We start from the raw sequence: 541,724 nt of genomic DNA on the forward strand, positions 1-541,724 counted from the left end.
TAACAAGAAAATGGGGCCCTGCAGGCAGACTGCGGCCCTGACTTCCAGTCAGCTGCTTTAGTTACTGCCTTGGCCTTCCTGTTTTTTAGCCGGGGAGGACTGGTGGCATTGATCATTTATACTGGGAGTCTCAGCCATCTGCAGGGGTGAGGCTCTGGGGCTCTTTGAACTGGTGAAGTAAGGTGTTTCCTTAAGAAAAAAAAAAAACAAAAACCCACAATTTCAGAACTGGTATATATATTTATTGTACATTATATATAATATATAACTTTCCTGGAAACATTTGGGAAATAGTAAGAGATCAGGCTGCCACAGCAGGGGAAAGTAAAATGATAGATTTGGAAATTTCTTTGCTTGTTTTTCTTTAACCACCACAACAGCTTGACCGCTTCGTGGGGTGCGTGGCCCCATCTCGGTGCAGTGCGCCCATGGCTGACAGCTGCTGCTGTTGTCCCCAAAAATAAGGGTTCTTCACCTGGTACGCAAAAACCAACCAACCCACTGAATCGAGATATTTGTCTTTATTTCAGTTCTACAGAATCGGGTACCAGGCACGTAATGCAGCCGGCACACCTGTTAGGAAACATGTAGGGTCTTTTATACAAAAAGGTAACAAGGAAAAAAAAAATCACATTAAAGTAGCTGATTGGTCACTTGTAATTATACAACAAAAACTTGTTTGCGCACACCCTAGTTTCTGCCTGGCTCATTATACTAAAGTGGTCTTACATTTCCATGTAAATCTCCTACAGGTGTGATTTTTAGTATTAAAATTATCTAAGGTAACTAGAGGCTATAACTTCATCCTTCATAACCACAAGGTTGCTGTTTAACTTTCTGTTCTGTTGGGGTTCCAGCTGGAACAATGGCTAACTTCAAGATTGGATTATTTATGTTTATGGGCTTTTTTGTTTTAGGGGCTCTCTATTTCATGTTGCCGTGGTTTCAGAGCAGGCCGTCATGGTTGTTCCCATTTTGTGGCTTTTTAGCTCTTTTTGACATCACCAGAGCGGGTGCCGGTGCTGCAAACCCTCCAGGATGATGGTTTTGTTTAGCCCTGCAAAGCAGTGCTGTGCTGTGTTAAAAATTACTGATTTGTTAGCATTCCTCTTTGAGGAAATGGAAAGCTCATCAATCACACCATGTTTCAGGGGAAGAAGTAAATAATCTCCAGTTGTAGTCAACAACAAGCTTTGGGACACAAAAAAAAGTCTTACAGATACCAATCCACTCTTAATATATATCTTAAATAAAGATGCTAAAGATATTTGAGTTTTGTGTGAGCACGTTTTGTGATTAGGTGAGTTGTACACAGCAACCTCATGCCCTGTGGCAGTGAGTTCCACAAGTTCATTACTGCAGAGTAAAATAAAAGAAAAAAATATTTGTTCTCTCTCACTTTAGGCCTCTCCTATGCCTGGACCATCATCTACTTTTCTTAAATTCCAAAACAGGGTAAAATGGGAAAGTAAAGCCAGAAAATAAAGGAGAGGAGGAAGAGAAATCTGCCAGGATGTCTCCAAGTACAGGTCCCTGTGAGATAAGCATGGGGAGAGCACTGCTTCTCATGGTAAAACTGTTTCATATTGGGGATGGGGGATTCCTGGTAGTTGCAGAGCGTGGGCCATGAGAGCCAGGTGAGCCTTGAGAGTCTTGTAATTCTGGGGTCCAATGCCACATAATTGCCATCTCTGTATTTGTAAAATGACACCCGCCTTTGACTGCAATGGGTATTGCTTAAAAAAATAAGAGGAAGATATAAAAACTCCTTATGGACATTACCCACTGACTTTTATCTTTGTGCTTCAGGGAAACATTATGATAACTGCAATAAAGCTACCCCAAATTGCCTGCCTTCATTATCTCGCTGGCCATAAATGCTAAAACCCTTAATGAGATTTATTCCTTTTCCACTGAGCACCCTGAGCCTCCTTCCACAGCCCTCTGGGCACAGAGGCTGCCAAGGGAAGGCTCTTCTGGTGCATGTCTAGGGCTGTGTTCAGGGATGGGCAGCGAAGGCAAGGGCTAGAGAGCCTGGGAAAGGGTGGAAAGTCCTGAAAGGGAAGGAGAGAGCCTATCTGGGCGTATGTTTCGGGAGGCTTTTGGATTTCTTGTGACCTAGGAGAATAAATTCTGAATCACCAGAGCTACAAAGCCCAGTAGGAGCTGCTCGAGGACAGCAGCTACTTGCTCTCTATAGGGATGCTGTAGCTGTTTCAAGCTTTCACGGTATCTAGGATATTCTCTTTCTCCAAACTGTACTGTTTCATAGTCTACATCTGCAGATTTTGCCTTCTGCAAACAGGGAAAGTCCTCCCTGGCTCCCTGGTTGAAGGATTATCAACACCTGCTTCCCTCCTGCACCGGGACTCCCCGTGACCACAGGACGTGGCTGTCAGCCACCACCTTCCCTCCTGGCAGCCCAGTGCCATAGTGCATGGGGGAAACAACAGCTGCCCATCCTCACCACAAACCGGCAATGTCAAGTCACACATTGGGCTGCAGATCATAAAATGGTTTGGGTTGGAAGGGACCTTAAAGCTCATCTAGTTCCAACCCCCCTGCCGTGGGCAGGGACACCTCCCACCAGCCCAGGTTGCTCCAAGTCACGTCCAACCTGGCCTTGAACACCTCCAGGGATTGGGCAGCCACCGCTTCTCTGGGCAACCTGGGCCAGGGGCTCACCACCCTCACAGTCAAGAATTTCTTCCTTAGATCTAATCTAAATCTCCCCTCTTTCAGTTTAAAAATGTTCCCCCTTGTCCTATTGCTCCACTGCCTGATTGAGAGTCTCTCTCCATCTTTCCCAAATGGCACAGGAGTGCCGAACCCCACCTGACTGCCATCCCCGTGCACGGAAGCACCATCAGCCAGGAGGGCTGAAGCACAAACACTGAGCCCATACAAACATCCCCAGGGCTTGCTGCAAACCTGAAACACGGGCTGTTACCTGGAGCCTTACGCTGCACAATCTTTTTCTGAGACAGCTTCGTATGTGTCAAACACTGGTGCAATGAGATGGGACAGTTCTGCTGTCTCTTTTAACCAGTGTGGGGGTTTTTCTTACTGTGCCTCCCACGTTTTAAAAGAGAGGGCTACTGGATCACCCCCAAAAGGAGGTGGGACACTTTACCCAACTGCATTGAGGAAACATCTATCACCTTTAGCTGGGGCTTGTTCAAAGGTCTGTTAAAGAGCCTTAAGCTATCTGCAGTCTGGGCAAGCTTTGTGCTATGAAAAAGCTATGAGGTTTTAGCAAGAAAAAAACACTTTTGTTCTAGATCACACCTTTGACTGAGTCTGACATCCTGCAACCACAGAAGTAAGAGCACGCTGCGTACCCAGCCAGGTGACTACTGCAGCCAGAAACACTGACAGCAGCAGAACCCTACCGGGACCTGGTACTACTCACGTGGCTTCTCTGTCACTCAGCTAACGGGTGTTGGAGATTTGGGGCAGAAGAGGGTAACTTGGAGCCTCACGATTGCTCTGGAGGTTCCGTCATCTGTGGTGGGTAGCAGTGGCAGCCATCAAGTGCAGATACTGCCTGGCAGAATCCCCCAGCCCCAGTTTGTGGGGTGCACGGGGTGTGCGGTAGGACAGAGATCACCGCTGCAGCCCCTGCAAAGCACAGTAGTAACATTTGGCTCTGGCTGGGCTTAAATCCCTTCACGTGCATGTACATATAACCCTTTTTTTCTTTTTTCTTTTTTTTTTTTTTCTGTCCAGCGCTCTGCCTTTGCAACCTGGAAGCCAGCCAAATACCTTGCTATTCCCCAGGCTCTGCGCGGGCAGGTTAGCATCAACCGAGTGGCGAGCAGATGGATGGCGTGAAGGCAGCTGAGATGCTCGGATTAGCGTGCTGTAAATTTACAGGAAGGTACTTGCCTGAGCTCCAAGCTCTCCAAGAGGCAAAGGCCACACGTAATCAAATTAATAGCTAGCTGGGCAGCTTGTCCGTGTAAGATGGGACTGGAGATTTCATGGGAGCAGATGACAGAAAAAGGGCAGGTCCAAATACAGTTTACACGGACTGCCACCGAGCTTGGAGCAGAGCCAGGAGGGCTAATGAGTTCTCAGTGTGGAAGTGTCCCAGAGTTTATTTCCTACCATCTGGAAAATGCCTGCCCTTCCACTGGGATTTGTGATGATTCAGACAGGAGAAGGGATTATTAAAACCTCCGAAACATGCTTGTCCTCCCTCCCTGTCTCCCCCCCACCCCATCTGTTTGGCTTGGCAGTGCAGGGACCGGCTGCCTGCTCATGTGCTCTGAGATGAAATGGCTCCTTTAAGACCCCTCTCCATGGGGAATGGCAACTGGAGTGAAATTAGCCTTTATGTATTTTGGGCTGGAGACAGATTGTTCCTGAATGGGGCCATTAAAAAAATGAAGTAGACTTGGGGAAACAAAACACCTAGGTGGTAACGGTAATTTTGGTGCACGCGGAAAACAGTCAGGGTTGTGGGAAATGTCACCCCAGACCTCCTCCTTCCAGTGCCACATCTCTGGTCCAGCACAGCCCATCCAACCAAGAGATTACCCAGGACATGTTCTCCTTCCTTAGCAGAAAAGATGAAAAATTGAGCTTTTTCCTCCATAAATCACAGTGCAAATTGCATGCTGAAAGCTAAGGATGGCCACCCCAAAGGGCCAAATGCTGTCTGTCCATCTTCCTCCAGGACCCACATGCATTTTTATGCCTTGGCAAGGATTTGTGCACTTCCCTCTGCCTCCTCTTCATCCCTCTGTGCCCCCAGCAGCTACCATCACATTTTAGCTTTAGCTTCTCCATGATCCTGGGTGGGTACCATTTCCTGGCAGGGCTTGATGTTTCCATCTCCAAAATCTTACACTGTCTCCCTGGTTTGCTTCATTTTTGGGCTCATCTGGCTGTTCCTGGAAAGCTTGGTTGGCCAGGAACATTGGAGAAGCCATTCACTGGCAGAGAAGGGTCAAATCTGAAGAGCACTGCACAAAGTTGTGGGGTTTGGTTTTGCACCAGTGCCTTTGAAGTTGTCAGGCAAGCCAGGGCGGGGGTGTGTGTGTAGCAGTAATTATGTACATGTAAATAGTCTTCAAACGTCACCCACAAGCTGCTCTTTATTAACACTTCAGCAAGTGTTAGATCCAACCGGAGCCCGTGCTCTGTGCAGGCAGCCTTCACCACTGTGGGGCAAGCACATGCCAGTCCACGCTCTTCATCTCATCACGCATATGGCATTGAGGGGGTGGTCGTGGGTGCTGGAGCACGCGATGGTCTCAGCCTTCAGGGAGAGGGCTGTGCTTGCATCTTCATGTAGCTCATCTACAAGCTGTCTGATTCCTTTGGTGCCTGTCCTGTTTGGAGATCTTTGTACCAGCCTGCCTTGCTTCTCTGCATCTGTTTGCAACTGGCTCTCCTAGCTCACTGCATCACTTAGTCACAATTTGGGGAGGCAAATTTGCTGCACAGCTGCACAAGGAACTGTTCTGTTGGGATGAGCAGGCACAGATGGCTTGGGGGAGGAACATGACAGAACAGCCAGAGCACCGCGATTTCATGCACTCCCAATGGCCATCTCCGACACGCGTGTCTGCAGTGTGTGGGGCTTCACATCATAATACAGCAACTTTTGTCCTAGCAGCAGGAGCTCTTACTCACCTGAGTAGCCACTCTGGCAACCATGGGATATTGTACTGACTGCCTTGTTGTGGCCACTGGATCTATGGAGGGAGGGAGTACCTACCCTTGGAGCTGCAGAAGATCTTTCAGGTCCCACGTCACTATCTGTCTCCTTATTTGACCATCCATCAGTAAAAAGTCTCCTCCAGTCCCACGCTGTCATCTCTGTGCCCCAACTGCTCTTACTCAACCTTTCCCTCCTCCATGTCCTCCAAATGGCAGGGGTGACCCCTCCGTGGTAGTCGGTGGCTATGTGCCCATGGATGTCTTGATGTTCTTCCACCCAACCTCTCTGCATTTGGTAATTCAGACTCTTGATCCCCTAAAGGGAGGGAGGAGAATGGCACAAAGGATTGTCTCTGGTTGCCCAGAGGTTTTGGGGTAATCTGCTCACGTTTAAGGAATCATTAAAAACACAAGAACTGTTCAAAGACTGTCCTTCTTCTGTAATCAGCTGGGAAAGAGCTAATCATGCAGATGAGGGACTTTTACAGTTCTCCTAAATGCCTGGGCTTCTCTTCTGAGTGATTAATGAGCAACAGCTCAGTATGCGGGCTCAGTTATTCACAGCCTCATCTGACACGTTCCTGCTCTTCATGTGAGAGGGGGGATTTCTGAATGTACCAAGGAGAGATAAATCTTCCAGGCCAACGTTCGATCCAGGGAAGGAGAATGGCTGACTAGTAGCCAGGAGGGTAAGAGAAAGGGCAACCTGCATCACGGCCAGCCTGGCCCAGAGAAGAGAAGTGGTTTGAAGTAGATTCAGTCCCAAAAATGTGTCTCAAAGATTCCTCATGGCACTCAGCTTCTCAAGCTGAAAGCTCAAAGAAAGGGATGGAGTAGCTCAGGCAGGTGAGAAGTGGCTCCAGCTGTGCTAATGAAGGAAAACTCGTTCCTTTGTTGTTCCCTCATTGCTGAAGGGGCTGATGTGGCACAGAGGGTGAGAGATGTTTCCCCCGACATTCAATCTCATGTTGCATTTCTAACGGTGATTTGCTGTGGTGTGAAATGTTCCCCAAATTCTCCTGGCTCTGGAACAGCAAAAACTGATCTGAGCATTAAAAAAAACCCACAAAACCAGAACTGAAGCTCTAAATCAGCAGTTATTATCCTAATAAAACCTTCCCACTATTGACAGAGGGAGCATTTCATACTCAGAAGTGTTAATGGCAAGCGCTGGCCTTAAATACATTGATTTACTATTCAATTATAAAAACAATCAGCTCCCAAACACATGCCACATGCAAAGCAGATTTATAGGCAGCTCTTTGCACTTACAAAAGCCCCATGCAAATTCACTCGGTGACTCACCAAGAAGCACCAAGCAATTAAAGGACCCAGCTGGATGCAGGGAAGGTCTGAAATGCTGCCTTGGTGCTCCTGAGTAGGAAGAGAAGTGAGGTGTAGAGCAGGCAGCTTGTGGGCTGCTTGAATCTCATTTAATCTGGCTTTGCAGGTCCTACTTTTCATGGTGATGGGGCAGAGGGGTGAGTCTATTTGACACCTGCCCCTTCAGCTTACTCCCATGGCTGTGTTACTGCTATTCAGCTTGTTGGGAGCCCAGCCAAACTCCCTAAATCAGTTCCCTGCAGCCAGTGGCTTGGGTTTACTTGTTTCCCTTTGATCCTCTGGTGTTTCTTGCTGCATCTCCCCGAGCTGCATGGGGAACAGTATGTGTGTCACATCAGGGCTAGCTGCCTTGAATTTGGAGAAGTCCCCATGTGGGGAAAGCTGCCAGCATCCTGCGTGAGCAAAGCAATAGTCTTAAAAGTCTTTGATGAAGGGTCAGAGGGCCTTGGGGAAGCCCAGGTCTCTCATTAGCTCCCTGTCTTTCTGGCAGTCTGACCCCACTGGAGACTTTGCCCATGAGGGCAAGATGGCAGCAGACCCCCCTCCTAAAGTCTGTCCCAACCAGGAGATGAGATCTCCCTTTCTTCAGTCCAACACCCTGTCTCCACGCAGCCCCTCAGATCCCAGAAACTCTGCTCTCCTTTGAGCCCTTGCTGGTGGTGGTGGTGGGATGAGCGTCCAGCCAGGGGACAAACAAGGCACCGTGGAGGATCAGAGATGCCTTGAAGACAGTCCCTTTGTCTTAGGACAGAGACACTGACAGCCAGTCCTGCTGGAGAAGCACTGTAGATACCATGAGAGTGCTGCTGACTGGTTATTACAGAGCTGATGGAGGCAGCTGTATCATGAAGTCACTGCAATGTCGTGTGTTGCTGCTTGTCATTGCAAGGGGTCTTTAATAGAATCATTTTTGTTGGAAGAGAACTTTAAGATCATCGAGTCCAACCATTAACCTAACACTGCCAAGTCCACCACTAAACCATGTCCCTCAGCACCACGTCTACAACTCTTCTAAATCCCTCCAGGGATAGCGACTCCACCACTGCCCTGAGCAGCCTGTTCCAATGTTTCACAACCCTTTCCATGAAGAATTTTTTCCCAATATCCAATCTAAACCTCCTCTAGTGCAACTTGAAGCTATTTCCTCTTGTCCTATCGCTTGTTACTTGGGAGAAGAGCCCAACCCCCCCTCGCTATACCCTCCTTTCAGGGAGCTGTAGAGAGCGAGAAGGTCTCCCCTCAGCCTCCTTTTCTCCAGGCTGAACACCCCCAGGTCCCTCAGCTGCTCCTCATCAGACGTGTGCTCCATACCCCTCACCAGCTCCAGTGCCCTTCTCTGGACACACTCCAGCACCTCAATGTCCTTCTTGTCGTGAGGGGCCCAAAACTGAACACAGCACTTGAGGTGGGGCCTCACCAGTGCCGAGTACAGGGGGATGATCACTGCCCCAGTCCTGCTCACCACACTATTCCTGACACAGGCCAGGAAGCTGTTGGCCTTCTTGGGTAGTGAGGCAGCAAACTGTACAGCTACCAAAGGAAGGAGAGACCTACAGAGAGGTATTTCGCCTCCAGGTTGATTCCTGTTGCATCTTCCCCTTGACGACCAGGAAAACGCAATCTGTGTAATACAAATATCACCGGTTCTCCATCGGTCTCTCTCTTGTGGATCTCCTGGATTTTAGTCCTTGGACCGCTCAGCTCAGGCCTGCCCTGCTTGTGCTTGTCAGAGTCCAGCGATGGAGGGGGCACTTGGCCAGGAGCGAGAGCAGTAGCTTTGCCTCAGCTGGGTGGCAGACGCGTGAAAAATAACCGTGATATTCCTTTAAGTCACCGCAGGCCTTCGGAAGTGCTCAGCACCAGGGTCGGGATTCAGGCTGCATTCTGTTTCTCTTTTTTTTTCCCCCCCAAACCTGCTTTCACCTCTCCAGTTGTCAGAGCCGCGATGATGGCTGGGCGCCACCGGATAAGCACGCTGAGCTGTAGCAGCGGAGGGAGTGATTTGTCTGTGCCAAATATATTTCATGCTGCAACTCTGTAGAGGAAATTACAAACACTGAAGTCCAAGGCCCTAACAGTCCAATTTTCTCCACTGATTGCCACTGTGCCTAAGCCTAACAGAGTAAATAATGAACACCGACGCAATGAACTTACCAATAAATCGCTCCTGATGAATTTCGCACAGGTCATCCAAAAGCAAATTTAATGATTATATGCTGGCCGCAGCGACCTAATTTTTTTTTTTCCTGGCTCAGTTGTTAAATCCAATCAGTGAAGGAAGGAACAGAAAATAAAATAAAATAAAATGCCTCATTTCTGAGCACGCTCCCTATTCGGTGCAAAAAGCTGAAACATGAACTGCAGGGCATAGGCAGCTGCAGCTTAGATTGACATGACGGTTTTGCCCAGTAATGAGAGAGCAGGGCGAGTACACTGGGGACCACGGCCTGGAGAGCAACATTTGACTTCCCTGCATCTCAGTTTCCTTTCGAGTTTATCATCCGTCACGCCTGGTTGGAGTGGAAACTCTTCAGGGCAGAACATCCCCTGCTATGTACATACGCAAGCAGTGGACATCCAGCCTTGCCCGAGGCTCAAGTCGCTACTGTGATCTAATTGATGTGGGTCACTGGGGGTTTAAAGTGCGGTAGGATGAATCCTTGGGTAATAAATTCCTGAAATTAGAGCACAGTCAGCTTTGTGGCCAAGGTCTGCAGTGATGGACAGGGCTTGCGTATCGTATGTTCCACGATGGGAATTAATCCCCAGGACTAAGGCTCGGCGCACAAGTGGACATGCGTGTGACTTCTCCATGTCTCAGCTCAGTAAAATGACTCTCTTCCCCCCCCTCCCCCAAAAAAGCTCCCCACTTGCCTAAGAGCGGTGCAATCAACATTACTGCAATGCTAGTTTCCTCTTGGCAACTCTCCCCCACTCCCTGTCTGAGTGCCCTCCCCTTTAGTGCCATCTACCACATTCAAAAAGAAATTTGCAATTATGACTCATGCTAATAAAATAAAAACGCAGCCAATAACAGACAAAAAGAGAGTCTCAGGGGAACGGCTCCTCAGCAAACCCTTCCAGCCGGCGCCGACTCTGAATGGCCGCGCTCATCACTTGTATGGCAGATTATGAGGTTGCGGGGACCCACACCATGATACTCCAGGGGGGGCATATCTATCCATCTATGCACAGGTGTGTATGTACATATATTTGTATGCCTATCTGTCAGGCAGGCAGGTTTCTGTCCATCCTTAATCAAGAGGGTGTCAAGAGGGAGGAGGCACTCGGGAGAGGACGAGCTGGTGACTGATAACGCAACCGTGAAAAGAACGGGAGCAAATTGCTTTACCTTCCACTTCTGCTATTGTCTTGCGCAGGCTTCAAAATAGTGTGATAATTAAAACCCAGTAAAGATTATGAGGCTGTAAAGAGGAAATTGTGAAATCCTCATGAACTTTTACAGCTCCCATGAAAATATGTTGTGTTGCGGTCTGGAGAAGTATTTCCTTGTCTCTTTGAGCACCAAAGGGCCACATCCATATAATGATTAGTCTCTAAGCACTGGCGGAGCTGACTGCATTTCATGTTGTATTATAAAACAAAAATCTCTAGGCCTTGTCCATAAACCATTGTGTCCTGCAGGGTCATGTCAGGACTGCAAAACCGCTTGTAGGAAAGAACTGGTGCAGAGAACAGAACCGGAGACGTCATCTGCGATCTTCTAAGAACGTACCAGACTGATTGGGTCCCGCCTTCAGGGCAGAAGTGTGTTAAGTCGGTGCTGTGCACAGCTCAGATCTAAGATAAAGGGGGTTCCTGGGTCTTTGCGCAATTGCAACACTCTCATGTGGTTTGTTCCCTTTGGGAAACCATCTTCCACTGTGAATACTTTATAAACGCCCCATCTGTGTGACCCGGTTCCATAGGTTGGGATGGAGAAATGGTTACCGGACAACACGCTGAAGAAAGGAAAAGTAAAATGCTGGCAAGGTGGTGGCAGAAAATTTCCCAAGGGCTCGTACTCTCAGGAGACTTGTGTTTCTGTTGAATCTATAAGAAGTGATAAATTCAGGACAGCCAGAGCCTGCACAAGACTGTGGGCACATACGAGCATCACCAAGGGACTGTGTGACCCAGACCATACCCAAGAGGGTGGTGGCTGCTATATGGAGATGAAGAGTAGGGGATTACATAGACACCTGGCTGACACCCTGTGCTCTCAAGGGACTATCCAAACACCTACGTAGAAACCACCCGTGTGTCAGTACCACCCTCTTCTTCCAACCACCTTTGGGGTTGTCCTCCCAACTGTGCTCCAGGCGGGTGCTTCCAAGTGTGTCTGTGGACGTTGTGAGTGGCTAAGCCAGCATGTTGTCTGAATACTTATTTACTATTAAACATAACAGCTTGACTCTACCCGCAATAACAGCTTAATGAACAAAAAATGTTCCCAAAAGATCTCTCCTCCACCCACTCGGTCCCCTATTAGTGAGAGAAGATTTGCAACAAACACCACCACACAAGCCAGACCCCGTGCAAGGGGACTCTCTTTTTCTAGGCAGTCTTGGTGCCAAAATAGCCCCCTCATTGCTCGTATTGTCCAGGTGCTCCGTAGCAAGTGGGTTGCTGCCATGCTGTTAGCGCTATTTGGAAACACACATGCGGCGGGAAGCTTACTGGGAGATGGTTTTAGCAAAGCAAAACTGCACTGGGCACAGGATGGGCCTGATGATTATTTAGCACTCTCTTGGAAGGCAGCAAGGAGAGTGGGTGATCTAAAACCGGCACACACACACACACAGAAAACTAGGTGCATTGCTTAAGCATGAGCTATCTGGAGACTGTGCTTCAAAATCATAGAATCGTTTAGGTTGGAAGGGACCTTTAAGATCATCAAGTCCAACCATTAACCTAACACTGCCAAACCCAGCACTAAACCATGTCCCCCAGCACCATGTCTACATTTCTTTTAAATCCCTCCAGGGATGGCGACTCCGCCACTGCCCCGGGCAGCTTGTGCCAATGATTGACAACCCCTTCCGTGAAGAAATTTTTCCCAATCTCCAGTCTAAACCTCCCCTGGTGCAACTTGAGGCTGTTTCCTCTTGTCCTATCACTTGTTACTAGTGAGAAAAGACTGACACCCCCACACACACTACACCCTCCTTTCAGGGAGCTGCCGAGAGCGAGAAGGTCTCCCCTCAGCCTCCTTTTCTCCAGGCTGAACACCCCCAGGTCCCTCAGCCACTCCTCATTAGATGTGTGCTCCAGACCCCTCACCAGCTCTGTTGCCCTTCTCTGGACATGCTCCAGCGCCTCAATGTCTTTATTGTTGTGAGGGGCCCAAAACTGAATGCAGTACTCGAGGTGGGACCTCACCACTGCCGAGTACAGGGGGACGATCAATTCCTCATAATCTTCATTGTGTATGTTCTACTTCTGAAATACCTGTTGGCAAGAAAACATGGTGCATTCAAAAGCCACCTTTCCGGGAAAAAATATTCAGTAAGGATTTGTTAAAGGCTGATGATTCTTTCTGACAGCATCTTCTTGTGATGCAGCAAGAAAGCTTGTGCAGCATATGTCAATGGGTGCCTGAACTAAGGTGCTCAGGGTCTGGGTTCCTACATGCCACATGCTGCTCACGCCTCTCTGTGCCCCCTGGCAACCCTCGCTCCCTTTGTGCCCTTGGTGCGACTGCTCTAATACACAGAGAGAATTTTAACTTGCCTTGTGAAAGTTTGGAGAGGACTGGAGAGTCTGAACACTTGAGGAGAGAGACACAAACTAATTATATGCTGTAATTACCTCAATTGCAAACCCTTTTCTTTCCTCAACACCGGGCTCTCGGTAAGTCCCTGTACGTCACTGCCTCTCCTCTCCACGGTCATGCCGTGGTGTTCTTCTCGCCATGCAATCCAGCATTTCAGCAAAACCTGGGAACACGTTGCCCAGAGGAGCTGTGGCTGCCCCATCCCTGGAGGTGTTCAAGGCCAGGCTGGATGGGGCTTGGAGCAACCTGGGCTGGGGGGAGGTGTCCCTGCCCACGGCAGGGGGGTTGGAACTCGGTGAGCTTTAAGGTCCCTTCCAACCCAAACCATTCTATGATTCTCAGGTCAGTGCAGAGACATGGGTGAGGGCTTTGTATTTACATCTTGTGATGGTGTGATGGACAATGTGAGCTGCAGTTCAAAGAAGAGTGTTTTAAATCATTTGCTTTGGAAGCAAACATACTCCCAAGTATGAAATGTTCTTGATTTCATGCAATCTGTCATGGCACCCGCCAGCACAGCTGCTCGGTGGGTGGAAAATGTGGACTGCAAAGCTCGAGATCAGCCACGTGAAGAAGAGGCAGAGTCTCATATTATTAAGCAATTAAATATGAAAGGAATCAAAAATAGGCTGACATTAGGCCTAAGCAGCCCAGTCTGAATTCAGAGCTCCTCACACATCACTTCTGTACCTCAAAGGGTCTAAAATCTGTCTTACATGTACCAAGCAGCTTTTTTACCTCCCTCCAAAGTCTGGATATCAAATAGCCTGCTTTCCTGTATCTGCACTGCCGCACATCTCCATGTTTGAGCAGGTGAGTACAGATCTCATGTGTTACCCCAGGAAGACCCCCACATCAACATTGTGTTACCGTGATGGTGTTCTCCACCCTCACTCGTCTAAATTCATCAAGGAGAAGAAGGAACTATTGTAGTTATTGGCCAATATCGGCATAAGAAAAACTGAGCTTGTGAATAAAATGAGAATAGAAACCAGAAGAAGATTCCCAAACTAGAACTACTGAATTCTGCTTTTAACATGGAGGTTGAGAAGCTTCTTGTCCCGTTGGCCAGTGGTAGCTGGGGATTAGACTGAGTGACTCAGAAGACTGCTTCTACACTGATGTAACCTTGGAGGACACCGTATGAATTTGGACCTGGAAGGAAAACTTTTTAAATATCACAAAAATAACAGACAAAAAACAGGCAAAGAACAAGAACCTTTGAAGAGTCTTTAAACATCCTTTAATTTTGCAGTTCCAAGACTGACATACAAGCAGTTACACAGCTCAGAGGGAACCTATCTCAGCATGTGAAACCCAGGTGGGTCAACAATTTACTTGGCAAATACAGGTGCAGTGTATTCTCGGTTTGGAGGGATAGTATAAACGCCTCAGCCTCAACAAATAAGGGACCTTTTACAATGTGGCTTTACATGGGCAGGGCAGGGCAGAAAAGCTGACCTGAGCGCGCCTCAGACCGCAGAGCTGTGATCTGCCCTCCTCCCGCCTTCGCTGATCACTAGTGCTGAGCTACGTAAGCCTGCATGTCCTTCCAATACATCAAATGACGATTACAAAATATCTTTGGAGCTGGGAAGACTCAAAAGATATATTCAGAAAAAAAAGAGAATTAAGTTTTGCTATTACCTTACAGCGGCAATTTTCTCCTACGTACATCCACCATCCAGTGCTCTATGTGCTGTAGAAACCGATGCCATATGGCTCTGTGATAATGAAAAAGTCGAAGTGGAAACAAATGGTCCCATGTTACCTCCCACTACGAGACTTGGCTTATCACTATCTGAAGGAATAAACAACTAGATCTCTTTGCAGTGGAAACAGCAGAAAACTTAATGTGTCTACAACTGTCATGGAGAATAGGACTGGCAGAGCTGAAAGAGGCTTCAAATCCATCAAGATCCAACATGTGCCCAACAGGTCCACGCTTGACTGTCATAGTGTCATAGGTCTGAACTTCCACTGAAGACTCTGACCTAACCCAGTGTGAAATCTTCTCTTTTCCCACCCCGCCAGACAGTGGCTTGCCTTACATCTCAAGGCAAAGCAGCAGCAACAGAGCAAAGCCAAATATCCCACCCAAAATCTCCACCAGGATGCCCGTTCCTGCTTGGAGAACACGTTCTTGGAAGAACATGTTGAAGAAGCATTATGTGATTACACATCAAAATTCCCAAAACAACCCCAAAAGCAAATCTCAAATGGCATTTCCCTTCTCGCTAATACAATGCCACCCAGAAGATAGGTGCTTTTGCCTTTGATTATAACAGAAACGCGCAGGACCTGCAGCCTGAGAGCCCCTGCTGCTCAGTTAATAAAAGCGGCAGAACAGATTACACGGTAGTGATTTTCTTGTCCTTGGTGGCCTGTTTGATTGCAGCCTGCTCACAAATGATCTCCTTCAACCGCTGCAACCTCATGTTCTGGGTGGTTTGGTCTCCCACACCCGTCTGGCTCCGGTGCAGCAAGTTCAGGGCATAGATGTATTCCAGCTCTGTGTACTTCACCCCTTGATCCACCACGAGGTTTAAGAGCTCATCTGCTGTGTTGTAGAGCATCTCATAATACTGCCTGAAAAGCAAGCAAACAAAAAAACCCCACTCTGGTGAGTAGTGATACTTGACGCTCCAGACCTGTATTTCTGGAGAATACCATCAACTGTCACTTTTATTCAGCGGCGCCGAGAGCAGAGAAGGCTGTGTCAGGTGCTGTACAAACAGAGCACAAACATATTGCTAGTGAACGTCAGGAGATGCCAAGTGGGGACGTATCTCACAAATCTGCTCCCCACACTCTTCCATACTCAGCTGAAAGACAAACTAAGGGGAACTGAGGGCTCCTCTTTCCTAGTAGGTACCATCAGCCGAGATGTCATTGTTTAGTATCCAGCTTACAGAAAGCAGTATTTAGATACAGATGTATGCAGCTATACATACACGGTGATGCACGGACATATCACTGGTCACTCAGCCTGCAAGAACAGGAGTCTTCTGGAAAGGAATGGAATCACAGGAGTAAGGGAAATGGAGGGGTTTGAAGCCCTAATGAAGCCCTCTTCTATATGAGGGCTAATGTATATGAGATGCTAATACGGAGCATGGGAAGAGCTCCAAGCCCAACACTCCAGAGGCCTCCAATGCTACTGAGACACACAATTTGAGAGAAAAAATATTAAATAATGCAAAATAAAATTTGAGCTAGGAGCAGAGGTGCCTCTTTAATAAGTAAAAGATCACCTGAAGAGAAGGCATAATATAGAGGCTGCAGTGCAGTCTGGTTTCAGTGAATGGAAAGTGGCATTAGTGAGAGAATGGATTTCCAAGGATGGGGCTTAAGCAAGTAGTTACTGGAAGGGAAAACGTGTCACGGGCCAGGGAATCAGCAGGGCAATCCTGACAGCTCTCAATCCAGGCACTGCAGAACAAATGGATGTGGGACTGGATTATTTGCCCTGACTCCCCAGCCCAGGTGGGAGAGGTGAAACTTGGGAGAGGTGCTGGGCTCCTTCAAGAATTTTTCTTTCCCCTCTCTGATTAAGTGATTTTCCCAAACTGGGATTAAGTGTTGAAACCGGGAGAAAGAGCGTGTGACCCTCGGAAAGCACTGCCTAGAGGTCGTGCAGCAGAAGGGCAATCGGGACTCTAGTGCGCTTTATATAGTACTTCTGTGAATTCCTGGCTTGGCCTTTCCAATTTACACAGCTGCGCTCCGTGCCTCGGTTTCCCTGTCTGTACCAAGGGGGAAGATCTGGTGTCAGGGGTCTGTGGTCTAGATATCACCAAGACAAAGCATCCTGTCCAGAGGCAGCTGTGAAAATACAAGGCTTTACAAAGCTCCTTTAACGCAGAGGGGTTCCCAACCCTGAACAGACCTTTCCAGGTCGGGGATAAGGGAAAGGTTCTCACATATGGCTCTACTGCAGCAAGTTCCAGCAAGTGATGAACCTTGGCTGGGGGTTTAGGACTGTTTGGGGGATCAAAAAAAAAAAAAAAAAGCGGTGCATGTAAAGAAAATACCCCTTTTGCTAGAGGAATTAGTTAGCTAATTAGTTAGCTTCATTCAGATGTTATATGGCCTTGTAAAGCAAAAAGGATCTGAAAAGCTCAGGGAAGGAGAAGTGAAAAGATCCCCGTCTGTCTGCACGCGTCACACGGCAGCGAGGACTCGTTTCAGCCAAGTACCCAGCACTTCTTTGGCTGAAGAGCAAAGCAAGGCAGAAACGGGCCAGAGCATCTGAAGAGGAGGTCTCTGCATCACTTCTCCATGCTTCCGCAGGAGGACAAGGGCAGGCTGCAGTCTAATCCTTAGGTCTTGGTGGAATAAATGATTTAAAACCCAAGAGCAGGGGCTCCAGGAGAAGTTCTCACCTCCCTTTCTCTCCTCTTTCAATGCATTAAAATAGCAATCAGGGCAAACATGGCAAAGCTGCTTATTAAATTTCTCTTGTTCTTTACTTTGCAGGATCTCAGGTCTGGCTTAGCTGTGCCTTTGCAGAGCATCCAGCGTGCCGCCAGCCTGCAAATCACTGCAGCAAGGACTGTAACCAGCTGTTTTGTAGCAAAACCACATGCTTGGAGCCTCTGCTAGCGTGGCCAAGCTCCTGGGCTTCAGAGCTCTGCCTTCTCCTCTCCTCAGTCTCCTTCAAGACATCGCCTGCTCCCCTGACCTGAGAATTTGCTCCTGCGGTTGAAAGTCCGCACCAACATAAGTGGTGTCAGGGGCCAGCCGAGATCGGGAGGAAGGACTCGTGGCTAGAGGAAGAGGACTCCAAAACCATCGATTCAGAGAACAAGGACTGATGGGATTTGGGTTGTGTGGTCAAAAGAAGGGATTGTGCGTCAGCAGGGGAGGATACACATAGAAAGCACAAGACACAAATGAAAAATAACTCTTGGGGCTGAATGATAAGCTGAAAAAACAATCAAGCTGTTCGGCTCCACGCAGTTGAGACACAGGCTATGTGTCAACTGGAGCTGATGGAGAATAAGTTCCCCAGCATCGCAGACTGCCCGAGAGGACTATGCGGTGGGCCCTGCTACAAGGACACATCGCTCCCTGAGAAGCAGGGGGGTAAATGGGGCAGAGAACTGTCTAAATGCAACATTTCCCTTAGAAAAGAAAGGGAAACCATGCAAGCCACTTGAGAACAGGCTTGGAAATGGATCCCTAAATCCCTCTGACTTACTACATGGTAAGAGAGGATGTCTGTGCAGCTCAAAAGGCTGGTGGATACGTAAGGATGGGGGAGACCTTGCACATCCCTGTATTGGCTGCTATTTGCAGAAGGCATTTGGGGAATCCTTACAAGCTACAAACTCAACAGGTTTGGGTAACACTGAGTCACTCTGCGTCACCTACTGAGTTCTGTTCCCGTGCCTATGATGGGGAACCCAATGGTACAATCCGAAGCTACTGTGCCACCACGTGACATGACATGATTTTCTGCTCTACTCCCCTCAACGTTCACATCTCGTGTTCACTCAGCCTGTGATGCTGACAGTGCTGAACGAGGCCAGTGTTTGACACAGGGACTGAACATACCTACGTGGCTCAGACAAGCAGCGTTTTGCAAGGCTGACCTGGTCCCCTGCAGAGCCACCGCATCGAATCTTTGCTTTTGATAAAACATCAATAGCAGAAGCCACAAAACCAAGGGAGGATATTTCTCAGTCTTGGATTCAGGGAGAGGGAGACTAAACCAAGCCTCATCTCCAATCACTGGAGCAGGTTTAGCAGTTTAATTGCTAACGATGCTAACGATGCTAACGATGCATAATCCTGGCACAACGACAAAACCCGAACACTCTCCTGAGACACACATGGAGAACCTCTTGGTATGGAAAAACAGGACTAGGCTCAGGAGCACCTCATGGTAAGGCCTGTGTGTCCAATCCACCTCCTGCCACGCTGACGGATATTCTTTAAATCTTGGCTCCTCTTGGAGGTAGACACATAACAAGCAAAAAATAGCAGATCTCATGCAGTTCCAGAAGCAGCAATGCAGTGGCAGGTGACAAAGACACAGCGGAGGCTCAGACACATCCTCCTTGATAACACTGACACTACTGGCCAGGTTGGATGGGGCTTGGAGCAACCTGGTCTAGTGGAAGGTGTCCCTGCCCATGGCAGGGGGTTGGAACTAGATGATCTTTAAGGTCCCTTCCAACCTAAGCCATGCCATGATTCTATGATTTTACTGTAAACTCTCTCCCAGCCAGAAAAGCACAGCTCATTCTTCAGCTAAAGCAGTTGAAGGGACCCCTAGTTGCAGGCGGGGATTGATAAAGCCCCGTGGGTCAGCGGTCTAAGGATGAGTTTTAATTTCAGCTCCCCTCTTTAGCTATAATTAGTCCTGTAACATTTATGCTTGAACTTGGCAGACTTAAATAGTGTTATCTGGGACCTTGCAGAAACTTAAGATCCCAGGTTTGAATGGCAGCTACCTGCCAGTCGGCCCTGTAGCATCCTTCCGGCACTGCACTTTGACGTGTGGCTCATTCACCGAGAGCCCAGAAGCTGCTGTTAGCCTCAGTGTTTTAGAAGATTTGGGTATTTATCAAGATGCTTCAATACACCGTCAGAAATCTAACATGAGGTTAACTTTGAGGGTACTGGCGATATCTTGAGTACAGTTATATGCACAATATGTAGAAAAACCAGTAAGATTGCCAAGGTAAACACTTAGATTTAGGAAACGTTGCAGGGAATTTATGCTGAGCAGACGCGAAATGAGATTTTCCCTTTGCCAGCTCTGGCTGGGTTTTCAACGAAGTAACAGCGAGGATACCTTGGGTGGGGCAATCTTCCTAGAGGTGGCAAGTCTTTGCTCCAAAGCACAGGACTCATGGCCTTCCCAAGGTGACAGAGCACCTTAAGAGAAGAAAAAGCAAGAACTAAAGCTGCTCCGTCTGCAGCCCAGACCGCTCACCGGCCACACTCATCCACGCAAACCCATCTTTACCCCATGGCCTTACAGCTGCCTTCCTCTTCCTCGTCCCAAATCTTGGATTACTGAAGAATTCTGCACCTAATAGACACAGGATTCACCTGTCACTCTTTTCAGGATCAGATTATTTTTTAATTAAAAATCTCCTACAAAATAAAAAAGAGAGCAGGCGAGGCAGCGAAAGGTATGCATTTTTAATTGGGTGCAATTAAAAAACTGCCGCCTTGGCATGGCATTGCCTTCGGCCAAACCCTATTTGCATGAGTAATTATTCACTCCATTACGAAGTCTGCTCAACTTTGCCTCCCTTGTCTTTGAAAGTATTAATAAATATTGATCAGACACACTCCTGTTTGCCTTTGCCCAAGCAGCTCTGATGGACTCATCTTCTGATGTTATCAAATAATGAAATATGAAAGAGTGAGTGGGATGAGCCTCTTGTTCTGTGATTTTTTATTTAGGCTCTTCATTTTACTTTCAGAAGTGTATTTGTCCCTGCCATTATAAATGCTCTTTTGATTATCAAGAGGAGGTTGAAAAAAAGCAAGTTAGTAAGGGATGAGGGAAATAAATGGACGACAGGTGAGGGAAATCTCTGTTCAGTGAAATGCTGGCAAACTGCTTTGGTTTTTTAAAGTTGAGATTTAAAACCAGGGAGAAGAATTAATATTTATTAAAAAGCCGATTCTATCGTCTGACAAATAGGTTAATAAATAATAATAGCGGATTACCATACCTAACCAAAAAGCAAATTTAGCTTCCCGAGCCCTCGGTCGGCTTCCCTGTGAGCACAGCTAAGCAGACGTGAGCTGATTTACCCGACGCGGATCAGCAGCCTGGGCAGTAAGAGCCTCCAGTGCCCAGCGGCGAGAAATCTGGGGTAAGAAGGGAACAGATCAAAGCTGAACTCAGGAATCTTCACTCACCCGAGTATAAAGTCGGGAACGCGGCTGATGGAAACAAAGTGACCTGGGTGACTCACCTCCTCAGGGAAATCTTTTCGTTTGTATGCTTACTCGCACAGTTATTATTTATTTGTATTACGCTGAAAGGCATAGATGGGACTTGTTGAGTTGATCTGATATGACAGATTTTATACGCATAAACGTGGTACAGGTTCTTACAGAGCACCTCTCCCGATTTGCTATGGAAATACCAACTACTGCTGTTTTATAAGGGGAAGGAAAGGTTAATTTGGCTCTAAGCCTTTAGCTCTTTAGGATGGCAAATACCTGGCCAAACTCTCCACTTACATCCAGCTTCAGGGTTGATGGCCATATTTTGGGGGAGTGAGGAGTGAAGGATTGTCTAAGGTGTCCAAAGTCCTTACTATACTGCTCATACGGGATGATGAACTGGTTTTGATGGCTTGTATGACAAAGATTTGTTCTTTTTTAAAAAATAAAATCCATCCTTACTGTGCTCCTTCGGGAGCTTATCTCACATCCCTGCAAGTCAACCAACGGAGACATCTGTGCCCCAGTCCTCTGACTATTGGCAATGGGATTGGGTTCAATGTTTCTGAACTAACCCTTGAATTCTTTGGGCGTTTTTTTTTTTAGGACAAACACATACCTTAAAACAAATAATGCCTAATCCAAAGACCAAATACAACTGTACTCTTTCTGCTCACTGTAGCAGGCTGGAATTGGCCCAGGAAGATCTACCATCATCTGAAGAACACCTTTGTACTAAAAGCAGATAGGGAAGGAAAAATATCACTGGTGGAAATCATTCCCAGTGGAAAGAAAAAACATCCCATGGGCAAACCAAAACTGAAGAAGCCAATTAACACACAAAACAGTTTTGGGTTGTTTTTTTTTTTACATAGCAGTTTTAAAACAAAACATCAAGTTACCAACAATGAACCCATTTTGCAAGGATGTATTTTGAGTATATATATATATATATATCAAAAAAGATGGTCTCTTGAACTCTATTCCTAGAGAAAGAGAAAAAAGAAATAAAGAGGCTTTCTCATTTAGAAAAAAAAATCTCTGGAAAGGCAATCAGGATGAGACGAGCTCCTCTGAGGGCTATTAATACCATTCTCCATTTAAATGCTAATGTTAACCTATAACCCAAGGCCTGCATGCAAAAATTTTTTTCAAAAGATGGCCAGGTGAATTCAAAATTAAATTCTGATTTCCCTGAGAATGACTTGATCTCTTCTTAAGAGAAGGACCTTCAGAAGAACAGTGTGATGTTTCAGGATAAAGGATCTTACTTTAATTATTCCTTCATTATACAGCTGGGTGCCCACTCTGCAGCAGCGCAGACAGAAATAGATTCACAAGGTGAGAACTCAGGTCTGGGTGCTGACCTACCCAAAGGGGACAAAAAAATTCTGTACCGTATCTCCCTCCCTTTTAGGGGATTAGGGAGTCACTTCTATAGCACCCAAAAATATCTCAGGTACTCTAATAAGAAAGTCAAAAAGGTTAAGTATGAAGCATTTACAGACTGAATCTAGACAAAAACCACAAGACAGGACAACGAGCATGCAGGTGAAGAGGAAAAAAGACCAAAGCTGCAGTTATAAAGTCACTCAGTTTTGATTCATGTGGATCTTGGTGGAACCATTACATTTAAATATACAGAGGAGATGAGTGAGTGTGGGAAGGGAAGCCAGAGCAAGAAATGAGGTGACTTCAGTTCATGTAATGCAGAAGAAATCGATTTTCAGGACTGGCTTGACTGAGAAGAGAAACACATGGGGCTGTTCTGTCCATGGAGCACGAGACGTTGAGGTGGGGAAGGGGAAGAGATGAGGACGGAGCTGATGGTTACAGGGCGCCGGAGATGGGGCGGGAGAGGTGAGCTCTAGCATGTAGGATTTTGCAAAGCAAGTTCTGAAAACTTGAAATACCAAGCGAAGGAAAATCCACATAAACCAGCAATTACTGTAATTTCTACACCTCATGAAGACTGCAATGATGTTTGCATACACGCGTCAGTGATCAGCATTTTAAAGCAAGTGTCTGCAAGACGGATGCCGGCTCTTCTTCCACCTTGGGAGCTTATGATAACAAAATAGAAACGAGTGATGGAAGGTATCTGCTACAGCACATATCCACTCTCTAAACTGCTGCTCATCTTAAACTGCATCCTTCAAGTCCTCTATGCAGTTCCAACATGAAAACATACAAGAGAATATCACTACCCTCAGGACACTATTCCACAGGGGAACGTACATCCTGATCATGATTTCTCAAGATTTCTTTCTTGATTTTTAATTAACCTGGAGCAGTTTTGGGCAAAACAGTAGTCATACCCATTCTCTGCCTCCAGAAGAACCCAAAGTGCTTTAGGAATTCACACGGCTTTAGATGTCCACACCAGAGATGTCATTGCTGTGCTAGTCAACCTCAGCTCCTCTTCCAAACCATGCCAAGAAATGGACACCTCCCGGGGTGCGATGAACTGTGGAAGAGAAGCACCTATTTGTCTCCATGGACTGTGGAAGGAACCTAAAATTAGGCCAAAAGTGTCTACGTGCTGCTGTGATCTACATCTTCTCCAGATGCACCAGAGCCCACCTCATTCACAGCCTCTGGGAAGCTCCATCTCCGCACACTGCAACACACGGCACAATTTGGGGCAGGAGGCCCAGACAGCTCTGAGCTCTGTTACTACAGGAGGAGAGCGTCAAGAACATAAAAAGCACTTAAAAAGCTAGAATGTGCAAACACCCAAGATGCGAAATGGTTTGCGAAAGAAAATAAAACATGAGTAGAAGAAATAAAAGTGAATTTATAATATAATGGTGCTTCACGCTCCTGCGGTACCTCTGCAAATCACAGCCCTTAATAAATACTCAGGGCTGCGATGTAAGGATAGTATTAGCTTTTTTTTTACAGCTGGAAGAACTGAGATAAAAATTAAGTCATTTGTCCAAGGTGGAAAACAGTATCAGAGACTGGAAGCCCTCGCACCTTGATCAGCACCGTACACGCTTTTGGGACTGCAACGTACAGAACTCTGATCAGGGTACAGAGCCAGGCAAGAAAAGTAGGTGTATTTATTAAAAAGGGTGTAAGTACAGCCTCTTAATTAAAGACAACCAGATTAGAAAACCCAATTACTTTCCTTCTTAAAACTTAAACCACACCGACAGCGTACAAAACACTATAGACAAATCAGCTCACTCACGCGTTGGCCTCGATGCAGATTAAGCGGCTTTGTTTTAACGGCTAGTTTTGGGAAAAAAAAAACAAACAAAACCCAGGCAACACCTTTGGGTGCTACGTGCATCCCTGCGTCACTGCAGCATTTGGTTTTCTCTCTACTGCAAATCTTTTTGTAGAACACAGATGATAAATCACCTGTAAAACGCGGAGGTAATTAGCAAGGGAAAAGGTAAGGTACGTGCAGGACTTGGCTACTCTTCCAAAAGATCTCTCCTTTTCTCACTCCACCTTTTCATCCCGATACCGGCTCAGCTCTACCTTTCTTATTAATATTTCCTTCTTATTTCCTTTTCCCTTCCCCCCGTGGTTTGTCACTCCTGACTCGGCCAACGTTGCCCTGCTGGGAACGCGAGATGCCTGGGGAATCTCTGTGCGTCCGGCGGCGGCATCACGGCGGGGACCCCGTGCACGTGGCGTTTCGAAACCGTTCCCCCAACAGCTCCAACCACCCTGGCACCGTGCAGCGATACACTGTAATTACACGGCTTTTCAAAGGATGGATAAATCCATTAAACCCCATTAAATAATTTTTCAAAAACAATGTCTCAGACACTCCGTGTAGCTCCATGCCGGCTGCTATAATGAAGGATGGAATTTCTCGCTCTCCAAATGGAACTTTATAGGGTATTAAATAAGCACCCTCAGCACTTATCTAAATCTTTAATTAGTTCTATAATATACTGATGATATCAAGGCTAATTAAATTTATACAGATAAAGAGCAATGAAATTCTAACCAAGTGAGCTGGAAAGTACATATTAAATAGTAAATTTAATGGTTCAAGCAGATAAATGCAATTTTATATAAAAACATTAAATTCAATTTACATGTTGTATTAAAATTGATTTTGAGTGTGCAAATGATTGGAAAAAATCTTTTTAATATATCAGTAAAAGTGCTAATCCGGCCTGTTTAAATATCAGTTATTAATGCCAGCATTTGCAAATAAGCCACACACATTTGCATTTTTACTGCATATAGTAAAAAGAAAAAAATTATCTATACCATATGCCAGTTTATAAAGAATATTAAGCAATTTTTCCCCTTGCCTCATGCATAAATGAGAGGAAACGTGGAAATGAATGTAGCCCGAAAGGAGAGAGAGTCAGCAGTTCGATGGAAAGTACTGCAAAGATTGCTCCAGTCAGCAAAAAATAACACAATTTTAGGTACCCTTTGGGAACAACAATTACTGTGGAAAAACCCCCCAGCTTTATTTAGGATCAAGTGGCTTGGAACTGGATACAAAACCCCAACGGTGTAATTGGGGAGATGCTCAGTGGTGCAAGTTTGCTGATTTTTAACAAAACCAGGAATGTTTGGGAGCTACCGATGGGTGAAGGACACGTCTGATGGGATCTGCTTGCTAAGGGGCGGAACAGGCTGCAACACGTGAACGGCGGTAGGAAATGACAAGGTCCATCAAGTCAACGTCTGGCTGTAGAAGGTGGTGGTCAGGCCTCGGGGCTTCAAAGGAGGTTTGAACCACTTGCTGGAGTCAGGCAGACAGCCCCAAATCCTTGAAAACTCTAGTTTGTGGTTTTTTTTCTGGCTACCTTTGTTCATTCGGTTTGAACACTGCAGTGGTTTCAGTAACTAGGGGACTGAGATTTTTTTGTGGACATGCTGACACCAAATTTAGTTTGTTATAATTTTTTTGTTGAACACGTTGCTGTTTGTCATGGAAGAGCCCATTATTGGAATCACTTGCCCCATGGCACTATCGTTTCTTCTGGTAGTACTGTCCAGCGTCATTACCTTGTGCCAGCCTAGAAACCTCTGAGGTCAGGGAAATGACCTACAGACCCCTGCTTGCTCAAGACCAATCCAAACCAGGAGGAAAACAGAATGGTGCAGCAGCCTCAATCCCTACCCACTGGCTCATCTTTATCAGTTACCACCACCACCAAGACCTCAAGGGGATTGATTGCCAGGATCTCCTAGCTATGAATGGAGTATAAATGGGGCAAAGTCACTTCATTCTACACTAAAATAGATAGTTATATTGGGTTGAAATGCCCTGTGGAGGTTGTTTATTATAAAGAAACCAGGCAGCCGGGAGGGATTCAATGCCAAATTTTTAGATGACTGAAAGTAGGGGACATCAACATAGACCTATGGGTCTCCTGGATGAAGGAGTTAACGCTTAAGAGCTTCAACACTCTCCTCCGTGCGTTCTCTGTTGGCCACTGGCCAGATGAACATTTCTTCACACCTAATATGCCAGTTCTCAATACTTCTCCTGATGCTTAGAAACCTTCAGATTTGCAGACTGGAGGTATTTATGGCCAGCTGCTACTCGTTTGCTCTTGCAGCAGTATTTTTGGTTGAAATTGCTTTTCCCTCTCTAACATACTTAGGGCAAAAGACGTATTTACAGAGGGAAGCCATCGCCTCTCTAAGGTATTGTTGTAGTAGGCAACGCAAGAAGGCTACTTTTTATTCCTCCTTTTGAAAAACACCGCTCCTGAAAGAACATTCACCCAAGCCAGAGCAAGTATTGACACTGCTGTGTGCAGTACAACTGTGGCCTCTTCTGGCCATTCTTGGTGAAATTTTAGCTCCAATGATCTCAACTTTTTGAGCCAATGGATCCGCACTATGATATTTTTTTTTGCCAGACAACACAAACCCTTAGCATTTTAAATTAAAAACATTATCAAGGCAATGTCAGCGTAGGGTAAGACCCACAGCCATAGATGTGGTTTCTATCTCCACTCTCCACTGCACGGAAAAGCCAGGTCTGGTGGTCTTACTGACGGAGTATCTCGGAAATGCATCCCTTCGCTCACTGCCCCTTATGTACAGGCTGCAAACCCCACAGAGATTCCACTGCAGCGCGACAGTGGCTCCTTGGGAACAAACTGGTCCCTACAGAGTGAGAAGAGGATCCCAGCGCTGCTTCTAAACCGATGGAGTGGTTCATAGCCATGAAAAGCAGAGTAATTGCTCTGAACTGCTATTTTTATCTCATTCCAGAAACGCATCCTCTAACTGTGCAAAACCTCCAGATGATCAACAAGACCTCCGCTGTGAGAACTGAACATGTAGGTTTTTGTATTAATTTGTTAACCTCCTCTTTCAGCTCCCATCTGTCCATCTCAAAGCACTTTAGAGACACCGTGTACGCAACTTCTCCCTTTTTCTCAAAAGGCTGCTTCGCAGTTGAGAAAATGAAGGTCTGTTGAGTTTAAGGGGTGAGAGTGAAGTCCTTCATATGTGCAAAGGGATGGCTACAACCCGGGACCAGCCATCCCTGTGCTGATGCTCACCTGGTAACCTCCCAGGGCCAGCTTCCCTGCTGGTGTCCCCCTTTGAACCCCCTCCAGGGACAAAAAGCACATTTTCCCGACGATTCTTTGAATCTGCACATTTGCACGCTACAAGTGAAGGAAGAATGAATTTCACAGAGCGCACCAAACAGTTAACAGATGGCAAAAAATTACAATCATTTACTGAGTTGCGTTGGGCTTAAGAAAACAACCTGGAATATGAAGGCACTGAATCTTATTAAAAAAGACATATTTTACATTTTGCTTCTTCATAATACAAGCTGTTCTTCATGAAAGCATAAAACTTGCTATTATTTGCACCTCTTCTCTTCTTCTCTTTGTTTTTGCATACATGCCAATGTGGAACACATATCTGATATATGACTTCCGTAGGCACTTGAGAGACTGACTCCAGGCTTTAGATGTTAATGCACTTAGGTGATGTGAGATGTCATCTGAATTTTATATCTTTTCCATATTATTTGATCTCAGATCTGGAATACAAATTGTAAAATACAAGGCAAGCTTTACGGCCTTCCATAAAATCCCAGTTAGAGATTACACACTGCAGACCATTTCCTGAAAGCGATACGCATCTGTATATGTTGACATCACATGTATATATTCAAAAGCAGTGGTCTGGATTTAATTATTTTAATATTTTCTTAAAATACAAGAATCGAGGTTTTTTTTTTATCTTTACCTTAGCTAATGGATTTCTTTTGGCTACGAAGCCCAGGTTCATTACGGAACAGATTTAATTGCTACATCAGAGTTTGTGTGTTGATATTCTACATCTGATGTGCGAAAGTTCAGGGACGCCAATCAGGCATGGTGCAGATGCCACTCTGCAAAATGTTCTCAGACAGTCTCCATCTGTCAGATATGGTAATACTTGCGCTCCATCAATAATTCACCTCCTTAACTCCATGTTTCCTGCATTTGAGTCAGAATTTTTAATGTCAGCCTCACCAGAGGATCTACCTTGGACAGACAGGAGTTGCCTGATCTGCATTCCCCATTCACACTGTGGTTTTGTGCCCTGGAGCCAGGTGCCTTCTGCAGTTAAGAATCATCTCTCAGTTTACTTAGTTTTTTACCGATTTAGCTGCAAAAATCACGGCTTCCCCTTTGGGTCAGCATCCAAAGATGGAGATCGGAGGGCAATGAGTGGCCAGCAGGGTGAGGGGGGGATTGTGCCCCTCTGCGGCGCTCTGCTCTGGGGAGACCCCCCTGCAGTGCTGCCTCCAGCTCGGGGGCCTCAGCACAGGAGAGACATGGACCTGCTGGAGCGAGGCCAGAGGAGGCCACCGAGATACTGGGAGGGCTGGAGCCCCTCTGCTGGGAGGGCAGGCTGGGAGAGTTGGGGGGAGTTCAGCCTGGAGAAGAGAAGGCTCCAGGGAGACCTTAGAGCCCCTTCCAGTCCCGAAAGGGGCTCCAGGAGAGCTGGGGAGGGACTTTTTTATCAGGGCCTAAGGACAAGGGGCAATGGCTTTAAACTAAAAGAGGGAAGATTCAGACCAGATATAAAGAAGAAATTTTTTCACTGCAGGTGGTGAGACACTGGCCCAGGTTGCCCAGAGCAGTGGTAGATGCCCCATCCCTGGAAACATTCCATGCCAGGTTGGATGGGGCTCTGACCGACCTGATCTAGTTGAAGATGTCCCTGCCCACGGCAGGGGGGTTGGACTAGATGACCTCTGAAGTTCCCTTCCAACCCAAACCATTCTATGATTCTAATTATGCCAATCACACCTTAGTATCCAAAATCCAACTCAGATGGACCACACCTTTCCTGGGAAATCTCATGGTGAAAAACACTGGAGTGGCTGAACACCTAAAATTGAATGCTACTGCATGAGGTTGAGGAAGGATGAATGGTGGGGAGTGGGAAAGCGGATGATGTAGTCATGGGTCAGAAACTGTTGAACGGCAACTTGTCCCCATGCCAGGCAACTGGCTCCAAAGAGCCTGCAAGAATTTGGTTAGATTCCAGAGCCAGGAGACAGGCCCAATGGTGGTCTCCTCTCTGTGTCAGGCTGTGGCTCCTTTGGGTACTCATCAGTGGTCTCTCACTCTAGAGGAAAGCAGTGTGGAAATCCATAGGAAATCAGTTGGAAGCGAGAATATTTCCTAGCAGGAGGGCAAATTACTGCCCTAATCATCAATGCTTTAGCACCAGCGAGAAAGAATGGTTCCCAGGTGCTCCAGTTAGCAAAGACCTTTGTGTCAGCCCCAGCTCTCAGTATTTGAAATGCGGAATGACAATCTTCGAACTTTTCTTTGGCCAAGTCAGATGCAGCAAGTGACAAAGGAAAAAAAATCCTGATGATACCATGCGACACTTACGAGTTTTGCAAATCCCGTCGGCCAATAATGACCCATCACCTGGAATGACCTGCCCATCCTCAGGCACCAATCTTCATCAGGTGGAACGAAACTACTGGTTGCACAATGCAGCTGGTGGAAATCCTTTAGGGACACTGATAAGGACATGTGGCTTGGCAAGAGAAGGAATCGCGACTAGCCTTAAGTTGGCCAAGAACTCCAAAACAAACTAAAAGTGAATGAATTAAGTATCTTTCTGGTTAGAGAGTAATTAACTGTAGAGGGAAATGGAGGAACGTATCTCAGTCTGCCTAAACACAGGTGTCTAGCACAACCATTTCAGATGGGGTTTGGGTCTCCTGTAACCCCTGTGTCACACCCGCCAGCCCGCCTCACATACCTATGCTATCCGGGGTCTTTCAAATGGCACTATATTTAGGAAAGTGAATCACGTCTGTAGCAAGTCACTGGTAAACGTGGGAACAGAGACTGCTCCAGGTAGGGTCACAGAGTTGCTCAAGCCAGCTTTTAAGCAGCAGAAGCAATTCAGCCACTTTAGCATGTCATTCTGCTTCTCGGAGACGGACTAACCCTGAGCAAAGGCCACGCTGAGCTAGCACCATGGAGGGCACAGCCAACCGAAGGTTCTTGTGCTCGTGCATGTGATGAGCGTGTTTGTTGGAATGGCTGCTGGCTGCCGGTATCCTGGGCTCTGCTCCTCCCTGCACTGGAAGACAAGCACCCAGGGAGCTGCCATGCGATGCAGGAGTGGTTGTACCAGGCCACACCATGGCCCACCCAAAGTCCATGTCTTGGTGTCCCACTCTGACTGTGGCCAACAGCTTCTGCCCAGAGAGGAGCAGGTCAGTGATGTTTCTCTAGATCACCATCCCAGCTACTGGGCACTCACTGAGCCAGAGGGATGCCTCTGAGACACCCTGAGAAGTGCTCTTACCTCCACGGGTACGTGCTACACATCTTGGGGCTCCTGCTTGTGGAGAGATTTCTATATGTGGCTAAAAGGAGCTGGAAGATTGGCCAACTCTGCTGTATGGTTCCTGGGCTATACCTGCCCTGGACCCTACTGTTGAAATACCTAATGCTATGTCATGGCTTGACCCTGTTGGTCCTCTCAGTTGTGCTCTTTTTGTCCTTTGCTCATCTTCCCTCTTCTCTCATATATTCTAGAAGGAACTGGCCTAGGGCCATTGCTACCCCCTGCTCCTCTCTCCTGTCCTCAACCGTGACCTTGAAAACACCCTTCCCAGAACTGGCCACGTCCTCACCGGTCCCCCTTGTGTCCCAGCACTGACATTTTACACCCTACCAGCCGTGTCCTGCTGTTCCTACATCCTCCAAGTGAAACATTTCTGATTCCCGGATGCCATTGCATCGCTAGGATGAGCCGCTCCCCGGCTCAAATCTAACTAAGAGAGAGACCTCTGCAAAAGATATGACTTTAGTGCATGGAAAAGTGATGAGCAGCGACTCTTAGAAACGTATCACGCGGCATCAATATCTGTTATTTCCTAGCAGATTACCGGGTATGAAGCATTGCAGTTTCTAATGAGATCTGACTGACAGGGTAAACCAATCTGCTACTTAAGGACTCGCATGTGTCTTTCTATCTGTGGGGCTTGTGCTGGAAAGATGCAGCCTACTGTGAAAAAGGCAGGACATTTTTCTAATTGCTTCCATTTGCAGGCTGGAGCTAGGCAATAGAGATGCATTTCAAGCTGACAATCCAATATTTACCTTTATTTCAGCTGCAGACAAATGCCTGGGACGGTTGTTCTTCACACACTGATGGTTCCCCCCTTTTCTCTGCAATTTTTTGTGTGTCACACCAACTACCCTTCTTAAAAAATCTGTCCTTCCCTCTAACAGCTCTGTTTGCTGTGCGTTTAAGCAGAAGCTCCCAGCAGATTCCCACACCTTCGGCATATGAGCTCAGCACACCAGCTCACCTTTAAGCACGGGAGCAGAAAGCAATTTTGAGATCAAACAGCAGCCCCAAGAAGGTTATGTGAGAGCTCAGAGATGGAGTTCACATTCACATACACTTACGGGGACATCTATTCCCGTGGGATGACTCCGGAGGTTTGTTCAGGCTCAACAGAGAGCCTGGGGCTAAGTTGTGACCTTGCTTGAACAGTGTCCACCAAGGCAGTCCAAGGCTAGAGCACAGAGACACCTCAAACCACAACTATCTCCATGATGTTATTTGACCCTTTAGGAACTGTAAGACATAACTGTAGATTTGCTTGTTACATCCCCATCTGGTTGGCAATTTAAACAGCATTTAAATGGCCTCGCTAGAATCATCGAATCACAGAATGGTTTGGGTTGGAAGGGACCTTTAAAGGCCATCTAGTTCCAACCTCTCTGCCATGGGCAGGGACATCTTCAACTAGACCAGGTTGGTCAAAGCCCCCTCCAACCTGGCCTTGAACACCTCCAGGGATGGGGCATCTACCACCGCTCTGGGCAACCTGGGTCAATGTCTCACCACCCTCACAGGAAAGAATTTCTTCCTAATATCTAATCTAAATCTCTCTTTCAGTTTAAAACTGTTCCCCTCATCCCATGGCTCCACTCCCTGATCGAGAGTCCCTCCCCAGCTTTCCTGGAGCCCCTTTAGGGACTGGAAGAGGCTCTAAGGTCTCCCTGGCGCCTTCTCCTTCTCTTCTCCAGGCTGAACAACCCCAACTCTCCCAGCCTGTCCTCCCAGCAGAGGGGCTCCAGCCCTCGCAGCATTTTTGTGATCCTCCCATCCCTTCCACCTCTCCTTGGCAAAGCCTCCCTGTAGCACCAGCCAGCTCTCATGGCTCACAGGTAAGCATGGAGGATCTTGCTCCAAAGGGAGCAGACGATCCATAAAATCCCATTCCTTGTGCTGGTAGGTGCCATTTTGCTGCTGTAGAGGGAAAAAACCCACAAACCTTAACTAAAAGCAAAACCGGGTTCCCTCTTCTTCTTCCTCACTTCTCCCTGGACAGCAATCACTTGCAAAACAGTAATGATCACAGAAAATAATTAAAGACTGAATTACAATTTAAATACATAAGGCAATCCAGCTAGAGATGTTATTGCACATCCATGGGTTCAAAAACATGGTCGTGGCCTCCCACAAGGGCAGAGAGAACCTCCGACACTCTTCTCGAGCTCTGCATGGTACACAGGCCCTGGGGTAAAATGTCCTTCTCCATCCCTCCTCCAGGCTCTTTCTAACACAGAAATCTGCCACCAACTCTCCTGATCTCTGCTGGCCCACTGAATTCCTGGAGGGAGAGCTGCAGGCAAAGCTTTACATGCCCATGCCTCCTTTTTGGCCATTCTGTTTGTTTTTTTGAATTAGAAACCAGCACGCGTTGGCTCTGCAGGAGAGCCAAGCTGCTCCACCAGCTGCATCCATAGAGGTGGCAGCCACACCAACCCAACGACAGCCATTCACCACCAACACACGAGCTGGGACATGATGAGTGTCACCAGGAGACACCAGTGGGACGTGCTGAGGCACTGCAGGAACGGAGAAGGCTGCGACCCTTAACAGGGGACAGATGAGGACCTTGCTTTCCATTTAGGCACTATTCTGCCTGTTCAAAATCAATTTTTGCCCCTTGGAATCATGAAGGTCTTCCTTTTTCTGGATCTCTCACAGGCCCCTTAGGAGACCCGGCGTCTGTCATGATATTTAGGATCCATTTCAGGGTTGTAACCTTTTAGTAAGATCATGACTACCAACCATTCATCTTCCATGCTTGCGTGGCCTGCGTGCCTTCACACCCCAGCTGCTGTGTCTCCAACCAGCACCACGGAGGTCTTTCAGATTTCAATCTGCTGTGCTCGGCAGTGCCAAATGCCAAAAATACACCACCTGTTTCAGGAGGGATGCTGTAAAAGGAGTATTTTCACTCTACCTTTAATAAGTCTGCTCAGATCACCATTGCCATCCCCGCACGTTGCTGTCTCAGTGTCCCCAGTGCACTCATGTTCGCAGCCCAACATCTTGTGTGATGCTTGATGTGATTTGACATCCCTGTTGGAACGGGTCCAGAGGAAGGGCGCAAAGATGATCTGAGGGCTGGAGCACCCCTCCTATGAGGACAGGCTGAGAGAGCTGGGGTCGTCAGCCTGGAGAAGAGAAGGCTCCGGGGAGACCTCAGAGCCCCTTCTAGTACCTAAAGGAGCTACAGGAGAGCTGGGGAGGGACATTTTACAAGGGCATGATAGTGATAGGATGAGGGGGAATGGCTTCAAACTGGAAGAGGGGAGATTTAGATTAGGTATTAGGAAGAAATTCTTTCTTGTGCGGGTGGTGAGCCCCTGGCGCAGGTTGCCCAGAGAAGCTGTGGCTGCCCCATCCCTGGAGGTGTTCAAGGCCGGGTTGGACGGGGCTGGGAGCGACCTGGGCTGGGGGGAGGTGTCCCTGCCCAGGGCAGGGGGGTTGGAGCTACGTGAGCTTTAAGGTCTCTTCCAACCTAAACCCATTCTATGATTCTATGATTTCCACGGCTATGGAAGTGCAGAGGACCAAGTGAAGGCAGGAGAAGGTGCTTGGACTCGACTGAGAGAAGAGGATTGCTAAAAGGTTCCTATGGCATTTTTAAAGCAAGCAAACAAATAAAGCTGCTTTCTACGCACACAGAAGCCCGCTTAACCCCTTTCATGGCTAAAGCCAGTGGTGTATCACGTGTGTTTTATGCTTGACGTGGACTTGGAAATGAGCTTTCGCATTCACCTTCATATTTCTATGGGACAAGACAGGCTGCATTAACCTAAGCAGTTTCTGGACACTGTGGTGGGACTGCGGTTTTGGTCTCCTGACCCAGACTGAGACCTGGTGTGCAGATTGTGCAGCCTGGGGAGCTGCTGGGAAAGCCCTCTGGCCTCTTTCCAGCCCACTTATTTCATGTTTCATGAAAAAATCAAAGTGCAAGGAGAGGCTGAAGCCGTAGAAACGGGGCAAATTCCTTGGCCCACCCATTGAGCCCACACCACACCATCGCTGACAACATACAGCTTAAGTTTTGCTCCGCATTTTCGCTCTGCTCACCCACACACCAAACAATTCTGTGTAGTCAAATGAAGCAAACGTTGACGAGTACTCTGTTATTTGCAAGAACCACCACCAAGGTGACAGAGTGAATACCAGGGCTCACGCCCACGGGACGTGCTTTCAAAACCTGGTCTGCCAAGAAAACCAACACCCACCCTACGTCCTGCAGACCTGGAGAAACAAAACCATCCGATTCCAGCTGGACAGCCAGAGTTTCCTAAACTCAGACCTTATATTAAAGCAACTGCAGTTCTACACGTAACCGGTCAGTGGCTAAGCATGGTCACAGAGGGCAAAGTCACTACAGGCAGAAATTATGAAGCAAAACTTCTAACAAGAAAAATCCCTTCCCTTTAATTACCATTAGCAATGCAGCATGACAGAGAGAGATAAACACACACGCACCTACACAAATAAGGAGCTTGGGAACACAAAGTAATTACTTTGATTTCCCCCCCCCCCCACCCACCGACATTCAAAACTTATTAGTCTCAAGAAAGCACATATCAGCAAAAGACTGTCACCTCAGGGATAAATGGGGAATTTGTTTGTAATTCATTTCTAGGAGAATATATCCTGACGTTGTTAATGCAGAGTAGGAACGTGCTCTGGCCAAGTCTAACCGCCAAAAACACTTCTTAAAAAACGTCTATTCACATCTTCCCGAGCTTGTTTCCCTGGAAATGTGAACGCTGGTTTCTGCTGGCTGAGAAGTTCACCTCCATTGATTGCTTCACTAACGCACCAAGAACCAAGCAAAGAAAGTCAATGAAGCCTCTCAGTTTTTCAGTCCATTTCCAGTTTAGGAAAATTGAATTAATCTCTTTACTCAGCGCAACTCAGACATCCACATTCAGGCAATGAAAATCATTACAGAGGCCACTAAAACCTATATCTTTAAAGGTTACAGTGCGAAGATTAAAAGCGCCTTCGGGAAGAACTGAAATGGCCGATCAAAATAAAACCGTTGAGTCAACAGTGGGAAGCTTGGGCAGCACCGGTGCCTTCCAGTACCGACTGGTATTTTAAGATGCTTCCTCTGCTATATGGAGCGATACCAGGCAAGAGCGGATGCTATGTGATTTCACACACCACAGCGTGTTCGGACATTAGGGACGTTAGGACCTGCCAAATGAATTCAGCCCCATAATCCAGTTAATACGGGGCTGCTCCTGGGTGTAGAAACCTACCGAGGGGGCTTACGGATTGATCTGCCCACCTGCAAAGTCACCTCCTGACCTCAGACAGCCGAGGAGAAGCTCGTCTTACCTAGTGATAGACGTCTGCCCCGGATAATTCCACCTGAGCAGGTCACCTCTGCTCCCCGATCCTCGTGAGAAAGCAACAGGCACTCCTAGGAGGCCCTTCATCTCATTTCAAAGAAAATTTAAACCAATTCAGAAAATCGCACTCGAAGCGTGCTCACTTCTCGCTGCTTGCTGTAAAGGGAACCGAGGGCAATCAGCTCCGATGGAGACGTGACTGTGGCCGACCTCTAGTTATAGAGAGAGTATTCATCGGTTCAAGGGGTCAATGCATATATCTGAAACTCAGACTTAAATACTTGGGTGGACTTGCGTGCGTGTTCTTTGGGCTGCCACGGCCCACGCGTCTGCGGAATGCCTGGTCTGTTTTAATTACAAAGCCAACAAAATCCCCTCCTTGAGGAATTTATAATCCATGCAGTCACCAAAGGAAAGGCAGTGACGTGCTCTGTCATTACCCGGTGGTTCAGCCACTTTCTTTCCATCTTCATGTGCTCAAGTGCTCTCATTACGTGAAAATTACTTAAGGACAAACACGAGAAATGTCATCCCCCAAGAGTCAGGCTCTTTGCTTCCGAACATCTGGTATATCACCGTTAGGGCATTTTGGAGGTTTTTTTTTTCCTAATGCGGAGAATCAGCAGCAGGCAAGGCATTTCCCAGATACATGCCACGAATAAGAAACCTCCTACTCAGCAAACCTGAGAACTAAAGTTGTCCATCCTCGGGCTGGAGTGGTGCCAAATGGCCCAAAGATGGTGTGGGAAAGAGCACTGACTTCTGCACAAGGACGTGTTCGCTCCTCCTGCCTCCCCTCTGCTCCTACCTCGAGCAATTCCCTTCTTCCCCCATGATGTCTGATCCTAATTTAAGATAAACTTCCATTTTCAGGAACATTATCATTTCAGAGCCTTACAGCTCATTTCCTCGTTTGTTCCCTCTCCTTCAGTTGTGCCAACGCAGCTGTTTGCAAGGCCCGCCGTGAACCAGACTGGGGAGCTGATCCTGCCAAAAAAAAAGAGAAAAAGCAGATGCAAACCCCAAAACGTTGCCCTTCTCCCTAAGCTGGATCATTTCCCCGCTCTAATTTACTGCGGCGCATCAGGGCTCGCTGGGCAGAGAACGAGAAGAGGAAGGTGGTATTGGCCGCGGTGTCGGCATCGCGGGGGTATATGCAAGCGCAATCACAAATTCGCACCGAGCCTTCAGAGCTGGATGCTGCTTTCCTCCTCTACGATGGTGCGCTGTAAAGAGCTGCTGATCTTTTGTTGTGTACTGCCGACGCATTTGGCATAGCAAATAAAATACAGTCTGTTTTGGGGGTTGTTTTGCAGATGAGGCAGATAAAGCACCAAGTGCTGTTCTGGGGAGTATTCCAAACCTGCACAAACCAGAGGCATTTGGATCAACTCACATCGGATGTCCATCAGGATGGACCAAAGATGGGAGAAACAAAGTCTTTCCAGCAGCTGATCTAACCGATCTACTTTGGGTGTATTGACCCTGCAGAAGGGGAGAGGGCTGAAAGGACCCAGGTGACCCAAGACTGGCCAGAGCACAGCCCTCATACAGATAATCCTGGGAATAAATTTACCGTCTGCAGTCACTGACAGTGAATTAAAAGGAATTTTAAGCCTTCCGACTTCAAGAGAGAGACTTCAGCCAGAGATACAATAAAGATCCCATCTCCAAACGTGCCAGGACACATCAGGCTTCACAAAGAAGTCTGGTTTTGTGGCAAAGAAGAAATAACTGGAGGGGATGGTCATGGCTCAGCAAGAAGAATGCAATTCCTGGCATGGTGAAGGCTTCCCTTCCCAAAATGACAAACCTGGGACATCAAGAGATGGCTTCTGAGTCCTGGGGAAACACGGGATTCAGAGCACGGGTCCTCCTCGCCCTGGCGAGATGACCTCAGAACCATTTTCAGGCGTGAATGTGTTGCCTTTCTTGTAGATCTTGGCACCGTAGGCCAGTGATTCAAAGACCGGCCGAACTCCTCTCTAAAACACTCAGGGTCGTAAAGCTTAGAACTGAATTTCACCAACCTCTTATCCTGGCAAAACGAGGAAGGGACAAGGAAAGCTTTTTCGTTCCCGGAACTGCAAGGAGATTGGGTGCGTGCATGCACGAGACTGAAAACAGCCAATCTTGGCACAGATGGGGTAAGTAGAAACGCTTGACCTGTGGTGAACTGGGACCCATCTGAGATCTCCAGTCTTGGGTGTCAATGTGAGCTAGCCGGGAATACTGCATTTTCCAGTGTGGTCTCCATAAATATCCATAAAGCTTCTGAGCTGGTCAGAAGAACCGAAACCTTTTCCAACACACGAGTGGTTGGTGGAGCTCGGTGTGGGGGTACGCTGATCTCTAACACGTGTTGAGTGAATCTCTTGACAGAAGACCAGATTCTCAGCGTTGCTCTTACTTCAGCAGCTCAACGAGCATTTTGGTTTCTCCTCACTCTCTTGTGACCGACCAGATGAACTGCGTGGCCAGCTATGCGGTACTTCCCTGTGCACCTCCACGGAGGATAGAAGAACAGCGATTTGGGTTTCCCCAGATCAGTCACGTTTTCCAAAAACCCCTCTCGTTTCTGTGTGGAGGAGCTGGGCGGCTCCAGCAAAAGACATGGCCACACTACAGCTTCCAGAAGCTCACTCAGGACTGCAGAAGCTGAAAGTTTGGGAAGTGTCAAGCAGGCTCCTTGCTGTAAACGTCCTGTAATGCGGAGAGCAGTCAGAAACCCCAGGAAGCGCTCTATGAAGTGTTGTGAAGGCATAAATTGGTGTCCTACTAAAACTCAGAGCAGCTGCAGATTTAACTGGAAATTAAACTACACGGATGGGTGATTTGTTCCAGCATAGTTTTAATGAGTCTGTAACAGGGCGGCTGTTTGGGATGCACGGGGCATCACCCGGCAGTACCCGTCTGGTGAAGGACCATAGGGGGACACAGTCTCTGATCCCCCAAAGCACACCGGGGAAGCAAAAAGAGGAAGGGGAGGGGAGGGACATCAAGCTGAGAGGTGGTTTTTAATCCTCTGTGGTTGGGATTTTTGGTTAATGCAGTGAAACCACTAATTACAGCTAATTAAACCTGCACTGAGATCAAAGCTCAGCGGAAACTACAGGGGGGAGAAAACAAGAGAGAAAAGAAAGGAGAAGAAAATACGGATTTTGTTGTAACCAAGTCCTTAATTGAAAACTAAAGCAGCTTTGTTAATTAAAAGCAGCAAAAACAAAATGAGGGCATGCTCCACAGATACACAACATGAGTCCAGCACCGTGATGGAGATAACACGTCTTTCCCACGCTGTCAGCAAAGAGAAGATTTTCTTCCAGAACCTGTTCTGCTTCTGGCTCCTCCATAGGGAAGGGTCTTCCTAGGATCCATACTGATCCATCGGTGACTTTGACCTTCCACAGCACCGAGCACCTCGGGCTGTAAAGCGGAGGGAGAGGAATTCCTCCAGACAAACACATTTACAGTTTTTATGAACAAGTAAGAGTTTTTCCCACCAACACCAAGACAAGAGGAGATGGGTCAGTGACCAGCACCTCTAGACCAGGGTACCAAAAAACCCCACTGGTAGCTGACTGCAAAAGGAAGGGGTTCAATCTGTAGGGTTGTCCAGCCCTGACGAGACGTTATAGATATATGTGTGACAGCCACCCGCTGGCCCTGACGTGCAGAGAACATTGCGCATGTGTTGATATTTCACCCCCAATCTTGACACCCATCCATAGCTACCGCACATTTGGAGACTGTCACAGCTATTTCATGATGGAAGTGGCTCCGTTGCACCTGGGAACCGAAAATCCTTACACCTGACCTATGGGACAGGTAATGAGTGAGGTCAACATGGACCCAAGACTCCATGCAACAGCCGCTCCTGGACCATAGCTATATCTCGGCGATTTTACTCTTTCTTTGTGCCCATATCCCTCATGTCTTGGTCCACGCATTATCCTGTACTCAGTGATTAACATTTCCTGGCAAATGAGCCATGGGCGTGACTTGTTGCAGTTTGCCCCCTTTTCTCTGTGGCTGAGCCCCACGATACTGACTGCATGACGGCATCTCCCCGGCAGCTTTCTGGGAACGTCAGCTCTGACAGCCAGGGTGCTCCTAACGCAGGGGCAGAAAGACATGGCTTTCAGGCAAGGAAACGCTGAATTAGCAGGACTATTGTGTTTCCAAGTGCTCCAGCAGCAGGGAGGGAAGAAAGAACAGATCTGCCGCACAGTCAACCCTGGCTCAAGCTCAGTTCTACCTGCAGTGGAAAAATACTACCTGCAGTCTCCTTTCTAGTGGTCTGCTCCATCTGCTTTTGAATCTCCTAAGTGCTGCGCAGGATACATGAGTTACAGGGCCTGGCACCCAGGTTGTCTACTCAACTAACATGGGTTTTGCTCAAACTGAATGATCTTAAATGCCCCACATTTTCTCCTGGCTTGAGTGCAGCTGGCCCCAATGGAGAACATCTGAGAGGCCCTTTTCATCCAGTTCCGAACCACGAGTGAAGATAAGCTGCAGAGGAGCATCACAGGAGCATTGCAGAGAAACCTGAGAGCAGAAGAGCGGTTTGTCACTGAAGGAAGGGGATCCTGGTGAGGATTCGTTGGACCTGGGGTTCAACATGCACAAATCAAGCATCATGAGCTGCTCTTGAAGGAAGCCTCCTTCGACCACCTACATCCTCAGGCAACCTGGGCACCCAGGCAGCAAACACAGCCTGCTGTTTCTGTATCTGTCAGGAATGAAACCAGAAAGAGAAATAACGTTTGGCAATGAAAAGGACTTCTTTCAGAGCACTGGGATGTCTGAGGAATCTCCAATGCACGCTGGCTTCCCCTTCCCTCTGCAGCACCCAGTAGATGGCAGCAAGTTATCGCTTATTCCTCTTGCCTGGGAGAGCCTTGCGCATTAGGCAAGAGGCACAAATCTCTCCTGGCTCTGTACAATCAAACAAAAAAGATCCCCTGCCGGCCTGCCGGAGCAGGAGAGGAGCCCTGAGTGCCGAGCATCCGAATCAGAGCTGCGCTCTGAAATAAAGCACTCTCCGAAATCCCGCTGCCGCGCTTCCGAGACTGTTCCCGGTGGTATTTTCCAATTCTTCCCATGCAAGAATCAGAGCTGGACAGGACAACCCTGCCACCTCCATGGATGTCTGTGCTGAAAGCAACAGACCAGTTTGCACTGGGAAATTGTAGCATAAGGCCGTCGCTGCCTCTTGTCACTGACTGAGCTACTCCTAAACCTGGAGGGTCTATATCCACTCTGCTGCTGGGATCCATTCCAACTTACGGGCAAAATTAGAGTGTTTATTGGGTGCCTGGAACAGAGCTGAGGCAGATCCGCTGCTTCCCAAACCCACAGTCGTCCCTTCCCATCGCACTGTGTGGCCCCACGCAGACATCTCAGCACCTTGACCTCGGGAGCCGACCCAACCAGTGATGCAGCAGCTTGGCACTGGTTTGAAAGAAAGCTCCGGCTCCAGCTGCATCTTCCTTCTTCTATACACTCTTACCCTCCCCACCTAAATAAAGACGGGTTTTGGGTAAAGGGTGTGTTTTCAGGAGCCATTTAGGGTAACCGGTGTTAATTGTAACCGCGTCCTACAAATGCTTTGGCAGTTCTCACCTACTTGAAAACCAGTATGAGGACTGGTGCTGTTCTCTCCTGACTCTCTGCAGGTGGCTGTATGGGTGGAGGGAAGATGTTTGCCCCAAGAATATAAGAATACAAGCACATCGTAGCATCGTGGGTGTCACCGGGAGAGCACAGACACAGAGGAACGAGGTCAGAGCAGCAGCTGCAGCTGTATTTCGCCGGGGAGCGGAAGCAAAGGTCATTCTTTTTTGTGAATGATAAAAATTCAAGCAGCCCTTGTACACCGATAGATGTGATCACGCGTGTCTGAACTACTTTCCAAGGGCTTATTCATGGCCAACCTGTGAACAACTGTCTGGCATGCTGATGCCTTCTCCCCATGCCTTCTCACCGGGGACCTCTCCAGAGTGGGTGGGACCCAGTGGCAGTGACAATGTAGGTGCCACATCTCGTAGAAAGACGTGGTCAGAGCCAAGGGCCCTGGTAACATCTTTAGCAGCAGGAAATGATTCCTGGTCCCTGCAGGATGGATGGCCATTGTGACCGCTAACTTGAATGGTAGCAGCAGGGAAACTTCCTATCTAACTCGTAGGTGTACAGACCCCTCTGGTTTTCTATGCTGAAAACCATTTAAGGGATGAAGGACACTTTCAGACCCAGTAGCGATGAGTAGCACCACTGAAAAACCTTTATCTCAGAGGTCAACATGACATTGTGTTGTATGAAATGTTCACGTTTCATCACTGGTCTCTCCCTTCCCCTTGCAACCACCTCAATTAACTTTCAAGAATAGGGCAATTTTATCACTGCTGTACGTCTGAGAAAGTTTTTTTTTTTTTTTTTTCAATGAAAACCGAACATCTAACAATTGAATGATATTTTATTTAAGGATAAGTCTGAAGCAGAACCCTATCCCTTTTTGACTACCTCTGATGAAATCTCTGCATAAACACACGCAAGTGGAATTTTTGGTGAGGATAGAGGGGGAGTAGGAAAGAAGGCACAAGGGAAAAGACCTGAGCTGGAATCCGAATTTGAAGCTGGATTTTATCCCTCTGAGGCCATAAATCTAAGCCCGAGACTGAAACTTCCAAAATGTGGAGGTATTTGGAACTCGTGCTCAGTCCCAGACTTTGCAGTATATGCCTAGGTATTATACACGGGAAGAAAATACTGTTTTTTCTTTAATATAGTAGTGGATGCCCTAACGACTGACTGCATTTCTGCTGGCCTAGATACTGAACACACATATAAGGGAAAAAGCTATTAATATTTGCAGGAAATTTAGCAAATGCTACAAATCCTTCTGCGACACCTCAGCAGTCAGAACCAGTCTATTTTACCCTTTCTCCTGTCGGCGGAGAAACTCCTTGCTAGAGCTCGCAGAACGTGGCAATTTATTATTTTCAATGGAAACGTGCTCCGGCTCTGCTTCGTGATGCTCTGCAGAGAGTTTCCCTACCCAGATCTTACCTTGAACTGAGAATCCCAAAGCAGAAACTCATCTGAAAGAAATTTTCCCCTTGCTGTGGTACTACTCCCAAAGCAGCAAAACCTGCTGTTGTCACCTGTAGGTTACAGATCTTTTGAAAAATGTGGTCTAAACAGCAAGAGTCTCACTAAAACCAGCAAGTGTTACATGGGTTAAGATTTTGCTGTGAATCCTCTATGTGATTTTGGCTTCAGAGGAAAAAGATCTTCCCCCTCTGGCTTCCCTGGTTGGGGTTTCTACTGCTTAAGGCAACAACTAAGAGAAGAACGGGGATGCCCCAGCGCTCTTTGGGGACCATAAAAAACCTTGAAGAATATATCAAAAGTGATAAATGAAACCAAAACCAAACCCAAAATCGAAAGCATGACACCCAGGAAACTCTTGAAAGTCTTTTGGCCCTTTCTCAAACGGTCCGGTCTTGCCTACAAACTTGAGCACATCACACTTTAAATGCATTCACTTCCAGGAAAGGACCACACGGGACCTCTTCCTGAATTAAAACTTAACGTACGCAGACTCATCATATGAAGAGCGATGTACTGGTCCTTAATTGTGGCTGATTGCTTTTTCATCCCTGAGCTTCACACTCACACAGATGAAGAAATATCGAAAGGGCAAGAGAGCAACACGGGCAGCAAACTGACTGTCCAGGGGAAACATGAGCGAGTTGGCTTCAGATGAGGCTTAGATCCAACCTGGAGGGCAAAGAGTTCCATAACAGCCTGAGGAAATCTATTATGTGTGAAAACAACGCTAAAAAACCTATTATGCCTTTCCCTGATCAAAGGAGCCCATGACTTCAAGTTCCTTAAAGAAATCAGAGTAAACGTTGAGTTATTTTGCACAGAGCAAATGCCTACAAAGACCAGAGATGGGGCAGTGAGTCCCACGCTGGGATAGACCCACTTCAGAAATCTTCTCTCCCCTTCAGTGAGGATCACCCGGTTCCCCGGAGAAGTGAAGCAAGGAGGAAATTTACCCCAGTCACCAGGAGGCGCAGGGGTGAAGGCACAACAGGCGAGCGAGTATTTCTCCATCCGCTCTCCCGTACACGAAATAACCACTTGCTCTCCATCTCCATTTCTCATCTTTAAAAAGGCAAAAGTGATGCTTAGCTACTGCGCAAAGCATTTACAGATTCCTGTATGAGCTATATCACAGAAGTACAAATCACTTTTATCCTACACTGATGTTATTTTATGCTTTCTGGGGGTGAACTGTTATCTTTATTTTATAGTTTGAATAGACCTCGGTAACTGGAGTCCCTGGGGTAACATGAGAACTTGCTCGGGTAATTGTAAATTCAGGTGAGCAGGGCAGGGTTTGGATGCACGAGCCGCCTTGTTTATGTAAAAGGAGAATCCGGATAATAAGAATTCAGGAGTCATCTGAAGAACAAAAGAATAAAACATACTCTCTAGATCACAGAAGTCTGCCCCAAAAGAAAGGGGGAAGCGATGCGGTCATGAAAGCTAAAAAGAAATGTTGTTGAATTTATATTATGGGAAGAAATCTGCACCACAGGCACCACAAAGCAGCTGATGCTGCTCAGGTGTCTCCTCTGAGGTTCACAGCTCTTGATGATGGTACCCAGCAACTCCGGTGGTGCAGGAGAAGATCTTTTTGCCACCTAACTCATATATGAAGAGGGTCAGTACGTGTTTGATGTTGTGATAACCGCTGGTCCGGCACATCGCTCACCCGGTAAGATCGGGAGCGGGGAACACGTTACCTCCTCGCCCTTCCCTTCCAACTCCACATCAAGTTGTGCAGCACCACGAGTCACGAGCTGCGCGGCCGTTCCACCTTCACCACAAAGACCTCTCCAGAATCCGGCCAGCCGTGCCGTGCCAGCCTCCAGCAGCGCTTGGTCAGCGTTCATTATTTGGGTGCCAGTTGCTGTCAGCACATGCTCAAGCTCTGTTCTGCCTGCCAAAAAACTGGGCTAATTTATTTTGCATTTCAACAGATCAGGGGGGAAAAAAAAATCATTTAAAAAAGGAAAGATTGAATTTGGAAACTCTATTCCTTGGAGAGTTAGTAATGGATCTTTCTCTCTCCCCCTCCTCCAGGCCTCGGCATTCATAACTTCCCCATGTCAATGTTATTATGAAGAAACTAATTCAATAATGAGATCATTCCCCATATGAGAGCCCCAGAAAATGAGGCACTCGGTCACACCTACTCTCTCTCATCGGAGGCAGTCATGCTTCTCTCGTAATTCAGTCTCCAAGAGCAATGGCCAAAAGATGACACCAACTATTTCCAGTGTTTGTGGTGGGTCATATCCAACCAAGTGTCACACAAAACTCCATCATTTGACCTACGTGCCTTAACTTGCAAGTTCCAGGCTCTTCCTTTGGCTGTTTCTTGGGCTCAGCTGCCTGTTGCTGAACCAGCTGCTGCCACAGAGGATCAGCCAATACAGCTACTGGCAGTCAGCAGCCCAGGTCCACGTGCAAAGTACGCACAGCTTAGTGTTTGCTTATTCTTCAAATGACCCCCCTTTAGTGAAAAAAGCAGCAAGATGGGTGAGAAACTTGCAGGGGATCTATCACGTCCAGTTTTGTTTTTATTTTGCTATTACTACTATTTTAAGGGCAACAGAACTTGAAGGGAGACAGCATCTGGCGTCCCTGAGGTTCACACACACCGTTCCTGTGAGTTGCTAAAAGTTTAAGCCTTCAACAGACCAAAGTATGACTTATCTGGGCATGAATCCAGGCCCCAGACTCATCCAGTTTAAGCTCCACCCAAGACCTACACTTAGAGGCTTTTCCTTGTCTGGGTTTTGGTCTTAGGAGAACCACACCAACAGGAAGCTCCAAGCACAGACACTTTGATGGGACCTCCACTTCAAACTCATGCTGAGCTGAAGTGATCCGTGTTGCTCCAAAAGTTGCTCAACGAGGGGGAAAGTGAATATTATGATGAACTCTTCTATGGGTTTAACTTGACATCCATCCAGTTGCCCGCAAGAGTGGTGAAACTTTTGGAAGGAGCTACCTCTGTACATGTGGACATCAAAAGAGTAATAAACACAACCTGGGGCTCTCTGCTCACCTTGCAAAGTCCAGGTCAGCCTCACGGGACATGGTGATGTTCGTCAGATTTTGCTGGAGGATGAAGATGTTCCTACACATTTTCTTGATGCCGGATTCACTAATGCGCTTGAAGTAGTGGGCGCCGTTGATAAGAATGCAGGAAATCAGGTGGCCCAAACCTGCAAAGGTTGCGGGGGGGGAACAATCAAATCACAGGAAGAAGACATGTCATGACAATAATTCATCATAAAACCTATGAATTGAAACTGTTAAGTGGTACCTGTGAACCGGAACAGGAGATACACTGGGTTGTACGTGGAAACCCTCAATATATTCCCTGTGCATTTTAGGAGGATTTTCCTCGAGGTTTCCTTCTTTAGAAAAAATACAAAATGGCTGCCAAACACTATGAAAACTCAAAGTTGCATTATCATAACCATTGATATTTCCAGGGCACTTCCAGATTTATAATCAGGCTTTGCATAATGTCCCTTTCAGCCCCTCTCTCTGTCTGGGCAGAGCAATGGACCGCTACTGCTCCTACCAAATGATAGTATTTTCATCTGTTGCCAAGCGTGGTATTTTTCCCTGGTAAACTCAGTCCACAAGAGGGGAAATGATCTGCATTTCAATTCACTTGATGTGCAACCTCTCTCTGATCGGTCTTGAACAGTTCCTTGTGTCTGAATGATGTCTCCGTCTTTCCTCTGCTGCTGAAGGACATAGCCAGCTGCTCAAAGTCACAGCCACCCCCAAAATGATGTATCCATTCATGCCGCATTACAGATAGCAAAAACCCCAGCCCGATTCATTCAGTGCACAGGTCTGTACAAGACCAGGCATCAATTAAAAGTCTGAATTAAGAAAATATGTTCATGTATAGGCAACCAGCACAGGTTATATGTATATCCCCAAACTGGACTTAAGAGAGGGCCACATTTCATGAAGACCACATGTATGAATTTCAACCTTGTGGCTCAGCGAGATGCAAAGAGTCCCCATGGCTCTGTCTGGAGCCATTTCACTATCTCCTCGAATAGACACAGTGGACCTGAGCTGTAAGAGGAGCTCCACAGTGTGCTGATGATCGCTCAGTCCGCCACGGATTCACACAGCTCAGAAAACACCTGATTAAAAAACGCTCCATCGGTAGCTACATGGGTATGGCAGAAGCACACAGATACTGAAAGTCTTCTCTAGGACCAGCAAGCGGTGGTCAGAATAAGGCTAGCCAGGCTTGCAAAGCCCTCATCCCTGCTGACATATTATATTGGGCATTATATACTGGTCCATCTTCAGTCCCCACCTTCTCCTGCCTTTGAACAATCACCACATAAAAGGACACATATCCCGGCGCGCGGGCAAGAAACTGCATCAGCGCCACAAATAAATACGGGGGAGATGAACCAAGACGTGATTTATATTCTCCAAGGTAATCACGACAGATGAGACATCAGAAGAGCTAATGTTCTCTAAATTTAATTTTAGAAATGGAATGGCTACACTTTGGATAGGAACTGCGCCGTAATAGAGCTGTGCTTGTGCTTGTAATACATATACATGCCCTGCGGCTTCCCGAGGAAGAGCTGTCCTGCACGTACATCAACTTACCGCTTTCCTACTCAGCATGGGTCCGCTTCTCCTATTCAGCCAGGCACGCTCAGAAATGGTATGGAGGCAAAAGGGGTTTTGAGTGCCCTTCGTTTGCATGGGTCTCGCTTACCAACCTGCTGTAGGTGGCAACGGTATCACGGTTTGCCTTACCCCAAAAAGGACTACTGCTGAGCTTTGGGATGAGAATGAAAAATTGTTTTGTAAGAACCAAACTCTTAAGGTAAATGCCTGACCTTCGAAGATGTACTGGAACTTGTGCTGCTGGAGGCTGGCGCTCATGGCTTCCTCAATAGCACTAATGTCCTTGTTGAGCCGGACAACGAGAGGGTCATAGTCCATACTCTCCACATTGGCAACGATGGCGTAGTTCCCTTGTTTAGTCAGCGGGATCAGGTAGTGGAAGCAATGAACTCTGCAAGACAGAAGAGAGAAACGTTACAATGCAACAGCCCCCGTGTTAAAATATCAGTGGGTCTGCAAAGTGTCGCCGCCTTGTTTTCCTTCCAATGTTCAAGCTAGTAAAAAAAAACCCAACAATTTGAGGAAACGGGTGGTTATATCTGCATTAAATACATCCTCCTCTTGCCATTGTCCCATCTTGAGAGGTGAACACAAAGGACCCTTCATTAACAGGTCTGACCTATATCATCCCAGTAAAATGCCAAGTGTCTTTTCACAAGGTTCTCCAACTTCACACATGCCGGTTCAGCAGCACTTCAATACCGATGCTCAAAGAAGAGCTCCTTCTATGTACCGTAAAGACCTAATAACAGTTATAACTGGCAGAAGGAGCGAGCCAGGGGACACGAAATGATAATTAGCAGGCCAAGGTTGTGCCTATTCTCCAGCATTTAACACTATTGCTACTTTTTTCTTTTCTGCTCACCTGCTCGGTAGGGCTGTACACAACATGCCCAACCATCACCTCTCCATTGAAGGAGAACTTCTGGGCATTCAAATCACCTATTAGGCTTCTGCAAGAACCTGTAATTAAGTAATTCCTCTCAAACCCACAGAGGAAAATCCTATGTCCAACAAAGTTGATAGCAAAACTCCTTCTACTTTGTAATTACTTGGTTTCATCCACATCACTCAACGGTGCCAGGGAGGTTGGTTGGGTTCTTCTGAATTTCCTCTGTCAGGGAAAGATGGCCAAATCCCAGCTTGGGTGAAACATCCCTTGCACTTGAAGGATAACTCAGGATCAGCACACTGAGACAGCAAGTTCACACCAGACTGGCCCCAGCAGCGGGGAGCTGTGTTGGGGTGGGAGAAGCTGTGATGGGTATGTCCTGGCTTTCACGCCACCATCCTCCTGGAAATCATCCTTGAGGTGGCCATCACAAGCAAGTTCAATTTAGGGCAACTCCAAGAGTAAAAACATCTGTTTGCACTCTTTAGTGCCTGCTCCTGTATAGGGGCTTTTTATAGGAAAATACTGTAACAGACGTTAAGTAATCTAAAAGTCCGTGGTTATTTGTAACCAAAGGAATGGATAATGATCTGAATGCGCCAACAGATTTCCTTTAAGGAAGCAGATCTAAATCCAAAGAGTAGGATCTCCATGACTGCTGTCCTCAGGTCATGCCCACACGGTACCGGAGAAGGAGAAGCCAACGCCGGGCTGGTGCCAACCTGCATCTGGCAGAGCTGCGAACAAAGAGGGGGGCCCTAAGGGGGGAGAAATACAAGGGGATAATTGCGTTGTCTCAAATCCGCTTCGCTGGTTGCTGGTGTCTCCTTAGACTGCACCTGCATCAGCAAGAGGCCGGATAAATTCCCGGGCTCTTTACAAACGTGCTCTGAGCGTCTGTTTGAAGCACGGGGTTTCTGTGAATGAACACACATTGTACTATGCACCTTGGCAATGGCATGGATCCGCAGAGCTGCCGTAGGACTCTCGGAGAAACCTGCTAGTAACAGCCATCCGAGGGACCGGGATTTTTCTCCATTACTGCAGGTGGTTGCAAATGCGGAGCGATGAATATGGGGAAGCTCCTGCCCCAGTGGGGATTTTCCTGGTTGTTAGCATCGCTTCTTCTCAATCCTTTCCACCCGTTGCACAGAGTAACGTGCTTTGGTATATTTACAGCATCAAACTGGGGCTCCGGTTAGAAGCACTAGAGGAGGTAAGGCAATAGTCTGCTCTAAAATGAGCAGCACAAATATTTCCTGAATTACATTTGCACTTATTTCTGCTTAACCCAAATGTGATGGAAAGCCACAGAGGACCGAGGCCAGAGACCCATTCAGACTGGTGCCCATACTGTGAGTCCAGGTTACCTCCAGCATCACCTCGCATTCCGTCACAGCTGGAAAACTGCTCCATTTCCACCGCTTAACAATCTTTTCCTCGAATCCTTCAAACCCCAGCTCATCTGTGATGCCTGCAATCAAGTGGCTGGTAGATGATGGATAGCAGGTTGAAGGGCTGCTGACAATAACTAATACGTATTTTTTTTTTTAAAGCTACCTACAGACTTCACCAGAGCTCTGTCAACGTACACAAGGACACAATATGGCTTAGGATATGTCACGGCGGAACAAACTGATGGTCCACCAAGTCTCTCTGACATCCACTTCTATTTGATGCTTCAGAGGAAAGGGAAGCGATGAAAATACACCTGGCCAATACAATGCATAAGGGAAAAATGTCTTCTCAGCCCCAGAGCAGCCAGCTGGCAGCCTGAAGAAAGGGATCTGCTGCCTTTGATCTTCGCATGTGAAGTCAGAGACATCATAAAATTATCCATCCCTTTAAAAAAAAATCCATCCGGTTGCCCAGTTTCTGTTCCTATTTGAAAAAGTGGCAAGAAAAGCTCCACAGCGCAGTGGCTAACAAATGTGCCGACACCTGTTAGACTACTAAAACAGCATTGTCCAATATTCTAAGGACAAAGCCCCCGAAAACCCATTTTTCCTAGTCTCTGACACAAGAGACGCACACCTCCATAGGAAATTCCACTTTTGGTATCCTGCCTCTGTCCCACATCTGGCCGTTCACGGTGATGGGATCTGTCATGTCTGGACTGACCGTTGATGCTACAGCAGGCGAGTATACCTGTCTGAGGTGCCGTAATGTGTACTCTGACCACAATCTTAACCTACAGCCTCCCAAGCTCACCCGCAACCCACGAATTCGGGGCTTTTACCTGACTTCCAAATGCAGAACCAGCAGGCAGCGATCAGCCATCTCTTGAAAAGACCTGGCCAGCTCACCCAGGGTTTGCAGGATCTGTTCGGATGCGGGAAGGTGTTCCAGACTGGCATGGCTGTCCTGGCCAGGAGACACAGCTAGCAAGAGAAGATAATACACATTTGTGACATATTTCATCAATACCACTCAGCTTTAGCAACCACAGCATCTTGTCTGCTTCCATCCTGAATACGCGCGTTCTCCCCCACCTTTTCCTGAGCAATAACAGCTATAATTTGGGAGTGTACGAAGCAAAAAGCCGCTTCTGCAATTGATTAAACTCCAAAGTGAATCTGAGGGGTTTAATCAACCACCAGAATACATTTGCTTGGGAAGATATTGCTCTGTGATGAGTATTTCTGTAGCTGCAAAATCCAGGAACGTTTATCTTGCTCTGCTCGGAGTGAGAAAAGAGCCGCTCAGGAGCCAAAGCACAGCACTGGCAGGAAAGAGGGTCTTTTTCGGTCACCATAGACTCCCCCATGTAACCTCAAGTGAGTCTTTGCCTGCTCCCGTTCCCTTCAGGGCCATTTGGGAGGCTTTCTTCATTCTTGTTAATAAAACCCAGCTCTTAGGCAGGAAAGGAATTAAAAAGCAGGCAACAGGTATGACTTGGTCATGGACCAACTGTTTCCCTCCCACTCTTTACGAAACCACCTCGAGTTGATCCTGACCACAAGAGCATCGTCTCCTGGAGAAGTGTCAACGCACCTATAACTCCACAGCCTTCATCCCTCATATTTTATCACAGTCCCTGAACCCCGATCCTTCTCCCGTGCGACACAAATCGCTGCCACTCGAGCCACAGAAGTAGCTTCGCTAACAAGAGTAACAGCTGTTATCCTATATTTCGCCCTAATTAGAGGAAGCGTATCCCAACTATCTGAGTTCAAGTCCTGATTCAAGCAGCGCTTTAGAAATTACTTCCTGCAGAGGGTGATGAGCAATGTTTGAAATCAGGCAGCCCCGCTTAGGCAACTTCCACTTGAATTAAGTAATGGGATGGCAAGGGATCCCCTGGATCATCAAGCCCAGTCCCCACAAGCCCCGTGTCCCAGACCCGTGAGTATGAACTTGTGTGCCATATTAAAGTTCAGATTTCTACCCTTGCCGGCTCCTTCAAAACCTCACTTCTCTAACAGTGGTGGTAAAATTTTGGATCTAATTTCCAGCCTAAACCCATTGACTGATATTTGGTTCTTCATATGGCAACACTATTCTTTGACTTATGGAGTCCTCCATCCCTGGCATCCCTTTTCATAGAGTCATGGAATCACTTAGGTTGGAAAAGACCCTTAAGATGATCGAGTCCAACCATCAACCTAACACTGCCAAGTCCACCACTAAACCATGGCCCTCAGCACCACGTCTACATGTCTTTTGAATCCCTCCAGGGATGGCGACTCCACCCCTTCCCTGGGCAGCTTGATCCAATGCTGGACAACTCTCTGTGTCCCTTCTAGTTTCAATTAATTTCTCTTGAACACAGGTAACCAGAGCTGTTTGCTGTATTTGAGCTGTAATTGGTACCACAACACGACTAGAGCTTTCCCATTTACCCTGGAAATATTCTTTTGCTCTGCCATATCCTTTTTTTTTTTTCACAGCTGCTTCATGTTTTCAGCTCATAGTTGTTCTGTGATCAACCTGAATAATGGACACATGCTATCTGCTGGCTTTAACACCTTCTTCTCTCTTTTCTTGCACTAACGTTCGTTCCGCGATAAAATGCTTAGCCAGACACCAACGCAACTCTGCGTAGAAAGGATCTGTACATCACCAAGGAACTGTTGACAATAAATTCTCATTTTGATGGAGACTGATTAAGTAAATGTCACTCGCCACCGTTTGTACAGCCAAAGACCTGCTTTGAAAGAGGAACCTACGCAGAGCTTTGGGTTCGCTCCTAAAATGAAATACACCTGCAGATCTAGCCTGAAAAGAAAAAAAAAAACAACCAAAAGACAAAACGAGGAGATAAAAAGCCCCAATTTATTTTATATGAAACAAATGGAAACAGAGGTAAACATACGAGACGGGACTGTACAATTAAAGGAGCGTGGCAAAGCAAAAGGGAAAGCTCGCACGCAGCGAAGTGCCTAATTGCGCATCTAAACGTACGCTGAATTACAACACAGAAAAGCGTGCGCGGGTGAAGCCATGTAAAACACGGCTCCTGAAAGCAGCCTCCTTCGGCAACTCCTGCAATCACAGCAATATTTATGAAGTTGGCTTTTTTTTTTTTTTTTTTTAAACCAAGGAACATGGTATAGAAATTCATAGCCTGGCAAATACTGCTGAATGTAATTAACTGGCCTGGAGTGTAAAAGAGAAATAAAGAGAGAAATGAGAGCCACAATCCACCCAGGGGGAATGGGAAGAACAAGGATGCCCCTTCCCTAGCACACCCCGACGCTTCTCCGAGCCTCTCTCTGCTCACTGAGGTCTCTCCCACAAAGAAAATGAAATTATCAGCCAGGGGGGTGATGGGCTTATTTACACAGCCTCTAATTTCCAGAGAACGGTGCGCAGAGATGACTCTGGGAAGGGCTTTGGAAGAGCTGTTTGTCCAGCTGCCACCCGCCTTTCAGCTACCAGACCTCCAAGTGACATCCGTTTCCCTGGAGGGCGGCAGGACTTTCGGATCCTGCAGGATCAGGTCTAGGGGTGCTTAGAAAGCAGGAAACATCACCTTTATTACGGGGGGAAAAACCCATCTATTTTTAGGCAAAAATCTTACATTTTGAGAAGTTTCTATCAGCCTCATGCCTGGAGATGGACTCACTGCAAGAATCAGCTCTCTCCAGCTGTGCTGGGGCTGCAGCTTCGGGCTGGATCACGCCAGCTCGCTCCAGCGATGACTCCCTGCGAGCGGTGGAGATGGATGGACCCATCATCCGAAACGCAAGAGTCAGCTAATTTCTGCAGTGGAGAGATACATGCACAACTTTTCTACTCTCCAGAATTCATTTACAGCAATTTAAGGGAAGCTGTAATTATATTTGTCAGTGGAGATAAGAGGAGGAGAGAGACGGGGACAATCTGCTCCTTATTTAGAGCCAGAGCACTGAAGTGTTCTGGGTGTTCAGAGCCCCCATGGTGGGGAGGAGGGTCTGGTGCTGGCTTGGGGGACGTATACCAACTTCTCCCATGCGCGATGAGGACACTGAAGTGTATTTTTGCTTTTCGAGCTCAAAGGAAGCATTTCAGAACCCATCAATTTTCCTTCCTCTTTCTTTGGACATTCAGAAAGGACCATTTCGCCCCCAACAAGAAAATCCCATTTCTTTAAGTCTCACTCAAGACAGTTTTACTCCATCATCCTTGGCCACATGAACCCACAGAAGGAGCTGTAGCAGCAAAAAATAATCAGAGCCTAAATTATGAAGGGGCCTTGAATAAAAAATGTAATTTGGAGCTGGCTTTGGAGTTGGCCAGTGCTTTGGGCAAAGGGTGACCCTGCATGGTACGGATGTTCAACTCACCAGGGCACACTTTGAGCTCTCTGCTTAAAGAGGGAGATATCCCCAACTGAAATGCTGGAAAAGCAAAACAGCAGATCAGCAGCCATCCACTTCTTCTTCCCCTTCTCCTCTTTCATAACCCATTTACACGAAGTTGAACATGGGCCCTCCTTGGCCAACAAAATACCCAACGGTTGGTTGGCCAACACCTTCCTCTATCGGCCCTTATCATCTTGCAGCCTAAACAGGTGAATTTCATTTGCCTTAAGTGATCTTCCCGTGCTGCCAGATAACAGTTACGGTTTTGTTTGGGATTTCTTCTAGCTTGCTGTAAGCACAGCCAAGATATCTCACTCCAAAGAGAAGGAACGTTTCCTTCCAGCAAACCTGAGAAAAATAAGCTTAACACACCCGTTGTCACCAATGATTTCAATCATTTTGCAAGTCAATGCGACGCTGGTGCCTCTTGACAGATTGTGCCTTGTAAATCGATGGATGTAAATTACCAGACCTCTGGAATATTAAACAAAACCTGCCGCGTTGCCCATAAACAAACCTCTGTAACCAATCAAGGTCTACAATAGCGCATCCTGCCCGCTCCCCGCTCGAGCAGAGCGACGGCTAACAGATTTGAATGACTTAATAGCGCAAGGAGAAAAATCAATCTAAGGTTACAGGCTCTGCCTTGGCTGCGGTGCAACGTGAACCTGAGAAATAAACCTCCAACATGCTCAGGCTTTACATAGCATGACACACACGTCCTTTACAGGGGAAAGGGGAAAGGCTCACAGAGAAATTGTACAACTCTGTTGGGGAAAAAAACCCTCTTATTTGGAAAAGAGATGCGGTGTGAAACACTCGCTCTGTCTCCCGCAGGTAACATTAGGGATCAGTTCACAGCTTTTTAAATGTTAATTTCTTGGTCTTTTCCTCTCCAGAAGAGGAGACTCCAAAATGATTGCAAATACACACAGAGAAAAGGAAATTTGTTACGGATTACGTGTTGGACTACGCCTTTGGAGACTCAAGGTTCACTCTTCTCTCTGCTGCAGACCTTTCTGGGGACCTCGTGCACCACTTTCTCTTTCCACGCTTTAGTTCCCAGTGTGTGAAACCTGGATAACGTGTTTTTATCCTTCACTGCCGTTCAAGCTGACTCTAAGCTCTCCACGTCTCCTGCTCCTACAGCTTTTAGCACCACGAGGTGACGATGCCACTGGGAGACAAAATCGCTACTCCAACACCAACACGAAAGAATAATATCTGGTTATTTAAAGGAAAAAGCATCGGGTGAAGTTGGGAGGAATTAAATATGTGAGCATACGGGTTTCTTTTTAAGGGAGATAAGAATACAGCAGTACAGTGTGCACATTAGATGCAACATCAAGGACCTATTCGGTGAGATTTCTGAAGGAAGACATATGCCAGGAGACCTTTGTCTTCTGAAGTCAAACAGCAGGAGGAAACTAATTTTTTTTTAAAATATGTCACCATTAAAAAAATCACCTCTGTTTCTGTTAAGCCACAGTCTGTTAATTTGGGCCGGAGCCGGGTACAGGAAAGCTGCCGCCGTGGAGATGCTGGTGAGCGCGGGCTTTGTGGGGCAACGGGAACGTGGCTGAGATGGCCACAGCCCCACTGAAAGGTGACACAAGTGGCATGGGGCATTGCCTCCACGTAGCTGCACAGAGACGGCTGCGTTCAGCCACAGGAGCTGGGAGATACGTTAGGACTTGCTGGAGATTAAAAAGCCTAAATAACCAAAGAAAACCACACAAAGCAAATCGACTCAAATGATTTTCTCTCTGTGGGAATAAATAGCGGGACCCTGCTGTCAAGCTGCTTGTCTTTTCATGGTTACACGTCTTTCCTCTCACTTTGATCTCTTATCGCTCTCGAGATGTCGTCTCGATCTAATTTAGAGTGCAAGCTCTCCGAGGAGCGGGGGCCTTCTCTCTTTATCCTCTCGCAAAGTGCTCTGCACACCTGTGGTGCTCGAGAAATAACGAACACCAACAACTATACGCAACCCATATGGCCACTTGGACCGGGTTCTGGCTGCAGGAGTATCATGTGAAGCTCTAAGGCAGAGATCACTCACTGCCTATCTCTAAATTGGTCTGTCTGGGGATCTCAGAGCTGCAGCTTTATAGAAAAGGACTGGAATGTGCCATAAAATCTGGAACTGGATTTTGATTCTCCCCAAATTCGCAAGGTTCATTTCAGAGTTACAGGAATTCAGGAACCAAAGCTAGACTTTGGCTTTGACATCCTCCCCTTGCTTTTCAGAAGTGTGAATCTTTGGGCCTCTTAGATATGGCAGGTTACTTAAAATAAATTATGCAGATATTGCCGCATTGCTCCTTTCAACCTAAATGGTTCCCTTTATAGATTTTAAATATGGACAAAAAGATCCATAAGAGCAATGACATCCCCCAAGACTTCCAAGATCACAGAATTACAGAATGATTTGGGTTGGCAGGGAAGTTTAAAGGTCATCTAGTCCAACCCTCAACATATTTGGCAGCTGACGCTTTGATTTTGGATGTCAGCTGTCTTCTTCACGTGGGCTCCAAACGGAAAGGCAGTGCCCAAGCCCATGCAGCTGCAAGGACGGAGGCTCTGCACATCAGTGCTCTGACCTTCACTTCCCCAACGATGGGTAAGATTAACTCTTGACTCCAAGATGAGCTTGTCTCTACGGATGCTTGTCTCTACGGACACTTGTCTCTACAGACAAGAGTAGGAGCCGATGAGCAGAGGTGACAACAGTCAGCGCCTACCTAAGCCAAGCACCGAGTCTCCCACGCAACGGCCACAACCTTCCTCCTTGACCTTGGCCGCTGCAAAGCTCTGAGATATGGAGAACATTTACCACGCACACGCGGGCTGAGTGCACAGCTGGTCATATCGATTGACAGAGAAGCACAGGAGAGAGCAGGGATTCTTGTTAAAACAAAACAAATACCATGAAAGGACATACTTTAAGAGGTCTGGACCCTTCAAACAAGAGATGGGAGGATGGAATTATCTAAATACTCAGCACTGGTCCCGCTCACCTTTTACTGGGATCAACCACTCACCGGAGGTGAAGGGGCAAAGTTATGCCAACACTTAAAGGACAAGAAGAAGTAAAGAAAAAGCAAGCTCAGGGAGAGCTTCTCATTCATATTGCTCATAGCAAATTCCTAATAATGAATCTCATTCTCTAGTAGAGGCAACCGGCATCATATGGGAAGATCCTCAAGGAAGGGATTTTCCCATGCAAATCTCCTTCAGGTCCTGATGAGGATGCAGAAGGAAGGAGAACTTGTGCCCAAACCCCGTGAAAAGCCAGACAAAACTGGAGGTTGGCACGGAGAGCTCCCTTCCATGCCTCTCTGCCCTTGGCTCCATGTTAAAATTCAAGTGTGGGAAAGGGGACGAGGCAGCCGGGCTGGAAAAAAACATCGCGACCTCATTTGCGATGAGTGGTGATAAGCAGACCGGGCTGCAGTCCCCATCAGTTCAGTAAACACTAATGATGAGGAGAGCACAGACTGTCACCAGTGATAAAGAACAGGCTAAACACTCTATTAGTTTTTCATTTTGTGAATTAATGTTTTTTATGGCGTGTGTACACTTGCTAGTTAATGAATTGTCTCGTTAGAGCTGCCTGCGGAGCTCCTCGTCTGCCTCTGCTGGCAGGCATAAATTTCACAAGGAAATTAGCACTTTTAAAAAGGCAATAGCTCCTCTAAAAGTGGTTTGTTTTCCATTACTTTCTGCAAATATGCAGCCTCGGGAAAGGGATTATCGGGGGGGGGGGGGAGGGAAAATAAGGTGTCTCTGAGCTAGAGGGGCAGGGCAAATAGCGTGGGTGGGAGCTTCTAGCTCTGTCATACGATAACCCACTGGAGAGTTTGGTTGCTCATCGCTTTTCTTTAAGCGCTTTGTTTTCAAGTCTGGAAAAAGCTTGAAAAAAAAACCCCAAAGCTCTTGGTTCATTTACAGAACTCTGAAGAGCAGGGCTTTTTTTTTTTCACTGAAGGAAGCAAAATTGTGTAGGTACAGCTAAGGGCAGGAGAGCTAGCACAGCTGAAGATTTTGGATATGGAAGGATCTCTCTGAAAGTCCAGGGTTTGCCGTTCCAGTGCTCCTCAACTACGAAAACTCCTTTGCGTTAATTTTTTCTGTTTTCAGTAATTTATAATGTAACTTTCCCCTTCCCTACCCCTCTCAGAAATATTATTTCTTGGGCTGAATTCTATTAGCTCAGAAGCGACTTGATTTACAAAGCTTAGTAAAAACCCATTCATCTGCTTTTGAGTTATGGAAAGTATTTTTTGCCTGTTCAGTGTTTCCCACCCCTCTCTGTGGGAAGCACCAGCCATGTGCTTCACCTAATTTTTATTAAAGACAGGGCAAAATCACAGCTCCAGTGAAGTAAGTCAATGGAGACACTTCCATCAATCTACACAGAGCCAAAATTTCACCCCCAAACTAATTTCTTTATCCATTTGTCACTGGTTTCAATAGGCCTTTAAAAAGCCTATTGAAGACCTAGAAGACCTTTAAAAAAGCCTAGAAGACCTTTAAAAAATTGTCGACGTTTGTGAATGAACGAGCCAAAATGAGTGGAAGGAAACCAGAAAACCTCAAGGCCAGATGCTTCGCACAGGGCACCGTGTCCTCAGAGCTGATGGAGATGCTTTTAACTCAACTGTTAATAAAGAATGCTTCACGGCATTCAGAATAAACCTAATGTACATATCACCAAATTAATGATATTTCTATGGTATCCGCTGTTAATTCACTGATGAGCATTGGGTGGGAACGCTGGAAATTTGTGAAAATTACAGAAAAAAGTCACATCGTGTGAATCGAGGCAGAAGGGAAAACCAGACATTTATTGGCTGACTTCACGGCAGCTTCTCCACACCACTGGTAGGATGTGTCCCACACGAACTGAAATAATTAGGTTTTTGTCAGCAAAAAGAAAAAGGAAGATGGGTGTTGGCCACGCGCTTGGGTTAATATAAAAAAACCCCAAATCTGTAAAGAGCCGTCAACCTGCACATAAGGCTTCCTCAGAACTAGAAAAAAAAAACCCACAGCGATTGGTATTAGGACACTTATAAAGCAACATTGAACTAAAAACTGAGGGATCAAGACATTTTGTTAAGGGACTGGTCAACTGCGCCAGGAAAGGGGGTGATGCTCCAAACCGTCTGAGATTCCACTTAACTTCCCTTGCAAACACAAGCATAAATTTCACTTTTTCTTTTCTTTCCTCAGAGTCCTCCCTGATGTCCTATGAGGACAGGCTGAGAGAGTTGGGGTTGTTCAGCCCGGAGAAGAGATGGCTCTGGGGAGACCTCAGAGCCCCTTCCAGTCCCTAAAGGGGCTCCAGGAAAGCTGGGGAGGGACTCTTGATCAGGGAGGGGAGCAATAGGACGAGGGGGAACAGTTTTAAACTGAAAGAGGGGAGATTTAGATAGATCTTAGGAAGAAATTCTTTCTTGTGCGGGTGGTGAGCCCCTGGCGCAGGTTGCCCAGAGAAGCTGTGGCTGCCCCATCCCTGGAGGTGTTCAAGGCCAGGTTGGATGGGGCTTGGAGCAACCTGGGCTGGTGGGAGGTGTCCCTGCCCATGGCAGAGGGGTTGGACTAGATGCCCTTTAAAGGTCCCTTCCAACCCAACCTATTCTATGATTCTATATTGAGCTGCACCTTGCCAATAAATGCCCCCAAAACCTCACTGCAAAACTTCTCTGGGTAGAATATGTTCTATGATGGACATATTTCTAAAAGGACCTTAAACCTCCCAGTTTATTGGACTCACTGGAAGAGCAAGAAGCAGAAGTGCTGAAGTCAGTCGGTGTCCTGATGCCCAAGAGCTAAACTGCTCTTCTTTGCAAGAGGCAAAGACAAGCTGAAGAAAGTGTAATGAAAATAAATACAGTTAAGTACATACCTTAAGGATCCTATTTTGAGTGTTGACAATTAAAGATAGAAGCGTTTTGGGGGCTCTTTGTTTTTAGTAGATTGGTTTGCAAAACAAGAGGAGAAACAGCAGGGAGGTCTGTGCTGGAAGACAAATGAGAATGAATGAGTCTTGTCCAGGAGCATATAGAGGAAGGTGTGAATCCGAATACCCATGAGAAATAGAAAGGGTTTTCAAAGGTAGGCTGAAGAATGGGAAAAAGACAGAATGCACTCAAAGGAAAGGACACGAGCACAAAGATGACCTTAACGTCAGCAGGAACATTAGTGACACTTTGCATCAGCTGCAGCAGACTCATAGTCTGAATTCTCTCCGATTTTTGCTCATTAGAGTAATTTCCCCCAAGTCCCACACGACTATAAATGCTGGTTAGATCAGAACAATCCTATAGCCCACGCACTGTGGCAAAGTGACTCACTGGTGATGTCAACGGTTGACCACACTTCTGAGTCTGGTCACCTGGTTTTGGAAATTATTTTGCCCCTTCCACACTACACTAAGCCGTCACCTCTACCAAGACAAGGAGAAGCAGATGGACTCACTGCTATTAATCTTTGACATCAATGAGTCATTTTCTTCAGAGGAGAGAAACAGATCCTAATGCATTGAACCAACGGGAGTGGACAGCAGGCTCTTTGGAGTTATTTCCACAAAAACCTTGATTTGCTGGTATTACTCATGAGGGATCCTCATTGTAAAATGGTTTGAAAGCACTGCTAATTAGGTCACTTATTTACATGACAATCTCCTGCGTTTAAGGCTGGTGGGTGGGAGGAATGAAAGATGGAACAAGAGTAATTAGTATAATCATGACGGTAATCTAAGTGCTGACCCCAAGGCACCAGATCAATACCTGGATTGCATCGCGGTGGTGTGCCTATTGTCTGAGATAAAGAACGACAAGTGCTGAGCATCCAGGTCAGAAAAACAACTTCTCATTTTCTAACCATTAAATATTTGATGTAAAGTATCGAGGTTGGGCAAAGCAGCAACCACTAATCTGTACGAACAGCTTCACTGCAGACATTCAAGGGAAAGAAAAGGCACTGAAAAGCACTAGGAGATTGCTTTGACAAGAGAACAAGAGCTTTTAGTTGGCTGATGACTGTGTGGTTTCATTCCCTGAGATCCACCAAAGCAGACCCATATTTGAGCTATGAAATTTTATCACGAAAGTTATAAAACAAAACAAAAGAATCTCTCAATGCTTAGGCTTTACCAAAACAGTCATTGTATCTTCACAAGGTCAGCAGTCTCTTGCTGGTCTTCAAGGTTAGTCTTACCATTTTGCTATCCCAAACAAATTTACCATGGTTTTAGTCGTCCAAAAGCCAACTCAGCTAAGATGGTACCAGCTGGACTCTTGGTTGCTGCCTAAATTATTCTGCTCAGCTCTCGGTCAGCTTCACTTGGTGTTAAGAGACCAACAGACACAGCTTTGCTTTCAGATCCAAGACAAGTTTGCCATACTGGCACTTAGAGGGAAAAAAAAAAAATATCTCATTTTGATATGTTGAATCAATCCATTCAATCTGGAGGCTCTTTGACAGAAAACACACCCATAGCGTTGCTGGTGGCTCTTGGAGTCATTGTGAAAAGGCTCAGAAATGCTCTAAGTCAGGATACTGATGGATACGTAATATTTCCACTCCAAATGTCTTCTGAGAAGCCTCTGCACTCGGACACTGGTTCCCCCCCAATGGCTTTTACCATTCAGCATGGAGTAACTCCAGGTGACATGACATATCTGCTGAACCCATTAGCTAGGAGTCTCCAACCTGTTTGTAGCAGCTTCACACGAGTGTAAGTACATTTGTAGCTTTTATTAAAACTACAAATGGTGATTAATTAACAGTTGATCACAGGTGGTTTGGTTTGGACTTTATAGAACCACACTTTGCTGTGGCTGAAGATGGTAAAGCTCTCCTGTCCTTGCTCAAGGCAGGTCCCACCTGGGGAAACCCATGAGTCGAGGCAGGTATCTCATTTCTTGATTAAATACCAGCCCCAAGCTTGCTGTGGGCAATGGTGGGGTTTGTAGTTGCAAGATGATGACCACTGGTCATCTCAGCAGCATCCCAGAGATGTCAGCACAGGAACAGGCTGAGCCGTGGGATTGAGAAGAGGCAGCTGTGTGGATACAAGCCCTGGCGATGCAGATAAGATGACCAAGATGACCTTTTCCTTTTGGCTTCCTCTGGTTCTCCTCTGAACCAACTAGATCTGAATGAAGATGTCCAACAGCTGTTCCCAGGCCAATTTAATACACTCTGCCCAGGTGCAAGGCTTGACACGCGTCCAGAGAAGGGCAACAAAGGCAACGAAGCTGGTGAGGGGTCTGGAGCACAAGTCTGATGAGGAGCGGCTGAGGGACCTGGGGGTGTTCAGCCTGGAGAAAAGGAGGCTGAGGGGAGACCTTCTCACTCTCTGCAGCTCCCTGAAAGGAGGGGGTAGCGAGGGAGGGTCGGTCTATTCTCACGAGTGACAAGAGGAAACGGCCTCAAGTTGCACCAGGGGAAGTTTAGATTGGATATTGGGAAAAATTTCTTCACAGCAATGGTTGTCAGTCATTGGAACAGGCTGCCCAGGGCAGTGGTGGAGTCGCCATCCCTGGAGGGATTTAAAAGATGTGTAGATGTGGTGCTGAGGGACATGGTTTAGTGGTGGACTTGGCAGTGTTAGGCTGATGGTTAGACTTGATGATCTTAAAGGTCTCTTCCAACCTAGATGATTCTACGATACTATCTTGAGCTTATTGTAGGACTACCCACATTCATGTAACTTGTGGTCAGCTCAGGGCATGGATGGGGTGAACTTGTGCCTGTCTGTAAAACACCCCGTAGACAGAAACTGAGTTAACTTGATCCTGATCAAACAGTCTGCGAGGTGGAAAGGGATCACCCCAGGACACCAGATCTCCATTCAGACGATGCGTGCACAGCTATGAGATGGAGAAAGACGCTACGGATGATCGTATTACAAAGGTTCAGAGTGCCTGAGAAGGGGATGTGATCACGTTTTGAGCAATTGCAGAAGAGCACCAACTGTTCAGTTAGTGGAACAGGAAAAAAAAAAAGAAGCGTTGGAAAATGAGACGGCTTACAAAGCTAAACTGGAAAGCTGTCACTGAGACTGAGTTATATTGAAGCAACAGATATTCATCAAATAATACAAGCACTCAAGATTTATCTTTTTAAGTTAATAGCAGATGGTTTGTATTTGGTAAAAAAATGGCAGCTTTTTCTGTTTGAGAAGGAAATTTACTTTTGTTGCAGTAAGAAGGCGACAGCATTCACTACGTCCTTCTCCTGCATGAGGTCAGGCACGTGTTGATCATCTTTAATCTGGCTTTTAAATAAGGTTCGCTATTAATAGATCTCAACAGAAAAAGTTCCCCATGAGCAATCAATACAGCAAGATGTGTTACAAGTTCAGTGACAGGAAAAAAAATAAGCTCCAACTCGAGAGAAATATAGCCCCATTTAAGAGCTGAATTCAGTTCATTAGAAACACCGGGGTTAAACACAAAGACCCGTCTGAGTTCACCACCGCTGTGTGGCCTGACTACGAAATGAAAGGCATCAATTTTACCACCGCGTCGGGCCTGATTTTCATTTGTACTGAGCCCCTTTTACACCACTCTGTCAGCAGAAAGTGACTGTAAATTACAGCTCCTTTACTCTGGCAGAGGGGTATAGAGGGGCTCCGCCATCAGCTTTAAAAGGCATCGCTCTCTCCGGTGTTGCAGGATGCTTTCTATTAGCCATCAAAGCCTATTTCAGCCCGAGGAGGCATACGGAGCCGGGGAAAAAGGGGAGGCCGACCCTCCGGGTGCCATGTGGTCCAGGATAGTCTTGATCCCGTAATGGCCTTCACTAACCTTTTCAAAGTATTCTGAGATGTATGCCTGGAAAATGCGATGCAAATGCTGCCTATTATCATTAATAAGAGCCAGCCAGTGACAGATAGCTGCAGTATTTGGTAAAAAGCTGTAGCACAAACCTTTTTTTTCCTCCCCCGCCTGCTTTTGAATGAAGTCGTAGCTCACCCGAACTGCTGCAAGTCCGGAGGGTGAAGTGCCGCCCATCAGCAGAAGCGGTGAAAGCATCTTCCGCACGTTTCCCTTTGATTTTGGGGGTGAGAGCACCCCTGAACGGGAGGAAATGACCTCCTTTGGAGGCCTCCTGGATAAAGAAGTTAAGAGGCCGAATGCCCTTTTAGATACTTCAGAAGTTCCAGACTCTGTCCTCGCACACCCTGCAATGCCCCCAAGGAAATCTCCTCAATTTATAACACCTTAAAAACACACAAACAGACCAAACGGGATCCTAATGAGGTTCCTAACCAGAGCCGGCTTCTAGGGAAGAGCCACGCTCTTTTTTGCAACGTAAATAGGTGAAGCCAACGACCCCTAAGCGTTACTGCTGGTGTCCTCGTTGCAATTTTACTTCTCAGCGTTTCTGCGATTAAATCTGGCTGGTTCACAAACCCCACACGAGATCTGAGGCCTCTAATTTGGAAACCACAAGACTACAGCACAATGAGGCAGTGGGAATTCAGAGCGCTACAGAAAAAAAAACCACCAACCTGTTGAAGTTCTGGATAAAGCCTGTGAGAGTACCAAACTCCATGCTGGCTTTTTGTATGCCGCGAGGTACAATTTCAATTGCTCAAAAGGGTGAAAAAATCCAGAGATAAGAATCCAACAGGAAAGGACTTCCTCGGGAAGAACAAGAGGGAGTTATCTCCCAATCTACATATTGGCATCTGCATCACTTTGACATATTGACACTACCTACCCAGCCTGCTTACGGCTGTCACGGTGGGGTGGATGGCACAGGGGGGACAGACAGCGACCTGCCCGCAGCTGGCTCATCTCACAGAACCACAGACTGGTGGGGGTTGGAAGGGCCCTCTGGAGCTCCCCCAGTCCCACCCCCCGCCAGAGCAGGGGCACCTCCAGCAGTGGCACAGGACATGTCCAGGCGGGTTTGGAATGGCTCCAGAGTGGGAGACTACCCCACCTCTCTGGGCAGCTGTGCCAGTGCTCTGCCACCCCCACAGGGGAGAAGTTCCTCCTCAGGTTGAGATGGAACTTCCCATGGTCAAGTTTGTGCCCGTTCCCTCTTGTCCTGTCACTGGGCACCACTGAAAAAAGACCGTTCCCATCCCCCCGGCACCCGCCCTTTAAGGATTTATAAGCATTGATAAGATCCCCCCTCAGTCTTCTTTTCTCCAGACCAGAAAGCCCCAAGTCCCTCAGCCTTTGCTCATCAGAAAGATGCTCCAGTCCCCTCATCATCTTTGTAGCCCTTTGCTGGACCCTCTCCAGCAGTTCCCTGTCCTTCTTGACCCGGGGAGCCCAGAACTGGACACAGTGCTCCAGATGTGGCCTCACCAGGGCAGAGCAGAGGGGGAGGATGACCTCCCTCGCCCTGCTGACCACACTCTTGATGCACTCCAGGATGCCATTGGCCTTCTTGGCCACCAGAATACAACTGGCGTGAAATGGGGAGGGAGAGCTGGAAAGCCAGGTCCCCGCAATGGTCTGTGCAAACCCCTCCTGCGGAAAGGGAGTGTGGTGTTCTCATGTTTCTCATTAAACCTGAGTGCGGTTGGCTTAGGCAAACATGGTAATTAGCCCCATGTCTAATGCAAATTGCCGGAGCAGACACCAGGCTCTGCCAGCGAGCAATTACAATTTGTGTCTGTGGAGTGAAGAGCAGGTAGCAGAGAAACGGCTTCAACCCGCTTGTTTTGTGGTGGGTACAGCTTTGCTGACAGCAGCAGGGTTGAGATGATAGGACGAGGGGGAATGGCTTCAAACTGGAAGAAGGGAGATTTAGATTAAATATTAGGAAGGAATTTTTCACTCTGAGGGTGGTGAGCCCCTGGTGCAGGTTGCCCCGAGAAGCTGTGGCTGCCCCGTCCCTGGAGGTGTTCAAGGCCAGGTTGGACGGGGCTTGGAGCAACCTGGGCTGGTGGGAGGTGTCCCTGCCCAGGGCAGGGGAGTGGAACTCGATGAGCTTTAAGGTCCCTTCCAACCCAAACCATTCTAAGATTCTATGTCCTGAAGGGCACAGCAGTCCCAGCGATGGAGCGAGCCCTTGGAGGAGGTCTCCCATGCATCTCCGCTAATGCTGGCGTTCTTCCCCCATAGATAGGCAGGGTTGAGCTGTAGAAGTTAATTCCAAGTGTGTACTCATATTTTTCGTCAGTTATTGAGAGTTCCCTTTCTAGTTTCTGCCATTGCAGCCACAGAGTCAGCCCGACATCTGTTTGAAGCCAGGTCCGTTTGGAAGACTTTGAACCTTTGCGTTTTAAGGAATCTTTGCTCCAGTGCCAACTTCCAAGGGACACTAGGAGACAGGGAGGAGCTGGTATTGAAAGACAAGAGTTTTCACAAGTACCAAAGAAATCATTGGTTTAGGGCTGGTTTAAAAAAAAAAAACAGTATGTTTTGAGTCCTTCATGCTCTAGAAGCTTTTTTTCCAAGAAAGAAGGGTAAGCGTGCACGTATGTGAGTGGTTTTCAGATACAGTAAGATGCTCACTGAATTGCATGAATCCAGGACCTGAGGTGCTACAAAACCCCAACAAACAGCCCACAATAAAAACACTCAAGGGAGGTCATTCTCCCCCTCTACTCGGCACTGGTGAGGCCACAACTGGAATACTGTGTCCAGTTTTGGGCTCCCCAGTTCAAGAGGGACAGGGAACTGCTGGAGCGAGTCCAGCGAAGGGCAACTAAGATGATTAAGGGCTTGGAGCATCTGCCTTATGAGGAAAGGCTGAGAGAGCTGGGACTCTTTAGCCTGGAGAAGAGAAGGCTGAGGGGAGACCTTATTATGGCATACAAGTATCTAAAGGGTGGGTTGAAGGAGGATGGAGCCAGGCTCTTTTCATTGGTTCCAAGTGACAGGACGAGGGGCAATGGGCACAAGTTAGAACACAGGAAGTTCCGTTCAAATACACGGAAACACTTCTTTACGGTGAGGGTGAGAGAGCACTGGAACAGGCTGCCCAGGGAGGTTGTGGAGTCCCCTTCCCTGGAGATTTTCAAGACCCGCCTGGATGCAGTCCTGAGTAATGTGCTCTAGGCAATCCTGCTTTGGCAGGGGAGTTGGACTAGATGATCTCTAGAGGTCCCTTCCAACTCTGATAATTCTGTGATTCTGTGATTCTGTGATTCAAGGTTTTTTTTTTCCATTTCTCCCTTGGTTTTGACACCCTCCTGACCCATCGCTTCCTCTCGGGGCCGCTCCTTGATGCACCTCCCTACTTTGACTAAATATGGAGCCTCGGGATCCTTACCTAAAGAGATTTTCTCTTTGTGGAGAAGGCAACGACAGGAGAGGAGATGTCTTTCTTGAGACTACTGCCGGAGTCTTGGTTTTCTAGAGAAAACTGTTAAGGTACTAAAATCGTATTATAAATATTCTTCGTTAAGGATAAGAATGAGAAAGCACACATAGAAAGTGAACACGATACACTGAGCAAACCTTTGGGTGGACGCAAGGGTGTCTACTGATCTACAAACATACGTGGACACATGGTACAACACAAAAACTTTACTTCCAACAAACCATGTAGAAGAGAAAGACGATCCTGTTTTATGGGAGCTCTGTGAGAAAGTAATTTCAAACTCAACGTTTAAGCCAGTCAATCGTTAACTGCTGACTACAACGATCTGAAGTCACGAGATGACAACAACCGGCGGAATTTAAAAGGGTAGCTGCAACCCGCTCAGCTAATGGCAAATCTTTCATCTTCCCACCCGCGCACAGCATGCCACCACCTTAAAAATGTAACGACTGTCCCAGCTTCTTCATCGTGCATAATAATTCCTTCTTTGTAAAATATTCAGAGGGCTTCAGAAGGCTGAAGCTCCGGCAAGGGAAAAGGATGAGTGGATGTTGTGTCTGCGCATGACGAGGCAGAGAAGCAGGAGAGGAAGAGGCGAGGAAACCCTACTTCCATTTTCACATATAACCTATTGAAAATTTACGCGACTTCCTCAGTTAATTCATCTTCTTCCAGCAACTTTAATCCTTAAATGGTTATTGTTAAAAAGAAGTTTGTATTCCCTCAAAAGACAAGAGAAAAAGAAAATGACTTTGTCATATCTGACTGGTTCAGAAAATACAAAATCCAATTCTGAGGGAGTGCAGATAAGGGAAGAGCTATGGAAGAGCCATCAGCTTAGCAAACACTAAATAATGAAGAATGCAGAGACTGCCCAGCATGATAAAACACTCTATTAGCAAGACTGTTTTTAAATGAGTGATAATTGTGGCACATCCCCAGCAAAAGGTTATTGAATTTTTATCTCTAGGAAGGGGCGTTTTGACAGCGTAACCAAAAAAGCCACCAACAGGCAGCCCCCTTTTTAGGATTTCCTGAAACGTGTCCACACCTGCCCAATTCCAGCTTGTGGTTTCTGAATACTTACAGCTATGCCCATAAATTGCCCAGCTGCAGCCAAGGAAGCTTTGCTGGAAAAGCTCCCGACTTTCTACAGGGAAGGAATACGGGGCCACCACGAGCATATCACGAACTCCTTGGAGATTACGGTATTTCTCGCTTTGCATCAAAAATTCTGGTATCAATCACTGACTGAGTGCTTGGCGATGCCCTGAATGGGACTAAGATTTAATCTCAAGTGGCTGGGACAGAAAAGAGAAACAATCGAAGACCAGGACATGTGTTCTCATCATGCACCAGCCCAACAAGTGGTAAGCATGGAAGACAGAACCCCACCACTGCTACCAGTTAATGAGATTACGGCTCCTGTTCAAGCATGGACACTTCGATGTAGCATCTAGTCCAAGGAGACAAATAAAGCAGGAGACAGAGCTGCTTGAAGGAATAAAACACCTGCCCGAGGTCAGCTGCTGCAGAAGAGAGCTGGGCGACGAACGGCCCGTTGGCTTGCGTACGACAAAACACGGACTCCAGTTGCATTGAACTGGAACGCTTGGGTTTCACGTGGGCATGTCTTTAAAGTTAACGATGCTGAAATGACAAAGCTGGCTGCACTTACGGCAATCCCAGTCTGAACGTGGTGAGCTTCAGCGTGTGGCAGAAAACCTCGTTATTTAGCTTTACTTTCGGTCAGTTATTTGCTCTCCTCCCTGCCCCCGACGCTCATTAACATGCCGCGGCTTCCAGCAATGAGATGCTCAGAAATTCAGATGATCAAACCACGACAGAAAAGAACAGAGGAACTGGGATGACAGTTGAGCGTTATGGCATTAACATTGTATGAATCTTCGAAACAATAGTTTTAATTTTTCCTCCTCTCAACTGAGTCCGAACTCATTTGCATCGCTGTTCTCCTCCTGTCCAGGTGGGACGGAAAGAGACATCTCATCTCATTTTCCCTCTGTTGTTTACTCTTTGTATTCTTCCCCAAAAGAACTGCACTCCCCTGTATATCACTGCACCTTCCCAGATTTGTAAATACATCTGACTTAACACCACCTCCTCTGCCCCGCGGCATCACTTTTTACTTCTCCCATATAGATTGCAGTCAGCTCTACTGATGTTCCATTTATGAGATATACTCCACCAGGTTTCATTTATAACCATGAGGTCAACAGCCTCTATCATTTTCTAACGCTGCCCGTTCTTCCTCTTGTTTCAGCTACTCCTGGCATTTGTGTACAGACATTTTAGTGCATTGGTATAAAGTTATTACAAAGGAAGATGAATTTTTATTGTCAGGAGGACGCTGCCAAGTGAAATATTACACTTCCTACTTTTATGTTTATTCACCGCTGCGTGTAACGTCCTCTCAGAAGCCTGAAAGTCACGCTCATGCCCTTTTATGTTGGGGAAATATTGATTTATTAAAAAATTTGAGTTTCAACCAGAACTGGAATTACAAATGATGGTTTTATTTTTAACAACTTTGACTGTCAGAGCACAACTCCTCAGCCCCAAGAACTCTCCCAGTAACTAAAGTTCTGTGAGCAAATATTTGGCTGCTGAACTTTGATAGCATTTTCTACTGGGTTTTGTTTTCTTTTATCTTATTTTTTTTTATAATCTTCTAAAGTGGACCCTCTGAGAGCACAGCAATTCTTCTTGTCACTCAGGTATTGGGAACTCAAAAGTATGCATTACAGGAATATCAAAGCTACCTGTAGTATTTTGGGTCTTTAATTGTTAGCTAATTGTATAATCTTAATTATCCTTCTGCATCCCAACAAACTGATCGCGAACAGCCGCAGTAAAGAGTTTAAAGGTCCTGCTCTAGAGCAGATTTATAAGCCACAGGAAGGCTTGGCAGTCAACTAGAGATGCTCTGCTGTCGAGGGACAATTATTTTAACGGAGATATAATAACACTACGACTTTATTTAGCACCAGCAATTTTCCCCCATCACTTCCCGAGAGGTGATTTTCAGCGCCCAGTTCCCAGGGGAGCTCAGAAGATCTGGTTGCCCCCAGTCCTGTTCCTCTGTGGGTACCTTCCCCCGGGACTCCGCTCCGTATTTGTGGGACAAACTGCCGAAACGCCACGTATCCTCACTGCCTCCCCACGTGTCCTGGGATCCCACCAAGCTGTGCGGGTTCTTTTTATGCAACGCTTTTCCTTCTCCTCTGCTCCTCCTCTACAGCATAGTGGAGATGCCTCCTCCCACTGCAGCAGCATTTAATATAACCCCTAGACAACAGGGGCCGTTCGGTATTTGTAAAACACCCAATATTTTATTACAGGGATCTAGGGCAATATGAAGTGCTCTACCAAATGCATGGCCACCTCTCCAGGGGACACAAGGACGGCTATTGGGAATGTCTCAGTAGGCAGGTGAGACCCAAACCCCAGGTCCTAGGAAAAGCTTTTCTACTTTTTCTACTACTAGAAAAGAATTTTTCACAGAAAGAGTGGTCGGGCATTGGAATCGACTGCCCAGGGAGGTGGTTGAGTCCCCATCCCCGGATGTGTTTAAGAGACGTTTAGATGTGGTGTTGGGGGATATGGTGTAGGGGAGAACTTTGGAGAGTAGGATAGATGGTTTGACTCAATGATCCCAAGGGTCTCTTCCAACCTAGACAATTCTATGATTCTATGATTCTATAACAAAGCTTAACCCCTTTGTCAGCCGAGCTATAAGCGATGCCTGGCGAGTTAGTAACAGTGGGAAGGTGGTGGTGGAAAGCAGAAGAGCTGAGTTCTACTTCCGGGGCACAGCCACAACCCTCCTCTGACCATGACCCCATGCAAACAACGCCAATGACAGCCACGGGAAGAGAAGCAACACTAATCATGTCTCTGGCACTTCCCAGACATAAAAAAAAATATAATTAAATCACTATTCCCTGGGGGAAGGAGCAAAAGCTGAAGCACAGAGAAGTTGAAACGATCTCACAGACGCAGCGTGGACAATCCTTGACAGCCAGGAGCAGAAGCGGAGTCTCCAGGCTGCCCCATCTCTGCCCTCCCCACACCTCAAGTTCACTAAGGGTTGCTTCTGCCTTTGCAGGCTGAGCATCAGTGCCCCAGTGATGAGCACGTTAGGGCATTCCTCATTAAGACCTGTTCCATTTCTCTACTGAATTCATAATGCACACAGATTTTTAAATATCCACTGATCTAGCGATGCTTTAAAGAAAATGAAACCAGGCTTGGCACTGATACCAGCTCCTGTGTAACGTCGTTAGCAGGGACTGCTGAAAAGCTCAAGCGTTGAAGGACCCTTCAGAGCTTATGCTAGAAGGGATGCTCCTGGCACCTTCACCTGGTGTCCACCACAGCAGGGATGTGGAGCAGATGTCACACCAGGAAGAAAGAGGTGGAGCTGCTTTGCTTTCCACTTCCCTCTGACATAAACCCACTTTGAAATCAAGAACAAAAGATGCCCCCTCCTGCTAAAATTGCGTATTTATGCTGGTTTCCATTTCTAAGACAAAGGTTCTCTGATGGGAGCTACTTACTCTGGGTGGCTGAGAGGTTGGAAAGAGCTGCCTTGGTGCGACCTGCTAACCACTCCAGGCTCTCGTGCATGTTGGCCAAGGCCTTCAGGTCACTGACGTCCCGCAGGATCTCCTGTTGAGGGATGAGTTTATCTCCCAGGTTGCCAATGAGAACTTCTGACTCTTTGCCGAAAGCAGCCCTGAAATGCAAACCAAAGCCACGCTCAGAAACACAGCACAGGACAGCAAAGGGGAGACACCAGTTACACCACGGAGAAGGTCAACCCAGCCAATGGAGAATTATTCCAGTGTGGGGTCTCAAGAACGTTGTCTGGTGGAGTTTTTGAAGTCTCATTGCAGTGATTGACACCTCTATCTCAGGGAGGGTTTTTTTTCTGTCCTTTCCCTACATTTACAACCTCAGGATTTCACCTCACAGTTACAAACTTCATCCCAATCAACTCCCACACCTCTTCCCCCCACCCACCATCTACACCTTGCTGAGACACACAGGTGCTTTCCATGTCTCCCTGGGATATGTGTAAATAACACACATGCGGTACTTTTTATCTTTCCTTGTAAATCAGCTCTTCCAATCCTTGATTCACTTTTTTTTTTTTTTTTCAGCCATCTATCACAAGAAATCTCCCGTGGAACCCGATGGCTTACCATGACAAAGTGAGAAACAAATGACTTTGAATAACAGTTTGTGCGTTGTTTTACTTGCACGAAGACAGCACCTGGTGAAAAATGATGACCAGGACAAACACGTTTACCCCCCAAACCCTGAAAAAAAAGCTCTTTCAAAAATGCTCTTTCAACTCCAATGCCACATTCCATCTTTTGCACTCAGATTTAGCTTTCCCAAACCCCGTCTCCATGAAGAGCTTGTTTGGTTATGTCCCAGAATGATTTGCATGGCAAATACCCTCATCGCTTTTGCAGGTGAAGGAGCTCTCCTCCAGCGTGACTTTTTGTGTAGCATTCGGATGGAGAAAATCGGGACACAGTTCCTAGGTCTAATTACAACAGCTCCTGACTGAAACCAAAGTGCATTTCATTGAAAGACTCTAAGTGATGGCACATTTACCGTGGTCCTCAGCACACTCTGCCCGTCATTAGTTGCTCTTTTTGTTACGAATTTGCATTCCACTTTCATTCAACTTTGCGGATCTCCACTTCCTGCCATTAGCTCTTTTATGAACTTACAATGAGGAATCATGCTGCTGAGCATAATAGCTGCAACGAGCTGCAGCCAAATAATCCCATCAGCAGCGTTTTATATACTATCTAAGCAGTTTTATTGCCAGCATCTCCCTAGATTTGTGGGACTTCACTGTCACTTGAGAAAAAGGAAAAAAAAAAATAATAAAAGAACAACCCTGAAATGGTTTTAAATCGCTCAATCGAATTCATTAAAGGCAAAAAATAAAAATAGCCTTCGTGAAAAAAAATCTCTTTGAGGATTTTCTTCTCCTTGACAATAAAAGAAATACTGCCGTAGGCTGTCTGCTGCATACTATGGTTTGGGAGAAATCCTCATCTGTTGGCTGTGTCTGAGGGCTGAGACAGAGGAACATCTCCAGCTCCAGTGAACTATGGCAGTGGTAACTCAGCTGTTCTTCCTCTCTAAGATGGGGCTTTGGGGATTTTGATCCTCTCTGCCTATTGGAGATATATCAAATCCTTTCTGAACTTCAGGAAAGCCCTTAACAAGCTTCCCTGACTGGGCATTTAGAATCATAGAATCATAGAATCAGTGAGGTTGGAAGGGACCTTTAAGATCATCAAGTCCAACCATTAACCTACCCTGATAAAAACACCACCACTCCTAAACCATGTCCCTAAGCACCTCATCTACCCTTTTCTTAAACACCTCCAGGGATGGTGAATCCACCACCTCTCTGGGCAGCTTATTCCAATGTTTAATAACCCTTTCAGTGAAAAAATGCTTCCTAACATCTAATCTAAACCTGCCCTGACATAACTTGAACCCATTTCCTCTTGTCCTATCACTTGTCGCCAGGGAGAAGAGGTCAGCTCCCATCTCTCTAAAACCTCCTTTCAGGTAGTTGTAGAGGGTGATAAGGTCTCCCCTCAGCCTCCTCTTCTCCAGGCTAAACAACCCCAGTTCCCTCAGTCGTTCCTCATAAGGTTTGTCCTCCAGACCCTTCACCAGCTTTGTAGCCCTTCTCTGGACACGCTCCAACACCTCAATGTCCTTCTTGTAGTGAGGGGCCCAAAACTGAACACAGTACTCGAGGTGAGGCCTCACCAGTGCTGAGTACAGGGGGATGATTACTTCCCTAGTCCGGCTCACCACACTATTCCTGATGCAGGCCAGGATGGTGTTGGCCTTCTTGGCTGCCTGGGCACACTGCTGGCTCATGCTCAGCCGGTTGTCCACCAACACCCCCAGGTCCTTTTCTGCCAGGCAGCTTTCGAGCCACTCCGCCCCCAGTCTGTAGCGCTGCATGGGGTTGTTGTGACCCAAGTGCAGGACCCGACACTTGGCCTTGTTGAACCTCATACCATTGGCCTCAGCCCATCTGTCCAGCCTGTCCAGATCCCTCTGCAGAGCCAATCTACCCTCAAGCAGATCAACACGCCCCCCCAGTTTAGTGTCGTCTGCGAACTTACTGAGGGAGCACTCGATCCCCTCATCCAGATCATTGATAAAGATATTAAAGAGAACGGGCCCCAGCACCGATCCCTGGGGGACACCACTCGTCACTGGACACCAACTGGATTTAACTCCATTTACCACCACTCTCTGGACACGGCCATCCAGCCAGTTTTTTACCCAACGAAGAGTATACCTGTCCAGGCCATGAGCAGCCAGTTTCTCCAGGAGAATGCTATGGGAAACGGTGTCAAAAGCCTTGCAAAAATCCAGGTAGACAACATCCACAGCTTTTCCCTTGTCCAGCAAGTGGGTCACCTTGTCATAGAAGGAGATCAGGTTTGACAGGCATGACTTGCCTTTCACAAAGCCATGCTGACTGGGCCTGATCACCCTGTTCTCTTGCATGTGCCGTGTGATGGCACTGAGGATGATCTGTTCCATGACCTTCCCAGGCACCGATGTCAGACTGACTGGCCTGTAGTTCCCTGGATCCTCCTTCCGGCCCTTCTTATGGATGGGCGTCACATTTGCCAACCTCCAGTCAGCTGGGACCTCCCCAGTTATCCAGGACTGTTCATAAATGATGCACAGTGGGCCGGTGAGCACTTCCGCCAGCTCTCTCAGCACCCTTGGATGGATCCCATCCGGCCCCATAGATTTGTGCACCTCCAGGTGCTGAAGCAGGTCCCTCACCATTTCCCTTTGGACTACAGGGGCTTCACTCTGCTCCCCATCCCTGTATTCTAGCTCAGGGGTCGGAGAATTCAAGGAACAACTGGTCCTACTGCTGAAGACTGAGGCAAAGACGGCATTAAGTACCTCAGCCTTTTCCTCATCCTTGGTTACTATGTTACCAGCCCCATCTACTAGAGGACAGATATTATCCTTGGTCCTCTTTTTATCGCTAATATATTTATAGAAACTTTTTTTGTTGTCCTTGACAACAGAAGCCAGGTTTAGCTCTAGCTGAGCTTTGGCCCTTCTGATTTTTTCCCTACATCGCTTTACTACCTCTTTGTAATCCTCCTGGGTGGCCTGCCCTTCCTTCCAAAGGCCGTATATCCTTTTTTTTTCCCTAAGCTGCAACACTAGCTCCCTGCTTAGCCAGGCCGGTCTTTTTCCCCGACGGCTTGTCTTACGGCACACGGGGACAGCCTGCTCCTGCGCCTTTAGGACTTCCGTCTTGAAAGACATCCAGGCTTCCTGGGCTCCTTTGCCGTGGAGGACTGCCTCCCAGGGGACTTTGTTATTTCTTAGATAGTCGTAAGAGGCTTCAAAGCTTTGGGGAGTGAGGACAACTGGGCAACTCATCCAAAGTCCAAATGGGCGTTTGAAGGTGAATACAAGGTTGAACTGGGTGGACAATCTCACAGCCAGGCTTGAACACCTTTTTCTTTGGTAAAGAATGATCATTCATTCAAGGAAAACACGTTATTGACTTCTACAGCAAACCCAAAACACCTCACTTTGCTCTGCCCACCTACAAACACTCAGATATCTTCAACTGTTCCTGCAGAGCAGAAGACATTTCACAGATATGCTTTTTCCACTCCAAACAAACCACTCCTGTTGACTTAGACTATCAAATCCCACTGGCAACTGCATCAATCACTCAGAAAAAACAAGAAATGAAACATTTGTTGAACTTCTACCTTCGTTAACATGGCTTTCCAACACAAAATGCCACAGAAAAAGCACTTTTTTGGGGGAACCACAATTTGAGAGCTGTTAAATGAGGAGTCACTACCACGCCGCTGCCCACGACCGCGATTACAAATCCGGGTTTATCGCAGGGACAACTCTTCTGCCTTCCCACACGCAAAGAGAAAGCTGTTTTGGCACTGCTTTGGATGGATAGCCTGCGCATGAATAATACAGTGCTTTCAGTCAGGCTGGGAAAAATCTATATAATACAAAGCAGGGTGAATTTCCTATTTTTGCTCCCGGGAGGAATACAAATAGGGCCTTCTACGGGAAGCTATACTCTAAAATGGTGTTGGGATCAATGCGATTCTGCCGCTCGCTCCAAACCAACAGAAGTTTGTATCAAGAGGGCAGCAAATATATTTAATTGTTTGCTTTAATACACATCCTTGACTGCAGAAACCCCAATTCACTCTTTCCCACAAACTGAACCTCATAATAGAGACAACCTTCCGAAAGTAACTAACTGCCTTTTAGAGGATAAATGTAAAAAGTTCTGGTGGATCCCTGTAATTTCAATTTAAACCTGCTGTTAGCAAACGTCTCCCTGAAGCGAATTTTCGCTCCTGTTATGCGTGCCTGCTTGGCAGAATATTCACTACATGCCTGCCTCCGTCTTTATTAAATTTGCAAGGCTAAACACATAACGGGAAGGATATAAAAAACCAAATCGACTGAATAGCCAACCTTAACTCCACTTTTTCAAATACCTGCATTAAACCAGCATCTCCTGACCTCTGATTCATACAGTTTCTCAGCCGATAGGTTGGCACGTTTGTACCTGTACGTGTGTATCCGAGACAGAGCCAGCACATGCCAAGAGATCTGCAGCCACCTTCTGCATTTAATTTATGAGTTTTTGATGGTTCCGCGGGTACCCTTGGTTTGAATTACCACGATTTTGAAAATTCAAATCCCATCCCGCCTCACTCACAAAGTTTGCTTTGGACTTTGCCAAAGCTGCTGAGAACAAGAAAAGATCCTGCCACTTTTGGTGAGCACCCAAAGATGGAAATTTCCAGCCACGGAGATGATGTATTTTAGAAAGCGAGAAAACCTCCAAACCAAACAAGGTAAAAACCACGCTGTTTTACAGAACTGTAACAAAAGGCAACGCTCCGCTCTCCTGTGATAAATTCAGCTGTGCATATACCCACGCTCAAGACAGAGATTAATACTGCATATCAACCACACTGCGGATAAAGCAAACTCAAGTGCCTTTCTTCCCGGTCCGACTGTTTCTTTGTGGGAACTCACTCTTCCTCACACCCGTACCTGGTGCTGGTGCCGCACCGCTTCACTGCCCGTCGGTGTCGATTCCCGACGGATCTGCGCGCGTCGCAATAGGGCTCACTCTCAAATCTCTGCTTTGTTGGAGCAGGCCGGCTGTGCCGGCTTAATCCTTGGATTAACCAAGCAACTCATTTTGTTTCCCATTGTTAAACCATCTTAATTTCTCCATTTTTTCCTTTTTTAGTCCCCCAATCCTCAGCAAGTTTGCTGATGATACCAAACCAGATGGGGTGGCTGACACCCCAGAGGGCCGTGCTGCCATCCAGCGTGCCCTGGACAGGCTGGAGAGCTGGGCAGAGAAGAACCTAATGAGGTTCAACAAGAGAAAGTGCAAGGTCCTGCACCTGGGGAGGAAGAATGCTCCCAGTCACCAGCATAGACACCAGTATAGGTTAGGGGCGGACCTGCTGGGAAGTAGTTCTGAGGAGAAGGATCTGGGGGTCCTGGTAGACAGTAAATTATCCATGGCCCAGCAATGTGCCCTTGTCGCCAAAAAGGCCAATGGAATCCTGGGCTGCATAGGGAAGAGTGTGGCCAGTAGGTCGAGGGAGGTCATTCTCCCCCTCTACTCTGCACTGGGGAGGCCACAACTGGAATCCTGTGTCCAATATTGGGCTCCCCAGTTCAAGAGGGACAGGGAACTGCTGGAGCGAGTCCAGCGAAGGGCAACTAAGATGATTGAGGGATTGGAGCATCTCCCTTATGAGGAAAGGCTGAGAGCGCTGGGACTCTTTAGCCTGGAGAAGAGAAGGCTGAGGGGAGACCTTATTAATGCTTACAGGTATCTAAAGGGTGGGCTGAAGGAGGATGGAGCCAGGCTCTTTTCAGTGGTTCCCAGTGACAGGACGAGGGGCAATGGGCACAAGTTGGAACACAGGACGTTCTGTTCAAATACATGGAAAAACTTCTTTATGGTTCGGGTGGCAGAGCAGTGGCACAGGCTGCCCAGGGAGGGGGTGGAGTCCCCTTCTCTGGAGATTTTCAAGACCCGCCTGGATGCAGTCCTGAGGGATGTGCTCTGGGCAGTCCTGCTTTGGCAGGGTAGTTGGGCTGGATGATCTCTAGAGGTCCCTTCCAACGCTGAAATTCTGTGATTCCGTGAAACACAGGGACCACCAATGTGTCACCTTTACTCCCACCCTGTTCTCCCGGATGCTGTATAGGATGCATAGCGCATCCTTGGCACGGTACCAGCGGGGATGGGGAGAGGCCGATGGTGCTGGTTCCCCAAAGAAGTCTTCTGCAATCAGACCGGCTTCCCCCTCCTCTCCTCCAGCAACCAAGATCTCCGGTGATGTTTTTGACAGATGAGCCAGTAATAAAATTAAACAACCTATTGAGCTAAACTGCCTGGAAACAGAGGGACTGATGACAATAGACGAGGCTTCCCCTCATCCGTATTTCAGCATATACATGAGAGGACGGGAAACTCGTACGTGAGGGATGAGAGGCCAGGGAAGAGCATGTGGGATAAATCAGGATGACCTGTGCTACTTTGAAGTGACCGTGCCAGAGCACGGCTGAACGGCAGCCAAGTGTCCACATCAATACTGCAGAACGAGGGAGGAGGTCTCCGATGTACCCTTGGCAGCAGCTTTACGTTCACTTAACTGCTCCTCTCCCTTTTCTCTGCCAAGAAATTAGTGTCAGTTATCCCCGCGGCAAATAACGCCGAGGAAAAAGCTCACTGGGAGGGTGCGTGGAGCTGGAGGAGGAGGTGGGGATACACCAAGCGATCCCCTTGGGGGCCTCCCAGGAACACATTGACCCAACGAGGACCTCCTGTCCTTCCTCACATCCTCTCGACCGCGGACCTCAGACGGATGCTTTCCGCCGAGCGTCGGATGCTTGCAGAGCAGAAGCAACAAAATGAATTTAAACCGCAGCAAAGAGCAGCGGGCAGAGCTGCGGCTGTAGAGGAAATACCCTAAAAATATCTATTAAAGTGTGAACAGGACAAAGACGCAAACGCTCGAGGAAGAGCTGGCAAAAAACAGGGATTATTGCTTTGTCACGGTGGTGTACAAAATCCACATTAAACTGAACAGCCATGAAGATGTTAAGTGAAAACAGTTACTGGGTAAAGAGCTTGCTGTATGACAACTCAGTGCGCTACCTAATATAAAGCACTTAAAATCCCTACAGTATGTTATATATACAGTCTCAAAACCTGATACACATCATAACGGGAAGAATATAATGACAGCGTTTGCAGCAGTTTCATTGCACCTTTGCAACTTCTTTTGGGTCAGCAGATTTTCCTATGTGCTTATGTCACATAGAAATTTCTATAACCCATTTGTTTTCCACTCCTCCACTTGAGCCACAGAAGCAGCCCGGAGACCGTGCTGAAACACTGCATCCAAAAACTACCCAGGCAGACAGATTTCAACCTTGACAAATTCAAAGCAATTCCTATTACGATCTTATTTATAAAGAAAGAGAGAAAAGGTGGTTTGTTGCTTCATCTTGCACCAGAATTTGCTCAACCCTCATCAAAAAAATCACGCAAGCACCAAAACAAATAACCCACGTGGGCTTTTTCCGCAAAGGGAAGCCCTCCCAAATGATTTGCTGCCGCCAGAACAATAAAACCCATCTCAGCCACCTTCCTGCAGCAGACGCCGTTTCGCTCGTTTCAAAGATTCACCACCTGAAGGTATTTTAAAAATTCAGCACGCGAGGACGCTTTTCGCAGCACATCCAAACAGCATCGTCGGTCTGATGAAAAGCTGCTGCAAAGGATCCTCCGCGGGTATAAATTCACCCTGCCAACCTGAGGTATTCGGCTTTAAAGGACTGAAGATCCAGCCCATCCCAAAAACGACCCAGATTTGAGGGTCGTTGGGATTTGCCAAGCCTCGGCAACGATTTGTGCGTCTCTATCAGGGACCGGCGCGATGGGCGGCTCCGAATCTCGGCCGAGAGGTCGCCACGCTGTCACAAAGCAGACATCGCTAACTGACAATTTTAAGCCGTAACATCACACGCCATCTTCTCGCTTAAATTTATTTGAATATTCTGGTCTTGTTAAGTTTATATTATACAATTTATCACAGCAGACAAGGAATTGTCTCGGAGTATATTGTGTAGCTCTAATGATGTGATTTAGCGATACGGAATCTTGTTAAAGCAGGAGCTGTTATTAAATCTTCGTGGAGAAGCTGAATCTCCGTGTTTCTGCTCTGCCTTCCCCCTCCATCCCCGCTACGCGGTTTAGGGGCACACACATCACCCCAAAAAAAGCGCGTGGGAAGAGCTGGGCATTGCTGTGCTCATTTCAATAGACAACGCAATTTGTAGGATTAATGAATCTGAAGCTGGGCAATCCTTCCTGGATTCGGGCTCAGAATATACGTAATCCTCAAAAAAACCCAAATCCAGCCTAAATCCTCTAAACCAACTTTGCCTTTACAAGATATGCAAAGGCAGAAGGAAACTTCTCAGATACAGAGGTGCCCTGTGAAGATCCAGGTGCTCACTCAATTTTACACCTCTCAGATGAGGTTCTTGACAGCTGTAGGATTGAGTATCAGTTGTGCTCGTGACGAAGCACATTTTCCTGTAGGGTCCAAACAAGAGATGTAGAAACCCATCTCCCATAAAGGAGTAGACTGTCATCAAATGGAAACAGCTCACACAGTAGGCTCAGATTCACAGTCTCAGTAGAGGGGAAAAAAGGTCTACGGTCTGCTGCCAATCTTCCAAAATCATCCTTTCACCCTTTAGAATTATTGTGAATATCATTAAAACAGAGCCTGAGAAACTGGAGAGGGAGATCTTTTATTCTTAAGAGAGAAAGAAACAAGGGAAGAGAGACAGAAAAGCTACAAGTGAGAATGGGAGAGAGAGCTGAGAGGTAAAGAAAGGGAAAAGCCTTCCACAAAACATCAAGGCTTCAGAAAAGGACCGTGCGGCAGGAGAAACACCGAGACAGCACAAGAGAATAAAAATAATGGAAAGCTCCAAACCCAACACTACAAAAACCACCCACCAGACAGCAGATGGAACAACCTGATTTAGCTTTTGATGAAAACCCTGACCAGTGCCTTCTGGTTGCCCAGAGAGGTGGGACAAAGGAAGACCACCCCAACCCACCCCAAGGTAGGACCTGAACTTCATGCTTCTGCCATCACGGCTCTCCCTTTGCACCAAGGGAAGGACTTATGGGTCCATTGTAAATTGGCCCAGCTCGTTCCCAATTCTGCTTTCTGGGCCTGCACAGACTGTTTACACAATGCTCACACCATTTTATACAAAGCTGTTTATACAAAGCTCACACCACGTCGAACCCTTTGGAAACAGCTGAAGCAAATCAGGCTGTGACCGGTCCCAGGAGCTCTGGACCAACCTCCTGAGCTTCCTGCCCTCAAGCACCCTCTGGGGAAGAGTCCACAGAACCCTTTCTAATTCACTGCGGCGGAAAATCATGCCTCATACCACCAGCTCCTTCACCTCTGCGTCCTGCTCCCAGGGCTAACCAAAGCTTTGTGTTTGGAGTAGAGATGTGCTGAATTGTCCACCACCAGCTGTGCGCGCTCTGCCCTGTGAAATGGAAAGGAGAGGATATTCCACCCTCTGGAGGGTACGCCGGTGTCTTTGCTGCCGTTGGATGGATGATGTGCTCTCCCAGGGCACAGGCGAGATGGGCTGCACGCCCCAAGGGAGCTGAGGCGGGTCAGTGGTTCCCAAGACATAGTCCCAATATATATCCAAAACCAGAGGGTACCTTTCTTGCTCCCATCATGCCTTAGAATCATAGAATTGTTGAAGTTGGAAGGGACCTTGAAGATCATCAAGTCCAACCATCAACCTAACCTGACAAAACCACTTCTAAACCACGTCCCCAAGTACCACGTCTGCCCTTTTTTTAAACAACTCCAGGGATGGAGAATCCACCACCTCCTTGGGCAGCCTATTCCAGTGTTTAATAAACTTTTCAGTTAAAAAAATTTTCCTAATATCCAATCTAAACCTCCCCTGACATAACTTGAACCCATTTACTCTCATCCTATCACTTGTCACCAGGGAGAAGAGGTCAGCCCCCACCTCTCTACCCCCTCCTTTCAGGTAGTTGTAGAGAGCGAGAAGGTCTCCCCTCAGCCTCCTCTTCTCCAGGCTGAACACCCCCAGGTCCCTCAGCCGCTCCTCATCAGACGTGTGCTCCAGACCCCTCACCAGCTCCGGTGACCTTCTCTGGACACACTCCAACACCTCAATGTTCTTCTTGTCGTGAGGGGCCCAAAACTGAACACAGCACTTGAGGTGGGGCCTCACCAGTGCCGAGTACAGGGGGATGATCACTGCCCCAGTCCAGCTCACCACAGTATTCCTGATACAGGCCAGGATGGTGTTGGCCTTTTTGGCCACCTGGGCACACTGCTGGCTCATGTTCAGCCGGCTGTCTGCCAACACCCCCAGGTCCTTCTCCTCCAGGAAGCCTTCCAGCCACTCCGCCACAGTCCTGTAGCGTCCATGGGGTTGGTGTGGCCCAAGTGCAGAACTCGGCACTTGGCATTGTTGAACCTCATGCCATTGGTCTTGGCCCATCAGTCCAGCCTGTCCAGATCCCTCTGTAGATCCTTCCCACACTCAAGCAGATCAACACGCCCACCTAGCTTAGTGTCATCTGTGAACTTCCTGAGGGTGCATTCAATCCTGTTGTCCAGGTCATTGATAAAGATATTAAAGAGAACCGTCCCCAGCACCGATCCCTGGGGGACACCACTCGTGACCGGACACCAACTGGATTTAACTCCATTCACCACCACTCTCTGGGCACGGCCATCCAGCCAGATTTTCACCCCGCAAAGAGTACACCCGTCCAGGCCATGAGCAGCCAGTTTCCCCAGGAGAATGTTGTGGGAAACGGTGTCAAAAGCTTTGCTAAAATCCAGGTAGACAACAAGTAGGTCCCCCCCCTCTGGAGGGACACCCTGTAGCCCATTCCTTCTCTCTTCCTTCAGCCTGACATTTTCGTCTTGTCCAACAGTGACACATTTCCAGAGCAGACGCACATTGGCACAGAGCCTCCAGTTTTACACTGGAAATACAGGCAGAAGATCAGCATCAACTAAACCGGGGGGAGAGAAGAGATCCTACTAATTAGCAGGGATAGCATAACTGTTCTGGAATAATTGGGTGAAGGATCCGCTGTTGCACAGGTATCCTTCCACGTTGCTTGAATATACCCCCCTCCTTTTGGTGCAGAGCAAGCGAGGATGAGCATCCTCAAGTAAACAGGAGCTGCAGGGAAGGAAGCAGCAGGCAGCAGGAGCACACTGCCATCAGGGTTATCCTCACTAAAAAAACCAAAAACAGTGAAAGGAAAAGACTCACCGAGACAAAGCCACAACTGACCTGGTCCCGTGTTCGGTTCTGGGCCAGAGGTTCAGGCAGCTGAGACCAACTTCCAAAAGTCCTTTCTAACTACCAACATTACATCCCTATGATACTGAGTATGGAAATATTCAAAAAACGGTTACTAAAGATCTGGAAATAATGGGAACCCATCATTTAGGGCAACTAAGATGATTAAGGGATTGGAGCATCTGCCTTATGAGGAAAGGCTGAGAGCGCTGGGACTCTAGCCTGGGGAAGAGAAGGCTGAGGGGAGACCTTATTATGGCATACAAGTATCTAAAGGGTGGGTTGAAGGAGGATGGAGCCAGGCTCTTTTCAATGGTTCCCAGTGACAGGACGAGGGGCAATGGGCACAAGTCGGAACACAGGAAGTTCTGTTCAAATACACGGAAACACTTCTTTACGGTTCGGGTGCCAGAGCAGTGGCACAGGCTGCCCAGGGAGGTTGTGGAGTCCCCTTCTCTGGAGATTTTCAAGACCCGCCTGGATGCAGTCCTGAGGGATGTGCTCTGGGCAGTCCTGCTTTGGCAGGGGAGTTGGGCTGGATGATCTCTAGAGGTCCCTTCCAACTCTAAAAATTCTGTGATTCTGTGAATTTGATCTCAAGTTCGGTGTTCAGGAGGTTGCTGAAGTCAAAAGGTGAGAGGGAAATCACCACCGCCCTTCCTAACATGGGTTTCCCATCTTGATGTAGGGCATCCCGACCTAAGAAGTTAGCTTATGTTAGTATCGCCGATGTCAGCCTTTGTTAACTAATAATGAACAGAACAATGTGTTGTTAGAAGTCCCTCTAGCCTTAATTAACTAGTAATGAACAGAACACTGTGTTGTTCGAAGTCCCTATTCTCTGGACCTTAACATCTGGGATTGATTGTAGGATGAATTATATGAAAACCCGGCAAGAGGAGAATCCAGTTGGCCAACTTGGCAACAGAACTTACTTTTAAGGTATCCTGAAGTGAACTGCCTTCATTGTAATACTGAAAAACACACCCACAGGTCAAGAAGACCCTTCCCCTGCGCATGCGTGATGATTAAAAGAATGACATAGCATATATTATAATCATATGTAAATTACTAACCAATCATTGTAACTTTTGTGTATAAATGCAGCAAGAAGACCGGCATGGGGTACGCTTGATTTGTGGAAAATTCACCCAGCACCCAAACCTGAATAAATACAGTATCTCTCCTGAGCGTGTGAGATTGCACGCCGGGCACGAATCCGCTTTTCGGGCAACAGATCTGCAACCAGAATAACCCGTGTTGTGGTGTGATCTTCAGAGTAACGGGGGGTTTCCAGGCAAACGTGGTGCCCCGTGCATCGCCAGCACGTCTTCCCCAGCGCCCCGACGGCGGGGCTCCCCCCGGGCGCGCACTGCCCTCGCCCCTCGCCACCCCTGGTGCCGCAGAGCTGCACCCAAACCCACCAATTTCTGCTGCAACTCGAGCGCGACCAGATCTGAAGCTCTTTTTACATCGCTTTTCCTCGTCAAAGGCAAACCTGGAAATGATACGTCTTTGGGTTTTATCACCAACATATCTGATTCAGTAATGAACTGAAAGCTAACCTTTATAAAGCGATAAGGGCAGCATATTTCACACTCGCCCCAGTGCCAAATAGCCTTCAGAGCTTTAAAAACTAATTATACGAATAGAGGCATGACTTTTCTTTCCTTTCTCCCTTTGCCAAGTTCTGAGCTACTATAATATGCTCAATCAGGTCCCTTTGTCTGGCCAACCACACCAGAATATTAATGGGAAGATTCTGCTAGTATCTTACGCTGCCTTTTGACATCTACTCGCGAAAGAGATAGTGTCGGGTTAAGACAACAAAATCAATCACTGTCAACACGGATGTGCATGAGGGTTTTTTTTTGTTTGTTCGTTTGTTTTTTTTTTTTTTTTTTTCAAAGACATCGCATTTGGGTTCTTCTTTTTAATTAAACAAATGAGTTACAGGAAACCTGGGGAGGGGGAGGGAAAACTGTGCACCGATATCTCATCCTGCCACGGTACAAAACCTGGTGGTAAACTTTCAGGGCATATTTAATTTAGTAACACTCATAAAGGGATGCTGCCGAGGAGTTCAAGCACTGCTGTCAGCCTTGTTTTAGGTCCAAGAAGGACATGCTCCCATGTTTCATCAAGCTTCAACTTTCCTTTCCAGGAAAGGATGCTTAGTCCTGTCCCTGCTCGCCGAGGAGTGGGGTCTGTGAACACAAGTGGGTATCTGTATATCAGGATTTTAAATGTCTTGGATGGTTAAAGCGAGAGTGAAATGAGCTCTCCCAGGCTCTCCCATCACCATGACCCTAAAACCCAAGGTATCCGCAGGACCCATTTCCCTTTGGTTCCACTGCAGTGTTCAGGCAGCGATGGCTACAGCAGAATTATTCCCAATTCATCAGCAGCGCCAAGAGGAAGAGAAAGAAGCAACAGCAGCGAAGAAATCGTGTTCCTTTGTATTAGGAGAAAGTCTGAAAAAAGTCTGCTTAAATGGAAAGAAGATGACAAAAATTGGACAAGCAATTAGTTTTATTTTGAAGCTTTCAGGAGAGATCTATTCAACCATGCACAGATTCTTGAAGAAGTTTATAAGCCATGTCGTTTACCATCAATGGCTAAAACTGGCCCAGACCAATTATTATCATTTAAATTAATGCTGCAGGAGCATTCACATGGCACCCTGAGGAGCTGAGGCTTAATACGTGATGCTCTGTGCAAACAGATACCGAGAAAAGATCTTTGTCCTAATGTTTAGGCTGAAAAGGACATGGGACAGGAGCTTGTCCCAGTGAATTCAACGTAGATGACCTCGTAGACATTCCATCCTAACATCTCAGATAGAATTTCACAAAATACTTCAATTAATGGATAGCAAAATGACAATATTGGAATAAAATGAATATTAGGATCAAAACGTTGGCACTGCTAGCATCAGACTGAGCTTGGCCATCAGATTTAGCCTGGTCAGGAATTCACGCTTAGCAGGTTATGCTCTTCCAGTAGAACCCAGCATTGCATCCACGGGAGCTCTGGTGTCCCCCACTGATGGCTCAAAAATCGCCGTAAGAGCCAGGAGGCTCTTTCTGTGCCAAGAGACAAAGGATGAATGCAAAGGCAAAGATGAAGAACCAAATCCATGAATCCCCCCAAAAAACAGAGACTGCACAAAGACCTGAAGGGCTCTGCATCCTCACTCTTCCACTATCACTGAGGATTTTTTTAAAGCACTGGCAGCGCTCATTATCCACGCTGCAGTATGAGCAAACACGTCTGTGACTAGACATTTTATACTCTTCGTCGTTCCTCTCTGTAGACTGTATCATCGTTACGTTATTGTGCTTGCATTCAGTGAATAAGTAAAATGACAATCTGGGCAAATTAGACTTTAATTTTCAACAGCTTCACTTACTCCTACAGTTTTATAGCCAAATGCCAATCAAGGAAGTGATGAATAGTGATGGGAATGTGCAGACAAGCTTCTTGACTTGCCGGAATGACAAAGAGGACCTGTTTCTTCAGGATGTGACAAGGATTCAGAGACGAAGCCAGTGTGCAGGGAAAGGCAATCTGCCTGCTTACAGGCTTTCACTTGCCGGAAAAGGTAGAACCAATGTGGTTTGCACACAGTAAGTCGCCTCTGAAAGAATTCCCTCTGGAGGTACCAATATTTTCCACCTGACTCTCCTTACAGAGCTCCTGGGGTTGGGACGGAGGAGAAACACCACCAGGTCACTGTTCCAATGGAGGACAGCTTTGGCGACAACGCCAGTTTTGGGAATTCCTGCCCAGTACAACTAGTTGGCCCCTCCATTACGTCACAGACTGTTGCTCTCTTCATGGCGTGGGTGATCAGTGTAGCACCATCAACCAACCAGGACAAGGATCTGCCTGAATGAAAAATAACCCTTTCTCTCCCCAATCCCAGCCACTTTCCTGACTCACTTCATGAGCGCGATTCCTCAAGTAGCCTTTTTTGAACAACAGAGCGAGCAGAAACGAGCAACGAGGGTAGGAAAGCAGCAAGCTGGTGCTGCCACTGAAGCGTCCTTCTTGAACCATGGCCTCCCTCTCTTCTGTCCTTGCTGCATCTGAGAAGCAGCTCTGCTTTCTCCTGTCTCTTAAAGGATAAGGAGCTTCAGGATGGTTTATCTACCAACCCATCATATGACGGTCACTGATAAGCAAGGCCCAGAAACATCCCCCAAACAGATAATTTACCTAATGATTTCTCATTCTCAACAGTACCAAATCCAGGCAACGCACAGGAAGTTCTCAGTTCAGCACAGCTTGTGCCTGGCTTTAAAAATACGCAGCTTAACGGCACGAAGACTCCAGTTTCATTTTACTCCACTTGAGGAAAGACCGCATCTCAACCTGTTCTCGCACCTGGGGACACAACAGCTATGCAAACACCACAATTACTGCGTTTCCAGCAGGTTTTACCATTGTCACTACTCTTCTTGAGACCCTTTTACAACTTCATAAAATATTTTACCTTATAAAGTCTTCCTCTTCCTCCCTCTTGGGTCTCAGTTGCTTGGGCTGAGCCATGTTGCTCCAGTTGGGCAGAGATTTCAGGAGCCTGCTAATATCATCATCTTTAGCCCAGGACGCGCTGATCACCAGCTTTTCATCCGACTGCACGATGCTCCTACAGGGAAAGCAGCAACAATCACGTTAGTGTGAAGCAAATTGTACTTTTCACGCAATTCCACACATATTCATTAAAATCCCCATCGCATACAAATGTGCATTAAGCATTAAAGAAGGGGTCCAAAGAGGAATTCAACAAAGTGCTCATGGGGAGAACATGGCAACACAGGTGGACAGGATATAGAATCCTCTTAAACTCACAACTCTTGATGTTCTTTGATAGAGTCCTTTAAAGGAAAAAGGGCCATATTCTCCCCACCCTTGAAATCATTCAACATGCAATGATTTACACAACCGGAGGAGGTCATTCTGTACTAGGAGAGAGAGAAGGTAGTTTCTCCATGGCTCATTTGTTCCCTGCAATCTCAATCGAGCTCGCCAGCCGCTGCTGATTGTGTTGTGACTGCAACGTGGAAACCTGCCCAGGAAGACCTGGGTGGAAGCCACCAGCTCACCGCACACCAGCTGGCCCAGCTTGGGGACCAGGTCTGAAGCAATGGAAGGAAATGAAGGGTCCAGGATCTTCTCTCCAGCCATCCAAAACATCTAATAGTAGAGATTTCAGCTAAATCATATGTATGTCTGAAATTGAATCAAAGACCATGGCATATTCCAATTATGAAGAATTTCCTTGTTTAATATTTTTGGCAGTGTAACTCATCTGAATTCCTCACTGGCAATTGCAGGAGACAAACGGGATGCTGTAGTTGGAGAAGTCAATTAGCTGCCTATTTTTTGTGTCGCGATTGCTCATGAACAACCATCAGCATAGAACTCGTCAACCTTTGCTACTTCACTGGCACACCCTGACTAGAGAGAGGAATGGACTCACCCATTTGTGGGCTGTTTGGTAGACAGCAAAGATCTGGGAGGTATTTTCTATCTCTTATGAAAGGCAAGGGGGAGTTAGGGGTGTTGGCGTTTCCTTCTAGGTCCTATCACCGATTTCCTTCTCTGGTGAGCACCTGGAAGGCTCTTCTAGGAGGTCCTTGCATGGCGCCCAGTTGGACTGTTTCTCTAGCCCAAGAAGAAACATATGCGACCTGTCCACATCATTCAAAACAAAAGCATGGTGGTGACCTCTCCAACAGGAGGATTTTTTTTCCTGCCCTCTGTAATGGGAACACGGCAAACCCTCCAAACAACCAGTAAGCACAGCGTGACTTAAGAAAGGAAGCAACTGAGAAGACAAGGTCTCAGAGGTCCTGCTCCTACGGAGAGGCTTAGCTGCAGGTTAACAACAGAATCAAGATCTCCCTTGTGCACCAAGAGACTGATCATCTTCTAATATGCAAAAATATAGTAAAGGCTCTGGGACTTGTGTTTCCCCTCAAATACTCACCACCCATTGCTCACAAGGCTACAAGACACCTAGAAACAACGCATGTTTGCTGTGTCCTACAATGCAAGGGGTTGAAGAAGGGCAAATACCGGACAGATCCTTTTCTGTTACCGTCCCCCAGAAGAAACGGCTTCTCCAACATGGAGAGAAACTCTGTGCATCAAAAAGATGCAGAGATCCAACACTGGATCGGTCAACCAAGCACTGGAGTTGCTGGGTGCTGCAGTATGGACGTACCTGGGCTGCCTCAGCCCATGTCAACTCATTGTGGACCTTGTAGAGCCGTTTACTCGGCTGCATGCTTCTGGATCCAAGCTAGGACGTCGCATGGGGCAGAGATGCTCAGAGCTGTCACTAGCGTCCAGGTGGTGATTTCGGGAAGGGTCATGCAAGTTCACAATAAAGACCCCGCACACTTCTAAGGGGTTTACGTGGATTAACCGGTCTCATTTTAAATGTCCTGAAAGGTACGTTTTGGTCAATAAATAGAAATAAAAGTAACAACACACTGACTACTTGTGTTTTGAAAAGGAAAACGGTGAAAAAGGCATTGAAATAGGAGGCAACGCTGATCTATCTTGAAACACCGCAGAATACTTCTTTTCCCAGCAGCATGGAGCAACCTATCACTCCTTTCGCCCACCACCAAGAGAACAACCTCTGCTCAGTAATTACACACGGTTTGTGAAAATGAATTTGTCACATGCACTTACGTATACATTTTCCTTCTCTTTAAATTTCATGTTCAATCTGCCACAGACAAAAGAGTGAATTTTGTTTCCAGCCACCAAAGACCTCAGCATCGAAATGTCAATTTGGCCTTCTGCTGCTGTTAGGAACTTGGTGGTTTTCCACTTATGAAAATAAAAGGTCTCTTGTTTTCACCCCGGTGAAAACCGAGGGGGGGAAAAAAAAAAGCTCCACCAGAATCGCTGACATCCGAGATGGAAAAACTGAATTTGATGATATCTGGTCATTTCTCTGCCAAGGCAAGACAACTGTTCCATCGAATATATTAGCCAGTGCTTTGTCCTCTCCAGATTTAAATGACTAAAGTAATAGTCTCCTTCCCTTGGGAGTCTATTTCACAGTTGAACAAATCTAACTCTTGGACCAAAAAAAAAAAAAAAAAAAAAAGTCCTGATACTGTGCTCGTGTTTTATTTTACTCAATTTCATCCCATTACTCCCCGTTATTTCCCCTTACAGCAGCCTCCGCTCTCACCGCTTTCACTATTTACGCTCTTCAATGATTTACAGCCTTATCATAGCCCTTCAGATGTCTACGAATGCAAGTCATCTTTGGGAGTCTTCTGATGGAGTTATACAGAGGACAGAGCTACTTCTCTGTTTTATGATCCTTATTATCTGCTGTCCTCAAAAATCCTACTGTTTTTTGGAGTGGGTGCTGGGGGAGGAGAGAGGGGAGGTTGTTTAGCTGCTACAGCGAGTTGGAAACCGAGCTCGGTGTCTTTGCTTTTCTAGGGTCAGTGTTTTCCGAGAGCCCAACCCACACGATTCCTGCTTTTCTCACCTTTCGGCGATGTGGGACTCACGGGCTGGAGCCCTAAGCCAAATTCTCCAGTGACATCAACGGGGAGCTTCAAACGAATCGATGCTGGGACACCGCCACCGCTACGTGGGTCCCTCGGAATTATGACCCCATTCTTTCCCATGGTCGCAACACCTCCTAATTTTTATTGACAGGTTGGTTTTACTCCAACCACCCCCTCATTAAGGAAGATGTTAAATAGGGTGGTACATACCCGATCTCCGTTACTTGCCCAACTTTCCCCATCAATTAAAACCTCCTTTTCCCCCACCTTTTCTTTCTAGCATCTCAGCCAGTTTTCAACCTCCGTAACATCTATCAATGTCAATCTAATTCGGGTCCTCGAGTAAATTATCACAAGACAGGATGACATGTTGTAGTACAGCTCAAAATGCTTCTTTTCAAACGCCACCCCCCCCCCCCCCCCCCCTCCCAAACTCCTCTGTAATTATTCCTGCTGCTGTAATAGGGTTACTTGCTACCACCAGTGCCATAATCAACTAATTAATTCACAGCTCAACGGGCCAAGGAAAATGCCATCTGTTTGTACCCAGCTCCCGGGAGCGGGTAGGGAATCGGTGTGACACTTATGCAGGTGATGGCACAGGAGCGAGGGGGGTTCACCCCTCCCCAGCTCAGTGGGTTTTATCCAGAAAACATCTGCTGGTGGTGACGGTACCGGATCTGCACCACTGCGGCCCCGAGATGGGAGCAGAGAGATGCAGAACGTCCCCGGACACAGCTGGGGGGGGCCATGGCTTTTCATTAGGAAAACATCTGGGGGCCGCAGGGGCTAATTGGACTCCGTTGCCGTATGCCAAACCTAATTTTTGAGTAATTTTTTTTTTTTTCTCTTCCCAGGGTTGAGGCGATGTTTCCACGCTGAGCTCTGCTCGCGCTGCTGAGCGTTTGAAAGCAGCGTGCTCAGCACGTGCCAGGTACTGAACGGTCTGAGGGAGACAGACCCCCACCCAAAAAGAGTCAAAAAGACAACTTAAAAACCAAAAGGTTAATGCAAGAAGAGGAAGATGCCAATAAGAAGGAGTAAACTGAGTGTCAAGAGCATTTCCCGGGGACTCGAGAATTCCTGTTTGACCGCAGACCCCACAGCTTGGATGAATTCATCCACTCCTCATTTCCTTATCAATAAAAAGGGGCTTAGTTTTATTTTGCCTGGCTGGAAAGCAGGAACTGAGATGTATTTTTTTTTCCTTCGTCATTTTGAGAGATATTGGCCCAGTTATATCCCACCCCATCTTATAAATGTAGCTGAGACAGCTCAGCCAGGAGGGTGGGCGCACCGTAAGCTGCCTTCATGGCCGATGGAGAGAGCTGAGCACCTCCAGAGAGTTTAGGCACTTTTTAATGAAGGTGGACCACTCTTTGGAGATGTCCGTCTCTTTTTACAGACTAAAGAGGCTCTTTTGGGTGAGCAGCGCCTTTACTCACTCTTCAGGCAGGTTGAAAAATGTGCCAGAGGATGGTTGTTCCAGGGAGAGAGGATGAAGATTGGTAAGAAGAGGGGGGGGCGCACAGGATAGAACTTAAAGTTGGACAAGAAAATGAGAATGTGCAACTTCAGCATGGACAGAACTAAACAATTTATGAAGAAAGACATGGAAAGAGATTAGTTTTAGTGCTCAAGATAGCAAGGCTTGTCCAAGAAGGGTGTTGGGAAGAGACTAAAAAGAAAGACTCATGTTGAGGGTAGACACCCTAAATTGGTCAGGTTTGTCCCTGTGATCCTTTCTATGGCCTTTCAGTATTTTTCCCAAGGGCTTGTAAAAATGGTTTAACTATACATGCTTAACTCATGAGTAGAGCTGCTTTCCTAGAAATTTGCTGAAGAAGCGCCGAGACCTGGGCTGGACAAGACTTAAGAAGAGCACTGCCAACACTGCAAGAGGTTTTGTGGCTCCAACTCCCGTTTTTGTTTTCGTTTTAATCCCCAACCCCTCATAAACTAGGAGGAAAACATAACTCACGTTTGTAAACAGTTTGTGTCAAACTGAAATTGCACTTCTTACAAACATGCAATTTGCAGAAGACGTCTCACCTAGATCAGATTAAGCACGCTTCCGAAATCTGCCATCAATTAAAACAAGAAAATCCATAGTTGCTACTTATATAAATGTTCAATCCATACATATCCAGCCCCGCTAGGGTTTTTTTTCCGCATTCACTAGAAAGTTAGAGCCAAATGGATATCAAACATGAAAAATCTCAGCTGTGCATTTCTCAGCGCCGATGTCCTGACAGAGCTATCTGCTCTGCAAGGGACTCCGAATCAAACGGCCTTGCTTTGAGGAGCCCGTATTTGAATACGCTTCATCCGCGTTTGCTCGTATTCCCCTTCAAGAAACACAGGCACGTGGGGAACGGATGAATGCCATGTGCAAATCTTGCAGACACCATCTCTCTGGCTTCCCAAATTCTCACTATCTTGACATCTCTGGAACAGACGCACGCTCCCTTGCTCCTGATTGTATTAATACACAGCTCTCAGGGGGTTATTCTGATTTTAAGCGTCTATAAACGATCCTTCCTCCACTAACTTTCTCGACATGAGGGTTTATCCATCTCAGCCCTCCCAAGGAAAACCCTGGTGCAAAGGGCAAGGCTGCGCGGAGCCGTTCCGACGCGAGATCCCTGCAGAGGGCACAACGTCCCCACGGATGGAGCCGCTCGCCCCGGGAAAGCAGAGGAGCTGCTATATTCCTCTGCATCATTTGAAATGTATATAGATTTCTATTTCAGTCATTTGCTAGCAGCGAAAACTAGAACATTTCCTGTTTTTTCCTCCTGCTGTAATCAGGATATTGCCAAATTAGGCCTGTCCTAATTACTCCCCAGCAGGTGCCAAACCCAGGAATGGTATCAGCAAAGGAAGGAAGGAAGGACCTTTAAGTTCAAGCCAAAGAAATTACATCTATTGTCTGGCTACAGTCAGTGAAGTTTCATATAAAATATAAGCATTTTGGACAACGGCACACCAGCAGCTCCCAATTTACACGAGCGCTCCGACGAAATTTAGCCCACATATGTGCTCACTGCTATTGTCGGCATTATTAATAATAATAATAATAATGAGCCCGTACGCAGCCGCTCGCCAGATGAAGCTTCTCCTGAATGAAAACAGGCAAGAGGAAATAATATCTTGAGGCTCTCGGTCAGAAAACACAAGGGGCTTTTTCAGTTTCCCCTGCTATCGCCAGCCTCAATTAGCCGTTAAAGGAGATTACGGACGGCAGCTATTATAGCCCACATCGCCGCAGCATAGAATCATAGAATCATAGAATGGTTTAGGTTGGAAAGGACCTTGAAGATCATCGAGTTCCAACCCCCCTGCCATAGGCAGGGACACCTCCCACCAGCCCAGGCTGTCCAAAGCCACGTCCAGCCTGGCCTTGAACACCTCCAGGGATGGGGCCTCAACAGCTTCTCCGGGCAACCTGTGCCAGTGCCTCACCGCCCTCACAGTGAAAAACTTCTTCCTGCTGTTCAATCTGAACCTGCCCTCTTCCAGTTTGAAGCCATTCCCCCTCGTCCTATCGCTACATGCCCCAGTAAAAAGTCCTTCCCCAGCTTTCCTGTAGGCCCCTTTAGGGACTGGAAGGCCGCAATAAGGTCTCCCCGGAGCCTTCTCTTCTCCAGGCTGAACAGCCCCAACTCTCTCAGCCTCTCCTCACAGGAGAGGTGCTCCAGCCCTCGGATCATCCTCATGGCTCTCCTCTGGACACACTCCAGCAGGTCCATGTCCTTCTTATGTTGGGGACTCCAGAGCTGGATGCAGTACTCCAGCATCTTTACTGTCTTTCAATGCAAGTATTTATCCCCGTGGCATGAGGCATGGTCCTGCCCCCCTCTTCAGGAAGCGCCATTTTACAGATGGGCAACTGGGATGTACAGAGAATAAGTTACTCTATCGACAGTTACCCAGAAAATCTATGATAAAGTAAGTACCCGAAGGACTTGAATCTCATGACCCAGCGTGATAACCCCGTGACCAGTGGGACCATTCAGCTTCCACGCTGTGGTTGGGGAAGCTGAGCACAGATCACCTGAAAACACCGACAAAGACAGCCCAGGATAGAGCATTTGATGACCCCTTGAAAGAATTAGCTTATGGAAAGGGTTTGGGAAAGTTTCATAAAACTCAGTGTGTATTTATACAGTGTGTTGTGGTTACCAACTGCTACACTGCCATGAGATCTGAATACCCAAATGTCAATATAATAAATTAAAATATAGCCGAATCTCTTGGGAACACTCAAATGGAAGGGTCTGACTTGCTTTATAAAAAGCAATAGCTATATACAACTATTTATAGAATCATAGAATCATAGGGTTGGAAGGGACCTCTGGAGATCATCTAGTCCAACCCCCACGCCAGAGCAGGGCCACCTTAGAGCAGGTTGCGCAGGAACGCGTCCAGGAGGGTTTTGAATGTCCCCAGAGATGGAGACTCCACCACCTCCCTGGGCAGCCTGTTCCAGTGCTCTGCCACCCTCAAGGTAAAGAAGTTCCTCCTCATGTTTATGTGGAACTTCCTATACTCAAGTTTGTGCCCGTTACCTCTTGTCCTGTCACTGGGCACCACCGAAAAGAGCCTGGACCCATCCTCCTGGCACCCACCCTTTAAGTATTTGTAAGCATGGATCAGGTCCCCCCTCAGCTGTCTTTTTTCCAGACTAATGAGACCCAATTCCCTCAGTCTTTCTTCATAAGAGAGGTGTTCCAGTCCCCTAATCATCTTGGTAGCCCTATGTTAAAGATGGTAGCCCTTATGTTAAAGATGACACCTTATACTCTCCATATCCAACGTGAGGTCACCTTTTGCCCAATTAAGAGAAAAACTGTGTGGTTTCTAAGCTCTACAACCACTGCCATCCACGTTTAAAGGGCCTAAACCACAGTGTGATGTGGATAAAGTCACTGGTGAGCCAAGACTCTTCATGTGCCAATTATGATTATTTCAGATTTTTTCCCCTCCTAGAAAGTAATATCCTTGACCATCCCAGCAAAGATGATTTCTAGAAGTAACTCCTGCCTACTCATGGCAAAATAACAAAAGCCCAAGAGCGGTATGTCCAGCAGACATCGCTTTCCAAGCCTTCCTGTACCTGTAGGCAAGGGTGCAGGTGTCCTTGTACTCCTGGAGTTTCACACACACCATGTTGAGGAACTGATCCGAATAGGCGCTCAAGTCGTGCATCAGGTTCATCAGGTCTTGAACAGTCTTCTCCACAATTACCGTGCTCTGGAAAAGAAAGAAAAGCACAAGTATGAAGAGCGGTTCGGCGTGAATCTTAATTTCAGCCTTCTCATGTTTTGCTAATTAGTGTGAAAGATGCAACTGTACAGCTGATGCTCCCCGACGCTGAGCAGATGCTGGAGCAGCCTGTGCCACCGAGTGACGTAAAACAGAATGAACGAGTTAAAAGCAGCAACCGTGCAAGAGATGGAAGAGGGCAGCTTAGGGGTTTGATTATCAGGTCTGTAAGAGTTTGGATTTTCTTCCAGTGGCTGAGGACCAGTGGAATTCACCAGGTCTTTCCTTCACAGAACCACAGAACCACAGACTGGTGGGGGTTGGAAGGGCCCTCTGGAGCTCCCTCAATCCCACCCCCTGCCAGAGCAGGGGCACCTCCAGCAGTGGCACAGGACACGTCCAGGCGGGTTTGGAATGGCTCCAGAGGGGGAGACTCCCCCACCTCTCTGGGCAGCCTCTGCCAGTGCTCTGCCACCCTCACAGGAAAGACATTCCTCCTCAGGTTTAGACGGAACCTCCTATGGTCAAGTTTGTGCCCGTCACCTCTTGTCCTGTCACTGGGCACCACTGAAAAAAGACTGTTCCCATCCCCCCGGCACCCTCCCTTGAAGGATTTATAAGCATTGATAAGATCCCCCCTCAGTCTTCTCTTCTCCAGACCAAAAAGCCCCATGTCCCTCAGCCTTTGCTCATCAGAAAGACGCTCCAGTCCCCTCATCATCTCTGTAGCCCTTTTCTGGACCCTCTCCAGCAGTTCCCTGTCCTTCTTGACCCGGGGAGCCCAGAACTGGACACAGTACTCCAGACGTGGCCTCACCAGGGCAGAGTAGAGGGGAGGATGGCCTCCTTCGCCCTGCTGGCTACACTCTTCTTGATGCCCCCCAGGATGCCATTGGCCTTCCTGGCCAACAGGGCACATTGCTGGCTCATCTCCTTTACTAGATGAAACCTCAAAATGCGAAAGTGTGATTGTTAGAGGAAGCAGGTCCCCGCAGCTTCGCTAAGCTCTGCTTTGACCTCCAAACCCCAAACATTTCAACCTGATCAATAATTCCGGACTCAAAGGTTGCAGACCTTAAAGACCGCCGCTCCCATCCATACAAACTACACACGCAGGATGCACGCTGAGCTTTAAGTAGCACCTTGAAACCCTTTTGGTCCCCCAAACAGTATTTTAGAGTCATAGGAAGAACGGGGCAAATCTGCAAACTGACAACGCTGCTCCACGTCCTACAGATGAGCAAGTTCGGACAGCCTGCAGAAGGAGGTACCACGTATCTGATAATGTCTGAGATTTAAACAGCTCCATATGAATTCTGGGATTTCTGGGGCACCCCAAGGTGACTTGGCACAGTTTGTATTTATAACATTGCCTGCTGCATTTAATTTGGTTGCCACAAACAAGACAGAAGGAAGGTTATCGAAGTCCCAGGTTGATATAAATTGGATTAATATCAGGCTCGGCAGAGCGAAGGGTTATTCCTGAGCTATGCGCAAAGGCAAAGCAGGAGACTGAAGCATTTGGGAGCCCTGGTTCGTTTGAGAAATTCTGGGCTCAAATTATACGGGGGGACCCCAGGGACTTTGGGAGCGCTGCATCAAGGCTGAATTTAGCCCCTTCTCTGTGTTAATCAGGACGTGAAGAGGAGTTACTGACTCAGTTGTTTGCGGAGCAAAATCTCATCAGACCCCACATCACCGTCTCCACCACATCCCCACAAGTCCCACTTCCGTCTCTCTATTGATTTCCAGATTAAAGCGCGGCAGCATTGCCCCGATCCATAATCCCGCTCCTCCAGAGCAACCCCGTGAGTGACAGGAATTGATTCTGCTCCGCTACCTGTCCCTGATCTGGTAAAAAAAAAAGCATCTGCAGACCTCATCCTCATTCAGAGCACACGCGACTCCTGAGCATGTGGGGGCTTCAACGAAGGCTTAGTCACCGCCTGTGCTGCTCCTCATACGTCCTTGGCTCACAACTGCACTTGGAGGAAAAAAAAAAAAAACACCCAAACCTTCTCTTTGGTTGCTCCTGTATCTTATTAAGCTTGCTCTTAAGCAAATCACAGGAATTAACCCATCTTTCATATTGTAATTAGCCACAATTTGGGATTATTTTGTCCAAACAAAAATGTAGTCTGGCATAGCTGCCTCCTAGATGTTCTCATTTATGCGGCTTCTCCTGTTGCTACAAGTATCCGTGTTTCAATAAATATTCAATCCTGCCCTGGGCTCGATGCGCACGGAGGAGAACAACCGCCCCTGAAGGACTCGCCACCCGGCGTCATCGCAAGCAAATGAAGCAGACAACCACACGGAGAGGCTGCAGCGGCCACCGATGCCCTTTTCATACCGACGGGCCGCGGAGTGTGGTCGCAGCTCGTTACCTGCGGGATTCAGATGTCGCCCAGGCTCTTTGCTGGCCCCGCTCGGCGTGCCAGGCTGAGCCCGGCAAGGGCGAAAGCAGCCGTTTAAGAATCCACCCAAATCCCACTAAAATGGGAGCCCCATCTGGCACCTCTCCCTCGAGGGTAAACTCAAACCCGAGTACACTGGGGTGATAAACGTGGTGGGAAATGGTGAGTTGGGGAGATTCGCTCCAGCAGATCCATCGGGCTAGAGGTAGGGAATAATCGTGCCTTCCCAGCAGTTGGGCTGGGGAAGGAGCTGCTGTCCTTCAACGAAGCACCAACAACCACGATGGGTGCAAGGGGGTGAATCAGAGGTGTTTCACTTTGCGCCGAGATGGCTTAGAGGTGCTGCCGTGGCCAGAGTTTCTCTGTCAGCGGAGGAAAGGGCAACTCTCCGACCCGCTGAAATGAGCCGCGAGAACAGCTCTGACGGCACAAATGGAAAATACGTTGTTTGTGGCTGAAGTTGCCGTTCAGCTTCAATCCAAATCCAAGTCACCTTCCAGGGGCTGATTCTGATGCTTAAGAGTGAAGCATTCAAGTTAACGTTTATATATAGGGAAGAAAAAAATAAAATCCTTCCTAACTCATGAAGCAACCTGGAAAATAAAAGCAATTCTTCTCCTCTTTGCATGAATAATCATACATTTAATTTTTCACTGGTATTTCACTGGTGAGAGGTGGGTGGGATTTTCAGCAGACCCATGCTATAAATGGATCTCTCTCAGCTTACCAGGGGCAGCATCCTCCCCGTCCTTCCAGGCATCCTTGTGGCACAGCAAACTTCATGGGTTGGACGTGCAACCACACCAAGAGGAACCCAACCAGGTATCATTCTGCCCCGTTTCTACTGCCCCCCCCCCCCCCCCCCCCCGCCATGGCAGGGGGGCTGAAACTATGTGATCTTTGAGGTCCCTTCCAACCCAAACCATTCTATGATTCTATTTCCTTACGTAACTCAACGTTTGAGCAAACAACTTAAAAATCCAAAGACTGTATGTTGAAAGAGAAGGTATTGCTGGTTTCTATGTAGTTTCTCCCACTTACTTTCTCCTCTGTACAACGACATTAAAATCAGAGCTAAGCTCCTGCCAATATCTTGATTTTAGAATAAGATCTTTTGATTTAAAGGAAATACAAAGCTACTTGCGTGATTTAAAAAAAAATAAAAGAAGGAAAAAAAAATCCATTACCATATGAAAGAAGACAGTCCCAGATACGTAACGGCTATTTTTCTCTAACATTTTAACCTTTTCCAAAGCAAGCCTGACACATCTGCATGTGTCTCCGGGGACGCGATGTATTAGGATGCATTAGGCCCCGTTAATATAGCTGGATTTGTTAGCTGGGCCAGCGCAGGACCTTCTGAAACTCCGCGCGAGCAAATGAAAGGCAGCGCACGTATTATCAGAGAGATACAATCCAGTTGCCTCTAACCCATCTGGATTCATTAACAGCAAATGGATATGATCAAAGCATAATTTTATGGCAAGACACTTCAATGAAGCCTTTTAAAAAAACCCACACTAACAAGGAAACTCATCCCCAGAACAATATTCATCTCCTCGCACCTGAAAACGCTGCGTGGTGCTGAATCCTAACATCACGCCGAGGGTATGATTCATTACTCCTACGTCGGGGTGAAGGTTTCAAAAGAGTCTTAAGGCTACTAAAAATAAAAAGAAACTCCTCCTTATGTCCTCCTGTCCATTAGCTACTGTCGAGGTAACAGGATAAAACAGGGCAGCGCCGCTCGTTATTAACACCGTGGGTTTTATCTTTAATGTATTTTGCAAATATTTATCATTATTCCTAGATGTAACCCTTATTCTCCGTTGTGCTGAAGCTTCAGATAACGTAAAGCAGCTCCGGGGCAGGTATAATTCACGCTCCGACCGTAGGGCTTCCACCAGCCCAGAGCGATGGCGAATGAGCAGACCCAGAGGTATTATCCCAAGAATCCTTTTTTGGGATTATTGTCTTGTGCAACGCCACCTAAGTTTTTGAAACGACTCGATTCCTCTGCAGCAAGAGGGCACTCGATGTAAAACAATGCAGCTGGAGGAATGATGTTTTTAAGGGTCCCTTAAAATTCCGTACAACAAAGCTGGTTCCCCAGCAGTTCCCCGACACGCAGAAGTAGTTCAAAACAACAGGTCAAGCCTACGCAAACCTTCCGATTTTCCACCTGTCATTTTGTTTTCTCGAACTTCTTGGGGAGGGACACCAGATTAGAGGAACAATCTCCACTCTGAACGTTTTGTTTTGGTTTTTTTTTTTTTTTTTTTCTGCAGAAATCACAGCTTCTCTCGTGCCCGTTCACGTGCTCCATTTTCTTGGGGGAAGAAGGCAAAGAAGGGAATGTACCTGTGCAGCGATGTCTTTGTGGTGTGACGGGCTCTTGAAAGCCCAGCAGATGGAGGAAGAGACCTTGGCACTGGAAAGGTTGTCAATTATTAGTATATTATTGCCCATCGCTTAAAAATCTCCTGGAGATGCCTTGGCAGGGGAAGGTACCAGATGAGTGCTGGATGCGGCTGCCTTAAAGGAAAAAATAAATAAAGCCTAATCTAATTTTTAAGCTGGAGTTTAGCTGACATCCCACAATTTTAAAAGTGCGATACGGAGCACAGCTGTAATTAAAGGCAGGACGGGAGAGGCGAAAGGTTTTCAAACCTCTTCAAGCTCAGTGCTGACCCACAGCTCCCAGTTTGGGACCACTTCCAAAGGCCATCAGTGGTTATGTCTCACACCGACACCTTGACGTGCAACAATTATTTGTGCATTTTCTTGCCGGTGTGGTGTTTTTTTTTTTTTTTTTTTTAATTACAGTTTCTCAGCTACCCCCAAAACTGTTAAATTGACAGCATCTGCTTTTCCAAAACATCATTCATCCTTCTTTCCCGGCACTGAGAAGGTGTATTCAGCAGACGGCTCCAGTGACCCTCTCTGGGGCAGCACTCTTTGGGGAAGAGACGCAAATCTATAAATCACCACGTCAGAGGAGGAAACCTTCACCTGCTCCATCAGGAACGAACCATCTGTATAGATGTATTCTTCTCGATGCTGCTTCACCTGTCTGGGGTGCAGTGTGGCGTGTCATCAACCATTATGGTGACAAACTTCCCCATGGATTGCTCTGGTTCCTCCCGTGGAGGTGGGGTGCAGAGTTGGGAGCTGCGCTTGGAAACTGGTTGGTTGTGGTTTATGAGATCATGGAGTGTCTGAAGTAGTTTAGTTCCTTCTAAACTTGTCTCTTTTTCCCTCCTCTGCCTCTCTCTTTGAAGAGGAGTAGAGGGGAGTGTCTGTTGTCCCCCACATCCCCAGTAGCCGCTTTGGCCCAAACCACCACAGTCTCCTTGCCTGCTGGGAAGGCTGGTGTTGCTTTCTTGTAGTACCTGTGGGTGTTAGGCTGATCCCTCACTCTGCGATGAGTTGCAGAAACCAACCTGTAGAGGTTGGGATGGAGGCAATGAAGCTGATGGGCACGTGGTGAAAGCTGGCTCTGGATCCATCTGAACGCCAGCAAAGCATGGGGCGATCTTCTGGCGTCTTGCTGTTGGGCTCAAACAAAGCCATCACCCAGGGTTCCGGAGGGATGCTCTAGCTCAGGAGCCCCACTGCAACCCCTGGTGCCATCCCCGCCCTGTGGTGTGCACTGGGGAAAGCCAAACGCCAGGGAAGTCTCCCTCTTTGACCAAGATCCCAAGGAAACGGCATCCAGCAAAGATCCTTTTCAGCTTCTTTTCTCACATCAAAACTTCACCCTTCCTCGTTCCCCTCTGGGCCCATTCTCCATATCGTAGCGTTGGCCATTCCCATCCCACCTCTCCAAATCTCTTTGCAGGCAGCTGCCGAACTGCTGCTGGTGCTGTGCCCAACACAAGTGTTCAAATAACAGGAGATTTAGGCAAAAATTTCCCACCAGTCGCTGGGCACCTGGGATGTTGTTTGATTATTTTTTTTTCTGTCTTTCTGCTCAGTGGCTCCATCTCATCTGCTTCCAGGTTGGAAGCTGCTTGGCCTGAAAGGGGGCCAGAGGCTGCCCAGCATTTCCCTTGGCACAGCAACGCCCGCGGGAGGGAAAAGGGGATGGAAACTTTGGAAACCTGGCTCAGCATCGCCGCTGTTGGGTATCACACCAGCATAATGTCACCAGATGTAATAAGATATAATGGGATTGTGGAGAGAGGACCGAGCTCGATGTGCTCCTAGATATTGGCCCAGCATACAGAATTCTGCATAAAAATGTGCAATTCCTCAAATACTACACAGGATCCGGTGTCTAGGATCCAGGATCTGGGGTTAATTTTATTATGACATTAACCAATATTTAAAGGGCAGCTGCAAAGGGGACGGAGGGTCTCTCTTCACTGGGAGCCACGCGGAGAAGACAAGGGGAAAGAAGATGTTGCACCAGGAGGTTTCACCTCGACATAAGAAAGGCATTTTTTACAGTGAGAACAACCGTTTGCTGGAACAACCTCCTCAGGGACATGGTGGAGTCCCCATCGCTGGAGGGTCTCAAGATGCAACTGGAGAGGGTGCTGGATAATCTCATCTCGGCTCCCTTTCCCATGAGAGGTGGGACCAGATGACCTCTTGAGATCCCGTCCGACCTGGGCTGTTCTATTCTACGATTCATTAATATTATGATTAATTTTATCAGGACATTTACTGAGATTAAGGGGGTTTCAGCAGCCGCGGGAGCTTCACCAAAATCCCACCCAAGGCAATCAGCTCTAAAATAGGAAACCCATCCTGCCCGAGCTCCCTCCTCATCCCACGTCCCCACCTGCCATCGCGGCTCTGACCCGCGATGCTCTGCAGCGTTACCCTGCCACTTCCAATTTGGTTATTCTGCTGTCAATTAACAACGCTTTGTTACTCGGCAGGCGGGTGAAACGGAGCTCTGCGGCGATCTCCCAGCACGTACTTTGCTTTACCAGTGGAACCGCTTAAATACCTGCACAGGCTCTTGTGAGCTGATAAATACCAAGCGCTGTCAGCGTCTTGACGGGCAACGGGAGAGGGAGATAAAAAACCACAAAAGCATTTACTCCCTTTGCCCAAATTCCAGCAGTTTAACAAATATCTTGCGAGGCCATTGAAATAACTATTCCCTCACCTCGATAGATGACGTTACCTGTTAGTAGAGCAGAGTTAGAGATGGAAATCGTTCAAAACAGAAAAACAGATGCTGGGGATGCAGTTATCCCTGAATATTGTAATAAACTGGCTGCTTAAGCCTAACTGATGCCCAAAAAGTAGCCAACACAAGCCCTGGCGCTGGGGCAAGCGGGCACAGGCTGGGCAGGAGAGCTGGGTGCTGCCCCAGCTCCATCACCGCCGCGGGGAGCCGACCTCCGCCCCTGGTTCAGTATATCGGCACTGCGGTTACCCCCAGTAAAATAGAAGAAAAAAAAATAACGCTGACCCAAGTTAAAAAAAAAAAAAAACACACAACAAAAAACCAAACCCACAACATTTTAGCTACCAGAGGAAAGATGATAGTCTAAATTGTCTGTTTTACTGATTAGCGGTTATTTCACACTGAGCGATAAGGGGGCTTTTCAATTTGTTTCCTTCTGCGGTACATCCAGGGTTTACAAAAGGGCTGGGGTTTTTAGTATGTATCAATTCAAATACACGTTTAAATGCAAAAACTCTTTTTACGGTCTCAAAATCTGATAGCCTGCTTTCCTCATACAGCATTTTTTATTTTTTTTTTTTTTTCAGCAAAATTCATTATTCCAGTATCAGTTCTGCAGAATCCTGCCCGTTACTATGGTTATACTACATCCTACTACAACTTGGCTTCTCAAACGCTTCCAACTCCAAAGGTTGGGTTTTTGTTGTTTTTTTTTTTTTTTTTTTTTTAACTATAACTCTGCCTGTTTCACTGCAGGTGATGATATTTTTCTTTTTATGGGCTTTATTCCGAGAGGTCCTGAGCGCCTTCATCCCCATGGATGTGAATGGGAGCCCGTGATACGTCGGATTCCTCTCTCGCCTTTAAATGTGATGCTGCAGCAGCTAAATGAGTGCACAAACAAGGTCTTGGATAGCTCTTGTTTACCTGGCACTGGGTGATCCAGAAAACACTTGCTCCAGTGAACTAGAATATTGATAAAGAGAAAAATGTGCATTTTTTTTTTTTTTAAAAATGGAGAACATGTACCGTAAAATCTGCTTATTACTGTATTACCTTTGACCACACAGAAGAACTGTTTTCTTCCTCTAAACACCATATTCATTATTTAGGATTTCACAGCGTCCACGATTTGAACACGGGAGCTTCTATTGTACACAAAGTTAACGCTAACTGCGGCCAACCTTGCTGAAGTCCAGTAAGTGCGCAATCAATCACAACTATTTAAAGCACAGAAAGAGGGCTCTGCCACGAGTATTTTCAAACTATGCTCTGCAATGATTTAAAAGAAAAAAAAAAAAAAAAAAAAAAAGGTAAGTGATACTCATCGGCTCTGCAATTTGAACAAAAAGCCGCACGTGGCTTTTCTGCAACACGTGAGGCCAAATCCCACAGCCGGGAGACGGCTGGAGAGGAGGCACAAGGACTGGGGGTACTGCTGGGTGGGATTTTTCATCGTATGATTTGTCCAAATTTGAGAAGGGCTTTTGCTCCAGAGCGCGCTTCACAGCAAGGAGGAGTTTTCTTAGAAAGACAGCAAGACAGAACGATGTGACAAGGCAACTACAGGTGAAAAGCTTTTCCCAATGAGAAATGCTCCGATCAGCTCTGCCTGCGCTACGCAGCCCGGATGAACTGGACTTGATGGTTATCATGACATTCCGGTTCAGACGTTTCCATAGAAGAAGAAAGCCCCCCCTGGTTTTTCTTGACCTCACAAATGCCTATAGCAGAATCACAGAATCACAGAATGGTGGGGGTTGGAAGGGCCCTCTGGAGCTCCCCCAGTCCCATCCCCCGCCAGAGCAGGGGCACCTCCAGCAGTGGCACAGGACACGTCCAGGCGGGTTTGGAATGGCTCCAGAGGGGGAGACTCCCCCCCTCTCTGGGCAGCCTCTGCCAGTGCTCTGCCGCCCCCACAGGAGAGAAGTTCCTCCTCATGTTTAGATGGAACTTCCTACGGTCAAGTTTGTGCCCGTCACCTCTTGTCCTGTCACTGGGCACCACTGAAAAAAGACTGTTCCCATCCCCCCGGCACCCTCCCTTGAAGGATTTATAAGCATTGATAAGATCCCCCCTCAGTCTTCTCTTCTCCAGACTAAAAAGCCCCAAGTCCCTCAGCCTTTGCTCATCAGAAAGATGCTCCAGTCCCCTCATCATCTTTGTAGCCCTTTGCTGGACCCTCTCCAGCAGTTCCCTGTCCTTCTTGAACTGGGGAGCCCAGAACTGGACACAATTAAGATATATTAAGATATTTTTCAATCTCCTTTTTTATTTTATTTAAGCCTTCTAAGCCAGCCATAACGAGATCCAGCAGATGGGAGCTGAAGCTGGATCATACCAGAGCAGAAATAAACTACATGTTTTTTAACAGTGAAGGTAATTAACCACGCGAACAGCTTGCGATTGCGTGTGCCGGATTCTCCATCTCTGCGAGGCTCTAAATCAAGCACAGGTGCTTTTTGGGAGATAAGCTCCATTCAAACAGGAGTTACGGACTTGATGCAGAAATTACTGGGTGATTATACGGGAGATCAGATGCATTTATTCTGATTTTGAGCTCAAATACGTTCCATGGCAAAAGATGCCCAAGGTATGCTTAAAAACATCTAGCCTAACAAAACCACCTTGCCATGCCAGAAGCTCTGACACAGAAATATCCAAGAACAGTGGCAATTTCTTCTCCAGAATGAGCAATGCAAATCTGTCCCCCCAAAAGACACCATAACTAATCCAATCTCCCAAATTCCCCAGAAAATGGGAATTCTCAGCACATCAAGACTTTGCCAGTGCCCAGGAGCTTGCCAGTGTGCCAAAAAAGGGACTGGATTCTGCGAGTCTATCCTGCTGGAGATGGTCCATAGAATCATAGAATGGTTCGGGTTGGAAGGGACATTAAAGCTCATCGAGTTCCACCCCTCCTGCACTGGGCAGGGACACCTCCCACCAGCCCAGGTTGCTCCAAGCCCCGTCCAGCCTGGCCTTGAACACCTCCAGGGATGGGGCAGCCACAGCTTCTCTGGGCAATTTGTTCCAGTGCCTCATCACCCTCAGAGTGAAAAATTTCTTCCCGATATCTAATCTAAATCTCTCCTCTTCCAGTTTGAGGCCATTACCCCTCATCTGATCACTACACGCCCTTGTAAAAAGTCCCTCCCCAGCTCTCCAGTAGGCCTCTTCAGATACTGCAAAGTCGCTATAAGGTCTCCCCGGAGCCTTCTCTCGTCCAGCCTGAACTACCACAACTCTCTCAGCCTGTCCTCACAGCAGAGGTGTTTCAGCCTTCTGATCATCTTTGTGGCCTCCTCTGGACCCGCTCCAACAGATCCACATCCTTCTCATGCTGAGGACTCCAGAGCTGGACACAAGACTCCAGGTAGGGTCTCCCCAGAGAGCAGCAGCGGGGCACAATCCCCCCTTCGCCCTGCTGGCCACACTGCTGGGGATGCAGTCCGGGATGCCGGGGGCTTGCTGGGATGCCGGCGCACATTGCTGGCCCATGTTGAGCTTCTCATCACCCAATACCTCCAAGTCCTTCTCCTCAGGGCTGCTCTCCACCCATTCCCCGCCCAGCCTGGATTTGTGGTTGGAATTGCCGCGACCCACGTGCAGGACCTTGCACTTGGCCTTGTTGAACTTCATGAGGTTGGCTTGGGCCCACCCCTCAGCAGAAGCCATCGAGCATCCCCTGCCAAGGTGGTTCTCACCTCCGAAAACACGCCGCTGTAAATCACAGCCACGGGACTGGAAGTATCAGCTCGAGGAGATGTCTTTTGATAGTCTTCAAACAAACCAACGCGCAGCCCCGCCACCAAGCAAGCTGCTAACTCAGCATCGTTACAAGCTTACGGAGCAGGAGATATTAAAGTTAACACTTGGGTAAGGATTTTCCCCCACTGATTCCCACTGCACATCCACACGTGCAGGGCAGGAGAAGAGCAGGGAAGGAAAAATGAGGTTGCCCACCAGGGAAAGTTTGTGACAGTCCAATCTTCCAGCCTTTAGATTACTCTCCCATCAGTGGCACCGGCACTCGAGACATTTAAATCTTCCCCCAATGATACAGCAGTAACTGCATAATAAGGAATACCGCTGCCTTGGCAGGGAGATGGACTGGATAACTTAATAGGTCTTTTGTATCTCTCACTTCTCTGATCCTGCTGAGCTCTGTAGCTATTATTAAAGGCATTTTTTAAGGTATTTTAATTTACTTCTCTAAATGGATTTCCATTCATTCACTCCCACCAAGTGAATGTTGTCAGGGACATTAGCAGCATGATAAAATAGCTGTAGCTTCATGCTGGTTTTAATGTGTTACATACACAAGAAAAGTCATTAGCTCTTACCCTTTAATATACCCTCTTTACTGCTGCATAACAGTTTATCACTCAGAAGTGCCAGGCACAGGCCACGCTCTTCCTTTATTAATCAATATACATTTGCGCGAGGCTGCAGTGAAAAGGAATAACATCCAGTTATTTCAAGCATGGTTTGTACTGCAGGAGCTGAAAAGCTCGTCCCTGACATTTTCAGCCCCCCCCCCCCCCCCCCCCCTTGAATATTCCCAGAAGTGGCTCTTCTGAGGATTTTACCCAACTCCCCCGATTCCAGGGAAACTCGCGGCAAGGCGACGATTTCTTTCCCGCGCGCTGAGTGGCGGGTTTCCTGCTCCTTTGTAATATCTGCTCTAGAACATCATTAACAGCCTGCAACACGATACAAATTGAACGTGGTCCGTTAAATTAATGACGCTCAGAAGCAGGTCATCCATTTCGGAAGCAGAGTGAACCTCGTTTTTTAATAAATGTTTTCATATGGCTTGCCCAGTTTGGAGAATAAGACCTATCTGTATTATTTTTATGAATACTCTATGTGCTCCGAGGTCTATTTTCTTCACTCTTGGAGCTCCGGCATTTAAAGCATACTTACTTATTAAAAATTGCTTGCAAGGGAGAGGGCGTACGCATGCCCTGCGTGGAGAAGAGATGCTCCTGGAAAGACACAGCGAGCACAACGTGGGCAGCTGGCTGATGCAGAAACAAAAGCAGTTGGAAATAATAGATGGAGAAGGGCTTAGCAGGGCTGAGCCCCCCAAAAGAAGACGATATTGTGCCCCCAGATTTACGGTGTCCGTGTGGACACCAATGCAAAGACTGTAACTACTACCTAAATTCAACAGGAATTAATGAAAATGCAAAAGATCACTAGAAACAAAAAGGCCAAATAAATACATGAATTACATGTAAAGGCTTAACAGCGAACCCAGGGTGAGCTCTAAGAGCTAACCCCGAGTGAGCTTCTGGGACCAGGAAGAGGTCATTCCACTGAAATTACAAGACCATTGGTCAGATTTCGGAACAAGTGTCTAAAAGTCTCATTTACAGGGCTAAACGACAACGTAGAGTGACAAGACCAGTGTCACCAGTGGGTTTCTAGAAGGTAACGCCCAAGTATTGATGAATGAAAGTGTGAATACCGAGAAGGTATTCGCCCAGGTGAATCCTGAAAGACACAGGTGACTCAAACCTCACCTTAGAGCAATGCAGTTCTCATTGCCGTCTCACTCTTCGTGAACTCAACTACAATCAATGTGATTAAGAACTCCGTATTTTCCAAAGAAATCCTTGGGAAACATGAGGAGAGCGCAAAGGCCCGACAAGAGGGTCCACCTACCTGCATGCAACGGATTCAATTCCTACCGAGACATCCAAAAGTATATTAAAATTGGCAGTTAAATTTATGGTATTTTTTTTTGTGGCTTGACTTTGTAAGGCAGCACAGGTGAAAAAGCAGCAAAATCACAGGGATGGTATATGTTCCCTGTTTTCCAGAGGCAGCTCTAAAAACCAGTAGACCAACTCAGCAGACCTTATTTAAGCACCCTGAACTAGTTAAAAAAGCCTTTTTTTTTCCTAAACAATAGTTTGGGGTTCATCTGTACGTGATCCTTTTCTCAATGTAGAAACCTCAAATATTCCAGAACGCTTTTAAAGGTCACCTACCGGCAACTAACTTGAGATGGATTTCTGCAACTCAGTGCCTGAATTTTTGCTAAGACCCTTACTGCATTGGTTTCGTTGAGAACTTGTTGCCGCACGAACGTAGCCCTGTGCACGCAGGGCTGGACATGACCATTGACAGCTATGATTGATGGACAACATCAACAGCCACCAGCTCCCAGAGAGCTGCCCTCAAGTCGGAGCTATTGGATTATGCAGGGCTATGGCTGATCTTCATTTTAAAGCAAATAAACCCCCCGTGTTTATAAGGAGAAATCACACCCCAACACACACCAAGACTGCCCGAGATGGCTGGAGGATGACAATTTGGTTTCACAGCAACTTCTGATGTTTCTAATTTAGGTCAACCCCAATAGAATGGACAAAATCAAGACATTTCCCACATTTCCACTAGAACAGATCCATGCTGAAATGCGTATTTATAGACAAAACTGATCTCTGCCCGTCTCAGTGGTTAGAAAACCAATAGGAAGGAGTGAAGTTTTTCTCCTAGACCATTCAATCAGCAGAAGGACTCAAACTTGGGTGTCCTATTGCACTACTCTCCAGGACAAGAGAGACGTTGGACTCCCCAACTCCTATTTCCTTTGCTTCCAAAGGATTTCAACCAAATACATTACTGTTATGGAGAAATCACAGTAAAAGCAAGAAAATACCTTCCAACCATCTCCATACATAACCTCAGTAGAGCTGAGGTCTTCGCAGAACAGCTTTCCCTGCTCTTCCTTCCATGTACAAATTAGTAAAAAGCAATGCCACTAGGAAACGAGAAACAATGTACTCGAGGTAAGAATTAACACACGTATACACCTACACACACACAAAAAAGAAGCCAAATATCCTTAATCTTCCGGAATTTTAATTTTATGAAACCCTTGGCATTTCTAAGTTGGAATCTACAAAAGGATCACTCGTCTATTCTCCTGCAAAAGGAAGCAGAGGAATTAAAAGCTCTAGAGTTTCATTTATTCTCTTTGGTTACTTTCTGCGTTTACTCTTGGGGGACATGTTGACCAATTTAAGGGCAACGCGGGGTGTTCTTGTGCAGCACTGGAGTCCAGCGCCAGCCCAACAGGGACGCTGTAGTGTCAAGTGCTCTGCACAAATAGCACAGAGAGGAGAAAACTTGTACGTTGCACGTGACGGTATCACTTGTGATTTTTTTCAATCAATTAAGCCCTTTGTTCTCCACATCAAAGACTAAGGAGATCACAGTTCTGTCCCTGCGTGTCCCCAAAGGATTATTTTGAAATTCCTCACGCATGGAGATGGTGAGCAGCTCACTCCAAGTATCCGACAGCTTGTATTAACATTGCGTTAATCAAAACTGAGTGGCCACTTAAAGCCCCTGGAGATTCAGGTCTGACAAACTCTTCTGCTCAGGAGATGGGAGAACAGATACCACTCACCTCTGATTCTTGCAACGAGAAGCAGCAATTACAACGAGACTCGCGGACTGGGTGCAAAATTTAAACATTCTTAAACTGCTCTTTTTTCCTGCTTGGACAAAGCAACTTCCCTCTTCTTGGCTCAGACCCCACCTGATGACAGGTCCAACTGTGGGACCATTTCTGAAGCAGGATGTTTCCCAGTGTGAGCCGTGGTGTGAGTCGGACGGAAACTGAGAAAGCCGTATTCACGTACCGCGCTTTTGGGGAAGCAGTGATGAATTTGGAAAACGCTGTTAGCCTGCAGGGCACCATCCCTTTCAGACTGACCATCGCCAGTAGGAAAGGTTGGCCACAGCAGCTTAAAAAAAAAAGTGTGGAAATGGGATCACTTGGACGTTTGCGGAGAATCTCATAGTCGGGGCACAGCTACAGCCAAAGCAACTTTCACTGTCCTATTCATATGGAGAGGGATGGAGAAAGAAAACCTCTCATAGAGTCTCATAACGTCTTTCAACATAAATCAAGGTCTGGATGGGGGCCAAACTCTGCCGTAACTATTTGCGTTAGGAGCCAGCTGCACTGCTTGCCCGGCACTGTAAAGTCCAATGTCCTGTGTTGAGGAACACTCCTATAGATAAACCCTGAATTACATGTGTCGGGGGAACCCATACTTCATCCAACTTTGTCCTCTCCTCCTCTCACAACCTCAATCCCCAGACTGGCAAGACCCCAACTACGCTGCTCTGGTATTTTATCCCGGTCTGTCTACAGACCTCTAAATTAATCCAAAAAACCAAACCAAACTCAAAGCAAAAAAAGCATACTGTTGCACTTCGCAGTTTCCCACACTACGTGATGAATATTTCTACTCCTCTGAGGTCCCAGCAAGGAGCAAAAAGAACTAAATGAACTACTCAGCGGTTTAGCAACCATCTGCTGGCGACCGGGGAATCCCAGCGTTGCAAAGAAACGCAGAGCCCTGGCGCAACCGCAAAATCCCGCTTCCAAAATACAGCACAAGCACAGTGGAAAAGAAGTCGTCTTTGCCCCAAAATCACATTATAGGACGGGGGAGGGGGGAAGGACAAAAAAAAAAAAAGATCAAATTGGGAAATGATAGACCCACCGGGTCAGCTCATTACGAGAGATGTCTAATAACCGCGGAGATGCCATTGTTCAATTCCCAGCCCGAGCGGGCAGAGCAGTAACGAGCAGTCCCGCTCAGCAAATGGTCTGGATGATGCTATAGATCTTCCCTTCCCATCTCTAACTTGTGTATCATTTCCTGACAGTCCCATCTCCCCTTCCGAGCAGATGGCTCCCTACAGTACATCTTTAAGAGACCTCCCAGGCAGTTATGGATGGCAGAGAATGAGCATTTTGTTTTATCGCTTGCTCATACATTATTTTCCCCACGCTAATGACAGTCAAGTTATCGTCCTGTGAATAAATCCATTTAGGCCTCGCAATGTTGGCTGCAAGTGAGAAGGAGAGGGAGCAGAGGAAGCCAAACTTGGCACCAGCAGAGCACAGATACAGTCATCCACAAAACATTCATCTATTAACCAAACAGCAGCATTTCCAAACCCAGCAGGGTCACAGCGGAGCCCTGCTGGGAAACAGAAATTAACTCCGAACGGAGATAATTTGTCTCTTGAATGTTGTCATATTTGCGAGATCTCTCTGGCAATGCCGCGCCGCCAAGAGGAGCGGTACACCTCCGACAAGCGAACCAGACGAAACGCAAGCGTTCCCAGGAAGCCAGGTGGCACTCGAGATCGCTCGTGCCGGATTCCTGCCTCCGGGAGTAGCGCTACGAATGCAATGGGAGCGAAAGAGAAATCTGTCTCCCACATCAAGACGTCGTCGCAATTAATGGCAGCAGATTTGATTCCGTTCCGCGTAGAAGGAGCAAATTAAAGTAGCGCGGTTACCAGAGGGCTGCAACTCAGTTAATGCTTGCTTGGGTTTTTGTTTTATTCCTATGGAGGAGAAACATTTTTCTTCTTATCCGGAAAAAGCCGCGGTTGGGTGTGATGGGGAACATGCGTCGGGTGTTCCGAGGCAGTGAAAATGTTGAAGAAATGGGACATTTGGCGTTTGTACAGGGCAGGAAGCAATTAGACATCTTGAGACTGACACCGGGCAAAACCTATGGGAATTTTTGGAAAGCAAAGAGTCATTTTAAATATTAAGCGCTTAAAAGGGACGATGCATTACTGCAGTATGGGGTCAATCCGTATTTATGCATCTCCCACTAAAGCGGCACGAAGGAGCCCGATCAATGTGGCTATAAAACCTCTCCAAAAGGAATTTCCTTTCCTCTCCCCAGGCGAAGAGCAGACTAAATACCCTTGAGAAATGTGCATATTTTTTTTTTTTTGGCCAAACTTTATTCACAACCTTTCTTCTCTCAGCAGAATCGCCTCCTGTTGCTGCAGCGCACCCTGCCTGAAAAGGGGAGGACATTTTCCTGAAATGTCCAACCGTAAGAGCAGTCAGGCCAAGCTCTGTCTTTCAAGAAACCAAACCCAAACCAACACTGGCAAATGTTGCAACTTCCACGTCAAGAGAAGCCAAAACCTGGAAGATTAGACCCGATGGCACTGGGAAAGAAAGATTTTAGTGCAAGACTTCTGCTCCTAAAAATCACCAGTGTGGCCCTCATGGGCTGTAAAGACGCTCTCACAGTTGCCTTTCTGCAGGGAAGGGTACCCCGATGGTGGACCACACAGAAAAAGACAGGTAAAAACTTATTCCATCTCTCCGTTTCAGACAGCCTGAGAACGCCTGTGCCCTGTCTTAATTCAGCCTCTTGATGGACAACCCTGAAGAAAATCAAGTAGCACAAGTGATACAGCAAATACTTCTGCTGTCCTGCCCACACAGCTTTACTGTCCTTGTCCAGGAGGTGTCATTTCTAATCAAAACATCCTTTCTCACTCTCTTATTTGTTTCCAAGCTGCGAACAGGGCGAGCAGAGAGCAAAGCCTGTGAGGTGCTACACGACCACACCTGGCAGCAAAGGCAGAAGGAGAACGTGCACAGCACATCCATCACCCCATGTCAGACAAATCTCTTCCTCGCTCCCATGTCCCATTCACCCACGAGTCATCTCACTCACCGACACACCTTCAACTTGAGGAAATCAAAGGCGGAGAGTGTTTTCTGATGGACCCCGAGGAACAAAAGTAGCTGAGGTCGAGTGCTCAAGGTGATCCCGAGGAGTTCAGTTATCAGAGAAATAAAGCACTCCGTACTACGGAGTCTGGAAGTCCTTCCAAACCTTGGTTGCTACGACCACACTTTGTGACCAAGAAATCAGAAATGGCTTCTAATAGCCTAAGTCCTTTGAAAAACAGCTCAACTTACTGCTAAATAAATGCAGACCTCTGGAAAGGTTTCCTTGGTCCACTCCTTAAGAAAAAAAACTACTAAAATTAAGTCCCAGAGCAAGAGAATTTTTTTACAATGAGCGTGGTGAGACACTGGCCCAGGTTGCCCAGAGAGGTGGTAGATGGCCCATCCGTGGAAACATTCCAGGTCAGGTTGGACGGGGCTCTGAGCATCCTGGTCTAGTTAAAGATGTCCCTGATCGTTGCAGGGGGAAGTTGGACTAGATGGCCTTTAAAGGTCCCTTCCATCCCAAACTACCCTGTGATTCTCTGATTTTATGAGTACTGCCACTCAAAACGGCCCATTTGCAATTGAAGATTGTCGCAGGTCTCCGTATCAAATCTCGTGTTGTTTAATTTACTCCTGAGTGACCTGCAGAAAGGCTGAGCAGCTCTGAGCAGACGCATTTGCGGATGACTCCACTTTACCTACACCACTGCAGCCCCAAGGGAGAGACGGCGAAGTTGAGGTGCTCCAAGCTCGGCAGCCCCCATGAGCAGGCACCAATAAACAGCCTCGAGTATTATTATTGCTTGGAATCAGAGGAACAGCAAAGCACTAAAGCAATATAACTCTACCTACCCTTCGACTTAAGCTATGGGGAATGAAAGCCTGGCTGCTTTGAAGACAGACTTAATAAGTTTATGAAAAGCAGATTATATGATGCTGTGCGTCTGATGGCAGGGACCAGGACTTCGTGACCCAAGAGGTCCCTCAGCACTGCGCTTCTAAATCCATCCTAGACGGAAAAAAAACCAGACCTGTTTTCACACCTTGCTGGGCTCTAAATTAATTACTGGCAATTCAAAACCGAAACAAGCAAATAAGTTTTTATTTGATGCGTAATGAGAGCTTAGAATTCACTTACATGGGAGCGCGTGATTAGATTCGGCGACTGGAGGTATCGGGGAGGCACGGGTTTCGGCAGCATTCACAACGGGGCTGGCCGTTTCCACATCTATCACGGCAATCCAGAGCTGTCAGACTTAATGGGATTTGGAAAGGATATTGCACGCAGCGTTTAGGGATGGAGCTGAACTATCAGCGACCACGATGAAGCCTAATGAATAGAGAGGATTTCCCACAGTCTATTTTATTTATTTATTCTTTACAGCCGGCTCCAACAGCAGTTCTTGCTGACCATTCCCAAGATGGAAGGGAAGACTGGGTAAGCCTTCTTATGGTAGCTCTTACCTTCCCCAAATTTCTACTTCTAGAAAAGAGTCAAAGCGTAGACAACGTCTTTGCAGCACCGCGTTTGCCATGCAAATACGCCTGCTGTCCAAGCTACGGGGCCAGATTAAAGAATCATCTCTTAAAAAAGTTCAGGGGCTGAAGAGGGGTGAGCAGGAGGACACAAACCTGACAGCCTTCAACATGGGATATACGACAGCCCTGCTCTTCTGAGGAGCCAAGTGTCCTGCTCCCACCAACGCTGGAGTGCAGATCTCAAAATCTTCAGGGGCTCAGAAAGATGAGGTGATGTACTAGAATTAGATGGCCAAGCCATCTCCTCCACTGCCCTCAACAGCACGATCTAGGGATATCTCACCCACCCATGAATCTTCTCCCAAAGCTTCACAGCAGTCCACATCACATATTAAGGTAAACTGAGATCGGGGTATGTCTGCTTGAAAATATCATGAAAACTAGATGTTTTCAGCAACCGATTCTGGAGTGGATCAGACATCCTCACCTTTCCAGCAACAACCATCGGAAGGAGGGGGCAGATGGCTGGGGGCAGTAACTCGTTCAGCCATGTAATTTTAATTTGCTGCCACAGGTTTACTAGAGCTTTCAGAAAACACTGGCCCGATCTGCACTGTCATAAACAATACTGAAGTTTAAAATTCACAGGAGGTAATGTTAGAGAATATAAAACACATTTTTTTCTGAATAAAGTCAGAAGGACAGAAAACTTGTGAATGACCACAAAGAAGCTCTGCCGCATTATGATTGTATTGGGTAGACAACACTAGAATTTGTGTAGTAGAATTACAGCTTGCCAGATTATTTTTTTTAATCTTTCTCATTACCCCATGCCGGTGGGGGACATGGGGCCAGCAGGCAGGTGGGTGATTTCATTACTAGGGCACAGTCCTGGGCTGGCCAGGCTCTCAGCCAGCTTCTCAGCGACGCCTAATCTGCTCCAAGAAGCCAGAAGGTGTTTTTATGTCCCCTAAAGTCCTCCTGAATACACTCTGAAGGCTCCTTGGGCGATACTGGGTCCCCCTTGGAGATAAGTGGTTATCCTACCCGCAGGGAGAACTTCTAGCTGCTCCTTCTGTTGAATTATTTGAACCGTGCAGCAGAGCAAGAAACACTCTGGGGAAATGCCAACAGAACCCCCATCAGATGCTTTTTAAAAATTGTTTGTTTCTAACGAAATCAGAAGAGTTGAAAACAAAACAAGAAGAGTTGAAAACAAAACATTATTCTGTCTCACACAACCCCAACATCAACCGTTTTATAAAATAAGTGCTTCCTAACAGCTGCACCTAAATTCCATCAACACGTTAATAAACGCACTAAATAATAAGCGCTGTGAATGACACAATTCTGAAAACCCACTTCTGTCGCTCTGTGGTTACCCAAAATGTAGCCCCATTAACTACAGTGCATTCCATCTTCTTTTGCTGAAATGTTTGACTTAAATGCAAAGGATGTACAGGAGACACAGAAATCCCATCATCCCGCGTTAAATGAATGTGGATGCAAGCGCTCACGAAACTATTACTTACAGATGTGCTTTAGGCAAACCTTTGCTTGGAATGCGCTCCCAGACTCATTCACCTTCGTCTGCCAACACACCTTAGACCTGAGCTACAGAGCTTCAATCGTTTGAGCCTTAAGCTGTCCCAATATATATAAATTCAGAGTTGAAGCACTGCATCTTCCCTCTCCCTGCCCGCCCAGGGCACCAGCGCCCAGCCCCGAGCATCTCCAGCGCGCTCTGCCAAGGCGCTTTTAAAATTGAAATCTCATAACCCCCTAAAAGTAGATGTCACTTACGGCACCAAAAGATTTATTTTTGCTTAAAATATTTTGCTTGCTTTTTTTTTTTTTTTTTTTTTTTCCCCGCAGGGGGGAGACCTTCACTACGAAGGTTTTGGAGCCATCTCTGGAATTTCCTTATCATAGGGAAGACTCAAATGACAACATTATGAACTGGGCTGCAACCAGGCACTTATACAAATATACGGTCCCTTCTCGTCCCTCCCCTAAACCGAACCCGTGATCTCCAAGCCTCTCCTCGCTGTTCCAGGAACCACGTAGCCCTACGGCCACCGCCGACACATACTTCCCTTCCAGTCTCCCGGCGCTGGCGATGCGCAAAGCTGCGTGTGAATGCTGGAAATGGGACAAATCCTCATGTTTGCCTTCGCAGACCTCCTCAGCTAAGGAAAGTTCAGTGAGCAATCGCGGAGTAAACTCTGAATAAAGCACGTGGGGGTTTCACTCTGTGTCGTGACCCCGCATATCTCGCCCAGAACCAATTTATAAAAGTCACCCAAGAAAAATGGTGCTAATCCATTTACAGCAAAATACACAAAAGGTCCCAAAAGGGTCAGCGGAAAGCACGCTTTTATTGACCAATTTCCATTGGCCTTACCTAAATATTCCCACCGTCCGTTTAATAATTTGCTGTGCCAAGGATATCTACGTTAGACGACAGCAGAAAGGAGATTTGAGCATTTTTCTGCAGGAAGTTGGAAACATAAACATATTTTTAAACGCTCTTGCATTTTGTTCCTACAGCAGCTCTCTAAAATTGATTCAAAAAGCAATTACAGTATTCAAGTTTTCTCGGCTCCTTCTATTCTCATTTTTTCTTCCCTAAGAGTGCGATACACAAAAATAAACCAGGAAGGACGCTGGAGGTTTCACATGATCATAAAGCGATGGGAAAACTAAGAGGGAGCAGATATGGACAGTTATCCCACTGAGAACAGATCACAAAAGGAAAAAAAATACTTTAAATTGCGACTTGACAGCTATTTTTACCATGATGAAGGTGCTTAAAAATGGGCCGCTCCTGCTTTATAATGCAATTAAATGTAAAAATAATTTGGGGGCATGAACTAAGTCTCGTAATATTTGACCTCTGAGTTTAATTATTGCAAGGATACGGGTCCAGCAAGCAGTGGTGGACTTACCATTGTCTGACCCGTGCTCAGCGAGGTGGGGGATGAGGCAGGGCAGAGGCCCGGGACAGCTGACGGCACCCTCCGGAGAGGATGTTCTCATTGAAAGTCCACCCGCAGAAGGCTGTCAGCTCCCAAATACTGCCCTTCTCCACTCCTGCCTCTGGAAATTTCTCCTCTATTCCTCCCCACCGCCTGTGGATATCAATCTCCGAAAGCGAAGACTTAAAGATAAGTCCACAAACTTCTGCTACAACCCTTTTCCTTTCCCTGAGAGACCTTGTCTATGCTGACCCGCTCCATGAAACCGGTCAGAATATCAACCAAATTAAACCAGCTCCTTTTTGCTAGCAACATATGCAACCCAAAGTCAGCACCTTGAATCAGATGTAAAAAAACCCAACCCCAGACAAGCAGATTTTGACCCGAGCTTGTACGACAAACTCAGCTGTCAAGCAGCTCTGTAAATACCTGCTCCGTGAACTTTCCGACTGGCTGTTTCCCAAGTTCCTTTCCGTTCCTCCAGAGTCCAATATAAGAAGAGAAAGGATTATCTCACAACCTGGACCCGGAGCTGAGTTTCAGTAGCCTCTTAAAAACGCTGAACGCACAAAATAAATCCATGGGAGGGATGGGAACTGAAGAGCTTCCTTGGCCAGACGTGCTCTGCTCCCTCCCGGCCACTACACCGCCACCTGCTTTTGTGTTGTGTCCTCCTCTGGTATCAACACTAATATTGAGTGTGACATTCATCTACCTCCGGTATAATTATTTCAGGATATCTATGATTCCTTATGCATGGAAAATCCTCCACTGACTGGCCAGGTCATCCCCTACCCTCATTCAAATCTCTCCTGAAGCCTTGTGCTACCACCATACCTGCAAGAAACGATGCAACTCAAGAAGACAAGAGCAGAATAATCTATAAATGATGCAACTAAAGAAGTCAAGTGAGGAATAATCTATAAATAAGCTTAAATTATGTCATGGCTACAAGTTATAACCAGTCACTGGGGGCGTAGGGAAGGAAAAGGGGAAGGGAAGAGACAACGATGTGTAACATCTCCTGCAAACGCAAGTGGTCAAGTACCGATCTGGTACTGGTAGCTGAGGTTGGTGTGGATGGTACCGGCTAGTGGAGACAGACTGGACTTATAGAGTATGTCCTTGAGGCCACCCTACACCTTCAATTGCTGTTTGATCATGGAGCAAAGCAAAGGAGCAAGTGCAAGGGAATAAACCTAGAAGAAAAATCCGAAGCCTGTCAAGGAGCATGTTTTTCACCACCACAGTAAACTCACGGGGAGACGCTCCCCTGTCATTATTTCATTACATCAATTTCAACACTTGCTAACCTGTTAGAAGAAAAACATTTAAAATAATTTTCCTCATCAGAGGGAAAACAACCTCTCTCATTACCTCAGTATGGATCAGTGCCAAACGACACAGGGTGGAGATGCACTTCAAAAGAAAAAAGCCAACCTGCTACCCACGAAAAAACACCAAAGAAGAGTTTGGGTGGACAGCCCGGGGGAAAGGCACATGGTACAGAAGTGAGGGTGGCTCAGACCAACCCACCACTGAATATTTGGAGAAGATCTCAAGGAGGTTCAAACCCTCACGTCTACTCCAACGATAACCTCCCAATACCATCAGCACACATTTAGCCTCTTCTTTCCTCCAGCGTTCACAGCTCAGTGCCTTGGGGCTCAAGCCAAGCTACCATAAAGAAATAAATAAACTATATAGATTTATGTATTTTAGACCATTTTTGGAACGCTTTGTGCTACCGCGGATCTGGCGTCATTGTCTGAGCCCTGTCCAAAACTTTTCCTTTCCGATTCACGTGCAAAGGAGATGAAGCACTAACTTAGCTGCGGATTATCAAGTAATTTTGCTTTCTCAGCTCCATTAGGGCAATTTCTGCCTTTTTTTTTTTTTTTTTTTTTTACAGGTTATAAAAACATGCCAGGCTAAGACCAACGTTCAGCAAAACAAAAGTGAAGGTGCTGCTAAATGCCTTCTTCTCTTCAAGGCTCGATTGTTTAATGTTCAAGAGCTCTTATTCCGATTATATCAAACCCGGAGTTTATTTAAGAAGCTCACATCTTTCCAGACACCCAAATGTACCTGCCGGAGAGGATCCACTCCTGGGTTGAATTCTTTGCATTAGCTCACTGTCAAACCAACCTTTTGATGTGAAAAGTCTTTCTCTCCTTTTCAAAACTTCAACCAGCTCTTCTCTGTAGCTCCAGTGTTACGGACCCGGTGAATTATTAATGTAAAAATTAGCAGGAAGACTTGTTTCCCCCTCACTTGAAACCTGACTTGATGGAAAGCAGTTTTTCTGGCCGCTTTTCAGCCCAGCTGTGAAATACAATGCCAAACGCTATCCAGAGATGCTCAGCCCGTACTACCGGTTTGAGGCCGTGATACAGAAACTTCAGTGTGCAGTTATGCACACACAGGCGATTCATTTCAATTAAATGGGATTTTGTTGGCTTGACAAACCATGCAAGTGTTGCCAAATTGTTTTCAAGAACCGAAAAGACCAAGTAAGCCCTGACACCCTCCAGCTATCTGTTGGGTTACACTCAGCAGCGGGTAGATCCTTCTTGCCTGAGTCCATTTGTCATGGATATTCCTCCTTGATCTAACAGCAGGTTCTTATTCTCTGAGCATCAGCTACTTAATCTTAACCTCTTCTCTCTTTTCCTACTTTTTTGGCTGTTTTTTTGGATAGTTCAGACTGTGGTCTCTGCTCTGTGGCGTGGCAATTGCTGTAAGTCCTGTTCCTTGTTCCCTCCAGGGGTTATTGGCAGATGGTTCATAGGAATGGCTAAAAAGCATCATCATAAAATCATAGAATGGTTTGGGTTGGAAGGGGCCTTAAAGCTCATCTAGTTCCAACCCCCCTGCCCTGGGCAGCGACACCTCCCACCAGCCCAGGTTGCTCCAAGCCCTGTCCAGCCTGGCCTTGAACACCTCCAGGGATGGGGCAGCCACAGCTTCTCTGGGCAATTTGTTCCAGTGCCTCATCACCCTTAGAGTGAGGGTGATGAAAATTTCTTCCCAATATCTAATCTAAATCTCTCCTCTTCCAGTTTGAGGCCATTACCCCTCATCTGATCACTACATGCCCTTGTAAAAAGTCCCTCCCCAGCTCTCCTGGAGCCCCTTTAGGTTCTGGAAGGCTGCAATAAGGTCTCCCCGGAGCCTTCTCTTCTCCAGGCTGAACAACCCCAACTCTCTTAGCCTGTCCTCACAGCAGAGGGGCTCCAGCCCTCTAATCATCTTTATGGCCTCCTCTGGACCCACTCCAACACATCTATGCCCTTCTTACGTTGAGGGCTCCAGAGCTGGACGCAATATTCCAGGTAGGGTCCCATGAGAGCAGAGTAGAAGGGCAGAATCCCCTCCCTCGCCCTGCTGGCCATGGCCAGAAGCATTTGATGTTGCTCTGCGCAGGCATCTGTCTTAAATATAGCATGGTCCCCTGATTTGAAGAGGCAATGATAATCAGGAAGGCATGGGCTGTCGGTCATTCTTTGCCTGCCCTTTGGTTAACTCTTTGAGGAGCACACCCATCACCCACACCTCTGCTGTGGTAAAAACTCTTATTATCTGCAAAAGCATCAAAATTCACCTATTGTTCTAAAGCAGGCGGCTACTCCCCGAGTCTTACCAATGTAAGAATTCTTCTTTTTTTTCTTCTTCTTCCTCTTCTTCTTCTTTTTCTTCTTCTTCCTCTTGTTGTTGCTGTTGTTGTTATTATTATTATTTGCTTTGCCACTCTTCCTAGAGTTCAGACTGAGCACTACAGATGAAATCTGGATGAGGTCCTGGCTGCTCCTGTGCACACTCCTGCAGGTTGTGATTGGCTTCACAAACCATAAAACAAGCACCTCTCACACACAAATTCATCAGGAAGAATCAAATCGAAATTCCAAAATACCACGCAATATTAAAAGGAATGAATGTGAATGTCAAATTACTGCTTTTAACCCAGCATGAGTCCAAGGCACAAAATAAATGATCAATGTTGGCCACTACCTTTAACCTGGGAATGAGAAAAAGGGCTTTCAATGGAGAAGCAAGAGCAGAAGAGTCACCCTTAAGAAGCAGCTTCGTTTCAAGAAGGTCTCCGCGATAAGTTCATGTGTGCCAATCTGGGAATGGATTTCTCCAAACATTTCTTCCAAGCTCACGTCCCTACGAGCCTGCAGGTGCAGCTACTACCCCACAGCACCAGTTTGCTACATCACCCGCTGGGACCCAACACCATGCCCTGATGGTTTGCAGACCGCACTCTGTTGTACCAGCGGCGATGCAAACAGCAAAACCAAAGTGTTTCTATTCCGAGGATGGGAAGGAGTTCTTCAAGTAATTCTAGGAAGACCCAAAACACATATAGTTTTATTTTCAGATGAATGATTGGACTAGTGCCTGGAGGAGAGCTCTACCGCACCAGCTCGTGTACCTTTTGCAGCTACTACCTCTAGGCAAATAGGTCACCTTTGCTATTTTGAAGTGTCTAACTAGGAAAATGGTGATTAATAATATTTTTCATTTTGTGGATGCCAAAGTGCCATAGAAAACAACAGAAAATATATTAAATATGAAATACTATGTTAACACCAAAGAGGGTTGTTCAACTTGTCATCAATCGGCCTTTAATACAGTTTCTGACACCACCCTTAAATGAGAAAACATACAGTTAAGCAAAGAAATCTTTGTGTCTTTTGCTAGAAGTGCCTTGGAGCTCCCTTGGGGGCTCGAATGTTTGGTTTGCTCCATTTTCAAGCTTGTTTTTTCTTTTAATTGTATGCGACTCAAGAGGTTATTGAGGCTGTCGCTATTCACGCAGACACGAGCCAGATGCAGCTGAATGACCGTATCTTTTTCTGTCCTTTAATGTTTAAAATGACTGACTACAGACATTCCTTAGAGCTAATGGCATAGATCTCATCGCACTTGCATTGGAAGACCCTATTGACTTCAAGGTCAGCCGCGATCGGAATCTAGGATACCATCTTCACAAATTCAATGCTTTTCCATTCTCTCTTGTCTTTACCTTTTCCAGCAGCTATAATCAGCACCTAATTAATTAAAATAGAACACAGCCCCGGGGCAGGGCTCTCCCGTAGAGTTGTAGCATTTTCCTCTATTTTCACTCCATGTAGCAGCTCGCTTTAGAGAGACACAAGGTCCCTGAATATTTTAATTAAAGAGCCCATCCCAACGGTTTAAATTCCCCGGCGCGTCCAGGATCAGGCCCATAATGCCCAGAACTGGGGCTGGAGAACCTGGTACCACCCAACGGCTTTACGCATGGAAAGGGAAAAGCTTTTACCCTCTGTATGGTGAAGTTCACATAAGTAAAAATCACAGCACAAAAGCCGATTGTTTGCAAAAAAAAAAAAAAAAAAATTTGGATTGGAGGGAAACTATTATTTTATTTCTTTTTTTTTTTTTTTGAAATGGAAAGGGTCTATTTGCCGATTAGCAGCAAGAGGGGAAACTTTTAATTTACTGCCTCCTCTCCATTCTTTCAGATGTAATTTAGAGCGCTATTAACCTTTAAACTGCTAGCAAAGTTTATACACTCTAGCGAGAACCTTCTGCTCCGCCGGCGGAGGGGAGGAGGGGAAACCCACCGGGCAAGAAGGAATATTCTGAGCACAGCATCTCTGCATCTGTTTCTCGTTTTTTAATTCTCCTGTTGACAAGTCCCTTCCTTCAAAAATCACAGCTGCTTCTCTGTAATCCTCCCACCCCATGCTGCCTGTCAGGGAGGGGCAGCCCCCGACAAAAAAAAAAAAATAAAAAAAAAAAAAATAGAGCTTCTTTACCTTTCCTTTTAACAATAGATTAATCTCTCTTTTGTTCTCTCTGAGAAGCGGGTGTCATATTTCAAAATGCACTTTTAAAACAGGTATAATTAAACCTCTGCCAAAGGAGGGAGGCAGAGAAATTAGCAGCAAAAGTGGTAATAAAGGCATTTTAGAGCCTGCGTGAGCTGGAAGGTACCTTCATCCCTCCCCCTCACGGCACAGCTACAATTACACTCCGCAACGGGGGGAAAAAAAAAAAAAAGTAATTATAAAAATGAACTTTTCTTCAAAAAATGAGCACGTTGTAAAAGGATTACTCCTTTGAACATCTGAGCGCTTCAAAAGGAGGATGAATTAGTGCTGACAACTCAATAAAGTAGCCATCAATTATTTAAAGTGCGATGGCTCTTCTCATACAGCACTTCTGATTAGGAAAACATTTCAAAAACTAGAAATTAGAGTTATTCTTCCTAAATGAAATGGGCCCGGGCTTCAAATGCAAGGGGAAAAAAAAAAAAAGAATGCGACTTTCAACGAGCCTGGGAAGAACACAGGGAAGTCTCTTCTCTTGAAGCTCATCTATCAAGCGCGTTGCATGAGATTGCGTTATGGGCTGGATTTGGGACTCAGGAAGCAAACCAAGCAGAGGGAAGGGGGAAAAAATTTGCTCTTTTGTGGTGGAGAGACACAACCTTCAGCTAAAGGGTGCAGAGAGGGTCAATAAAAGCCCAACCAAGACCCCAAACTCTACCACTGCTGTGTTTTGAAAAAAAAAAAAAAAAACCAAAACAACCCAAGCAATTAAATTTTCCTAGGGAAAAGATAGTTATGAAAGAAACTCCTGGAAGGCTGTTGGTGAGGGAGTGATATGGATCTCCTCTGCTTCTGTAGGGACCCACGTGAGGACGCTAAGAGCCTCCTGGACACTGCAGCTATGGTTGTCCACCACAGAAATAACCCTAATGAGGGCAAAGCGCCAGTTTAAAAACAAAGAAAAACCTCGGAAGAAAAGGTAGCTGCAGGGAAAGAAGGAGAGTTGGGTGACGGGTCGCTTCTGTAGGTGCTGTATCTGGGATTTCCCACTTTTCGGAAGCAGCCCCGGGTTAAGGAGACGGCCAGCTCAGCCTCCGCAGCCCAGGGACCCGCTCTCCTGCCACGGATGCTGTACGCTTAACGAGGTTGCAAATGAGACACGTGTGGCTTAAGCTTTAAACAAACAGGAGGGTGGCCAAGCTAAACGACTTCTCCTCTGGACAGAAAGATAACAGGGGCAGTTTCTGACAGCAGCCACGTGGGCTCAGCCGTGTGAGGCGAAATGAGGATTTATGAGTGCAATACTACTGCTGAAGGAGCCTCTCCGGGCTGTTTTGCCAATTAAAATAATCAATCAAGGCCTGTGAGGGAGGCTGGGGCAGATCCATGTGGTTTACTCCCAACTTCTGGAAGAAAAAAAAAAAAAAAAAAAAAAAAGACTGCAAGGGAAAAAAAAAATAAATTAAAAATAAAATAACTCACAGGGAAGTTTGAGTGGTTTTAGCGCTCCAGAGATTACTCGATGAACTGCCGCTGAGAAACAGCCGCACAGCCCAGGGAGAGGGTGAACGCTGTAAATACCACGACAGCAAAGGTGCCTTAAAAGGATGAATCCTGTAAGACGTGGACGCTCCTCCGCATCTCGCAGGGCAGCAGCGGGAGCCGATGGGCTCAGCACCCCGGCGGCATTCCCAGCACCACGCTGGTGCGTCCCCCATGGCCGCACGCTCCCGGTGACTTCTGGCCACGCCAGAAATCTCTGCCTGCATGACGACGGCAGGATGTAAAACTGAAATCCTATCAAGGAGAATGGGGAAGAATGAAGCGGGCTATGCATGTAGTTTCTCCCACCACCCTAAAATCCCGCATTAATTCAGGAGCAAAAGAAAAGGGATGAAAGCCCTACCAGCTCAACAGATACTGCATCTATGGAGACAGGATTAATCCAGAAGCTGTAGAAGGAATTGCAATGTCACAGACAGGACCTGCTAGTGAGATGTCAATCTTCAAGGCCAAGACGACAGCGACAGCTATTTTTTATTTCTCTCTTTTTTTTTTTTTTTTTAATTTATTTTTTTTCCCCAGGCCATCTCCAGCATGGGAGAACTGGAGTACGTTTCTCTCTCCACTTTGGCTAGAGTCCCACTTATCAGATTAATGACCAGAAAAAACAGCGAGAGACAGAAAACGCACAGAGGCAAAGCCGACCTCTCTCCTCGCACCCCTTCCAGCTCCCAGGGTGACCCCTTCTGTTCCCTTGGAGCAGCTGATCCCTGTGGATTCCCGTTGGCCATGCCACTATCCGCCTCCCCCTCGACTGCCCGCTGCTCTTCCCATGCAGGCCAAAAACTGAGGATGCCTTTGATAGCCAGTGAAGTCAAACAGGTCTCAAAAAAGGCAGCTCTTAGAAGATGGGATTGACAGAGTGCTAATGCAGTTCAGTCCCTGTCAGCAGATGTGTCAGAAACCATTACTTCTCTCCCGTTTGTCCACCAAAAAAATTCTTGCTGTAGAAAGATCAAAAGAGACAGCAGCTGGTCTGTACCCTCCAACCCACCCCGAAAAACACAAGGTTTGACCCCATTCCAGGTTTCTCAGCACCAGCAGCTCAGGAGGTTGTGCTTTTCCAACCCGAAGCTGCTAGATCCCAAGGACGTTCACAGCAACGGTCATCGCTTTTGCTCAAACTCGGAGCTTAAGGTTGGAAATAAAGCTTTCCCGGATCAGGTCATCTTCGGAAATAACCCGGCAGACACAACTCCGAGCAAGCAAAGCAAATGACATGAACGGACCCTGAAGTATGAGCTCTTGGACCCCAGGAATGACGTTGGCTGACGCACTACAAAGACACAGACCGAGAGATAAAGACATGTTAGAAAGGCAGTCTGCGGATAGCAAGTTTTACCAATTAAATTAAATTATTGAAAAAGCTTTTAAGATTCACTAATCAGAAGCACAATGTAATCGCCAAGAGACACGAGACTGGGTGATCTCTTTATTAACTGGTCTGTTTTGCCCATAACATCTTCTCATTACACTCATTGACACAGCCCCTCCATATACACTTTCAGCATTTTCAAGACCGTTGTGGCTAGACTGACCCTAGTAGCACAAAACGGGGCCGTATATTTTAATAATACCAGAATAATTTAAACTACAGATCAGCCATAACAAGATACAACCACAGGCAGAAGTGTGAAGGCCACAGTGTGGTCACTGGATTAGTTCTTCTGCTTCACACCTCATGTGCCTTACACAGAGGCAAGAACTGCACTGCGCGTAGGGTTCACATTTCCACAACTAAAAATAATATGTGACTTAAATGAAGACTCCTGGTCTGTCCTATATATCATACATGTGGCATATTAAGGGACAGCAGCCAAAAACTGTGGCTAGGACAAAGCTTTCCAGCAGGAGAATATGCAGAACTGTTGCCCAGAGGATCTCCATCTCTGGAACTTTTCAAGACTCACTGAGAGAAAGCCACAACTGACCTGATCCCGTGTTCAGTTCTGGGCCAGAGGTTCAGGCAGCCGAGACCAACTTCCAGAGGTCCTTCCAACTACCAACATTACAACCCTATGATACTGAGTATGTATTAAAAAAAACAGTTACTAAAGATCTGGAAATAATGGGAACCCATCATTTAGGGCAACTAAGATGATTAAGGGATTGGAGCATCTCCCTTATGAGGAAAGGCTGAGAGCGCTGGGACTCTTTAGCCTGGAGAAGAGAAGGCTGAGGGGAGACCTTATTATGGTGTACGGGTATCTAAAGGGTGGGTTGAAGGAGGATGGAGCCAGGCTCTTTTCAATGGTTCCCAGTGACAGGACGAGGGGCAATGGGCACAAGTTGGAACATAGGAAGTTCCATTCAAATACACGGAAAAACTTCTTTACGGTTCGGGTGCCAGAGCAGTGGCACAGGCTGCCCAGGGAGGTGGTGGAGTCCCCTTCTCTGGAGATTTTCAAGACCCGCCTGGATGCAGTCCTGAGGGATGTGCTCTGGGCAATCCTGCTTTGGCAGGGGAGTTGGGCTGGATGATCTCTAGAGGTCCCTTCCAACTCTGAAAACTCCGTGATTCTGTGATTTATGAGTCTCAGGTCCCATCTGGGCTGGTATGGGCCAAAAACTGTCATCATATGGCAGATACTTGTTGAGGTGAACAAAACAAGTTGGTGGTCTTAGGGAGGACCACGATCAAAGACACTTTGCACCCAACTCTCACGGCTTTCAAACCAGACTTAGGCTTTTACTGTTCTCTGCGGTGCTAATTTCTAATAGCACATGTTCCAGATAGAGCAGCTGTGATTTTATCAGCTCTCAAAATGTTTCTTTAAATGGGAGAGCGGTTCTCACATGTTCTATATAGAAACCACATGGCCAAGACCAGCTTGACACTGAGCCTCAGGGGTCACGAGAGATGGGGAATATTAACCTGGATTGAGCACTGAGCAAACGAAGGTTATATGGATTCTGGCTGACTCCAATGCAAGATTGCACCCACCTATGGAAGGGTTACCCAGCGACTGCAGGGATTAACAGGCTATGGAGACCACAAATGTGCGATTGTTTCCTCCAGGTCAAACACGAGTCACATCCGTGGGACGGTTTGCGAAACGTGCCTTCGCTTTTCCAGAATCCGGAGAGGAAGAAAATAAGTCTGCCCGCAAGGCGTGCTGCTTCAGGATGTCCGTATGCAACTTAACGCTCTCTCCTACTTCGGTTTTACTGAATGTGCAAGTTAAACTTGATTTTTAAAATAAATTGAAGCGCTGCCATAACAGTTTGCCTAAAGCACGCGAATCACTTTTATATAACGTAGAGCTCCGCGATCAGCCTCAGTGGAGAACTTACACATCTGCAGATGACTTACACAGGAGCCTTGTAAAAGCTTCCACCAACGGCAGTAACCACACTAAACGTTCCCCCGGAGGAAAAATTATCTAAAGAAATATTGAAAGCAATAGGGAGATTCAGGCTCCCACAGAGAGATAATTTTGTCTCTCATTTCAAGCTGAAAAAGAAGATTCAGCTTGAAATTCTGCCACAGATTCCGTCGGCGGGTCTTAACCTCTCCACATTTTGGCTGCGTAGTGGAAACAGATAGACCACGCAAGAGATGAAAACATCTGCAAAGCACTTCATACTCTTTTAGACAGCGTGTCACTGCCAAAAACGTTGATATATGAGGGCCAGAACCACAGGTGCTGCCTCAAAAGTCGCACTCGTCCTTGAATGGGAAAAACCCAATTGATCAGCCATGCCTCCTCCTTAATGGATTCTGATCTTTGGAAGCCGGCCTGGAAAAACAACTAATTTGTTTACACTAATAAATAATAACATCCACCCGCTATCAAAGCATGCACCCATCACTACTGGTGAGCCATTTCAACGCCACTCACGGCGACCATTCTTCTTCCTAATAACCAGTAATTTGACGGGAAGAAAACATGCCAAAGCTACCAGTGATGTCTCCTTGGAAAGTCACAAGCGAGTGACATAGCGCGTGGGATAAGCGGTGCAGGCGACGGGGTAATTAGCTCCAGCGAGTCATTATCCAGCAAACAGCTGCACACTCTGACTTTTTGACGGAGGGTTTGTGTTTTTTTTTTTTTTTTGCTGGATTTTCAGCCGCTGGAGCTTGGCCAGAAAACTATCACGCCCATCATCTACACAATACTGCTCTAAGAAACAACGGTCGCACCGATGCTTTAAAGGAAAAAAAACCCCACACGGCTCTTATAGAGTGGAAAGATCGAAGCAACGTGCGCTTTTTTTGTTGGACGGAGACAGGGCGACGCATTTTTAAGGCCAGTACTAGGAGTGACCACCTAGCTGGAAAGATTTATCGCCTCGACATGAACTGTACAAGAACAGGCTATAACAAGCTGTCGAGCTGCTTCGTAGCCGAATTTAGTATTGATTTAAGCAATTACAGCATGAAGTTTAATGCAGAATAATTTTGAGACAAATTAGTTTCACGGTTATTCAGTCACTCTTAAAAGGAAAGGGATTTACAATATTTTACATTTAAGGAGGGGGGAATGGAAAACAAGACCATTCCCTTAGTCAAACGTACTATTTACAAAGGGCAGCTACATTTTTTTTTTTTTTTAAGCATAATCTTTACAGGAATGGATGATTCATCTGTGAGGACATGATGGCACAGGATGCCAGAAAACCTCTTATCTAGAAGCTAATTCAATTCAAACATGTGGTGATAGTTATCAAAAAGCAGCTATTATCAGCCTGTGCAGTGGGAACTGATAAATTCTTGAGTCGCGTTCAAATCACAGCGCCGGCTCCCGCCGCAGAAGCTTCAGAGAGATCTTGGGGATAGAAAGGAGTGGGACGGTTGAACCACGAACCCCTCCACGAATGACACAAGGCAGGAAAAGGTAACACAGCGCTGGGAGAGAGGCACAAGGCTCGTTCACGCTACACACTGTATTTTCATCGTACCCACGAGGCGATGAGGGCAAAGACTTTGGGCTTCAGTGCTGTCAATGCAGAAATAGGCTTTTTTTTTTTTTTCTTTTAATGTAAAATCAATAAAATTATTTTAGGGAGCTATTTGGATGACTTGGTTCAAAGAGGCAGCAATTTTTCTTCTCTTTCACAAAATTACCCGTCTATAATGTCGGGAACAGGCAGACCTTCTGACCACGTACATTTTGACCAAGAATAATTCCAGTTCAAAATGATTTCCATCCATCATGAGAAACAAATTATAGGAACTGGACGAGAAATTTCCAAGCCATTCTGACTCTTCAACCCCAAATGAACTTTAAGAAAACGCATTGATATTATAGAACACATTTTCATGGCTACAAACCAAGCCACAATCCACAAAAATACATTATTGCATTAAGAATCTAAAACAAACGTGTAAGGTTAACAACCTTCATGGTCCTGCTCCAAAGCTTGCGGGTTAATATTACCATAAAGTATTTTCAGCTCTCGATAAGGTCAGATGCCTGCGCAGGCTGAGTTTGGGTTCTCACTCAGTTTAATTCTCATAAGAGGAAACAAAAGAAAGACAAAGAATATAAAACACAACACTGAATATACCTATATTTATTTCCATACCTCTCAACACAAAACTCAAATAACATCTCCAACGGACTCCTCAGACCATGAATAAGTAGAATTTTGCTTTCTATTCTAACTCATAGTTATAATCTTCAGATACTTTTCCCATTGTGGAAGCCAAAACTGCCATAAGTATTTTTTTTTTCAACCCTGTTCTGCAAATCAAGTCTTGGAAGAGTTCTATGTGTGCCACAGATTGGGTATATTTCTGTTTTTCAAGGCACTTGCAACGGTGAGGAATCACGGGCATTGCAGGTAACTGCAAACCATGGGGTGCACGTTGTAATTTCTTCCCCAGCGCAGCCCCTCTCTGCCGTGCTCCTGCCAACACACTCCAGTTCTTGATCTACAGAACCTCTTCTGCTCTCCGTAAAGTTGTTTTCAATACTCTGCTCTTGTTTCATGACCATTCCTGCTGCATTTTTACCACTGCATCTTACACTTGATTGGCGCTACGTTTGCAGCACCAAGGGAAAAAAAAGACAAATCATAGAATGGTTTAGGTTGGAAGGGACCTTAAAGATCATCCAGTTCCAACCTCCCTGCCATGGGCAGGGACACCTCGCACCAGCCCAGCTTGCTCCAAGCCCCATCAAAGCTCCAAGCCTTGAACACCTCCAGGAATGGGGCAGCCACAGCTCCTCTGGGCTCCTCTGGGTTCCTCACCACCCTCACAGTAAAGAATTTCTTCCTAATATCTATTCTCAATCTCCCTTCTTCCAGTTTGAAGTCATTCCCCTTCATCCTATCACTATATGCCCTTGTAAAAAGTCCCTCTCCATCCTTCTTGTAGGCCTCCTTCAGATACTGGATAGGGCCTTCTCTTCTCCAGGCTGAACTGCCCCAACTCTCTGCCTGTCCTGATAGCAGAGGTGCTCCAGTTCTCCAATCAACTTTGTGGCTTCCTCTGGACCTGCTACAACAGGTCCATGTCCTTCTTATCTTGAGGGCTCCAGAGCTGGAGCATCAAATCCATCCAACATGAGCTATCCAGACATAACCTGCTCTTGGGGCAATGCCCTGCCCTCATCTTACGTCGCGTGCACTCAGTGAACATTGAGGCTGATACAATTTTTATGCTGGTAATGATTTCCAACAGGTTGTATTCCTCCACTTTTTGGTTTTGACAGCTGAGTTTCTGAGATGGAAGGTAAAGCTCTGCCCTGGGAAGGGAATAGTTCAGGGATGCTGTGCTGCTCCAAATCATCATTTGAACTCAGGGAGACTTTTTAAACCATGTAAAGAAACTTTCCTCCCCCTTCCAAGGAAGCTGTTCCCCTCTAAAGACTTCTGAAAACTCTCTGCTGGAATCTCACTGTGCTTTGCCTCTGAAAGAACCGTCCCCTACGCGCAGCACCCGGACAGGCATAGCATTAGTGACCATTAACACATGCAAAAATCCTAGCGATTTCACCCAAATAGTGACAATAATAATAGTTATTACTATGATTATATATCATTATAATATACACACGTTTTCCAGTTATAAACTAAGAGAGAAAGCGGCCACATAAACCTGAGGAGATGCGTGCTACTTCCTAAGAACTTTGCAAATATTATTCATCCCCGAGGAGGCGATTTTAGAGATATGAGGGAATAATTTAAAAGGATTAACAGAGCTCGACCCAAATCACAGCAAGAGTTGGAGCTGGCAGTTAGCTCATTCCTTTCAGTCCCATGCAACACATATAATTTAGAATTTTTTTGGGGGGGGCTTCCATACTTTCCTGTTACCCATGTAGTTGGGATGAGAACGGTGCTTGTTGCTATTATCACTACTCCCCTTTAGAGCGCAAAAAAGCTGTTTCGAAAGCGGTTTCTCATATAAATACTCTTAACTTTAAAGCCAAAGTTCTCCAATCTCTCTTACCTGGCTGGGGAAGCCATACAGCTGCATCGCTGCAACGGCATCACATCAATCACAAACCCGCTGCGCTTGGGAGGCAGCAGATCTCATCTTTGCTCCTCCTGGTAGTTTGGCACGCGCATCCAGTCTGATCGCACGGCGCTCTGATTTGCAAGCAGCCCCAGAACTTCTAGGGCAGGCACACGTTATTGCAAATCTCGAAGATAAGCTTCTAAGGTACGGGTTTGAGAAACGTGGCAACAATTTGTTGTGATGGCTGCAAGGTGCTTTAATAACGGCACATGACCGGTAAGATGCAAAGCTCGTCATATTCAGCTTGACATATTTAGCAAGAGAGCCATACCCTCCTGCACACGTGAAACATAAGAGCACTTAATGTATGTAACCCACCTGCACACAGAGACTGGAAGAGGAAAGACCACACTAACAGTGACACTGGAATAGATCCCAGTTACAGACTCAATGGTGAGACAGATTTTGTGGGTCACAGAATCATAGAATGGTTTGGGATGGAAGCGGTCATCTAGTTCCACCCCCCTGCCATGGGCAGGGACACCTCCCACCAGCCCAGGTTGCTCCCAGCCCCGTCCAACCTGGCCTTGAACACCTCCAGGGATGGGGCAGCCACAGCTTCTCGGGACAACCTGCGCCAGGGGCTCACCACCCGCACAGGGAAAAATTTCTTCCTGATATCTAATCTAAATCTGCCCTCTTCCAGGTTAAAACCATTCCCCCTCATCCCATGGCTCCCCTCCCTGATCAAGAGTCCCTCCTCAGCTCTCCTGGAGCCCCTTTAAGCACTGGAAGGGGCTCTAAGGTCTCCCCGGAGCCTTCTATTCTCCAGGCTGAACCCCCCCAACTCTCCCAACCTGTCCTCCCAGCAGAGTTGCTCCAGCCCTCGCAGCATCTCCGGGGCCTCCTCTGGACCTGCTCGAGCAGCTCCATGTCTTTCCTCATTGGATACATATCCAGGTCATGGCTAAACATGGACAGTAAGGGATGTACTGGCAGTTCGCTCAGCTCCTACCTGCAGAAGAGGCCGCTGCACACCTAGGATCTTCATGGTATCTGCATTAGCCAATATTTTCAAGGGATCAGATGCCTTCGTGACGCCTTCGATCTCTTTATTGATCTCAGCCAGGACCTGATTGAGGAAGATGTTCTTGATGTACATCGTGAGGAACTCGCGGAGCGGACACTGCTTGGTTGGGCCAAGCTCCATGGCATGCTCTATCTCCTGGATAAATCTGGAAAACAGAAGGGGAAGAATGCAATGTAGTTAAACCACGTAGTTACTCTAAATGCGTTAGTAGTGCCTTTGCCATTCCTACATCTCAGAGCCATGCACCAGCAGTGGAGGAATGACTAGAGATTGGGCCGACAGGAGGCATGAAGAGTAGAACAGGTCTATAAGGGAACCTTCAAAAAAAAAAAATACATTAAATGCTAACAGTTGGAGAGACTCAATGGTTGGAGAAGAACAGACAAAACGGGGAATTGGTGAAAATCCACAACCCGGGCACGATTTGTGTTTATTTGTCCAAAAATCACTGACTGCTCTATTTGAGACATACTGGAAAGATGTCTCTTTAAAAATAAAAACCCCATAGAAAAATTCAGGATGCCAGAAATCCCTTCGAAAAGGCAAACTTCCTTCCGGGGTTGGTCACTTGGTTCCCACAGGTGGGTTCCCACCTCTAAACTGAACCCGTTCCAGCTTGAAATCTGGAAATATCGCTGAGAAAAGCAATGCACATATATTATGCTGATATCATATTGCATTATGTATGTCTGTGTTACGTTATATTTTTATTATGCATTATTGTTGCATCCTAGGATTCCATTCCTGCGTACGCAGAACGACATGCCAATTCTGGGAATATTTTAACACAAAATGTTTGCCATCTCCTCCCGCAAAATATCTTTATCTCAGTGATGCCATCTGTTTAACGCATAGGACTTTCTTCTAGAAATTACCTTGCCATTTCTTTAACTTACATCTGAGGCAATGAAATCAGTCTTCCTTTCAAAACTCTGTGTATCAAAATAATTAGGAACTGAGTATCAGGAGCCATAACGGATTGAGACGCGCTGTCCAAAAGGGAGAAATGTGTATGGTGTTTACGCAGCCCTCTCCATCGATGCACGTGAGTGCCTCGCAAGCTTTTCTATTTTGATCTCACTCCCGGAAAGGCTGGGATTGTTTTTATCTTTGTTTTACACAGCAGCAGCAGCAGAAGCAAACGTTCGACCTTGGATCTCCCAATATATGTAGCAACACCCTCTGCGCCCCGAAAGCCTCTTCTTCACTAGGAGGCTTTTTTTTTTTTTGCAATTGAGACATCTCTCTCAGTTCCAGAGCGGTTAGCATTTATTAGCGATGCCTCACCACTAAGCATTTTCCCAAACACTTCAACGAGGTCTGCTTAATTGTCCGTAATTTTCTACCTCCACGTTCAGCACTCCGGAGGAGGCAGTTTCCCTTCAGAGGACTGACTGAGGAGCTCCTGTCAATTTTAGTAGCATGATTGCTTTCAAATCTGAACAATTTGCTCCCTAAAGCCTCTGCAGCGTTGACTCCATCAGTCCAGAGTTGACACGTTTGGGCCACTGCGGTTCTTGCTTCCGCAGGCGGACCCATTCGCGGTTACCTTTGAAGATTGCCTCTCCAAAGAGAGATGCTGCACGGAGAGAAGCGCAAAGGATGGCAGTTTTATTCCCTGGCTTTCACAGATCGATAATGTGAATCAGCTTTATCAAACAGGGAAGCAGCAGAGTCACCCGGGAAGAGAGCAGAGAGACCACCACCGAGCTTATCTCTGAAATAACAGACCTAATGTCACCAGCTTCGAGTGACAACCACTGTTGTCCTTAAGGGAATGTTGTCAAGGTTGATGGCACCATATTAAACTAACTGACCGTATCTTTTCACGTCTGCCAATACATTTGCCGTTCTTTCTTCATAAGCTTATTTACACTGCACTTTCGATGCACAGAACTCACAAAAAAAAAAAAAAAAAAAGTGAATTATACCATTATGCCTCTTCCAGATGGGAAAGGAGAGGCACAGCAGCTTGAGTTTGAAACAAGCGACTTTCAGTGGACTGAAGGGAACCACTATTAAACACTTTTAAAATCCAGCACGTGCTTAAAAATCGTTAAACCGACATAAAGAAGAGAAAACTTTGAGAGGGAGAATGGCCACGTACAAACTAGCAGCAAACTATCAGAGCTCAGATGTGCTGACCTACAGCAACTCCTTATCCCACAACAGCTCGATGGTGTTTCTAAGTGTTTCCTATACCAGAGACTAAATTGCTTGCGCGAGGCCGTAGCAAAGGTCGGCGCTAGCGAAAGGCGCAATCAAGAATTTTTGATTCCCAGTACCTGGCATTAATCACCATTTCAGCTCTCTCCTAAAGACCTGTGCCTTAATCTCCAGCAAACTTTTCCCTGATTAGAGAGCTGAGTCCTGGAGGTTGACGTGTTCTAACAGGCTTTAACTTCTTGGCATAGACAAAACAACAACGGTTCACTTAATAGTGGTTAAGAATCAAAACTACATCCGTATTTTACTTGATACGAAACGTAAAGTAATCACAGATTAGGAGAGAGCTGCTAGATAGCAATGACTCTGCGAGAGGGGATTTTGTGAGTGCTCAGCAACAATTGTGATAAAGAACAAATGGTAAAGAGCTTAGGAAAGCAGATTTAAACTCAGTATCGGGAAAAAGTTATTAAGAATGAAACCGTGCACGGCATGGAGGACTAGAGGATACGGATGAGAGACCTTAAGTTTGAATGTTCAAGGATAGCTTGATTGAATGATAATGGTAACGAAAACTAGAGAATTCCCGAAGTCTTCATTTAATCAAAAGATCTGTACCAAAGGAAATGGAAGGAGAGAAAAGGTAAAGAAAAACACAGTATGGATGTCAGGATCTCGTACAGTAGGGAACAGCTCTAGGAGTTCATTAATTGGATACTCTAATGGTGCAAGTACATTAGCACTTAGTACAGCCTAGAAGAAGGACGACTGAGGTCCAACTTGCTATGATCTGCCATGCTTCAAAGATGACCTCACTGTGCCTTCGTCAGCCAGGATGAGTCCTAACTGCTGGAAGTGCCACATCTGCTCTGCAAATGGAGCACTCAAGACAGCCACTGTTCAGCTCCAACCTTCATCCCACCAAGAAGAAAACCCCACTGAGGACATGACTGGGGCACCCAAACAAGCATCACGTGGGTCCAGATACAGAGATATGGCAGATGTGCTTCAAGAGTCACAGAATCACACAGAATCACAGAATGGTCAGGGTTGGAAGGGACCTGTGGAAATCACCTAGTCCACCCACCTTGCCAAAGCAGGGTCACCTAGAGGAGGTTGGATAGGAATGCATCCAGGAGGGTTTTGGATATCTCCAGAGAAGGAGACTCCACAGCCTCTCTGGGGAGAAGGAGACTCCACAGCCTCTCTGGGCAGCCTGTGCCAGTGCCCTGCCACCCTCACAGGAGAGAAGTTTCTCCTCAGGTTAAGATGGAACTTCCTACGTTCAAGTTTGTGCCCGTTCTCTCTTGTCCTGTCACTGGGCACCACTGGAAAAGGACTGTTCCCATCCCCCTGGCACCCTCCCTTTAAGGATTGATAAGCATTGATAAGATCCTCCTCAGTCTTCTCTTCTCCAGACTAAAAAGCCCCCAGTCCCTCAGCCTTTCCTCATAGGAGAGATGTTCCAATCCCCTCATCATCTTTGTAGCCCTTTGCTGGACCCTCTCCAGCAGTTCCCTGTCCTTCTTGACCCGGGGAGCCCAGAACTGGACACAATACTCCAGATGTGGCCTCACCAGGGCAGAATAGAGGGGGGGGATGACCTCCCCTGACCTGCTGGCCAAGCTCTTTTAATGCACCCCAGGATGCCACTGGCCTTGATGCACCACTGGATGCCATTGGCCTTCTTGGCCACCAGGACACGTTGCTGGCTCAATCCTGCTGGCTATATCCTTCTAGCACGCTATATTGCAACAGCGATGCACCCTACGTGTTCTGTATTGGGAGGATTATTCAGAATGCCATTAAGAACAGATTAATCTAATGGAAAACATTAATTTTATGTATTTCTTAAGAGAATTAAGGATGCAAAGTCAAACACTGACAAGTTTGGAAAAGCAAGGATGGGAGTACTTTGCGTCACTTTAGTTTGGCCTGCTGTGCATGACGTTGTGGTGTAATTTTTAGTTACACAATGGCACACTATTGCTCTCACCAGCAGATCCTTGTCTTGTCCTAGGAACAGGGTGGTCGATGTTCGGACAGTGAATGTCACAGCGTTGGGACTGGGCAACTCGCTGCCGCGTGGCTGGAGTAACACGCACCAGCAGCCAATTGCCACCTGCGTGAATCACCAAGTGAGACGCATCTGCCACAAAGTCCCACAGGGCTGTCTGCACCGCTTCCAAACTTCATTCCTCCTGCCTTCTCATTTCTTGATACGACTCCCGTTTGTGGGAATTTGGCCACCAGTTCTCTTGTTTTGCTTGGCTCCCAATCCCACTTGCTCATCCTACGTTTCTCCTCTCTTCTTGGCGCTTATATCGGAAAGCATCCTCCTCTAGGCAGTTGGAGCCCAACAGGTACAGGACCCCAAAAAACACTGCGAGGGGAGGCAGTCCTTGGCTCAGAAACCAGCGCCTTTGCAAGGTCCTTGCCCTTGGCTTGGTCCTGGTTTGCTACGGGCAGAATTGTGCCCATCAGAACTTCAACCGTTACAAACTGGAAGCCTTTCATGAAAGTGTGAGCACTGCACTTCTTCAAAGGTGTATAACTAAGGCAAATTTTGGTGCGTTTTCAGGGGGATGGCAAAAGGCGCACCCTTTACACGACAGTTCTTCTTACCGAGAAATGTGAAGACGCAAATTCCCAGCCAAAGAAAAAGTCACCAGAATTTGCCAACATGCACGATGTCTTTCTTCTTCTCACTCTCAGAAAGAACAAGGATTTCAGACACATTATTCTAAAAAAGTATCTAGCCCCAGTTGGCAATTAAAGACTAGTCAAATTACAAGAAACTGAAAATGAAGTTTTCAAAACGGGGGAGTATTGGGTGGCATTGAAGACCTAACAGATATTCTCTATTTTCTGCTTGGCAGACACATACACGTACGTTCACAGTCACACACTGTGCTATTTATTTATTTAAATTTCAATTATTGCTGGTTAACTTAGTCAAACATAATTCAGTCTTTATAAAGAAGAAAATGTTACACAGCATCTACAAAAAAATATTCTTTCCAAAAATGTTCCCATTTTACTCATAGAAGCTACCCAAGTAAGTATTAAGATGTCAAAAAAGCAATTTGACCCATGGCTATCCCAGAGATCAACGTTTATGTCTGTGTGTGAATGGGCGTAGACGATAAGAAATCACGTTTTGGTCAACGACACGCTTCTATAAAATGTGTAAAAATCAAAGTGAAGAAAACTTTTTGGCATGTAAATAAAGCAGAGCACCAGGGAAAGGTCTGGACGTGATTCTTCAAATTGGTTTCGGATATAACCTGCACGTGCGTAAATCCAAACGACCAAAAAAACCTCAAAAAACATGCAGACGGTGAAAGGTTGTGTCACTGAGCCCTTTTATACCCTATTCTCCAAAGAGTGAAATTTGAGATATAGCTCACTGTAAAAAGGGGCCATAAATAAGGCCTTGGAGGAACAGCTTTGATTCACTTCCCATTTGCTCCGATTATGCTACTCGAAAAAGAACCATTCAGTTGTCATTTAGTGGGATTTCTGAAATAGTATCAACAACCGCATTTAAAATCATCTCTCACCGGCACACACACATCCATAGGAAAACCTATAAAGGTTAACACGCCGCGGGGTGTATTCTCTAAACGCGAAAGAATGAGCCACATGGTACATTCAGGATGGAAAATTCCCCTAACGCTGAGCAATTACACTTATTTAACATAACCGCCGTATATGTCAGAGCTGTAAAATGCAAAAATGCTTTCTCTGAATAAAAATGCAGAGCGAGGTGCGTCACCAGATTTTGGATAATGGTCACTGTAGATAGCCCTGGGAATTGCCTGAAATCCTAAAAAGGCTCGGAGGGATGTCACTGCTCCGACGGACACTTTTATGAGACGTTTGGCCAGGATGGAGTTCTTGAAGAGAGCAGACGGGAAAAACAAATAGAAATCTGCATCTTATCCTGAATTCAGAACCTGCATTTTCAAAATGATGCCCAATTTTTAACTTGTTTTATCCTCCTATGAAAGCATTTGAGGTGATTTGCGGCGGCAATTAAGCATTCCCCTTAGACAGAAAAGCACTTTCAGTAAAATGAAGTATCTTTTTGTAAATGACAGTCATTTGGATTAAAAAAAGAAAAAAAAAAAAAAAGGCAAACCATTTCAGAAAATTTAATTCATTCTAACTCACAACTTAATTGGCTACGAGGACTGTCTTACCTAGCCTGAAAGCGTGTAATAAAACCCATAAAACCTAAAAAAGCTTTATGGATTGATTTAGAAACCTACAACTTTCACCTTCCCAAGGCTTCCTCCCGTCTTCTTGTGATCAGATGTCTTCTGAAATATCACTAAAAGAAACTGAAGACGTCATTGAAAGTGCATAACATCAACTACTCCTTTTCTTAATGATGATGATAATATTATCTGAAATTCCCTCCTCAAACAAATGAAACAGCAAAAAAGATAAAATATTCCGAAACCTAATTAAGAAAATTTTTACAGACATGCAGTCCAAATGTACATTTCAGCTTCTTTCATTTCATTAGAACCCTAAACTGTGCTTTCCCCTCTATCTTAGTCTGAAAACATCTAAGTACCTGGAATGAACCTTTTGGTGAGCTTACACCAATCAAGGCAATACTAAGGAAGCATCAGAAATCCCTTGAACTGGATACTGGTTACCAACGGAATGGCAAATCCCCAACCGGTTGTTCAGACTCAAGGCAATTCGAGATAAATATCCAGGACTATAGGTTCTGGAAGGTTTGAAGACTCGTTCAAACAGAGACAGACACCTGGAAGATCCCAGATTGTCCACGACCCATCCAGTAAGTCTTCCCACCCCAAGCAGGTTTTTTGGGAGAGGGTCAACAGAAGGGACAGCCAAAGATGATGTTCTCCTGCCAAGCTCTTTGATAACCAACAAGCTCTGATTGCTGATTTACCACCCTCGTGATAACGCGCTGAGGCAAAGAGGCTATTTCCACAGCTATGTGCAACCAAATTGGTATATATTTCAGTATATTCGGGGCACATGGTGATGTAGTTGGAATATAAACCTATTTCTCATCCAACCTGTCCATCCTCTGACTCCTTTCTCCTCTGTCAAAGTGAGACCTACCAATGCTCCCGTCCCAAAAGGTACCAACCATTACAAACGCTCAGAATACAACAAATAAAATTAAATTTTAAAAATCACTGCAGCGCATAGATCCGAGGTTGTTTGTTACTGAAGACCAATCAAATAGGTACTGAAGTAGCAGAAGGCACATTATTTTGCATAAAATCTTAACTACGAAGAATTATTTAACTGATAATGTAACCAAACTACGGAGAATTATTTAGGTTACATTATCAGCTACCCCAGGATTGATATTTCACTGAGGAGCACGCTGCGGATAAATATTGTGGGTATATACAAGACAACAGAACTGCTTCTGTACGAAGTAAGTCCAAAGGGAGCTGGATGCAGGGGACAACAGCAGGAATAAAGGTTTAAGCTCTTCTCTAGGTGACCCAAAATGTGATTAAAATTATAATTATCATAGAAAAGTACAAACAGCTCTGGGACACTCAATGAAGATTTAGCTAGACTAAGCGCAGTTAAAATCTTAGCAAAACCCGACAAAAAACAGCAAGTCTCAGACAAAAACCAATGATAGGACAAGGGGTAATGGATTCAAGCTGGAACACAAGAGGTTCCACTTAAATTTGAGAAGAAACTTCTTCTCAGTGAGGGTGACAGAGCACTGGAACAGGCTGCCCAGGGAGGTTGTGGAGTCTCCTTCTCTGGAGACATTCAAAACTCGCCTGGACGCCTTCCTGTGCAACCTCATCTAGGTGTTCCTGCTCCGACAGGGGGATTGGACTAGATGATCTTTTGAGATCCCTTCCAATCCCTAGCATACTGTGATACTGTGATACTGTGAAAAAACATTAATTTTCTGCTATTTTGAAGTATTATACAGCACAGAAAACACCCAGGGTGGTAACGACTACGGAAAATGAGTACTGTTAACAGAAAACACCAAATGTGAGGCATTTTTCCCTAAAATACTAAGGTTTCAGCTCAACACAAGTCACTGGCAGTACCAGCCAGACTGGTGCCCGCCACACCAAGCTGAGTTTGATGAGCTGTTTCGGGCAAATGGCCAGATTCTCCTGCCAGTCCCCGTCACTTCAGTCCCTCCCTTGTACAAGCAGAAATCCCCAATCAAAAAAAAACTCAGCGACTTGATACAGCTCTTTCGGTTAGCGTAAAGGCTTCTGACTATGTCCCCGTAGAGATGACAGCTTTAGCGTCGGAAGATGAAAGAGTCCAGAACGACGTTTTTTTTTTTTTTTTTAACAGTAGCTAAAAAATACGAGGTTTAAAGAATTGATTTCTGTGTTGTAGTTGCTCATCCATGAGATTGAGGTAAGAAATACCTCCCTCCCATGCAGGGGTAATATAAAAATAAGTATTTCGTTGCCTCTGAGTCACTTCAAACACCACACACACTCAGAAAAAAAAAATTAAACTTTAATTTAGCTATCATCTTGTGCTAAAAATATTGCTTATTTAATGCTCACCTATCACCTGAAGAACACAACTTTCTGACTTAGTGCAACTATCTCAGGACAGACCAGGTGCAATTTCTTCTGTTGTCTCCAGAGGGGAATATTGGCTAGTATTTGGGCCACAAGATGTAAAGCCCGAATTAATTAGATCTAAAACTTCATAATGTATAGAAATGCGTATCTCATGCCCTACAGCTCTCACCGAGCTGGAACCATGAGCAGTGTCAGCAGAACCACAGTGGATTTTTGCTGGGGAGGTCGGACCTTGGAGGTAAATTTTAACGTGCTAATTACAACCTTTTCATCTGCTTAATTTGAACAGCACCGCACGTTTCCATCCTCCTCCTCCTCCTCATGGCCTCAAAACTGCTTTTATTTGCTTTCGGGGTTGTTATCGTAGCTGAACGTCTTCATTGACACCCACAAGCAAGGGCACGGATGAAAACACCCTTCTGCTCGGATCCAGCCGAGTAGGGGTGATGTGGGTGCTCCGCCGCAAAGCCTCTTCCTCGCTTTTCATCTTCATCTTGTCAGAGGTAAATCTCATCTACGGGAGTAACGAATTCCTCGATGAAGCCGGCACAAGGCAATTCATTCAAACATCAGCAGGAGCCCACCCGACGGAAGATTTCTGGCGCAGCGGTCGCACCTCGTGGTCTCCATCCTCTCATCTCTTGTGAAGGTACGAGCGAGCGTGAGGAAGCGGCTGCATTTCCATCCGCTGCCAAACCTCAGCGAACCCGGCGTGATTTTACCAAAAGTGGTAAATCTGAGCGAGTAATAACCCAGGGTTTTTTGACCCTCTCAGAGAAATTGAGTTTCAAAAGGAACAAACCGGCGTAACTCAGAGCTGTTACTGTGAAATGAAGGCTATGAAACGTGTATCAACTTCACAGTCCTGGGCAAAAACACGGGAATATATACTGTACGGACCACTGGAATGGGGCTACGTTACTTAAGAAATAGAAACTGGGTAGGTTTTGAGCCTAGTTGTATATTTGTAAAGGCATTAGTCTGCAGAGTTAAAAACCGATCCATCGGCCTGTGAATTTACAGCAACGAAAATCTAACTTTCTTCTTCTTCTATCTCTGGACGCTGTTCTTGCAAAGATGTTATTTCCCTCTCTGCAGATGAAACAGAGCAATTACCAGCGCCGCAAATCTGCATATAGCATTTATACGTCTGGAAGACCCGCAAGCAGCTCCCTCTGCGAGCAGATGCGGTACAGCTGCTTCTCTTTGAAGACAGGGAAAAGAAGAGTAACTCAAGCGTGAATCACATCAGCTCATTCTGTTAATGAGCACGCACCCGAAATACAAATTGTGAGTGCTACAGGGAAAACACCATGAGCTGGAGCTGTAGCAGCAGTTGCTGGTGGAGGTTTTGGGGATTTACACCCTTCCCAAGGAGTTTTTTGCACATAATGCAACTGGTCCACCTTTAGACCAAGGTGGCATCTCTATGTGGTGTGGAGAGATGAGCTCCAAGGTTGAGTTATGGCTTATCAGCCGAGCCATAGTAGGACATGTCCTTATCCCTGTTGTGACCTGGAAGTAAAGCGTGACCCATGGCTTACTCGGCATCCAGAAAGGGCCAGGAACGCGTGGTTGGTAGGTACTAAGTCAACGTCACTTGGTTGTTGCAAATGTACACCCAGATACAGGATTCACTGGCAGTCCTCTCCTCACCTTGCCCTGCCCTGATGCTGACGGTCCTTGGTCCACTTTCCATAACATTTTTCCACCCGTGCTGCCTCTCTGCGATGCGGCTTAAAAAGCGATCAGTAACATCGCTCTAGTTTGCTTCGCACTGCGTTGTTTTTTATTGCTGAGGCAGAATAGCTGCTTGACATTTTGATTATTCGCAATAAACAGCAAGCAAGAATCCTAAGTATGGGTGAAAACACGGCTGAAGTCTGATGTGACTCTCTGCACCAACCTAAACCAGATTTTAAGCACCAGAAGCATTTAACAAGAATGAGAAGGCAATGCTTTCTAACAAACACTGAGTAAAGAGAAGACTTGTCTGCCTTCTACAACCAAAATGCAGCTGCTGTTCGGCCTCTTCATAGAATCATAGAATGATTTAGGTCAGAAAAGACCTTTCAGATCACAGAGTCCAACCATCAACCTGACACTGCCAAAATCACCACTAAACCACGTCCCTCAGCACAACATCTACACATCTTTTAAATCCCTCCAGGGATGGCAACTCCACCACTGCCCTGGGCAGCCTGTTCCAATGCTTGCAAAACTTTTGGTGAACAAATTTTTCCTAATATCCAATCTAAACCTCCCCTGGTGCAACTGGAGGCCGTTTCCTCTTGTCCTATCACTTGTTACTAGCAAGAAGAGGTCACACCCCTCCCCGCCTTGCTACCCCCTCCTTTCAGGGAGCTGTAGAGAGCGAGAAGGTCTCCCCTCAGCCTCCTTTTCTCCAGGCTGAACACCCCCAGGTCCCTCAGCCGCTCCTCATCAGACGTGTGCTCCAGACCCCTCACCAGCTCCGGTGCCTTTCTCTGGACACACTCCAGCACCTCAATGTCTTTCTTGTCGTGAGGGACCCAAAACTGAACACAGCACTTGAGGTGGGGCCTCACCAGTGCCATGTACAGGGGAACGATCACTGCCCCAGTCCTGCTCACCACATTGTTCCTGATACAGGCCACGATGCTGTTGGCCTTCTTGGCCACCTGGGCACACTGCTGGCTCACATTCAGCCGGCTGTCAGCCATCACCCACAGGTCCTTTTCCACCAGGCAGCTTTCCAGCCACTCTGCCCCAAGCCTGTAGCATTCATAGGGTTGGTGTGACCCAAGTGCAGGACACTTGGCCTTGTTGAACCTCACACCATCGGCCTTGGCCAAATAAAGCCTCGGCTTTATTTCCTTCGGAACTCCCAGCCCATAAAAAATACTGGAGGGATGGATCTGTGGCTTTGGAGCGATTTATTTATCCTACAAGGCGTACATCTCATCAGAGAAATCGATAAACTCGTACCTTCTCCCTGAGAGCACCTCAGTGTAAAGCGGAGAACGGTGGCTCCAGTACGTACAGCACAGTATGGGATGTTAAAGCAACACGCTGTCTGTGGCTCCCTGCAAGAGCCGTCCCTTGGTGTTGGCCTTTCACCCCCCGATGGCAGACAAATTCAATTTGCTCCACATCTTTGCAGAGGTCTTTCAGATCAAACCTGAAAAACTAGAGCTTTGTTCTGATCCTAAAGACCCTCCACAGCATCCTTATTAAGAGATGGGTTTTCACCCCACAGCACCGAGACAAAAACCTCTTCACGTGTCACCGGTGAGCAGCAGGTTATGTTTTCTCCCCTCCACGAGTCTGCGTTTCGGCAGAGCTCCGTGCGTGGCTGCGCGTGTGGAGATACACACACCGGTGTACAATGCCGACTCCTGTCAGCCCAACCTACACGGGTGCTTTTGAGAGCTGACTTCCACTTTTATTCTGCTCACCCCCTACAGACTCCTGACTACGCTACGAGGCCTCTGAGTTCATTTTGAGAACAAATATAAAGTAGCTTTATTCCCTATATGCCACGAACCTCCTTTTAATCCTTTTGAGCAGGTACAGATTCTTTACAATGCGAGGCTGGAAGCAGGAAACCCGTGGTCAAATGTTTTTGTCTCCTCCTAATTTATCGAGGAACTTTTTGGGGTTGTTTGGGTACAAAGAGCCTCAGTTTCCCCATTTCTGCAAGAAGCAATGAACGTTTGCAAAGCAAGAGATCCTCCAAACTGCAGAAGGCTACGGTATCGTTAAGACGCCAACGAACCCCAACTGTGCACATCCAGGGAAGCGGAAAAGGTAAAATGCCGCACCTCCAGTGAACGCGGACAGCAGAGCTGTGACGTGCCGCTCAGCAGCCACGGCAACACGCTTCACCTTCAGCCTGAAACACAGCTTTGAGGAGCTACTACTTTATCATTTGTCATTAAAAAAACAACAACAAAAAAATCATAGAATCATGGAGTGGTTTAGGTTGGAAGCGACCTTGAAGATCATCGAGTTCCAACCCCCCTGCCCTGGGCAGGGACACCTCCCACCAGCCCAGGTTGCTCCAAGCCCCGTCCAACCTGGCCTTGAACACCTTCAGGGATGGGGCAGCCACAGCTTCTCAGGGCAACCTGCGCCAGTGCCTCACCACCCTCAGAGTGAAAATTTTCTTCTCGATATCTAATCTAAATCTACCTTCTTCCAGTTTGAAGCCATCGCCTCTCATCCTATGTTACATGTTTTAAGTTTATACTGAACTGAGCAAACACAGCTCCTATAACCAACCACCCCTTTGCTCTTCCAAAGCTGCACCACCATATCTCTCCACTCCAACCCCTGAAACCAAAGGCTTCTATCCCAAAAGCTGTCTGCTGTTGAGCAAAGCCTGCTAGTTGCCTCAAAGTTACAAGATTGCTTCATGATGGAGATGATAATCCAAAATGACCACTGTAGTAAATTACCCACTGTCGATCCACTTGTAATTTAAATCCAATCCTGCAGAAGCCAGAAGATAAATGTACTAACCATGGTCAATCAATCTCTCTCTCTATAGAAGTTGTGCAATGTATTTATTTTAGGTGAACCCAGGGCATGTGTACGCTTAGAGGCTCTTTCTGCCCGGCTCTGACCATGAGATGAAGTCAAACCTGTAGGATCCCACCGCTTCTTCTGTTTCTAACTTACGATAAAAGTAAGGGCAATGCGTTACGTCCCGTGACACTACAACAGGGTACACGATTTCACTCCTACCGATGTGTTCGGTACCGTGCAAGGCAGAAAATACATACAGCCTTGCTTAAAGAGCATTATAATTTTAAACAATCTTGACAGTCAATTCTAAACGAATTCCTGCCTATTGCATAGAAATATTGTGGGGTTTCATTAAACGCATATAAAACACTTTAGCATCACGCATCGATAAAGATGTTAACAGAACCATCGTATAATGTCATCCCATTACACAAAGCGATCTGAAATATGAACTTCACTAACTTTAGCTTTTCGTATTATTCAATCTTATTTCCTTTAATGCCATATTACATTCAGTTTGTTGACTGCCACTGAAATGTAATGATACCCCCATCAACTTCACATTCTCTCCTGAGCACAACAGCTTTGTAAAAATTAACTTATTATTCATATTATTTTTAAATCTGATCTGGCGGCACATCCTTTGTGCTCAAACCCCACAGCTCTCAATCTGGCCCCTGTAAAAAGTAACATATGCTGACTATAAATCTTTAAAATGGCTCTATTAATAGAGTAGCTGCGGTGACAGCTTTATAAATGGGCACCATCTTTATGCAAACTGTTTTTTATTAGATTGCATTATAATGATTTGGAATACGGATGCAAGGATGGCTTTGGAGCGGACGGCAGCGAGGAACAACGCCGACCAGCCAGCGGTTTCAAAGCCTGTGAATTTGGGGCGGCAGATTGCGCGCGCTTCCAACAACAGACACTACCAGATTAGCTTTGCTACACCTCTCTGCTCCTCTGCATCTCCCAATCGGGCAGCAAACAGCCTAATATCTGCCTCTGCGTCTGTCAATCTAATTACCTCCTATTTGCTATGTGCTGACACTCCATTAAATAAGCAGACAGATGGCGCGATCTTTCATTATCATCCAGCTGACTGATTAGCCTCCGGTGTGCGGATGGACAGGGGTACAGCCAATCAGTTACATCAGGGGTTACTCCAAAAAACACATCAGGGCAAAAGAAAAGCCCAATCCAAGAGATCGTAAGCACAGGGCACATCCGGGGATGTCCTGGAGTATTGGGGTTTGATGGAGCTACTGCCTCAGGGAGAACTTAGCGCCAAGTTTAGATGTCTTGCTACAGACACCCAACTTGAGCATCTCAACGCTGTGGCATCTACAGTGAAGAGCTGATGAGAGATTCTGGCTGTCCTCTCTGCAGCAGCTGGCTTTCCTTTTAGCCAATGGGGAGAAATGGCCAGGAGGCCCAGTTCAACCACCAGTTGTAGGACGGTTGCATCCCACAGCCCTGTGTAAGCCCACAGCCCTTGCAAGTGTTTGGTGAATGCAGTTCCACGGACAGCCCTGCTCTCTTCACCTGTCTAGACCACTTCCATTTTACAGTAGGAAATAAGACACTGTCACCCCAGAAATCTGCGGCAGAGCGTAAAGTCCCTCTATCCCAGTCAATGCCAAGTTCATCCCTTAACCTTCCTTTCCACATTTTAATGCTGTACCCTAAGCTGTCAAAGATAGGGCCCTGAAACACATCAGGTGGAGCAGAACATCGACCCTAGATCGTTTCCATATACCTTATCGCCTGCCTTGAGAATCTGCATGGGACAATATTTGGCTAATGATGGAGGTGTTCCAGTAAGAGCCAAATTCACTGGTGGTAAAAGTCTACTCACACGGCATAGAATATTGGCATCAGTGAAAGAGGCGAATTTTATAAGTAAGGAAATTGAGGCAAAGAGTAGCCATTGCTGAACAGCCAGGAACAGGATCTGAACAGCCAGGAACAGGATCTGAACAGCCAGGAACAGGACGTACGTGTACCACAGGCCTAGAAATGAGAACGTAAAAGCCTTCCTAAGGTCGCAGTGTCTCCATAACCAAGTCACCGGCAGATCCAGGAAACATGCAGACTGCCCAATGGTCAGATCTATTAATGAGGGTATCGGCCAGACCACGCTGCAATGACTTGGGTTCCTCTTCCGCCTTCCTCATCACTGAGGATAACGACTTAGTTTGGTAGGATTGTGAGACTCCCTGCCATCCTGGTATGAACAGCAACACCCAGATGGTACCAGGACCCATAAACACGTGCCTGGAACAAACAGGGGGGTGATTAATTAATGTGCTGAGCCACTCGAAGCAGGCAACTTTAGAGCTCTTTAATGAGCATAACAATTTTATGGTCTTGGTTTGAGGAAAAAACCCACAGTCATTAAGTACATCATCATCTTTTCTAAATTATTCCGTTCCTTACTGATTAGGGAGTAACTATATTCTGCAGCAAGCTCATCTCTGCCTCTTCTTTCCCTCTTCTGAGGGCAAACACGATAAGCCCAGGGCCACAGCAAAAATAGGAGCAATCAGTAAATAAATACGAAGCCCCCTTTGAAGAATCTTGTTCCTTATCAGGCTGTCATAATCAATACCTGTTGCTCTGAGAAGTGGGGAAAGATGTTGGTTTGAGAGCCCCAGGGAGAGGACTGATATGTTGACCTCCAATAGAAAGATGCGCTCGCTCCTCTGGTACTCCTCCATCAGACCCAGAGGGAGCTCCAAGAAGGTTTCAGTTACTATAACTAATTCAGCTCCCAACATCTGTCAATTATGGGATCAAATAATGCAAATCAATGATATTTTTTCTCCATGTGTACAAGTAACCTACAGAAAACAGAATGAGATCCCTCCTCATTGTCCTGTAGAGCACAGAGTTGGCCTGAGATGCTACTGAGTTGGGTTGGGTTTTAACCATACTCAGTCACATGGAAATTACGAGACAAGAGTACGCACAATACAAATTGCTCCAAGACACCCAGGTAAGGAAGCACACGTATATTAAGAACGCAGTCCGAGCACAATTACTTTACTTTCTTACAAACCTTGGGCATGCAACACCACAGAGGAAGCTCCACGGCTTTCATTCCATGGATCTGGCACCCAACGTAACTGCATCCGTGCTGCTGAACTACAGCTATTTGCACAAGAACGCAATGATCTTGTATATAAATAGCTGCCAGTGTAAAGATACTGCATTTTTGAGATTGAGATTACAAATCAAGCCAGGCGACGTTAAGCTTCACGCAGTTTCAACCTAATCACATTCATTAGTAAGTTGGCAGAAAACCTTAACTCAACCGGGGCACGCTAGTACTGCTATTTAGGAAGGCAAGAAAAAGTGATCAAAGAACCAGCTGTGCTCCGAGCTCTAGTCATTAATACACACACACTTTGTCTACAGAGCCAGAGCTGCAGAAGAAGAACCGACGGAAAGTTCACCATATGCCCTTGAAGATGTTTACGGCAGGGAAATTACACCACAATTTCAGTAGCCACCACTATTTCTCCGGAGGGCGGAGATGAGGCTCAGTGGGCTCGTTTTGCAGGGAGAGATGCTTGCAGGACGTTTTTGAGGAAAAAAAGAAGCAGCTTCCGGAGGAAATACTGCTGGAAAGCAGGTATCTGAATCGCCTCTGACCATCCACCTCATTCGGCGTCTGGAGTCTGGCCCAAGCTAAGAACTGATGGTTAAGAGGAAAATGGATTTGTATCGTAACAGACCTGAGCAACAATGCTGAGCTACTGGAGGCAGCAAATTTGGACAAATTGGATGCTGTACCTCCATTAAGGATCTCATTCCTCTTCTCAAAAGAGTGAAGGTATTTGCCTCAGTGTCCTCAACAATTGCCACCATGAGGAGTTACATTCTTCTAAACTGAGCTCGTTCCCTGCATGGTTTCATCCATGTCATCCAATGCATGACATTTTTTTCAATTCCCGGTCTTAAAAATTGAAATGAAGAATTACTGACAGATGATGTCTTCTGCCCAGATAGTTGGTTTCTGTCCACAGAGTGATCCTAATAAAACACGCATAATTTATTAGCCTTGTAAAGTGAGTGAAGTTGCTGTAAAACACAGCATAAACATTTAAGGGCTGTATTGCCCCTGGGAAAACTATTTTCTGACCCCGGTAAAGTCATTTTATGTTCATATGTGTGTCAGTTTTATTATCCTATAATTACTTTGCACAGATGATACGCAGTACATTAGGAGCAGCTTTCAGTTCTGTAAACATGTAATTGTATAAGATGGGGCTGTAAGAACAGTCTGAGGCACACTACGACTCCTGATTACAGACTATCAGATCAAAGGACCCATGTTTTTGCCTGCCCATGGCAGGGTGGTTGGAACTCGATGATCTTCAAGGTCCCTTCCAACCTAAACCATTCTATGATTTAGAGTTTTAGAGTGGGACAAAATTATCTTTAGACACAGGCCCAGAAGATGAGAACTCAACGCAGCGTATTGACTGGACACGCTCCTTCCTGAGCTCATGAATGAGGGCTGGAAGGGGCCACTCTGACGTTACTGAGGTTGTAGAGCCTTTCCATCCCACCACGTGGGACACAAACTGCCTGGCAGCGCTAACGGTGACTCTGTGGATGGCTTCGTCCTCCATAAATGGACGCTGGCAAACGCCCAGGTTAAATCACTTTCGATGGCACAAAGTGACGAGAACTGCGCTCCGCTGCATCTGTGAGATCTGCAACGTTCGGCATCGAAAGAGGAACGCTCCTCTGAAACACGCGTAAAATTACGGCAAGGATGGGGAAACTCCCGTGTATGACTGCAGGGGAACTACACTAATGAGGGATACGTAGCAGATGGGCTGATAGAACAGGCTTTCATCTACGGCGATCCCAGCCTGTCCTGCCAGCCAGTACCACTCCAGTTGAAACAGGACGGCAGCTTTCCGGTATCTCATCTTCCCAGCTAGAAAGCGTACTGTGATGGGTTCCGGTGGTAACACTCAGAATCTTATTATTTGCAAAAGGGACACCCCACATTCACAGAGCCGGGAAGCTGTTAGCCTAATTAACTCTTAACTATCTATCAAAATACGGCAAAGAGTTCTTATTAGTCCACTTACAGTAATACTAACGCAGGGCCAGCGCAAAGCTTGACGTCTTCTGCTGCAGATGGCAAAACCCACACGTTTTTTTGGGCTACGAGGATGTTTCGTACAGCAATAGGAGGAGGCGTTCTCCCAGGCTGAATTCAAAAGGCGCCCCACAAATAGAGCCCCATGGTTGTGTTTATATCCCTCCGAGGCACGACAAACCTCAGAGCACGTCCTGTCAGCTTGAGAAGACAAAATAGGTGGAAATAAATACTGAGAACCATGAAGATACCACTCAGCAGCAATCTTACAAAATATGACTATGTTTTTCTGATATCAGATCATACCTTTGTGGTCACCTGCACTGTAAATTTTTCTCTCGCATTTTTTTAATCATCAAAAATAGGTAAAAACGTGAGTACAACTACGGGAAACGTTGCAATGCAGATCCTCCAACTTCATGGAGAGGATGAATGTTGCAGCAGTTTTATTTTGGATTTTCCCCACAAATTTTATTTTCCTGCATTGTAAAAGATGCACCAGGAATGAGGATCCTAATACTTGTCCTATCTCAGCCAGCCTGCGTGAATCATTTCAGTCCTCTGCATTTCATCTTCTTCCTCTAACTAATAATATGAATAGTGCTTGAATGCTGTGAATAATTTATTATTATTCCAGATTTATTATTATGCCAAATTTATTATTATGCCAAATTTATTATTATGCCAAATTTATTCTTGTAAAGGAACACATTTTCAGGATATATTCAGGATATATTCAGGATATATTGATTTTAGGTGTCATGTACAAGACAACTTAAAGGAGCCCTAATTCAGAAAGTATCTAAAATTTGTTTTTGGAGAATGAAGCTTCCTGGGCAAAACATCATCAACTAAAATGCCCCAAATCACCCTCTGCATGGGAAAATATTTATTTTAAAGCATTCTGATGGCCATATTGTCATGCGGAAAGCTGTTTTCGAAAAGATGGCATTTGCGCTTCATCCTCTGCAGCCGTAAGTCTTATCGTACTGCAAAAATATCCAGGAATTTATTCTTGTACCCCAAAGAGCCAGATTATCAGTACTGATAATTAGGCTCCTCTTTAACCCAGTACTGCTGGAAAGATGAGACACTTCCCCTACATTCCTGTGCCAGCACTCATCACCTGTGACCTGAAGAGGACACCTTTTGGGTGGGGACCTGGGGGTGTTCAGCCTGGAGGAAAGGAGGCTGAGGGGAGACCTTCTCGCTCTCTACAGCTGCCTGAAAGAAGGGGGTAGCGAGGGGGGGGCTGACCTCTTCTCCCAAGTAACAAGCGATACAACAAGAGGAAACAGCATCAAGTTGCACCGGGGGAGGTTTAGAACTGGCATTAGGAAAAATTTCTTCACCAAAAGTGTTGTCCAACATTGGAACAGGCTGCCCAGGGCAGCGGTGGAGTCGCCATCCCTGGAGGGATTTAAAAGATGTGTAGACGCGGTGCTGAGGGCCATGGTTTAGTGGTGGTGTTGGCAGTGTCAGGTTGATGGTTGGACTTGATGATCTTAAAGGTCCCTTCCAACCTAGAGAACTCTATGATCCGCGGACCCTCCTGCTAAAACTCTCAACTGGGGGCGGTTGTAGTCTCAGAGATGCCTCAGCCTAAGACTTTCCTTTGTGCTCCTCCAATGCTTCCCCTTAGGGCAACTAAGACGCTTAAGGGATTGGAGCATCTGCCTTATGAGGAAAGGCTGAGAGCGCTGGGACTCTTTAGCCTGGGGAAGAGAAGGCTGAGGGGAGACCTTATTATGGCGTACAGGTATCCAAAGGGTGGGTTGAAGGAGGATGGAGCCAGGCTCTTCTCAATGGTTCCCAGTGACAGGACGAGGGGCAATGGGCACAAGTTAGAACACAGGAAGTTCCGTTCAAATACACGGAAACACTTCTTTACGGTTCGGGTGCCGGAGCAGTGGCACAGGCTGCCCAGGGAGGTGGTGGTGTCCCCTTCTCTGGAGATTTTCAAGACCCTCCTGGATGCGGTCCTGAGTGATGTGCTCTGGGCAGTCCTGCTTTGGCAGGGGAGTTGGGCTGGATGATCTCTAGAGGTCCCTTCCAACTCTGAAACTCCGTGATTCTGTGATTCCTTACGTCCGTACTACAAGACATATTTCTTCTGCCTGGAAGTCTTGCTTTCCACCTCTGCAGTAATAACCAAGCACACATGGCTGCTGGTGCTTGATTTAGCACAATACAGTGACCAAGGTGGGACTGCTCTCACTGTGGAGGAGCAATATCAGATTTGAAAGCTGCATTAGCAAAACGCTCGTTATTTAGCCAGTTGGCCAAACGGCTCACAACACGCAAAGTCTTCCAGGACGTTCAGTGTCAGCACTGATTTAACACAAATGGGATGTTATGGTCTGCCAGGGACTGGTGGTGCCATTTCTTCAGCAAGTGGAGAGATGGTAAAGAAGCACCAAGAGGGAATGGAGTAGAGGACAGGATCTTGTGTTAGTGGCCGTGTGCTACACTGAAGCATTAACTTAACGCTTAAACATTCATGTAAACATAGAAAAAATGAGATCATAGAATGGTCTGGGTTGGAAGGCACCTTTGAAGACCATCTACTTCCCACCCCACTGGTGTGGGCAGGACAGACGAGTGCTGTCCCTGTGCTAAGTGAGACTCTGGATATCTCAGAAGGTCAAGGTGACATCTAGCTAGTCCTGACATATCCCTGAGGATCACAGCCCCTTCATTGCCTCCTGTCCTCCCACCCCCTGGCTAATGCCATAGCTTCAAAGCGCAGCTTGGTTCCCCACAACTTGCTTCTGAGTCATCTTTGACCCAGAACGGCACTGATGTAAAATGCTGATTGCAGAGAGCTTTGCAATTTTTCAGGACTCTGTTCCTTATGAATACAGAGAATTTTATGCAGAGAAAAGCTCAAAGATGCTTTTTTTCACCCCACCGACATGAGTTAATCCAGATCAAGGTGTGTGGAGGGGTCAGTCTGGAGATGCTCTTTCTTGCCATTTCATTTCGGATTAGTGGAACCACTTCAGTTCAGGGAAGGAGATGTGTCTACGCACTAAATTAGTTGGTTGTTTTTTTTTTTTTTTTTTTTCCTTTTGAAAACCAGAATGATGTCTCCAAAGCTAAACAACTGGATGATGTTTGGTCTGTGTGAAGTAGCACAGACCCAAAAAAGGGAAGAAGGTGTTGGCCCAAACTGAAGTCTACTAGTAGAAAACAACCACAATGGCTGCAGCATCTACAATATGATCTAATGTTAGCAACCTTACTATTTTTATAGGCAAATCAAAACAAAAAACAACACATTGGAGAACACACTCCTGCAGTCTGCCACATCTCCCACAGGCTCTCCCTTGGACATCAAAACTGATGACTGGAGCAGAAGCCACACCAAAAATAAGCCCATTTATTCCCTCCAGCCATTAAGAAAAAGAGATATTGTTTTAGATCAGGCATGAATATGGGGAAAAAAAAAAAAGGTTGTGGTATCATGATTTGTTCCTTTAATATTTATCCTAAAATAAATGTTGCCATTAGGTTTATGTACACAGCACCATAGCTGGACTTGACAACTACACAGTCGTCCAATACGGCCTCTCATAAACATGAAAGAATGAGTCAGACTCAAATGAAATCAATCTAAAAAGTGTAAGAATTAAAAAATAGGCTTCATTTTCATTTGCTTTCCTATTTATGAGCCTTTAGGGTTCCTCTCACTCAGTTTCAAGCTGACTTCCGTAGGCATAGAGACCAGAAAACAAGGAAGACGACACAAACCCATCCCTCTCTCTCCCAAATTCCTAGATGAGGAGTTGGTGGTGTTAATGCAAACCCATACCACAATGCCTGTGAGCAGAAGACATCACCTGGCTCGCTGTTGCTGAAGAAGGCGAAGATCTGCCTCGTACCCTGCAGGTCCACGCCAACACAAGCACATCTCAGCAGGACTTTGACTTTCCCTCTTTTTTAAAGGAGATGGTTTCGCCCACCCACACGCAGACCAACTCTCAGTGTGCACAACCGCTGTTTTGTACCTTTCATTTGTTGCTTTTGAATTACGTCCCGGGGTTATTTTTCATCATCATTGCCAATTTGGCAAGATTTTTTCTATTCAAAGCCCGTGCTTCAACATCCGCACAGTCCTTTCTGGGTTGGCACTGCCCGATTCGAAGAACCTAAGCTCTGAACGACAATCAGCCCTCTGAATAGCCCCCAAATTTTCTCAGACCATATATTTTTAAATGTGTGTGTCTTTCCCCAAGAACGCACGATGTCCGGGCACCAAGAATACAAGAGAGCCCATAGCCACACTTAATGAGCCGATTACTCATTTTTGCTGAGAACAGGGACAACCTTATCTGTTCCTATCTTTGCAGCTCCTGAAGTTTCTTAGCTTTTGGATTCAGGGCTTTTTTTCTTCTTCTTTTTCTTTTTTAAATTAGAGCCACAAAGGATAATTTCCCCAATGAAACCCCACAGAGCATCTGTGGGCATAAAAAAGATGCGGTACATACTAACGCTTAACTTAAATCTTTACTTAACACTGTACAAAGCAGATTGAGATTTGCAATCTCCTGTCCCACAACTGCAGGTGACCATTGCTTATCTGCACATAAACCGGAGCCGTCCTGCCCGAAGTCGCTCACTGCAGCCGGGCAGTGGGGTGCATCCTCTCCTCACAGCATGCACGTGGAGGGGCAGGGTGAGCTCACGACATCTTGGACCACGGCACAGTCCCCAGTGAATCAAGCAGGAGAAGAAAAACAGTTTAGAAGGAGAATCACAGAATCCCAGACTGGTGGGGGTTGGAAGGGCCCTCTGGAGCTCCCCCAGTCCCACCCCCCGCCAGAGCAGGGGCACCTCCAGCAGTGGCACAGGACACGTCCAGGAGGGTTTGGAATGGCTCCAGAGGGGGAGACTCCCCCCCTCTCTGGGCAGCTGTGCCAGTGCTCTGCCGCCCCCACAGGAGAGAAGTCCCTCCTCATGTTAAGATGGAACTTCCTACATTCAAGTTTGTGCCCGTTCCCTCTTGTCCTGTCACTGGGCACCACTGGAAAAGGACTGTTCCCATCCCCCGGCACCCTCCCTTCAAGGATTGATAAAGATTTATATCCCCCCTGAGTCTTCTTTTCTCCAGACTAAAAAGCCCCAAGTCCCTCAGCCTTTCCTCATAGGAGAGATGTTCCAATCCCCTCATTGTCTTTGTAGCCCTTTGCTGGACCCTCTCCGGCAGTTCCCTGTCCTTCTTGACCCGGGGAGCCCAGAACCGGACAGAGTGCTCCAGATGTGGTCTCACCGGGGCAGAGTAGAGGGGGAGGATGACCTCCCTCGACCTGCTGGCCACACTCTTCTTGATGCACCCCAGGATGCCACCGGCCTTCTTGGCCACCAGGGCCCATTGCTGGCTCAGGGGCATCCTGTTGTCCACCAGGACTCCCAGGTCCCTTTCCACAATGTTGCTCTCCAGGAGGTCACCCCCCTCTCCGAGAAGCATCTTGGGAAGTGAGTACTTGGAGAGGAAAAGTACATGGCTAAATAATTCAGAAGAGTACAGCTTGTACCTGGCCATTCTACATATCTCTGATGTCCTTATCATCTGTTTACTTCAGCAGCGTGTCTTTAGAATCCCAAGTAAATGGGATACCAAAGAAAATGGGAGGAAAAAAAAAGCCAACTCAGGTTTTAAGGTAAATCCTTGAGTGCTTCAAACTTAAAGTGCAGTTACAGGCAGAAATCCTCCTGCCTGATAAAGCAGCGCCCTCCGACTCAGCAGATCCCATCTTTGTCTTACAAGCCCATAAACCTGCTTAATCTTTGAAAAGAAACTTTCATCTCTATTTGCCCAGGTCCAAGATGGCTAGAAAATGTGGTAGGTATCTTCCACTTAGAGCAGCTTTGAAATTACAACTGTAGTATCAATATTCCTAATGGTTAAAAAGTGAGAGTGAGAGAGAGAGAACAAAAATTTTATTCTCAGGTGCCTCAGGTATTTTTGAAGCACCAGAAGTTAAAAAAAACCAAACTTTTTACATGGAAATAGGGTACTTTGATTAGGAATCCTCCCAATGGGATGACTGAATTTGATAGTCCATGTCGTAGGGTGTTTTTTTTTTTGCATATAATTCCTTCATTTATCTGTCTAGGAGGAAACATCAACTTGAAAGCAATCTACTTTTAAAATACATTTCCTTAGTTATGCTTCTGATGTCAACAAAAACGACTCAAGAGAAGTGAGAGAAGAAGAGAAAATATCTAATTACTTGTCACCACTTTGTACTGCTTATTTGTGCTACTCAGGCTTTGTAAAGAGAATACATCTATTAATTTCAACTTTTCTTTCCCTGCAGTTGCACCCTTTAGCACTGACGCATAAGCGGTTATTCCCTTTGGACCACCGCCCAAACAACATACGCAGAACGCTTAAACCCCCCCATATATACCGCTTAAAATAAGTGTGCAGAGACTACAAACACACATACACACACATATATACACACAGCTACACCTCCCTGAGCACAACAGGCTTGCTTTTTTTTTTTTAAAAAAACCCCTACATTTTGGGTCTTAAGAACTTGAAGCAGGAAGACGCTTACCAGCCTACAACTCCTCCTACCATCACCCATGCTCAAGCGGGTTTGAAACAGCTTTTCTGGAGCAGTTCCACACTTGAGCTTCTCTAACACTCGGCAACGCTCTCCTCCCTTTCGTGGGATGTTGGAGCCTTCTGACTTTTACAGCAGATGCATTTAAGACTCCGTGATGTCATTTAATTACAGACTTAGGGAAGAGGGCTGAAAGCTTTACGACAGCCAGGCTGTGCTGTCAGCTCTCCAGATGGAGTCACAAACTATGCCATATTGCTCCCACAGAAACCCCGACGAGGGGAAAAAGGGGGACTGGAAAGAGGAATCCAATAGCTCACTGCTCCTTGGTTTTTTCCTCTTTAACATTCGCACGCAGCGTTCAGCCCCCGATGAAATAATAGCTTAAGATTAGTCTCTTCTCAGTTCCTCTCTCTCTCTCTCTCTATATATATATATATATTTACACACACATACACTTATCAATGTAATCGTAATTGCACAGATAGCAAAGCAGAAGTACACAGGCAGCAGCAGACAGGCCTACGTAAAGCTTTAAATAAACGCAAGATTCTGCCAATTCTATGTATTCGCCAATTTATACGCATATTTTTGTATCGCAACTCCACCTTATTTGAGATACGCTCCACCTAAGGAGCTACAGATCAGCTTATCTTTAAAAGCCAAGTGTATGATTCTGGAGACATGCAGTTTCCAGTAAAAGCATTAAATAGAAGGAAAAGTGGAAAGAAAAAGAACACAAAGCGATGAAAAAGGAGAAATCACAGAGTGACAATGTAACGCGAACTTGCTGGTTGTGACTACGGAGAAAAAAAAACGAAGAAGAGATGAGGGAGAAAGGGGCTGGTGATGAGGGGAAGGTATGCAGTGCCTTTGTCTTTCCCGATAGATCCATCACCTGTGAGAGGGATCCCTGAATTTGTCCCTCGGCATGGCTGTACAATAATATCAATGGGAGAAAGAAACAACCTATTAATCATCGAAATCCTCCATCCAGCAGCAAGCACAAAATACAGTCCTCCAGCCCAGCGGGTGTCAAACCAAAGGAGACATTAAAGGGACACGATGCTGGACCTGCCAGAGGGGGACTGAGGAGACAGAATACAAAAAATGGAGTATATCGAAACAACAGAATAACAATGCTGTGAGAACCAAATTCTCACCTTCTCCTACCCCCCTCCAAAAATTGCCCATCGGTGTTTAGCAAAACGAGCTGAACGCTGAGGCCGTGCCGAGCTCAAGGATGCTCCGATAAAAAAAAAAAAAAAAAAAAGAGCTGTAAAAGTTTAAGACCCAGCTAACGAAATCAGCCTAAACTGTGAATCCTGGAGGTGTGGTGGACCTCTCAGTTTCCTAACAAAAGAATTTGGATCCGGTTTGAGGTTTGGATTAAAGCAACAGAAAAGAAAACTTTCTGCATTCCTTTACCCATCTCACTCATCCCGACTTTAGGATGGTGGTATGGTGCATTGAAAGGTAATGGATTTATAGCTTAACGGAAGACGCATTCAACATTAAAAAGGCACTGACACTTGATCTCAATCCGAAACGATCCTCATCACTCTTTGGATTTACCAAGCCTTGTGTTGACTGTAGAGTAGTGTCTGCATGAAGTCAAGAAAAGTTAATTGAAAAATAATAGTGTCCCTCGTATTTTATCCCTCTCGCTGCTCTCTTCTTCCACCTCCTTCTTTTCCTATGACCTTAAAGAACTGAGGACCCAAAAATTAAGTTAATGAGAAAAAAGAATGATTGAAGTCCTACAAGAAAAGGCGTGCTCAGAAAAAAAAGCTGTTTATTCCATTATTCCATCCTCTGAACAAAAACTGATCATACGATTAATTCTTCCCTACTGATGAGAACTGACACACGTTGGAAAAAAACCTGTAAACGTCTTCTCAGCGCTTGGCCAAATCTTTAACTTGATTTGAAAGGCTGTTTGATAAAGATGGAAAGAACAGGATTGCAGCACATAACTACTTTCGGGAGACCCAAACTCCACTCCCACCCCAGGGCTCCCGGGCATGGTGCAGCAAGAGCAGTCACACCGCGGTCACCCTTTCCCACGCCGGCTCTGGGAATCAACCCATGACAAGTCTGCCCGAAGATTGATGACAGCAATCATTAGAAAACTACTTCGTTAGTTCGGTGTCATCCCTTAGACTGCTCTTTTTCACCAAAACTGCTCTTCCACCACAACCCAAGAAAGCAGGACTGGGACATTATGAGATGGGTTTCCAGGAGGTGCCAGCACCATTTCGGTTCACTCCGGGAAAAACAAGCCTTGGAAATAGAAATTAAGGGGAAACTACACAAACATGTACTTAAATCCAGCTGGGACTGCGGTTTGCTGCTACGATTCACGGATGCAGCTAAATCTGAAAGTAGCCATGCAAAGCTGGTTACATCCTAAGTTTAACTATACCCCTCTCTAACTAATTACTATGTTGCCTTTATTTACAACCTCTCATCAACATATAAAGCACAGGGAAATAACAAAACCTAGGTAAATACCAATAAGTGTGATTTCACAGAATCATAGAACTGTCTAGGTTGGAAGGAACCTTTAAGACCATCAAGTCCAACCATCAACCTAACACTGTCAAAACCACCACTAAACCATGTCCCTCGGCACCAGTCTTTTAAAGCCCTCCAGGGATGGTGGTTCCACCACTGCCCAGGGCAGCCTGTTCCAATGCTTGCAAACCTTTTGGTGAACAAATTTTTTCCTAATATCCAATCTGAACCTTCTCTGGTACAACTTGAGGCCGTTTCCTCTTGTTCCATCGGAACATCTGTTCCTTGGGAGTAGAGCCCGACCCCCCCCTCGCTACCCCCTCCTTTCAGGTAGTTGTAGAGAGCGAGAAGGTCTCCCCTCAGCCTCCTCTTCTCCAGGCTGAACACCCCCAGGTCCCTCAGCAACTCCTCATCAGACTCGTGCTCCATACCCCTCACCAGCTCCAGTGCCCTTCTCTGGACACGCTCCAACACCTCAATGTCCTTCTTGTCGTGAGGGGCCCAAAACTGAACACAGCACTCGAGGTGGGGCCTCACCAGTGCCGAGCACAGGGGGATGATCACTGCCCCAGTCCTGCTCACCACACTATTCCTGACACAGGCCAGGATGCTATTTCAATAAAGGGAAAAGCTGTTTGTTGCTTGGAAAGCCATTCCAGCAGTATTACCTTCTTGCCATCGACTGCAGTGATGGCTCCACCTGTGTGTGATGTTCTGTATTGGCACACTTTTGACAGCAGCCGATCTATCACTAGTTAAGATGTCTCAGTGCACATACATATCCTATTACTGTCTGAATTTTTAGGAAGACCCTGTCTTAAAAATGTTGCATAAAAATCTCTATACTAGTCCCAGCAGTACTCCCTCCCGTCATGCCATCCCTTCCCCCAAAACACCTTAGTAATTGTATGAAGTGGTCTAGTTTTGACCACCAGATCAACATTCTTGTCTGAATACCAAACCGGAGAAGACCACGTTGAACAAAATCCAGTAGCAGTGTTTAAGCTGATTCACAATGATCAAGGAGATCCACCAACTACACAGCTCAGTTTTCCTTCCATTATGGAAGATGCTTCGATTGTACATGGTTTCTATAGCAAGATTCAACAAGAACTTCAGAACATAATTATAGATATACCCGCGTTACGTTTGACTGAGCTAAGTCCTCATGAACTTCTACAGAGACGCAGAGAATACATCTGTTTGCCTAACAGGGTTTCTTTAGCAGATAAAGACTTTTATGAAGACCAAACCATCATGCATTCAACAAAGCTGAAGGAAAAACTAAGATCCTCGAACCTATTCCTGCCCTTCACTGCCGTGCTACCTGACTTGGCCGAGTTGCCGAGTGGGATTCCCTATTTGTAAAACGTGGGTAGGAGTTGCCCGTTTTCCAAAACGTCTTACGAATTAATGATGGTTAGAAAAACTAATGAAAGGATGAAACCCAGAAGAGATGCTAATCACTCCCCAAAATAAGAAAAAAAAGCAAAGACAGAAGCCCGGAAGACCCAGCACATCCCCTTATAACACCACACTTGTCCAATAACAGGCACCTGACCAGCAGGGAACCGTCACTGGAAGACTTGGTTCCTTAGAAATGCATGAACCCTCATCCTTCTCCCAAACCTTTATCTTCTGGAGTCTACACTTGTGCTTGAACACGCTCACCTCGAATGCGTTGCATGCCTGTGCAAGGAACTGCAGCTTCAAAGCCAGATAATTAGCAAAATTCCTACAATCGCAATATAATTGATGACAAACTCAAGCCCGAGTTAGAGGACGGACAAAGATGACATCCCCACGACGCAGACCCCTAGCTCACTGGGCTTGAAACTCCCTTTGATTTCAGAAATGAAATCCAGGCACACTTTGGCACGAGGCCGGACAACAGACAACAACTGATGTGCACTCAACAGCACTCATTTTCATACTGGTTCTTGACAGCAAAAAACACGGCTAAGATTTCTTGCATTATTTTACACTTTTTTTTTTTTTTTTGAATAAAGCCCCAAGGGGACGGTGATAAAAGAGTACACGAGGATGAGAGGATGTTGAACAGTCCCAAGAAAATCAATTTCCAGCTGCTGTTTTCGTTATTCAGATTTAACAAAAAAACCCACCTCACACATACAGGATTGTAAGTTTGAGCTATTGAGAAACCAGAGACAAAATGTGAAAGTCGGCAGCATTGAGTAAACTATTAAAAAATATCAATTTATAGACAGGGACATTAAATATTTTGTATTTAAGCTTTTTGCTTGTACAGTAAAAATGGCAACTGGATATAAATTTCACGGTCTTGAAAAAGCAGAAGCTTGTAGCCTACAAAACCAAAATTATAATGCAACTTTGGAATGGAAATTTAAACTGCAAAGGTAATTTTCCATTGACAGTGCTCACTGATGCATGAATTATACTCTCAGGGATGCGTAAATAGGATTTGTTTGATTGCTTTATCATCCCTCCATTATATCAAATCTTCTAAAGCAGTGGGAGACATCACAGGGCTGTTTGTAGATTCCTTGTTTGAAGACACAGTGGGGGCAAAACTGTATCACTCCTATTGAGGAACGGGGCCTGACCATGAAATCATAATTAATGCCATAACAATCTACTTATAAGTCTCTGAAGCAGCCAGGATGGGGATAAATTAGAAGCAAAATATTGTTAGCATTTTATTTAAATTAAATTAAAAAAAAATCTGACATGACAGGAACCATATTACAGGCTAATAAGGGATTAGATGAAGCTATTACAGCAAAGGGTTCTTCTTTTTTTTTTTTTTTTCCCGATGATGCAAAAAGACACAAACTTTGTCGACATCACTGCTTTGAAGCTATAATTCCAAATTTTCTGGAGTAGCACAACACCCGCCAAAAGTTGTAGTTTTCAAGAGAATGCCTCAAGTTTAGAAGTCCAACCAGGTGAATTATCCTGACCTGAGCCCCAAAATTCCTAGCAGAGACCTTCCAGTGCAGCATCGTACAGATCCAGATATGAGTTCCACATCATTGTTGAATCACAACAGAAAGTGGTCAGTGTGGGCAAGAAGAGTTGGCAAAACCACCAGGAGGAGAAAACACTTTGCAGCTGTCTACATACTACGGCAATAGATAGAGTCAAGTGTCTGCCGTGACCTTGGCAAGGGGAAAGTCACACCGTGGAGCAGAGAGGGCTGTTCTCACATGGAAAAAAATGAATGGTGTAACTGGCTTTACTAGAAAGGGGTTTCTAGTGATGACTGCAAAAAACAACCCCAAACAAACCAACAACCCCCCTCTCTCTAGGATTCCTCCACTTATGTTGTGCAAAGTAACTGAGGGTGCCAAGTCACTCTGAGCTTCACTTGAACTGTCTGAAGGCCACGCTGGTGTCCTCCAAACACTAACTGAGGACAACTTTTGTTCCACCAAACCTTTATTATCGATGCTAGCAAACAAACCAGACAAAGAACTCGTAGCTCTTAGTTCAAGTAAGACAAGGAGGAAAAAAATATGCATAACCTAAATCCAAGGCAACATCGTAAATGATGGCCTTTCAAGGACAGACTTCATTTTAAAGCCACGACTTCCAAATACAGTGGGTAACTGAGCAATGGGCCAATACATCAATAATTAGGGGACCAATCTAGAAACCATGATGATGATGATGATGATGATGATGATCTTCAGACTCTGCGATGCTTTTGCTCGAGCTATTGTGGTACACAGGTCCTTGGTCTTGCCTGCCCAGTGGATGGGCATAATAGTACCTCAGCAACGCAGCTTCCAAAATCACAAGGCAGCATGTAGTGCCTCCCGCTCTACTGGCAAAGGCCAGAGATACATGATGGGCAGAGAGGATGGACACTTGATGATTTATTGAGAAGCTTTCTGAGTTCCTGAATGCCAATATGGACGGCTCATAGCTCCTGAACATTTATATCGACTGTCTTTGCACCCTGGCCAGGACAAGTAAGATTTGTCCAAAATGTTGTGCTACATGGGAATATCAGCTCTGAGACCACAATGTGGTCCAACTGTCCATGTACACGCCCAGAAATCTGGTGCTCTAATTCAGATGCAAATAATTCTCTTCCAGTGTTGCGATGACACAACTGATTTGCACCTGGTTCTCCATCAGGAAAAGGAGAACTACATACCTCCACGAATCCTGCCAGATCAGTTAGTTGGTTTCTCTTCCTTACCTGTGAGGCCTAACAGTATCTAAACATCCACAATATTTATCCACAAACCACCCTGGGATCTATGGAAACTAACACCCTCACTTTACAGACCAGGAATCGAAGGACATGTACGTGAGCAGAAAGACTGGAGAGAGGAACACAGAGAGAGAAAGAGGTGGGAAGAAGAGAACTTGGGTGTATGTTAGAGATACTCTGAAGCCAATTTTCCTGAAGCATCCCAGCGAGCACCAGAAATTGCTGGGAATCAGGATTCTCTGAATTATATAAAAAGCTTGCGGGAGTGATGACTGAATTGCCTCCTTCTAAGAGCTCGACCCACATCTTCTAAGATAATGACTACCCAATGGTGGAGGAGGAGAGGAGCACCACCGGAGGAGACCAGCAGGATTAGACACCTCTTGGATGTTATAAGACTCCCTGACAAGCGATTTTTGAGAAAGGCTGAAGATGGGAGGAATTGGGAGATGTTCCTCCATGCCAGCAGGAAATCATACCCACACACATACACACCGCGTTGAGCACAGAAGGAGTTATGGTCCTGCGTCACGGCGCGCGGGGAAAGGCTACGTTAACTGTCAAAAGACCGTCTCACATATTCATAGTTAATTCTGGCAACCGATTTCAATTAGGGCAAGGAGGGGGGAGGGAGTTCTTCTGTCCTTCACGTTACCAGACATGTATTAGGAATGACAGCCTATGATTGCTGCAGACAGCATCTAATTAACTGTCATTATAAAACACATGTCAAAGCCCGGGGCCTATGCTGGATCCGCTGTCTAATTTAGCTCCCGAATATTAAAAATCCCCTTGAAACAAGCTGGTGAATGAATTTTGTTGTCGTATTAAACATTCCCTACCCCCCCCCCCCCTTCCTAAAGCCTCCTTCCTCTTTGGTACTCAGGATTTGGAATAAACGATGGATTAAAACTGTTTCTTTTCTTCTTCCTCACTGTAGTCAGCCTTAAAGAGAAGGATTAGAACACAAATATGACATGAAAGTGGAAGCTGTCTGCAGAACTATTAGATGACTAATGGAACAATTATATCTAAACAACCACGACAATTACTTGCGGAGCTTATTTTTTCCTGTAGCGCCACACAAGCCAGACCTTAGTTCTCTTTTCTTTTATTAATTAGAGCGAGCATAAATTAATCCATCGCCGTTTCTGCAAGCATTACGTGCATGGGGAAGCACAGCGGAGGAGCTGGATGGAAACCTCTTCATTAAATTCCTGGTGACATCTACCCCTTTGCTGCACAAAGTCACCCAACATAAGACGATGATTGTCACCGTGGAGGCAGCACGAATTTAGCGGGGTAAAAGGGAAGGGACACCGGCCAGTTAAGGGGATTTTAGTCCCTCCTTTAGCCCAACTTGATACAAGCAGTTTATTGTGGATTGACAGGCGAGCAACCTGCTATCCATACCTGATTTTGGAGAACACTCCAAGAACGCAGTGACTCTAGTGATGTAACACTGGAGTATGGGACCTCACGAAATCTCATGCTTTAAGAGCAGTCAGGCTGCATTTGGAAGCTTTTTTGGGGGATAAACCTATTTACAAGTGGCATTTCTTGATTCAACTGGGGGGCGTATTTTGATGTTGGAGTCCACCTTAGCGTTAACAGCACAACCTGCCTGGAGAAACGCAGGCATTTCCCGAGTGTCTGGGATATTACTCCCAGAATCCCAGACAAATTACATATTCTGGAATTGTACTCTATCCATTTAACTTTTTAGAGAAACCGCTCATTTTCCCTGAAGGCTGCACAGTGTAGACCTTCCATTCCCAGTCACAGATTACAGCCACCAGGAGAAAATGAAGAGCTGATTATTCCCCGTAACAATACCTAAAAGGCTAGGAAACGACCTTCACCGTGAGGGCAGTCCAATTTTGGAATGAGATGCTCCAAAACCATGAATATTTCTCAATTTAGCCTTCCTTCTCTTTCCCAAAGGTAAAAAATTGACCGACGAGAACAGTGTCATTAGAGGACATTATGATAATGCCACAAAAAATGTGCAGAAAATAGCTCCTCGTATTAAAGTCTTATTCTCATCATCTAAAGGGTCTATGTGATCACTGCCTCAAATAACTAGATTTTCTCTAACTCTGCTTAAGTGGCTATAACATGCATTACCTGGGACAAAATCGGATAACGAACCCAACAAACGAGTCATTTTAACACTACACCTTTCCCTTGAGGAAAAAACTGCGCTTTTGCCTCATGGAAATGCACGGAAGACATCCAAACATGCTTTCTTTACAGAAATGTTCAATACTTTCCCCGCTCCACAGGATGGTGTGATGTGCCTTAGCACCGCAGTGCATTTCAGGTGCTCGCAGCCCCATTTTCAGAAACGCAATGAAATTCAGACACAGCCTCAAGGCAGAACGGAAGATCCAATCCATGAAAAATACCAACTCAGGGGATATCAAAGAGTCCATTAATCATTACAGCACGAAGTTCCCTTGCGCCACATCTCTGTTTGGTGTTTGTAAATATATTACCTTGCTATAGTTAAAGCTGGATATAAAAAGCGGCTATAGTGCCCCAAGGGCTGATCCTGAAGAGCGTGATTTCCTAGATCCAACAAGAAGGCCAACAGCATCCTGCCCTGTGTCAGGAACAGTGTGGTGAGCAGGACTGGGGCAGTGATCATCCTCCTGTACTCGGCACTGGTGAGGCCCCACCTCGAGTGCTGCGTTCAGTTTTGGGCCCCTCACGACAAGAAGGACATTGAGGTGTTGGAGCGTGTCCAGAGAAGGGCTACAGAGCTGGTGAGGGGTCTGGAGGACAAACCTTATGAGGAACGACTGAGGGAACTGGGGATGTTTTGCCTGGAGAAGAGGAGGCTGAGGGGAGACCTTATCACCCTCTACAACTACCTGAAAGGAGGGTGTGGAGAGGCGGGGGCTGACCTCTTCTCCCTGGTGACAAGTGATAGGATGAGAGGAAATGGGTTCAAGTTATGCCAGGTGAGGTTTAGATTGGATATTAGGAAACATTTTTTCACTGAAAAGGTTATTAAACATTGGAACAGGCTGCCCAGGGAGGGGGTGGATTCGCCATCCCTGGAGGTGTTTAAAAAAAGGGTAGATTTGGTACTTGGGACCACGGTTTAGAAGTAGTTTTGTCCAGAGAGGTTAATGGTTGGACTTGATGATCTTCAACCCTTCCAACCTCAGCAATTCTATGATTCTATACGTGGAATCTCTCAAGTTTAGCGCTTGCTCCAAACAGCGTTACAACAGACACTAACCTTCTGCATTTGGTCTCGCAAAAGAGCCGTGCAAGCTCCCTGTTCTTGAGGCAGAAGCCCACAGATATTTTCCAGCTTCCAGAGCTGTGATTTAAATGAACGTCCATCTCCTTCAGCCTGCGGAAGGTGCTGCATGAGGGATGGTCTGGCCGTTAGGGGACCAACCCAAGATGTCAGCCACCTCAGGTCAACTATCTCATCTATGTAGATACTGGTAGGTGAGACATTTTAGATGTCTATATGTAGAATAAGGCCAAGAGTACAGCAAATGAAGGCACTATAAGTACTTTACATAGGGTCATGTGCCTAAAACCTTCACGTTAAGCAGCTTCTCTTCAAAAGCTGAGTTCTTTCCATGATAAACCATTTGGTTATGCCGTATCAACAAAAGGAAGGAAAGTAATATTTAGACAAAGCACGAAAAGTAAAAACACATTCACAAAAGTGCTGTTCCTGGAATAAAGTTTCAGGCTTTGAAAATATAACCGGGAGGTTCAGTCCCAAGACAGGTAAAGAATTTACAGTCTCCTTGGGATTTTTTCATTTCTGGAAACTAGCAGATAATACAGGTTTTTATCTGCGTTTTTAGTTTCTCTTCTCTGAAAGGAAACATATCTCTGTGTTTCCACTTCACAAAGCCTGACTCGTGTTGCCTCACTCATATATTTCACTTTATATTTGACTCATTTATTTATTTTCGCCCGTATATTTAACTTTATTCCCTGTCTCTCTGCTGTTATCAAATTAGCAAAGATCTCCGAGTCTAAAACGTTTCTACTCCTTTGCTAAGTACAAGCCATCAGAGCTGAACTCTCCCTGGTGCAAATCAAAGACTCCACACGAAAGCCACGGACCCACCAAAGTTGATTGGGTTTTTGCAATGGACTTCAGGACTTAAAACAGTAAAATCTGGTTCTTCACCCCAGTTTTACTCATGTGTAGTGCCACTAGTAGCTGAGATTTTTATCATGGATAAGAAAGACAATTTCAACCCTCTCGAGAGATTTGTGAAGTGCCAAGGGTAGGTGGGATATCGATTTTAGCAATTTAGTCAACTGGTGTACGGGTTGGCGACGGTTGTGAGAAGCTTTGACCTGGTTACTACCTGCTCTGGGACGTGTTTGCAGTCACTGCCTTGTGAGGGTACCGTTAGCAGGTCTCCACCAAAAGAAGTCTTTATCACCTTTATTTAGTTTTTCCTTCGTGCTGAAACAGTGAAATATTCTCATCCCCTTTTCCAGGTGGTCAACAGAAGTGCAGAGACTGATGTTTTTCACACACCCTGTGTAAGAAAACGTACTGCTGTACAGCAGAATCCTCTAATGAATCAAATCAGTCTTGGGGAAACGGGTTCAAATCTCTTGAGATGCTCTTCGTGTGGGAAGGCAACGGTGCTGCTTTAAAATTGGAAATGATTCCCGAAATAGTGATGCCCAGAGCCATTAACAGGCATTTCCAGCAGTTCTCATTAATGTTACTATTGATTCTTCCACTTCTCTACTTTTTCTCCTGTGATTCTTCAATTTCCATATTTTTTTTTTCCCTGTGATTTTTCAATTACAGTATCTAAGAGTGGACTTGTGCCCTTCACTCTTTACGGAGGAGTAAATCACTCATTTCTTTAAAATGCTTATTTCCCAGTAGATTAACGATGGTGATTATTAACAGAAAAGATGCACTTTAACAAGTTTGGAAAAAACGTATCGCTGTTCAGCAAAGCATTTAAGCACACGGCATGGAAACACTTTGCAACTCTTAGTGGTTTTACTACTCTATTCCCAAGGTATCTCAGTCACAGGACAGCATTCAAATGAAAGATTAAAAATGCTACAACTGGATGGACTTAACCGTGTGCCAAGTTCTGCACTCACATTTCAAAAAAAAAAAAACCCTAATCTTCTTTCTGTTGATTCTGTGGCATAGTTAAAAATGACTAACTACAATTAGCGAATATTGAAGAAGAACAGATACGGCTCCTGCGTAATCTGCGGGAAGACCTCAGGAGTGTTTGTATTATCTGCCCGGTTTCATTTCAGTGATTACGAAGACATCGAAGAGCCTTGTAGGCTCACCATGCTCATTAATATTCTGCTCCTCCGCTGATAAAGTTCTCATTCAATGGCACATCTCGGCTTGAAAAATGCAAAGCAACATTCCTAACCCTTCTCGGGATGAGAACAAATCCTCCCTATCTCGCTACGTAATCCTGGCCATGTTTATATTTTGCTTTTGAAGAATTATTTCTTCCATCTGCTCCTACCGCATTAGTCTATTGAGTTGCTTCTTCCTTACCGCTTTCCCGAGGTTCTCAGCTTAAAATACATTAATATACTGTGGTTCAGTGATCCCCCAATACTGCACGCATTTTGCAGTATCGATCAGCAGCTCAATGCTCAAACGAGAAACAACCTACAGAAGGCAATGCTATAAAGATAGAGCAGTAAATTTGCCAGATATATAGAGAGACGATACATACGGGTGTGGGTGTATGTACACACACAAGCTCTACCCGTGTTGTGTAGCATCTAGTCGCAGAAACAATCAGATACTTGGTTATTAGCTTCCTTATTGAACATGATTAAAGATATTTATGTTGCCGCTTTCCTTTCAATTTCAGGGACTAAATATAAATTCACAGATCAAAATTAGAGCTAACGGGCGTAGCATTAAAAAACCCTGGCTGTGTAATATGTTTATACTGTTCTACGTTTTAAAAAGTAATTAAGGGCTTGGTGAAAGGTCAGAAGTTCCACCGGGTTACATTTTTCTAACATGAGAAAGTAGTTTCCTTCCAAAGCCTCACGACAAACAAGACAAATGTACTTTTTCTTTGTCAGATGGAAAAAGGTCTTGGGTGGGTGATAAATAGCAGACCCATCCAATTTTGTAATCCAGTAAGAAAAAATATACATCTTTGTGCTGAGCTACATATCAATCCAGTTTCTCCTCTCTTTGCTTCATCACCAATTAAAAATGTAATATATTATGTTAAGTTTTAGTTAGTCTAAATTGAATTTCATTCACATTAAAGAATGCAACCTATCATTTGACAAAAATGGAGCCACTATTCTTTCAGAAAGCACACAAAATCGGTAATTTAATTTAACTAGAAAGTGTGTGGCTTTTCTGAAAAGAATTACACTGTTGATTGTGTTAAGCAAATAATAATTAACGCAAGTACATACAGCTCTAATTAGCAAGGAATTTAATTAAACAAATACGCCAACATAACAAGATGCATAACAAAGTAATTGCACTATGTCTTGCCAACGCAGTCTTTACTACTTCAAAGTTTTTTCATGGTGATTATAAACCAATTTTGAACGACTGGGTACACAAGAGCGGCAAATCGGGCTCTACGCAGCCCCCCTGAAACGCACAGCCCCCCGCAAAGCCAAAGCTTCTCAGCAGCGACCGCACCGCCTGCTGAATTCCCTGCATCCCTCCATCACTGCGCCTATTTTCTATGATCTGGAAAGGACGTACGTGAACACTTTTAATGGCGCTGGCTTTCAGGATTACAAAGGAGAATTCCCGTTTCCCTAAATTAACACAATACAGAAGCCAAACTTGTCGTCGCTGACCTTTTATCTTGTTCCGACAGGCTGGAAAATGTAAAGTGGCATCAAGTCATAGAGCTAGGGAAGAGCTGAGGTTGGAGGATGACCCAAGCAGGGACAGCCAGAGCAGGTTGCCCAACACCGTGTCCAGTCGGGTTTTGGATATCTTCAAGGATGGAGATTCCACAACCTCTCTGGGCAACCTGCTCCGGTGTCTGACATCCTCACAGTAAAGAAGTGTTTCCTTATGTTGGAAGTAGAAAGTTTCAGTGTATTTGAACAGAATTTCCTGTGTTCTAACTTGTGCCCATTACCCCTCGTCCTGTCACTGGGAACCACTGAGAAGAGCCTGGCTCCATCCTCCTTCAGCCCACCCTTTAGATACCTGTAAGCATTAGTAAGGTCTCCCCTCAGCCTTCTCTTCCCCAGGCTAAAGAGTCCCAGCGCTCTCAGCCTTTCCTCATAAGGGAGATGCTCCAATCCCTTCATCATCTTAGTTGCCCTTTGCTGGAATCGCTCCAGCAGTTCCCTGTCCCTCTTGAACTGGGGAGCCCAAACCTGGACACAGTATTCCAGTTTTGGTCTCCCCAGTGCAGAGTAGAGGGGGAGAATGCAAGAGTCTGCAGGAAGATGCCTTCCACTCCAAACATTCACTAAGATTTAGGTGGACATCTTGACCATCAACACAGGCACAGCTTCTCCACAAAGGAAAAAAAATCCTTGGGTAGTAAAATACCGTTTTCTTCACACCAGTTTCATCCTCAATTTTTTACTGCACGATACACAGCTCCAGGGTTGTAATTTTCTCCTAAATTATTTCTACAAGCTACACAGGAAAGAGGATTTTTGCTCCTGTCCTCCCTTAAGCGTTTCCAGCCACAGTACAGACACTTTTAATCAGTAAAAATAGAAAATTGAGGCGAAAAAGAATACGAGGAAACTATATGCTTTGCAGAACTCTTTATGACCTAGGGAGTAGGGAAGAGTCATGGGCATCTTGGAAACAAATATGCAATACCCAGACTGCATCAGTTAATATCTTTTATGAGTCTGTTTCAAAAGCCGCAGCAGAAGTGGTATTATACAGCCTAATTAAATCAATTCATCTGTGTAACTTTGCAATGGTTGGACTTTTTCCAGAAGGGCTCCTTGGAGCATCTTTTGTTCATTCTCTGTCTCTTCCTAAATTTCTGAGGTAAACAACAACAACAACAAAAATGCTAATTCCTTTCCTGACGCTCTACAACCAATGAAGGTTGAAGCCCCAGAGGATTTTTTCCTTAAACTCTCTGCTTATCAACCCCACTCTCAGCCTAAAGCTGAACGCCACTATTCTGCACTTTATTATTTCTTAATTTATTATTTGTATTACCGTAGCGCCTGCGGGCTTTGAAGTGCACTGATTTAGTGGTGGTTTTTTCTTTTTCTTTCCTTTTTTTTTTTTTTTTTTTTGATGAGGAACCAAAAGATCAGGCTTCCTGTTGGCATAAAATTCATTGAACGAGGACCCTGGAAACTCGGTGGGTAATTTGGTATCGCAGACAGCCGGCTTTTCTCAAGGCGCTGGTGGTGTTTTACCAAGACAGGATGTTTTCTATTACCATGTGTCACAACGCAAGCACTTGCTTGTCAAAGATACTGACATCTGCAGCAAGAAAGCTGCCGCTACTCACTTTTTAACTTGTTTTTCGTGTTTTGATTGCCACACATATCATGTCAGCATCTACTTTTGTGATTAAAAGAATCGGAGAATCTGCAGGCAATTTAATGAAATGTAAAAAGCTGCTGACATTAAGGGCTACTGTACACGACGACGAGCACGCTGAGTTGCAACACACCAGAGAACAGAAGCAAGAGACAGACACACTTATCTGAAAGCCAAAGACTCTGGAAATTGCGGGTTTAGTTGTGCTGCGCGCTACGTCTACAGAATCCCAATAAGACTGGGTCTTAACACGCTTCATCACCAGGAACCAATACTGGTCCGAAAGAATTTGGTCTTAAGGTTTAGCGAATCCAGAAATGTTACTAAGAGGGAAACTGAGGTACAAATCATGGAATCATGGAATTTTCAGAGTTGGAAGGGACCTCTAGAGATCATCCAGCCCAACTCCCCTGCCAAAGCAGGACTGCCCAGAGCACATCCCTCAGGACTGCATCCAGGCGGGTCTTGAAAATCTCCAGAGAAGGGGACTCCCCCCCCTCCCTGGGCAGCCTGTGCCACTGCTCCAGCACCCGAACCATAAAGAAGTGTTTCCGTGTATTTGAACGGAACTTCCTATGTTCCAACTTGTGCCCATTAACCCTCGTCCTGTCACTGGGAACCATTGAGAAGAGCCTGGCTCCATCCTCCTTCAACCCACCCTTTAGATACTTGTACGCCATAATAAGGTCTCCCCTCAGCCTTCTCTTCTCCAGGCTAAAGAGTCCCAGCTCTCTCAGCCTTTCCTCATAAGGGAGATGCTCCAAGCCCTTCATCATCTTAGTTGCCCTTCGCTGGACTCACTCCAGCAGTTCCCTGTCCCTCTTGAACTGGGGAGCCCAAAACTGGACACAGGATTCCAGTTGTGGCCTCACCAGTGCAGAGTAGAGGGGGAGAATGACCTCCTTTGACCTACTGGCCACACTCTTCCCTATGCAGCCCAGGATTCCATTGGCCTTTTTGGCGACAAGGGCACACTGCTGGCTCATGGATAATTTACTGTCTACCAGGATCCCCAGATCCTTCTCCTCAGAGCTACTTCCCAGCAGGTCTGCCCCTAACCTATACTGGTGCTTTCCATTCTTCCTCCCCAGGTGCAGGACCTTGCACTTGCTTTTGTTGAACCTCATTAGGTTCTTCTCTGCCCAGCTCTCCAGCCTGTCCAGGGCACGCTGGACGGCAGCACGGCCCTCTGGAGTGTCAGCCACCCTTCCCAGTTTGGTATCATCAGCAAACTTGCTGAGGATACACTCTTCCCCCTCATCCAGGTCATTAATGAATGTATTGAACAAGATTGGACCGAGTATTGACCCCTGGGGACACCACTGGTTACAGGCCTCCAACTAACTCTGTGCCGCCGATCACAACCCTCTGAGTTCTGTCACACAGAATTCGCAGGATCAGCTACTGCTTGGGCATTGGTGACTTAGATTTAGAGCCGCGCAAGCTTCTCTCTCCACGGCAATGAGGTCACCTGCCATGCACTTCCCAATGGGTACAAGCAGATGAGTTGATACGCACCAAGTTCACCCCCCTCTATGCTAAACAGCCCACGCTCATATAACCAGGGGAGAAGAGAAATAGCAGTATTTCAGAGAATCATAGAATGGTTTGGGTGGGAAGGGACCTTTAAAGGCCTCCTAGTCCAACCCCCTGCCATGGGCAGGGACTTCTTCACCTAGATCAGGTTCTTCAGAGCCTCGTCCAACCTGATGTGGAATGTTTCCAGGGATGGGGCATCCACCACCTCTCTGGGCAACCTGGGCCAGGGTCTCACCACCCTCAGTGTAAAATTGTCTTCCTTGTATCTAGTCTGAATCTCCCCTCTTTTAGTTTAAAGCCATTACCCCTTGTCATATCACAACAGGCCCTGCTAAAGAGTCTGTCCCCATCTTTCTTATAAGCCCTTTTTAAGTACTGGAAGGTCACAATAAAGTCTCCCCGAAGCCTTCCCCAGGCTGAACAACCCCAACTCTCTCAGCCTGTCCTCCCAGCAGAGGGGCTCCAGCCATCTTCATGTCCTCCTCTGGCCCTGGTCCAACAAGTCCATGTCGTTTGCCAGATTAAAATCAGTGGAAGAAACTTACAATAGAAAAAACTCCAAACAGAGACACAAAAAAACCCTATTCTAGATCTGCAAAGTCCAATCTCACGACAAGAGCATCCTTTCCATGCCACACTCTTTTACCTTTACAACTAGACGCCATCACTGAATACGGGTATGTCATAACCCCCATATTTCAGTCACTGCCCCCTTTCCTCAATTCGTTTCCCTGTAAGGTATTCTCAGAATTTGATAGTGATGCGTATTTCAAAAGGAAAAAAAAAAAAAAGGGTCAGCTGTGACAGGGAGTTCCAGGTGAAGGAAAGCTTAAAGGCACTTAGTCTGGGGGAAGAAGGGAAATGTTGCAAATAAACCCCCTAAAGAAATGAGATATAAAAAAAAAAAAAAAAAGAGAGAGAAAGGTTTGATTTTATACAAGGTATGTAAACCTCCTCAAGAGCAGAAATAGCTTTGACAATATAAACGCAGGTGCAGCTGTTTAATCAATGCTGCTTTATAGGGAAACTTCTCCAATTAAACTAAAACAACAGCAGAACTATAATATAAAACACCTTTATCCTTTTTCAGCTCCACAATATTAGAAAGTCCAAGTAGGCTGTTTAGCATTAACATTAGACCGAGATTCAACCTCTATCCAATGTGATGGAAATATAACCTTTGGAAGATGTTTTCTTTCCCCCACCTTAATCCTATCCTGTAGAGCTTAAAAAGCTGAGCAGAATTTAAGATCATTTAATATAACAAGATTTATTTGGAAATACATACCGAATCAATAGCCAAAATAAAAGAGTTTGGCTTGGGCACAGGTTCAGATGGACCTTAATTTTAATTTTGTTGACTGTGTTGAAAAATTGTGAGACATACCCCCAACCCTGAAGAATAATTTGCACGTTTTTGGGCTCTACAGACAGTAACGGCAACCTCTGTGCAGAGAGGAGTGTCCCCATCTAGTTCTTGGCCTGGAGTTGTCCTCTCCAGTTTCTGGCTGGAGGATGGAGCTTGCAGAGATCCATCCCCTGCAGACCAGCCTTCGTTTCGCTAACAGAAGCCAGTCAACCTTTTATTCACTCTGCTCCTGGAAGGTGGGAGGTGTCCCTGCCCATGGCAGGGGGCTTGGAACTACATGATCTTTAAGGCCCCTTCCAACCCAAACCATTCTATGATGATTCTCTGATGAGTTTCTGATGATTCCTGTTAATAGCTTCTCCTTCACACTTTTTTTGAAGATGGGTAATCAGAATCGGTCACAGTTATCACCGGGAAAGTTTCAAACGTGTCCAGTGTAACGCTATTACAACTTCTCATCAATACTTCATTAATTTCCTAATGAAAATGTTTCCTAGATCGCATTTGCTTTTTTCACAGCTGTGCCACCCTTGGCAGTGTCACCTCGTCTAACACACACCGCGTCTCTCTCCTCCTCCGTGGTTTCCACCCGGTCACCCCTCAGCCGCATCTTTCATAACACCTTTTTCTTCTCACTTTTCCGTCCTTCAAAGCCACCGCAAGAAATTTTGAGCTGCTTAAGCAGAGCAATAAAATGTTATTACGTTCAATAACTTACAGCAGAATCGAATCTTTTCTCAGAAACAATCTAATTCTGAAGCAGGATCCACCACCTTTCCTGGGAAAGCACAACATATTGGAAGAAAGACTGACCTCAGCCACACCGCACCATGACGTTAACGCTTGCTTATCCTCTTGCTCACACCCGGAGAGATCTCTGATAGGCAATTTAACACAGATATGTTGAAGAAAACGCACAAAGGATTTCTGGGAAAGCATTCAGCCTTTTGTTTTACCTATTGTAAGTAAACAGATGATCACAGAATGGGATAAATGGCTTTTTCTCCGGCTAAAGCACGCTTTCTGGAGGGATGCAGTAGACGTGATCAGAGGAAACCCAGCTACACCGGTGTGTGAAAGGTTTCGCATCATAGATTAGTAAAAACCCTAATGCGTTATGAACACACAGCGACGCAGTTTACCCTTCAGCTTGCGCAGCAGTTTAACAGAAGCACAGAGAGAAAGAGCATCAAGTAAATGAAATAGCGGTGCGATGGATAAAATATAAATACCTTAACTTTTGTAGTAGTTCATTATTAATAGTCTCACTAAACAAGATCTGACTAGGATATATCATAAGGACAACGGAAATTTTGCTTAACGAGCATGGTGACATCTATAAAGCTATGCTAATGCAGGCAATTACCCCAGTACCTATTTTCAGTGACCCAAGTCCTTACCCAGGTGGGTCAGAGAGCCCATTTGCAATCTCTCCTGCGTCTCCTCTTCATTTCGAGGAAATTATCACCCAGTGCCTTCGCGAGGCGCGACGGAGCGCAGGACCGCACTGCGCCAGGCCATTAACCATGATCGTTAAGTGTGTTAAAGAACAGCAAGTGTATTATATAGTGCCCGAAGGCAGTTCCTTTTTATGTCCTCCTTCGAAAGCAGCAAACCACCCTGCGGGCTTCAGGTGACCCATTTTCAACACACAGCTCTGAAGCACAGATACGTTTTTAGAAGACAGGGTCCCAAGCTGAGTGCTTTGCTAAGGGAGAAGATGGAGGCTGAAGGGATGGGGCCATCCCCAAAGCCACGGAGTGTCTTGGAAGTGCCAACACTGTGCCAACCCTCCTCTTCCAGCGCCCTGTCCACGCCATGGTTTGAAGATAATAAAAGGCATTTCAGCTCCACTCTACATATCAGTGTCAGGAGGGGAGCGAGGGAAGAAGCCAGGCTTTGCAACCAGATAACAACCATGGGTATCTCAAGGCGTATAGGGAAAATCATGCCGAAATGACGTGGCCAGCACTTGGCCATTGAATCCAACCTCTGCATTGGCCTGATTCAAACCCTGTAGACCTAGACATGACTATTTCCAGTGTTATTAGCCAAAAAGCATTTCCCTTCCCAATGCCCCAACACAGGCGGTCAAGAAAAAGGCAACCCAGATGTCCGTGGTGCGCTCTGCCCATGCCAGAAACCCCATTCTTCTGCATGGGGCGATGGAAGAGTTAACAGCCAAGGCTGAAAAGATCAGACATCTGCTTTATAAAGTGTAACGCCAAAAATCAGGACATTTCCCTCATCGCGCAACTAAGGAGGATGGCAAATGGCATCCAGGCAGGAGATGAGAGGCAGGAAAGCTACAGCGTATTCGAGGCTTCTCACTTGCTTGGGTCTTTCGCCCTCACTCCATCCCAGACACTCAGCTAATTGGAGCTGCGTATTCCCAGCATATGTTTTCAACTGTAATTTGGTGCAGCTGTTTCACACTGTAACTACAATCTGAAATGATTTAATTATACCATGCAGGCACCAGGAACAGCAACGAAATTACAAATAACCACCATACAAATGCTAATAAATGGCACTTTGTTTGGATGGAGAGAAGCAAAAAAAGTACTTCAGGGGAGCAATTAAAGGGGGTTTTGTGAGCAGGAAACTGAATTGGCCTTCAAAACATTTTGAGGGTTTCATTTGCAGACGAAGCGCAAAGGTCTGTTGAACAATTGGCGGGGAGTAAAAACATCACGTGGCAAAGTTGCAGGAAGATATTCATGCTTGGGAAGAAATGCAAACCAACAACCAACAAATACATCCTTGCTGCACAGCAGTGTCGGCTCCAGCACATTTTTAACAGTTTCAAACACAGGCAGGCCCCTTGGAAATGCAAGGAGTTGGAGGAACTCAACATCTCCTGCAAGCTCCAAGGGCAGATTTTGTAAAGGACTGTGAAGCCCTTTGGTCACCTGAAGGCTGACTCTGCTCTTGCTCAGGTCCAGCGTCCGTCCGGCAATTCCCCTTCAGCAGCATCTCAGAGCAGAGCGATCCCTATCCCATATAAGTCCGATACGTTATGTTACTCTGATTTCCCATCAGATTTCTACAGCCCCATCGGGAATAAAACCGAGGCGTTACAGACGCTGTGGCACTTCTACAGAGAAGCAGCAATAAGCCATATCCCGCACAAAATCTGAGTTAACTGCGGTTTGTGTGATGAGTATTTCCCTTGCTGATTCAGGGCAGTAGAAGAGTCTCCAACGGATGCCCTGGGCAGTTTGGATGATGGTCCAAACAGGGAGAAGATGTCACCTGGAAGAAATGACATTCTAGCCTACATACCTACAACTTTTCAGGCATCATCTGGTTTTGGACATTTATTTCCAAAGCACTTACAGAACCTTCAGCGGGAAAGCAATCTATAAAACGTATTACGGCATTTACCATAGGACATATTATAGAATCATAGAATCATAGAATCAGTGAGGTTGGAAGGGACCTTTAAGATCATCAAGTCCAACCATTAACCTACCCTGATAAAAACACCACCACTCCTAAACCATGTCCCTAAGCACCTCATCTACCCTTTTCTTAAACACCTCCAGGGATGGTGAATCCACCACCTCTCTGGGCAGCTTATTCCAATGTTTAATAACCCTTTCAGTGAAAAAATGCTTCCTAATATCCAATCTAAACCTGCCCTGACAAAGGATCGGGCCGGCATTTAATCACAGTGTTCTCTACCACTTGAAAAGCCGATGCTAAGAATCTCCTTTAAGCTTTTCTGACAGCATCACTCCTCCTTCACCTCCATGGAGAAAAGGGATGTCCTCCTGGGTACATGTGACAAAGCACGTGTGCAAGGTGGGGGGCAGAAGTTCACTCACGGTAAATGCATTCCGAAATCCCGCGTTTTGTTATTGCCACGTGCGACGCCTGTAAAAGCCTTTGTTGCGTGTGGTTTGCAAAATGTTTTAATGCAAACTTATAGCTGTGATTCGGTTGGCTTCCTTGAGCTGGAAAGGTAAACGCGACAAGGGAACAACACCCGCATAATCTTCTTTACACATCAAAGGGCAATCGCTGGAGATGAGCTTAAAAGAGCTTCATCTATGTCCTCCCTAATGCAAACAGCACAACAAAGCTGCAGTTCAGGATCTCCAATAAATAAAGAGGGAAATGGCAGTATCTCAAGGTGGGCTTCGAAACCTGATTTCCATCAAATAGCCACTCCAAAGGGAGGTAAACGTTGAAAGGCAGTAATAGAGACAAAGCGTCTACATCAGCATTTACGACGTTTGGAAACGAATTCCCCATTGTGCCCCTTCCCGGCCTGGGTCCTGCTCGCAGAGCCATTTGGGTGTGCGCAAACGAGGCTCCTTTTGGTAAAAACCAACCCGTAAGATTTGCACCAAACAAATTCAGGCAGCTAACGAGAACGTCAGGGAGCGAATCGTTGCTTGGTCCTTCAGACATCCACGAAGCAAAACCACATGGTGGGAAAGTTTAACACGTGAGACCAGGTGAAGTAGTCCAGAACAAAGCTCTCAAACCACGTGTAGTGCAGCAGCAGGGGCCTTAGTACCAAAGGCTTAGATCTTCTCATCTGTCCAAATCAGGATTAATTCCTTGTGGGAGCTGAGATGGGTGTTGTCTCAGTCAAAAAAGCAAAAGGAATCACTGAGTTCTCCCTCAAAGATCTTTAATGACAGCTAAGAGTGTGATCTCATGTCATTTTCCCCTTCTGTAACCGCATAAATCGAGGATTTAGCCCGGGGACTCCAAACCTTTACCTGAAGTACGATTTACCTCCAGATTCAGACACCATAATTTAGGAGTCTACAAACAAGCTAGAAGCTTTGCTCAGTTTCCAAGACCTGGGCAGCTAGTGCTATTTGAGATGCCCTCAGGTATCTTTGCTTTGGCCTCCAGATACCACTCTGGACCCACACAAGTCTTCCGTAGGTCCTGAATCATGTCTGCTGGTCCATGGGGACGTATCCCTGCTAGAACTGGGAGAACAAAATGAAATATAGACGCTTCCCAGAGGAAGGAGTGTGCCATCTCCAACATAAGTTCTAATTCATCTTTTATCTTACTGAGATAAAACTCATGTCATTTCATTGAGTTCTTATCATGCCTGGTCTCAAAAAAATATATAGGTAAGACAGAACTGTACCACTCGTGTGCTATAGGAGCCTACAAGCAACGACTCCAGGCAGGACAACACAAAAGAAACCCCTTAAAGACATCAAATGTGTAAAACTTGTGAATTGGAGAAAGCCGATCGTTTCCTAATTAGCGGCATTAATCAGCTTAAGGGCTGTAAAGAAACATTCAGGTGCCTGGAAGTAAGTTTGCTTGCAGAGATCCAACCTAGCTTCCAAAAGAAGCAGGGCAGAGATGCCTCATCAGGTCTCCGTACCTGCAAATTGTCACCATCACCAACTGAAATATTTTAGAAGCCTCTAACATATGATAGTTCCATTAAAGGCAAGACAACGAAACCCCACTATGACCTAGACTGATCATTGGAAATGATGGTGGACCTGTTTTATCCTCCTAAAACCAGCGAGGAAGCCAGGGTTAGTCCTGTTTGGCGGTACTCCATCTCCAAGGGCAAAACTGAAGTTTTCTTCATAACCGCACATCCCTTTACAGAAATTCAAAGACTGAGGCCCTCAGCGACCACTACAACCATCCCACCTGACCTCCCGCGTACTCAGGCCACTGTGTTTTCCCAGAGGCTGAATTAAGCGTACCTTTTTGAAAGACAGCTGTAACTAATCTGCATTACCTGGCAGCTTTTATCTTCCCCCTGGCTCACCCGCTGCAGGGTAAAGTGATTATGCACAGCCGAGACATCAGCTTTCATGGTCAGCGTGAAAGCTACCCGCTTCTCTGGCCTAACAGCAAAAATGGTGATCCTTTTTTCAGAGTTTAATATAGGTGAAAAGATTACCTTCAGATTGGCTCCATCTCACAAATGGCTTAAATCCCAAACAGGCCTTGGTCCTGCTTTGTCTAGGTAAAATCATGCTCTGCCACCTCGCACAGCTTTCATTCCTCTGCTCCGCTCTCCGTGCGCTGATATGTCAATGGAAGTAAAGCAAAGCCAATTCAAATGGATATGAGTCATCCCGGAATTAGAATCATAGAATCATAGAATGGTTTAGGTTGGAAAGGACCTTGAAGATCATCCAGTTCCAACCCCCCCTGCCATAGGCAGGGACACCTCCCACTAGACCAGGTTGCCCAAGGCCACGTCCAGCCTGGCCTTGAACACCTCCAGGGATGGGGCCTCAACAACCTCTCTGGGCAACCTAATACCCTTGGCCATCACTGGACTATTACATGTCCCATATAACTAAATTGAATAAGTTCATCAAGGTTGTTTCTACCTGCAAGACTGCCAGAGATGCCAGAAAACAAACATGTAGAAGCGTATTATCCTCAGAGTATTACTAAACCCTACCAGGGCTAGAAGGGATCCCCCAAAGCTACTAAATCTAGTCCCGGCTATTTAAAATACAACCAATGTCTGTATTTCATAGAATCATAGAATGGTTGGGCTTGGAAGGGACCTTAAAGATCATCTAGTCCAACCTTCTGCCCTGGGCAGGGACACCTCCCACCAGCCCAGGTTGCTCCCAGCCCCGTCCAACCTGGCCTTGAACACCTCCAGGGATGGGGCAGCCACAGCTTCTCGGGGCAACCTGCACCAGGGGCTCACTGCCCTCACAGTCAAGAATTTCTTCCTAATATCTCATCTAAATCTCCCCTCTTTCAGTGTAAAATCATTACCCCTCATCCTATAGCTCCCCTCCCTGATCAAGAGTCCCTCCCCAGCTCTCCTGGAGCCCCTTTAGGGACTGGAAGGGGCTCTAAGGTCTCCCCAGAGCCTTCTCTTCTCCAGGCTGAACACCCCCAACTCTCCCAGCCTGTCCTCCCAGCAGAGGGGCTCCAGCCCTCCCAGTATCTCGGTGGCCTCCTCTGGCCCCGCTCCAGCAGGTCCATGTGTCTCCTGTGCTGAGGCCCCCGAGCTGGAGGCAGCACTGCGGGGGAGTCTCACCAGAGCAGAGCGCCGCAGAGGGGCACAATCCCCCCCTTGCCCTCCTGGCCACGCTGCTGGGGATGCAGCCCGGGCTGCTGGGGGCTTGCTGGGCTGCCGGCGCACATTGCTGGCTCGTGTTGTAAACTAGATATTCATCCAGGTAGATCTGGTAGATCTACAAGTATTCACTAAATCACTAGACAAAACATTTTCTGAGTAGTTTCTGCATCTCAACTCTCTTGCACCTTCCAGTCTCCTACCTGAAATCCAGTCTCTCGGGAAGGAAGCTCACAGAAACTCTTCTTTCTCAACACAACATCTGATGTTGCCTTTTATTTCGGTTCTAAAATGGACCAGTGCCAGTTGGGCTTGGCAATAGCACTGGGCAACAAGTGCTTTCCAGCAGAGAATGATCTTTAAACTCATGTATTATGGTCAATAGCAAATAAAGATGATCTTAAATGCAACTGGGAGAAACTTTCAGGATCTCGAAATCAGTGGCTACTTTACTAAAAGATATTGACCAAATATTTCCTTGTATGGCTCACATAGGCCATCAATATCTGAGTATTTGACAACTTTTGTCTTAATATATATATATATCTAAGCTATGAAGTTTGGGAGAAGGGACCATCTTTGTTGCTCCACCAGAAAGCGTCTACATTCACTGAAGCCTGACTGATTGTTAAGGGTCCCAGATTCCCAAATAAATGAAGAGGAGAAAATTGAGGGATGCGATTATGTGAAAATCTTACACATCGCGTTGAGCCGCTCTAACATCGTGAATGCCGCCTTTGAAGCGTTCAGTCTGTTAATGGTCTATGCCTTGGCTCGTGCACCAGGAGGGTGAAAGGGGGCTGCTCCTTGGGTACAGTCATGACAGCTCCGTGATTTCAGCTCCTTTCCCACGAATCCGCAGTGTAACGAGACTGCCAGGAAGCAGGGAAGCCTGGGTCACCACCATATGGCAGCACAGTAAGAACAGACCACCACAACGTGGAAAATGGGGAGATTTTCAAAAGCTGCCTCGAATCTTGAGAAATGACAAAACGCTTCTGTACATTTGGAAAGGGAAAAATAAAAAAAAAAATTAAAAAAAAAATAATCTTACATTTCTGCACAAAGAGCCAAGCTCTGACAGCTCTTTGGGGGCTTTTGCAGGTCCTAGTGCTTTTACAGCTGTGTCTACCAGTACTCCTCACTAACACTTTCAAATTAATTCCAACACTTCCCACATAAAAAGCAGAACTTTTGGAAACAGGGATAAAAGAAAGTGTGATAGATTCAGCTATTAAAAAAATAAATTAAAAAAAAAATATATCCCGCTCCTTTCTCCCTTTTTTAATGGCTGTGGTAAGATCTCTGGTGGATAGGAACGTGCTGCTCAGGGCCAAACCAGAATTGTGTGGGACCTATTCCAGTCCCTCTGGAATCGGGAATAATACAGAGGAGAAACAGGCTCCATTTCCATGGCTTTGAAACGATGGAAAGAAAGGATGAAAAGGGCTCTGTGTCCCTTTTGAATTAGTTCAGGTATCAGTCCGCCCCTCTCCAGCACGACCTTGGCTCTTAGAGCGCAGCTTGTTTGGAAAATGAGATTCATGGGACATAAGACCCTTTGGTGAACCCTGGAGTAACAAGTCAATTTATGTAGAAGCGAAGAGAGTGCGGGATAATGAAACGTTACTTTTTTTTTTTCTCTGTGCGACTACAAAGGTGCGTATTTAAGGTAGAAAGCCTTAACCAGTCTCACCAGGGAAGGACCACTAAGTGCCTTTCACACTCTGAAGCCGAGAAGCAATAATGGGGTCTCTAGCCAGAGGATGGAGAAGATGCCCAGCAGACAGGAGGACCCCAGGTTTCACACTACGTTAAAACATTATTTGACTACCTATTGCACAGCGAAGCCAGTGTGGATACAAAGGCTCTCCAATGCTCCACTGAGGATGAAACCGCTCTTTCTCATGAGAGTTCAGTGTGATGCTCGGAGATTTCTTTTACCCGTGCAAAAGGGCTTCTCCTGATGCACACATTTGTACATAGACATGGCACATAGGTGCAGTTTGTGCCATTTTTAACACAAGTGATCACCTGCTCTGAATACAGCCACAATAGGGCTTGGGGGATTTTTTTTTTCCCCCCAGTAATAATGAGTCCAGCATGACCATGACATGGTCTTCAAGACATCCAGAGCATTCCTCCTTATCAGTTGCACGTTCTTTCTCCAAGTGATGCAGGATCTGGGTGCGAAAGGTTGCACTTGGGGTTTTTACCCCTTGCACGGGGCACCCCCGTCGTGGTCTGACCCCAGCCCTGCTCTCCTTCCACCATCTCAGAAAACCTCTGTTCACGCAGTGATGAAGATCCCATCGTGAATCCACCATGACGGATTCAAGCCTGCTTGAGCAAAGGGAGGTATCAGCCAATGACAGAAAACGCCATGGCACATTTTTAAGGGACAGAGGGCTGGTTATTCAGCACTGAAGCACATGGGTTTACGTATTTTCTTCCCTCCTACTCACAGCCCAAAGAGCAGTGCTATCGCCAGAAACCCTGTTGTGGAGAAGCCATAAGCTCCCCCTTCACTACTGGATCTCAGAATATGACTGTAGGAAATAAGTGGCCTCAGAAATACATGGCTGCGACAAAGCCAAGGAGAAGCGAGCAAGCCATTCCTCAAAACTTCTTGTCTTCCTCCAGATGGTACATCTCCCCAGAGCTCTTCCGAGAAACGCAAGCCGCTGGGTTCCTGCCAGGGGAGCTAATGTTACGGGGCATGAAAACGAGGACAAACAGGTAAGAGAGAATGGCACAGCTGCTAGCTGGCACCATCTAAAAATCAAGGCTATTCTTTCCCTGCCTCCCTGTGAAGCCCCCTTCATGTGCTGAAACAAAAAGCGCTAATTTGACTTCCCGCTTGGCTTTGTTGAATTTTGACATGTCCTCAGTCAAGCAAGATCCCCTCCTTCAATCAGACACCATTTTCTTGAGGCGGTAGAAAAGGAGGAAGCTAAAAGTAATTATTGAAAACTCATAAGCAGCAGCTTTAGCCTAATTACCATGACTCCTTTTTAATTTTTTTTATTGATCGCCTCCCGTGAATACACAAGTATTGACTGAACTCGCAGAGTCTTGTGCCGCTGTGATAACAACAGCAGCCAGTGAAAAACAAAACGCAATTAGGCGACCCAACATCCTGCTGAACATTCGGGATTAGAAAGGAAGAAAGGAAGAAAGAAAAAAGGAGGAAAAATAAAGCCTGGAAGAAAACTCACACATTTTGTGTCTTCTACAGTCTGCCACAGATTTGCTCTCTGGGCTTGGGAGCGATGTCTTTGTCAAGAGAAAGCAAGTGTTTCATTTCCTACATTGCCATCATCGTTCCATTTATTCCGCATTGCCAGGGCTTGACCCAAAGCCCCAGTCTGGATGACCTACTGGCTTCAACGATCTTCAGATGGGGGGACTGGCCACCTCTCACTTCCACACCTGGCAAAGCCTGCCTTGAAAGGTCGCAATCTCCACAACGCCTTGCTGCAGAGAGTCCTCAGCGGCCAGCCAACCAACTTAGAACACAAACAAAACCCTCGACCAGTTATCTTGCAAAACCACAGCTCAGAACTCGGCCGTCCTCCTCCACGTGCAATACATCACACGCGTTGTAACACGTCCCTGTTTATTGTTCTGTTTAATTTCTTCGCTGGCCTTCTTGGCACCAAGGATTCCCATATTAACCCAGAGCCATCCAAAATATGGTACCGCCAAATAAATTTTTGTGGGTTTTTCTGTTTGTTTTGTTGGTTTTTTTTTTCCTCCTCCCAGATCTACCTAGTTCTTTCACCTGCTCAACCACTAAAACAAAATGAAACTTGTTCTTATTTTCAGGTGTGGAATGGCCATCTAGTTGGGTTCTGTCCTCACCATCAAATAATTTTTTAAAAGCTCCTTCAATGGGAACAATTTAGTGAGCAATTTTTATCACCCTCATTCCGTGGAAAAAAAACCTCTTTATTCCACAGCAGCATAACAAGTATAACAGAAGAAAGAAATTATATCCTGACCCCCCGAGATTCACATGCTTTCAAACAGACAAGGCAACTTCCATTAGGCTTACATTGATAAGCGCTGTTTTGACGTGGCTGGGGATTGCAGGAATTGATTTCTTAGGGTTTTTTTTTTCAGATATGATAAGCGTAAGTAGTGGAGAAGAACTACTGAGTTAGCAGATACTGCTCTCTTCATCATTGCTCCACTCCAAGGGAGAGCTAGTAATGATTTTTTTTAAAGAAAATGAACCACACGTGAATTCTTAGCATTTAAAACTAATACTACTCTTCCTGCTCGGACCACCGCTAGAGCTACTTTGGCTTCTGAGCCACGTGGCTCCTTGATTACACATTGTTCAAAAATACTCTTGACAGCAGATCAAAGAAAAAGAAGGTATTTTCATTATTTGCTGAGCCCTTCAGTTAATGTGAATGCCGTTAAGTTATAAAGCGCTGTAACAAGCAAAACAACGGTTCTCTACAATTAAGTTTGAATGCAGCCATGTACAATACCACTACGAACACCTCCTTGACTCCCCAAATAAACCGAATCGGTACTTGCAGGTTCTCTTCTATCTCTTCTCCTTTTCTGGCGGCCTAAGGACAGCGTGACATCAACAACCAGGGAAATGAAAATGTGTGTCGGTGCGACTTTGGTCAGAGAATGATGAAAAACAATGGAAATTCGATGATTTCATTTCTACGGGAGAAGAAACCGCACACTGCCACCGAGCAGACAGCTGGTGGATGGCTCCAGATACTAAGGAGACCCCAAAGACTGACGCAGGCCAAGGAATGACCTCAGCGATGTTAAATAAATGAGATCTAGGTAAGGTTTCGACCACTCAAGAATGACTTCAAGTCAATTAAAGAGAGTCCCCAGTGTGCTTCAAGGAAGACTTTCATGTTCTCATCCTGAGTCAGGATTCTGTTTTGGGGTATGACACAAAAAAAAAAACAAAAAAAAAAAAGAAAGAAAAAAAATCACCCTTCATTAACTTAGTGCCTCATCTTTCCACCCCCTGCAGTCAAGAGGAATTTACAAAATCTGCGTCCTTGGATGACGCCAGAAGTTGAAGCCAGAAGTGTGGGTGGAGTGTATCAACTGCACACGTAGGCAGAAAGGCCAGTAAATTATTATCAAGCGAAGTCCATCCAAAGACCTCATTTAAAAGGTTCCAGTTCTTGTTTAATCCTACTGGAAGATTCAATCTATCCAATGCCCTCCTCTCACCTAACACAATAACGATCACAGAAGGTTGAGTCAGTTCAGTCTCTTCTTTCTGTGGAGACCTGTAAGTGACCTGTAAGGATGGTTGGAGAGTTGGGAAAGGCTTTCAAGGACTGTCTGAGCAGCTGATGGGACTTGTTCTGGGGCCACAGTCCAGTTCATATAATACAAACGTGAATAAATAAAAATCCCACCCTTCTTCCCTCTCCCTCCCCACGCGCTCGTCTTCGATCAGCCAAAGGGAGAGAGTCACCAGCGCCTGGTAAATGCTTTGGATAAAAATCCATATATTGAACTCAGAGAAATGAAATAAAATGTGAGCTCTGACAGAACATCAATTATGGGGTTTGCAAAATAGCCCTTTCTTATTTTTAGGTTTTGAAAGTTGTTAACTTTGGCAATTTCCAAGATGAGATGGAACTACATTTCAATATCTCATTCCAGCCTTTCTGGGCTGTATTTGGAGAATGAACGCAAAACCACCTCAGTGGAAGGAGAAAATAACCTCAGTACAGCACGATGGGGAGCTACCTGGGGCCTGACTGCCTTTACTGTACCTTTAGGTTTAGTTTAGGATCATTTAGGTAATGATCCTAAACTACCAAAAATACATACATGCACAGGTTCCTCTATTACATACGTGCATCTGCACCGCAGCCGCTCTTCCTAAAAATGAAAATTTACTCCACTAAAAATTAGTTTCTATATCCTTCAAATAATAGACTTCTCTGTTTGCTGCCAGGGGGAAAAGGCACTCCAAAATACTGTTACATCACTGGAGGCCAAAAAACCGTAATTTTTAATAATTAAGGGATGATTTTAACTGAGCCTACTCATTTTAAGCAACGAGACTTGTCAAACAGGTCATTAATGACAGAGAACTGTCTGGGTATGAAAACAGCAGTGAAAAACTCCCATCGTGGCCACCAGTTAAATGTCATCATCTAAAACATAATACTTTCCCAGACTTATTTTACTGCTTTTCTGTTTCTTTAAAAAAAAAACAAACAAAAAAACAAACAAAAAAAAAAAAACGAAACAAAACCAACAGAACAATGAGAAAAAACATCTGTCCTTGCCCAAAGAGCTACATGGTCACTGTTGGGTTGCTAAACCAGGTCAGAAAAGGACAATGAATCCAACCACTTGAGGTCCTCTTAGGTCCCAACCACCACCACGTATCACCCGAGACTCTGAGTGCCTATTAACGAGGCGAAGATCCTCAGTTATAATTACCATTCATACACCACTTAATACCCTGATTGAAAGCATAAGTGGTAACATCAAGTTTCCACGTACTATCAACATCTCCTACAGAGTTATGTAAGAAAATATAGAGTTTTGCATTACAGAATAAATCAGCTTTTCCCCCCACTTCAGTATTCAGGGAGGGGGACGCTGCACGGGAGGGCAGTGCCACGGCGGGTATGGTACAGGTCAACTAAACCACTCCACTTTTCCAGATGAACAAATGTTAATGATACAGTCAACAAACAATGTAATATTAGGATGCTTTTAACGCGTTATTCCCAACTGTTTTTTTCAGGGGGAGAAATCAGCAGGTGTGGTGAGATATTTAAATAATGTATGTAGGGGTAATTAACAGGTGCAATGGGCTGTCCAGGATCATTAACAGATATTAAACGCCGGGGACGGGATGGGGTGGGGTGGGATTGGGTAGGATGGGATGGAGTGAGACGGGATGGGATGGGGTTGGGGATGGGATATCAGCGCTTACAACTTTTCACTAAATTCAGCTCTAAGTAATATAGCTTCACAATAACACACACTTTTAAGATGCAAAAAATTCTTCCAAGAAAATAAAAAATATTGACCCGCTCCTTCTGGTTATAAAGCCAAACTGAAATTAAATTTAACTCAAGTATTAACTTTTTTTTTTTTTTTCTTAGTGAAACTACACACAGAAAGCGGACAGCCAATTTAAGACTTCTTGCCTGCAAAAAATCCCCAGCACTTACACACAAGCTCAATACAAACAATTTCACCCTCTGCAAATATGTTGTAAAATGAAGTACTATGGCTGTTTCACAATCCACCGCAAAAGATTCTAATTTGTGTTAGCTGAGCAAACACAACGGCACGCTGTCGAAACTACAGGCACGACTAAAATAAAAAGCGGGTCGATGCTGGAACTCAGGCAGAGTTTTCACACATTGCTCTTGCTCAAAGCGTAAGAGGCATTTTCATTCAAAAAAGTGAATTTTGCCAGCGTTTCTAATTGGAAAGACAAAATCACTAATATCAGAGAATTTCCAAACGCTAAACGGTGACAAGCAGTTAGCACTGGTTCAGAGGGAGTGATTTCCCATTTGCATCATACCACATATGGTTTTTAAGCCGCCTTCCAGCCCCGCTGACGAGCAGACCCAGTTCTGCCCAGCTGGCAGCCTGGAGAGGAGGTGCCCACTGTGCGGGCATTATTTATGACATTATTTATGTTATCCGTGAGAGCTGCTTTTAGAAACACATTTCCACTGTAACTCTTCCTAGGAGATCTCTTGCCTGTGGGATGCGAAACAGCTGGAATCAGACACCACAGTCTTGGAGTTCTGTCCCTGGATGGAAGGTTTAAGTATCGGGAATGCAAACACCCACCTTAACGGTGGTTTTCTTTCACTGTACTGGTCTGTTTTGCAGAACACCACAATCCTACACCCAACGCAGTCAGATTTGGATTGACTTTTTAATAAACGGTCTTAAAGGACACGAAACAGATTGGTTATTAGGACAAATTTCTCCACAGAAGGGGTTGTCAAGCACTGGAACAGGCTGCCCAGGGCAGTGGTGGAGTCGCCATCCCTGGAATGACTTAAAAGACGTGTAGACGTGGTGTTGAGGGACGTGGTTTAGTGGTGGACTTGGCAGTGCTGGGTTGACACTTGGACTCAATGATAGGATCATAGAATGGTTTAGGTTGGAAGGGACTGTCATGGTTTAGGTCAAATCAGCTACTGGGGTCCTGGGGGACCCCAGATGGGACCGACAGATGTTCCCCTTTACCCCTCTTCAAAGAGAGAGGCAGAGGAGGGAAAAAGAGACTTATGAGTTTGAGAAGGAACTAAACTACTTTAATGAAATATTAATAATAAAATAAAAAGAAATAATGAAATATATGCAAAACCGTATCAAGCTCCCGAGATGACAATCACGTCACCGGCTGGCACTGGGGCAGTCCCAGGCTGGACTCAGTGACGGACGGGAACTGGATTCCGGATCTGCATTCAGGATGGGGATCACAGGCAGACGAACAGAGTCCTCCTCAGACATCGGCCATTGAAGGAAGAGAGAGTGACCCTTTGATCCCTCAGCTTTCATACTGAGCATGAGGCAGATGGGATGGAATACCGCGTTGGTCAGTTTTGGGTCACCTGTCCTGTCCGCTTCCCACTGCAGGTGGGACCCCACTATGCTTTTCCGCTTCCGACCCTCCAACGGGGCGGATAACAAAATTGGTTGGCCTTGGGGGGTATAGCAATAAGTATAAGCAGGAGCCTCTCTACATCCCACGCCCGGGCATCAGCTGTAAACATTGGTCTGATCTCTCTGAGAGAGTGAACACTGACTGCACAATATGCAGTTAATTTCAGTAGTTAGAAGAGGCCCCGCTAAGAAGCGAAGTTACTGAACAAAATTGGTCCTGTTTTACTCCAAACCAGGACAGGGACTCTAAAGATCATCAAGTTCCACCCCCCCTGCCCTGGGCAGGGACACCTCCCCCCAGCCCAGGTTGCTCCCAGCCCCGTCCAACCTGGCCTTGAACACCTCCAGGGATGGGGCAGCCACAGCTTCTCTGGGCAACCTGCGCCAGGGGCTCACCACCCACACAAGAAAGAATTTCTTCCTAATACCTAATCTAAATCTCCCCTCTTCCAGTTTGAAGCCATTCCCCCTCATCCTATCACTACATACCCTTGTAAAAAGTCCCTCCCCAGCTCTCCTGGAGCCCCTTTAGGCACTGGAAGGGGCTCTAAGGTCTCCCCGGAGCCTTCTCTTCTCCAAGCTGAACACCCCCAACTCTCAGCCTGATCTTAAGGATCTTTTCCAACCTAAATCTCTCTACGATTCTATGACTTTGTGGTTACAGTTTTTGAAGATAGGCACGATTCCTTTTCTTTCTAAAGCCTGGGTTGGGCTGAAGTGTACATCCTCAGTCTGCAGATCATATACCCTTGCTCTGGTACGTGGGGATGGTTTGGAAGAGCTGCTGCACCTTGCGGTAACTCTCCAGGGACTCACCACGGCTCCATTACCCATCTCATCTTTTTGCAAGAATTAATAAAAAATGTAGGTCTGGGCGGATGGTGGAACCTTGGTATGAGCCTGTGTTCTTGTATTAACAAAGACATTAAAAATACGGAAACTCAGTCTCCGTTTAAATGATGGCACTCAACTCAAAGGCTCTTGGCCCATCCTATGAACGTTCTCCACACTCAGGCAGCCACACTTTGCAGGGTTGGGTTTTTTTTCTCTGCTTTATCCAACAGTACAAACCTCCAGCGTAGATATGATTCCACGGGGAATCATTCCCGACAGCTAATTTCAGCACAGACAGGCTCATCGCCCTGGACAATCCTCGCGTTAGAGTTTTGAACTGCTCCTGAAGAAGGTTTTTTCTCCCCAGTACCATATAGGTTTTTGAACCTGCTAGACACATATAATTATCAATTTAGAAACGGCGATGGCTTAACAACAACGTGACACTTTGGATCAGTTATTGTCTCTTGCTGACACACAGCATTTCTAAAACGCTCATGGATGGTTCCCACCCAAGCGGCCAGTGCTGGTGCTGCAGCAGTCAGTCTGTCCCATCACCCATTCCCAGATATCCTTCCAAACCAAACAGCATTTGCCTTTTCAGAAATTTACCCAGGAAATAAACTTGCACCCAAACAAGCACCTGAAAATAATCAGCACAAGTCGAAAACCACCCCAGACTCAAAGTGTAATTTTTCCTTGTTATTTCCTGAGGGTGCAGAACTTTCTTCTGAGCCTCACGTGAGACCCTGGAAGTTGGCACAGTCTAAAAATGCAACTATGCCCTTGTATGGAAAAATCCCAATGATGAATCAAGAGGCTTACTGCACAGGAAAGGCAGAAAAAGAACCGTAATGATGCTCCACGTGCCTCAGTTCTGGGGCTTCACTATTAAATACAAAATAATGAAAATACTGGTTATGATGAAGAGACGGTCATCAGCACCGCAGGCGGAGGTGGATTGATTGGAGTTTCCACTCCAAATTTCCAAGCTGCAAATTAAACCTCAAAGATGCTGTGCAACTACTTAACGCGTGTAGTTAACGTGTCTATTTCTGCACGAGAGTGCTTGCCCAGTCGCATGGTAACAAATTCTTATCCTCCCGTATTGAATTTATTTTCCTCAGGCTACACCTGGAGCACTACTGACTATTAAATAACAACTACAGAAGAAAAATGCAGCTTCTCCTGTCCGTCCTTCCTCTTCCAAAACCTACAAAGTGAATTGCACAATAAGAACCTTACAGGTCTTCTCCCGTCCCTTGCTTCTTGAAATTAATTTCAGAAGAAAACTTTGAAACTAGACAAAAAATAAAGACAAAGGGAATGAATCTCTGTGGAAGCTCTGTGGAAAGGGACCTGGGAGTCCTGGTGGACGACAAGATGCCCATGAGCCAGCAGTGTGCCCTGGTGGCCAAGAAGGCCAGTGGCATCCTGGGGTGCATCAAGAAGGTGTGGCCAGCAGGTCGAGGGAGGTCATCCTCCTCCTCTGCTCTGCCCCAGTGAGGCCACATCTGGAGCACTGTGTCCAGTTCTGGGCTCCCCAGGTCAAGAAGGACAGGGGAACTGCTGGAGAGGGTCCAGCAAAGGGCTACAGAGATGATGAGGGGATTGGAACTTTTCTCTGCTGAGGAAAGGCTGAGGGACCTGGGGCGTTTTGGTCTGGAGAAAAGAAGAGTGAGGGGGGATCTTATCAACGCATATAAATCCTTAAAGGGAGGGTGCCGGGGGGATGGGAACAGTCCTTTTCCAGTGGTGCCCAGTGACAGGACAAGAGGGAACGGGCACAAACTGGAACATGGGAAGTTCCATCTCAACCTGAGGAGGGACTTCTCTCCTGTGGGGGCGGCAGAGCACTGGCACAGCTGCCCAGAGAGGTGGGGGAGTCTCCCCCTCTGGAGCCATTCCAAACCCGCCTGGACGTGTCCTGTGCCACTGCTGGAGGTGCCCCTGCTCTGGCGGGGGGTGGGATTGGGGGAGCTCCAGAGGGCCCTTCCAACCCTGACCAGTCTGGGATTCTGTGGTTCTGTGAATGTCTTGTGCTCGTATACCCACACGCTCCATCCACTTGCATGGGAGCACACGTACTGTATCCCTGTAGGAACAAACTTGGGGCTGATGATTTTTTTGTGCAAAAAAGGAATAAATTGCTTCTCCTTGCAGTAAGGTCTGCAAACTGCTAGCCAAAGACTTACTGAAGCTCTGCCCTCTCTGCTGTGCCCCCCTGCCTGAATCTCAAACAATACATTTTTAATGTAACGTTTAAAGGTTTGATGAAAAAGTTATAAGTATTGACTTTCGCTGCAGCTCATTCCCGCTCAGCATTGCTTTGCTGATGAACAAGAAATGTGGTTCTTCAGAGTACTTCAGATTGCGCTGTTTGGGGACCTCCTAAAATCATGGAAATGAGAAACAGCAGAAGACCTCAACGAGCAGTCTAAGGTGCAGTGGAGCACAGCTGGTAGGAGCCCCGATTTCCAGCTCTGTTCCTTCCATATCTTTAATTTCCAGTTCCAGAGCCTGCTGTTTCCTTTTGCCTTTTGTAATCCTACAGCAAAGGGTGCAGCCGATCGAAGAAATACTGTGGTTTTCCGACAGAAAACCAGCTGATAAAGAGAAGAAACAACTTGTTCCCTGTAAACCACCCAAATAGGTTGCCTCAAGCTCTTGGATCCCTCCGGGCGCACTGAACATCTTTCACCCAGCAAAATCATAGACTCACAGAATGGTTGGAGGTGGAAGGGACCTCAAAGATCATCTAGTTCCAACCCATTTGCCATGGATCACCTTCCAATAGATCAGGCCGCTCACAGCCACCTCCAACCTGGCCTTCCAATGAGGGGGCATCCACAACATCCCTGGGCAGCCTGTTCCAGCATCTCACCACCTTCATCGTCAAACAGTTCTTTGTTATGTCCAATCTAAACCCACCCTCTTTCAGTTTAAAGCCATTAGTCCTTGTCGGTTTACTACAGGCCCTGGCCAAGAGTCTCTCTCCACCTTTCTTATTAGCCCCCTTTACATACTGGAAGGGGCTCGGAGGTCTCCCCGGAGCCTTCTCTTCTCCAGGCTAAACCCCCCAGCTCTCCCAGCCTGTCCTCCCAGCAGAGGGGCTCCAGCCCTCCCAGCATCTCTGGGGCTGCCTCTGGACTCTCTCCAACAGGTCCATGTCTTTCTTCTGTCAGTGGCCCTCGAGCTGGAGGCAGCACTGAAGAGGGCGGTGGGGTTCTCAGGAGAGTTAGCGTAGAGGGGGAGAACACATGCAATCATAAATACCTTAATTATTAATTGCTATTAACGTCATTGCTAAAATAACATTTGGTTTAAAGCTGCTGCTTGCGAAGAAAGTAATTTCCAATTTTGAGAAATATTAAAAATAGAGCAATCTGTACAGAGATGATGATTGACAGAGGGAGAGGTGAAGAGCAGCGCTTAAATAATGTATGTAAACCTGTAATTCAGCCTGACACAAATTCATTTTTCTTGCTATGACACACAGATGTAATCCAATCAATGAGACAGTCTCCGTGGCAAAGCCATTATTTAAACAAAGCTAGCTTGGCTTAAAAATGCAATAATTTGGGACAATTTAGGGCTGTGATATTATGCGCCATTTTGCATTGTGATGTGCTGAGAGATCCTACATTGATCTTGAAATAAAAAGCCAGCAACATTTTGACAGTTCATAGATTTCCCCCTTTCTCTTTGACTCCAGAATCCCCAAATGTGTTAAATAGTCCGGCAGCTATCACCTCTGCTTACCGCACCGGGTTTATTATCAATAAAAGCCGAATTGGAGAGCCTTCTTAAGAGGCAGACAGCAATAAGAACACATAACTACTTAAATGCAGCTTTAACAATAGTGCTCTCTCCCTTTTGAAATCAGCATCTTTTTTTTTTCTTTTTTCTTTCAAAATATATTTGATTGCTGCCTCCAAACGCATTACCAAAGCCGTACAAAAAGGCAGAAAACAGGGGAGAAAAACAATTCCTTGGGTCGGAGGATGGGATCCTACTTAAAGCGCAGAAGAGGGAGTTGGGAAACTTTGGGTCAGCTCCGGCTTCCTTCCGTAAAGCACCAGGGCTACTCCTCAACTAAAGAGCAGCAGATGCTCACGCTATTTGGTAGATCAAGGCCAGGGGAGTACGCAGCTCTACATGATCAATCCCTTAATCTTCCCGGGTTTTCGTTCCCCATCTGTAAAATGGGAGTAATTATCCTTCTCTCCTCTCGTCCCTTGTTTGCCCTGTTTAGTTACGTTATGCCCTCTTCTAATCCGCCCGTGCGCTGCCGGGGCCCCGGTTGAGGTTGAAGGACTGAGTCGTTACCATAACGCACATAACAAACGGCAATATCGCACCGGTTGGATAACCTAATGTGCCTTCTTCACCTCCGCCTTTTGTAGTTTCCCTAATCAGAGACAACTCGGAGTTATCTCAATTTACCAGATGGTGCTGCGCCACCTACCACTGGTTAAACTGGCTTTAATACTACAGTGACTGCGCAATAAGTAGACCGGACCAGAGGCTATTCCAATACGGCTCTAAAAATGTAATCTTACGTAAAATCTCTGACTAAAGCAAAAAGACTAACTTTTTTTTTTTTTTTTTTTTTTTTTTAAATTGATTTACAATGGAATTTCAGCACTGCAGTTTTAATGGCAAGAAAGATGAATTGTCTCTACGGATGTAGTTTGACTCTAAATGTCTCCGGAAAGACAGCACGCGCTCGCTAAGAGCTAATCATCGCAAGGTGAAATCCATTTCTCATATGCTACTTTGTTTTCAGAGATTAAAATCAAAGTCCTGGGGGTTTATAGCTCTGCGAATCAGCAATTGCAAATGCGCTGCAAAACAATGCCAGCCCAAAATACGACAGCTCGAAAGCAACTATAATCCAGAAGGGATTTGGGAGTTTACACTGTAAAGCACTGAAAGAGACATTCCAAAGTTAAAAGAAGTTTTTGATGAATTTTGCCTTCAAAAACTCTCCTCATTTTGAAGCGTCAGTGCTGGCTCATGTCAAACAATCACATGGAACCGCCAGAATTATGCTTTTTACCATCGTGATGCAACCAAGAGCAGGTCTCCCCGTGCGGTCGTTGTGCGAGAGCTGTACCGCCGCGCGGTGTGCAGAACAGGGACTCAACAGGAGGGAGATCCTCGCTGCTCCTGGCAGCGCCGCGTGATGGTTTTGGCAGTGCTCAAAACTGGATAAAAACTATTTAGTGAAGTTGGGGCACCGTTCCCTTAGCAGACGGTCCCGTGCCTCCCCGAAACGTAAAGGAATCTGCTCCTACAGACAAATAAAAATCTCTCCAATCACTCCACATCCTCCTTTCTGCTGTTCACCTTGTAGAGCCACCACCGAGGCTCCAACAGACACAGCCCATCTGGTCAACAGCAGAATTGGGGAATATTAAAAACCTATTAAAGCCTCAATGGTGCCGGCCGAAGGGTACCCATATGGGTTGGATCTACTCAGCTGTGTAAGTCGGGAGAGATGCAATGACACCCCTGTGTCAAACCACAGCTGCCAACAGGAACGGGAAATGTGCTGGTCCAGAGGAGGCCACGAAGATGCTCCAAGAGCTGAAGCACCTCTGCTGTGAGGACAGGCTGAGTTGGGGCTGAAGACGCCAGGGAGACCTTAGAGCCCCTTCCAGTGCCTAAAAGAGCTACAGAAAAGCTGGGGAGGGACTCTTGATCAGGGAAGGGAGCGACGGGACAAGGGGGAGCAGTTTTACATTGAAAGAGGGGGGATTTAGATGAAGTATTAGGAGGAAATTCTTTCCTGTGAGGGTGGTGAGCCCCTGGCACAGGTTGCCCAGAGAAGCTGTGGCTGCCCCATCCCTGGAGGTGTTCAAGGCCAGGTTGGACGGGGCTTGGAGCAACCTGGGCTGGGGGGAGGTGTCCCTGCCCAGGGCAGAAGGTGGGACTAGATGATCTTTTAGGTTGGAAGGGACCTTAACCATTCTATGAATCTGTGAAATGAGGTCAAAGCTGGCAATTAATACAAAACTCATTTGAAGTTTGCTTAGAGGGACATATCAACAGAAGAGCATTAAGCACGTGTGTATGACATCAAGTCTTAAAATCATGATGTAATGATGGAGAGGGAAGCCTTCAATTAATTCGGCTAATTCTGATGGTCTTAGCTGACCTCCTCCCCATCACCCCACGCCGATCAGGGGTGGCAGCAGAAGCAATGCTTTGCTGGTGGGAGAGAGCTGCGTCAAGTCTGGTCCACGCAGAGACAGGAGCGCTTCATTCTTACAGGAGGGAACTGAAAACTTAACTATTATTGAAATGCAATTAGTTAAGAACAACAGCTTGAAAGGAAGGCTCAAGAGAAGACAGGAGAGCTGAGCTAATGAAGAAAAGTGTTTCTCCCAAATTGGATTGAGACAGAACGTGCAACCAGGATGAGATTCTTCCCTTCGCCTGAGCTTAGAAGTTGGGGGCTCCCGTTGCTGCTCGAGTTATTTAGCACTGGCTGGTGATGATGACCCCAAAACACAGGTAACTCCGAGCGAACTTCTGGGAATTACTGATTTCAAACAAGCCCAAAACAGACCGGGAGTAGGAACTGGCGGTGATACGGATCTTCGGAGAGGTTGGGTTTTATTACTGTTCCGTTCCTCTCCTGAGGGAGCCTAATCGCTTTTCACGATCGGGGAAAAAAGTTAATAGACAAACACTATTATTATTAAACTAGATTATATTTGGAACCACCACCCCTGATAAGTAGCCCTTTAAGGTGTAATTTGAGAATCACAGCGGGTGAAAATAAAAATAAAAAGCCTGCCCTCAGTGATATTGTAAAGCTGGCTTATAATAAGCTCCCGTGAGCAGAGGGAAACAGCAAATTGCAAGGTGATACAGCCGACGATAAAGGCACAAAGTGAGGATGCCTCTCTTAATCGGGGTGCAAGAAGACAGCCAGGCTGTGCGCAACCCCATCGTAGGGCTACGCCGTTAATTCTGTGATGGGGATAACACGTTTCATGCACTTACTTGTCCTCTACATCCTCAGTTCTCCTTTTCATTAGAGCCACTTGCAAAACAAAGCCTGTAGAAATCACGGGAAGAAGCAGCAGCGAGATGTTCTGAGTTTCGATCCAGTTTGCTCTTTTGATGGTTTATTTACCTTGAAAATAGCGGCTGCTCCTTATTTGTTATGGATGTTTCTATCCCCCGTTTACCAAATCCATTCTAGCATTGGGGAACTCAACTCAGAACACTTTTGTCGGAGTTTAAAAAGCTCTGCGTGCCAGGCAGGTAGGATGTCTCACTCAAGAGGGGATGCCAAAATGAGAGGAGTGCCCTGATTTCCCCCAAGTTGCTCTAAACTCATCCTCTTCTGTTCACCATATTGAAACAAACACTCATTTTCCGAGAGGAAGTGTGGGTTTCATGCTCATTCAGAATTGACCCAAACCACCAAGAAATGTTGCGGAAGAGGACAAGGAGCGCACACAGGCTAAATCCTGACCAGATTCTCTATATTTCAGTTCTTTCAGACGTACAGCATTGCCCATTATCCACAATTTCCAGTACTACCTTGAATTTTGCCTTTCTTTTTGTAACTCATTAAATTTTTAAGACAGAAGGTGGCTTGCAAACTTCAAAAACCCTAATGCAGGGTTCTCCGTGACATGACTGACCAGCACGGCTACCACTCAAACTCTCGTGAAAACTCCTCACCCTGTAAATCCCCAGTTTGGAGCGTGAGACAACATTTATCTGCTCGACAGGGTAAGGTGGAAGAACAGCTCTGCAGTTCCCTGGGGTCTACAGTTTAGAAGGATCTAAACTGTGAACGCAACATTTATTTTTATCATAACCAGCTAGCAGTCAGAAAACCTTAGGTATAGATCCTGATCTAAATTAGGAAAATAGCAAAGAGCAGCTCATGCCCCCAAAATCCCCCTGAAAGGACTCACTGGATGCTGCTGTTGAACTTGGGAGAGTTGCTACTTCTGCAGGTGTCATTATTAATGAAGTTAAAGCAGTTATGCAGGAAAAAAACCAACGATAATCTCATATGACCAAATCAAAAAGGCCATGAAAACGTCAGAATATCAATGCACAACAGGATTTCATAATTTGGATGGTTTTCTCTCTCTGCAGTCCCCATGGGAATGGTTGGGTAAGGCTGAAGAGCAGAATCTCGTAGTGCTTTAAGTACAGCTCAGTCATCTCCATCACTCCCAAACCAAGCTCTCACCAAAATTCAAATGCTTCTAATTAGAAAAAAAGAGCCTCGGGCTTTGTGATACAGGAATGTGACCATTTGATAGGAAGAAGCAGAACTAATGCTACAGACGTTACACGGACTGAAAACCAGCAACCCATCACAGAATCCCAGACTGGTCAGGGTTGAAGGGCCCTCTGGAGCTCCCCCAGTCCCACCCCCTGCCAGAGCAGGGGCACCTCCAGCAGTGGCACAGGACACGTCCAGGCGGGTTTGGAATGGCTCCAGAGGGGGAGACTCCCCCACCTCTCTGGGCAGCTGTGCCAGTGCTCTGCCTCCCGCACAGGGGAGAAGTCCCTCCTCATGTTTAGAAGGAACTTCCCATGGTCAAGTTTGTGCCCATTCCCTCTTGTCCTGTCACTGGGCACCACTGAACAAAGCCTGTTCCCATCCCCCCGGCACCCTCCCTTTAAGGATTTATATGTGTTGATAAGATCCCCCCTCAGCCTTTTCTTCTCCAGACTAAAAAGCCCCAAAGTCCCTCAGCCTTTCCTCAGCAGAGACATGTTCCAATCCCCTCATCATCTTTGTAGCCCTTTGCTGGAAGGGCATTTAGCAGGTTTCTTTTTCCATCTCATCTCTTTCACACTGATGTTACGTTTGTGGTTTTTTTTTTTTTTTTTTTTTAAAAAAAGCTAAGTTCTGTCATCTAAAACTAATAAAATGTTCTTCAGTGTTCAGAGCAACCATCGTCTAATTATTAGAGATCATCACCCTGAAACTGCAGGTAAAGCTGTGGAGTTGACTGCACTGCACTGCGCTGCGTTAGCAATAGAGGGAAGGCACAGCTATGGGCAAGCGTGGCTGATAGGAGGTACTGGCTGGTCAGCTCTGATATTCAGATAATTACTCATAGTCTTGGACATTGTTTTTCACCCCCAAAATGTAGAATCTGGGATTGCGCAACCTGCCAAACGGAGCTACTCACTTAACAAGACAAATGGATTTTATTGACTTAATCAAGACGAGTAACAACTCGATATCTCATTTCTTCATAGCTGGCTAGAACAAACTCTGCGGGCACGAGGAGAAGATGTAAAACACAAGTCTATAAATTATGAGAGTTTATTAAAGAAATGCCAATGGAAACTGCTTCAGGACTGAACGTCCACGTTCTGCAAAGCTTCCACAGCAAGTGGGCAAAATATTGACTTATAACAAACGAGGCAAGCAATCTACAGATAATATATCAGGGGAAAGTCCATAATTTTTCTCCTTTAACTGATGAGATTATTCTACTGCACTGCATTTGATGGGATGGGAAACAAAAGGTTATCACATTTTTTTGTTGCTGCTGTTTGGAGCACAGCGTGCTTTTGTCAGAGCGCCTTTCCGTGCAATCGCCGTGTCTCTGCTTCCCCAAATTAGCTGAGAAAGTTGTGGAAGGAGCAACCTTAGCTCAGATTTGCCAAATTTAGGCCATAACTCTGAGGAGTATTTCTCCGAGACCTACAGGCAGCCTCGGGAGTAGAGGTTGTCCGTTCACAGCCATCAGTCTGCCCAAAACCTGAGCTATCGCCTTCCCACCCAGGCATCTCCGAGGTGCTGCCTTACTTGGAGGAGATGGGGTCTTCACAGGGATCACCCTCCTTCAGCTGGAAAAATGAGAGGAATTAATAAATGTGATCATGGAATCACGGAATTTTCAGAGTTGGAAGGGACCTCTAGAGATCATCCAGCCCAACTCCCCTGCCAAAGCAGGACTGCCCAGAGCACATCGCTCAGGACTGCATCCAGGCGGGTCTTGAAAATCTCCAGGGAAGGGGACTCCACCACCTCCCTGGGCAGCCTGTGCCACTGCTCTGCCACCCGAACCATAAATTAGTTTTTCCGTGTATTTGAACGGAACTTCCTATGCTCTAACTTGTGCCCATTGCCCCTCGTCCTGTCACTGGGAACCACTGGAAAGAGCCTGGCTCCATCCTCCTTCAGCCCACCCTTTAGATACTTGTATGCCATAATAAGGTCTCCCCTCAGCCTTCTCTTCCCCAGGCTAAAGAGTCCCAGCGCTCTCAGCCTTTCCTCATAAGGGAGATGCTCCAATCCCTCAATCATCTTAGTTGCCCTTTGCTGGAATCGCTCCAGCAGTTCCCTGTCCCTCTTGAACTGGGGAGCCCCAAACTGGACACAGTATTCCAGTTGTGGCCTCACCAGTGCAGAATAGAGGGGGAGAATGACCTCCTTTGACCTACTGGCCACACTCTTCCCTATGCAGCCCAGGATTCCATTGGCTTTTTTGGCAACAAGGGCACATTGCTGGGTCATGGATAATTTACTGTCTACCAGGACCCCCAGATCCTTCTCCTCAGAACTGCTTCCCAGCAGGTCCACCCCTAACCTATACTGGTGTCTATGCTGGTGACTGGGAGCATTCTTCCTCCCCAGGTGCAGGACCTTGCACTTGCTCTTGTTGAACCTCATTAGGTTCTTCTCTGCCCAGCTCTCCAGCCTGTCCAGGTCACGCTGGATGGCAGCACGGCCCTCTGGGGTGTCAGCCACCCCTCCCAGTTTGGTATCATCAGCAAACTTGCTGACCTTAGGGTAAGCACAGAAATCAAGTAGTTCAACAGGAACGGCAGAGGCTCTCCCAACAACACAGCTCCTGACCTTGCCCGCAACATGGACTCTGGGTGTGAAGCTCTGGATACCATTTCTCAGGATGCTTTCCAGAGCCACAGGGCAAAAAAAGACAAGAAAGCCCCAAGGTCTACTTTCTGCAGAAGGGAGCACAAACCTCCCCATGAAATCTCTGCTGCCAACGACTCCTGGGAAGAAAAACCACAGAAAAGCCCCCAGTGGCCTCATCCAGAATGGGGCAGATGCTCAGAGGCTACTGGATGGGTGGAAGTCCTGGCAGAGAGTCTCTCCACCCCGTTATTGAGGTGCACAAATACCCGAGGGGAGACACACCGAGCAAGACCAGTGGGAGAGGATAAAGCAACTAAGTGCAAAGTGTTAAAAGTACAAATTGCACCTGCTCAATATTGGCAACAAGACTCCAAATTACCGAGACCGAAACAGCTTCTTCAAGATAACATAATGCCTGCATTCAAAGCTAAAAATTTTAAATCAGAACCAAAGAGCTATTATATTGATCTGTACGCGGTGAGCCACAGGAATACGAAATAAATGAGAACAAGAAAAAAAAATAAATTAAAAAAAACCCAAACAAACAAAAACAAAGAGAGAAAATGTTTCTAACATTTTCATATATTCCTCTCGGGGGTCCACAGCGATCAGGGTAGAAGAAACTTCTGGTCAAAGAGGGAATGCTATGCTCTTATTTCTGGATAAATACAAGCAAGACTTTTTTGTTTTTAACTAATTGACAAAATTTCTGAACAGAAGTGAAGAACGAATTGGACCGCACATGCTAGCTCGCATATTTACTGTTTCTAATGGGGCAAATTACACGGCTGGTGGTTAAGACCCAAGCCTCGAAGGACTGGCTGTCTCTCAGCTTGATAACGAACGGGCTTTTAACACGCCGAGCCTTTAATCTCCAGGACCCTGAACTGGATCCACATTGAAGGTGAAGGAAAGTATTAGGCACCTAATGAGGTCTGTTCCATGGCCAGCGATAGCCCATCACCTTTAGTTATTTGTAGCCCATTTTAGGATGGACCGGGCTAAAATCTGGCCGTGCACCCCTGCAATCCCTGGCAGCGTTGCCTTACCGCTGCTTCTACTGTACAGACATGGATTCCTTCTTTGAAGAAATTTTTCTGAAGGCAGTCATAGGTTCTGCATGACGATCAGAGAAGAAGCAAGTGGAAAAGTAACGTTCCGAGAGTACGGGGAAAGACGTTATCACGGCTATCCTCACTCACCTCTCCTTGGCCTCACGACTTTGCCTCTCGGCGGTCGCTGCTGCCCTTTGAGCAACGCACCACCTGCAAGACTCACCTCCGCATCCCATAGAGAGCTGCCAAAGCCGTTTCCAATTCATCCGTGTTAAATAGTTACATTTCAAAAGAAAACTTGCTTCTGTGTTCCTACAAGTGCACGTGAAATTAAGAGGCAGAGCCAAGAGGAGAGAAGGCAGAGATAGTTTTACATTCAAAGCTAAATATAAAGGTCACCTCTTGGACAAAGAATGGGGTAATGGACTGTATTCCCACGTACGTGCTGTATAAACTAACAAGTTATTTCTCTTATTGAATCATAGAATGGTTTAGGTTAGGAGGGACCTTAAAGATCATCGAGTTCCAACCCCCCTGCCATGGGCAGGGACACCTCCCCCCAGCCCAGGTTGCTCCAAGCCCCATCCAACCTGGCCTTGAACACCTCCAGGGATGGAGCAGCCACAGCTTCTCTGGGCAACCTGGGCCAGGGGCTCACCACCCTCACAGAAAAGCAGGTTTATTGCATCCATAAGCCAGCAGTGTGCCCTGGTGGCCAAGAAGGCCAATGGCATCCTGGGGTACATAAAAAAGACCGTGGCCAGCAGGTCGAAGGAGGTCATCCTCCCCCTCTACTTTGCCCCGGTGAGGCCACATCTGGAGTATTGTGTCCAGTTCTGGGCTCCCCAGGTCAAGAAGGACAGGGAACTGCTGGAGAGGGTCCAGAAAATGGCTACAGAGATGATGAGGGGATTGGAGCGTCTTATGAGTAAAGGCTGAGGGACCTGGGGCTTTTTAGTCTGGAGAAAAGAAGACAGAGGGGGATCTTATCAATGCTTATCAATCCTTAAAGGGAGGGTGCCGGGGGGATGGGAACAGTCCTTTTCCAATGCTGCCCAGTGACAGGACAAGAGGGAACGGGCACAAACGTGACCATGGGAAGTTCCATCTCAACCTGAGGAGGGACTTCTCTCCTGTGCGGGCGGCAGAGCACTGGCACAGCTGCCCAGAGAGGTGGGGGAGTCTCCCCCTCTGGAGCCATTCCAAACCCGCCTGGACGTGTCCTGTGCCACTGCTGGAGGTGCCCCTGCTCTGGCGGGGGGTGGGAGTGGGGGAGCTCCAGAGGGCCCTCCCAACCCTGACCAGTCTGGGATTCTGTAACAGGCTGTCCCCTTTTAAATGCCAGCAAACTAACCAGCTGAGACGCAAATGCTCAGAATTATTAGCATTAAGATTAAGAGGACGTTCACTCTTTTTCTAGCTTTAGGATGAACCAAGTGAATATGAGTAACAGACGCTGAAAGAACAGCTTAGCCCACGCTCTTTCAAGCACACCAAGTTCAAAAATAAAGTTCCGCCAAGCACAGAGGCCGTGAAGTCAAACTTTACGAAAGGGAATGTCAGGTTAACATGGATTTAGACATCCACACAATGCCAAAGTGCTTATCAATACCCACCGAGAATAGTCTACTTTCGAACACCACCCGCTCGCTTTGTGTCAGGTTAGGAGACACGTGCTAGCCACCGCAGGCCTCGTCAGTGGATTTGTGTGCGTAACGCCTTCCACAAAGCCTCCGCTTTCAGCCTCACCCAAAATCATCTCTCTCATTTCAGCCCGAGCATTTCAATACGGCTCTACAGGTAGCAAATTGAAATGTTCAGTCCTCCATTGCGGGGAGATGGGATCTGAAAAGCAAGCGGCAGTGAGAATGAAGCACGGCATCAATAGCGCGCGCTAAAGCTCTCACCGACGACAGCAATGATGTCGGATGAATGATTGAGCATTTGTTAAACTTCTACCATTGTGAAAGCAACCTATTATTTTCCTGGTTGTGCTCTGAAATGCCTCAATCACTGACAGAACAAGTGAGTGAGAAATAATACAGTTCATTTTCGATTGCTTTTGTTCAACAGCTACATTGCTGTATACCTTATCTCCCATTGTTTCATCAACAACATAGCTAATACTTTTTCTCGTCCCCTTTTCTGATATCATGTCGTTAGACTGATGACTCCTCCAACTGCGTACATCTTTAAAAGTCACCAATAACATCCTGTAACACGACGCGGGGTTCGATTCGGGCCCGTTTTTGTGAAGAAAAACACGATGCTCCAGCGCTCACGGGAAGGCTATACACATCAGCCAGCGCAAGAAAGCAGCTTCCAAATCACTGTGCTTGGCCACAGACACGCTCTGACATCTAAACTCCCGTCACAGCAGCTTACCTGAGTACGCCTTTGCTTTTCCCAAGCTGGAGAAGTGGGCCCGTGTGAACCTCATGAGGTTCAACAAGACCAAGTGCAGGGTCTTGCACCCTGGTCAGGGCAACCCCCGGTATCCATACAGGCTGGGTGGAGAATGGATGGAGAGCAGCCCTGAGGAGAAGGACGTGGGGATGTTGGGTGATGAGAAGCTCAACATGAGCCAGAAATGTGCACCGGGAGCCCAGAAGGCGCCCGGCATCCCGGGCTGCATCCCCAGCAGCGTGGCCAGCAGGGCGAGGAGGGGATTGTGCCCCTCTGCTGCACTCTGCTCTGGGGAGACCCCCCCACAGTGCTGCCTACAGCTCGGGGGCCTCAGCACAGGAGAGACATGGACCTGCTGGAGCGGGGCCAGAGGAGGCCACTGAGATGCTGGGGAGGGCTGGAGCCCCTCTGCTGGGAGGACAGGCTGGGAGAGTTGGGGAGGGTCAGCCTGGAGAAGAGAAGGCTCTGGGGAGACCTTATAGCCCCTTCAAGTACCCAAAGGGGGCCTACAAGAGAGCTGGGAAAGGACTTTCTACAAGGGCATGTAGTGATAGGACGAGGGGGAATAGCTTCAAACTGGAAGAGTGGAGATTTAGATTAGATATTAGGAAGAAATTTTTCACTTTGAGGGTGGTGAGGCACTGCAACAGGTTGCCCACAGGGCTGGTGGGAGGTGTCCCTGCCCAGGGCAGGGGGGTTGGAACTCGATGATCTTCAAGGTCCCTTCCAACCCAAACCATTCTATGATTCTACGATTCGATGATAACAGAACAGACACTGGATTGATCGCCAAAGCTGCAGAGTCCTCTTGACCTCATCCTTCAAGATTTCTTCTGTCACTGCAAGACTTGTAACCTCGGGATGGTGCATGGATAGCTCTGGACCACAATGGTGGTTTAGCTCAGAAAAGATCTGGTGACACAGAGCCGCTCCTTGTGTGCCCCTGAAAACACATCAAAACCCAGTTTCTAACAGGAGAGGAATGACAGACACACAAGGAGAAAAACTGGTTTAATATTATACTATTGTCATGGATAAATCCTTAGGAGGGAAATGAATACGGAGCTGCTATGAAGAGGAATGAGGGTGGGCTGGCTTGGAAAAGGGAACGGAGGTTAGAATGGGAAATTTAAGCACATTGGGACCAATTCAGGCAGTGGACGGGAAAAGCTGGCATGGCTCAGCCAGAATGTGGGATTTCACCATGGCTGGAATAAATAAAACCACAAAAAAGAAAGATAGGAGCATCCCGCAGAAAGCTATCATGCTCATGGCTCTACGATTAGGATTTAATGTCTTCTTCGGAGGGCAATAAGTCATCACAAGACATGATCGAACTGTTTGCATAGAGCAGCTCACTGATCCCTGGAAGCCCAGAAAGACATTGTGGTCTTGTGCAAACCTCAAAGAGCGATGACTTCTTAGCCATGGAGCAGCAGAGGGTTGCGTTTGGAGTCTGAAAGACGTTGACCTTTGGGGGTAGACCCAAAGTGACGTAAAGATGAATGGACAACCTCCCTAATAAGGGAAGCAAACAGAACAGAATGTATATTTCTATCTCATTTAGTTGACACGATAAAAAACTGCTATTGTCTCTTTGCAAAGATTCACTGAGATTCGTTATCTCTTTGTGGGGGATCACATTAGCTTTGGCCTGACTACGTGTTTGGTCTTGAATCTCTCCTCGTCCAATCCGCCTGCAGTAAGACACCCGCCTGCGATCAACGCGCGGCAGAAGGATCCATACGTCCCGCTGCAGCTGCCTCTCGCACGTAGCGGCTGCAGTCATACTCCGCTCGCCTTGCCGAAGCACAGTTCCCTTCAAAAGGCAAAGGGCTACCTTCCTAAGAATAAAAATACACGCTGAAATATTAAAATGAAGATCGCACGTCAGCCCATCGCAGTATAGACCAGTATCACATTTCCGCCCTCAGCTATAAAGTTTCTGGGGAGCAGAGCAACGGGTGCAGCAATTCCAAATCACTGCTCATGTAGAAAAACAGTTATAAGAAACTGGGAATTTCTGTGATACCAGACTAAAAAGCCATAAACTGGAGTACATTAGGAAAATGCTGCACTTGCCTTATCTTTTTTTATTATTTCTAATAGAGTATTTTGTCTCCATCAGCAAAGAACTGCTCTAAAATAATTGCTCTAAATGACTCTTTGAAGACACATCTCTATTTGCAAACCTCATCAAGTTACACGTTAGATGAGTCCCAAACCTTCACTTCTTAATTTACAGTAAGAATGAACAAACAGAAGGAACTTAATGCAGTAATTACTGTTAGCACAGCTCAGAGAGAGGTGAGTTACTGGTCCTCTTGCTGTTATGAACATTCAGAGGGAGCTGCTAACCTTCCCCAGTTCTGGTTTCACATAGGATTTAAGGAATCCGGGTAGGGAATTTACAGTAACGGTACCAGGTCGGTAGTTAGCAACGCATCTGAGTGTATTTCTCGACAAACAGCATCAATTTGTGAGATCCACAACCTTGCGCTTTCTTCTCAACGCAGCGTTCACCAACAGTTATTAAAGGCAATAACAACCCAATTGCTCAAGGGCTCAGCTCAAGCCTCGCAAACGAGTACAGTCATATTATATGGACTTTAAACCAAACCCCCTGTTTATTCTAGACAGAAAATGCTCCTGATCCAGTAATTCACAGGACGTAGGCTGAATCATCCCGGGACATGAATAAAGATGAGAACATTTAACACCACCACAGACTTTTTACCATGTAAACTGTGCCACAGATAAGAGTCAGATCAAAAGTGTTTATTCCTTCCTGATGTAGCTCAGCACACAGTACATTATAAAAAAAAAAAAAAGTGAAAGATTTTAACTGCAACAATATATTCCATTACCTGCAGCAAGCAAAGAATAAACTTTAAGAGTTAAAAGATTTAATAGAGTAATAATTCCCTTTAAGGACATGCTCGAACAGAACACAAAATATAGAGCGCTCATTCTAACCTCACTCGCCGTCTAATACAAATTGAGAATACATTTCACTTTCATATTCTTACATGCTGCGGAATATTATTTTAGAAAGGTGTCGGAGAGAATTTGCAATTTTTTTTTTTTTTTCCCATTTCATCTTTTAATACAAACTTCTCAACTCTACAAAAGTTTGTAAATAAAGACAGGCTGCCTTCCCGGGTGCCAACCCCACCGACAGTCCTGAAAAATGACAGCACTGAAGTGTATTTGAAAAACCGCATTACTTAGGTCTCCATAAACACAGATGTCTAGGTTGGGTTTTCTTTCTTTATATATGTGAACCTCGATTTGTTCTTATGAAATAAATACCCCTGTTCTGGGATTTGTAAACTGACCCTATACACTTAGTGAGACCTGACACTCCACAGATATGGTCTTAAAAAATATATATAATTTACGATGAAAACCCCAATCTGCTCTTTGAGCACGAGCATTGCCCAGATCTGCCCCAGTACACCCAGAGCGCTCTCAATTACGCCGTCTTCGTATCTGCGTTTTTATCGAGCTGGCGCGCCTGGCGGGTCCCCGCAAGCTGTTGGCAGCTCGCCCCACAGTTTGGGGCAAAAGGAGCTGGCGTGGCTTCAACAGGCTCCTTCACAGCTTTATGATTGATGGCTAACGCCATCAACCCGAAGAGACCTAGAAAAACAATCCCATCCAGCCCTTTCCTTAGGCTTCACTGATAGGAACGGGAATAGGGCCATAGGCTTCACAGCTGATGATAGATCACATAAACCAAGAGGTCGAGAGCTTCTGCAAAGAACCACAGAGCTCTCTTGCCCTAAATACTCTCCGACTGTTGAGTGAATATTCACGACTTTCGAAGCACAGAACTTAAACGATTTCTTTCCAGTTCAGAGGGAGAAGAGAGCTCAATGTTAGCTTCAAAATCCAGAGGGCGAGGGAACATTTTACAGAATGGGAAAAAAAAAATACATTAATTTTTAAATCAGTTCATAAATTACCGGGGAAAACCTTAAAAATGTGCCAGTAAGAGCAACTCTCTTACTTTCTCTGTTTTTTTTTTTTTTTCACCAGCAAGTCCAGTGGCATTATAAATTGCAAACATGACGGTTTCATACCTCAAGCTGCGATTCTGGAGCCCTGACTGCACCAGAATTTTAGCTCCTATTTAACTACAGCAAAAAGGATTTAATTATTACAGTTTTGAAGACGTGCTCAATGTGGCCCAGGAGTAACCAGCACTGGGAGATCTGCTCTGGCTTTAGAGAGGTCAACATACACGTGTTGCGTTCTGGGAGGCAGATGGTGAGCATTGGGGACTAAGTGGACCCAACCAACCTCAGCCAGTAGAGGAGCACTGGTGCAACCTGAAGATCCAGTGAGAAAGCAGATGCGTTGAGAAGAGATGACGCTTCAATCAAGAATGAAGGCGTGGATCTACCGCAGGGAAGGGATGTACTGGGTGGGGGGTATCTCAGATGTCTCGTATAGGGGTTATTTTTACCTCACCAGAAAGAACGTAGCGAGTATATTTAGTCAACTCATCACCGCAACCCGAACCATGGGAAGCCCTGCTTAGGGAAGCTAAGGACCTTACTGCTTTTTTGGGCTGCAGCTTGGTCTGCAGGCACTTAAATAAATCACAGATTATTGTGAATTATTTTTATTATTGGGAATGTATTATTAAAATTCAGTGGGGTCCTATATACATATGTCTTCTTCACCTCACAGCATCACAGATCCCTAGGATGGACTACAGCCCTAGCTCTCCTTTCTTGAAACATAAAAAATTTTGGTGTCCCACAGACTATACTGCTCTACTGCAAATACACCCAAGCTTTACCAAGCTACACAACTGGACAGCCTCTTCCAAACCAGGTACTCTTCCATAAGGCACGGGCAGGCGCCCTTTTTCTAACAGTTCAGGGATTTCTCAGTCTTCATGCAGCATCTAAAGACAGTCACAACGACATTCACAAAGCTGTGTCAAAATAAATCATCAACGACTTTGCAGACCTAATTGCACTGAGCCCTTGGCAAAAATTACGTTGTCACGTAATCAAGCATGAACAAAGCTACAAATTACCTGGGTCCTAGAAATCACCCTTTTGTTGGGGAAGACAACATAAATTTGAAATCATGCTCCCATAGTACCCAAATTTCAACAAATGTCTCTGCTTTTAACTGAGATACATATAAAATTGGCGAGGTAAAAAGCTTTTTCTTCCTCAATTCACCACAATGTGAACTACTACACTTCCAGATGAATACCAATATATAAATCACAGAATCATAGAATGGTTTAGGTTGGAAGGGACCTTGAAGATCATCGAGTTCCAACCCCCCTGCCATAGGCAGGGACACCTACCACCAGACCAGGTTGCCCAAGGCCACGTCCAGCCTGGCCTTGAACACCTCCACGGATGGGGCCTCAACAACCTCTCTGGGCAACCTGTGCCAGTGCCTCACCACCCTCACAGTGAAAAACTTCTTCCTAATGTTCAGTCTGAACCTGCCCTCTTCCAGTTTGAAGCCATTCCCCGTCATCCTATCGCTACATGCCCCAGTAAAAAGTCCTTTCCCAGCTCTCCTGTAGACCCCCTTTAGGGACTGGAAGGCCACAATAAGGTCTCCCCGGAGCCTTCTCTTCTCCAGGTTGAACAGCCCCAACTCTTTCAGCCTCTCCTCATAGGAGAGGTGCTCCAGCCCTCGGATCATCCTCATGGCTCTCCTCTGGACATGCTCCAGCAGGTCCACGTCCTTCTTGTGTTGGGGACTCCAGAGCTGGAGGCAGTACTCCAGGTGGGGTCTCACGAGAGTGGAGTGGAGGGGCAGAATCCCCCCCCTCGCCCTGCTGGCCACACTTCTTTTATGCAGCCCAGGACACGTTTGTCCTTCTGGGCTGCGACTGCACACTGCTGGCTCATGTTGAGCTTCTCGTCAATCAGCACCCCCAGGTCCTTCTCCTCGGGGCTGCTCTCCAGCCATTCCCCACCCAGCCTGTATCTGTGCTTGGGATTGCCCCGACCCAGATGTAAGACCTTGCACCTGAATCACAGAATCATAGAATAGTTTGGGTTGGAAAAGACCTTTATAGGTCATCTAGTATAAGTAAATAAGAAACTTATTTTTAATGAATGCCCTCTATCAGCCAGTATTTCACCAATCAACAGATATCCTGGTTACCTGCCCAGACAGAGACGTCCTACTGACAGGTGACAATTCATAGCTCACCAACTTTGCTGCTCTTTTGCTACCCGATATCAAGACTTAGTCATTTTGTCTCACTTTGTTTGCCCACAACATGGTCTACTTACAAAACAAAAATGCCAGGGAGATGTTATTTATTAGTAGTTGTAAAGTTTTGCAACACCTGAGGTGAATGAAATTGCTAATCATTTCTAAACCATGAAGAGCATAATCAAGCAACACAATTGTACAATGATATGGTGAGGGAGAACAATGGAATTAAGACCATGAAACCTGATTTCCATGCAAAGACTAAAGAGAAAGGAAAGACAAGTCTTCAGGAACTCTCCCTCAGAGGTGGGAACAAGGTCGCTCTGGTTTGCGTAAGGAAAAAGGATTATTATGAGCTTCCTTAAAAGAAGCCCATCCTCAAAACGGACCATTTCTGCATCACTTTGGCTTATATAAAAGGGGAGAGAACAAGACCAGAAAGCTGAATCAGGGAGGAAAATATCTTCCGGTACAATGCAATTCAAGTCTTTTTTTTTTTTATATAGAATTTCAACAAAGCTAATAGAAGGGAAAGTAAACATTTTTCCATCAAACTGCGCAAAGCCAACACAGCCAATACACATTTTCAGCTTAGTAAAAAAAAAAAAAAAAATACAAAGCTACTTTCAGACACCTTGGAACAAAGCTTTCGTTTTAACAATCCCATCTCCCGCTTCGTACAACTTTATTAGCTTAAAACCAGTGCTCAACTCTGCCCTTTGGCTCCCCAGTCACCGTGCCACTTAGCACAGAGAATAATAATGAGCGCCATAATGGAGCGCCATTCCTCTCCCTGCCAGTCTCTGGGGAAGAGTAATCATCTCTGTACTGTCATTGCTGATGCAAACGACTGCCGCTAATCCACTGGGACTCCGACTAAAATACACAGGGAGATTGTTTTGCTGTTGCCCACCCTTTCTTCCTTCCCTTTTCAAAATCCATCCCTCTCCTGCAGGAGTCTCCGAGACGTGATTAAGCCCACCAACACCGAAACATGAAACGAATGAGGCAGACGGATAAACACAGCCTGATTTCTCTGCAAAACCTCTCGCGAAGGTTAACCACAGCACAAGCCTACTTTCTTGAGGGCTATCATTAAATCGCACGGTTGCCTGCAAACGCCGCTGTTGTATTACAGGACTTGATTCCCAGATTGAATTCCAAGCCATGAAAGCGCGAATAGAGCGTGAATGGTTTTACCCAGTTCATACTGTCCACAAACAGTTGTTAATACGGCAAAATAAATGCAACGACCGTTATGTTTCTAAGCTGCACAAAATAAAGCGATATAACGAAGATTTGACTCCTTGTTTTTGCAAATAAGCAGAGTTTCAGCAACGAGACATAAATGGAGATACCCACAGCACAGATTATCTTGAACAGCCAAGACCTAACTGTAATGTCTTTGTTTTACACTAAAATATTAGGCACACGCATTTTATGATGCTTATTGCACCACAGATGAGGAGCAGAGCTGGTTTGCACTTACATCAAAAAGTTTCAAGCAAAAAATTTAAATTGGAATTAGAGATCTATCTAAAGGCAAGTTCTTGGCCTTTAGAATAAGTCAAGGGATGTGCGTTCAAACACCTGCAGTAAAGGTACATGGACAACCACTGGAGTGCCAAAAGAGGGAAATGCAGTAGGTGTACAAAATAACATGGTGGAAACAACCCAGCGGCATCTCCCAGCCAAGGGGACGGATCCGTGATGGACTGGCAGAGTTACTTGGAAGAGTTAGAAAGGACCACAAGCCAAGCCAGGGCTGACAGAACTCCCCTGCCAAAATTCTGCATATCGGCCTTGACTACTCTAATGATTTTCTTACCCCATTTTGCCCAGAAAGACCACCTATTAAAAACCCAAGAGATGTAAAGTTTCGGGCGAAAAAGAGGAAAAAACCCAACCACCAATTTGTCTCCCTCCTTTCTTCCAAATCGCCATTTCCTTCAAAAATCAGTCCTCAGCTAGTTAAACCTACGCAAATTCAAATTTGGGCTTAGCCACAAAGCTGATACTGATCCATCTCACCGTACTGAGCAATCAGAGAGCGTGATCATCGGGAACAAACCTGTTGACCCAGAAGAATCTGCACCAGTTCCCCCATGAATCTTAGTCCTCTAATCTCTCCCATAACATTAACAAAAGGTGTCAGCCTGAATGAGGCAGCTGGAGGAGGAGGAGGAGGAGGAGGAGGAGGAGGGAAAGCTCACAAAGGAAGAAAGGAGAGCTCAGAAGAGAGGAGATCCACAAGGGAAAGGAGCGGGGAGAGAAAGGCTTTACAATCGGAACAGAGCAGATGACATCCAAGAGGGTCACGGTGTACAGAAAATGAACCGGGAGATTGAAAGGTTTTGGTGGAATGGTGGCTTTGAAAACTTCCCTTGATCTATTTTCCTTCACTGAAATGTTTTCTTCACAAGGCCCAAACACCAAATACCTAAGGGATAAGCTGCATCTACCTACTGAAAATGAAGGAACGTGCGTTTGAAAGTTGCATCAACTATTTCTTCTCCGATTTGATGGCACATTCATTCGTTTCCATTCTGTTACGCGTTAGGAGAGCTAGGCATGAGGGACAAAGCCAGCCTGCTACAAACCTCTTCTCTTGAACTCAACCACATTACACATTTCTTCCTCGTTATAATGCAACTCAGAACCTGATCCAATGCGCGGCCTCTTACGCTCCCCCAGGCCAAATCATCCGCTGGTTTAAATTTGTTTAATACCATGGAAGTACATTTATTTTAACTAAATGAGGATCTGAGTCCGAGTTCATTCTACTGTGAGTTAGTAAATACAAGGCAATATTGAAATCCTAATTCATTCAAGCAGTAGCCAAAGGCAACTCTGGACATCAAAACTCATTTTAAATTAGGAAGAAAAGGCCCTGGGTTAATTACCAGCGTTAAGGGATCTTGAGCATCACATGGACGGTGCCACCAAAGACCTTTCTGCTTGTGTTTCTGCTGTGTCACGCAGTGCTCCCATCAAGGGATCAAAACGCATAGATGGAAGACCTTGATTTCCCAGGCTAAAGAGCAGCACTGTTACCGATAAAACCAGTAAGAACTGTGAAAAAACACAAGAGCTATTTTCCTACTGGGCCTGAAACTGCAATTTCTTCCAAGCACAGCACACACGCCTGCAGTTCACAGAACCACAGAATCGTTTTGGTTGGAAAAAACCTTTAAGATCACCAAGTCCCCTTCTGTTGGTTTTGTTTGTTTTTTTTTGAGTGTATTGGAAAAGTAAGGCTACAGTCCCTTCCCAATCCTGAACATCACTGAATATTTTATCGTGACTATATTGAGTTCTTCTTTGTAGAATCTCTGTTTCAGAAATTGCACCTGAGCAGCCACAGCTGAAGCCCTACCACCACAAAGATTATTTCTCTTAATGAGCAGTCTGCAAAGGCAGTTCGTGGGTAAGTTTCCAAAATTAGAAAGGAGGAAGCTGATGCCAGCGTATTTTTCGTAGGAGGGTCTTAATGTAGACCTCATCCCCTTCTTTATCCATCAGAACCTCTTTTATTTACCGACAGGAAAAGTTTCAAGGCTCAGCTCTTCATTCTGGATTTTGCTTCAGGAAAGAAGAGTTTGGCATGCTTCAACAAACAAATGGAATATTCCTTTCACGGAATATTACAGCAAACCCAAACAGGGAGCAAAACACCTACAAGCAAACTGAACCTCAAACCTACCTAAGTCAAAACGGTTACGGTCCCCCAACATCACCATTTAAATGTCCTGCGTTGGTAAAGCGTCTTCTCGATTCATACTAACGGGGCTGATTCACATTTGTATCATGGCAGTTTCACCCTGTTCTCATCACACTGACATCGAAGTGCACAAATTAAAGCTGGGAAAAAAACAATGAAGAGCAGTTGAAATCAGATCCTCTTAAGGCACTTTGGGAACCGCCGCTGGTAGCTACACTCATACCCGTAAATATCAAAAGATTTGATCCAGCTCCCCTGCACACCCACAGGTTGGGAAGAGTTTTTATATCAGGCCGAAAGAAATGGGTTTTGAAATTACAATTTCTCCAACCGAGTGAAATATTTCAGAAAATAAAGTTATATAAAATCAATAGCTCACAATGATTTTTCTATAGACGGCAGCTTATTTAGTGAACATCAATCATCACGGGGGGAAGGTGTAAGCAAGATGCATGCAGGAACTCAGAGATTGATTTCAAAACTGGAAAGCCCTCGTAGGTCCCATGGCATATTATAAACAACAATACTACCCAAGAAGGCACCAGCCCTGGAACGATTCAAATGTAAACTTAAACACAGGGGTAAAAAGCACAAAAACATTTAATTTATGAAGATACCAGAAGACGCAGTAATGGGTGACTCAGTGAAAATCCGCGTAACTGAAGAGGAGCAGATGTCTTCGCACAAGGGGGCCTGACCAATTCAACCGCTCCTTTCTGCGACCTGCCGTACCCTGCTCATCCTCCTCATCTACCACACACGGCTTCTGCAGAGCTCGTGGCCCTTGATCTGTAGTAAAAAAAATATTAAGCCTGGTAATCTGTACATGTTTGAACACACGTACAGATGTAAAATGCTCAGATGCCTCATTGATCAGGAAATTAGAAAGACTTTACAGCAAACACCATCAGGTTTTAAGGATTATGTGTTCTACCGACAGAAATACTCATCAAATATCACTTCAAAGTCTATAAAATTTTTGGATAAAATATTTGTGTAAGGCGACATAACTCCCAGACCAAATACTTCTCATCTAATGCTTCAGAGGCTGCAGCCCACAGGATGCTTTTTTCCCCCACAAGTACTTTGTTTTCTACTCCAGCACACTACATCCCACACGCACCTCTCCTAATGCGATGTTCACAGACAGACTGATGGGGATGTTTTCCTCATAACTCTAGACGAATGCTTTTCCACCCAGCAGTGAAGTGAAAAGGTGAGGCCGGCAAAGTCCTGAATGCATCTCGTTCCTCTGAAGAGCGTGCATTAAACCCAATGACTTTGTTCTAGAAAACATGTAGATTACGAAATCAGATGACTACAAATCACGCCTGTGCTACGTGAGCCGCCGCAGAGGAGAGCTCACTCTACATGGAGGACTCAAGGCTCAAGGGATTAAACGGAAACTATTTGTAGATTTAGACAGGCTTTAGGTCAAACTCCCAAACATTCTCCTTGAATCATGCCACCAGCATCTGCAAACTTATCTGCAGACGCGTTTATCCTCACACGGAACCCTGTTCTCCAAGACAATGAGATGTTTGTCAAGACAATGAGATGTTTGTTATCCGTGGAAAGACATCAGACAGTATTTTGGAAAGCCCCAGTTTTCCAATCATGGGTCACTGGTCACAGTCAGACATTTCCAATGTGTTTCTTGCCGGAAGCAGAGCCAAAAAGATGCAATTCAGCCAAGTTGTTAGAAGGAAAGTTTTCATTTGCTTCGTAGTTTTATTTCTAGGAGGTCTACAACCCATCTCCAGTAATAAACAGCATTATTAAAGAAAAGAGAAACCAACTTTCAGGAGCAGGTGAAAGCAGAAAATTGTGTAAAGGCCAAAATTGCTTCCCCTTTTTCTGACATCAATCTTTGACCTTCGATGTATTTCCAACTTGTCTAGATCCGAGCAGGAAACGCTGGGAAATTAAACCGATTTCTCCTCCGTGAGAGTAGCACCGCTCTTGCTGCTCTCTGTTTCTATTCTTCTGAAGTCTGCAGAGCCCTCTCCACACACTTCTCGCTTGCGGCTCCAATTAAAGTAGCAAGAGCTAAACACAGAGCTAATCCTAAAGTGATACAAACACCCAAGCAGACAGCCTCTCCTTTGCTGCTCGACTGCAAATGGATAGAGTAAACCCTCTTTATTTTGGGGGATTTAATTGAGAGAGAAGAAAAACACAAACAATATGGACCTTAGAGTGCTACCAGAACTACCCAACAATGAATTGAAATGAGGAGGACTGGGAAAAAAAGGGTCATTTACCCCACAAGATTCACCCTTTTTCTCTAAAAAAAATATATAAAACCAGAATTGGTTCAGCACAAGGAACCCTCTTTGTTGCCCACAATGACGCATGGCCTTCTAAGGAAGATCCTGCACCCTCAAGACTTCTCAGACACCCAAGACCAGATAACTTGTGGCCACGTCCCGCACCCACTGATCCACACCCAGACTCACCGTCTTTCATTCTCATTTCCAGATGCGCAACCCCACCTGTGATGGCAAATAACCTTCTTCCCTCCCTCAACCTCCCGTTTCTCAAACCAAAAAAAACCCCAAAACCAGTAAGAAACTTCCTCGGAAGCCAAGTTTGCTGGAAATATGGGCATTTCTTTCAAGAGACCCTGGATCAGGCTTTTGGTGTCTTGGAGATACCGGAGCAAGCAAGTTATCTTTATTGGATTCACACTCTTTGCATCCCGTTGTCCTACCTAGAAGACAACAGGGGCTGTGGAGAGTTACATGACTCCATAAAAGAGACCGCGACAGCCGCAGACACACAGAAATCGGCCTCGCTCCCAAGGAGCAATTAAGAGTTTGCTCACTCCCGCACCTCCCAAAACATCCAGCATCTATAAACGTGCCATTAGGGGAGCCCGCAACGTCCCTCAACTAATTTATTTAGTCCGGCAGTTGATTCCCTCCCGCCCCGTGCCCCCCTCCTCTCCAAACAATTCTTGCCGTCGAGGTTTTCTGCAGAGAAAAGAGAAGAAATTTTGCCCGGGAAGGTGGAAATCTTGGCAAAAGCATCTGTGCGACTGTAATCAGCCTGTGCGGGGTTTCCAATTTCTCTTTTCATTAGGCAGCAACCGGCTCCTTTTATTCAGAGCTGTGTATACGGTGGCAGAAGAGATCTCTCTAGTGGCTTTGCTGATGCCATCCTCCCCCTCCTAAAAATAACCAATTGAGGCTATTCCTGCAAGATGCCTTTCATGCTCTGCATGAATAGCTTATGTGGAATAGCTCCTGCATACCGAAGCGTACAGAAAGCTTTATTCTCCTGCACGGGAAAGGATTTATTTAACCAGAATGAAAAAGAAACCGAACAGAAGACACATATCCTCTTATACAACCGGGAATTCCAACCGTCTGAATGATATGTAAATGATATTCGATTTTAATGTGTGGGCCGAGTTGGAAGAGGGCCGAGTCAAAACCAGCCCCTTTCTCGTTCAGCACATCTGCGGGGTGCGCGCATGTGTGCAGTCAACTCGCCGTGATGACTAAGGGTGGCCACCAATTATCTTTCACGTTTTTCTCTAGAATTAATTTTCTACGAAACGTTTTTGTTTTCATTAGAAGAATCCGTTTTCTCCACGAAAAGCTGATGTTTTGCTGAAAAAAAATGCACGCACCCGAAAAGAAACTTTTCAACCAACTGGAAATTGAGTCAACACGCCTCGTTTTTTACTACTTACTAATGCTCTGGTGCATCTCCAGACACGCTACGTCTTCCGTGACATGAAGAGATCCGACCCCAGCAGATCCTCCTAGGATGCTTCATGGTGGCATAGCCACAGGGCAGCAAGTTTTAGCATCTTACCAACTCCACTGCCAACATCTGGAGGACGTTTGGAGTCTTCACCATGAGCTCTTAGCCTGGAAGAGTCAAAACTGCTAAAAGACAAAGCCAAGCTCTCTCTTCTCTTGTGTTCCAGCCCGGGATTATTTCCCCCGACTGAATACACCCATCGACTGAGAAGCTAATGGAGAGACGAAGTTCTTGAAACAGAAACAACCGGGGACAGAATTGTTTGCTTCTGGAGGGGAACGGAAACCAGTAAACTCCAGAACGAGTTAATTTGCAAGACCCGCGATTACAAGAAAATACGTTTTATTTTTAAAACGCGGGTTGTGCTGGATTATTGACAGCTAAAAAGCACATAAAAATTGAAGTACAAATCACTCCATTATCATTTTACCATCTCGTTCTGTTATTCGTGTTTGTACTTTTCAAACGCTTGATCAAGAACCAGGGAGCAGAGTCTCCAGACAGGTCGTTATTACTTTTATGCCAAAAGTATGACTGCCTACACTACTCCAACAGTACCCGAATTGTGGTTTTTAAAAATTATTTGAAAAGACTTTTATATACTTTTTTTTTTCCTTAAGACTACCTGGGCGTATAACCTAAATTGAGTCTAAATTCCTAAATATTTCCCTTTGAGCACAAATCTATTCTGAAAAGCACAGTGTAAAACCAGAAGAGGTGCGAGTGCTGCAGTGGCAGTTGGCAATCTGGGCTGTTCTCGGTCACTCCAAGCACACCGTGATCAACACTCCCAACATCAATACCAGAACATGGACCGGGCTTTCCAACTAAAATTCCAACCAACGTTTCAGACCTGGAGAATCGCAGGGATAGAATCAACCAATTTTTTAAAAAAATAAACCCAAACAAACCCAAGCAATCACTTGCCCGTCTCGTGCAATTTTGTCATTTATGTCTTGACCACCTCTACACCCTTCCCGTACACGTGTAACCGCCACAGTTCTGCGCTATGTTTGGACAGAAAAATCCAAACACATTTGGAGAGGTTTAAAATCTATACCCCAAAATAGCCTTCAGCAGAATACTTGAGATATAGAAGAGAAAGTTTGCCCTGGACTGGATTTTGCTAGCCAGTAAAAAAAAAAAAAAAAAAAAGCGCAGGTATCCCGACAGCCGGCAAATCCTACACGGCCGGGGCATCGGGATCGTTTGCACCTCTCACCTTCTCCACCTCCAACGTGACGCTTCAAATTTAGGTAATATGGCTGTACGTTCCTCGCTGCCGGTCTCATTACATTCAGATCCCAGCACTAGGCACGTTGTTAAGCATTGTAATTCTTTCTTTATTAGATTCAGGTATATAAACGGCATCCCAGGGAGCACGGTGAATTTTGATCATTATTTCTCTGCTCGAGCTGTGTTCGTCTGCCTGCTGAGAGGATGATCACCAACTTACCCCACGCCCCTGTGGGACCCATTATTTACCTTATTACATTTTACAGTGCGGAGTAAATAAATAGCATTAAAGTGCTAAATTTATTCATCGAAATGAGCTGCATTCGCACGCTGGAGCCGTTTCTTAAATCAAGGAAATGCTGTTAATAGGCACTCTATGAAGATGTGCAAAACATTCGTTTTAATGTGGCCGTAATAAAGCAAGACTGTTACGAACCGATGATGACATTTCACATGTGTGGAGAAGGACAGCGACACTTTAATATCTCCATTTCCTCGTCTCGCTTCTATCACGTTCAGCCCAAGAGGGCTGTATTAATTATTCTGGTGTCGTTTCTGAGAAATTAATTTCAGTCGTTATTACCGCGCGCTCATTAAGCAACGACTGCACGGCTGCTTGAGAGGTGGCCTCGGAAAATCCTACGCACTGGGAGGAAATATAAGCACAGTGAAAACCAGGCACTGATACAACCGTTTCCTCCTCAACACATTTCGCAATCGTTATGCAATTAACCACCGGGGAAGCCCAGAAGAAGGAGGTAGGACGCGACACAATGGGCACCGGGCAGAGAGGCAAAGCAGAGGCAGCGAAGCCGGTTTGTGCTGAAGGTACACATGGCATCAGTGGGAGATCTGTGATTAAGACCAGGGAGGAGTAGGATCCCATTTTCTCTGATCAAAGTAACTGATTGACATCAAGTGTGTGCCTTATTTAAAATTCGTTGTTATGAATGCAAAATAAACTAAGTTTCTCAAAACTGATCCAAAGCAATAATGCAGAGAGAGCGACATCTCGGTCCTTCTCTTGCATCACACTGCAAAGCAAAACTGAGGTCTCCTTTAACTACTCTTAAATTACACAAATCACCTGGGTAAAATTTATACCCCAAACGGACTATTTAAAGCTCTATGTACTGTGCATGAACACATTACACAAGTTATCGTCCTTCAAAGCAAATATTACTTCAACAAAAGTTGGTTTTCCAAGAATAAGGCACTGGGATGCCTATTTCTCTTCCCCACCCACTCTAGGGAATATAACATAATTTACACCGTACAAGTGAAATTTCACTTTTTGTTCTAATTTTATTTTTGATGTCTAAAAGCTAAGGGCCCAAGCCAACAAACAGAACAGGTTACTCCACAGAAATGGTCTTCCCGCTGCTGTAGATGAGATGAGCTGTCCTTAGAGCAGCGTGATGTTGCCGTCTCCTATGCCATTTTTATTAATTTACATTATTAAAATGATTTTGAAACCAAACCACTTAGTACACAAGTCCCAAGAACGTCACCAGCAGATGTGCGAATAAGCAGCAAGGACAAAAGCATGACAACGAACTGTGTCTTACCAAGCGATGGAAAGGAAAGGTTACAATCATTTATTCCTCAGCCAACACTGGCCAAGTGGCTATTTGCCCTTCTTCACATTTATTCCTGTGATATATTTACAGACAGCAACAACATCCCCCGGTTCAGCCTCAGTTTTGCTTCCTAATTAAATTCAGGAGAGGCGGCAAGAAGTGAAATTGAGAGTTTGCCACTACTGAGACAAACCTGTTCAGAGTGGGCTCTTACTCTTCATCTCTCTTGTGGAAGAGGACTTCAGTTTAGAGCCAAAATACAGCCAGGACGTCCCTGCGATGACTTGTCTTGCTCGCAGGTGGACAGGATCATCCTAATACAACCCCCCCCCAGGTACCTCCACCACAAGTTGGCCACTCTGGGAAAACCCAAGGATAGAAACGGTCAAGGAAATTGTTCCTTCTTCCCAAATACATCAAAAAATCAACCAAAGTCTACAAAGTCTACTACCTTAAATCTGTGCTAGGTGATGCCCACAGCAAGTAGATAATATAATGAAAAGCAGTTTATTTATGTGTCCCTCTACTCCACTATCGTAAGACCTCACCTGGAGTACTGCATCCAGCTCTGGAGTCCCCAACACAAGAAGGACATGGACCTGCTGGAGCGTGTCCAGAGGAGGGCCACGAGGATGATCCGAGGGCTGGAGCACCTCTCCTATGAGGAGAGACTGAAAGAGTGGGGCTGTTCAGCCTGGAGAAGAGAAGGCTCCGGGGAGATCGTATTGTGGCCTTCCAGTCCCTAAAGGAGGCCTACAGGAGAGCTGGGGAAAGGCTTTTTACTGGGGCATGTAGCGATAGGACGAGGGGGGATAGCTTTAAACTGGAAGAGGGCAGGTTCAGATTGAACATTAGGAAGAAGTTTTTCACTGTGAGGGTGGTGCGGCACTGGAACAGGTTGCCCAGAGTGGTTTTTGAGGCCCCATCTGTGGAGGTGTTCAAGGCCAGGCTGGACGTGGCCTTGGGCAACCTGGTCTAGTGGGAGGTGTCCCTGCCTATGGCAGGGGGGTTGGAACTCAATGATCTTCAAGGTCCTTTCCAACCTAAACCATTCTATGATTCTATTAAAGCTAATCTGCAAAGATCAGTAAGTATAGACAAAATAAATGTGAAAAGGTAAATGAGATGAGGATATTCAGCTTAGGACTGAAAAGGGAGGTGGTTTTAATATGTAGTTACACAAATGAGTGAAGCCATGCCATTGCAGAAGCGCTCCTCCTGTCCAGCCGGAACGATTTCTCTCAACGTGACACAGTGAAATAAAATTTATAAATGTTAATAAATTTTTTTAAAGGTCAGGTCAGTATTTTCTGTAACACGTTGTCGAGGGGAACGAAATACATCTCGGCATCAGGTCACCATGGGACAGCACTGACATTCAAGAGAGGAGGAACTGCAACTCTTCTAGAAGTGAATTAGTCACTGAAATCAGGTTTGCTCCCCTCTCCCTTTCGCTCTGGTCACTCTAATGTGGCGGCAAAGTAACAGAAAGTTTAGAGAAACGAATCCTCTGTACAATCGTGATGCCGACCTGCACCAAAACGGTCAGAAAAACTGAATAGCTCTTAAAAAAGAAAAGTAAGGCAAAAGCGTTGTGAAATTTCAGTGATTTATGCATGATGCACAATGGCAGGGAAGGCAGTGAAGGAAAGGACTTCTTATTAAGGTGTGTTTCAAGTCAAGCATCAGACTGCCCTACTCTTTGAAGCTCGGCTATAAAAGAAAGGACGAGTAGCAGGATTTTCGAGATTTGTCGCCGTGCGCACACATCGCAGGCTGAAAGGCTGTGATTGCGCCGCTCACCCTTCAGCGGCTTTGATTCGTCTTCAATGAGGGAGTTATTTTTGTTGATCGCTCAGTGATTGTCACAGGGTGAAGATGACACGTACTGTCAGCGGAGGGTGAGAGACTGCTTAAACCTGAGGATCAGAGTTTGTAAGGCAAAAAAAAACTCCACGTGGTGCAGATCTCCCCGACAGCTCAAAGGCTTAAGACACTCAAATTCATTAAGGGAGGGGCAGAAACAGTGTTGGTGTTGTCATTTGTGCTGATTTTGACAATAGAATCATAGAATTGCTGAGGTTGGAAGGGACCTTGAAGATCATCAAGTCCAACCATTACCCTACCCTGACAAAACCACTTCTAAACCACGTCCCCAGGTACCACATATACCCTTTTTTTAAACACCTCCAGGGATGGCGAATCCACCCCCTCCCTGGGCAGCCTATTCCAATGCTTAATAACCCTTTCAGTGGAAAAATTTTTCCTAATATCCAATCTAAACCTCATCTGACATAACTCGAACCCATTTCCTCTTGTCCTATCACTTGTCACCAGTAGGTTAATCTTCTCAAAGCACATGTCCTACCAGCCTTTAATAGCTACACACAATTTGATCTCAAAATCCTTTGCCATCCCCCATCTTCCCTTAGATGACTCCCACGTGGAATATTCAAATGGAAGATTCCAGTGGAAGATTCAAATGGAGGGGAAAGAGCATCCAGACGTAGATTAACGTAAGAGTGGTTGGTGGCTGAGCCCTGCAGGGCACGGACAGCCCCCTCTTCCCAGAAGCTGCCTTGTTTTAATTACTTGTTGTGAAATGCAGCCAAGAGAAATAAAAATTGTCCACCCTCACCGTAAGACACAACTTAAAACATATTTATTTAAACATAAAAACAATGAGAATACTTATTCTAATAATAAATTATCCCAATAATTCTAGTATATAGGGTCACTTAGTATTTTTGGATACTCTAATACTTTGATCAGAGAAGTCTAAGGGATAGCTGTAAACTCAACAAGAGTGTTATCAGTTCTGCCTTTAGAGATAAAACGCTTAATGGAGATTTTTACCTTTTCCTCTATGTGCTTCTGTCCCCTCTCCTCCACAGACACACACATGTCAGTATATTTCAGTGCCCTTATAATGCAAAATGCCTTCTGAAAAAATTAATTTGCACTGAATGTAAGAGTCTTCAACGCAGCCCTGAAGGAGGACCGTAGTGTCCAGTAAAACCAGACATACAACACTATGCCCTGGCAAAACCAAACAAAATTAAAAAAAAATGCTTCTGTTTTCAAGGCTATTGAAAATTCTATGATGGAATAAAATTAATGACAAGGGCCCGTTTCCCTTCCTGATGTCTACTGCACTAATCCTTTGATGAGCTTATAAATAGCAATTCACAACCCAAGAAGAGCGTCAGATCTATATAAACAACATAAACTCATGATTCGAAGCAACACATCTAAATACAATGCACACAATCTCAAGACACCATAAATGTTATTACATCCATTAAATGCCAAGACTCCTCCAATTTCTTGCCCATTTTCAAAGCTCCTTTGCCTACAATTAACGTTTCAGTTTATAATGTCCGGCCCTTAGCAGACTGGCTCATCAAAACGCTTTATTTTTTGCCCTTGAGCTACACGATCAACTTGGAGTTGAGGCACTGAAAGAAGTGACAGAATGAGAAATGGGATTAAGAAGTTGGAGGAAAATGCTATATATCTATTAATGTTTCACTTGGGACTTTAAACTCTGGGACTGACACAGTCTGAGCTTAACCAAAGACGTTTTTTTTTGAAGTTTATCAATATCGGAATCTTTGATTCTCTCCCTCGGAGACATTACTTGCATGTCGTCACATAGTTATAATACACATGCATACTTCATTGCCCTCTTCGGTGAATACTGAAATTATGGAAATTCTAGGATCAATGACAAAAATCAGGGGTTTTGAAAACCACCCACAATGCTGAAAGACTTCATGTAGATGGAAAACGGGAAGAAAGATAATTAGGTCACGTCCCTTCTGACATTTATTTCAGTAAGCAGAGAATCAGACGGTGCTCTCTCCTCTATATGCTATTCAGGAGGTGAAAAAGTGTATTCAGACTGTACTTTTTTTAACTGTGGGAATAGATATTCCCACCTATTTGACATGCAAAACAAGAGCAAATTTCTCGCCATAGTTATAATATATATACATAGTTTTCCCAAAGGAAAATGTGCAGATTTCGTTATCGGTTGAGCTTTGTCCTTGTGCGTGAGACGAGGACGCGACTGTCCAGCAAATGGCCCGATGAGCCTTTGCTAAAGCTCATACCCACAGAGACACGTGTTCCCAACCACCTGTGGTTGCCTTCAGATTCTGGACCCTCGTCTACGAGACAAGAGGAGAATGAACAGTTCAATAAGAAAGGAAAAAACAACACAACCCTAAATGGCTAAAAAAACCCCTCTATTAAAGCAGTGTTAGTCACCTGCTTCCTTAGGGTGGACAAGACTTGTTTCGTGGCTATTTAAACAAAACTGCCCTTTCCCAGAACCTAAACTGATGTGTTGTCCATCCTCTTAAGAAAAAAAAACACACGTCAACAAGATTTTTCCTGCTGATGTGCCATGGAGTTAACAGTGCTCTGTGGCACTGAAAATTACGGGGATTGGGAAACAAACCCCCAAAGCATCAATGATCAGGTCTTATGGGCTACAAATAAGAGAGGAATTTAAGCTGTGTGTCTTACTTTGTAATCCGCAACGTTAAGAACATCGGTAGCATCTCAAGGGGAATAGAGAGAAGAGAATCAACCCTCACATCTCATCTTTCCATGCAAAAATTGGGCAGATCTAAGTGCAGACCTTCTCCTGGGCATCTCGCTCCCACTCACACCTTCAGACCTAACTTTCTGTGGTCGCTCCTGCTGAGCTGGTTTTCTGATGCAGTTCTGCAGCGGCAATTGAATGGAGGAGAACATCAGTGCTCTGCATCTGTTGGGTCACCCTCTCATTGAAACCACCTCCGTCTTCTAACTGTACCTCTATTCCTGGGGGACCGATGATGCAGTGAAAAGAACCTGTTTGAGGACTCCAGGAAAAAGCTGGTTTGACTCTCACACTAACAAAGCTCAGCACCTCCTCGTAACCCGTGGATACGCGTCTTTTTAATTCATCCTGCTCTGGATTTCATAAAGACAGACCAGATTGTATCAGTATTTAATTACTGCAGTGACTTGTGGTATAATAAGAAGAATCTGATAGTTCTTAGGTTCTGTTTCAAAGACTTGACAGTGTCTTCAGTGCAACCGCGAAATTTTCCTATAGAAATACACCAAAAAAAAAAAAAAGGGACAGCAACATGTGAAAAGACAGGAGATCTTTTTGGGCTACATGTCGCTGCGCTATTTGTTACACAGCAAATAGTTAAACAAAGGGGAAAAAAAAAAAAAAAACAACAACCCTAAGCATGGAAGTTGAAGTACAGTAAATTGTGAAAGGCAGTGATTTTCCAGCTGAGGAACGCTGACCATCTCCCCTGGCACCACAGGGAAGCCGCGATGATGCAAAGGCCTGAGGACACCATCGCAGCACACCCCTCCCCACGCGCGCCGGGGGCACTCCAGCCTGAGCCAACCCTCGCTCCTGCCCCAGAAGGGTCCCTTGAAGCACGCAGGCTTCATCTACCTCCATAAACCAACGTTCCCTATTAAAACCAAAGTGACACTGAAGTCACGCACCCCTTGCCAACAATTCGGTACAAGTGCCTTCTGGGCCAATAGTGTTTTCCAGACGCTACATGAGAGAGACAACCTTTGAGCTTCAAACGTCACTTCTTGCTATACCCCTCGGCCTCCTCTGTACACCTCCTAGATAAATATCAATGGAGCTGAACAAAGGAAAAAGCCACTTTCCGCTTTGTAATGATGAACATTAACGGCCTGTGACACCACTGCCCTCTCTGGGGTGACCCATCACGGACGGTGGGAATTTTTCCCCCAACTTTGTAATGCCGTGGATATCAAAAATGTCAAAAGCTTTACTGTTAACAGCACTTCCAGGCCAAGTTTAAGGTGACTTCCATGCTCTTGTTTTGGTTTTTTTTTTTTTTTTCTCCTCAATATATTTAGCTTCCAAAGGGGGAGTACTACACACACAACTACAAACCAAAAGCCGCAAGGAGAGGACTCTTACACACCCCCCGCCCAGTCTGCTCCTCACGAAACCAGCTGGTTCCGTGTTCACCCGCAGCCGCACCGCGGTTCTCTCTTTCTTTTTCTTGAGGGTATAACTACCGGTTCTGCATCTTTCAAAAAAATTACGCTGCTTTTCTTATTGTACAATTATTTTGCAAAAGTTACATATCAGTTCTAAAAAAAGAGCAACGAGACGAAAAGGCACAGGAGATGGAAGAATTCAAACATACGCTTTAAATGTCACAAAGAGCAAAGATCGGTACAGTAAAAGCCATCAGAAACTGGCAAAAACTGTAGAACTGCTAAATATAATTAGGTATTTAATTAGGGCACTGAAGCATTACTAATATATCCTTTAAATTTGGGGAATTCAAAGCATATAAACAAAACAGAACCCTTTCTATTTCTGGATGACTATGTGCAAAAAAAAAAATCTATATAAAAATAACTCTGTGAACTACAGTTTCAACACCCTTTGGGTAATGGCACCACTTTGTATCGGAAAATCTGGAGAAAAACCATCTAAATAAGGCTCCCAAAATCCAAGTCTCAGAGAAAGGAACAGAAAGGGAATATATTAAAAATATCCCCCTCTCAGTCTTTTGCTTCAGTGGTTACGTTGGAGCAATAAAGATCCTGATGGAGATGGAACTAAGAGCACTGTTGCAGTGTAGCTTCAACATGGACCTCGAGCAGAAGACAGGACAGAAGGAAATCTTTGCCAGTGACCACGGCTCTGGAGGGATTTTGCTATGATGGCTAAATTGGAGGGGTAAGGAAAACCCACGTGTTGACAGAAGCTGTGCAGAAGAAGCCTTCAAGGCTGGACCAAACTCTCACACTCCAGGAGACAACAAGGGATGAAGAACTTCTACCTCGACAGTGCTGGTTAAGAGATGTCATGACAAACCCTATACTAAAGATCATAGAATCATAGAATGGTTTAGTTTGGAAGGGACCTTAAAGATCATCCAGTTCCACCCCCCCTGCCCTGGGCAGGGCCACCTCCCCCCAGCCCAGGTTGCTCCCAGCCCTGTCCAACCTGGCCTTGAACACCTCCAGGGATGGGGCAGCCACAGCTTCTCGGGGCAACCTGCGCCAGGGGCTCACCACCCTCAGGGTGAGACACCAGAACAGGTTATTAACAAGATATTAGGTTATATATATATATGTATGTATAAACCAAGATATACAATTTATGTATATAACAAGATACTAGGTCATTTACCTCCTATTTAATCAGTCTCCTTTTCCCTTTGTCAAAACGCCCCGATGAACAATCGAGAAGTTCCTAATTAGAAACTAAGGAATAAATCTGTGGAAATGACAGAGGCAAATACCAACATTTAGCACTGACTTGTTTAGTTTCACAACCAACAATGGGAAGAGGGCAACTACAGTCCTTCCTGGGGCAATTAATTTAAAATACTACTTTACTACAATAACAGCGTTTGGAGACTACCTGAAAAAAACAGAGGTGAACCAATGTAGAAACACAATGAATTTAAAGTTCCGACATACTAAAGTTGTACGTCCTAAATCACCAAGTTTCAGCAAAGCTTGTCTAGCCATACCCAAAAGGTCTCCATCCCTGATGAAATCAAGCTTCAAAATGTATCATCCTCAGGGATTGGGGTATAAAAAGAGTCACCAGAGTTAGCAAAAGTTCTGGCAGAGCATAGAACTGAACCTCAAACTCCTAAATTCACCGTTTCTTTGCAGTCATAACCAAAAAGCTATGCACGGGTTAAATCCCAGCAGTTTTGTACAACATCCGATTGTCCTACTTACTTGAAGTAGTAGAAGAAAAAAAAAAATAATAATTCATTCCATTGAAATTCCAAAGGGGGAATTCCAGTGTGAAGGTCTATGAAGTGACAACCACTAATGACTTTTGACAATTTGACTTTTTCCTGCGTTGAGCTGCTGGGACTTGCCACCAAACACAGGGAAGTCTTCGAAAATGCCCGTTAGCGACACTGACATCGTCTTCTCCCTGAGCCGGGCTCTTCATGCCTGATGCTAATTCCATCCAGAGAGAGATTTACGCCTATTAAGCTCAACAAAAATCTACTGTCAGCCCCGGTTATCCCAGTTTGATTTTGTACGAAAAGGAGAGGAAAACAATGCATTTAAAATTGCCTTTAAAATTCAGCAGGGCACCTGAAGACAAGACATGTCTCTAACAAGATCTACCTGAGCTTCAGGAATTTGAAAGAATTATAAAGAAAGATTTTATTTCATCTTCTTTTTTGGAAGAAGAAAAAGACACCATTAGTCTTTTAATCTTTTTTTTTTTTTTTTTGGCAACATATGTTGAATTAGAGGAACAATCATTTCTTAAATGCCATGGGCTAGGGGAAATTCTGGGTCACGATTTTAGAGGGTTTGCAATGATATGAGTCCCATCGTGAGACTACACATGTACACGCACTTCCCTGCAGAACAACAACAAAAAAGATGCAATCAGTTTAAACCTCTTAATTGAAAATCTAGGCGAAAAATATCGAATATATTCATGATGTTTTAATTCACCTTTCCTGTGATGCTTTGTTGCCCAAACAAATTTCATATCTGAATGGGTGTGAAGTTTGACTTATCGATGCGGGATACGGCTCTCTTACACCGGGCTTTGCGACACCAACGATGGAAAGAACGTGATAAGGTGACAGTTCACTGGTGTTAATCCTTACGAATCAAGAATATTGCTATGAATTATAATTCATTTCTGCAGCAGTAACGGGACCGTGGCACGTGGTTTCATCAAAATTCAACTCTGCTGATTAAACATCTTCAGGAATTCCGTTGTTCTACATCAAAATTATAACAGCAGGTAAAGGTCATTGGGAGCCACACTTCTATTCATTAGACTTCAGATAATTTTTTTCTCTCCCTCCCCCTTTCTTTGCCAGACTAGGCACGCGACCGAAGCAACTAAGCATACAAATTTGGTAGTTCAGCCTCCCCTGCTTCATTTGCATCTCTTGATTCATTTGTGCGCGTAGATAAGGTCAATGCAAATGGAAACCTCTGCCTCGTTAAAAAACTTTGCCCCATCTACCATTTAGCACGATCATTTCTCACGCGGAATTAGGGGCAACACTACCAAAGAAGGTGTTAAGGTGTTGTTTTTGGTTTGTTTTTTTTTTTTCTCTCCTACTAAAGCCAAAAATGAATAGTAATCCCTTTGGGTTGGAACACAAAGAGGCGTTTCGGATGGCGCTCCACGCGAGACGCACAATCCTTTGCAAAGGGGGCGTGCGTGCAGGGAACTCTGAAAGAGCTTTTATTTATCAGCCCTCCAGGCACATTGCTTATTCTGCCAAGCTTTCGGGAAGGTTTAAGGGCATAGGAAGAATTTCTGGGAAAAAAACCCACCGCCCTCATTTTGTTTACCTAACTGACTTGATTGACAGTTTTAAATGATATTGTAAACTCAATAGCTATTGCCTTCAATTCAAAGAACTCAGCCACGTTACTTCAAAGATCACATTTTTAACATTGTAAAACGCTTGATGGTAGGTAATTACAACACATTATCAGAATAACTCTCATACTGCATATACTACATTACAAATGACAACCGGCAATTAAACCCATTACTACCTTTCATCAAACTAACCAGAAAAAAAACACTTAACTATTGGCCTGGGCATATCCAAAACTGATAATAAGTACCCATTCTGCTTACTCGAACAATAGTTCTCCGTCCTTGAAAATTTCTGATTGTGTTTTGAATACGGAAGAGGTGCCAAACATTTTCTTTAAGAGGCTCTTGGGGGATGCACACGGCAGAACTCCTCTCATCAGACCAGGAAAAATGTGCGTTTCCCATGGCTGGAACGGACAAACCTCTTGTGTGACCGGCCACACGCCAGCGGTGGGGACTTTGGGGAAAAAGGCAGATGAGGAGAGGTTGGATGAATTGTTTCATCAGCAGATCACATAGCCACAAGTTCGGCACCTCTTACACAGAAGAAAGATCGACCCAGACGAATGGGAAGCAGAAAATACTCCCAAACACTTTAAGAACAAGAAAGAACATTTTTTGGGAAGGAGATGAAACAATAATTTAGGAGCCAGGCAAAGGAGAGAGAGAGAAATGCCAACGTTAAGAAAAGATAGTGAATAGCAATCTAGAGATTCCTTGCAACTAATTAACTTCTATTACTTTTTAAGAACAATTTGCTTTCAGTTCAGATTAACGATTTACACGCAGACTGATTTTCCGAGTGAACTACAATCCCCGTTTTCATTAAGATCCATTATATGGTATGTATCAAAAAGGGTGACTTTCCCCAATGAGGAATGGACTGCAGTGATAAACCGCCCAGCCCTGTAAAATAAAACGAAGAACGATTCTAGACTGAAGACCTGTCTCCACCTTTCGTGAAGATGTAGCAAAAGAGGACGGGTTTATTTCCTCCCTGTAGTATTATAAAACTTGGGAACACTTCAATTTTCCCACTCCGTGTAGCAGTTTTGATTTTCTGTGCTGTGATCTCTCCACCGTCTGGCCACCCACCAGACCACGGTTCTCCGTGGCTGTCCCTCACCCTCCTCCGAAAGCAGCAGAACGGTGACTTCTGAGAGCTCTGGAGACCTATTAGTAGAGAACCAAATCTGACACTTCCCAATATTTCTCCCTTCTTGTCGTATTTAGCGTTATTCCTAGCAGGTCTCCGATTTTCCTTTGTATGTGGAACAATCGCGTCTCGTGTCCACTGAAGCACCTACCTGGCTCAGGACTAAAAATTATCAACTTGTGTATCCCCAAACCAAGGAGCAGACAATTTTTTGAGGGATCTGCATGTATTTAACAATATTATTTGACCTTACAGAGTGTGTAGATTTTTAATATTTTTTTTTATACTTTGAAAACACTCACTCTCTTACTGTTACTGCAGAGACAATGAGTTTACTGAAGAGAGTCACCAAAAATTAATAAAGGCACCAAGAGCTTCAGTCAGAACCTGATCATCGTTACTTCTCACAGTACACACTGCACTGCCAGTACTCTGCCTTCTCCGTAGTCTTTTTAGCCTATGATAAATCATCGGGGGCAGCCAAAATAAAACCTATATAAAAAGAAGTGCTTTTGTGTTCAGAGGCATTATCACATCATTTAGCATCCCTGGTACCACCACTCCACCAGTTTTAAGTATTATTGCAAGGATTGGTTCTTAAGTCACAATAAAGACTGGAAAAAAAAGCGATGCTGTTAGCTTCTGCTATTCTGTAACATTTGTTTTAGTATTTCCACAGAAAAAAAAAAAAAAGCCCAGAAACCAACTGATCTGAAGGTACAGAACTAGGGTGGTGGCCTTAACTGGTCCCACTGGGCTCCCGAAATCTCAAGTTGCCACTAGCATGAGTAGTAATCGCATCTAAAGGTCTATTTCAAAAATTTAGTTCCAGGTGATACGTCATTATCTGGGTTTTCTCCAGGAACAAAACTCTTTATTGGTGTCCATATACTCAAATAAACATCCGTAAAGCTTAGACAAGTTCTAACTCGCTGGAGTCCACCTCGATAGAAATGCAGCTTCGTAGTCTCCTTTTCCTGCCCCGTCCCTGAGCGCAGAAGCCCTTTACTGGCCATAAAACCCCACAGCACAAACCAGGCATGGTTGGCTGTCTACAGATGACAAACTACTCAGCTGACGTGCGGAATGAGAGTTGTCTCCAATTTACAGAGAAGGAAGGGGAGGCAGAGGTGACCACACGGCATCAGACGCTTGGTCCACTTGGCCTTGCTGCTGCCACGTGGGAGTGGGGACACCACCTCTGAGCTAAGAGGTTCCCAACATTTGATCCAGATTTCAGTCATAATGTCCTGAAAAAACCACTCCCATTTTAAAAGCCAACAGAAGAACCTGGCTTTAAGGAATGCAATAATGGGAAGAAAGCTGCTTGGAGCCTGCACAAGGCCTTCATAGGATCGTTTAGGTTGGAAGGAACCTTTAAGATCATCAAGTCCAACCATTAACCTAACACTGCCAAGCCCAGCACTAAACCATGTCCCCCAGCATGATGTCTACATGTCTTTTAAATCCCTCCAGGGATGGTGACTCCACCACTGCCCTGGGCAGCCTGTTCCAATGTTGGACAACACTTTTGGTGAAGACATTTCTCCCAATATCCAATCTAAACCTCCCCCGGTGCAACTTGAGGCCATTTCCTCTTGTCCCATTGCTTGTTACTAGCGAGAAGAGCCCGACCCCCCCTCGCTACCCCCTCCTTTCAGGGAGCTGTAGAGAGCGAGAAGGTCTCCCCTCAGCCTCCTCTTCTCCAGGCTGAACACCCCCAGGTTCCTCAGCCGCTCCTCATCAGACGTGTCCTCCAGACCCCTCACCAGCTCCGTCGCCCAACTCTGGACACACTCCAGCCCCTCAATGTCCTTCTTGTCACGAGGGGCCCAAAACTGAACACAGCACTCGGGGTGGGGCCTCACCAGTGCTGTGTACAGGGAGATGATCCCATTCATACCACCTTGTGCTGGACGGAGTCTTCAGAGCCGACAGACGCCCCCAAGGCAAAGTTAACTACAGCACCCAGGTACGAGCAGGGAGCAGAGCCGTCGCTACCAGGCAACAGAAGGACTCTTGGAGCTGAACCAAGCTGTCAGAGACCTGTTTGCACCACCACCCCTCCCAGCAAATCCCTTTGTAAAAATACAATCAGGAGAGACAAAGTTACAATCAAACGGAAAATCAGGACCTTGATTAATAACAGTGGGGATTTATGACTTACAGTTACGTTCCGCCCGTTCCAAACCTGCACAGAATTTATGACCGTTCAACTTCATCCACAACGGCTTCACCCCTGGCAGTTGCCTAACGCACGGAGCAATTTCACACTGAGGCGTTAATGAATCAATGTCTCTGAAAAGCTTGGAAGTCGTCAGACAAAAGGAGCTACAGGAATTCTCAGCAGTGGTATTACCCAATGTGCAACTACTGCTAATCCACCCGGTACTCAAAGACACCCGAGACCCCAAAATGATCAAAATAAAGGCCAACTTCTTTCCTGCAAAATTTATTTATGGCTATTCTGCAGATCTCTAAAACTTAGCAGAATCTAAAATTAAACTCTTGAGGAATACTCCACCACAAAAAACTGTTCTGTGTATGACCTGGTGTCCGAAAAACATGCTCCTCCGTGGGCTGACTTCCCTGCAAGGCATCTCCTCCAGCGCTATCAGGACTTTCCTTTCGCCGTGCGCCTTCGGGGCAGCATGAAACCCTACAAGTGGTTGTGCAGCCACATCTGATGTGTCCGGACCAAAGAACCTCATCTGTATAACAGGAATAAATGAGGGTCCCACGCTGTAATATCCACGACAGAATTTAGCTGAATGGGAAAATGCACTTTATTGGTGAAGTAACTTCAAACCCATTATTTTTAGCTCTGTTCACCAAACTGAAAAGGGGAATGGTTGAAATAAGCATTTCAGATTTCACTCTTTGAAATCATAGATGAAATTTAAATACTTTGAAAATCTCTTTTTTTCCTTTTTACTATCCTCGGAGAAGACAGAAATTCACCTCCGTGCTCTAACTGGGAGAACAGCTATAGTTTCCCCAAATGACAAAATTTTAAATTGTACACCAGGTTTGCAATAAGCAAGCAAGAATAATTTAGCTAAAGCACGGAGCAGATTGTACTCCGACAGGAGTGGCCCAAACCAAAGAGAAGTCCAGTTCACCACCAAAGGCTTTTCCAAGAAGATCTTTTAGCTACACCACGCGACATTTGTGTAAAAAAATAATTACTATAAAAAATTAACCCCCTTTCCTTCCAGATGCGTGTTCCTCTGATTGCTTTACAGGGGAAATAGAGTCCAAAAAGCACCGTGTCATTCGGGGCTTTATGTCTTGGCTTCTAGCAGCAAATACAAAATACAGGAATCTACTTTTTCATAGATTCCATGGAATGGCCTAGGTTGGAAGGGACCTTAAAGCTCACCTAGTTCCAACCCCCCTGCCCTGGGCAGGGACACCTCCCCCCAGCCCGGGTTGCTCCCAGCCCCGTCCAACCTGGCCTTGAACACCTCCAGGGATGGGGCAGCCACAGCTTCTCTGGGCAACCTGGGACAGGGTCTCACCACCCGCACAGGAAAGAATTCTTCCTCATACCTAATCTAAATCTCCACTCTTCCAGTTTGAAGCCATTCCCCCTCGTCCTATCACTACATGCCCTTATAAAAAGTCCCTCTCCAGCTTTCTTGTAGGTGCCCTTCAGATATTGGGAGGGTCTTGGAGGTCTCCCCGGAGCCTTCTCTTCTCCAGGCTGACCCCCCCAGCTCTCCCAGCCTGTCCTCCCAGCAGAGGGGCTCCAGCCCTCCCAGCATCTTTGTGGCCCCTTTTGTTTTCATCAAGGAACAGCTCTCCCGTATTTCAACCAAAAATTTCATAAAGCTTTAAGAAAGTAACCACACGCACTCTCCACAGTTTTTCAGGGCCATAATACAGTAACTTGGACTTACGCCGCCGCAGGTTTTCATCCTTGGATTTCCCCTGTTCCATCCAGGGAAAGCCCTCAGCGACATATTTTCTGAAGCAGCTTCCACAGACAGATCACAAACTCGGAAGCTGTCACACTTTCTTCCCTTTTCCTCCACACCCAAAGTGACGGATGCTTTTCTAGTTTTGTCCTGCGAGTTTTTCCTCACGATATTTTTTTTTTTTTTTTGTCTTTTCAGCAGCAGAGCAGTACTTGCTCTACGTGAAATGAGAGCCGGTGTTATTACGGCACGTTTTAGCTGCTGTGGCACTTCATTCCCCAACGCCGAGAGAGCTGCTGGAAAGGCACCAGCTCCTGCCCGGCAGCATCTCACCTTCGGACTGAAGGGATTTATAGCGTCCGATAAGCCCAAGCGTTAAACGTGGATCTCAGTGTGTAACTCGGGCTCCTTATAGCATCCTGAGATTAAGCCGTTTTGACCTTAAGATGGTTAAATTAAATAAATGGATTCACTCTTCCCTTCCAGCTTTGCTAAACGCTCTTCTGACCAACAGGTTTTTGAGTGCCACAATACTCATGCTTCCGGTGGAGGGAAAAAAAAAAAAAGGAAAAGAAGAAGAAAAAAGTAAATCTATAAATTTCAATGCCTGTAAGACCTATTTCAATCATATTTAATCTCTCATTTCGTGAATATAACACCTACAAACATTTGCAGGATGGTCCGTATAACAGGTTATCATGCAACTAATACAATTTGACAAAAATAAAAATAAAAGAAGTGTGATTTTTTTTTTTTTTTTTTGGTCCGTGCTTCTACCACACCAGCTCCTTTCCTTCACTCTGAGTTGCCATCTGAAAAGATGACCTTCTGCTAACAAAGGAAGGTCGCTCGCCATCTCTAATCAACTTCTTGCACCCCTGTCCTGCTAACGAGGCGCCACTGGGTGACGGCAATTCACAGCCAGTTCGAGTTCACACAAGATTCCAAGTTTCCCTGGAAATGAGGTGACGCGTTTCACAAGCGCCGTGTCCCCTCGCAGGACCCCGCTACAATAACCTGAACTGACTCGTTTGTCCACCCGGGTAAAACACAGGCAGCAAATCTGTCAGTCAACGCGGACGCCTGTAAGTTGGTGTTGGAGGGGTGCATTAATGGGAAAAAAAACCCCAAACCTCTTTTTCCCATATTTTTTTTTTTTTTTAATTCTGCCAAACAATTTGCAACCATCACAGGAAGACTTACAGAAGAGATTTTTAACTGAGCGCACCCTTGTAAAATTCTAGAATTTGGTAGAGGTTAGCTAATAAACACAGTTTGACATGGAAACGGAGCTAAAAAAAAGCCCCAAAGTTTCAAGTATACTCGATTGTCTTAAGAAAAAACACACTATTTTTGCTGGTTTTATGTTTTCCGGCCTGGAAAGCACGCTAGCAGAATTGATTGATGGGTAAGATGTAAAATTATTTGGGCCGGTGACACGATGTGAGAAATAGAAGAGGAATTCCCCAGACCACTTGCCACACCTGGCACCGGGCGAGACCCGCTAAAATTGAAATTCCTCAAATTTATCCTCTTCCTTCTTAGGACTGCTCCAAAGATTCCCCAGCCTGTAAGAGCCTTGGAAGAGTAGAGTACCTTCTTGTGGAGGGTTAGCCAGACCCCCACTCAGCCGTTCTCTCACTCAACAAGACAGGGAGCAGAAAATAAGATGGAAATGGTTGCGAGTCAAGAAAAAGACATGGAGATCATTCGCCAATTACCATCCCGGGCAGAATAGACTCAACTATTTTATTTTTTAATTAAATTATTAAAGAGAATTAGTAATAACTTGATAACCTGGTCTATAAATTCAGATTTTTAGAACTCTACTGTAATTTCACTGTAAGTGTACTTAAAAGTTCTATTTTGATCAGACTTCGTAAAACACCGGTTAGATTAACAACAAATTCCCGGGTCCGTATACAAGATGCGCTGACTTTTGTCCATGGTGAAATTTTGTGTAACACTACAGCAAGCTCAAAAAATCAAAAATAACTCTCTTCCAGTCCAACATCAACTCCTCAAATCGCAGGAAAACCCATGCTTATTCTTTGCACTGTATGAAATCAGCACTTTTTGCCAACAACTTCTTAACCCACTTCTTAACCACCATCCATGCTCACCACTTCTTTGGAAAAGAGCCAGATGAGCAGATCTACACAAGGTCCGCTGGTGTATCTCAAGAGGAAATGGCCTCAAGTTGAGCCAGGGCAGGTTTACATTGGGTATTAGGAAAAATTTTTTCACGGAAAGGGTTGTTAAGCATTGGAACAGGCTGCCCAGGGAAGGGGTGGAGTCACCATCCCTGGAGGTATTTAAAAGATGCGTAGATGTGGTGCTGAGGGACATGGTTTAGTGGTAACTTGGCAGTGTTAGGTTGACAGTTGGACATGATAACCTTAAAGGTCTTTTCCAACCAAAACAATTCTACGATTCTCCAATAAGACTTGCTGTCGTTCCCGCTGTACTTAACATTTAGCGTGACCTCACCGTGAGCACCGTGTGCAGTTCCGGGTCCCACCATTTAAGACAGATGTTCAGGTCCTTGAATGCATCCAGACAAGGACAACAAAGCTGGTGGAGGGGCTGGAAGGAATGGCCTGTGAAGAGCAGCTGAGGAGAGTGGGATTGTCTAGTTTGGAGAAGAGGAGGCTGAGGGGCGACTTCATTGCTCCCATAGCTTGTTGAGGAGGGGAAGTGGAGAGGGAGGTGCTGAGCTCTTCTCCCTGGGATCCTGTGACAGGACACATGGGAATGGTTCAAAGCTGTACCAAGGGAGGTTCAGACTGGGCATTAGGAAACATTTCTTTACTGAGAAGGTGGTCAAACATTGCAAGACGCTTCCTAGAGAGGTGGTTGATGCCCCAAACCTGGCAGTGTTTAAGAGGCATTTGGACAATGGCCTTAATAACATTTTTTACCTTTTGGTCAGCCCTGAAGCGGTCAGGCAGCTGGACTAGATCATCGTTGTAGGTCCCTTCCAGGCAGCTGGACTAGATCATCGTTGTAGGTCCCTTCCAGGCAGCTGGACTAGATCATCGTTGTAGGTCCCTTCCAACTGAACTATTGTCTTCTAAAGCACAACTTGGGTCTTGTGATGCAGTACTCAAAAAGAATAAGTAAGTCACTGAAAACTCATATGACATCATAAATCTCTGCTTACACTCATAGAAATATTAGCGTTCAGCAATACGGGGATCTTCATCGTGTCCATGAGAACACGAGTTAAATACGAGAACTAAACTTAAGCAGCACTTCCATTAAGAAATGAGCTCAAACGACTTTGTTGGCTTGATGAACATAACACAAGTTAGAAGTACTTCATTATCATGGAATGGCATTAACACTGTTCTCAGCAATTCAGCGTAAGTTCTTGCAAATGTCAAAATTTTTATGTTCCTTCAGGTTGTATTTGAACCGAAGGAAAGGAGGAGCTGGAGACATGTGAAATTTCTGACAGGCTGTTGATTTCCCGTATGGATGAAGCATGTTTGAAAACTCAAAACTTGACTGATCTGCTGAAGCACATTCTCTGACAGACAATATAAAATCAATGCATCGCATATTAAGAGTTTTTGTGGTGTGTAAGTTTTTGTTTGCGTGGGAGGTGGGGGGGGGGGGGGGGGAGGGATTGCTTTATTTTCTGTCATCGAAAATGAACAGCCTTACCTTAAGGTTTTTATAAACTGTCATCTTTAATCAGACACACACAGTACGACTGTCAGTTCTCATAAAGCATCGGGAGGGGGAGAAAAAAAAACAACCCACCACACAAAAGCACAAAATGTGAAGCTGTTGCCCATCCCCTTCCCGTGCCTGTGTCCCGCTCCCGCCACGGCCTCGGTCCCAACCAAAGCCTTCCCTTAGCAGTGTCACGACAAGAAGCTTTTCTGAAATGTGTCTTTATCATTCGGCGACGCCGACTTTATGAGAGCTTGTCAAAGAGGAGAGAGTTGGGATTCGCCCGCAAGAAACATTCGTTCCCCCTGTTGACAGATATAAAGTACTAAATGTCATCAGCAAGGGACTCGTCAGCTAAATGTCTTCTAAACACTCGTTAAACTGGGGGAGGGGGGAGAAAAAAAATTCAGTAGGTGGGTGTCAAATTGCTCCCTTAAGATTTCGATTCAGGTCAACTGAAGTATACAGCGAGTGTACGAAAAGTTGCATCAAGCATCTGTCACGCTCAAGGATGAGTGAATATTAACGATTCCCAAATAAAGATGGGAATATTAAGCACGGCGGTGACTACCGGCACTGGAACGAGAAGCAGGAGGTGAGGTGTCCCCGTGCGAGCGCCGGCCGGCCGCAGCGCCGAGCCTACGGAGAGGCACCACCTCCCCGCCTGGGCAGTCTCCCTCCCAAGGGAAGACGTCACCTCCCTTGCAAAAGCACGATTTACATTAACTAAGCGATTATTTTTCCCTTCTCTTTGAAGGTAAGGGACACGTCCGAATGTAAGACTTAAAACCCCCTGAATTTATAAAATCCGGGTGGTTATATTTTTTAAGGGGTCACTGACTTTAAAAGTTTGCAAATAATGTTTTCCTGTGTATGTAACAGCATCTCAGACTTTGTTTTTCACTTAACCTCTTATCCTCTGGGTATTATTCAACCTGAGATACAACTTTAAGCAGTCCATATTATTAAGTACCCTCTCCCAGCTTGAGCCGCTTTTATCAATTTTATCAATTTCTCAGTAATCAAGCATTTTAGGTTTGATTTCAAAAAGCCCTCCTTATTTAGCACTATCTTTGCCTTAAGATTATTTGCCATTTCCACGTACTTTAAGAATAACATACCCCTTAGACTGATTAAACACCACATATTTTTCTTAACATACTCTAAACCTACTAAATGTAACTAACAAACCAATCTAATTTTCGCATTCCTTTTCCTTCCCCAACACCACATTCCCCATATTATCAAATATTCGTTTGATAGTACACAACTACAAGATATTGCAGCCTATTTTACAACCAAATTAGTTGTTTATTATTACAGCTGTACAAATGTACTATTAAAAGGGATGATCGGTGAGGTACAGAGGGGTTCTTAGTTATATACGCAGTTTTGTATCAATTAGTGTTATGTAGTTATGAACAGCGCTGAGCTGCAGCGGCAGTTGATGCTCACAAAGCCCAAAGGACTCGGATGCCCCACCGGAACCGAGGACAACTCTGCCATCCCCTCCCGACACTTTAAAGAGAAACAGCAGATTTAAATTCTACGTACAGTACCTTTTATCTTGTCATATCCTGAATTAAACAGAAGCTTGACACGATTAATCCCAAAGCCCGGAAAGCTAAACCATCCCCGCTAATACCCGCGTGGATGTAGCTGCTCTGGACGCGGTGCACCTCCCGCCCAAGGACAGGTTACCAGTGGGGTCTGAAACTTGACCTTCAGCAGCTCAGAGCTGATTGCTACCAGTTGGTGAGGAACACGCTGCTATCAACAGGCAGCAAAAGTAAATTGCGAGCCTCCTTGATTAGTCCCGAAAGCATTTCTTTTATTTATTAAAAGAGCAATCACTCTTTTCTTAGCATTAACATAACTGCAAGAGAAACAGGAAATTCCAAAAATGCTATCAAGGAAAAAAAAAAAACAGATTGCTTCAAATGATGGAGACCAGTATAAATTAACATAATCACTTAACTATTAAATTAAAACGGCAAATCATTACCTGCTCTTTCCCCCCCCACTCCGACCAACCTGAAATACCAACAACCAGCAAACGCTGCAGTGCCGTGGGACCGCGCGCACACCGGAGTGGGAAACTTTAGTCTTTGCATCTCAAATCAGGAAGTTTGCCTTTTTTTTTTTGGTACTCTAATAAATCAACACTTTGTTTTTCTCTTTCTTACTCTCCAGACTTTGGAATCGAAGGCAGTGATTAAAGCAGTTCTTCCCAGCCGGCAAAGGGGGGATGCCCCGGGACAGACGCTGCCCGGTCGGTAGAGGGGTAACGGGTGCCGAGTCAATGTAGCCTCTACGGTCCACTTCTTCGCAAGGACGCGGTCTTGCTTAGAAGCGACTGTTTCTTCCGAATCAATGAACGCTCTGTTTTCTCTGCCATCCTACAACCTTTATAATTGCTGCTTGATCTTAATGAAGTGTGGCTGATATTAATAAATGGATGCCCTCGCGACCTTAACGCCCAATAGCCAAACAACGTTCAACCGAGCTAGCATCAGCGATGCTTTCACAATTCCAAACGCCACCGTCCCCTCCATCTCCGGTCCCTCCTGTCCCTCCCCCTTAAGCCTCAAGACTGCAGACATCTGTTCTTCAATTGTCTGGTAATAAACATACTCTATAAAGCATATGTAAGATGATTATTACCCTGAAGAGCCAAGTGCCTTTCAAACGCCAGCTGAAACAAATAAACAACAACAACAACAACAACAACAACAAATCCCCACCAAACAAATGTTACAACAGACATCACTCAGGCTGTTGGATATTCCACAATGTAAAGGGCTTCGGTGTCGGTGCCGCGCGTTTTCTTCCTCCAACGGGAGACGTTAGTCCGCAGCCCCGTAACGCCGGGGCTTTCAGGATGCAGGCGGGCGCTGGTTAGCGGCGAAGGATGAAGAAAGCAACCGGACTCTTTTGGTAACTTTTATACTTTGACACCTCCCGCAATATGTAATTAAGGAAAATCAGATGTGTATTCCTCTTCAATTTGTAAGCGCAATTAGTTTTCATATGTAGTTAGTAAAACCTATTCCCAGGAATCATCTCCGCTACAATACCCACTTGCCTTCCAAAAATTCACTCTTCATTTATTACGTGTGCGGTGGTGTCATTAAGTCCTGGTAATTAATCTGGGGCTTGGTGCGTCTCAATTGTCCTAGTGGAAATTAGGGACCCACATCCCAAACGGTGCAACATCTCACTTCCCAACTCCGGCTCGTTGCTCTGAATGAATTTGAGGGCAAAAAGACTTTAAAAACCATTCGTAGGTATTTGCCCTTACGCTCTCCACGGTTGTAGGTTCAGAGTTTCTTGACACAAACCTTCGTTACTGGAGATACGGGGGTTAATTTACAGCCCCCTGAAAGCCTGCTGACTCTGTGTTCTTCAAAAGGATCCGGAGCCACGCTTAGTCTCAATTTTTAAATTAAAAACGACCAAAAAAAGAGGCTATTATAGCAAATAAACCGAAGAGTGTGATTGTGCAACTCTCTGATGTGACAGACAGTGACACTTTTCATATCAGTAGTATAAAAGAGAGAAATTCAGGCTGATGCATATGAATGCGCTGGTTACGACTCCCCACCCAACCTTACTGCGCTGAATTACATTTGAAAGCCATCACTTAAAGCGATGCTCAGGCTTTAAATCTTCACGCCAGCGTCTGCTTCCTCAGCCATCCAGTTAGCTTAATACTTTTAGAAGCACTCAGCTTCCTAATAAAATCAGCCGGGCCATAGAGCGCTAAAGCTGCTCTGTCAACGTATTTATGTGAACTTGATAAAAATAAGAAAAAAACAACCCTTCTAAATAAAATATTGATCATTTTGAATTCAAAACGGATTCATTTTAAGCCTGTACGAGCGACATCGATGAAAGATGTTTGAGGAGGGCCATAAAGAACCTCAACAACAAATGGAAAATAAAGCAAAGTGAGAACTTCACACCTCTGCTGCAATTACCTCCTCAAGAGCTTGACAATGAATACAATACCGTCTAGAAAAGGGCGACAAAGATCTAACCAACAAGGAATGCACATATAAGATGATGTGCTAGAAATTATTGCAAACATCAATATTTTAGCATAATCCACCATATTCAGCATTTTGCAGCCACAGCCAGCATCACGCAGCCAGAGTTAACAGGAGTCAGTGGGTGAAGCCGGTTTGCTGTAGGACAGGTCATTGCTATCGACTCCCATCAGAACAGAATTCCCTCTACAGAATTATTATCAGCAAAAGAAATCCAGTCCTATGGTCATCCCAGATACGCTGCATCCCATGCGTCACACGTATGCCAAAGTTGAGGATCATGAGTTCATACAATGGTTTGGGTTGGAAGGGACCTTGAAGGTCATCCAGTTCCAACCCCCCTGCCATGGGCAGGGACACCTCCCACCAGCCCAGGTTGCTCCAAGCCCCGTCCAACCTTGAACACCTCCAGGGATGGGGCAGCCACAGCTCCTCTGGGCAACCTGCGCCAGGGGCTCACCACCCTCAGAGTGAAGAATTTCTTCCTAATATCAATCTAAATCTCCCCTCTTCCAGTTTGAAGCCATCCCTCCTCGTCCTATCGTTACATCTAAGATAGCACAGACTCACACATTTACTCTGCCCATTACTAAAGTAAAATCACATTAAAAAAAAAGTTTCTGCAGCCTTGACTGACACCCAAACTCACCCCATTCTGCAGCGAGGACAGGGTAAGCCGGGTCACGGCATGTTTTCGTTCTCTCGATGCAGTTATTGATGAACTAACTACTCAACGCAAGGAAGTTAAGATGCTGCAGATGGTTGGCATGAAAAATATATTGTACGCAGATACCTTCATCTTGATGCAATTATTTTTTCTGAAGCAAATTATTTCCACTGCCTATCTTGCAAGCTGGTAATGAAAGTGAAGTGTTTGCGAGAAGTGCTATTTAAAGCAGAGCACTCATGTTTGACTCGGATGGCAGAAAAGGGGGAAAAATTAAGCAGGAAGGCAAACAGAAAGAAAGAAGTATTTTCACCAGTTTCTAAATCAATGTTGAAGTACCTCATCAATAAAAATAAGAGCATCACCACCCCCTCGTGCGCTTGACAGAAACCTCTAAATTCATTAAAGATGAACAGGCTGAAGCCCATGTCAGTGGTCGTATCTTGAATGGCATACTGCATCTTAACCAGTGGCCATCTTTACTCATAATAAAATGGCTGAAAATTAGAAATCATGCCCTAGCTAGTTTACTTTTTAGCACATTTCTTCCATTTTAGAAGAGAGAGAGGTTAAAACAAAATGTGCTTATGAAATTATCCATTTCATTACAAACATCCAGCAATAAATGAAGAGCGGACAACGTACGCAACCCTTTTTTTCAAGGACGGATGTGAAAAACCATAACAAATTTTAACATGTCCTAACAACAGGTGGTGTTCTGAAGATTATTCCAATAGCTACTGTCACGACATCAGGAATTTACGTTTGGAGGAATTTACGCGCTTTCCTCCTGCATTTTTAAGTCCTGAGAAGTCACAAATGACCACAGCTCTCAGCTACCAAGACGGCAGTCAGAATATTCCTTCATTTGGGGATCACATTCCAATTACTTTTTATTATTATTTTATTCTTGCCTGTGGCCTGTTGCCTAAGTGACTCACGATCGTGAGTAATACAAACAGAGGCAAGGAGGGAAACGCTCGCAAAGGCGCTAACGTGAATGGGGAAGGACACGGCTGACGAGAAGGGAAAACCCTGCAAGGAAAAAGAAGAGGTGGAAGACTGATATAAACCGAGAAAAACATCTTATTATTGAATTCCGGCAAAACTAAGGAGAGGAACTGTTAGACTGCGAAGTAAAAAGAGCAAAATTAAAGTAGCAGAGGTGAGTGACTCGGTGAGAAGAGGCTTATTATAGACTTGTTCTGTTTTAAAGTTCCAGCAGTCCGTGATGAGCTGTGAAGATTTTAGTAATCGGCACGGCACTTCAGATCAGGCGTTGAACTTTCCATCCATCCATACTTGTTTTATCGAAGAATGAACTTACCTTGCAGCTCATAAAGTATCCTTCTGACTTTTCAATAAGCAGAACGGACAGTCAGCGATAAACAACTTGTGACAGGCGGCAACTAAACTTTTCCCAACTTGGGTCAATAACGTATTACAGCGTTCACTGAAAAGGGGTCACCACTTGCAACGCCGTCCCACTGGGCGCGCCCGTTAATTTTGAAAAAAAGATTCAAGAGCGTCGGCAACAAGCTCAACTAGTGGTTACTTTTTACACGTGCGCACATCAACAACTTTACAGCAAACCCGTTGCTGTGGGGTGTTACCTCAGGAGTGGCAGCGCGCCCATAAAGACAGTAGGGTAATTCTATTTTTTTCCAATTATTTGCACCTGTAGAAATACGTAGAAAAGCTTTACTTACCTGAGGAGGGGATGAAAGATGATGGTAATGTTTCTGGCTCCTGGTTTGCAGACAAACTTGGATCCGCCACCTTCAATTAAGTTATCATCTGGTCCTCCTGGAAAATAACACGAAACAAGGTGTCTAACGGACCTGAACGTCCCTTGAATTTTAGATAGTAAGCGATAATTAAACATTTAGGTCTGTCTGTAAATGCTTCATTCCTGGTGAAGGATCAGCAATTAACGTAAAGATACGCTCTTTCTATCCTCTTTCTGCTCAGACACCAAACTCCAAATGCACTGGGAACAGTACAGACAGTGTTTACACATTGCTTTGAGCTCCTCTTCCCATAGTTCACAACGTTATTGCAGAATGACTGGGAAGCACAGGTCTCCTATGGCACAGGACCCAATTTCAACTGCAGAAGAGTTTCCCAACCATATGGGATGAATCTCCCAGTTGGGCTGAAGACCAATGTACTGGACTGGACGTGCTAACACCATACCCATCACACAGATCAGAGATCCCAAATGCCAACAAGAGATGAGCCTCACAGTTCTTTGAAGTGTCACCCACTGACAAATCATAGAATGGTTGGAAAGGACCATGAAGATCCTCTAGTTCCAACCCTCCTGCTGTGGGCAGGGAGGGACACCTCCCCCCAGCCCAGGTTGCTCCAAGCCCCATCCAGCCTGGCCTTGAACACCTCCAGGGATGGGGCAGCCACAGCTTCTCGGGGCAACCTGCGCCAGGGGCTCACCACCCTCACAGTCAAGAATTTCTTCCTAATATCTCATCTAAATCTCCCTTCCTCCAGTTTGAAGCCATTCCCCCTCGTCCTATCGCTACATGCCCTTGTAAAAAGTCCCTCTCCAGCTCTCCTGGAGTCCCTTTAGGGACTGGAAGGCCACAATAAGGTCTCCCCGGAGCCTTCTCTTCTCCAGGCTGAACAACCCCAACTCTCTCAGCCTCTCCTCACAGGAGAGGTGCTCCAGCCCTCAGAGCATCTTTGTGGCCTCCTCTGGATCTGCTCCAAGAGGTCCGTGTCTTTCCTATGTTGGGGACTCCAGAGCTGGATGCAGTACTCCAGGTGGGGTCTCAACAGAGCAGAGGGGCAGAATGACATCCCATGACCTGCTAGCCACACTTCTGATGCAGCCCAGGATACAGTTGGCTTTCTGGGCTGCGATCGTGCATCGCCAGCTCACGTTGAGCTTCTCATCAATCAGCATCCCCAGGTCCTTCTCCTGGGGGTCCTGGGGACCTCCAGCCTGAAGTTTCAGTGACTTCAGCAGCTTTTGGAACAGCTCAAACCCAAAAAAGCAGGTCTTAAACTGCACATGAGGACTCACTTAAATTATCCTTTCTCAAAAGCACAAGGGCCTTCACCTTGTCTAACAAACACCCAAGGTTTTGGCCATGTTGATGAGATGTATTTTGAAGCACATCATGCTCAGAAAGGGTTTTAAGAGCAGCGCTTCACTGAATTTTGCGGCTTCCATACTGCTGTACAGAAGGCTCCAACGCCTCTGATGATGCCACCATTCAATCCCTTGGAAGGCAGCTTGGCTTTGATTGCCAGTGACATGACGTTTTAACTTATTTATTACATTTAACACTATTGGGTCTCTCGGGAGTCCATGTCCTATCCAGAATCTTGTCATTTCCCGGCAGAATTCTCTGTTGCCCGAGTTCCAGTTGCATACAAACAGGCTCTCAGCTATGCGAAAAATAAACTTGCTGAGTTTGGCCCTCTCCTTGGGAGTAACACACAAGCTCAGAGAGCATTATTTACACACCTCAGGCCCAGACGGAATGACTTTGAGTGGCATGAAAACACCCACCTACGTGTCATTACGTCTGAACCAAAGATACTTCCATAAGCAGCTTCTAACACCAAAATACTTTAAATCAGGATATTGAGTGAGGAAAAAGGGGGAAGGGCAAATCTCAGTGTCGTGAAACCCATCCTATGATTCTACGATTTCCTGACAGTAACAAAGTCCACTTGTTACCCTTCCAGAAGAAAACACGTTCAGAAGAACAAGCCAGATGTCCCAGGCATAAGCAAAGGACACCTTCAGAAACAAAATCTCATTTTGAAATTAGCAGCAATTCCGCACATAATCCCTTGCGTTTCAGTCGTGCTCCATTGTCACAAAGCGCAGACCATCATCTTAATGGTATCATCTGACAAGTAACCCCCTCAAGTGTGGTTTGGGGGCTAAAATCATCAAATAACCCCAAATATGAACTTGGGCGAAGTCTTTATATCCCAAATGCTATCAAGTCCTTTTCATCTTGCATGTGAACTCTCCTTAATGATTGAATAATAATAAATACAGAACCTAATCACATTATTACGATAGCTTTATAGGCAGGAAAATGACAAAGTACTTGAAATCAAAACACCACCAGCAGATTATTGAATTTTTTGACCCTGACATCTGCCTGCCTCCAAACGAGAAGAATGTCTCCAAATCAGAAAGTGCAAGAGGAGGAACACAACCAATGAGTACGTGACTCCAATCTTCTTTTCAAAGTGAAGTTTATGTGCTTCAGGCCATTACCTACAACCAATCTACATTAAAAAAAAAAAACCTCTTTGATGATTGATTTGACCCTCCTGTGAGCAACCTCACAGCAACGCACAAGGACCCAAGCAGGTGACCAAGGCCAGTTCTTCCATACCTTAAATGGTCCCTCAAGGTCACAGAACCACAGAATGGTGGGGGTTGGAAGGGCCCTCTGGAGCTCCCCCACTCCCACCCCCCGCCAGAGAAGGGGCACCTCCAGCAGTGGCACAGGACACGTCCAGGTGGGTTTGGAATGGCTCCAGAGGGGGAGACTCCCCCCCCTCTCTGGGCAGCTGTGCCACTGCTCTGCCGCCCCCACAGGAGAGAAGTCCCTCCTCAGGTTTAGAGGGAACCTCCTATGGTCAAGTTTGTGCCTGTTCCCTCTTGTCCTGTCACTGGGCACCACTGAAAAAAGACTGTTCCCATCCCCCCGGCACCCTCCCTTTAAGGATTTAGAAGCGTTGATAAGATCCCCCCTCAGTCTTCTTTCCTCCAGACTAAAAAGCCCCAAGTCCCTCGGCCTTTCCTTGTAAGAGAGATTCTCCAGTCCCCTCATCATCTTTGTAGCCCTTCGATGGACCCTCTCCAGCAGTTCCCTGTCCTTCTTGACCCGGGGAGCCCAGAACTGGACACAATACTCCAGATGCAGGAGTGTTCTGTACAAGAATTGACCGCACTGGAATAGACTCCCAAGTAAAAGGGACAACATTAAATTCCCTGCAGAGTGGGAAATCCATGCAAACTCCGGATATCTGCATCCGTGGAATTTCCACCAGCTGACTCAACTCCCCAAATGCACCGTTCGGACACGGAGCTCAATAGATCCTACACTACCATAAGGAACTCACGAAGTTCAAAGAAGCGGCTGAGAACAGAGTTTATAAAACTTCACTGACTGTAATTAGAAAGACTCAGCTGTTAAAAAAAAAAAACAAAAAACAACCAAACAACAGTTCAGGAAGTTCATTTTGCATTTGAAAAAGTGAACTTGCACATGTGACAGTTTAATCGCGGAAAAAAAAAAAAAAAAGAGGCGCAACTTCTAGGAAAAGAAAATTATTCATTTCCCCTAATAATGTCAGACCCTGCAATTTCCAGTGGGGTCTGTGTCTTAACTGACTTATTGAAGAATTCATCCAAGCATGAGCTACTGAGGCATGAACCAGGAAATCCAGGCTCAAATTAAGAAAGGGGTGTTATTCTCGTTGCATCAAGTCACCCTGCGCTAATCAATATTATTGACTGGGACGAACTCCCTGGCAAGGAATAAAACGATCTGTCTTATCTGCTTGGCCACATCACGGGAGATTCGAGGAGAACAGAACACCAGCACCGAGAGAAAAATATGTTTTTACGTCTTCTCTGCTCTTAGCTTTCAATTAATACTAATGAATGCTCTGCATGTAGGTGTCAGCTACAAGGAAACAAAATTTTGTTTGTATTTAAATATTTTACCTTGAAAAATAGACTCAGATGTAAGTCTTATTCCTGGGGATGCCGTGTACATGCCGATAACAACTCAGCACCGCAACAGCTTCTGCTAATACCAGCAGCGCGCACGGCACCTTCACGTCTCTCCTACCCCTGCGGAGCCTGAGCCAAGCTGCCATCGCCCGACACAGCAGTTTTGGAGAAAAGCCCTAACTGGAGCAAGAGAGAGCTCACTACGCCTTTGCCTGGATATTCCAATGCAAATCTCTAGTGGAGACTCTCCCTGACTACATCAAGGTGCGAAATGTGCATTTACACTCACCGGCCAACACGACACCTCCACTGCAAATGATGCTCTGTGGTTGGAGAGCCAACAGGTATCTCCATGAAAACACACCATGAATATCCCTTCGTCGTCACTGATTCCTACCAAGAGCATCTCTTGGGGGTGTTCAGCCTGGAGAAGAGGAAGGCTCCGGGGAGACCTCAGAGGCCCTTCCAGTCCCTAATGGGGCTACGGGAGAGCTGAAGAGGGACTCTTAACCCGGGAGGGGAGCAACAGGATAAGGGGGAACGGTTTTAAACCAAAAGAGGGAAGATTAGATGAGATATTATGAAGAAATTCTTGACTGTGATGGTGGTGAGCCCCTGGCGCAGGTTGTCCCGAGAAGCTGTGGCTGCCCCATCCCTGGAGGTGTTCAAGGCCAGGTTGGACGAGGCTTGGAGCAACCTAGGCTGGTGGGAGGTGTCCCTGTCCATGGCAGGGGGGTGGACTAAATGATCTTTGAGGTCCCCTCTAATTCAAACCATTCTGCGATTCTATGATTCTTTGATCTCTTGTAGGGCGGTGAATGATCATTCATCCAAAGAAACCAGTACCAGGCAGCTCCACAGAAAGCAGGGAGGAGATGAAGAAGGAGCGGAAAAAATGCCCGTTGTGGGGTTGTTTTCTTTTCCCTCCTCCTCAAGCTGATTCTCAGAGAGGCATTTTGCGTAGTCTCTCCAAGAAGAGCGTGCAAATACTGTACCGCTGGGCTGTCCCGAACACGCACCACGTCCACACGAGCAGACTCAGGGAGAAGAAATCTCTCCGCCTTATCAGGGAGAAGGAGCTGTAAAGCCTAATTCCCAGTGAGCACTGAAGATTTTCAACTGTATGTAAGCGCTCAAATTTATTGCCATGACAGCTCCCTACAAGCACCGACTACGGGACCGACCATCCACGCTCACTGAAGCACAAGAGCACTCCAGTAACCATCTGGACCGAGCGTATGTCGGTGCTTCAGCAACACCACACTACAGAAATCTTTCATTTGGGTTGCACGGTTTGAGGGATTTTGTACTTTTTTTTTCACAGAATCACAGAACCACAGAATGGTGGGGGTTGGAAGGGCCCTCTGGAGCTCCCCCAATCCCACCCCCCGCCAGAGAAGGGGCACCTCCAGCAGTGCCACAGGACACGTCCAGGTGGGTTTGGAATGGCTCCAGAGGGGGAGACTCCCCCACCTCTCTGGGCAGCTGTGCCACTGCTCTGCCACCCTCACAGGAAAGAAGTTCCTCCTCAGGTTTAGATGGAACTTCCCATGGTCAAGTTTGTGCCTGTTACTTCTTGTCCTGTCACTGGGCACCGCTGAAAAAAGACTGTTCCCATCCCCCGGCACCCTCCCTTTAAGGATTGATAAGCATTGATAAGACCCCCCTCAGTCTTCTTTTCTCCAGACTAAAAAGCCCCAAGTCCCTCAGCCTTTCCTTGTAAGAGAGATGCTCCAGTCCCCTCATCATCTTTGTAGCCCTTTGCTGGACCCTCTCCAGCAGTTCCCTGTCCTTCTTGACCCGGGGAGCACAGAACTGGACACAGTACTCCAGATGTTGTCTGACGAGGAACGACTGAGGGACCTGGGGGTGTTCAGCCTGGAGAAGAGGAGGCTGAGGGGAGACCGTATTGCTCTCTACAACTACCTGAAAGGAGGGTGTGGAGAGGTGGGGGTTGACCTCTTCTCCCTGGTGACAAGAGACAGGACGAGAGGAAATGGGTTCGAGTTATGCCAGGTGAGGTTTAGATTGGATATTAGGAAATTTTTTCACTGAAAAGGTTATTAAACACTGGAACAGGCTGCCCAGGGAGGGGGTGGATTCGCCATCCCTGGAGGTGTTTAAAAAAAGGGCGGATGTGGTACTTGGGGACGTGGTTTAGAAGCGGTGTTGTCAGGGTAGGGTAATGGTTGGACTTGATGGTCTTCCAACCCTTCCAACCTCAACAATTCTATGATTCTCTGTGGCCTCACCAGGGCAGAGCAGAGGGGGAGGATGATCTCCCTCGACCTGCTGGCCACACTCTTCTCAATGCACCCCAGGACGCCATTGGCCTTCTTGGCCACCAGGGCCCATTGCTGACTCACTTTTGTTTTACTGTAAGGCAAGAAACTATAATAGCCACATTTCATAGGCACAAGGAGAAAACCTCAAACTTTCTCAGCTGTCAGAAAGTCCTATTGTTGTAGCAGTTCCTTCTTGAGAGCACCGGCTTGCTGATTTAATCTGTCTCGTAATAAATTATGAAGGGGGGGGGGGGGGGGGAAGAAAAAGAAAAACTTTGAGGCGAAGTGAAATTTGTCATACAGTTAATGATATCCTCACGCTGTGCTGGCAATGAAGTGTGCCCACCTGAACACCGCTGCGAGTGGGAGTCAGCGACGGGTCCATTAGTAACGCAGATGAATGTTTCTGAAATGGAGCTGAAAATGTCACGCTTCAATATGAAAAAGCGTTAGATTACCGAGCAAGCGAGAATCTCTGCACGCATTTGAAGTCTGAACAAATGTTAAGAGGGCTTCAAGTCTTCCATTCGGCCTACTAGTTTAAAAATTTAAATATTGGCCGTGGATATCCCAGTTTTACCGCTAATGTCCCGTTATCTACGTACAGAGGAGGTCTCGGAAGGATGATGGCAACATTTCTTCTCCCAGAAGGGATCTCCCCAGAAAAACAGGAGTTTCTTCTGCCGTTCAAAGTTCAAAGGTTCAAAGTTGCCCACCACAACGTGAGCTATACCTAGACTTCCCTAAATTACTCCGTATGGAACACACACCGAAGCACGTGACAGAAATGCTACGGATTAACATTCTTCAAAAAGCGCTTTGAAAATGAATTAAAATTTCTTCTCGCTATTCCTACATCTATTTTATGTACTGAAACAGCACCGAAGGCAAACCTTCGGTTACACACACACCATCACACAACTCGTGGCTCCTCACTTAAAGACAAAACCCTGGAACACACTACAGGGAGTCTCCCGATCCTTCATTTTGCCATTAATGCAATGCTGGTTGCCTTCTATAACCAAGCACTGCCACCTCTACAGAATAAAACTTGATCTTATTTTGTAAGGAAAGATCACACTGAGAAATACCCCACGATTTCCTCGTTTATTAAGATAACTTCTCCACCACTAAATTGAAAAAAAAAAAAAACAACAAACCAACAAACAACCAAACCAACCCACAAAAAAACCCAGAGACAGTATCAGCGTTTATATTTCCTTTTCCTAGATTATTGCGGTTTTGCTTAGGTTTGTTTTTTTTTTTTTTTTTTTAATTAAAACAATTTTCTCTGTAAAGGTTCAAGATTTATATGGAATGTTTATATGAAGGAGGTGAAGACATGAGAGAGGCAGCAGCTCAGCGTCTTGTAGGAGGCCCCCCTGTACCTTTGAAAATCACAGTAAGCAATAACGTAACATTTTTTTTAAACAACAATGTAAGGAAAGCTCTCTCTCTGTCTCTAATCAGAGTACTTCTAAAAGGTGACATTTCTTACACTGTCACCTCAGAGCACCATAACACATCACCTTATTGCTTCAGAGCTGTATTTATCGTAATGCCTCTCATCCTCAGCCCAGATGTGCTTTAGATTCTATCAGACACAAAGATATTTGGCTAAGAAGTAAAGCCTTTTCCAAAACAACCAAGAAATATTAATTTAGCCTCAACGGAAACCGCAAACACCTCCAAACCACGAGGACCGGAGGCAGTCCTATATTTGCTCTCTTTCCCCCCTGTCCCCTCTCTGAGCACAGGACAATGTCATTAGTCTCTCCGTGACAGCAAACTTTCCAGCGCAGCAGGTTCCAGGCACGTAGGGAGCAATTCCCTGAAACCTCTCTGCGAGACACTCCGCGTTAATCTACACAACCGTAAAAAGAATAAAGAAAACAGGATTTGAAGCCACAACAATCAAGCAATCAACGTGGCTCGATAATTAATGCCACCTCCTCTCCTCTGAGCATCGGAGCAAACCTATAGGAGAAAAGGAACCTGGTCAGATGTTATGGTCCTTCCCAAAAGTTCTTGATTATGTGGAGATCAACAGCATAGCTATTACCTGAACACCGTCCTCGAGGTACGGAAATACAAATTTTCATTGAGAAGGAAAGGGAAGAAAGCAACAGCTGCCCAAGGAGAGCAAAGCAGGTTATTATAAAACAGAGCGCAATAGAAAAGAGCGATTGATCTGTGCTATGACGGAACGGTAACTATGGGCGTTACGATGGATGTCTCCTGATTTTCCATGTTTCTGTACATCAGGACTCTATTGTCTTACAACGGCATCTGCTTAAACAAAGCCACACGCAACACAAGCATCGAGTCCTCGTTATACTATGCTGATTCGCAGCAGCGATTCAACATTATCGCCTTGCACATTTAAGTTCTTTTTGTAAAGAAACAGACGTAACTGATCTTCTCTAAAATTTTGCTGTGTGCCTGTCTCGAATCATCAAACTGAACCGCATCCAGGCCATTTTCCAAACTGCTCTGGTACCTGCTTCAGTAGAGCCCACGTGGTGCAGCCCATGCTTGAATTAAGGGCTCAGCAACCAGCTGTCCCAGCACGTGCTCTCCTACACCATCAGAGCTCAGCAGGGAAGGGACAGGGAAGGATCTCGTCTACTTTCCAGACTGGTCTCCACTGGGGAACAAAGTACATAGGGAATCCAACACCCTGCACCTAAACTTAGTTTTTGATCTTGACCTTAGACAGGCAGGCCTAGAATCACAGAATGGTTTAGGTTGGAAGGGACCTTGAAGATCATCCAGTTCCAACCCTCCTGCTGTGGGCACCTCCCACCAGCCCAGGTTGCTCCAAGCCCCATCCAGCCTGGCCTTGAACACCTCCAGGGAAGGGGCAGCCACAGCTTCTCGGGACAACCTGCGCCAGGGGCTCACCACCATCACAGTCAAGAATTTCTTCCTAATATCTCATCTAAATCTCCCTTCCTCCAGTTTGAAGCCATTCCCCCTCGTCCTATCGCTACATGCCCTTGTAAAAAGTCCTTCCCCAGCTCTCCTGGAGTACCTTTAGGGACTGGAAGGCCGCAATAAGGTCTCCCCGGAGCCTTCTCCTCTCCAGGCTGAACAACCCCAACTCTCTCAGCCTGTCCTCACAGGAGAGGTGCTCCAGCCCTTGGATCATCTTTGTGGCCCTCCTCTGGCTCTGCTCCAACAGGTCCATGTCCTTCTTATGTTGGGGGCTCCAGAGCTGGACGCAGTAGAAGCAGCGCGGCAGAACCTAGGTAGGTCTTCCCTGAAGCTGAGCAGGTTTATCCAGGTGAACAAACATAATGGAAGCCCCAGAAGTGTCGAGCCCCATGTTCCAACCAGCCCGAGTCTGCAGGCCAGCTCCACAGAAGATAGTCATTAAACTTCCACATCCATAGACCCTTCCTTTTGAACAAACACCATCTTTGAAGACTCACACTTTTATTAAGAATCCTATTTGGCAGACACTGCACTTTTCCCCTGGTGCAGGTCAACTCCGGGTTAATAATTTTCTGTTTCTGAGCCATGTTCTCATCCCTTCTTGCTGGACTCCTACAAACCACACACGGGAGCTGTTACGGGTCTGCCCATGCAACTGGAACTGAAATGCAGCACTCCTAGTAATGTGGTAACGCAAAGGTTATTTATAAGTGAATGATACAAAATTCTTCCAGAAAGCCCTTCTAACACCAACCAACTTAGGACTCCATGGACTAGACGAGAGATCTCATCTTCTAGTGGCATTTAGTGGACTATGTAGCAACAGTGTTCCCTCTGTCCTCTTCACCCCCAAACTGCAGTAGAATCATAGAACTGTCTAGGTTGGAAGGGATCTTTAAGATCATCAAGTCCAACCATCAACCTAACACTGCCAACACCACCACTAAACCATGTCCCTCAGCACCACATCTACACGTCTTTTAAATACCTCCAGGAATGGCGACTCCACCACTGCCCTGGGCAGCCTGTTCTAATGCTTGACAATCCCTTCCATAAAGGAATTTTTCCCAATATCCAATCTAAACCTCCCCTGGTGCAACTTGAGGCTGTTTCCTCTTGTCCTATCACTTGTTACTCGTGAGAAGAGCCTGACCACCCCTCGCTACCCCCTCCTTTCAGGGAGCTGTAGAGAGCGAGAAGGTCTCCCCTCAGCCTCCTTTTCTCCAGGCTGAACACCCCCAGGTCCCTCAGCTGCTCCTCATCAGACGTGTGTGTGCTCCAGACCCCTCACCAGCTCCGTTGCCCTTCTCTGGACATGCTCCAGTGCCTCAATGTCTTTATTGTCGTGAGGGGCCCAAAACTGAACGCAGTGCCGAGCACAGGGGGACAATCGCTGCCCCGGTCCTGCCAGGGACGAGGGAGCGTGTAGATCAAGCCCTACACAGCTGCTGTTTCTGGCTATGACCCACCTCCCGCTGACGCAGCACGTGGGGCTCCCGTTCCCTCTCTTGCAACAGGAGGGAGGGAGGTGAGATGCACCAGCCAAAAAAAAAAAAAAAAAAAAAACCCAACAAAAAACAACCAACCAACTCAATCCACATGTTATCACGATAGACAAGAATAAGCTCCGGCCAATACTTGATTACTTCTTTGCTTGAGGGGAGAAGCAATTTAGCAAAGGTTTCTGACAGAGGAAAGATTGCATTTCTTGTTTGCTTCTCTTAATCACACTCTCTATTTTTTAATCATGGCAACTGTGAATTTATAGACCAGTCCATCAGGAGCCCCGGCCTGATGTTTAAAAAACACACGGGCACCCTACCTTCCACCCAGACCGCCAGAGCTCAGAGAGACGATGACATTGGCACTACAAGAGACCCCAAATCAACGGGAATTAGGTGGCCAACTACTGGTAAACTACGGGCTGCCAGTCCTTGGGGAGAGGGCTCTACAGTGCTCGGAAGGGAGCTCCGAGATGATTAAGTGTCTCAAAGGGCAGCAGACTGTTCCCAGCTCCCAGTCTGTCCGTCACTTGTCACCGGCGCTGAACTCCACACAGGAGACGCCACCGCTGCTGCGGCCAAGTACAGGTACACCCTCCATCCACACGGACTATGTACTTCCATCTGTTCAGATGGTTTGTAAGTACTTTTCTTCTTTGACAGAGAGGTGGTGGTGGGGAGGAAATGAACACAAAAAAAAGATGTGAAGTGAGGGGAAAAAAAAACAAACAAGGAAGCTGACCTTTAAGGTTATAAAACACATCACATTTCATTTCTGTAATATTTCCTTAGGTGAAAAAAAAAAATCACAGCAATTCTCCCAGAAGCAGCGTTTGGGGTGATGCCCCCTAACGCGAGTTGCAGAGCAGCTTTCCAACCTAAAAAACTTTCACTGGAAAACACACAAACACTCAGAAATTCAGGCAGGGCTCCTCTCTGGTTCTTGGTTGGCCTCCTGGAGCAATGGGGCTGTTGTGCCGGGGGACCAGTACAAGACATGGGAGTCCAGAGCTTCCAAAAGATGCACCGGCCCCTGTTGGGTTTGAGGTTGGGACCATGTCAGTCACCACAATGACTTAAAAATCCCAGCTGAAGTCACGTCGGGTCTGATGGCCGGACCATCACAAATGCCTTCCAGGCATAAAACTGGGGAAGAGGCTGTAGCTCGCGTTCAAGTTTGTAGAGCGCACGCTCGGCTTCAAACCATGGAAAAATGATTTCCAAAAGCAGGAGAGGCGATACCACCGTGATTGGCCTCTCTGCTCAAAGGGACCACAAACCCCGTGGTGACAGCAGCGTGGCATTTTGTTCCGTGCAGGTACAGAGTTCCCAGCCACAAGAACAGACATTGCTATCAAAATCTTAAATATCAATCCAGAAATCAGCGGGCAGCCAACACGGATCGTGCGACCCAGACCCCGTAGGAAAGTTTTTGCTACTGCAGATCTGGATTCGCGACGTGGGTCTGATACGGCCTCTGTGGCCCTGATCAGGTTTCTGTGTTTCGCTTTCCCAAAAGGGGAATTGAAACAGCGACTCCAACCTTCCCCCGGTACAGCTATTTTGAGAAATGCTGTAGACAAAAAGGAATAAAAGGTTTTAGTCACTGTTCTTAAATTCATGTTTCGACTTCAGCTTTCCATTTCACACCGAACATGGCTCCAACTTACCAAACTGACTGCACCACCTACTCCAATCGCTGCCTGAAATTCCTGCCTGAAACAGCTCCTCCGGCTTGTTTTTGACCGGCTGTCATTACCCGTCCTTTCCCGCACAGCGGGACTGCAGTGCGAGGAGCTGATTTGGATGCAGTCACATAGCCGGTGCGCAGACATATTGTTCTGCTGATGTTCCCATGCCCAATCCTTTTACGCTCTCCTATACGGTCTTGTCTGCGATCCAACACCATATGCATTTAAATAAGTTGCTCTTTAATGTTTCAAAACCTGATTTATTAGTTGCTCACACTCCATCTGCCTTGAAAAACTGCAGCGTGCCTTCACTTTCGCAGGCTGTACAAAAGGTTGAGGTTCACTTTGACTCTACTTTATCACTAGATCAGCGTGTCAGCCACAGACGTAAAGTCCCCTTTCAGCTACGGAATTTGTTTAAAACGCATACTTTTCTTTCTCCTCTTTTTTTTTTTTTTTTTTTTTTTTTTTTCTCTTTCCCAGGCCACGCGACTCAGCAGCAGGCACTTTGATTAATGGATTTGTCAGCTCGCATATTTACTATTTTGTTGGTTTCCCTAAAACCACTGTGTGCAGATGGAAGCTCTTCCAAAGCACGGCTGCAGCAGAAATCCTTATCCGAAGGCAGAAAACACGCTGGAGCTAACGAACTGTGATTCCTTACACACTGCATTCACTTTTCAACCGTTTTTTTCTCGAAGCTTGCTTTCTTTATCTTATCTCCTGTAGTGGCAAATGGCTCCTACCCGAATCTTTTATATTCCTGACATGTCTTCTATTCAGTTTTAATGTCAGAAGGGAAAAAAAAAAAAAAAACCACAACCCAGCGAGCAAACAGAGAAAGCAAGTGAAATAAGACAAAGATATTCCTTGACATACAGTCATTTACGGTTTGATATTCTTACAAACTGTTTAGCTCTAAAACTTCCCACGTCTCATCTTCCTTTTTAATACTTCAAAGCTCACGGCCATTTTAGACGATGGAATCGGTAGTTACAGTAAGCGGGATCTGGTGAGCTCGTGGCGTGAGGTCGGACAGGAGAGCAGCTCCGCTCACCGCTCACCCGCTTCTGCCCTGGGGAAGGTTTGCCACAGCCCCTCTTATGGGCCCGGTGTGAGAAATAATGAAATAAAAAGGTGTAAAAAGTTGTACGGTCTTCTAGAAGCAGTATACATCTACGGAAATACTGATTTTTTTATTTTTTTTTTTTTTTTTTTTTTACCATGAGTGCACAGGAAGGGAACAGAGGATTTGGAAAGTGTACACAGCTGGGACTCCAGTAACCATCAGGCTGTCCAAGAAAGCTGTCAGAGACTTGTTTTCCACGTATTAATGAAGGCATCCCTTCTAATGAAGATAAATTTGCCAATCTTTTGACAAGTCTTGAAAACGTTACAGATCTGGCGCGTAAAACAAGGCAAAATAAATCCTACTTGGTTATTCAACACCGTGATGCCTCTAGAAATGTATAACCAACAAAAGAACGTCCTCGCTCCTCATCTGTGCGCACGCTAGTGTGAATTAATTCATTTTCTGGCAATATGCAGAATGATCCCTACTAATAACACGGGTTTTCCCCAAGGGCACCGGAAGGGATTGTCCACGCCGGCGCACAAAATGCACAAAGCAACTCCCTGCGCCGGCAGAAATTCTCGGATCGCTCGGAGCATGACCTGTCAGGCAGCGTTTTTCAACCTGTTCATCCATAATCTCTTTTAGATGGGTTTCCCCACCTCCTTATCCTCCTTGCTTTGTTTTGCCCGAAATTCAATCAAAGATGAATTAGACTTTAGACAACAACCACCACCGTGGCTATTTAAGTGGCGCTGGAAATTCTAGACCCCCGCGTTAATTTTGCTACAGCTTTTACTTCTTGCATTTTAATGCAAAACCGCTTCTCCCCCCGGAGACCGTCCCCGATATTGGCACGAAATCGCACGGGGCTGTAAGAGAAACTCACGCGCCGATAAGAAGGAGGGAAACTCAACCCTCAGCAGACATTAGCAATTGCAGGAAAACAGCCAGAACTTTAATCACAATTCTTTCAAACGCAGCCAGGGATTTAGAAATGCTTTTATTCGAGGATATGACCCTAACACAGTGCTTAATCAAAGCCATTGCCGGCACCAGAATAACCTGACGACTTTAATAAAACCCCGTTTCATCGGAGGCAATATGTCAGAACCACGCTGCATCTAATATAACAACCTCTAGAACAAAGAATGACCCGTCCTTTCCATATATGTTTCTCGCCATTTCTATAGACAGGGAACTTCAGATTTCTCCTACGCAATGACCAAGAACTCCCACGAGCTCTATTTTATGGAAATTTCTTAAGAGAGTTGTTGAAATTATTTTTAGTTTTCACTTGTTGCTACCGCTGGGCAGGTATCACGGATAAGAAAAGCTCAAAAGGTACATGTTGAAAAAACCATTCAAGTACTGACAATTTTCTTATTTTAAATTTTACCTAAAAGCAATTCGACAGTCACAGGCTAAAGCAGCCAAGATTTGAACGTTTCAGCTTCATCGGAAAAAAAAAAAAAAAAAAATATGAATTTGCGGTTTCTGCTGATTCAGCAGGCTCTACCAACAGGAGCTCGGTAGAGTCTTACCTACATCTTGGAATACTTTGTATTCTAATTTCACAATTAAAAGAAATACGTTCGCTTTTGTTCAGCCACGAGGAGCAGAAGGACGCGCGCCAGTACAGAGCGACTAGAAACTGCCCAAGCAAAAATTCAACTTGGCACCAAGCGCAATACTTTCGAAGAAGTCCCAGGAAGGGGCACAAACCAAAGTTATTCCTCCGCCTCGGAGTACATTCCCTAAGCCTGGAAGTTTCCTCTTGCAGCAACGCCGAAAAACCCCGACAAGGGGATCTCCGAGCTGTGTCGTACCACCTGTAACCGCAGTCTGCAAATCCACCGTTCTTTCTTTAAAAATAGATGTAAGCCGTTCTGCATCTGAAAGGAGTACCGAGTTCAGAGGTCCCCCTCTGCTGTGGTCCTAACCTTTCCGCTTCAAACAGCCACAAAACTTACTTTGAAAACTACTGCTCATCAAGAAAAACCCGAAGCAGAAGAAGCCTTCTCTGATGGAGGGAGTATTGAGAGCGCTCCCCCCCCTCCGTCTTCCCCCTCCGTCGGCTACTTACAACTGAGGAAAGCGGCCAAACTGTAACACAGGGAAAGAGTCGTGTTATTCGGAGCGCCACTCGGTAATACAAAGGGTCCCACAACACAGGAGAAGCTGCAGATCTGAAAGGTTTCCCGCCTCCCACCGAATTTGAAGCCGCGTCTCGTACTGCCGGGGCAGGGCGCCGTGGCGCGGGGAACCGAGAGGGAAGTTATCGACTGGCGCTGAGCAGCGGGAGGGCACCGATCCTCCGTGCGCGCGGCGCTCCGGCACCCGCCCAACCAGCACGTCCTCGGCATTCATGACGACCACGCTTCAACCTCTATAATTAGAGATGAATTAAAATAGTAAGAGTATCAGCAAGAAGTTGGTTGTTCTTTCGTAAGGAGGAATTTATACCCTTCGTAATAACGGGGGTTCTTTGGAGAGCTGATGCTTGGCTCAGTTTTCCAGTGTTGGTTTGGTTTTTTTTTTCAGAGCAGTGAAAATCAAAGGATTTAGGCATCAAGATGACTCCGTGCCTCTCACCAGCATCTGAGGGTGAGAAGATTTTCCCACCACTGAAAAAAAAAAATCCATCACACTTGCCCAGGTGAAATATTATAAGGAATCAAAATCATAGCATCACAGAACCGTTAGAGTTGGAAGGGACCTTGAAGATCATCCAGTTCCACCCCCCTGCCATGGGCAGGGACACCTCCCCCCAGCCCAGGTTGCTCCCAGCCCCGTCCAACCTGGCCTTGAACCCCTCCAGGGATGGGGCAGCCACAGCTTCTCGGGGCAACCTGGGCCAGGGGCTCACCACCCTCAGGGTGAAAAATTTCTTCCTAATATCTAATCTAAATCTCCCTTCTTCCTCTTTGAAGCCATTTCCCCTGATCCTATCATTACATGCCCTTGCAATAAGTCCTTCTCCAGCTTTCTTGTAGGTGCCCTTCAGATACTGGAAGGGGCTATAAGGTCTCCCCGGAGCCTTCTCTTCTCCAGGCTGACCCCCCCCACCTCTCCCAGCCTGTCCTCCCAGCAGAGGGGCTCCAGCCCTCCCAGTATCTCGGTGGCCTCCTCTGGCCCCGCTCCACCAGATCCATGTCTCTCCTGTGCTGAGCCCCCCTGAGCTGGAGGCAGCACTGCGGGGGGGTCTCCCCAGAGCAGAGCGCCGCAGAGGGGCACAATCCCCCCTTGCCCTGCTGGCCACGCTGCTGGGGATGCAGCCCGGGATGCCGGGGGCTTGCTGGGCTGCCAGCACACATTGCTGGCTCGTGTTGGGCTTCTCATCACCCAATACTCCCAAGTCCTTCTCCTCAGGGCTGCTCTCCAGCCATTCCCTGCCCTGAATTAAGGCTGGAAACCACCTGGTCTCAAATGATGACCTCTATCCAATGTAAAATAGCTTTATATCATTAAAGCAAAGCGAGCCATGCAATAACTGGATAAACCTATAGCTTTGCCTGTAGAGCTGTGCTTACAGTGGGGACTTCGGCTGTAGAAGACAAGACTCCAAAACATCCCTAACCGCCATCGCAGTGCTGGCAGAAAGCTGGGAATAGCTGGAAAGCTTTAAGCTCTGCCAGAAGACTGTTGCCCGTTACCAGAACACAACGTGACGCGCCTTTCATGGGATCATCACAGATGAAGGTGGAAAAATATCTACTTTGTTCCCCTGCGAATAAATGACAAAGCCTTCCGACGCATGAGATGAGCTGGCTCCCTACGCTACCACTTAAAGACTGCAGAAAAGAACGAAGCAGCGGCTGAAATCAGAAAAACATTGCACCAGCATCCATTATTCTTAAAATAATGGGCTCCAGCAACAAAATTGTCTCCGGTGCTACTATTGATGTACTTAACACACCTTAAGCCAGACCTCTGAGTAACCCGTTACTATTTTTACATCTCTCTTTTTTACCACGTAACATCCTTTTCTAATGACAGTTTTAAAAGTACCCATGTACGAGGGAGTATTGCTTCATTCTTTTTTTGGCAATAGATCGCATGTCCCAGCGCTACACGCTTACACACCATAACGTAGCCTCCTTTTCCAACCATCTGCTTGTTGAACTAATTCAAACTATTAACCAGTTTTACCTACAAGAAAAGACACTCCAAGCTTCAAGGAGACAGCTACAGTTTCACCACGGGGAAAAAAAAAAAAAAAAAAAAAAAGCAGCACAAAGAAGTTATTCTAACAATGAGAGAAATGTCAAGAAATAGAAATGTCAAATCCCTTAGGGTGGGGAGGGGGGGAAATAAATTCCAACTCCAGTTCATCTCCAAGCACTATATTTTGTAATGAAATTACACTCTATAGTCTTCCCTCGGGGAAAACCTGCTCCAACTAATCAGACTGTTGTTTTTTTAAAGTTCAAAACAAATGCAAGACTGTCTGTGCAGCATTCCTGCCCTAGCTGTCAGGAACTGCATTTAACTCTTTGCAAGCAAAAAGGTCCGAATCTTGCCACCAAAACCTGCAAAATGGCTCAATATGGAAATAGTTCAAAATATCCCAACGTCCTCCTCGACGCTTACCCGCTTACGGCAGCTTTCCCCTGGTTTTTTAAATCACTCTTCAAAATCGTAGAATAGTTTAGGTTGGAAGGGACCTTGAAGATCATCAAGTTCCAACCCTCCTGCCCTGGGCAAGGACACCTCCCCCCAGCCCAGGTTGCTCCCAGCCCCATCCAACCTGGCCTTGAACACCTCCAGGGATGGGGCAGCCACAGCTTCTCGGGACAACCTGCGCCGGGGGCTCACCACCCTCACAGGGAAATATTCCTTCCTAAGATCTAATCTAAATCTCCCCTCTTCCAGTTTGAAGCCATTCCCCCTCGTCCTATCACTACGTGCCCTTGTAAAAAGTCCCTCTCCAGCTTTCCTGTAGGCCCCCTGGAATAGACAAGTTCTAGACTTCTAAAAAGGAGTGTTGTTACTTTTGTTAAAGCCCCTTTTTTCAAGAGCGTACATGGAAAATCGAGATAAGTCTTTATAGATGCAAATGGATGATGGTGTACCCTCTGCCCATGGTCTGAGCTGCCGGAGGCAACACCAGCTCCCTGTTGGAGGCCACATCACTGCCTAGCACACTTCTGTGCCTGAGCTAATAACCCCTTTCCTCCTCCAATATCCGTAGGAACTCATCCATGTAGATATGCCCATAAAGAAATACGTTTCAGTTGAGTCAACACCAACTTGTACAGTATCTTGCCTTTTATAAGGATTTCATCGCATGCAGCGGGGTGTCCGATCTTCTCTGTCACAAATTCCTTTAAAGACATTAAGGTCGTCACTAAGCCTCTGAGATAACTCCAAACGGACCCGCTACAGAAGCTGCGGCAGACCCAAACGCGTTGCCTGTGGGGCCAGGCGAGGCGCTCCTGCTTTCCAGCCCCTAACTCAAACACAGAAGAGCACATTTTCAGTTGTTTCTGCAGTACGCTTAGTTACACACAAAATAACAGCCAAAAGGCTCGTATCCATCCAGCTAACTGTTCACCCCGAAGACTTTAATTATTTTGGTTCATACAAACGAAATGTACGCCCTCCTCCCTGCTGATACCTAAAAAGTGCTGGATCTCTTCTTGTCTGGTTATGTTTAAGGAATTGCTCTTTATCAGCACAATGAGTTGTAAGGGTTAGCCGGATACTTTTGGAGCTACCTTTCATTAGGTGCTACGATTTCAAGATTTTCATTCTCTTCTTTGAAACTACCTTCCAGTTGGAAATATTTACTAGCAGCCTGCGATGGCATACACTCAGTTACCAATGAAACCTTCAGCTTCCTCAATTTAAAGCCAGCAAGAGGGTTTAATTTCATTTCTGTGATACCACCAAGCATGCTCATTGTAATGACACTGAAGATATGAAATGGGCACAGCTGAAGAGACGACAGATCATAACTGGCCAAAAGATGCAAGAGCAGGCTGCCTTGCACAGATATTGTAGGTAGAAGCAGAAACCTGCACCTACAGACTGAAAACGCGAGCAAAACGTAGCAGTGTAGAATGGTTAGAGTTGGAAGGAACCTTGAAGGTCATCCAGTCCCACCCCCCTGCCCTGGGCAGGGACACCTCCCACCAGCCCAGGTTGCTCCCAGCCCCGTCCAACCTGGCCTTGAACACCTCCAGGGATGGGGCAGCCACAGCTTCTCGGGGCACCCTGCGCCAGGGGCTCACCGCCCTCATGGTCAAGAATTTCTTCCTAATATCTAATCTAAATCTCCCCTCTTTCAGTTTAAAACCATTCTATCTCACCCCATTGTTCCCCTCCCTGATCCAGAGTCCCTCCCAAGCTCTCCTGGAGCCCCTTTAGGCACTGGAAGGACTCTAAGGTCTCCCCAGAGCCTTCTCTTCTCCAGGCTGACCCCCCCCACCTCTCCCAGCCTGTCCTCCCAGCAGAAGGGCTCCGGCCCTCCCACCATCTCCGGGGCCTCCTCTGGATTCGCTCCAACATCACTGTAATGCGTTTGAGGGTGGTTTCAGGTCTGCATTTAAGGGTAAATCAAGCTCCCCACGCCCTCAGCCAGGCTGGGGGATGCTGTCGGAGCAGCAACGGCTCCAGCCAGATGTGGGGGAGCAGCAGAGGTACCCACAAGACCCTTTTCACAAACTAGCAGGCAGCAAACGCAGAGCAAATAACATCCTCCTGTCTTCAAGGAGAACACCAGCCTCTCTGCAACCTGAAAACAAAAAGGCAATTTCTTTTCGACCTCCACTCTTCATCGCATTTAAATAAAACTGTTTATGGGTGTTTGGAGACCTAAAAACCAAAGTCTCAGCCTGCCATTAATATTTTAATTGAGGACATGAATATTCATGACCATTTTGTTTCTTTAGAGGACAAGATACGATAATTAAATAATTCTAATATGTAAATGTGTTCCTGTCATGACACCTTGCCTTCATCTACATTACAAAACCAAGGCATTTTTAGCTCTTTCATTATTTATGTAATTCTGGTTCTTTCGGCTTTTTTTTTTTTTTTTTTTTTTCCTCTAGACTAACTAGAGCTCTTGAATGCAGACAGCACCTTCTCAGTTACAGGCTCAGTAATTACGGACTATTTCAAAGTCATCTGTCTCTCTTGACTTCCGCAGTTGCGGAGGCTTTTTATTTGGGGGCTGTTTTGGTACGATGCATCTTCTGTTTCCAAGCTAATTTCAAGAGCACCGCAAACACCCGACATTTGCCACAAGCCCAGGAGAACACAGCCAAGCACAAAGTTATTAAAGATTTCATCATTTCTCAGACTTCGAGAACGCTTCAGTAACAACAAAAACCTATTGGTTTCTACGAGAGACAACAGCAGTAGCTGTTTTCGAAAATAAATACAACATTTCTTTCATTTGCAGCTATAACCGATGACAGAAAACTCTGGATGATTCCAGCACGTGTTCCCTGTAATTGCTTTGAAATCCCTCCATTTAAATACAAACCGAACTAAAAACCCAAAGCATGTCAAACACGGACAAAAAACTGGAAAGGATTTCCAGGGTCATTACGTTCCCCCTCAGCTCCTCCGAATACAGCCTCCTGCATCTCCCCCTTCGTACCTGTCTCAAGCTCAAACCAAGTTTCTCGCCTTCGCTGTTCCGACCTCGCTTTTCTACTTGTTCGAAACCTTTTTCCAATTTCTGGATTAAATTGCCTTTTGGCCAGTTTATTCCTATCTGTGGCAACACCAGTTTTCAGCCAACAGCTCTTCACCACCCCTTCGAGGTGCCCGGTACCTTTTGTAGGCAACTGTATCACCTTTCAGCCTACTTCACTCGAGCACGAAACAGTCTTTTTTCCTCCCCAAGATAAGCAGCCAGAAACTGCATCCAATATTTCAGATGACTTCTAATCAGCGACTTGTACGGGGACATGAATACTTCCCAGTCTCTGCTGGAAATGCCCTGCCTGGGTCGCATTTGCCTTTTCCCGAGCAGCACCGCTTTGGCAGCTCACAGTCGTTCGGGGATCAACCAGTACCACTTCTTCTCCTCTGCCATTTCCAACTCATTCGCTCCCTAGTTTAGAGCCGAAATTTCTGTTATCAGTCCCCCGGGTTTGTGACCCTGCATTTAGTGCTCCTGAATTCCATCCCCTTTCTTTTGCTCCGGTTCCTGAGGTCATCCAGCTTCTGTAGGTTGTTTCATCATTGCCACCACAGTGGCCACCGCTATAAGGAATCACGGAATCTCCTGGATTGGAAAAGACCTGTAAGATCATCTCGTCCAATCATTACCCCAACACTGACCAGCCCTCCACTAAACCATGTCCCTCAGCACTATTATCTACACGACCCTTAAACACCTCCAGGGATGGGGACTCCACCACTGCCCTGGGTAACGCGTTCCAATGCCCGATGACCCTTCCCATAAAGAAATTCTTCCGAATATCCAATCTAAACTTCCCTTGGCGCAGCTTGAAGCCATTTCCTCTTGTTCTATCACCTGGTACTTGACAGAACAGGTCGACTCCCACCTCTCTGCAACCTCCTTTCACATAGTTGTAGAGAGCGAGAAGGAATGAGAGTCATTAAAGTATTTCCCCAAACTGACATAATGAGAAAGCAGAGTCCTGGAGGGCAGCGAAAGGCATCAGGTAACAGACTGCCAATTAAACACTAACATCGTTTGAGAACAATATTTGACATAACTTCTACTAATTTTGCATAACGCGATCTCTTACCGAACTGCAGACTCCAAACACCACAGCAAGGGAAGGCCAATTCGGCAGCTCAGATGGGAGTGGGCAGCTGCTGAGAGAAGGAACCCATTCCCAAAAATACACCACCGCCGCGAAAAGCTCCAGCAATGGCTGCAAAGTACTTCTCCTTTTAAACTCAAGTGAGTTTGGTCACAACAAATCCGTCGGTAAAACCCATTGCTGCTGTGAAAAGTGCATCGACCCCCTCCCAGCAGATAGCTCCACGTTCCAAAGATGCTTAAAAGCTTTACATTGCCCTCGGCTCACCTGAACATGACCTTCCCACATGGAATATTTTCTACATAAAACCACTCAGCCACCGAGATACAAGTGACAGTCACGGCGGCTGCTACACAACTGAAGCAGTTGACTTAACTCTGGTCCAGAGTTATTGGACTTTCCCGACATGGGTTGAGCACGGCAATTTTTGACAACGTTGCTGTGCTGCTGGATAAACCAGATGGTGACGTTCTTTCCTCCTCTTTGGCTTTATTCGGGCCATTTCAATAGAAAGGGGAAAAAAAAACCTTTTCAAAGTAATTAATCTCTCCGATTATCTTAGAAAATGAAGAGCAGTGTGCTGAAAGAGAGCAGACTTTGCTGGAAGTCTGACTTTATTGCAAAGCCATCAATGCCACGATTGACTAGCCAAAACGGTGGATCAACTAACCTGGAGCAGCTACGCTGGGGAAGAAAAGAGCATCACAATCACTTGAGGCAGTCAAACCACTGAGGGTTTCCCAGCGGTGTTCAGAGAGCTTTCAAGTCTCCTCCAACACAAAGATGCTTTAACGTGGATACCATGGAAAGAGGCCAACAGCTGCTGCGTGTTTCTGCCGCCTTGCCAATATCTGCGACGGTCGCTGACGCTGGCACACTCAGATGTTTCCTGGTGAGCTTCATCATGTCTGGTTTGGCTTTCCCAATCGGTACTACAACAACGGCATATATCAAAATAGCATTGGACTCAACACCTGTACCGGGTTTATTCAAAATGAGTATTTTTATACATCACTACTTTCCCTGAAGGTGAATATCATCTTTGATAATCCCGGCACATATACGAGTCTCGGAGGAAGCGATGAAAATAGTCTTTTGAGTTACTCAGCCTTTTAGTGAAGGAGGTTGTGCGAAAGCGGGTTATGGCATATCTGTACTACTGAAGTCAGCTGGGTACAGAGATGCCCAAAAAGGTATCGAGCAAGTTGGATCTGCAGGAAAGAAGCAGGACGGTCATTCGCAGTCCACGCTATCCTCCAGGTGTGCCCAGGAGCTAAGCAAGGTTGTCTCTGCCTGGCTGTGCTTTGCCATGCCAACGCGCTGCTCTACCGAGGAGCATCGCAACGACACGCTTCACTCCCTAACGCAGGAAAGCTCTCATACTTTTAACTGTTCTGATCAAAAAAAGGTGTGAAACACCAGGAAAACACAAAAAGATTCTCCATCTCCCAGCTGGGGACGTATTTCAGTGTGTCGAATTCCAGGTTGACATCAGCAAGATTTCCTTCCGATGATGCAATTGCTGCTGATGTAAGGATCCAGTTCTGGGACTGAGGCACTTGTCCAGGAGCCACTTTGAAATCTAAATCCTTAACTTCCAAAATATAGCTTTAAAGAAAAATAGTTAAAAAAAAAAAGTAGGCGAGAGAAACACCAAAGATTACTTCCATGTGCTCCAATATTTTCCCACTAAATAAACACAGGGACTGAAAATTCCAAATCAAGAATGAGGAGTAGCAGCACTGAGGAAGTCATCAATGAAATCAAGCGAGGAACAGAGAAACGCAGCCACCGGTCTTTTCAAAACAGTAAAATCCCACAACACAGACGCAGAGGAAAAGCAGTGTGAGCTGCCGATGTGCTCCGGTCAGAGCCATCTCGAGCTTTGAACCCACCTGCATCTCCCGCTGACAGATGCCACAGACGGTGGCAAACTTACCCAACTTCTGGCCCCTTCCCCTCATGTATCTCAGGCACAGTCCAGCCATACACACACATATATATACACATGCACACATCAGTTTCGTTTTTTTCCCCTAATTAAATCTAGCACACTATGCAACCATAACAAGATGTTGATTAATTTACTGATTTGATATAAACGTATCCTTGCTGCGTCAATCTCCTCCCTCTAGATCTTCAGAACAACCTTCATTCCTTTAAATAAGGCCGGGGATGTCATCATTTCCTTCTCCTTTTCGCATATGCAGATAGGACAATTATCCAGACATCCATCAGAACGGCTCGCAACAGCAAGCAACTCATTTTAAAGCCAGTTTGCCGCGTACACTCGCTGAATACACAAATCCGATCCAATGCGAAAAACGTGCTGAAGATTATTACAGTCCTCACCGCAACGTGAGATAAAAAAAAAAAAGGGGGAAGAAAAAAATCTGAGATAGCAGCAAAAAAGATTTGTCTATCCTGGTCCATACTCGTTGGTTGATGCTCCCCCTTTTGCTATATGAGAATCTGGATGTGTTTTGAAAGACCATCAGAAGCTTTTTACGAACATAAACCATATCATATCGCTGATGTGTGGGAATGGTACAAGAATCCAGTTGTACGTGGCCAGAAATGTGCCACAAAACCACAACACTTATCACAAGAAGATGGGAATGAAGGAATCTGTAGAAAGCAAGATATGCTATTTTGCCTTCAGAGTTTGTGGGATCAAAAAGCTACCTAGAAGGGACAACGATGTCAAGTGTTTCAAAGCAAGAAAAAAATTAGAAATAAGCGTGTAAGAGCGAGCGTGTCTTCCTTATAAGATGTTTTTACAAGTCTTATAAAAAAATGATGCAGCGTACAGTTGAAAAAGTATCAAACTCGCAGCCCGCAGGCCAGGCAACCCGTCCTAAACCAAGGTCTGCAGGCAATTTGTGGTCCATGAAATTCAGATGGGTCACATAAGCTGATTTACGTTGTCTGCAGCTCCTAAACTGCAATAAGGGGATGCCATAAATAAATTGGCGACTTTCCCACCAACTCCTTTTTTGCAACTCTGGAGCTGTCACAGGTCTGGTAAATGATTGAAGACCATCACTTTGGAAAAAAAAAATAAAAAATTGAGAAGTCCTTCCGGCAATAAAAATAAAAATGAAATTTATGACTGACCCAAATGCTATTTCTTCTAAGACAATATCTGCCAGCCCTCACAAAGACTACAGACCCTAATATTTCCGCTCTGGGCCATATGTGCCATTCTCAGGCAAAAATAAATTTGTTAACAAGTCTGCGAGAGCAGTTGGCACTTACTTATGCCAGTCTGTACTAACATCTTGAGACTTTCTTTAATAAGAAAAAAATAGAAAAAGAGAATGTTTCAGGAAAGTACAAACCCAGCAAAACATGCCTAAGACGTTGGGGGGGGAAAAAAAATAGTAATTCAAGGAAACATTTTAAATTTTCCTGCTAATAGACAACAGAAACGTTGGCAACGTTTGTGGTTCATAAGCTTAGGGATCATCCAGGGGTCCCGAACATTTTAAACATTCAGTGTGACCATCTGTCATTGACATAGTCACCGAACAGAACGAGCAATTACCGAAGCCCTTCTCAGACATAATCTGTCAACCACATCCAGTTTGGCCGCCAAGAGAAATCAAGCTGAGGGCTACGAAAGCAGATCGCCCTTATGGGAAACGGGTACACTCCACCTGAGAAGGTGAGCAGTGGCTGGGAAACAACCAGCATCCAAAAAAATCCTGCGACAGTCCCCCGGTCCTCATGCTGTTGTGCGCTACGGTTTTAAACATGTTGGTATCTCACACTCCATGCCCTGTTCTGCAGAGCGAGAGAGGACAACCGTATCCTGGGCTGCACCAGAAGTGGGGCCAGCAGGTCAAGGGAGGGGATTCTGCCCCTCTACTCTGCTGTGGTGAGAGCCCACCTGTAGAACTGCATCCAGCTCTGGAGCCCCCAACATAGGAAAGACACGGACCTCTTGGAGCGGGGCCAGAGGAGGGCCACAAAGATGATGCGAGGGCTGGAGCACCTCTCCTGTGAGGAGAGGCTGAGAGAGTTGGGGTTGTCGAGCCTGAAGGCTCCGCGGAGACCTTATTGCGGCCTTCCAGTCCCTAAAGGAGCTACAGGAGAGCTGGAGAGGGACTTTTTACAAAGGGATGTAGTGATAGGATGAGGGGGAATGGTTTCAAACTAGAAGAGGGAAGATTTAGATTAGGTATTACGAAGGAATATTTCACTTTGAGGGTAATGAGCCCCTGGCGCAGGTTGCCCAGAGGAGCTGTGGCTGCCCCATCCCTGGAGGTGGTCAAGACCAGGTTGGACAGGGCTGGGAGCAACCTGGGCTGGTGGGAGGTGTCCCTGCCCAGGGCGGGGGGGTGGAACGAGATGATCTTTAAGGTCCCTTCCAACCCAAACCATTCTGTGATTCTATGACAAGCAAACCACGCCAATTCAAAAGGCAAAACTAAAGGCCATTTAGGGACGGAGGTAATAAGGACTGGGTCAGCGTTCACAAAGGTGTTGGAACCTGAACCACCTGAACTTTTCTTAAGGACTGCAAGAACATGACCCATCAGAATCACGTTCAGATAGAGGACGACTCTGCCTCACCTTCAGCACAGCTACACTGATACGCTCAGGGACATGTCGTAACTGCAGAGAACTGTCAAATCTTCTAATAAGAAGAACGAGCACTGCTGACATTCCTAATTGCTTTTAATTTTTGTCTCATCAGCCTGAGCTGCAGCACAGCAGGAGAAAAAAAAATGCAGCAGACTATAGAATAATCCTTTAAAATAACTCCTGAAACCCTACAGAACAAAAATCCCAAACGTTTCCTAATGGAAACTCGTGAAGCTAAATGTATTCCCAGAACTTAGGGCTGGAAGGGATCATTAGATCATTTGGACTCTCCTCTTATACACAAGACTCCATTCAGTCTTACTCAACAGCTTGTTTTTAACTAGAGGTCTAGGTAGCATCTAGAGTCAACCAGCCAGAGCCAGAGAACCTGTCTCTCCCCTTACTACTTCGTTGCCGTGCTACGTCAGCTCACGTTTAAAGACTGCATCAAGTTTGAATATATCTCACTTTAGCTTCGAGCTACTGTTTTTTCTTACATCTTTGTACACCAAAAAAAAGAAACAGCCCTTCAGTACTCAGTATTTTCTCCCTTTGAAGGTACCACCTTCTTTTCATTATTTTCCCCCCCCAGGAGACAATAGAGAAACTATATATTCTGTATTCTTTAACCATAATTAGCTCTCCTCTGTACCTGCCTGATTTTTCACCACTATTTAAAAACTGCCGTCTAGGCATAGGATCGGTATGACCGCTCAAGTCTTCTTCAGAGTTGTTGCTTCCAGGAAATAGTGGTTTAACCTCAGTCCTTTTTTTTTGGTTTGGCTTTTTTTATTTATTTATTAGTTTTGTTATTGGTTGCACAAACCCGAGGTCAGAACAGACAACGGTTCACAAAGGTCCCAGATCATTCTGCGTAACGGCGTAGCCACTTCCCACTCTGTAAATCTTAATACCCACAGCAAATTTTTTATCAGTAGGATTTATCAGTAGGAACTAAGGCTAAAACTCTTAATCAGAGAATCTAGTGGGTTATGCCAGCACAAACTATCCACCTGCCCAGAAAAGCTTTCTCTGGTGATTACTTGAATCCATTCCTAGGGTTGTGTTGAAGAATTTATCATGAATTTTCAGAAACATTAGGCTTCTCCTCCTACAGGTTGCATAAAACTTAGCCAGAAAGAGAAGAACTTCAAATCGGCGCCCCCTCCTTATATATGACTCAGAGGAAAGAATAAGAGGCAAAGTCACAAGCTGCAGGAAGGGAAATTCTGATTGAATTTTGGGGCAGAGATGGGGAGAGATCTCAGAGTAGTGAAGCACTGGAGTCCCCACTCTTGGAGATCTCAAAAACTCAATGAGAGATCTCAAAAACTCATCTAACCTGACTGTGACCCTATGTTGAGCAGGGTGTAGGACCAAAGACCTCTAGAAGGCCCCCCCCAGCCTCAACAACTACGCAAGAAAGGTTGAGCACAGTCCTAAGAGCTCCCATACTGAATCAAGGCAACAAGAGGCCCATGTGGTACCCAGGATGCTCCACTCTATGAACCATGAGAGGACATGAAGGACATTGAGCTCTTTCTGGAGGCCTGTGCTGGCAAGGTTACTGGTCGGGCCATCTAGTAACTTCAGTTAATAAACTACTTTAACACAAGGCACAAAATACACACCGTGATCCTGTACCAATCCCCAATAACGAACTTGTCAAAGATCTATGTCCTCATTAATTATCTGGTGTAACAACGCATCTTGCTCTGAAGGAGCTACCAGCACTGCTGTGAAGGGCCAGAAGAGGTGCTGCAAGAAGCTGATGTTACTGTGAAGTCTCTGAAATCAAGGTTTGGGGGACAAAGGACCCAAAACTGAAAGAATTCAGTGGTCAAGTTTCTTAAAGCATATGTTCAAACCACATTTCTTAAAAATACATTTAATGGACCTAATAGCATAATAAAAGTACACAGTGATAAAGGAAACTGCCAAGGTGGAGAAGGTGGAAATTGGTAACCCGACTGTTCGGTGGTTAATAAACTAAAGGAAAAAAATATAATTATTTATGCTGAAAGAACTTCTGAATTGCAAAAAGTTTACTAATAAAAATCCTTAAGGATTTTAGGAGATATTCCTACTTACTCTTTAATCACAACTGCACACAAGTTAACGTGCAAAAACCAGTTCCTGATGAAACCAGAGATGGAATTTATTACCAACACACAGGAGAAACCGAAACTCTACACCTTGACCGCTGGAGGAACAGAATATAATTTGATACTGTATATTTCGATGCATTCAGGTACTAATAATTTTTCCTACAAAAAGGGACTGCATGGCTTGAAATCTTAGAAGAGAAATTCCAGTATATCCATCAATCACAGAAGGGCCAGGGGCCACCCAGAGGATGCAGCTATAAAAGCAAACACGACCCAATATACAGCAGGTATACTATTTCCAGTAAGGTCAGGAGGGGAATACTGTGAATATTTAAGGAACTGGTGAGGCACCATCTGGAATACAAATTCAAAATGAGGAGAAACCAGGAGAGAGACAGAAAGGCTGTTCAGATGGCAGGAGACCGATCAGCACATCTTGCAAGAAAAAAAAAAAAAAGTTGATAATTCAGTCAATTAAATAAAAAGATCAGGGAAGTAAACACAAGGGAAGAGAAGAAATTATTTAGAGACAGTATTAAAACATGAAATGTAATGTGACCCTGATAAAACCCAGATGGGATATCAAAGTAACATCTATAAACGTCAAAGCAGTGAAGTTCTGGACTGTTTCTCAGTAGGAGGACAAAGGAAAACTAAGTCTTGATAAATGTGTTCCTCTACTTGTGTGGTTCATTGACTGCAATGACTGGAAGAGGACGGGATAACTCAAGTAGCCTCTCCAATCCCGTCGTCTTGCATTTAGAGATGATTAATGGAAATACTAAATAGTCTCTCTTCAACCTCATTCTTGCAGAACTTTGCTACATCTCTCCAAGCTAAAATTCTTTAACAACTATTGTGATACATCAGCTATAAATATCAGCTATCAAAATATTGTACGGAGCTTGGCAAACACTAAATGAGAAATAATGCTTTTTAATTAAGTAATTAAAAACTGTAGTATCGGTATCTAGGAGTCTAGATGTTGACCAGAACATTAGTGCGCTCGTCGCTGCATAGTGACAAAAAACAGGCGCGATCCCCCCGGAGTTTACAAAGGAGATGTAATTTAAGGCAAGAACAGATGGATGCAGAGTAGAAAGGATGAAGGTGGTAACTCTCAACTGCTTAGCGTGATAGGTGGGGGGGCTCAGAACAACACACATCCAGCAATTTCCAATGACTTCTTTTTTTTGTGGCACCTGATACATCTTCTAAATTGGCTCATTTATTACAGAATCGACTTTAAAACAACTTTCAAACTCTTTTTTTTTTTTTTTTTTTTTCTTTTTTTTTTTCCCCCAAAGAGACCTGCGTTTTCTCACAGCTAATCTGCCTTATGGAACTTGGATTTTAACTGAAAAGTACATCAGTAAATTGGCATCCCCTACTGAGAGAGATAAGAGCTTCAGTCGCTGAATAAAGATGCTGAAACAGTGACAGGTATTTCTGAAAGCTCTTTTGAAAATTCCTTTATAAACAGTATTTATTTGGCTAAAATACCTGATCAGTGCAGCACTTCTGTAACGTGAGTGTTTGCAAAGTGCTTTAGTTCTTTAGATAAAAGGTGCTACAGAACTATTAGTATCATCTGGAGAACGAGTTTCCACGTTCGTGTCAGAGGCGTTTGTCCCCAGTGAGGTCTAATTTCACGGCATTTGGGCTTATTTTGAAATCTTTATTCCTGAGTTACCCACGTACACACAAGGCACACGCGGAAAAAAAACCCACATTAGGTCGGGAGCAAGTTTCCAAAGCGACAGAACATGTTGGCGACGGAAAAGCCGACGCCATTAACCGCATTTGGACGGACCCGTTGACAACGAGACTCATCGTTTATTAGAAGAAAGCACTGCAGAAGCACACGACTAAATTCCCCTCCTTCACGTGCAATCATCCGCCCGGTCTTTGTTACCGCGGTATTTACAGCCGTGCTCCTTCTGCAAAGCTGCTTCCACCAGGTCGTGTTTCTCCTGCCGGAGGCTCAGCGTTTCAACTATTAAAGAGTTAACAAGTCTTCACCAAATAATATCTCTGCAGGTGTCAACTCCTTGGAAGCAGATAGGTCCAAAGGGCAGACACATCGTTATAATGAGAGAAAGATTAAGAGGGGGAGAGAAAAGGAGCCAGCATGAGGCATAAGAAGAGCTTTGATGAATGATATAGCCCAGCATTAATGAGATCTGGTAATTTTACATTTCCAGAAAGCTACGGTCGTTAGGACAACGAGGATCATCGTTTTATTCAACTGGAACAGAGAAAAGTTTAGGACAAAAGCCGGCTCATCAAGAAATCTGTCTCCTCCTTTGAGTTACCCCAGCTGTGATTTGCAGCGTCTCCCGTCCCCGCCAGTACCCACCATTTGTTTAGTTGCTCTTCTCAAAACACACCAGCGGCTGCCGCTGCTGCTGCCCTCAACAGACCAGACACAGGTTCGCTAATAACTGTCCGAGCAGGCTTTGCCGCTCTTAAAAAAGAAAAAAATAAAAGTGTCATAATCTTCCCTGGCTGGAGAACTGTCTCTGAGCACCTCCCAACAGCCAAACTCACAGAATCCCAGACTGGTGGGGGTTGGAAGGGCCCTCTGGAGCTCCCCCAGTCCCACCCCCCGCCAGAGCAGGGGCACCTCCAGCAGTGGCACAGGACACGTCCAGGTGGGTTTGGAATGGCTCCAGAGGGGGAGACTCCCCCACCTCTCTGGGCAGCTGTGCCAGTGCTCTGCCGCCCACACGGGAGAGAAGTCCCTCCTCAGGTTCAGATGGAACTTCCTATGGTCAAGTTTGTGCCAGTTACCTCTTGTCCTGTCACTGGGCACCACTGGAAAAGGACTGTTCCCATCCCCCCGGCACCCTCCCTTGAAGGATTTATACGCATTGATAAGATCCCCCCTCAGTCTTCTCTTCTCCAGACTAAAAAGCCCCACGTCCCTCAGCCCTTCCTCATAAGAAAGACGCTCCAGTCCCCTCATCATCTTTGTAGCCCTTTGCTGGACCCTCTCCAGCAGATCCCTGTCTTTCTTGATCCGGGGAGCCCAGAACTGGACACAGTGCCCCAGATGCAGCCTCACCAGGGCAGAGCAGAGAGGGAGGATGACCTCCCTTGACCTGCTGGCCACACTCCTCTTGATGCCCCCCAGGATGCCATTGGCCTTCTTGGCCACCAGGGCCCATTGCTGGCTCATGGGCATCCTGTTGTCCACCAGGACTCCCAGGTCTCTTTCCACAGAGCTGCTCCCCAGGAGGTCAGCCCCCGACCTGTACCCATGTGTGGGGTTATTCCTTCCCAGGTACAGTACCCTACACTTGCCCTTGGTGAACTTCATAAGGTTTCTGCAGCCTTTAGCTCATCTGGCCCAAAATTCTGAATTCTCCAACATTTCAAGGTCCAAACGGTCCAAAGAGCTCAACATCAGGATTTTTTTCTTTTTCCAAAATCTTGGTGTAATTTGATTTTCAGTTCCGTAGTTTACTCCCGTAAGACCTGTGCTGTAAACCACAGCAAACACACAGGAGCAGATGCGACACACTAAGGGTCAAGTCATACAAAATCCACATGAATATGAATTTAAATGTTTGTGGAAGTTGCAACAATGCTTTTTGCTGCTTTTTCAGCAGAGAAAACAAGATCTATGGTTATTAAGTGATTACCTCCAAATACTCTGATGGGTTTTTAGGTTCTTAAAAAAAAAAAAAAAACAAAAAAAAAAAAACCAAAACCCTGCAGAACTTCAGTAGCATCCGAGAGCTTAACAAAAGCCTTAGTCCTGCTGTGGCTGGGAAAACTGCGTAATCTCCGTGCCTACACCTAATGGTCAGAACGGCTGAATTTGGGAAAACATATAGGATAGAAACGGACTTTAACACAAACAACAAGCCAAGATCAAAATCCAGTTCCCCAAACCGTAACCCCTTAAATACCCCGGTGCCCCAGGGCAGAGCAGAGCCCCTGTGACATCTTTGGGGCATCCTTTCAGTCTGTATTCCAGTCACTGTGAATTCCATTTTATGCCTGTTTGCATCCAAAAAAAATCTTTTTTTTTTTTTTTTTTTTTTTTTTTGTCAGCCATGACACTATAAAACAAACCAGTCTGATCCATTTGGAAGCCACTGTCTTCCATGTCCAGCCTTTTTTTTTCCCTCCCCATTTCTTCTCCATTCAAGAAAGCACTGAGCTGACGCTCCGCTGGCTGGAGTAGCTCCCACCGTACGCCACCCTCACACGTCTTCCCAGAAGTGACGCTACACCACTTGGTACTAACCACAAGTAATCATTAAAAAAAAAAAAAAAAAAAAAAAAACCCAAGCAAAAAAAAAACAAACCAAAAACCTTTACCAAACCTCAATGCCTTTTTTCCTGCCTTCAACTCGCTTCAAACGTAAGATTCATTCTGAATGATCCACCTTTTTATGAATTTAAATCATCTCAAACAAATCTGGGTGTTTTGATTGACACGACGCCTTCTGAGATGGCTTTGCTCCCTCACTAGCACCATTCCTCCTCATAAATATTTATACACAATTTTCAGTTTTTAACGAATTCCAAATATTCATACTTATTTTACTTAGAGCTTCCCCATACCTTTAAAAATAATTTTCACTGATCTTTCGCTTAACGTGTTTGTTTTGCCACAGCACACGGATAATGGTGCTCACCACTGAGCAACAACAGTGAATAAGAGTCCTCCGCCCTCCACATCTCCCGTCACCTAACACAGAGCCGCTCCGACACTCCCATACTGTGCAGCTAACAAACCCCAGTATTTTAAAAAACGTTAAAATGAAACACAGCAAAAGCAGATACTACTAAAAAAATAAATCAGTTTAAATAATTTCTCTTTTTTTTGTGTGTTTGTTTTTTTTTTTTTTTTTTTTCTCCTCACGTTGCTTAGAACATTCAAAAGCTGCAGTTTTTCCTTTGGCAATTATTCCAAGCCAAACCCAAGAAAAGTCTAATTATTACAAAAGGATTCAGTCGGTTTCTGTTTCCCACAGGCTGGCTCAGCTCCCATCCCACATTTCACACTTCTCAATGCGCTCCTGTCGGAGTTTAGCCAGATTTCAGAAATATGCAACATCTGATCACCTGTTCTCACGTATCCTTCCTTTTCTGTATGTTCTTCTGCTTCTTTTTTTTTTTTCTCTGACATCTGTTCCACCACCTTCCTTTCATAACGTTAAGCTCAATCACTTGTATGATGATTTGCTAAATATAAACCTCATTCTTATTTATATTTTACCTTCTTTCCCAAAACTCTTCGTCTTCTCCTGATGGGGGAAGCGTTCATGGGTGGTGCTTAAAAAAAAAACATCTGTACACATCAGAACACATTTTACAGCCTCTCTTCTCCGGGCTGCTCCTCTGCATCATTTTTATTCCCTTGACTTCATCCCGCAGTCATTCCTCTCTTCCCTTTCAAATTCACTTCACAAGCCTGTGCCTCACCATTCAGCAGCCACTTCACGCCGACTTTTCATTCCTTGATTTTCCCCTTAAAAGAAACGCACGGCCCAGAAAAAGCCCAAACATTAACCAAATCTCAACTTTCTTTTCTTTTTCCCCTCCCATTTTTATTTTTGTCATTTCTTTCATTTTCATCTAACCAGTCTGCCACGCTTAGGAGATGTAAATATCTGCCAGACCTTTCTGGTCTCCCAATGAGACGTGACACCGGTCGCTCTTCTACCAACATCCGCTGCGACTAACCCAAACGCCCCAAAATTAAGCACGAACCTCTCTCGCACGGGGGGGAATTTCTTCGGAGATGACAGGAACCAGCAACCGCCGTGCCCCAGCTGCTGGAGGGGTCACCGCTGTCCCACCTCAGTGACCATCTACCATTTAGACCAGTGGTCTCCCAGCACATCCGACTTACTAATCCGATGCCTTCAAACCGTTTCCTCCACTGAAGTCACGCCAGCTTCCTCTCCATTTCGGTTTATCTACTCCAGCCTGGATCATCACCCGCCGGTTCCAAAGAAAAAGCACCAGCTGTTCTCCATCCCTCCCACAAACAGCCTAATCCTTCCTGGCAGAAGAACAAGCCGGTAGGAAAACCCGTCATTAACAAGTTTCAGCTGGAAACGAGAAAACAGCTTCTCCCCATCAGGAGCACCATTACCCCTCTGACTGAACAGGGAGGACAAACAGCCCAGCTGGCGCCCAGTTTGACCAGTTTACGAGCCGAAGGGAAAAATTTCGCCGCCTAAGAAACACGCGGGAGCTGGATTGGGTGCCGCAGGGAGCCCTCCAAATCCTCTAATCTTCACTGGAAGTATCAGCCTTTAGGAGAGAAGCCAGTTAATATTTTATATAATAATATATTCTACTCAGTCACGCAATTATATTCCCACCCCTAAATGCACAGGAGTTTGTTTTCATTCTCTGAAAGTAAATATTTTGGCAAAACAATGCCACGCACTTCACCAGATGTGCCATCAAATGTTATTAAGTATTTTAGGTGCTTTTTAAAAATAAATATATATTTGGCTTGCTCTCTGCACAGCAGCTTTGCCCCCAGCTTTTATTTCCACCCACCCTCTCTAAAAACTCATAATTATAGGTGCTTCTTGCTAAATTTTCTAATTTGGGTTTTGCAAAATCCAGGACAGATGATATGATTTTAACAACGTTAACACATGGCAACGCATCTAGCTCTTTTCTAATATAAAGCGCATTTTTACCTAGGGAAAAAAAGAAGCAAAAAAAAATCTAAACCTGCAGAGCCAGTTTTAACGCTTTAAGTTCAACAAATGGTAAAAATTAATGGTTAGTTAATTACTAGCCCGGAAAAATGAGCAGTGGCTCCGGGGAGAAAATAATAATAATAATAATAATAATAATAATAATAATAATAATAATAACAAAACAAGTTAGGCCATTCAGTGGGGTTTGTACTTTGAAATCATGAGTCTTCAGCAGATCATTTTAAGGCCATAGTCGCACCTCAGAGCATCCTGTGGTCATCTAATTCTGCTCTCTCTGCCAGTGGACAATACCGAGAAAATGACAACCAAACGCGTTCTTTATATCATTTCTAAGGGACTACGAGGAGAAAAGCAGTACTATAACCCCACTGTTATATTCACATCTCAGCGTCTGTCCTTTCCCTTCTCGCTATGCAAAGCTGAGTTCTGCTACACGAACCATCCACCACTGCCTGCTAGCTCCTTCAAACAATAATAATAAAAAAAAAACCTGGAAAGAATCTAAAAATGGGTAAAACCACAATGTAAAGCAACCGAATCAAATAAACCGAGTTCCCAAACCCCTTTCACACCCAGCCTCCATCCCCACAAGCAGCTGGAACCCCTCGATGCTCAGGCAGTAAGAGGTGCCTACAGAAGGATGCTCTACCAGATAACTCCACTTCTCTTCGGGGCTCTTTGAAGGAGATGTGTATGGGTTATGATTTACTTTTTAACATGCAGGGGAAAAAAAAAAAAAAAAATCCACACCCAAAAAACCCCACACATGACACCAGGAAACCACAGGGAAAAGGAAATGAGATACTAAGTAAAAGGGAAAAAAATAAATCCCCCCCAAGCTACAATGAGAGCCAGCTGTAGGGCAATTAAACTCAACAGTTTACAGATGTTCACAGGAGAATACTCATTCACAATTTAACTAAATTGATCCACTTTCTTAAAAACTCTTGGGACACAAAGCTTACTTTTCTTCAGGGCTCTCAAAATAAAGTTTATAGCCCCTTTTACCGTAACGTATGGCAGCAAAACACTCCCTGGAAAAAAGGAGATCAAACGTCGTGTTTAACCCTTCCCTGGCGGCCCCTCTGCGACTCCCCTCCCACCGCTCCCGGGCAGAGTTTTGAGAAGTTCAGCCGAAACTCCAGAAATCATTTCTTTCTCCTTCGCGTCAGTCTCGACCATCCTCTCTCCCAGCAGAACAACACACCTCACTAATGATTCTTTCTATTATTAAATTTAATTAGGAAGGTATTTGGTTAGGACACAGGGGGCCAGCAAGAAAAAAAAAAAGAAAAGAACAAAAAAAAAAAAATAAAAAGAGGGATGAGTCAAGGAATTAAAGTTAAAAGCTCCTATTAAGAGCTGTAACAACTAATAATGGCATGTGAAGCTTTTATTTTTTTCCTGGACTCCCTACAGCGGTTAGATCAGTACGAGAATGGAGATGCAGCATAACTTGCGCTATCTGAACTACTTTGTATAAATACAGCTATTCTTCCCCAGGATTTCTCCTGCTTTAACTGACTTACCCAGGATTATCTCAGTTTAACCCATAACTTGGGTTTAGGATTTTTCCCCTCCCTCTTAAGACTCTTTTACAAAAATGCTACCAACGTTTTCGTTCACGTAAGAAGGAGCCATTATTACTAAATACTACACTATGGAGCATCTCCCGCGATTTCTAAGCATTAACTAATCAGTCTTCACAATCAGTGAGGTCTTATAAGTCGTTAGCGTCATTATTCCTCTTCCACAGATAAGGAAATCAGGGCTGAGGATACTCGAGCGGTTTCTCTCAAAGGACAGTTAAAGAGGAGAGACGGGACAGGTCAGCAACCGCCAACCCCACGCGTATTCCAGCAGACAACATTAGGACTTAAATACCAAAGTAGTCTCCAGTCAAGTTGCTTTGAGTCACGCTGGCTAATGAGGGGCGCCAAGCCAAAGCTGATGCTCCTTAAAACTCAGAACGTTCTCCCCGCTGCAGCTCTTGTTTGCCTCATGTTTTCTGTCGCCAAAGCTTTTTTTTTTGTTGCTGCTCTTATAAACCCACATAACATTTGTAAAAGACTCGTCCTCCTCCAACCTGAACAAACACGGGAGCGGCGAGCGCCCGGTGCAGCACTCTACCGACGTTCTCACCTCGGAGAAAACAGCACAGCTATTTCTGCAAAGCTCTTCCTGCAACACCTCTTCTTGATCGAAGCTGGAAAGGCTCCAGATGAGCTACATACCTACGCACAGAGACAACGTGGAGCTGGAAGAACTCCGAAGAGGACCTAGGTCATGCCAAAACCATATGGAACAAGTACCCATTGCTCACATTTACACAGCCAGGAAGACAGGAAATCTCGTTTAACGTCTCTCACCAGAGCTAATTAACCTCAGTACCACACTGTGCTAATTCACACAACTTTTGTCTTGCCCATACTCCATACTTGCCCATACTTTGTGCTCTGCTCAAAGCAAAAAGGCAGTCTCAAAATCTCCACCAAACACTCCACTGATGCATATTTAAGGGTGCTGCAGTGGTGCTAAAAGTCCCCAAGACACCCCCATCCTTCGAAGAATCATGGAATGGTTTGGGTTGGAAGGGACCCTTAAGACCATCCAGTCCAACCCCTCTGCCAAGGGCAGGAGCATCTTCAACTGGACCAGGTTGCTCAGAGCCCCGTCCAACCTGACCTGGAATGTTTCCAGGGATGGGGCATCTACCAAAGAATGCCAGGAGGGTGTGCAGCCTCAGCAGCCTCGGGGACGTCCACATTAAGTCTCCTGAAATCAAGATATCTGATTCTCAAGAAGCAAGAGTTATGTTTTATATGCGTATACAGGTCAGCAAGAAATCACGGATGTGGGGTGGGAGAAAGAAGCGAGTATGAGGGAATCGATTTTGACTTGAGAAAAATAAAACTCCACCGTTTTCAGACACGCTGAACACTTGGACTGCTTGTTTTGAGTTTGCTTTGAGTGTAGTAGAGGATGCTGAACAGATGAAAAAATCGAGCCCAAAAGTCTATAATAAAGATGCCCTGTAGAAACTAAATGCTACTTCCATTTCCAGTTCCAAAAAAATGTTTAAGGATCAACACTTAGAGAAACAGATGCGTTTCCTTCGTCCCTTCAGCTTCCCACACTGCAACATCCACAGATCTCCGTACGTTCCCTACAACATTTGCCCAGGAGACACCATCAAACACGGGTGGTTTGAAGCTCTGTCTCTCATCCATGGCCAGTGGCTTCTGCGAACCAGAGCAGCCAAGTTTTACCTGCTTCTCCCTCGCTGTTTTTCTCCTCTGTGCCATTGCTGATAGTCACTACTTTTTTTTTCCCCCCAGGAACTGATACGCCTTTGCATCTTCTGCTTCTTTCAGACTTGGCTGGTATCAATCACATTAGTGGGGAGGGACAGACAGAACCACCATAAAGGACTCATTTCCTTTATGATAGGACTCATTTCCTAGAAAATCAAGCTAAAACCATAATATAGCTGCTATCGACTGAATTTTAAATCTACATTCATCTTTTGGTAAGATAACATTCATTCCCCTCACTTCTAAAAAGACAGGGTTATTTTTTCCCAAATCAAGAGGATATTGAAGAAATTATCACTGATATAGCAGTGATCAAATACCTGAAAGCACAGCCACGATCAAGATATCAATTTCTCCTTTCTATCAGTCATCTTTCATGTAGCCGAAAATCATCACTTCAGCAGCACTCTGAGAGGGATGAGCATTTCAGAGAGAGCACACAGTAAACCACGTATTTATGAAACAAGAGCATTCAAGAATACAAAATAATAAAGGAAAAAACTTGTATTCCATCCAAGTCGCACTATAAAGGAGCGTTCCTCTGGTTCCTTGCACGAGAGGTTCAAGTTGCATCACTTAATGCTTTTCTGGACACTCACCACTCTGCAGAGTTAAGGTTTATTTGGAAAACGGAGTCAAGGAGAAAAGGAAACACACCACACGTATACTAATCAGCATGGCTGGGAGAACGGTCTCCCTTTAACTACTTCTTAATTTCATAAATATTGAAGATGTGCAAAATTCAGCATCAATACGAAACGCATTGATGGCAGTAAAAATTTCCTCACTCAAAAATTTACGTGATGTAAAACTTCACTAAACTTTCACAGCTTTTTCTGTGAATACTCACAGGGTATTTTCTGCCCTCTTTTCCGACCCCCGCTAAGCGTGTGCACCAATGCACCACTGCACAACATGGAAAATGTATACACTACCAATGTGATTCGCTTTACATAAATCCCTAAGGATTTGGGAGGAGGTAAGATTCATGTCAGATGCAGAAGTCACCCATAAAACCTCCACAGACCTTCCCCAACTCTTTTATGGCAACAGAAAGGAGGAGGGGGAGACTTTTGTCATTTCACGTCTCTGTTGATGACTAAGGCTCAAAAAATGATAAATATCCAATTAAAAATATCTCAGAGTAACATTGTCCTGTCGGTAAATCGAGTCCCTCAGTTGCTTCAAGTTTTACCTCACTCTGCTTCTGTTTCCTCCATTTCTTCCTCCCTCCTCATTAGTCAAAGAATCACAGAATCATGTAGGTTGGAGAAGACCTTTAAGATCAAGTCCAACCATCAACCTAACACTGCCAAACACCACCACTAAACCATGTCCCTCAGCACCACATCTACACGTCTTTTAAATCCCCCCAGGGATGGCGACTCCACCACTGCCCTGGGCAGCCTGTTCCAGTGCTTCACAACCCCTCCTGTGAAGAAATGTTTCCTAATATCCAATCTAAACTTCCCCTGGTGCAACTGGAGGCCGTTTCCTCTTGTCCTATCACTTGTCACCAGGGAGAAGAGGTCAGCCCCCACCTCTCTACAAACTCCTTTCAGGGAGCTGTCGAGAGCGAGAAGGTCTCCCCTCAGCCTCCTCTTCTCCAGGCTGAACACCCCCAGGTCCCTCAGCTGCTCCTCATCAGACATGTGTGTGCTCCAGACCCCTCACCAGCTCTGGTGCCCTTCTCTGGACACACTCCAACACCTCAATGTCCTTCTTGTCGTGAGGGACGCAAAACTGAACACAGCACTTGAGGTGGGGCCTCACCAGTGCCGAGTACAGGGGGATGATCACTGCCCCAGTCCTGCTCACCACACTGTTCCTGATGCAGGCCAGGATGCTGTTGGCCGCCTTGGCCACCTGGGCACACTGCTGGCTCATGTTCAGCCGGCTGTCTGCCAACACACCCAGGTCCTTTTCCACCAGGCAGCTTTCCAGCCACTCCACCCCAAGTCTGCAGCGTTCACGGGGTTGGTGTGACCCAAGTGCAGGACCCGCCACTTGGCCTTGTTGAACCTCATACCATTGGCCTCGGCCCATCGGTCCAGCCTGTCCAGATCCCTCTGTAGAGCCATCCCACCCTCAAGCAGATCAACACCCCTGCCCAACTTGGTGTCATCTGCAAACTTATGTTGAACTAAAGCTCAAATTCCACAAATGAGACCATACAGGGGCTCTTAAGGAGGCACGAAGCTAAAGACGGTGCCCCGCCTCACCAAGCTCATAGCCTTGGTTGAATGGTGAAATACCACAAGAAATAACGCAAACTAATGGGAAAATGAGCAGATCTCGCACGAGGCGGAGGGACCCGGTTCTGCACGTGCTGCAACAGCAGGGATTTTGCAGGATTTTCCTTTCCAACGGATCTCAGGTGAATCCCCTCTGGTCCCAAAGAGCGCACCAAGGGTGACCCACGTGGGGTACGTGGGGAGCTGAACAAGATCAAGTGGATCGCCTGAAATCTGTGTATGTCTGATGAAGTTTAATGGAAAATGGAATAAATTTTTCAGGTGCCAAATAGCTTTAGACACCTGTGGCAAGAGTCTGTCTTCATTTCTGTAACACACACTTGCGAGTCTATCGTAAATTTAAACGTCTAAACTAATTTCTTAGACACGTCAGATTACAAAAGTCCCATTTGGACTAATGTGGGAAAAAATAGTATAGACTAGGACATTTTTTTTTCCTGCAATCTGTCTACGTTACTTGCTATAAACATGAAGATTTTAAAAAAAAATAAATAAAGGAGATGTCTAAATTATTTCCATGTTAGTACTCACAGGCCTTGATCCCACCAACAATTAGGCATACGGACGCGTGATTAGTCAAAATGACTTCCATACATTTAGTGACATTTTTACAGTATGTGGACATATGGTAATATTAAGAGATTAAAATCTGTCAATATTTTTAATACAAGCTTGTCTCTGAGAAACAGAGGGAGAAAAAAAAACTTGAAGGTTTTGATTACCACATACGGCTAATACTGAAAATTAAAGAAGTCATCAGCTCTTTTGAAACCCAGTGCCATTTTATACAGACTCCATCTATTATAGTCCTCATTAAAGGCACTTTTAAGCTCAAAATCAACATACTGAGGATTTTCTAATGATGCTGGTTTCATGTGGCACCCCCAGATAAAAGCTGAGATTATTATACCTGTGTATCTGCCTATTGTGTATCACTACATTTCTTCCCTTTTTTGACGTGTGTAACTTCAACACCCAAACAGAATGTATGTAGAACATCTCTCTATTTTTTTTTTGTCGTTGCTAAAAACGCACACGGTAAAAGAAAGCTCAGAGTATAAGCACACGGCGCGCAGAGAAAAGACCTCCCAGACCATCGCTTCTAAGGAAAATGCAGTTGCAGCAACTGCATAATACATAACACATCCTCCTCTTTAGGAACGAGGTGCAGAAGTAGAAGGAGAAAGCTCCTTCAGATGTCAGAAGAATTAGCTCCAGACACATATGGAAATTCCATTTAGGATAAGAATCAGTGACAGGAAACAGCCAGGAGGGACTATTTGTACTGAAATACAAGCCATTAACTTGAGCCAAGCTAACAGCAAATGACTGCACCGGCAACTGCTGGCTGCAGATAATTAGTTTAGAACCTATTTTAACATGAATATTTTATCGTGCAGCACAAAACTCGTTATGGAGAAGAATTAGAGAGCCAGGACGTCTGGAAGCACTGGAGAGGTGATCTGTCAGGTCCCTGTAAAGAGCCTTCCTGGAGAAAGCAAGTTTAGTGATTCAGTGAAACTGGATTTCATTAAAGCTACACCAATGCATTAAGAACATATCTGGTGACGAGCTCAGGAGCGCAGGTAACGGGCTGTGTTTTAATGAGTTAACTATGTGCTGCCGCACACGCGCACAGAGCAGCATTTACAGAATCACCCCAGCCTGTACCTTCCTCGGAGACGTGGCGCTCGTTTTCATCACGAGCAGTTAAAACATTCAGCAAACTCTTCCTGGGAAATTGAACAAATTTACTCCTTTTCTGCAGCGGAACTCCGTGTCCCGATAGGTGAAAGCTGGACTGGTGCATTAAAACCTGTCCACTATACGCGTAGTAACACTAAAAAGGTGGCTTGAATGCATATTTGGTACGCTGGTTGGAAAGAGAACCAAAAAAAAAAAAAAATTAATTTCATGGCACTTCTCCTTTTTTCCTGTGGCCAGAAAATTAAATACAGCTCCCCAAGACCTTGAGTACGCTCAGTCGTAAAGAATGTTGCGATTAGCTGAAAAATACGGTATTTTCAGTCTGTAACGGCAACTGTTCTTCTAGTTGGAACCGAACAGAAAAGCTGGGGCTTTTAAATAAAATAAGAGGTAACAAAGTAAATGAGCACATTTGAATTTTTCCATTCCACATGCATCTACTCGGGAAGAAAGACCCGCGCAAAATAATTGCGTAGACATCGCAAAAGCGAACGTCTTCTGATTTGTCCTGAAGTCGTTCCTTATTACGTTCAACTCCTTAAACTGCCTTCAGCATTTAGAGCCCGAACACCATCCAACATACGTTGAGAACTGTCTTATCCAGACGAGTATCGCCGCACGCAGTTCGCATCTGCGGCACGGTTTCAACGTCAGCAGCAAGCAGTCCTGGAAAGCAGAAACCAGAACTTCAGATCTCCAGCGCTTCTTCCTTCGGGTTATAAAATATTGCACGCTTCTCTCTCGCTGCAATCCGGACAGCAGGACAAAAATTAAGAAATATAATACCGTGCCAAAATGACCGATTATTGCAAAATCCCACACGACGTTACTTACAAAAAAAAACCTAACCCAAACAATGTTAAAAATGAGATATGGTGTATATATATACATATAAAAAAATCCCTACTAAGACAGGAATCCAATCACATCCCAATGCTCAGTATCTCACACCAGTGCAACACCCACAACACTGTGTTGCACCAGCACAGAGAACCTAACTGCTGGTGTCAGCAAATGAAATATATTTGGCAGAAACTGGCCTATGTTTCACCTCTGCTTGTTTCGAAGACTTTCCAGATCAAGCTTCCCTTGGGTCCAAGGGGAAGGACTTGGGTGGGCTCTTGGTCTACTCAAGGTAACGTGTCCATCCCAATTCTAAACCTGGTTCCACAAAGGAAAACCCATTTGGACAAGAAACAAAACAGGGCCGGAGAAGAACTGGAATTAAAAAAAATTGAGGTTTGATGCTACTCATCTCAGCAGCAGATGATATAAATATATCTCAACCATATTCAACCACGACAGCTATTGGCAGGACATGTTTAGCTCCATTTTACTCTACTTATTACACTTCATCGAACAAAAATACGGTTCCTCATAGCTTCTGCATTTAAGCCGACTCACAAAATAAATATCCTCCATTGAGGAAAGACATGAAATACAAATGTTTAAAAAGGTGACAGAAAAGAAGCACCACAGAAGCCTGCGGGTGATCACTAGAAGAAATTTTTAGTTGCCAGGGTAAACGGTTGTGATGATGAAGATGGAGGAACTCTCTCGTGAAAAAGATGAAGCAAAGAGCTTATATCCCACTCAGAAGGTCGGTCTCTTTCTCTGGAGCACCTAAACATGTTGCTGGATCCAGTACTGGGGTGTAAACGCAAAGTCTTGCACCCGCAGGCTCTTTATTTCAGAGCCCAAATGCTCACTTTATAAGTGAGAAGCAAAGATGGCATCATGCCACAGCAGCAGAAAGTTCTACCAACATTCGTTTAATTCAGTCGCATCAAACTCTTATCTGCGTGGAAGATACTGATTCCTGCACCGACTAAAAGACGCTGGGGAGACATGAGAATTACAGCTGGTTAATGCAGTGGTTTACATCGACCCTGCTGAACCGGGTAAAGTGGTCTTGCCTACAGGAGACCCCAGCTGCACGGATCAAGGAAAGTTCCTATTCAAAACTCCCCGCCAAAATGTCAGCCAAAGGTTTATAGTTATCACAGCTGTACCCATGAGAACTTTTAAAGTCTGGTCCCTACTGTACGGAGCCTTGGAACATCACTCAAACAGCCAAGGGCACCCAACCACACAACTCTTTTAAAAGAAGCTAACGAGATTCTTTCTGGCTGTATGAGCGTGGAAAGGTAAATATGGCGAGATTACCTAAATCCTTTCCATCAAAGCAACACAGTGCTTATTCCTCAGGTGTGGGTAAAACTGCAAGCAATTTGGCAGAGCATCTAACACTGAATGAGGAGATGAGTAGCTGAAACGCGAGTATGTGGAAAGACTTTACAAAGCTGGATGGTATCATTATCACCAGCTATCAGCGGAAGGTCTGAAAAATACAATCCTAAAAACATGAAACAGATGTGCCATCTCCATAATATCACAAGAACAACCTATACGCACGAGAAAAGTAACCTATGGAAAGCAGCAGGAGACAGAGCAGCATGTTGGTAACAGAATAAAAAAAAAAGAGAGGAGACATCTACAGGTCTTCCTACCTACAGAAGAGCTACGAGCACTAGAAAACTTAGTTGACTGAAGCAAAGTAGCCCAAAATTGTATCCTTTGACTCTGACCTTTAAAGATTAGGTGTCACACTAGCCCAAACTACACACCGTGCACCTGCTTTTTACACCACCGGACAGCCTGTGTATAAGCTACATCTGACCCCACAGCAGTGAGGAAGGCCCCAAACCGAGCCAGGCGTTGTCCATCCAACAGGCGTTGCAGAAGAGCATTTTATTTAACTCCAGATGGCGGGTTGGCCAAAACTGTTGAAAAGACGGGCTGAACCAGCCCCAGTTCCGTGTATTTGCTTACTGACACCTGGGGAGGTTTCAGCATTACTCCCTCTTTACTCAACGCTCTGCCAGTAAGAACTATTGACGAGCCCACCACAACGTAATGGGGGTGTAGACTTACTCCACGGCCTTGCTACTGGTTAAATATTCCAACAATTCACCGTGACGCAACTGTATGTCTTTACATCATCCAAAGCAGTTAACACAACCGCTCGAACACAAGACGAGATAAAAGATGTTAAATATACGTACACACACATATTGCATTTTACATATTATATTTATAAAGAAACTCACCTTAACAGAATAAAGCTATGGCAAATCATGTACAGGATGTATTTTCTTTTTTATAAATGCTAAATTGTAAATGTTATTCATCGCATTGTTATTTCTGAACCGTGAAGACACACGTAAACCAGTCAGCAGTATTTAAAGACGGTCAACCTGCTTTAATTCCATTTTCACACAGAAGTTGAATCAAAACAAAAATTATTTTGTCTTTTTGGAGACAAGAAAGTGTATGGAGCCCACTTCACCTCCACTAACGGGTGTTGGAAACACTTGTTCCTGGATTACTGACGTGCTCATTAAATCCATTTGTTTTGTTTTGGTTTTTTTTTTTTTTTTTTTTTCTCCTTCTTCTAGTAATTACTGCAACAACAGCAAGTCAAACAAAACTTCAGCCTTTACCACTGCAATCTTATTTCGCTGCTGTACTTATTTTGCTTTAACTCTGGAGCGAATTCAGCTTGACTGAAAATCAGCTTGACTACAGGTGGTCGAAAACCAGAGAGAGTCACCATATGGCGATCCATATGCTTTGGCACCGTATCAGCCTGTGACAGAATATGGCGATAAGACCGCAGAACCAACCGAGGGACACCGCGTTGCGTTACTTCTTTCTCCGCCTGACCTCCGGTATTTCAATTTTAATCCCCTGCTACAGAAGGCGTTCAAAATACTGTACGAGACATCAAGTGTAGAGGAGCCAATTTTTCCTCTTTCACTAACGTGAACGCTCCGGAGCCGGGCAGAGAGCGACAGAGCCAAATCATGGAGGATTTAACGTGCTGTTAGCGGTGAGCACTTAAACAGTCCCTTTGCAACAACGCTACACGGATAGCGGGTGGCAGACCTCGGGCTCGCTGCTCCGAACAGCCACTATCACGTCACCACAACTCACGATACGGGTCCAACTCTGGAAGCTCCCACCTCGCTCTTACGGCTCAGCCCAGAGAAGAATACCACCAGGCGGAAGAGCTGGCACCGCGCTCGGACAAAGATCCCGCACGACGGTTTGTACCTAACTGTAATACAACGCGTTGAAACTCAAAATAGGAACTGAACTGGCTTGGGCTGAACCCATCAACGGTTTTCATGCATCTCACTTTAATCTCAAATAGGCATTTAACAGGAATCTTTTCCACAGCTAAAAAACTTCCAGACAAAGCTCGGCTTCAGGTCCCCTGGCTTTTATCACTGGTACAAGGCGGAATGCGAAAGCACGGAACGAAGCACAAGATTTATCCCCTAATAACCAAAATCTGATCTCCATCTTCTTTCACACCGCTAAACGCAAAGATAACTAAAACACGCTCCTCCGGAAAAATAAACTGGGAAGATAACAGAGCATTTTCTTTAACGACTTCAACCCAGTGGATCAATATCCTGTTGCTTAAGAAAAGAAATGTAAAAAAGACGGGGCTTTAATTTCCATTTCAAGAACGGGGTTCAACATCACCTACCATTCAAGCAACAGCTAAAGTGCTTTTTAATTTTGTCCTCGTGCCGAAGCATTCAGAGAACGACAACCAAAAGGACAAAGCCAAAGTTCAAAGATTCAAGACACAAAGCAGAGCCGAAGCTCTTGTACAGATGGGACACCGAGCTGTAACCTCATTTAATTTGCTGCGAGGAGATGTATTCAGAAATTCCTGTTAATGGCAAAGAAAAAAAAAAAAAGAAAAATGAGAAAGGCACTCAGAAATCAAGATGTTGGAATCAGAGAATTTAGGGAAATGGTTTTTTCACACAAAAGGGTAATGAGTGTTTGGCGGAAATCACTACGATAGGTCATTGTGCCAAAAAGGGTTTTGCAAGAAATCCATTTATTGCCCACGTTGAAAGGATTACAGAGACTGGGGGTGAAAGAAGAGAAAACAAAGAAACACTATTTTTTCAGGTCACTCAAGATTTAAGAAATTGCCACCGGTCCTGCAATGAATTGAGCAGTCGTTACTATCCTATATCCTTACCCGACCACGGACAGGAGCTCATACTCGGCTTTTCCCCAGATGCTATATTTGGGGCAACAGAACAGAAACGAGGAAGAAGAGCGTATCGTAGCTGCCGACTTCTCCTACGTGGCTGCTTTTAGTAGTTATATATAGAATAGTTCCTAGATTACTGATGGGTATTATCATTTGATTCTTTCCAGGCAGCAATGCCAAAAATAGGTCACAATCCTACTGAATCCTTTGGGAAAGGTTTGAAAGGGAATTGAAGAAATTGTGTGCTAAGTCAGGGGAGTCCATCCTTCGCATCCATTCACTGCCTGTCGGATCAGACATATCCGAGGACCTTCCTCTGGCAGCGGAGCTGCATTACAGGGTGGCACTGGATTATCCTCCTCCTCCTCCCTCTGCTACTAACCTGGGGTGCAGGTTAATCCATGCCTGGGAAACTCGGACCCTAAATGAATGGCAAAATGCCGGAGTGAGAGGGGGGAACTCCGCGAGGTGGAACGAAGAAGGAATATAGCGTCTCCCTCATTCCTCTTCCACTGTTCAGGAAAAAAGCCTACAAAAGACGACACAGAAGGCGGGAACCTTTACAAAGAAAAGTGGAGGAAAGTTGAACTGTCCATAACTGCACAGTAATAGACCCTAAAATGAAGGATTTTGTACCCAACAAAGCATGGAAGCAGTTTAACCCATGCAGAGGTGCTGTGGGTTTTGCACGATCCACCATGAATTCCGAACAAGACTCTCGGATGATGTGGATCAGGACACATCCAAGACAGCCAAAAGAGTGAGGCTGCGCAATACAGCCTTCGGTACCGCACAGAAACGAAGGGAAACCCCTCTCTGCTCCTTCTTTTATTATTCTGCAAAACTGACTTCACCTTAGGACACTTTTCACAAGGATTACACTGGTTAATTAGGAATATTTCTATAACACTTAAAAAAGCTGCTATACGAGGACAGTATTTAAGAGGAAAATGTTTTGTTAACTTTCGGTTTTGTTAACTTATAAAGCTCAAAATGGTCTAAAGAAAAGAGGGATAGTTAGCATAATATATGGGAGCTCGGAGACTAAATGAGTTTAAGAAGAGAGATGAGAAAAACAAGAGTATAACCGGGAGGATGAAAATACATAACTAAATCGTGCCTGTGCTAAGGAGATTGCACTGTTTTGCAAAAAGCCTTGGGAATTTTCGGTAATAAACACAACTTCAACTCAGCAATTAAAAAAAAAAAAAAAGTGTTTATAAAAATAAAGCTGTTCTTAAACTCACAATGTTCCTTCAACAGTTTCCTTAGGGAGCAAAGATGTAATTGTGTATAAACAACTGAAATTACTCTTGTTTGTAAATTGTGTCATTGCTTTTCATTTCCCCTGTGCGGCAGTTCCAGGAAAATCTCAGCAACAATCCAGTGATAAATGAATTCTCCCAAAACCTGGTATTTTTTTCCACCGTAGGTGGATATCTTAAGAGAAAGGTAATGTTTTGGTTTTAATCGATAAGCACGGTGCAGCTTACAAAGAAGAAGTCTATCAGAATGCCACTCATTTGTGATTTAGACGGCAGAAAACTTATCTAAGGATTCTGGGTTCAATTAAAGCCTCAGACAAACAGGTATCAACACATTATTTATCCTCAAAGAACAATCTTCCTTTGGTAGCAGTGATTTTCATACAGCTACAACTCCGTAACGCCTCACCACACGGAAGATCTAAAATAGACGCTGAGAAGGGAGAACGCTATACCTCTGTCCTTAAGCGATCCCTCTGTGCTCAGAGTTACGCTGATTTTTATACCTTCCAGACCCCACTACAGCCTTAAAACCGTGGCTCAGAGCAGCTGCGAAACCCAAACCTGAGCTGATTTTAGAACCAGACATGAGCGCTGTAGCTATAACCTGTCTTTATATCTGTTGAGCTCCGGTATGGAGCTTTCACCCGCAGATGCTGCTATGGCCATTTGGAAGATACTCCCAGATTATGAAGTCCATTTTGTTTTGTGAGCAGCTTCTGTGATTCAGCTTCACTGCGGATCTTGAGCCCAAAAGCTTTCCACACCACCAGAGGCTTCAGAGGATCAAGCAGGCTCTGCCACCCTCGTATACTTCATCTCCCGTTCAGCCCATCTCTACGTTAAGCACCGCAAGTTTCCAAACACGAGGTCTCCTTCCATCAGCCCTTTTCTCGTTTCCTTCCAGCTGCCCAATGCTGCGAAGCCAGAGCTTCAATTCACCGCTGCTTCAGCTGGGGGAATTCAGAGGCAGGAGATGCCGAATCCTGACAAATCCCATCCCCGGTACTACAGTATTGGAACGGGATTTTGAATAGATCCTACGAACAGATCAAAAAAGAGAAAAGCACAGGAGGAAACAAGGGACTGAGCTTATTCCTAAAGAGTGGTTTCTTCAACAAGTGACTCCGTCAGCGCTGGAAGCGAGACACCAGGGTACAGGAGCCACCAGGGCTTTCTGGTTTAAGGACTCCAATTAAATCCAGGACTCGCTAATGAAGACTGCACGCAGGAATTAGTTGTTTCCAACACGTGTGCTCTCGTACTTTGTTGTTTTTGTTAAGACGGAGCCTGCATTTTTTTTTATTTTATTTTTTATTTTTATTTTTAATCTTCACAGTTGCTTTGGAGGGTCCAGGTAGAAAAAAATCAGACCCCGGGTCAGGTGGGCTCTTGGGAAGACAACGGTGCCCTGGCAGGACTCCGGTGCCAGAAGCAAGATGTTAACCTTTAACCGGGTCTGATGACAGCTAAAGAGGATGGGAGCACCTTTTAGCTGCCATCATCACTGGTTAAAGGTTAACTGTAACTCTCTTCGACAGAGCAGATCTGCCGCTGACAAATACCATATGACAGTCTTTTTCCTTCACTTTAACACAGCTCGTGCGGTCTGTCATTAATTAAGTCTAATGCCAGTGAAGTCTATGGCTGCACCGACTCAATTATAACACTAAAAGTTGGGCAAAAACTCTTGAGAAAGCACCGGGCGCAGAAGCTGAGGGAGGAATTGGGGAAAATACGCCTTTGCGACTCAGCAAGGCCCCGCTCGTCTCACTTCAGCCGGAAGGAGTCTGGTCTTCACCCCAGAAAACGCATTACCAGTCCCTTCGCCCAATGCTTATTCCATCACTGAGTCTTAAATGCAGGCACATATGCCTGTGCGTAGTTCTAGCATAAATATACTTTTCTCAGCGTGGAGAAATTTAGGGGTTTACATCGGCATTTAATTCGGTGCCTGGCTGGCTTCATTCTGACCCTTCGGACTCCTGTTTAGCTACTGGGCACCACCGCTGGATAACTTGCAATTGCAGCTAATTACTAATAAATTACCAGAACGCTTCTTGCACTGGACCGGAACCTTTTGTGCTTACAGTTAAATAAAATCGCCAATCGAGGAAAAGCAAATTATTTTTGTAAGGAGATGTGGTAGGCCCACAGGTAGGCAAACACCTCTTCTGAATTCAACAGGGAACCGAAAGATTTGCTGAATAACGGCAATCGTAAGGTTTTTATGATCATACTTTGCACTCACGCTCGTAATCCATAAAAACATTTTCAGGTTTTTTATTCTATACGATGTTACGTCCAAGGACGTTCGCTGGCCGTTGCGGGTATGGGGGGGATATTTGATCCGTACGCGCACAGAGCAACACACAATTTTTGACACCAAAACGCACGGCACAGGCTGTGTGTCTGCGAGAACACACACGGTTGGAGGTGTCCGTGTCGGGTTCCAGAGTCAGCGGTTCTGCACCCACCTGAGCATCACTTGTGCTCCTGAAATCACATCCCATCGCTGCTCCTGCCAAAACATGCTTTCTGCCGCAGCGTGGAAGCTCTTGTCTGTCCTCTGAGCCCACAGAAGTAACAATGGGAAGACCCCAAAGCTTTACCTTGTACCTTCAGAGCAAAGCGTTCATCACCCTGAACCAAACCGACACGTAACCTACAGTTTGTAGATAGGACCGGACCGCTTGTTTGGGTCAAAACCAGTACAAGACCTGGGGAAGTGAGCAAGGTAGAGATGCGGGTAGAAGCACAGGGAAAAGGGATGCAACAGAGGCAATAATCACGGAAAACCCCGATTAATGATGCATTGAAGATTTATCCCAGGGAAAAAACAGGCAGCGCTCTGACACGTGGTTCTCCGCATTAAACGCCATCCATGCTCCCTCCCTCCTTAATGATTTCCCACCTTCCCGATCTTCAGTCTTAAATACCAATTCTTAAACACTCTGTCTCATTAACATTGAGGGCCTGAGCTGTTAATATGACAAATGCTTCAGCCTAAAACCAGGTTTCTGCTCCAGTCCTGATAAGAGCGTGTGTTAAACAAAAATAAGGAATGCGTGCACGTGTTAATGCAATTCAATAGCAGGAGGATAAAAACGAGCCAAGAAAAGAGTTACGAGCCCTTGATTAAGGCCTGCGTTAAACTACCAGGGCCCATCAAAAACCTCATTGATGAGCAGCTATTTGGCCACACACAGAGCTGTGATTTCCATCCACTTTCATAATCAGGGAGTTTGGATTTACTGTTAATGTGACATTGATGAACAGGAATGATGCTAATGTGACATTGATGAACCGGAATGACAGTTCAGGCTTGATTAAAATTAGCCACAGCTCTTCAGCACAGGACAAACCCGAAGGGTTTGACACGTAACTCGCAGCTCAGATCCTCCCAAAGCAAAAAGAAAGAGGGTGAGGCAAAGGACAACGCGGGGGGAAAGCAGCAGGAGACTGCTAAAGAAAGCCAACAAAGGGTATTCTCCCATTAAATTCAGGGTACTTCAGTGGGTCCCATCTCAAACCTTCCTCCCACTGCTCAATTCACCTACTTTTTATTTGTCCGCACACTCTTTCTTACAAAAACCAAGCCATTCCACGTGTTCTCTCTTTAAAGCTGCTTTCCAGAAGCACAGGGAAATTCTCCCCAGCTCAGTCCCACCTGCCAGACATGGCTGTCCCCTCTGCTCTCTGCCCCTTCTCCTGCCCGCACCCCAGCGAGGGCCGGCATGTCACCGAGATGGCACGGAACCACGGAGTTTCAGAGTCGGAAGGGACCTCTAGGGATCATCCAGCCCAACTCCCCTGCCAAAGCAGGACTGCCCAGAGCACATCGCTCAGGACTGCATCCAGGCGGGTCTTGAAAACCTCCAGAGAAGGGGACTCCACCACCTCCCTGGGCAGCCTGTGCCACTGCTCTGGCACCTGAACCGTAAAGAAGTGTTTCCATGTATTTGAACGGAACTTCCTATGTTCCAACTTGTGCCCATTGCCCCTCGTCCTGTCACTTGGAACCATTGAGAAGAGCCTGGCTCCATCCTCCTTCAACCCACCCTTTAGATACCCGTACGCCATAATAAGGTCTCCCCTCAGCCTTCTCTTCCCCAGGCTAAAGAGTCCCAGCGCTCTCAGCCTTTCCTCATAAGGGAGATGCTCCAAGCCCTCAATCATCTTAGTTGCCCTTCGCTGGACTCGCTCCAGCAGTTCCCTGTCCCTCTTGAACTGGGGAGCCCAAAACTGGACACAGTATTCCAGTTGTGGCCTCACCAGTGCAGAGTAGAGGGGGAAGCGATGGATTGCTTTCGTTCCATTTGAAGGTCTCGCACCTCTTATCACATTTCTATATTTGTCCAAATCTCTAAATTAACAGATAAAAGAGTATAAGTTAAAATGTTAACGTAGAAGGTGCTCACCTGCCTTGTATTCATAATTACAGCCGTGAGGGACTTCACTGGGCATCAGCACTTAGCTTTAGTAACCCCAGACCGAAGGTACAAGGCATGAAGGCTTATCAGAAGCTCCCAAGGAAGCCAGCAGTAGATCTGCGAACAGGACAGCGCAGTTCTGCTTGAGAATTAGGAAAATAAAATTCTGAAGTTAAATAAGTCAACCCCAGCCCTTCAAAAATCGGCCTCCAAACAGTAAACCCTGTTTCTAAAGGAAAGGACATACTGCCTCACCAAAACGGGCTGAAGGACATTGACAGGAACGCCAAAGAAAAATTTAAGGAGAAATATTCCACCTTCCACCCTTCCTGGGTTCTGTTCGCTAAAACCTTCCCTTAAGGTTTAAATTTAGTACGGCCACGTGCGTACTCTCACCATAAAGTTCATCTCCACAATCACCAACACTTCCAGAGTAACGTTCTGCGAATGTTGCAGCTATTTGTTCAGCAGATAATAGTCTTGTTAAAAACCCCGTGCTAACGTCTCAGAACACACAGCATTTATCCCGCAGTCCCGAGCAATCTCCCAGATTTTGTTTCCAGCTGTGAATTAGCTGAAATGGCCCTAACCTGCTGTAGTTACATTACTTGTTCCTTTTATAAACAAAATATTCCTTCATTCATGATATAATTTCCTAGATTATCCATTATTAAAATTCCCCTCTCAAAAATGAATTTACATCTGAATTATCTCATTACTTCTGAACAAGCCAATTATTGCCTCTAGTGAACAAAATAATTAAGACTTGTGCTCACTGCATTCGAGATCTTCTCCAGCAGTCCCAGTGCAATCACAGCCCCAGAACACAGAACCACATAAAGCAAGAGATACAAACACGTACGTGCATACAGAACAAGCGAACGGAGCAGCTTTTTTCTCCTGAATATTCTTTATCAAATGAATAGGTTAATTTTTTATATATATATATATATACACACACACACTCACCTATTGAGTGCGCAGTGCAACCCAGAAATTTAAACTCCCCTCATCGGGCAGGATTGACGGCAGCAAAGAACCTCGTTGGATTTACTTCTCCGCAGCCGCAGTTCCGAAGCCGCCTCTCTCCTTTGACATTCTCTCTGAGCTGTACGGTGCAACCACAAATACCACTGCCTGAAGATGGGAAGTGTCTCCTAGAGGGTGGTGACGGGATTCATTTGCAGCGCACTTGATTTTAAACTGTATTTATAGTAGAGAACGCAGAATAACATTTAAAAGTTGCCTCCAACAGCCTGATACCTTCTCCTTCTATGAACGGCTGGTATGGTCCGCAAGACTTGAAGTATCTATTCTCACTACAGTATTAATATAAAAATGCTTCAGTATAGGATCGCTATTTCCAGGCTTTGCACCGCAATGAAACACACGCGTAGCTTGCCCTTGCCAAAAGAGCCTTTACAAATTCACAATTAGATCTTAAGCTCCCGGGAGCTTGGTCAATGAAGGTACTGAACATCTGCCCGCCTGGCTACTGGCGAAGTTCTAGTGTTCAACCGCCTTGTCCACACAGAATGTTGGCTGGAGACACAAGGGGTACGGACCTACCCAAAAGGACCTACCCAAAAGTCCTACGTGAAGCCGGCATCAGCTGGAAAGAGAATCAAGCCCAAATCCAACGTTTCTCCTGAGCTACCAGCTTTCCCACCCCAACAAAAGCTTTGCCTTTGGTTCCTTCTCAGATATTTGGTCACGTAAATATAAAACATTACAGAATCACAGAATCACAGGATTTTCAGAGTTGGAAGGGACCTCTAGAGATCATCTAGTCCATCTCCCCTGCCAAAGCAGGACTGCCCAGAGCACATCCCTCAGGACTGCATCCAGGCGGGTCTTGAAAATCTCCAGAGAAGGGGACTCCACCACCTCCCTGGGCAGCCTGTGCCACTGCTCTGGCACCCGAACCGTAAAGAAGTGTTTCCGTGTATTTGAACGGAACTTCCTATGTTCCAACTTGTGCCCATTGCCCCTCGTCCTGTCACTGGGAACCATTGAAAAGAGCCTGGCTCCATCCTCCTTCAACCCACCCTTTAGATACCCGTACGCCATAATAAGGTCTCCCCTCAGCCTTCTCTTCCCCAGGCTAAAGAGTCCCAGTGCTCTCAGCCTTTCCTCATAAGGCAGATGCTCCAATCCCTCAGTCATCTGAGTTGCCCTTCGCTGGACTCGCTCCAGCAGTTCCCTGTCCCTCTTGAACTGGGGAGCCCCAAACTGGACACAGGATTCCAGTTGTGGCCTCACCAGTGCAGAGTAGAGGGGGAGAATGACCTCCCTCGACCTACTGCCCACACTCTTCCCTAAGCAAAAAGAGGATAATTCTCTATGGATTTTGACAGTTTTACAAGTCTTTATGCTTTCAGGACTCCGGCATTCTCTGGTTCTTTAAAAAAAAAAAAAAAGGAGAATGCCACAGTAACCCGAACACAAAGCAACTCATCAACATGGGTGTCACCTACTTCTTCCTGTTTTGCCTTTTTTTTTCTTTTTACTATTATTAGCTTTGAAAACCTCCCAATAAGACCCTGAACTTTGCTGTTGGAAAATCAGCTGACACCCCAATGCTGAAATATGATCGCTCTATCCCTCTGATGACTTTCTTACGTTCCTTCCCCTTCACATGTCAGCTCCAGCAGGCTTTTAACAGCTACTACATCACAGACCTGTAGGGTCAGAGGCTAATGCTTTATAATATGTGAAAACAGGGTTTCCCAGCTGCTTTCAGGTGATATAAATCACCGATCCCAAGCTCTAGTGGTTCTTGCAAGAGCTGTTCCTAAAAGCAGGCCAGAATGGATGTGGGGTGAGCAGAGGCAAAATGGCAATTAGTGATATAGGTATTTATGGTCCCGGTTCACCTGACATACCCCAGACAGAAACGAATCGGTTTTAAAATCTGTGCACATACAACAGAGTCGTTTCTCTCCACTGAACACCATCAATGGAAATAAAACTGAACTTCCCAGCAAGGTCTCTCATGTATTCACTGCTATAAGTGTGTGTACTTCTAAACACTGTAAACAATATGTCTTTTAATACCAATTTGACTCCAACACTGGACTCCACGAGTCCTTTTTGACAAAGGAGCTGAAGTGGAACTAAGTAACATCTTTGTACTTGTCACAGCAATTGATGTGAGAATAAACTGGAAGCAGGTACTTAAACAGCAAAGCAGGCGGAGAAAAAACATCCCTGGAAATGCAGCATCTAAGGACAAACAGTTACATCAACATTATGTAGAGGTGAGCGAGGTGAAGCAAACGGCAAATATTCAAAGGTGGAACAAGACTTTACCAACGGACAGGTCGATACTCTTTGAATTTATTGTGAGATAAAACATAGCAGACCTTGTGCATTTTCCTTTGTTTTTTGTTTTTGTTTTTTTTTTTTTTTAATTTAAAAAAAGCTGGGGCGAGGGGGAGTACTGGAAAGTAATAAAGAACTGGAAGTCAAAATGACGCGTACGCAGTTATTTTCTAGCTCTTCAGAATATTTCTGGTTTAAAACAACGCCTACACTGCTGCAGTAACAACAGCGCAGTGATTTAGAAACCCCACGTTCAGCTGACCATCAGTGGAAGACCAGCTGGACGTGGAGACCTTCCACAGGCTGCAAAACTCCTCTGGAAACAGCCAAAACGAGCCTGGGCTAAGCTCTGTACTACCAGCACCCGGTGACCATCAGTGCCTTAATTTAAGGGATATTAGCACTGCTAGAGTGTTCCAATTAACTATGCTCACCCATTTTTTCCATCTGTAAAACAGGGGTAATGCCACCCTGGCTTTGCAAATCTTTGTGATGCACTTTGCTCAAAATTATCCCCTATCCCCGTTCATAGGATAGATAACCGAGTATCAAGAGTAAAAGTGAAGACGACTGTGAGAAGGTCTGATTTACCTGAACTGGGCTGAGCGCTCGGGTTACCAGAACAAGGTACCACCTAAAGGGACGAGGATACAAGTGGCAGAGAAACACATGACAGGACCTGCCATGAAAACGTGTCCACCGCTCATCTAAATTCTGGGAGAGAAGTATAAATCATCTCCTGTATCTGCTGTCTGAAGGAGCGGTCCTTCTCCCAGATGAAGACAAGAGGAACCAACTATCATGCTTAGTTCCCCATAAGCGACCCTGAAGGCGTAAGATGAGGGATGCCGGAGGAGCCTGGCTCACAATTTCATTAATGATTCGCAAAGCCTCTCCGCCGGCTGTCAGAATGAATGCACAGCGTTCACCTCAAGAATTTCTGAAGCAAAAAGATTCATTTTTATCTTTTGTATATAAGTTAACAAGCAGAGAACATCAGATCCCTCACATCTTTTTCTGGGGCTTCTTGGATAATTCAATGATTCCCTGCGTTAGATACAGCAGGAATTTCTCCTGCCACTAAGAATTAGCAGCACAGTAGACAACATATTGGAGTATAATAAAAACAACGCAACCCTCATTTATCAACTGGATGAGAAGCTGCCGAGGCAATCAGCTGGGTAAGATGACCCATCAAGAAAAGTCTGAGAAACAGAAGATGAAGAGGTTTGGGGTTTTTGCCCTTCAGTTAGAAAAAACGCACCGCTCAAGCGACAGTACAGATGATTATAAGAGAAGAGAACTGGAAGGAGAGCTTTACCTTCTCCTTCCTTCCCGCTCTCCCCAGCACTATTTACGTAGAGTGTTTGACAGTTCTTCGTGGTCTTACTTTTCCGCCAAGCGAGGTTTGAACGTCTCTCATTCACTTCTGCAGCGGCCCTGCCCTCCTCCGCGCAGTCCAAGCTATAACGCACACGCAACCTAATGTATTATGCTTCTCAATATATATATATATATTTTTTTTTTTTTAATTAATGAGCTATTTCAAATGGAAGATGAAAAGCAAAGTCTCCTTTTCTTTTTGGAAGGGCGATCCAATAACACTGACAGTACCAGATGGCTGTCTCCTTCAAAAGCCAGACAAAGCAAATGCATCCATAAATTGTCCAGAATGTCAGATGTAGGCATCAAATCGAAAAGGTCCACACGAATACACACAGCTATTGCTGCTCAGAAAACCAGGAACATTTGCTAGACCTGTCAAAGAACAGATTTTATTCCCCCCGCCCCGTTTTTTTTTCCCTCTCCAATACCCTGAAATTTCCGAGCAGAGCTGAAAACGCTGAGGTGCCTTGGTCTCACCAGGGAAATAATTCTCCACAGCTGATTTGATCTGCGAAAACATTAACCTAACAGCAGCAGCTGCGCTCAAAAAGCAAAGGACTCCTCTGAAATAACACAGCACCGATGGTCTCGCAGGCAAGTCCTGTTAGAAAACCTACAAAACCCAAATGGCTGTTAATGGGATGTGTGGAGGAAAGCAAAGATCACAGTCAACCAGTGAATCAAAGTGTCGGTTTGGGGGTATCTACTGGGAGCAGAAACCCGCCCGGTCTAAACACGTGCCGTTTCCTTCCCACCACCTCCATGGATTTGGTTATTTTTAAATGCTTGGGTTAAGGTGCTCCTGACAGCCGCGTTCGGAGTACAGCACCAGCTGAAATAATTACAGACAAAAGCTGGAGCCCACACGGCTGTTATCTAAACCACCTTTGCCCCGTGGCTTCGTTTGGTGCAAAAAACACATATTTTTCTGATACGTTTCCTTGAATAATCCCTAACAATATCCAATCAATTTAGTGTAAAACCACCTTGTCGAAAGAAATTTGGCTCTGCCTGTGTCTAAAGTCACTTGCTTGAGAAGAGCAGAAGAGATCCCAGGAGATGTGAAAGGCTTCACGGCCCTTGTGCTTCATGACCAACCAGCTCTGCAGACAGCCCCATTCCACCCCAACCCAGCACCAGTGGCCAACTCTTCTCCTCCCTCACCCTAAAACGAATATTTCTTTTTTTGTCTTCACTTCTCTCCTGTGAGTGCTGACAAAAACTTAAGTAAATGCCTATTTATGTGTTTTATATCAAACTTCTAATTAAGTAAAAGAGATGCAACATTACCCTCTGGTTTTAGTCCATTCCTACAGAAAACATAGTTGATGCAGTTCTATTTGTCGAGGCACTCCAGTCCCCTAATCCTATCAGCACCCCCCAGTCCCCAGTGACTTTTGGGCCCTCCAAAAATGCAGCAGAGACAGAGAGACCTCCAGGATATGAAGTTGCCGGAGGTTTCATAAAAAAAATGGGAGGTCGAGGCATGAAACCTCTGATGAACTTCCCTGAAATAAGAGAGTACTACTACTAATAAAGCTACAAAGATGATGAGGGGACTGGAACATCTTTCTCATGAGGAAAGGCTGAGGGACTTGGGGCTTTCTGGTCTGGAGAAGACTGAGGGGGGATCTTATCAACGCTTATAAATACTCAAAGGGTGCCAAGGGGATGGGAACAGGCTTTTTTCAGTGGTGCCCAGTGACAGGACAAGAGGGAATGGGCACAGACTTGACCACAGGAAGTTCCACCTAAACATGAGGAGGAACTTCTCTCCTGCGCGGGCGGCAGAGCACTGGCACAGCTGCCCAGAGAAGGGGGGGAGTCTCCCCCTCTGGAGCCATTCCAAACCCGCCTGGATGTGTCCTGTGCCACTGCTGGAGGTGCCCCTGCTCTGGCAGGGGGTGGGACTGGGGGAGCTCCAGAGGGCCCTTCCAACCCTGATCATTCTGTGAAGGAAAACTCTTGACTCATGTCCTCCTCCTCACCAAGAGGCAAGGCAGGGTATTTCTGTTGACCACTGCTACAGACAGAATTATGGACCTTTGCTCTAAGCTGATGTTCCCGTGTTGGTGATGAGCAATAGATTTGTCAGTGAAAGCACCACACGCCACCCAGTTAACTCAAAACCTCATCGTCGTATCCTGTATATTCCTTCAGAAGATACCTCTTCAGTATTTTAGGAGAGTACACCCTGTTTCCCTCTATGACCCTCAGTCCTGATGAATTTGAATTGACATATATACATTAGAAATTCAGGGGAAAATTATTCAGCTGTCAACTTTTACTTTACCACCCGGTGAATTCAGGGAAATTCAGAGACTGCACCTGCATTTCTTAAAAGATCAGACACCAAAACTGGAGGAAAGCCATTTTCCCCTCATTTCTACAGCAACCGAAGGCTCAGCCGAACCTGAACACAAACATCACAGCATAAGAGGTGTTTTGTGACATTTCTGATACACTGAGGAAAAATGGAAGTATTTTGAATTAAAATAGGTCAGACAAGTAACTTTGAAAGTCAGGTTCCGCTTTTAAAAAAGAAAAATGACAAAACGTACACATCCAAATTTTCAGGACTCTTTCGCTTTCTCCAAGCGATGATTTTCAAAGCCGTGGAAAGAAGTTCTCAACCAGGGACTGGCTTATCAAAAAAGGTGACAGAAAATATCTCGGTGCCAGAATAACTATTAAAGGAAAGTTGCATTTTGTCCTAATGCACAGCATTCTTTGAAGATATTTTCCTTTGCTCCCAATATGGTCTCTCTTGTGTCACTTTGCATTTTCCCCGTGTCCGTCCATCTGTTCTGCTGATGGACCTCAAGAGACCAACTTTCCTGGCTGCTCTCCCAAAGTCGGCAACGGTACACGCCACCCAGCCAAGGAGCTAACCGGGGCTAAGTGGTGACAACGGGAGCACACGGCTCCAGCACTGCTTCTTGTTGGCATCGGGCGAACCGAAAACACAGGGGACTAAATTAAACATCAGAGAGGCTGCGGCCCACCCCTCTACGCCCAAAACCACAACCCGTATTCTAGACAACGGCCTTTGTCAAAAAGACACTTCTTCACCTGACATCAGAGTAAGCGGAAAAATACAACTCTACACCCAGTTAAAAGAAATGTTACTATTTGGTATCTTTAATCCTTGACAGCCAGCAGCTTGTCTTGTTATTAAAATAGGTATTTGTACTCTTTTCAAGGAAACGTCTTTGCAGGCCTTAAAACAGGTCTAGTCTGGCTGGCACCATAATTGTGTTTTATTCCCATCTGTTTATTTAACTTGCATTAAAGGAAAAAGAAAACCTCTCTAGAACTAATGTTTTCTGCCTGCATTCAGTGCTAGTTCGGTTTTATTCGTTCACAGTGCAATTTGAGTATAGAAAGATTATCACAGAATGGTTTGGGTTGGAAGGGACCTTCAAAGGCCATCTAGTCCAACCCCCTGCCATGGGCAGGGATGTCTTCAACTAGGTCAGGTTGCTCAGAGCCCCGTCCAACCTGGCCTGGAATGTTTCCAGGGATGGGGCATCCACCACCTCTCTGGGCAACCTGGGCCAGTGCCTCACCACCCTCAGCGTTCCTTCGTTGTATCTAATCTGAATCTCCCATCTTTTAGCTTAAGCCATTACCCCCTGTCCCGTTGCAACAGGACCTGCTATAAAGGTTGTCCCCAGCTTTCCTGTAGCCCCTTTAGGGACTGGAAGGGGCTCTAAGGTCTCCCCGGAGCCTTCTCTTCTCCAGGCTGAACACCCCCAACTCTCCCAGCCTGTCCTCCCAGCAGAGGCTATATATTCAATATCGTTTCTATATATTCATTATAGTTTCACTTAAGTCCCGTCCAACTGTGGCCCAAGTTTCCTTAGAACTTACCATTCACTCTTGACCCAGTCTTCAATCAGTGGCCTAAAACCAACAGATCTAGATCTGCTTACCCGATTTTTGTTGACACCAAGAGGTACCGCATAATAAAAGGACCAGCAGTAACAATGAGTAAAATGTCTATATCAATATTCAGAAAATGACGAAATTACAGACAGCACCTGTGAGTGCTATTTCTTTACGTTACAGACAGCTGTAACCACCGAGACGACGCTCTTAAGAACATTCAGAGATGCCTCTTGCTCGTGACACAAGTGAGGGATAAAAGCAAAGCAGAATCCAGTGATGTGCGGTAATTTGAAAAGAATTAAAATGAATAGGCAACTTAATAGAAGGTTGACGTTAAGGCTGGCTTACAGTTAGAAATAACAGAAGCGTCTTTTAAAACAGAGAAGTGGACACGTTTTTAGTCCTGTCAACTTCCCAAACGGGCGAAGGAAAACAGATGATGAGAAGATGACGTCTCATTTGCCCAAATCTCCAGAGGAACTGGCTGTTTTCTGACACGCTGTCTCTCCATGGAACATGACTGATGGTACTTAAAAGGCAAAATATATTTTCAATATCAGATCTGCACTGAGAAGTATTTATGCAAAACTTGGCAAAGCTTTAACAGTCCCGTTCTTTGGTAAACGCTGATTCCTACTGGTGTTGCCTACGAATACAGGCGTACGGCCGCTGTTTTTGTCCCTTAACCGTGCTGTACCAGTTCAACCAAGAGAAAAACGAGACTATTGCTGTTCCTTCTGAACACCAGCACAACCCCCTATTAACTCCCAATCTGTTTTACCTGGGCAAATTTGCCAAAAACCATCGTGCGGTGCAGGTATCACTGACAGCACAAGCAGAAGGCAACGGGCTTCCAGAGGTTTGGTTAACAGGATTGCTCCTGCTTGTCTCCCCAGCGGCACCGGGATGCCAAATGTTACAAAATTCCGCTCGTGCAAAGCCACGTGCCATCCGAGAAAATTATAGCATAGCTTTAGTGTCAATGGCAGAGCCCGCAGCTGAATTAACTCTGCCAGCAACTAATTGGAGGTTCAAGGAGGATCAACACGGCCTCATTCTCTTGCTCGCAGCCACATCGCAGGATGCAGAAGACTGGATGCTTTCCAGCCGGTACTAACCGAGGAAGGGCTGTAAGGAGGACTAACACCTACGAGGCAAAACAGAACTCTCCGCACTGACTTTATATGATTACACATGTTCCTGCAAACTCTGCTAGTTAGAAAAATAAAAGAGGAAAACGGAAGAAAAGCTTAGTAACAAACATAATAAGCAAGCCGATACCGGCAAACAGTTTGGAAATCAAGCCCAGCAATTTTCTCCACCTAAATCAGACGAAATTCCCGCTGTGCTCTCCATGGGAACACCAGCCACTGGACACTGAGTGCACCGTATACGGCTATTTTCCAATTAAATAGAATTCCATGTCTCTGAGAAGGAAGGGAAAAAAAAATGAAGTTAAAACTCTTCCATCCTTGGGTTTTCTGCATAAGCACGATCAGAAAGCATTAAGTGGGTTAAACACGTTAGATAACTGTAATAATCTGCACTCAGGGTGCACAGTAATGGAGTCCTGCATCAAGGCCTGGAATTAACCTGCTTAATTTCACTGGTATTACAGCCACCACAATCCATCCCCTCGTTCTGCTTCACAACCGCGTCATTAACTCCCTATACAGACAGTCCAACCTATCACTCCAACTTGCCACTTTTTCATCAAAATGTATTATAATTTGCTTATCCACTGCCATTTGCATCCGCTTCCTATTAAAACGGAGAGAAAGAGCTTTCAATCTTCTTTCCCCACGTTTAATTCAATCGTATGGCATTACTTAGTTTTAATGACTCTTCTAGGTGCATAAGACATGGTTTATGCTTGTTTCAGACTAATTCAGAGGCTCCAACACACAGTAAGAGGAAAAGGACTGAAAAAACCCCCCAAAACGAAGCATTTTCTGTACTGTGAATAAGGTTGTGCTCCCAACAGACAACTGATTTCCTAAAAATCTGCGAAATAACTGGCAGGTGCATCGCCCAACACACAAACCCAACAGCTCTTTGCTCAGAACATTTCCAAAGTAACCTACCAGAACAAGGGGGGAAAAAAATGAAATCAGCTGGGACTCATGTGGATTTCATTTACTCCAGTGGGTAAGGAGGGAAATTTATTCCTACACTCCTCCTGTGAGTGAATAACACGTGATTTCCTCAATGTTTTAAATTTAGAGTCAACATAAAAAAAAAAAAAAAATAAAATCAATTGTGGTTTTCATCTAAAGCTGATCCTGCGTAGCCCTGAGAGATGAGCTTCGTCTTACTAAACCGGCTAATAAAGAAAGCCTGGTACTGTCCTCTAGTAATGAAAAGGCAGCAAACCAAGTGTCTGCTGGATAAATTAGGCTAACTAAACTTGAAACCTCTTTTAAGGCGATAGGGATTGTGACGTTACAGCATGCAGTCAGGGAATGCAAAAACCTGAAAGAAATTTTCAACTAAAATCTCCCAACTTTTCTCTGCTTTTCTATTAGAGGATTCACAGTGCTCTCAGAACACCTCTAGCTAATCTAAATATTTAACAAAGCGAAGGGTGTAATTACAGAAGCTTTGCACTCTGCTTCTGTACTTAGAAGACAACAGAGAACCACACCGGCAGCAGGGTAACCTAAAATTGCTAAAACTCACAGCAAGATCATACCCAGGCTGTATATATAAGATTTCACACAAATCTTAAAACGTGGACTCCTCAATAATTCTTCCACCTGGTCCTCAAGGAAGGACCTAGCTGGCACTCAAAGCTGATTATTCAATAGCCAGACCAAGTCCGCTGAAGTCCGCTCAGCGGTAGGGCTGAGTGAGCACGGTACGGCACAGCCCTCCTCACCACAGCGCAACACAACCGAAGGTGGTGTGTACGGAATAACTGAAGATGAGTACTGCATCCAGCTCTGGAGCTCCCAACACAGGAGAGACGTGGACCTGCTGGAGCAAGGCCAGAGGAGGCCACAAAGATGATCAGGGGGATGGAGCACCAACCCTATGAAGACAGGCCAAGAGAGTTGGGGTTGTTCGGCCTGGAGAAGAGAAGGCTCCAGGGAGACCCTTATCGTGGCCTTCCAGTATCTGAAGGGCACCTACAAGAAAGCTGGAGAGGGACTCCACAACCTCCCTGGGCTGGCTGCCCAGGGAGGTTGTGGAGTCTCCTTCTCTGGAGACATTCAAAACTCGCCTGGACACCTTCCTGTGCAACCTCGTCTAGGTGTTCCTGCTCCGACAGGGGGATTGGACTAGATGATCTTTTGAGGTCCCTTCCAATCCCTACCATACTGTGATACTGTGATACTGTGACTTTTTACTGGGGCATGTAGTGATAGGATGAGGGGGAATGGCTTCAAACTGGAGGAAAGGAGGTTTAGATTAGATATTAGGAAGGAATTTTTCACTCTGAGGGCAGTGAGCCCCTGGCGCAGGTTGCCCAGAGAAGCTGTGGCTGCCCCATCCCTGGAGGCGTTCAAGGCCAGGTTGGACGGGGCTTGAAGCAACCTGGGCTGGGGGGAGGTGTCCCTGCCCAGGGCAGGGGGGTGGAACTAAATGATCTTCAAGATCCCTTCCAACCCAAACCATTCTATGATGCCCTGCACTGCCCACGTGCAGTTTTCACTTCCATGCAAACCCCAGACTCTACCACGTCCGTGCACAGTCTCAAAGCATCTTCTTGCTGTGATTTTTTTTTTTTCTTTTTAAATGTGTCAGTTAATCCAGACACCACATGAAATGCAAAATAAATAGCAGTTCTCTTACCATTTCCTAGGCTCTTCAGGACCGTGTAGAAGCAGTGCTTTCTGCACTTTTCTAACTATGAAATTATGAAGCTTTGTCATTAACGCAGGGAACCGCTACTATAACAAAAAGGGTCCAAAATGGATACATTTGCATAGAAGGCAGCACAGCATGAGAACACCACACATCTTAGAGCTACTTCAAGGAGAGCATCATTTAGTGGAAATACCTAAGAGAAAAAATACTTGTGTGATAAAGAACAAGTAAATAACCCTGTACTAGAAGAGGTGGTGTGGCTCCCAGGCCCAAGTAGCAGATATTCACGGAGTTTGGTCTAAAGAATGGCCAAATGGAAACCGGACGTAATGGAAGAGTTCTCACACGAGTGCCAAGACTACTAACTGGAATGGAAGAGTATTAAACCAGGAAAACGTAACATCAAAACTAACATTTATTTTATCACTTCTGCCCAGGGACAACGCGTATAAACTCTGTGACAATGTGAAAGAAGAGGTATCAGAAACGGTACCTTGGGAAAGACGTTGAAGGCTGTATCTACCGCACTCCCCAAGTGCTTCAATCTCCTTGAGCAGAGCGGGCAGGATTGTCTCTATACGTTACCAAGTCCTTCATTTTAATGCTTTGTTGCTATACGGATCAAACACTATCCAGGACAGCACATAAAACTTTAAACAGACAAACAGTCCATCACCAACGATGCTACAGCTCTATATATCAGCAGACATTATCTCCTCTGCAATGCGTCTTAGTTGTTCAGACTACTTAAAATCATTCTTCAACGTAAGTTTTCCCAAAGGGGTAAAAGCAGTGGCAGAGGAGGAGCCAATGCAGAGATCTGCCAATCCTCCGTCTACTTTTTGTAGCGTTTTTTGACCGGGAATGGGGCATCTGCCCTTCCAGCTCCCAGACAAGAGATGCTGTATTTTTTTTCCTGCCTCAAGCAGATGTATCTCTGTATTTCACCTCTATATCCCCACTCAACGGGAGAAAATAAAATTATTCTCCCCTTTTTCCTTTGTAGTTGTAGCACCTGAAATCGGATAAGCGTTTTCTGTCACACAAAGGTGAAGGCCAAGCTTTTTTTTGTTAAATTCCTAAATTGGATCCTCTAGTTAGAAAAACGGTCTTAAAAATAAAGCCTTTAGCTAGACAAATGGTTCTTACCTGCAGGATACCAAATGAAATTAAGGTGCATAGATGACATTTACACACGGCCCGGTATCTCAGGTGATCCTGGCCCCACACTCCGCATGTCACTGCGAACACAAAGCCCCTTGGCCTGAAGTTGAGTAGTTCGGACACACCAACGTATGAACCGGTCATTATGTCTGGATGAAAAAACGTTGGCACCGAAAAAGGATCAAGTAACTGATGAGTATTAATAAGGAAGAATGTAGAGAATTTAACTATAGTACAAACCAAGATAAGCCCTAAAGCAATTATATAAACTTTTATAAATGGCATGAGTTCCTAAAACAACAAGAGGGGGAAAAAAAAAAAACAAAAAAAACGTATAAATATTTTCAGTCAAAACCACCCCTGGCTTTTATCTTTAATAGCCTATTCCATATTCCAAAGAGACTCTAAGGGAATATACCGGTAGGAAGGCACTATATAATTATAGACACAATATAACAGTAGAGATAAGTGCTCAGTCTGGTATGGTTAATGTAGTAACGCCAAACCGGTCTATTGAAACTAAAAATTATAGCCTGACATCTGTGTTTGTAGGAGCAATGCACCTGGGTATTCAGACACGGCGCACCTCCTTATCGCCCCTCTAAATAAACATTTGACTTCCTTCAGTTATCAAACTACGGAAAGGCCTTTTATTGAGGTGGTTTTTTCCCCTCCAGATACACGAAATACCCAACGCAGCACCGAACTCATCAATTAGGGATAACAGACATGTATTAACACCACCAGAATTGTCAGATATTTACACGGAAACATATCTCGCAATACATCGTCTCCTCTTTACATACACACGCGCCAGCTATTACCACTAATAGAGTCCCAAGCTCTTCTCTTCCAGGGAACTAATTAGAAAGGAAAAGGTTGCGAGAAATACGTCGGTATCCAGATTCTGAGGTGAAGGTTGCATTTGGAAATATCTAATGGTTGATCTAAGTCAGAGAGGGGAATAATACAAGACGTCACTGTTGGCGAATTATTTAATTTTTGCTTTGTGTATCACATCTCTCCACTTACAAATTAATTCAAAAGACAAAAAATAAAGATAGAAACAATGCACGGAGCGATACAGCCTGTTATTCCGGCGACAGGTTGTTTCCCATACGATGTGCTTTACATTGCAGGCTAATTTAGGTGTCGGAAGATTTCTCCTTCCTCTTCCCCTCTATCCTCAACACCTCAATAAATCTCACCATTAACAAATTTCTCTTTTGCATATAAACCCCGATCCTCCAAAAAGCCTGCTTTAGGTACTTTAATGTTAAGAACGCAGACATCAAAACCAAGCGTCAGGCACAATTTCCTATTCCATACAGAGACTCCTGATGAGGTTTTCGCAAGACACACTCGATTTCAGCACACCTGAAGCCTTCTGGAAGATGTTTCCGAAGAGGCATTTTCCACAGACGCTATTGTCCAGTTTTACCACCTTATCATGAGCACGCGCCCACCGAAGGGACACCCCAATGACCCGAGGGCACAGCACGTTTCTTGGCTGGGACGTTTAGATTACAAGACTGAGCGCTGTCTTTTCTACCTCGACCTTGCGTACTCATTTTTCCAGCTGTAAAATTCCCCATTTAGCTGATATTTTAACAGCGTGGATTTTACGAATGCTGCGATGCTACACAAACGCTTCTCTATACCAGGGTTCCGCAAGGTCACCGAGAAGCCGTCTGGTCCTCTTGGGGTGAAATACCGAACACAATAAAAAATATGGACATTTCCAGATGATTGCTTTTTGCATAGTAATTATCTTTAAAAGGTGGTAACGCCCTTCCGGGTACACGCACCATAAAAACTGTTTAACATGGTGGCCCCTAACCTATTACAGACTTTAGATTTCACCAAATATTTGGCGCAAAGAACTTTTAGGTAAATCCTCACATTTCCACAGTAGCTAAAAGAGGCGCGCAGATTTATTCCCCACGGCTGGCAGCTGACCCCGAGCGTCGCGATATCGTATAACCACACACCGGGCACGTGCTTCTGCCTCATTTAACCTGGGGTCGTGCCAAACTGGCATCATACCTCGCTGAGGGAAAAGCACCGAGTGCACTAGCAGCCAATTATTTCTGGAATTATAGCTTTTCCCCATAATATCAACATCTCTCCCATTATGAAAGAAATACGTAGTTAGAGCCGAGGGAAGAGGCCATTTGAAATCACTTACATATTCATTAAGCAGACAAAGAAAGTGCCATTTGTTACATTTGCTCACACATTTCTAGATGCCGCCGAGGTACAGCGAATACAGCGCTTATGCGAGGGATCTCATCCAATAACTACTGACGACAATTAAGTCCAACACAACCGCACGATCAGCGCAATTAAAATTCCCAAAGAGGAGCACAGATGCACTCCAAGCCCCCAATCACGTAGAATATTTTTGATATTATGTAAAAGAATCCAGCTACTGAGCATCAAGTCTTTGCTATTATACTATTAAGTAATTACAATGAAATATGAAAACACTAATGAGATCTTCAGCGGGTGTTTGCCGTACCCAATATTTAGAGGAAAAAGAATCAGTCTGGCTTTCTCCAGCAAACTTGGAACAACCTCCTTCAAGCAGCTGCAGAAGTTTTATATGGAGAAAACGCATAGAAAAATCCGGTTTCAACAACTTCTCCGCATTTGTGGTGACTGCGTGGCTCAAGAGACTGGCAACGGAAGTGTGGTAATTTGGGAAATGTATAGACAGAGCACAAATTTCAATCCAGACCCTGGTGTGCACATGGATGTGAGGAACTGCAAATGCCACTTTGAACGTGGAGTTTGGTCACCCTCCCTTGTCCTCTTTTCTTTATGAAATGGGATATAAACGTGGCATATTAGTAACTATAAAGAGTGACCCTTCTTTGTTTGGTGTATAATCAAACGATGAATTCTTGGGAAGAAAACTTCATGCGCACGCTTCTCTCCCAAAATCAGCCAGTTAATCCCATCCCGATCGCCACTGGAGAAGCAAAACCCAGGGATCCTTTGACAGTATTAGGCATTTGCTGAAACTGGGAACCCACTGATGAAAAGGGACCAGCAAAAAGGGGTCTCAATTTTAGGAAGGGACCAGGTAGGAACTGGAAAGAGAAAGCATCCACAGAAGAGACGCCACATCACAACAGCAGTCCTGGGATTCCTGATGCTCCAAAATGCTCCAGGGAACTGAGGCAAAGAAATGTCTCTCATTTTCCCGAAAAGCATCAATTTTGGTGCCAGTAAACTTGGGAAGAATGGTCTTTGAACCCTTCCGAAGCACCTTTCCTCCTGCTTCTTCTAACCCACACCCTTACGGAAGCAGCTCGCAAGCGCAGATCACTCAGGTATCTACAACTCCAGCGAAAGGACAGGCAAAGCTACTGGCAAATTTATAAGGTTCAGAAATAACCTTTGAGGCCTGGGACCCCACCAGCCTTCACCTTTGTGTAAGACAACGGCCTCGCCTGGGACATATCCCAAAGAGAGACAGCACTGCTGACCACAAGGGTGACTCCACAGAGCCTGCGCACATCACACTGTTACTATCTGACCAGAGCGATGCTCAGGTACAGTCCGAGAGGAAGGTACAGCTTTCTCAGCACTAGGTTGGCCATTCAATCATTTTTCCATTAACGCATCCAAGTTCAGACCTTCGAGATCAGTTAAATTGGACTAGCAACCAAAACAAGCTCCTATTAAAGATGCATCCAACATGCACACCATGTCCTTCTACGACTCCTTCCTCTGATGGACCTCGTAATTGAATTAAAACAATGAGACTCCTCTCCTGTACTCCATACATGCCACCACCTCATTTCTTTCACCACTTGAAAGAACGTGGGCACAACAGGGAAGACAGAAAAGCGGAATTTCTCCACTCCGATCCAAAAGCAATGAGGTTCATTTGTATGTGGTACACTGACCAGGTCCTCACAGGTCATACTGGCCTTGGTCTGATGAAAAAGAAAAGACCAAACAAGAAGTGAAATGGGGAGGGTACAAGAGGACAGCTTTTGAGTCAATCAACAGCAGAACAGGGACAACTTAAACCATTCTGTGATTTCTCCACGAGTTACAGGTGCCAGGTCTCTGCACGGTAACGTGTACAAGCAGCAGTCAACCTGCCACCTCCAACCGATCCACACAGAGCCACGCACTCCTGAAGGGACAATGCCATTCTAGCTCAAAAACAACAACAAAAAGACAGGAGGTTAGAGATTTAAAAGCCCACTGTCAGGAAGCTTCAAAGCTCTGGTGCTTCTCACGGGCATTGCCTTTCTCGACCTGCAGCCTCTGTAAAAATGCCCTTTTCTCTATCCATCTACTGACATTATCACTGGATTCAAAACCTTCTTCTATGATACTCTCCTCACTTGAAAAATATCTGTATTTCTATTTCCTGATAATAAAATATCCTAATACCGTACACGATACATTAAGAAAAAACTTCAACACCAATTTCTGCACTGAGCCCAAAGAGCCCTTCGGAAACTGTTGCCCTTTGGGTCTTCAGGACTCTAAATCACATCACTTTATTGATTAAAGTCACATCTTTATTCTACAGGAGGGAATCACCTTCTCAAGACACATTTATCTCTCTAGAAAAGGCAGGGTATAATGGATATATGAAAGCTGTTGCCATTTTGGTTTTTGGTTTTGTTGTGGTTTTTTTTTGTTTTGTTTTTGTTTTTTTTTTTCAATAATTTCTGAAATACCGTACACAAAGAGATATACAGGAGAGCGACGCCACACCTTCCATTCGTACGTCGAACAAAACGACTAGCAGCTAACATAAACCCAAACGTGTAATATTTTAATCCTTTAATTAGGTAAGAATTACTTTCTTCCCAACAGCTCTTCCTTATTAGGAAAAACTCAAGACATCTACAGATCCTCCAACTGTTATTCAAACTCTAAGCCACGAAAGTCTTTCAAGCATCTGGCGTGCTTTATGCTCCGTGGCAGTTTCGTTAGCTTCGAATTGAATGATTTATTACCATATAACCTGAGCCTCTGATGAGATTATGCTGCCAATTTGTGCCTTCTTTGCGAAGAGAGGTCTCCTCGAACCCGGGCTTTGGACTGAACGTGGTGAATCTCAATTAAAGGGTGACCTTTACAAGACAAGGGAAATGTTAATTCATGCTCACCTAAATGGCTTTAACCCGACTTGAAAGGAGGGCTTTCTAAAGCTGCCCACTACTCTGTCACTGTAAAGTTGCATTTCAACATTATCAAGATAAAAAACTCTTCAGTGTAAAAGAAAAAAAAAAAAAAAAGGATATATCCATCCGTCAAAGCCAAAGGAGAAAATCCAAATGCTAATACAGCTGTCCCCGGCGCATTTTTCATGCTACTTGAAAAACAACGGATTCGCATTTTTAAGGGACTTCAAACACAGATTAGAGGCATTAGAGTGACAGGGCCAGAGATTAAACACTTCTTTACCCACTGAACAGGTACAAGACGAGGCAAGAGCAACAGCTACTGCCTCCACGCTCACCCTTAGGGTACGTCTTGTAATTTGCCGTGCCCTGTGATATCTCACCGCTTTCTGGAGACGTCTCAGCTCGGAGGGTACGAAATTGGCAGAAAAGGCAAAAGGCAGTCCTGTCTCCATAGACAATTCCGTTTGACTTCTTTCTTTTTTCTTTTTTTTTTAATTAGGATTAGCTACTCTATCAAACAGGAGGAATAAAAGCCATGTTTCAGCAATGTTTTTACCGTCTTGCTAATTAAGTCGGTGAAAACAAAGAAATTACAGACAAGGAAACAAGAATTTGACCCACATTAAAAAAAAAAAAATGGATCTGTACAAACCTCAATATGAAAATCAAGAAGTTGCTGAAAAATCCAAATGTCAGCAAGATTACACCATAAAATGTAAGCACCTAAGAGCATCTTAGGACTCTACACTATTTAACAGGCCAGATTTGAAAATAATAATAATAATAAAATATATATATATATACACACAATGCCATCACAGCCATTTGAGAGGAAAGCAATCATTCTAGAAAGTATATATATTGTATAGATCTCTTTCAAGCAGTATATATCCTCTCGAAAGATAACGTACTGCAGTTTTGGCTAAGGCGGTTGCTAAAGGTCCCGAAAAGAACAGGGTTAACCGGGTAACCTTCGCTGGGTCAAATTCGGAGCCAGTTAATTGTATTCAGCTAATCCATACTCCCACTGGATTTTTATATTTATTTTTTTTTTCTTCATTTCCCAGCCAAACTCGATGATGTTGCGTAGCGCTTCGCAACGGCCAAACCCTGATTCAAACAGCTGTGAGTTATTATCATTAAGAGTAACAGAACATGAGCATCATGTTCAACCCGGGGTACCAAAGGCACGCTGGAACGCCCTGGAGGCAAACAAAAACCCAACATGGGAACAACCTAAAACCATGCCTTAAACGAGTCAAGGAAACGGCTCTACGGTAAATAATGTCCTAAGTAAAGCCAGAGCTCAAACCCCAGGATTTTGGCTTCAGATGGTTACAATTTTAGAGGAGGTAACGGCAGTGCCATCCACTGAACAACCTACGGACCCTTTATCATTCTTTCAGGTTGTGGCAGCCCACTTCCACCACCGCCGCAATGAACATCCCTCAAAGCAGAGCAGATTGTCAGAAACCAGACCCGCTCGCAGCAAACCGAGAGAATCCTGATCCTAAACAGCGAGACAGAACAGTTTTCAATAAACGGTTTACTACTGAACTTTACACAAAAGCCCAAATTCCGGGCGAGTGTGAAGCTCTCATAAGGAGAGAAAGGAAAAGCGTATGATTTCAGATCACAGCGCGGAGAGTACCCGTTCGACTGTATGGCAGTTATTTTATCGCTGGCTGTGCTCATGAAATGTTTCCACAGTCCTTCAGAGAAGCAAAGCGTGATTTATCTGTTCCAGCCTGGGACACATCTTACGCACCGACATGGCACGGTCCTCTGCCCGGCGCAGACTCGCCCAGAAAGCTGCGCAGTGGGTGATACAAGGGAAAAAGGAGAGAAGATACTCTCCAGTTCAGATAGGTCACGTAACAGACAGATGCTTTACTCACCTCCCAAGTCAGCTCGCTTCATGTTCGCTTAGGTTAAGTTACACACAATTAGTAATTAAATATATGAAAACATAAAATATGAAACATCTCTTGGATAAAGGGATAGAGCATATCATCAAGTTTGCTGACGACACAAAACTGGGAGGTGTGGCTGACACACCATAAGGCTGTGCCACCATACAGCGTGACTCGGACAGGCTGTAGTGTTGGGCGGTGAGGAACCTCATGAACTTCACCAAGGGCACGTGTAGGGTACTGCACCTGGGAAGGAATAACCCTACGCATCGGTACAGGTCGGGGGCTGACCTCCTGGAGAGCAGCTCTGTGGAAAGGGACCTGGGAGTCCTGGTGGACAACAGGATGCCCATGAGCCAGCAATGGGCCCTGGTGGCCAAGAAGGCCAATGGCATCCTGGGGGACATCAAGAGGAGTGTGGCCAGCAGGTCGAGGGCGGTCATCCTCCCTCTCTGCTTTGCCCTGGTGAGGCTGCATCTGGAGTATTGTGTCGGGTTCTGGGCTCCCCAGTACAAGAAGGACAGGGAACTGCTGGAGAGGGTACAGCAAAGGGCTACCAAGATCATTAGGAGATTGGACCATCCTTCTTATGAGGAAAGGCTGAGGGACTTGGGGCTTTTTAGTCTGGAGAAGGATCTTATCAACACTTATAAATCCTTAAAGGGAGAGTGCCAGGGAGATGGCAAAAGTCTTTTTTCAGTGGTGCCCAGTTGATGATCCAAGGGCTGGAGCACCTCTGCTATGAGGAGAGGCTGAAAGAGTTGGGGCTGTTCAGCCTGGAGAAGAGAAGGCTCCGGGGAGATCTTATTGCGGCCTTCCAGTACCTAAAGGGGCTACAGGAGAGCTGGGGAGGGACTTTTTACTCAGGCATGTGGTGATAGGAGGAGGGGGAATAGCTTAAACTGGAAGAGGGCAGGTTCAGATTGAACATTAGGAAGAAGTTTTTCACTGTGAGGGTGGTGAGGCACTGGCACAGGTTGCCCAGAGAGGTTGTTGAGGCCCCATCCCTGGAGGTGTTCAAGGCCAGGCTGGACGTGACCTTGGGCAACCTGGTCTAGTGGGAGGTGTCCCTGCCTTTGACAGGGGGGTTGGAACTCTATGATCTTCAAGGTCCTTTCCAACCTAAACCATTCTATGATTCCATGAATCTCTCCTGTGGGGGTGGCAGAGCACTGGCACAGCTGCCCAGAGAGGTGGGGGAGTCTCCCACTCTGGAGCCATTCCAAACCCGCCTGGACGTGTCCTGTGCCACTGCTGGAGGTGCCCCTGCTCTGGCGGGGGTGGGACTGGGGGAGCTCCAGAGGGCCCTTCCAACCCTGACCAGTCTGGGATTCTGTGATATAGCCTCATTTTCATGGGAATGAGGACTTGCGAAAGTCACTGAATCAAGCTGAGATGGCTCAGTCCCTCCAAAAGCATAGTCCTCCTAAAGAAAACTCCAGAAATTCATACAAAACAAGATGTTATAGTTCACAGGCGTAAACATTTCCTACCTATTCTGTTTTAATCTGCATAATACAAGATAATTCCACCACAACTTTGTAAATTCACCACAAAGCCCTCAAATTCTTTAGTAATCCAAAACTCGAAGTTGAAAAGAAGCTGTAAATAAGTACGTAGAAAAATCAATGATTGCTCTCCAAACAAGGGACTGTGACACACTGAGTCCTCAAAAACCTGAGCGTCTCCCTGCCCAGAACTGTAACAACACACCATGAGCCCGACCTGGTGGGAGCAGCCTCCCAGCAATGTGAATAAGACCAAAGCACACATTTGTAGCGGCATTTTATAAAATGAGTGCTTTTTTTGCAACGTGCTTCCTCAGATCAATAGGGGAGCAAAGCTTAGCACTAGCAGGAGAGTCGTGAAGACGGACAATCCAAGCTGATGTCAGAACTCATAACTGATTCCATCATCTGTCATTTTGGGTTTTTTTTTTTTTTTTTTGAGAAGCTCCTCTGTTCGTACAACACCTTGATGCCCTGGTATTTTTGGTTTTCACATTAAAAATGGGACCACACAGCATTTGACAATCTGCATAGCAGATTACTGAGGTCCTTGGGATCTGAAGTGAGGAGAACAGTGTATGGGGCCAAAGGCTAAAGCAAGACGAGCTTGAAGACAAAACCGAGGAGTTATTTAAAAGCCCTGAACAGAGCCCCGAAACCAAACACTGAAGATTGTCACTGTTGAAGGCTGGAGTGCATTGCCAAGGCCACCTCAGGGAGTGAAGCCCAACCAAGGTACACTGCTGAGTTTCCGTAAGGTCCAACCTGTGAAGATAAATTGAAGGTGCAAGCTATGAGTGAGCTGCCTTAATAATGTGACCGCTGCAGAAAAGGATGCAATAGCTGCAGGCACTGTCGGCAAAGACCCAGGACCAAGAACGCGGCCAACGTGGCTGCTAACAACAATGAACTTCCCAGTGTTTGCTTTCATGAACAATTTTGCTCAAAAATAAGAAGTAATAAAAAGAATTCTAAGGTTATTTTAATCACAGAATCATAGAATGGTTTGGGTTGGAAGGGATCTTGAAAATCATCAAGTTCCAACCCCCCTGCCATGGGCAGGGACACCTCTCACCAGTTCAGGTTGCTCCAAGCCTTGTCCAACCTGGCCTTGAACACCTCCAGGGATGGGGCAGCCACAGCTTCTCCGGACCAGTGTCTCACCACCCTCAGAGTGAAAAATATCTTCCTAATATCTAATCTAAATCCCCCCTCTTTCAGTTCGAAGCCATTACCCCTTGTCTTATCACTACATGCCCTTGTAAAAAGTCCCTCTCCAGCTTTCTTGTAGGCGCCCTTCAGATACTGCAAAGCTGCTTTAAGGTCTCCCTGGAGCCTTCTCTTCTCCAGGCTCAACGACCCCAACTCTCTCAGCCTGTCTTCATAGCAGAGGGGCTCCAGCCCTCGGAGCATCTCCGGGGCCTCCTCTTGGACCCATTCCAACAGATCCATGTTGAGCACCCCGAGCTGGAGGCAGCCCTGCAGGTGGGGTCTCATGAAAGTGGAGCAGAGGGGCACAATCCCCCCCTCACCCTGCTGGCCACGCTTCTCTTGATGCAGCCCGGGATGCCAGTGGCTTGCTGGGCTGCCAGCGCACATTCCTGGCTCATGTTGGGCTTCTCATCACCCAACAGCCCCAAGTCCTTCTCCTCAGGGCTGCTCTCCATCCATTCTCCACCCAGCCTGGATTTGTGCTTGGATTGCCCCAACCCACGTGCAGGACCTTACACTTGGCCTTGTTGAACTTCCTGAGGTTTGCACGGGCCCACTTCTCCAGCCTGAAAAAGCGGAGGGATGAGGGTTGATTTCCCGCTTTCCTGCAGAGATGCTAACTGGCACTCTCTGAATTCGCCGTAGTCAGCAAATATCGAATCACTTATCAAACGTGACTCGTACTGCCTTAGCCTGCTCAAAGGCCCCGACACAAGCCAAAGACGAGATTTCACAGCCCAAGCCTGACTTTCAACACCTTACGTCTCCCTGAGAAGTAAGAAGAATTAAGTGGGAGACATAACCCCCCCCCAAACCCTTAAGCGTTCTCTCGAAGCGACAGGGATGCCCTGTTGCTTTTTCACAGACCTGACGGCTGGCCAAGGGCAGCCTTTAATAAGCAGTAATATATGTTCTCAGACAGCAGCAACGGATCAAAAAAGTAGTTTAAAAAACACGCACGCCACACACTCGCTTAAAGGAACCGAGACAAAACTATGTGTCTATTAAAATGACAGCATTGCCTTCTTCCCCTGGATACAAATATTTTGAATATTCAAAAAGAAAAAAAAAAAAAAAAACCAAAAAAATCACTGCAGGAGTCTCAAAAGCCTCAGATGGGAAAAGGCAGAGTAAGGCATAAGGCCAGGAAAGCAATGAAAACCTGTTGCTGTAAATGAAAGGCAAAGCGCGCTCGCGCTAACGCCAGGACCAGGAAAGCTCTTTGCACAGCGAGGAGGACACTAACGAAGCGAAGGGGCTCTCCCGTTTCCCTTTTTAGGTATCTCCCTCCTCTTTTTGCCTCCCTTTGAATTCGCCGTAGCTATAATAACAATCTCAGAGGCAAAATCAAGAAACAAATTATTTTCTTACACGTAATCCCCCTTTCGCTGTCAAGTGCCTGACCCCAGTTTGATAATCTCATTTCCTGAGAATCAAAATGCTGGAAATTTAAGCTTCCTAGAGTGTTAATTGCGGCCCTGCTCCATTGCTAATCAAAAAATTGGATGTTTTGCATGAAAATGCTGCTCTAATTAATTCTCAGTCATAAAGCGCCCCAGTTTTAATAACCCCTTCTTGATTGGATAGCCTTTGAAGAGACAGTGCAGCTAATCCGCTAAACCAGAAAAAACACACGCAGAGGAAATAATAAGTGGGCTTACAAGGTCTGAACGAGATGATTGCATTAATATTGTCAAACCACAAAAAAGCAATTCTCTCCCCCCTCTCCTCCCCCCCCCCCCCCCCCCCAAAAAAAAGCTCAAAGCAAACTGCGATCCCGCACATCACAGGAAGACAAAAGCAGCTGCGTGACAGGAGATTCCTAACATCAAATCATGCCCCCACCACCACCCCCACCCCCCCGCCCAGCATAACCAACTTGCTGATCCTTCAACTGGTTATTCCCCATCTTTTTCTAAAGGGTATTTTTTATCCGGGACCGTCCACTTGTCACGTCGTCTCCTTTAACCAGACAAGAATTATATCGCCCCCCCCCCCCCCGCCATCACTGCTGATTGACAACATATTATCATACACATCTCTAAAAAGGTGCTGAACCGCATTTTCATTATCCAAAACGTCAAGATTCGTTTTTGTCACTGGCGAACACAGCTGGCTCCCTCCGGCAGCCCTTTGGTGAATCCAAATGGAACACGGCACCTACAAATAACTGCATTTTCCCCGGACCCGGCCTTACATTGTGCCCTTGTCATATCACATACCATTTGCCTCCGCTGCTATTTCTTGGCATCAAAATCTTAATTAGCAGAGTTTCTCTTTGATTTCCTTAATTACTTAAAACCTTATGGCGAGAAATTTTCAAGCTTGGACCAAGAATAGATGAACAGCATATTGGTACGTAACCCAAACCCACTCCCCAATTTTAAATTTGTATCGTAGGGATGTTTGGTGCTTTCTATTTATCACCTCACCAACAAGAAAAAAATATCCTCAGAGGTTCTACTTATAAGAATAAAGTTTAAAAAACAAATAATCCAGTATCTACAGTCTTGTTGTAATCATAGAATGGTTTGGGTTGGAAGGGACCTTGAAGATCATCAAGTTCCAACTCCCCTGTCATAGGCAGGAACACCTCCCACCAGCCCAGGTTGCTCCCAGCCCCATCCAACCTGGCCTTGAACACCTCCAGGGATGGGGCAGCCACAGCTTCTCAGGGCAACCTGGGCCAGGGGCTCACCACCCTCACAGTCAATAATTTCTTCCTAATATCTAATCTAAATCTCCCCTCTTCCAGTTTGAAGCCATTCCCCCTCATCCTATCACTACATGCCCCAGTAAAAAGTCCCTCCCCAGTTCTCCTGGAGCCCCTTTAGGTACTGGAAGGCCACAATAAGGTCTCCCCGGAGCCTTCTCCTCTCCAGGCTGAACACCCCCAACTCTCTCAGCCTGTCCTCCCAGCAGAGGAGCTCCAGCCCTTGCAGCATCTTTGTGGCCTCCTCTGGCCCTGCTCCAACAGGTCCATGTCCATGTTGGGGGCTCCAGAGCTGGAGGCAGTACTCCAGGTGGGGTCTTCACCAGAGCAGAGCAGCAGAGTCCCCTCCCTCGCCCTGCCGGCCACACTTCTTATGCAGCCCAGGATACAGTTGGCCACCTGGGCTGCGATTGTGCATTGCTGCCCAGACCTTTGTTTCACAGCCAGATTTGCCATACTTTGCCAGAGGTGAACATGACACACCTTTAGTTTTGTAGTCCTCCTACCGACCCACTGCGACCACGCCGGATTCTTTAAACTCGCAGAAATCAGTTAATTCAACGTGCCAACAGTTATGCCTGAGCCATTGAGCCAAGGTCCAAACTTCTGGTGACGCCCACTGCACCTCCAGAGATGAACACACCACCAATATTAAGAGACATTCACACACAGGAGCTGGGAAAAAAGAGATCTCATACATTATATATATATATATATCTTTGAACTACTGGCCAACTTTGGGATATTTGAGTGTTGCATATTTACAACCCACAAGAGACCCTTGCAATAGATTTTCGTTTTGGAGTTTCATACTTAAATTTATATAACGCTCTGCTACTCCCACCAAGAGAAAAGTAACTATGCAAGAATGGTACTGCATATATATATATATATATATATATATATTTATATGTATGCATAAATACCTGGGTATTTAAAATCACCTCTGACAAACTAAACCTTAAGAAAAATGAAGCAAGGGGAACTTACCCAAATTTTTTTAAAAAGTATAACGAAGCATACTGCGTCACAGGGATGTTCTGGACTGAAACTGCTTAAATAACTACAGAAGGAAATACAGAATTTGTGCCGTTTCGCAAAATGTGCCCCGTAGTTGGAGGAACACTGCTTTGGGGCATAAATTTAATTCTTTGTTCTATTAAGGTCTTTCTCTGTGAAGTCACTTAACTTTTTTCCAGCCTCCCTTGTACGAGCAGCGCTGCCCTACCTGCCAGTGACAATAAGAGCACAGAGCAAGATGCCCAAGTAGCAGGATCAGAAAGGACACAATTTCTCAAAACCCCCCCAAAAAAAAAACCCAAAAAAAAACCCCCAAAAAACCCCCCCCCCAAAAAAAACCCCAAAAATAACCCCCAAAACAAATAAAAAGCAAAAAAAAAACCCCAAAGGCACAATGACAACATAAGAATATTTTCAATCCTCTCACACAGCACAAACGCACTCGTAGGCAGCGATTCCCGCAGGGGCACTGGACGGCAGCATCCTCCCGAGCTCCCACCGCCGCGCAGGGCAGCGCCGACCACCGGCTGCAGAGCCGCCTCCTTCCACGCACGGCCGCGTCGAGTGTGCCCGAACCACCGTTTCTACGAACATACATGAATACCGTAACGTATCCAAGACTCAAATCAGTGCGATCTAAAAGACTGGACGGTGACTCTGGGATTCTGACTCGGATTCTGCTCCCATCGTCCTTCCCAGGACGCCGCATCGCACACCACAGCTACAACCCAAATAAAACCCTACGCTGCAAAAACACTGAGAAGTTTAATTAATGCTGAAGCGCACCCAGCTTCCCGGGTGAAAGATGTAACGAGCCCAAATTTTAAGAGGAGCTGAGCAGCCACAGAGTCCATTAACATCCACGGGAACACCAGCTGCTCGGGAACACTTCACATTTCATTCTTAAAAATGGCCCAGATGAAGGTCAGCTCTGCTGGTGGTGTACATCTGAACTACCCGGGCCTGGACGCGCACAGATAACGGAGAAGCCGGATGCTATTTTCCATGCTGATCAGCTTCCTGGAGCCTTTTCAGAGTTTCACAGCGTATAAAAACATCTTTTCCCATTTCTACTGATTAAACTAAGCTGAGGCCGCGGTTACCGTGAGCACAGTATAGAGCTACACGAATTCCCTACGGCCACGGGACTCCGCAACAATACCCGACGTATCCAGAAGGCGCCTATAACCGACACCGCCTTTGACAAAGTAAGACGGTGCTAGAAATTATCAGCCAAGAGCAAGCAGCACAGTGCCCAGCGCTGGCGGGACGTCTCGTGCCCTCGGAGCTCTCCCATCCCGGCTCTTCTGAATCCCGCGCGCACGAGGCTACACACGAGTAAGGAAGAGCGTTAGTTCACATTAGGCACCTTCTGAAATAAAGATTATCATCCACTGAGCTTTCCATTTTCATGGGTCCTTTCCCTTCTGTCGGTGGCTTGCATTTATTTTTTATACGCGTATATATATTTCTTATTTTTTATTGCCTGTTATCTCCAGAATCCAGCTCCTGCCACTGCCCCTTTGCCTCAGTCCCACAAAATGTGGACGTGTAAACCCCTGGAAGACAGACTTCAAGACACTTGGGCAAGGAAACTGTGCCGGTGAAGGCTGTTAGATCACGTGAAAACTAATCCCTTCAGGGGTATACAACGCACGTATTGTGCGCATACCGCGCTCCGAGCAACAAAATTAAAACTTGGGTTAGTGCTTTTAAAAACCATTACCAAAATACAAATTGAGAAATTCAGATAGGCACAGAAACGATCCAGAGTTCTAGTGGTCTTTCTCTTAAGTTTTGCTTAAAATCATGTTTTCTTGATACCAATTACATTCAATTTAATGAAGACCTCAAGGCCCCTGGAGACGGTCTCTGCCTTACCGTGCAGCCCCAGTGACACCCTCCCACCACCTACTGTCCCCTCCCGCAGTCCCTGACCTCCCGCAACGGCAAGAGACCACATTTTTCTTTTATTTCCAAGAAATCTTTGGTAATTGAAGGCAGCAGTGGAGTGAAATAAGGCGCACGCGTGGGATTCATCCCACCAGCCAGCGACAAGCAACCACGTCTGCGGTGAGGAGCAGCAGCATTTTAGCCAAGTTTCCGATGAAAATAAGAGTAATCTGATCTTCTGGCCGGCCAGCCGGCTGTCCCAGCCTCACAACCATCAAGCCGGTGAGCCAATTTCTGCCAAACGTGGCAGAAGTATAGATCTTAAAAGCAGTAAAGTCTTAAGAGGTTTTTGTGAAAAGAGGCAGCTGCGCGGACGAAAGCAGGAGGAGCTCGTGCCTCCACGGAAGGAGAAGCTGCAGCGAGGACGTGTTAGATCTCCACGCTGTTGGACCTACCGGCCAGGCAGGAACCTGCACGTTCGCTTCCAGGGCACAGGGCTGCTTGCTCGCTACGTTCTTGTGGAGTCCCCTTCCCTGGAGATTTTCAAGACCCGCCTGGATGCAGTCCTGAGTAATGTGCTCTAGGCAATCCTGCTCTAGCAGGGGAGTTGGACTAGATGATCTCTAGAGGTCCCTTCCAACTCTGAAAATTCTGTGATTCTGTGATTCTTCGCTTGATCCAGCCACGCTATATGCTGCTTTTTGCTTAGCGGGTGGTTCGGGGGTACAGGCAGGCGCTGGTGGGTGCTGGGAAGAAAGAAGCGAGGGGGATGGAGCAGGTTCAGAGACACGGTGAGAAGTGGAGCTAATGACAGAAAGGAGTTAAGGAAGAAAAGGAGACATACCTGAGACGAACAAGGATTCGGTCATTCAGCTGCTTATAGAATAAATGTCCTTGTTTTTAAAATATACCCCCGTTATTTAAGACAGTCTACAAAAAAAACAACATATTTGACAAATGGCAGGAGGGCTCCAACAAGGAAAATGTAAATTCCCCAGCCAGCACATGGCCAAGACAAGCTCTTAGGGGAAGAAAAAGAAAGAATTGAGAAGCTTAATGATGACAATTTCTTGTTTTGTACAGAGAAAACCACCTCTGACGTCGTACTTCTGACAACAACCCGGGGCGCCACATCTATGTTAGTCGAGAAGGAAATATTTCAGTTATGTACTTGCTTTATTTCCCCCCCCCTCTTTTTAATAACAATTGTCAAACAACTCATGTGTCCAATTTCAAGGGAAAAATACGTGGCCTAAGTCTTCCTCCTCCAATTTCAGTGGAATGAGACACGAGAATTAATCCTTCCATCTCTAAATCGCTTACAGCAGGTCCCTTTCTCCCACTGAGGGATAATGTGTGCCTTATGCACTGCACTATTTCAGTCCAAATGAAAGAGGTTAATGACAAAGCATCACTCTGATCTTCACACATTTTAGGGCTATTTAAATTAAATTCTTATTTCAAAAAGTTGGCACGAGCCAAACTTTTATAAGTTCTCTTTTTCTTTTTTTTTTTTTTTTTAAATGCATATGTTTCTTTGAAGATCTTTTCAGGAAAAAGATTTCCTAACAAGCCACCCTCCCCCTGCTGCCGCTGAAAAAAAAAAAAAACATCCCTGTGGATAAGGCTGTCGGGAAGAGAAACTGTGTGGCATTCAGAGAAGAGAGAGTGTCACATGCCTGCCTTCCAGTAACCTGATTGAACAATTAAATTGTATTTCTCTTTTAAAGAGGGTTAAAAAAAAAAAATAAAAAAAAAATCAAAATGCAGATCTTGCTGTGGTCTGGGATTCAGGAAGATTAATGAGCTACCTAAAAGGGAACAGCAGCTTATAATAGAAAAAGAGGATAGCACATTTTTAACATAAAGTTCAAAGGGAAACTTTTCTTGATGGTTAAACTGCAAAGATTTCTCAGCAAAGTCATCTCATCTATTGTCCCTATTGACTCCCTACATTGACTTTTTGTCACCTATTGCATCACATTCAAGCTCTTCCAAGTCATCCAGAAAGGGCAACATAATCTTGGTCCCTATCCACATTAATTCCTATATTTTTGTCCTTTACTTCTGTCAGCTCGTCGGCTTTGTTCTCTGCGACCCCACGCTACCTCGGCAGCTGGAAGTCTGCGGAGCTCTTTCGTATCCTCCTCTCTTGACAACGCTCACAACCTCCCGCTCACGACAAACGTCACCTCAAGATTTGTCCTCTATCAATAAGGAGTCACTCTTCCATGAAATCTGGCTGTGCCCATCAGTAACGAGTTCGGAACCCAGAAAATATCTTTATCAATGATCTGGATGAGGGGATTGTGCACCCTCAGTCAACTTGCAGATGACACCAAGCTGGGTGGTAGTGTTGATCTGCCTGAGGGTGGGGAGGCCATGCAGAGGGATTTAGACAAACATAAGCCAGCAGTGTGCCCAGGTGGCCAAGAGGGCCAACGGCATCCTGGCCTGTGTCAGGAACAGTGTAGCCAGTAGGACCAGGGAGGTGATTTTGCCCCTGTGCTCGGCACTGGTGAGGCCCTACCTCGAGTGCTGTGTTCAGTTTTGGGCCCCTCACGACAAGAAGGACATTGAGGTGTTGGAGCGTGTCCAGAGAAGGGCACCGGAGCTGGTGAGGGGTCTGGAGCACACGTCTGATGAGGAACAACTGAGGGACCTGGGGGTGTTCAGCCTGGAGAGGAGGAGGCTGAGGGGAGACCTTGTTGCTCTCGACAGCTCCCTGAAAGGAGGGGGTAGCAAGGGGTGGGGGGTCGGGCTCTTCTTGCTAGTAAGAAGTGATAGGACAAGAGGAAATGGCCTCAAGTTGCACCAGGTGAGGCTTAGACTGGATATTCGGAAGAATTTCTTTACTGGAAGGGTCATCGGGCATTGGAACGCGTTACCCAGGGCAGTGGTGCAGTCCCCATCCCTGGAGGTATTTAAGGGTTGTGCAGATATAGTGCTGAGGGACACGGTTTGGTGGAGGGCTGGTCAGTGTTGGGGTAATGATTGGATGAGATGATCTTACAGGTCTTTTCCAATCTAGGAGATTCTGGGATTCTGTGAAAGGAGCCATTTAGAAACAAATCCTCAGTTCAGCCTAACAGCAACAGTAACCACAAGAACACCCAGGTCTCAGCCACGAGGTACCTGGACGAGGACACAGGCGCAGAGTGAGTCACTACTGTTCTCTCCTGTGTTTTTAAAGCAACATGGACAACCGGACAGGTCAGGGCGTGGAGGCAACTTCAAACAATAGAAGGCAACAAAACTAATCCCAAAGAGACGTGAGATTTTTGAGGCAAACGTTGCAGGCTTCCTGATGGCCCCATCACTGCTCCGAACTTAGCGTTCTCAACAGCTCCAAAATTCTTGGCTTTGAACCCACGCTTCTCCCATGCAGTTTGTAGCACAGACCTAGTGACTGTGGAGAAGTAATTACTTAAATCCTACTGCCCACTTGTTTAAGAAAACGATGGTGCAATGTCATAGCTTACGCTGTACAACATCCCGCTGAACTGGGGAACGTCTTTCAGTCGACCCCGGGCACAAGAGCACGTGACAGATTTTGAAGGTGAGAACACAAGGCTCAAAAGGTGAAGAGCTGTAAGCTAAACACCTTCCAAATGGCGCAACCGGTGATGCTATAATTTAAAAGACAGGTATATCGATTTTATTTTATTCCTATGTGCTGTTAGATCATAGAGCGGGCAACTGTCAACTACAGTACATCTTTATCTCAGGTTCTTCCTTCACAGTCCATCCAGAACTATCTGAATATTCACCACAGTGCGCATCGTTATAGCCTTAATCATCAATACTAAGATCATCTTTGTAAAGTCACCTAAGTGAAGCAATCTGCCCACAAGACCACTGTCTGTCTCTCAAAGCTTCTTTTCACACTGGTGTGGGTTTAACTTGTCGCTGAGGACAATTAAGTTATAAAAGGAGAAAGGCAACACAAAATTATTCAAAAGTTCTCTCGTATGTTACAAAACATCCTCAATTAAAAGCCATGAGTAAGATTTCAAGGAGAAATTCCACCCTTGTCCACCACCGTAATATCTGAAGAGTACACATCATTTTCTTGTTATGATTAGCCCAGTAAGAAACTAGAATAGATGAAACAAAATAATTTAGTCCTGCTATACAACGTCACGACAGCCTTAAGATCTTCCCTTGATTTTGCTCTCAAAACCAACGCTTTTGTGAATTAGACCATTCAGGAAAAAAAAAAAAAAACAGGAAATGATGCCACGCTCAGGGGAGAGAACACTTCTCTGTGTACACACAGCGCTTGCCACAAGCGATATAAACCAGCAAGAGTAGTCCAACTCTTCAAATTCACCATTTTCAGAAACTCTGCAACTCTTCAAGTGTTGTACAAAAGAAGGAATTGGTCACTCCAGTCCACGCAACAGAAACTTTGCAACTTTAAATATGAGATGACGGAGTTTAAGCTCCCAAAGCAATCCAGGGTAAGTACCACGTTCAGCATATGATGTAAGGAGAGGAACCGCAGGTAAAGGAGCAGACATCAGCTCCAAGTATCCAAAACCAACGCTCACGGCGAGACTGTTCGCATTTCACGAGTATCTTTTACAACCTGGACCTCTAGCGGAAAATGCAGAGGCAATAAAGAGAAACGCCGCTGCTTCGCAACTTAATAAGAATAAATAAACAGAGCTTAAAAAAAAAAAAACTGGAGAGATTTGGACATCCTGTGGGGCAAAGTAGAGAGGTATTAACACCCTGACATAGCATGCACAGGATATTGAAGCTCAGGCAAAAGAGAATTATCCAAAGTAGCACATTATCTCTTTCCCCACCTTGAAGTTCTCCACTTCTGCTGTACAGTTCCCTTCTCTGCTCGCGCAAATAGGCACTCATGCTAATAGCGTGGGAGGAGGACTCAAACCTGCAATAAAAAAAGAAAAAAACAAAATAAAAATGCCGTCAGTGAGCCATCCATAGAAGCATCCTCCTTGTAAGCACCAGTCAGCTCTAAACAAAAAGGACTTCCGTGCCTGTTGGAGCAAAATTAGAGGCAGACAAAAGCCCATTTTTCCGATAAAATTCCATCACCGATGCACCACATTCTGCCACCTCTGATCGATACACCTCTGCCAACAACCGCCCGCGAAGCCCAGAGATGCTCATCCTCTCCATCAGCCGGGATCACGAGGGCATTTCAGTAGGAATGGCCCTCAAAACTGATAAAATCCAAACCAAAGCCATCAGCCAACACCATTTAAATCACTAACTGGCGTATACATAAAAATTAAAAATTAACATTCTCCTGGAAACTAGGGAATAATAAATTATTAAGTACGTATTGTATGGCTCCAACATTCCACAATGACCAATCTGAGAGGTGGAGACAAATTTTCCAACCACTGTACCGCCTTAAATGTGATTTTTGGCATTGACAGTAGACGGCCACAGAATGGGCACTGACCAGACACCGCAGGGTCTCAGGATGCCTCTGGGCTTGCCGTGCCCTGAGCTGGCTGTCCCTCTGATCACAAGTGTCCCATGGCCAAGGGCTCGTGCCCGACCTGCCTGAGCTCAGTGCTGGGGACACCCCGCATGGCCAAGGGCTGCCGTCCCGGGCAGGCACTGCCCGGCAAACACCAGCCCTTTGTGTGCCCGGGCTGGGCGCTGGGCAGCTCTGCCACCGGCGCTGGGCACCAGGGAGAAGGGAGCGGGCGGTGGGGACAAAGCATCTTTGATAGCCAAAGTGGACGCAAGATTTAGAGGGAAGACATTTTAGGGGGAGAACACCAAACTCCTCAAGGTGAAGACCTCAAGGCGTTGATGATTTGCCGTAACACCCGTTGCCCCCTCCCCAAACCTTCTGCTAAGGAAGACCGATCAGCCTCGGTGCCACCATGAGGGACACTGGGAAAACGAGCATCACACCAGAGAAAAGGGGCAAACGTTTGTGAGCCTTCTTGGTAATGTTATTAATGTTAATGAGGCTTTTCTGCCCTAATTTGGACTGTGAGTGTTAGTATTATTGCAACTGAACTAATAACGATCTATCAAAATACAACAAATACTTCAGACTTTAATTAAACGAACAGTAAATTCTTGTCTGTGTATTTATGACGTGCTCCCTTGTGCCCCTGGTGAGACATTAAGCATAACATTATCGCCGCGGCCCAGAGGTCTTCTCCAGGCAGCAAAAACAGACACTGCAGGTCAAGGCAAACTACAGCAATAAACCTCGGTCTGCTCCTTGAGGAAGAGACTCCGATTATTCCCATGTCCTGCACTGGCTTCGGCTGCAGGATCCCATCACGTTCACTTCTTTCCCACAGCCATCCAGTTTCTCTCCCCTATTTCCCCTCCTCTGCCGTTTCCTTGATCTGCTCTTCTCCCACGTTCCCATTCACGCTTAACTCCTCTACTCTTTTAACTCCTTTCCTCCTGCTGATCTTTCCCACGGCGAAGCTTTCAAAATATTTTTGTTTTACACAGATTTACACATAATCAGAGCCAAGCCTGAGACTACTGCATCTCAGCATCTGCTTGTACAATTCACTCCTTTCCCACCAACGCCCAATTTCCATCTTGCAAAGTTGATCCGTAGGGAGATGGCAACCTGAACGTGCACTTGGCTACCTTTCGGAGGAGAGGAAAGCCAGGTTTATGAGGGCATGAACTACCTGAATTCCCAAAGTACCCCTCAGCTGAAGTTTTCTTTTTTAAGCCAACATTAAACAACTGAGTACATCATGGCTTGTCTTTATTTTATTTTTTGTTTTTAAATTACACCCAATTTAAAGATAGGGAAACAATGACTCAAAAGTCCCTCCCAAATGCCAGCTACCGGTTTCCAGAGAGCAAGACACAAACTGAGGAGTTTTCCTTCCTCCCACTATTGCTGGAACACACAACTAGCAAAAATACTTGGGATTTATAAAATTAGCTTACAGCAAGCTATCACAGTACCGGCACAGACACCTGCATCCATCTGTGAGTACAACGTGAGGTGGAGCTCTGCCCTAAGAGACTTCTGAAGCGAGGAATTAAATGCAGATATTCTGATGACAAGTGGAAGGCTCCTCCGATTTGGATGGGGCTAATGGAAAGGCAAGAAAAAGAGCCTGACCGCCCGGCACGAAAAGCACTGAAGATGGGAGAGGAGACAAGAATAACACTCCATCAAACGTGTACATCCCTCGGTGGACTGAGAAATTCCATTTCAACGGAGATTTCCATAGATATAGTGACAGCTGACAGAAGACAGATAACCAAATAAGAGATCCCAATAAGCGCTGCTGTCACGGCGGTGCCGGCGATGACTTGGTGACAAGACCACGAGTGGTAAGAGACATGCTCGCTCCTGGGAGGTTCCGCACCTTCACTTTAAACAATTATACCCACCTTCACTCTCTGCTGACAAACTAATACACAGCCGTAAACTGCCGGAAGTGAAACAGAGCATCCTTATTCCCCAAACTTAAATGGTCCAAGTACACCCGAGAAGAGACGCAATACGGAGAGGTGAGCAGCCCTATTTTGCTCCAATACACAGCTGCAAGTCAGAGAAAATGCAGAGTGTCATTCTCAACCCAAACAGCCATAGGAATGTTAAAAAAAAATTAAAAAAAGTAAGAGGAAGGGGGGATAAGCCTGCATTGACAGGGGCAGGAGGCACCTCTGAGATCCTCCAGGCAACAGTTAACCTCCTGATAACAGAAGGCTGCACAGAAGCTCATCCTGCGAGAGGGAGAGCCGGCGGCGCAGAAAACTTCGATTTCCGACACTGGGGCCTTAGGAACTATGAGAATACAGCCACCAGATACATATATCCACGGGGCAAAGCACAGGGAGGTCCAGATAATCCAGAAATAAGTTTTAGCTGAAAAAAAAAAAAAAATTAAAAAAAAAAAAAAAACACACAACCAACCAACCATCTGTAAAGAGGAGGCAGAACACAAAGCTCCTCTCCCATGTGCCTGAAACAGCCCGTTACTCTCAGCCTTTCCTGCATTCCTGTGTTATTGCCCCACCATATAATGATCTATCTCCGATCACAAATGAGGGGTTCTTCATTAAAAAAAAAAAAAAAAACTATAAAAAAATAAAAAACAGACTTCGTGGCTCCCCATCTCCAGCAAATAACGGATGAAAACACCAGCTTGCTTCCAATCGCTCCCCTTCCAGCAAATATTATGCTGGATTTTTTTTTTTTTTTTTAACCTTGGACTCTCTCGTAAGGCTCAGCACCGCTCAGACGAGTAGAGTAAAACAGCCCAAGCCCTGCAGCAGCTTACGGCGCAGACGGGTGCTCAGGACCCATCGGATACGCCGCTCCCGCTGCAGCTGAGCGCGGTTACGAGGTTAATGCCTCGAGCTGCTGGCACTCCCCACCACTCCTCCACACCGCCCTTCCCTCGAACCTACCCTGAAACTTGCTCCGTCCCTCACCAACTCTTTTCAAACAATCTCATTGTTTAAAAAAAAAAAAAAAAAGACATTTAAAAGATTATTTTGGCAGTGCTGAGTTCGGGAGCAGCCACACACGCAGATATGCTGGCAGAGCTGAGGAAGCTGTGGTCTTCAAACTCGGAGCATCTGCTGCCAACCCAGCCCGTTTTGGTATCCCCCCCCAAATCCTCAAGAAGCCAAAGGGAATGACCAGCACGTGTAGTCATGGGAAGAGGTGAAAATTCAGCACAGCTCCCCTGAATCTAGGCATAAAACCAAGCCCATCTCTCCTCTCCTGACAGTGCTGCTCACCAATAACTCCTCCTCAATTCTTATTCTTGCACATCAAATTTGTTTCCCCAAATCCCTCCCTCGGCCACCCAGCCTCTCCGCTTCTCATCCTCTCTCTTACGCTCTCCTCCCAACCACTTAATTCTTTCCACTCTGAACTCCGAATTAAAGGAGTTAGTGATAGGATTAACCGCTTAGTCTACCTAGTAATTATACAGTTATCTTAATTCTCTTTGTCCGGTCCCCTTTATCGCTCCCTTTAACAGGTTCTGAATTTACCGTGGACAAAGAGAGGCGTAATGTATCACCGCGTGCTTTGCAGCGGCTTGGATAATGGGATCCCAGTCCCGAGATGAGCTTTGGAAGGAGCAACGCTTTAAAAGCTTTAAAAACCAGCGATAGAATCCGTAACAGAGATGTTACTGAGGCTTCAGCTTTGGGCGTTAAATCTCCATCTCAAGACTTACGCTCCTCTCACACTGTGAAACTGCGATTAGCAGCCAAAGCTGCGCAATACTCAAGGCACCAAAGACGGCTTAGGCACAGCTTTAACGTCCTCCCAGCGCTTACTTGAACAACGGGTTTTTAGGTCTCTGTGGCTTCTTCTTGGCGAAGAAGGCTGCGAATTCTCTCCCAGAGCTGGCGTAGCTAAGCTGGGCGGACGGCTCCGAGGCAGTGCGGGTGTTCTTCATATCCAGATACTCTGTCAGCAGCATCTGCAAACACAAGGAAGAGGAACTCGGCATTCAAAGGAAAACAGCATTATAATGGAACCTGAATGACTCGCGTCTTTAGGTACTCTATAAGCCTGGAAATTTACTAAAAATCTCATAAATTCTAATTGACGGACTTTTCAGAAATGTGATCCTAGTGACTTAGATGCCACTGTCACTAATTTGGTAAAAAAAAAAGCTCATTTTACATTACTTGACCAACTCAATCTGCTACAAAAGCCTGATGGTACCAAAGGTATCTTTGCCAAAAGCGCCCACTCCTCCCCAAACTGATTTGAGCAGCACCAGGGAGATGGTGGGCGGGTTGTTGGCTGGCCTTTACACACCCATTACGTACCCCAGCCCTGAAAAACACAAAGGTTAGCAATATTGATCTGTTCAGTTACAAAAGCATATTTTCTATACGCGTAGGCATGCCTATATATTTTCCATATATTTATATGTAGAGATATAAAACATTCACGCATGTGTTCGGGTGCGTGTGCTGCAGGTCACATATGCTGCTGGAAAAAAAAAAAAAAAATCCTGGGAACGCTGCAAAAATTGCCCTTGAATAGCTCCCGAACCAAACATGTTTGGTTTACCATTGAAAATATGAATTCCCACAGCCGTCAGTTCTGCCCACGTAGTTGAGGATTGATTTTCCCCGAGCCCCGCACACTCGGGGAGGGGGAGGGGGGGGTCCCTTTTTCAGACCAAGGGTTTGTGAAACCCACACAGCCCCGAGCGGTGGCCCCATATTTGATGCCGTTTAAGCACCTCCGCGTTGCAGCAGCAGATTCCAAATCATTCACTTTTAATTTCCTTGTGGGCGAAGATGGAAAGAAATCCCTTCAAAATTAACTTTTGTCACTGCATTCAGAAAGTCTATTGCTTTTCAGAAAACTCTATCTACTCGGAGGCTATTAGTAATGTGTTCCATTTTAATAATTAGCCAGTCAAAGCCCATCAAAGAGTTGTCTGTAATGAAAGGAACACATCAGTACTGTGCTGTCTAAGTTTAAACAAATTACATAAGAATAAATATCTAGGCAAATGGTATCATGCCCCTAATTAGACACAATTCAGGATAGCTTAGGAAAAAAAAAAATAAAATAATACAAACACAAAGAAACTTCAACTCCTAAAACATCTCAATTAAAACTTTACCTGAGCACAAGCTTTTAAAATGCACGCTTATTGTTAAGGGTAAAAATAATCTCTGCGCTAATTTTTAACAGTAATTTCCCAAATCCGTTTGTATTCGCTTATTTGCATTTCATCTTCTCTACTTAACAACCCTAAAAATCACCACAAAAATGTAATTAAACCCTCAAACTTAATCAAGTTTTTTTTTAAAAAAAAAAAAAAAAGAAAAGAAAAAGAAAAACACTTAGCAATTTGTTCTCCCATTATGGAGAAAACCTATTTGTAATGGATTCCACGACTCTGGTGTCACTTGATATCCAGGAGTAGGAAATGTAAAGCGTGTAATACAGTACTTGGCTCCGGGATTACAATAAGCCAACAGAGGTTTGGGGTAGGAACGTAATGAGTGATCCCTGTTGGTTCAAAAAGTGAATTAGAGAAATAAAAGATGAGTTTGTGGTTAGATATTCCGAATGGTTCTGAAAACGGCACAGATTAGGGGGAAAAAAAAAAAAAGGAGAAAATTGTTAATTTATGGTATTACTAGATAGGCAGGGCAGGACGGTTAGGCGCAAGGCTCTGAAAAAGTAAAAAGCTGTAAAAGAAGTGAAAATAACTGGTTTTGATAACTATTCTCAAAGTTCATCTTTAAGTTATAAAATTCAGGCCCAGCAGAAAGGGTGCGAGGCAGATCAAAGCTCTTTCTGCTCCAGTGCCCTGCATTCAACAGTCACACAAATTCTTCCGAAGCGAGTAATTAAGCGTAAGCACGGCCGAGCAGTTACAATACGCCAAGCGGGAGAGAAGTCGAGACAGGAGAGATCTTCGTCGCACAGTACATTTGGCTTCGAACCGCAGCATGGAGATTACAACTCTTACAATTTTTAAGCAATACGATTAACATGGGGGCCAGTCTCACAATTTTGCCAGCTACATGCCTCAAAAAATAGCCTGAAGTTTTCGTTTCTCGTTGGGTTGTGCACTGCATGGCCTTCACCCAATGCTGTTGGCCTCAATTTATTCCCTATGTCGAGACAGTTCAACTTACCCGGGTGTTCTGCTCTCATAATCATGGAATGGTTTGGGTTGGAAGGGACCTCGAAGATCATCGAGTTCCACCCCCCTGCCATAGACAGGGACACCTCCCACCAGACCAGGTTGCCCAAGCCCCATCCAACCTGGCCTTGAACACCTCCAGGGATGGGACAGCCACAGCTTCTCTGGGCAACCTGGGCCAGGGGCTCACCACCCTCACAGTGAAAAATTTCATCCTAATATCTAATCTAAATCTCCCCTCTTCCAGTTTTAAGCCATTCCCCCTCGTCCTATCACTACATGCCCCAGTAAAAAGTCCCTCCCCAGCTCTCCTGGAGCCCCTTTAGGGACTGGAAGGCCACAATAAGGTCTCCCCGGAGCCTTCTCTTCTCCAGGCTGAACAGCCCCAACTCTCTCAGCCTCTCCTCATAGCAGAGGTGCTCCAGCCCTCGGATCATCCTCGTGGCCCTCCTCTGGCCCTGCTCCAGCAGGTCCATGTCCTTCTTGTGTTGGGGGCTCCAGAGCTGGACGCAGTACTGCAGGTGGGGTCTCGCCAGAGTAGAGTAGAGGGGCAGAATCGCCTCCCATAATCCTGGTAGAGGATTTTAATCAGTATCATATTTCAACCTTCAAAGTTGTGGACTGACTGTGTCCTTATTAAAAGCCACAGCAAGCTAGAACTTTAAATTCCACTTAAAAGAAACCTCAGACATTGTCCTGCCGATCTAAGCGAACAGGAGCTCGCCTTGACCAACGAAGTAAAGGATTTCATGATTTGGTCCCATAACACCTGATTAGTACTTGCTAAGCCATCAATCAAAAACCTTGTTAGACATTAATCACATGGAGCTACAGCAAGATTTATGAGTGACTGTAAAGTTTGCAACATCCCATTCATCTATAACAAGGACTTTTGACTTTCTGGTGGGTGGTTGAATTCTGCCATCCGCGTCGAATATTTACATCCACCTCGAGCAAATAAAGCCGTACATAAAGCAAGAGAACAAAGTACTCTTTCCCCAGCTGCTCTTTGGAAATGAAAATTAATATAAAAGGGTTTATTTAAAAAAGCGCGCTATTTATGGATTTGGGAGGCTTAATTAAATTCTCAAATTTCAAAAGGCCGTATCAGCACGTGCAGCCCGTCTCTCACGCCGATCTGACGACAGCGTGCACTGCACTGTTTTTCGGAACCGCAACGGGGCAAGAACAAATTCGCTTCTGTGTCCGACTGCTGCTCGCGCTTGCCGTGACGCTCCAGATCCGCGTTTTCTTTCTTTGGCTGAACCCCACGTGAAGTTGTGTAAGTCGTTAGGCCTTATCGGGCTCAGATTGACCTACGAACAAAGCACGAGCAATAAAACATGCCTGGCCACGGGGCGACAGCGAAATTCCTTCGTTATTTGTACCTCTTGTGAGGTTTTAGATAGGAGACCTGAGCTCCGAGCGAGCTCTATCCCATCAATTAAAAGCTGTAAAAGGTATTTCACATCCTCATATATTCTGAATGAAGACGGATGCTGCAGTGTGGACAGTTTGCTCCATCTGAAAATCACGACAGTTTCAAACCCCACACCATCAACACTGATTTTCATGACGCCTTCATATATTTGGGGGGGGCAGAAAAATCAAATGAAAACTAACAGCATGCCATGAATTTTGCAAGGGTAAACGGGATGACCAGGTAATTACTGGCCTCTCCACCTCATATTGATCAGGGACAAAATCACAGAACAGATGATAGAAGACTCTATTAAAAAAGAATTAAGGGAGAATAAGAGAATTCATGTCCAGCGACGTGGATTTACAGCCCACACACTTTGGCTAAGCAGTATTCTTATGAAGATGACAAATTTGGCTTTAAATAAACAGAGAGATATAAAGTTATTTTTCCACCAAGGATCTGACAAAGTAAAACCACTAAAAGTCAACAACGCATCTACTAAAGGAAAGATGGGCAGGCACGCGACAAGATCCTTCACACATAACTAGAAATGAGGAAATGACCAATATTGGATCTTACGCGGTCCCAGAAATCTAAATTCCTCTTTTCCTGTTGTCCTCTGTACTCCAACTGAAATACAAGACTCTTCCAAAAGCCTTCTCTTTTGTTGGATAGAAATCTTCTAATTTTCAGCCTAAGTTTGGTCCATCTTCATTTTTAAAGCAACAGTAATTAGCAGGAGCTTAATCAGACAATAAAAGCACATACAAGAGTGGCTGCAACAACCCCTTGCTGGACTGAACAGACCAGAACTCTTCCCATCTCAAATTCCTGTGGATATAATGACTACAGAAGGCTTGTAAATTATGTTTTGGGGAAAAAATGATAAATAATACAGTGAACATAGCATTAACAGAATAATATAATTTCTTTTTTATTATTACTATAATTTTTCCATAATATAGTCAATCTGCTGTAAGAATTCCAATGTCAGTAGAGGTAAATCTCTACGTCTAGAGGAAAAAAAATATGAAACTCATGATCTATAGGATTATTGTGTAAAGCTGTGACTCTAGCAAATTTGGGAATAGTGAAGATAATGAACAGCAGTGACGGTCCCACTGTGATGACGGGTATTAATCAGCTCATTGGCAATGGCTATAGAAAGCCGAGAGCTTTGTCAGAAGTAAGAGTTTACGGCATCGCTGTGTATCGGTCTCACATCTGGAATGGCGCATGAAACCCTGGCCCTCGTAACCAAAGAGAGATCAGGGCAAAAGCGGGTGGAAGGGTGCACAAAAGGAGCCTGGAAGTTATCAGAAGGCTGGAAGGCATTCGCTACAGCCAGACACCGAGAAGCCGTGAGCTCAGTCTCGTTAGCTTAGCGAAGAGAAGGCGAAGAGGTTACTGGAGCAGTCTGCAAGCAAGCAACAGAGGGCACAGAACTGATGGAAAAAAAAAAAAAAAAAAAATCTTCACTAATGAATTTTTTTAAAAAATCCAAAGGTTGGAAAGTTGAAGCTGGACAGGCTTCGACGAGCGGTTAGGCATACATTTCCACAGCATAATTAACCACTTACATCAAAGGTTACACTGTACTGTCCGTCACTGATTTATTCCCCTCCCCCCAGTCAAGACTGGATGCCTTTCTAAAGCACGTGCCCTCTTTCAAACGGGCACTAATTCAAGAAAATAGCACGGCTTGTTTTCTGCAGGGGTCAGACGAGAAGATCACAACAGCTCCTTATAATCTGGGGACCTTAACAAAGCTGCCGCACCATTCCGTGCCGGCTCGCAGGCTCTGGCACGAAGGAACCATTAGTGTTCAAAGTACTATCGCTACGCAGCACCTGTACTTACTGTTTCGCTTTGATATAAGGAATAAAAACAGCTATTGGTACCGTTTGTGTCTGGTGAACAGGTTTACGCTTGTGGAACCTTCTCAACCAGACCTGTCTTTGGCAGCCACTGGGCACGAAAGCACAAACAAAGGCCACTTCGCTTGTACCTTCAGGAAACTGTAAGAGTCCAAAAAAACCCAAAAAACAACCCAGAAATAACACTCTCAGCTTCTGAGAACGTCTCTAGTATTTTGCTACGCATTACTGGCACTTGAAAACAAGATTTATTTTCAGCTTATGGCTCTGACACACTGGGCAGCCGCAGAAACGTTGGCGTTTCAGCTGTACTGACGCACTGGGGACTCCTCCCGAGTCTCCTCTGAGAAGGCTCCGGAGGTACATTTGAGTTAGACCTAGCAGGAGGAGTCAGAAGCTGAGATTACTAAGCAGAAGAGAGATTTCCTAATGGGTTTTCAATGAGGAACGCCGGTTAAAAACAGAGCAGCAGATTCAAATTATCCTACGTGCCCGGGTTCAACGGGGACAGACGGAGATGCCCGGTGACAGCAAAGCACGGCGCGTGCGTTGAGGAAAGGCACAACGTTCCCGAGAGACGATGACATCCAGCCATAGATGATTTCAGGGGCAAGGAAAGCAACTGCAAATGAATCCTGAATAAAACGCTGGGGTTTCGAGTAGGATGCACTACTGCGACGTGCACTTCCTTCTTTGTAAACATATGAAAAGAGGTGTCGTTCTTGAAGCTCTGGAGACAGGAGGTACCCACCAGCAAAGTGCCAGAAGAAGGCAAGAAAAGCAGTGGCACGCTATGCGAGACAGTAGTCTATAGCTAATTACCCAGTAATTTGCTGTATCAAAAGTCTTAATAATTAAAATGCTGCAGTAATTGTGGAATTTAACAACAAAAAAAAAAAAGTAGCAGTTAATTGAATTCTAAGAGCACTGAGCTTTCTGCCTACGTTGCGGCTCGTCGAGAACAGGGGCCGAGCACACACATGGCAAACATGACAAAGGGCAACGCAAGAAGGTGAGCCTGAAAGAACAAAACCAATGTTTAGGTGCCACAAATACTGTTTAATGCTGCACACCCTGCTTTATCTAATCCTCTTGTTGCCCATGAAATTAATTTAACTGAAACATAAGAATAAAAAACTCTTCCAGAATTAATTCTCTCAAGGCATCGCCCAATTCCATTATCGTACGAGAAGCCAGAATTCCTTTTGTTTTTCATTTTTGGGAAAAAGCAAAAAATAACCCCAGAACTATTTAGATAATACTATCACTGCCAGTGCTACTACATTCACTATCAATGCTAATTGTCAATTAGCACAAATATTACTGTAGACCTGTGAACGTGCATCTACCTCCAGGGAGGAAGGGAGGGAGGGAACAAACCTCGTACCTACTTTAAAAAAACAACTTCTTAAAAGCTGTTTTAATTGGCAACAAATCGTACACCTGCTCGAATTGCTTTGGAAGGTTTAAAGCCAGAACCTTCCCATTTCATGAGTTTTTGATAACGCGTGCATGGACTTTATAACCTCGGCGGCACAGGCTCTGACTCTGCGTACGGAGGAGCTGAAGTCGCTTGGGACGTACATACTAATATAATGGGTTTCACAGTTGCTAGCACAGCAAAAGGAGAAACCGCGATGTGCTGTCACAGCTGTCAACATCAGGCTGTAGGTTCCTCCAACGAGCCGGCGCTGGTCAACGCTCATCTCATTTTCCCCCTCTTTCCGCCTGCTGCCACAATATCTATCAAGAAAGGAGCTCTGGTTCGGTAACAAACACCCAGCACCATGATTTTAAGTGTTTTCTCCAAGTGTTCGCTAATTAACCCTCTGATATACCAACGCCCCTGTGCCATATCGTTATCTGACCGCACAGATTTGAAGCGAAACCCCGGTCCTGCTACAAGCGCCGAGACAAACATCGCTGACTTGTTCCGGGTGAGGTTTGCATCCTCAAGGTTTGCAATCCTGAGGTTTGCAGCCACGGACCTTCTCAGCTGCTGAGAGCGTGGGAGATGGCGTCTTACCGCTGACCAACACAGGAGCTCAAAGGTCTCCTACCGCTACTAACTCTACCCCACTCCCTCGTGCCGCATCAATATCAGAAGTTTCGTCTTCACTTACACCCGCGGTTCAGAAGAGAAGCAGCTGATGGAGAAAGCTGCTGAGAGACTGCAGCGCGTGACCGTATCTTCTGCAGGACGCGAGCGGGGCCGTGATGCTGAGAAGGGGCTGTCTCTTCTTCAACTCCTCAAGGGGAACTCTACAATTACTTTCTAACTTTACTGGCTTTATTATCCATATAACCAACAATCCTGTACCAGCGCATACAAAGGTACGGGATGAAGGTCATCTCCAGTTTAGCGACACAAAGTTTTAAGACGTTTTCACTGAAATTTAGACATGTGGCCTTCGTAAAGCAGAACGGGAGCTGGGCAGTCTGCCCCCCCAACCCACCCCCCCCCAAGCTTTCCCAGCAGTTCTGACGCTTTATTTATTTATTTAATAAAAGGGGAACAAATTACGATGACAAATTTATTTAAGCTATCAATAGCCAACTCAAATCCCTGGATCGTAAAGCAAATGGACAGCATTTGATTTTCCCCAGGCACGTCAGCTGCTCTGCAAACACAGATTACGCTAGCGGAAATGTTCCGGGTAACAAGGCCACTTTCTCATTTTAGGATAAGGCCATTACCACCAAAACAAAACACAAAAAAAAAAAAAAAAAAAAAAAAACCAAACACACACAAAACAACACACCACACCCAGAATGAAGGTGGGAGGCATGGGGGAGTCAGTCGGGATTATTCATTTCCTCCGAAGAAAATCCACATTCTGATGCGCGTTTCCATAGTAAAGCAGGCGCTCCCTTGGCGTGACGACAACTGGAATCGGGGAGACATTGACAGTGGGATCATTTACACAGCTCGGAGGGTTTGGGTTGAACATTGCACAATGCTTCAGGGGAAGAAAAAAGAAATCCTTTCACTGTTTTTGACAAGCAAACCCAATTGGCCTCTGGGCAGTAACTCGTAATTGCCAGGACTGTTTGATGACATGTGTGTATATGCATATACATACATGTGTGTATTTTTACATTATATTTAAACATATATATACTCATATATATGACCTGTGGCCAGCAGGTCAAAGGAGGTGATTCTGCCCCTCTACTCTACTCTGGCGAGACCCCACCTGCAGTACTGCATCCAGCTCTGGAGTCCCCAACACAAGAAGGACATGGACCTGCTGGAGCAGGGCCAGAGGAGGGCCACGAGGATGATCCGAGGGCTGGAGCACCTCTGCTATGAGGAGAGGCTGCGAGAGTTGGGGCTGTTCAGCCTGGAGAAGAGAAGGCTCCGGGGAGACCTTATTGTGGCCTTCCAGTCCCTAAAGGGGCCTACAGGAGAGCTGGGGAGGGACTTTTTGCTCGGGCATGTAGCGATAGGACGAGGGGGAATGGCTTCAAACTGGAAGAGGGCAGGTTCAGATTGAACATCAGGAAGAAGTTTTTCACTGTGAGGGTGGTGAGGCACTGGCACAGGTTGCCCAGAGAGGCTGTTGAGGCCCCATCCCTGGAGGTGTTCAAGGCCAGGCTGGACGTGGTCTTGGGCAACCTGGTCTAGTGGGAGGTGTCCCTGCCTATGGCAGGGAGGTTGGAACTCTATGATCTTCAAGGTCCTTTCCAACCTAAACCATTCTATGATTCTACATACACGCATACATGTATCTTTAACACGTGGTTCTTCCGATATCATTGACGAAAACTTGTAAAATACGTACGGTCCAGAGCATGGACCGTACGTATATACACCCAACTGTATTCTAAAATGGACCAAAAAGCAAAGAACTTCATCAGAAAGGCGTAATTACCACCTGCTTCGTAGACGGCACAAAATGAAGTATTTTCCTGCAAGATTAAAACACACCATCTTTCAGTTTGACTGGACTTTTCTTTTGTTCGCATCGCGTATAAAAAGGTCAAGGAGGAGTGTAAGAGTCGAGCAGGTAATTGAGTGCAGATTTCTGCTCTGCAATTACGATTTAGCTAAGCTTCACCGGTTCTCTTCATTCGGGAGGTGGGGAGGATACAGTTAGAAACTTATGTTTATAACCGAAACAAAGCCAAACAGTTTTAAAGCACAAAGAGAGCGGATATATTCGCTCACGTTTGGTGTCCGCTCTACACCCACCTTTCAGAGCATCCTCCGTCTCAGGGAAGGAACGCGCGGTCCGAACGCTCAGGAGAAACAGCGCCGCGTTTAACCCGACTGATCTGAGCTTCTGCTGCTCAAACTGGCGCCTACAATACAGCAGCAGCGCGGGGAGGAAAAGGCAGCATGCTGTTTAAATACCAACCATGTTAACTCACGGATAATACAGCACACTTCATGTATTTCATGCCTTCCACTAATTACTTAAGACATCCTGCTACAGTGTAGATGGTAACAGTAGTGTGCCCTCAGTCTTCATTAAATGCCAGCTCTTAATAACAGACTCCAAAAGGGCTTTAATTGCATTTACTCGCAGCTCCTGAACTTTAAAAGTTGTTAATCAGATTTCTATGTAAATGGAATGACGATTAAAGGTTAAGTACAGGTTTCTGAAATTTCAGCAGTCGAAGACGTATCGCCCTTAACAGGAAAGAGAAACTACCAGCCTTGACAGGAACTAAACATCTTAATTAAATACTCAGAAGTACAGTACTTATTTCTGCGTGAAGTTCTATTTTCAAATGTCAAACTTAATCAGGCACTTGACAAAAACGTGCAATATCCCTACAGCACAGAAGAACAAAAACGCCTTGGGATTCTTTCCTGAGGAAACACCTGTACGTATCCCGGTCTTCGGCTCCCCAACAAATTGCAGTTCTCCAAGCCGCTCATCCCAAAAAAAAAAAAAAAAAAAAATCAAAAAAAAACCCCAACAAAAACCACCAAGATGGGAAGGTTTATGGCTCTAACACTGCAGGAGTCCAGTTGAGAAATAGGATACAACATTTTTCAACGTGTCAGCTTTTCTCCTGTTCGCTCAGTTCAGCCCTGCAACAAGCGTCATGCTGCCAAATAAACATAAGGGTCCTCATAAATCTGACCTGCGGAGATTTATTTCCCTTGCGGGTACAGCCCATCAGTTATCACCAGTCAAAAGTATAAAAACTTCTTTGTCTGGAATAAATGTAGTTCGTCTGTACGGTGCTCTCTGAGCAGTTTGTTGCTGCGGGGTTTGGGGCCAAATACTACTGAGAGCATCCAGGCATGCTGCTCTCTGCTCCCGAACTTGAACCCGGAGCTACCCAGGACGTTCACATCGACCGAGCAGCTCCAGCTCCGCGCTCTCCCTCTCTTGTGCTGCTGCTGGTAATTAATCCAATCCGCACATTTATAACCTATGGATTCATTACAACAAAAAAAAACTGAATACGTCAGACAGAAGTCCGAGCCCCATTTGAAACCTGACCTGCGCTTTATTCCAATTACCTCCGATTCCAGTCTCAATTCATTTGCAGGGATACACGAATTCTGTCGCACTTGCCTAGAGGGCTGTGTAGCGGTCACAAAGAGACCCCAGTGGGATCCATGATAGGCTACTTGATGTCAAAACATTACAAAATAAGAAGTATTTCCTGCAACCCGGGGTTCAAATCCTAACGTGAGTGAACAGCAACTGCCCAGGGATTATCTCAGAGGCTGAATCACAGAATGGTTTGACCTTGAAGATCATCTAGTTCCAACCCCCCTGCCCTGGGCAGGGACACCTCCCACCAGACCAGGTTGCTCCAAGCCCCGTCCAACCTGGCCTTAAAGTCCATTGAATAAGGGACTCCAGGACCAGAGACCTTCACCTGGGGTGATACAGACACTGGGATCGGCTGCCGGAGAGACTGACCCCATCTGTCTCACAACACCAAGCTCAGTGGTGCGGATGACGTGCCTGAGGGACGGGATGCCATCCAGAGGGACCCGGACAGGCTGGAGAAGTGGGTCCGTGTGAACGTCGTGAGCTTCAACAAGACCAAGTACAGGGTCCTGCACGTGGGTCAGGGAAACCCGTGGTATCCATACAGGCTGGGGATGGAGGGATGGAGGGACGGAGATCAGCCCTGCCAAGAAGGACCTGGGGAAGCTGGGGGGTGAAAAGCTCAACATGAGCCAGCAACGTGCGCTGGCAGCCCAGAAGGCCCCAGCATCCCGGGCTGCATCCCCAGCAGGGCCAGGGGGGGATTGTGCCCCTCTGCTGCGCTCTGCTCTGGGGAGACCCCCCCGCAGTGCTGCCTCCAGCTCGGGGGGCTCAGCACAGGAGAGACATGGACCTGCTGGAGCGGGGCCAGAGGAGGCCCCAGAGATGCTGGGAGGGCTGGAGCCCCTCTGCTGGGAGGACAGGCTGGGAGAGGTGAGGGGGTTCAGCCTGGAGAAGAGAAGGCTCCACGGAGACCTTAGAGCCCCTTCCAGTGCCTAAAGGGGCTCCAGGAGAGCTGGGGGGGGACTCTGGATCAGGGAGGGGAGCAATAGGACAGGGGGTAATGGCTTTAAACTAAAAGAGGGCAGAGTTAGACCAGATACAAGGAATACATTTTTTAATTATGAGGGTGGTGAAGGCACTGGCCCAGGTTGCCAGTGGTGGATGCCCCATCCCTGGATACATTCCAGGTCAGACCGGACGGGGCTCTGAGCAACCTGATCTAGTGGAAGACGTCCCTGCTCATGGCAGGGGGTTGGACTAGACGGCCTTTAAAGGTCCCTTCCAACCCAAACCATTCTATGATTCTAAGATTCTATTTCACATACATGATAATTTGACTACATAGCAAACAAATTAACATACAACTTCATATACTGTCACGCATGTTAATTCGTAAAAACGGGAAGGATGTGAATATTTGTATAACTAGACAGAAATCTGCGGAATTAATATTTTAAACTGGGTTTTAAGTCTGAATCATTTTTTAATGACAAACTACAATCCTAGGAGAATATATTTCTGCAGTATGCTATATAGCAACTGCCAGCCCGCCGCAGCAGCGCTGCATGGGAGAGAAAAACCAGCCAAGAAAAAAAAAAAAAAAAAAAAAAAACAAAACCAAAAACGTGTACAGTGGAGGTGGCTATTACACTTACAACTGAAAGTATGAATGAAATTTAGCAGTGGAAGGTGCAGAAGACAGGCTCTGCTTCTAAGCCATATCAAATAGTGGGAAAGAAATGGCGCAAGGAACAATGGAAGATAATTAAAGTGAGTAACAGAACTGTATAGCCACCAGTTGCTCCATCTTCTTTCAGTTCAATTAAAAACTTCATCACAGTGACTTGAAAAAAAAAAAAGGACGAGCAAGGAAACTTCCACCTACCTCTTTGTAATACGCCGCTGTAATAAGAGGCGTTACCTGCAAAAGCGATTTACCAACTAGTGTCAGGTATGCAAAGGAGAAGAGTGGATTAAAAAGAAAAAAAAGTCTGCTATCGTTAAACCCAGCACTGCTGCTTCATTATATATAAAAGGCTTTTAAACAGATCTCGCAGGAACGGCTATGACGTCGCATTTAAAAAAGCCCACATTTAGTAAATTCTTAATTCGTCTCTTGCATTTGTCAAAATTGACTTGAAGACTTTTTAGCTCTCGCGCCTTTCGGACTGTCTTAACAAGAAGATAGCAGCAAACAGCCCTGTTTACCAACCGCCGTGTGCACAAAAAGTGTTCCCCCGACTTTAAGCACACGTTGGCACTTTCTAATTGAGCGAATCTTTGAAGGTCCAACCACAACTGAATCTACAACTGCGGCCCCAGAGGCGAAGCACCTAACGGAGGGAAACAGCCCATAAAATTAGTTGCGTGAAGGGTATATACAAAAGAATCGCTAAATACTAGGGCAGCAAACGTCGGCGTCTGTACGAACAAGCCCAAGCGACTCCAAGACGTTGATAAAAGGGCACGTTCCCCTTTGACATCAACCCAGCAGCCATCACTTCAAGCCCGGCTTACAAGGCCACCGACATCTTTGAAACGACATGAGAACTGGAGACCCTCTTTGTCAAACTTACAATAAGTCCGGTTTTATATTCCTCCCATTCCCAAATGGATGGAAGTGCGTAGCAGTTCAGTGCTGGCAGCAGTCGGGTTTTGGAGGCTTAATATCACACTTTCCCTGACCTCGTTCCAGAAATACGTATTTCTGTAACGCTTCAGGGTCTTCGACGCTATTACAAATATCCTGATGCCAGAGGGGGGAGCTCACAGCATAGACAAGCTTCCCATTTTCAGGCTTGGGGGAAAAACAATCAAAATTTCCAATTGTTCGAAGCTCTTGTGCGTGAGCCATTCCAGCCTTTTAAAGCACCCGTCAGGATCGCTATCCCTTCTGCCTTTTATGCTGCTCTACAAAAGGTACAGCACCGGGCCACCAAAATGCCAACGTTAAGCAGATTATAACGTTTCTGAACATGTTTCATTTACAGTAGATACTTGAATGCCTTTCTGCATCAGGGAGCCTTTTCCTCCCCCTTTCATCAGCTTATCAAATGAAGCTAAACAGTAACGCTTGCATCTAATGATACCAGGGACCTCGTAATGGGATTAGGAAAAACACCATCATTAGCTTCAAGGGGGAATGTGACCTTGAAGACATTTCTTACTCCGCGCTTTAATGGGATACAGTAGGAACAATGAAATTAATTCCTACATAGGGATGAGGAATGGGCAGGGAGAAGCAAAGGGCTTTCAATTCCCAGGTAGAGACTGTCTTTCCTCCCATATTAACGACAGGTAAAAAAGCAAATTGATTACCAGAATGAAACCTGGAACAGAAAAAGAAAAGACAGACCCTTCCTATAGCCAGTCCGAAAGGCTCTTGGCTCAACAAAAGCACCTTTTAAAAAAGCATCAAACTTCAAACCAGTAGGTGCAATGGCCATTATGACACTACGGTTTCTTCCCCAGCACCCACGTGCGTGACCCCCAGTTAGACCAGTGAGTGGCACCGCACGAAGCGCCAGAGATCCTTGCTGGGACACGGCACACGGAAACAGCACTGCCGGTTGAGCTCTGTTTTTCCCACAATCCTGACAGATAAGCGTCGTCCGACTCTCCTAAGGACTCTGCGACATCAGGACGACGTGTCTGCAATCCCACCCGAGGCCTCCGGCTGGAAAGCGCCGAACCTCCCAGCTTCATTTCCAAAGTACCTCTCAGCACCGGGAGGACGCTGCTCCCTGTCGAAACGCATTCGGTTTGGCAAGCGTTCAAATTATTTTAAATAAAATTTCTCCAGCACGACCTGCGAGCATTGCTTTTGTTTACTCAGAAAAGCGTAAGTGCTTCTGGAATCACTATGTGGCTTCCAATATCCAAACCAATCAAGCATGTCATTGTTTCCTTCAGTAAAAACATTTCTTTAGATTGCCAAAAGGAAGTGTAAATGCAATAGCAACAGGAATCCATTTTAAAGCTAAGAGCCTGACAGAAAAGAAAAAAAAAAAAAAAAACCCACACTCTTTGTATTTTTATAGGATCTAAAGCAAACACTATAGTGGTACTGTTGCTCAGAAAGGAGCCCCTCCTGAACAGCACCCTGACATCTCCATCCAGCCTTCTGCTACCGTACTGCAGAACGCCTCTCCTTCATTGTTGGAGATGCAGGATGCAAATTCATCCATATTTTCCCCAGCAGGGACCCCAAAGCCTGGTCTTTTCTACTGCAATTCCAGCTCACATGAACATCCTGAGGCTACTGCCATATAGTGAATTTTTCATGATAAAAATTCTTCGGTTGCGCTGCAATTGCACAATAGAGGTGGGGACTTGTTTTGAAAAACGAAAGAAAGCCAGAGCAATCTATCAGGTCAGCGAGCAGTCTGGTCCAGAGGGCCGGATCTTTTGAGTTCAGGTTCCAGCTCTGGCTCCAATCTCTTGGAATATTGATTTTCCCAGTGGACGGGATTGAACAGCATCAAAGATAGGCATGGGGAGAGATAAGTCCGAACAAAAGCTACACTGCCTGGGACAGGAGCAAGAAGGCAGAGTAGTTAGTACAACCCCTTAACCCTTAAAAAAGCCAAAATTCAACCCCATACCGACATTAAATCCTAGGTTCACGCAGAAGTCCTTGCAGGGTGTGCGCAACTGGCAGGGTAACGCCACTGGGTGGAGCCAGGATAAAGCAGATGGCTGCGACATAAATTTCAGCGCTCTGCCAATTCTGCTAGGGTTTAAGCGCCGGCTTTCTCAAAAGAAAAGCTGCCGCTCCCATGGCAAATTCTGTCCTTTGAGATTTCAACCAGCTCCCCTGCACCAATTTCCTCCTGCTCCTAAATTTCAGAAATTAAAAGTCAATTTATTTGCTTAGAATACAGCACAGACACCGACCATCACTTCATGTGACTGTAATAATTGAAACAACCTTCTCACATCCCCTGTAACGCCACAAAAAAAACCCACCAAAACCAAACCAGAGGACTGTCAAATTCAACTCAGCTGATGAAGGGACTACCTACCATGTCAAGCTTCTGGGCACCCTTTTTAAAATCTCTGATGTCGTCAACTCCAAAGCCCATCCTTCGTGGCACACGACGGCAGTCGGACACGCAAACCTGGCACGGTAATGCCATCACAGGTAAGTCTACGTGTCCAGTGATGCCATGGAATGTCCAACATATACACACAGAGCTTTAAAAAAAATAAAGTGTTGCAAGGTTTCCAACCATGAACAAGAGTTAGAAGAAAGGAACAGACAAAACCTGCATTAACTTGTCTCCATTGCAGATAATTACTTGTGAGGGTTTTTTTTTTTTTAAGACGTTTGTGACTCACAAGGGAGTCTGTAAATTTACTGTCTTCTGCAATCTAATAACGTCGGCGGTGATGAGAGTTACCTATTTATTGATGTGTGACACCATTCTATCTTCAACGGATACAAAAACCTGTTAGTTAAAGAGTTCTCCCCCCCCCCCCCCCGCACAGCTTCCAGTGAACAGAATTTTTTCAAATTAAATAAAAAAAGCAAAAGAAAAGTTAAAACAAAAAACAGAGAAGTCCACAGAAGTTAATAGAAAAGAGAGGAGAAGGACAGAAGACGACATGTTACTCAGTGGGATAACATAGCAGGGAGATTTTGTCACTTTTATTTACAACTGATAAAACAGGGAGGCTTAGGAGAGACCACACGGGATGGAACAAAGCTCCTGGGCCTGGAATTGGAGAAATCCAGAGCGTATTGTCAGTTCATGTCAGTTAGCAGCACATTTCTTCTCTTTCTGAAGTCACATTCTTTGTCTCCAGCAACATTTAACAGCGCATTTTTGCTGAATATTTGCCCAGTATCAAGTATACTAGGGGTCTGATCTTTGCTGGAGTCTCTTAACATTACCGGCATGCAAATAAAAACGGCACTGGGAATAGCCGCACCTGTAACTTGGCTCCGAGGATGGGCAAAAAAATTCCAGGACCCCTACAAATGCAATCCCTCCCAAGGTAAGGCGGTAGGTGAGAGTAGGTCACAGACAAACAAAGAAAATGCAACGGGCACATTTTAAAATACGCCGTGCACTTTAAAATCTACAGACATACAAATCACTGTCAAGTACGAGCCAACAGCTCCCAAGTGCTTCCTTATTCCCTTCCATTAGTCTGCTGCTTTTCCCCCTGATCCTATCAGTCATAAATGGAGGACTAATATATACCTTTATTTTCAAAAAGTTCAAATGCATCACAGTCCAAGTGTAAATAATTTATAAATCAAGGCAAGTAAGATGCTGGTACATGGCTGAAACGAGGAAAAAGCTTTTAAGAGGAGGAAGACGCGCGCACATCCATGTAAACACACGGGCAGTTCGCCACTGCCAACGAAGACTTCGCAAGGAAACCATCACTCCCCCTCCCTCCTCCTTCAGATTCCCTTGATTTTAATATTGGTCCTTCAACCAAAAGCTCATTACTAATCCAATTTTAATGTCACTTGAATTCTTACAAATAAGGAGACCACACAGGGAGCTGATGATGTTAATTCTGGCACTTAAATCAGAAGTGTGAAGTTAAATGCAACGCGTACCCTCCCCCTTTCGTTAATTCTACATTTAATTGCAATGTCTTGTTCTTCCAAATCCCAACTTGCAAGGCAGTATTTAGAACTAAATCAAACAGGCAAAGTTTCAAAGCGTTGATAACGGGCGAGCTGGTGGATTGGCTCTCTAGCGTTTCATCCGTCATTGCGGATGGCAGGACTATAATCCCAGTGATTTTCCTGGAATCGCAGAAAATTGGAAGAGACCTCAAGAGATCACCTCATCCATCCCCACACCCCAAAGAACCAGTTATGTTGTCATGCCTGACAGATGCTTAGAAGTTTTAAGGATGCCACACAACAACTAAATAACATCCCTAAATCATTCACTGCTTCCATACACCAGCTATTAAGTTAGACATAAAGACAAGAAATGTTCGAGTCTCCCTTGCCAGTCTTTAAGCTCCGTACTTCCTCTCCGATAATATCCTGGAAAACGCGTGATGTCCCTCCTCTTTTCAACTCTCTTGATACACATGAAAGCGAAGGCGTCCCTCCACCCCTCAGTCTTCTGATCTGTAAGTAAATGGATTGTTCCTTTTTAACTCAAGTCATTTTTTTTCCCTAAATCTCTGATCACGCTGGTTGATCTCCTTTGAATTCTCCCTCTATTCTTTGGCTTCTTCTTTGAGACCATAGTCAAAGAGGACATAGGATCACACATGAAATCTTTTCAGCAATGACCAAAGGGGATTATTTCTGGGCACCCTGCAGGCCGTGCTCCTCTGGTACTCAACAGAGCAATATTTGACTTTTTTTTTTGGTGACATACTGATTGACATCTCATTTCTAATCCTGCGTACCACCCAACTCCTGGGCCAAAGATGAGACATACCCAACTCTTCACATCCATACACGGAAATTGCCAAATGCATACCTCTCCTTTTACATTTAGCTTATTAAGATCTTCCAAATTCTAACTGTATTCTCCAACGTGCTTCCAAGCCCTGCCTTCCCGCATGGCGTGTGCGCATTTTACGATTCTCTGCTGCATTATTCAACACATGAACAAAAATATTGAATAGCACCATGCCCCAGACATAGCACTCAGAAGAGCCATTAGATAAATCCCTTAATAGCAAACCCTTCATAACTTCCCCTTTCCCAGCCAGTTGTTTACCTTACCTCATTACAGTTTTATCTATACCATAGTTCCCCATGTCCGTCATGAGAAAAAGCACGTGAAACACAAGTAGAAGGCTCACTGTTGCCAGGACAGAGGCCACCCACTGCTCCTGCCTCCTCCACGATCCCTGCCACCAGCTCTCCAAAGGAAATTAAATCAGTTAACAGCTTATGCTTGACATACAGCAACAGTAATTCTTCCTCTGATTTTATATATTACTTAGACATTTTACGAGTTTCTATCTTTCTTTTGAGACGTTAGAGTTAAAACTTTAGAAGTCCCTGGGTTCTCCCCCTGCTTCCCCGACTCCTTTTTTAAAAGGTTGTGTCTAGATTTTCCTTTTTATGGTTTTCCAGAATCTCCCAAGGTTTTTGAAAAACGGTATTCTCCTTGGATGAAGCTTACGCTATGATTGTCACAGAGCAGAAGGGAGAATAATGATGATGACCAAGGGCAGGTAAGGGGGGAAAAAGAAAAGAAGACAGAGGTTAAAATAAAATAAAATACCTCAAGTCCTATACCCCCTCATTTAAATCTGGCAGGGTTCTTAAAGGGAAGGGGAGACTGGGCAAGACCCAGTGAGAAAGCCCAGTAACGTCTTCCTGCAACTCAGTCCTTGGTTAGACCTTGTAGAATCGGGAGTCTGTAGTCAGTATGGAACAAAGAAAGGGGGGAAAGAAAAGAAATACATGCACATATTGGAAGAAAAAAAAAAAAAGCAGTGACTTTTGGAAGCACTGTATCTTTTCATGTCGTAAAACATAATCCGCCTTTAAACTACCGAATTGCAGAAAAAAGTTATCCCATAATTGCTACACGTTTTGCCTGGGATTTGTATCTGAGGCTCCTCGCATTGTCGTTCGTTAACAGCACGACGTATTCTTACACTTCTCTGACAATACACAATTCGTTTCTTTTGCAGCCGCTTAGCAGATGGCGCGCGAGAAGCCTGGTTTTCTGTGGCATTGGTTCGCACAGTTGATTCATCTCATATATATCGCAAAACATAAGCTCTGGCTGAAGCGTCTCCCGTGGTGAGGTCACTCACACTACCACTCTCCGCTGTAGGTTTCTATACATTTATTATCCTACAGCCTTTCTCGCTCAGAAGCGGCACTAACCCGGTCACGTATCTACACCAAACCTGTAGGAACGCCAAAAGCTAAATTTTAATCTGCCAGTCAAATGTGAATTATCAAGGTTTTTGAGAACGAAACTCAGACAACACAAAAGCAAAGCTCTCACATGGGCTAAAAATGACATCAAGTCTAAACCACTTCTTTTCCTACTCTCAATGCGTTTCCTGCCTTCAGGATTTTTCTTTATTTTTCCTTTTATATTTGGTCTTTATTTTCTCTGGATGGTCCAGATTTACGCTGGCCACTTCACTACCAATTAATTCAGTATTAACCTCCAGAATGAAGACTATAAAAGAGGACAACATCCTCCCCACAAACCACCTATCTTTACTCACTTTGGGCCTGTCAAGCGGCATTAAAGAAGGTGTATACAAATCAAACATTAAAAATGTTTTGTCATGAAGTTACATGGTCTTGCACCACCGGGTTTCACAGTATTTTCTTCAGATTTGACCAACTTTTCAGTAAATTATTGATTTGCTCAGACTTGAACTCCTTTATGGTATTGCAGAAAGAGGGATAGTGGGACGACAGCTAGTACAGACTCGGCCAAAATTCTCTGCGAGCAGAAAACGGAACCCACAGAGAAGCATCTAAACCACATGGATTTGGTTTCTCTATTTAAATTTGACGTTTGTCAGGTAGAGCAGAAAAGGAGTTTCACTCGTTTCCTTCACGTGTAAGTCTGCCCATAACAAGCTTGTGGGAAACACGGAGTGTTGCAACACATTTTATGGCCAAAGATCTACCCAAGTGCCTGCCTTCTGCGGTCCGTTTCTAGCTGTAACTTTTAAACCCATAAAGAAAGAATAAATTCTGAAGATCACGGACCTTGGCAGAGCGAGTTTTGATTCAAACTGCAGTTCCTCCGTTCAACTGTAGTCAGACAAAAAACCTACCACTTTTTACCCATAACCTGCCTCTTACAGAATCACAGCATGGTCAGGGTTGGAAGGGCCCTCTGGAGCTCCCCCAGTCCCACCCCCCGCCAGAGCAGGGGCACCTCCAGCAGTGGCACAGGACACGTCCAGGCGGGTTTGGAATGGCTCCAGAGGGGGAGACTCCCCCCCCTCTCTGGGCAGCTGTGCCAGTGCTCTGCTGCCCACACAGGAGAGAAGTCCCTCCTCAGGTTGAGACGAAACTTCCCATGGTCACGTTTGTGCCTGTTCCCTCTTCCCTCTTGTCCTGTCACTGGGCACCACTGGAAAAAGCCCGTTTAGGTTAGAAGGGACCTTGAAGATCACCCAGTTCCAACCCCCCTGCCATGGGTAGGGACACCTCCCTCCAGACCAGGTTGCCCAAGGCCACGTCCAGCCTGGCCTTGAACACCTCCAGGGAAGGGTCATTCACGGCTTCTCCAGGCAATCTGTTTCAGTGCCTCACCACCCTCAAAGTGAAAAATTTCTTCCTAATGTTCAATCTGAACCTGCCCTCTTCCAGTTTAAAGCTATTCCCCCTTGCCCTATCACTACACGCTCGAGTAAAAAGTCCTTCCCCAGCTCTCCTGTAGGCCCCTTTAGGCACTGGAAGGCCACAATAAGGTCTCCCCGGAGCCTTCCCTTCTCCAGGCTGAACAGCCCCAACTCTTTCAGCCTCTCCTCATAGGCGAGGTGCTCCAGCTCTTGGATCACCTTTGTGCCCCTCCTCTGGACCCACTCCAACAGGTCCATGTGTTTCCTATATTGCAGGCTCCAGAGCTGGATGCAGTGCTCCAGGTGGGGTCTCAGGAGAGTGGAGTAGAGGGGCAGAATCACCTCCTTGACCTGCTGGCCACACTTCTTCTGATGCAGCCCAGGATACGGTTGGCCTTCTGGGCTGCGATCGCACATTGCTGGCTCATGTCTTTCATAAGAAAGATGTTCCAGTCCCCTAATCATCAAACCCTCTTAGCTGCACTGAAGACCCTTCCTTCATGTTCTTGGAGCAGGAAGAAACAGGAACTGCCACCTACCCTTCCCCAATCCCACCCATTATTTTATCATGTTCCTCCTTTTTTATTCTCTTCCAAAGGGCAGCAAGCCCAATTTTTTCTCCCTCTCTTCAGATGGCAGTTTGTAAGTGTGCTATGATCCCCCCTGCACCTCTCCTCATCCCGTCTCCTTCTGCAACATCCTTCAAGATGAGCCCAGACGATTCAGGGCAGACACCGACAGATTGAAGCTTGCAGCATTCATTTCTATAAAAGCAATATAAAATTTAATTTGATATTCATCCTTTACGCACCCTAGCATCTTCCTAGTTTGGACCACAGTTTGCACATTAAGAGTAGGCAGCCACTGAGCTTTCTAAAAATGACACCCACTTTCCTGTCTTTGGCTAATTTAGAACCAAGGAAGCTCAACAAATGATTTTCTTTTCCCCCTCGATACGTACTTTCTAACTTATTTAAACACCTCTCAGATTCATCAGCCCCTTCGTGTCCCAAATAACTCCAAAGATTTTGTGGCAGGTGTCAAAATTTGCTGTCTTCCTCCACAGACCTTTTTGAAGACCTCTAATAAGCCTGATAGCCACCATGAGGATCATCAGAAAATCAGAGTTAACTTTCCTTTTTTCCATTATGATAATTTTTCACTAATTGTTAGTTTACGTCTCCTGGTTAGGTTTTTTAATCAATTTAAAGAAACAGCCAAAATTCATTTCAAAATGCATTTCATCCGCTGCCTAATTTGATTTGTTGGAAAGTTCTTTATCCCTTGCAAGTGCACTGAGCGAGCTATTAAAATCAAAACAAAAACAACACAATCCAACAACAAAACCAAACACTCATAAGAGCTAATTTTTCCCCTACAGAAATAATTTGTAGAGACTTTCGTACATGTAAATAAGACCTTTCTGCCTATCCTCCAATCCTCAGCTGGAGGCTTTAAGGAGAGGTTGCTTATCATCCTTGGCATCTCAGTGACTACATACTTCTTCCTAAAAATGTCTTCTGACATACTGCCTTTGAACTTAAATTTATTTCAAAGTTCCTTCTAAAGCCTCTAGCTCTGGCTGTATGTCTTTACCATCACAAGAGAAGAGTTTCTGGGTAGCTTCCTTGTCTACACTCTCAAAACTAAAGACTGGTTTCAGAGAAAACATTTAGCTTTCCCGTAATGTTTTCTTTTTTTAAACACATAATCTTGTACAATTCAACAAACCCACGATGTCTTCTGCAGGCGCCTTGCTTTTAACGGCCTAAAGATACGTCAAATACATTTGATTCCTAAAACCCACAACAGTCATCTTCGCTTCCCTCCTACTGCCTACTCTAAAAAAAACATTTCAGCTTATTACCTTTCCTAGGGCTTCATTTCTAAATTTTAAGTTATTTGTGCCAAATAAACACACCTCCAACCTTGGCAGCCGTACTGGTTATCTATTTTCTGTTTTGCTCTCCATTCAAAGGAACATAATTCCAAGACTGGACAACTGAAAATCAGCAGCCAACAAAGAGGTTTGCTTCCTTCTCCTGTTTTAGGACTTTGCAATTTAGCCTTTTACTTTACCTCCTTTTCTGTCCATTTTATTACTTGATAGTCAACCTGCTCCTCCGGATGCTTAACATAATTACACTCTAGAAATTGCTACTAGGCAGCTCAAATTACTCGTTTTGAACCAGCCACAGTACTTTATGTCAGACGGCAATCCAAGATTTAACCTAAAAAACACTTCCCTCCTCCTGTGGGCTCTTGAACCAGCCATTACAAGAACCGGTCAAAGACAAGGTCTTCATCAACAGGTTCCAACTCTTCCACTTACCCAACTTAAACATCAGGAACGGAGGATGGCAGCCACCACTTGTTAACAAGTGTTGGTCTCTGATCTTTTTAAATAAAAATAAAAAAAAAAATATTATACTCCATTTCCACTCCCCAATCCACAGGCTAATAAAACCTGCTAATACGCTTCAATTTTTACAGCATAGTATTTTTGTCCCTGTATGTGGTCCTCCCTACTCTGAATTTTTATCTCACTAGACAGAGGAATTCTTTAAATAAAGGCATGTTCCTCCACCTCCTACAAAAAGTCTGTCTTCCATGCACAGTCTGCAAACAGCTTTACAGATTTCCACTGACATTTGTCATTTCACCACCTTTGCATAACGCGCTCTATAATTTGGTTTTCTCGATCACAAGGGAATCCAACCACCTAATTTTTATTTAACTTGGTTTTTAGTTTTATTTGGTATCTATTTTTCATTCAGTTGCTTCATCTTTAATTTTTATGTAATTTCATGCATCCTCCTTCTTGCAATATGTTGTTGTTTGCAGGTGATTTGTTCACTGATGGGGACAGTTAGATAGCAAATATTTACTTTACTACTGAAGACAAATATTTGACATCTATCACCACCCAATTTTCATATGGATAAGAAAATAGTTCCTCTTGAATTATCATGACGACTAGATGCATGCACATAATATCCCGTTTATCCACCTCTGATTGAAGACCCATCGTGTATTTTAGACATTTTCATTTGTATAAAAACAATAAAAGAAAGTGTGAAAATTCACTGTTTTCCTTGTCACTGCCCTATCTTTAAGATCCCGTATTTAAGTTAGACTTGCTGAAAGGGCCCACTATTCACTTTTTCCTCTTTAAAAAAAAAAAAATAAAAAAAAAAAATCCACTTGCTCTCTCTAAAAAACAATAAGCAAAAAATACCCTTAACTCCGTGCCCTTAATCTGTTAGGTCACTGAGCAGTCTTGTCTTAGATTTTATTAGAAAGACGGTATCTCATGCCTTCTTTAATTGCTACTTCCATTCTGTAGCAAGTTTTCTGCAAAACGTTCCGTTTCAATCCAATTGTCTCAACCCATACCATGCTCCAAAAGAGCTTTCTAAGCTGAGTACTTCTGAAGTGCCTTAAGTATGAGTGTCGCAGAAGCTGAATAACCTCTGGGTTCAAAAAGTCTTCCCTTTTTGGGGGGAGTGCCCACTAGTTTGGAGAATCAGACTGTATTTAAGAAAAAAACAAAGCAAAACACAACACAACAAAACCCCCAAACTTTTCTACTTTTTCCACAACAGTCTTCCATTTAATTTGCCTACTTGTACGTCAACTTGGGAGCTTCTCTTCCGATTCTTCCTCTTGTCTATTTAGGTTTCAGGTAGGACTGCGATTTCTTGGGAAGCTGTTCAGTAGAACGGGAACTCGATTCCAGCAGGCGCTTCCCAACGCGTCTGTGCAGACAGCAGAGCTTTGGATGAGGATAACGCAGGAACACAGAACGCTCAAATTCTTGGAGCAATGAGATGCCCATGTCTTAAAAATCAATTTCCCATTTTCACTGCATACTAATATAGGTAGGGCTGAAAGCATCGGAGAAAATGTTGCTATCCGTTCACATATGGAAACAATACAGCACTGACACAGGTGCCTGGCTCTATTAGTCTACCCAACCCCACACTTTTTGAGGAATGACGTTTTTAATCCCCAACATGACAGATTTTGTTAAACAGATAATGAACTGTTATCCGCAGATCACCCCATTTGCAAGTTGACAAACAGTAGAATATAAATGACAACTTTATTCATTATCCTCATCGTCCAGAAGTGACGGAGATATTTAATAAACACCCAAAAACTCCCTTGAGCTACTCCGAACCTCGGAGAGTCAGGCTGGGCTGTTTCCCAGTAAAGATATGGAAATCAGCTTCAGTCACCTTCTGAAAAAGGTTCTACCTTAGCTTATTACAAAACTATCGTCTCCATCCTGCGAGGTGCTGGGCAGTCTGGCCGTAAGCCAGCAAAGCACTTAAGCACACACGCAACTTAAAACATGTGAACGGTCCCAATCACGCCATGCATCTAATTGCTTTTCTGGATTAGGGCCAAAGTACTCAACACATTGTAGATCAAGACCTCGCTGCCAACACCGATATCCCCGTACATGCAAATCTCAGACGCGCAAAAAATCCAGCAGCATCCTTGAAGCCTGTTCCCAACGGCTGCTCTATCACTCTAAACACCAGATAATAACAGATAATTTCTAAACTATTAGTTCTGTCCCAGGAATGAAACATTTAACAAGAACCCATTCAAATTCTGATAGATTATGGCACATGGATTAATCACTTATCTCTGTAACTCAGAACTTGCAGGTCAATATTCGCAAATAAATCTCTCTCCACCTCAAAATGCTCCTTTTTCCTTAAAGTCTGCACAAGAAGGTTTTACTGATCAGACAATGACTAAATTGAATCTTTTGCTGTTCTGCTTTCAGTAAGTGGTTTGTAGAAGAACCCCAAAATGGAATATTAAATTTAATTCATAAGATTTTTTTTTTCTAAACAAAAAACAAACCAGCTTTCCATGCTGTGCTGAAAACAAAGCCTACCAAAGAGACAGGAATGCACAAAGTGACCTTAATAAATTGACAACTCAACAAACAAGAATATCAAACCTCTTAAAATCAGGTTACAGAAAAGATTTTAAATGGTCCTCTATATCTTAGGAAGCACAAAACCTTCTCTGACCAAATTACTTTCAATTCTTCACAACTGTGTTCAGAAAAGGAAATCATCGCCAACACAGAAAATCAATAGGAAGTGTTCCAGACAATAATGCAGCAGTAAGGAAGGACCAGACAGTAAATTCGGGGAAGAGAGGAGTTTGGGGAATGAAGAAAACAAGCGAGCTAAACAACGAAATAGCTACTGAACAGCCTCTGCATCCATCTGACACTCAAAAATAACACGGGCATTTGTTTCATCAACCAGACCGTATGAGAACAAAGATCTAAAAAGGATATTACAGGAACAAATCCCCCAAAGAAAACAACGGGCCTATATAAATAATGTACCGGCAAATTTAAGCATTAAACCGCAATAGCCTTTATGTTGTCTTTCACAGCCTCTGGTTTAGCACACCTTATTACGAGGCAAAACATCCCCTTCCTTCACGTGAGCAACTTGTCCAAGGTCGTACTGAAAACCAAATCGACAATTTGGTCACGCCGTTCTCCAACCCGATACTCTATCTGCTACCCTCTTCAGACAAGTCCCTCTTCAGACAAGAGGAATCCAAAAACACCGATTAATGCCTTGGGAAAACAGGCAATTTACAGGTTTCACCCTTTAAGATGTAAAGACAAGATTTGTGCATTCTATGCAAGAAATCAACAACAGCAAGTTGCTTTTCACTGCACAACATGCATGAATATTTATAGTTAAAGAATGACCCTACCCTACAGTGATACACAATGTACAGCATATAATGGATCGTAAAATCACTAAAAGCCTGAACAGATCAACTGAACAAAGACCACAGAATCACGGAATCTCCTGGATTGGAAAAGACCTGTAAGATCATCTCGTCCAATCATTACCCCAACACTGACCAGCCCTCCACTAAAACATGTCCCTGAGAACTATTATCTACACAACCCTTAAACACCTCCAGGGATGGGGACTGCACCACTGCCCTGGGTAACGCGATCCAATGCCTGATGACCCTTTCAGTAAAGAAATTCTTCCGAATATCCAATCTAAACTTCCCTTGGTGCAGCTTGAAGCCATTTCCTCTTGTTCTAAAGATTTCTAAAGATGATCATAATCCAAGGATGGGCGGCTTCAGAAGCTGAGGGAGAAGCAACTAGAACCTTGGGTGTAGAGCAGAAACTGTGGGTGGGTGGGGAGGTCACAGCTGGAGTGATGTGTCCAGTGCTGGGCTCTCCAGTACAAGAGAGACACAGACATACTGTAGAAAGTCCAGTGAAGGGCCAGGAAGTTGGTGAAGGGACTGGAGCACCTCACATATGAGGAGAGGCTGAGAGAGCTGGGACTGCTCAGTCTGGAGAAGAGAAGGCTCAAGGCGGATCTCAACAACGCGTATAAATACCTGAAGGGAGGAGGCAAAGAGGATGGAGCCCGGCCTTGTTCGGTGGTGCCCAGTGACAGGACCAGAGGCAGTGGGCCCAAACTGAAACATGGGAGGTTCCCTCTGAATATCAAGAACCACTTTTTTAACCATGAGTATGACTGAGCACTAGCACAGGTTGCCCAGGGACATTGTGCATCTCCAACATCGGAGATGTTCCAAATCTGCCTGGACACCACCCCGGGCAACCCGCTCAGGGCGGCCCGTCTTGAGCAGGGAGGTTGGACCAGAAGACCTCCAGAGGTCCCTACCAACCTCAATCATTCATGAATCTGTGAAGATTCCAAAACAGAATGTGGCAGATGAGGGAAAAATAAAATAAAATAGTGTCTTAAACCCAATGGTTCCTTTAAAACAAATGCAACTATCTGGTGGTGCTCTACTGATGATCAAAATGAGAAAGTCAGCTCTGTTTAAGTGAAACTGTAATTTGGACCTAACTTCTTTTGTCCAAAGGGATGGTCAGTCTCCCATCAATTAATGAACCATTTTCAAGATTGCAAAAATAAGCTGAGGTTCAGCAAATACTTTGTGGAAATCATTTCGGATTCATTAAGTGCACCAAGTCAGCTTGTTTCTGCTAAGGCAGCACATAATTTAAGTGAAGTCTCCCAGGCAGTCTCGCCGGCCTTACTTGCAAAACCAAATTAAGCAGGTGCATAAATGCCAGCATCATCAGGATCTCGCTGAGGTGCTGGGACTGATATTATTTTAACACGCCATCAGACTCTTTAGTAAGGCAAAAAAGAGACAACTACAAACTCAATTACAGCCTTGTACATCTAAAAAAGTTCACATTCACCCAAAAGGATCGATCTTTCCCCTTGGATGGACCAGCCGTTGTTTGTTTTGGTTTTTTTTTTTTTTATTTTTCCCCTTCCCTAGCGCCACACAGACGCAACACCCCGAAACCCCCCAAATTTGGCACTCCAACCCAAAAGGAGCAACAATCCCCGCGACCATTGTCAGTGCAACAGAAGCATTTTCACGGAGCTACTGCAGCTCCTTCGATACCGCATAGAGCCTTTTCGAGCCGCTAACGGCACACAGCGAGCTGAGCTCCAAAAGTTTCCCTTCTGTGCTCATGAAGGTATTCTGAATAGTCTGTGCACCTTCAAGAAGTTTTACCTTTCCGATATGTTAGCCAGGAGCACAGAGAAGAGATAAAGCCATTTTCAGCAGGCGGAAGGCATGGACACACAATGGCAGGAAAGCTGAGGGTGTGGAAAAGCCCCGTTCAACACAGGAAAGGAATTGGAAAGCGGAGAGTAGAGGAGCTCTTCAAAAGATCTTTTGTCCACAAGATAGCAAAAATTTTTTTTTTTTTATTTTTTTTTATTTTTTTTTTTAATTTTGCTTCTCCACTCCCATTCCACTAGGGAAGGTTTCACAGAATCGGGATTATAATCGTACTACTATTAAATTAGCTCTGCATGGAGCTGGAAGAGCTGTAAACAGTGCCATATATATCTGATTAAGCCATTCAGCACCAGAGAGGTTATTTTAAGAGTAAAAGCACAAAAAACCACCCCACTTCAATACCACCGACTCCCTTGTTCTTCCCTTGCCCAAACACGCACGTGGCTGCCCGTAACTTCAGCGGTCTATCCCGAGCTCTACACGGTGGCCGTGCAGCAGTCTGGTGGGCAGACACAGGAATTATTTGGGTATCGATAAACCGGGACTATACTGAGCAAATCAACTGACCAATATCTGAACCCGCTCATCTCAAGCTGGCTCTGGAGCATCTGTCCTGCAAAGCATTTACTTTTAGACTCTTTTAAAACTGAGCTCGTCTGTTTTTTCTCATTAAAGGTACTGTTTTGTCTTCAGTTCAGGCTACAAAAGCCACATATTAATCTCTGTACACCAGCCAGGAAAAAAAAAAAAAAAACCTAAATTAATAAGTTTCCCCTGAAGTTAACTGTATTGCTTTACCCTGAACATATTCGCTCACTGCACTACTCTCGTTTTCCAGAATTTACCCCTTTAGCAGACACTGAGTTACATTTCTGAGGGGGCTATAGCTGAGAGGTGCTAAAGGGATTCACATTCCTTCTACGCAACCTTTCCGAATGAAGCCAAAAACTCTCAGGATCATTAATACAGCACAATATTATGCACCCAAAAGAACAGTTCCCTAATAGATCACGCAATAATCTTACACAGCCCATGAAGAACTATTACAACTTGTGCAGGAGACTGTGTTTCTATACCATCAATTAATATGCGAACCTTTAACTCGATCTTTAAGGAAGTTGTTAATTATATAGCTCACAGCAAAACTAAATGCAAAAGAGAAGAATGTTTAACAAAACCTTCAACCTGAACCCTTGGCCTTAAAAAAGCGCTAACGGAAAATACAAGGGTAGCGCTTCTCGCTCATCACGGGAGGTTGAACTGGTGGGAACGAATAGGACCAGTTACAGCACACCGTGAACGATCCACTCCGCATCCCAATAAAGACTTTGCAAAAGGCAGAACGCATTTTTGTGACCTTGGAGATAAGTCTCATAATCTCATTCTCATCTGCACCTGCAGAATCCCTTCACTCGGGTATTTGATGTTTGGATTTGCGTTCAAATGACTTTGCAGAGAATGTCAACACATGTTTAGGTGGGCTGTAAGAACCAGGATAGCGTTTTGCTCCTGCTGGTGTTTGGCCACAGAATACACTGAAGGCTGTCGACGCAAAAATTCAGATTAACATCTAGCTAGTTTTCAGAAAAAAACAGTATATATAAAATAAAGGGAGTATTGGCATAACAGGAGGTATGAAGCATAAGTAACAAAGAACATTTCTCAAAATCAGTCTCTGAAGAATATTAAACCAAAGAATATTATGCTGAAAGAATCATTGCTACAAAAGGAAAGTAGGATTTGGGAATGCAAGGACCGAATTCTAACCCGCTGTATACAACCTGCGGCCTCAGAGAATGTAAAGGAATCACACAGGCACCCATTAAGGGAAGACTGACTGCTCCTTGTAGACATTTGTATGGCAACGTTGCATCTTGTGATCTACATATGCTCAGATGCATTAACATACCCATTGCCCAGAGGTGCAGAGGCTTTATTCATCCTCCCAAATAACTCTCAGATACTAAGATTTGAAAATCACAAATTAGTAATCAGTATAAGCATAAAGAGAATCACAGTTCTACTTTAAGCAGAGCCCTAATTAGTTGTTGGTATGACACTGCTGTCTTGAACCACACCACACATGAAGTTAGTGATGGAATTCTCTCTCCTTCAGTAGTACTTCCCACTACAAAACTGCATCAGAAGGATGCTCAAATGCAATGTGACGTTCTCCTATCACAGAATCACAGAATGGTTCAGGTTGGAAGGGGCCTTGAAGTTCATCGAGTTCCAACCCCCCTGCCATGGACAGGGACACCTCCCACCAGCCCAGGTTGCTCAAAGCCCCGTCCAACCTGGCCTTGAACACCTCCAGGGATGGGGCAGCCACAGCTTCTCTGGGCAACCTGGGTCAGTGCCTCACCACACTCACAGGGAAAAATTGCTTCCTAATATCTATTCAAAACCGAACCACACACGGAAAATTATTTTCACAATTGAACAGTTGATACAAGTGTCCCATCCCCTGGAATCTTTATTTTGCTCAGTATTCCTCCAAGCGTGAAGGCAAAAGCGCAGCTTATCTGAAACATACTTAGGAACCTATATTCTAATTGCCCAAGCAGTGTACGTTAGGAGCCAAAGAACTGCAAGGCACGCAGGACACCGAAAAAATCAATGCGGTGTTGAGAAGAATGCCTCAAAAACACGGCACCTTAGAATTCCACCTGTCCCACTGGAAACAAAAGTGTCCTTTACAAAAGGTTACCCAACTGCACTCGCCTTGTAAAGCAGAAGGAAGCTGAAGCTTCCAGAGTGAAAACATGGCTATCTTGAAAAGAAAAAAAATAATCTACAGTATTGTGCTAGACAAGCAGTTGAAGAGCTACGAGCAACACAGTTTGAAGAAGAACGTACCGATACAAACACACAGGCTGCTGCTTTCCCTGGGTGGAATGGCAAGAGGTGAACTGTGTGTCCGACACCCCACTGCACACAAACCGAAGGACATCACCGGCTCAATCTCCCGTCCAATGCAGGGATCTGTATGTACTAACAGGGAGACATTAGCAGCGCTGTTACGGAGAGACTACAAAAGTTCTCAGAACACTCTCCACCGCAGTCATCACGTCCACAGATCTTTGGTAACGTCTTAATTTTTCCACATTAGGACCAAGACGGGCTCTAAAGGAAAGACTCCATTGTGAATTAAGGCAAATTATCAAGAGAGGTTAGCGTGAGAGAACAATTCAAAGGCAAAATCGTTTATCACTCTGGCAGGTAACGTGGCTGGAAAATGCAGTTTTTCCAACAGGGCACCAGGCGTGTGACACGCCGACTCAACAGCAAGGGAATAGAGCACCAAATCATCATAATAAAGTGAGATCATCCTTTTATTGTGTCCTAGCTAATCATATGTAAATCTACTGGTTTATTTCATTGTCCTTTGTGAGTGAAGAGGGGAAGATTTTTGATATTATGCTGAAGGGACCACTCTGATTTATCTATTTACAGACCCGCTGGGAGGTATAACTGATTTGGATTATTGTCCCTGTCATATGCAGCAACTTCCAACTGCTTAAGCCTACAAGAGAAAATTAATGATGCGATTAACCTTTCTGCAGTTGGAATGAATCTACCAAGCAGCGGACAAGAGTCCTGTTAGCACTTTCATCTCTGGTATTGCACATGGACATCGGTGAGCCCTTGGAAAAGACAGCAACCAGCCCTTCATCCTCCACCCTTCCGCCTGCCCTCCTGCTCCGAGCCTTTTCCAAGGAGGTGTTCAACACAAGATCCTCGGCCATCAGCAAAGGCGAGGCAAACAGTTCCCCTGCCTATTGAAAAAGAAAAATAAGAAGTTACACACAGTGTTATTTTTCTTGGAGGTTTATCCCCTCGCCCCCCCCTATAAAATCTTGTTATTATAACGCAAAATTAGATCTGGGATTTTCAAAAGAATCTAAAGCAATTAGTTGCCCAGATCCCAGCGGATTGCCAGGGGAGTTAGATCCTAAATGCCTTCGGCTCTTTTGGAAAACCCCATCCATCACAGAAATTCACAGAGTGGCTCAATAAAAACTACAGAAAAACAAGTACTGAGTTGAGCACAGTTTTAGAGTTATTTTTATAGCACTTTACAGGGCCTTTCAGCCACTGCTACACTGGGAATAACAGGCACCACCACCAAGTTTTCCACCAAAAAAGCTTTGGGAAACAACTTTTCACCCACAGAAACCATGGTAAAAAGTGATCAGTGACATTACGTCGCACTGTAATACTAAAAATAAAAGGCAATGCTCCAGTAAATAAAGGCACCAGAACCACATCACTCAAACCCACAGCATCTAAGCTAAGCACACACGTATTTTTCGTTCTCTTCTCCTAGTGCTGCTCTTTGATGTTTTTTCAAGCCTATGCTATAAATGCAAAGCAGAGGGAGTCCAGCTTTTATTACTGGAAAGAATGAATTAACAATGCAACACATATGATTATTATTTTAATCAGTTTCCAGCTCACAGCTTCACTGAGAGTACACCAACAGTCACACATTTTTTAGGCTTTTTCCAGTAAACGAGGACCCCGAAGAGCTTTACAAGGCATTTAATTACATACTAAGAGTAGAAAGTGTGTATACAGGCCACATTTAATTAACCAATTCCCTCATCTCCCCTTTTTCTCAGGTGAAGATGGGTTTCCATGGTCCCTAGCATGAACACAGTTACTGTCTTTTCCAGACGTTTGCTTACAAGCAACAATAAACGTGTTGATTTAGAATAAAGCTGTTATTTTTGTATATGTATATTCTGTATTTTGATAGATACGGAGTTTTCCTGTTCTTCAGGTGGATCTTCAACACTGTAACATTTGAAATTACCTGTAGGGCTGTGCTGAAGATCCACATTCAAAGAACAGGGAAGAGAACAATGAAGGGCTTGTCTACAGTCCACCAGTGACCACCAGCCCTACGGCGGGCTGTCATCACTGGTAGCTGTTGCACGAAACCAGAAGCTTCAACATCCAGTCTTACATCAGCCATAAATCTGGCAAGCCACTTTTGTAATGTGGAAGCAAAGAGCACCGTTGTCAAGCCTGGAAGCTCAAGCTGGATGATTTTAACAGAGCAAATCATAGATAGAATCATTATGGCTGGAAAAGACCTTTAAGATCACAGTATCACAGTATGCTAGGGATTGGAAGGGACCTCAAAAGATCATCTAGTCCAATCCCCCTGTCGGAGCAGGAACACCTAGATGAGGTTGCACAGGAAGGCGTCCAGGCGAGTTTTGAATGTCTCCAGAGGAGACTCCACAACCTCCCCGGGCAGCCTGTTCCAGTGCTCTGTCACCCTCACTGAGAAGAAGTTTCTTCTCAAATTTAAGTGGAACCTCTTGTGTTCCAGCTTGAATCCATTACCCCTTGTCCTATCATTGGTTGCTACTGAGAAGAGCCTGGCTCCATCCTCATGACATTCCCCCTTTATATATTTATAAACGCTAATAAGATCACCCCTCAGTCTCCTCTTCTCCAAACTAAAGAGACCCAGCTCCCTCAGTCTTTCCTCATAAGGGAGATGCTCCACTCCCTTAATCCCTTAAAGATCATCAAGTCCAACCATTATCTAACTCTACCGGGCCCAATTCTAAACAGTGGCCTTCTAAATCTGCATACGAAACCCATGTGAGAACTACAATCTCTCCGAAGGTCATACATCAAGACAAGGAACACCGAGGAAGGAGGGAAGGGACAGACTACAAGTGAGAAATGCAGACCTAGTAAAATCAAAATGTTTTCAAGTTGCTCCTCCTTAAAAACACAAGGTGTTTATTACGGGCAGAAGACAGAACAGACGCAAAAATAAAGTTCGATCAACATTATTTTTATCATTTTTTCAGGTTACAGAAGATTCTCAGCTTTCTTTTTACTGGTTCCTAGTCGTCAGCTTTTGGAGAAAATCTCAAAATTAAATCTTTAAATGGAGGGAATGCATATGTCAATATCAAAATTTTATTTTCTTAAACTGGAAAAGCCACTGGCGTCCTCGGTCCAACAAACCTGTAGGGCTGCTGACATCAGGAAATCATCAGGCTTACTTCTCCCATCCCACATTTGTTCCGGTGTACTGAAGTGGCCAACACGGGGCAAACTGAGAGTTACAAAGATCACGTATCTTGAAACGAAGCAGTACTGACTAAATCAATTCTCTTTTCCTGCTTCCACAAGGTCAGGATTTGGGCTCTTCTGTTCTCACCATGCTCATTTTCTCTTGATCTCTCTAAATCCTATTTTGGTGGCTGTGTTTGGTGAAGGCATATGGGTTGGGAGTTCCACAGAGTGCAGCCTGCCAGGGAAACGGGGTTTGCAGAAACACTGTACAATTATTTAGAATTTATGTAAATCCCAACATGAAGTTCCATTACCTACTGCTGGCTCTTGGCCATTCAGAAGACGTCGATGTACGTGCTAAGCGGTTAGAGAAATACTCATTAAATGATCATGCAAATCATTATCCCACTTGATAAGGCAGAGGAGAGCATACTTCACATTTAAAACTCGATTTTTGGTGTTGCAAATGACAAAAAAGGTCCAATCAGCAGGCCCGTCATACCTTTACGTATCGACAGCTAAAACCAGTGACTGGCAGGGGGGTTGGACTAGATGATCTCCAGAGGTCCCTTCCAACCCTCACCAGTCACAGCATCCCAGACCAGTCAGGGTTGGAAGGGCCCTCTGGAGCTCCCCCACTCCCACCCCCCGCCAGAGCAGGGGCACCTCCAGCAGTGGCACAGGACAAGTCCAGGCGGGTTTGGAATGGCTCCAGAGGGGGAGACTCCCCCCCTCTCTGGGCAGCTGTGCCAGTGCTCTGCCGCCCCCACAGGAGAGAAGTCCCTCCTCATGTTAAGATGGAACTTCCTACATTCAAGTTTGTGCCCATTACCTCTTGTCCTGTCACTGGGCACCACTGAAAAAAGCCTGTTCCCATCCCCCCGGCACCCTCCCTTGAAGGATTGATAAGAATTGATAAGATCCCACCTCAGTCTTCTCTTCTCCAGACTAAAAAGCCCCAAGTCCCTCAGCCTGTCCTCATAAGAAAGATGATTGGGAAACCTTCTCCAAAGAGTCTAAAAACATGTAAAACCAACAAAAAAAACCCCAAAACTAGATTGTTAACTACACCAAAAAAAAAAATGTTGATTTTAGTTCAGATTTTTTAAATAGTCTTTTTTGTTCTTTAAAAAAAAATTAAATCAGAATATTTATAATAGAGAAATAAAAATCAGCCCATTCAAAGTCTGTCTATGTCATATTGGCACTTCCTATAAAGAAACAAGACAGAAGAGAGGTATGAAGTGCAACTCAGATTTTCCATTTCAGCCACCAGAAGAGAGAGAAAGCGGCTTCTCCCAAGTTTATTTCTGACAAGTCAATTGGGATATTTTTATTTTTTTAAATTCATGTTTAGATGACAAAAACCGCTGACTTACAACGCCATTACCAGAACACGGCGGAGCATAACAGAAGGATTTGGGGGCGGAGGGAGGTTGGTGGTTCTCAAACAAAGTTGGGAGTTTGTCATTTCCTGCAAAGCACACAGGCTCCCAGCTCTTCAGCCTCTCTCAGCCCAGAGATCACCGGTGAATCATCAGCCGCTTGCTGGTGGGCTGTACATACGCGTTTGCACAATATATATAGAAGCAGAGCCTGTGTCCTCTCGCAGCTGAGCACTTTGGCTAAAACTTGGTGAAAGCCTTGTCCAGCAGAAATCGCTTCGGCCAAAGAATAAACACAAACTAAGTTAATTAAGAAAAAGATATTAAGGCTGATTCTACACTTAAATGCTTTCTCACCACGTCCTGCCAGTCACGCACATACCCTCAAGCATCACAGTCCAACCACTTCAGACTCAGGTCTTCATTATCTACAACCAGAGTTCGCACTGCCCATTGAAAGGCTTATACACGTATAAACCTGATGACATATTACTCAAACCACTTCAAAAGGCAGCTGGTCAGCACAACCATAAAAAAAGTAAAAAAACAAAAAAATAAACAAAACATAGAAGCCTGCAAATCATCAGCAAGACCAGCAAGACGGTCCTCTCCAATTTTTGTCGGGTTCTTTGCATATTCATGTCCTCATTCTCAGTGGCGCAGAACATCCACGTCAAGAGAAACAAACAAACAAACAAAATCCAAGAAACTCTCACTAAAAAGAATCAAAACCTCACACAATATACAACCTCCTGTCTACAGCATCAAACCAGGCACACTAGAAATAATAGAAATACTTCCCAACCTTTCAGTTTGTTTCACTCATTCAAGCATCAGCTCCCCCATGTGTAAAACGCGGAATGGCATCACCCCGGTGAGATCAGATGACTAAGTCACTTTGATGATGAGAAGCATGCTGTGAAGTAGATGTTCCTAAAATGTTTTATGTATACTACTAGCGATACACAACCCATTTCAAAGCGGTGCCTGTGTGTCCAGAGCTGCAGCAGCAACAGCTTCCAAGCGTATGTGCGCAGAATCGCAGTTGCCTTCACAAGTGACAAGGAGCTGCTCTTGTCCCACCTGCAGTGTCAGGTCCTCCCATACGCATCTCCATAAACCTTCTCTTCTGGCTCCAGCCCTGGAGCAAAGCTGAGTGTGGGGGTGGTGAAGAAAGGGAACGAGGGAACAAAGATGGGGGAGAGCGTGTGTATGAACGGAGGGCAACGAGAGGCTAGTAGCACGGCTGGCAGAATAAAGGAGAAAGAAAAGAAGAAATTAATACAATGCAATGTGCCCTTGTCGCCAAAAAGGCCAATGGAATCCTGGGCTGCATAGGGAAGAGTGTGGCCAGTAGGTCAAGGGAGGTCATTCTCCCCCTCTACTCTGCACTGGTGAGGCCACAACTGGAATACTGTGTCCAGCTTTGGGCTCCCCAGTTCAAGAGGGACAGGGAACTGCTGGAGCGAGTCCAGCGAAGAGCAACTAAGATGATGAAGGGCTTGGAGCACCTCCCTTATGAGGAAAGGCTGAGAGAGCTGGGACTCTTTAGCCTGGGGAAGAGAAGGCTGAGGGGAGACCTTATTATGGCGTACAAGTATCTAAAGGGTGGGTTGAAGGAGGATGGAGCCAGCCTCTTTTCAATGGTTCCAAGTAACAGGACGAGGGGCAATGGGCACAAGTTGGAACACAGGAAGTTCCGTTCAAATACACGGAAACACTTCTTTATGGTTCGGGTGCCAGAGCAGTGGCACAGGCTGCCCAGGGAGGTGGGGGAGTCCCCTTCCCTGGAGATTTTCAAGACCCGCCTGGATGTAGTCCTGAGTAATGTGCTCCAGGCAATCCTGCTTTAGCAGGGGAGTTGGACTAGATGATCTCTAGAGGTCCCTTCCAACTCTGATGATTCTGTGATTCTGTGAATACCCTCGCAGCCCCTTCCGAGTAAAATGGATACAGCCTTGATGGTTTCTATCTGAGCAGGGTTGAGCTTCTTGACACACGTGGCCTCAGTCCTCGGAGTTCATTGCTAGGGGCTCACCTGCAAACACGCCTGGCCACGAGCAAAAATACCACGGAAAATAAGATAAGAAAAGAGAAATTTTAAAAAAGGATTTTTGCTAATGCAATTCTGCAGTTTCCCTACGTCACAATTACTGAAAAAAAAAAAAGCACCCCAAAACAAAGTTGAGAGTTCGCATCAGGAAATAAAGAGCAAGAAGTGGTAAACTTCAGGAAAAAGAAAGATTTTACTTTACGGTTTTGTAAATGTCACACATGGTAAACACAAGCACGCAGCACGGGAGCCAAAAGGCTTTTAGGCAAAACAGTTTCCAAACATTTCCCTGGGATATCAGCTACTCTGTAACATTAGCAGGAATTTGCCTGCGTGAATCCCTCATGCGCTGCTGTCAGATGAGACGTCTCGCAGTGAGGACATGACGAGCGTTTGGCCTTTTCCCGTTCACAGCGTTTTTACGATGCTCGTAAGAGTACGACTCGCTGCCTTTAAAGCCATTCACACGGGGACCAAGTGTGAATAAGCTCAGCACATCAAAAGAGACGGAGTTTTATAGTCCCACAAAACATGTCTGCAAATGCTGATGAACTACTTGTAGTCTCTCCTAATTCTAGCTGACAGCAGGAACAAAGAGCGGTGGACATTGATAGCAACCAAAAAAAAGCACATCAGACCTAAGAAAACTGTCCAAGAATCCAGGGAAATGGTTAAAATGAAAGCTATTGCATGTATCCGCAGCCAACTTTCCATTGCTTCTGCATCATCCCATTAATTAACAGTTCCAAGAAGATGAAGGCTAACAAGCAATTTACAGGCTGGAAATTTTGCACGCCTTATTTAGAATTCCCCGTATTCCTGTTCACAATTTTAAACAGAGCCTTCACATCAGGTGTGACGGCCACCTCACAACCTTCTTAGCCCCTCTCAGCAAATTTTATTGTATAAATTCGAAAGCATTTGAGCATTTGACAGTGGCCCAGGACTCAAAATGCAAAGGTTTCATTCCAACCGCCAAATATCAAAGTAGGGAAGATGGCATTGCCCCATTCGCTCTTCCCAACCTCTTCCCCAGCGCAGACTTTCTCTCAGCCTAACACCTACCAGAGCTTCCACTTTCACAACTACACTAAACACCTTTATGAAATTATTTACCACTGGGGCTCTTTGCAAGAATTTGTACGCCTTCTTCCTCCTTCAGAAGAGAGTCTTTAAGCATATGCTTTGAATGCACGTGAATTCAGCTACTTAAATATTTAGGTATACACTCCAAAACCCCTTTAATACTATAACTTCGTAGCTCTGCTCGATTATTAAAAGGAAAATCCACCTGAAATGAAGAGCCCTTCAAGTATGGAGCAACTTGATGCTCTACAGCACGGAGAGAAGAGGATGAGTTTTTTCCTTGCTCACATACCTGCAAACATTTCATCAAATGAGTTAATTTTTTAAAAATTTGCCAAACCATAAGCTCGGTGACCTCTTCTGCAATAAACCGCACCAGTACACTGTTCAAACAATTCATTTTTCATGCAGGGCTTTATCTCTTTGAACTTCACAGTAAACATTAGTGTTTATGAACTACATTGGATCAACAGCTCCGGGATAAAAATGTCTCTCGAAAGCAAAGCTGTTAAGGCAGTTGTATTCCCACAAAGTTCTGCTGTGTCACCACGCGAATGTAGCACAGCTCAGTTAACACGGACCGTTCCTGGGGAAGACGACAATCCAGCGTTGATGGACAGCACACCTCTGCGCCTCTTCCAGGTTCCTCTCCCCAAAGCAATTCAGTTGGTTTTAAACACACTTCATTTCAGCCAGAACCATCCCATTAAAAAGAAAAGAAGATCAATTTTGTGCGTTTCTACTTCATCTTCTTTGTTTTTAAAAGGACAGTGTGCCGTTCTTTGCCCTTCTAGCTGCGAAATACATGAAATCTCTGCACTTTTTCACCTTTATCAAGGTGATTTCAACCATCCCAAATTCCAAGAGCATCTTCTTAAGAGCTTAAGAGAGGTACCAGATAACTTTCTGTTTCAAAATGTAAGGAGAAGGCTTGAATCATTAGGTAAATTAGAGCAAATCTATAAAACATTTTAACAGAGAGAGGAGGCGGGACAGTACATACCTTCGTGGCAAGACCGAAATGTAAAGAAATGCCTTCCCGCAAAATAATCTCATCCCTTCCTAGATTCAGAAAGAAGACACTCGTCCCGGACCACAAACTTGCATGGAAATTTTCGTGCTCTTAGTGGCACGTATTTGCAGAAAAAAAGGTTGTGCAACACTCCCGGTGCTGGATTTCTTCGTGCTTGCTGTGAGTTTACTTCAAATAGGAAACAGGGGAAAAAAAGTGCCAAGTGACCTACTCTAATTACCTAAATTCCATTTTTAAATATCAGCATCCTGGAGAGTAGAACGCTCTCTCTCCCTCCTCCATACACCCAAGATGGACTGAAATTGTATTTTTCAAAAGCTGCAGACAAATCGCTTCTATGGCCATCATCCTCTCGGCTAAATGAGATGTGAGCATTAATGAGACAAACCAGTCAGGAGTCCAGGAGCATCAGTTCCACACATTTAAGTCCATTTTAAAGGAACCAGAAAGACTGTCAGGCACATCATTTTCAGGACAACCACGAAACCATTAAATTTCTGTAAGGAGACTTTCTGAAAAATAATGCTACTTTAGGTTCGAAATATTACCTGGTGAACTTCACAGAATCACAGCATGGTCAGGGTTGGAAGGGCCCTCTGGAGCTCCCCCAGTCCCACCCCCGGCCAGAGCAGGGGCACCTCCAGCAGTGGCACAGGAACGCATCCAGGAGGGTTTTGGATACCTCCAGAGAAGGAGACTCCACAGCCTCTCTGGGCAGCCTGTGCCAGTGCTCTGCCACCCTCACAGGAAAGAAGTTTTTCCTCACGTTCAGACGGAATTTCCCACGTTCCCATTTGTAACCGTCACCCCTTGTCCTGTCTCTGGGCACCGCTGAAAAGAGTCTGGCCCCATCCTCTTGACAACCTCCCCTTAAGGATAAGATCCCGCCCTTTAGATATCAATAAGCATCAATGAGATCCTCTCAGTCGTCTCTTCTCCAGGCTGAACAGCCCCAGGGCGCTGAGAGACGCTCCAGTCCCCTGAGCATCTTTGTAGCCCTCCGCTGGACTCTCTCCAGCAGTTCCCTGTCCTTCTTGAACTGGGGAGCCCAGAACTGGACACAGTACTCACCAGGCCTCACCTTCCCAAACCCAACAGCAGTTTCACATATTGCTCTGACATTTCAACCAGCATTTATGGCATATTAACACCAATACCTCTCATCCAAGAATCTTATTTTACTTTACAATTATTAACTGTGTCGCAAATAGTTCATTCATCCTGTAAATGCAAAGGTTCAGCAAAAAGAGATTTAGTTACCTATTCCAGGACACACTTATTTAAATGAAGAGTCAGACAGTATCCCGACCGCGGAGAGGTTCGGAGCTCACGAGGACATCGCTCCTAAGCTCCTGCTCTTAACACCACAAGCGCTTTTCGTAAGTATTTTGCACGGCTGTCGGACCTGTGCTGAGCCACCCAGGGCAAGAGCAAAACCCACCTTATTTTTGCACGCGCGGGTACCCCGAGGTGCCGCTCTGCACAGCGGCTTAGGCTGATGAACGCGGCAGCTGCCAGGATAAACCCTTCGCTTTCCTTCTTCGCGGTGCGTTCCCTCTCGCTCGCTCCTGTGCCAACACTGACACAGTTCAAGGACCTGAGCAAGCAGAAACCACAGCCAGCAGAAACTACTTGGCCAAATCAACTCTTTCAAATTAGATTACTGTCGGGAAAATGAGCAACGCTGCCAGAGCGAGGAAAGCATCCTGGGCTGCGGAGGAGGAAGAAATGGGATCCCAGCACAGCTGGCTTAGATCCGCACAGACTGGCATGGAGTTGAACCCTCTACACCTTTTCCATGAGGATGTGGTGGGGTAAATTGAGCACTAAGACTGCTGAACTCCACTGTCTTTCCCCTGCTCACCTGTATGCCTAAGAGGACCGATAATTTTTGCCATTAATTCGCTTACAAAAGCTCAGAGTGGTGCAGCTCACAGCAGCACAGCCGTGAAATACATCTCCGAGTGCTCCAGCAGCACTCCCGGAGAAGTACGGCATAGCAAATACAATTTAAGTGCAGCTTTTCAGCGCGATCGCTCACGTTGCCGGTCACCAGACCTCGCCGGGTACCGCAGAACCGCTCCACCTCTCTGCTCAAACCCCGCAGCCCTGTGGCATTCCTCTTTGTAAGGAAGGATATGTCACAGCCTCTGGATGGAGGAGCATCACACGCAAAGAGCATTCTCAATCAACAGCTTCTGATAACGCCAGCTCTGCAGTAGCCGAACAGTAGCGTGTGGGCAGAGAGTAGGCTTCAATTTCTCTCGCCCCAGTTTCCTTACGGTGTTTCAGCAGTTTAGGCTGCTAAATCACACCATTTTTGGAAAACACCCGAAAGCATTAGACAGAAGACCTCAAAAAAAAGGAAAGTAGTAATTGTCAGTGTCTTCTCAGTAGATAGAGCACCAGACACCCTGCTAAAGATACATGTCCCAGAGCATACACATGATTTTCCCTCTCTTCCATAGAAGCAAGAAAATAGATATACACCACTCAAAAAAAAAAAAAAAATAATCAAGATCCAACCACAAATACTAGCGCTACAAAAGGAGTGAAGATCCCTTCCTGGGGGGCAAACAGCACCAGCCGAAGCTGATAACAGGATACTGAGCACACGTGGAGATGTCATTGGTATTTTCTCCAGCAGTGGGGTACTGCACTGAGACAGAACAGCTGACAACGCAATCATCCTGTCACTGGGAAGGTGACATTTCTGAAGGAGCTGAATGAACACTGGTATTATTCAGCAGGGACAGATGCCTCTCTCATCGTAGTATCAAAAGACAGCGTGGAAAAAAAAGTGAATGAACTGTTCAAAGTTCTGCGCTGTAGATAACAGTGAGGAAGAACCATCAAACGGAGTGTGAGTGACTGCTGTAGCACATCCGCCCGCTGTCGGTCCCTGACACTAACACAACAGGACGGAAAAGCCCTTATCTGGGCTAAGGAGATTTGGCTGAGACTGAAAAACCAAAACGACGCAGAAAGACTACGCTGCACCCAAAACCTTCTGCCTTTTACCCGAGTATGTACACCACCGTGCCTTTCACGCAGCACAGCCTTCATCGTTTGGGATGGGATGATGCGGCAGATACACTGCATTGTGCCAGAAAAACGCAGAATCCCTTCAGTGCGTTGTCCTGAAGCAGCGATGGTACCGATGCGAACAGTTAACTGCCGTTATAACACAGCTCACAGTTCTCTCCAGCCGAGTACTTGGTCCTACAGTAATTACGCTCTTCAGAAGGATATTCCACCCACTCCTACACTGAAGAGCTAAATTAGCTCCATGCACAAAATGCCAAGTTAAAATTTAAACAAGTTTCAAATCTCTCCTGTTGGTACAGCAATAGGACTACAGGCTAAGCTGGCTCCGGTACAAGTAAATAACTGCAAACTGTGTTTCCCTGAACAAGGCTGCTCTAATATTTTGACAAACTGATTTGTTTGTGTGTTTGCTTTCTAGCACTCTAGTACCCACCTCTAAAAGGTCACTCTGTCTTCCTCCTGACAAGTTCAGTATTATTCCTCCGTTCTCAGAGAAGGTCAAAAATACACAATATCTGCATGTTCAGTATCGAAACATTGCACAACACTGTGCCACCTACCCAACACTACATCGCTGCTCGGCGCAGTTATTAGGAAGCATTCAGAAATCCAGCTACAAAAACAAGCTGCTGAAAACAACTCTCTCGTTTCCCACAAAGGACAATTTCCAGCCCACCGTGAGCACACATTATTACTTTTGTACAAAACTATAAAGAGATAACCTCGCCGTAATGTATTTCACATGCAGAGATGCACAATGTACACGTGCAAAAGATTGTCCACGTGAATTGCAGAGTCGTGTGATATTGTTCTAGCACGGTGAATAAACTTCATTCATTAGGATCTGCAGGAATTGCATCGTTTCCCCGATGCACCCCGCCGCGAACCCACTTCCTCCAAGTTTTCATCCTCCCCCCACAGCAGGCACTTTTAAATAAACACTTTTAAAACTGAGTTTTCTGCTCCCCCTGCCGCAAACGTAAGATCTCCTCTCAAAAAGTTATCCATATTTGGAAAAACGGGATAAAAATAATTTAGTCTTGGGCTCAAAGTTTTTATTATACTGTAAGGTAAAAAAAAAATAAAAAATCCACTCCTATGAGACTAAAGTACCAAAAAAGCCACAAGATTTTGGGCAAAGAATAGGAAGATTTCCTCCTTTCCATGTCAGTCAATGCTCATCTCTTACCCTAAACCAGCAAGAGATTGCGGATCTTAAAAGTGCTGCTTTTACGCATCAAAAAAGCTCTTTTGGAAGCTTTTCCGACTCCCTCCGCCACCCATGCTGTCGGGCTAATAGCAGCCAACCTTTGCTAGTGGGTTATATTTTTCTTGGCACGCATTTTATAGAAAGCCTGATCAAATATTCTCTCCCCACCAGGGAAAGCACATTCACTCTCCACTTCCCTACAGAAGTTTTCTCAATGTATGGGAATAGCCAGTACAACTCATTCCCTATTTCACCATTCCCGAGGAATGAAACCGTCACAAACTCTCAAGGATAGGGGGAATTACCTGCCTTGTTATTCTGCTTCACTGACGGTAAAATCTTGGGAGGATTCTTACTCCCAAGGCTTTGTCGTCCTGGAGCAATGTCTGCAGAACTCAAAGCTCTTAGAGTTTGGATGACAGGAAGATGGCTGGAGGTATCCCATGCCAAGCCCATTCTTCATGTCCTTAACTTTAACTCTTCCCTTTAAACGAGACCAGACAGCTTCAGCCCTATGACATTCTTTAGTTTAGAAAACCCACCATTAACCTCTGGCTGGACATTCCCAATCAAATTTTTGCAAGAACAATACTGAAGGAAGGTGAAAATTTGTATCATGGAGAAAACTGACCAAGATCTCTTTAATAAAAATACTAACTCCACTATAAAGACAAATAAACGGGCAAGGAGACAGTGGACATGATCAAAGGCCCATACCTTATATTTACCGTGTCTAAGAAGTATCTAAATACACACCATGCACACAGTTGTCCGTATTTGCGTGAGCAAAGAAACCTGTGTGCATCACTGCACAGTCAAACAAGCCTTTAGAGCAACAGCTAAATAGACCTGTGCCCTACAATGAAAAAGCGTGTTAGCGTAAGAGGCAGAGAGCATTTTTCAAGAACTGGCCAGAGGCAGAATGACCATCATAAATTTTACCACCTCTTGTAAATAATGCGGGGCTCATTTCTTTCGCCTCCTCTATCAAATACTGGGTGAGGTGTACATCTGTGTACTATATATAAAGGCAATTCCAAAACAAATAAATAAATAAAACCCTCTAATGTGCACGCGTTAGCCTCACAGCAAGAACGAGAGAGCGGACACGTGGCAGATGATAGGTCTGCTGCCTGCGAGTCTCAGATGCTAAGGTGACAGGCGTGGTACCAGAATAAAACTTAAGCAAGGTACAGCTTTAGAACACTACAGTCAAGAAAAAGAATCAAATCAGAATTCCCTGAAAACATGCTGGCAGCAAGTGTCTCAGCTGACTATAACCAAGCCATAATGACAAGAGAAGACAAGCGATTAGGGCTGTGACACTTTATGAGACAGGCATGACATGGTAACACAGAACAAAAATGTCACTGTTTGAAAGCTTCCGATAAATCACTTGGTAGGCGAAAGGAATCAACCTTTCCATACACCATAAGGACGACGCCACAGAATTTTTTTTGCTGATACTTAAGCTCTCTGGAGTTAAACAATCTGTTATAAATGTGGCCACTTACCAAAAATCAAGACAAATTCCAGCACAGCTGTCTCTTGAGTTTGACAGGTATTCTCTGGGATTCCGGCCATGAGCTGTTTCAAACTGAAAATGTGCCCACCCGAAGGATTCTTACCTGCAAGACATCTTGGATCTTCACCCACACATCAACCATGTCATAGAGCTTGATATCACCATCGTACTGGCTACAAGGAGAGGCCACTGTTTGCTGAAGGTGTCCAAGGACAACGGAGTGTGCAGCAGCCACAGCGTTGAACTTGTCAAAGAGAAGCTCTAGCAGTTCCAGCAGTAACCTGCAAACCATCAAGACAACCTCCAGTGAGTTTCCAGAAGACACCACAGGCACACTGTCATGCAGCACACAGCAGCGGGCAAGGAGTCAGAAGAGTGTGATTTCATATACCCTGTTCTGTGACAGATGCTGCGTGTAAGCAGAGAGGTCACCTAGCTTCAAACCCTCTCTCTGGGCTTCAGGTGACTAACGTCAGCTGTCAGCAGCTTAGGTTTGGTACCTAAATACTTCTGAGGATCTTCCTTCTCACTCCTTCCTCTCTATCAGAGTTGTTCAATTTTCATGTGTCCTACTTGGGGCTACAGGAAAGACAAATGCATTAGGACATGGAGCAGGTCCAGAGGAGGCCATGAAGACGATCAGAGGGCTGCAGCACCTCTCCTACGAGGACAGGCTGAGAGATTTGGGGGTGTTCAGCCTGGAGAAGACTCCTGGAGAGACCTTACAGCAGCTTTCCAGTATCCGAAGGGCACCTGCGAGAAAGCTGGAGAGGGACTTTTTACAAGGGTGTGCAGTGATAGGACGAGGGGGAATGACTTCAAACTGGAAGAGGGGAGATTTAAATTAGATATTAGGAAGAAATTTTTCACTCTGAGGCTGGTGAGCCCCTGGCGCAGGTTGCCCTGAGAAGCTGTGGCTGCCCCATCCCTGAAGGTGTTCAAGGCCAGGTTGGACGGGGCTGGGAGCAACCTGGGCTGGGGGGAGGTGTCCCTGCCCAGGGCAGGGGGGGGTGGAACGAGATGATCTTCAAGGTCCCTTCCAACCTAAACCATTCTATGATTCATGATTAGTAAGTACACTTCAGTACCATGGTATCAGAGACCATTTTAAGTTCCCAGCTAGAGCTGCAGACTGGGATGGAGACTACCTGCTTTTCCCCTGGAAGAAAGTAAGCATCTCAAGTCAATAAAAATTGACTTACCCGTACAAACAGAATACAAGATATTTCATAATTCAAAATGAGTGAGTAGTATGGCAGGTTTTAAACAACACAAAAGATCAGAAACCTAAAACATCAAGCCTTATCAACTGCATCGGTTATCAAGATTTTACTACTCTAAGGAAGGTGCTACAGCATAACCTCATTTAAATGTAGTACACTTTACCTGATCTTATGGATTCCTTATCGCCCAATCATTGTAATTAATGTACCTTTGCAAAGTCCTAAATATTTTGTGATGAGTCATTGCCTTATCACAATTTTTTATTATTTGAAAAGAAGAAAAATTCTGATCAAGTTCACTGCCGTTTAATGAGCAATTCAAGTACATGTGTAACCCCAACAAAATGTGAAGATAACACTTCCCAAATCCATATGTTAGGCACTTCTAGCTCTGACAGACAGGCTCCATCACATTTAACTGCAGCAGCTTAGGAGTTACCACATGCTTGCTGCGTCTTCCCATCAGAAGTTGTGATCCCCAGAGCGGGACAGAAGATCCGCGGCAGAATCGGAGCTGCACTCACTCCTTTACCGCCACACTTCAGTCTTCTGTGTCAGTTAACAATCGCTAACGAGGTGTGTGTTCATGCCGCGGCCACTTCATTTCAGAGTGCTGAGTATCTGCACACATCCACTTCCATCAGTTGTTTATGCCGGCAGCTGGAGAGTTCACTGGACAAATTAAGAAGCTGTTGCACATCTGCTGCTGTAACCACCAGACAGAGAAGTGACCTGGCATGATGTTGTGGCTAAAACCACCTGCCTTACCCTCCAGCGATCCTAGATTGAACTTCTAGCCTGCAAAGGACAGAACCTGGCTATTGTTTAAAAAACATCCTATCGGCTTACTGTGTCTCATTCACATACTACAGTTTTACATAGCTAGAGCCACACGCACAGCGTTACACAGCAGTCTCTTGGGGATCTCGCATGGGCCATCCACCTACCAGTGATGTCACCTACAGCGCTCAAATGGTGCGGCAGAAGAGCACCTTGATTTAACAGAACGAGCCATTGGATAAGTCTGGGAGGGTACAATGAGACAGAACAGAACAGGCCAAGTGGCCAGATGTATGTCTCATTAAAAATAAGGATGTGTTTAGGAGTCACGGTACTCATAAGAACCACGGAGACATTATTAGTTCTATATTCACTGAACAATGGCAATAAGACAGGTATTTAAGTAATCCCAAAGGAAGTGGTGTGTATATCAATTTTCTTCATACTTAATCCCAGCATCTCCTGGATTGGAAAAGACCTGTAAGATCATCTCATCCAATCATTACCCCAACACTGACCAGCCCACCACTAACCCATGTCCCTCAGCACTATATCTACACAACCCTTAAATACCTCCAGGGATGGGGACTCCACCACTGCCCTGGGTAACGCGTTCCAACGCCCGATGACCCTTCCAGTAAAGAAATTCTTCCGAATATCCGATCTAAACTTCCCTTGGCGCAACTGGAAGCCATTTCCTCTTGTTCTAAAGAATAGCAACCAGTGCCTAAAGAGGAGCGTTGCTGGTACACTGCTTTTTTATAGGTCTCTACAAATTTAGTTAAGGGGACAGACAGAAGTATGCAGGACGTGATGGTAAAGACAGCATCAGAAGAGACAGCTATTCTCAACAGTAACAGCATCACATTTTCAATATGGGAAAGTCCAGTGTGGAAGAAAAACCATTCTCCTCCTCCATTTAGACTTTGTACAAAGCTTAACAACTACCCTGTCCAAGCGAAACTGAGAAGGTGCTACGGTGGAAGGACCTATACATCTCCCTCCTTCCCTAACTGCTGTTAGCCCATCACCGACGTTAGTGAAGGGGACAGGGCAATACGCAGATGAGGCTGCCTGAAAAACTCCCTCCGTTGCTGTTAAGCAAGTGTCTTCTCCAACCCACTCTAAGACATGGGAGAGGCAACTATTACTTCGACAGTCCCCAAGAGGTATATAGAACTTCTCACAGCAAGTGACAGAGAGGCAGGTAGGGCAAGGGGCTCGTCAGCCAGAAGCCAGGCAAAAATAGGAGGGAAACCAGACGTAGAAGAAATTGGATACAGGAGGAACGTCATGTTGGAGGAACATACATACAGCCTTACTTGAAATCACAAAAAAGATAACTTTATGAGAGCAAATTAATTATGTGCCACTGAGAAAAATGTATCAGCGCAAGCCCAAATTCTGTTAAAACCCCATTACTATTGAAAATTTAGTTATCCATACACCTCCTTGTTGCCCCAGGAAAGTACAATTTTGCAGAACCAAACTAGCTGGATAGCTTGACAAATTCATTTTTATTGTCCCTAGATGAGCCTGACCTCACATTATCAACTTGTTTATGGAGCCATTACTAAAATAGTATTATACTGAACAGAATTATTTGGTTTTAAATTCCAACGTCTTCTTACTCTCACGTTACAGACTGAAATTTCTCCCATCCGCATTCTTCGGTGGTGCTAACTACCGTCTCATCACATTTTCCATTCTCAACCACATCATATTTCCACATCTCCCTGTTTTCAAATTAGTCAGCACCTCTTATCTTAATTTTTCTTTTCTCTAAAAGTCTTCTGTCAGGTCATTTTTGAAACAAGGTGACCCAAAAGAGACACAGACACAGTCTGTGTCAGACAGTCAACAAGACAAAACAGCATAAAATAATATGGCCTAGATTTTATGCATATGGGGTTGCAGCACCGAGTGACCTCAGCAGAACACAGAGAGAGAATGACAGGAGACGGGCTTAGGCAATTTCTCAAAGCAATCTCATAACCCCTTCACTGAGAAATATGATAAATACGTTGAGAGACAATGACACACACCCGGAAGCATCTCCTATTGTCCGGGCGATAACAGAGAATGAATTGATGCAGAGTGACACCTGAATGAGGTCGCTAATCACAATTCATGCATTTTAGCAGCAATAATGTCCTTTGCCTGGTCAGGGTGTTAGCGCGTATATAATTTCTGTATTTATTTTAAATCCTTGAGATGAGGTAAAAAGCCTCATATACTATGAACATGTAGGGGAAAGTGCATTGAATCCAATCGATAGGATTTAGTAGCAAAACTGTCAACACACCTCCTCTTCCTGAGCAGATTTTCAACTAAAAGTAAAGCTATGGCAATGTATCCCTACCAAAATCTTGTCCTATAAACCTGGTCCTCGAGTAGGCATATATCTAGACTATTATTCTTCTCAATTCAACAACCTTCCATAATTCAGAAGAGACCCACATGTTCATTAAAACATAGCAATACTCCAAGCTAACCCAACATGGCCTCTTCTACGACACCTTGTCCTCCACAACCCAAGATACGTATTTCTAACCACGCAGGAACTAAGCGTGCTCCAATGAGCCTCTCATAACAAGAAGTCAACACAATTTCTATGCTTAAAGCCTTTTTCACAGACTTGTTCCAAACAGACATCTAAAAATTTTAGAAAACGTACCTAGACTTTAAAAAGAGGCCACTTAAATTAAAGCCAAGGTCAGCTGCAAATAGGTGCATAGTTTTCAAAATTACGTTCCATCAGTGACAGGGAACTACTAGGAACCTGCTACTGCCCTTAAACAGGTTTTACTATCTTCATATCATTCCCTTTTTATGAGGGTAAAGCACACATTAGTGAAGAGGGTTTATATTCGTAGCAAAGTATCTGACAGCCAAAGATGTTCCGTCTAGTTAGGCCTATTCTAAGTCCATTATCCTACATGACTGCATCCATGTCGCACCTGAAAAATCAGTTGTATTACAGACCCATTCGAGTCTTTTCTTTGTGACCTCACCGGTGAAAAACATCCTTCTGCCACTACATGAAGGTCCTCAGCCAGGCTAGCATCACCTTCAGTGAACGAGCCCTTCTGATTTCACAGCAACTCTCTATTCAGGTAGACCGAGTGATCAAATCAAAGGACCGATGACCAAATGGACCACACGTTATCAACACTGTAATCACTGCTCACTCGTGTACGTGCTTGTTAACAAGCCCGGTGCGTAACACCTTGTATAACACAGACAAGACTTGCTCCTGGCAAGCTTAGAGGGGCTACAGGTCTTCCACATGAGAAAACAGACTTCATGAAGCTCTGAAGAGCTGATCCAAGAGCCCACTCCCACTGCTTGTTGGTTCAATGAGGAGAGCACCCAGAGGGGTATAAAAGACATCATTACTCTCTGGGAGCTAGTTACTTTAGAGTCATTACAAAAAAAGAATTCTTGATCTTAAAAATTTGCAGTCAACTCATAATGGTTTTGTGTACAAATGTAAAACGTGGCAGCACAAGTCAATATGGAAAAGCTTATAGAATCATGGAATCGTTTTGGTTGGAAGAGACCTTTGAGATCATCAAGTCCAACTGTCAACCTAACACTGCCAAGTTACCACTAAACCATGTCCCTCAGCACTACATCTACACGTCTTTTAAATACCTCCAGGGATGAATATTGGGCAAGGAGGCAAAAGGCAGTCAAATTTAAAAAAAAATAAGAAAAATGCAAGTGTCTGATCTCTTCAGACTCAGCAGCTGTTATGAGATGTATAACTCTTCTGGCCACGCTCAAGAAATTCTCTCTCTCTTGTACAATGAGAGGGCTCAATAGAATTTTTATATAGGGTCCCCAAAAGAATTACAATAGAACCTCCACAAGCAGATTATCAGCCTTATCCTCAAGTGGAGGGAAACGCCACCTGTTTCATATGGAAAGAATCAGAGTCAACCTTTGAGAGCCACCACACGGCGATCAAGAAATGCATATAACTTGTTCTGCGCGTACCGCACAAGCCGCAGGGAACCTGTCCAGCAGAAGGTTCAATCTACAGCCTCAGACCCTGCAGACCTCTCTGTCATCTTATTAGTCATTTTATTTGCCAGAAGTGAGAATTTTTACATATACCATTTAAAGTATAGTAGCCGAATACAGGCACTGAGCTCACCGATAGAGACTAAGAGGCATCCAAGTGTGACTAGTCTTAAGGTGAACTGAAAAACATTTTACTCGTTGAATCCTGAGGTCAAGTCAGCATTGTGGCTGACAGCCTAATGAATAGTTAAGCAGTTTCGGGCGCTGCATCATGCTCAATTTGGGGTCTTACAGAGCTCTCTTGAAATAGGAGGACCTTGTTGTTCAGATTTATTTTTTTCTTGACAGCAGGGAAGTCGCTTAGTTTTGATTTAAAACTGTAGCTAATTTAAGGGGCGGTATACCTTTCCATACTATAATTTATTCTTTTCTATATAAATGAATTCACCTGCTTGCTGTAAACTTCACATGCAATTTACGTTTAGAATGAGTTCTAATTATCTCCTTATTCAACAAGAATTTGAGACACTTTCCATAGTCCTAGAATATAAGCATCTTAGAGGCTCGCAAACTCCTATTAAACTCATGCCAACATCAATTAAACTTTTTTGCACCTCACCCAACCCTCTGGGCAGGTTAACATCATTAAAATACGATTTATCAATTTCAGTGGAAAATCAGTAGCCATACAACTTCAAGACCGATTCATAAAACAAGCATCAAGCATATGCCACACTCCACCTTGGCATCAGAAACTAAAATTCTGCCTTCTGACCCACTCAAAAAGCTTGTTGTAATTTCACCAGGTTATCAGTACCATAATTATATGAATTCTTCAAAATACAATTGTTTCCACAGCAATGCTAACGATAGGAATTAAAAAAGAAGTCTTTATCAAGCTGAAGTTTTTCTTGGGAGTGATTTTCCACTGCAAACTTAATTACATGTAAAGATACACATTTTTGTTTTCGTTTTTCCTTTCCATCATTAATTCCCTTTGGACAATGATCATTACAATGTGCGATATCACAAATTAATATTTCAGCTAGAAGTGATAGCTAGTCCTTACGGAGTCCTATTTTCCAAAGAACAGTTCCAGTGAATCCTGAAGAACGGCAGAAACACAGTTCTCGGTTGGCTTCCACACCTTGCTAATAATGTAAATGGGGCTGCAAACCAATTAGAAACTTGGCCATATAGTTACTGATATAATTAGTTCCATATATGATTTCAAAGCTTTGCACCTGCATCATCTTAATTGGACTCTGCTACACTTGGAATAAATAACTGAGCGGAATCGTCTCTTTTCAAGTCATGTTACGTAGGAACCTAAAGATTTCTTTGGCATCAGCACCGGTGTAAAGCCATGATTCAGTGCAACACAAGACGACAGTATTTGTTTTGGCACCAAGTATTCTTTACACCATACATACCAGCAATCTGAGACAGCATTACAAGTCAATCTGGCGTAAAGCCACCTAAAACAAAAGGTTAGGTTAAAAAAAATAAACTAAAACCCAAGTGCTTAACATTATGCACCTCTTGCTAGTTAAATAACGCTGGCTTCTACTGCGCTTCCACCCTCAAATCTGCATTTCAAACATCTGTTTAGCCAAAAGATTCTCTTCTAGGGCCAAGCGCAGAAGGAAGCATCTCCCTTTCCCACATCTTTAGCTGAGAAGCAATGATGCCTCACCTTTCTGAATACATTTCTTAAATTCCCAAGCCTTTCAGGTGCTGGAGACACAGGCATTTCTGAAAATTTTACCACTTCAGATCTCTGCTACTGCAAAAATATCATTGTCGTTCCTTCAAATTGCAATTAACAGGTACGACACCCTTTTCCAGATTTATTTTTTTTTTTTTTTTTGGCAGCAATCAAGGATCAGCGGTTGAAAAATCCTTACCTAGGCTGATTTTCCTGGGACAAGTTCTCCCCTCTCTGGTAACCATTGTCCGCCACCTGGGTTGTGGACCGCTTAACAATCTGCTTGAGTTCTTGTTCTAAGCGATCCTGGATGGCTTTCACTGTTTCAGGGATTTTTTTCAGCTTGGCCAGCCCTTTGATGAGTACGCCCATGAAGACAGTGCTGTTCTCCTCTGGATCCAGTTCTGTATCTTCTTTAATTTCCAGAAGGCTTGTTTCTCGCACTGGAATGGATTTTAAAAGGCATAATCCAAGATTTAAACTATTAAAACCAACACCTAGTACCATGCAGAAGCAGCATATAAACTCCTTTGCCTTCACAGAACTCCCACCACTTTGAGCACCCAAGGAATAAACAAGGAAACCAGCGACACTCAAATTTTGAGGGCAAACAGCGGATATTTCTGTTTTCTTGGGGGGTTCCCTATACACAAAACAACATTCTGCACATTTGATTAATTTAGAAACAGTGATCATGGTATAAGTTACATATTGGTTAGGAAACAGAGTAAGTCTGGTGCAATTAAGGTATCCATAAATGAGCAGGTATTATAACACTACAAATCCCCCAAATGTGTTTCAAGGAGCTAAAAGCCCTAAATTTCTAACCCAGCTGTTTTTCTTCACTATATTCTTCCCAAGAGAGGAATTTTCATTATAAACATTAACAAGCTTAACAGACTTCTGATGAATTCAGCAAAGTTTACACTGACAAAGTGAATGATCATTTGATGTTATCTTATTCTGCTTTATTACGTCTGTCAAGAGGTTGATGAAGTTACTCAAATCTTTTAGCAAGGCTTCTAGAAAGGAAAAGAGAGAAGAATTAGAGAGGATATTGTGGGTACAGTGGATACCATCTGCCTGAAGTAGCAGGGATTGCACCGGGAGAAATTCTGTTGCTAAGCGACAAGGAAGAGAAAGGAAAGAGGTACTATACTTGTTTTAAGTATGTTCATTAATCAGCATTTCTTAATTTACAGGTAACACCCAGCAACAACAAAGTGATGTCTCCGTTAAAGGCTGGGTAAAGCATTTAATAAATATATTCAAGCACGTACGTGAAGTAAGTGTCTTCTCGGCAAACCCAACCAAAGCATCTTGGAAGGTTGAGAGTGACGCGACTCGTTAACAGCCGGAGTGGCAGTACACGGACAACCGGCACTGAAGAACATGGCTGAAGCTGTGCCATCCACCATCCCATATCCTTGTGTAGAAATTAAAACCTAATGTCTGTTTCATCTTACTGGTACTGAACTCTGATAAGGGCTGTTGGATGACAGATGACTCCCGTAGTTTCTAGCGCTCAACAGATTATTTTTTTTTTTTTTTACTTAAATCAAAATTTATTCAAGAACCTGAATATGTGTCAAAAGATCCACCAGAAGGATTTAAATGACATGGCAGAAATGAAAAATGGCACGTCACAAGTAGCATGCAGCCCTGTAGCTGTCTGAAGCTCTGACACTCTGAACAGAAGAGCATCGGCACCGCGTAAGTTAGCACAAGACCAAGAAAACAATGTCCCAAAGAGCCCGTATGGTGCCACTTTATAAATAGCACCACGATAAACAGATAACACTTATTTCAGTGTCAGCTTACACCAGCCTCCACAGCAGACCCCGTTTCTTCCCAGCAGCGTGATCCCAAACACGGCACCTCTAGCTCAAACCAAACTCACCGTTCCCGTGCCCTCGCCACACTGCCAGGTACGAGTGAGGCAAGAACGGACCCTGTGAGGTCATCACAACGTCACAACAGAGAACGACAACAGGTTTTGGGTAATCAACATCAGCGAGATCAAATAGGCCTTTTTTCCTCTCTCACACACACTTCTGTCAATTAGACTTGGGCAAGTTATGGGGCAAGCAACTAGAAACACCCAGAATGAGGTAATTTATTAGTAATAAAAGGCAAGAATATAGGAGATAATTCAGACACACATAAGCAATAACACCAGTTAGAAGTTAACAACTGGATGCACACATGTTTCTGCTCAAAGCTCTCATCTATCACACACCTTTCAACCCAGGAGGCTGCAAAGCACTTTGTGCGCTGCGTTCGTGGTCTACCCACTTCGTTAATGCTACTTGTTATTCTCAAAAAAAAAAAAAAAAAACAACAAACCACACACGCACAGCACGCCAGGCACAAACACGGAAAATGAGATCTTTGGAACAAGAGCTGCGGAAAAGACAACACTGTTTGAAATGCTAAAGGAAGAAAGGTTTTAATTTATTGTTGTTTTTCTTAAAAAAAAAAAAAAAAAAACAAAAAACACACAACAAACACACAAAAACAAACCCAACACACACACACCCCACCAAATATCTTGTTCCTCTGAGTTCAATGCAGAGATTTCACCGCCTCAGAACCTTTTAGAGGGCAGGTCCCCATCATTACACTGCAGCCCCTTTGTAAGCAGGCTGCAAATTATTCTTAATATCACACAATGAAAACCCCAAGAGGGAGGAAATACAGCTGTATCCAAATGTGAGGACAGCATTTAAGAGGACTAAAGGCAGCAATCTCGCCAAGAACTCCGCCAGCACACGAAGATGAACGCTCTTCCATTTTCAAAAAAGCAAACCAATTGTGAACACCCTCAAACAGTCAGGACATTGATTTACATCTCTTACAAACAACAGCAAAGCGAACGGTTCGATATCTAGTAGCAACACACTGGTATATAAGTTTTGTTAGATCTGGTCTTTTGATAAAACAGTAGGGACCACATTTCCTGCACATTCTGCCTATTAAACAGGTATCCTGGGCAGCTTCGGGGGCCCATTAATCCATAAGATCTGACACGATTCCAACCCTGGGCAACTGAAGACGTTCTTCTTTTCCTGTGTCTTCCCCACTTCAAACATCCTCTTCTGCCATTTAATGTCATCAAGGGGTTATTTGACCACAAAGCTTTGGCCCAGCGACCAGCCCCTCCTGCGCCCTCCCTCTTCGGAAAAGGCATCAAAGCAGACAGGCGTTTGTAAAGAAGTTCACCTTTCAAATCGCGATCCCCCATGCTATTCTCTGCGGGCAGAGGAGCGCCACGGGTGAAAGAAGATGTCCCTACAGATCAGCTCTCAGAACTGAAACCTTCATCTGTATTTACTCTTAGACCGAGAATATGAATGACTTTGTGTTATTCATTTGAATCAAGACAAAAGCACAAGATTGCCAGGACCTGTTCCTAGCTTTCTACAGTCACCGGTTTCCACCTGAAATGCTTCTGCAAAACAAGCGTCCCTCCAAAGGGGCAGGATCATCACTCACGCCGTAAGCACTTGCTTTATGCAGAGAAGCTATGAAAAATTAAATTAGCCTATGGATGTCCGCAACAATTATTTTTACAAAATTATTCGAAATTGTGGGTCTGCTATTCAGATTTGATTTCATTAACCTCTTCTCCTTTGCGATTCATCAAAGAGAAGGGAAAAAAAAAATCCTATTTTAATTAAAAACAGCTTCACTATATTCAAAAGTAATAGTTAGAAAACACCAGAAAGAATTCCATAGGATTTCTTCAGTAATACCAAGAAGTAAATTTCTCCACCCTCCTTGAGAGCGTAGAAGTGAAAAGTGATGTCAGCGAATGAATATTTTAAAATTTAAACTATTACAGCTGCCCTTCTCTACCACGATGATGCATTTAAACTTCAATTTGCCGTTTTATGCTAAACACAAAAAAACAAAAAAAAAAACCAAAAAACCCAACACAACAGCTTCAACATACCACTTTGTTGTCCCATCTCAGCAATCAACTCTTGCACCCAGCGCCACATGAACCAACAGAAACCCCAGACTGCAGGAAGCCCGGTCAAGGCTTTCCCAGATCAGTCTGACACAGAACTTGAAATGTTTTTAGCTAAACTGACCTCTTTGGAAACCTAAATTTCAGTATCACTTAATGATTTCAAGTGGTTTTCATTGTTTAATTCCATCCAAAGATGACACCAAATCACAGAATCATGCAAAATGGTTGAAATTGGAAGGGATCTCCTGAAGTCATCAGGTCCAGCTCCCCTGCTCAAGCAGGGCCACCCCCAGCCAGCTGCCCAGGACCATGTCCAGATGGCTTTGGAGTATCTCCAAGGACCAAGATGCCGCAACCTCCCTGGGCAACCCGTGCCATTGCTTGGTCACCTTCCCAGTAAAAAGCATTTCCTGATGGTCAGAGGGAACCTCCTGTGTTTCAGTTTGGACCCATTGCCTCCAGTCCTGTCACTGGGCACCACTGAACAGAGAGCCTGGCTCCTTCTTGCCTCCTCCCTTCAGGTATTTATACACATTGTTGAGATCTCCCTTTGAGCCTTTTCTTCTCCAGGCTGAGCAGTCCCAGCTCTCTCAGCCTCTCCTCACAGGACTGATGCTCCAGATGCTTCATCATCTTCATGGCCCTTTGCTGGACTCTTTCCAACATGTCCACATCTCTCTTGCTTTGGGGAGCCCAGCACTGGATCCAGCACTCCAGGTGTGGCCTCACCAGTGATGAGCAGAGGGGAAGGATCACCTCCTTTGACCTGCTGGCAATACTTTGTCTAATGCAGCCCAAGATACCTTCAGCCTTCTTTACAGCAAAGGCACTGTGCTGGCTGCTCATGTTCAACTTGATGTCCACCAGCTTTTTTTCTGCCAAGTTGCTTTCCAGCTTCATGATCCCCAGCATATCTCAGTGGCTGAGGTTGTTCCTCTCCAGGTGCAGGACTTTGTAATTCCTCTGGTTAAACGTCTTAAGGTTCCTTTCAGTCCATTTCTACAGCCTGTCCAGGTCCCTCTGGATGGCAGCATAAACCTCTGGCACACCAGCCACTCCTGCCAGTTTGGTGTCATCTGCAAACTTGCTGAGAGTACACTCTGCCCCAACATTCAGATCAGTAATCATAGAATCACAGAATGGTTTAGGTTGGAAGGGACCTGGAAGATCATCTAATTCCAACCCCGCTGCCATGGGCAGAGACATCTCCCACCAGCCCAGGTTGCTTCAAGCCCCATCCAACCTGGCCTTGAACACTTCCTGGGATGGGGCAGCCACAGCTTCTCGGGGCAACCTGGGCCAGTGCCTCACCACCCTCAGAGTGAAAAATTCCTTCCTAATATCTAATCTAAATCTCCCCTCTTCCAGTTTGAAGCCATTAGCCTCATCCCATCACTACATGCCCTTGTCCCTCTCCAGCTTTCTTGTAGACGCCCTTCAGATATTGGAAGGCTGCTTCAGGTCTCCCCAGAGCCTTCTCTTCTCCAGGCTGAACAACCCTAACTCTCTCAGTCTGTCCTCATAGGAGAGGTGCTCCAGCCCTCTGATCATCTTCGTGGCCCTCCTCTGGACCTGCTCCACCAGGCCCACATCCTTCTTGTGTTGAGGGCTCCAGAGCTGGACACAATATTCCAGGTGGGGTCTCCCCAGACTGGTGTAGAGGGGCAGAATCACCTCCCTTGCCCTGCTGGCCACGCTTCTCAGGGCTGTCTTCAATCCATTCCCCACCCAGCCTGGATTTGTGCTGGGGATTGCCCTGACGCACATCCAGGACCTTGCAGTTGGCCTTGTTGAACTTCCAGGGGTTGGCACAGGCCCACCTCTCCAGCCTGTCCAGTTCCATCTGGATGCCATCCCCTCCCTCCACTGTGTCGACCGCTCCACACAGCTTGGTGTTGTCAGCAAACTTGCTGAGGGTACACTAAATCCCACTGTCCATGCCACCCACAAAGATGTTGAACAGCATTGGTCCCAGTACTCACCCCTGAGGAACACCACTTGTCACTGCTCGCCACATGGGACATGGAGCCATTAAGCACAACTCTCTGAGTGCGACCATCCAGCCAGTTCCTTATCCACCGAGTGGTCCACCCATCAAAACCATGTCTCTCCAATTTAAAGACAAGGATGTCTCTAAATGATCTCTAACAGCTGGTTATGAAGCAGAACATTTAAATATGGTTTCTCAAGAGCCTCCAAAACAACCACCACCTAAAGGAGTGATGATTTTGCCACATTCTCTAATGAAATAAGCAGCCATTTTCAAAAGTTTTTCATCACTGAAGTGGTGCATCTCAAAATGCACAACTCTGTTTAAGCGGTCAAAAATCTACCCTCAGTTTAAATCACTAGAAAGTTGAATCATGTGTATCATTGATTCATCACCTCCATAGTTAAAAGGTGGAAGGTTCCCTGACGGCTCCCTGGTTTGACGATGCCCTATAAAAACGTCTGTTCCAATTGACGATACCCTCATCTGTACAGTTCTGCCATTTCACAAGAAAGAAACCTGCTGCAAAAGGCACTTTAATAGCTCCGGTCTGATCCCCAGAAAAGCCAATGTTGATAACTCACTTAAGTGAAGCAGCTAAAGAAAAGACTCTCGGGTCTCGTTTTTCTTTCCAATGAATGGCCAAAATTTGCTGCTACTCATTACAGAAGATTTCATTAGCTGTGTGTTTTTATGGGCAACTAGTAAAATTTAATGTACTATTTTGCGTGATTTATGTCCTTTCTGATTATACCCTTTCTGCCTTCAATCCTTCTAGAGGAAAGGATGCAAATGCATAGTGCCCCAAAGGCATAACTTAAGGCATGAAGAAACATCACCTGCTAATTTCTAGTGCTGAATCCTTGTTCTGACCCATGCATGGAGACAATAAGCAACGGTCGGACAGTTGCTTTAGAAACGGGTCGTTTAAAAAAAAATTTAGGCATTTTCCTCTCTGCCTTACTACCAAGCCCAGAAGAAAACGTGTCTCGGAGATCAATAACCTCAAAGCCTCAAGGCAAATCTCCACTTTCTAAAACGGTTGTTCATAGAGTTCCATCTATAGTTTCAAGGATGTTAGTCTTTCAAAAACAGAGGCATTTTAATTTGACAAGGCCACTCTTTCAAATCCATTGTAACAACATTTCATTCCCAGAAAACGGTACAAAGCAACTCGGTAAGCCACGTTCAAAATCCTCCTAATACACACCAGCATCAAAACTGAGCCTCCAAATAAAAGAAAAAAGATAAATGCACGGTAGTCAAATACCTTATGTTGGGATCACATACAAGAACAACTAATGAAATTATACAGGAGGATTGACTAAGCGTTACCTTCTTGGGCTTTCATCACAAGGATCTAAAATTTCCTCGATTTTCCCTTTCTTTCCCCAAACACACATAGAGATTACACGCGTCAGTGCTTAGCATTAAGCCAGAACACGAAACATTAGTGAGGATCAGGGAGAGAAATCACAGTCCTGCAAAATGAGACTCACAAGTTACTTCACAGGCTTTCGTGATTATTGTGTAGTTGCAAACCCTTCTTAAACCACAGGACCAGACCTCCTCTAAAACGTCCTAGGAGAAAAAATTACCCTGAGATAAGAACAAACTCTGCTTTTTTTTTTTGCAGCACTGCAATGATAGCAGGAGAGAATGAGACTCACTGCTGGATTCCCACCACCTTCTCATCAAGTCCTCGGTTGGATTTGTGCAAATGCAAAACAGCTCAAACAGGAAAACTCTGCTTCAGCGAGGGGATCATTTAATTTTTAGCACAAATGACAGAAAATTCACCCAGCTGGCGTCAGATCCTCAGGTGAGGTTAATAGGAAAAAAAAAATAGTGTCTTTTATGTATTTGTTGAGCACGTTTGAAGCGGAAGCAACTGTGACAACAAACAGAGAATGCCACAATGGCATTTTTAGAGCCACATTTAAAATTGGACCTTAAAGCTCTGGCTCCTGCAGGCATTTTGCAGGGCCAAGTTCACAGGTCTCCACACATTGCCACCTACGCAGAAGTACTTGCGCTCCGGAAGAAATAGAGTCAGGAGCAGTAACCAGACTTGACTTTAAAAACCACCATACTCCCTGGACCTGGAAGCTACATTTTTCCCATGGAGCTCAGAAGTACGGGTCACTAACGTATGTTATCTGTTCAGCACAAAATTTACAGAATCCCAGAATCTCCTAGATTGGAAAAGACCTGTAAGATCATCTCATCCAATCATTACCCCAACACTGACCAGCCCACCACTAACCCGTGTCCCTCAGCACTATATCTACACAAGCCTTAAGCACCTCCAGGGATGGGGACTCCACCACTGCCCTGGGTAACGCGTTCCAATGCCCGATGACCCTTCCAGTAAAGAAATTCTTCCGAATATCCAATCTAAACTTCCCTTGGCGCAACTTGAAGCCATTTCCTCTTGTTCTATCACCTGGTACTTGACAGAACAGGTCAACTCCCACCTCTCTGCAACCTCCTTTCACATAGTTGTAGAGAGCGAGAAGGTCTCCCCTCAGCCTCCTCCTCTCCAGGCTGAACACCCCCAGGTCCCTCAGCTGCTCCTCATCAGACATGTGCTCCAGACCCCTCACCAGCTCCGGTGCCCTTCTCTGGACACACTCCAACACCTCAATGTCCTTCTTGTCGTGAGGGGCCCAAAACTGAACACAGCACTCGAGGTGGGGCCTCACCAGTGCCGAGCACTTGGGCAAAATCACCTCCCTGGTCCTACTGGCTACACTGTTCCTGACACAGGCCAGGATGCCGTTGGCCCTCTTGGCCACCTGGGCACACTGCTGGCTCGTGTTCAGCCGGCTGTCAGCCAACACCCCCAGGTCCCTCTCTGCTGAGCAGCTCTCCAGCCACAATATGCCGTCAATAACAGTATCGGTTGTCACCTCAGCTCATGTTCTGTCAGGTTTCTCAAAAGTACTCTCAGGAATTTTTCAGGAAAGGGCGCTACTGGGTTTGCTATGCACTGGGTGAGAACGTTTTATGGTTCCAGGAAGAGCCTGGCAGCGCGGGAACCTTCATAAACACTCTCAGAGTACAGCAGGTTCAAGCAGAGAAATATAATTTAAAAGTGAATTTATTTCTCTGAACTGGCGTGAAGGGAAAACGTTGCTGGTGAACTGCCGTATCTACAATCCTCAGGTGAACGCTACTGAAGGTTTTGTTTATTTTAAGTGGAGCAGGAACAACTTTAATTTCCGTATAAAGATTCTACAGCACAAAGTAACATCTCCTTTGGGAAGCGAATGCAAAAAGGACTGAAAATTTTGGCATCTTTGCTGAGATGGGCTCAATGAGTCAGTGCTTTACAATGACACGCATTAATATGCACGGCCACTTTGTTTAATCAATAAAAAGCCAAAGAACTTAAATGACTAAAGGCAGAAACAGCTTTAGTTATCCATACACATAAGTTTTAAATTCTCTGGTAGTTCTGCAGTGCTGGAAAAGGCTACTTTTAAATAAAATTATGTGGGAAAAAAAATATACCTAAGTACATTGTGCACTTGAAGCAAAACCACATGCATAGTTTATGCTGATCAAATGTTTTCTATTATCATCTACACCTCTCCCAGTCTGAGGGACACTTGCCCAGCACTTCACTAAACAATATAGAGTGTAACGAAGAGTCAGGTAAGACATTTTCTGGCACATTGGGCGTGAAGAACAAGAACAGATTAGAACACAAGAGGTTCCACTTAAATTTGAGAAGAAACTTCTTCTCAGTGAGGGTGACAGAGCACTGGAACAGGCTGCCCAGGGAGGTTGTGGAGTCTCCTTCTCTGGAGACATTCAAAACTCGCCTGGACACCTTCCTGTGCAACCTCGTCTAGGTGTTCCTGCTCCGACAGGGGGATTGGACTAGATGATCTTTTGAGGTCCCTTCCAATCCCTAGCATACTGTGATACTGTGATACTGTGATAAAAATTCTCATTTCTGCAGATCTGTTAAGGCAGATTCTAAACTGACCTATACCAGTTTACCAGAGTAGAGGACAACGCCATCAGAGCCTTTGTTTTCAGCCACTTGGAGCGAAAGGAGCAATGCCGTTTTATGTTCACAAACAATTTAGTTCTTAGAGACCACTGCTGCGGTTCTTACCTGTCGCTTGTACCCTAGGAACTTCATTCAAATACGGTACGAAATAACTGTTTATCAGGGCACGCTAGGACAAGGGATTTTAAACACCATCCACATGGCATAGAGCAAATAAAAACAGAACTTACTGATTTTCAGAAGTTGCAAATGAGTCAGGAAACACTTACCTAGCTATGTTTTAAGAATGCTAATACCACTTCTTGCTCTGCTATCACAAGTGATTAATAACTCGCCTTTTCCTCTTCTTACACATGCAAACATTGCCTGTTATACTGTGGGGGAACCATTACTTAAAGAAAAAATAAATAACCCAATAACCTTTTTCATTTGTAAACACAGTCTCACTACTTGTTTAAGAAAAGTCTGAACGGCCAAGGTAAGCAAATCCCAAACCTCAATGTTCAAACTGAGGCTAATACATCGAACTGGAGTCCTCTGCCCTATTCTAAGTAAAAGACAGTGGAAAAGAGTCTTGGCCACAACTCTGCCAAAAAAAATGGAATCAAACTAAATATCTTGCGCTTTGCTCCCTCCTTATACAAGGGGCACCCTTCATGTGTTGGTTTACCTTTCTATCTTAATGCACATCAGTCGTGCTTTGTACAAGGTATCTTAGGAACGTTTATAAACGTCCCTGTCAGATGGATGACCCAGGCTTGCTTTCGATTCATTTCGGAGAAGGTTTATCAAAACCTGAAATTCAGATTTGATTCCAACTGCAGCACGAATTTGCAGCCTTTTTGTTACTTGCATTTTGAAGTTGGTTATTTTTGGTTCCGCTCCTCAGAATACTTCCATGATCAACAACTGTGAGTCTATGTGCTGGACGACAGTAATAATCATGGTGGGCAAGGTTGTCATGGATGATCACAGTCGGTTCAGTACGAGAACTATACACTGAAAATCAGCGCAGTAAACTTGAACTGGACTCTGCTGAAGGAAAAGGGCAGTACATAAACGGGAACACTAGGGTCAGTGCTCATGGAGCCCTGGGCTCCGAAAAAGCAGGATGCCGTGGGACTTCCCTTTACATACAGAATTGCAGTAGTCCAGCACGAACACTAAAAATGCATTTATCTTTACAAACAGGTTTACCCTGGCTACAGCTAGGAAAAAAAACCTGCTTGACCAGCTTTGGATAATAACAAACCTCTTACCAATCTCAGCCGATGTGACAAGGATTCACTAGGCTCTATAGGTCTTCAAAGGTGACAAGTGTCAACAAAATTCTTTTCAGAGCATATTTAAGGTTGATATTACACTAGCAATAAAAAAAAAACAACTACGGAAGACGCTAAAGGTACTGAAAGGAGGATAGGATTTCCATTCTTCAGTAGGTACAGCTCCTGCTGTCCATTCACCATCATGAGGTGTGACGGGAGATCTTCAGAATTATTTTTTTTTTTTCTTACTATACAGAGGACTAATATTTGAGGTGGAAAATAATGGCAGATGCTATACAACTAACTCACTGAAAATGAAATAGGTTAACATTTACAGTGGTGAGAGAGGGATTCAGTCTTTCGCAGTTTATTTCTTCAGCTCCCCAAAATCATGTGATCTTTAGCAAGAAACTGAACTGAACTGATCACAGGGGAAAAGAACGGGAATTTTTAAGTTCCCCCCCCCCCCCCCCAGAATTTTCACATGGTTCTTCTCTTCTGGGTTTCTAAAACCAAGCTGCAGTTTCCAGCTCTGCAAGTTGGTATTGGCATGTCACAAGTGATTCCTCACAAACCTCCGCTAAGCAGAAATACAGCTTCAGGCTCTAAGGGACGAGTCAATCCTACAGGAGCAGGGCTAAATAACAAACCCCCCTACAAGAGCAAAAGATAAGAATGATCAAATGAAAGAGTCTAAGAGGCAAGCAAAAATAAGGACAAAAGAATTAATAAGTACGAGAAGAGAAGGAAAGATTCTCTGTATTGGAAGAATATTGAAACAGTCAATCTTTGAAAAGAAGCGGGGGAAAGATGTAGGTCACTTCTGTATTATTAATTTTATTCATTTGTTAAACAAGGACAACCCCACTTATTAATCTACTGAAACAATACAAGGATTAATTCCCCATCTGTGCAGCACCACTTTCAAAGCCTCATCCCAAGCACCGACAAAAGCGAGTGTTTTGCTCAGCGTCTGTTGTAGGAACAGGTATACAAAGATCAGCACCAGATTATTCCTGTGTATAGACAGACCTTCAAAGTTACAAAGTTCCCACACGGAAAAGCTTTGACCTTTTGGCTCCAACAAAGCAAAAAACAAAAAAAAAAAAACAACTTCTCGAACACCTACACATACCTGCCTGCCTACACTAAATCACGTAGAGGAGACCTCTATGAAAACTGAACCAACCGCAAATATCTCTTCTGCCCAAGATACCAAGAACGGGATCAAGATCCGAACAGGCACAGAAAACTAAGTGTATTTAATTGAAGCTGTTGGGGGGTCGGAGAGGGGAAGGATGATTTGCCAAGAGAAAAATGTAGACATGGCCAAGTTCTGCCCCTGGACATCCCACTCACTTATTTCGTGACAATGCACAAATCACTTCCTAACTTGTCTCAGGACCTCCCATCAGAAGCCAACCACGAAGAGGGGACGATATGCCAACTACTACTCCTGTAAAATCAGCTGAAGAGCTACAAATTAATTCTGTGAGGAATGCATGTGACTTAAATACTCACTGCTGGAGCTTCCTGGAGTACTGAACTGGGAAGTTTCAAGGAACTTTCGAGGTGTAGACAAGTTAGTAACATCCATAAGAGGTACAGGAGAGGCATCTTTCACAAGTGAACTGTGTAAGGGGAAAGAATTAAAGCAAACAGTTTACTATTTATTTACAATCTCAGTTCACAACAAATAATCCATTTATTTATTAAATTTGTAAGCCTAAGGAATAGACATAACACGGTTCTGATACAAGAAGTTTACAAAACCTGACTTAAAGCACAAGTCCACAGATGAATAGGAGTAGGTGTGTATATACACACACTTGAGTGAAAAAGGAGAAAGCAAAAAAAGCAATGGTAAGGGAACACTGTCATACCAAAGACAAAATTTGGCATCCCAATCCCAATCCCAGGCCTCTCTGAATTTAATAGCACTCTAGACTAGGTTGCTCCAAGCCCCGTCCAACCTGGCCTTGAACACCTCCAGGGATGGGGCAGCCACAGCTTCTCTGGACAACCTGGGACAGTGCCTCACCACCCTCACAGAAAATAATTTCTTCCTAATATCTAAATCTCCCTTCCTCCAGTTTGAAGCCATTCACCCTCGTCCCATCACTACATGCCCTTGTAAAAAGTTCCTCCCCAGCCTTCTTGTAGGCACCCTTTAGCTACTGGAAGGGGCTCTAAGGTCTCTCCAAAGCCTTCTCTTCTCCAGGCTGAACAACCCCAACTCTCTCTGCCTGTCCTCACAGCAGAGGGACTCCAGCCCTCGCAGCATCTTTGTGGCCTCCTCTGGACCTGCTCCAACAGGTCCATGTCCTTCTTATGTTGAGGGCTCCAGAGCTGGACACAATATTCCAGGTGTGATCTCACAAGAGCAGAGTAGAGGGGCAGAATCCCCTCCCTCGACCTGCTGGCCACGCTTCTTTCAATGAAGCCCAGGATACAGGCCCACCTCTCAAACCTCTCCAGGTCCCTCTGGACAGCATCCCTCCCCTACAGCATGTCAACTGTGTTCTTCCCCTTCAAATTTCTGTTCTGTGCACACTTCGTGCACCCCTCTCCAAATGAACCTTCTTACTCAGAAAGGAAAGACTTTCTACTTGGTCATTTTCATAATAAATTCACATACATTCCTAGTGGCCGCCCATTGAGAACAGAGGGGGAGTGGGAAGTGGGAAAACATAAGGAACTGAAACTACAGCTCCTTCACAGGACAGCAATAATTCAAGCAGATGCAGATTAATACTGAGCTGCCACTAAAATGGCATCGATATGTGACCACCCACCTCACACCAAAGAAACCCAACCTGTTCTCATTTGCCTTGCATACATTGACTTAGTTTATTTATTGGTTTGGGTCACCATTTCCCAGTTTGAGACTTAGTGGCTCACTGAAGCCTGGTCTATCAGCCTCCAGAGGAAGAGGCAGTCAAACAGCACCTGTGGGACACGGACAAACACATTAAAAGGAAATTTGGGCTTGGGGCAGAGTGGCTCAAAAGCTGCCTGGCAGAAAAGGACTTGGGGACGTTGGTGGACAGCCAGCTGAATATGAGCCAGCAGTGTGCCCAGGTGGCCAAGAAGGCCAACGGCATCCCGGCATGTCAGCAATAGTGCGGTGAGCAGGACTGGGGCAGTGATCATCCCACTGTACTGGACACTGGTGAGACCCCGCCTCAAGTAGTGTGTTCAATTTTGGGCCCCTCACTACAAGAAGGACATTGAGGTGTTGGAGCGTGTCCAGAGAAGGGCAAAGGAGCTGGTGAGGGGTCTGGAGGACAAGTCTTATGAGGAACAACTGAGGGAACTGGGGATGTTCAGTGTGGAGAAGAGGAGGCTGAGGGGAAACCGTATCGCTCTCTACAACTACCTGAAAGGAGGGGGTAGAGAGGTGGGGGCTGACCTCTTCTCCCTGGTGACAAGTGATAGGACGAGAGGAAATGGGTTCAAGTTACACCAGGGGATGTTTATATTGAATATTAGGAAAAAAAAAATTCATTTTGGATATTAGGCTTAGATTGGATATTAGGAAACATTTTTCCACTGAAAGGGTTATTAAGCATTGGAATAGGCTGCCCAGGGAGGGGGTGGATTCGCCATCCCTGGAGGTGTTTAAAAAAAGGGTAGACATGGTACTTGGGGACGTGGTTTAGAAGTGCTTTTGTCAGGTTAGGTTGACGGTTGGACTTGGTGATCTTCAGGTGCCTTCCAACCTCAACAATTCTATGATTCTATGATACTATTATTTGCCAAAAATGTGTCATGCTGCCCCAGCTGCATAACGAAAGGCATGAAGCTGGATGCGACAGTGGAATGCAAGCAAGAAATTGTTTTTAAGAGAAAGAAGTGGAGAAGGGTCCTACAGTGAAGTTCAGTATGTTCCCTTAGAGGTCAAAACGCTTACAGAAACGGGCAAAGAGAAGAGCTAAGCTCACTACCCTGCGTAACAACCACCCAGACACCCACAATACCATACTTACAGGGATTAGCTATGCATTCCGGCTTTGCAATGTTAGATAAATAAGCCAATACAAGAAATAATTACAAACATTATTGCATCCTGGTCAACAGCCAGTCTAGGGCAGCACATGAAAACAAAGCGAGAAGACTGTCCTTGATGCAAGAATTCATGTTATCAAATATCACCGATGTGCAACAGGGAATGTAAAAAAAGATAGAAAACAAGAAAAAGATAAGGGTCCCTGTAGCTGTCGTACAAAACTGCAGTTAATTAGCAGTCGCATAGTCTGGGTACACCAAAGCTTTGTGTCTGTTTTTAATTAACAAGATGAGTAAGGAAGAGACTGATGACTTGCTAGCAATCCTCCTTCCTAGAAATTTCAACTTCAATCAATCCTTTACTTTATAAATTCATTTAATGTAACTTACTGTCTTCTCTCTTATTTTTAGTAAGCACTTTTTTATTCCTTCTCACAATAAAATGCTAATTTATCTTTTCTCTGCATCTTTATCATATGCTGGCTCCTCTTTCGCTCCCCACCCCCTGTCCTGCTCTATAGAAGTTATCTTCCAATACCGAGTCTCCCTTTTCTAACCGCTATCTTACTTCCTTCCCTCCCAAGAACTTTATTGCTCTTGAACTTTGAAAATTTAGGAAAAATTAGCCAGGCACCTATACTCAAGCTGAGTTTCCACCGATCAGAGGCATCAACCGGTAAGAAGTTTCAACATCTTTAAAACACAACACAGCCAAGACACTGCTCAGGCACTTCAATATCGGAGCCTCTGGCTAATAACCTTACAGTCAGCTGGAAGTCCTTTAAACCTTGGACGTTTGCTAGAAAGATAAGCAATTTTTCCCTGTGTTCTTCCCTTTGCCTGACCTGAGCTTCGTGATCATGACATTTGTAAGAAAGGTATATGCATCAGAGAAGGAAAAGAATGCTAAAAGGAATTGACCTCATCATAATTCTGTGGGAAGCAGCAAAAACCCAACAGAATCACTAAGCAAAAGTGAAAGAACAAGAACAGACTGTTCACAGGCTTGAAGGTACATCAACATATTTGGAGTTTTTCTGCTCCCCACAGCCACAAGCATGAGAAATTTGCTTGCCAAAAATGAAAGGTTGAGGAGTAATTCAATGGCACTCTCCCAAGAAAGTTTCTACTTACGGAAGGGAGAACTCTGTCCTCTTCCCTCCCAGACCTGTTGCCCGCAGTTAGCATCACAGCAAACCCACCTTATTCTCCCTTTCTCCTTGTTGCGTTGTCCAACTCGGTTAGTAGATTTGATGTAAAGATGACGGTGTAATTCATCAATCAGGACTAAGTGCATGTTCATCTTCTTACTGTGGAGCTCCAGTCTCAGATCACTCAGTCCTTCCACCTGAAGAAGGGGACCCTCCAAAGAGTCCACTGCTGACACCTGGAAGGAGAACACACAGGACAACTTTTAAAGGTCAACTCCTTCATCTCTCCGGACTTTTCCCTTTGACTAGGATAGTGTCTGAATACCATGATCATTCTATGCATAAACCCTTTTAAAGCAGAAAGCGTTTAAGTAGTATTTCTTTATTTTTATTCCTAAAAGGAAATCCTATATATAAAAAGGGTCTAATATCCAAACAACTCAGATTTAATGAGCAATCTTCAAATATTTTGAGCATATGTATAAAAAACAAGTTAGTTAAAACACAGTTCATTAAATAAAAATCAAAGCACAAAATAAGAGGATTATCAAGTAGAAAAGTGTTAGAAAAAGATACTGACAATGATGTTTGATTGTCTTTATTCTTTTCATTACAGAAATACCAACAAAACATTATTCTCAATTCTATAAACAGGGAGAAAATGGCTTAAATTTTATTTGCCTAAAGCGATGTCATGACAGCTGCGAAAGCTTAGGTGGCCTCATCTTCTAACCTACATAGCTGCCGTGTTGTGTAACTACACAATTTAAATAAACACAGCCATCAGATTCATGAAGCTATTGCTAGTTCAAAGGTATTTTTGTACTCTAAAGAGTGTGGGGTTTTTTTTAATGTTCGATTATTAAGGGTCAAATTAAGGAAAATAACTTCATACAAGCAACAGAGTAGTAGACAGAGATCTAGACGTGCAGTAACGTCAAGTGGCCACAGGTAACATTTGTCTGCTGATGCACCTCAGCATTGACCAGCTGACATCCAGCGGGCAGGAGACTGAGGAATCCAATTTCCATTTACATCCCCAAAACAAACATGGACAGAAACCACCAGCAATGACAGATCAGTGCATAAAAGCAGCACTATCCATTTGCATCTCTCTCAGTTTACTTTTTTTTCTAACTTTTTAACAAAGCACTTCCACGGTTACTTAAAAGAAAAAAAAAAAAAAAAAAAACAAACGCAAACCCCAAAATAACGGCATCCCTCTGCAGTTTCCAACATCTCGGTGCTACTGTTGTAAGAAACTAGAAATAGCATAATATGTTTTGCATAGAGAGAAGCGTAGATTTAAAATTGGGGGGGGGGGAAATCATTCCCTAATAATCATTCCCTAATAACTGAAGATACTCTTAGTGAAATAAGACATTTGCTTGCACGTCAGGATTTAAGTTTATAGCCAACCTGTCAGCTAAACATTAAAAATGAAAAGCAAAGAGACACAGTAAGCAGACAGCCAAGCTAAGGTTTGGTCCCTTAATACCAGTAAATATTAAATATACTGGGAGAACGTTTATCAACAACGAAAAGCTTTGTTTGCCTCCAAGTCAAGAATGACCCTGAAGTAGCTTTGGGGCAGTCAGGCTTCTTAAATTCAGAGTAGTTTCTAAAAGGAAGCCGCACTTTTTCCTTTCTCCTGGAAAACTTCGCCAAGAAGTCCCTAACTGTGAAATTCTCTTCTCCGCACGGACGGTGAGCGCGTGCGCTTGCTGCCGGTCTTTAGGACAGAGCTCAGTCCTGAGAAAGAATGTGTGTCCCAGTATAATCACAGGGGGCTGGAGAGGGTCCTCTGAAACCCACCAGTGCTGCAACTTCAATAGCATTTACGGGGTTCCATCGCTCAACACAACACACTATCCCTCCTCTTTCTTCCCAGTCTCTATCTGTGAAGAGTTTTATTTTTAAGTTTGGCTATAACACATCACAAAACTACGCCGCAGACGAAGCACAAAACCCCAAATTTGCTTCTCCCCAAGAAGCTGGCATGCCACGGTACATACAAAGAGAGAAGGCTCGGCGGGCACGCAGGCACAGCTTGGAAACCTTTGGCAGAAGTCTAAGTGCTAAATTTTATCTTCCTCCTTTGGCAGGTAGAGACGTACCCTCAAACTTCCCAACTCCAAAGGCGCTTTACCCCCCCCCCCCCCCCCGCCCCAGTCACTTCAGGGGAGTCATCGCTGTCCTGAAAGCTGTCAGCAAATTCACCAAAGCAAGAACAAGATCAGGAACAACATTTGTCAAACCGAGAAGCTGAGAGATGAAAATGCAGCGAGGGAAGAACTGAAAGCAAGCAGGAAAATTACATTAAAAAGGTTCCAAGACATTCCGGAAAAGTATTATCTAAAACACAGGCAACAGAAATTTAAAGCTTTCCACTCAAATCATTCAGCTCTATTTTTATCTTCCCCATTCCTAAAGCATTAGTTATTCTCAAAACTAATTATTAAGACTAACATACAGCTCTCAAACACATATTTTAAGAAATAAATAGAAGTCAATCATTTATTGTACTTTAAAAAAAAAAAAAAAAAACAAAAACCAAAACCAAACCACACAACACAAAAAGCCCTCCAAACCCAACAAAAACCAAAATCCCCCCATTGTTAAGCACTGAAATTTCTTCTGGAAATAGCTGGGTTGTTTGGTTTGGGTTTTTTTGGGTGGTTTTTTTTTTGGTTTTTTTTTGTTTTTTGTTTTTTTTTGTTTTTTTTTTTTAGTGGGTTTTGTTGGGCGGGTTTTTTGACGGCCTTTCTGACACTTTATATTTGCAGTCAGACAAGCTGAGAGTTACACCCTTGATAAATGCCACTTTCCCAGTGATGGAACTCCGCAGGTAAATAACACAGTCCAGTTTCAACGTTACGCATACTCGGAGCCTTTTAACTTAAGGCAGCCCCATTCCAGTAAAGCCTCACGTAACTGCTCTTTTCTTTTTCAATATCTCACTTCCCATTACCACCAATTATCAAGACAGAGCGTAAGAGAAAAGCTTTGATGTTCAGAACAGTTTGGGTCTCGAAAAATATCTACAGGCTCAATGCAAATTCATGGAAGTCACGGGAAGGTCTCCAATCGGTTTAGGTGGCAACAGGGATAAACATTGTGTTTAAAAAAAAAAAAGAAACCAAACATTTTCCCTTTCTGTAGTTTTACTTACAGAAAGACCATCCCGGCAACAAGCAAGCTATAAAGCAGCATCCCAGATTATATTTCCGAATACAAAATAAAAGAGATTAAAACATTTGTCTAATTTGTGTGCTGGAAAACCTACCCCAGACCGGTAGCATATCAACTAAAATAGTGCAGAGGTGTCTACGAAGAATGCACAAAATTAAAAATATGCTACAGATCGATCTAACAAAGGAACCGTTATGAGAAAAACCTTGACAAGCTTGTACTTCACCTGACTATCCTGGGAAAGATCGGTCCTTCACACTCATTTTCAGCAAATAACCACACTGTCATCACAAAGGCTTTGTTCTCCAGAAGAAGGGAGAGGAAGAGTTACAGAGATAGATGGAAAAGAAGGGACAGCAGAAAGTAAATAGGAAGAGCAGTAATAATGACAACAGCTCTGTTGATTACTTGGAAACACGAGCAGAAGTAGTTTACAACTGGCTTTATTTGAAGTCCGAGTATCCACCTGGGCCACGTTAACAAGACGATCAACTATCTTGAAACAGTGATGATACAACGGGACTTGGAAAATCACCACGGTGGGTCAGCCGAGAGCACAGCCACGTGCAGCCAAGAAAAATAAGATGAGCACTGAGAGCAAGACTAGAAAGAAATAAGACTTTTTAAATTGAATTCATAACAGGGAGTACGTCTATCATTGGCAAAGTTTAAATCCAGAGCAGAATTTCATGCCCCCACTCAGCTAGTAACGCACCATCACTTGTATTATGCAAGAGACCCAAATGTATGATAAAAATACTTTCAACTTCGAAAATCATAGAGATTTATTTACTGTTGTATCATCAACTCATCACTCAACTTGGGCATATCATTTCCACTAGTTGTTCTTAACCTTTTCTCATTTCAAACCCTGATATGCAAAAGGAGACAGATGAGTGGGAGACGGGCTGCACATAGCAGTGAGAGATCAGAGCACAACACAAACATCACTTTGCAAAAAAGTAATGCTGTTCCTCAAGTTAGCAGTGACTCTGCCACTTAGAGAACCTTAATTTAGGAGAAAAAAAAAAAAAAAACAACTTTTTTTTTTTTTTTATTGCAGATGCTGCTCCTCTGCTTACGGTACACAGAACAACTCAAGAAAAAGGTGTATTCTTGAAAGAAACCGAAGTGTCAGAGGTTGAATGCATTTCTATTGCTAGCACCATTACTAAACATAAAACGCTTTTCACATTTTGAAAGGCAACTGTCTCCCTCCCTCGTGAATACTAAACTTTTAAAAAATAGGGATCTTACAATTTAAATTGTATCTATGATTTTTCCACTCATTTATTACAAAGTTACCTGGAGTCAGACAGACAGAAGCCCTTCATTTCTAATTATCTGCATCACTTATTAGGATTTTAATTTTATTACTTTGAAAAATTAAGAACAGAAAAACCTTACAAGCTACAACATTCCCACATCAGTTTTCATATTTCCCAGTACATTACAGCAAGTTCTGCATTTTTTTCAGTTCCCCAGCAGCATTTTGAACGTTCACTTGAAAAGAAGCAGTGTTGGGAACTGAAACACCTCTACATTTAGAGAAGTAGTATAAACCATACTCTTGTCCATTGCTAGAACAAAGCAGCTTCTCTGGTTGCTATCTTCTGCCACATTCCTCTCTGCTTTACAGAGCTCGTTGTACATCAAATTTAAGTGCATTTGAGCCATCTTAAATGGCACCTCCCATTAAGGATAGCAGTGATGCCGAAGGCTATCCGCACCTACCGAAGAGTGATCCCAAATGCACAACGGCACAATCCCCCTATGAGATGGGTGGGATGAGAAATAACCGTAGCAGCTCGGAAGCACGCTGTGGTCACTGAGTAAACACTGATGTGTAACAGCAGCAAGCACAGACTTCAACATTTTCCGTTCGACTGAGCGAGTCAAAGAACTCTGGAAGTCAGGAATCAGCATTCACAGTGTTGCTAGAATAATATACTGACCCAGCTCGGGAGGGACCTCCGGAGGTGTCCAGTCCAATCCCCTGCTCAAAGCAGGGCTAACGTCAACGGTACATCAGGCTGCCAATCTAACCAACAGATCTGCAAGCACGGAGATTCGCAGCCTCTCTGGTCTCGTGCTCCCGGTGCTTAACCCCTCTCACCGGGGAGAAATTTCTCCCCAGTTTCTCCCCCAGAAATTGCTGATGGTCACCTCTCGTTTGCACGCTTCTGAGAGGAGCCTGGCTCCATTTCTCCTTTAAGTCTTTTAGATGGTCAAAGACAGCAATAAGACCACTCTTTTCCGCAGACTGAACAAACCAAATTACTGCAGCATCTTCTTTTACCTTGTGCGCTTCTAACCCCCAGCCACCCTGGGGCTCTCCGCTGGACTCGCTCCCGTGCGGTTCCTCTCCCATAGAAGAAAAGGTGTGTTCTTGCAGAGGGGCTCCCAAAACTGGACGCGGTACTCAAGATGCAGTCTCACAACCGCATAGTCACTTACCTTCATCTGCTGGCTACGACCCCGCAAATACAGGAGTGGGACATCCAACGAACAGGACACGGTGTGATTCGGCACAATACTGTGTTATCCAAAAAGCAAGTGAGGGAACCGAATCCCGTTTTCCTGGTCATTGCTGCCCTGCACATATACCGAACTGCGGGTGCAATTAATATACCACCCCTGCTTTTTGCTCCTTATCATTGCCGTGGTAGGTGTGTTGGATAATGAAGATTAAAGATGCTATAAAACATGAAACGGTATCACATTTAATTAGATTTTCTCCCCTTTTTTTCCTCCCCTCAGCTTAGACTACGTTTCCCAAGTAGTTACCTGGTTTTTAATACTCCTATTACCTACTGTGTGCTATTCATACCAACAAAAAGACTAATAGATGTAGAATTGTACGTAGCGGGGAAGAGCTATCACTACAAGACTGGTTAAGACCGATAATGGAATAGCAGCCTTTCTCAGAGAACCTGAAAATTAGACGTAGAGAAGAAAACGACGAGTGGTTCAAGAGTCCAGAAAAAGCACCTGAGAGTCCTTCAAGCCTCTTTCTTACGCCTGCCTGCCTCAACTAAATGGAAATTCATACGTGATTATTTTTTCTTCTGAGGGTGGGAGGTTGGGGGTAGATAATGGCATCGTGTTTGAGCACCCGGACACAAAGATAATTGCAGGTAAGGGAGCTCCCCAACATTTTTCTTTTGGCAGGGGTTGGGGTGCGGAGAAGAGCCGCAGCAAGAGAAAACAGCTGGAAGGTGAACCAACAGGCAAACATCGTGTTATTCTTCTTTAAAAAGCTGACTGACCATGACCAAATAGGAACAAAAGAAACGCGAGGTAATCCCCACCACCACCTTTTTTTATTTTCTTTTTTGTTTTTAAACTCTGAAAGAAGTTTGTCTCTCCCATTGAAAGCCACACTTAGATAAATACAAAATAACCGTATTTAGTCAAATAAAAATTATAATATGGGCTTGGATTACAATAGAATTTGATTTAGATCATCTGATAGGTAGTTCTGATGTTAAAATCTACTTATCTATATCCACTTATTATTGTAGGTAATAAATACATTATTAATTAGTGACCCTTTAGAAAAAAAAGCATCAATGAAATCAGGCTGAAAAAAGAGCTCTGCTTCATATGAGCTAAAAATTGCAAGTTTATAGAAAATAACCGTGGCACCAGAACCATTACGCAGCTTGTTTAAAGGTCACACTCAGTTTATAGTAGGACTTAATTGCCTTAAAAAGAAAATGTAGCTAAACATTCGCCTATCATAACATCCAATTTGGAAGGTTTTAATTTAGCATTTTACAACAAACTAGAACGTAAGTGCTAGCAAGATATTTGTTATATTTTTTCTTTCTTTCCTGACTTGGGCCAAAGTTTTCCAATCCACTTGCAGTTAAACCTACATAGTCTCTTAAAAGGCTTTTCAACAGTATTTTAATTATTTTAATTTTCCAAAAGCATCGTAAAATAGATGTGAACAGACTGGATTTTTTTTTTTCTTTTAATTCTAGACCTCCACAGTGCTGGAATTCTATGAGCAGAAATAAAATGAAAGCCCTCAACTAGGCGCTTCTTCAAGGCAAAAAAAAATCCAGAATAGTGGTTGTTCAAGCTAGAAAACCAAATGCTTTCTGTCTGGGGTACCAGCCTATTCTGAGTTCAGACAACAGATATGAAAACATGAACAAACAACTGACAAAGGGTAAAAGGAAAACAATGTGGTAGGTCACAATTGAAAGAAAAAAAAAAAAAAAAAAAAAGAAAGTCAAGTCATACACAAAGCAGTATGACAAAAGGAAAGAAGCTGAACCCCTGAATAAAACAGCAAATAAATAGCATCAGCCTGGAAGGTTGCAGCTGCCTTGCCGGATGAATAAAGACAATGCTGACATTTAAAAGGAGAATTGATCTACTGCTTTTACAAGGAACCCATTTTCAAAAGGTACAGGAAAGGAAAATGACTAAAAAATGGTTTAAATGTGGGTAGCCAGATCTAAACAATCTGTTCCTGGAATTCAATATGCACCTGACTTGCACGAGATAAGGATCTAACCTGAAAAGTTTCCCTAAGAAACAGGAGAGTACTCATACTCCAGCTGTTGGGATTCTGCACCGGGCAGAAAGGCAAAAAACCTACAAATGATGGGTCTCTATTCAAAAAATGTAACACATGATAAATTTAAGAGCAGATGGCACATTACAGAACTGATCCTTCAACCTTCTAACACCGCAAATGTATCTAAGGGATGCTGAATTACACACGACAAGGAATTTTCCAGCGGGTTGTTTTGGTTTGGGGTGGCACCTCATCTCCAACATACCTAAAGAAACCAGCAACTGCAAGAGGCTGAAGACACACTCTTGGAGGGGGATCACTCTGAAGGACTGTGGCATGGGGGTGACCCATGCTGGAGCAGGGACACCCTCAAAGGAACCACAGTTTGTGGAAAAGTGTAGCAGAGGAAAACTTGAAGAACCAAAATGCTGCAGAGGAGACCAGTAAGAAGCAGCGTAGCAGGAAGAAACCCTTACAGGTGACACCAACTATCTGTGCCATCCATCGTCTCAGAGGAACTGCGACAGATTGAGCATAAGCCATGGAAAAAATGACTTGAGAAAAGGGAGGGTAGTAAAGGTGTCGAACTTAAATTGCACCTGGAGAAGAGTGAGAAAACATGTTTACTTAAAGTGATTTTTGATTGTGTTGTCTTCTTTTCCCACCTCAAAACCCAAATCACTGATCAGAAGTTTGTGTTAACTAGCAAAAAATTAAGCAAGAGTTCCCAAAGTTGATGTTGTTTTGCCTGCAAAACTCCCAGATTTTACTTGGATGATGGAGAGAATCACAGTATCACAAAATGGTTGAGGTTGGCTGGGACCCCTGCAGGTCATCGGGTCCAACCCCACTGCTCAAGCAGTGCCACCCATGGCCAGCTGCCCAGGACCATGTCCAGATGGCTTTGGAGTATCTCCAAGGACAGAGACGCCACTACCTCCCTGGGCAACCTGTGCCAGTGCTCAGTCATCCTCCCAGTAAAAAAGCATTTCCTGACAGTCAGAGGGAACCTCCTGTGTTTCAGTTTGGGGCCATTGCCTCCAGTCCTGTCACTGGGCACCACCGACAGGCTCCGTCCTCTCTGCATCCTCCCTTCAGGTATTTATATACATTCACAGAATGGTTAGAGTTAGAGGGGACCTTAAAGATCACCTAGTTCCATCCCCCCTGCCATGGGCAGGGACACCTCCCCCCAGCCCAGGTTGCTCCCAGCCCCGTCCAACCTGGCCTTGAACACCTCCAGGGATGGGGCAGCCACAGCTTCTCAGGGCAACCTGCGCCAGGGGCTCACCACCCTCACAGGAAAGAATTTCTTCCTGATATCTAATCTAAATCTCCCCTCTTTCAGTTTAAAACTGTTACCCCTCATCCTATCACTAAGATCCCTCTTGAGCCTTTTCTTCTCCAGCCTGAGCAGTCCCAGCTCTCTCAGCTTTTCCTCATAGGACAGACATTCCAGTCCCTTCATCATCCTCGTGGAAGGGGCTAACATCCAGAAAGCAGAACGCTGTTGAGTACTTTGAACCTCCACTACTGGAAACACGTAATGAGTGATTGATTAAGCCTTCTTTTAAACTGCATTTCTATTTTTTAATTAGAAGCTTGACGTAAGTCTTATCAAGCATGCTTGTATTTCATCCGTAAATTTGTTCACTATTTTGGTTGCAAGGTGAATCAAGATGAATCTGAAATTTTGTGGAAATTGGATATTAGGCTTAGACTGGATATTAGGAAACATTTTTCCACTGAAAGGGTTATTAAACATTGGAATAGGCTGCCCAGGGAGGGGGTGGTGGATTCACCATCTCTGGAGGTGTTTAAAAAAAGGGGCAGACGTGGTACTTGGGGACGTGGTTTAGAAGTGGTTTTGTCAGGGTAGGGTAATGGCTGGACTTGATGATCTTCAAGGTCCCTTCCAACTTCAACAATTCTATGATTCTACGAAAAGTTACTGCCTTTGAGTGTGGGACATCCAAACAATGGGACACATGGAAAACTTGGACCCAAGCTGCAATCCAAAGACTGGGAACTGTCTCCTACCAAACTGCCACAGGACAGTGCACAGCACAGGATGAATCGATATCAAGGCAAATCAGTGAACGTGAGCTAGTTAAGATGACCCTGAACTTAAAGTCGGCACCCAGGTGGTGCCAAAGCAGGGAGTCATTAGCTAAAAAGCATGGAAAATATGAAGAGCACACAGATCAGAGACAGCTATTCCTGAGTACCACTGCCTCCTCCCCTTAAAAACAGGAAAAGGAGAAAAGGTACACAGGATGTGAGGGTTAATGAGGAGCTGTAAAGCACTGATGATGAACAGTACCGAGTGTTAATTAACATGCTGGATATTAAGATGATGGAAGAAATTGCTACCAATTTTGTTCACCTTTAAAAAATCTTGTACAAATTAACAAGCTAAAAGTAAACAAAGAGCTATAAAAGACTGAGGACTAAAGAAGATGATTCCTTTGCAATATTTTGGAAATAGCTGAGGTCGCTCCTGGAGATAAAGGATTTGCTGACCAAATGACAGAGAAAGGGGGAGACTGATGCAGATGACTGAAGCAGAGAGGGGGAGAAGTTTGAAAGATTAGTTTGAAAGATTCTGAGCTACACACACACAAAAAAGTGCTCATGTTGCAAGAAAACAGCTCACCCTGACACAAGCAGTCAGTGTAAGCTGGGGGAAAGACAGGGAAAAATGTACGTACAGGAACAGGGTAAAAGGGTTACTTTTTGTTTGTGGGGTTTGTTTTTTTTTGAAACATGGCACTTTATATTAAGATTCCCACCAGCACAGTCATCGACGTTACCAAAACGCAGCCACTTCTGCAAAAGGAGGCAACAAACAGCTGCCATATGGCACACAGCCCGGCAGTAAGAAAGTACATGTGAAGGCTAAGGAGTAACATAATTCTTTTTTTAACCCTTTAACTGAGCAGAAGAGTGTTTTCCAGAAAACCAAATTCCAGCAAGCCCAACTCCACAATTTTGCTAAATCAATTGTCCAATCTAGTCTTACTACCCCCCCTCCCCCCAAAAGAAATTTCCGTGTTATAAGTTACAAGTATGGAAGAGGTCTATTAGATGGCACAGCCATTTCCCTACCACTATAATACTGCTTTAATGATGCTATATTTTACAAAACTTACTTTTGTCTCTCTTGCCAATAAGACTACTGCTCCTACTTTATGAAAACAAAGCAAACCTCTTATAAACAAGTAAAGCACAAATGTCCTTTATTTTTCTTAAGTGTTTAAACAGCAATATTTTCCTCTACAAACTTTAAAATATTTATAAAATTATGTTCCTCGCTTGCTGTCCTTTACTCCAGCTACGTAAATTTAATTCTTTCAAATTTGCCTTAGTCCTGTCACCCATCAATCATTCCACTTCCTCCTCCACTTGCTGTAATTCATCAATGTCTTTCTAGTAATAAAGCGCTGAAACCAAAAGCGGTGCTCAAGGAACGGAGTGGCTAAAAACCACGAAAAAGAATTATCCAACTGCTCGTGTGGACTTTAACCCAAAACATAAGCAATTTCAACAAGAGTATGGTCAAACGACTTCCCCGAAATGGGAAAGTCTATCGGCATCACAGGATTGCTCGAGACTTTTTCCATTAGAGTGACAACTCGATGGAGATGAGACAAGTATTGCCGCAGTACCTGCCATAGTTGTGTGCCTCAGATCCTCAGGAGCTCCTGGGCAATCAGATGAAATTAGCAAATCAAAGATTTGGTATCATCTCCGAGAAGCGGGTTAGACAACTCAGCTCAGAACTCGCTGCCAAAGGACAACATCGAAGCCAAAAGTTTAAACGGGTGCGAAAAGCAACAGAGATAATAGATGTTTCTTCCTTGAATTTGAGTGCTATTCAACACAAAAGACATGAGCTTTTCCACCAAAAGCTGCACATTGCCGAGTGCTGGATGCTGGGAATGTTTTGGGAAAGGATGGCTATTGCTTGCACTGTCCTCACTCTCCTTTCTCAACACCCTCTGCATCAGACACAGTACGGGCCAAAGACCACCTTTGCTCCGACCTTCTACAGACATCTGTATTAAATCCTACTGGAGCACTGCCATGGACCAGTAACACAGTTGTAGGTGTTGTGAAGGCAGCAAAAATAATAAAAAAATGCTTTTCCTCACAGTTTGCATTTCCATATTTTTTGTCTCCTGATTTAATGCATCCTCACTTAGTCTTAATTGCCATTAAGAAAAGTGTGTTTCTTCAGGCCCATCTCTCTCCCCAAAGCCTTCTCTCTATATGAACGATGTAGAGAACAATGAGGTTCTAATGCAGTACAGTAAAACATCAGAATTTGCCTTTCAATGCAAACCTGCAGTTTCCCAAATTGATTCTGTTGCCGTCTTCAGGATGACATTTAAAAGTTTTTACGCTCCCTGTGTCCCATACCTCTGTTGTTAAAGGAATCTTTAACTCCTTTCAGTTAGCTCCTCACCTGTTAATTTACTAACAATTTTTTTTATTACAGAATTCATAAATCCACAAAAGCTAATATTAAGACAAATAAGACAACCATTGCCTCCTTCTTAAACAGGCGCACCGCCTGTGCATCTTCATTTCTGAGCTGTTCCCTGTAAGTCCTCCTCTAGGTCTATGTGACAATGGCTCATCTATCACACCGTTTTGAAGGTTACTTGGTAGCATTACACCAACTTTACCAGACATAAATCAGTTCACTGCAGTGGAAAACTTCTGGGTTAAATTCACCACCAAATGTTTCAAACACTTTACTAGAAACTAAATTTATTATACTTTCTCACCCACCATTCACTAGCTTTAAAGTTGCAGATTTATTTATCTAGATTATTTTATATTGTCCCATAACCCAATCTATCTTCAACAATTTCTCTTGGGGTTTGTTGCGATATTTTACTATGGACAGAATTACATCCATAAAATCCAGAGTTGAAAAAAGAATTCATGGGAAGACCAGTGATTACTGGAAAAACATCTGCTGTATTCAAAGGTAAAGTGATAAAAGCATAAATGACTCACAGAATAAAGTCCATAGCATACCTCAATAATAAAAATTACCAACAGCAAAGATAGCAAAAGAAATATTAACCTGAAGGTATGTAATATGGCTAGGTTCACGAGTTAAAAAGGAAGCAAATGTAAACTAAGCCACAAAACTCTCACGCTGGTCAGCGAGCGCTCCCAAGAAAGGATGCATCATTAAATGGCGGGAGCAATCGCCTTAAGCAAAGAACTTCTCATCGCTGCACCTACACTGTAATCAGGAAGGATTAAATTTAACGTTCAGAAATGCCCGTTCCCAAAAGCATACATCATAACGTTACAGAAGCCTCTGCCTTTCATTAAGGACAGCGTCTTGTCGCGTAGCCGCGGCTTACTCTCACCATAAAAAGACGCTAGACACCTCTACTCCACCTTCATTACAGCATGTTTTCTTATTTAATAAACTTTCATCAGCTTAAATGAATGGTTGTTATTAGTAGAGCTAACAGCCACACGATAATACTCTAGAGAGATATCAATGCTTGTTGGTGCATTAACGAAGAGCGGAGGGGCCGAGGTCAAGCACGTGTCAATGCAAATGAAGCAGTATTAGGCACTAACAGTTTAATGCAATAGACTGCCTCAGATAATGGAAATTAAAGGATAAAAAGAAGGAGATAAAGTTATTGATAAGTATACAGATGGAAAAAATAAGATGTTTCAAAGGGAAAGAAACTCCCCACGTTCTAATGTCTTTAAACTAGCCTAGCAAGTTCATTTTAAAAAAAAAAAAAAAGAAAATCAGACATCAGAAAACATAATTTAAAGAGAAGAAAAAAAAAATTCAGAGAAATATACAGAAAAGAGGTGAAAAATGTTCTAATAATACATAGCACCCACGCTTCTCATATAAGGAACTTAGCAGTATTCTACCAAACTTAATTACTTAAGCTTTACAATGCTCCTTGAAGGCAGACAAATAATATTAGTAAGTCCTGGCATCTGAGTAAAGGTACAGTATTTTAAATGAATGAGCAGCAGACAGAAGAAAGCTCATTATTTCCATGCTTATGCGCGAATCACTAGAACTTACATCAACTTAATAAAAACAAAGCTGCCTTCTTTCTCATCCATACCTCAACCACACAGCTAACAGAAATCACGAGGTTTGCCAGTCCTTACAAACTAATACGAAACAATTCCTTTAAGCATAAACACTTACACACCTCAGTAGGTAATCTGAAATGAGATACAACCCCTGAGATGTCAGCTCTGCAATTTGGTTTTCTAAAAGGCTTCTTTGTAATCGATAAGGTCAACAATGACAAGACACTATGTTAGCTGGGGAAAGACTTCAAGGCAAGAAGTATTGGGAAACTATTACTATTTTTGTAATTCAGAAGAAAAATTTTGGCCCTGCTTGAAATTCTAAGTTTTGTAATAAAAGTATTTCTATAGAATCCCAAACTAACAAAAGTTATGGCACTAATTCCAAAATACAAAACTGTTCCACAGCAGTACCTGAATCCCAGCTCTGCAATAAGAAATGCAGAAACAAAATGAAAGACTGTTTTTATTGATTTTCATTGTTCCAGCTGAAAGGCAGACAGTAAATAAAATGCATACCAAGAACTGCACTGCATTTTTATTTTTTTTTTTTTAAATTTCATTATTCCAGACTACTAAGAGTCTGAGAAGTCTGCTCACCACACGTTACTTTTTAACTGACAGACTTTCCTTCTACTATGCTGAGGACAGCCACAGGTAGCAGCTACGTTCAAGTAACAAAATTGAAAACTCTCCTCAAAAACCATGCCTAGGGCGACAAACAGCCACTGTTTTCTGGGAGGATGTTAATGACTCCAAATGCCTTCGTCGAGGATTAACATGAAGCGCATCGAAAGGCAGGGGACACAACATTCCAAGAGGCGGCCAAATATGTGCGTGTGTACACACACACAGAGCGATATCATCTCTTCGCTCTTGAGAAAATATTTCAATATTTTAAGCTCCGTGTTTGACTCCCCACAGCAAGCCAGGTTCCTCCTCTTCACGCATTGTTCTCCAAAATATCTTAGCCAGTTAGTCTCTCCTCTATTTTTTTCCTACGCCACCTCTCTCTCCCTTCCGACAGCCTCAGGAGCTGTACAAGCATTTTTGCACAGCATTTCTACTTATTAACACACCTTCAACTTCTGACCACGTTCTCACCCACCAAGTAGCCCACTTGTGTTTTAAAGCCCTGCAGTTAAAAAAAAAAAAACAAAAACAAAAAAAAAAACACAAAACCAAACACTTTTTTTTGTAAAATGCTTTGGCATGCAGACAACAGAGCTGGTCAGCATCTCCAGTTTAGACTGGTATGTTCCTGATGCTCTTCAAAAAATTAACCCAGCGTAGATCTTACTGTCAATGGAGCTGAGCAAAAATACATTTAATGCATCATAAGGATGTCGGCGGTGAACTCGGTATGCTTTAACTACGCTGCATCAGCACAACTGAAAATGACCCAATTTACCTGCAAAGCAATCTCCTCCCCTGTACAGCTGGGTGCCGCGCCACGGACATTTAATTGAACGCAACAACACTAACAGCCACTAGCTCCACTCTAGAAACTGAACAAACCGACAACGATGCAAATTTGCAGTCAGAAAGCGGTCAGCTCTGAGAAAAGCCCAATGCTATTCCTCACTTCAGAAAGCAGAGCAGGAGACATGTATTATTCTCTCCCTGACATTAGGAAACTGATAGAGAAGTCCTTAACGTTGAAAAAGAAAGAACAGTAGGTGTTGGAGCGTTCCTTGGCCTACTTCTTGAGAATCAAATTAATGTCGCTTCAGCTTTGTATTTCTTGGGACAAAGGCAGGCAGGCTAAAGGAGGAGGATGTGCTCATGAGTAAAATACACATACACATCGGTTCCTGGCTCTGTAACAAGTGTGAAGTTAAATTTAAGTGAAGTCAGAGGGCTCCATACTTCCTTCTTTCTACCTTCATTCTTCCTTCTTGTCATCCTCCTAACAAAAAAAAAAAAAAAATTCAACTGGAAATAGCAGTTATCTTCACTCCTGTCCTGTGGATGTATTTCTGCCGTTTCGTGGTGTTTCGTTACCTGACACAATCCCACTCCAAAGGAACTGTACTCCCGCACCAATAAATCAAGTTCAGAGTAAGTGTTTCACAGTCTATTGGAATTAAAAAGATTTTTTTAAAAACTCTATATACTTTGACAAACTGGTATTAGTTCATTAAAATTGCAAAACTAGACACATAAAAGCCAGGAAATGCAAAGAAAGTAGACTAAGCAATTTTCATTTAATCGTATTATGATATGACCTTTAATTACTTGATCCAACAACACTTCTTCCTTCAACTGTTTTTAGCATTTCATCTCTTAGATTATTTAAACAAATGGAAAATATTAATTTCTCCCTTATGGATACCTCATGGGTCAACATCAGAGCCAGAACAATTAGATCAACACCACAGACCTCTACAATACTTGAGTTAATTAAGTAACTGCTAGGCAGAGCGTACTGCCCTTCAACACACAGCCCAGTGCTGGGGGAGACTCGACATGGAACTGCTTCCTCCAAGCAGGACTCCTCCTCACCTTGCCCACTGCTGCCCATCCTGCTGCATGCCCTCTGCTTCAAGTTCTGGCTATAGTGTTGCGTAGCCCATCCAAATCGTCTCTTCCAGAAGAATTTGGGTTCCTGCCTTCCAGCAATCAAGCTCGTGCTTCCAGGCCAAGCGCTAGCTGTGCCCCCAACCCCAACTTGCCTCTACCACCAGCTCTGCTGCTCTCTCTTTTGGAGACTGCCCACTGCCTTTTCGTAGGAAACTCCTTCTGTGTCAGAATTCCCCTCTCAGCACCTGATCATCAAATCATAGAATCATTTATGTTGGAAAAGACCTTTAAGATTATTGACCGCAGACCTAACACTGCCAAGTCCACCGCTAAACCGGATCCCTCAGCATCACATCTACACATCCTTTAAATCCCTCCAGGGATGGCGACTCCACCCCTTCCCTGGGCAGCCTGTTCCAATGTTTGGCAACCCTTTTGGTGAAGACATTTTTCCTGATATCCAATCTAAACCTCCCCTGAAGCAACTTGAGGCCGTTTCCTCTTGTCCCATCACCTGTTACTTGGGAGAAGAGACTGACCCCCCTTTGCTACAACCTCTTTTCAGGGAGCTGTAGAGAGACATAAGGTCTCCCCTCAGGCTCCTTTTTATGTTAAACAGAAAATACACACCTATGTGTGCACGTGCACTCAACTGCCACATAACAGTTACTTTTAGCAATTTAATGTGTGAAAAAACAGATCCTTTACAGAACAACATACAAACTCATACTTTTAAAAAGCATATACAGAAATTGAAAATAACCGAAATGTATTCGATATCAAATGGTAGTTCTATCTGTTCCAGACCCTCCTGACTTCTCCAAAGTTTCACAATTCATTCCAGTTCCAGTATTTAGAGGCTGGCTACAAAGAAGATAGAGACTCACAGAATGGTTTAGGTTGGAAGGGACATTGAAGATCATCTAGCTCCAACCCCCCTGCCATGGGCAGGGACACCTCCCACCAGCTCAGATTGCTCAGAGCCCTGTCCAACCTGGCTTGGAACACCTCCATGGAATTGGGCAGCCAGAGGTTCTCTGGGTAAGTGTCTCACCACCCTTAGAGTAAAGGATTTCTTCCTAATATCTAATCTAAATCTCCCCTCTTCCAGTTTGAAGCTACCCCCCCTCATCCTATCACTACATGCCCTTGTAAAACATCCATCTCCGGCTTTCTTGTAGGCCCCCTTCAGATATTGGGAAGGGGCTCTAAGGTATCCCCAGATCCTTCTCTTCTCCAGGCTGAACGCCCCCAACTCTCTCAGTCTGTCCTCACAGCAGAGGTGCTCCAGCCCTCAGAGCATCTTCATGCCCTCCTCTGGACTCGCTCCAACAGGTCCAAGGACTCCCTTTTCACAGGGAGTCACAATGAAAAAGACGAGGGGTCATGGGTACAAGTTACTCCGGGGAGATTCTAACCAGACACAAAAAGAAAATTTTTCAGACTGTGAACAATCAGCCATTGGAATAATCTCCCCAGGGAAGTGGTGGATTCCCCATTGTTGGACGCTTTCAAGATTCAGCTGGGCAGGGTGCTGGGCCATCTTGTCTAGACCGTGCTTTTGCCAAGAAAGGCTGGACCAGATGATCCTTGAGGTCCCTTCCAACCCGGGATTCTATGATTTTAACACAGGCTGTGTAAGGTGCAATTACAGAACAGCAAACCTGATCCTACTGGCTCTGCTCACCAGAGTGTGTATTATCAAGATGCTGGAGGAACACTGAAAGTGAATACATGATATTTGAAGTTCATCTGTGCTACTCCGGATGGATACAAAGTCGGAAAAAAAAAAAAAAAGCTGCCACTTAAAATTTTTAACTTCATACAAATGTGAGCTGTCACAAAATACCTATGCATTGTGTTCATACTACTGGGAAAAGCTGCCATTCTTTTATTAACAATTCTTCCCAGCATTACTCAGTCATTGCACATTAGAACCAGCAGCTGGAGAGTTTTGAGTGATAATGAAACCTGTAACAAGCCATCTTCAGCCGTCTTTTCCAAACAATAAGGGAATTAAAATTTCAATTTAAATGCAGAGGTTTGAAACACGCTTCAGTGGCAAAATTACTTCAATTAATGTGAGTGGAATACAAAGAACAGACTGCAGAAATGTGATGCAGCAACCAGAAATTATGCCATTAGGGTGCTTGCATCAACCTAACACGACGACTGCAGAGGTCTAATTTCAACTGTACATATCACAAGGCTACAGGCAACAATATTAATCAGAGATCCAATTTCAATGTGAGGGATACAAGCTCCTTGTCAGATCGCCTTGGGCTTTTTATAAGCCATGAGCATCTGTTTACCTTGAGGAATGAAACAAAAGGACAGAGAGATCCATACACACGCTGCATCCCTCACAGTTTAGTAATTATTTTACATAGTGTTCATATCCTGTAAAAGGCGAAAGGAATTATCGTGCAGCCAGTGAGTGATTACAACATCACAGTCTTGCAGGGGCAGTGTTAACAGAAGATGGCAAAAGCCAGTGAGCCGACAGCGATTTTTGTCTATGAAAAAGCTCCAAACGCAGGTAGGTTACTATTTCTTCCCTACAGGTACACTGCTCTTGGAATGAGAATCGCAAGTGTCAATGAATGGCTGAAAAAGCGCATATAATTCTCACTTGAGGTTTCTCTGCATTCATTGATGCAAAAAAAAAAAAAAAAAAAAAAAAAATCTAACAGCTGCTTTTTATATAGTTATCATTGTTTTCCAGAATAAGATTATCTTTTCTAAGAAATTAAAACAAACAAACAGCAAAAACCAGTACGGTATACTACAGAAGTCTATACTGCAACGAGGGCTAATATTGGCTCTAACTCATAGTCTCGGACAACCATACCTATGCACATGCACGCGTATGTGTGTATGTATGTAAGTGTATATATAAAAAAACTGCACACGCAATATATTGCAAACCAATAAGATATCGCAAATATATATATATTGCAAAGCATTTCTAAAGCATATTATATGATAAATCCTAAGTAGTGCTATTTTTCTTCTTACACTTCCCATCTTATATTCCAGATAGGAAATTAATTACTTTTCTGGAATTTCATTCTGAAAAGAATTTTTAGTTAAAATAAAACAAAACAACAAACAAAACCCAAAACCCCCAAACAAACAAGAACAACCCCAAAAGACAAGCAAACTGGCAAGTCCATCAGTAAAAGCAAGCACCAACTGGTTAACACTTCAACTTATAGTGATGTTAACTCTGAATACTGTGGTTTTCCCCCCCACACTGAACCCCTTAATTTACATCTACTTTTTCACCTCTCATAATTGAAAATATCAGACTAATACGACACTCCAATTTCCTACATCAAAAACCTGACAAAAGTTTTGGCAAAACCTGACTGTGCTCTTTTATCATATGCTGCCTCAAGTCATTGCATTGCAGATCTGTTTTCAGGAATTCTAATAGATTTTACATAACATTTTATAAAGTACCATAAAAATTCCACTCTGCATTACACAAGAGAAATGGATACATTAGCCATCCCAGATTGCTTACAGTACGGTGGGAAAGATAATATAAGACAACAGTTCATATTGTCTCACATAGTGAGACTCTAAAGAGAATAACATTGTGAGGGTTCCTGGAAGATGGTTTTAAAAATGAAGAAAGGGAAAATTGTGGATTATAGAACGATGATTGCACCAGGTGTGGCATGAAAAGAGAACATGAACAGCAGAAAAGAACTGGAAGGTGATGGCAAAGTGAAATTCGACAAGAAGATGTGACAGCGACAACAAAAATCCAGAATGGGTTACACATGCCATCAAAGAAAGGGATGAGGAGGCTGACATCAAACTGCTGAATGTGTTGCAGAGGGAACAAGGTAAGTTTTAGAAAGTCATATTTAAGGTAGAATGAGATAAAATGGAAAGAAGGAAATTAAAGTTCAAGCCTGGGCTCTACAAATATCAGGTGACAACACTAAGATTTCCAGCTCCTTATGCTGTTGAATAATGATTTATTAAAAAGTGAAGAGGCACAGCTAAGAGAAATACAAAGGACAGTAAAGTAGTAAAAAACAAAAACAAAAGAAGGCAATGAAAAGATTTACTTAAAGGCATTCTCTGGCAAACACAAAGAGGAATATGATCAGACATACTTCTCTCGCCTTCACTTTTGAATCACAAACTGCTTAAGGTTGGGAAGAACCTCTAGAGAACATCTAATCCACCCTCCTGCTCAAACATGGTCACCTACAGGCCAGTTGCCCAGGACCACATCCAGTCTGGTTTTGAAAATTTTCCATGGAGGAAACTCCGCAACCTCTCTGGGCAACCTGCTCCAGCATTCAATCATGTTTACAGTAAAAAGTGTTTTCTTACATCAAACGTGATTTCCTGTGTTTCAACCTGTGCCCACTGCCTCTTCTCCTGTCAATGGGCGCCACCGAGAAAAGTCTGGCTTCATTTTCTTTGCACCCTCCCATTGGACATTTATAGCCATTGATAAGATCTCCCTTAGGTTTCTCTTCTCCCAGTGAAGCAGTCCCATCTCTCTCTGCCTCTCTTTACATGCAAGATGCTGCTGTTCCCTAACATCTTTCTGATTCTTCACTGGACTCAATCCGGGAACTCCATCTCTCTCTTGTACTGGAGAGCCCAGAACTGGACTCAGCACTCCACATGTCAAGACTGAGCAGAGGGGAAGGATCACCTTTCTTGTAACGCTTTTGATTATTGGTAGAAGACAGTTCCAGGAAAGAAAGGACCGGAGTCTGGTGAGGAAGCGTGCTTGTTACATTGAGAAACAAAAGGAAAAGAAAAAAGATTGTTAGAGAAGTTCAGGAAACTTCTACCTCCACCACAAGACTGGAATTGAAAGGTATGCTTATAAAATGGAACTGAAGAAGAAAATATGGAACTGAAGAGGAAAAACACTTGAAGGGAGGGAGGAAAAAATATCAAAGAAGAGCTGGAAATAAGTAGAAAGGATGAAGAGTCCTGGTAAAGGATTTAGAGGAAGACAATGAGAGGCAGACACACCTAAACGGTCAAAGACAGTCTCCTGTCTGAATAATAACCAAAGTTGAGAGTGCATTCTGGGAGATGAAATCGGAGAGAAACAGGATAGTTCTTCCATAACAAAAATGGTTTTGAATTAATTGATAACATATAAAGAAAGATGATGATACAGGCAGGTGTTGGGGCAATTCCTTTTAAAATAAAGCACCAGGTTGCAAAAGCAGAAGGAAATCCTATGTGCAGATGAAATGGGTAAAGAACTAGACGGTTACAGAAAGTGTCAGGATCAAGAAAAGTACACAGGTAAAGACAGCTCTGAAAGACAAGAGCCAACCAAACAGGATGGGACACTGTGACCCTAAGTCCAGTCAAGGAAGGATCAAACCAAAACCAAATGGAAATTCCAACACAAAAAAGCAGCAAATGACAAAAGAAGAAACTAAGCAAGGAGAAAAAAAAAAAAAAAAAAAAAAAAAAAAAGCAAATACTAACAGAGACAGCAGAACTGCCTGCAGATGATCAGACAGCTGACCAGCGTGTTTCTGGTGGGTACTGGCCCAGCACGAGATACCACATCTTACCAGCATATCTGTTGCGTTGAGGTAGTGCTTGCTGGCCATGCACTGTTCCAGCTTCTGAGGCACTTGCTTGATGTTCTCTATCTCGTCCAGCAAATTCAGGACGTGTTTGTGCTCAATCCCTTCAATCCACAGCTTGCGCAACTCATCCCGCTTGCAATGCAGCAGCATCTTGCACGATAGCAGATTCTCCTTCACCTAGAAGCAACATGTCAAAAGATTAATTAAATCTGTCCCTGTAACTGGCGCTTCTAACACAGATCAGTCCTTTCCCACTTTTACTTTACTAGGAATTCCAAAAATAGCACAAAACTATAATCAAATCCAAGTTTCTTAAAATTTCTGGTTATTCCTTTGGCTGAACAGAAACATATAGTACATACAAATCAGAACTGCTTTCACAGTCAAATGTTTTTTAGTGCAAGTTTTGTACCTGTAGTGAAAATTTAACTGAAGTATCATAACGTTAACAAACACAGGATCCTACAACCACGACCAAAGACTTATTTGCACGTTTTCCAACAATCAGTCCAGTATTTTGGCATATAGCAAGGATCCAATTTTCAGTGAAAGCAAATAAGCCACTACTAATTTTTCTGCTGTAAACATATTCCATCTGCCTATTAAATCTTTTGGCACGTCTCCTCCTTTCTTCAAGTTTGGTGTCCATTTCTTGAAACATGACTATCTAAAAGCACAAGAATTTTCCTAAAACCTCGATCAATACCAACATTTATTTATTTTTTAAAAGATACGGTTTCATCAGAACAAACAGCAGTTAAGATACAGTTCAATTCAGGATTTCCATTATTTATCAAGGCCATTACATCACCCAGAGAAACAGATTGGTATTTGTCATTCAGTTTGTTTTCGAGCCTCATGCCATCCTCTCTGAGTGGCAAAGACTCTACTATACTATCCCCATTCAGGAAACATCAAGAGTTTTTCTTCTCCGTTCCTTCTGTTCAAACGCACAGCCTGCATTCTCTGCTTTCAGGTTTTCCCAATATCTTCTGGTAAGGTCGGTATAACCTAGCTTTTCTTGCATAATGCAAATCAATAATACATATTAAAATGTGAAAGCAATTAACAACACAGCTTCACACATTGCTTTCACACTACTCTTGTTTTTGTGATAAGTTATGAATACTTGGGGTTCAACCTTTTCTCAGGCTGAACTCTCACTGAATTACACATGAAGAGAGACTCTCAGAAGTAGGCCCTTCAATTTATTTTTAAATAATGAGCCTTCAAAGCACTCCAGAAATCCCAATTCAGCTGCAAATTCTCCTACCTTGTCCATCTAAAGGTAGTTTAAAAAAAAAAAAAAAATACATGCAAAACACACAGACGGACCAAAATACAGACAAATGGTAAGTAACAATAGCTCCATGAAACAGTCTCCATCCAGAGTCAGAAGACACCAAGATTTCAATACAGCAACATTGTACTCTGAAACGTCCTTCTGAGAAGAATAACACAGAAAAATCCTCAGCCAACAGAAAAGCTAATGTAAGAGTGTCATAACTTGCTGCAAAAGCAGAGGCAAACTAAAATGCGTACAGAGTTCATTTCAGACTTAATCCCCATTCAATGCCTTAATTTAAAACGTTTCACTGACCTAGCACACCATCGCCAGTGGACTGCTCTTACACAGAGCCAAATTAGGTCAGCAAAACAATCATGGGGCTAAAAGGAATCTCACAAGGCCTTCCTACTCCTGTCCTTGCAAGAAAGAAGATCAACTATATCTACATTTGGGAGCAGGGGAACGAGCGAACAGAAAATCTTTAAGAATGAACCTCCCTTTGGTAGACCCAATTGTTTCTACTTCATAATTCAGTTTTACACTAGTAACACCTCTGAAGTTAGATTCAAAACCAAGCCTTTCCCAGCAGGAATTCATACAAGAATTGACTACAAAAGGTAGATACGCAGAGGGATCTGGACTATCACTTCCACAATTCCTAATGCAAGTAAACACCTGTGCATTCATCCACCTTCCGCAGGAGGGGAACATCAAAAGAAAGTCTGATAGAGTAATACAGATTGATGACAAACCAGATCTGGGGCCTCCCGTGAGATCAGGTCAAAGCTACTTCAATACATATTGACCAAAACTAATCAGAAAACTTAAATATCAAAAGGTCTCTCACCCTTACAGTCATTCTTCTAGGTGGGACCAAAAGGTCACACCCCTCTATGTTTTTTTGACCTCTGCAAAGCTTAGTATACTATGTGAAAATAGGCCACTGGCTACAGTTTATTTCAAATTTAGCACAATTGATCTCTGCTTTCAAAGTGCTGAGCTTTGTACATAAATCCTAGAATGAACTCTTAGCCTTAGAAAGCTCAGAATGGTCTCATTTTCTTTGAAAATGCTAAGTGAATTTTAAAAGCCAGAAGGGTCAGTACATAGTCCCAGAAGGGTAAAAGCCTACTGGTCACAGCATTGCCGTGAAAGGTTTTAAGATGAGACTTCCAAAGCGCCAGGAAATAAAAGAAATGGAATAGATTTGGTGCCTCGTTTGCAAAGTTTAGGTATAGCAAACTACACAGGAAGTGAAAGATAGGACAGGAGTCCAAAGAACTAATCTATCGCTGCAGGGAGAGAGCAGATGGAACAAGTCCACAACAAAGAGTGCCCGAGTTATTTACTGGCACGCTACCAAAGTGTGAGCACTCAAAATACAGAAAGATACGGGGGCACAGAGTTCACCGTACGTTCACACAACAGAACCGAGTTTGGAAATAGCACCAAAATTCATATTCTCTGAGCGAAAAGCAAGCTGATGAATCACTCAGACTATTTAGGAGGTGATTGGAGGCCAACATATCAAAACATGAACAGATTAGATGGAGAGGTGTTAGCTTAGCAGCCCTTAGACTTCAAAACCTGACAGCAACATGCCCAGACAATAAACGAACAGGGGGCACCATGACGCTTTGCGCTTCATATCCACCTCTCATTTTGCTTTTTAATTACTTGTGTTCTCAAACAACAGAGAGATCCTGTGGAAAACATGGTGCTAGTAAGACGTAGGGACCACTGTATTAGGACTGGATTGCCTGCTCCTAGCCATGCCACAGAGCGACTTGAAAATCAGGCCTAGTTCCGAATTAGTGGGTAACAGTGCTTTCTCAATTCATTTTTTAGTTCAGTTCAGAATGATGACAAGTAGCTGGAAAAGGGAAGAGAGAAATAAAAGGTTAAAATAGGAGCTTACAACATTACGCTACCAATAAAAGGACAGTACACAGGAAAAAGAGAAAGGAGTTGCACAGATTTGTACCCAGAGTACGCGCTATCAAGCGGATGCAAACACAGGAATACATGAAGAGTTATTCTTCACCTGTTTGATCTTGTTGCGCGAATTGGTGATGCGCTCTGTGATGCTCTGGTACGTGCGGATGGCAGTGGTGAGCTCGGTGTAGTGCTGGACAATGAGCTCATCCAAATCCCGGTCACATTTCTCATAAGCTTCTTCCAGACGGCCTTTCTCAGTCTCTCGGTCTTCAACATCATCACTGGTAGATAAAGTCCTAAGGACAAAAAGATTACAAAAATAAGGACAGTTTGCAATTACCTATAAGGACAATTTTTAGCCTTTGCCCAAAAAACACACTACCTACCGCAAACCAGTCACTCTTATTAGTCTATACACTTCACTGAGTGAAGTGTAGTTTATTTATGGTAAACGTGTCCGTCTGGTGTTCAGAGAACAATGTACTTCAGGAAAATAAAAAACACATAAATATCATGGTTTATTACTTCACCAATTTTCAGATGCTTCTGAGCTTTTTTACTACACTACTGGATTTATGAAAAGGGAAAGTTATCTTTTAGTTATCATATTTCCAGAGTCATTAATATGGACACAGTATACCATATGAAATATATCTGATTTATTACTTACAAAGAACCATCAAGAAGAAATTCTACTTTGGACTCAGGGACCAGTGCAACTATTTGTTTAGGAGTGTTGCAGTTACTACTACTTACCTGCCAAAAGCACACTAGGGATATCACAAGCACATAGAGAACTCCGCCAGAAGCCTACCCATGCTTTCCAATCGCCAATCTGTTATCAAACATACACCAGTACAGCGAAGAAGTGTCACGGGCCCTTATTTCCCCCACCTCATTTATTTTAACCTCTGAGTAATATCATCTGGTAAGATTTTTAGTTATTTTGTTTTCTTTTTAAATCAATGAAGTTTAAGATTCCAACAAAACTGTTGAAAATTTAATGGAACTGGCACAGGAGACAGAATTTTCTTGGTGTCACTCTAAATTTCTGAGATTTACTCAAAATACAATCTTCTCTTTCTCCCTCCCTCTCTTAACCCCACTCATCCCCTCAAGACCGATCCTGCCAACGGATTTAGAAACCAACCCCTGGAACCACTCCACCCCACCACCAGAAAGACCCAGGAGACAGCAATAGCCACAAAGACATATTCTTATATCCTACAGAAGGTAGCGCTCAAAAAGTTGGTTTCTGGAAAAAAAAAAAGTCATCCTGAATTTTCCTCTTCCTTTACCCTTGGAAAGGTAGCTATGGTCTATACAGGTTTCTGTTTCAAATCAGCAAAACAGACATTGAAAACCGTAAACTTGATGGTGAAAAAAAAGATCCGTTATAGCAGTTATGACCTAGACGCTGGTATATCACAACCTTAAGAGCCAGGATGAATTCTGTAACTCTACTGACAACTTCTGAACCGCTTTAAAGAACTTATGATGAGTAAATAAGCAACAATAAAGATAATTAAAAAAAAAACCAAACACAGCATACAAACTGTTTTGGATCATATGCCTGAACATCATAAAACAATCACAACTTTTAAAGAAATCTGGAGCAGCTACTTGCTGAAAGTGAGAAGTCTTTAAAAATACAACCAGTAGAGCATGAACACATGGAGACTATTACTCCATTTAAATCAGAGAAGTTTAGGGCTCTGAACTGAGGTACTATCTTAAGAGGGTATGCATGCTACACCAAAAGAGTGAAAAAATAGTGAAAGTCTACAACTGCCATTGTCTCCAACCCCGAAGACTGTGAAACAAATACTCCTGGCAGTGTAAGAGAGAACTTCTTGAGTTTGTTTTCTGGATTTCTTAAACTATTTGTGTAGGGAAGGTCAAATAGTTGGGAGGAAACAAAAACCCCATTGCTGAACACTGCTGCTGCTCCCTGCTATGGTTTTCACTTTGGATCTGTTAAAGCAACGAGGTCCAGTCAAACTACAACCAGCATCTCCTGCTGTCAAGTAAGAAAGAAAACATCAACTTTCCTTGCCATAACTGCCAATTGTCCTCTACAGTAAAAGTTAGAAGGTAAGCAAGAACTGCTTGCACATCACTGAAAAATACCAAAGGAGAGAAACCTATTTCCCTATGGTTTACTTAAGAGTATCTTCAACAACAACAAGCAGGACACAAGAAGCATTCGTATTTGATAGATTTTTCCAAGTTCTTCAACACGATTAGGAAAGTAGAAGGTAGGAACTCAAATCATAGAATGGTTTGGGTTGGAAGGGAACTTAAAAATCATCTCGTTCCAACCCCCCACCCTGGGCAGGGTGACCTCCCACCAGCCCAGGTTGCTCCAAGCCCCGTCCAGCCTGGCCTTGAACACCTCCAGGGATGGGGCAGCCACAGCTTCTCTGGGCAACCTGCGCCGGGGGCTCACCACCCTTAGAGAGAAAAATTTCTTCCCAATATCCAATCTAAATCTCCCTCTTTCAGTTGAAAATTGTTCCCCCTCGTCCTATCACTCCCCTCCCTGATCAAAAGTCCCTCCCCAGTTTTCCTGGAGCCCCTTTAGAGACTGGAAGGGGCTCCAATATCTCCCTGAAGCCTTCTCTTCTCCAGGCTGAACAACACCAACTCTCTCGGCCTGTCCTCCCAGCAGACGGGCTCCAGCCCTTGAAGCATCTTTGTGGCTTCCTCTTGGTCTGCTCTGACAGGTCTATGCAGAAGCTCTTCTCAAATAAATGTAAACAAAGAACTTAAACATAGTAGAAATGCTCCCTCTCTCTCAGAAAGTCAACTGAGACATACCCAAAACTTCCAGTTCACTACTCTTTCTTCACTTGATAGAAAAACAACAGGCTGCACCACCTACTCAAGGACTCCATCTTTAAAAAGAAAAAAAAGCCATTTCACAGGGGATCTTGATCCCAGAAAGAGCAACTAAGAACACTCAAGTGAGCAAGGAAATCTGTACTACCATATGGAACACGGCACAAGAGGAGGTCAGGAGCACAGGAGTACACACAATACCAAAAAGGACAGAGGAATTAAAGCCAAAACATATCCTACAACAGCTTAAAAGAAGACAATGTACCCAAGTGTTGTATTTTATTTTACACAGTTTTACACTTTCAGATGGCAGTAACAGAAGGCCGCAACAGATACCACACGGAAAAGAAAAGAGATTCTCTTTCTTTTGTTATGCCTCAGACTCTCAGAGTGGGTGCCTCACACCCTCCTCCCAGATACCGAGCCACACATTTTTACAGAGGATCATGGCATGGTTTAAGTTGGAAGGGACCTTAAAGATCATCTAGTTCCATCCGCCCTGCCATGGGCAGGAACACCTCTCGTGGCACCATGCAGGTTCACCTCTACTCTTGCACAAAAACCATGCAGAAATGAGGACCCCCCCACTCACTGTTCCACTGACAGAGTAGCTTCTTCCAATACATAAAATTTATTCGTGGCGTTTCAGGCTCCATGCTTCATGATAGCTACAGACAGGAATGTTTTGTATCGTCATTACATTAATATTTTACTCCCAAACATTCTTAGTTGTGCCTTCAATCACATTTTCACACACACAAAAAATATTTTTTTGTTAATTTGTACTGTATGCAAAGCACTTTAATATCACACAAAACCACTTTAATATCATGCAAGCATTTGACACTGTCTCACACGACATCCTTGTCTCTAAATTGGAGAGACATGGATTTGATGGATGGACCACTCTGTGGATAAGGAACTGGCTGGATGGCCACACTCAAAGAGTTGCGGTCAATGGCTCCATGTTCAAGGGGCAAGCAGTGACAAGTGATGTTCCTCAGGAGGCGGTATGGGGACAGGTGCTGTTTAACATCTTTTTGGGTGACATGGACAGTGGGATTGAGTTCACTCTCAGCAAGTTTGCTGACAATACCAAGCTGTGTGGAGAGGTTGACATGCTGGAAGGGAGGGATGGCATCCAGAGGGACCTGGACAGGCTGGAGAGGTAGGCCTGTGCCAACCTCTGGAAGTTCAACAAGGCCAACTGCAAGGTCCTGCACGTGGGCCAGGGCAATCCCCAGCACAAATCCAGGCTGGGTGGAGAATGGATGGGGAGAAGAGCTCAGGAGAAGGACTTGGGCATGCTAGTTGATGAGAAGCTCTACATGACCAGGCAATGTGCGCTGGCAGCCCAGAAAGCCACCAGCATCCTGGGCTGCGTCCCCAGCAGCGTGGCCAGCAGGGCGAGGGGGGGGATTGTGCCCCTCTGCTGTGCTCTGCTCTGGGGAGACCCCCCCTGCAGTGCTGCCTCCAGCTCAGGGGCCTCAGCACAGGAGAGACATGGACCTGCTGGAGCGGGGCCAGAGAAGGCCACTGAGATGCTGCGAGGGTTGGAGCCCCTCTGCTGGGAGGACAGGCTGGGAGAGTTGGGGGTGTTCAGCCTGGAGAAGAGAAGGCTCCCGGGAGACCTTAGAGCCCCTTCCAGTCCCTAAAGGGGCTCCAGGAAAGCTGCAGAGGGACTCTGGATCAGGGAAAGCAGTGACAGGATGAGGTGTAATAGCTTTAAACTGAAAGAGGGGAGATTTAGGTTAGATAGTAGGAAGAAATCCTTTCCTGTGAGAGTGGTGAGCCCCTGGCGCAGGTTGCCCAGAGGAGCTGTGGCTGCCCCATCCCTGGAGGTGTTCAAGGCCAGGTTGGATGGGGCTTGGAGCAACCTGGGCTAGTGGGAGGTGTCCCTGCCCAGGGCAGGGCGGGTTGGAACTAGATCATCTTCGATGTCCCCTCCAACTCTAATCATTCTATGATTCTAAAAAGGACCTGGAAAGTAAGAACAGTAGTACAGCAATTCAAAAATAAGCCTGGATTTAAGAAATTGGAGTTACAGCCCCTGCTCTACCACAGGATATCGCACTCACAGCTCCCCCCCATTGCAGACTGCATCTTGACACTACAGCAGGACCTGCTCACAGCTCGTAGCTACTACAGACTCCTGATGTAAATGTCTGCATTTCAGTGGAACAGGCTGAGCAGGCAGATCTGTGTCCTTGTGGCCCAGTTTCTCTTTCTCACCTCGGGAATACACAGCAGCAGTTCCTCAAAGCAGTGAGCTGCGATTAACATGTTCTAAGTACTACTGAAACACTCCAACGCTGTTAGCAGAGGTCATGTAAACACTTCAGACAAAGTAATGTATGAAGATGTGCTAGAAAACAAAGCTAAGCATGCAACTAATGCAATAATATTAAACATACACTACTTAAGAGACGCAGTGAAGTTTGGGTTCATGCTATAATAGATTAATAGAAAGCGTGTGAAAGAATGTGGCAGTAAATCATCCTCCATTAAGAGCTCTTGCAGATGAATACGCTTTCTTTGTGAAGAACTGCTTATTTTTGCTAGAAGAATGTTCTTCAGCATGGTTGCAGCAGACACGAATGTATATCCTTTTTAGGAATTGACATATTGTTAGAGTTTGAAGCTGAACAGTATTGCTTGTCTCAGTAGTTAATGAAAACATCGATTCTCTCTAACCTGCGTTATAGATTGCAGCAGAATCGTGGATTGCTGCAGACAGTGTAGAAGCGGAACCAAATTGGCCTATATCACAGGCTAGAAAAGTTTTCAGTTTTAATTAACAAAATTAAAATTCAAAATTCATGATTTGCCAAAGCTGTTGAAGCTTTGGCTTGAACCCATCTGCAATGCCAGCAGTTTGTTACAAAAGCTAAAGATCTTTCTCCAAGGCTAAGACTACATCACTCTAATCTCAGAGGATGTCACAAGCTCCAGCAAGCTCCTGCCCAACTTCGACGTCCTAACAACTTCCACTCACATCCATATTTAAGCAGATTCAAATTGTGGCACCCAGTTGTCTTCATCCTTGTAATTGAGTTTAACTATACCCTCTATAGGTCAAATATTTTTTGCTAAAAATGCTTGACATTTGCACAGCCAAAACATAGATGTTTATGAAGCCAAGAGAGAGGTCACAACAGGACTTGTATCTTAGAAACCACAAAACATGCCAAAAAAAGGATAAAGCTAGTACAGCTGGAAATCAGAAGACTTTGTGAGATACCACAAGTTTATTCCTACTGAAATGATGGCAATGTCTGCCTGAAAGTATCAATTTTAGTTGTCATTTTGCTATTTGTCTGCTTAGATATAAAATATACATTTGCGGCCACGTTCAGCAGAATCAAGATGCTTTAGGGGGCAAAATAGCAGCCCATCAGGCTGAGAACTGCACACCTTCTGACGCAGTCTAAATTCTAAAGACCTCATCTTTTAAATCCTCAACGCAGCCAGTAGCAGCATGAAAATATTGCCAACCCATATTAAAAAGAGAGGGAACAGGAATACAGAGGTCTTAAAGCTCCAGTCCATCTAGCCTGACTTCAGGAACCTCACCAGCACACGCTGGGAACGTAGTTGCCAATTAAGTCTTTTTCTACACTTACAGTTCTCTGAAAAATTAGCATAATACGCAGCGGTAGCCCAGAATCCAACAAGATGACAGCAAGACAAAGGAATTGCTCTGCTGCTGTATAAAACCTTACTATGCCCATACTTGGGAGTGATGTGTACAGTTCTGGTCTCCTCTCTGTTCTGTTGCCCTTGGAAAGGCAACTAAAACAACAGAGGGGATGAAGCAGCTGTTCTCTGCAGAGATGCTGAGGCCAAGACTCTTCAGTTTGGAAAAGAAAAGGCAGAAAAGAGATGACTGATGTCTGCAGGAGTCAGAAACGAGACAAATAATGTAAATGCAAAACAGTTTTCCACCAAATCAGGCACTACTAGAACCAGCGGCACTCGTTGAACAGGAGATCAGTTTAAAAAAAGAATAAAGCACACTTTAGGTAGTGAAGTCCTGAACTTTGCTGCAGGACTTGAGGCTCACAGCATCAGTACATTCAAAAAGAGGGCTTAAATGCATTCCCAGACAACAGCTCAAAACAAATAATGAAAGAAACTAGCTGGAATGTATTCTCCAACATCCCTACCTCAACAACTGTGGACACTAGGGAAATACAGAGGCACTGGACACCAACAAGTGACCTGGCCTGCATCATCTCTCTAACATTTGGTATTGCCATTGTTGGAGACAATCTGCCAGGCTGGAGGAACTATTAATCTGCCTCAATAGAGCATTTCTTTGGACTTATCCTCTGGAAGACTCCAGTAACTTGGACCACCTAAAACTGAGTCATGTTTTGGAGGTGCTGGAGGTGATGTTACCTGCCTCCTGCACAAGCACACACTAACATACCCAGAGTAAGTGCCAACATGGGGCGTTCCCTTCACCCTACCAGGATATTTCGTCATCCAAACCTCCAGGACAAGACAATCATGACCCATCCTTGCAGAGTTCCAGGTAAAACCATTGTGCTGTCAGACAGCAGGAGTGGGGAGAAGGGAAGAGTTACAGACTTTGGTGAAACACTGCTTTGTACATCCTAGGGACGTGCTCACCAGGGACATGACCGTATTAACACACCATTACATATTTTTCCAGCCTGCGATTCAAACTTGCAAGACTTGAACTCAATGGAAGCTTCAGGCTCAGTCAATTGCCACATTCCGAGATTTCCAGCTGGCTGTCGGATGCACCAGCTGGGAAATCTTCCCAGAATTAACACCTGTATAGGGAACCTCTTGTTTTCTTTAATTATCTGTTTGGGGGAAATATTGTAGAAACAAGCATCACTAAAAATATCAAGCTCATCATTTTGACCAGAAAAATTTACCTGTATTTACAGCCCTGTTAGTCTGTTCTGATTTAAAACATTAAAGGGACCACTTACAATGCCAAAAAGGATAAATAATTCTACACAAGAACAAAGCATTTAAGCCTAACAGGTTTTTTTCTCCTCCACACATGTGAGTTTGCCTTAAATACCTGAAGATTATTTCTTTATTGATAGGATAAAAGTTTAAAATCACAACCCAAGAGCCAAACGGAGATAAGCAACATCAGAGACTGCTTTTTCATTTATTTTACTGAAAGACCAGAAGTTTCAGAAGTATAAGGTTTTGGGTTCAGGACTTGGTTATTTCCAGTCATTATGGGAGTCTGGATTAATGGCTGGAGAACAGACAAGAAGTGCATGTGTGATCCATCCCACGATCATGAACTGAAGAACCATCAAAGAGCAGTTAGAACAATGCAAACCCATTCTTTAATGGATGCAAACAGCAATATCTAAGTAAGAGGAAGTGAAGCTGTTTCAAGCCAAAATGTCAGAAACAAGTTTGCTATAGAACTGAGAATGCCTCCTCTGGATTTTTTTTTTTTTTTTTTAAATCGTATTAAACCTTTTCCCGGATATTAATTTACATTTTTGTCCACCATGGCTGTAACGCATAATTTTCTGCAATATATTCAAAAGCAGTACGAGTACTTACAGCTGCTTACAGCCACCAGTAAGACCCTTCTGCTCATGTTCTTCTCAAGTCACTGTATCCATCAAATGAGCCTGCACTTAACCCCCTTAAAGCAAAAACTAACTCACCACCTTCTCTCTACTCCAGTAATTCATTACCGTGTATTTTACTCCTTCAAACACAGAACATTAAATCCTTGAATTCCAGCAGCATCTGTAACTACAAAAAGGAGCAATGTCACTTTGAATCTGAAACACTACCTTGTACACCTGAATTTCCTACCTAAGCCCCCTGGTACAGGAACCATTTCTTTTTCTTGCTATGCACAAAAAAAAAAAAAAAAAAAAAAAAAAAAGCAAAGCAGGGAATACTTAATATTCTTGAGATTATATATGTTCCTGCTAACACTGCAGAAAAGTAAGCCAAGGGCATCTTTGCTTGTTTCAGTTCTATTAAAATGTGTGGCAAGGAAGAAGAAAAGTCAACATGCTGTTTGCCAAATAGAAAGGATCAAAATTGTTTGGGAAAGGAACTTTGCAGAAAGAACTTTGAAGGGGGAATTACAAAACAGGACAGGATTATGAAACAATGATAAATATACATTAGCTTTTTAGAACTCCCTGAAAAGCAAAAGCATTCTAAACATATGCTAACCAGAAGAAATGTCAATTTAGAAACGGAGTACGCGCAGGTTATGAACTCAGTGGGGTTCTCCAGTTGGGTTCCCTGATCAGTTCACTTGTTTTTTCATTTTCATTTTACTAAATGAGAATCCGCCTCCCCTGTAAGATACCTGTAATTTGTACTTGGCAGCTGGATGGCTGCATATGCCTGTCTCATTAGCAAGAGCTCAATAGGATTAGAATAATTCCAACTGGATGTTAAGTCTGTTAAGAGACATTTTTATGCTACAGTAAAGCAGAAATTCATTGAGCCAAATCTCATTGACTTTTGATTTTACATAGTTAAAAATACAGATTACACAAGTGTAAAATGCTTAATTCACTGGAGTCACTTCCGCATATGGAAGACGGGACAGAGGAGAAGATGATCAGACACAATCCTGAAATGTTTTTATCATGGGATGTACAACATATTTCATACAAGAAAAAAAAATGAACCTTGCTATTTCCCCTGAGGTCAGTGAATTTACAGTGGAATTAGATTAGAAATAGATATGGACATTTTTATTAAAGAAGATCATTCATTTTGGTAGAATTTGATCTGTAGATCACAAGCATTTTTCATCACCACTTTCCAGCATCCAACTTAAATAACTAGCACAGGGAGTAGGTGGAAAGACTTCTACAGGAGTCCTGAAGCACTGTCATTCTGCAAGACGCCTAAAGTCTTAAGCTGCTCGCTACAGCTCACATCAAAGACAGGAGTATCTAGTTTCCAAAGGTAAATACATGAGAAAATGTATTCACATTGATCAAATATAATTGCCATTTCTGCAAGAGGCTGTACCTTTCTAGAAAACAGAATGAACTCCACAGCTCCAGAAGAGACCTCCTTCCTCAGCACCACAGCTGAAGGAACAAAGCATCTCAGACATGTCGGCACAAGGACCTAAAACTACATTTGAATCTATTCTCACCTGTTGCTTTACAGCAGTTCAACAGACTGTAGCCACCAAAAGCTGAAAAGTAATTCACAACGCTGGGAGGCAAGATTTTGGACTTGGGGATGCTTACCTATAAATGCCCAACACAGCATTCAGAAGCAGTTGCAAAACCCACTTGAGTCGTTAAAACTTTTTTCTCTCCACAGACCTCAGTCTCAGCATTTCCCTCTGAGCTGCAAAATGAAATGTTTCTCTCACTAAAACATTAAGGTCCTTTGAGAAAGTAATACAATGTCTCATTTTTATAATGCAGAAAACGCTCCAGACTGTAGCCACTATATACCGTAGTAAATACATACGGTGCTTTGAAAATGCAACACATTAAATAGAGATAAAAGAAACTTTCCTCTAAGAACCACTGTAATTAATCTGGTCCCAGCAACACGCAACACCAGCAGACTCCATACACTATATAACAAGATATTCTCACACTACAGGCTTTGTGCTGCCTATTTTTTGTGTTTTGATGAATCAATTTTTTTCCATAGACCCATCCGAGATCCACAGGTGCCCGGACTGCAGAACCACCATACGATCTCATCTCCTCAGTGAATTTACTCCTACAGTGTGATGCATTAATTTGGGGAGAAAGGGGAGGAAAAAAAAAAAAAAAAAAAAAAAAAAAAACCAACCAAGCAAACTCTCCAGAACTTAAACAACACAAGAAAAACAACAGGCAGATGATGTAAAAGGACAGAAAACAAGCCATAATTTCTTCACAAGCTAATAAATTTCTTTCATCGTTATGAACTGAAAGAACACGATGTTTACTAAGCTATTCAACAGCGGAAGAAAACAAACACCATTGTACTACACATCATGTGGCACAACAGATAACTACGGGGGTACAGAAATGCTATACAGAGATGATCAGCTGCAAAACTATGAAGCAATTCACCTCCTTTCGTAACATGCTATTTTTGAGCTTCAAATGCACTCCAGCCCCAAAACAGGATTTAACATCACAGCTCCCAGCACCACAGAAAGCGCACCGCACACAGATTAATCTTTATTCCGTGTAACACTCATGTTCCAACAAATGCGCACGGCTTATCTGCACCGACAAACTACTACAAAATAAGCTTTGATGTGAACAAAATGCACAACAGACTACTTTGCTCGGTCCCCATATCAACAAGCTTAGTGCAAACTGAGAAGAGCCACAAGGGTAGTTACTAAGAAGTGTTTTTTCTCGGGCATCCTGCAACACTCGGTAAGAAAAGCCTTTGCAAAGGCAGCACCAGGCAGCACCGCCAGTGCTTTGGGCGGCCGCAGTGCCAAAGGGCTCAGGCTGGCGGTACGTGCTGCTGGACCACCAAACTTCAAGGGCGCTACGCATTTTGTTCATATGCAGAGACATGGACAGCAAACATCAAAATATTTGGTTGCCTGAAGAAAGCTGTTTATCTTCTTCTCAAACGAACACACGAATGAACAAGGCTCCTACATCTGCAAATTTATTTTCCTGAGTGACAGTGAGGATTTAGTTTGAGGATATGCCATCCCACTAGCATCCCTCATTCTGAAGCATCAGAGAAGCAACTCTGCTTTACATTTTCCCCTCTCTTTCATTCTACAAGGGCCAATAACAAAAATACACCACCAGTCAGAGGCAAATCCATGAATTTCTCAGCTCCAAATGCCCACAGTCCAGCCCCTTTTTGTTTTGTAATTTGCTGAATGCCCTTTTAGCACTCCCAAGCTCTTGGTCTTCCAAACCTGAATTCAGGGTGCGATCCACACCACTCCTGCTTCATCTAGTATCCTTTTATCGAATGGCTCAGGTTGGAAGGGACCTTGAAGATCATCAAGTTCCAACTCCCCTGTCATAGGCAGGAACACCTCCCACCAGCCTAGGTTGCTCCAAGCCCCATCCAGCCTGGCCTTGAACACCTCCAGTGATGGGGCAGCCACAGCTTCTCAGGTCAACCTGCGCCAGTGCCTCACCACCCTAACAGTCAAGAATTTCTTCCTAATATCTAATCTCAATCTCCCCTCTTCCAGTTTGAAGCCATTCCCCCTCCCTATCACTACATGCCCTTGTGAAAGCCTCTTCCCCAGCTCTCCCGTAGCCCCTTTAGGTACTGGAAGGCCACTATAAGGTCTCCCCGGAGCCTTGTCTTCTCCAGGCTGAACCCCCCCAACTCTCTCAACCTGACCTCACAGCAGAGGTGCTCCAGCCCTCAGAGCATCTCCATGGCCTCCTCTGGACCTGTTCCAACAGGTCCATGTCTCTCCTATGTTGAGGGCTTCAGAGCTGGATGCAGTACTCCAGGTGGGGTCTCACCAAAGCAGAGTAGAAGGGCAGAATCCCCTCCCTTGAACTGTTGGCCACACTTCTGATGCAGCCCAGGATATGGTTGGCCTTCTGGGCCAACCTTTTGCTGCATTTCCTTCACCAGAGTGTTTTTTTTTTTTTCAACCAAATCCTGTATTTAGTTGCTTCCCTACCCCTATATTTTGCTCTGTGGCAAAAGGAAATTAATCTTAAACTTTAAGACTATCCATTTACAGGCACCAACCTCAACAGCTCCATCAGGAATCAGATTTGAGACTCAACAAGAATTTCTGTTTACACTGACAAGTCTTGTATTTCCCCACACAGCCTGTATTATCAAGGGCTTTAGTCTGTTTTCCAGGGCAGATGAGTAATTTCTTTTGCCAGCCCACTGATAGCTTCCTACCTGCCCAATAAAACGCCAAGAAAATTAGATTAAGTGTCAATTTTAAGACAAAACTGTTAACGTTAATGAATAATAAATACTTCATTTCTGCAAATTCGCTTTTTCTGATGCCTCCAGCTAAGTTGGGTGGAAAACTGCCTGCCTATTTTATCTACCATAAGGCCAGCCCTGTTACATATGATTACTGCTAGGCTACGGATAGTAAACGGAGTCTTAATTATCAATTTCTTAACCAGAGAATTTGTTTCACAGGAAGAACACAGTAGTACCAGTATGTGGGCATTATGCTTCTGTGGATTTTTTTATTAAACAAAAGTAAAAGAGCAGATACTGCATGCAAAATCCAAATATGCGGTTTAGAAAACTTAATGCCAAGTTATCACCCGCAACATGCTAGACAACTCTTTCAAGGAGGTATGGGCTCATTTTGCAGGTGAGGACTATTCAGTCCCTGCCGCTCTTGACCATAGCTGTAGGTGCTCAGCATCAGTGTGTCCCTGCACAGCCCCTCTTCTTCTGCTCCAAAATTATCAGAGCAGACATATGCAAATATTTGTAGTTAATGGCAGAAAAGAGTATTACATGATGCACAGGTGCAGCTTGGAAATCCAGGAATAATCTTCCGTTATTTCTGGATCAGGTTTCTTTAAGCATGCAATACACTTGCCTTCACTCAGCATCGCTTATTCAAATGAAAACACTCATTAAAGACAGTAGGAAACACCAACAAAAAAAAAAAAAAAAGGCAAGCCGGTCAGATTTAAATATTTCTCATCTGATCAGGAAAACGAACATTTTAGTGAGGTGTAAGTGAACAGAGCGCTGAATCACTGGGGGGATCAAACAAAGCTCCAATTTTAACAGCAATCCACAGCAAACTTTCTACCACCTGTTTCTACGTTGCTCTGCACTGTGTCATACACCTCATTAAGCCTCCCGGTTCCTCGCTTTAAGACACCTTTGAAGCTACGATAATACAGACAGCTTGTGGTATCAACTGCACACAACACAGCTTGGCTTAACACGAGTCTTGGTGAAAGGCACGGCTACGTTTAGAAGCGAGGCCAACTTACGGGACTCACTTATGTTGTAACCTTTTTCTCCAGTTAAAAACAATGCCAGAAACCGCTTCAACTGAAGAAGCTTCTTAAGTTCACACTGCAGCCTTGGGCAAAAGCCAAAGTTTAAGGGATGCACTACGATGCATCCCTTCTGAAGAAACTGGGTGAGGTTTTTCAATGTTTTACAGTTTGGATAACGGTTAAACAATAGTTCTTACTGTCTGACTTTGAAGTCTGCAGATAAAGGGTGCTGTGTAGGTATTACATACCAATATTATAAAAACTCTCATATACATTTCATGACATATATATACTTGCAGCACTCTGGACAATAAAATTAATAGTGCAGATTAAGACAGTAAGATTATCAAAATTACCCTTCAGGAAGGAAAATTAGAGAAGGGGCGTTTACTTATTTATTTATTCTCCATTTTACACCACACCAAGGACCTAAAACACAAACCAGAATACAACAGACCTGTGTAAGGTACAGAAGAAGAAATCAAAGCGTGGTCTTAGCCAAGACGGACAATTTTTGACCAACAAAGGATTTGTGGAGTTAAATGAATAAAGCAGTTGCTAGAAGCAACAAATAATCATTTAAACAGAGCACTGTGGATGTCTAGAAAGACCGGTCTCCTCTCCGCAGGAGAGAGCTGCACTGTGCCAGGGAGACTCCAGTATTACGAAGAAAAATAAGCAGAGCTAAAAGAAACCCATTAGATTTAGTTACTTTTCATAAAGCACCTCTCGCTAATGACGGTGGCCGCACACCAATTAAAGTATTCGCTTTCTCATTTCGGTTTAAACCGTTGTGATCATTACTGGCCATTTACAGTGCGCTAACACCCCAAGGCCAACCGCACGGCCAAGACCCCGCTCAGACACACCGAGCGAGAGCCCAAGCTCTGCATGCCGGGAAATGTAAGAGACAACAACAGCTGAATAAAAGAGGACAGGCTGCCGGGGAAAGGGAACACAATAATCCAGATGAGAGAGAACATCTGTCCACATCTCAGTTGTCCAGACAGTTACTTGGACCCTTTAAGCTGCAAATTACCACGGGAACTGCAGCAGCGAGTTTGAAGTGCAAGATGTTGAGAGGATCACAGATGCGTGGAAGATGCACATACGTGTTCTGCAAGAAGAAATACTCTATGATAAATGCACTAATTTGTTGGTACCTTTTCCTCCCCAAAAAGCAGTAGAGAGAAACAACATTACACAATGTTCTGATCCCAATAATTTCAAGGGCAGGGCCTTGTAGTCAAAATGTCAAGCAACACCTAAGATCAAACATGTCTTTTGAAAATGTTTACTGGAGACACCCTACTAGTATTTAAGCCTCCGAGTTAATCAGAATAAAATGCATAAGTGAAGAAATAATAAAGTTTGGTCCTTTCTGAAAACTGGGGTTTGGTTGGTTGGTTTTTTTCCCCTTAAGTCTTATTTTTATGGGTGCAAAAAAAACCTGTATGGGAAGAGAACCTGTCTAGAGTAGTTCAGAAGGTTTTCTTATTGGCATCATGGAGACGCGGTGGGATGGTCCTACGACCGGAGTGTTGGAATGGATGGATACAGGCTCTTCAGGAAGGACAGGCAGGGGAGACGAGGAGGGGTGTCACCCTCTATGTCAGGGACCGGCTGGAGTGCATGGAGTTCTACCTGGGAATGGATGAGGAGCCCACCGAGAGCTCATGGGTCATGATTAAAGGGAGGGCAGGGACAGATGATGTTACACTGGGGGTCTGCTACAGGCCACCTGACCAGGAAGACCGAGCAGATGAGGCCTTCTATAGACAGAGAGAAGCAGCCTCACATTCACAAGCCCTGGTCCTTATAGGACAAACCACTACCCTGATATCTGTTGAAAGGACAACACAGCAGGGCATAAGCAATCCAGGAGGTTCCTGGCATGCGTCAATGATAACTTCCTTCTCCAAGTAATAGAGAAACCAATGAGGAGAGGTGCTATGCTGGACCTTGTTCTCACCAACAAGGCTGGGGGTGCTGTGGAATGTGAAGATCAAGAGCACCCCTGGCTGCAGTGACCATGAGATGGTGGAATTCAAGATCCTTAGGATGGCAAGGAGAGCGCACAGTAAGCTCACTACCCTGGACTTCAGGAGAGTAGACGTTGGCCTCTTCAGGGATTAGCATGGTAGAATACCATGGAATAAAGCCCTGGAGGGAAGAGGGGACCAAGAAAGCTGGTTAATATTCAAGGATCACCTCCTCCAAGCTCAGGAGTGATGCATCCCAACAAAGAGGAAGTCGGGCAAATGCCAGGAGGCCTGCGTGGATGAACAAGGAGCTCCTGGACATGATCAAACAGAAAAAGGAAGCCTACAGAGGGTGGAAGCAAGGAGAGGCAGCCTGGGAGGAATACAGAGAAACTGTCCGAGCAGCCAGGAATCAGGTTAGGAAAGCTAGAGGCCTGATAAGAGTTAAATCTGGCGTCAGTAGCAACAAGAAAAGCTTCTATAGATATTTCGGTGATAAAAGGAAGACTAGGGAAAGCGTGGACCCTCTCCAGAATAAAACAGGAGACCTGTTTTGGATATGGAGAAGGCTGAGGTACTCAATTTTTTTTGCCTCGGTCACCACCAGCAAGTGCTCTAGCCACACCACCCAAGTTGCAGAAGGCAAAGGCAGGGACTGGGAGAATAAGGAACTACTCACTACAGGAGAAGACTGGGTTTGAGACCATCTAAGGAACCTGAAGGTGCACAAGTCCATGGGACCTGATGAAATACATCTGTGGATCATGAGGAAACTGGTGGATTAAGTTGCCAAGCCAATATACATCATATTTGTAAAATCGTGGCCGTTCAGCAAAGTTCCCACTGACTGGAAGAGGGGAAACATAACCCTAATTTTTAAAAAGGGAAAAAAAGGAAGGTCCAGGGAACTACAGGCCCTGGTTGGTATCACCTCTGTGTCTGGGAAGATCAGAGCAGATCCTCCTGAAAACTATGCTAAGGCACATGGAAAATAAGGGGGCGATTGGTGACAGCCAACATGGCTTCACTAAGGGCAAATCATGCCTGACAAAGTTGGTGGCCTTCTACGATGGCATTACAGCATTGGTGGATAAAGGAAGAGGAACTGACATCATCTACATGGACTTCTGTAAAGCATCTGACACTGCCCCACACAACATCCTGGTCTCTAAAGTGGAGAGAGATCGATTTGACAGATTGACCACTCAGTGGATAAAGAATTGGCTGGAGGAAAGGGATGCCACCCAGAGGGACCTGGACAGCCTGGAGAGGTGGGCCCATGCAAACCTCATGAAGTTCAACAAGGCCAAGTGCAAGGTCCTGCAGCTGAGTCAGGGCGATCCCAAGCACAAATCCAGGCTGGGCGGGGAATGGCTGGAGAGCAGCCCTGAGGAGAAGAACTTGGGCATGTTAGTTGATGAGAAACTCAACATGAGCTGGCAACGTGCGCTGGCAGCCCAGAAAGCCACCAGCACCCTGGGCTGTGTCCTCAGCAGCGTGGGCAGGAGGGCGAGGGAGGGGATTGTGCCCCTCTGCTGTGCTCTGGGGAGACCCCACTCACAGTAGTGCCTCCAGCTCAGGGGTCCTCAGCAGAGGGGAGACATGGACCTGGTGGAGCAGGGCCAAAGGAGGCCACTGAGATGCTGCGAGGGCTGGACCCCCTCTGCTGGGAAGACAGGCTGAGAGAGTTAGGGGTGTTCAGCCTGGAGAAGAGAGGGCTCCCAGGAGACCTTCGAGCCCCTTCCAGTCCCTAAAAGGGCTCCAGGAAAGCTGCGGAGGGACTCTGGATCAGGAATAGTAGTGATAGAACAAGGGGGAACAATTTTCAACTGAGAGAGAGATATTTAGAAGAGATATTAGGAAGAAATTCTTTCCCGTGAGGGTGGTGAGACATGGGAACAGGTTGCCCCGAGAAGCTGTGGCTGCCCCATCCCTGGAGGTGTTCAAGGCCAGGTTGGAGGTGTCTTTGAGCAACCTGGGCTGGTGGGAGGTATTCCTGCCCACGGCAGGGAGGTCAGAACTCGATCTTCAAGGTCCCTTCCAACTTAATCTATAATTAACTTATTCTATAATTCTTCCTCCCGACTGCTGTGCCACAGTTTTTGTGCCAGCCTACGAGATCTTACAAATGGCTGTATTTCAACAGGGCACAATGGAAAAGTTTTTTAAAGACCCCTGGGATGAGAACAACTGTATTGCAGCACACTGTCTGTACTGCTCTCTAAATTTCCAGAGGTTCATTAAACTAAACGGACTTATTTGAATTTTATAATTGAAAACCGTTGTCTTAAAGACAAGTCCCAAATGGGGTGATCTACAGCTTCCAGCACTATTTAACCTCAAAGCATATAAACTGATGATACGTGTTTTGAAACCTCTGCAGTGTCTCACTGAAGCCATTGTAAAAGTTGGTTCCTTAAGAGACAAAGCCAGCCAGAAGAAGGAAAAAAAATCTAAAAGGTATTTAACAATTTAACTCAGTAGCAACGTGTTTAATGTTTTTTCTCATTATTTTCACAAGTTGATTGTTCCTATGAAATTTTGAATCTGAGGAAACAAATCAAAATGTACTACTCCCTTCATGGAGACAATGAGGTGCTGGAAAGGAGGTAGTCAAAAATTGTACCGTACAAGTCAATAGGCATGGGAAATGGGGTATCACTGTAAACTGACTGTAAAACTAAAGATCTTCCCCTTAAAATTAAGAAAAAAAAAAAAAAGTGAATCCTGAGGCCAACATGCTCCATCGCACCAAGGGGAATACAATCTTCAAACAACTCGATCTCCACTGTGCAAACAAACAATTCACAACTATAAGAAATGGCAGAACTGAGCCTCTTCAAAATGCTGTTAAGCATACGAAGTAAACACAGCATTATAAACATTTTCCTCCTCTACTTACATTCTATTAATCTTTCATGCTGCTTACACTGTTTGTTAGAGCATTTTCAACAGAAGTTGACGATCTTTTTATCATTGAGGACTTGCAGATGTACACATGATAGCTGCAGGGAAAAGTCTGAGCAGCCTACAGCCATCTAAATAAGTATCATTACAGAATTCTTTATTTTGCCAAATTAACCAACCCAAATTTCAAACACACCAATACAAATACAGGTATAGCTAGTGATCAGCTGATTTCTGAAACAAAGACCAGACTGCAGTCATTTAAGATGATGACTTCTACAGAAAAAGTCACACTCCTCCAGATGTCTCCAACTGCATTACATTAAGATGAAAAAACAATCTCACACACAGGCGAAATCCTAACGACACCAGCTGCACACCATTTTCCATCTTGGAAAAGGGATGCAGACAGCAGACAGACCCATGAGATGGCAGCTACACTGCCAGGCGCAAGCAGAGCGACTCAGATACCCCTCCACTGTGTGAGAACCAGTCCAGGATTATCTCCCTCTACCTTTTTCTGTAATTAACTTTAGATCCAAAAAGCCAACACAGCTATTACATGAATTACCACATTCCCAGGAGAAACCCAAAGTCCTAAGGATCCGTATTTTCAAATCCGCAAGAGCAGAGGCTGAACAATGCTGCTCAGACCTGCCACCTGGATGATTAAAAGACTGAGTATCAAAGAAGCCATTGGCCACCTTGTGCTAGGAACCCATTCTTGAAACCACACCACATCAGAACAGCAGCCCAGAATCAGCAAGAGGCTTTGGAAAATTCATTATTAACCTGAAGGTTTCAATACTGCACTGGAATGAAGAGCTGTTGGAGGCAATGTCTTCGAAAGAGTTGGAACCACAGAACTTGTAATCATTTATTAACACAAAAGCACTATTTCCCCTTCCTAGTTTTCTAAGGGTAAGCTAAACTCCAGCTCTGCACAGTTCATTGTCTAAAGCCAAAACAAGAGCTGAAAAATAAAGTACCTTGAGCTTTTAACGAGGCAGTCACTCATATTGTCCTTTCGCATATGCACCCTTACCTATTGTTGCTGTTAAATATAACCAAGTATCTGTATCAAGCTGCAACCCAACACTTGCAAAATACGCATACATTTTATACAAGTGCCTCAAGATCATTTCAGGAAAATTTATAGTTCAAAACCATACGTTGCCACATACAATTTATTCTTGACGAATTTCTTTGATACTCGTCTTGTAGAAGAACTGCTACAGTGGAAAACACCATTAGCAATAAAAGTGGTTTTAAGAGACCATTACAGTACATACAGATCAGAATAACTCGGCTTTATTTCTTGTAGCAGCTATTTCCCAAACGTAACAGCGAGGGCAACAGCTATACATCTGTCTTTCTCACTCTACATCACAAACTGGGATATCAGTTCTATTGCTTTAGACAGAAAGAGAAGACCAAATGCCAGGTCATTAGTAAGAATCCATTTAACAAAGTTCACTGTAAATGTAATGAAAATAATGGCCAAAAAGCATTAAAGAGAATTCCACTTGTGAAAAATAAAATATGTTCAAGGTTTTTTGCCTGTAATTTCAACTTCTGCAGGCATGAAAGTAGGAAATGCACTATATCTTGCCTCACTTTTAGTTCTCCTTGACATCTGTCGTATGCGTTTGCCTGTGTGAAAGCTTAGCACAAAGATTTCAATAAGGTCTTATGGAGTCACTGCTAAAGTTTGTTTTCACCCAATTAAAGCAGCTATTAAAGGCCAGTTTTAAAAAATAGCAACCTTTAATTGGAAAGAAAAACGCCTAACAATAAATAAAAGGCAGACAAATTCACCAATTAAAAATCTGACAAGATCTCTCTCAAAAAAATAGCATTTGCTAAATGCCAGGTTGCTTGTTTCAGAGTACAAAAGCTGCTTCAACCAGCTACCAACAAAACAAAAGGTTAAGAAAAATCAATATACATACACGTGTTTGTCCTCTGAAAGATAAAAAAAAAATAATACTCCCCAAGTTGTCCTCCAGCAGATGAGCTGAATTTTCTCCATTCTCTGCACTGTTTTTTAAAAAGACATTGCCAAAGCCCATGTGATCAACATTAGACTTCTACAACAAAAGCTCCTGGTCTCCAGTGACAACATTTTGACCTCACAAAGAACATTTTATTTAAGTAACTTGAAGGACGTTTTTCATACGTGAAGGAATTAGCGCTTTTTTAAAGTGGATGCGCTGAGGCATGAGAGCAAGCACTGTGCTTTTGACCATCCAGCAGAAGCACAGGGACTGAAGCTGTAAGGCCCTGATATCCAATATCCTACTCCAGAAGTCAAAATCCCAGGAGCTATGTCTTCTTGTAGCAAATAATGGTCATTTCTTCTCAGCAATGTGAGGACAAGGGCAAATTGAAGATACTGTCATATCCCCTGAAGGCACAGGGAGAAGAAGGGCTCCCCTGAGCCGCAACAAAGGTGTGGATTTTAATAGCAGACTTTGCAAACATTCATTAAGCTTCCCAAACACTCTTTACTTCTAAAAGATTTATTGTTACAAGCAAAACCTCTGTTTCTCCTTTCGGAGAAACAAGAGGGAAACTGTGCCCAAGAACTCAGTGTAACCCAGCAGCAGCACTGCTGCAGGAATGACTACACTACCGGGTAACACAGCTTCCCTGTTAGCTCCTGGCTCTTTCAGAATGGATCAGTCCTGTCCTGGGGTGGTGCTGCACATCGTTCACTCCCGACAGCGTTCCTGCAGGCAGGACAGACAAGGTACCAGGTACCACTCCATCCACCAAATACAGTTTTTTTAATATCTCAGGAGGGCTGGTGCCATCATACTCCTGTAACACTGGGCAGGAAAAAACAACTGCGGTGTTAACACTGTAAAACATCCTACCTGCGGGCTGCAAGACACGTTTGGCTTTGGTAAATAATGTGAACTGCTATTCATAGATATGTAGAGGTGTTGGAACCAATGAGGTACCACTAGGATTCCACAAGGAGACCCAAGCTGGGTGGTTTGCTATGTGGACACAGCCACACAGCTCAAGTCGGAGCTACAGGGCAGTGGACAAGGGACATCTGCACCATGTGCCTTCGGAGCCAGAAATCACCCCTCTGAGCCAGATGACTTTAGCAGAGTTACAGTCACCCTACAGATCCTGCTTCAGCTCAAACACCACGATTTTATTTTCAGTTTTGTACTCTAATTACCAAGTAACATGTCTCCTTCTGCTCGGGAAACAAATTCTTCCAAATTAGTCCTTACTTGAGGCTGCCTTTATTCTCTGTTCTTGACAACAACCGGAAAACCAAGGTGAATTTGATCAGTACAGGAATTCTCCTACAGGAAACAACTCCCAAAGAACTAATGTGTTCTCCAACACAACAGGAAAAACTGACACTGCACAAGGACAGAAAAAGATCAAAAGTGGGATGGACTTTCCCGTTTGGTCTTCCTTCATCTCAGGGTTTTCTGCATTCAGAGCAGCTGAAAAGCAACACTGTATAGACAAGGGATGACCCAAAATTTCCAAACAGTACCGAAACTGTGATGAACAACACGGATGAAACCTACACCGCTACACTGACATTTATGCAATTAACTTTCCTGAAGCAGCAGCACCCTGATTTTAGACCAGAGCGACAGATACCATTAAATACCATTTCCCCCTCAATTTCAGTACTGCTGTAATACGTTAATCTTTGTCAAGGATCTTGCCCCAAATATTTTTTCTCATGGGAAGTCCAGTGAAATAAGTACAAGAATCCCTAAATCTAGTGTCAGAGGAAAGCAAATTATTCAGTCTCTTGCAACAGAGAGCTACTGAGCTTGAGTAAATATAAAAAATTATCCCTTCATTAATAAAATCATTTATATTTATAAAAGGCCTTACAGCTTCACATTTCAAAGTGGTTTCTAGACAATCACACTAAATAGATTTTGCAGACCTAAATGATGTTTCTGTTTGAAAGACATAACCATCTTTGCTATAACAAAGTAAAATATCATCATACTTGAAGAAGTTCCTCTGGTTTTGTTTGTTTACAGCCGAAGAATGTAGTCATAAGTTTCGCTGCTTTTCATACACTGTCTCTGTTTATGGACCCTTCACACAGCAACAAGAGAGAAATAGATAGCCTTCTAAATAAAACGGGAAATGCAAGTGTAAAACCACAAGGATTGGTGGAAGATGCTATCTATAAATGTTTGGGAAATAAAGCTACCAAGAAAAGAAAACTTATCTACATTTCAAACCAATAGCTGACTGTTAAGATTTGTAATATTTTTCTGAAGCTGAGTAAAGTTCTAAGAAAGATGCATTTAACCCACCCAGGTCTAAATTTGCTTCCAATGTTATTTTATGAGAATACAAAACAGCAAAACCATTCACCTGCTGCTCAGCAAGTTCATCCTCACCTGAGCTACAATTCAAAAACAACATACAGAAGGAAGTGACTTAAATTCCTTTCCATGCCATTTGCTTTTTTTACTTGGCTAACCCTAAGAAATGTGAGTATTATTAACACTACACTTTTTCCTTCCTTTGCAATCAGTTCTACTTTCAGGTTTTCATGGTCTGGCTCAACACGACACTTCAAGGTCTGCAAAGACTCTACATCCAAACCAAGTTCTAATTAAATTCTGGAGGTTTCATTATCAGGCTGTTCTATTGAATAACTTTAATTTCATAAAGTCGATAACCTCAATGTTGCATCTAAACATTGGACCTAAACTAGCCAAGGTATCAATGCCTGTAAGCCAAAGATTATTAGACAAACATGATTTCTTATTTGGAGAACATAGTAACATAAGCTCACTCTCATTTTATACTATAAATGTAATAACAAGTCCAGATTTATTAAAATAGAGATACAAAAGGAGGCCCTTAAAATACTCTTGGAAATTATAGGAAGGATGAAAAAAAAAAAAAAAAAGGAAGATTACTACAGGAAATGCTGCAGCAATCAATGCACATGTATTATTTCTTCTTCCACTGTCTACAAATTACTGTATTTTCTGTAAATTAAGGTTATTTAGCTACAACCTACCACGTTTGCCTCTCCAACTTACTCAAACTTGAAGCTGATAAAGAAACACTAAGCATAATACACTTTAAATCCACGCTATTTATCCTTGTCCCAAATATAAGGCATAAGTGCCCAGTAAAAACTCAAGATCCAGGTGAGAAGCCTGATTTTTTCAGGGTTTCCCAACTTGTTATGCAAACAGTCCATGCAAACTCATGAACAATTGCAGCCGTGTGTGTAGGCCAGGATATAAAATTTGCAAGAACACCACCCATTTTAATAGCCACATGTTTGGGTATTAGCTTCCCATTCCTTTCCCTTTTAACATATGTTATATACAAAATAAAAAGTTACCAAAGTACACTACTACCACTGTCATAACTCCTGTTTATATGAGGTCATACCAATGTATACTTTTCTCCAGCTGCATACATATATACACATAAGTTCAACATAAAAAAAATTGGGTTTATAACAGCTTTTTGTATAAAGCTAATGAACCACATATACTTGAAATTGAACAGTCAGGCATCAGTCTGTGTTAAACTTCACCTTTCGTTCATTGTTCAGTGTGATTCTTTGTTACCTATTACCACTGAATTCAGAGACAGCAGTCACAACCCCGGAAAGGTGAAGCAGTTCTGCGAACCAGCTGCTTTTCTCAGAGTCACCATCTATCTCAAGTTTTGCAAGATCTGAAAGATCGGTTTTCAGAGTAATGAAAAGAACAGAATTTTGTCCTAAACATTATCATTCACAGAGGACTTAAAAATCAGATCACAACATGTCCTAGATACAGAACTAATGCTACAGAAACTTCTCCAAAGTAACAGAATTACTATAGTTTCTGGCAAAGACGTTGAAGTAGGAAGCAAAGTTTGAAAGTTCATTATAACTCACTATGTCATAGCTGTACAGCTTGCAGCCCACACCCACTTTAGTGGGTGTGCATAAGGCCAATATTTAAAAGCTTCAATATGGGGAAATCGGCTGCCAACCCGCTGGTTACAAGCGGCATAGAAGAGATTTACAGAGTTGAAGAAGGCACAGAGGGAAACCAGTTAAATGAATTCAGGCCCTTGATTGGCTCCAAGAGCCATCCTCTAGCAGAGGAGAGAGTGCAGGAGTAAGGGCAGACAAAAATCAATAGTCTACACATGACAAGACACAACTGCTTTCTTCTCATCCCCCACAAGACCATTCAACTTAGAAGTAGCACCTTTACACTAACGCATCGCAAAACAGGACGTGGTTTGCATACAGGACTTCCTAGTCCTACAGCTTTTCCAACCAGCCATATTTTACTCAGCACTGCTGTGTGTTTGTGGATGGGGGTCAATTAGGGACACTAGAGCAATAAGATGGTGCCTTGACCCTCTCTGAATGGCACTAAGCTAATGGTAACTGCAGGGCTTCCTCCTCTGACCCCAGGATACAGCGCAGTCAGGGGACCAGAAGGGGGTGCGCCAGGCAGAGCGAGAGGACGGTGGGACACCCCTGAGGAGAAGGCCTGCTCCAGCACTGAGGCCTCCCCACCGTTGTCAAGGCCCTGGAAGCACCCGAAGCTCTGCAGGCCCGGCCCGGGGAGGCCCCCACACGCCCCTGGGTCACCCCCAAGGGCCCCACAGCGCCCAGGGGCGGCCCTGCGGGCGGGACGGGAGGGTGCGGAGCGGGGCCGCGCCGCCCCTACCTGATCACAGAGATGAGCAGCCCCGAGGGGTCCTTGCTCTTGCTCATGGTGCTCCGGTAGCGCCCCGCCGCCTCGCCCGCCGCCATCTTGCACGCACACCCCTCACCCTTCTCAAACACACGGCAGCCACCCCTGCTGGCGCGGCGCAGCCAATCAGAAGAGAGGAGGAGGGCACCGGCGGGTCTGTGACCCAATAGAAGGCGGAGGGGGCGGGGCGCGCGGCATCATGCTGCTGTGCGGCGCGCGGCGGCGCCGTGGAGCCTTCTGGGAGTTGTAGTTGTGACGGCGGCGGCTCCGGCCTGCGGCAGCCCCAGCCTGCAACTGACCCAACCGCCCCGTCGGCGGGACAACATCGCCTTCGAGAGGCGATTGAAATTGATGAACGGGTCAAGAAATTACAGACCAGACGAGGTACCTCTTCAAAGAGGGCTGTGCCCAAACGTCGTCATTCCCTCTGGAAGCTGGAGAAAAATGGGGTGGGAGCGTGAGGGACCAAAGCCGCCCACACAGAGCCTGGCTGGCCGCCCTCACAGCGCCTGACGTGCTCCCGGCCGTTCACCGGGCTCAATGGTGAAGAGTTTTAAACACTTATAGGGTTTAAAATGAACAAAATGTGCTTGCAACTTAGCGTAATGTGTCCTATGAACAAGCTAATGCTAAATATGAGCTGTGCACCACAGCCTCGAGCAGGCTCTGGTTGCAAGTAACGTCTAAAGGAGTTGCTGAGGTGTCACTTCATGGTTATAAGTTACAATGTTTTTAAAAATAGGTTTCCCTGTGGATGCAGTGAGGTGCCCAGGTGATCTCTGAAGTCAGCTCTGAACTTAAACCTGAGCTGGTCAGCATTTTGCACCGGAATCGTGTTTTTTTGCAGAGCTGGGGGTGACAAATCAGAGTCAGTTCACAGACTGGCTGGGAAGTGGTAGATTTCTGACACCCAGTGTGTACCAAAGGCCAGCCTAATTGCCCACGGTCCTTGCTTTACTATCGATGCGCTCCACCTCCTGCCACAGGTCCATCTTCTTTAGAAAAAGCAAAGTGTATGTCACTGTATTCAGGGTTAGAAAACAAAAGGTGTTTTTTCACCAGCTTGCTGGGCAACATCGAACAAGTCATCTTACAACTGCAGCCTCACTTTCCCCATTTCCAGATGAGGGATAACAATGAGGGGTAACCATGGCCAGCAGGGCGAGGGGGGGATTGTGCCCCTCTGCTGCGCTCTGCTCTGGGGAGACCCCCCTGCAGTGCTGCCTCCAGCTCGGGGGTCTCAGCACAGGAGAGACCATGGACCTGCTGGAGCAGGGCCAGAGGAGGCCACCAAGATGCTGTGAGGGCTGGAGCCCCTCTGCTGGGAGGACAGGCTGGGAGAGTTGGGGGTGTTCAGCCTGGAGAAGAGAAGGCTCTGGGGAGACCTTCGAGCCCCTTCCAGTCCCTAAAGGGGCTCCAGGAAAGCTGCGGAGGGACTCTTGACCAGGGAGAATAGTGATAGGAAGACGGGTAACAGTTTTAACCTGAGAGAGGGGAGATTTAGATTAGATATTAGGAAGAAATTCTTTCCCGTGAGGGTGGTGAGACATGGGAACAGGTTGCCCTGAGAAGCTGTGGCTGCCCCATCCCTGGAGGTGTTCAAGGCCAGGTTGGACGGGGCTCGGAGCAAGCTCTAGTGGGAGGTGTTCAAGACCAGCTTGGACAGGGCTTGGAGCAACCTCTAGTGGGAGGTGTCCCTGCCCATGGTTGTCGGGGTGGAACTGGATGATCTATAAGGTCCCTTCCAACCTAAACCATTCTATGATTCTATGATACCTCTCTGGTCAAGTCCTTTGAAAGCTTGTATTAGAAGCACCACACAAGACCCAGGTTTGTTATTGCAGAGGCAGGAATTCCTTAGCAAGTGCACCAACAGTCAGGTAGTAATAGCTGCTGGGTGTTTTCTAAATCAGGTTCACTCTGTCATGTTAAAGACACTACTCCTGGCTGCTATTCTGGAGTTGTTTCTTCAGCCCAAAGCTTCACATTAATGATTTTAATTGCATGAAAATTGCTGAAATCTGTAGGTAAGTTAACAGTATCCATTTATACAAACTGTATTTGAAGGTAATTGGAAGTGTGGTATTCCTAGGGCTTATTTACAAGGGGAAGATTTCCACAGTAGCTATTGTGGAAGAGTATCTATTTATTATCAACGGCAGTATCTATTATCATTAGCAGAATGGCAAAATAAGAGCATAGGCACTTTAATTCTGAAATAAAAGATACTTATTCCCGAATAACCCATGTGTTTTCAGAACAGAATAATTACTCCAAAGTAAAGTGATTTTTATCTCCAGATAGGGTGTGCACTCAAAGTGTGTTCCTGTATAGCTGTTCTGCTCCATTTCCCCTGTGTAGACAGGCTCCCAGCTCTACAATTTGCTATTCAGCTACGCCAAAAAAAGCTCATCTTCGTCGATTTTCTGGGCAGGTTTACTAATGTCTTTGCTCGAGGATGGTGATTTGAATGGCAAGAGTTTTATGCACTGGCTGGAGGGAGTTTTTTCTCAAACTGCCGACTTGCCAATATTGTTTTTTTGTTAATTGGCAATTCATATTGACTGCTGTGTACCGGCACGTCCTGGAGATTGCAGTGGGGATGAAATCAATGTGTCCTACCTTTTCATTCCTGACAGCTACAATAATCACCTCATTTAGGAGGAACTTCATCAGGACAAACAACAGCAAATCTCCCCCAGAACTGTAACCTTGCTGACTTTCAATCCTGGGCTCTAATTGCTAAACCACTGCCTTGTTTCATTTACAAGCCCTTTCCCTTTCCTCCCAACCGAAGCAGAGCTATAGGTGTGAATTCATGTTTTCTTTAAACAAAAGAAGAAAAAACAGCATCGTGCAGGCTGATGCAGCATACGAACACTGAGGTCTTTCTTCATTAATAATATATGATACAATGAGAATGAAGGGTTACAAGAACAGAGTTTTCTCCTTACGCAGCTTGCAAGAAAGGATCTCAAGCTAAAAATGATGGATTGGAAATCGAGGGACATAAATGTACTTTTCCTTCTCACATTTCTTTCGCATAATGTTTTGTTACTATGAGGCATAGCTAGTAAAATGGGTGGTTCCTTGACTAATCAAACCAAATAAAGTTCAAACTGACCAAAAAATTCTCTTGATGAGGAATTAATCACTGTCACAACTTGTCTGTAAATATTAGAGGGTCTCAGTAAAGGATCCCTCCAAACCAGAAGGCACTGGGAAGCACAGATGGTTTCACTCCTCCTCCCCATCCCCTCTTCATAAGGAAAGAAAAGAAAAGGGCTCATTGTGGAGGCGAGCACGTACTCTGCTGTTTCTCATCCACTGGGCCAGTTGCCCGAGGGACCACCACAGCGGCAGAGAGCTATGCCAAAAAGAAGCCTAAACAGGCTCAGGCAGAGCAGTTCTTTTGCAAATATGGCTTACTCCCTTTTGGAAACCTTTACAAACTTCGCTGGCAAAAGAGCTCCTTTCCCCATATGACTTGTGTGACACTAGGGGATTGCTTTCCCCCTTTCCTGAGATAGTTTTACCTGCAATCCCTTTCCACAATTTATCCACTGGTATTTTCTAAGTGTTACTTGTGAATTCCTAAATCCAACAGAGTTACCAATGCTCAGTGCTGTTGTACATATGGGTCTCACATCCACAGATTTAACATTTTAAAAAATACCACATTTTACTTCACTATTTCATTTCAAACATTAGTAGAAATGTCACAGAATAGGGTTCAGCTCACACCGATATCTTACAGGTGTAATTGCCTTGTCTGTAATGCGTTTGTATTAGTTATAATGAAATTACCTTTGACTTGCACCAGTGTAAATGGGAGCAGAGTGAAGGCCAGAGTTTCCACCTAAGACTGTAGGAGCAATTTTGCTTGTATCAAGCGAGCATAATTCAGTTGGCATACATCAGTCAGTTTAATAAAATATATTACTTCTTCTTACAGAGCTTGTCGCCCTGACATCAGCTGCATTACACTGAAATTGGTCCATGGTCAAAGAATCAGGTCCCAGGCCCCCACTTCTTACAATAGACTTAAATTCTGGTTTTCTAATGAAGCTTTATCAGGCTTTACCAATCAGCCTGAATCAGAACTGAATAGAAGTGTGCTGAAAAATCGGGATTTGGCCCTATGGTTAGTCACTCATCAGGATGACCTTGTTATTCCTACTTACCATTCTGTAAGTCTGCACTAAAGGTGTTTTAGGTTGGTTTTTTTTTTTTATTTCCTGCATGACAACAGTCAGTATCTCTTCCGAGCACGTAGCTGCCATCAATTCTTTCTGTCTCAGCTTGTGAATAAGAAGTAAGCAACCCACAGGGCAGGAGAAGAAGGTGCCTGGCTTAATGCTGGGAATCAAGGCAGAGATATGATTCAAATGCCGTCTTATTGTTTTTTGCCTCCTGACATTTCCCAAGTTGCATTGTGTACTGCTGCTGCAGAAAAAATAGTAACTAAGATTAAGCTAAGTGGAAAAGTACTGCTGCTTCTCCAATGTCAAAGCCCCAGAACCTAGGTAAAGCAATTCCTGAAGGAAATCAGAGCAGAAGTGTGAGGTGTTTCTTGTCATACGCAGGTAAAGCACTGTGAAAGAAGATGAGCTGTTCCCCTTTGGTAAACCATTAAAAAAACCCAGATTATTTGGGTTTATTTTTTCCCCTTTATTTTACTTATCTTTACTACGGGAATGCTGTTTTCACAATTCGACAATCCACAACAATACAGAGAGGTGAGACTGAACCAGACAGTTTGTTCGTGCAGGTGGTGACCTGATTCAGACCTGCCTAGAACAATGCAAGTCAGAAAAAGGGATAGAAACCCTGTAATTGATCCCACGGAATAATCTTTTATCATGGCTTGTTTTGTTAATTGATCTCATTCCCAGGGAAACAGCAAACTGAAAGGTGGTAGAGCAGCTTTCTATTCTAGTTACGCCTTAACACAGTTACAGAGTCGTGTGAAGCTTGAACCCCAGAGCCTGCATTCACCTCCCGCGAGCTTGAACACTCTCCATGGCCTTCTCAGCAAATCACATCTATACTTTTGCATGAGGACTTTGTTCAAATAGAATTTTCTGGCAGTGACAATACACATAGGAGGAATAACAGTTTTTTCATCATTATTGCGTATTGTAGATGCACCAAACCTTGGGCTTAGGAGGCCTAAGTGTGACTTACCAACGGTGCCTTCCATCTTATGGCTCAGACAAACCTCCCATTTGACGTCCGGCATCCAGTTGTCCTCAGATGTCTTCCAAATCTTCAGCCTGTCTCTCCTCATCTTGTTCAGGTGAACGGCTGCAGACTGTATGTTCGCTGGTGGAAGTTAACATCTTTAAGCCTTATCTTCATTTGTAACCTGGGGCGGGTAAGAGACATAGAAACCAACACTCACATCCTGACTTCCCTTGTGTTTAATTATGCTTTTTCACCCCCCAGCCCTTCTGCAAGGAGTTCTTAGATCCTATCCGCAAGCTTCTCACTTTAACCCAGCTCCATTAAGTTCCCTGTATCTAGCTGACCATCAGTCTCCATGTAATGACTTGTGGATTTGATGGGCATCAACTCTTGCCTCAGGTGATATCTGAGCCAGTAAGTTCCTACAATTTGAGGGAAAAGAGGTGGCTGGATAGAAAAGAAAGTACCAGATTCCTGCTGGCATCGAGGGGGAGGCGGAACCGCTTGGCTGGTCTATTCCAGTGGATTCACATGGGATGAGTAATGAGTGCCTCAATCGCAGGAAAAACCCTTAGATCAGAGCTCCACTGTATTAAAACACAGACAGCCAAGCACAACATACAAACCCATTGGAGATAAGATTTCATAAATTCCACTGCTCACAGAAGTATTTCATCCTACTGAATACAGCTTTGGATATTTTCTGTTTTGTGTAACTAGCAGCTTCAGGCAAGAGAAACCACAAAAACTTGAACCAAAGTAAGTAAAACTCCCAGTAACTGCAATGCGCAGTTGTATTTTCAAGAAAAGCAGCAGTGATATCAATCCTTCCAAAATGAGACATCAGACATCCAATTTCAAGGCTCCCCTCGCAGAAAATGAGGCATAAGTTTCAGCAGCTGAACAGTATTTTTGGCCTCAAATTTAATTTACTATGAAGTGATATAAGAGAAGGATAATATGACAGTTGTTGTACTTCTATAGCACTTTTGACAAAGTAAATATATCACTGGCAAACATCATAACCCCCATTTTACAGGAAAACTGTGACCCAGTGATACTAAAATCAAGCATGCAACAACAAGCCCCGTTTCCCTTACAGTCTCAAAGATTTGCTGCCAAAAAGGAGAAGAAACTGGAATGAGCTATGATCGGGCTACAGCTCAATGCAGTTGAAGGACATTACAGAGTGTCAGTGGTGTCTCTATGTCAGTGCCCTCCTGCCTGTTAGGAATCTGAGCCTCCCCACTCCTTGACCAGCACCTTCTTGTCCTGCATTTTCACTAAGACAAAACATCAGTGAGAAAAAGAGTTTCTTTGGGGGAGTTTCATAGATTCATAGAATGGTTGAGGTTGGAAGGGACCTTAAAGGTCATTTAGTCCAACCCCTCTGCCATGGGCAGGGACACCTTCCACTAGATCAGGTTGCTTGAAGCCCCATCCAACCTGTCCTTGGATGGGGCTTTTAATAAAAAACCCTGCAGGCTTTCTGCAATGTAATACCACAACGCCAGAGCAGCAGCGTGCTTCAAATGTGCATACCAATGGTGCTGTATCTGTCAGGTGTTGCTCCGATGTTTTTTGGCAATGTTTGCTCCATGTTGCCTTTGATGGTGCCAGCCACCTCCTTTGCTGTTACCATCCTGACCGCCGTTGCTCTCCCTCCCCCTGCCCTGGCCTGGGACAGCGTGATGTGCCCACTCAGCACCGCAACTTAGGTGATTGAGAAGGGTTGACTTTCCCCTCATCCAGAAATGTTACCACTCATCACCTCAGAATTATTCCGGTTTGGTGAGCAAGATGAGCCCTGAAGAAGTGGTCACTGACTGTCAGGCTGGACAAATCTAAAATCTCTGAACATTCTCATCAAGCAGGCTCAAAGTTCAGATTGGAAACTGTTCAATAGTAACCAGTCTGCGAGATGGCAGTGATGGTAATTCCCAAATATTTGGTGTCAGGAAGTGTTCGTGGGTAGTCAAAGAGTGAGGATGCTCAGAGACCTACAGGCACTGCAGGGTTGAAAGCACTGTGATAAAGAGCTAACTGAAGCACCAAATCTACAGGAACAGACTTAAATCAACTTTATTGTACAGCAGTGTTATGTGGGCACTGAATAAGGCTGAAGATAGATGTCTTTAATTTTTTCTGTTATTGTCAGCAGGAAGGCCAAAATCAGCAAGACAGATATTGGCAGATGAACCCCACAACTCCATCACTACTGGCGCAGGGTTTGAGACAGGCACGTTAAGGTGGCAGACCACCGCATTTTGTACTCTTTCATCAGTGATCTTGCAGTCACCAAAAGACCTGACAATGAACTGAGAGATGTCAGTGGAACAGAGCCAGTTCATCATAACAACCTTATGAAAGTGGGGTGCAGGTGGCCTTTGAAACACAAGGAGTTATAGGTCTCTTGGAGATGTGCATTATCACATTGCAGGAATTTAAGCTGTCAGTGCACCCAAAAAGTTCCTAGAGATGGTGGTGTAAGTAATTTCCAAATGGTGCAGCAGAGGTTTTGCAATTCCCATTTAAAGTCTGGTAATGTAATATTACATGCTCAACACGAAAATGAAGTGTAATCTACTGTGCATCTATAAAATGTAATACAATACAATTAACTAAAAGGTCTTATCATCTCGACTTTGAAGATGGCATTGGTGTGACTGGTGTTGGTTTTTAACAATTGCCCTTTAGGAAAAGCAAGCCCTGCCATCCATGCGATATCATTTTTTCCTATGCTCTTTGTGGGTTTGGAGAAGAAAAACATTTCAAGGAGTTTTCAGCTCCAGGGATCTGGTGAAAAATTAGGTCAGCACAACAAATAGATATCTGTCACAGACTAATAGATATCTGTCACAACAAGTGCTGAAGACGACCATTCAGGTGCTGAAGACCATTCAGCTGCTTCTATTGCAATCTTTCATCACCACTTCACTATTACCCCCCATTCCCCATTCTTCCCCAGTTCATCTCTTGCCTTTCCGTTGTGTCCTCTCTTCCTTCATCTGTACATTTTAATAGTCCCTTCCACTAAACATCATTGATATTTTTAAAATTATACTGACACAACATAAATTTGTAAATCATTCCACTGCTGGTTTCTGTGTTATATTCTTTTCCTTCTTAAACTCATGTGTCTCATCTATTTAAATTATAAACTCATCAGGGCAGAGGCCACATTTTAACCTGAGCATAGTGGAAATTCATGTAGCATAATTAAGTAGGATAATAAAATACACCTCAGTGAAGGTTGAAATGTAAGTTGTGGAATTTACATTGGTTTCATTGCTCTTAAGGTGAGAGGTGAACACCATCATGACTTTCTCTAACTTCTGGCATGACTTAGACCAGGGGACTTCATGTAGTGAGTCCTGCAGAACCCTACCACTCAGAAAGACCTGCTGATGGGCTTCTCACCCAGTCCCATCATAACCAGTTCCAACAGAAGTTTGTCCTTCCTACTAAAATTGTGTCCCATGTGCACTGTTTTAATTTGTCTTGCCCAGGCCTTCAGTCATTTGATCTTACTATGCCAGGAGATCCCCAGACCTTCTTCTTTCCCTGTGCCTGCAACTCCTTTGTGCGACTGTGTCATCTAAGGCTGTGAGATGTGAAGAACATTGCAGGCTAAATGCAATTAACCAATTAACCCATTACAAGGCCTTCATATTATTTATGCCACTTTCACAGCATGCTACAACCTTTTCTGGTGTCCCAGATATTCACAGAAAAATGGGGACTTGTGCTACAACTGCACGAAATATAAACCTGGCTTTGGAGGAACAGGATGCAGGAGGCAATCTCTTTACATCTCATAACCAATGCATGTGGCTTGACAAGTCTGGCTAGGAATCTCTCTGAGCTTTATCCACATGTCCAGAACCTGGACATGTGATGAGAACAAATATTCATGCTAGATTTGTGTTCTTCTGAAATTCTTCTTATTAGTAGCAAGATGGCCCCATGGGTCACTGTGGGACACTGTTCCAGGGATCAGACTGGCCCCACCACAACCATGCACATGGCCCCAGAGGGGATTGTACAAGCCAGCCATAGACCATGGATTTGGGCAGATGATAAGAAAAGAATCAAAAAGCGCAGAACAGTGAACAGCCCTTGTTGCGTGCTTTCCTCACCGAGGTAAAAAGGAACCAGAGAAGATATAACACATACTCACTTTCATTTTTCCAAGGGAAAAAGCAATAAGTACGTAGCCTTAGGTTATGAACATCTTGATCGCTCAATCACAGTCTCGGTGCCTGGCTGCAGTCATTACAAGCTCAGTAAATTTTGGAACCTTTGGAAAACTGCTGCTGCCTTTTCAGTAAAAAAGCATTTGTCTGAAGTGGTTTTAGTTCAGTGGGTCCAGAAGTTGCTGGGATGTCACGGCAGCAAAAGCCGTGGGGGTAGGTATATTCCTCAGTGTATTTCTGCCTTCAGTCCTTACAAAGACAACATTTCCCTGCTGCAATGGAGGTGGGAAGGGGCTAGAATATCTATGAGCATTTTATCCCCACCACAGCTTGAAATATAAATCAACATGCTGCAGAATGAAAACAAAATCCAGAGGGTTTTTTTTTTTCTTTGTTTGGCTTCACTCTTTCCCTGTGTTTCCATGCTGCTCCCAGATGCTCAGCTCTCCCTGAGCTGAGAAAGAGAAGTGAATACAGAAAACAGTCTGGAGCCACCAAGGATCACCAGGCTAGCAGCACGGTGAATCGACAGGGAAGCTGGCACACACCTGAAACCTCTGATAATACGGATCCAGCTCTCTCCTCTACGTGGTCTCCCTGTGTGACTTCAAGCACAAGGATGGACCTTGGGGATGCAGCAAAATACTCTTCTTCAAAATCCCTGCAGGCTCTTTAAGTGCCAACATTTTCGCCGGTAACTGTCCCTTGATACATAAAGTTTTCATTTTGCATCTCAGAAGCACCTTTACTCCAGCAGAGCTCCTCACTGCCCTTGTTCTCACCCAGTAAGAAGCAATTTTCTGTCTCTCACTTAAAGAAATCCGATGTTACGTTACTCTTTACCCATCCAATGCACACCTAGATGAATGCAAGTGTTGTCTGCTCACTGTCTGAACCCCTGTCAAAGGAAGAAGTGGCCTCCTGGGGTAGCACGGGGGTTAGAGCCCACGTCCCTGCCCTGCCTGGGCGGTGCTTCAAACCCCTTCCCTCCTGGGGAGCATCCAACCCCACACTGAAGTCTACAAAGGCTCAGGACAGGGAAAGATGTTTTCTTCAGTCCTAGGCTGAAGTTTGTCTTTGCATTGCAAAACCCACCCGAGAAGCTGATTTAATGCTCGGGGCAATCGCTTACACTGAGCTACTTTAGGCAGCTGAGAGAACTAAAGCAGGGATGCACACATAACTGGGATGCTGGGGTTCAGGAAGGGACTGGTGCTATCCACATTGTTAAGGAACAACAGGAAAAAGACATGAGCACACCTTGTTATGCACCTTAGCTTTTCCTTTACAGTAGCTCCCTAATAGTTAAATCGGTTATTTAAAACAAAACAAAACAAAACAAAACAAAACAAAACTTTTTTTTCTCTGCAGTGAAATATGCCAGGTTGACATCCCTGGTGGTGAAGATCCTACCCTGCCTGTGTTAATTGGGTGAGCAGAAAGACAGCAGCATATACATTCACCAGGGTCCTGTGTCAAAACGAGCAAAACAAATTAACAAAAAAAAAAATCAAGACCTGGCATGTAAAATTCCAGTGCTCCCAACTCATGCAGGTATCAAAGGAAAAGAAAGAAAATTCAGGCCAAGAACGAGGGACAAAGAAAGCCTTGATTAGGAAAGTAGCACTGGGGGGCTGATGAAAGAATGAGAACATTGCTGGTGCACAAGAGAGCTTTGAGTTAAACACCAAGACTCAGCTATCAACATAGAGACAGGTGAAATTATAATACGATGAAACCCAAGCATGGAATAATATTCTGCTGGGGATTGTTTTACTGTGCCGCAAGGAGCGAATTTCAGATTGTCTCTGCTTGAAAATCCTTTCCGCAAAGAAGACCTTTGGCAACTCATATCTGGATTTGGCATTACAAAACAACATTAATCCTTGGGGACTGCAAAACTCTTTTTAGGTTAACCTTCTCCTGCCACGTGGAAACAGTCAGGAGGAGGAGACAGGTTTTTGGAATGTGTCTCCAAGGCTTGTATTATAATGGAAACATTTATGCTGCAATCAGAGAGTGGCTGTAGACCATGTAGATACGGCTGTGAGAGCTTTAAATAGCTATCTGGGGGGACAGAGAGTAGGGCAGCATCCATAAAGTGATGCTCAGTGCCAAGTTGCACACCCTGCCTGAGACACAGCAGAGATCCTGGAGTACTCAGCACACAGTATCCCTCCAGTTAGTGCCAGTGGTAATTGGTTCTATAGGTTAAAACAAGAGCCTGGCAGCTTGGTTTCTTTGACGATCGTGACCCAAGTGACTTCAAAAATGAGCTGGCAGAAGACAGGAGGGTCCTTAGCTGGAGGCATCCATGTGTGGCTGCACTGCAGAGGACAGACTGGCCCACATAGGGCCCTGGAGCTGCAGCAAGCAGCCATCAGTGTGGAAATCTTCGGAGAAGAGATGGGGCCCCCCAAAAAAGCCAGGATCAGGAAGGTAAAATAATTGCTTGGCTGCTTTTACAAGGAATGAGGAAGATTGCGATGTGAAGGAAAGACTCAACTGGAATTGTGGAAGCAGTCTGTGGATCACTCCCTGCTGTATTGAGGGAAGGAGCCAGCAGACCTCCAGGTGACCTAATCCTTTGCTTTTTTTTAGAGCTTGGCTCAGCCTTCCTCCCAGCAACTGGCAAAATGCCTACAGGGCCAGAAAGGGGCTCTGTGGGGCAGGAGGCCAAGTTGCAAAATAAGATTTCATAGGATATGTTGAGTCCTTTAGGAGCATCCCCATTGCTGGTCAAGTGGCTGTGGCCCTCTACCACCTTCCCTTCATCCCCTTCCAGATCATTCCCTGACAGTTCAAGAAATTCCTGGGTTTGCTTCACTGAATCAGTATCAGTACTGGATGCTGAAGCAGGAGACAAGCAGGTGATTAAGTTTCCCAGAGCATTTGCCCAGCTATTCACAGCACACAAGTCCCAAAATGACTTGGGCCAGAAGGCAGAATCCAATTCATAATGGAATATCAGATCCTGAGGTAGCGGATAACTCAACCAGCAGCAGATCCTACATGCTGTCCCATCCCACGGTGCAGGGTCCTACTCAAGGGAGATGAAAGCTCAGTACCAACACACCGCTCACTTCTGCTGGAGGAGAAAAGTATTTTCCAGCTGAAGATAATGAATGGCCTGAGCCAAATCATGGCCAGATGGTCCCAATCAGTGGTTGTTTATACCAAGACCTGGTCAGTCAAGCCCCCTGACCCTAATATTGTCTGTAGAAAAGTAATCAATTTACAAGGCCAGGATGACTGACCTGTTAGCCCTGTTTGTTGATCCAAGACATAATGGCTCAATAGCTTTAATTATTAAAGCCGGTATAGACAACCATTGATCCTCCCACTTAGTGCCATCCCTCTCGCCTACTTCCCAGGGGTTTAGAGCAAGGGCGTTTGCAGGGAAAGAGGGAGAACAAACCACCTCAAATGACTCATCCACTGTCATCACCTAATTTTTGGACCCCAATATTGGAAGTCTGGCTCCCTACGGGCCATCCATTACACGTCATCACAGCAATCAGGTGATGACCCTTCCCCGAAAACATGAGTCTCTACTTTTAAGCTAACAAGACATTGAAAAGACCATTTATAGAGTTGACCCAGATCATCTTTTCTCTCCAACAGTTCAAAAAGCAATCGGTGTAAAGGACATTAATCGAGTTGGCGCCAAGAGGTAATTGAAGACAGTAATTACTCAGTTTTTATAGAGCTGGAAATGTAATAAGGATTTTAAGAAAGTAATAACTGAAGCTTTCTGCAGAGAGATCCCCTGGTGCATACAGTTTAGCTAAGGGCCTATCTTTTTGAAAATACATTTTCTTGTAGTTATTACATCACTGTCTTGCTGGGACATCTCTCCTGAGTCTTTGTAAATGTAATGGGCTTTGCTAAATCTGAATACACCGTCTCTCTGCATTCTGAGTTACTGTGTCGGATTGACACATCTAATGCAGCAATAATGCAGGAAACAGAAAACACCCACATTTATATGCTTTACCTTCTCCCAGCTCCTGGCTTCCCTCTTCAAACCTAGCAGATTTCTGTCAGCCACCCAATTTTTCTTTCTGCTTTGGAAGCCATGACAAAAAGGATCTGATTAAATTTCCCAAAGGCACATTCAACGCACATGGCAGCTCCTAGGCGTTGGGGTCAAACATTTTCCCAGCAGGCTCAAAGGGCATTTCATCTTGCTGTGCATTTGCTTGCTTAAATCACAAGCCCCTGCAACAGAAAGAAAAATTCTGATGAAATGGCAAATTTATCTTCACTTGAACCCGATGAAGTTTGGCAAAAGCTCCCCCTTTATGCAGAGTACCCTGAGTTCAGCTGAGATGCTGGTCCAGTCATCCCCTGCTTCCTGGGACATCTTCAGGACCCATCCCACGTCGCCTCAAGTGCAGGACTCAGGGGTCCTCTTCCTTGCTTGGGCACTGATGCCTTATGGGCTCTGAATCAAGAACCTACATTGCCCCATGCATTTGTTTCTCCACTCTTACTTACTTTTGCCTGAATTACCTACTTACTTCTTTGGGACTTGATTTCTCTCTTGTGGTGAACCTGTACTGTCTGCACCAGTTCATAACTGGCTTGGATTGATGAGTTGTTCGTCCATGTCATTGTTGGAAGAGCAAAGAAAGCAATCTTGCTTCCCTCACTGCAAGCCAGTCTGTGACTTTTTGTGGGGCAGAACTCATATTCCACTGATGAGGTCCAGTCAGACAGACAGACGGACATGCTTGAAGTCTGTCATGGTGACAAGACAGTACACCCAATGAATGTTTGCTCCTGTCTCTTGTGCTCTCTTTCTGCAATATTTTGCCCCCTCTAAAACCACATTCTCTACTAAAATATGATGGCTTGGATGAGTTCCTTGGAAGGTGAATGTCCAAAGCAGCACATTTTTAAACATGATACAAACCTCAAACTGAAGTCATAAATTTTCAGAGTACCTACCCAAACAATAAATGCTTTGAGGTTCAACAGTTTCATAGTTATGGCCAGTTTGGCACATTCACTGTGTATTTACACAGTGCTAGAGGTTTAGTATGAGCAGGCCCTGGTCCATAACTGTTGTCTGCACTGAAAGTAATAAAAACCGTAACTACTCCTTTAGGTCTTTCAGCCTGATTTCAAAAACAAAAAACACTGTTGGCAGCTAGACATACTAAGTGGAAACTCGTATCTCTGTGAGATCCATGCATGAAAGCTATGCAGAATGTGCTGAGCTCATTTACTATTTCCTTATAGACCTCACCAGCTACAGCGAGAGTCAGACCCAAGGTGTCAGGGATGGGGTGCGACAACAAGAGAAGCATTACCCTTAATATAGTACCTTCAAAAAGTCCAGACTTGTCCCTTGAGTTACTGATGGAGACCATAAACTCTACAAGGCAAGTAGCAAACGCATTCTGAGTTTGTACAGTGCTTTGCACCACGGTGCTGGCACAACTGTGTATTTCTGTAACAAGAAGCATTTGTGTTGGCTGAATTGCCTGCAGCTGATGGCTGTATGTAGGGAGAGGTGGTCACAAGACGGTGTGATGCCCCAGGCCCACACAATCAAGCTTATCATTTGTTGTATTCCTGTATTATGCTGTCACTACAATCATTTTGTAGAAGAGCTGATGGTTGCATCAATGACAATCATCCCACCCAGCTTTGATAAACCCTTAACTGAGTGGACTGTGGCGCCCACAAAGTTCTACTGCCTAACGCAAATTTGCCAAGAGCTGGGAGTGTGCATCACACCAGTCTCCCAGGACTGCTCTGGGGGCTGTTGGTACCAGCACCTAATGGTGTACAAAATAAATGTACTGGGCAGACATGAGGCAGCACTCCTTTATCTGATTCCCAAGGGTGCAACTGGAAATACTGCCTTCCCCCATCCTCTCTACTCATACACAGGCTCCAATTCTTCCCTTGCGTGACGGCATCAGAAGTTTTTCTACCATGTCTGATACCGAGACTTGACAGTGCCCTGCTTCTTTTACAAATGTTTTAATATATATTCTAGCTACATCTGCATCCAAACGTTCTGGGCTGGGAGGACACATGCCATCATGCTGGGAAGTAGGTGAAGAGGAAGTAAAAATCTAACATCGTTTGGGTTATGTCTGGTTCTGGCTCTTCTCCAAGCACAGACAGCTCGTTACTAGCAAGGGACTCCTGTCCTGCAGGGTTTCATAGCTTTCTGACTTAGATCTTTGATGAAACTTCATTTCATGCCAGGTCTATCCTCAATACCTTCTTCCTAACTAGGACCATTCCCTCCAGAGAAAGAAATCATTCATACTCTTTGCTGGGATGGGGGTCTACCTGGACTACATCTTAAATGGCTCTGCTTCAACCTCTTCCCTGCCACGCAGCTGGTGAAGTTCTCTGGAGCTCCAGGAAGAGAAAATTGTGTTTGGATTTATTGCCTGTGGTTCTAGATGCAGAGCTTCCCAACTTTTTCTGCATCACATAACTCATCTCTGCATTCACTTGCTAATCTCATTAGTTTTGATTAAAATTTGGTGGGGGTTTCTAAGACCTTCTATTGACCCGTTCTGGTATATGCTGGAAATTTATTCAGGTCAATTAGACATCTGCCAGTTTCATATTCAAAGGCCATGACATATGTTTGCTCAACAGGGTACTGCAACAAGGAGAAACTGAATTTGCATCCTGAGCAAGGTGGCACAACGGTGTATCAATATCGTTTTTTAATGAGATTTGCTGGCTTTCACAGACTTGAAAAAGTGTAAATTTATGCTAAAATGTCAACAAACGCCAGTCAAAGAAAGTTCTGTACCATGCCTGAATGCAAACGACACAGAGGGATACGAGTCATTTTCATCAGCGTGTTAACTCCAAGAATTACATCGACTTGCATTTGGCTACGCTTGCCTAAGCTAAAAACCCCTTTCTGCTACTCTGTCGATACTCTTTGCCCACTTCAGAGGGAACTGTTCTAGCTTTAGGAAACGCGTTTCCCCCATATACATCATATTCACGTCAGTCCACATTTTATGAAGACGTGAGCTTCAAGTGAACCACTCAAGATCTGCAAGACATCAGTGAAATGTGTGGGTGCCCAGAATATACGATTGTTAGTATCACGGCAGTGCATTTGGGTAAGATAGATATCCATGCTGCCGGGTGAGATACAGCTACCTAAATGACATCGTGCAGGCAGGGAAGCATAATGTAGCTTTGAATAACCTTTCTCTGCAGAGCTTATTAGGGTTAGCAGTTGTCCCTGCTGAACGAATGCAGATCTCCTTGCTCCGGTTTCTAGTTTCACAAGGACCCATTTCAGCATTTTTATATTTAGAATCATTGAATCATCTAGGTTGGAAGGGACCTTTAAGATCATCAAGTCCAACCATCAACCTAACACTGCCAAAACCACATCTACACGTCTTTTAAATACCTCCAGGGATGTTGACTCCATCACTGCCCTGGGCAGCCTGTTCCAATGCTTAACAACCCTTTCAGTGAAGAAATTTTTCCTAATATCGAATCTAAACCTCCCCTGGCATAACTTGAGGCTGTTTCCTCTTGTCCTATTACTTGTTACTAGCAAGAAGAGGTCAACCCCCACCTCTCATCAACCTCCTTTCAGGGAGCTGTCGAGAGCGATGAGGTCTCCCCTCAGCCTCCTTTTCTCCAGGCTGAACACCCCCAGGTCCCTCAGCCGCTCCTCATCAGACGTGTGCTCCAGACCCCTCACCAGCTCCGGTGCCCTTCTCTGGACACACTCCAGCCCCTCAATGTCTTTCTTGTCGTGAGGGGCCCAAACCTCCATGCTGTGCTGATGTCCCCTAAACAGAGATGCATGCCCAGCCCTGAACAGCTGATAATCTATGTAGAAAATACTCCTGGGGCAGCAGAAGGACAAAACACTTGGGTGACTTTCCCAAGTTCAGGCCACAGAGTGGTCACAGAGCCAGGAAGAGAATCCAGAATTCCTGAGTGCCCCATGACACCGGACTAACAGGGACTCTCCCGTTTACTGACATGTATAAAGTAAGTGCAAACATATAACAATCTGTAGCTGTGCATGCTAAAAATGTAAAAATATATGGCATATCAATCCACCTCCCTTGAAAACACATGGCCTTTTCATTCATCAGGATATTGGACTGAGGCCACTGCCCAATTGATTTGAATGTTTCCAGTATTGCTAATTAATTTGGTCTAAAAAGTAGTTTCTTCACCAGTTTAGCTGAGTAGCCTTTCTTTGCCAGTTGTCCCAAATGGAGAGTATTGTACACATTTTACATAATTAGCTAATTTAACCAGCTAATTTAACATTAATAGCAAATCTGTGAGTTGAACACCAGCAAATGAACTCATTAAAGAGAAAAGAACGAGTGCTTTCTTTTTTTTTTTTTTTTTTTCTTTTTCCTCTAGTTTTGCACTCTTAGCAAGATGCTCTGGGGAAATCAGCATTTCAGGGAAGTTCAGATGATCAAATAAATAGGGTTTTATTGATGAATTAAAAAGGATGCATCAGAATGTCAAAAAGCTTTTACAGAAGGAAGCCAGCCTTATCTCTCCTGTTTAGGGAGGACCCAAGGCTAGAGGACCCAACACAGGCTTTTTTAAATTTATTCTCATTTGTGCTGAGGGTCTCATCGTTTCCTCAAGTGCTACACACCCAAAGTTACATCTTCAGCCCTGAAGCATGCTGTGAACACTGATTATTTGAGAGACATATTTGAGGACATCAGCGTGACAGCAGTGTTAGCCATTTTATCTCATCGCTCTGGCCTGCTTTGCCCCTCTGTTATCAGCTGAACAACTCACGATGCTCAGATGGAGCAGGATTCTTGCTAGGAGGGAGCTCTGCTCCACCATCCTTCTCCTTTATAGCTCTGAGAAAAAGCCCTTTCAGATAGTCCTGCCAGTCTCCCTTTCTCACACACCCTTCTCTCATGTCCCAGCTCACGTTTTTCCCACCTCTATGCTCCACATGTCCCACCACTTGACTAGGGTAAGACGGCAAGGGGGCATATGGGAAGCTGTATGATGGGAAGGACGCTAAATAAGGGTATTGCAGGAAGAAAAAGGATGGAGAGCAAGAGTCTGGGGGCATAAGAAAGCAGGGACACTCCTTGGGGAGCTATGGGACAGGATGGTGTGAACAACTTCCATTTTGTTCTCATAATTCATTGTTAAGAAGCCACTTGTTATAAAACTAAGTGTTTTGCAACCCTTTAGAGGCTTTCACATCAGTGTGACTAAGGACACAGGGATGTCATCATCTACTCAGCCAAAGACTTCCAATTACTCTTCATTACTTCAGATACTGGGGTTGGGCCAGATGACCTCCAGAGGTCCCTTCCAACCTCAACTATTCCGTGATTCTGTGATTTCTTCTGCTTTGCTGGTGTCTGTAAAATGGAGGTAATAATGCAAGGGACTAGTATGAACAGATGGTTTAAACATTGAGATACTCAAGTAGATCAGCTGTGGAGTGTGAAAAACTCTCTATTATCTCTAGATACAAGCTCTGCACCTGAACTGTATCTGGACGGACACACTGCAGTTGTGTTGGTGTGAAGATGTGTTTCTTCTAAAGGACTAAGGCACTCCTGAAGGTGTGTTGGGTGAGAAAACATGTGAAAGGTTTAGAAGACGTCTGAATAGAAGGTTGGAAGGAGGGGGCAGGTCTCCATCTCCCTCTGTCACGGGGATAACGAAGCACAGTCAGCACGCTCGCACCGACGGCTACTCAGAAAGATGGTAATCCAATGGGAAGTGGCACCTGGTAGATATCACGCTTTGCTTCTCTCAAAAGGTGACCCCAATCATATCCTATTATTTCAGCCGGTGATTCCTCTTTTGTTTGGAATAGTATTGGAACATCCTTGCACAACTTTGAAGCTAAATTAATCCTTGGTTCAGAGAACGTGTGTGTGCGCGCGCGTGTGTGTGTATGAATAATAGATTTTCCGTGCTAAAACTATCAAAGGCTCTGGCAGGCAGCTGCTCAGCTCCCTTGGGCAAATATCCTAGAAAGGAGCTTCAGCACCAGCCTGGATTTGCATGTTTGATGCATTGCTGTGTCTCAGTTTAAAAGGAGGCAATCTGTTGGGTCTTAGTTCATTGCATGCCTGTTGAAGCCTGCGTGCTGGACTGCAGCACAGTAGCAAGGGTGGATTTTTTTATTTTTTTTTTCAAGGCATGGAGAAATTTTTCTCTCCCAGGAGAGCAATTTATATCTTGACTAATCTAAAAGTTTGGGGGGTTTTACGCTGAGGGGTGCAGAGGTTTTTTTTTTTTTAAGAAGCGTGGGTAACAGTAAAGAGGAAAGGAAGGCATCTGCTAGAATCGCTTTCATACCAGAACATCAGCTATGCTGTAGGCAAATGCTGTGCCTCAGCGGAGCAGAGACAATTTCTGGTAATTAATGTTCTTCCTTTACCAGCACTGGGAAAATCACTGACTTTAACAGGAGATTTATACAACTTTATGTCAAAGCTTAAAGCAGCTGTGGAAAGGGGGTGATTCATAAGGGAAAGTTCAGAATCTGCAGGCAGGAGCTAAGCCCCGAGTCAAGGATGCTGAGTTGTAGCTGATGAGGTTTAAGCCATTTTCTTCCATAGTGAGTTGTTCCAGCCATTTTTCTTATTCTGACTCAGACATCCTGCCAACAAACCCATGTTTGGTAAATAGATGCAGTAAATCCCTCACATACCCAAATAGTAGGGAAGCAAACCCTTCTTTTCAGCTCCAAAAACACATGCCTTCCCTGGCTGACAGCAGTGGAAGTAATAGATTTTTTGTCATCTCTATGGACAGCTTGATCAGCCAAGAAAGTTGCATCATGGAGGTCAGAAAGTAAGAACTGCCGAAAGTCAAGCTGAGATAGATCCACTCATGGAAACGAAACCAAATATTAAAAATTCCCTATGAAGTGGACTTCCTGTGGCATAAGGATGAGAATTTAGATTGAAGATAAATAAGATTTCCCCACCTGCTCCAAACACATAGACTAAGGAAACGGTTAATCTAAGTAAAACAATTTGCCTAAGTAAAATGATTTTGATCACAAAATCCTCTTCCAGCCAGCCTGTCCCAGGAATACAGTACTTGCTCCATCTCACTTGCCATCACAACTCTCTCTGGGTGTTTTCATCTGCTCTCATTTCCGAAGAGCCTACCGAGCCCCTCTCCCAGGCACACACTGCCAATCCACCATGATGATTTGGCTCTGTTCAAGTACGTGATAGGTTGGTCCTTGCACCTTTGCTCTTGTCCTTTGTGCTGGCTCTCCATGCAAAGCCTTTGGTCTTGAAAAGCCCCTGGTCCTGCAAAGGGTGCTCCAGAGAGGCATCCTGCTAGAAGTGCAGAAAAAGGCAGAAAAATTTAACATTGTGGTTTCTACACTTTCCAAAATTCTAACATAACACCTTCTAAGGTGTTGTCCATCCTACATTTGATCACATGGGATTAGAGTGAGAAGAACTTTCAGGCCCTTTGAAGATGAAAAGTGCATAGATGTCTTAAGTACATTTAATAGCACATGTCTACAAATTGTTCATCTCTGTTGTTAGCTGATGAAACAACTAAGGAGACTTTGGCAACACCATCCCACAAGACCAGTACTGTCTATTTGCCTATAACAGGTTCTGGGTATTCTTTACAAGCTCAGCAATGTTGTTTCTGCCATGAAAAGCCTTCAGCCTGAGACAGATAAGCAGAGAGAGGACATGGCGTGTAGTAAAACCCACTAATAAAATGCTTAGGGCTAAAATGTACCACATTTAAGGAAAGATTCCCTCTTAACCCTCTCTTTCTGTTCCCAGTTTTTTGTTAAATCAACATTAGTAGATCTCTCAGCTTCCTTGTGCTCAACTAAATCATGTTTCCACTGACAGCTCCACACAGTTGCTTCTGGAGATGGTCTTGGAGCTGATGACTGCAGTTCACTGTGCACTTAGCTGACACCGCTCAGTACTGAAGAAGATTGCTAAGTGCTAAATGCTCCCAGAAGCTCCTTCTGCACGGGGCAGTCTTCCTGTCATTGCCTCCAGAGAGGACAGTTTTCTTGCCATAGAGATAGGATGGTAAAAGGACAAGACTGATGTAGACGAGGCTAATATGAAATAGCTGGGATAGGATTTTTTTGTAGAACTCTTGACTTTTGCTTAGCAGAACATCCACAAAAGGTGCATGAAATGGCAGGAGGTAAAGGTGAGCCTACACGAGTGGAGATGGAAAACTGAATTTTGTTTTCGTATCTATTTGTGTGAACCCATTGTTCTTGACAAGAACATTGAGTGTTAGAGGAGCATCTCCAGAGTTTGAGCTGAAAACAGAAATAATCCTTTTATGGATTTTTATAGCGGGGCAAAAGAGCTGGCTGAGGAAGAGGTAACTGGACTCTGTGCCTGTTCTGGGACTAACCTGACAGCGTCATTGGTTATGGTTGACACGCTTTCCATTTTTACAGATGTAAAGTCTACAACCAACTTTTCAAAGAAATATCTGTGTTTACCCTTAACAAGAGGAGAAAAGGAAAATACTTACTTTGTAGCTCATACGATAACATTAGCTGGAAGACCTGCGAAGGTGCCTATTGATATTCATGGGTTACTTCCTCTACGATTAAAACCATCGCTATTCTGTCTGTGAGAAACCTCTTCCCCCGGACTAGAGCTCCACTTCCAACTTGTCTGACCTTTATATCTGCAGCTTGATGAGTTAAATCAGTGTCACAGCCCATGGTGAGTTGTGAGGTTACTTTGACAGAAGCACAGAGACACTGTCAGTTCTGGTTTTCATGCTTGAGGATCTCACCGCTCCCGTACAAGGCAATTTGCACTCCCTTCACTTGCAAGACCTGAGAGCAGCAGTGGGAGCACACAGCGGGGATTTGGCTCTCCAAGGGGCACAGGAGATTGTTTTCTATGGGGTGCAATCCTACGGGTGGCAGAAGGATGACATAAAAGACCGGGCAGAGTCTTCTTTTCACCTCTACATCCTGCAATTTATAAAGCCATTGCTTGGGGCAGCTATCCAAACCCAAACAAATCCCAAGTGCCCTCCAAACAAAAGGCTAATTTAATTTAAAATTGATTTGCACTCTTGGTACAAGACACTTGATTTTGTAACGTTCAGCAGTAGCATAAAAATAAAAAGAGCATCTAACTCTGATTAACATCTGAGTCATGGATTGCTGGGGTATGTTACGCCAGCTGAATTTAGCTATTCAACTGGCACAGTAACTCCTCTACAATATTAAACTTCCCTGGCGTAATTTACCACTCCTTCATTCATTTGTGCATATGCTCGGCACATGGTCCCAAAGCTTGCATGATGATTTTGCCATATATAAAAGGCACACTGACTTTTCATCAATAAGATGCGCATTGTTATTTGACAAGAACAATGTGCTCAAAGAACAGGCTCACAATAGCTTCTATCAATCAAGCACGCGGTGGAAAATCAAAAATGACAATGAAACCTACAGCATTAAATAACCCACGGTGCTGGAAATTAATCAGGAATCTGGTGTGCTTGAAAAACAAATGTGTTTTTAATAAATTGGATTTGAGTATCACTTACAAGCCATGGATTACCAGCTGAGTGGAGACTGTTTTGATTTGCACTGATGAACTCCGGGGGAGCTTGCCCATGTACATATTCAAGCCATTGATGTCACCCTAAGCCTGCTGGGCTTGGTGACATTTAGGCGGTGTGGACATTATTCTTTTTAATACATACAGAGTACGTACTTATAAAAAACCCAACCCACGTCTCTGATCCTGCTCCCAACTACCCCCAAACAATCCAAGGGTTAATAATACCCTCTGAAAAGAAACTACTTCCCAACATGTAACAGTTCACCCCTTGAGGAAAAGATGGAAGAGCACGAAGGGTGTATGACATAAATTCGCAGTGTCACCGGCTGTTTGAGTGGAAGAAACTTGGGTGTGACATGAAAAGGGAGGGATAAAACTGCTCCAGAAATAGCACCAGAGGTAAACGACTCCAATATTTTTAAGTGCTCCCTGTACAGCTACTGTTAACCCGCTATTTCATTCAAGAGGGGAATAAATAACCGCTGTTTTAGTAGTTTTTCTTTCTTACTTCAAAATTTCTAAAGCCCAAACTAAGAAAAGAAATGTTCATTCCATTAGTTTTCAGCAAGTTTGCTACCTACCTGCAGCAGACCCTCTCCCCCCTTTTCTCCACCCTTTCATTCCCATAAAACCAGAGTATTTCACAGACTCCCTCGGTTACCGCACTAAGGACTGAACCACCTCTCACCATATTCTTGCTTAAACAAAATGCTTATTGAGGTCAGGAAAACGCTGAATACCACTCCTGGGATTTGGCTTTGGAAACTAGCACTTGTGAGAATTTCAGCTCTTGAGGACTAGAGTTTGAACAGCACAAAACATAGGAGGTGAGCCTGGTAGTTGGGGAAGTCTTGAGATTTTTATTTATTCCACTGATCTCTCCTCTTCAGTGACTAAAAATGCAGAAGATGACCATACCTCAGATTTCTAATCTATTTAATGATGACAGAAATAGGGAGAAAACCAAAAAGCCTATGGAGAGCAGAGTGAGGCTTCCAGTTGTTTCTCATCCCGTGAGAGCAGGAGGACAAAACTGAGGGGCAACAAATTCAAAGTTGAGGGGAAAAAAGCTATTTTATCAAAGATTTCTTAGTTAATCTGCAAATCTCACTGTCACAAGATAGTGCTGAGGCCCGTAGATTTGGAGGACTCAAACCAAATATGTGGATACTATTTTGTCAAATTAAAATAGGCAGCTGCGATAAATGCACATTTCCAGAGGAACTCAGAGAAGACCATGTATCTTCAAGCCTCAAGGTATAAACCCCAGCCTGACTCTCAGAGGCTGGGAATAAACTCGTCCCAATATAACAAGTAAAGGCTGAGCCACCTGGGAGCCAAGTGGCACTGCCTACCCTTAAAGACAGTGTTGGGAATTACACATCCCATTGGTCTGGTCATCATCATACAGGCTGGGTGCAGAATGGATGGAGAGCAGCCTTGAGGAGAAGAACTTGGACATGCTGGTTGATGAGAAACTCAACATGAGCCAGCAACATGCGCTGGCATCCCAGAAAGCCCCCGGCATCCTGGGCTGCATCCCCAGCAGCGTGGCCAGCAGGGTGAGGGAGGGGATTGTGCCCCTCTGGTGCACTCTGGGGAGACCCCCCCCAGTGCTGCCTCCAGCTCGGGGGCCTCAGCACAGGAGAGACATGGACCTGCTGGAGCGGGGCCAGAGGAGGCCACTGAGATGCTGCCAGGGCTGGAGCCCCTCTGCTGGGAGGACAGGCTGGGAGAGTTGGGGGTGTTCAGCCTGGAGAAGAGAAGGCTCTGGGGAGACCTTTGAGCCCTTTCCAGTCCCTAAAAGAGCTACAGAAAAGCTGGGGAGGGACTCGATCAGGGAGGGGAGCCATAGGATGAGGGGGAACATTTTTAAACTGGAAGAGGGGAGATTTAGATTAGATATTAGGATGAAATTTTTCCCTGTGAGGGTGGTGAGCCCCTGGCGCAGGTTGCCCCGAGAAGCTGTGGCTGCCCCATCCCTGAAGGTGTTCAAGGCCAGGTTGGACAGGGCTTCGAGCAACCTGGTCTGGTGGGAGGTGTTCCTGCCCATGGCAGAGGGGTTGGAACTCGATGAGCTTTAAGGTCCCTTCCAACCCAAACCATTCTATGATTCTATGATCTATGAACATCCCCCATGTGCCTATCAAAGACTCCTGATTTGAACAGGAAGCTCATTCTTTTTCAGGATGATTGCCTCCATCGTTAGATGCAAAAGCAGGTACATTATATAAGTTGTTCTCATCTGTAACCAAACTCCCATTGACTTCAGTGGGAAATACCACTCCAGCCCACATAGGATTAGCAAACTCCAAAAAAAAAAGGCACGAGCTTGAGTGTTTAAGTCCCCCTGATCTTTGCCAGAGCTGTGAGCATATCGAAAGGGAAAGAGCCAGACCCATAGCTTCTGTGGTTTCTTGTCCAACCCAGCTAATCTCGTGCATCCTGGACTCTGCTCTTCTCTATAATTAGACTGATAATTAAGAAATAACAGCATAATATAAATGGATAGTTGCTGGCTAGCACCGTTAACATCAGGGATAAATTGAGCAGTAATCTGCAAAGGATGTTATTGCTATTATAAAAATAAAGATCTGTCTCCCCAGCCAATCAATTCAGCAGATATATACCAACAATCAAATTGTTAAAAATGACTTCTATAAATTACCCAGTCTTCCATCTAATGGAGCTAGAAACAGCTGTGAGACAATTTAGAGCTGATATAACCATACGTCGGGAGCGCTTTTTCATCCTGATGCCTTTCCATTCTCTTCGAAGCTGTTGTACTGTAGCAGGCATCTTTGTTTAATGCACCCATGTGAAAACAGACTGTATTTCACACCATGGGTTAGCAAAGTAATTTTGGCAGAAATGCTCAAGAATATATGCATTTAATATGGGTGGAATAATTCAATTTCCTCCCTATTATTTCAGCTATGCAGTTACAATCTCCTTAATTCTTCATTAAACCCTCTGGGCTTGGGGGATGTTGCCGTGTTTTATGATCTGCCATACTTCTTTCAAATGAACCTGGAAAGACACACAGAGGAGCAGTTATAATCATGTATTTTTTAGTCAGATATACTAGTGATTTCAGCTAAATCAGAGCAATTTAGCACCTTGCTTTGGTCATGGCAGCACAAGCTACGTGGCATATTCACGCTGATGATTGCTGGCACTTGAGCTTAATCACGGAGCATATAATGGGATTTATGTGTGGCATGCTCTTCCTCGTGCATCTTCATCCTGGCCGTGTCCCAGCCCAGACTGCTCCAGCTGGAAGCCACCAAGTGACACTTCTCTGCCTGCAAGTCACTACCAGTGTGTTAGTTTTTGGAAGGGACGGGCTGAAATGAATATTGTCCATGCTGGCTGCTCTACCAAGTCCTTACGGAAACAAATCAGAAAAATCCTGGCTGGGAAGAGTAGAGATCTTGCCATTGTCCATGTGGAGCAGTTGCAGGGTCAGGGCTCACGTCTCAGGCAATCTGCCCCTGTGAGTTGCAGGGGAAAAGAGCTGGTGGCCGCTGGTGGCTTTTCTCAGTCCCTGGAAAACACCTTGACCATCGTTGCCCAAGAAGCCCTCATTAAACTCTGCTCTCCATCACACATTGAGTCCATACCCTGCTTCTCAAGGCCCTGGTGATATTACTTCTCCCTGGCCATCGAACCACTGCTGCTTTTTGATGCACGCAGAGGAGGAGAGCTAATTTTTCTGCCTGGGCACAACGTATGATAATCTAGGCTCTGAATAAAATTTGGACTGTGCTGGAAGTATAGAGGGACTCGGACAGACCCATAGCTGCCAGTGAGCAGACATTGTCACGATCAACTTCTGCAGATCAGACATCAGATGGGAATAAACCTGAAAACAGTTTGGTCTAAAATCTCATCTGTGTGCAAATGTGGCTTTTCCTAATTCTCCAAATAGGACGTGCTCAAATGTGACCTGCTCTTTCTGAAGCTGTGCAACTCTCATGTTTGTTTAAATTAACTTTGCATGAACCTCACTTTCAAATCTCAAAATTAGCTCCAACTTCCCTGGCGCTCTCTAGTCTGCTCTGCAAACATTTTCTTCTCCCTTGCCTACTTTAATTCCACTTTTAAAAACACTCTTGCCTCCACGAATAACTCTCTCCTAGATTCATCTGCATTTGCAGCTATTGTCCCACCTCTCTTCACCTCCTTTTATCTGTGTACCTCTCCTGCATTCATTTTTTCCCTCCCCATTTACCCACTTCCACCCAGTACCTCTGTCTCCACGGAAACCTTTTTTGAATGATTCCTACCTAAACGAGCGGCCAAAACTTTGCTTCATCATCATTCCCCGTCATGATCTTTCCTTTTGAGCTCTTGCTTTCTCTTGGCTTTGGTGACTTGGTGTCACTGCCACCTCTCTGGGGGCTTTCTGAGTATTTCTCTCTCTGCAGCTATTCCCATTTTCCTCCCACTTTTTCCTATATTTTGGAATCCTTCTCTGGGCTTTTTTACCCATCAACAGGTATTTTCAGCCTAAGGCAGGTTTGAAACTGTCCTGTACGTCAATGGCTTGCAGGGATCTGTCTTCTGTTTTCCAACCCAAATCTTCTGACTTGCACCTTCCACCATCTTTCTGAGGTCTCAATTTGCATATTATTTCATCTGGGGGGGCACAAATTAGGTGACTTACTTCTCTGCTTCGTCAGACCTCATTTCATAGTGAGGGCCACGTTTATTCCACCATTCATTTTCACTTTTCACTCATCTGCGGTTGTTTACAACTTTATTTGAATTTCCACTGGGGCACTTCAGAAACCGTAGGATTCAGATTGAGCTTCCCAAAGGACTCACTTTCCTCTAAATTCTTTCTATTACCTCTGTTAACTAATATACTTAATAACACCATTCTTCTTCTTGCATTCTGGCTGATTAAACTGAAGATCATGTTTGACTTCCCTTTTCTCCCCTATTCTACTCAATGCTGCAAAAATCCACCCCTCCCTCATTTGTCCTGACACCTAAATTACCTTCCCACCTTTCCCAAATCAATATGCCACCGTCTATCTTTGCTTCATCAATCCCTAAAATTTTGCTATCGCAGCACCGATGACAAGGCACACGCTATTCCTGGAACAAACTCATCAGTCATCAGCATCCTGACCTGTGTCCTGCGTTGCCCAGACCCTCTCGACACGCTGAGATGCTCCAGTTGCTTTTCATGGCTTCTGAGGAGGTCAAAGGCTATAGAGCAGGTTATGCCGTACTTAATTTTCTGGTTCTGCTTGGTATTCTCAGCTAGGGAAAAGCAATCCTGTAATGGATTACTGATTTCATTCTAAGTGTCCCCGGTGCATCTATTTTGGGCAAGGTACATCTCCTTCCTGCAAAACACTCAGTGACTTGTTCTATGGCTAGGAGAGTGACAAATAGTAGTAATAATTTCATATGTCAACTGGCAGAAAGCAGTAGCTCCTACACACACTCAATCCAGACACAGTCAGTTATCTCAGAGCGTAGGAGGTGTTTCATACTTAATTCCACCTGAACCGCGTTGCTCCCAGAACTGTATTTGCTGCTTCCACAAGTGGGTAATTTAAGTAATAACGATGTAACCTGGACAATCTGCCTCGCAACCATTTTAGCCTGTGTTTCTGCCTTTTATTTTGTCCAGCTTTTCTAACATGTCTACCCATCAAAGACATCTTTCTCGGAGGCGCGCCAAGAACAGCTGGAGTGGATCAGCGGTGTCAGTGGTAGCCCGTTGCCACTAGGCCAGCACAGCAGGTGTACTCTACACGGACATGCTTGATATATTCAGCAGAACAGCAGGTGCACCGTACATGAACAGAGCTTTAACTTTCAGTAGCAACCAAGCGGTTAAGATACCCAGAATAACAGTGGTAGAATAAATTAGGTGAAATGAGGAGAGGGAGGAGGAAGACCAAGAACATTCCTGTTCATTACATTGATACTGAGCCAGGGTGATGCTGGTTTAGATATCATATTTGATAACACTATTCTGCAATGTATAGCCAAACAGTAAAAAGCCCACTGATATAAGTATTTACATTGGCAGCGGAGAGACACCGGCTTCTCAAAGGGCATTGCTGAGCAGAAGCTTAAGTTAGGTGCTTTGAGTCATGCACTAGAGAAACTTCTCCCCCTTCACTGCAGAAACCAAAGATTACCTTCCCAGCTTGTCTGGTTTAATGTGGAGATAAGGATACATAAGGAAAAACTTCTTTCCTTTGAGGGTGGCAGAGCACTGGCACAGGCTGCCCAGAGAGGCTGTGGAGTCTCCCACTCTGGAGATATTCAAAACCTGCCCGGACCTGTCCAACCTGCTGTAGGTGACCCTGCTCTGGCAGGGGGTTGGACTAGATAATCTCCAAAGGTCCCTTCCAACCCTGACCACTGTGATTCCTCGCAAGGAATACTTGTTGATAGCACAACCACTGTAAGCATGGTCTGGTCATGACTTAGGCTGATGTGATCCAGCTTAACAGGCTGTTTTACTCTAACGTTACATGCTGGGAACATGCGCCAATATGTCAGTGCACTTCGCCAGGCGAGGCAGTAAAATAAATAAAATAAAATGGATCTCTTCTCTTAGAAGCTATTTCTTTTTTCTGTTTGCAGTTGCAATTGGGGATAACTAATTTAGTCAGAAGAAGGTGGACATCCTCAGGATGGAGGCACAGCTGCTAAATTTCATGTCATGCTACCACCAGTTGCTTTCAAAACCCAGAACAAAAACATCAAGTAAAACCACCTTTTGGAGGAAAAGACAAATGGAGCGTTTCCAAGATGGAGCAACACATTACATCAGGAACCTGAGATTCGCATCAAATATGCTACGACAATCCCCAATCAGAAGACATCCCAGTGCTCTTCTTACTCCAATTTATGCTGTGAGTTGTGACTTTTGCTTTGATATGAAATGTATCTCAGTTGCCAGGTCTCTGTTTTAAAGCAGCCACAAAAAATGGGGGAAATTGGGTTGTTTCACTGCAAAAAAAAAAAAAAAAATAATGTTTGGGCTTGACCTCTTCCTACTCATTTAAGGACCTGAATTTTGCACATGCATAGAAAGGAGCTTAAGAACAAACATCCCAACCCAAACTAAAGGTGTACCTTGTTCAATACCCTGCTTCTGAGACTTCCTTGGTGTGCTCTCCCAGCCTCTAGAAATTTGTAGATAATTAATTTTGTGACCCTTAATTGACATTTTAGTGTTTAATAACCTTTGGTGGGTTTTATCCACTTGTGCTTTTCTGAGGTCCCGGAAAATTTCAGCAACCCCGTCCTGCAGCAATGGGTCCTGCAGTTTATCTGTGCCTTGTGTGAAGCCTTTCCTTCTCTGCTCTGAGCTGGCCACCTCCTCATTTCATTGATGTCCCCTAGTTCTTGGCTTAAAAGAGTCAGTGACCAATGGTTTCCTCTTCACTTTCTCACAGAATCACAGAATTATCAGAGTTGGAAGGGACCTCTAGAGATCATCCAGGCCAACTCCCCTGCTAAAGCAGGATTGCCCAGAGCACATTACTCAGGACTGCATCCAGGCGGGTCTTGAAAATCTCCAGGGAAGGGGACTCCACAACCTCCCTGGGCAGCCTGTTCCAGTGCTCTGGCACCCGAACCGTAAAGAAGTGTTTCCGTGTATTTGAACGGAACTTCCTATGTTCCAACTTGTGCCCATTGCCCCTCGTCCTGTTACTTGGAACCATTGAAAAGAGCCTGGCTCCATCCTCCTTCAACCCACCCTTTAGATACCTGTACGCCATAATAAGGTCTCCCCTCAGCCTTCTCTTCCCCAGGCTAAAGAGTCCCAGCTCTCTCAGCCTTTCCTCATAAGGCAGATGCTCCAAGCCCTCAATCATCTTAGTTGCCCTTTGCTGGACTCGCTCCAGCAATTCCCTGTCCCTCTTGAACTGGGGAGCCCAAACCTGGACACAGTATTCCAGTTGTGGCCTCACCAGTGCACAGTAGAGAGGGGGAGAATGACCTCCCTCGACCTACTGGCCACACTCTTCCCTATGCAGCCCAGGATTCCATTGGCCTTTTTGGCGACAAGGGCACATTGCTGGGCCATGGATAATTTACTGTCTCCATGACCTTCATCTTTTTACTGAGAGACCATGTAGCCCATATGGTCATTCTTGCCGTGGAAGCCATCCCATTGCTTGTCACCCTTCCCTTAACCTTTTCTAGCTTCACTTTATGCTTTCTAAGTCCGGGAATCCAGTGCTGTACATGGTGTTCATGGAACAGTGAGGATATCTTCAGCAACACTATGATGCTTTGCTGTATTTTCACACATGCTCTAGGGAGAGCAAACATTGGCACTCTGCAAGTGGAAAAGCCAAACAAAGCAAGAGTTAGGAGCTACACAAGATCCTGCATGCTAGGTGGTGGCAGGGCCTTATTTTTATCAGGATTTGGGGTGGCAGCATGATCAGAGAGGTTAACTTCATGGCCCATAACGCAACTACTCCGCTCTCGTGAGACCCCACCTGGAGTACTGCATCCAGCTCTGGAGTCCTCAGCACAAGAAGGACATGGACCTGTTGGAGGGGGGGCCAGAGGAGGCCACGGAGATGCTGCAAGGGCTGGAGCCACTCTGCTGTGAGGACAGGCTGAGAGAATTGGGGGGGTTCAGCCTGGAGAAGAGAAGGCTCTGGGGAGACCTTATTGCGGTCTTGCAGTATCTGAAGGGCACCTACAAGAAAGCTCGAGAGGGAATTTTTACAAGGGCATGTAGTGATAGGACGAGGGGGAATGGCTTCTAACTGGAAGAGGGGAGATTTAGAATAGATATTAGGAAGAAATTCTCAACTGTGAGGGTGGTGAGCCCCTGGCCCAGGTTGCCCCAAGAAGCTGTGGCTGCCCCATCCCTGGAGGTGTTCAAGGCCAGGTTGGACGGGGCTTGGAGCAACCTGGGCTGGTGGGAGGTGTCCCTGCCCATGGCAGGGGGGTTGGAACTTGATCATGACTCGATGACCTTCCAACCTAAACCATTCTATGACTCTATGATATTCACAGCTTGGTAATACTGACAATTAGTAAGAGAATGTAAAGATGTCAACAACAAATCCATGGCTGAGGGAACTAAGGACAGTAAGATGTCTTAATAACAAAACTAATGTAAAAATATCAGAAACAAATGAGACCTTTAGGATATGCACGATACCAAATAAGGTTAATAAAATTGTTGATTGTGATTTAGAAGAAAATGAAAAGTATCAAAATATTCTTTTTTAATGCAAGCCAGATTTTGTATTCGTATCTTAGGGTAGTGAGGAAATACTTTTTATTTTAAGAATAACTAGGAAAGCTATTAAACAGCAACTATTAAAGTTGAACATACTTACATTGATCATATAACTAGCTCCTAAGAGTATTTAAAAAGTGGCTGAAAATGTCTCTAATCCATAAAATGTTGAATTTTGGTAACTCTTGTAGCATTGGGGAGGTTCTAGAGGACTGGTAAGATTTCATACACTGCGGGATAAAGGGGGTGGCCTTGAAAGCTCCTGGTCCGTCTGACCTCAGCAGGGAATAGAATTATGGAAAAGCTGATATGGACCACAATCAGTACGGGCTTTTGGGGAGGTAGAATAATTATGGCAATCGATGGGCCTCTGTGGAAAATAGGTCTCATCAGACAAACTTAATTTTTTTGCCGGTCGTGAAAGCTTGGTCGTGGAAGATGACTGTGTTGGAGTAACAGATTTTCCGCACGGTTCTGATAGACAGGCACTAGGTAACCTTGCTGTGACAATTTAGGACAATTTAGGTGTCTCCTCTCAGACACCTGTTTCCCTCCTCTCTGTGAAAGTTACTGCCCCAGAGCAGGGCGGAGGAAGGCAATGCGCGTGAATGGTGCTGTCGCTGTTCAGTCTCTTTATCAGGAATTTGGTAGAAAAAGCAAAACAACTGCCGGTCACATTTCCAGGTGACTCCGAAATGGAAGAAGTCGATAATGACCGAGCTGGGGTGACCTGGTGAGATGGGCTGACTTGAGCCTGCCTGGGAGGAGAGTCACCGCAAGGTTGTGCATCCAGCTCCAAAGAGTATTGGTCGTGCTGACAAGATGGGTGCCATAATCTGCAATGCCACAGCCGGCTTGTGACAACTACAGCAACTCACCCGAAGGTGAGTTCACAGTGGGATGCCATAGCTCAGAGAGAGGATGTGAACCTCGAGTACACAAACAGGGAGCAGGAATGGAAGAAGGGCAATGTTTCCTCTGTGTAGGGCATTTGCAAGACCATTAGCAAGTATCTGCACCCAGTTCTGACATCTGCACTTTGCAAAGAGTGTTACAAGATGATAAGGTAAAGAAGAGAGCAAGAACGACGCAAAAAATCTGCCTCACAGTGAGACGTTTGAGAAGCATATTCTAATTCATGTCTGCAAACTGTGTCCTTGCATGAACTCCCTGTTAGCTTTGTAAACGTTGTGGTACATTTTTTCTTCGAGAGATGGATCCTGGGAACACAGCAGACTCTCTCCCCATCCTTCTTATCCCTGTGCTCCTTTTTGAATATTGACTTCAACTTGGTTGCGAGCCTCAAAATGCTTTTAGGAGCTTGATGCTTTAAAATTTGGAGTATATCTCCATGGCTCGGTGAAGAATTCACAACGGAGAGCCTAATATATACTTGTGAAGTGCAGTTCTGAAAAGCCACTCTTCTTCTGGTGCTTGATCTGTGAAGGCTATAGCCGGCTTGTACATATCTCCAAGATGCTGTGTTTTACTGCACTGGCAATAACCTATGCCTAGAAAGTAGTGACAGCACAATTATTCCCCTGCTTGGCTCTTGGCTTCATCCATTTGAAGTATGTCTGAGTCAGAAACTCCTCTGCTATGGCAGATTTTTGCTTCTTTACTCACCTGTTGCTCACAAAGGGTGAAATCAGAAGAAGAGAGCTGCTTTGGGTAGGCGCAGAGAACATGGGGAGAATTTGCACCGAACAGCCAGAGAGCACCGGCCAAGAAAGGCATCAGACAAAACCGCAGCACCGGCGCTGTGTTTGCTAACCCAACACTGCCACGTCTCCACTGACAGCCAGAGGGTATCAGGGTATGTGGCAGCCATATCAGGTTCAGTAGCTTCTTTCAGCAAGTAAGGTGGGCCAAATGGTCACTACAGGTGACTTACTTTTCCTCCAGCAGGCAAAGAGAGAGTATAAACCAGGAGCTGGGAGGTGGGACCTCTTCCACAGGCAGAATTCGTGATGAAGATGGACGGAGGTGGATCTCAGTGTTTTTCTTCTGTACTTTTTTTCTAGGTATGGAGTTGGCGTTACTTTCCCCTAGGTAGCAAATATAATTGCAGACCTCACCCCAGAACAGTCAATGGTCTTTTCAAGGCTGAAGATGGCCTGACTGTTTAAGCCCCCTCCCAAGCTTCATTATATAGTGTTAGAGCTGTTTTCACATCAATATTGGAAAAAAAGATTCTGACGTTTTATGAATTACATGGTCTCGGGACAGCAAGCTGCACTGCAGATACATATCCAACACTTCCCAAAGTTCCAGAAAATTTATTTGTTTGAACTAGTCACCAAACATGAAGGAACACTTTGATCTTCCATTCCTAAAGCATAAACCTTCTGCAGGCAGAAGCTTCAGAGATCCATCTTAAGTGTGTTGAGCTGCTGTGACTGTCTAAGTATATGAGGGAGGTAAAGGGAGAGGGAATGGTGATAAATTTATTAGGCAAACTGACAAAGTTGGAAGAAACAGACAAGGTCTGGGAGTCCCCAACTCTCCTGGAGATCATGCAAAGTCATAAAGAAGCAGCTACATGTCCAAAAGTTTGTTTCCTACAGATGAATCAGTTCTGATTAAGGATATCGCCTCGCTTTGCCATGTACCTTGCCTTGGTGTAAATTAGAATGTCTCTGGTGATATTGGTACAAAAACTGTTAGCAGCTGAGCATCTGGCTCATCCATTTGCAAAACGTTCAGGGATTACTAGAGGTTAAGCATACTCTATAAATGTCAGATGTCGACAGCATTACATTCAGCGATAATAAACTTTAAGCACAAGAAAGTTCCCTTAAAATATCAAGCTTTCACCCAGCAGTGCTCATTTAAGAGTTTAAAAGATGCTGCACATTACTGGCCCATAAATAATAGTAATGAAAAGGTCAAGCGACCTGTTAGGAAAATCATACTGTTTGGTGAATGAGCTTTCTGAATCACCGCCGGTACGAAAGCCCAGTATTAGAGCTCTGCCTCATTTGTGTCCTGCCCACCCCAATCCATGCTGCTAAACCCCGTCCTTGCTGAAATCTGAAATGGTCAGATTTGGGTTAGGCAAAACTTTTAAACCACTTTTACTGATGAGTTTAGCAATGTCTTCCATAAGAATGCTTTGCTCTTTCAAAAAGTGCCACATCTTATCCTCCTATGGGAAATTTTTCAAAAACTTTTGAAACAAGTATTATATTGGGGAAAAAAAAACAGCCAAGAAAGGAAAAAAGCTACGGTAGAGATGAGAATACAGAACAGGCCCCCCAAAATAAAATTAAAAACTTTGGGAAAATGTTGGCTTCAAATTTAAACAGGAAAGATTAGATTTTGTTGATTTCTTATTTTTTTCCATTGAAAGTAGCATTTTCAGAGTATTTCTTTTAGACAGATTGAAAAATACAGAATTGGGAGCCAAGCTTGTAGGAGCTAAGTGGGACCGCCAAAGGTCAGAGATTTCTCCAGGAGTTCTGTGGTTGTCACGGTTTGGCTCCCACACAACCACCACTTGTTCATTTTAGGTGTTCAAAACCACCTCTCATCACCTCCTCCGTCTCCTCATTCCTCTCTTACATCAAATCTCACACTTTGCTGTGGCTATCACGGTAATTACATCCTCAAGTCTTCATCACTAGTGCAGTTTGCTGTTGGACAAGTTTTTCCGATAGATGATATTTATTAGATCTTGCAGAAGTCCTTTAAGATGTTTGGGTTTGAACTGGTTTAGATAAAATAAGAAGCTGAACCCCAGTCCTTAAAAATCTTCCGCTGTGTGTTTAAAAGCAGAACTAAAGGCAAAAAGATCCAAAAGTTGCCCGCCCACTAAAACTGGGAAACTGTACTTCTCAGGTTTATTGCACCAAGAACATATTTTATGGTAAATTTCATTGTAATTTTTTAAAGTATTTTTGTTTTCATTTTATATTTTCAAAAAAAACCCACAATATGGGAAAAAAATCAAGTGATAGGAAACATTTTCTGAGAGAATCAATCTAGTCTAAACATTTTTGAAGGCTCAACAGTACATTTAAAAAGGCTGTTTCACTGAAGCTACTATTATAAGATCTGGCTCAGATCCACAAACCCCTTAAGACACCTGGCCTTAGTGTGCTCACAGAGATTTAGGTACTCAACATCCAGTTTTGGTTTTAATCACATGAATTTGAAATTCAGTAAGGGAGCTGCAGCACGTGCCCCACCTTTCTCTCCTCCCTCCTCTAGATTCCAGCTGGAAATCATGTGTCTCCTAGAGCTGGGAAGGGAACGCAGGACACTCATCTCCTAATCCTCTGCTAACCATCGGACCATTGTAATAAAAATATATTAATTCATACAGATGATCCAATATATTTTTTTCCAATGCTGCATTTTTTCTTTTTTTTTTTTTTTCCTGTTGTTTCCAAAAGCTGACTATCTATGGGAAATAAAAAGTGAGTAAGAATTTACAGCAGGTATTTTATTTTCCCTGTTAGGTTGCAATAAAGATTAGGTAGGTCAGTGCTGTGCTGTTCAAAAGTTTATTTACTTCACACTGTGATTTCTCCTTGAAAGAGTAAGGGCAAAGTAACCTTTGGATCTTCAAAAGCTCTGGCACTGCTGTGATTACTCCGAGAGAAATTTGTATAGTGTTTGGTTGGCAGCAAGCCGTTCAGTCCCGCAAGAGATTCTGCTAATAGCTCAGGTGAGCTGAGAAGACCTACGGTTACTTGGATGTTTCTATACTGCATATCATTAATTAATCTACTACAGCTAGCTCTTCCTGAACCATTGTATATTCCCTGCTTATACAGTCTTATCGACCTGACCCTGGGGAAAATCAATTCTTGTAATCTATCTTATTACATTTAAATATATGTACAGAACTTGATATAGTACAACAGCAGTGGGGCTTGAAAGAGGCAAGGAAAAATGTCTGGGAAGGCGGAGAAAAAGGAGGAAAAGCAGATAACGTGTTCATACATTGGGGTAAGCTCTGCAGATCTGCCCTAATTCAGCTTTTCCAAATTCACACCATTATAAGCTACGAACCGGGTCTTAGGCAAAAGGGTCATACACATCCCATGTACAACGCAGTGCAAGCACAACCTGGGGATGTACGTACCCAGAGATCCATGGCACATCTGACCCTCTTACAGCCTCATCTAAGGATCCTGAAGTCTTACAAAAATCCTTGCAGTTCATGCTTTTAACTCTTGATGTCCCTGCTGCATTGGCCCAAATACAATGGCTTTAAAAGCAAAGCCATATTTTTTTATCAGTCCAATAAACCCTGCATCGTTATCTTGCTTTTGTTGTTATTAAGATCTGTTCTCATATTTAAATGGAAATTGGTAGATAAGATGACCTGAGTTTCCACAAAGATTAGGCTGACAAAGCATATAAAAGGCTAAAAGAATGATCTGGGGATGTTCAGGATGGTCAGACTCACTTTGGTCCCTGGGAAAATCATGGTGTGATTCTTGTAACATATTTCTGGGGACAGGAAGGAGAATAAAGTAATCAGGAAGGGTTAGCGTGGATTTAGCAAGCATAAAACATGTCTGACCAATTTAACCAGGCTCTCATGGTGGTGTATTGTAGGAGGACAGGAGACATTGGACATTGAAGCAGGAGAGGTTCAGACTGCAAATAAGGAAAAACTTTGTCATGATGGGACCAGTGAGGCATTGGGAGAGGTTTCCCAATGAGTCTGTGCAGATGAAAACCTCCCTCCTGGGAGGTTTTCAGGCTGTGAGTGGACAAACCCCTCAGCAACTTGGTCTGATCTCAAGGGCGACCCTGCCTTGAGCAGGAGGTTGGAATACAGACCTCCCGAGGCCCCTTCCAGCCTGAATGGTTCTGTGAATCAGCAGCTCCACAAGACTGTAGGAGCAGCTAAGACACAGCTGCTGCCGTTAAGAGGATGGCAAAAGCTCCATTTCTACTTGGCGGACACACTAAATGTAACCATCACTCAGCTCTGACTTGAGGAATGGAGATGGGGAGTCATGTAGTGGTGACCAAAATTTACTGGTGTGTGAGCAGGAGTTGCATGGGACGATGCTAAACTGCAAAGAAAACTTACTTTGGTCATTGCTGGTAAACTTGTCCCTGTACAAAAGGATCATGTGCAGATAACCGAAAGCGGGAATTATACTACAGCCAAAAAGGAGATAATTGATTCTGTAGTCGTTATTTTTACTTTCATTAAGTGCGAGGAGTAATGAAACATCAAGAGATTAGGAGCTGACATGCAGGCACCACAAAAAGTCTCTAAAAACAGAGGGCGGGTATGGAGAGGCTGATTTGTAGAACAGATGGAATTGTTGTTATGAGCTGATTTTTTTTGTTTAAAAGCAGTGAATTCCTTAAAAATGGCTAATAAAAGCCCTGGAGAGTAGCCACCTAGGTCAAGGCAGCACCAAGCCTTCATTTCTGGTGTCGTCCCGCTTTCAGCTATGCCTTTGCTTGAGGTAGAAAATGGGTGATGCTGCCACAGCAAGCTGAATCCAGAAAAGCCTTCCTGTGACCCAGAACCGTACTGGGGTAGGTTAAGGTGGGTGCAAGTGCCTGGGATTTGGCTAGTGTGCACCCAAATGGTGTGAAAACACAATTTTATAACAGGAGTCGGTGCAGGCAACGAAGACGGGTCAGATAGGTGCCTTTCAGCCTTCTCCTCTCACAGCTTTGCCCCTCTCTTTTGTTTGCTCTTCGTAAGCCAACTTTAGAGAAGACAGGAAGATCTAAAAGCTTTGCTTGGGCTTCCTTCCCTCCGACAATAGAGACAATGACGAATCCGAGACGCTGCCAGCCCTCCTTCAAGGGCTGGATTGATGTCCCTGCCTCGTGGTTAGACCCAGCTGGGAGAAGGGGAATTAGGCCTTGTCTTTCAATTACTGCTGTTTTGCTCAGGGCCGCACATTGAAGCCTCCCAGCGGAGAAGTCCTTCTTACTGCTTATAATCTCTGAATTGTATTTGAAAATAAAGCTTTTAATTAAAACTGGCATTTCTCAGCTTCCCACTGGCAGCCGACATCTGCCTGCAAAAGAAATATCCTTTGTGACACTTGCAGTACAGAAGCCCAGCGTTAAAGGGAGTGAACTAATTCCCCGCTCTCCTGCCATCAGATGAGATGTGAGAGACAAGCTCCTCAACACTTACGTCCATGAAAGATCCCACGGCATTTCGCAGCAGCAAGGGGCTTAACCCCAGCGACCTGGCTGGATTCCAGCTCAAGTACTCTCCATCTCAAATCCCTCCCTGCCCCCGGCCCCGATGCAGTTCCTTACATGATATAATCTTCTTCACTTCCCGTGCTCCATCGTTACAGAGAGCTGTCGATGCAAAGAGTTAAACAGCCGCTGGGCTGGCTCGTGGGTGACAGCGTTCCATAGGTGGGTCCTTCCACACGCACCCAAAATCAATGCGATGGCATCTTCTCCCAACCCCGAGGCGTTGCCCCTGATCTGCAGACAAAACTTGAGAAAAATTTCATGCCCAAAGCAATATTTAGGCTGAGTCTTCAGCAGCTGACAGGGACCATTTAGAATGCTATAACCTCACCATTTCCATGATGCTGTCTGTATTAGCTCACTTAATTAACATTCAAGGATGTAGAGAGCCTTAACAGTATCGGCAAAGTTCTTTAAGGACTTCAGTTGCACAATGATACAATTGAATCCTCTTATGACATCTTTTAAATCTGATGGGAGTCTTTTTGTGTTTTAAGTGAGGATCTTGACATGTAAATTAATTTTATTATGCCTGTTTCTCCAGGGGTCCTGAGGGCAAGGTTTTTTCCTCTGCTCACAGTCGTGTATTCTGATGTGGGCTAATCATCTCTCGTCCTTCTCCCCGCAGCAGCCTGCACTTCGGGCGTTTCATGTACCAAATCTGTCATGCGCAGCATAATTCTGGTGAGGGAGAACGGGGAGAGGGCAGATTAAAATGACTTATTGACAATGTCTCTGATAGTCACATTAGAGGTCTAATGCTGTGAGTTTTGCAAGTTTCGTGAAGTCCTGGAATTCCATCAACCAAAAAAAAACCCCACCCCCACAGGTGGGAAATGATGAGGAATCAACACCAGAGGATAAAAATCAAAAGCACTTATCCTTCAGCACTGGCAATCCCAAAGTGTCATGAAAGTCAAGGAAAAACAATAAGTAGAAAACAAATGTGGCCTCAGGAGTTAGTTCATAAATTTATATGGCAATAGCACTGCATGTTCTCAAAAATGAAATAGCCTCAAATAAGATACTAAAACCCAGAATCATCTCTGCTAATGTAATGTTTCTGTCTGATACAATTGAGATTACCCCGTAGATATTTTATGGTTTTAGCAGCTTTTTCCCTCCCATCATTAAATATTTAATAGTTCTAATTTATCACTTTAATATTGAGTTGTTTTGGCTTAGATGCTTGAGCCACGAACTGAATTGCGCAGACGAGGAAACTCTGTGCATGTTTATCAGAGTGACATACTGGAAAAGGATATGGTGTGCTTACATCTCCAATGCCTTGTGCCACATGTGGCCACTTATATCAAGGGAAAATGCATTTAATACCTCTTCTGTGAATCAGTACCGCTTGGCACCGGCCCTGCCATATTACTATTTATATTGCCCAAGCATTTAAAACTGCTGTAAGAGATCAAGGCTTCAGCGTGGCAGCTACCCTACCAGCACAAGAAATGGATAGAGCATCTCAAAATATGGGCAGATGGTGAATAGATGGAAAGTGCCCCAACATCTCCAGCCCCGTTCAATGCCCTGTGTGCTGCTGTCTTCTGCTTCGGTGCTAACACACGGTACAAGGCAGCCAAAGCTCATGAGTGCCCCGTGGTGGGATTGATCTGCCCTGACTTAGGTACCCAAATGTTAGATGTTGACATCTAAGCTAGTCGCTCCAGGTTCCCCTTATCATCCATGGAAATCAAGGGGCCCATTCAGAGGACAGCATATCACATCTTAAAACCAGATATCTACAACGGGTTAGATGAGTTTCTTTGTGCAAGCGTCTGTTTCCTCTTGTCTTTGTGGTGGAGCATGGAGATACAACGGTCAATCTGTTTCTGCATCTCTTTTTCATCATCTGAGCAAAGATAACCCATCTGTCTTCTGTATCAGAACAGCATTTCTTCCAACAGCCAAGCTCTGTCTCTGCTGCATGACTCTATAAGCCAGACGAAATCATTAGGAGTCATTCCTGCCTCAGTTTTACCGGCCACATTTGTGTAGAAAAACCAACCTATAATCTTGTTCAGCCTCTTCACTTACAGTTTCTGTTAAGACACTTCAGTGAAGTAATGACTTGGTGATGGTGACTGTTTGACTGTGGCTGATTTATGGCATTTTAAACCAGCCAACTTCACTGTCCTCAAAGAAAGGTGTTGGTGTAGCAGATCCGTTCTGTGCCTCACAGCACACTGAGGAGCAACTGCAGAACAAGTGGACTTATGTACAACAGAAGCCGGGGATGTTAACTTGGAGCCATTAATGGTCAGTATTAACAGTGCCAAGGAAGAAATGAAAGAATATCATCATCATCCCAGGAATACCTAAACCTCTGAAATCAGATTAGAGGTATTACGTGAAGCATCAAAAGGAACCACTTTGTGATGCTGTTTAGCAAACTGGCTGAGACTAAAGGCTACTGTCACCTTCATCCTCAGAGCAGGTCATCATGAAAGGTATGGACTTCACCCAGCTGTGAGCACTGGCGCTAAAAATTGTCTTAGTTACAGTCTTGGTGACTCTCAACGATTCAGCTGTGAATCACTAATTGTGAGGTGAACTTCTGGGAGGTCAGCTCTGGGTCTGATGGGCCTGTTCAGGTCCCAAACCAGCACCTCCAAGTAGCCTTTTACAGCCAACTGCATCAGAGTGAGAGAGAGCATTTAAAGGGTGAAGCAGTATCATCTCTTCTTGGTGTCCTTCTTGGGTCTCTGCAGGTCAGTCAATGCATACAGATAGTGTAAACTGATCCTATCCAGGCAGAGGACCAAATATATAAATAGAGTCAGGAAATCTTGGAGAAGACTTGACCATCTCTTCTTGTGATACCTCCTACTGAGTGGACACATCTGCAAAAAGAAAATGTTCCTCCATATTCAACTGTAGCAAAACATGGCCTGTGGCCTATTCTGGGATAATCTTGACCAAAAAAAAAAAAGTGTGTCTGATTTGTTCATCTCCCAAAAGGAGTTGAGTCAGGAGAAGAAGAATTATATTCTCTGCAGGCTCTTTTGAGAAATCTTACCCTTAAAGTGTTTTGAGGCCCCCAAACAGCAAATGTGATAGAAGTGGACATTTGCCCGCGGGAGCTGATGCTTCAGGCCTTAGCTGTCTTTCAGCGAGAGTCATTTAATTAATTCAGCCCTGTTCTGCAACGTCAGGATGTTCTGCATTCAGGACAGGGCTCTGACACGGCTGCTCTATGCACATGCTAGACAACCATTAAAAGATAAGAACTGTAATCCAAAATTTGTATAAAGATCTGAATAGACAGGATCCAAGCTGCATGAAAGAAATAAAAGTACAATCAGCATTTGTACTGCCAACCAAAATACAGTCGTGGGGTCTAAATCTTTCCACAAGCTCGGTCATCTGTGGATGTAGCACCATTTACTTCTGCAAGTTCCCTGTGATTGACTGGAAGTGAAAATCAGAAACTGTCTTCAGACTGCTTTGTGAGACAGAAAATGAATGTTTGAGTACAAGTTGTCAAATACCTTGGTTACAAGGGAGTACGAACAAATCGGTCTTATATTTCTTCCCATTTACATGTAGGGAAGCTCTGCATAACTCACTGCAGAAAAAATGTCCTTACAAGACTGGACTGAAAAGTGAACTGAGACCTGAGACAGATCTTAGATCTTCCTCAGAGTTTACATTTTATATTTTAGAATTAAGTCTCCAGATCCAAACCTCCCAGTGCTCTAGAGTTCGGGCTGAAACTGTAACCTGGTAAATATGCTTTTGGCCATCACTAGCAGAAGGCCACAGGCTTTGTGCCCACCCAACATCTCAGGGTCTCAGTACATCCCTGGGCTTGCCATTCCCTGAGCTGGCTGTCCCTCTGATCACAAGTGTCCCATGGCCAAGGGCTCGTGCCCGACCTGCCTGAGCTCAGCGCTGGGGACACCCCGCATGGCCAAGGGCTGCCGCCCCGGGCAGGCACTGCCCGGCAAACACCAGCCCTTTGTGTGCCCGGGCTGGGCACTGGGCAGCTCTGCCACTGGCGCTGGGCACCAGGGAGAAGGGAGCGGGCGGTGGGGAGAGGGGGGCTGAAGGTACCCCTGCGGGGCCCCAAGAGTGAGGAGGAAGAAACCCCACCATGAACATCACACTCCTGTGATGGTGGCAACTTGTAACCCTCTCCCTGATTGTGGCTGAAGGACACTGAATGTGTCACCCCCAGGATGCAGAGGGACACTGGCAGGGTGAGAATCACACCAGAGATAAGGGGTAGAGTCTAGGAAGGGGTGGGGTTTTTTTTGGTATAAAAAATTAAATTTCATTACTGATGAGACTTTAAAGACATTAATTCAGAATTTTGCAATATTAGAATTTCAAAATATTACTTGGACTAACAAATTCTTGGCTTTGAAAATATTAATTGGACTAACAAATTCTTGGCTCCTTTTATATTGTATATTTCTTTCCCCCCCTCCCATAACAATCGTTTGGAAGGAGAATAAGGTATTCTGGGTTTTTGTTATCTTAGGGCTGAGATCTCATGAAGCTACTTCCATTCTGCTTTGGAGTATAATTCCCAGCTCTGAGTTGGCTTTGAATTTAGCCAGGTACAGATCCAAGGATATCTTAAAGCATCTGTCTTTGACTTGGCTTTGGCAGTAAAATCGGTCTCTCATCTTGCTGAGCAAAATTTTCTACTACAAGCAACAACGTTATTAAGCAAATGTTCACCACCTGATTTTCCAAAGGGAATCAAACACCTCTCCCACCCCCCTTATAGCTAAGCAGCACCCGGGGCTGAATAGATGCAGGAATTTTCCTGCCCCTGGGAATAATCTTTCCCTGAGAACAAAACCCCACAAACTATAATTTGGCTGCCAATGTCATCTCCAGCATAATCAAGTGTTGACTTAATTAGAAATCCTTTTAAGTGATGCATAGGGAGAAAAACACATTTTTTTTTTCAAAGTATTCCTCATTTGTAATTATTATTTCACTTGTGAATCTTCCACACTCCATTGAAAATGCCATATGGAAAACAAATTAGTTTGCTACAGTGACTAATGTTTACTGCCACTTCTGCTCTGAAGTTTTGGGCCAAGTTTTTAAATCATCAGTCCTTTCTCTGGCAAAACTGCCACTGAAATTGGTCTGTGTGATCAAAGTCTGGATATAAGTAGGAGCACTACTGTAGGAAATGGCAGTACGTCCCACCTGGTCACGAAGAGTAATCCAGGAATTGAATAGCAAGCAGTTATGTATTGAAGCAGGTGCCTAAAAATGTTGCATATACTAAACAGGATAGAATTGAAATGGTGCTGCTTTCATTGAGGGAGGGACAATATTTCCCGGCTGCATCGCGTGGCTGGTTGTGGGGAGCTGCGCGATCTGTTTTGAGCTTCACAGCCTTGCAAGTCATTTGCGCCTTTCTTTAGGTCTGTCTCTCCACTTGGAATAATATAATACTTAGTCCTGAAAGATGATTTGCTTAATTATACTCTTGTACTGCACCTGTCACTCCAGTCTCATATCTTTCCCCGTCACTTGGCTGTTCCCTGATCCTCCAGGATAACACCGACTGCATTTTTTTCTCGCTGTGTTCTTCCCCTTAATTTCACCAAGTGTAGGCGTTGCTTTTACAGAGTAGTGACTTTCAGGGTGATCCTCCTTGCTTTTTTGAAGATTGGCCTTAAGCTGGATTCTGTCCCACCTTCTGCTGCTTTCTCCGTGTAGTGTGTACTGTTTCCAAACAGTCAATAGTACAAGAAATTCATTTGTTGTGAGTGATTTGCCTTATACCACACATATTTGCTCAGGTAGAAGCCATTGGCTCGCCTTCCAGCCACATCCAGAAGGTTATCGCAATAACCATAAAAGATGGGATTTCTTTTTCCCTTTGAAATGAACACTTGAATTCTGCGGAATTGTAAGGGGCCATCTGGATACGAGCACGTAAAGTCGGCAAGAGTTTTTGGCTCCTCTGCTCTGGGAATTTAATGGAAGTTTTGATTAAAGTTTCTATGGCTGAGTCCTGCATGAGCAAGTTCTGTTTCTAATGACCATATGGAATTCCCATCGGTGAGAGCTCATCTGGAGGATGCCAATAGGATCTGTATTAGAAAAAAACTTAGTGATTGGTAATGCAGATCAGAAAGAAGGACTTGGCTTGGTGCAGTAAAACACTTACTCATCCAAAGAGATTAGCACAAAGTATTGAAGAGAGTGGGAGTTGCTTAGGACTAAGGACTTCAGGGTTTGGACTGTTTGTATCATTATTAGGTATTATTTATTAATAATAATATATCTAATCACTACTTGGAGGACAGGACAGTTGGCAACCGTAACTCTATTAGCCAAAATTATGAGTGTTTCAAAACACCATCTGTTGATGGTTACCTCTAAGCAATGAAAATAGAAACTAAATTTACATACTGGTTGGCTGTGGAGCACCTCCAGGACTCCGGCTGAGGGCACGCTGCTGGGCAGAGACATTAGGACTGAAAAGACAATCGCTTCTTACTGCTCCCATTCATTTCTGTATGGACCTCCCGGCTTCTTCTTCTGCAGTGTCAAACAGGCTCCAAGAGTCTTGTCAGCTACTGCATCTTACTGCATCTCTGTAGCATGTAATCATTTATTTACGAATCCTAAGTAGAAATATAGGACAGAAATGTTCCAATTATCACAGGCACCCACATCATACGGAGTGGAAAGTACCCTGCTACTACTACCTCAGCAATCTTTGAAATCAAAGGAGATGTATAAATTTAAGCTTTCCAGCCAGGACTAAAACCCTGTATTAAAAATATAGGACACAACACATCTTTTTTAACAGAAAACACTGTTAATGTTGCAAAGTAAAGCACTTGAAAATTAGGGAATGCCAGATTGATTGTTGCCATGGAGAAGTCCTTGAGAGCATTAATCACTGCCTTGAGAGCTGGGTTTGAATAGAGTGCAGGAAATAAAGCACAGGGCCACACACGGAACCACAATGTGAAAACAAAACATCACATAGCTGCTCATTAGATCAACACCATTATCCCGCGCACTGAAGGTAGGTGTCCTGCCGAAAGAAACAGTACGGGATCATGTAATTAACATTCAACCATCATGCATATGCACAGCAAATGATCTGGGAGCTCGCCAACACGGTTGAACTTTTGAGTGCTTGACTATGTAACGTCATTCTTTTATGTGACTGCGTTTGAATGAAAACTTCGCGTTTGTTTTTCCTATAAAAGAAGTGAATTGACAGAAGATATGTCGCAGGTTTGAGCCCCAGGGTCCTCATTTACAGTGGCAGGAGGACAACGCTCACACTATAGAACCTGGGCGTAAGAGCCTGGAGATCTGGGTCCTCGGTGGCCGTGTCTTCCCTGCAAGGCAGGTGAGCTCTGTTACAGGCCTCCAGTTGTGGTCCCCTTTAGGGTAGGAGACCTTGTGGAGCACGCAATGGAGCTGGAAACAGAAGCATGGAGTAGGGACAAGATGAGGGTGTGCATCAGACTAGATGTCCAGGACGTTCCACAGAGTGCATCTCCCCACAGCGTAAACACTGAGGACCTCTCAGTTCTGCCACGAGCGTGTTGTGTGATTTGAGCGAGACACTCTCCTGCTCTGTGTGTCACTTTTTCTATCTGTAAAACGGGGATAATGGCACTTAACTTTTCAAATGTCTTTGTGAGCAATGGACAAAAGGATATTTAGGCTCAATATGTTACATGGATGTATTTCTCAATGTTAATTAAAGCTTTTTGAAAATATAACTTGCATTTTGGATGGCCATCTTTGTTTCTCTCCCCCTGCTTTGTTACTTATTCCCCATTTCAATTGATTTAAAAAATCTTGCTCTTCCACTGCTGTTTTATGTAAGCATTGGCTGCCCTTTACTCACCACTCAGGTTTCATATTCCCAAATTTTATTAACCAGTTATTTACAAACTGCCAAATCAAACAGATTAGCGAGCAAGACTCAAAACAAGACAAAAGATTCTGTGTTAGCCTCTCACTGAGTAAATAATCTGCTTCGGTCATGTATAATTAATCAATCTGCTGTTTCACAGAGGACTCAACCATTCTTGTCCATCCTGGCAAATAACACAGTACTCGGTATTTTGCTATGATTGTCTCTGTTGCACATGCGAGCAGTTGACTGCGTGCTTTCTTCCAGAAAGCAAAAGAGCAAATTTAACAGAATGACTCTCAGGAGAAGCTGGAGACCTCGCCGCACAAACGTGAGACCACCGGGATGTGTGAATGGTATATTAGAGACAAAAACGTTTCCCAAAGGGGATCAAACATCTGCAGAAACATGGTAGGATCAAGCATTCCCCAGTACATGGCCACAATAGCTACTGTGTGCAGAAACACTCATTTTAAGCTGCTTTATTGTATCTTAATAAGAACCTGATTAGGAAAATAATTTAGGAATGTGCTTAGCCTTAAGCATGTGGCTAGATCTGTTGATGTAGGAAACAGCACGACCAGCAGACGCAAGTGGTCCTTTCCAAGGTTATGCCAAAGAAAGGGGCTATCAAAGTTCTTTTCCACTTTCATTCCCATAATCTTTTTTCATGCTCTTTTCCTATTTTAACATCATTGTGGAAGTGCCAGTATGTGCCCACTGTTAGACTGAGTCAAACTCAGCAACGGGCCAGAGATACTGTACTGGCAACCGCTCACGCTGAATGCTCTGTCCCGCAGTAGAAGGAATAATGCTTGACAGAGATTGGTGTGACAGGTCGCTTTGAGGCATCTGAGGCTCAGCCAGCTTGCATCTCTGGAAATCACAATTTCAGCATAGACTGGCTGAGGCGTTTAAGGCAAGCAATAAGATAGTACAATTCCCCTAATTGCACGCGGTTGTTTCCATAGGATGCCCCCAATCATACCTGAGCAGATACCTGACTTTTCAAAGCAGAGTATCTTTCAAAGCAGACTCTTAGAAGAGTCCATTCCCTGTCTTCATCTTCCATGTGCCCATGACATGCAGATTAGTTGATGATTATGAAGTCCTAGGCAGCTACACGTATAGTTTTTGTAACACCAATGGAAGTCATTAGATAACCAATTTGACCTCCTGCCATGACGTTTCATTCACTTACCAATAACTTCTGCCTGTCTGAAGGAGAGCCTGCAGTAGGCACCCGGGCAGGAGACAGAGGATTTACCTGTTCCTTTGGGTTTGTCCCAATGCCTTGCTGATCTGTCTTGTAAATTGGATTTCTCTTCTTTTAGCACCCATCCTCCATTACGCCGCCTTCTATTAGATTGAAAAGTTCCAATATTTTCTCTTTGTCAAAGCGCTTAAGCACTATAATCAAATAACCCATCAGTCGTCTTTTTGTCAAGATATAAACACTGAACTCTGACTCACTGTCATGATTTATTTTAACCACTGAATAATTTTCTGGGCTCTTACCTGCTCTGCATCTACCTCTAGAATACTTTTACATCTTTGGGGCACAATGCCATTACTGGTGTCACTCATGGCGTATTCAGAGGTAAATTCACCTCCTTAGATTAGCTGCTATTCTCCTGAATTGTTTAATCTCCTGTTTAATTATTATGGCACTTAAGCAACTTAGCTGACAGGCTCTTTGAAAATTTACTATTGGAAAAGCAAACAGTGCAAATGGAATACCCTGGATGGCAAATAAAGGACTTTTCCCCATTGATTCCCACGGACTATGTCTTGTTTAAAGCTACTATAATGAGAGAAAAGAAATACAGGCACATTTCAATTAAAGAACTATGCTCTCCTCAGAGAAAACTCTTCCAGAAAATTGTGTAAAGAAACAATCTGACTGCTACTCCATTTTGGTTTTGGATACATGAAATTAAGTTCTCTTGAAGAATAAAGTATTTCTTGCTTTAGGCAATTTGTAGCAAAGTGATGTTGATCCTTTTGCCTCTAATAAAGCTTATGCCATTGGATTTAACCAAAGGTCTACCTTTGTCCCAAAGATCAACCATAAGATTCAGGCTAGTTCACTTGGCATGAATTTACCAGTGGAAATGACCGTAGGAAGGGTTTCAACGCAGTGAATATCCAGGGCTGCTAAGTATTGCTTTTTCTTTTATAGCAAGCTATCAACAATGACCTTCCAACTCTGAAGAGTTTTGCATGCATCCTACACTGTTTGTAAGTTGCATCCTACACCATTTTTAAGTTTCCTCCTTAGCTTATTAGAATACTGTTTCACACTGTGTTGGACAACATATTGGACATGCTGGACAAGCTGTACTATAGTGAGAAAAAAGTCCCTTTGGTAACAGTGGAGGGGATGTCCCAACACGTGATGACTCCTCTCATGTCTGCTGGAGTGACTGAGGATGGCATTCAGGACTATAGCAGTGGGGAAGCAGAAGGATCTTCCCACGTTACTAATATGGAAAGAGATAGAGCACAGTAAAACTTTAATTAAAGAAGGGTGAAGACCATTAGTATAGGTCTCCAAGCAGCCTGAATTTTTTCTGCCCTCTTTGCTGTCTCGCTGGGGGATAGTGAAAGACTGCCCCGTCCTGTATGACCTCTTGAATTTTTCTCTACGTGCCCCCTCAAGGAGATCCCATCTTGCATAGTAGAAAAGCAGTTTCTGTTCTAATCTTTCCTCTCTTCTTCCTCTCTTGTGCCTTTTTCATGCTGGCCAAACCACCTCTGGGCTGCGGCTGAGCTCCTCAGCAATAAAGGGTTCACGTCACTTGGGATTTAGGCTTATAGCTGTCCAGAGAAGCAGTCTCCAGGTCCCCATGGACAGCCTCCCTCCAAGTCTAGACTCTTGCTTGTTTCTATGAAGCTCACTGTAACCATGCTGCTGTTTCCCATTTGCCCACTCTGACCACTGTGCAGACCACAACTGGTCCTCCTGGGTGCCGAGGAAGCACAATAATAAACAGAAATATCCGGTAATAGTTTTCCAGAGAGGGAAGGAGGGAGGTGTCTAATGATGCGGGGAAGAAGTGTTGAATATTAACTGAGATTACTTCAAATCTCTCTCTCTCTCTCTCAAGACAGAGCAGGAAGGACAGATAATGATCAAAAAACTGCTTCTGAAAATGCAGCTCCCAGCTCTTGTGACTCAGGCACCAGTGGAGCGAGGCCAGAGAGACTATCAATGCTAAGTCCCCGAGTCCTTGATGCTCTCTGCAGGAGGCACTTGAATGTGTCCAAGATGATGCTACAGCCCAGCCAAGTTTTCTGATGAATAACTCCATAGGGGGCACAGGCCTGTTGAAGGTCATGAAACATTTCTGCTGACATTGATGTTAAATACTAAATCCTTTTGCTTTTCTACTGAAGCAGCTGGAACCCAGCTATGTGCTGCAGTCCCTGCCACTCGTGTATTTACGAAGGCAACTGCAATGAAGCCAGGCACAGAAGACCACCTCTGACAGGCAACCCCCTGTCTTCAACGATCACCTGGATCCACGGATCTCTTTGTGGCATCCAGTACAATCTGCTTCACTCTCTGCTGTAAACCTCTATCAAGCAATTCATTTTTGCAGTCCCTTAGAGCTTTCTGTGTATTAAAGAGACAAGTTCTGGAAAAAACCCAATATACAAAGTGGAAACAAAAAGCTTCCTTCTTTGCACTGTATTACCAGAAGCGTCTTAATTTGTTAAAACCAGATAAAACTGAATCTTCATTCTTTGTTTTCCACGGGCTTTTAGAAATTGAAGTGAGGTTCTGCCCTATGCTGTGCCAGATTTGGAATCTGCTCTGTGTGTCCAAACAGGTTAGTTTCTTCCAAGTATTTTTGCTTGTCTAATTTTTCATCCTGTGACCTTGTCACATTAATACTATAGCCTAGTAAACATGATTTTTGCCATCAGTAGCAGAAGACCATGGGCACTGCACTGACCTGACACCACAGGATCTCAGGACGTCTCTGGGCTCGCCGTGCCCTGAGCTGGCTGTCCCTCTGATCACAAGTGTCCCATGGCCAAGGGCTCGTGCCCGACCTGCCTGAACTCAGCGCTGGGGACACCCCGCATGGCCAAGGGCTGCCGCCCCGGGCAGGCACTGCCCGGCAAACACCAGCCCTTTGTGTGCCCGGGCTGGGCACTGGGCAGCTCTGCCACCGGCGCTGGGCACCAGGGAGAAGGGAGCGGGCGGTGGGGAGAGGGGGGCTGAAGGTACCCCTGTGGGGCCCCAAGAGTGAGGAGGAAGAAACCCCACCATGAACATCACAGTCCTGCCAGAGAAGAGCTCTGGATGGTGGTGACTTGTAACCCTTTCCCTGATTGTGGCTGAAGGAGACTGAACGTACCAACCCCCAGGATGCAGAGGGACACTGGCAGGGTGAGCATCACACCAGAGATAAGAGGTAGAGTGTAGGAAGTTGTTGTTTTTTTTTTTTTTGTATAAGATTAGATTTCATTACTTATGAGACTTTAAAACCATTAATTAGTTTGGACTATTGGAATGTTATCTGGGCTTACAATAAATTCTTAGCTCTACTCATGAGGTATGTTCTACTATTGCCCATACCGTGAATTTCAGTGTCACAGCATCCTGAGCCTGTCAGTGCCACTGCCAGGTGATTAGGCTTTTTCTCATAGTTGTCTTCATAGAAAGTATCTGTGAACACAGGCTTGCCGAGAGCACTGTTGCAAGTACCCGATCTGTCAGGAGGCACTGAGCCTGATTTCTTCAGCATAGACACTTGCTTGATGAACTACACGAGCAGTGGAAGGCTGTTAGACCACTTCATTTTAGGCACATAACTGAGATGTCTTCTTTAGCCATGCAGTTGCCCTGGGGTCACCTCTCTAATTGATGACGAGTCATCTCTAAAGGTAGTTCAGGTTTTGGCTGTCTGAATGAAGCGTAATTTAAGACTAGAGGACCATCCTCTAGAGGGAGATGAGAGCTGTGCTCAGGCCACGACTTGCTTTCTCTGTAACAGAAACATAATTCAAAACACGGAGCCTCCAGCCAGTTATAGTGTGACTTTTGTAATGCTCTCATACACTGATCTGCTGTGAAGTCTGAACACCAGCATTCTTCTGTCTTCCATCCCAGGGACACCTTGCACTTGGCTAGAAGAGTAATTCTGTTAGCTGAAAGCAGTAGCAGGTTGTTGTCATAAACTGGATGAACCACTTACGAGACAGACCACAGGCTTTGTACTGGGTGCCTCTGCTGAAATAACTTGAAAAACCCATTCGTACAAGATGATACACCAGACACTTGGAAATGTTCTTAGATGCTCTCCAATTGGAAAAGACATTTACATGGCCTATAAAGCTGAGAAGGTAACCAAAATAGAGAAATGCTTTCATGTGACTCATCTGACCAGCCCCAGTGGAAAGCAGGAATGCAGAGAGCAGCCCAAAAGCAAACCATAGCCTAACAACCACACTGTCAAAGTGTGAGTTCAGCTCCCTCTCCAATACACCCAGCTGTGTCTGGATTGCAGATGGTCCCCCATAACAAATGTTCTAATAATCAGTTCTACAAATGATTCTTTATTTATATTTTTTTTGTCTGCCAGAGTGTTGAGTCCCCTTTAGCGTTAAACCTGCACTGTGCTACGGAGTGGGGGGAAGGCAGGGAAATATTCTTAGCTTATGTCTCTAATGGCTCCTGCTCTTGCTCTTAGGCAGACTCCAGCTCAGAAGCTCCTAAGGTGGTGCAGGCCAAGGGATACGCGTGGCACACGTCTGGCACCTTTGAAAACCAAGCATGAGTTCTTGTCAATATTCAACAATGGTCTTTACATGCATAAATGTTTTCAAGGTAAAACCCCTACTGGAACCACCTTTCCTGGCATGGATTCAAGACGAACGCTTTCCATGGTCTGCAGGAGACTGCGTCCCCTCCTCTGTTTGGGACTTTACCTTTATCTTTTGGTGTATTGGTGCTGAGCACCACGGCACTTCTGGATTTCAGCTTCATACATCTGTGTATACAGAATGCCAAGGAAATATTTTTGCTGTGCCTTCATGCTGGAAAGCCTTTTTGCAGTGCTTGGGAATTTCAGAATTATTCACAGAGTCATTGCTTGGAATTGATCAAATCAGGTGCTTCTTTTTTTATTGAATCAGTCAGTAAAGAAGGCTGAGTTCATCAGCTGAACAGGCAACCCAGATAAGACAGGCTTGGGAAAGAATTTTTATTGTTCCAAAGATTTAGTATTCAGACATTATAGACTTGAGTAAATTCTAATTGTGTTTCTAACTCTACGTTTAATAAATGGACCATGGAGAAGGAAAGAAAAAAAGGTCTGTGAGCAGTGGGAGGAAAAACAGGAAATGAGACCATGAATCAAATCTGGTCTTGGAGATGACAGTCAGGCCGGCTACAAATTCTGCAGCTCACTGGCTACTGATGTGAACCACACCAGTCAGATAAAAGTATATCAACATAAATAATCACATATTAATATGACATAATATTAATATATTACGCTTTGAAGTCCATAGGCAAATCTGAGGGTCCTGAACTGCGTGATGCGCATTAACTAAATGAGATTTGCAACAGCTTCCTGTGGATAATGCTGCAAGGCATGGAATCCAGGCTGCCCTCTGTGGAACAGCAGGGATCTCCGGGGTGATATATGTAGGCATAATCCAATATACAGTGCACAGTAGCCAACAGAGAAATACAGACTAATAAAGTATCCCAAGTAGTTGAGAAACGATCTTGAGGAAGTGGTGGTTGTCTGCAGATAGCACACATCACATGGAGCCGTCTCAGACACCAACTAGAAATCCAGCCTCCCTCCTGAAATTAATACGGTGAGCTGAACTCACTTTTTTTTTTTTTTTTTTTCTCAGAAAAAGCAGAACAATTCATCATTATTCATTGATCAGGTTGTTAACCTTGATGAGTCAGGAAACTAAACCATGCAGCTATGAGTCTCCACGTGACATCAACTGGTAACTGCTGCTGCTAAGGTGCTACTGGGGATGTGGCAAAATTCAAGCATGCTCTGGTCTTGAACTAATGAGAATAAACACAGACTGTGAAAAGTGAAGCAATGATTGAAGCATCGGTTCTGGGATGAGCCACGAAACTTCAGCCTCTGCAGGAGCTGTATTGGGATTGAAAGGGAAGATCTTCTGCCCTTTATATAACCTGGCCTTCAAATATGTTTGAAAAGCTCATTTAGAGGAATTTGATGGTTTAGCTTAATTTGCCCTGCAGTTACAACAGGTACTGAAAGTTGTGCCAATAGCACCAACAGAAGCAGGATTTGGCACATCAGGAATGTACTGAAGATAAATTATTTACTCTTGAAATCTCATCTTACGGCAGAAGGCACTGCAGACTGTTGCATCCAACAGGAAAGAGTAATTTCCCGATTTTGAGAACTTGCAGACTTTGCTATAATGGCCATTGCCGATAAGGAGGAACCTAGGTACCATCAAAGTCCTTCCATGCTGAACATTTCTAAAGAACAGATGACTCTCAAGGGACAACCAGGTAAAGTCATACGGTACAACACGCTCACCGTGGCAGTGACCGAGCAAGACGATCCTCTGTAGAATAAAACCTCACAGCAGGTGTGCAATGAGCCTTTATATGTCACCTCACCTATTGAGTGTTTTCATGGCATTTTTTAAGTCTTGAGACAAGAGTTTGAAATTTAATAGTAAGTTGTTCCTGGGCTCATTAGGATTTATTTGTTTGTGAATGTCTGGCAATGCTGTCCTTCACTTCTCTTTGGCTATACTTTATCGTGAACAATTTGAGTATTAAGTAGCACAAGAAATATTTCTACTACGAAGGAGTATGTCCAGGCAAGGAGAAATCAAGACTGGACAACAGCATTACTTTTTAACAAAGGATTGAGCATTTACAATCTGGCCATAAAAACATGTGGGGTATGCGGAAAAGCACACAGCACCACAAGAAGTAAATGTTTTTAACCTCATAAGATACCACTTGTTTTTCATATGCACAATGAAACACCTGAACTTTACCAGTTTGAGATGGATTTTCTGCTTACACAATTCAGAAATGGGTGCTGATCAAACAAGAATCAGAAGCAGTTAATGGGTTTGTAGGGATTGCTACATTTTTATTTGTCATTCTGCTCTGGCATTATCTTTTTTCTTGATAGAAATGTATCCTCTAGTAAACACTGAAGGGAACTGATCCAGAAGAGCAATGTCATGCTGCTTTGGCACTGAATGACCTTGGGCATGTCACTTCATCATCTGTACCTTTGAAGCATTTTACTCTGACTGGAGTGGGACGCAGGTATTTGAGGTAACACACATATCAAAAGTGGCTGGTTTGGATGCGCAGAACTCCTGTAGACTGATTAACACTACTAAGTAATAACAAAGTATTCTATGCTGAGCTCCGTTTCGATGTTGTGAGTACTGCTGCTTCCTCCACTAGCTAGTTCAAACTAGGTTGTGTTTTTCTATGCCACATAGCACATTGACAGACACTCTTAAAATAAGTGTATTATTTACGAGAACATATAAATTGTTTTAAGTTATACACAGAACAAATTCTTTTTTCTATTTGCAAATTGCTTGTGAGAGTTGTGAACTAGACATGAGTTTATTTGCCAGTTGTCAAAGAATAATTTTTGGACTGCATATTTGTTGTAGCCTTTTCTAACATTAATTTCTAATACTTTTTTTCTTATAGCAGTGTCCTTGAAAGAGCTCTCAAATATGTTTGACAGTCCACAGAGAAAAGATTCTGACATATAGATAGCTCTGGCCTGCAGCAAACAGTCTTTCATTTCCACCTATTATAGGGGAGCCATAAATTCTGGGGTACCTCACTCCTGCTCTGTCTACAGTGAGTGAACCTCTTGGACACATCAAAATGACACTAAGCAATTTGAAGACATGATTCTACCCATTTGTGCTTTCCCCCTCTGCTGAAATCTATGCATATGTTACAGTGTTCTGTAATTTCAAGTCATATAAAACAATCACAAAAACCCCCGGTAGAAAATAGCTGTTGTTAGAACCTTAATTCCTAAATATAAGTCTTTCTGTTCAGCAAGACAAAGAGTATTTTCTCGGATGTCTCCCAACAGAGGACAAATATATTAGAACTAAACTGCTTCTGATTTGGAGATGGGCATTTCCACAACAGTTACGTCACTGAGTAAATACATTTTGACCCCCTAAAAACATTCCTGGTGCAGAAAAAAAGAAAATTCAATACCCTCAGTTTGTTGGTGCTTACACTGTATCAAGACAGATAGATGCACAGCCCATTTATTCCCTTAAAAACATACAGTTACCAGGGTGTTGAATTCATAATAGTGCCCCCTCATAGAAACTGGTTTAACATCTATAAAAACAGGCATAAACATCACGTCACATACCTCAAGAGAATGGCTCATATGTCCTTGATATATTTTCAAGCAATTTTTATTTGGTAGTAAAGTGGCTGTCAGCCAATACTTCAGCAATATCTTAAGCCCCAAGGAAGGCAGATACTGCTGAAATGTCGGCTGATAGACACTTTACATCCAAATGAAAATTGCTTGAAAATATATCAAGGACATGTGAGCAGTTCTGTTGATGCAACCAACATGATGTTTGCATCGATTCAGAGAAATGAAATGAGTCAGATGACACAGGCTGCAATAATCCATTGTGATCATTGTGTAAACACTTTGGGACAAATTTCTTGCAAGGGGAGTTGAAGGCTTTGGTGTCACTTTGGTACAAATAGGCTATCCTTCCTTGAGCCAAGAAGATGAAGGCCTTGGAAGGGGAAAAAAAGAAAGGATAAAAATCCCCAAATATCATGGTTATTATTAATTGTATGTTCCAGTATCAAGAATTCCCAGCAGAAGACTGGGGCTTCAATGGGTAAAACAAGTGAAGAGGCCAGGAGAGAGAAAACAATGTATATTTTTATAGTCCAGCTATGTAAAAGTACTTCTTGCCTCATATGTAGGCTAGAGAAATTCAAAAAGATGTGTCTGACACCACTGGCATCCAGAATGCAATACTTTTTCTGGTACAGAAACAAGAGAAAACCCTTTTTCTCCCTTCAGACATCTCCCCAGCACGCACCTCTGTGGCTCTGGCCGTCAAGGCAGGCCACTGGATCTACAGGGGGGGATTTTACTCGCAGAACAGCCGGATCCAGATGCAGTTTATACTGCAGGCTGAAAAGAAAATGTATTATGCATTATTAACAGTATTCATCTCTTAGAAAGAAAATTACATGCCCAAAGGGACTATGCTAATGGTAATTTTATGCCGTTATGATGTGGAAAATGGGATGAGGCATCAGCTCAGGTCCAGAGCTCCAGCAGGAGCTGGAGGGACCCACCTCACAGTGGGCCTGTCCTGGATCACAGAATCATTGGATGGTCTAGGATGGAAGGGACCTTTAAGATCATCAAGTCCAACCATCAACTGAACACTGCCACCACCACCACTAAACCATGTCCCTCAGCACCGTGTCGACACGTCTTTTAAATCCCTCCAGGGATGTGACTCCACCACTTCCCTGGGCAGCCTGTTCCAATGCTGCACAACCCTTTTGTGAAGAAATTTTGCCCAATATCCAATCTAAACTGTCCCTGGCGTAACTTGAGGCTGTTTCCTCTTGTCCTATCGCTTATTCCTTGGGAGAAGAGCCCAACCACCCACCGCTACCCCCTCCTTTCAGGGAGCTGTCGAGAGCGATGAGGTCTCCCCTCAGCCTCCTTTTCTCCAGGCTGAACACCCCCAGGTCCCTCAGCCGCTCCTCATCAGACGTGTGCTCCAGACCCCTCACCAGCTCCAGTGCCCTTCTCTGGACACGCACCTCACTGTCTTTCTTGTCGTGAGAATCCCCAAACTGAACGCAGTATATGAGGCGCCATTAGCGTGGCCTCGCTGGAGGGGCAGGCGCACACCCCTCCCCAGCGCCAGCAGAGCTTGCGGGGGGATCCCCAAAGTCCCCTCAGAGTTGGACCGTGCCCCGGCATATCCCCGCCGGCAGCGCGGCCCGGCAACCCCCGCACAGCACGGGGCCGGAGAGAACTACACTACCCAGCGGGCACTGTGCGGGCGCACGACTTCTGCACCCCGCCTCCTGTCGCAAAGCATCATGGGACTTGTAGTCCGCGTCATTCCCCCCGAAGTTTAAACCGAAAAAGTTTCCGCACCCTTTCCGTGTTCTCCGCCGCTCTTCAGGCGGGGTGCGCGGTTTCCATGGCTACGGCATCGCAGCCAATGGGGAGCAGCATTCTACGCGTGGGGGCGGGGTGGGGCCAGCGGCGGGCCAATGAGGGGCGGGTTTGTTGCGGGGCGCCCTGGCAGCGGGGACGGCGAGTCTCCTTGGGGCCGTCCCTGGCCGCGGCCTGGTGGTGCTGGGCGAAGATGGGCGGCGGCGGGAGCAGCACCCGGCGGGTCACCTTCGAGGCGGACGAGAATGAGAACATCACGGTGGTGAAGGGCGTGCGGGTGAGAGCGGGGCTTCCTCGGGGCTCCCCCGGGCCGCGGCTTCTCACCGGGACCCCCCGCGGGGCCTGGCTCGGCCCGGGTATCCCCGAGCTCGGCCTAGTCCCTCTCGTCTTCTTGTGCCTCCGCGCTGCTGGCTCCTGTCGCTGCTGCTCCGTCCCCTCCCGCTTGGCGGGTCCATTCCCTCTCCCCCAGTGACCTCCACTCCTTTCCCGTCCCCGCTCCGCTCCTTCAGCTGGGTGTTGTAGGGGACCGGAGAGAGCCCTGGCGCTCAGGTGCGGTCTGGAGGCGTTGTGGTGGCCAGAAGCACGCCCTGAATAGGAACCTGTCATGGGGGAGCCTTGCCCCGGCCCGGGGACCAAAGACGGGCGGCAGAACAGTTGTAGGAGAGATGTGTAACTAGCAGGGCTTGTTTTGTCTTTCCCTGACCTCTACATGTGAGAGCTCCTCCCTTTCCCATGTTCTGCTGTCTTTCATGCGCTGTATCCGACTTCCTCTGTACCTACAGAAGCATTCCCCTTCTTTGCCCGTTTATGGCATGTTGTTGCCTATAATACACCAGAAGATAAGTGTGTGACACAAGCCACTTTGAGAAATTAGAATCACAGAATTGTCTATGTTGGAAGGGAGCTTTTAGATCATCCAGTCCAACCATCAACCTAACGCTGCTGGAATCTCACAGCTTAGAAATTTTTTGATGGGAGGCACTGAAGTTCACATAATAAGTTGTCTTATTCTTCATTACTGCACGTAGGGAGGAGGAGTGTTGTGGAATAATGCATCGTAGTAACTGCTGCCTCTTTCAGCATACTAATAATTTCCAGTTCTAGTCATTTAATGCTGTCAGGCAAACAGGTGACAGTAATGTGAGTGTTCACAGCAGGGTTCATCCGTTCTGAAACATGCTTAAATACTGGGAAGGGTTATTGCAATTTCTCTAAAGTATCCTGGGTCTTGCAATATTTGGAATAAAAACCAAGTGATAGTAGTTGTAATACGAGGATCCAGCTTCACTAAATAAATAGTGTTAGTCAATAGGACTTTCAAAAATGGATCTGTTTACATATATAAAACTAACTGAAGTTACGTTGAGAGTTTTGGGATGGGTTACGAAATCTTATGCTGAAAGAAGGAATTTTACTCTTTCAGTTGCGTTTTAGATTACAGTTTTTAGCAAAGTCTTTATAACACAGATTTCAGCCAATGAGAGATGTAATGCTGTAAGTTCATTAAGGAATTTGCTAATTAAAATTAATTCTCATGGGCAGTCAAAAGAGTATTGTGATAAGAGTTGATGATCAAGGAAAGCAATAGAAAGTTGTAAGTTGGAAAACACAAGTTTTCAGGTTATTAATTCTCTAACTTCTGTTATTTTTTTCCATGGGCCACAATACATCTGAAACTGGACGTTACTCTTATTCTCAGTTTGATTCTGCATAATCTGTGACAGTATTTTTGTATGTGTTGCACAAGTATTTTGAGGGCTTTGTCAGGATGAAGTTCCTCCTGGGTTAAGTGCTGTGTGGTATTTGACTGTCATCCAAATAACTGACAAAGGCAAAAAGGCTGATTAATTACAAGCAACGTGTCAAAGGGTGTTGCTTCCTTTACCCTTCCCTGTATCCTATACTTTGTCATATCGGTTTCTTGTGTTTTGTGACAACCAACATGATCTTGTTCGGGGATGAGCGCTCACACCACGAATAAGGGGAAATAGAAAGTTAATTTTGCATTGTGGATAGAGTTTTAGGAGCTTTTGTATCTTATCTTGGGTCTTTGTACTCTTTTTTTAAAATTTTACTTAATTTTTGGGGAAAGAGAAGGGTAATGGGGATAAAGGAGCAGATGCAGTCTGACTTTGGGTTGGGGTTTTTATTTTTTTCAGCTTTCTGACAGTCTCATTGATCGTATGAAGGAACCTTCTTCACCCAGTGGAAGACCGCAATCTCAGCACCGATCAGGATCTGGTGCAGGTATGCCCATGGTTTTCTGTTTGCTGTTTTTTTTTTTTTTTTTTAATGTGAGGAAGAAAATAAAATGTGCCTTTCAGAGCATTGCAATGAACTCGTTGCCATGTTCTAGAGATGATTTTTTGACGTTGACTTTTTTGCTCATCTCCTTTTGAAGAAGGAAGTCATTTTTAGGCTTCTAGAGGAGTTGTATTACTCTTTATTTTCTTCTGACTGACATTAAAATGTAGAACACAAGTGTTTATTATACTTGGTTTTCTAAGGTATTATCCATTGCTAAAGACCTTTTTTAAAAAAAAAGACAAAAAACAAAAAAAACCCAAAACCAAACCAGAAACGTGGATGTTCATTCCAAGTATGCATTGACTTCTGAAGTGAAAATTCTTGTTTACTTAATCAACACTGAATTTTAGTATAGTGAGCTTCTGTTGAAACGTATTTAAACAAATGTTAAAAGAATAATACGCTGTTTTCCTGTCATGGAATAGTGGAAATAAGTCGCATACAATTTAGACAGATTGATGGCTCAAGATGATGGCTTTCTTAACTTTTTATTTCATTATTGAGGCCCGCTCGAATGCATCACACAGGCTCCATGCCAGGTAGCCTGTTTGCTAATTTAAAATACTTCAGCACAGTGAACACGATGTAGCTACTGAGGAGTGAAAAGTAATGGCAGAGATTGGAGCATGTGATTTATGTTTGTCCACTATGTGAAACCTGTTAGGTTCAAGTAAGGCTTCTTATCAGTGCTCCAGAGATGTTAATATCAGTATTCTCTAAGGGCCTTTTGCCTTGATACTTACAAAAAATCCCACCAAAACTCAACACCCTGATTAAAAACAAGTCCTGTTAGAGTAGTGGGCCTTGCAGCAAGACTTGAATGAACAGAATGTAGCATCTTTCTTTCATCTGAAGCACAGAAAATTGGTTTCCTGTTGCTTAATTGAAGGTGTCTGTGGTGTAGGTGTCTATATCCGAGCTGGGCTCCCTCTATAGTCAGTAGAAAGAAAAAGATGTTTTTGGGGACAATTCATCTGGCTTATTTGAGAATTCTGCTTCAGGATGAGATGAATTGCCCTCTAGGAACATCGGGGTGAAGAGGTCAGATGTGAGCATCTAACGAAGTGCAGCAGATCTAACACAGGATGTTTTACAAATATCAGGGCTCCCAAACGATGCTGTTTTAGAGATTTGTATTTCCACTTTATGAATGGGAAGACTGTGGCATAGTGAAGCAAGGAAAATATCAGTGCTAAAAATTACTTAAACTGTCAGCTGGCTTGTGAAATGTAGTTTGCCCAATAAAATTGCTTAGAAGTAATGCTTGCTTAAGTAAGGTTTGAATGGAGCAGGGCTGTAGTTTCATGCGTGGACTGCCAGATTGTCTTATCTTTTTTCTTTTTAAATAGTAGCCTTCTCATCACGTACATGTATTTTACTGTGGTGAGGAAATTATTCTAGGTAGAGGATTTATATGAAATAATACTTGCATATCCTACCTGCTTTCACGGCAGCGCTTATTGCTTTTTCTTCCTTAAAGCCTGCATTATGGAAGTAGTCTTGTGAATAAGCATCTGTGATTTTTTGGGTGGTGACTGGAGATGAAGGCTGTAATACCCCAGTAATTCTTTGCTAATTCACAGTATGTACATATCCCAATCCTTTATTTTGTTTCTCTTTGTGTGTTGGAAATAGTGCTTTTTTATTTGTTTTTAATTTTTATTTATTGAAGGGCTTAATGAATCACTTGACCATTCGCAAGCTTGGGAAACCATATGCGTATTTTTATGTGTATTATGCTTTAAGAACTAGTGATTTAGGTGAAGTGCTTGTATTTCCCCAGGAAAGTGTAATTGGTGGTATACCTCAGTTGCTAAAATGATTTGTGTTTAAGAGGATTAAATTATATTTAAGTACATGTTACCATACCACCCATTCCTCTTTCATTGAATGTTTTTTGATAAAGAATTACAAACTGTTGAATTTCTTTGCTGTAAGAACAGTCAACCCATTTGTTTATTTCGTAGCTACATCTAATCTGTCAGTCTGCATTGTCTGATAAGGTGTCATTACAGGAGGGGCACTCGCTTCAAAGCTGGTGCTCTGATCACTAAATATCAAACTTCTCTCTGCTGATGGCTGTGGGGGCTGGATCCCAAATCTGGGGGTTTTCCTTCTGTGGTGCAGCTGTGCTGGGGCTTTGGTTTCTTGGCAAAGCCTCCTGCCCCATTAATGAGAGACTTCTCTCCAGGCAGCTCCTCCCTTTGTGTTTATGAATCTGGTGATAGTAACTTGTTTTTCTGACAGAGTGGATCACTCGCTGCTTCTGAAGAGAGTTCTCCAAGGATGGTGGCATTTGGAGGCTGGCGCTAGCTTTTGGATTACCAGCTGGGCAACTTTCAAACTTGACAGTTTGTTAGCCTGCATTTATGTCTTTATATATTCTAGACAAATAACACTTTTCTACAAAAATAAAAAAGATGTCTAGAGGGAGAAACATTAGAGCTATTAAAAACAGCCCTTTCTTTAAGTCAAGTCTTTGATAGCTTTTTGTGGAGGAATAATGGATTAGATTACATGAAAGAATGTGTATCTTGTTGCTTGCCAATACATGATGAATTTATTGACTTCAATTTGGGGTCCGAAAATGAAATTACATACACTTACAATGAAATCTGACATCTAAGTACTATGTCTTAAAGCATCCTAGCTTGCTTGGATCCTTTTCTGACTTCTGAGTAATATTAAATGCACTAAAATATTTAACAAGTGTAAAATCTTTAAAGTATGTCTGTAATTCCTAAAGCAGTATTGATGAAAAGTAATTTGGTCAGACAACGAGTAACTTTTTTTTTTTCCTGAGTGTGTGTTACACCTAAAGCTTTAGTTGTAACAGACAAAGGAAATGATTTAATTCATTATAGCTTAGTGGTTACCTGAAAAGCTAATAGTCTATTATGGAAAAAAACGAGGAACAAATGCTTAAATTATCAAGAGTCTCTGCGTCTCAGACAGCCATTTGTTTCCCTTTGCAGAAACAAATTACACTGAGGATACTGGGCATTTTTCTCTTCTTTTTTTTTTAAAAAAACACCAACTGTATTATTTTGTTATTGTTACTATAGTGTTCTCATGAAAACAAATCAGTAAAGGGCCCATGTCATAAAGTATTATATATTGTGCAGGTGTGTAACAAAGTGAGTACTGCTGATGCCTCCTCAGAAATTCGGTTAGACCTGGCATGTTTCCAGTGCAGAAAAATATATTTCTTAGCTTTGTTCATTTGTGTGGAATGATGCCTTTTAATAGCGTACTCTGTTGTGTTGGTGTCCACGTTTTTTGGTGGAGTTTCAGTGGCCCAGGGTATCTTGGCTCAGTCAGAAACATATAAGGAAATGAGATTTACAGGAATGAGTATTTGAAGATTTAGGTTCCAGTTTGAGATGCAACCAGGATTTAACTGAACTTTAGGAGAGCAAACCTCAACTTATGAAGAGAGCTAGTTGGTGGGATCCCATGGGATGCAGTTCTGAGGGATAAACTCAGGAACGCTGTGAGGTCCTTAAGGACAACATCTTCCTGTTGCAAGAATGGTCCGTTCCAATAGCCAGGAAAATTAGTTGATATATTGGGAGGCTGGTCTGGTTCAACAGGGAGCTCCTGATAGAGCTTCAGTGTAAAAATGAGGTCAGCAGGAGATGGAAGCAGAGACAGACTACAAAGTGAGTGGATTTGTGGATGAGGGGAGGGCAGTAGGTGTCATTTACCTCAGCTTCAGCAAGGTGTTCAACACCTTCAACTCAAGGTGTTTTCTCCCAATATTCTTATATCCAAGTTAGATGTTGCAGTGTGGATGACTGGAGAGCAAGTTAGGTTAAAAGAACTGGTTGGATGATCAGGGTCAGAGTATTGTGGTTAATGGGTCATACTCTACCTGAAGGCTGGTATCATGTGGGGTTCTGCAGGAGTTTGTCCTGTTTAACAGCTTTATCAATGTCCTGGAGGAGGTGGTGGAGTACATGCTCCTCAATGCAGATCTTCCCACATTGGTAGCTTTTCATGGTGATGTGTCGTATGAGGGAAAGAGACGGTGGATCTTGAAGCAGGAGAGGTTCAGAGTGGCAATAAAGAAAAACTTTGTCGTGGTGAAACCAGTCAGGCATTGGAAGAGGTTTCCCAGCGAGGCTGTGCAATCTCCATCCTTGGAGGCTTTCAATGTGAGTGGATGGTCTGAGCAGTCTGGACTGATCTCAAGAGTGACCCTCCTTTGAGCAGAGAGTTTGACAAAATGACTTCCTGAGGCTCCTTCCAAGCTGAATGATCCTGTGATTTGGCAGTAGGGTGTGAAAATAAATTTGCTAATTGCAACAGAGCATTTTTAATCCTTATAAGGGGAGAAGGGACTATTGTAACCACCTAGGATGGTCTTCTGCAATATGCAGCCCAAGACAACGTGGCTGAGAACTTCTATACCAGAGTCATTGCCCTTGTTCCTTGTCTGGCCTTTAGGAAGGTGAGGGTTGTGTGATTTTTGTGTTTTTTTTTTTTGTTTTTGTTTTTTTTTGTTTTAAGAATTGCAGCATGTACTGATGATACTGGTAATAGTGAATAGTCAGATACCACATGGAAAGAATTGAAACTGGAATACCTTATGATAAATGTTGTGGGAGGCTTGGCTTTATTGCTTGTAACTTTGACTTTTTTTTGTATTTTCACTCTTTATGAGTATGTGGAAGTTTACAGAATTTGGCTAAATTTATGCTGGTTATGCTCTGCAAATAAATCCTGTTAGTTCTGTGCCCTTTAATGTGTTAATTGTTTTCATCTACCTTTTTGTTGGAACAACACTTTTTCTCTGCATAAACTGAAATATGAAGTAAAATCTGTGGCTTTTATTTTGTAAAATTTCTCTTATTTTTAGAAAAGGAAAAGAACAGAGCTTTAGCAAGACATTTTGGTGCATGGGTTTCCCTGCCATTTATCTTGCTGCGAGACACCATAAATCTCAGGCAGTTCCTTTCAGGTGCTGATGTGGATTTGCAGCCTTTCTTCCTGTAGGAGCAACTGGGAGAGCTTGGTCTCCCCATTTGGGAATGTTTGTTTTGCCCTCCTCTAGGTACCGTTCTGTGTGCTCTTTAGAAGGAGATTCTAAACTTAACTGGTACCAAAAACCTCTGTGAAATAAGTCAAGTAGGAATCCCCAGTTGACAAACTGACCAGGTCTGTGGACCACTGGTCACCTGCAAGGCCATGATTTGCATCTTACAGAATAATCTTGTGGTGTTTTTTTCTTTTTTTTCTTTTTTTTTTTTTTTTAAACAGTATACTTGTGGTTCTGTTTTGATTTCACTCTGATGTCTGGGGAGGGGAAGGAGCAGTTTTTCAAAGGGATGCAGAGATATTTGTGAGAAATACTTGTGATTGGCTTTTGGTCTGAAAATCTTGAAGCCTCTACTGTAGCTGTCACAGCAAGAATACATTCTAAAGAATATTTAGCAGTTTTGTTGGGTAAGGTTCATCCTACTGTTCTTGATGAAGGAAGTAGGTATATGGTGTAACACATTGATTTGTAGGGGAAGGGCAACTGCATCACAAGCTTCTGACACCCAGGCAATAGCCTGCTCTGGGTTTGGTTGGTTTTTTTTTTGATGCGTGATCTAAATTTGAGCAAACTATCTTTTTACAAGGGCATGCAGTGATAGGATGAGGAGTAATGGCTTCAAACTGGAAGAGGGGAGATTTAGATTAGCTATTAAGAAGAAATTTTTCACTCTGAGGGTGGTGAGCCCCTGGCCCAGGTTGCCCCGAGAGGCTGTGGCTGCCCCATCCCTGGAGGTGTTCAAGGCCAGGCTGGACAGGGCTTGGAGCAACCTGGGCTGGAGGGAGTTGTCCCTGCCCAGGGCAGGGGGTTGGAACTCGATGATCTTTAAGGTCCCTTCCAACCCAAACCATTCTATGATTCTAAGATCTTGGGTATTCTTCCACATGTGATGCTGCAATGCTCACTCCTGCTCTCCTGTGGCTCGCTGTATTGCCACTTAGTTGTCACTGGGTTTCTTGGAGATAACTTTATTTTCAGTGATGTATATTGATATTCTTTGGGTTAAAAGTTCAGTATTGATGGAAGTATTTTATTATCAAAAGGTGGAATGTCTTGTAACTCACTAGACTGCTAAAGATGCCAAACTTTTAATGCTGTCACTGTAATAGCAAATCTTTAGTTGAGTCTGACATTCATGTCACTCGATTGCAGGAGTATAGGGAAGAGAGAATTATGCATGGGAGACAAAGCAAGTACTGCATAAATTAAAGTTCTCACTGTCTGTGTGACATGCAAGGTGTTCTGTGAATGCTTTCAGGTGGATGGGTATGTCCTTGTAAAAAGGTACTGAAATTAGAAGGAAAAACTAGCAAATAATGTAGCTTGTACTTCTGTTTCTTTTTTTTTTTTTTCTAGTTCCTAGTAATTTGGAGTTCAGGTCTGTGGAAGGGCTTAGTTCACTCCACGTTCTCAAAGTACAGCGTTAACCCCATCAAAAAGATGGTTTGTAATTAATGGAGGGTTAGGTAGACATGATAAGAATATTAGAGTAGGCAAAAAGCCCTAATTTAATTGTTTAAAAGGCTTGGATTGTTGAATATGGAAACAGTGCATAATTGTATAAGAGAAATGCCTAGAACCTTGTGAATGCTCATCTCACTTACGAACAGAAAATTTTAAGGTGTCAATGAAAAAGCCTGGGTGTGCCTGCGGTACTCTCCTGTACTGTATTCCCAACCTTTGTCCAGTTCAAAAGTAGTTTTGATTCTTCACTGAAATACTGGGTTTGGGATGTTGTCAAGACTGCACCTTTGGGCTGCCCGCTTTAATTGCATTTTGAGTGCTGATACATCTTGGGGAACAACAGACGTTTTAAACAAATGTCCAAAGGTAGAATGGCAAAAGGTGTTGGAACTTCTCGTGGAAATGTCATGTATTTGAGGCTGTAGTCTGATGTTACAACAAACCTCATCTAACGTCCCACGTCTCATCATTTCTGTTCCTATAATAACTTGGTGTCCAGTGATCTGAACCATCCAGAAGCACTTGACAAGAAGACTTTTGTCCCAGCTTATCTTCCTTGGCTCAACCTTGTGTATCCAGAGAAGGGAAGCAGGAGCGCACACAGGAGCAGCAGTGTTACTTTTTCTTTTTGGTGATTACCGCCTTTTGGAACAGTTTTGCAGATTATGTCAAACTGAAGTTTTTCTTTCCTGAACCAGCTGCTTAAGCAACTTCCCCACCGGTCATGGAAGTGACAGTCCTAGTGGAAGGGAGTAAGACAGTTGTGCTTAATTAATGGAGCTGGAGAGCGCAGGCGCGGCTCAAGCGGTATAGACTGTATCTTCAGAAGGAGAGTATTTCGAGGTGAAACAATCCTCAAGCTTTTGTAGACTAGAATTATTTCTTTTCCCTAATACTGCAATAATATTGTATGCTGTTCAAGGAAAGACTAAGCTTTTTTTTCCCCTAAAAAACAAAAAGAACTTTTACAGGTATATTAGTAATAACAATGGAAAAAAAAGCCAATCTAACCAACCCCCTGAAATACCTTATTTATCTCTGAATATAATAGTGGACTGCATGAAATACATCCACTTAAATGTGCTCCAAGAAATTATATTTGTGTTAATGTTAACCCAGATTTTTTTATGATGTAAATTTTGTTTAAGTTTGATTGTGCAGTTGGAAGGATGGGCCAAATGTAGAAGCAGTCTGTCCATTTCTCCCTCTGTCCCTCTGTTTGTTTCTTCTGTTGTAATGGGATGACCATGTTCAACTTTGTATGTAGAAGTGGTCTGTGTGCGGGAGGCATTTCAGGCCGAAATTGCAGTCATGGATTCCCATCCCCTTTCTCTCCTTCTGCTCCCACTATTGCTTTATTTGTTGTTATTCAGTGTTGTAAGGGGAACTAAAGTGAATTCTGAGGTTTGCAAGTGTTCCGCAAATGGAGGAATTGGGTCACAGAATCACAGAATGGTCAAAGTTGGAAGAGCCCTCTGGAGCTCCCCCAGTCCCACCCCCTGCCAGAGCAGGGTCACCTACAGCAGGTTGCACTGGACACATCCAGGACGGTTTTTAATGTCTCCAGAGTGGGAGACTCCCCCAACCTCTCTGGGCAGCTGTGCCAGTGCTCTGCCACCCTCACAGGAAAGAAGTCCCTCCTCATGTTAAGATGGAACTTCCTATATTCAAATTTGTGCCCATTACCTCTCATTGAGAGCTTGTGGGATTGAGTTGGGTGTTTGGTTTTTGTTTGTTTGTTTGTTTTTTTTTTTTCCCCCTACATGAGGGTCAGGGAGAAGGCCAATATACCCCATGAATATTGTCACGTATTAGGGGGACATTTGATTGCTTTATTCAGGGGGTCTCATTTTACAACTGATAGAGAACTTTTGATATTCCAAATGAAATTTACAGAAAGAGCATTTGATGTGTCAGGTCCTGTCCTACTCATGTGCATAAATAAGCAGGTCTCAGGCTGAGGTAGATTCATTGAGATGATAGTCAGCTTCTTTTATAGTTTTTTCTTTTACAAATGGCTTTCTGTGTGTGTGGCTTTTTGCAGACAGGCAGAATTTATCTTTCAATGGGCATTCATTTAGAAGTGTCATTTTTGTTTCTATATATTCTCGAAACAGGTAATTCTTATGTACCTCATACTGTGTGCTTTTTGGTCTCTAGTGGATTTGTTGAAATTAAATTTCATGGTATTCTGCTTAAGGCTGCATGTGCTCTATTAGGGTTTACTGAGTGCAGACGTTTGCTCTAAAAATCTTTCGGAGTAGTTGTGTGATACACATATAAAGCAATTTTTGTCGTAGCTAGTGTAACAAGCATATCCAAAATATTTGCTTAGAAATGGCTTGCCAGTTAAAAGTTAGGACCACCTGCTTTTTGATGTGGAATCACAAGATTCGTGCATGCTAAGACATAATCTTCTGGTAGTTAGCAGAAAATCATGTTGAAAACCAACTGTTGGTGGCTGGCGTGTGATTCCTGTATTAATTTCTAGTGCTGCAGTAAGCTTAATTAAGAAAGCCAGGGAAACGGTTTCTAAAAAGACAGAGAAAAAAAATTAACTTGAGGAAAAAGAGATTGGGCACAGTTCATGGAGCCCTTTGCAAAGCAGCATGTAATAATGAGTTTTAAGGGCTAAAGGGTTATGCATTTATGCATGGAATTGGTGCCATTGCCTTTTACTAGTTCTGAGTTCTGAATTGTTTTGTAGTTAAATCCTGGCAAAGTTTTAGACCTTTAGGCATAGACAGTCGAACCCTAGCCTTAATCTGAACTTTTTGAAAATGCAGAGTTTATCAAATGTTTGAGGCAGAAATCAGAGTTTGGTAGAAGATGATGCCTGTTTGGGACACATTTGTTGTGGTTCTTGTAAGAAATCTCTCATGTACGTTCTTGCAGAAATTGAAGTTTACACATGCTCAAGTTCTTTGGTTCATTTTGAGGGTTAAATGCGCTGAAGATCGCCAGTAGTAGGCATTGAACTATTTAATATTTCCTCTGAAATTTCAGCCTTTGACTTCTCTAGTCTGTGCTCTGCCTGGGCACCAGAATAAAACTCAGCTGTTTCTCCTTTGTCCTTCAGAGACCTTCCTGGGATTATAGGTCGAAAAGACCAGATAGCTGGCTCAGATAAAAGGGTATGCAATTTAAAGGATTGTTAGAATAGAAGTCATTTGGAGCAGTTTGAATGATTTTGCTATCGTAAAGAATAAAATAAAAAATATTGATAATTTTAATGAAGTAAATCCAATGACTACATTCGAACTGTTTGCTTTCACCAGTATTAGTCTTCACAGCACTATGCAAGGAAATTGTCATTCTGCTGTATAGCGTCCTCTCTGGTTTTATAGTAAAATACATTCTTATCCAAATTATCTCTCCATTAACTACAACTGTCAATAAAATGAAAAAAAAGGTGAGGGACTGCTATAAGGGGAAAATGTATCAAAATAATTCTAAATCAAGTCTCCAGTGAACAAGTAAGAGATTGATGTGCGGGACAAGGAGACCTCCAAGTAATAAAATCCTGTGGTTATAATAGTATGTGGTACTTTTCTTTCCATCACAATTTATTGGTTAGAGAATCTTCAGTGTGATGTTAAAGAATACTTTAAATGTATGGTTTATCTCATTAAGATGAGAAGAAAAGCTTTGTTTTATTCTTTCATCTTCAGGCTGCAGCGACGTGTTACTAAAACTCTTCATCACTTGTCAGATCAGGCAGGTTAAGTATATTGTATAGTGCTGCTTCTTGAAAGCTCTGCACTAGTTGTTTTTTAGTTAAACAGGAGGTAACCACTTAGAGACTTATTTTCTTCTGCCTCAAGGGAACAGTATGCAGTGATTTTTTTTTTTTTCTCCCAAGACTGGTTTGCACATGTACTGAACTCCTTGATTTTTCAATGACTTCATGTTGAGATGTATTACTAAAGTTTTGGGGAACACCAGACTGAAAATTGCATTTTTCAGATATTGCTAGCTGCTTTTTTTGAAATCTAAATTTAAGAAATAGAGAAAGGATGTTCTTTCTTCCCTCTGTGTGCAGCGTTGGTTGTGTACCTCTGACAATGCTTCATGAAGCCAGTTTATCTGATTCCCATTTTTAGCTTCATTAACCACGTTTGATTTCACCTAACGTTAATCATCTGAAAAATAAGCATCTAATCTAAGATAGTACTTTAGTCTAGGGGGGAGATAAGGTGATTCATCCCATCCCATGGAAGGCTTCTATTTCTCCTTAATCTCTGGAGTTTTATACAGAAAGGGTTGAGATGAGTGGTTCATCCAAGATGGTTGACTTTTTTTTCTTTTCTTTTTTTTTTCCCCCTTATCTTTCTCTTTTTGGTGGGAAGGAGGCACTTATCGTAAGAGAAAGGACTCTATTATTCCTGATGTTACTAAGTGGCACTTCTCAACAGGGGGAGAAGGCACTGAATATTCTGAAATTTAAATAGAAAAAGTAGTATCTGCAGAAATTGGTAGAAAAAATTAATAAAGGCAGTGCTTATATACAAGAGTGACTTCAATGCTAATCAGAAACGTAAGGAAACTAATTTTTCGAGGAACAGCACTGGATATCGCATAATGTGGCTTTGTCAACGAAGTTTTGACTGAGGACCAATCTTCTGTTCTGTGCCAGTCTCTGTTGAAGAGCTTGCTGAACACACTGGCTCCTTTTAATCTACTCTGTCATTTGCAGAGGAGGGGAAAGAATGTTTTACTCAAAAGAAAAAGCGAACCTCATGTAGTTCTGAATTAACTGGAAGCTTCTTTGCTGACATCAGATTACTCTTGCTTCTTAGGATTTTCATATCCGAACCTCTTGCCTGCTAGAATGACCTCTTTGCTTTTCCCTGCACCTTTTATTAAATTCCCGAATTCACTTTCTGGTATTTGAGATGCTACAAGCTCTTGCGGTTGCTCGTTTGTACTGGGTTAATGTGCTACTTGGTTACTACTCAAGGCAGTTTATTCCTACAGTGGAATCGGATCTGCTTGTTTTTGGCAATGCTGCTACTCGCTACATCCTTCTGGAGTATCTTGTTTTTCGTACTGCTACCAACTTACACCATCTCCACCACTGAGAGCTTTTTAGTGTTGGAAGTATTACATCAGTTTAGAAACCAATTGCTTGAAAAAGTATGTTTTTATATAGTTTCTGGATAATGAAAATAGTCATAAACATCACAGTTTCACATTGTTTACAATCAGTTTTCAGTTATTATTGCAAGCAGTAATACAGTGCTAAATATTGGGCTGAAAATACTTCAGTTACCACACTTCAAAGTTGACAGCGCTGTAGCTGTCTGCTGACAAGTAAATATAAAGGCAGTTTTGCTGCAGTTGAAGGAAGACACGGTACGATGCTTTGTAAGTCACCTCTGCTTTCCTCAGCAGAACCAAATCCTTGCCCCTGTGCAAGGTGTGCAAGTGCCCTGGATGCTTTTGTGGTGCATAAATTTGAAATGTGTGCATCGGCTATTTCTGATCTGACTTCTTGTGTCCTACCATTAATATTATATGAAGTAAGTGTTCTGTCACGTTGTTACTAAAGCTTGACTTTCAGATTATTCTCTAAAGTAAACATGCTGCTGTATGGGATGCAGGAAATGGGAAACGTTACCCTCAAGACATAAGAAAGTACTTATAGATTCTCCTGCGCTTCCCTTTGTATGTCAGTGATTCTCATTTACAGGACCTTGTTACAAATGCTGTTTAAATTCTTTTCGGTGTATCCTCGAGTCAGCGGTGTTGAGACTGAATGTGCTGTAGTTTTGCATCTGAGCTGAATAAACAAATTCTGGAATTACTGTTTTCTCTGCACTGATACAAAACATCCATGTATCAGCCTGTTGTTATAACATGAATGAATGAACAGGAGATTAAATTTCAGCACACCGCAACAGCTGTTAAAGATCCACTTATTTATCACTGCAGGCTTCTTTGTACCTAATTTTAGGTGAAGTGATTGTGTTCAGACTTTGTGTGCAGTTTCAGTGCCCATGTCATCAATAAATGAAATCATGACTTGATATGGAGATGGTTACACTTTTTTTTTGCTGACTAGTCAGCTTCTACTGGAAAATTTTTATTCCCTTTAAAATTAAGTGCTAAGTTGTTAGATTGCTTTAAATGTACAAATTAGAATTTCAGCATCTTGATTTATCTTTCAATGCAACTCCAACCACTGAGAAATCTGGTTAATGGGATCAGCAGATGTATTGATGAGTGTTATCTTTGGGTGAAACGCTTTTTTTCTTTTTCTTCTATTTCATTAACCTTTACCTGTAAAGACACACTTTCACTGCTTGTTTTGCTTATTTTTTTCATAGTGTCACTGCATTATGGCCTCTTATATAATTTGTTTTTATCTTCCCCCTTTCCCAGGATAACTTACAATGTTGTGAACCAGTTTTATCCAAAGTAGTCAGAGAGGTAGATTTCTCTAGGATAATTAATTTATTTACATGTTTTCTGAAAATTTGCAAATGGATTGGTGACAGTGGTGCTATTATCAGTTTTCTGATATGATTATTGACCAGTGTTATGTATCATAGATTATCTTCATACTGTTGAACTGATTTCCGAAGTGAAAATAGCTACTGATGTGTCCTGCAATGCGTCCTGCAACTTACTTTATTTGAACATTAGGACTTGAGTTGCACTTCTAGAAATTTCTTCAAAAGCACGTGTTCAGGATGGATGGGGGAAGCTCCTTACTGGATGTGGATCTGCTGCAGAATGGTTGCAAAGGTCTCTCTTTCCAGCAAGCACCCATTCCTTTTCCATTACTATTGTCCATATTCTTTTTCCATCATTACTGTCTTTTCATAGTTTAATTGTAGATTTGCCCCTCTGAATCCCATATCCCTCCCCTTCCACCTTATCAAGTGCTTTGAGATTTCTATATTCATCTTTCCTTCTTCCTTCTTACTGGATTTCTTCACCAGTCCCCCCCCTTTCGAAAGGGCTGGTCTCCTTGGCCAGGAAGGGAATGGTACCTCTTGCTGTGCCTGCCTGTGCGTAACCCTGTCTGGAAAAAATTCAGAGCATTACTAGCGGGAAAGGAAAGATAAGGTTGAGCTTGGAGGAGATAATGATATGTGGAGACTTGCAGCAAGAACTTCTGTGGCCGCACCTGATGCATATAGAATCATTAAGGTTGAAAAAGACCCTTAAGACCAAGGAATCCAAGTGGAGAAAGGCAGAGCTGGGGGAATCCTGGGGAGTTACAAGCCTGCGGAAAAGGCTGTGCGTCAATGAGCCTAGGGGATTTGGGAGAGCTTGGGTTGATAGGAAGGGGGGGAGATCTTTGGGGCACAGCATGCAAATGGGTCAGACTAGGTTTTGGAAGGTCCTGGAGCTGTTGGTTGTGCTGCTGTTCTTGGTGTGGTTTCTGATGCTTGGCTGTCACACTCATTTGAAATTTAGGAGCTGAAGGGAAGGAACTGGGTGCAGAAAGATGCCATTCTTTGAGGGCAGTAGTGGGGTAGGACAAACAAGCAGTTGCTACACTCTTTAGTAAAATTGAAATATAACTTCTTAAATTTGACATGTTTTGTGGTAGTTTTAGGTAGCAGAGTAGTTACAAGTTAGTGATTGGTGCTGGTATCAGCGTGTGTTGGTATCAGTACAGGATGGTGATTTGGAACCACAGTTTTACAGGATTCCGTACTGCGTGACCCCTTGGGAGGTTGGGAGACCTGCGAATTCCGCCCTACAACAGGACAGGCTGGCAAAACTCTCCTGCGGTATGTTGTACTACTGATCAGTCAGTACAGGGGAGCTGGTGGGCAGTCACTGTGTGCTTAACTCTGGGCCAGCCATAAAATTCACCTTGTTCAAATAGACCCATGACATGAGAGAAGGTGGGGTTATTGTACATATAAGAGGAAGAGAACCTAAATCCACGAGAGGCCGAGTTATCATTAATTTAGTTGCTCACAGGAAGGAAAATACCGTTGGTTTTTAATTTCACAAAGCAGAGAGAATTTCCTTTGGCATTTGGAGCGGTGAGTATGCAGCTGGCTTTGGAAATAGTGTAAGCAATAGTGAAGGGGTTGAATGTCAGAAGGCTGATGAAGCGTCGTCACCACGAAGCTGTATCTTACCAGCAAATACCAGTCTTTGGTTATCTTTCTTTGTGTTTATTTGCCTTGCCCTCTTTATCCTGATTGATTATTTGGATTGGTTTGCTGCGAAAGGACAGGCCCTATCACAGGGCATGATAAGGTCATTTAAAGTTACCAATATGTGAGTGTGAATGGAACACAAAATTTTGTTTTAGGTTGAAAAGCTAGGTGAATAGAAATTTATATTTTGCAAACATTTATTTATAAAAAAGAAAAAAAAGGGGGGGATTGTTCCTTGTAAGTGTTTACAGTCATTTGCACTGTGTGTATAGAACGCACAAGATCAGAGAAGAACATTATTTTTTATCACAGTACGTATTCATGCTAACTGATCCCTTTCAGTTGCTCATTGGAAGTCTTCACTTACCTTCTTTGGGTAGCAAGGCCCGTTCCCTCTGCTTTGAACCACATTTATGTAAAAGCAGGGCCCTGAGCCCCACAAAGAGTTGGCACATGGACATTTGACAATAAAATTCAATGCCTAGAGCTACTCCGAGCTATTCCCACCAATGAAAAGGTATGTGAAAGTGTCCTCAACAGAGGGTTTTCTGATTCAGAGTGATGAGCAGCTTTGTGAATCTTCTCGTTCCTGTCCAAGGTGACTGCATTCCAGAGCTGTAGTTGGGTAGAATTGACTTTTCAGTGCCACTGATAGTGTGCAGTCACAGCTGGAGAATCCTCTTTGAAGGTGATGGTAGTAGACAAACTGAACATCAAAATTTGCTATTTATGTAGCCTTGACAGTACGGAGATTCCCATGCGGGAGTGCCGGCTGGTGCAATAGCAGTTAGAAATTCTTTGCAATTAGTGGTTACTTCTAAATGTAAAACTGAAGACATATTTTAGTTTATAAACCTTTTTACCTAGCTATTAAGTGTAGAAATACATGATTATTGCACTGTCATCTATAGTGGTAGAAGACTTTCATTGAAATACATGTGATGAAAGAATTTAGAAGTGATTTTGTCCAAGAAAATAAAAGGGATACCAGTGAATTTCCCCGTGCTGTCAGATTAAATAACTTTACTGTAAACTTATGAACCATAAAGATCAGAAACTGGACAACTTAAAATGTCCTGAAAGAACACTGCGTGCTTAATCCTGTTGAAAGCAGAATCGTAAAATCTTTCCCATCGTTGCTTACAATATGATTATTTTCTAAATGTTGAATTACAGAATCCTGATGCTTTTATCCATTGTACTCAGCAAGAAAAGCCTTACAGTGTACGTTCAGTAGGAAATAGTAGGAATTACTAGCACAGGCAATTGAAATAGCAAGTTGCTCAACTGTTTTCAGTCTAAGGGTATTCTGCCAATGATAGTCTTGTAAAGATAAGTGATACTTCTGTTTTCATTATTATTATTTTTTAAATTATTTAAAATGAGCAGGTTAGCAAAATGACTTATGGCTAAATACCTGCTAAAATAAGTTCTTTCATATATATACACTTATATTGTGGAGGTGGGTGAGAAGGATGGGTTAATAAGATGATTCTGTTGAAATGATTCACAACCTTGTAAGGGCATAGAGAACAATTTTAAAAGTTACAGTATAACTTCACATAGTCATGTAGGTGGCACAGCAGGAATTCAAGAGAAAATAAAAATTAGGTACATTTTTATGTTAATTGGCTTCTTTAACTCAGTCCACTTATTAGTGCTAAATGACATTTTATTAGCTGTCACATGTTTCAAGATACATTGCCCATATTTCAAGTTTCTTCTCCTGCAGTGCTTTCCTGTATCTGTCACTTGTTATATCTAACTTAAGTCCTCTACGACAGGATGTTTCTTCTATGTCAAGCATGTATATTTTTTGTAATGAATTCTAAGTTTCTGGAAGAAAATTCTTGACAGATTTTTGAGGATTCACTAAACTGTACTGAAATTCTTGTAACGTTGTTTTCAAATAGTCATGGAGTTTAACAGGAGAATCACACAAATATACATTTTTAAATTTGTGGTGAGAACCTCTGTCTATTCTGCCCTGTGCGATTGTCATGACTGCAGGACATCTCTCCCTGCCTGCGTTCAGGGCTGACAAGTCTGAGCTTAGCATGGACGGGGGAGAGGTTGATGTGTTTTCTGGGCAATGTGGAAACCCAGACTGGGTATTGCGTGAGGGAATTTCTTAGTGGAAGAGCTCACACAATTGTTGTTAAGCCAGCGGGGGCTGGAAGGGCTGGCCGGGCAGGCTCTTTGGTGCGGCAGCATGGCCGTGTCCGGCACAGAGCTTTGCTCCTGTGTCCTTGCTTCTTGGCTCCCACCACTTCATTCTCCTGTGCTCCATGTCCACTTTGTGAGTTGATTAAAAGAACTAATTCTAAGTTTAGCCTTGGGATTTTGTATTTTTTAATTTTCTGTCTTTCCTGTGGATTGTATACATCCATTTCTGTTTACTTGATTTTTCTGTTAGCTTATTAGAACATAACCTTGGACATGCTAGGGAGTAATGAAAATTCTTCTTTGCTTTTCTCGTTTAGGTGTGAATCTCCGAAATGAGTTATTCTTGTTAAATAGAGCTGTTAAGCACAGGCAGATAGAACCAAATTCAAAGAATCGCAGGGAAAAAACCTTGTAATTCTGCTCTCGCCCTGTTTTTTTTTCCCAGCTCCTCTCATAAGTTCATTGTT

The 541,724-nt window shown here is 44.8% G+C and overlaps 2 protein-coding genes across 3 annotated transcripts in view; one reads left to right on the top strand and one right to left on the bottom strand.

The window, feature by feature from the left end:
- Window positions 1–14,016: 14,016 nt before the first annotated feature.
- EXOC4 (exocyst complex component 4) lies at window positions 14,017–463,710 on the bottom strand (the record flags this gene model as incomplete). Its single annotated transcript, XM_082492311.1, has 18 exons — window positions 14,017–15,379; window positions 46,040–46,199; window positions 47,868–48,046; window positions 50,787–50,928; window positions 72,219–72,397; window positions 88,688–88,843; window positions 96,862–96,998; window positions 135,382–135,601; window positions 250,564–250,660; window positions 338,095–338,183; window positions 342,566–342,711; window positions 389,032–389,209; window positions 396,868–397,111; window positions 409,445–409,554; window positions 413,134–413,318; window positions 435,007–435,201; window positions 438,357–438,546; window positions 463,625–463,710. The coding sequence occupies 18 exons, from the start codon at window positions 463,708–463,710 to the stop codon at window positions 15,142–15,144; spliced, it is 2,931 nt and encodes a 976-aa protein (XP_082348437.1). The 3' UTR covers window positions 14,017–15,141.
- Window positions 463,711–522,277: 58,567 nt separating this feature from the next.
- CHCHD3 (coiled-coil-helix-coiled-coil-helix domain containing 3) overlaps window positions 522,278–541,724 on the top strand; it is a 176,865-nt gene continuing 157,418 nt past the window's right edge. For both annotated transcript variants that reach the window (XM_082486897.1, XM_082486898.1), the window contains exons 1-2: window positions 522,278–522,427; window positions 524,310–524,397. In XM_082486897.1, coding sequence (XP_082343023.1) covers window positions 522,344–522,427; window positions 524,310–524,397 — 172 coding nt within the window. In that variant the 5' untranslated portion in view covers window positions 522,278–522,343. The remainder of the gene's footprint in view (window positions 522,428–524,309; window positions 524,398–541,724) is intronic.

Source organism: Vanellus vanellus, assembly GCF_965231255.1.
Source record: "Vanellus vanellus genome assembly, chromosome: 1".
Classification (NCBI taxonomy): domain Eukaryota; kingdom Metazoa; phylum Chordata; class Aves; order Charadriiformes; family Charadriidae; genus Vanellus; species Vanellus vanellus.